The sequence below is a fragment of the Podarcis melisellensis genome, assembly GCF_964234715.1.
Source record: "Podarcis melisellensis genome assembly, chromosome: 15".
NCBI classification, from domain to species: Eukaryota; Metazoa; Chordata; class Lepidosauria; order Squamata; family Lacertidae; genus Podarcis; species Podarcis melisellensis.
Window position 1 is genome coordinate 6,037,327 of NC_138532.1, and position 558,140 is coordinate 6,595,466.

The 558,140-nt window shown below is 44.6% G+C and overlaps 10 protein-coding genes and 8 long non-coding RNA genes across 29 annotated transcripts; 9 read left to right on the forward strand and 9 right to left on the reverse strand.

The window, feature by feature from the left end:
- Nucleotides 1-182,440: 182,440 nt before the first annotated feature.
- On the reverse strand, nt 182,441-182,903 carry LOC309358300. The gene is made up of 2 exons (XR_014163428.1): nt 182,588-182,903; nt 182,441-182,517 (listed from the first exon to the last, which is right to left on the reverse strand). It is a non-coding gene; the product is annotated as an uncharacterized lncRNA (long non-coding RNA).
- A 917-nt stretch (nt 182,904-183,820) lies between these two features.
- Nucleotides 183,821-185,321, forward strand: LOC309358267. Its single transcript, XR_014163385.1, has 2 exons — nt 183,821-183,949; nt 184,756-185,321. It is a non-coding gene; the product is annotated as an uncharacterized lncRNA (long non-coding RNA).
- A 12,726-nt stretch (nt 185,322-198,047) lies between these two features.
- On the forward strand, nt 198,048-212,289 carry LOC309358326. The gene is made up of 2 exons (XR_014163455.1): nt 198,048-198,130; nt 211,980-212,289. It is a non-coding gene; the product is annotated as an uncharacterized lncRNA (long non-coding RNA).
- A 25,530-nt stretch (nt 212,290-237,819) lies between these two features.
- On the forward strand, nt 237,820-255,778 carry PRNP (prion protein (Kanno blood group)). The gene is made up of 2 exons (XM_081891160.1): nt 237,820-237,987; nt 251,626-255,778. Exon 2 carries the CDS (start codon nt 251,627-251,629, stop codon nt 252,428-252,430), a length of 804 nt encoding a protein of 267 aa, XP_081747286.1. The 5' UTR covers nt 237,820-237,987; nt 251,626; the 3' UTR covers nt 252,431-255,778.
- LOC309358318 lies at nt 252,667-256,946 on the reverse strand. The gene is made up of 2 exons (XR_014163448.1): nt 256,371-256,946; nt 252,667-256,106 (listed from the first exon to the last, which is right to left on the reverse strand). It is a non-coding gene; the product is annotated as an uncharacterized lncRNA (long non-coding RNA).
- Nucleotides 256,947-258,195: 1,249 nt separating this feature from the next.
- LOC309358270 lies at nt 258,196-302,782 on the reverse strand. The gene is made up of 2 exons (XR_014163388.1): nt 302,261-302,782; nt 258,196-258,346 (listed from the first exon to the last, which is right to left on the reverse strand). It is a non-coding gene; the product is annotated as an uncharacterized lncRNA (long non-coding RNA).
- On the reverse strand, nt 260,555-275,073 carry LOC309358123 (uncharacterized protein). 3 transcript variants are annotated; one of them, XM_081890955.1, is made up of 3 exons: nt 274,936-275,073; nt 264,444-265,040; nt 260,555-264,398 (listed from the first exon to the last, which is right to left on the reverse strand). In XM_081890955.1, the coding sequence occupies exons 2-3, from the start codon at nt 265,028-265,030 to the stop codon at nt 263,033-263,035; spliced, it is 1,953 nt and encodes a 650-aa protein (XP_081747081.1). In that variant the 5' UTR covers nt 265,031-265,040; nt 274,936-275,073; the 3' UTR covers nt 260,555-263,032. The 3 variants fall into 3 exon arrangements, with proteins under 3 accessions (XP_081747081.1, XP_081747079.1, XP_081747080.1); XM_081890953.1 differs by having other exon boundaries at nt 260,555-265,040; nt 274,936-275,072; XM_081890954.1 differs by lacking the exon at nt 274,936-275,073 and adding an exon at nt 271,701-271,720 and having other exon boundaries at nt 260,555-265,040.
- On the forward strand, nt 273,640-289,435 carry PRND (prion like protein doppel). 3 transcript variants are annotated; one of them, XM_081891217.1, is made up of 3 exons: nt 273,640-274,841; nt 284,557-284,784; nt 288,644-289,435. In XM_081891217.1, the coding sequence occupies exon 3, from the start codon at nt 288,652-288,654 to the stop codon at nt 289,174-289,176; it is 525 nt and encodes a 174-aa protein (XP_081747343.1). In that variant the 5' UTR covers nt 273,640-274,841; nt 284,557-284,784; nt 288,644-288,651; the 3' UTR covers nt 289,177-289,435. The 3 variants fall into 3 exon arrangements, with proteins under 3 accessions (XP_081747343.1, XP_081747344.1, XP_081747342.1); XM_081891218.1 differs by lacking the exon at nt 284,557-284,784; XM_081891216.1 differs by lacking the exon at nt 273,640-274,841 and having other exon boundaries at nt 284,435-284,784.
- LOC309358271 lies at nt 294,779-300,367 on the reverse strand. 2 transcript variants are annotated; one of them, XR_014163389.1, is made up of 3 exons: nt 300,078-300,367; nt 295,972-296,082; nt 294,779-295,122 (listed from the first exon to the last, which is right to left on the reverse strand). It is a non-coding gene; the product is annotated as an uncharacterized lncRNA (long non-coding RNA). The 2 variants fall into 2 exon arrangements; XR_014163390.1 differs by lacking the exon at nt 300,078-300,367 and adding an exon at nt 297,407-297,741.
- Nucleotides 301,224-331,978, forward strand: PLPP5 (phospholipid phosphatase 5). 4 transcript variants are annotated; one of them, XM_081891159.1, is made up of 9 exons: nt 301,224-301,535; nt 311,424-311,532; nt 313,934-314,024; nt 316,545-316,608; nt 318,267-318,391; nt 322,368-322,538; nt 323,589-323,700; nt 328,605-328,686; nt 329,148-329,545. In XM_081891159.1, the coding sequence occupies exons 1-8, from the start codon at nt 301,456-301,458 to the stop codon at nt 328,681-328,683; spliced, it is 831 nt and encodes a 276-aa protein (XP_081747285.1). In that variant the 5' UTR covers nt 301,224-301,455; the 3' UTR covers nt 328,684-328,686; nt 329,148-329,545. The 4 variants fall into 4 exon arrangements, with proteins under 4 accessions (XP_081747285.1, XP_081747283.1, XP_081747282.1 ...); XM_081891157.1 differs by lacking the exons at nt 328,605-328,686; nt 329,148-329,545 and adding exons at nt 326,916-327,174; nt 329,585-331,978 and having other exon boundaries at nt 301,403-301,535; XM_081891158.1 differs by lacking the exon at nt 301,224-301,535 and adding an exon at nt 301,676-301,749 and having other exon boundaries at nt 329,148-329,487.
- Nucleotides 331,979-333,436: 1,458 nt separating this feature from the next.
- Nucleotides 333,437-363,336, reverse strand: DDHD2 (DDHD domain containing 2). 2 transcript variants are annotated; one of them, XM_081890948.1, is made up of 18 exons: nt 363,191-363,336; nt 360,781-360,993; nt 359,374-359,564; nt 358,546-358,635; nt 357,397-357,517; nt 356,856-356,945; nt 351,317-351,449; nt 349,156-349,364; nt 347,053-347,123; nt 346,231-346,353; nt 345,486-345,581; nt 343,826-343,945; nt 341,943-342,098; nt 340,011-340,113; nt 338,624-338,797; nt 337,173-337,335; nt 336,585-336,692; nt 333,437-335,578 (listed from the first exon to the last, which is right to left on the reverse strand). In XM_081890948.1, the coding sequence occupies exons 2-17, from the start codon at nt 360,983-360,985 to the stop codon at nt 336,611-336,613; spliced, it is 2,127 nt and encodes a 708-aa protein (XP_081747074.1). In that variant the 5' UTR covers nt 360,986-360,993; nt 363,191-363,336; the 3' UTR covers nt 333,437-335,578; nt 336,585-336,610. The 2 variants fall into 2 exon arrangements, with proteins under 2 accessions (XP_081747074.1, XP_081747073.1); XM_081890947.1 differs by lacking the exon at nt 363,191-363,336 and adding an exon at nt 362,799-362,937.
- Nucleotides 363,337-363,442: 106 nt separating this feature from the next.
- LOC309358268 lies at nt 363,443-383,618 on the forward strand. The gene is made up of 2 exons (XR_014163386.1): nt 363,443-363,725; nt 381,598-383,618. It is a non-coding gene; the product is annotated as an uncharacterized lncRNA (long non-coding RNA).
- BAG4 (BAG cochaperone 4) lies at nt 374,609-386,170 on the reverse strand. 2 transcript variants are annotated; one of them, XM_081891061.1, is made up of 5 exons: nt 385,844-386,170; nt 380,838-380,939; nt 378,900-379,154; nt 377,356-377,610; nt 374,609-375,563 (listed from the first exon to the last, which is right to left on the reverse strand). In XM_081891061.1, exons 1-5 carry the CDS (start codon nt 386,015-386,017, stop codon nt 375,063-375,065), a joined length of 1,287 nt encoding a protein of 428 aa, XP_081747187.1. In that variant the 5' UTR covers nt 386,018-386,170; the 3' UTR covers nt 374,609-375,062. The 2 variants fall into 2 exon arrangements, with proteins under 2 accessions (XP_081747187.1, XP_081747188.1); XM_081891062.1 differs by lacking the exon at nt 385,844-386,170 and adding an exon at nt 385,477-385,706.
- A 2,170-nt stretch (nt 386,171-388,340) lies between these two features.
- Nucleotides 388,341-402,349, forward strand: LSM1 (LSM1 homolog, mRNA degradation associated). Its single transcript, XM_081891209.1, has 4 exons — nt 388,341-388,499; nt 390,027-390,095; nt 398,938-399,053; nt 401,845-402,349. Exons 1-4 carry the CDS (start codon nt 388,454-388,456, stop codon nt 402,013-402,015), a joined length of 402 nt encoding a protein of 133 aa, XP_081747335.1. The 5' UTR covers nt 388,341-388,453; the 3' UTR covers nt 402,016-402,349.
- Nucleotides 393,904-411,210, reverse strand: LOC309358309. Its single transcript, XR_014163438.1, has 3 exons — nt 411,121-411,210; nt 409,665-409,794; nt 393,904-394,840 (listed from the first exon to the last, which is right to left on the reverse strand). It is a non-coding gene; the product is annotated as an uncharacterized lncRNA (long non-coding RNA).
- Nucleotides 410,742-485,902, forward strand: LOC309358134 (G protein-coupled receptor kinase 5-like). The gene is made up of 16 exons (XM_081890973.1): nt 410,742-411,590; nt 457,897-457,992; nt 460,972-461,084; nt 468,989-469,066; nt 470,676-470,776; nt 471,136-471,228; nt 471,324-471,387; nt 475,038-475,178; nt 476,988-477,178; nt 478,801-478,838; nt 479,311-479,400; nt 479,752-479,960; nt 481,712-481,849; nt 482,328-482,465; nt 483,055-483,186; nt 484,051-485,902. The coding sequence occupies exons 1-16, from the start codon at nt 411,539-411,541 to the stop codon at nt 484,138-484,140; spliced, it is 1,764 nt and encodes a 587-aa protein (XP_081747099.1). The 5' UTR covers nt 410,742-411,538; the 3' UTR covers nt 484,141-485,902.
- Nucleotides 485,903-509,423: 23,521 nt separating this feature from the next.
- Nucleotides 509,424-520,275, forward strand: STAR (steroidogenic acute regulatory protein). Its single transcript, XM_081891154.1, has 7 exons — nt 509,424-509,570; nt 512,830-512,943; nt 513,083-513,210; nt 514,285-514,443; nt 515,380-515,564; nt 515,670-515,763; nt 516,640-520,275. The coding sequence occupies exons 1-7, from the start codon at nt 509,507-509,509 to the stop codon at nt 516,760-516,762; spliced, it is 867 nt and encodes a 288-aa protein (XP_081747280.1). The 5' UTR covers nt 509,424-509,506; the 3' UTR covers nt 516,763-520,275.
- A 1,403-nt stretch (nt 520,276-521,678) lies between these two features.
- Nucleotides 521,679-549,058, reverse strand: ASH2L (ASH2 like, histone lysine methyltransferase complex subunit). 2 transcript variants are annotated; one of them, XM_081889649.1, is made up of 17 exons: nt 548,890-549,058; nt 545,905-545,974; nt 543,471-543,616; nt 540,679-540,767; nt 538,343-538,437; nt 537,264-537,359; nt 536,193-536,288; nt 535,211-535,286; nt 534,286-534,303; nt 531,400-531,493; nt 529,419-529,636; nt 527,261-527,428; nt 526,313-526,506; nt 524,501-524,593; nt 524,304-524,402; nt 523,632-523,691; nt 521,679-521,898 (listed from the first exon to the last, which is right to left on the reverse strand). In XM_081889649.1, exons 1-17 carry the CDS (start codon nt 549,024-549,026, stop codon nt 521,791-521,793), a joined length of 1,857 nt encoding a protein of 618 aa, XP_081745775.1. In that variant the 5' UTR covers nt 549,027-549,058; the 3' UTR covers nt 521,679-521,790. The 2 variants fall into 2 exon arrangements, with proteins under 2 accessions (XP_081745775.1, XP_081745776.1); XM_081889650.1 differs by lacking the exon at nt 534,286-534,303.
- Between the last annotated feature and the right edge of the window lie 9,082 nt (nt 549,059-558,140).

Genomic DNA, 558,140 nt, shown 5'->3' on the forward strand with positions numbered 1-558,140 from the left:
GCCACTAGAGTCATTCTACCAACTTCTTTACAAGGAAACATCTCTCTCTTTCCAACACAGTTACTACTTTTTTAATTTTAAAATGAATCCAGTTGTTGCTATGTGTCTCCAGTAAATGCATTTTAATGCCAGAGTAACCACTTTTTTTAGGACCATGGGCACATTTGGATTTTGGAGCAAGCGCTGTGAGCGCCACCCCCTCTGGTCACTTCCTTTCCTTGCCCCCACACCCCAACACTCCCAGATCAACTCTAACCACAGAAAGAGAGAGGGAAAGTGTGTGCAAGTACACTTTATTTTTTGAGGGATCTGGGTAAAAATCAGTTCCAATACAATTAACATGAGCACAGTGGCGTAGCGTGGGTTGTCAGCAAGGCAAGTAATTTGCGCCCCCTAACCCCTAACCTGCCGCGGCTGCCAGCTTCTTCTTGCTGCTGCCTGGTCTGGTCTGGTGTGGTTCTCTCCTGCGCTCAGCGCTGCGTGGGGCGGCCGCTGCACTGTCCCTCCCCCAGATAGTCCCTCGCTCTCTCTCTACACCGTGCGCCTGGCACCCACCCCCTTCACAATGGGCAGCGACCCGGCGGCTCGGATCAGATTCGCACAGCCAGCACTGCAGTGAGCGAGAGTGAGTGAGCCAGGTAGGGGCAGAGAGCTGCGAGTGCGAGCCCCCCCCCCAGATGTTGCGCCCGGTGCAGCCGGGGCCCCCTGCACCCCCCACGCTATGCCACTGCATGAGCATGATTTTTCAGCCTTTGCTATCAAGGGTAAGAATTTTCAGGGGGGAAAGCTCCTGGCAATGACAATGGTTAGATCACAGTGACTTTTTTGATACTGGGAGTACAGTAGATCACAGTCTCTTGGGAGTTGGATGTGCCTGTTCGAATCCATTCCTATCTTTTTGTAATTGCTCTTCAACTTCTCAGTAGTATCAGATATCCTGTATAACAGGAGTGGAGAAACTCAAGCCAAGGAGCAAAAAGAAGTCTCCCAGACCTCTTTCTCTGATCTTCAGAACCCTCTTCCAGCCACACATCCTCTCCTAAGCCCACAAGACTCACTGGTCGTACTTCACACCTCAGTGTTTTTGCCTGGCTAGAATGTTGCCTTGGACACAGATAATGCCCCTTGCTTGCCTGGTCGGAAGCTACAGAGAGGTGGGCAGGTGTAGAATCTAGCCCACTGTACAAAGGTAAAATTCACATTCATTGCTCCTCCCACTTTTCCCTGCCTGTCACTGGCATGTGGCCCCTGAATGGTTTCCCAAAACGGAATGCGGTTCTTGGGCTAAAAAGTTCCCCATATCCTCTATACATACCTATCTGGACATAGGTCTCACTGAATTCATTACACCTAACTTCTGAGTAGATGTGTCAGCTTCCACTGTGAGCCACTATGCTACATCATACCCATCAACTGTGTGAAAGCACAGCAGCCATTTGGGGCACCCTTCTCACATGATTTGTGGCCAATATCTCACTCCCCAAAAGATCTTGCACTGTGTCCAAAAAACCTGCTTTTTCTGGGTCTACGATCTCCCATGGGTCACATGACTCATGCAGGATTTCAGCCCCGAAAGATGGTATCCCAGATTTGGGCTGTGTCACGTTGGAGGATATACTACATCAGTATTGTGATAGAAGGGGCAGAGGAGTAGATTGCTTATAATGCAATCAAGAATAGGTTTTTTAAAAGTTTTCTTAACAATAACATTACTATGACTTTGAAAATATGTACAGTTTTTAAAAAAGGAAAAGGAAAGCACATTCCTCTCAAACAAATCTTTATTCATCATCATACCCTCCCTTTGGACAATTCTTTCCCCATTTGTTTCATTATTAGATGGCCCTTGGAGACAATTAATACACATAATACCCTCAATGTGCATTTCAATTAGCCATCCATCGGGTCTGGCAAATTGAATCAAGAGGGAAGCAGATGTTTAAAACATCCATAAATGCTCAGCAGGAGATCTACGTATGATCTTGAGATTGGGAATAATAAAGTACCGAGCCTCTTTGGCAGATACAGCTTTGCTAACTCCTCCACACATTTGCATTTCCAGCATCTAACCTTCATGTTCTTATCAAGTGAAGTTCATCCCGGCACACAGGAAACGAGTTCAAAGGACAGAGTCACCTCTGAAGATCTCAGAGCGAACTTAGCTGAGGAACAAGCCTGAACCGCTGTACACAAATGCTAGGTGATGCTGCATCAAAGCAAGTGTTATCTCACACTTTCCAGTGCATTTCCCCACATATTTTCCTTGTTACAAAATAAGCCAATATAATAAATAATCCAATATAATCATCATCATCCAATAATCCACAACTGCCAGTAATGGTCATCACTGTTCTCATGGAATCAGAGACCTGGCACCATTAAGTTGCTTAGTACAATCTGAATTACACCGACTCACAATAGACTGAGATAGGTGAGATCATTTGCCATTTGCTATCAGCTTCTGTCTTCTCTTTTAGCATTTGCTCTCTTCCTCCAAATCTATGGAGGTAGCATTTGCACAAAGGGCTTTCCCTTTAGCATGCAGGGAGTGTATTTTACATATTTAGTGAAGTAGCAAGGCACTCCTGGCAGACAACACACTCTTTCCCCCTTGGCATGTTTACATCCCTGTCACCGTTTCCCTGCTGGGTTCATAATAAGTGGAAAGCTACACCATGCTTAGCTGCCAAAAATCTGAAATGGCACCATGCACAGGAGCCAGAATGAATGGCTGGAGGCACGAGATAACATTCAAGGAAGTATTGCTTTGCCGGTTCCAAATGAGATTCATTTCTGGTAGCTATGTGCAATGTGATACTTGACCTAAGACTTCAATATTTTACACTGCTAAAGTAGAAAATGGCAGGGGGGAGCAAGAGAAAGATCTGAGCCAGATGGAACTCCATGGGAAGTGAAAGAAAAGTGCCACGCAGTGTTTAGACCACAGAGGTTCAGCTTTGTAACCAGATCAAGAACTGGAAAGGGGCCAAAGCGCAGTGGTAGAGTGCATGCTTTGCATGGTAAGGTCCTAAGCTCAGTCCTCTGCCTCTCCAGGTAGACAAGGATCAAGGAACGACCTTCTGCATGAAACCCTGGGGAGCCGTTACCAGCCACAAGAGACAATACTGGGCTGGTAGGACAAATTGTAAAACTTGGTGTAAAGCAGCTTCCTAGTGCCATGATATCAGGGAAGGCACAATCTCAGGGTGGGGGCTCTACCACCTCAACAAGTTCAACTGAACATTTGAATCAGTTTCTGTACTCCAAAGCAAGAGGGAACTATCTGGATGAACATTCATAACCCTGTTCTGAGTTTCCAGTGTGTCAGCTTCTGTCAACACGGTCAGATCACACATCTGAGGTTGCCTGCCAAGCTCCTTTTCAGCATGTAATGATTGGCCTGTAGTTGTCTGAACCAAGTATCTGACTCAGTCTGGAAGACCATAATCAGGTGGGCTGCAATCCAGACTCCCGGCTTCTTACCAGAACCAGTGATCAAAACCTGGAAACAGTAATCATGAGGCACGAGAGAAGCGGCAAGGACCTTGAAGAGAGCTGGTTTTGCAATCAGCAGAAAAAGAGAGCAGAAATGGGAGCCATTTGCTACATGACGGTCCAAAATAATAAAAAGAGAGGTGGGGAGACTTTGAACAAAATCTTTCAAGAAGCTCATCAGAAGGGGGAAGTAGCACAATCGAGGGGAGAAATTGGCATTGCTTTGAGGGAGATTATTCTCCCTCAGACAGATAGCAACAGGGTGTGAATAAGAGGTCTTTTTGCTTCACACAGACAACAGGTTGAATGACTGATTGGTTGGTTTTATTTAACAAATGAATACACTGCTCAATCAAAGAGTGAACAAGATTAAATATTCACATAAGGAAATGTAAAATGCAAAGATATATAAAAACTGTTCCATCAATCAATAACTAATAACACAAGGCTGGTCACAGATCAGAGAAAGCTTGGTGTTTTGAGGGGGGGTTGGGGGGGTTGTTTAAACATGTTTAGCAAGCATCTAAAACTCAGTATGGATGGTGCTTACTTAACGTTTGTAGGAAGGGAATTCCATAGCAGTGATGCTGCCATATTGAATGTCCTGCTCCTAATAATCATGAAGTAGGCATTGTGCACCGATATTAAAATTGCCTCTGATGATGATGATAATGGTATAATAATAATAATAATAATAATAATAATAATAATAATAATAATAATACATTTATACCCCACCCATCACTCTGGGCAGCTTCTAACACAAAAACATAATAAAACATCAAACATTAATAGTAACAATCTGATCTAATATAAAAGTTGCAATAACTATGGTTGATGACCATAGTGGTTGGGCAGGAGTATATGGAATTGCCTATCCCTGGTCTGCATGACTGACAGTGGCTCTCAGACAAAGGTTGCTCCCAGCTTTACCTGGTGATGGAAGGGAGTGAACCTGGGACCACCTGTACACCAAAATCTTGTGCACTACCACTAAGCTACAACCCATATTCATGGAAAAGTAGTTGCCCTTCAGACTCTGTTCCCAGGAATCTACAGTAGTGTGTTATTCTGTCTCCCATGGAGACTACAGGGCTCTGAGTTATTTACTCAGGTGTGTTCTGTAGCCTATAAATTCCACAAGCAGTACTGACTCCCACTGTCCCAGGTGAGAACATTTTCATTTTAGCATCCAGCAAATGGCACTTAAAATATATTTCCCTAAACGGAAAGACAATGGCTGGGGTATATTCTGTGAGGTGCATCCATTAACCCAATCATCTCTTTGGGAGAACAGAAAGAGGGAAGGTAACCCCCTTTTCTTCCTCCAGGCATCCTGTTGTGTGATTAAGACCTTCTGTACATTTCAGCAACACATACCCCATAAGCCTTTGTGTGGTTCCCAACTGCCTCACCTCCCACTTTCTTTTCAAGGCTCATAAATAATGATTATTTTTTTTCCCCATCTGAAAAATAATGGAAATGTGCAACACACGTCAGCCACTGGGATACTTCCTTTGGCAACCCTCTAATGATGCATCACTTCCATCCATCATTAGAACAATGGCACCCCAGTGATGTATTATAGCCATGGATTATTCAAATGACAGGGAACTCATAATTGAGAGCAATGGTGGCACACATTGCATATCTGCCATATGGGTTTCTATTTGGTAATTTCAAAATGGGTGAACAGCAGAGGGGAGAAAAAGCAATGCTGGTCACATTGCATCTGCTAATTATAATCCCATTGCCTTGTTAAGTATAGTAATGGCTCTGCTTACATGGGGAAGTTGTTGCCATTACAGTTTGCACAGGCAGTAAATCAGAAGCCAATACTTACCATCGAGCTCTCAGATGTGGTTGGCTGAGAAGCCAATACATTATTAAAGCAAGCAAGTCATTAAAAAAATGGCATTCTTCCCTCCACCCATACACCCTAAATAGCAGGCTGACATAGGCCATTTGTCTGGAAAGAGAGAGAAAAAGATATTCTGAACCAGGAGTGAGGAACCTCAGACCCAGGGACAAATGTGGCCCTCCAGGTCTCTTGTTGTGGCCCTCAGAGCTCCAGGCCACACCCTTCACTGGCTCTGCTTCACATCCTGAATGTTTTTGCCTGCCCTTGAACTATGGCAAGGCCTCTTGCTTGTCTAGGTGGAGGAAAGAGACAAGAGTGAATGTGTGCAGGAATGAGTCTATAGTACAAAGGTAAATTTTACATTCATTGTTCCTCCTACTTTTTTCCCTGGCGTGTGGCCCTCGAAGGAAAAGGTTCCCCACCTTGTTGTAAACTATAATTGAAGTGTTTTGTTACAAATATTTGTGGTATTTGTTTTTGGGATGGAGAAGGCAGCCTGGTTCATACCCAATGATATCAGGCCAAAAACCTAGGAGGCTGTATCCAATGCTAATCCTATTCAGAGCAGACCCACTGAACTTGAGGAACATGTTCCCTTTGCTTCACTGATTTCAGTAGGTCTAGTCTGGGTAGAGCTCAGTTTGATACAACCTGTGGTTTATTAGTCCAAGAATGAGATATGTTCCTGCACACCCCCTACTTCACAAAAGGAGCCTACACATGTAGAAAACTCTGCAAAAATGATGCTATGTTGGAAACACAACAGCAGGGATCATTCAGTCTGTAACGTAAGGGTTAATACATTTGCTGTTAAAGTCAACTAGCCAAGAGGGGATAGGTGAACATGCTGCTTAGCAACCAGCATGATCTTCAGAGAAGTAGCATGTGTTCTGATTAGCTGCATAGTTCTGAGAGAGTGGGTTTGGGGTTTTTTTGTATGTTTGATTGAATGAATGAATGTCTGCCTGCTATGTACATGGCCTGACCTAAGAAGAATGAAACCTCTTTGTTCCATTCTCCTCCGACTATACACTGTTGTTGTTTTCAGTTTGCTCAATGTTATCGGGGCTATTCTCTCTAGACTCAGCCTGTGTTATTTATGTGACTTTGCTAACATGCTCAACACAGTGACCGTGTGAGCAGGAGGAGCAACACAACTTTGGCAGTGGGGCTAGAAATGTGGTCCCACATCCCCTTTCACCATTTCCACCTGTTGCAGTAAATGCAGTGCTGTGCCTAATATAACACCAGTGTGTTTTCCCAATCTTCATCAGTTAAGGAGATGAGAAATTTTGTTGGGACGTTATCAAGGAAAAGGAAATTTCGCTGACATTATCATGGGTGAGGCACAGGATTTATTTGTGCTTACCATATTGTTGGGGTGGCCAAGAGGAGCATTCTTGATTTCGTTCCATGAATTTGTGAGTGTTCTTTATGTCATTCTACAACTCATATCACCAGTGGTCTGTACTCTGCAGCCTTCCTGGGTGCCCACATTTCAATTAGAGCCCATTAAAAGAGAAAACATCATAAGATAACATACACGAAACACATATGCATTGGGCTTTTTCAGCGCAGGCAGCCCAGGAGGCCACAGAGTGCCAGAAAAAAATATTTACTATAAAAGAAACAACCTTAATTTATGAATCGACTTTTATATGTGTCTCAAAGCGATTTCCAATCAAACCACAAGATAACCCACAGTATAAAGGATTCTAAAAGCTTAGAAGATTCAAATCATTTTTATAGTGCTGGGACTTCATCATTTATACCAATTCCTCCAGGACTTTTTGGCACTTCCAGTGCTGGAAATAAGGGCCACTTATTGTTTCTATTATCAGGTGTTTCCTCTCTTCTGGTTTTTTTTTTTACACAAATTAAAAGTCCCTATTGCCATTTTTGCATTTTTGCATTAGTTGATTTCGTTTGTGAACACATAAAATATATACGTATACATAGGTATACATAAAATGTTACGTATAAAACTAGCTTAAAAAGCAGTACAAAAACCAAATGGTGATAATTTTAAAACAACAAAAAATGAGCAATTAAGGGAGAGACCTTTTCATTCATCTGGAAAAGCTTGTTAAAACAAAAAAGGTATTCAATTGTTTTCAGAAAGTACAAGTAGCAGGCACCTAATGTATCTCAACGGGGATGCTATTCTATAGAATAAGGGCAACCACACTGAAAGCCCTTCTCTGAGTTACTGTGACGTGGGCTTCTGATATTTGGAGGGCTTAAGCTCAAAACCCTGCACCCAACAAAGATCTAAAGACATTCTTTAAGAATGAAACATGATAACGATGATGGAGCTGGGCTGAGGTTGAATAACCAACAGAAAATAACAGTGTGTGGACTCTAAATTATCCTAACTTGCATGTGTGAATCCGTAAGCACCTTATTTCTCTTAAACCCATGTTTGTCTGTGTTTATTTTGTTTCCTCCCCAGATAAAATCTCACCACTTGCATCCATTTGAGCGTTGCACAGGCTGCTTCGGCCTGAGTGTGGCTTGGAGCATGCAGAATGACAGAAGTCTTGCCTGGAGCTGTAATGCTGACTCGCAATCCTTTATCTGGCCACCAGTCGAAGTACTAATGATTGTTCCAAACTGATCTCATTCACTCTCTCTTTTTCTTCTCCTCTGGGGTTTGCATGATTCCATTAAAAAATAATAATAAAGCAAGAGCGACAACACAATTGTTTCCGGAGAAGAAAGATATGAAGTGAAGATGCTGTGAGCTTATCATCCCCCTCCATCAATGCTGCCATCACAAATTCAAAACAAAGCTCAGGCAGATCATGTGGAATGAGAGAAAAATTGTCAGTTTTATAGTGATGCCACACACACACACACACACACACACACACAAACAGTTCAAATTAGGGTTACATTTTGTTTTTTAATGCGGCATCTTTAGTCCACAGATGGGGAACCTCAGGCCCAGAGGGCAAAGAAGGTCCTCCAAGCCTCTTTGTGCAGCCCTGGGGGCTCTTCGCAGGCCCTGCCCCACACCAGCCTCCATAAGCATTTTGGCCTCACCAGAATGCACACTTGAATGTAAGATGGAGGCTGGAGAGACCTGTGGGGGAGGGTGTGTGTGTAGAAATCTCTGACCTATGTGTGACCCACTGTACAAAGTAAGAGTCACGTATTAGGATCTCATCCTGTCACTGGCATGTGGTCCCCAGAAGCGTGCCTAGGAGATCCTGTAGGAGATCCACCTGCCTGCCTTCTTACTCACAACTTGTCCAGGGAATGGCATCAGCTGTCAGCTTCCTCCTCCTCCTTAGGTTCATTGTTACCATTCTAGAACTCAGCTGGTGAGAGGACAAAAATAAAATTAATTGGCTCTGCCTGACATTGACCAACTACCAGTGGCCCTTCTGTCTTCTGCTAACCAGCTAACGGGACATGGGTGGTGCTGTGGCCTAAACCACTGAGCCTCTTGGGCTTGCCAATCAGAAGGTCGCGGTTCAAATCACGCGACGGGGTGAGCTCCCGTTGCTCTGTCCCAGCTTCTGCCAATGTAGCAGTTCAAAAGCACAGCAGTGCAAGTAGATAAATAGGTACCGCTGCAGTGGGAAGGTAAACAGCGTTTCCATGCACTCTGGCTTCCATCATAATGTTTCATTGTGCCAGAAGCAGTTTAGTCATGGTGGCCACATGAACCAGAAAGCTGTCTGTGGACAAACGCTGGCTCCCACGGCCTGAAAGTGAGATGAGTGCCGCGCACCCCATAGTCACCTTTGACTGGATTTAACCATCCAGGGGTCCTTTACCTTTACAGTACTTTTATCTTACCAGCCACATCCACTTCTGATAGGGAGAATCCCTACCACCAAAGCAGACAATAAGCCAATGACTCAACAGAAAGCTTTTTTATCTGATGTCTGCTCTGTCTGGCAGCAGATCTCCACAGTTTAAGACTGAGGTGTCCCTTAGATGCATTGTGTGAATTAATCCTAAACTGCCAAGGCGCTAGTGGGTTGGTGCTAGTGACATAGTGTTGAAATGGAGTCGTTGTATAAAGACTTCCCAGCTGGTCCAACAGCATGCTTCAAAATAACATTATTCAAAAGGAAAATCCAAAGCATTATCTGTACAAATGATGGCCCATCCTTTTCTTTTCTTCTCCTTCTAAGCTGACTGTTCTGTTTACATTGAGAGCAAGATCTGCTTCCTTGTTGCCTTTGTACAACGTCAAGCAGAGATCATACCGTAGGTTGCTGAGCAGAAGCATTCAGAAGCCCTCTGATGTATTTGAGGGGGGCACATGAAACTCGTCACCCTGACTCAAAGCTCTGTAGGAGCTCTCCTGAATTTAGACAGCCTTTTGGCAAGGAAAGGCTTTCCCACCCCAAATATGCTGCATGGAATCCAGACGCAAGACATTATTTAAACCCTTGCATAATCTCCAGGGCCGGTTGCTGCTTCCTAAGACCCCATTTGGCTTTTTAGCTGAGGTGGTAAGCGTAAGTCTGCAGAGCAGGATGTCGCATGATTCCTCAGTGCAAAAATAAATAACTAAATCCATGCACATTGTCTGCATTGCTTGGGAAAAGACTCAGCTAGAACTTCCCCCCGTGGCATCTAGTTTTCTATGGGGGGGGGGATTTTGGCATGGAGGAGCATTCAGTTGTGTGAGTGCCCCTCTATAGGCTGAGGTCATATAATCAAAACAGAGATTTAGCACACTGACAACAAGTTACTAAGCCTCAGTTCAGAAGGAAATTCTGCTTGAAAACACAGAGCAGTCAAAACCTCGGCTGAGAGACTCCTCAGTGGAAGAGCTGAGTGTGAACTGTTTTCAAGCACACTGACATCGGAATCTGGCACGTGCCAGCCTGGCTTTTGTAACAATGGCGGGGGCTTAAGGAGGAACCCCTCTTACTATAAAGTGCCTGTTTAATCCCAGGGAAAAGAAAAGTGGGGGAATATTTGAGTCAACTGAGCTTTCCACATTGCTGTATTTTAAAACTATGGCGAGAAAAATGCTAACACACATCTTTAGCAGTTTTATTACTTAATTATTGAAAATAACTATCCACTTTTTTTCACTGATCCTTTTATTGGTGGTGCTGGTTTTACACATAAGTTTCTAAACTGCCTTGAGGGGTTTTTAAAGTCAAAAGGCAAGATGATAGCTCTTTTTAAAAATAAAAACAAAAATAGACTGGGGGCGGGGGTCTCAAAGGCCTGCACTTTTTGAGGCTCTGTATTATTTAGTATGTTATTTCTCAATTTCTCTACAGTGCTATGGTAGATACAGAAGATTTAGCATGAAATGTTTATTGCATAATTCATGGCACACCAAGGGAACCAAGTACAGTAGTACCTTGGGTTAAGAACTTAATTCGTTCCGGAGGTCCGTTCTTAACCTGAAACTGTTCTTAACCTGAAGCACCACTTTAGCTAATGGGGCTGTCAGCATTGCCCTTGAGCCAGTGCCACTGACTGGACTCATCCACTTCAGCCCCGACTGGGCTAGGCGAGCTGGGTAGCACTTCCAGAGACCACCTTCTGTACAGGAACAGGTCAAAGTGCTGTGGACTCACAGCTTAGAGTTGTGAGCACCGGATTCACTCCAACAAGAAGACAGTCATCGCACAGCAGAGTATAGCAGAGTATAGCAGAGCATAAACGACTCGGAGAGCAGCTCTGTAGAATATCTTCTTTATTCTATGTACAACTACAATACACAACTATGTACAGAGTTAAATGAGGTCTAAACGAAAATGAATGCTTATCTGCACTGAGTGTCTGCAGCTCCTCTTAGCAGCAACCTTATATATACACACAATCTCTCTCTGACACTCAGTCTCTCTCCCTCCCCCCGACACTTTGATGTGAGGCTGGAGTAGAGAGCAGAAACCGCCCCCTCCTCTCTTGAGAATCAGCAGAGAACATCAGCAGATTCTTGGATATGGGAGGGGTGAAATCTCCTCAGGGGCCTCCTGCTTCCGCTGCGCTGCCAGAGCACGATTTCTGTTCTCATCCTGAAGCAAAGTTCTTAACCTGAGGTACTATTTCTGGGTTAGCGGACTCTGTAACCTGAAGCATCTGTTACCTGAAGCATGTGTAACCTGAGGTACCACTGTATGCTGTTTGGTTACATTTAGAAGCATTGGTAAGATGGGGAAGATGGAAGAGGGAGACCTCAACAAGGCTGAGAGGACAATGCAGGACGGTGCTTGTGCTGACCTTAAAAGGTCGGAGGACACCTCCTTTTCCATCTCTTCCATATTGCCATGAATAGTAACTGGCTCCATGGGAAGTGGGTTGCTTTGAATTGGTTCTTGTTTGGCTTTGACTGCCGTTCAGTGCAGGAAAGTTAGAGGGCTTCCCAGAGCCACAATGAAAAGCACTCTGAGGCATTCTGGGCTGAAAAGCAAGGGTGCATTCAGACATAAGGGGTCTTGCATTTGTTTTCCTGGTTATAATGCTACAATTCGGTCATGGTTTCTAATGTTCTCCAAAATATATACATTTTATGCTGTGGGTGAGAGGAGATGGGATAACAAACCCAAGGCAAGCAAGATATCAAAGGAGCAGCACAAACAAATTGTGAGAATTGTGAGCTGCTTTCACTGTTGCTACTGAGTTTGGAATTTTGCCAGCTGAATGGATAAAGCTTTATTAGCTTCAAAGCTCTGGTCTGCCTTACAACCATGCACAGTCCAAAAGAAGGAAATTAATGATGATTTCTTATATATATAATTGCAAAATTACACACAATGCCTCTTAACACTATTTGGATAAATGTCAAGAGGTTTCAGGTTTAGAAATGAGATTTCAGAGTCAAGAGCATTTGAGCTAATCAAAAATAATACTCCTTTAATCCTCTTTCCATGGATGGGACCCAAATGCTTAGCATCCGAGGGACATGGAACAGAAGACAAAACACAGCAAGCTAAAATGAAAGGACATGTTGATTATATATGTGCCTGGAAATATTTATTTACAGCTAACTGCAAAGCATGTTAGCTCCTTAAAGCCTAAACCTCATCACATTCACTGATGACACTAATTTGTGTCCATTGTGACTTGGAATGCAAGTCCATGCCCACTTACCTGGGAGGAAGCCACACCTGGCAACAACCACTACATGAACCTACCGAAGAAGGAGGAAGAGGAGAAATGCAGGGGCACTTGATTGGTGGAGCTGAGGCTCCTCTTGTCCTTGAACTGCTTCCACCCCAGACAGTCATTAGAAGAGCTTATATCTAAGATCACACACCTGAGTTTGCTTATTTCCTCCTCCCTCCTAAGCCATTTCCCTTTTGGGTCATGTCTTTTTAAAATTGCAATCCTAAGGCCAGGGGGCATTTTTTTAGAGTTTTATAACCCACTCTGGGAGTCTTCTTTTGGCTGAAGAGTGCAACAATTCCCCCTACCCTAAATAAAATATGCCCTGTCTTTCAGAGAGATTTGGAGTCTTCTTGGAGATTTGATTTTCACCGGGGCATGCCTCAGTTCACATGTCCTGCACCTGATGTTCTTGTGGTGGCAATGACCCATTGCAAACCTCCTTGGAGGCCCAGTTGGCTGCAGCCTCAGCGTCAATATTTATTTTCTTCTTCACAAGAACGCATATTCTTCACAACAGTGAAGATAACACATGTTTCTGTGCCGGTGTTGCTGAAGGCAAATAATTAGCCCTTTGCTCTGAACCAGCTTTGCTTGCCCACTGCCATTGCCATTTAGCAATATCTAATTGGTTTTGTGGGACGCTGGTGGCGCTGTGGGTAAAACCTCAGTGCCTAGGATTTGCCGATCGCATGGTCGGCAGTTCGAATCCCCGTGGCGGGGTGAGCTCCTGTCGTTCGGTCCCAGCACCTGCTAACCTAGCAGTTAGAAAGCACCTCCAGGTGCAAGTAGATAAATAGGGACCGCTTACCAGCGGGAAGGTAAATGGCGTTCCGTGTGCTGCGCTGGCTCGCCAGATGCAGCTTGTCATGCTGGCCACGTGACCCGGAAGTGCCTGTGGACAGCGCTGGCTCCCGGCCTCTAGAGTGAGATGAGCGCACAACCCTAGAGTCTGGCAAGACTGGCCCGTACGGGCAGGGGTACCTTTACCTTTACCTTAATTGGTTTTGTAATTATATCACTGTTGCGAGGAGAAGTATTACTTTGAGCCTTCCCCCCGGCCAAAAAATGGCACCAAAATTATAGAGGATTAGGACTATGAACAGCAGAGGACACTTGCATGAAATGTAAGCTCTTGGGTGGTCTTTTAGCCCTGAGTACCTGATTACAGCATGCAGATGCTTCCTTTACTTCCAGATAGTACCATAGATAAAATTAAGCACCACAAGCCCAGTCTGTTCAGCATCGACAGAAATATATTCTGTGGAATAAAACTTCTCCATGCTGGCAGGGACACGGCTTGAGAATTTCAGCTAAGGGAGACGTGTTGTGCTAAGGAGATTGTGCTAGCCTGGTTGTCACTGGCGTTCTTCCTATTGGGAATGCTTAATTAAAACATAAAATGTCAGAAAGCTGGTATGAAATATAATATCCCTGTGGCACCCAGCAAATTAAGTGTACCAGCCACCAAAGGCACAGGAAGGGAAGCTATATTTGGAAGGTAAAGAATAATGTTGCTTAAGTTTAAAGCACCGTCTAGTGAGCGAATGGTCACGTTTGCTTAGCAAGGTTAGGCCTCAGGAAAGAAAGAGGCAGAAGAGATTGCAGGCTTTAAGTGTGGAAATCAGAGGAAGATCTACATAATCTCTGTGTATAGATGAAACATAAAAGCATATTTCAAGAGTGTAGCATTCTGCAGTTAGCCACAGATGCCTCGAAGCTTAGATAATTGTCACCATGGATTTACCTTAGACTAAGGCAGCTTTACTCTCCTGTTAGGAGCCTGAAATTTCTTTTTTGTTTTCAAAGGGGAGACGCAGGTGATCTGACACTTCCTTGTTTCAACATCATATCTCTGACATGACTCCTTGAGCTCCGTGGGAGTGCGTCTGCTCTGCATACAGAAGGCTCCAGGTTCAATCCCTGGCATCTCCAGCTATGAAACAATACAAAAACATAAACAGAGCCATATTTCAAAATCTGCACTTCACTGAACTTTGTAGTGCAGCTCTCCAGCCCAAAGTTTGTAAAAAAGAAAGAAAAATACATACCTCTGTATATAATATTTATACGCCATGATGTTCTTTGCATAGTCGTTGGCAGATGGCAGCAGCATGCAAAAGCACCCTGAAAGCTACATCACAATGACAATGGAGAGGTGAAAATAGAGTTTAATAATTGCACCAGGTGGGGAAATCTACGGGGATACATGTGGGTCTGTGTGCAAGAGAGCTTGCAAAAAGGAGGAGGGAGGATGTGTAGGAAATGGGGGGTGAAAGTGGAAATGGGGGTACAAACAGAACTGCAGAATAGGAGGGGTGGTAGCTTCAGCACTGGGGAGAAGATGAGCTACTCTGAGTAGAACAAACATGGATACAACCCAATGAGTCAAACCGGAAAGACACGGAGCAGCTCCAAAGCAGATCAACCTGCTTCCCAAGGCTACAAATACAGGTACAGGTTAAATCTTATGGCTTGTGCACCCTCCTGTTAAATTGAATTGCTATTTGTACTTTCAGAATGAGCACAATAACTCGGTCTCCATAGTCTGAGGATCGCCCTTAAATGTATAAACACTCTTAGAGCTTGTCTGTGTTGGACAGAGGTAGTGGTATTTGTTGTACTAAGAGTTTTATTATTGCACGCAGGCAAGGCTGAAGGACAGATACTTTATGAAGGTGCTTGCTGTAAAATACTGCTCATCCAGTCTCTCTGTAGGCTGGCTTCTTGCCCAGGTTCTTCCGCACAATATCCACATTGCTCGGCTGGTTCCATTCATCATGGCAGAATGACAGGCAATGATGTTTATCTAGATTAATCTCCCATCTTATCCCCAAACCTCAGAGTGTGTTACAGCTTTACACATTCGAATGTATTACTCTGCTAATACACAAACCCAGATTCACCCTACATTTGTTCTCTCCTTTCTCCTTTACTCTAAAACTATCCCAGCCACATGAAATCACAGCAATATCCTGATGTTTCTTCTTGTTGTTTTCCCCCCATAAAAACTAAGGTTTTCGTGCCTTTGAAGTAAACTTAGACAATGTATGGATGGAAGTCAGTAGAGGTTGGTCCATTATGGCAAATGGAGGACTGTCCCGCCAACCGCAGTCTTTCCACAGCCAGCTCTCATGCTTTCCAGGGTGTATGACTGCCTGTCAGCTTCCTCCTTCATTGTTCTTGCAGAATTCAAAGGGCACCAGCTACCACTGGAGACAAGTATCCATACTGTGACAGGCTGTTGGCAACATTAGCCTATGGTTACAAGATTTGCTTTTCAATGAATCCAGGGACCCTTTTTTTTTAAGCTGAGTAGCAACAGGGAGTCAGTAGTGGGGATGGTGAGGCAAAAGACCCTGGGCCCAAGCACACATGCATATTGTATAAAGGTTCAAAGCCCTTCTTTTGCATCCTGTGAAACATAAATGCGCAGAGTTTTTTTAAAAAAAACTGGGCAATGGCCATCTGCCCACAACTCCTGAGCCTCCCCCCATCATTCAAAACAAAGGGGGAAGGTGGCAGGAGAACTGTACCACCAGACGTCCACTGTTCCCCTTCAGCAGTGGCAGTCAGCAGCCCAGAGCCAGCCTGGTAGAGCAGTTGGCTCTGGCTGGCTTCAGGAGCTGCTCGTTGCCGTGGCGCCCACCATTTTTCCTCACCAGAAGGCCTCATATGATGTGTTGTGCACAAGACACATCATATGGGGACTTCCGGAGAGGGAAAATGGCGGGCTCCACGGCAGCAAGCAGCTCCTGAAGCCAGCTAGAGACAACTGTGCTACCAGGCTGGCGCCGGGCTGCTGAGGCTGCTGCTGCCATGTTTCCCAGGGACAGATTTGCAAATCTGGGGACATTCCAGGGACAGAATTTGTCAAGGGACAAATATTCAAATCCAGGGACTGTCCCCAGGAACCAGAGATGTCTGGTAACCCTACATTAGCCTGGCATATACTGTATTATTTTTCGATCTACCATTTTTTCTTCTTGATCATGGCTTTATACATTCACCAACAGATAACACAGTAGCATGAAAAGAGCTAGACTTGGTTTTCCTGTATCTTCAGGAAATTCTCTCCATAAATGTTCTTCATATGCACAGGGCTGTGGACAGTGATCCGAGAAGAAGGTACTATGGATTATATCGAACTGAGTTCTACTCAGAGTGCACTCATTGAAATTAATGAGCTGAAGTTAGTTGTGTCCATTATCTTTGGTGAGTTTACTTACCACTTACATTCTTACTGGGGACACACTTATACAGCACAACTAATGCAGTGTCAAAAAATTATCCAAGTTTGTTCAATCAATCCTAGGAAATTGATTGATAAGTGTGACCCCAGGAAGAATGTAACTGGTAAGTGACCTTCTTGTGAAACCGGCATAATACATGTCACACAGCAAAAGCAAGAGAACCGAACATTTGTTTAGGGCAAACATATTGGAGTGTTAAGTGAGGAGCTACTGAGCCAAGTGAACAGAAGAAACCAAACATTTAATGCTACTAGGCCCTTGCTGCCAGAAAACACATTTTTTTAAATGGGGCTATTCTTCCTGTGGTCAACATGGAAACATCAAGGAGCAATCGCTGGAAACCTCACAGGAGCAGTAGTATCTTCTGGGGTCGTTTATAACACCCTCCTCTCGGATCTTTCAAAAGTAATCCCTGACTTTAAATTAAGGATGGAAGAATCTGTCAATTTCACTTCCCAATGTTTCACATGTTTCCAATCTTACATTCAGTTGTCAACATTTCCACAGTGATTGGGGGAGAAGTTTAAACTCCTCCTGAAAATTCTTCTGCATTTTTGTGTGAATTTCTCATAATAAAGACATTCTTGTGTGCCATTTTGACTAATACACCCAGTTTTGAAAACAATTTCCCCTAATATAGCACATTTCTATACATTATTTTCACTAATATATGTGTTTTATGCACATCTTCTTCCCAACATATGCATTTTGGGGCAAATTGTTTGGCTTGGAAACTGCCTTGCAAATTTGGGAGTAGTGTGAATTTCCCTTCCATCTCTACTTTAAATAAAATCATATTATGTTTTTAATGTATTACGAATTATTTCTTTCTCGCAGTCTCTTATTCCTTTTGCCTTGTATTACATGGTTAGCCTGCGGGCAAGGACTGTGTACATCTTAATCTTTGTAAAATGTTGAGAAAACTGTAGGCACTTTGGCGGGGGGGGGGGGGATAATCCTCCTGAAGATGCATTGAGCTATGTTCAGAATCTGGTTGGCAAGGCCAGTGTAAGGGGAAACACTGTCTAACAAAAGCTCCTGGTGCCCACAAAAAGCCTTTGTCTGCAGATCAGTGATTCCATAGCAATTCATATGATGTGATGAGACAGAGATATATAACTTGACCGCTGGCAGCATGGATGTGATTGTGAAGAAAGGACATGATGAACATATACATAATGGGCGAAGTGGAACAAGAAGTTACTAAAAGAGTAGAAGTGACTTAAGGCATTTTCTAAGCTCTAAATATAACCGTACCCACAGGACATGTTGCTGAACTTTTGTGAACCTATTGATTAGGATTCATGTACTGTTGTGTTGAGTTTCCTATATTGCTTCACTGACACTGCTGGGTTGGTTTGCTGTCATTAAATTGCTTGGATGGCCTCAGTAATGCAGCATAGAGGAGCCAACATGGTGCCCTTCAGAGTGATACTATATCATGTGCACTGTGAGGGGTTGTAGAAAATGTAAATGTTAGGTCCAAGCTTCTTGCCACCAGGTAAGTCCACCAGGGTGGGATGATAGGCTGATTTAGGAATAGGTCAGTGAAAGGATTCTATGCCTTGGACCCCTTCAAAGCTGGACCTTTACCCAGTTTCTAATATGCTTCAGCACAGTGGTTCACTGGGTTTGTAAAACTTGTATTGGAGAGGTCAATAGTCCAGAGCAACGGCATGAACATCATTTCCACCAGCCAATGGGAATTTCCCCATTAACTTAGTAGGTGCTCATGCTAAGATCTGAGGAGCTGCCTTGGGAAATGTGGAAGACCGCTCTTCCCGAGTTCATTGCAGTATAACAGAGCTACCGCTGTCATAATAGCTTTCTCTGCTCCCTCATGCCTCACCATTGGTGTAACTGTTCAATATAATTATTGTTGCTCATAAAACATAAATTTTATACAGTAATACGTTGGCCTCCTGTTCTGCTCTGTTTCAAAATAACTTATGGGCCCTGTATTTCCCTGTTGCAACATTAGTCCATAGCAGTAATAAAGTTGTCATGCAGAGTATGTGATGGACCACTTTACATTGTTGTAACTGCCTTTCTGCATTATAACTGTTTGTAAGTTTATGTCATCTTCATAAATGTGATCAATGGCAATAATAAAGTTCCAAGACAACTGTGGCAGCTTTCCCCTGTCCCCCTCATCCCCAACCATTGCCTTATAGACAAGGTGAAAACTCATTTGCCGGTTTTGTTTTAAGAATGTAAGGAGAGCCCTGCTGGATCAGGCCAAAGGCGCATCTAGTCCAGCATTAGGTTCTCACAATGACCAACCAGATGCCCATGGGAAGCAGGTCCTGAACACAAGTCTCCCAGATGTGATTCACAGCAACTGGCATGAATGTTGCCCATGACAACCTGCAGCAGAGTTTCCACAGCCTTCTTTAGGAAGAACTTTTCATCTATGAACATGGCAAAGCAGCAGAACTGGAATGGAGATTTGTCAAGCCATCTTCCCAGGAAACTTAGAACTGTAGCTCTGTGAGGGGAGTAGAGTTCTCCTAACACCACCCAGGACCATTAACAAACTAAAGTTCCAAGGATTCTTTGGTGGGAAGCCAGGATTGTTTAAAGTAGTAAGGTAAAGGTAAAGGGACCCCTGACCATTAGGTCCAGTCATGGCTGACTCTGGGGTTGCGGCACTCATCTTGCTTTACTGGCCGAGGGAGCCAGCGTACAGCTTCCGGGTCATGTGGCCAGCATGAATAAGCCACTTCTGGCGAACCAGAGCAGTGCACGGAAACAGCGTTTACCTTCCCGCTGGCGCGGTACCTATTTATCTACTTGCACTTTGATGTGCTTTTGAACTGCTAGGTTGGCAGGAGCAGAGACCGAGCAATGGGAGCTCACCCCGTCGCGAGGATTCGAACCGCCTACCTTCTGATTGGCAAGTCCTAGGCTCTGTGGTTTAACCCACAGCGCCACCCGCATCCTTTACGTTTAAAGTAGTATGATACTGCTTTAAATGTATAGTGCAGATGGGGTCCAAGCTGCTTCAATTGGGCTCGGAAATGAATTGGAAATTCTACAAAGTTCTACAATCTTCCATTTGCACAAAGCACACACATACCGATAAAACTCTTCTATACCTCTAAAATGGACTGAGGCATGAGCAAAATGGTTTTAATTAATTGTTATAAATAGATTAAATACAACACAACACAGCTTATTGACATAGCATTCCTTGGCTGCAAGAAATGTTATCTTGATTAGAAATTGCCACCAATTTATCTGAAGGGCAAAACACAGACACTGAGAACTGTGGGTCTTGAAATACTAATACTAATACCAATACTAATACTAATACTAATACTAATAATATGTCCTCGTAATTTTTGTTAGCATCTGAAGTTGCACACAGAATATTTCTCCTCAAAATTGCTTCTCATTGCAAAACACAAAGAAATTCCATTTGCTAAATAATTCATTATTCATCATTTAGTTTAGTGGCACCTACCTTTTGGAATTTCCTCCTGTTATATATTAAACAAGAGTAATCTCTTTTGTCTTTTCACCATCTACTGAAGTCCTGCCTCTTTCAACAAGGCTTTCAATTGCACTACAAATTTAAACCACTTTAAACAGTCACGACTTCCCCCAAAGAATCCTGGGAACTGTAGTTTATTAAGTGTGCTGAGAGTAGTTATGAAACCTCTATTTCCCTTACGGAGGAGCTACAGTCCCTGGAGTTCCCTGGGAAGAGAGACTGATTGTTAAACTATTCTGGGGCAGGGCTCAAACTTAAATTGTTTGCTTTTTTTAACCCCCCCCCAAAAAAGCCCATCAAGAAGACACATTGGACCCATAATTGTACAGCCCTGGAATGGGATTCAATATACATTATAGTTACTTTCTTTATAACAGGAAAAAGAACGCAAACACATAAGAACATGTGGGGGTGGGACTTCCGGGTCGGCGCCATCGCCGAATGGCGGGCTCCCTCCGAGCTCCGGAGGGAGCCTGCTCGGCAGGGGCTGGGTCCTACCGCACCGGCGATGCGGGGACCCTTAAAAACCACGGCCACGGAGGCCGTGGACATGGAGACTCGGCTGGCACCGTCAGCGCCCTCTCGATTCGTGAAGGAGCCTTTTTAAAGGCTACGGATCGGGTGCCGGGGAGGAGCGTGGTGCTTTGAGTCCTCTGCTATCCCTGCCGAGCGCAGCCGCATGCCATCCGGCGGAGAGCGCTGACTTCTTCTATTGAAAATTTGGACCCAAAAGAAGAACCCGTGAGTAATTGGAATATGGACTAAAAAGAGGGATAAATTTTTAGAATCTGGAGCGAACGGGGGAGGTGGAAAAAAGGAAGTCAGCCCCCCCCCCCCAAATTGTAGAAGAGCCAAAACAAAGGACTGGATAACTAAGATCGAGAGGAACCTTATCTTGCCGAACTAGCAACTTCGCGAGGGAAATTTATAAGATTGAGCTGGAGGAGAAAAGTGGAATTCGTATTAAAAAGCAACCCCCCCGGAATCCCTGGAGCGATTCGTGAAAATGCCTGGAGAAGAATAACGGAGGTTTTGACAGCTGTCAAAGAGCTGTCAAAACGGAAGAATGAAATTGAGACTTTGTTATGAGGACTTTGCCGGTTACATTTGTTATAAATTGGAGATAAATTGTTTCGAATAAGGATTTATAAGATATTTGGACTGGCGGATGTGATCTGGAAGGGAACTTTGTTATTGTAATCCACCTAGAGGAGCTGAGGGACATTGCATGTGTTTTCGACGGGAAACTTGAACAGTTGGATAGAACTTTTAATCTCCTGGGAAACTGCAGAAATGGAACATTATTTTGTCTACAGAGGCCTACACTTTACTGGAAACAATGGATTAATCTGTTGAAAAATGAAAGGAACATGATGTAATGTTTTGCTCCTGAATAACAAGCCTCTGTAGAGACACTAGAAGCCTTTGGAAAAAGAACATTTCTGTGAGGGAACAGGGAAGTAAAAAGGAGGAGAGTGATTGACAAGAATAAGGAAACAACAAGAACTGGACAGAACTGGAGTGGGAACATTTGGGATATCCAGATTTGACAAGCTTATGGATATAAAATTGGAGTTTATACTCCTGGATATAAAAATCTGGATAGAAGAAATGGGCCCCCTTTGATAGACTCCTTCTATGATTGGACATCTGTAATTTAAAAAAAAAAGACCGGTAAAGAACCAGAGGGATGTGGGTTTAGTGAAATGTGGGTTCATCAGGAAGACATTAGAAGTGGAGGGATAGGAGGAACGCAACAGGGAAAGAGGGGAGGGAAATTTGGAATCCAAAGGTTGTAAAATTATTGTTTGTTTTTATTCTATTTTCATCTGTACTATATTTGAAAGGGGGGAACTCGTGGAAGGGAATAGGTCGACCTTAGGGGATGGAAATTTGGATAAATTGAGTTATTGATGATGAGTGTATTTTGGGAATAAGAATTTGTTGAATATTATTGCTTTTTTGGAAGATTTGGAACACAAGAGGGGGTGGGGAGGGGAAGTCCTGGATATTGGAAAAAGTTTATGAATTGGATTTTATTTGTTTTAATTTGGAAAACCTTAATAAAAATTATTTTTTAAAAAAAAAGAACATGTGGGGGTGATGTGTTCACAGATATCAAGACCTGAAAATCAGTGTTTGTTTTGCCCTGCTGTACTTCAATTCACTGCTAGCCCAGCCATTATCAACATGTAATTGTCAGCAATTGACAATTGGCAGGTGTATTAGCAGAGAGAATCAGGCTGAATCTGTCTTCAAAGCCCTACTATTAGAAACATAAATGCTTATGAAAGGTCTAAAGTTCTTACGTTTATGCATATGATACTCTCTGCACCAATGGCTGACAAAAGAGATGTTGTTCTTGACACAATAAAATGAAAAATCCAGTACTGGCAAACCACATTCATATCAGGCAATTTGGGGATGTGTGGCTTTGATTAGATAAGACACCAATGGAAGCAACTTCTAAAAGCCTCACCAAGAGAAGGCAGTTTATACTGGCATTTTGTACAGTGTAGCTTTAATTGTGATCAAGTCCTTTAATCCCACCCTGTCCCCAAAACTCCCTGAGATAAATAGATATAAAATAAGACAAAACTTTTAAACTTGAAATTGGAAAGAAAGGAACTGAAGACTACATATTATAGAGTTGGAAGAGAACCCAATGCAGGAATATACAGCTGTCCAATATGGAGATCAACCTTGGTATTATCAGCACAGTCCTCCAACCAACTGAGCTATGCCCAAGTGATGTGTGTGATTTTGAGTTGGGGAGTGTTGTTGTATCTCTATATGATCCCAAAAACTGTTTGAGGCATTTTCTCCTCTCTCATATGTTATGCCCAAACCCCTTCCTTAAAGGGGGGAGGAAGGTTTTTACACCAGCCAGAAGAACAAGGCTTTTTCTTCTTGCTTAGATGTTACAGTGAAAATGGGCCTCTCTCTCTGGAATGTCTGGCTTAGGCGGGTAGAGATAATAAGCAAGGTTGAATGGGTGTTATTGTAATCCCAGACCGGGGGCGAGGCTGAAAAGGAGGAGGCGAACTGAAAAAGAGGAGGGTAACACAAGAGACAAAACCCCATCTTATTGCTATTAGTGTAAATCACATGTTTTACATGTGAACACGTGTCTATGCATTCTAAGGGGTATAAAAAGTGGGCACACCCTGACTGGGGTGTGCAGATTGTGAATTTATCGCTCTGTACCTTTGTCCTGCTTATGCATTTCAAATAAATCCTGTTAAATCCTGTAAGGTTGGTTGCCACTTCGTGAGACTCTGTGCTCCGGGGACCCAATAGCAGATATGGAACAGGTCCAACAGTTGTTCATTTAAAGTGGTGGTTTAGGCAGGGGTGTTCCGAGGTGGGTGTCCACTCAGGTGCCATTCCAAAGGAAGGGTGACAAAATGCCGACCCCCCAATCATCGCCGCCCCTGGCACGCCGTGCACCCCCTGGGTTGTGTGCCATGTCCCTTGCGGGCGGCACACCACACCTCCTGGGATGCATGTCACACCCCCTGGAATGAGTGCCACTCCGGCTACCGGAGCAGGTTGTTTCGCCTCTGGGTTTAGGGTACATTCAGAGGTGGTGTAATGTTATCTTAGTTTTCCTGATTAACATGCTAATGCTCCTGTCCTGTTTTCTAATGTTGTTTTAGCACTGCAGTGCTTGTGTTGTGGAACTGTGGCTCTTTGAGTAATATACCACCTTGTTGTGCTAAATTTCATTCACACCAATGGTGTGGTTTAGTACAACAGCAGACATCATCGCACAACATCTCTAATCCTCTACCCTCTCTACACATGTGTGTTCATGTTCCCCATTGGTGCTCCTAAACAGTTTCCACTGATCCTAAACAGATCCTAAACAGTTTCCACTGATGCCATCTTAGGGAGGGTGAGAGAGATGTGCCCTTCTTCCACTGCTAAGGGTGAGACCCACTCAGAGAATCTTTTAGAGTAATTCTCCTCCTCCTGAAAAAAAAGTGGTAAAATTCCCACCCCCCGATTTCACTGCCCACAAACAGGGTAGGGATTTCGTGCCATTTGTGTAAGGTAAAGGGACCCCTGACAGGGAGCTAGTGTGGTTAAGAGCAGTAGATTCGTAATCTGGTGAATTGGGTTCGCTTCCCTTCTCCTCCACATGCAGCTGCTGGGTGACCTTGAGCTAGTCACACTTCTTTGAAGTCTCTCAGCCCCATTCACCTCACAGAGTGTTTGTTGTGGGAGAGGAAGGGAAAGGAGAATGTTAGCCACTTTGAGACTCCTTAGGGTAGTGATAAAGCGGGATATCAAATCCAAACTACTACTACTACTACTACTACTACTCCTCCTCCTCCTCCTCCTCCTCCTCCTCTTCTTCTTCTTCTTCTTCTTCTTCTTCCTCTTCTTATGACTGTTAGGTCCAGTCGCGGACAACTCTGGGGTTGCGGCACTCATCTCACTTTACTGGCCAAGGGAGCTGGCGTGCAGCTTCTGGGTCATGTGTCCAGCATGACCAAGCCACTTCTGGTGAACTAGAGCAGTGCATGGAAACGCCATTTACCTTCCTCCTGGAGTGGTACCTATTTATCTACTTGCACTTTGATGTGCTTTTGAACTGCTAGGTTGGCAGGAGCTGTGACTGAACAACGGGAGCTCAGCCCGTTGTGGGGATTCAAACCACTGACCTTCTGGTCGGCAAGCCCTACGCTCTGTGTTTTAACCCATAGCGCCACCTGCGTCCTGCCATTTGTGTACATATCTTGTTAAAATGCTTGTTCTCATATGTTAAGAGAGAAGTGAATAAAGCTCATAGAAGGAAGCTCAAACCCTGACCAGGCTAAAGGAAGACAGAGGGAGTGAGAATGAAAACATTTTGCTTGGTATCCATAGGGGGAAAAACCCAAGAAACTCAAAGGCAGTATTATTTCAACTGATCAATAGTAGGCACAGTCCTAATTATTTTGTCAATGGAGCTCTTGATATCAAGCGGTAACACATCACTGAGATTGCCTTAAAAGTGTGAGCCTTCACCTGAGAAGGTGACTGCATCAAAATGAAACGTTTCTCAGAGCTACCTTTTATTGGTTTGCTGATTATGTGACCAAAACATAAAGATATTTTAATTGCTGTTTTTGGAACTGAACTGAAACTATGCAGTTTTTAAATGAATATTTTTGGCATTACTGGAAAACACACCCCCTTTTTTTTTGCATGCCTTTGACATGCTTTCCCCCACTTCCCCTTACATTCACTTGCCCATAATGATATGCCCCCAAAGAGTTCTTAAATGATTATTTACAAAACCAGGGCTCAACTACAAAAATCTGGTTGTGTTTAGAATAATATTGTGAGTAATATAAAAAAACACAAAGTGAGACATTAAGGAAATCCAAAGGGAAAATATGAAGAACATAGGTTCTAACGAACGGCTTATTAAAAACGTGTGAGGTAAACGGTGGAAGTCTTTTTTTAAAAAAAAAAAAACCTTATTTAAGGTAGATAAGGCCAAGATGAAATTATACAATTGAATATAAGTATAGATGGGAAACGGCTATGTATTGTGAGTACTTATCTACTTTTAAAAATTTTCACTTATGATCTTTTTCTTTTACTTCTTTATTTTTCTTTCTTTGTTCTTTTTTTTCTTTTTTCTGATATCTTACCTTTCATTTCACTACTTTATTGTGAATGGCATTTTTTAGAGGTATAAATAACTGTAAATATGAAAAGAGACAAAATATTCTCTAATTTTTCCCCCTTGGTTAGATGTATTTTCTTTTTCTTTTGTTGTGAATATGTATGTTTTCTAATTTGTACTTAATAAAAATATTTTTAAAAAAGATATGCCCCCAAAGGGCATCAAAGGATACCTAACTATGACCAGGCTTGCTGACGTATCATCATTTTCACCACAGGATCCCTAAGTGGTAGAGATCAAGCATGTGACTAATCCATGAGGGAGAAAGAAGCTGCTGCCAGAGCATCCCATGCCTCCATTTCTTCTTTGCATCCCTTTCTGATAATGATATGGCTTCCCTTTTCATCCTCAGTTGCCTCACAGCTGCGCCTAGCAGTTCCTATTAGCAAACTGATTCGCCTGGTTCTGCTGACAGCATCCCTAACAAAGCTTTGCACAGGAGAACTGGCTTTTCTTTTAAAATCTATACTCGGGTTCAATTACGTATTGAAATGGGACGAGCCATTTCAGATCAAGAGAAGTACTAGGTAGCAAAAAGCAGAATGTTTGTTCTTGTCTTTTCCTGGAAGATGAGGTAAATACATGAACAAACTGACAGCAAACTTGACAACTGGTAATTTAGGAGATAGTTAAATTTCTCAAAGATGGATTCTGTAAAAATAGAGAAAACAAACTGTTTTTCGGTGAGGAAGGTGTGCGTGGAGTGGGAGCAAGAGAAGCTAGGATTTTTTTAAAAAAACACAACAAAACAGCAAACTGTAACAAGGAAGCATGTTATTCTTGGATGGAGGCCAGTTTTTATAAATGTGTTAATGCTATGAACTTTCCAATGTCATTTAGAAACAGAAGCCATCTTGCCCAAAAATAATTATATTCCAATACATTTAACCTCTCTCTGCTTTGCAGTCTGCAAATGTCTTTTAAGCCTTCAGAGGGAATAAATTTAGTTTCTTTAAGCGGTCGACACTGTTAATAAAAGGAAAACCAACTTTGCTGAGCAATGGACATGATTGCAATTAAGCTATTAATATGTTTTGCTTTAATAATTAAAACCTTGTATTCCCTTTGCCCTCCCCAGTTCACAACCAGCTTGAAATGCTTCCCCATAAAATAGGGGTGGGGCACTTTAGGAAGAACCAGATGATTAATTTGTCATTGATGTACAGAACATGCAATATCACAAAGCAACAAAATACATCGTAAAGTGTACCTTTCATGCAGGGGAATGGATAAACTTAGTTGGTAGTATAATAAACCACCTGCTAGGCACCGAGAGTCCAGATTTTAAAAGGTCCATGCGAAGGAAAATAAATAATAATAATAATTTATTATTTATACCCCGCCCATCTGGCTGGGTTTCCCCAGCCACACTCGGCGGCTCCCAACAGAAATAAATAAATAAATAATAAAACAATAAAAACTTCCCTAAACAGGGCTGCTTTCAGATGTCTTCTAAAAGTCAGATAGTTGTTTATTTCCTTGACATCTGAGGGGAGGGCGTTCCACAGGGTGGGTGCCACTACTGAGAAGGCCCTCTGCCTGGTTCCCTGCAACCTCACTTCTTGCAGTGACAGAACCGCCAGAAGGCCCTTGGAGTTGGACTTCAGTATCCAGGCTGAATGATGGGGGTGAAAATAGTATAATGAAGGCTGTTTGTGGATGCTAGTCCACAACAGAGGTGCCACCACCAAGAGGGTCACAGTGTGGCGAATACTGTGTGTTTGTGTGTGCGTGTGCGTGTGTGTGTGTGTGTTGTGACTCAAAGGCACCAGAAGTCGAATGGATCCATAAACTGCCTATGCAAGACAAAAATTGTGCTGTGCATTTAAAAACAAAAAGCTTTGAGACTGGATAAATTAAAAAGTCTATGGCTTTCTTGGAAGAGATAATGCAGTCTCCTGTGAAATTCACAGCGCTTGTGATATAACATGCACACAGTAGACAAGATCAGGAATAACGGAATGCTTGTATTCTTTTCCCCAGAGTCTTATTCTCTTCAGGCTATGGATTGTTTATTTATTTAAATATTCCTAGGCAACATTAAATGACTAAATATGGTCCCAATTCCATTTACTGGGGAGCAGACCCCATTGAATGCAGCTGGACTTACTAATGAGCAGATATATCTAAGATGGCACTGTAAGAGGGTGTTCAGAACACACAAAAGGAACTCCAGTGGGGGGGGGGGGTAAATTATGGCTGATTGTTCACATGTCAGTGTCTGGCAGCTGTTGACAAATTCTCTGCACTCTTACTTCCTACTCTGGAGAAATCAATCATTTGATCAACTCTGTTTATGCACAAAATCAGGGGGTGGGTGGGTGTCCTTCTATGTTCCACCTTCCAATTAAAAAAAATAATGTCATGAAATTTAATTATAATAGCTGTTGTAGGCCTGCAAGAAACAACTATGTTATTCACAAAGGGCAATCAAGTGCAATAGATTTGTTTTCACGTTCAGGAATGGGGAGAAGACAAAATGATGCAGATAGTTAAAACTCATGTTCAAGGAACTTGCACCCAGAGTTTGTTGATCAGCCTGGGGCAGTGAGTGGTCTTGAACTGGTCCAGACCAGAGACCCACCTCTGATTCCCCACCTGTACCATGAGACCCACTTTCACATTTTCACTATTGATTTATACTTAATAGTGCTAATAAGGCATATTATTAATCCTAAAATGGCAATTCACAGAGCAATACATTACCTTAGCATTATTACTAAATGAAAACCTGAAGGGATTTATTTATTTTTTACATTTGTTCTTAGCCAAAAGGCTGAGAAGCTGTTGGAAACCAGTGATTTATTTTTTGAAGACTCACACTTTCCATGGGACACCTGGGCATGCTTGTTCTTCTAGATTTCATTCCGGTGAGGGGTGATATTAGAAAGCTTAACTCACAACTCATTTTGTACATCTAAATTGCCTTTTTGTTTTGGGGGTCAAGATTGGTGAGAAGCCTTTCACACAAAGAATGGTTCGTACCAAATGGCTGCAGGTGGGTGATTGCTTGACTTGCCAGTTCTGGGTGTTCTTTACTAACTAAAATCCAAAACTTTGGCAATGTTTGTGACATTTCACTTTCAAGGCTGTGTCACAAGCGTGCTCAAAGAATTGTTTCTGGAACTCATAATTTAATTCCAGGCAGCTCTGAGTCCACAGTGAATGATGATTGCATTCACTGCATATCCTCTCACAAATTTGATTTCTGGCTTGTGTTCTGGTGAGCTACAAGGGAAGAATGTTATTCTGAGCTCTCTGTGTGCTTGTGTTTGGTGAGGCAGATTTTAGTGAGAGGAGGAGATTTTTGCCATTTCTCTTCTGAAGCACAGAAGACACTTCTTCATTCTAACTACCACAGCAGACACTTCTGAATTCTAGTCCGCAGCAAACATCCATTCCAGAAGTCTGGAAAGTTATAGGAACAAACTAGCAAGTGAACAAAGTGTCTCTATTTGATGGACAGCTTCCTCACTGCAAGCTATAGGAAGGTAGGGTATACAGTCTCTTTCTCATTGAACCAGGCTCTTGCGTTTCTCCTGCCACTTTGCAGTGCTCATGGAAACTGGTAAAATGAGTGCCTCTAGCCCATACACCTCATGGGGCTTGGTCAGCCTATACTGGAGTCCAACATGGCAGCAACAGCTTTGCTGCAATCCATGTGGGTCCCAAACCACTGGTTGAAGGACTATGTCTTAGGGGAAGCATCATAACTTAGTGGTGAGGTAAAAAAAACAACCCAATGGTTTGTATGAAGAAGGGGCCTATGTGCACTATGCATTTAATGCAGTATCATATCAGTTTAAAGAATCATGGCTTTCCCCCAGGAATGGTGGGAAGTGTGGTTTGCTAACGATGCTGGGAGTTGCCAAGAGGCCCCTCTTCCTCTCATGAAACTAGAATTCCCAGGGTGGAATCAATTTCTCCACCGCTCTGCATTAACAATGAAGTCACCCGGAGCTCTTCAGTACTCTTCAGTACTGGATTTAGACAGCCTTACTTCTTGCAAAGACCATGGAAGAGACTGAGAAACACATACAAAGTTAGGGTCATAGTAGACATAGTACAGTGGTACCTCAGGTTACATATGCTTCAGGTTACAGACGCTTCAGGTTACAGACTCCGCTAACCCAGAAATAGTACCTCGGGTTAAGAACTTTGCTTCAGGGTGAGAACAGAAATCGTGCTCCGGCGGTGTTGCGGCAGCGGGAGGTCCCATTAGCCAAAGTGGTCTTCAGGCTAAGAACAGTTTCAGGTTAAGAACGGACCTCCGGAACAAATTAAGTACTTAACCCGAGGTACCACTGTAGACAGAAAAGTAAGGTAAAAGGTAAAGGACCCCTGACCATTAAGTCCACTTGCGGATGACTCTGGGGTTGCAGCGCTCATCTCGCTTTACTGGCCAAGGGAGCCGCCGTTTGTCCGCAGACAGCTTCCGGGTCATGTGGCCAGCATAACTAAGCCGCCTCTGGTGAACCAGAGCTGTGCACGGAAACGCCATTTACCTTCCCACTGGAGCAGTACCTATTTATCTACAGTCATACCTCCGGTTGCGAATGTGATCCGTGCAGGAGGCACATTCACAACCCGCAGTGTTCGTAGCCTGAAACGCCGCGTCTGCGCACACGTGTGACACAAACCCGTTCCGCTACTTCCAGGTTCAGCACGGTCCACAACCCAAAAACGTGCAACCCACAGCATTCATAACCCAAAGTATGACTGCACTTGCACTTTGACGTGCTTTTGAACTGCTAGGTTGGCAGGAACTGGGACCGAATAATGGGAGCTCACCCTGTCGTGGGGATTCGAACTGCCGACCTTCCAATCGGCAAGCCCAAGGCTCAGTAGTTTAGACCACAGCATCACCCGCGACCCTCACACAGAAAAGTAGAGTGTGCTAAACAGAAAAACGAAAGAAACAACCCCAGACAGAATGACAGTGAAATGAGACTGTATGGGGGCTTTGATCTGACTCAGGGACAAGGGTGTTGTTGCTGCCATCTTGATTCAGCTTGGGGAAGGGTAAAATCACCTGGATTCACCTCAATATTTGGCCTCAGAACAGAGTAGTGGTATGCTACTCCAGCATTTAAAAGCTATGAGAAATGCTTGCCAATGTGGTGTTATGGAATAGGGGAATAAAGGAGTTGTATAACTCATACATTGCTCTGGCACTGCTACCCCAACCTGGGGCTCTCCAAATATTTTGGACTGTAACTCCCATCATCTTTGAGTCTTGACTATGCAGGGCTTACGAGAGTAGTAGTTCAGCATCGGAATATGGAAGGCTGTTCTCATGGAAAGAATGCAAAGGTGGTGTGGTGTCCAATGACCAGAGATTATATAATACATAGCTACAGGATGTCTAATTAAATGTTATGAACAATGGCAGACTTTGTTTCAATGTGTACAATAAGAACCCGATCTTCAAGCACATCCCACAGAGAATGAGACACACAGATTAAGGCGTTTCTTTCAAAGCTAAATAATGAATTTTTGTTAGGAAACTGAATTACCAGAAGTCATTAACAAATCCTGACGAAAGGTCAGGTCTAGTAAGACAGGGGGAAATGACAGCTGTAAAATTAAAGCCTTCTTGAAGAATTATTTGTTTCACTGTACTGTGCAGGGCTCCCTCCAGCCTCTGCATCTAAATGAAAATGTTACATATCTGCCTCATTTTCAGTGGCCACATGTTTTATTCTGCTTTGTATTGGCAGTGATTAATTTGGAGCTCATAAGGTGAGGCAGTCACAAAAGGTGGCTGATATTTTGTGTTGTTATTTAAACACAGACTCTCCTACCCAGAAACACATGACTATGACCCTTCTGATTTCTTTCCACTCAAGGCACAAAGCCATTAGCCATTTAGAAGGAGGTGTAGACTCACACTCCACCCACTCAGGGATATGGTGGTCAGATCCAGAAGAAGAGCCTTTGGGATCAATTTAAGGGCCCATGGAGCCAAGCCCCCTCCAGATGTCTGTGGGAAGTCATGGAATCTTAGAATTGTAAGGATGGACTGCCAAGGGACACCAAGGATCACCTAGTTCAACCCCCTGCAATGCAGAAATCATAGCTAAAGAATCCCTTTCAGATGGCCACCCAACGTCCAGTGAATCAGAATCCACCAACTTCTGAGGCAGTCCATTCCGCTGTTAAGCAGCTCTTACTGCCAGGAAGTTCTTCTGAATCTTTAGTTGGACTCTCCTTTTTTGTAGTTTGAATCCATTGTCTTGAGTCCTACCCTCTAGAGAAACAGAAAACAAGCTTGTGACAGCCCTTGAGATATTCAAAGATGGCTCTCACATCACCTCTCAGTGTTCTCTTCTCCAGGCTAAATATACCCAACTCCCTCAACCACTCCTGGTTTGGTTTCCAAATTCTTCCTCTTCTTGGTGATATCAATATCCTTCTTAAACTGTGGTGCCCACAGCTGTACTCAGTACTCGAGGTGTGATCTGAGCAAGGCAGAATAGAGTGGTACTATTACTTCCCTTGATCTGGACACTAGACTTCTGTTGATGTAGCCTAGGATAGCATTAGCTTCCACCAGAAGGACATGAACACAACCTCACTCTTCCCCAGGGCAAATGAGGGCAGAACTCTTGAACCCTAACAGTTGTGTAGAAGGAATTTCAACCTGTGTATCATGCATGACACAACAGTTAAAGGTGCAGATGCCATGTGCTCTTTTGCATCTGCTCACTCTAAGCTGAGCATACGATTTTCTTCTGTCCCATTATAATGCCTCTTCAGAAATGATGAGGCTAAGGGTGGTCATTTTTCATGTTGCAAGCTACACCTGCTGGATTTTTCTTCTTTTACACAACTACTGAAGGAAAATGCTTACTTATTAGTCATGTGCCAAAAGGCAAGAGGCAAGGGTGGGAGGGCACTCCATAATTAAGGTACTGTGGGTTTTAAAAAGGCATTGTCTCTGATGTCCAGCCACTACAGTTCAGATGGGAGAGGAACACACTGCAGGACTCCAGACAGTGGTCCAAATGCACAGGTAGCTTGATATGGGTGGAGATCAGCAGGGCCTGATCTCAGAGCTGCTTCCCAGCATACTCTGCAACATTGCAAGAGATCCTGTGGGACCATAAAATGCAGCTGCTTTGGCACACCAAAAATGTATTGAGCTTGCCATTGAGTTAGACCATACTGTTAGATTAACTAGCTAGCAAAAAAGAACACTCAGCTCCACTAGCCCCTTTGAATTTTCTAGCTCCTGCTCTAGCAGGCAAAACCAAGGAACACACTTTTCATTAAACGAATGCCTTTTAGTATGCTCTTGGCTGCTATCCGCCTTGATAGAACCCTCATTGTAGCTGTCAAAGACCCCATCTTCCTGATGGATTACCCCCTTATCCCTACTGTTCCGATCTCACATTATCAAGGTCACCAAATATAGTGGATCCTTGGGGCTTTCCAATTGCTATGGCCAATACTTGGCCATCTATCACCAGACAGGATCTCCCCTTGAGTGTAACAGATGGCGAGCATGGTAGAGTACATTGGTCATCAGTATATCAGCCTGTAACAACTTTGTTCCAGCTCTCAAACTACCATTCATCTCAAGTAAATTACAATGAGTCTGACACCAGGTCTTGCTGAAATAGCATTTGAAGGTCTTCGTTTTCCCATTGTCCTTAAAAACTTGCAATCCAGTCCTGCACAATGGTATATCAGCTTTCACCTATTGATTGTCCCTCTTCTTTTCTCCTTTCTTTCAAGACCTGGGTGAACCCACAAACTCCACAATGCTGGACAAATGTACTTAGGAGTAAGTCCAATCTAATTCAATGGTTTTACTTGAGAAGCCATTCATAGCAAGTCTTACAGATTCCATAAAGCAAGGTATTCTCCTGAGAAATCCATAGTAGTATTGTTTTAGGATGGAGGGGTTGGTTTGGATTATGCCTGCAGGTCTAACCAACCCTGTGGTTTTGTATCTACAAAATGGGGACCTGTACAAAAGGGCAGCAGTGTAGTATGGTTTGCCAGTGCCCAGAGCACACATGGGTGTGTGCATGCTGGCTGGGGGCAGGGGCGTGGAGGGTGAACAGAACCCGCTGCACCAGCCCAGTCCTCATCGCCGACATGACCCCCACAAGAGCCAAGCAGGGTTGTACTCTACTGCCTGCCCACCCATGCGGGGGAAGCCCAACTGCCAATGTGGCCCTTGGTGGGGAAATCCCCACCAACACCTGCAAAGAGAAGCACCCAGCTGGGCCTCACTGGGGTCACTCCTTGTCTGCCTCCTCTCTCCGTACCCACTCATCATCCAGGGAGCACATCAAGTTAGGAGTGAGCAAGCACTGGCCGGGTGGCCATTCAGCAAAGGGGCAGGGGACATAGAAAGAAGTCCAGGCCAGGCTTCGGGGCCTAGAGACTCCCAGCAGCAGACAGACTTTCCAGACATGATCTATCAAACAACTTTCCAAAATATACAGTAGACTATTTTGGAAAGTTGTTTGATAGATCATTGCCCAATTTGGTGTTATGCATCCCATTTTGGTGTGACAGTTCCAAACTGTACTGTTTTGGACATCTCTGAAGATATCATTGTCTGATCTGGCATGATAGTTCCAAATTGCATCAATTTGGGCACCTCTGAAGATATTGATGTCCAATTTGGTATGAAATTGTTTTGGTCTATGCTTCATTTTGAATCAAGATGGCAGGCCAAACCAATGTTTCCTACAGGACACACGGTTGTGAAACAGCATCCAGCAGGATTCAACCCTTCTGCTCTCTATGGTGCAGTCAGGAGGAGAGGAAAAGGATATGCATCCTCCTCCGAACCAAGTTGTTAAACATTGACACCACCCCCAATTTGAATAAGAGATGGGTTCAGGTCAGGTATTCCTAGGTCGGGTCAGGGCCTTAGGTTGGAGGAATATAACAGCCCTAAAACTAACAAATTACCCAATCCATTTTAATATTGCATGGTTTTTTGTCTATTTGTTTATTAGAATTTCCTGGCATCTCCAGGTATTTTCATTTAGAAAGGGGGAGAGAACTGGAATTTAGGACAGAACAAACTTCTGGAGAAATAGATGAATAAACAAAGGCAGAAGCCATATAGAAAACTGAATAATAATCTATTGAGTGTGTGTTTTCTTTTAAGTGAAGACACTGAAGCAAGGTGTGCTTTGTATGAAGACCCTTATCAACACTTATGCTCAACAGATTCCTTTGTAAACGAGCATCAAAGGGATTCATAAATAATTTCATTTGCAAGTTATTCACAACAATATTAGGTGACCTTTTCATGCATGCTGTTCCATGCTATCCCATGAATTTTCAAATAGAAACGAATCACCCTTGTTAAACATAATGTGCTAAATATTGCATGGAGATTCCATACATGACATCTTTTCATATTAAGCTTTCAACAAGAATAGATTCAGTCCCAATATGGAACCATGAAGAGAAAACACAGCAACTGTGATCTGGATGCATTCAATGGGCAATCCATGTTCAAGTCCCATACTTGCACAACTTGGGACATTTGGGACACTGAATGTATTTAGAAGCCTCCATGTGCCTGGGTTCCTCATCATGTGGGAGCTCCTAAGAGCATTCAGCAGAACATTATTAGATTTTCCTGTTTTGTAGACCTGTTCTAGGGCAAACACCCACCTTTCTCTAGAACAGGGATGGAGAGCCTATGGCAATTCAGACTTTTTGGACCCCAGCTTGGCCCAAAAAAAATCATGCAGGGTGATAAGCAAGGCTGCTTCAGAGTGTGACCTGAGAGCCAAAAAGAGGGGACTGGAGGGATGTGTTTGACCTTGGGCTAGCGTTTCCTCATCCCTGGTAAAGATTGTCTCTCATTCCTAAAATATGACTGACAGCTGAAGTAGAATGAACAAGGACCAACCTATTTGCTTCTCCGGTGTGCACATGCCCTAGAAATTTCTTCACATTTCTACTGATTTTCTGCGAATTGTTCAGGAGCTGTTTACAGCGTGGCCAACCCATTCTAAATTAGTATTTGTCATTCAGCAAAAGTAACTGGATTCTCTGCAACCATGAAACAGACAAGAAAACCTACTGTAACATTTTCATTTTCTGTTAGGTTCCTACAAGGGAAATGGACCAGCTCATGTGTACAGCAATGACATGAGTTAATTGCATAGTTACTGAGAGAAGATGTAGGAGCCCCTGGGACTGAGGCCTTCGAAAGGTTGCTGGGTCGCTCATTATCTCTTTCCCTTCTCTTGTTTCTGTTTTGCTCCATTTCATCATGAGAAACACACCGTGGAATACAAATGAGCCGAGACTTGGCAGCCCCTAAGCCAGTCCTGTCCATGTGTAATTAATCAGGCCTATAACCAAACTCAACCTGTTGTAGGTAATTTGTGGGTTAGGGGAGCCTAATTCCAACACGAGAGTCATCTTTTCTTGAATGGCAATTCTCTGTATTGATGGGCAGGCTAACATTTTCTCATCAGCTATCCCTCTCCACACCCAGTCATATTATTTCTAAATATTAAAACATACTGTTTCTGAAATGCAGAGAATAGGGAAGAGGAGAAAATGGCTCAAGCAATGCGAAGTTAAAGATGGTGGGCACTGCCCCACTGGTGTATACCTGTTCTTTGGTCCCAGGCTGCTGATCAACTGGATGGAAATGAAAGAGCCCAACTGAGCATGAACACACACACACACACACACACAAAGTCTACAAAATGCACTGCCAATCAGCATCCTAACACAACAAGGCAGGTATGATTAACTGAACATCTGTGCTTTGATTCTAGCATGCAAAGCAACTGTCTGACCCCAGGGAAGCTTACAAAAATGAATCATGGCATGGTGGAAAGTTTGTCCACCGTGAGGGAAAGGGTGGAGGTACGAAAGAAGTAGAAGAGAAGAGAAGCTAAAAGAAAGGCTGGGTGAAGGTCTTCAAATGCCTGAAGCAATGTTGTGCCAAATATGGTACTGCATGAGCAGAGGGTGGAAATTGCAGATTCCAGCTAAATATTAGAAGTAATTTCCTAATGGCAAGTGCTGTTCAGTAGTAGGAAGAATGCAGAGGATTGCTACGGTTGTATGTATCCTGTGTTGTATATCCTGGATTCAATGACCTCCAAAGTTCCTTTTGCCACTTCTATTCTGTGAATTTGTTTTCCCCCATTTAATTCTTCTGATGCAGTGCTGAGCAAAAATGGCTCACTCCTATTTGGCCTCCACAACAGGGGGAACCAAAAATGGGGGTCTGGTGATGTGTGGGGATTAGGGAAAATGGAGGTACAACACTATGAAGCTACATTCCTGGGAGTTTTTGCGGGGGGGGGGGGAGTTGCATTTATGGAGTTGGCATCCATCTCCCACCTGCTCCAACCAGCAGGGCTGGTCAGTGATGAAGGGAGTTTCAGGCCAACAAACATATGGAGGACCACACATATCCAACATGTCCTGCTCAAAAACTGATGCTTACACAACCAAGAGGCAATTGTAAAGTGAGTCTACCTAGTGGGACTGGCTCTGGGAAATGCATTCAGAGACATCTGGGAAAAGTAATTTCAGGCAACTCTTGGAGGATACATGCCTAACTGAATGCCATGGATCCCTGGACTGCAGTGGATGAGGCATAAAAAAAACCCCTTCCAACACCAAGCAAGAATTATCACTCTGTAAGAGTCACTCCCATTATTAAATTAAGCCACTTTTCAACTCAATGAATTCAGAAGCAGGAGAACAATATTAAAAGACTGGGGTAGTCGTATTTTTATCTCTAAAAAATCCTTGGTCTACTCAGCTTTAAAGTGAGTTATGGATTGTGTTTTAGGCTCCCCGCCCCCCCACCCCAAAGTTTGGAGCTGTTTTTATTGTTTCATACTATATTTTAATGTCTGTCTGTTTCTCTGATCCTCAAAGAGAATGCCTGTTATGGGATAGCTATCTAAATTCCGTCAAACCATCAATGAACAAATGATTTCCATCTGGGGCATGTTTCCTCACCTCAGAATCCTTACCAATCCTTGCCTATCCTTGAAGATATCTCCTCGGGATTGGAAAAAAAGAACTTGGTGGAAGGGAGGGTGGGGGTGTGCATTTAATTCAGATGTGATCCTTCTGCCTTTTTAAGACCGAGACCCTTGTGACATTCAAAATGGAGGCTTTGTGTTGTGCTTTAAAAATCTATACAAGCAACATTCATGTATCAGTAAAGTCCAAAGCAGCTCTCCTGAGATGCCAGCAGGACTTCTTTGAGGAAAAGAACTCATTCTTTCAAAGCACAATGTTGAAAGGATATTTTTTTAAAAAATATGATGTTCATTGAAGGAAAATAGTGCTCCTGTAGAGATATACAGGTCTTGTTCCTGTGTAATAAAGTCAACTCCCCCCCCCCCATACACGCACACCATTTCCAACTGCTCAAGAAAGGCCCCAGTCTGAAGCGGTGGGGTGGGGGGGGGGGAAGGATAGCAAAGGAGCATCATAATTTTGCCTTACAGTATTCACATATTGATTTCTTATGTTCCCTGGCACACAGGCTGCCTGACTCAGTTGACCGAGTGGAAAGGGATTCCATTTCCAATTACTTTAAATGACAATATCATCAAAATGTTATCTACATCAGCAGTTTGGGAGGAAAAATTGTGTGACCTGATCTTTCCCTTTCTATGCTTCAAAGCCGAAGAGAGTGAGGAATAAATATAGCACTTTGAGAGTTTGCGGCTGGGGAGAAATGAAGTTACTCTACCGTTACATCAGCTGAGAGAGAGAGAGAGAGACTTGTATTTTCTTGCTTGTATATTCTGGCTTGTATTTTCCCCTGCTTTAGAAGCAAGAAAAGACATAGGCCTGGTTCTCACTGAAGTAGTAAACCAAGCCAAGAAAGGTTGTGGTGTGGTGCTATAATGGGGCAAGGAATCACTGCAGAAAGGCCAAGACAGAACACAGGTTAACCCAGTATGTTTAAAGGTGCTTAACATTGTATATTAGGGCTGCACATTAACATATACATTGGGACTGTGCACCAAATTCATCTGAAGTCCAAACCAAATTGGGCTGATTTGCAGGGGCAGGGATCCAGGCTTTTCCCATGTCAGGTGGAGGCAGTCTTAACTCGCCCCAGGTCAGGTAGGGCTTCCTGGAGTGATCTGGGGTTATAAGGGAGTGAGGCATCAGACTGCAGGCAGCCCAATCAGTGCAGGCAGCCCAATTTTCGATAGAGTTACAAGCTTGGTGGATCAGGGGAATGCTGTGGACATAGTGTATCTTGATTTCAGTAAGGGTTTTGACAAAGTTACAGGTAGGTAGCCGTGTTGGTCAGCCGTACCTAAAGAAGTGTGCATGCACATGAAAGCTTATACCAATAACAAGATATAAGGTGCTACTGGAAGGAATTTTTTTAATATTGTTTTGATGAAGTTCGCCATGATACTGTAGTTTTGCAGATTACAAGAAAGTAAGATTCCAACTAAATATCAGGATAAACTTTCTGCCAGTAAGAGCTATTCAACAGCGGAACTGACTCCCACGAGAGGTGGTGGACACTCCTTCTTTGGAGGTTTTTAAGGAGAGGTTGGATGGCCATCTGCTTCACCCTCTATGCAAGAGGTATGATCTAGTTGAGATCCCTGCATTGCAGGGGGTGGACTTGATGACCTTTGGGGTACCTTCAAACTCTACAATTATATGATTCTTTGAGAGATTTCAGGCCAGATTCAACTAGTGTGACACATCCCAGCTGTGGCCACAGAAGATACCTCCTAGGTGTCCTCTTCTGGTTAGCTATAGACTACCTTCATGAGAGGTGAATCTGACAGTGGCAGGTGTGTGAAAATGCAGCTGAAAGGCTGTGATGTGAATAAAATACACCATCTCAGTACATGCTGGCACTTCAAAGCCTGGATACTAAAGAAGTGCTGCAGGGCCAAATAAAAACCAACAGTTTTGGAATGAGAGAACCATCTGAAAGTCCTCAAGTTAAACCCTGAAAGATACTCCTGAATGTGTTGATTCATTCCAATCTTGAAACGTCCATATATAATTAGCCTTTGAGCCTTTTCCTAAAATATACCGTATTTTTCGCTCTATAAGACGCACCAGACCTCAAGACGCACCTAGTTTTTGGAGGAGGAAAACAAGAAAAAAAAATTTCTGAATCTCAGAAGCCAGAACAGCAAGAGGAATCGCTGTGCAGCGAAAGCAGCAATCCCTCTTGCTGTTATGGCTTCTGGGATAGCTGCGCAGCCTGGATTCGCTCCATAAGATGCACACACATTTCCCCTTACTTTTAGGAGGGAAAAAGTGAGTCTTATAGAGCAAAAAATACGGTAAACCCTGCTGAGGGCAGTGTGTTTCTGAACACCAGTTGCTGGAAACTGCAGGAGAAGAGAGTGCTGTTGTGGTCTTCCAACTCCTCATGTAACCCTCTTGTGATTCAAATCTCTGACTGCACAGGGTTCTGAATCACATGGGGAACCTGCATGAGCACAGCAGCCTCTGAGCTGCAAACCTTTAGGCCTAATGCCTGCAGGCAAGGGGGTATAATGCAGAGGCCAGACCCCTCATTGATCTCTCCCTTTACATGATGAGAAATGCTCATTAAAGAATGCTTCACCCTCTATGCAAGAGGTAGAATACGGAGAAAGAGTTAACATGCTGATTTATGCCCATTCATTCTCTTATACAGGGGCTGATCTGTTTGCCCAGGATAAATTGATGCTGACAGTGATGGTGAGCAAACATGAGAGGAATGAGCCCTTAATGATATGGCTGATGTTATTAGATCTTGTACTGTTATGCACAAGTACAGAGAGGTGACGCTATAGTACATTAGTAAGGAGGGCTGGAATTGGATGGGAAATAGCTAAAAGACTGAATTTGTGTTTGCACCTACCTCTCCTCAGGTCTTTAGTTGGGAACTGCTTCTGCAGCGGCAGGAGCTGAAAAGCACAAGCTAAAGGCCTCTCAACCCATGGAGCTGAGCCGAGCAATTTTCCTCTTCTGCAAACAGTGCAGTTGTTGGTCACACACAAAAAGATCATCATCACATAGCCAGTTCAGCCTACAACACCATCAGTGAAAGTCAACAGAAAGTTCACAAAAAGCTGCAGCTGCATCAGTCTTTGGAATACGCTCTCACTGTAACTAACATTTTAATAACAAGGTGCTGTGGCCGAATAGTGTGAAGAATTGCCTGCTATGAATTGTCCTTCTTTAATCTGGTGATTTGAGACACTATTGTTCTTTTAAGGGAGATTTATTCTATTATTATTTGATTGACAGGGATGCTCCCTGTGAGATGGTGTGTTGCACCTGACTCCACACAGGGTGAGATCCTGTTGCAGAGGAACGTAGGAAGTTGCTTTCTACCAAGTCAGACCATTGAGCATTGTCTGCACTAACTGGCAGCGCCTCTTAAGGATTTCAGGCAAGGTTCTCTTCTTTTAAATAAGAAATCATGAGTGAATGAAATGGAAACCATTATAAAAATAAATGGGGTATAAAAACACAACAAGAATTGTACAATGAATGAAATAGGGGAAAAGGAAAAGATCTTGCCTGTTTATAGGTAAAGGTAAGGGGACCCCTGACCATTAGGTCCAGTCGTGACCGACTCTGGGGTTGCGGCGCTCATCTTGCTTTACTGGCCGAGAGAGCCGGCGTACAGCTTCCGGGCCATGTGGCCAGCATGACTAAGCCGCTTCTGGCCAACCAGAGCAGCGCACGGAAACGCCATTTACCTTCCTGCCGGAGTGGTACCTATTTATCTACTGCACTTTGATGTGCTTTCGAACTGCTAGGTTGGCAGGAGCAGGGACCGAGCAACAGGAGCTCACCCCGCCGCGGGGATTCGAACCGCCGACCTTCTGATCAGCAATTCTAGGCTCTGTGGTTTAACCCACAGCGCCACCCGTGTCCCTCTTTGCCTGTTTATACATGTCACCAAATAAGAAAATATTTTGAATGGGATTGTCACCCAAGTGACTTTGGTGTCTTGTTGTTTCATCATTTCCTGCCTTTTTCCCATACTGAAATTCAAGGCAACTTACAAGAATTTAAATGACATGGATAAATCCAGAAGTGAGTGTTTCGGTTTTTGAACTGTTTCAGGAGTTAAATGAACTCTCAGAATGGATTAAATTCGAGAACCAAGGTACCACTGTATCACATGCCAGCTTCCACAAGATAGCAATAAACATCACTTTCTTGAACCAGTTATTTAGTGTATAGTCCCCACCACTCATTCTGTCTCATTCACCCATCACTAGCAATGCTTAAAAAAAATAAACAAAACCCAGCTGTAGCAGGGAAACCAGACAAACCTTTATCTTCCCCTCCTGCAATAAAGCATGTCTCTCTCCTGTATCAGTTTCCACAGCCACAGCAGACACTGTAACTCTCCAGTGGTTTGACTTTACCCACAAAGGCAGACTCTTCCATTGTCTTCAGAGACAGATGGATGGTAATAATTTCTTTGAGAAAGAAAGAAAGAAAGAAAGAAAGAAAGAAAGAAAGAAAGAAAGAAAGAAAGAAAAAGTTATTATCAGTTTGAAGCAAAAAAAATGTTTTGTCATACGGATGAACCCCAATGATAAATGTGTTTTATCAGCAGAATGGATTAGGCTGTTTGCATTTTGTCCCCCCCGATTTCAATTTATCCTGCCAATAAGACATGTTTCATCACAGCCCGAGTCCACCATGCTGACAGAATGTGTTCTGTCAACAACCTAAATCCATCCTGTCAACAAAATCGGTTTGGTGGGGAAATAACTCAATCTCTTCTGTCAACAGAAAGAGCAAAACTGCATTGTTAGTATTTTTTTAACATAAAAAAACCCCACACAGCTAAATATTTCCAGTCTAAGAATGGGTCAGAAAGCAGGATTCTGTCAGTTGATCCATCATGTTTACTCAGGAGCTTCATGTTGGAGAGTTCAGTGTTTAACTTGCAGGCACAGCATTTGGCTTTTGGGGAAATTCAAGATTTTAGGTGGTGTTTTGCGTCATACACAGAAGGAGAGAGAGACAGAGAGATTCTTGACTTTATCATTGCTGGTAACATTTTTTTTTAAGGTGCAGTGCAATAGAAAGACTTTGAAACCTGTGAAAGTCTAGTGTAACAGTGGCTGCACTAAATGAACTAATGAAATAATACATATTGGAATATTAGCATGTGTTATTACAGTTAAAAATAGTTACAGATGTGGTCTGGGTTTTATGGGGGGAGACTATAGAGTGCATGTTTTGCATATGGAGCAGAGATGGGGAACCTGTGACTCTCTACAGAATGTTATATTTTCCCAGAGCCATCAATCCCAATAATTTGGGAAAGAAGTTAAGGTGGGTATGTTTTTCTGAGGATCTATGTTTTCCCCTATTCAAGTCAGAGATCTCTATTCTATTCATAAAACTCCATGGGGGCAGAAGCCCACCCAACAACCCTTGGGATAACAGAACCTGTGCTAGGTGGGAGACATTTCCCTACCTGTATTTCCTAGGTATCCATGATCTCTATTCCAACCCCTATTCCTCTATGAAAGCTAGTGCAGCGTTATCTCTCTCATGAGAAGAGGATCTCTGTTGGGGAGGGGAGATCCACACCCCTGACCTTGGGATAATAGTGCTCCTGCTGGGAGGGTAACATTTCCCCACCCTAGACTTTCTTGGGGATCCAATGTGTCCTTCCACCACCTCTTTCCCATAAACAACTCAAGAGGATGGCGGAAGCCTACCCACACTAATGTCCCTTGAAGCCATAGGGTCTTTGATGGGGGTGACATTCCTACCACCAGTTTTTCCTGGCTATGCATGCTCGTTTTTGCACCCTGTCTGCCCCTGCCCCCATGATTCATATTGTGCTCATCCCAAAATTATAGTCTCCCCTTTTTGAAGACCTGTTGTAGCTATCATTCTGTACTTTGGCAAGATTCATCGCCTCAGCAGAATTTGCTTTCAGCTTCTAACTGCCTCTCTTAGTAAACTTGAGTGGAACCATTCTTCACTTTAAATACTTGCTTATGGTCAAGAACATCTGTTGACGTCCAGCTTCAGTTTAATTAAATGCTATTTAGCTTCCTCTCATCAGAAATGGGACTCTGGTATCTAACATTTACTGAATGAGGAAAAGATGCAAAATTTATGAGGGGAGAAATGGAGGCAAATGCAGATCATCTTCCATTTAGTCATATCACCTTGCAACCTTTTCCAAAATGTCAAGAGTTTTTTTTAAAAAAATGCATCTAGCTTTCTTTCCATTGCCTTGATTTCCACAGAAATCTATAAATTTTTACTAATTTTGCTTTCCCACCCCCTCAAAAACAATAGGGTGGATTGTACTGAAGAAGTTGGGTTGTACTGGCTGAAAGCCCATCAATGTAAAAGGGATATGCATGAAAAGCAGAAGACAGAGGTTAGAGTCCTGGGGAAAATACCACCCTCAAGACAGATTTCTAAACAATGTTGGGAAGGCTATACAAAATGATTGAAAGGGGTTATAGCATAAGAGAAATGTATTTCTGGGCTGTAGACAGAGAAGAAACATCAACATAAATACACAATGTGATTATCCAGTGTGGTCTATCCCAGGCTTCAGTCTCCTCTAATGAGCCAGGGGATGCTCTGTCTTGACAAAAATAATGCCTCTCTGTGTGTGCATAAAGGACGTCTCTTCACAGAGCCTCTCATTGCATGGTGTGTTAGATCATGCCCATCAGCTGTACACAGTACCATTTCCCCAATGTGTTAAAGATAACTAGCGAAGGCCGTCAGAAAAGACACAAAGAGTATATTCACACCAGCTACTTTCCCAAGACAGTCCTCAATTCCAGCACAATAAAGCAAATATTCCTGTACGTTTCTCATCCCTATTCCTCCTTGAAGACTCCTTGCAAAGTCTAGATGGGCATTCTGGTTGAAATGGTCCCATGCACAGAGTTGCTACTTGAAAGCGCAGGTTAGGGCACTCTAGTTACATACACCTAGCTTGCTATTTCAAGCAGCAAACTGGTTGGAGCTCTCCTTACCCACAATTCTGTTCAAGAATGGCATTTCCTTACTGAAGGAAGTGCTGAAGGCCCCAAGTTCAATCCCTGGCATCTCCAGGCAGGAGGCTGAAACCCTGGAGTTGCTGCCAGTCAGTGTAGACAGGACTGAGCTAGATGGAGCAATATGCTGGGAGCTTTCTGGGTTCCTAAGTGTGCTGGACCATAAAGAAGGCTGATCGCCGAAGAATTGATGCTTTTGAATTATGGTGCTGGAGGGGACTCTTGAGAGTCCCATGGACTGCAAGAAGATCAAACCTATCCATTCTTAAGGAAATCAGCCCTGAGTGCTCACTGGAAGGACAGATCCTGAAGCTGAGGCTCCAATACTTTGGCCACCAATGAGAAGAGAAGACTCCCTGGAAAAGACCCTGATGTTGGGAGAGATGGAGGGCACAAGGAGAAGGGGACGACAGAGGACGAGATGGCTGTACAGTGTTCTCGAAGCTACCAGCATGAGTTTGACCAAACTGCGGGAGGCAGTGGAAGACAGAAGTGCCTGGCGCTCTGGTCCATGGGGTCACGAAGAGTCGGACACGACTAAATGACTAAACAACAAAGTGTGCTTTGGTGTTCTGGTGAATTATAAATGATGAATTACTTGGAAAAACGAAAAGGGTGACACACTACTTCTTGACAAAAACCCATAATTACTTTATGGCATTACTTATGGCTTTAATTGGCTTTAATCAAGATTAAACAAATCTATGAGTGAATGGTCCCAACAGACAGCACCACAGGGTTTGCTTTCCTTCAGATGTGAAAGAGTTCTGAAGACTTAAGGTGACTTTGTAAAATTTGCTTTTATTTACAAATACACCAGCAGATCACAAGAAGGACTCATACAAGGCAGTCGATCTACTACTCCACATCAAGTCCATAGGGAATGTCTTCAGGCCATCACCTTCAGCCAAATTCTTTCTCTCTTTATCCCCATCTTCAGCACTGCCAGCTGCTATTCTCTTACTCTCTGGCACACATACACATTGATTCCCCACCTAGAGCCGCATCACCTCCTTCAAACTCTGATGGGTTTCTCACTCAAATACACAGAAGGGTCCCAGCTATCCAAAGATCATCTCCTCATCATTTGCTCCCATGAATGAACTATTATGAGCTATTAACCAGCTATCTATTAGAGAAAAGAATGGTTGGCCAGCATCCCTAACAACTATTGCTGCGACTACTAAAAGAGCTGGTGGGTGACTTCAGTTCCTGGGTCCAAAAATGAGTCTCGGTAAATAATTAGAAGAGACAAAGACAAAGTATCTTGGTAAAAGTTCAGCAGTAAATTCCTGTTTTCTCTGGTGTACCTTCCTCCTAGGGATTCCATTTGTATAGCAAGAACAAAGAAAGAAAGAAAAATCCTGGGTGTCTGTGTAGCTTTGCTCTGCGGAAAGGATTAGAATCTGTTTTCATTTCTCTGACCCGCTAGCTTCACTGCAGCACTGAAGCCATTGCCCATAATAAAGCAAACAGGTCCAGCAGAACCATGCAATGACTAATCTTTGGCTGGCTATGTGACAGCCTTTAAATCTGTCTGGTCCACAGCCAGACCTTGAGGGGCAGAGAGAGATCTGAGAAGGTGATGGCTGGTGCTCATTGGGAGTGGTGCAGTGGAAGACAGGGAGGCCAGCCATAGGTGGAGTCAGAGGCAATGGTGGGCAGCATCAACGAATCCTAGTTTCGCTCCCACCCTCCTCGGTTCTACAATGGCAACACTGGGACTAAGGAAGAGGATGTTGATAGTCAGGGCCAACCCTGGACAAGATGTAAGTCAGAAAGCAAAGACGTGAGGACTGGCAGAAGGCACACCATATTCCAGCCGACACCAGCCCTGGTTGTTATCCTAAGCAACTTGGCAACTGCAAATTTGCGGCTGCATTCCTTTCCTCACAGGGGCCACTGAAGGGCAGTCTTCATGGGTCAGTAATTTCACAGCCAAAATGAGAGGAACACTGCAAGGTCTGAGTACCAATACTTGATTACTAATACATGCCTTACATGCTCCCACTTCACAGTGCTGCAATGGCAACAAAGGAATGAAAGGAAGAGCTTCAGCAAGGATCAATATGGCATAGTCATATGTAGCACTAGAATTGGGTTCAAATGCTTGTTCATCTACTAAGATCCCTGTGTGACCTTGAACAAGTCCCTATTTCTCTCTTCCTAACTAACCTCACAGGGTTTTGGGGAAGATGAAATAGGTGAGAGTGTTAGGAGCCACCAGAGCTCAACCCAGAAAACCTGGGTGTGGTGGCTCACAGGTATAGACTGGAGAATCTTCCTGAGCAGAGACCTACTATCAAGCTCTGAACTGGCTCTCTAGTCTCCATCCAGGTTGGCCATTTGGCCCTCCTAGCAGGAATGGCTGTTAAGTGTTTGGGCTGGGCCATAATAACAGGCAATCTAGAAGCTAAGGTAGTCATAATAAAAAGCAAGGCATGTCACCCAAAATATCACAAACTACTAAACAAACTTTTAAAGTCACCAGGGGTGACATCCAACTAAGTTTTACTCAGCATTGTAGGAATCCATCTGTCTCGAGACAATGAAGTGTGCCTCTGAGGGTGAAGTCAAACCACTGGAGAATCGCAGCGTCTGCTGTGGCTGCAGAGACTGGTAACTCATAACTGCTGCCTTCCATATTGTTTTTGCTGCGTTAGTAGCACCAAAGTGACCTCCCCTGTGTGCAAGCCTGGGCAGTGTGTATGGAGACCCTGGACTACCCAGACAACAAGACCCACCCCCCTCAGGGCCTGTGCTCCAAAGGAAAGCAGAGCAATACATTTGTCACCAGCTTGGCTGCAGGAGTTGCCAGAAGGAGGTGTACAACACACCATCCAACCATCTTAGGGACTCCACTCCACACGGGGCAGTGGGTACAGATTTTTCCTCGGGGTTTACTCCTGAAGCCTTTCTCACAAATGAGTATAGCCATGAGGCAGCAGAGGTTTAGGATCAGATCCTAAGTAGTGTTCATTAATTTCAACAGGTCTCCTCTAAGTAAGACGAAGGTTGGATGCAACCCTAGGACCCTTTGTAAGTCTAAATGCGAAGCAACACAGAGAGAAGCTGGCTTGGAGATGCAGTTTACATTAGTCACAGTCTTTAGACAGAGAGCAAGGAGGAATGGCAGGTGGATTAGGGTCTCCTAAATGCTGGTTTGGAGCTACCAGCAGCCTTCCTCAACCTGTGGCCCTTCAGGTATTGATGGGTTGCAATTGCACTCATCCCTGATCTTTGGTCATGCTGTCTGGGGGCTGATAGGAGTCTCACATTATCTGAAGGGCACCAGGTTGGGGGAGGCCGAATTACACCTAGGGACACTGGGACAAGAAACACAGAATGGGCAGTTTCTGGACATATAATTTTAATACAGCAAAATCCTACTACCCAAGATTCTTTTAGTTTAAGAACCTCCCCCCAGCCACTAACCTTCCCTGCATTTGTGCCTTTAAGGGTGTTTGCAATCTGCAAAAATCAGCAAGTGGAGTTTTTCCAGTACCCAGTTCAAAATAATCACCAGCTAATTGCTACAGATGAAACAGCTGTTGAAGGAATGGTTAAAGGGGCTGATTGTAGGACTAGCAGCCTGGAGGGTGAACCCAGGACAGCTGCATGAAGAGCTGGAAGCCCCACTCCCTGCCATCCTGCTCTCCCTAGGTCCTAACCAGCTGAACTTTTGCTTCAACTCTCCCCACCCCCTCCTGCCACCCTTCACAATGCAGTGAAAACGGCTAAATGCTATGTAATTAAAATTAGGTAATAGAGAAGGTATAATTACCTTGCATCGCTCTGTAAGCGACATCAAAGGTGAGCTATTATTAGTTTACACACAGCTTGACACAGTTAATGAATTTTGCCTGCATCTCACAACTTTTACAGCTGGCTGTGCTAATGGCAGCTGTTGCGTTTAGTTAACTGAAGGGGGGGCTTTCATTTATTTAGGATTTTATTTGTATTTTTTTAAAAAAAAGAAATTATTTTCATTGATTCATAGTTTCCTAGGAAGAACCTTGATGAAGTGGCTAAAGGGTAGAAACAGCAACAAAGCATCTATAAAAAAAAATTGTATTGAGATATTAAAAATCAAAACAATTTCCTATATCAAAACTGTTTCAAATACAATACAGATAAAAGACCTGGATTTTTAAAAAAAAACAGAAACAAAAAAGCACACCTCCATTTAAAAGGCTTGATTAAAAAGGAACGTCTTCAAAACATTTGGAAAAGACAATAGAGATGTCACCTGTGTGATATCAATGGTTAGATCATAAGAAGAATCCCCTGGATCAGGACTGGCATCCTGCTCTCAAAGTGGCCAAGCAGATGTTTGTGGGAAGCCTGCAAGCAGGTCAGAAGAGCAAACACACTCTCTCCCCTTGTGATTCCAAATAACTAATATTCAAAGCCATACTCTTTCTGATAATAGTGCATAGCTATCAAGGCTAGCAGTTACTGATAGCCTGATCCTCCATGAATTTGTCTCATCCTCTTTTAAAGCCATCCAAGTTAGTGGCCATCACTGCCTCTCAGGGGAGCAGATTCCTTATTTTTAGCTCTGCACACAGTGACTTGCAATCTCGATCACACGCAATCTGTAGTCCACTGGCAGTAGGAGTACAATATGGGCATGTCTTTAAGTTAGCATCTTACATTAAAAACCTGACAGTACCAAACTATCAAAGGCTTTTCACCAAAGCCAGACTAAATGTCTTTCCTTCTGCGGTGTTGGATGGCAGGTTGAGAGGAGTTCTCTACCAGGACAGACTTTGCTCGTGTGCTCAAGACATCGACTCCATAAAACATATTTTGTTGCATTGTGGAAAATATGAGCAAGCCAGGGCTGAACTAATACTACCCTTGCTGATACCTTCCTTGGGAAAATCAGAGGCTCACTATGTCAGGTTCCCATTGGAAGACCGGAGAAATGCTAGAACATTAGCAGTGGCAAAGTTTTTATCAGTGGTTGCAAGAACCAATGATCCCTATATTCTGAACTAAATGCTTGTTTAACCTGGAGGTAGGCTGTATGAATTGTGTATTGCTTTGTAACAATTTGTTGGGTCTCTGGACCGTAATAAAAATTGTTGTTGTTGTAGCTCTGCAGTACATGAAGAAGTTCATCCTTTTTATCTGTCCTGAATCTTCCAGCATTCGGCTTCATAGTATGCCTTCAAGTTCTTGTGTTGTGTGAGAGGGAGAGGGTGATATATTATATTTCTTTTTAGCCTATCCTTCTTTGTATGATCCCAGGGAGGTTTGCAATATTATCAAAACACAAATGGTTGCAATACAGCTAATAGCAGTTTGTTATATAACAGCTCTTTTAATAGTGAATTCAGGTGCTGAATTATGAAGGCGACATATCCAAAAGTCGGTTACTGAGAAACAAAGAGGAGTTCCAGGTCTTGCAGGGGTGGGGGAAAACCTAACGGGGCAAAACACAAACAGCAACAAACAGCAAAAGCATATGCCAGGGACAGGTTGCGGTTAGGAATGGGGGATATATGTGGCTTGGTAATTTGCACTGCCCAAAACAACATGTGACTCCAAATGCATCTATGTTTCAAAATTTGCACTTCTCCAAATTTTATGCTGTGTTTATTTATTAAATGCATTTCTAGCCCATCCTTTTCTCCAAGGAGCAAAAGGCGGCATAAACGGTTCTTCCCCCACTTCTCATCTAATTCCCACAACAGCCCTGTGAGGTAGATTAAACTGAGAGCCAATGACTGGACCAAGGTCATCCAGTCAGCTTCATGGTTGAGTGGGGATTTGAACCCTGGTCTCCTAAGTCCTGGCCCAACACTCTAGTCCAGACTTTCTCAGCAGAGCATGAGACTCTGAATCTCAGGGCCATAGGTTTGAGCCCCATATTGGGTAAAAAAGATTCCTGTGGTGCAGGAGGTTGGACTAGATCAGTGTTTCCCAACCTTGGGCCTCCAGATGTTTTTGGCCTACAACTCCCATCATCCCTAGCTAGCAAGACCAGTGGTCAGGGATGATGGGAATTGTAGTTCAAAAACAGCTGGAGACCCAAGGTTGGGAAACACTGGACTAGATGAAGCTTCTGGTCCCTTCCAGCTCTATGATTGATTCTATGAATATTGGGTCCCCAGGATTGTAGTTTGACTACAACTCCCACCATTCTTAGTTAGCAGAAGCAATGGTCAGGGATGATGGGAGCTGTAGTCAAATGATATTTGGGGAGCCAAGGCTGAGAAAGGATGCTCTAATCACTACAGCACTGTGGCTCTTTCTGTTTGGTTTCGCCAAGCAAGTGAAAATAAAAGAGTGCAACAGTCTATATACGTAGACTACTATATGTGCATAGTCTATATATGTCCATAAAGTCTATATAATAATAAAAATAGAAAGCTGCACATGGAGAGAAGGTGGGCTGCGTAGAACAGAGTGGGTGGAAGCCCCTTGTGTTGCCTTTTACATTCTCCCCAGGGAGACTTTCTCATGAGTAGCTCAACCCAGGCAGAGATCTCCAGGGAGAGTACAACAAGAGAACACCCCTAATAACATGCACAAATGAAAAGCTTGTAAAAATGTGTGTATTAGGAAACGTGCACTAAAATGCTAACAAATTTTCACAAGGACTTTTTTCTTTAAATCACAGACTGATGCAGAAGTGTGATGAACTTAAGAAAGATTAGAAAAATGAGAAGCTGGGAAATAGGCATTCCTAGCTGTGGTCCATCTCATATCCAAGGGATATCTTGCAAAAAGTTATGGGGAGGAAAATAGAGCCCATACTGCCTCTATGACATCATAGCATGCTAGCTAGTAGATCTGAAATAATCAGGCGTGGCTTCTCATTATAGTCTTAAATGTGCAGTGTGGGCAGGTTTACATGGCCTACCTGAACGAGACACCTGGCAGCTTGTCTATTACAATGGCTTGCTGTTCAAATGTGGATGGAATTATTCATTATTTCCAGGAAAGGATAAAAATATGCTTTAAACCAGGGTTAGCCAACATGGTGCCCTCCAGATGTTGTTGGACTACATCATCACTACTTCCTTCATCACTGGGCATTATCTGTGCTGGTGGGAGTTGCATTCCAGCAACACCTGGAGGCTACCATCTTGGCTGCCCTTCCAGCAGTACTCAACCTGTGGGTCCCCAGATGTTGTTGGACTACAACTCCCATCATCCCTGAGCTCTGGCCTTGCTAGCTAGGGGTGATGGGATTTGTAGTTCAACAACATCTGGGGCCCACAGGTTGGGAAAGGCTGGTTTAAGCCATCAGATGCAGGAAACACCACATGGGACTGAGAAGGGCACCTGCTCTGTCTCCCCCTACCCTTGTGGGGCAACTTTGACAGTATATTATTGTCATTTCAGACAATTGACAAATGGGTGGCCCCACCTAGCTGTCGGCATTGGCCTGCAGGGGTGGGTGGAGGTAAAAGTCAGGCCCCTCAGGCCAAAGACGGTCTAACACGAATTGCAAAAAAACAGGTGGCACCTATACCTGCAACTGCACCAATGCTTAAACACACAACTACATTGCTCAATCACATATTTTTCATCGCATTTAAATTGCATGCCAATGATCTATTCAGATGCAGATTAAAATCATCTTGGAAAAGACAGATACTAAAAAAAAATTCATTGTTTTACTTAAACGTCATTTGGGACCTTTTGTGCCTTCACATTTCTAGTGCCAGGCTTGGTAGATTTGCATTTTTATTAAATCCTTATCAACCCTAATGCTTCCATTTGTCACAGTGCAATTATATGACGATAGAGATTAGACCCGTTCCCCACACATTTTGTTGCCAAACGACCTCTCCCCATGACATTCAGTAGGAGCTTGGCAGTCCAGTTCTGCGAGAATGGGATTGTGGCTTGGTGGGGAAGGGGGAGAGACACAGCAAACCAACAGCACTTAAGGCAGCATATATGTACACACAACAAATCCATTTTAAAGCGTACACATCAACATGCTCAACTGGCATGCTTCAATTTGAACAGATCAGAATTTTTGAAGTCTAGGGTGTTGTTTTCTGGGATAGGCAGGGAGTAGATGGGTAAATCTGCCATATAATAGGGAAATTTGCAACACTTGAATTACACTGCAGTTGGGGGGGGGGAGCAAACCCACCCACCTCTAATAAATAAGGCAGTGGAGCAGGAACACAGGAGGCTGTATGTCCAGAACATTTTTTCCAGAGCAGGAACAATATCATCTGCTTTTCTCAAGCTATTCTGTCATTCACAGCAGCTGACCAGGGGAGCTCCCAATGGCTGGCCACGAAGAAGAAGGAGGAGGAGGAGGAGGGAGGCCCATGATAGGCCAACCTGAAGCTGGGTAAGTGGCCATTTTCATTTTGGGTGAAGAGGAGCATAAGATCATTAAATGCACAGCCAACAGAGACCTAACCACACCACTGTCATTGGTCCCTATAAGTTAATTACTGGTGCAACGCATATTGAGGCAAAATGAATGAATAGCACAGTAGCTCATTAAATACAACCCCACCTCGTGACTCTCCTCGCCCTTTCTCTCCAGGTAGATACCCTGAAGCTGGTCTGTGTTAGATGTCTTACCAAGAAGCTCTGTAGATATATTTCAAGCACCAGTGTGGAGCCTGACTCAGTTGTAGACATGCAACACAGGATAGGACCAATAATTTTGAGTTCAAAGAATTCAGCTGAACGCAGCCTAAGTTCCAAAGCATGTATGTGTTTCCATTTGTTCAAGGTGGGAATCAGTTCCCCCTTCTCAGAAGATGTCCCCCATGTCCCCCTCAAGGAAGCCCACCATGAAAGTTGAGAGGCTCTCCTGAGTGGCATTTTAGGGTGCAAAGATCTGCAGTTAGGTGGTAGGATCAACAACCACCTACCCACTTCCCCCAGTGCACATGGAAATCCTTCCGCTCATGTATGACTCTTAAGCTACAATTATTAGGTAGATAGCAAACGATAGATTTACATTTCCCCCATGGAACAATACCTCAAATGAGTCCCTCCTACAATACATTCTAAATTTACCTAGAAATGAAGGCTTTAAGCTTAATATTTGCTCAGCAGAAGCCATTTTTAAAATAACAGCAAACCGAATGTGCCGTTATTAGCATTTTAAACTGGCACAATGCCTATCCAATAATGCTTGGGACTTGTATAGAAATCTAGGCAATGATTTTGTCAAGAGACATTACTGGATCAGCATGTAATTCTGAAAGACAGCTGGGTTGCACAACCCTTTCCCCATTTCGTTTGGTAAAAGCAAGAGTCAGAACCAGGGGGCAACCATAAAGAAAGTACTATATTAAAAGTTTCAAAAACTGGCAGAGCTCATTTAGTCAGGAAATTCATCAGATACATACATTTCTCACCCATAATCCAATACGAAAACATCACAAAAGCAGAGAAACAAACAAGCTCAAGCAAAGTAATGGCAGGGTTGTGTAGCTGTTTGTTTCTATTACGTTGGGGTTTTTTGTTTTTTTAAAAATATATATATGTCAAACATCATTTCCCCATTTCTTCAAATCACACTAGCATGTTTGCACTGGGAAGAGTAAAAAGTGACCCAGCTGAATGAGGAAAAAAATCCATTTCCTCCACTCTGGCTTTCATCACAAAAAGCCTCTATTAGTTCCATACTGTAGTTTTCCTGAGCAGATGAGGGATCCACACTGGCATGATTTGAGCAACCATGCCTGGCAAATAGCTTTTCAGTCTCTGTAGACAGGATAGAAAACACCAGGAGGGTGGTCAATTCTTTGCTAACAAATCTGTTAGATTTGCAGCGCTTTCTTTTCATTCTTATTTGAGACTATGCCAGTAATTATTTCACACAATCTTACAGGATAATGAAAAGGCTATCCCACCACAGAGTCAAAGGTTTCTGTAAAATCATCTTTCCAAAACAGAATCCTCCTTTTTTTCGAGCTTGATGCTTTTGCAACATGTCACGAAGGCAGGTTGATGGCACTCTAATATAAATAGCAATGTAGGCCAAAATCTGGTGCACAAATATACTTGGGTGCAATGGTGACTGGTGTCCATTGGGCCAGGCAGGCCAGAAGGCATGGAGCCCAACAAAAGGTGGAGGCAGAGCCAATGACAGGCAGAGGCAACTAATGCTAGTTTTATTTCCAGCCTCTCCCCTACTGATTTCTACAAAGGCAACCCTGAGACTAAGGATGAGGAACCCAACAGCCAGGGCATCTTCATGGACTGTTTGTAATGAAGAAGGCAGACATCTGGAGTTTGGCTGAGAGCAGACTGAGGTTATTGGGGCAGTGTCCCATTTTCCCCAATGGGGCAGCCTCCACTACTTGGGAGCAAGCTCCACAGGCATCAAAATAACTTACTTCTGAGTAGATGTGCCTAGGCTTGGGCTGTAATTCATTGGAGGCAGAAGGTGATGGCCAGGCCCAGACATTTTGGCACCTGGGGTGAACTGCAAAAAGGTGCCCTCCCCTCCAGAAACAGTGGGGAGGGGAAGAAAGATCTACATCAGAATCTGCTTCCCCTGTGGATCCTGCTGCCTGAGGTTGTTGCCTCACCTGGCCTCATTAGTGAATTGAGAAATTGATGTGGGGAGAGAGATTCTAGGGAGAGCAGGGGATTCTGGGCAAGGGGATGTTTGGTGTGGAGGGTGGGGCAGGCCTGGTAAGGGGCACACACAGCACACACAGTTAGTGACTGTGCCAGCCCTCTCTCCAGCCTGGGGAATGGTGAGTGTCCTATCAGCCAGTCCTCTGATCTGTGGCTGCTGCTGCTGAATGCCAGGTTGGCTTTGAATAAGACCTCACTCATCCATGAAAAATTCAGTCTGGTTAGCCTTCAATGTGAACTTACCTAATTCACCCTTTCTGAAACACAGGCTAGCATCGCTCCAGATTCTGCAATGCAATTTGCCAGCCAAGTACAAAATGCATATACCAGGGTAATGTGGAAATAAAAATGCACGTATTTGTGAAAGTAACATCCAAACATGCACAATAGAGGGACCTGCTTTGGGATGAGAATGGTATAATATGCAAAATTGCATACAACACTGTGTATAGTGGCAGAAATTCACAATGAAATGCTGCTTTTTCATGAGGATGTGTTGCAATAAAATGTTCCAAACTGATGTGGAACTATGAAGAACTGAACTTATGGCTGGAAAAATGAGAAAGCAAAATAAAATATACAGATTCATCCAATCTTGAAGTCATGCCCACCCCTGCCTTAGAGAACTATTCCCCCCCCCTTTTATTCTCTGCCGTCTTCACTTCTCCTGCACCATTTATACTGCATAAAGATTGGGTGTAGGTGAATTAATAAGTAATAAATCCACATGTGATAAAGAATGTTATTCCGTGCAAAGCACTGTACAGTATCTTCTTTTTTTGGTTGGGGACAGCCTGCTCCAGAACTTACAGAACAAATACTCTGAATTTCTGATATTTAGTAAACTGCATCCTTAGACTCTCAGCCCTTTCATAAATATCATTACAGAGAGCAGCGGTTCCCCATGCCAAAGTCCTGGTTCAACAATTTGCTCAGTGAACCCTCAACAACAATTCTGATCCCTGATCTGAAGGCTTTGACATCTGAAAAGAGGAACATAATGCAGACTGTAAATTCCATAAGGCCAACACAGGTAGCAATCTTTCTATTCTACAGAATATTCTACAGAAGTGAGAACGTTTGTTAAACACAGCCTTCATAAAAAGGCACTCTCTTGATGTAATAACAATGAGAATGTCATTAGATGTTTCCTTGGTGAATACGGCACAGAGTTCTGTATATTTTACTAGCTTAGGTTCATTTGATGCTTTTTAAGACTGGATTGTGTTAGGAGGCAGCAAATTAAGAACTTTATGTCTTCTCCTTCATCTGTAAATGATCATTAAAAAACCCCCAACCCTTTATAGAGCTCTGGTTGGAGTGGGGACTGTGGCAAAAGGCCTTATTATCATAAGGGGATCAATGTTAACAATGATTTTACTTGCCATGCCGTTGATCTCCTTGCCTTGGAAATCAATTAAGAAGCAAGCCGTAAGGATGGGGAAATGAAAGGAAGCTCCTAGATTTGAGTCAGTGGAGTATGACGATCTGGGTTTTAACTAGCTTTGCAATGAACAAGACATTTTCTGCCAGTGAATAATATCCTCATTTTCAAAGCTTTGGACAGATCACCAGCTTTTGAGTCATGCCTCATATTGTATCTTCCTCACTTTCATTTTCATGAACTTCATCGCAGTGCCCAACATCCAAGAGAGCATAAAATCATGGATGGGTGACCTGTGGCTGGTCTACCATCATTTCTTCCATCATTCCTGACCATGCTGGCTGGAGCTGATGGGACTTGTCATCCAACAACATCTGAATGGCCACAAGTTCTCCATTCCCGCTGCAAACTAAGCTCATCGCCAATTTTGTTTGTGACAGCAAACTTCATCATCATCTAATTTTCAAGTCTCACAGCAATAGTCTGCCTTCTTGAAATAGCTTGTGCTAGATGGCACAAAACAGTGGCTAATTACGAGGGCTGTGCACTGAATTTGGCAGCAGCCTGAGCCAAATTGGACACATTTGGGTGTCAGATGGGTCAAACACACACAGCCACAGACTGCTTCAAGTTGGAATGGATTGAGAGCAATCAGGGGACAAGGCATCAGGCAGGAAAGAGGCAAGCAGGGTGAAAAAAACATGCAAAAAAGACCTATGTGGCTGGTGGCTGTGTCTTCCCAGGAGAAAATAGCTCCAGTGTTGTGGCTCCCCTTCCTAGCTGATACCCCACCCCATTGGCGTTGTCAGCAAGCCTGTGAGGTATGAGGCAGCACTGCACTGGAGTAGATATTCCCACATAACAGCTATTGTCAGGTGTGCATGCAGGAGCCAGGCCCTGTGACCAAGTAGGACTTTGCAGGACTGGGGCCTTCCTAAGTTTGTTCTGAAGAGGCAAGGTGCAGCCATACAGGTGAGGCCGCTTGGTAACTCACTGCACCTGGTGGCAAGAGCTGGGAAGGGATATAAAGTCAGCATTTTCTCTTCAGCTCTTTGCCACAGCAACACGTTCCCTGCCTTGCTGCATTTGACTCCTTGCTTCTTGATCCTCGGACCCATGACTTTGTGACTCCTTGCTTCCTGACCCTCAGACTCTTGGCTTTCTGATTCCTGGCTTCTGGACTCCTGTTCCTGCTCCCACCCCACCATCTTGCCCCCAGTCCTGACGTCCCCAGCCGAGACTTCGATCTCCCAAGAACTGGACCATGACAGCTATTACATACCCTCTAATGATCCTGAGATGAAAATTGGGACATGTGTCTTTATGATGCCATGCTGCTGTGTGAGTCAGCTGGCCACCGCCCCTGCCACAGCCTCTACCTGGCAGTTCCTCGCTCCCTTCTCGCCTTGCTTGCTTCCTTTGCCTGCACCACACCTCATGCTGCCGTGATGTTGATGACTTTGGCAACGGCAGAGAGAAGCCAGCAAGAGTGTTGCACACGTCCGCCACCCCTGCTCTGGCAGGGAGCTGCCTTCCATGTGCATGAGGGTTCCGCTTCAAGGAGGGATGGGCCTGAGAAGGTTACAAGAGCCTAGGCTCACCTCACCTCACCAGCACCACACAGCACTAGTAACCATTGCACTGCTGAGAGTGTATTAACATATGGTCTCTGTGTGTGGTTTGGGAGCTGCACAGTCAGGGGAAAAACAATGTTGTCCAGGGTTGTAAAGACTGTGGAGAGAATAATTGGGTGTACTCTTCCCACCTTGGATCAAATCTATGCTGTCAGGTGCCATAAGAAAGCTGCAGAGATAGTGCAGGATAGTACGCACCCTGGAAATGATCTCTTTCAGCTTCTGCCTTCTGGAAGAAGGTACAGGGCTATAAAAACTAGGACTAGCCACCTGAGAAACAGTTTCTATCCAAATGTGATTTTGGTTTTAAACGCAGTGTAAGGTAGTCTCTGTGGGAGTATATTGTATTTAATTATGGGGTATCAGAGTTCTTAGGGGGTTAACCAGGTTGGGATAGCAGGCTTGTTGGTTTTTGAATGTCTGATGTAGATTTTTTTCAATTTTGTTGTTCTGTATGGGACAATGACAATAAAGATTATCGTATTGTAATAATGCCCTTAGGGGGACACAGGTGGCGCTGTGGGTTAAAGCCTCAGCGCCTAGGACTTGCTGATCGAAAGGTCGGCGGTTCGAATCCCTGCTGCGGGGTGCGCTCCCGCTGCTCGGTCCCAGCGCCTGCCAACCTAGCAGTTCGAAAGCACCTCCGGGTGCAAGTAGATAAATAGGGACCGCTTACCAGCGGGAAGGTAAACGGCGTTTCCGTGTGCAGCTCTGGCTCGCCAGAGCAGCGATGTCACACTGGCCATGTGACCCGGAAGTGTCTCCGGACAGCGCTGGCCCCTGGCCTCTTAAGTGAGATGGGCGCACAACCCCAGAGTCTGGCAAGACTGGCCCGTACGGGCAGGGGTACCTTTACCTTTACCTTTAATAATGCCCTTGCAGCAGCACCGCAAGCGCAAGTGCTGGTAGCAAACAATGGCTCAGCAAACACTGCCCTGAGCCCGGCAGTGGCACTGGAGGGGGGAAATGGGACATTCCGGGATCAAATCAGAAGCCAGGGTGGCTTCTGCAATTCCGGGAATGTCCTGGGGAAAATGGAACACTTGAAAGGTATGCTATTAAACAAGAGAAACCGATCTTGCATTGTGCCAGCTGCTCCTCCTTCATGAGCAGCTTCCCTTGTGCGCATGTGACGTCGAATCCGTGTGATGCACCTCCCCCCCCCCCCAATGTTCAGTACAACTTGGCACCTCTGGGCAATGGCAAGCCATTTTCAGCCTGAGGGCCACATATTTATTTATTTATTTATTTATTTATTTATTTATTTAGTCCATATACTGCCCTTCATCTGTAGTTCACATCACAAAATGACAATATAAAAAAACCCCAGAAAACAGATGAGAATAATAGGGGGAAGATACAAACCAATAATCCCCACTCCTAGTGGAACCAGATGCAAAAATGAGCAGACCAGCAGATTTCACCTTTGTACAGCAGGCTAGTTTCTACACACATCCTCTATCCTACATCCAGAAGAGGCATTATCAGAGTTCAAGAACAGATTCCAGTAAGGCAAGGACACTCAGGTATAAGGCAAAATGGTTTTTCTATAGTTTTTTGAGGGGTCTAAGTGAGAAGCTGCAGGGTCCATATGACCTGAAACTTGATTCATTCATTTTACAAATAAAGATATTTTATGCTGGCTGCAAGATGTTTTTACAGCGATCACACACCATCCGTGCAGTGAACAGAAGCAGCTTTAGGTGCCGAGTGGTTAAATAAGGCACAGCCATCTCTCATCAGGGACGATGCTTCAATAGGTCTTTGATTGTGTATATCATTCATAGCCATGCCATTCATATCCGCAGACAGTAGGAAACAATACAGTAAAATGAGTTGATTAAAAGCCCAAACTTATATAATATCTTCTTTTAGGTAAGTTGTGTATTCATGAAGCTGTCAAGTATGACTGGGTGATATTAAAAGATGACAATCAGGGCTTCTGTAGATGATATTGATCACAGTTGGGAATTTAACAGCTATAACAAGACAGAAAAGTTGGGCAGAAGCCTGCAAAATGGAGACAGATGGAAGAGGAAGAAGGAAATGCAATCCACTGAAGACCACATATTTCAAATGCAACTTCTGTGAAGGTCAGAGCTGGTACAAACATCTTATGACAGAACTGTTGTCTTCATCAATACGTGCCTGCATGATAACTGGCTCTTGAAGCCTGTCCCAGCAAGCAGGGGATGCTAGAGTTGTTGAGTGGAAATCCCTGATCTGGACCTTGTGTAGAAATAAATGAACGTCCCACCCCAGTAATGAGTTTTGGAGCTTTTTACTGCAGAACAGTCTTTAAACTAGTTACATACTGTATCAACATTACTAAGAACAAAATTCAGAGTAGCAGACAATGCAGTTCAGCCCTTTAAGTCCTTTAATACTGTCCATGAACTTCTCTCTCTCTGATCCCAGAGAGAGACTCCATTATGCTCTTTTTCCCAACACACAGAGCTGGTGATCTCTCTGCTGGCTTCCCACAACACAGAGACACTGAGCTTCTCAGGTTTCAACTTCCTGCTGTCAAGGGACAAGATCAACATGGTTTATTCCAGAATCTGTGAACAAGATGAGTCTCAGACAGAAGGGGTGGTGCTTATATCTGGTCCAGATGATGACACTGCACGTGACTTGTGCCCTCCTGAGTCTCAGTGCTGCCTTTGTAGAATTCAGCAGGGAGCACAATGTGGACAAAACTAGAACAAGTCAGTTCTGCCCATCATTGGCTCTGGCTCCACCTACTGTTGGTCCCCCTGCTTTCTGCCCTACCAGTCCCAATGGGCACCAGCCACTACAACCAATGGAGATGACTGGATTGTCTCCCTCTTGCCATTTTTCTGGGCAGGGGAAGGTTTATTTTTGATCATTTTTAACATATTGGCACCTGCCAGCATAAGCCATGGAGGTTGGAAGGCAAATGGGAGGGGGGCATACTTCCGCTTTTATTGTCAAGTAATGTTTTTAACTGCACAGGTGGTGAATGACAAGATGAGCTCAGCTCCCTCAGAACTGCAAGAGCTAAAAATCCTTCAATACATCAGTTGGTGCCTTTTTATGCCTTCTCATAAAACTGCTGCCACTTCTCCATTACACACCAATTAGTAGCCTAAACAGGTTTATTAAATTAACAAGGCAGTCATTAGACATTAACATGCTGATTAATTAAAATAGTGACAAGTTTGGGTTTTTTAAAACGCTCGGATATTTTATGACTTGACGGAGTCTTCCATTAGGTGTTTGCCTAACTGTGTACACCGTGCATCTCTTAAATATAAATTACAGCTTAGCAGGAGGGCCTCCAGTGAGATGGACTTCAAAGCCTTCCGTGGACACAAGGTTGACTTGGATGCTGTTTTCTTTGTTTTACCTCAGCCTGAATCTTAGTGCAAATTATCTATCTATCTAACCAGAAGCCAGTAGAGATCTCAGATGCAACTGACCCTAGACGTGATTATAACTCTAAAAACAAAGCATCGGTTGCTAGGGGGAGAGGCGGCAGCTCAGTGGCAGAGCATTTACTTTGCATGCAGAAGGCCTCTGGTTCAATCCCTGGCATCTTCAAGTTGGATAGACAGGAATACAACACCTTAAATGAGTCAGATATTAGATCGTCTTTACCAAAAGAAAAAAATTCAATGGGAAAGCCTGTTTTAAACAATTCTCGCTCTCTGGCACCATCCGATGTTGCATGTTTAAAATGCATTGAAATCGCATTATTGTGATGGATGTAGAATGTCTCCTGCCTGAAACCTTTCATTCAGTTGCATTTTCATTTGTTCCAAGACAGATATGGAAAAGGCCAAATGGGATTCCAGTTGGACGTCCCACTCTTAGCTATGCTTACCATTCAGGCTAATTAGGGATGTGAGGGACTAACTTTGTACATTGGTGGCAGCATAGGCACCAACTCTAAGGGACTCATGTCCTTTTGGCCCCCAATAAAATATTTGGGGGGCAGGGGATGCTAATGTTGGGAACAATCAGGGGATGGAGGAGGCCGAATGTAGAGCCCAGTGTGGCTTCAGAGGCTCGCAGCTCCTCCTGCTGGTGCTGCTGTAGAAGGAAAGGGGAGGAAGCAACCCCAGACCGGTGGCAGGAAAAGGAAAAGGAGGAGGAGGCCAAGCATCAGAGAGGAGGAGCCACCAGCCAATGAAGCCATGCTTCTGCCACATTCACAACGCCCCCGGCTCCTCCTGGCACCCCTGTGTTACACACACATCATCTGTGCGTCATCCACCCCCTCCTCCCTCAATCTTCTGCTCAAGTTGGTGCTTCTGGGTGGCAGTGCTATTCCAAATGGTCACCATTTTGCCCACAGAGTTCCCAGAATTTGTAGCTTTTGTGAGGGAGAAAATGCCCGTTACCAAGTGAAGCTGCCACTTTTTATGGTCACCTAGCAGTTCGAAAGCACGTCAAAGTGCAAGTAGATAAATAGGTACCGCTCTGGCAGGAAGGTAAAACGGTGTTTCCGTGCGCTGCTCTGGTTCACCAGGAGCGGCTTAGTCATGCTGGCCACATGACCTGGAAGCTGTATGCCGGCTCCCTTGGCCAATAAAGCGAGATGAGCACCGCAACCCCAGAGTCGGTCACGACTGGACCTAATGGTCAGGGGTCTCTTTACCTGTTTTTCACCACCAGGGCTGAGCAAGTGAGTGAACAGAGGCACAAGCAATTGCAAGCTCCTTCTAGAGCAGGGAAACTTTCTCAGCACAAAGGCCACATTCCCTTCTCAGGGCTGCATGCCAGTGGAGATGGGGCCAGAGGGAAGAGTGGGTGGAGCATCGCATGTCCATTTTACCTTTGCATAGGGCAGCTCCTCCCCTACCTTCCCCTGGAGCTGCAGAAGACCTGTGTGTCTTGAAGGGAGGCAAAAGCAACAGAGGCCAGTCCATCACACATACCATCTGCTCCTGGTTGGCATGAGAGGATTCTACCAGTCTTCATTTTATATAGTGCAGTTGTTTTAGTGTTTAAATTGTAAACTGCCCTGGGTGCCTTGTCAGGAAGGCAGTATGTAAACCCACTAAATAATATCCATAGAATATCCATACAATAAAAAGGCATTATCAGATTTCAAGGATACATTCTAGCCAGGCAAAACCACCCAGGACCAGTGCTTTTTGGAGAGAGTTTGGAGGGCCTTGTGGAGGGCCTTGTGGCAGACCACAATTCTCTCCTGCTTTGTTTTGTTTCTTTGAGCCATAGATCTAGCAGAAGGAAAGTTGATTGTGGTTATCTGGCCAATTTAGCTCTCCATGCAAGTCCATTCGAGAAGCCCAGTTCCACCGGCATGGAAGTGGCCCTAATCAGGGAGGCCTGCACTTTGGAAGCGTGTATATCTGGATGATCTCGGCGACTTACATGACATGTTTACGAGGGAGACCAAAACACTATTTTCCTCAAGGAGTTTTTCCTTTCACCGCATTGACACAGGAGGCATATTTACAATGGGTCTTTTGTATTTTATTGCTGGAACCCTTCAGACAGAGCATTCAAAGACCTGGATTCAGTGCTGAAGGGAGACAGCACTTTCAAGCTGGCGAATTAGGCTCTCAAATTTAATGCCTCCCTCTCTGTCCTCATTATTTGGGTCTGTGAACCAGGCCCATCAATTTCACCTTCTCAGATGAATACTTCATGACTGCTCGCCCTCAGCTCTCCAGGTTCTTCACCTTCACCTTTGGTGCTAAGAACATGAAGAGGAAACTGCTTTATTCCAGGCCAGACTATTTGTTCATGTAGCTCTGGAGTGAGGAGCCCTTTGCAGACCTCTCTGGCCTTCTTCCGTTTTGCAGGGGCCTTGGTTTACACCCTGCTAAGTTGACGTTATTTGGTCTTGAAGAATAAATGGCTTCTTTGAGTTATCTGCTGCTTTCTTATCTTTTAATTTGTCACTTCTAAACAACAAGATGTTATTACAGGTTTGGGGTTTGTTTGTTTTAATATGCTGGAACCTTTTTGTTTTCCTTTTAGTAAAAGAATACTACTACTGCTAATAATAATAACTTAATTATTCAATTTATATCCCATCCTTCCTCCTGGAGAAATCCATGATTGCAAACACATCAATAATAATACAATTTATAAGCATTCTTTTTAAAAAACGTTTAAAATATTCTCTTATTCGGTGACCTCAGTGTTGCAAAGAATCTTGTCTTTCAGCCATCAAATGCCTAGGTAACCAGGAATGTTTTCAAATTCCCCCTGAGAGTCATTAATGGGGGAGGTGGACACACATCACCAGAGAGGGCTTTCTGCAAATAGGAAGCTGCCACCAAAAAGGACCTTCTGTGGTCCTTCAGGGGCAGTGCCACCACCAAGGCCTCACCTGCTAATTGTAGATCTGAGGTGGCTGATATCTGAAAATAAAAGAGCAAGGTAGGAATAGACAAGGGAGAAGCATTCCTGGGTGTCTCAGTGTGGCACATGCTAATCTTTTGGGAGACAGTATCCAGTTTCTTCTGCCAGCCATCTAAATTGCACAGATTAAAAAATGAAATGTACAATTTCTCAATGAAATGATATATTATTGAAGAACTCAACTCAGGTGGAACTCTACATTTGCCCCAGGAGTATTTGTCAATTTTGGCTTTAGACTGAGCGATGCGTATGATGCCATTGCCAAAGGAGTCAGAGAAAACAAACCCTGATTATTATTTTTAAAAAACCACTCTAATTAAACAGAAACCCAAGATGCAGTCCCAGGATGAGGCCAGGGTTGCTTTGCACAACCCTAAAGCACATACTAGGCTGATGATAATGTTACCATGCCTAACTATGCCATCTCTTCTAAAGTCAGATTCCTAGTGCATACATACCATTCCTATTAACATCTGGATTGTCTGTAGCTCTCAATGTCCAGACCTATCAATCAAAGCAGTGAAAGTGTAAATCAAATTCTGTAAAGGTGTGATTAATTTTGTGTGTGCATGCGCGCATACTTTTCCCAATGACTATGTTACATATTTGGCATGCACTCACTGGAAGCGGAGTGGCCATCTTTCTTCGTGGCTGGAGGGATGGATTGAGTAAATCAATCCAAAGGCAGCAGAAGTTGCCAGACCTCTTGCACCATGTGTTGTCAGGCTATGCCACTTGCTCAGGAATGAGTTATGGGCATAGATACTGAAAGTGGCAGGTACTGTTCTCTTTATTGATCCTGAACTTAACCAGTCTCTGCTTTTAATTTAGCTGAAGCTGTGGGGGGTACCGAACCATTGTGTGGAATCAGGAATGAACTGTTAAGAAAAAATCAATAAACTGAAGCTCATTCCAGACAAGATCGACATACTGTTGGTGGGTACTCCATCTGCCTTAGGAGGTGGTGTTCTGCCCACTCTGGATTATGTTGCCCTTCCATTAAAGAATCATGTTCACAAAAGGAGAATAAAGATGGCAACGGAGAAAGCAGCCTAGTCAGAGTCCTCTGCTTTTAGTTAAGTTTTTAAGTAGTTTTTAAGTAGTTTTTAGCCACTTCTTGGTTTTAAACTCTCAGTTTTTTTTAACAAAAGTAGGGTGCTATTAGAGCCAGTCTTAGAGTTGTATCCAATTCCATTCCATTCAGATCCATCCTGTTCATGAACTTCAGTGGGTCTGCTCTGAATAGGACTAGCACTGAATGCAACTCTTATCTTCGGAGGCTCACGTGGTTTCTGTTAAGTAGTGGGTGAACATATCAGATGACACAGCGATTCTTCAAACAGCTCTTGTTTATTCACAGGCCAGAACAGAACTGAACTGAAGGGTTCAGCCAGCCTGCTTATATAGAGCTCCACTAGAACGCAACAGTAACTATTTTCTGTAACTATCCAATCACGGAACATCACTTTCAATCCCTTATTTGCATATGTGGACCTGAGTGAAAACTATCTACAGTAGTCTCCTGCTGGCCCAGGGTGAGAACTTCAGTACGTAACAGTTTCTGTTAGGTAAAGTGCCTTTCATCAGCTGGGGCCCTCTTGACCTGAGATTGTCTCTGGTCTAGTGCTATCCCATTTGGATTAAGTGAATTATCTGGATTGTTTTATTTATTTATTAATACCTCACCTTTCCATAAATTAAATAAATTTGGGCGGCAGCTCAAAACTATAAAATCTGCATTTAATTTGTTTTCCAGTTAAACATTATGAGCTGTTCAACAGTGGAACAGTCTCCCTTGGGATGTTGCAGACTCCTTCCTCGGAGGTTTTTAAGCAGAGGTTGGATGGCCGCCTGTCATGGGTGCTTTAGCTGAGATTCCTGCATTGCAGGGGGTTGGACTAGATGACACCTGCTGTCCCTTCCAACTCTAAGTTTCTATGATTATATGAATACCAGAAATGGAGGAACCAGCGGTCCTCCAGATGTGCTGGACTCCAACTCCCATTATCCCTGAACATTGGTTATGTGGGTTGCTGCTGCTGGATCTTGAAGTGCAATAATATCTGGAGGGCCATGGGTTCCTCATATGTGCAAAAAATACCTGAGAAGCCCCCAAGCCGGGCCTGAGCACATCAGCACTCTCCCCTTTTAGGATTATCAGCAACTGGTATTCAGAAGACATCACTGTATTTTTCGCTCCATAAGACGCACCTGACCATAAGACACACCTAGTTTTTAAAGGAGAAAAACAAGAAAAAAATATTCTGAATGAAACAGTGGATGCATGATTTTTGTGGTTCATGCTGTGGCCACAGACATGTGATCTGATGGTGAATTTGGGGTAGCCGAATGCAAAAATCCTGAGAATCCATGTGGATCTGTGCTTTATAACCACATTTTTGCGCCATTGCGGCCCCATGAAATAGTGGATGCGTGATTTTTTTTTTGGTGCAGGCTGTAGCCATGGACATGCTATGTGATCTGATGGTGAAATTGGGGTGACCCAATGCAAAAATCCTGAGGATCCATGGGCTTTTATCTCCTCCCTCCCAGGCAGCCTCCTTTATCTCTAGCGTCCCTTATCTCCCTCCCCGATCGCTTGCCGATCAGCTGCTTCCTTTCAACACTCCCTTCCCTCTTGTTTGCCTTAGTGTCTTTTCCTTAGCTGGAGCAGTTTTTTGCTTTCAAAAAAAGAAAGAAAAAGGATGATCTGCTTTTCGCCCCTGGGCAATTCGGCTTCAGGGACCACGCATTCACTCCATAAGACGCAAAGACATTTCCCTTTACCTTGCTTTCCAACTTCCCCTTGTCCATTTTATTTGGACAATTGTTAAGGCTAGCAATGCTGAATCGAGGCTATTGCCACAGAAGCTGTATGGCTGGTGGTGGGGGCCAATGGCTCTCATTTCCCCATCTGTAAACAACAAGTAGATTCTGTGAATGTGAGACCTATCTTCTGCCTTGCCCTGTATGCTTTCCTTCTGCCTACTGCACTGAGGCTACTCTTACGAAAATGGCCGTATCTGAACCAGCAGGGGCCAGGGGAGTTGAATAGGAGCTGCCTCTCTAAGCCATTCATCTACTGTGTCTGTGTGAGCGCCATTTCACATGAACAGCTGTTCAGTTTGTACACTCGCTGAATGTAATGTGTGAACGCCTCCCCCTGACTCACCAAAATGAATATTATTTGAGAGGGGATCTTGGCAAGAATTGCTTCCATTCAAGGCTTCCATTCTGCGAGAGCTTTAACATGAGAGAGGTTGCAAAGCAGATTGGTAATCCAATTTGTGTGTATAGAGGAGAAAATACCAGTGGGGAAAAGAAGATCCCTCAGAAGAGAGCTTGAAGGGATTTCCGGTTGGAAATGAAAAGCTCTGGCCTCTAGCCTTGATGCTGGCAAAGCTCCTACTGAGTTCAGTGAAAGTTTTCTCATCGTAAAGGATTGCATGCGGGTGGCCTCTTTATGCTCCAAATACAATTTCACAGTTTATTGCTTCTGGTAATGGATTCTTATGGCTTAAACATGTAGATGACGAAGCGAAGAGGCAATGTGGGCCAAGCGATGCAACGGAGAAAGGGTGACAGAGCAACGTCTCAGCAAATAAACATGGAAAGCCTTTGGATGCTTAAGCATTTGACAGTGGGGCCCTCATGACACAGAGGCAATGTTCACCCAGCTACCACAAATAGCACTAAAGACCTTACTTTAGACAAGGAGGTGTCACTTCCAGATGTTCTTGCAAAGCAGAAAAGAAGGTGCTTTGCAGGAAACCAGGGCAGGTAAACCTGTGGTCCTCCAGATGGGACTTCAGCTCCCATCAGCCCCTGCCAGCATGATCAAGGATGATTGGATGGGAGCTGTAGTCCAACATGGTCACAGGTTCTCTCCACCCGTCTTTCAGGCAATGTGTGCTTCTCTGTGTTAACAGCAACAGGGGTAGGATTTTTAACTGGAATAAATGGGTCTCTCCTTTTGACTAACTATGGCTGCAGCCCTAAACCTACTTACCTGAATTCAATAGGGCTTCTGCATAGATGTGGTTAAGATTGCATTGCTCAGCCTCCCTGCTGCCGGCAGCCATTGTTGTTTTGCCAACTGATCACATAGGATGGATGAAATAGCAGATGTCTGTGGGGAATGCCACCCCCCCCCCAACACACATTGTTCCATCTAGTTCAGTATGTCTGCACTCACTGGCCACAGGTCTCCAGGGTTTCAGGCAGGAATCCTTCCCAGCTCTGCCTGGTGTTGTGAACACGGATCTCAGGCAAGCAAGACCAGGCAAAATGGGCTCAGGCTTCTCTATAGGAGAGCAGAGCTCTGATGTTGTTTCAGCAAGCGTTAAGCTGAGACTGGGCCCTGTGTACTCAGCAGCGGCTCACGTGGTGGAAGTCCTTCTGTGGCTAGCCCTGTCTGGCCTTCCCCTTCTCCTTCAGAATCCTTGCCCTCGTGAGTAATCTGACTCCAGGCTCACAACACCCAGAGATGCTGAGGATCAAACCTGGAACCTTCTACCCCGAGCTACAGCAGAGAGAAAGAGAGAGTGGATCACTATCAGATTGTATAAAATGATCCACGCTTGATAACATTTGGCAAGTCTGAATACTGTAAGGACTTCCAAATACTTTACAGTTGGAAAGTGCTGTAAAAATAATAATAATAAAGATAAGCAGTAAGAAGATCTGAAATTAAAACCCTGCTGTTTTTTACAGACCAATGGGGAAAACCACGTCCTTATGCTCTAGACAACAGCCTTTATTTATATTATAATTATGATTGTTGCAATTGCTGACTGTTTAGCACCACTCAGCTCATTAAAAAGTTAAACAGGTCGGTCAAAATGAAAATCTTTTCCTACTTAAGATATTTTTCTGTCTGCATGTAAGAGTTGGAGACGTTACTGGCATTTTTATTAATGCGCCGCAATTTATACAGCACAGAATTAATTCATTTTGTATGAGCATTTGATCTTTTCCAATATTGCGTTACCATTTCTCCCCCTGCAAAGAGTGATTGGGCTGCATTACTAACGAGAAACATGAATAGCTTTTTTTTAAAAAAAAAACATCATTAAACCCCGAGTCTGAATACATTAATAATTCCAAATCACTGTGAATTTGGCTATCGGTGGCAGTGTATGCATTTGGTATAAAAGTGAATTCAAAATGTATGGAGTGGGGAACCTTTTTCAGACTGAGGGCCACATTCCCTTCTGGGGGCCACTTGCCAGGGGCAGGTGGAGCCAGAGGCAAAATGTGCAGAGCAATTACTGGAAGTGTTACCTTTGCACAGTACATTGGTTTCTATGCTCTCACACATTGCTCTGTCTCCTGCAGGCAGGCAGGCAAGTCAGAGGCCACCCATCCCGCTTGCCCTACTTCGAACACCCCCAAATGTCTTGTCCTTTTCTTCTGATAATGCCTCTTTCTTGTCTAAATAGAGGAATGGGGGGAGGTGTAGAAATTAGCTGACTGTACCTTGTTTCTCCACCCACTTTTTTTATTTCCACACCAATAACTGACTTGTGCCCCCAGAAGGTTGCTCAGAGTCGGCTCTTGGGCCAAAACAGGTTCCCCATCCAACCCTGATCTAAATCTGCCCACTGTGAACTTTCAGCCAAGCAAAACCCACTTAGACGAGTGTAAAGTCCTGCTCTCGACTCCTTTCTATAGCCTCCTTAAGATACTTCATGGATTGTTCAGAGCCGAAACAATCAGGGGCCCGATACACCGGCTTCCTTCTGCTTCTCTGTGCCTTCGTTTGCAGAGTGGTAAACATGATAGCATCTCTCTTCGACAACAAAATACTCATTATTCCAAAGTGCCGGTGCTATTGTGCACCTAATCCTCTGTTTAAAAGGCAATAGAAATGGTTACAGGGTGGTGATAAAAAAAAGAAAGAAAGGGGGAATGTAATTTAAAGATAATACAAAGAAAAATCTTTATGTGGATTGCTGGCTTTGCATCTGATTCCCCCCCCCCTTTTCTTTCCCCATTCCCCTCCTCTTCCAGTTTGATATGCTAAAACAGTATTGAGAAAACATAATTGGAATCCCATTGGCACTTGAGACAATTACAAGGGCCTTCAAAAGAGGGTGTATTTTCCCTGCCACGTCTCTCCTCCTCCTATTGTTTAGATTACATTTATGAATAATTCAACCCGTGTGATGGTGAGCTGCTGCAACAACAGGAAGCACACCTGATTTCACAGCAGGAGAAAAAGGCAACTAAAACTTTGGTTTGTCGTTGTTTGTAAATGACATCTATTCAAATTGCAGAGCAAAGCAGGATATATTCTTCACTGGGACTCCAGAAAACCCTCCCATGATCTGCTGGGTGTTTTTGTGTTTGTTTTTTAAGCCATCAAATCAAGAACCAATTTGGTGCCCGGAGAAGGAAAGTGGGTTGGATTTGCATTGTATCTGTCGTTTTGCACAGTTCGTTGCTTTCAGATGTGCTCACTTAAGATTTTGTTTGACTACATCTGGGGTTTACACAGTGATGGATTGTGCTGAGAGATGTAAGGAACCATTTAATAGCAAGCGTATTAGGCGGCTTGGCTTGTGCAGTCAAATGAAAGCATATTGCTATCACAGGGTAATGCAATAATAGATGTAGGCAACAGGGCATAGATACATGCATGTTTTTGCCATCGAACAATGCCTCTTAACTAGCTGGCACGGCTTTATTTTCATTCTTGCCTTTTTCAAAGGGAAGTGAGAGCAGTCAGTGAATAGGTTGATGGCTCTCCGGTATAACAGAGAAAGTAGGGGGTGTGCTATGAAATTAACACTTAACACACACACATACTGTATAAACAAAATTTACTTGGTTGTATTCAATTGTGCTCCTCCACTGGAGGCTTCTGCAAATGGGTGGGTTTGCTTTTTTGTTTTTGTTTTTTTCCAAATTCTCTCTTCCTGCTGCAACCCCATGGAACACACTGTTCCAAAGACTCCTCCAACCCTCTGGAGCAAATTTTAAGAGGACCCAAGAGGTTGTGAATGGAAAAGGGAATCAACAAGTGTTGCCTTCACCCTTTCATTTTAAGGAAGCCTCTGCTGGATTCAAGAGCTTTCTGTGGACAGTGGAACAGAACTGGATACAACCCATCGTTCTTAACCTACGTAATTTGGGGGGGCATCTATTTGTTTAAAAACTTTTCTCCCCTTTTCTTTTGCCAAAGTGGGGGGGAGTCTCTCAGAGTAGTTTACAAGATTAGTAGCAAGGCCACGCCTGACATCAGGCTTATGATCTAAAAGACATGATGCACACAAGGAAAGGGGGATTGTGAGGGAGAAGGAGAGGCTTCAAGGCAGCAGATGTCATGCCTAGCCCACAGGCTGAGGACCTTGAGGCAAGACCCTTTTGGGTCCAATGTCAAGGATCCCCTTGAGGAGCCCTCTGGACTGATACCTGAGGAAAAACCTCTGGACATATCAGAGGAGGAGATGGAACCACCCTCCAACCCTCGAGAACTCCGGTGCCAGAAGCTTTGGGTCCAGGCCAAAGAGCAGTACAGTATGCATCTATGGACCCAGAGTTGGCAGGCTACTCATGAATGACCCATCCCTGATACTCTTTCACTGGCAGCAGCTGTAGTTAGGGTATGGTTTAGAAGGCCAAAGTATATAAGGCCTTCCAGTTGCTGGACGATCTGGCTTCTTGTTCCCTGTAGCTGTGCTCCTTGCTCATAACACTCATTATTCCTCCTTGTTCTGTTACATCTTCTGTACTACCTGTGCTATTGAGCACAGGTAGTAGCTACCTTGAGCTGTTTCTTGACCTTGATTCCAGATCCTGGTTTGACCTATATAGATTCCCTATGTTTGGAATGTGAGATACCAGAAACCTTCTCTGTACAGGTAAGTACTTCTATGAGAAGCTGCTATTTCTAGGACTAGGACCCTAGTCCCTGTGGGAACCCCTGGAGCAGGACAGTTTGCAACTATAGTATAAACAATAAAATCCAGTGCAAATAATACAAAATGAAACAGCAGCAAAACCACAAAATAACAGCAATGGAACTAGTGATAAAGCTTTTGAAAGCACTTAGCATATCTCATTTTTAATGTTATTTTATTGATGGTTAAAAACGTAAAACAAGACATCAGCAATCCCCAGTCTGGAGCCTAATAAATCACACAACAAATAACTCTACCTGATGTCACTCAGCAAAGTACAGTACTCTTTGTTGTTGATTGTTCTAGCAGATTGTTAGTAGATACATATAGAATAAATATCCTCCCAGTGGTGTAAAAGCCATGAGAGTTTTCTTTTCCTTGCAAGAGTCTTATGCTGTGCATGATAGTCTCTGGCAAAATGACTTACCAATCATTTTTCAGCCACAAAAGTATGTCCAAAGGACACCCTGATCTAAACTGGGGAACCTGATCCAGCACTTTGGACTGACCCTAATTGACCTGGAATGATCTGGGGCTGACCCCTCTAGTAAGCCCAGTCTTTTAGATCTGAGTAAGTTTCCAGACATCCTGAGTAAATTTCCAGACATCCTGGAGAGTGAAGTCAAATGGGCCTTAGAAAGCATTGCAAATAACAAGGCCAGTGGAAGTGATGGTATTCCAGCTGAACTATTTAAAATTGTAAAAGATGATGCTGTTAAGGTGCTACACTCAATATGCCAGCAAGTTTGGAAAACTCAGCGGTGGCCAGAGGATTGGAGAAGATCAGTCTACATCCCAATCCCAAAGAAAGGCAGTGCCAAAGAATGCTCCAACTACCGCACAATTGCACTCATTTCACACGCTAGCAAGGTTATGCTTAAAATTCTACAAGGAAGGCTCAAGCAGTATGTGGACCGAGAACTCCCAGAAGTGCAAGCTGGATTTAGAAGAGGCAGAGGAACCAGAGACCAAATTGCAAACATGCGCTGGATTATGGAGAAAGCTAGAGAGTTCCAGAAAGACATCTACTTCTGCTTCATTGACTATGCAAAAGCCTTTGACTGTGTCGACCACAGCAAACTATGGCAAGTTCTTAAAGAAATGGGAGTGCCTGATCACCTCATCTGTCTCCTGAGCAATCTCTATGTGGGACAAGAAGCTGCAGTTAGAACTGGACATGGAACAACTGATTGGTTCAAAATTGGGAAAGGAGTGCGACAAGGCTGTATATTGTCTCCCTGCTTATTTAATTTATATGCAGAATTCATCATGCGAAAGGCTGGGCTGGATGAATCCCAAGCCAGAATTAAGATTGCCGGAAGAAATATCAACAACCTCAGATATGCAGATGACACAACCTTGATGGCAGAAAGTGAGGAGGAACTAAAGAACCTTTTATTGAGGGTGAAAGAGGAGAGCGCAAAATATGGTCTGAAGCTCAACATCAAAAAACCGAAGATCATGGCCACTGGTCCCATCACCTCCTGGCAAATAGAAGGGGAAGAAATGGAGGCAGTAAGAGATTTTACTTTCTTGGGCTCCATGATCACTGCAGATGGTGACAGCAGTCACGAAATTAAAGACGCCTGCTTCTTGGGAGAAAAACAATGACAAACCTAGACAGCATCTTAAAAAGTAGAGACATCACCTTGCCAACAAAGGTCCGTATAGTAAAAGCTATGGTTTTCCCAGTAGTGATGTATGGAAGTGAGAGCTGGACCATAAAGAAGGCTGATCGCCAAAGAATTGATGCTTTTGAATTCTGGTGCTGGAGGAGACTCTTGAGACTCCCATGGACTGCAAGAAGATCAAACGTATCCATTCTTAAGGAAATCAGCCCTGAGTGCTCACTGGAAGGACAGATCGTGAAGCTGAGGCTCCAATACTTTGGCCAGCTCATGAGAAGAGAAGACTTCCTGGAAAAGACCCACAAAGAGAAGGGGACGACAGAGGATGAGATGGTTGGATGGTGTTCTTGAAGCTACCAGCATGAGTTTGATCAAACTGCGGGAGGCAGTGGAGGACAGAAGTGCCTGGTGTGCTCTGGTCCATGGGGTCACGAAGAGTTTGGGACACGACTAAACGACTAAACAACAACAAGTTTCCAGAGGAGTGAAAGGGCACTTGATACACGGGGCTGATGAGCTCTATCACAAATTAAAGATTGGCACCTCCATGTTCACAGCCAGTGTGCCACTAAATACCCATTTCTGAGGAGAAGCAGCAACAACAGGAGATGGTGATTGTTTTCATGCCCTGTTTGTCAGCTTGCTGAAAGCACCTGCTTTGCCACTGTGGAAAGAGGGTTGCAGGACTAGACAAACCTTTGATGGATTTGATCCAGCTGGGCTCTTCTGATATGTTATTGTTTATTGGTTTGAACTCCACCTTTTGATGCAAATGCCCTCAAGGTGCCTTGCATCAATCAATAAAACCCATGAAATACAATCAACGCCCCCCACCCCACCCCCCAAAAAACCCTTCAAGATTAACAACAATAAAACTGCAAGGGTAATAATAGCAGATTAAAACCAGCAGTCAAACATTGTGAAAAGGCTCTTAAATACCATTACCAGCACAATAGGGTACCTTAAAAGACTTCTGTGTCTATTGTAGTCTGCATGAACACTTAGTGAGAGCATTCCCCATCAATTCCAGTGGGGCTAATTTCTGAGCAAACATGTTCAGGATGCATTGTCAGGCCTATTTCATGAGGTGCCTGAAATGGACTAGAAAGCTGATAGGTATGTATATGAATCAGAGAAGAGAAAAACAGTTTTCTGTGGTGTCCCAGAATTTAAACAAATTAGGCCAGTATCTGTGCAAATAGATTGTTGCTCTAGCAACAAGTCCTTTGTTTATGTTGCACCGTGGATGCTTCTGTCTGTGTGAGAATACTGACAGTCAGCAAATGGAAAACTTTCCTATTCAGCTGCATAAAAACACAAAAAAACCTTGATCTAGTTTTTGGTTTTTTTTCCAGCTTCCTTACACCGGTCCAGCTGGCTGGTGCTAAGAAACCGAGATTGCATCTCTGGAGGGAAAACTGCGCTGGCTGACTTTACAAAGCTTTGCAATCAAACCTGAACAATTAAGAGTTATTTTACACTAACTTTAAAAAAAAATTGCAGGCAAGCACACACTGAAGAAAAAGGTTTCCCGTCTGCATATTGGTTCCCAAAGGATTCCTTCTTGCTTTGTGGCAGACATGATAAAGGCAGACCCCTCTTCACATCTTGATGCACATCTATTAGGAGAAACTTAGCAAGTCTATTCTACATGGGCAAGAGGGCTGCCAGTTCTCAGTCATAAACAAGATTGCCTCTGGGCATTTTTAGTTGCCCAAAGTAGAGCAACTAATATCAGAGCAGCAATGAAAGATCAGAAACTATGCCTTCTTTAACACCATCTGTGTGGGTCAATACTTAGGACAAAAAAACCCTACTTGGCTAAAGAGAATATAGACCACCTTTCCCTTCCTTACTAGAGTAAGATGCAAAGTGCTAAATAAAATAAGGAAAATATTAGGTGTGTGCAAGTGGTTTTGCATTTATTTATATTATTAAAATAAATTTGTTTCATTGTTTCAGGCATCATTCTGAGGTTTTCAGAGGAGGTAGGGGGGAAATGGTAACTATCACACCAAAGAAATGGCAGCACCAACTTAAACACGCCACCCCATTCTGCAAAATGTTCTGGGATGATGCAGCATCTGGAGCAATGGGGGGGGGGGATAAAATGGCAGCTGCCAAAAGGCAGTCGCCAAACTCTGATTCTGCTGCTGGAGGAAGATATGAAAGCCCTACCAATGCCAAATAAGTGATGAACAGGATAATAAAAATGAACTATTTTGTGCCCATTCATGCAAATGCCATGAGTAATGAATAGGTATCATAACAAATGCAAACTGAACAGAATGGAAGCCATTCAGTTCAATGTTTCATTTCAACACACACATCTAGAAAATGGTTCTCCAAGTTAATGCTCTGCAAACCAACTCTGAGCTATCAGCGTGGAACATGGAGAAAATTGGAGGGCTCAGAATGGGTTCAGTGGCATAAAAGATGGAATGAGATTGGTGACATGACAGCAGTCTAGTCTTCTTACAACACAAGAAATACTAGCTAAAATAAATTGTAGGGGAAAGGCAGTGACAGCTGAGGTTAGGGAATCCAAAGAGAAGCTCTCAGGACTGACAGTGGGAAGACCATAGTTTTGTGGTGGGCATTAAATGGGGCCCTGAATGGGGGCTCACCAGAACTTAAAGGTCTGTAAGTAGGAAAGTGACGAGCTGGCTTCTAAACAGATGGAAATAATGATATTTGCCTGCAATGTGACATATTCATAGACCTGGAGATAAGGGCTTATCCAATGTGCACAGTCTGCACCTTCCCCAAATCTGATCCAGGAAGTTGGGAGAAACCTAGAACAGATTTAGTAGGCACACAGGGAAGGGAGGAGTGATGGGGAAACTCCCATTGCACAAAATTCCTATGATTTTTATGTTATCAATAGATTTAAAGCAAAGTTAATCTAGGACTGTATGCCAATATATCCCATTAGTATTCCCATGTAGTGCATGAAGACCAACGCTTCAGTTGCTGCTGGCTAATGTCACTGTAGGATGACAGACATCAGAACCAATTAAGACATAAACTCACTAACTGCCACCAAACTCTCTCCCTGCCCCAAATAGTGATTGTTGGCAATGGGAGGTGGACTTTCTCTCTCCAATATCAGTAGTATATCTCTAGACTCCTTAGCACACAAAAGACATTTACTGGCCATGAACTTAATTTACAATCTGGGTCTATTGTTCAAATAGTGTCAAATAATTTGATGACCCTTCATTACCATTATCAACACCTGTTTTGTGGAGAATTACTCAAGAATACTTGTTCAAAGAACTGCTTCAGGTTGAACATTATATAGAGTCACTACACCCCCTAATGTCCAAAAAGAGAAAGCATTGCCTCTTAACCTAAATGTTACATGTTCTGGCTCCATCTCTTGATATACAACTCAGTAGCAGATATATGTGTTGTTGCGCCAACAGGCCATAGTGCTATTACAATTATCATGCATATAAATGGCTGATTACCATGCATATCCAACCCATTTGACGTCAGAATTCCTCCTTCCCCCAAATTAAGGGATTGGTGAAAAGGAAGTTGGAAGGCAAAGTCAAGGGGTTCAAATCACTTCCAAGCTCTTGGGAGTTGTTTTAAAAGCACAAGACTAAAGGTTCAGCTGAAGTGTATCCCACAGATCAGGAAGGTGCCATGAGGACAAAGAGGATGCCAGCATGATTAATGATCAGAGTCAAAGCAGCTTTTAGAGGCAAGAAGGCTTCCTTCAAAGTACGAAAATCTGGTCCAAATGAGAACAAAAAGAAAAACAACTTTTGGCCCCCAAAAAAGTGCGGGGGAAGAGTGCAAGCATGTAGTAGGGGATGGTAAAAAAAGAATTTGAGAAGCATATTGCTAAAAATATTAAGACTAACAAAAAGTTATTTAAATACAGTAGGAGCAAGAGACCGTCTAGGATGGCATTTGATTCCATAGATGGCATGAAGTCAAAGGTGTGCTAAATGAGGATAAGAAATTTGCAAAGAAGCTTTATGAAATAATTACATCTGTCTTCACAACGGAAGATATGGAGCAGATCCCACTGCCTGAATTAATTTTTAATAAGAAGGAAGTCTGAGAAACTGAGGCAGATATTGGTGACGAGACCTGAAGCTATAGGTCTAAAATGCAAAAAAAAACAAAAAACCTGACAAATCACCAAGCCCAGATGTCATCCACCTAAGGGCTTGGAAGTCAAGTACATGGTCCATTCATTCTGTTTGAATTTTTTAACTTCCTTTTGGTGCTCTTCACAATCTTTTTGTTTTCATGACCCTGAACAATTTAGTACAATAAGTATACTTGGTCACCTCATGGCTCACTCTTAACTCTAGATAGTTTATGAGCAAGTTAAAAGGCACAAGTCCCAATCCCAGTCCCTGGGGGACTCCACCTTGTACATGACTTCTTTAGGAGAACTGCCATGTATTCCTACTTTCTGCATCTGGCTACTTAACCAATTCTCGATCCATAAGAGGATCTCTCCTCTTATTGCATGACTGCTAAGCTTACCTAGGAGTCTTTGGTGAGTTACCTTGTCAAAAGCTTCATTGGGGAAGGTCCATAAGTCGGTCAGTGGTAGAAATACCACTGAATGCAGAAAGTCCCAGGTTCAATCCCTGGCGTCTCTAGGTAGGGCTATGAAGTTGTCACTTGAAACCATGGAGAGCTCCTGCCAATCAATATTGATAATGCTCAGCTACATGGGATTCAGTGTACGATAATGCCCGATGTTCCTATTTTCCTATCTGCTTTGCTGATTTTCTCCTTGCATGGAGAACCTTGCATGCAAACCACCCCCATCCATTTTTTTTTTTAAAAAAGTCAAAACTGTTGTCTGCAGTAATACAGTTAGTTCTATTGTTTCATTCCCAACTGATTGCTATGCAAGCATGAGTCAATCCAGGTTCAGTTACAGCCCAATCCAAAACCTTTTATGGAAAGGAAATATATAGTAGAAATCAGAGCTGCTAGTGTGTCTAAAACAACAGGGGTTTTGTATGACCCTGCCATCCCTCTGCACAGGAATCCCAAACTGCTGGATATACCCCTCAAGCGCACACGCACACACACGTGTTCAAAGGCTGAATTCAAAGGATAGTGGTTTGGCAACTTTCTATAATGGGGAGCAAATGTCAGAGGTTAATTTATCTGGCCCAAATCGCACAGCACAATCAGCAGCAGCTCAGTAAAGTCAGCTGCCCACATAACCACAGATTTTTTTTTGTAGGAAATGGAATTGTGTACAGCCAATTGCATTCTGAATCATGTTTCCAGCCTGGTCTCAGTCTGGACTCTGGAAGGTAGGTTACTTAATCTATCTAATCAGTTATCTGCAAGTAATGCTTCAAATCAGTTTTCTGTTTACTGAGAGAGAAGGAAGGGAGAGAGAGAGAAAGAGAAGAGTTTTCTTAGGTAAGGATTCTTCACAACCCCAGAGAACAGTGACAACTTTTTATGGACTAGTTCATGTTCAATTTATATTTATTGTCTAAAATATATCTTTGTTTCATTCAGCAGCTTTGTCCAGATTATTGTGTTGAAGAAAGTTAACACTGTGGACCCTAAATCTCTCTTTCATCTCCAGAAAATACACTGTTCATCACTGATGGATTGTGCTTGATTTGCTGCTGGGAGATAATTGGGAGGTAATAGGGTGAGATAGAATGTAAGTATTGGGTGTTTGGGTTTAATTCAGTTAGAAGCTGTATAGTGTCTGATGTATAGTCCATATTTAGATGATCATATCTCAGTTTATTAAACCAAGATATGTCTCAGTCTTTTGCCTGCATACTCAGCCCCTAATTAACCATAGATCTCATTCTTTCCAAATAGGAAAACTGTGGTTACCAGCTTTGGAATGCACCAGGATAATAAGCCACACTATGAAGTTGGTTTAATATTCTCACTTGTTCCAGAGCTGGTAACCATAGTTCCCCTGTTTGGATGGAATGAGCGATCAAGGCTAATTAGAGATTTTGTGCTTTACTTGCAGGTCATACAAAGGAGAAGCGGCTCCATGCTCAGGTAAAAGGTTTTTGTAAATCTTGGTCTATGGTTTCTGAATTAAGGATGATAAAGAAATTCTTTTTTTAAAAAAATTATTAAATTCTCCATTTTAACAATCCACTAAAAACCACATTAAAAACATTCCAAATTATAAAATAATCAAACAATCCAAATGTTATGCCAAATTATAAATCTTTGGTTGGCTTCCTGTGCTCTGAGGTCAGGGAGTGATGATCATCTCACATTTATGCTGCTTCTCTTAATTAGTCCAGGTAGTTTCAATAAATCAATCCGATGTTAATCCTTCATTTTTTTTTAACAGCCTCTGAGTTCATCTGGAAAGCAAGTTAGACCAATACAGTATATTTCTGAGTAGGTGTTTATTTTCTTCTTTTCTCTCTTTATATTCTTTGTACTCTGAGTCTGCCCGTGGCATTTCACTTTTGCTCCCTTGCGCCTGTGATTATCCACTGTGACACGTCCCAAAATATAGGAAATCTGGCTTTCTGCCAATTGTACCAGGCATATGTCCAAACTTCTTTGTTTTATCTCATTCCAAAACAAATAAGCCTGTACTTTAGCTAGAAACCCTAATTTCCATTTTCTATTATTTGCAAACCTTTGAAGGTAATTGCAAATTGATAAATCATTTCCACACAGTTAATAATTAGACCAAAATTATAACAATAATAAAATACTCTCCGGTCCCGCTTGCATACATAAACAATCCGGCAGTCAGTCCTTCCAGGGAGATTTGCCAAGTAAGATAGCAAATACGAAATATTTCAAAAAGAAACAAAGGAGGTTCACCCCCCCTTCCGTTCTGACATACCAGTCCCATACTGATGATAATCCTCTCTTCCACTTGAATCCTTTGGCACACCAGTGGCTGAATCAGTTAGCAGAGTAGTTTATCTCCCTTGCTCAGAGCATGCCTGTTGATTAAGTCTGAATTTTCATCTTAAAAAACAGGTATTTGTTGCTCATGGTGGCGACTTTGGAGAGTTGCCAAAGAGACTTACGGTGCTTTCCACCCAGCACCCCCTGCCCCCTCATTCCTTCCGGTTTGGGGGCAGGTGTTGGGCAACCTGCAGGTGAAGCTGGCCCCCCCCAGCCCTGGGTGGGGCGGGGTTGGGCATATGATTACTCCCATCTCATTCCTCAAAATATTCTGTGTGAAACAACTCCGATGTAATGGGTAGCCGTCCATCATAGCAGCCAACCTGGAAGAATGATAGAGAAACTCTATCCAGTTTTCACATTTTACATAAAAATGCATTATAGAACAAAAACCTGTTTCCAAAAATGTATAAAATAGTCAAAACTGCTTTTTAAAAATGCATTTTATGAGATATTTGCACTCAAATGCTGATAATTTTTTACAGGGTTTTAAAAAAAAAAATTTAAGTAAATTGCTTCCAAAATGTGGAGAATTGTATTTAAGATTGGAAAAGTGTGAAACAGAGAATCCACAACTGATAGATTAGTCCATTCATAGAATGAGCCAGCTCAAAGTGTGGAATAAGATCTGTGGGAATACACGAAGCTTGTTCCAATAGGGTGCTTTGGAAACTAAATCTTTGAAGTCTTCCCACAATCACTTAGAGTGTAATTCCACACATTGCACTTAGTCCCATTATGTTCAAGAGGACTTCAATATAAGTGTTGGGTGAAATAGTAGCTTAAAACATGGTTCATGTATGAGAGGAAAAGGTGTGATTTTTTTTCACTCCCCCATTGTGGATGGAAATGTATTTTTCAAAGACTGCTCATTTGTTGGTTTCACTGATTTTTAATTGTTGTTGCTGTGTGTTGTTTTTCTTTTATTAAAAGCCATCTGTGTTGTTTTCTAAAAAGGCAGAAGCAGAAAATAAACAAAGGAAAGAAGAGATTCTAATCTTAGCTAGTGATGGGAATAGCATGCCATGCTAATTAGTCTGCAACAATTTTTCATATAATATTAGCAGAATGCTTTCATGCAAGTTTATTAAAAGGCTGGAGGAATCCAAACTCATCTACCAACCTCCTTGGTTACAAATCACCTGGTTAGATATAAGAAAGAGCCTTCTGGTGACTAACAGATTTATTGTAGCACCTTCTTCTTCTGTGAAAAGTGAATCCTGTTCTTTCTTCCTCGTGACCAAGGTGCTTTAGAATTCCTTTATAATTTCAGTGAGGGTTATATTTAGCTTACCTTATTGGGAGGTGACCAAGAGTGATGTGTTTCCCTTAAACATTTATCCAGCGCTTTACAGCTCTTGCTCTCTCCTCCACCCCACCCCAGCTTCCCACACTTCCTGCTCTGAAAGAGCCCCTTATTATTTCCCTGGTTCCTACACAAGAACAGAGTGTGCGGTTTCTTTTTACAAGCCATGCTTTATTCTGGCAGTGTAAACTCAGCAACAAGAGAAGAACGTAAATTAGTGCAGACACTCCTGGGCACCAGTGCTGATGCAAGGATGAAACCAACACAGGAGAGAAGCTTCAACGTCCTCTAGTAAGTGAACATATCTAGGTATACATTGATAGGCAGCTTACATGTGAAGAGATGTAAAAAGGATATTGTTGGGAGAATCTTCTTACTCAGGCTGTTTGAAGAATGCTTGCGCAAGAAAAACTTGGCCTTAAGGGCAGGCACCCTGTTCTTCTCACTGAATCAGACAACCAGCTCTGATAATGCAGACATGCTTTTCCTCCGAGAAGGCGACTTGATTTCTACTCATGTGTAAAGCCAAGGGGAGGGAATGCCTGTATAAACCTGTGTAACCTATAGTCTGGTGGACCTCACTTTTATGGGTTCCCCAGCGGCCACTGTTGTTCTGACCAAATAAAAGCTGTCTTAAATATTACAACTGGAGTGGTTAATTGAAGAAAATCCACCATAGTCCACCAACAGCACTTCAGGGACCAAGCCAGGGGTTAGCATTCCAGGATCATGAGCTGTGATCTGAAACTGCACAAGAACATGAAGTTGTTCCAGTAGTTGCCTCTCCCTAGCCATCATGCTTTGAAACAAAGAAGTATCTTTTCCCATTAAGAACTTTGCCTCCTGCCCTGAAGCATCTCCTTGGGGGCTTGATCCGCACCAGCCACTTGCGGTGCTGGCATTGCCCTGGAGTCTAGGGGCCACTGGGGCTTGAGCCACAACAATAAAATATTTGTGGGGGGCAGGCCCCCGAAAAGTTGATGGGCATTGCCATTCCAATGGTGTGTGTGCACCATGCCATGTGATTGATTATGCAGGGTGAGGCTTACCTGCCCCCCCATATTTCGTTCAAGTTGGCACCCCTGTCCTGGGCATATAAATAATTTTGGTTATTTGGAGAGTGGGAGATTGACAGAAAAGTATCCAGACTCTTTCTACATTGAAATGGATCATGAAAGGTTGCATGGAACAGGAAAAAGTTTAGCTCTGAGATTTGAGGGGGAGGCTATAAAAATATTGCTAGCCATTTCACTTTCTGTGACTGAGCCCTGGTTGTCCTCATGTACTAGCCTTGACTGGGTGACAGTGATCCACGATCAGAGAATACTGTCCCTGTTTCCAGCTTTAAAATGCTGAAGAAATATGCTTTTTGTGTGTGTGTGCATACACACACACATACCAGTTATTGTGTAAGAAAAGGGAATTTTCATCACCATAATTCTTCCCACTGTTAAAATGACAAGCTGTCCAATCCCAGGCTTCCTTGTTCTCTTTTGCAAATGATCACCCTCCTGATACCCACATCTAGATGAAAGAGAAATGTCATCAATAGAATTGCTCCTATTTTCAAATATCTATGCAGGGCTGAACATGAGCCCTTAGGGCAGTGGAAGATACAAGAGACCCTTAAAAACTTTCAACACATATTTTTACAAAATTACAGTGCATGACATGCATCTTAAAGATGAGCAGGGGTTCATAAATATGCAGTTATTCTTCTCCAGCCATGAAGTTCTATTGTGCACCATTCCACATGGAGATCTAGGAAGCTCCTGAGTACTGCAAGGGGCCACCAATCACCACTCTCAGTTCACCCCAAGAATATTACAGAGCCTGCTTTGCAGTGGGGTAAGACGGGAGGTTAGGCTTGCTGAAGACCCTGGATAGTCAGACTGGTTGCAACATTAAAGCAAACCTACCTACCTCCCCCCACCCTCTCTCTCTCTCTCTCTCTCTCTCTCTCTCTCTCTCTCTCTCTCTCTCTGCCTCTGCCTCTGCCTCTGCATTCAGAGCTAGATGTTTATGCACAACAGTGGAGGAACCATTTATAATCGTCCCAGTAAAGCTGCATGCAGGGTTTTATGTGTCTGCACTGCTAAAGAAGGTCTCAGAATTACAGCCCATTGCAGATTGTGGTAAATTCTTGGCTTTATTTGCCCACTAAAGGATGTTATGTTTTTGGAGTTATATTGTAGCTACATCTTTATCAAGACCAAGGCTGTAAGCAAAGAGAATAAAAAACAAGTTGCTGTGATTTTGGAAGGGGCAATGCTCAGAGTGGGAACCGAGGGAAAGGAAGTGGGATAGTTTTGTTTCAAAATTGGCAAAACTCAGGCCTGATCTAAACGTAAAGCTCCTCCACTGCTGAACAGCTCTTACTACTTGCAGGTGCATAGCAAAGACCCCAAGCAGTGGGTGATGTAAGCATCCTCTCCATTTTAATGCTCTTTTCCCAAAGAACAGAGTAACTGCCTGTTACTGCTGTCACCGCCGCTCTACCTGCTTGGGCAGCAGTGGGAAATATCAACTCCTGAGGTTGAATGTGGCCCTCCAGGTCTGCCTACGTGGCCAAGTCTCTTCCCGGGAAGCATCCCTCATTTGCTCTGTTTAACAAACTTAGTGTTTTGACCTCTGTCCTGTGGCCATAGCTGGAAATAGTATTGTGGATGGGAATTTGCATGTACATTGGTGTATCTCCAAGCCATCTCATATTTTCCTTGGGAAATCTAAGCACTAGTTCAGCACTAGGATAATGGACAGCATTTTAACTACTGGAATCTTTACAGTACCGTCTATGTCTACTTCTTTGAATATGGAAGCTGTGGCCCTCCATGTAACTGGGCTGCAACTCCCATCATCCCTCGCCAGTGGCCATTCTGGCTGGGGCTGATGGGAGTTGGAGTCCAACAGCATTTGTAGGGCACCATTTTGGCTACCCCTGCTCTATATTAGCTCAAACAAAGCCTTTGCAATTTAATAGAATATTTAAGTGGTGCTTGAAGGCAAATCAACTTTTTCTTGGAAAAGCACCATGAACAATCCAACTAGCAAGGCAATATGAAGTGGCTCTGTGTCTGCAAAATGCATGCAGAGATAAAATTGTCCCCTTTACCCTTCACCAGCCTGTCATTGTCATGCCACAGTTTCTTTTCTTTTTTTAATAATATATTTATGACTGCAATAACCTGCCCTTGGAATACTTGGCTCTTTCTAAAACATCCATCCTTCTCACATTTGCAAAAATTTCCTATTGAATATCTGCCATTCAAATGTGTTATTATTCAGCAAGGAACAGTTTTGGCCCAGCTGTGTGTGACATCCACATTTGGGGATTTGCAATATTACAGAAGCGCCACATCCAATTAAACTGGCAGGGATCCACGTTTTGACCTTGGGTTTCATATAAGTGCTCCCACATTATAATATATTTCCAAAAAGACACTGCACATTCCCATTTATTCTGTCAGGTTAATTACCATGCATTACAAGCTATGCAAAACCATGACCACCAAACTGTGCTGCACTTGGAGCAGAGACCTGGTTCCAACACACTCAGAGGTATGGAAGTGACAGCAGGAAGAATTGTTCGCCCTGTTAACTGCTGCAGCACAGGAGGAGACATGCGGAGGAAAACTTTGCTTTTCAAATGCCTTGAGAGTTGGAATTAAACTTGGCATTTTGAAATTTGCAATGTCTTTGCAATGTGGTTTACACAGGACTGCCTTTGAAGACAATTCAGAAACCGCAGCTGGTCCAGAATACAGTTGCCAGGTTGGTAACAGGGAACGGATGAAGATATCATATCCTGCCTCTGACTCCCATTGAATTTCCAAGCTCAGTTGAAAGCACAGGTTTTTATTGCTAAAGCTCTACATGGCTTAGAACCTAGATATTGCATGGATTGCCTTCTCCCCATAATGGATCCTTCCATCCAGTAAGATGAAAGTAACCCCTTCCACATTACCAAACAAAGAGAAAATGCATCACGAAATAAGAGGACAAAGGAGGATGCAGGTTTGTATAAAAATTGCATATGCTGAATTCTATGTCCGGATAGAGATTTTGAAGTAATTACTGTAATTTAAAATGGAAATGCACAAAACTCATCCTAGTGAGGAAGATGGTGCCCAGGTGATCTGTGTGCCTCCTCAGACTTTGTCCAGGTGCGCCTTTCCGATATAAGACTCTTTCAAGCAGAGGATTGCCCCAGGTGGCCCTGCAAATAGGGAGCTGTCCTTTGTACCTATGGGCACCCGGTCATCCTTTTGGTGGGTGCACCCATCAGTTGAAGTGACTGGAGAGAGCCTTTCTGGGATGCCTTTGGAAGGCCCTCCCCAAGGAGGCACATCTAGTGACCTCATTTAAGTACCTGTCGAAGCCAGTTCAGCTTTTATCCCTCCTTGCCTCCAGAATGCCCTGTTTTGGGGTCATTGGCTAGCAGCCACCTTTGGGGATCCCCACCACTGGCACTCCACACCCCCACGTGTTCATCAAGCAAATGGAAAAGTTTTCCCCTGGAGGAGCACCTTTGCCTAATCCACCACCACCCCATGCCTAGTGCAAGCAAGGAGTTGTTGAGTTCTAAAATAAAATTTACTTCAATGAGGTAACCATTCCCTAATTGTTAACTCCTGCATTATATTTGAGCCTTCACGTGAAGTAAAAGGATGAAGAACTGAATATAATGCATGTTTAGCACTTATTTCAGTGTTATTTGCTTCTGGGGCAGGAAATCTGTTTGCATATATTCCACTATGTTGCTATATTCCACTATATTTCCAGAAGTGGCTTTTACACCATAAGGAAGCTCCAATATAATACAGAAATTAACAATTAGGGAAACATAGGGTAAACAGAGTTAACTGTCATGCAAATGCAACCTTATAAATGTGAAAACCATTAAAATAAATTAGGCCACTCCCACCACCAACACACACACAGAGAGAGCACCATCAAAATGGTTTTAAACGCTGCTGGGTTGGCTTTGTGGCAGAGCTACCTGTTTTAATTACAGTTCTGCTGCCATTTCCTATAGAGCAGTAAAAGAAAGTGTGGTGTGTGTTTAAGTTAAATCACTTTTTCAAACACATTCTCTAGCAGATGAGACAGAAGATGTCCAAGGGATTTGCAGAATGAATCAATCTTTTGAATAGGAATTGTGGTGTGAGTTTGAAATAATGTCACTAAATATTGAAAAAGCTGGCACCTGAGATGTTGAGCAATGCTCGGCCAATATTCTGCCCACCTCAACCCCCAGTTAACGCTGGAGCCTTAGAATGGGTTTCATTATACTTTTTTTTTAATTAAAGTTTTAAAAGTATATCAATCAAGCATACAAAAAGCCAATCAAAGAGGAATTGGCCAGCTGTACTTAAACTGGGTCTTTTCAAGCTGCATATTCTTGTTATACTCCATTTACTCACAGCAGCCAGAAACCTTCCCGCAAAGGGTCTCACAGCCAGAAGCCAAATAATTTGTGCTTACAAAAGGGGTTCCAAAAATAATTGCTTTCAGATTCTCAAGGAGCCGAAACTGTAATCAGAAATTATTTTCAGGGTTGGCCAGCCACATTGCTTTGCACTGGCTGAATTTAGCCTGTCAACTAACGTTATTGTTCCATTGACCATGGCATTCCTGGCAGGATCTGATTTAACAGGTCCCATTTAATGGTTCATTTGGGGCAAAATCTCATCCCTTTCATACAGTGAAGCAGGCTTGGTTTTGTTTTAGATGTCCACACAATGCTTAATTGCTTCCTTTTGGTCTTTCAATGGCTTTCGAGCTTGGCATGTTCCAGTTGTGTGGTGGCTTGCTATCATGACTCACTGGTGAAAGAGGCCAGCAAGCAGGACTTGAGCGCAACAGTACTCTCCCCACTTGTGATTCTCAACAACTGGTGTTCAGAACTATGGGGGTAGAATATAGCCATTATCATTATTATCCTCCATGAATTTGTCTAATCCTATGTAAAAACATCAAAGTTGGTGGGCAGCACTAACTCTTCTAGAAGAGTTCTCTGTAGACACTCCAATATACAGATAATGCCTCTTCTCATGGCCACAGAATACATGTCCAGCAGGTGCTTCTGTGGCAGAGCGGGGAGCCCAATAGCTTCTCATGCATGATTTTCAACACATGAGGTGGATCACCTGAACCCATCATAGTTCAAAGAGAATAATACCACGTTCAAAAACAACAACAACAAGCCCAAAGATTCACTCCATGATAAGCAGAATTCACAGCTTTCAGTGAGAACATCAGGTGAATGAAATAATTGACACTAGTGCTTGCACATAACTCTGAATTCCTTTCAATTCTCTTGGCTCCTGACCAACATACATAAGAGAGCTCTTACTTAGGAGTAAGCAAGATATCTTATTCAGGCAAGTACATTAACAAGCTGGGCAGCAGACACAGTGCTTAGGAGAAATGATCCAGGAGTTGAGGAGCAGGGCAAGAAGTTCAGAACTGAATGGAAGTGACAAAGATGTCCCAACATTTCCCCCCACCCCTCCCACCAAACTTTTAAATATGAGATGTGTCATGCCAGCTCATGAGACTCTTTTTGCCTTGTGGGAATATCGACATCGCAAGTGTGTGCTCCACGGGGGCGTGGGGGAGCTGCTCTGGTCTGCAAAAGTGGCACATGGTTCTAGGTGACAAGACTGCATACTCTTGATCAAGCTCCTGTTTAGTCAATGCCATCTCCTGCTCATCTTCTCCCTTGGCTAAGAAAGCCCATCCAGACTCCACAGAATGTTTGGAGGGGAGAGTCAACATCCATTCTCCCTCTTCCAAAGCAAGATGGAAAGGAGAGACCTCCCCCTTCTCCAACCCAGGTTCCCACAATTCAGCCCCTGCCCCCATTTCTTGCTCCTCCTTCTCCTCTGTCAGAGCCTGCCAACCCGATCCCAACAGCACTGTAGGGCTTATGACACCAGCTCTTCTCCTGGTTTTAAGTTACCTGGCTTAGACTAAAAGAAGAAGAAGAGTTTGAAGAGTTTGGATTTGATATCCCGCTTTATCACTACCCGAAGGAGTCTCAAAGCAGCTAACAATCTCCTTTCCCTTCCTCCCCCACAACAAACACTCTGCGAGGTGAGTGGGGCTGAGAGACTTCAGAGAAGTGTGACTGGCCCAAGGTCACCCAGCAGCTGCATGTGGAGGAGCGGAGACACGAACCCGGTTCCCCAGATTACGAGACTACCGCTCTTAACCACTACACCACACGACCATGACCTAACCTTGTTGTAAGTGCCACAGCTTCCAAACATGAGAGATAACTGCTTTCTTAATATTTCAGCAGTATTTGTCCTGTGGGGTTGGCATGACATCATTCCAATGGCATCTGCGATTTTGCACTGGTATTCAATGCTAATTCTAAGCACCTTTGCTCAGGTCCCAGCTCTATTGATTGCCTAAGATTGTAGCCTTCCAATATTTAACGTGACTGACCCAGTAAATTAAATATAAGAATATATTACAGTCTGCCTTGTGGCAATAATTTATATGCACAGGATTGTGTGTGTGTTTTTTTTAAATGAAAACCCACACAATTGTGCTATAATTCACAATGTACTGTTGCCATAGAAATCTCTCCCAAGTTCTGTAACGTGGACTATTCTTAGAGACAATCTTTCAGGAACAACCCACACACTCCCATTGCGATGGGGTTCGACCTAGACTCTGGATCCAGGCTCTCTTTCTTAGCAGATATGAAAAAGAGAGGTTCGGCATATTGTACTTTCAGCTATATTTAATGATACCCAGAAGTTACAAGGTTGGGGATTTCAACAGATTGCCCCTCACTATTTCTGCTACTCAGTGCCATTAAGGGCTGGCTCTGTCACTAAGCAGAGTGAAGCAGTTTGACCAGGCAGCAGTTGCAGGTGAAGCAGGGAACAGTGGCAAGATGTTGTGTGTGTCATGTGTTCCTTAAGCTAGTTTGCTGCTCACAGCTGTGGTGCAGGATACTGTTCTGTAGTGGATATGTGAAAGGCCACTGCAATTTCAAAGAGTTAGGTGGTACTGCCAGCAACCAGTTCACAAGCTCTGTTTTCACAACAGCTGGAATGTATGCAACTCCCTAGTTGAAGGTTACTTGTCAGGAATACCCAAACAGCCTAGTCAGAATAGTGTGCTCTCAGTGGCCATGAAATGTTGATTGACCAATAAGTAGAGAGGAAAAGAAAACCAAGAGGAACAGGAGATGGAATGGAGTATCCTGAACAGAAGCTCTCTACACTGCAGTATTTTGTTGCATGTCCCATTTTTAAAAGATTATTTTAGCAGGACAGTATTTAGCCAAACACACTTTTAATTTTAATGAAGGTCCTATGCATCCCGTCCTGCGACTGCCAGAAACTGATATTCAGCACAAAGGCATACAGCCACCAAGAGTGGAAGTAGACTGCAGTCATCATGGCAAATAGCCTTCTCCTCAGTGACATTGTCTAATCCTCTTATCTTCATTGGTGCCCAACACTACATCCTGTAGCAGCAAATGCCATAGTTTAATCATGTGCTGTGTGAAAACTTTCTTTTGTTATATCACTAATAGAGCTGCCCTTCATGATTTCTCTAATCCCATTCTAAAGCCTCCTAAACCAGTGGCCATCACCACACTGCAGCAAATGCCATAACTTAATTGTGAATTGCATGAAGAGGCCAGGCTTAACACCATTCTGCACTGCCCTTTTTAGGTATGATAATGAGCACTGTTCCTCCTATACTGCGATACAGCACAGGGAATGTTAAAGGGATCACATAGGCAGGTCTTCTTCACATTGAGGAAATTTGTGGCTAATAGACTGTGCAGCTGGGTGGGACCCTTTTGGTGTAATTTACTGGAGCTAATGATCAGCCCTGTTGCAGTCTGACCATTATCTCCTGCAGGCTGAAATCCTTCTATCTAGATATTGAACATATCCATGGGGTGGTTGCTGTGCCACCACCCACAGGTCTCCAGAGCAGTGTAAAAAGCTGTCAGAACATGAAGAATCAGATGGGTACAAAGCACTCGACCTGCTGTCCATCTGTCAGCGCTGCCAAGAGAGAACAAGGAACTAAGAATCACGTGGAGTGCGAAACAACGTTGCTGCTGCCAGGCCTGAACAGAATTTTTTAATGGATATTTGTGGTCACATGCCAAAGCCAGGTGGGGCAGGGTCACTCCAGAGTCCAATAACCCTCTGTTGCCTTGGGCAAGAAAGAGCAGAAGAAGACTTGGATCTACTGTTAGATTGATGGATGATTTATAATACGCAAGCTCCAAATTGTTTCCAGCTCCAAATTGTTTCAAGAAATGCAATGAAAAGCCCTTCCTCCTCCCACTTTTGAACTAGGCTTCTAAATGTTCAGTAATTGCTCAGGTGTAAATTTGCATTGGTATTTACAGGTTATCCCCATGTACAACTCCACCCTGAGTCACAATTTCACATCTGGGTCTGCCCTCCTGACCCACCATTCTCCTCCTTTCTGGTTCTCATAAAGCACACACACACACACACACACACACACACACACACACACACACACACAGAGTAGATATTGTAAGCCCAAAGTTTTTGGGTTGTATCCAATCAAATCCTACCTGGAGTAGACGTCTTGAAATTAATGGCCCTCACATAGTCATCTCCATTAATTCTAATGAGTCTACTCTGAGTAGGACTAACTGCTTACTACCCAATGTTCTGACCTGCAAGTCTGGTGGCTCACCTCCAGGGATGAGCAAATCTTTCCATTTCGGTTTGTCTCAGTTTCTCATTTTTCCAGCCTTATATTCAGCTCTCCACATTTCCAAATAAGTTTGTAAATTTTTTTAAAAAGCTATTATGAAAATTCATCAGCATCTTAGTGCAACTTTCTCCTAATATACATGTACAATTTTGCCTACTATTCACATATTTTCACTAACACACACATTTCTATGCACACTTTATCCTCATATGTGCATTTTTGCACACATTCCAGGACTGGAGAACTGCATTGCAAAATTTGGAGATGTGTGAATCTCAAAAGTGTGAATTACATAGATTCAATTTTAAAGGTGAACTGAATTGAATTGCTCCTTGTTGCTAGCTCCCACCTGCCTACTTTCTTACAACTAGTTCAGGTGCAGTACAGGCTGTTAGCTTCCTCATCCTGGGTCTCAGTGTTGCTCCTGTAGCTGTCAGCAGGGAAAAGGAAGTGGGCAATTCTAGTAGTAGTAGGTTACACCAGTCACCAGCTCTCGTCCCACTTCTTTTTGGCATTTCTGCCCAACCAGACTCAGTGGGCACTATGCACCAATGATGTGGAGAACTGCCACCACCAAACCAAATAAGAAGCCAATTATTCAGTGGAAAGGCATTTTGTCGACAGTCTACTCTGAATGGCAGCAATCTCCGTAGTTTAAGGCTGGGCAGAAGTGCGCAGATCAATGAGCTCCCCCAGTCCAGCTTTGGCAGCTTCTAGCTACAACTCTCTCCCAACAATAACAGACACTCAATACCATGTTGAGGAATATCTGAAAGTATGAAACTCTGTGTGTGTGTTGCCTTTGAGTGAATTCTTGTCTGTTTATGTGAAATCAATATTTGCAGCAATACGTAGCTCAATCCCTGTCTTTAAGTGTTTCTCTTTGATACAGCTCAGCACAGTCTTCTTTTTTTTAACGGTACCTCTTTCCTGACACACAGTAAATATCAGCTTGCCCTTCTGACTACTATCCTTCCACACATTTCAAACCCTTTAATGGTTTTTCTCACTGAACCATAAAAATTATTTATAAATTCATTTTTCAAAGCATTTACACAAGGAGAAAGTCGTAACATGATGTGCAACACAAATTATGATTACTGGAGCATAAAAGGTTCATTGGGTCTATGTATATGTAATGAAGGGAAAGGCAACTACTGCTGAAGAGTGGACTCTTATTATAGAGCGGTCATTAAACATAAGGCAGTGAGATAATGAATTATTCGTACGAGGGTAATTTTTTGAATAAACAACTTGGCAGGGCAAAGTCATAACTTCCACAACCTAATTTGCACTAAGTGTATTTTTGTGCAATTGCTGAGAAGAGAATCCCTTTTATTGCATCAACAGTACTCCATTTTTAGTAGCTACAGTGTACTCATTCTTTCATGCACAAACAAGCACACTAATTAATTTATTTAGTTTAGTTTATTTGTTTACGATAATTTATAGACAGCCGGTACAAAAGAAGTTTCCAAGTAGCATGGGTTGTATTTTTAAAAAAGAGGACGAAAAGATAACAAAAGTGAGATGCACAAATCTGAAGGACCTACAAAATCAAAGGCAGTGTCACTTCTCCCCAAAGACTTCCTGAACAGTCATGCCCCAAACAAACAGCCATCTGCGCATGCCATATATCAGGAGGGAGAGTGTTCCCTAAAGTGAATGCCATTAAATGGAATGCCCTTTGCTGTATTCTTTTCCCTATGAGTTTGAGTTTTGAGCAGCTGGAGGAGGAGGGAGAAGAAAGAAGGAGCAAGGATATGGCCGATAATGTGATTGGCATTGATCAATGATGCTCTCTTTAAGAATTATCGGAATAACTTCCTTATGGACAAAGGCTGTCCTCCAAGTTTTGGTGGGGTGTTTTTTGCATTTATACCCCACCTTTCCTCAAGGTGGCTTGCATCTCTCTCTCACTCCCCATCTTATATTATCTCACCCTGTGAGAGTGGTTAGGTTGAGGGACAGTGTGTGGCCAAGTCAAACAAACCTTGAGGACCAGCAGGAGGATCTCTTCTGATGACCAAATAGAGCAATATAAAAGAAGACGGTTTCTGAAATAACCAGGTCCTAAGCTATTTAGGGCTTTAGATAATAACACTGAAGACTTGAACTTGGCCCGGTAGCAAATTGGCAGCCTAGGACCAGTTCTCAGAGAAAAGCCAGTTACAAAACGTTGATAGAAGAGTTTGAAGCACCCAAAGGTTTCAGTTGTGACCTCTCCCTTAAGGTCTTCTGCAAAAAGCAGTACAATTTTCAAGGAGCCTGCTTTCCCTCCCACCCCACCCCCCAATTTGGCTTAAAGTTCTCAAGTTCCCCTTTTTGACCCATCCTTAACCAGGAGACCTTTGAACCAAGCCCAACAACAGCACCAACAGTTTATTGGTCCTCCTTGCTTGCCATATCAGGAAGTGCCTGATCCAGCTGTGTCTCTAGCATTGCAAGCAGCTGCCTGCTGCACCATTTGTCCCCCCCCCAAAAAAAAACACCATTTGCATTAGAGTTGTTTGTGCATCTCTTTGTGGCTTTCTCTTCAGGATACCTTGCTTGGCCCCTGTGGGACCAATGACTACTTGGTGTCCCTTGAGCTTGCTTGCAAGCAAGCATGCTTACCTATCAGGAGAGGAGCTGAGTAAACCAGGTTATAAACATGAGGGGGTGGCTGGTGGCCACACATCCTGTGTTTGTCTATATGTTTACTTAGTGAAAATTGTGCTGTAATGGGCCACGGAACAGAGCAACCACTGGCTTCCTGGCCCATTACATTAAAGGTAAAGGTAAAGGGAACCCTGTCCATTAGGTCCAGTCGTGACCGACTCTGGGGTTGCGGCGCTCATCTCGCTTTATTAGCCGAGGGAGCCGGCGTACAGCTTCTGGGTCATGTGGCCAGCATGACTAAGCCGCTTCTGGCGAACCAGAGCAGCGCACGGAAACGCCGTTTACCTTCCCGCCAGAGCGGTACCTATTTATCTACTTGCACTTTGACGTGCTTTCGAACTGCTAGGTTGGCAGGAGCAGGGACCGAGCAACGGGAGCTCACCCCGTCACAGGGATTCGAACCACCGACCTTCTGATCAGCAAGTCCTAGTCTCTGTGGTTTAACCCACATCGCCACCCACATCCCGGCCCATTACATTACTGCTGGGCAAAAGCACAACAGAGAGAATGTCAACTGCATCAGTGCCGTCGCTTGGGAACTTGTGGCAGCAAGTTTGTGGGGTGGAAGGGAGCTTGGACAGCTGAAAAGTGGTGGATCTCAAGGAGTGGAGATCATGGGCACAGGTGTGGTTATGGGTATGAGGGCAGAAATCTAGGAGGTTAAGATCATGGAAGGCCTTGAAGGTAGGGGTGGGGTAGAAATTTGATAACATTTAAAGGTGAACCTACCTATCCCACACTTTCTGAAAGTTTCTCACGTCTCTGAATTTTGCGGTGTGGTTATGTGTACAGAAATGCATATATTGGTGAAAGCATACAAAAAATGCATTATACTAGGGAAATTTGCTTTGCAAGTATGTCAATATTATGCAAAATTGCATACACAAATGTTTAAGTTAGGATAAATTAGAACTACAAAGCTGATGAATTTTCATGAGGACTGAAAAAAACGAAAAACAGAGGGAAACCAAAATTTACAGCTTCTTCCATCCCTATTTGATGATAAGGAGAAGGCATTTGTGTGGAATCTGAGAGAAGGGTAACTCTGTCTTTCATTTTTGGTGAAAATAAGTTTCAGATTGCAGACACATACACCCAGCAACCTAGAAACTCTGTTAGAAAAAAAAATACTAGATTCATAGTGCAACTTGTGCCTTTAGAAGCCCATTTTGAAACACATTCAAAGCAGCTGCCCTTGATCGCAGATTGAGACACTGATGGGCTAAATCAACCAGCACTGGTATATAATATGAAAGGCAACAAATGGACCAGGGATTGGTCCTTTGGGAGTCCACGGTAGTGATTCACTCTTGGAGATGAAAATCCATCGATGTAAACAAATTGTTTATGGTCTGTTAAAGAAAAGCTGAACCAATGGAGTGAAGCAGAAGTAATTCCTGTCTAGCTCTCAGTCTTGCAGAGAAGCACTTGTAGGTCTGATTCTGTAGCACTTGCCAGCAGTTCATTTCAGGGAAGCCTTTGAAGATCACATGGTGATGGCAGTTCTTTTATGACCCTGTCCAAGTCAAGGAAAAAAGTCAAAGCATGATCCAGGCCAGACAGTAATGGCTGGCAACCATTGGATTTGGTAGGGCAGAAGGCAGGGAGCCCAAACAGTAGGTGGCACTAAAGCCAATGATAGGTGGAGCCAATTCATAGAACCATAGAGTTGAAAGGGATCCCGAGGGTCATCTAGTCCAACACGCGGTCCCACATCCAATTTGAAACCATACCAGCAATTTTATTGCTGCATCATGCGCCTCCCTGCTAAGTTCTATAAGAGCAACACTGAGACAAAAGAGGAAGGAGGAATCTGACAGGCAGTGCCACTCTCTGAACTGGCTGTAAGGCAGGAGGCAGACAGGTAGGGAGTAGCTGAGAGCAGGGGAGATTGGTAGGGCAGAACCTACCCACCCTAACAAACTAGCCTCCATTGAGACAAGGAGTTGTTAGGATAGCCCAGAACCCCCTTCAAGGAGATTATTCAAAGGGTAATTGATGTTGGGTTTGCAGTTGTGGTTTTGGTTGTTTCAGCTATGATGTGCACTGATCACTGTATTTGCAATGGAAGGGCAGAATACTAATATCTCATTTGAAGCTGCTTTTCGCCGTTTCGGAACGTTGCTTCGTCTAGGCCACTGCTGTCCGCTTCAACTGATGATAAGTTCTCCGAGGTCTATTCCCCAGCTCTACTACATGGAATTTTTTTCCTTGGACATATCCAGGATTAAATACTGGAGCTTCCATGTGCAAAGCACCTGCTTAACCACTTAGGAGTGGAGCCCCACTGTCAGTTCCTACCAAAAAATGAACTCAAAACACCTCTCCAGCAAGAACTTTCAACTGTGCATTTCCAGGGTGAAATATCACACAAATACATAGCACACGGCAAGATGGATCCAAATAGAATAGTGTGTGCCAGGAAACTGATATTTTGCTCTTCTATCACCCAGTCTATTGCAGATGTTCCTCTGGTATGGAGCTTAGGTCAAATAATGTAATTAGTGGCTTTTAAATAATAGATACAGCACAGGAATCCATAGCCCTCAGATGTCACTGGACTGCAATTCCCATGAGCCCTGATCACTGAGCATGCATGCTGCAATCCTACAAGGTCCAGAGAACCACATGTTCCCCACCCCTGAGATTTAAAGTACATTGCTTCCCCCAAAATAATCCTGAGAACAGTAGTTTGTTAAGGATGTTGAAGATTGTAGTTGTGAGGGGTAACCAGGATTCTTTAGAGGACTCAGTATATTTAAATAGACTTTAAATGTATGGTGTGGACTATAGCATTCAGTGCAGATATAGCTACATTTGCCTGCCTTCATATGGGAGCTGTAACATTTGAATTGGCCGGCAGTGCCAAGAATGGTTGGATGCTGAGGAGATGCCTTATGTTGTCTTTTTAATCACTCATTCCTTGTGCCAGATTTGCTAAGCAGCCACTCCTAGGTAATCTTCTGGTAACATGGCAATGTTTGATGTGGGATTCCTTAGCACATCTAGGAAGCTGCAATTTAATTCCAGGCTTCAGAAAACAGCTGAGAGCAAGGCAAACTCCACATCCATCTGCTTCCTTCACTTATAGTTGTAAGTGGACATGTGGGGCTCTACCAAGCAACCCCCGGTGAACTTTCATTTCTACCTGAGCGCTTTTATTACACCAACCATGCCCCACTTTATTTCTCAGCTCGGTAACCCTTCGCCATTCTCCTTTTAACAGGTTCATAATCACCAGCAACATGATCAGCAATAAAGCAGCAAAGGGAACCACTATTTAGTTCAGGCGTTGGAAAGGGAATTTAGAAAAGGCGATAACTGAAAGACGCAGGTGAAATAAATGCATCAAGCCACAACTCCCACAGCTCACTTAAGTGAAGTTTAATGGTTGCAGTCGCCCATGAGATCTAATTATACAGGACTCTGCAGATGGATATTTTTTTAAACAAACAAACAAACAAACAAACCACCTTCTCTCTTCCTAAATTCAGGACATATAAGCAAGGATCCAGCACTATGAAACATCAAAACTTGAATAAAGATGTGGAATAGGGCACTAGGTTTTTTTGTATTGCATTCATAACTACTGTTAATAAAAAAAATAAGTAAATACAGTACATATCATTGGAAAACCTGGTTGCATGGATACATTAGAAAGATAGGGGATCTTAGATCATTCAGATAGTTTTCTAGTTAAAGTATGAATGAAACAAAAATGCCCAGGAGTTAAAAGCTTGCATAGTCATTATTTTAAAACAGGTAAACTTCTTGCAATGCAATCCTATAAATGCCCACTACGAAAGTCTTGCTGATTTCAATGGGACATATTCCCAAGTAAGTGAGTATACGATTGCAGCCTTAGTTTCTTTTTACAGTGATATTTCTAACTCACTGCTCCATTAATTTTAAAGGCGATTTGTGAGATACCACACTGATCCATGTTTTGGGCTGTGGATATTCCCCCTTTCATTAATAAAAAAATTGCTACTGCAACATTTGAGCTCCCCCACCCTCAACTTTTTGTTACAGTATATTACAGGTCCTATACAATGCAGATAAGGAAAACAATGTTGTTGTTGTTTAGTCGTTTAGTCATGTCCGACTCTTCATGACCCCATGGACCAGAGCACGCCAGGCACTTCTGTCTCCCACTGCCTCCCGCAGTCTGCTCAAACTCATGCTGGTAGCCTCAAGAAGACTATCCAACCATCTCGTCCTCTGTCGTCCCCTTCTCCTTGCGCCCTCCATCTTTCCCAACATCGGGGTCTTTTCCAGGGAGTCTTCTCTTCTCATGAGCTGGCCAAAGTATTGGAGCCTCAGCTTCAGGATCTGTCCTTCCAGTGAGCACTCCGGGCTGATTTCCTTAAGAATGGATAGGTTTGATCTTCTTGCAGTCCATGGAACTCTCAAGAGTCTCCTCCAGCACCATAATTCAAAAAAGGAAAACAATGCTTTCCTACAAATGGTCTTTCCCACCTCTTTCCATCCTCAAACTAGTTTTTTTCTAGAATTGCCCCCAACACAGATCCAGCTGTGATCTGTGCAAACTTACACGGGTGCAAGTCCTGTTGACTCAATTAGACGTCCTTCAAAGCCCACTGATTTGGGTCCTGCATGCCTTTCCTGTAGAAGCAATTCAAATACAGAAGTCATTTCAGGTAAAATGATAGATATTCTAGACAAATCTGATGATGACAGACAGGAAATTATAGCAGCTTTCTTCGCCTGTCTTCTGCCCCCCCCCCACTGCCCCCGTTACATTTGGAAGGGTTTTACATTGGCTAATATATTGCTGTGCAGTGATCCCCAGCAACTTCCCACTATCTCTTAGACCCAAAAAAAAATTGCTTCCTGAAAAGCATTTGTATCCCAGGGAGCCTTTGATACACACTCAAGCTCTGGTGATAACTCATTAAACAAAAACTCAGGGCAACATTTTCAAATGTGGAAATAAATTATTTTCAATGCCCAATGGAAAGCTAGGTGTGAGATTTATGAAGTTCACATCCATCAGGAAGTAGAAGGCTGAATGCCTGCAATTTGGATATGAATTTCTCTGCAGTTCTCACGAAGTGAGGGTCTCTTGGGCATCCAGTGAACCAGTGGAACATGGCGGGGGCAGGGGGAGGAACTGACAAACACCAGAATTCAGATTCTGATTGGGCATTTCAATTAATTTGCTGTCAAGTGCCAGAACCATACCGTGTAATCGTGTCAAGTCAACTGCATCCATCCATGGAGGAAATCTCAAAAGTCTTCCACTTTAAGCTACCAAACCAATCAAATACATGGAGAACGGTCATATGCAGTGGAGCTTGGTGTGCAGAATGCAGCAAATCTATAACAGAATCATGTACCTGGAAGGTAGGGAAATGTTCCTGAAACAAAGAAGGGTGAGCTCCTTAAGGCTGTATTTGGATTAAACCACAGAGCCTAGAGCTTGCTAATCAGAAGGACGGCAGTTCGAATCCCCGCAATGGGGTGAGCTCCCGTTGTTTGGTCCCTGCTTCTGCCAACCTAGCAGTTCAAAAGCACGTCAAAGTGCAAGTAGATAAATAGGTACTGCTCCGGCAGGAAGGCAAAAAGCGTTTCCGTGTGCTGCTCTGGTACGCCAGAAGTGGCTTAGTCATGCTGGCCACAGGACCCGGAAGCTGTACGCCGGCTCCCTCGGCCAATAAAGCGAGATGAGTGCTGCAACCCCAAAGTCATCCACAACTGGACCTAATGGTCAGGGATCCCTTTACCTTTACCTTTAGAAAAGATAAGAGTTTTTCAAGGTGGGGAAGAGAATTGGAGGGATGCAGAGATGTTTTTTTCTGAGCCAATCTCAGTGATTGGGTAAATGCCCCCACTCATTCCCAACCAGGATCAATAGGCCCCATCTGCTCAATACATTTAAAGCAGTATCACACCACTTTAAACAGCAATGGCTTCCCTCAAAGAATCATGGGAAATGTAGTTTGTTATGGGTACTAAGATTTGTCAGGAGACCCCATATTCCCCTCTTAGAGCTACAATTCACAGAGTTCCCTGGAGAAAAAGTACTGTATTTTTATTTCAGTAAATCCATGCAACTAATATTAGAATTGACCCAGACTGGTACACAGATAGCTAAAATGTATATATATTAAATAAGGGAACATCCAGAATGAGAAAGACTTATGCCAGAGAACATTTCTGGGCCTTCAAAAACAACATTCTGATCTCAGGCCAGTATTGAAAAGTTCACAAATTTTGTAGCGGAGTACTTAGCTTGAACAACTTCACAGGCATCACTTTCCAGAATCCTGCCCAGATAGTGGCACCTTACAGCCCCAGGCCCTACTCAGGACTTTGACTGTAAGGTGCCATAATCAAAAAGCCTTGTTGTGCCAGATTAGGACCTGAGACATGATGGTTCTAATCCCCACTCAGCCACGAAGCTCATGGGGCGGACTAATGTCTCCAGCCCAATATAATTTACAAAAGTTGCTGTGAGGTTTAAATGGAGGAAGAGAACCATTTATGCCATTTTGAGATCCTTGGAGCAAAGGTGTAGTGGGATATAAATAGTAAGCGAACCCATCCAGAAAAAATCCTCTCCTATGGTTGTCCAAGTTTATTTTTAACGGGGGGGGGGACTGTTGCCCACCCTGCATTACTTTTGCCCACCATGGATTCGAATTGTGAAAATCTCTTCCACAAAGCAGACCATCCTAAGAAGACCCTCACACCAGAAACTATTTCCTGACCTACCCAACCCCTCAGTTAGTGATAGGAGTCTTTCTTCAATATCTCTGCAATGGAATTTCTTTCTTATTTTTAGAAAACGTATCTATAGGCATGTCCATCTGTCCAGCTGTGGAGAGGAGCATCTGTCTATGAGGGATGAACAGAGTGTAGTCTATTTCTGATCCGTTCCACTTTCACATGTGTTCATTCATAAATGTGCTCTGTCAGGTTACTACATTAATGTACAAAACCCACATGAAAACTCACATTTAAATACATATTTTTGAGCATATTTCCTGAGAAAACACACATTTCTAAATGTATTTTTATCTTAAAATATGAATGTTTAAAAATGCAATTTGATGTGTTTTTTGAGCTGAGAACTGTATTGCAGACATGGAGAAATGTGGAATCCAATTTCAGTCCCTGGCATATGCAGGTTGGCCTGAGAGCATCCTCTGTCTAAAACCTTGGAGAGCCAGTGCCAGTCAACCCAGACAATACTGAGATTGATGGACCAGTGGTCTGACTCATTGAAAAGGCAGCTTCCTGTGATCTTACGTTCCTAACTATGTTCCAATCGGCACATATTTTCAGGATGTGTGACTCCAGCAAGTTTTATTGGAATTCACAAGGGTCAAATACCTCCTACCATTTCGTATCAATCATCTTACTCATTTCTCATTCCAGAGCGTGCCTGCATCTCATCTTTCTGCTGCCTCATAGTGCTTGCATTTCTCTGCCATCTCTCAGTAGGGCACCGCAGACCCAGTGACAAATCCCCATTTCCTTCTAAGAGAGCCCCCACTGTTCTTTCCATCCCATTTTGTTAGCAGGAGATTTGTGTCTTGACAGCATTTGAGCAAAGTGGAGGTGGCAGAAGTGATTAGCCATAACTAGTAACACCAATGGTTATTTTGTTCTTTGTGTTTGTGTTTCTTTCTTTTATGAAATGCAAAGTAATAACCAGCAACCCTTGCTGCTGCAGAGCTCCCATTTATTTCCGTGAGCCTTGCAAAAGGGCTCTTGAACAAGGCTCATTTAAAACAAACACAGCTTGCATAGCCACCACGCTTGTTAGCTGACACCCACCATTTGTTAGAATTCCTGCTCCATGACTGCAGTCATGGGATTTTTGTCTCTCATACAACAGCATATATTTTGACTCCACAGAGTGGGAAGTGATGGAGACAGGATCTTTGTGTTACTGTGTTCCGTGAAGTGGGACTATTGTCCTTTCTTCTTTTCTCTTTGCTGTCTGATGCTAGAGAGAGAGGGAGCCATGTTGCAGTGTTCCTTGTGTTTATATGTAAATAAAGTAGATTAGCCAAAATGCTGTGTCGCTGAGGTCTGTTATGCAAGCTGCATAAACTCTGCGGAACACTAAGTGTGCCGGTGTCGGTTGGCATCCGTCGCTGACCATTAGGTCCAGTCGTGGATGACTCTAGGGTTGCGGCGCTCATCTCGCTTTATTGGCCGAGGGAGCTGGCGTACAGCTTCTGGGTCATGTGGCCAGCATGACTTAGCCGCTTCTGGCGAACCAGAGCAGTGCACGGAAACGCCGTTTACCTTCCCGCCAGAGCGGTACCTATTTATCTACTTGCACTTTGACATACTTTTGAACTGCTAGGTTTCCAGGAGCAGGGACTGAGCAACAGGAGCTCACCCCGTCGCGGAGATTCGAACCGCTGACCTTCTGATCAGCAAGTCCTAGCCGCTAACCCACAGCGCCACCCACGTCCTGCTGTGTCCCATATTTTACCTCATATTGGCATTTTCTATTGATGTGAAGCAAAGGACATTTAAATTGAGGAAGTCCCTTCCTTCCTGGCCACCTTGCACCCTCAGGTATTGGAACCAGGGATCACAAGCGGAGACTTTTGCAACAGCCAAGATGGACAAGGAAAGCCTCAGGTTTCTAATAAGAATTAGAGGAGCAAACTACCCATTACAAGCAATCGGGAGCTAAGAAGGTCACATTATTTAACTGAAAAGCATCCTGGAGAACAGGCAGTTCTGGCTGGGAGAAATTTCCAAAGCATGTCCCTGCCGCCGCCACCACCACCCGTTTGCTTCTCCCAGGGTCTGTGACTGTGGACAAACATCTTGAATTCAAGGGGGTGGAAAGCAGATGCGGGAGAATCTGGGGCAGAAAAAGATAGTAGGGACAGGCTTAAGCACTCAGCGGTGCCCTCAGGGAAGGACTTTGGGGCAGATGTCCAGGGCCCCGCTCAGGGGAAAGAGCAGGAGGTCCCCAAATACAGCATGGGCAGCTTTCCACATGAGGAAGTGAGCCAATACCCGTTGCCATCTGAAGAGCCCCTCAAGCACCCGGGACCATTAAACACCAGAAATAAACTGACTGCACCACAGCAAGCCCTTTTTTTGCACAGAGCATAGATAAACTAAGGAATTTGCTCCCTGGAGGGGCAGTGGTGGGGAAGACCAATGTGGACGGTTTTAGGAGAGGATTAGACAAATTCATGGAGGATATGGGTACCTTGGTGGGTGTATTCTGCCTTCACAGTGGGAGACAATGGGCTTCTGAATACCAGCAGCTGTGAACCACAAGAAGGAAGCTGTAAGCTCTTGAGCTCAGGACCTCCTTGTGGGTTCTTCATGGGCACCTGACTGACCACTGGCCCTTGGGCCTGATCCAGAATACTCTTCTTCTGTTCTGCTTCTACCCAACCTGGCACTCCTCCACCAAAAAACCACTCCTCCCACAAAACTTCTTGGTGTTTATATGCAGTGCTTTTATTGCAATACTGCCCCTCAACGAGGACAGACTTAGATTCACAAAATGTTTAGGGGTATGCATCCCTCCGCGTACCCCCAGAAAAAAGGGCTGTTTATATGAGTTGCAGGAAAGCTATTGATGTGATTGGAAGCAGACCTGGATATAATCCAACAGATCTTCCACAGTTACTTTTGTTTTGAATAAGTAAACTTTGCACCTTTGTTTTACTTTGCTTTTTTTTTAAAAAAAAAAGGAATATTACATTTTCAATTAACTATTATGCAAAAACACTTTAGTGCCCAATAGAAGCAAATGTGTAATTATATAGGCAACCAATCTGCCTGTGCTGAGTTGTTGTGTGATAAACACTGCTATAGAATCCCTAATTAATTCTCTCACTGTGTGAAATAAATCACCTTGCAAATACTAAATGGAGTGGGGGGGGGACTTCATCTGTAACATGACTTTGTGATGCTACAGACACAGTCACCTTCATCTGTGGTTGCTTATGGTCTGCAGATATATATTTATATTTTTCTATTTGTGTCTCTAGATATGCTCTAGACCAGCCTTTGCCCACCTGGTGTTTTTACATGAGTAGAATGTGTGTTTTTATTTAAAATGCATCCTGGGTTATTTGTGGGGCAATTAACAATGGTTTTTGCCAATGGATACCAGCAAAACAGGGTTACGAAGCTAATCCAAAAAGAAACACCCCCCAAAAACCAAGACACAGAAGAAAACAATGGCATGGCCCTCCTTCCTTATATCAAGGGCACTACAGATAAAATTAGCAAAATCCTCCATAAACACAATATCAAAACAGCCTTTTGCACCAACCAAAAAATAGCCAATATCCTCAGAAACCCCAAGGATAAAATCCAGTTGGAAAACCAAGGGGTCTATGAAATACCCTGCAAAGTCTGCCCAGCCACGTACATTGGACAAACAAACAGACGAATAAATGCACGTATCGCAGAACACAAGAATGCCGTCAAAAAAGAAGAAAAAACTTCCTCTCTTTTCCAACACATGAAAGAAACAGGACACGAAATTAATTTTGCAGATTCCAAATTGCTCTTTAACATGGAACATCACCACAAGAGAATAATCATGGAAGCCATCGAGATAGAGAAACACCCTCACAACATGAACAAGCGTGACGACACATCCCGCTTGCCAGACATCTGGAAATTAGCCCTCCCCACAAAAACTGACACCAGATCCAGAGGCACACAGAAAACGCCATCACCAATCAACCACACCAGACCCAAACCCAGACCCTCTCCACAGATAAATTACAGACACCATCCAGTAGCCAAACCATGGTGGCACCTCCGGATGCTGCACCCCCCTGCAATCCCTACACAGATCTGGCTGACACAAGCCACAAAACCACAGCTCGCCCCTATACACGAAGCCAAGCCAGAGCACAACTAAGTGCAGTACAGCCATCTTCTCAGAAAAACTCTTCACAAAGTTCAAGAGGTCAAGACACAAAGACTTTAGCAACTAATCCACACCTAATGACCCACCTAAGTGGTACTCAGGATATCACTCAAGAAATCACTCAGGATATCCCTCAAGTAATTAAGGAACAAAAGAAGAAAAGGCACACTAGCCTGGGAACTTCCTCTCTGCCCAGAACATTGGAGGCTATACACCACACCCCCTCAACAGTATTTATAGGAACTCAAACACTGAGATCCTGCTCTGTTCCAGTAACAAGAAGCCGAAAGCACCAGCCTGAAGATGACGAGTGAGACCTCGTCGAAACGTCGCCTAGACACCCCAACTTTTACACGGGAAGACACCCGAGGACACCAAAACCTGCATTCCTGTACCCGTGAAAATCTACGAAAGCATATATATATATATATATATATATATATATATATATATATATATATGGAGGGACGCGGGTGGCGCTGTGGGTAAAACCTCAGCACCTAGGACTTGCCGATCGCATGGTCGGCGGTTCGAATCCCCGTGGCAGGGTGAGCTCCCGTCGTTCAGTCCCAGCTCCTGCCCACCTAGCAGTTCGAAAGCACCCTTAAGTGCAAGTAGATAAATAGGTATCGCTCCGGCGGGAAGGTAAACGGCGTTTCCGTGTGCTGCGCTGGTGCTGGCTCGCCAGAGCAGCTTCGTCACGCTGGCCACGTGACCCGGAAGTGTCCGCGGACAGCGCTGGCCCCCGGCCTCTTAAGTGAGATGGGTCGGACACGACCGGCCCGTACGGGCAGGGGTACCTTTACCTTTATATATATAGTCTGGCCCACCACATGGTCTGAGGGATGGTGGACCGGCCCGTGGCTGAAAAAGGTTGCTGACCCCTGATCTAGAAGGAACCCGGGTGGTGAAGGCTGAACTGTAAGCTGTTCAGTTCCATACTTTGAGGGAAGCTGAATCTCTGTGGAGGGAAACCACATTCAGATGGCTTTCCCCCTAAGACCTGTTTACTTGCTTTGTTTTGCAGAACTAAAACTGTTATAGGTGCTACGTAGTACTCATTCTGCACTTGTGACCATGCTGTACTTTGCAACTCTCTGCCTGTTGACATCAGGCAGGCAGTTTCACTGTACTGTACTTTTATCCACCTGCTTAAAACCTGTTTTGAAGGAATGGGTTTCTGTGTAGTAAGTTTAAAAACTGACTCAAACCCCCCCCCTTTTGTTCTTTCAAAAGAGAGCACTTTTAAATGCGTAAAACCTGAACTGTGGAGCAAAACCATAATAAGGACACAACTGCATAAACAGTTCTGTCCTTTATCAGGACAGGCAAGGGATGGCCTTGGCTCTCCAGGGGAACAAAGAAAACACGTCAGAACTTTATCTTATGTGCTGACCACAAAATACGCGCAAGACCAATGTCTGGGAAAAACGCCAAAAGCGTATTCCCAGAGATTATGACGTCTTCCCAGATAAGAGTAGGAAAAGGAAGGTCCTTTTATGGTCAAAAGTACAGGAAGGAAGATCCTTGCAAGGTTCTAGAGCACTCTCAGCTCCTTCCCAAAGCCCAGTAAGTGCTTGCCCAGCTTTGGGGAAGATGAAGGGTTACTCTAGGACCCTGCCAGAACTCTCACATCTCCTTCCCAAAGCCAGGCAAGAGTTTATAGGTCTTTGAGAAAGCTCCCAGTACAGCACTCACCACTTCTCTAAATCCGCCTCTGCAGGGATTATTTATCTGGAACCAACCTGGGGAGCCACTCAAGGTACTCCTAAGTGTTGGATTCGGGAGCCCTGTCTGCTCCTCAAGGTCCCTGACCTGTGGGGTGTCTGGTTCATCATGTCCAGTACCTTGTAAGGGCTACTAGGCAAGACATGAGGTAGATTAGACAGATATACAGTGACTGGTCTAAGATTTCGCACTGAATTTTCTGGCTGAAAAGCAGTTGGAACCCTGGTCTCCCAGGTCCTGGTCTGAAACTCTAGCCACTATACCACAATATCTTCTTCGCTGCAGAGTAGCAAAGGAATTTACATGCTACTGCTATCCTCAGCAAGAACTCAGGTAACTGGGAAAGGCTGACTGTCTACTCTGGCGTGCCTACTGGCCCTGCATCTAATCTACCAAAATGTGTACTGATCCTGCTGCCCCTGAAAATAAAATGTCACTGAGCTCTCCTAGAGGGGACCATCAAACTGAACTATCTGAAATGTGTGGAGACTGCAGGCTTGAAGTGACTGACTTGAGAAACTGATTAAATATAAATCAATTGATGTTTCTTTAATGTTCACAGGTGTATGGCAGAGCTTTTACATGACCCCTATGGCTGCAAGGTCAAACTCACCCAAATGCAACAGTCCTGAGCCATTCTGGATATGTTAACATTCACACAAAATGTGAGCGCAGCAGGCAACTTAATCCACTCTTATTTTCCTTGTTGGTTTCTGTTTATAAGATGATTGGGGAAAGAAGCAATTGAATGACGATTCCAACTGGCACTCAACCTCAGTGTGCAACTTGGAGGCGGATATTGCTAAATTAGGTCTATCCAGATAGCCTGGCATTTAAAAACTCCCCATGAGTGAGCAGGGCAGCAGTGATCCAAACCATCTCACACACAAACCATTGCAATTAGAAACATTTGGAGAGATTTATCTGAAACTAATCAACAGTCAACTCACCTAATTTTGAATTTTGGGGGGGTGGGTTTCAGGAGGGGCGCTGGTGGCTGAATAGAGTTAGCTTCCCTGATGCCAGCCAATAGTTCGTGGACCAGCTGAAATGGTCTCTTAATTGCTCCTATGCACTTTACATTCCATTCTGGAAGACAGCCTTGAACTTCAGTTCTGCCAGATATGCTGGAACAGAATGTGCAACCTTCGGCACAAAACCCAGTGATGGGCAGATGGCTGAGAAGATGCTTCCTTTATTTACTGCACAAACGAAATTCCAAATGAGACAATTACAGGTTACCCAGCCTGCCTCATCTTTTTCATCCCCCCCAACAAGCACAGAGAGGGTGAGGTTACTAACTATTATGCTCTTCCTCCACTGTCAGAGGCAGTGTGCTTTTGACTGCAGGCAGGGAGAGTGCTGTTGTGATCACGTGAGAACAGGAATCTGGACTTGATGGGCTCCTGGCTTGGTCCAGCAGGCTCTCCTTATCTCCTTAGGTACACAGAGTAATCCATGGGCTCTGATGGGAGCATGGAGCTTTTGAACACAGGGCCTTTCTTGTGCATTTCAGTGTTCAGCGTTTCAGTAAATGCACAAGTGTGCGCCCATTTTGCATGCGGCACACATTCTCTTCACTAAAATCAATAGAAGGATTATAGAATTAAAAGGAGCATGGAGGTAATCTAGTCCAATGGGGTGCAACGCAGGAGGCAACCACAGCATCCCTGTCCATCATGCTCCAGTGAAGGAGAGACATCACCTCTTTAAGAAGAAGGGCCACCGCTCAATTGTAGAGCATCTGTTTTGCATACAGGAGATCCCAGGCTCAACCCCAGCATCTCCAGATAGGGCTAGGAAAGATACCCAGGCTGGAACTATGGAGATCTGCTCCCAGTCAGTGTAGGCAATACTGATCTAAATGGACCAATGGTCTCGCTCGATATAAAGCAGGTTCCTGTATTCTTCTTACCATGTGGATCCTTCTCCTAATATTTAGCCAAAATCTGTTTCTTTGCTCTTTAGGCCCACTGGTTTGAGCTGCAGCTCTGAAGCAACAGAGAACGAGTCTCTCCATCTTCTGCATGTCAGCCCTTCAGATATTGGAGGACCACTATCATGTCTCCCCCTGAATCTTATCTTCTCCAAGGCTAAACATAAGAAGCACTTTCCACTGTTCTTAATAGGATTAGGCGTCGAAACCCCTCTCACCATCCTTTGGTTTCACTCTAGGTTGCCAACATCCTTTTTGAAATGTAGGGAGGACTTTGCTTAGATGAAGTTCCATCTGCACAAAAGAGGCTTTAGGTACACACAGCTGCATTTTGACCTGGGCCATCACATTGGAAAGCGTAAAAACGAATCTGCAAAATGCATTTCAGAGATGCTCCTAAATTGAGCTTTAAGCCCCCATACTCAATGGTTCTTTCTTTTCTGGGTCCAATTTCTAAAATCTCAGGAAATGTACCCGATTAAAGTCCTTCCATTTTATTTATAGGATCCTCCCAAAGCTCATTTTAACAACCTGGTCTCATCCATCCTAGTCTTCTGCAACTAGAAGGAAAATGACAGTGCTCACCAGTGGCTACCCTAACCCTAACCCTCTTAACAAATAGCTGTGTTCAAAGACAGTGGTTTCTGGCAGGGTGCAGGTGATTTAACAGGCAGATGTGATGTCAAGTGCTTGGCATGGAGCAGGTACATCATGACGGGTTGTTCAAATTCATTATTCAGCATGCTACAAAAGAGGGTGACATGCTGAAGTGACAATTTATACAGTATTTACCTTCAGCTGAGGAAGCAGCTATTAATACAGGCTTGTCAGATTAATAAATATGGCACACTTGGGAACAAGCTACTAAGGTAAAACTTCTGAACCGTTCAGTCCTCTGTTACCACAGATGACATTTGCTTTTGTAATAAGCCACCCAAATAATTGGATTAATTCAATTATTTGCATTTTGTTCATTTGACTTTATATCGCACTGCCCCGCAGAATCTGGTGATAATTTGCTGCTGCTGTAGAATAGTATTCTATTGGATTTTGCTGTTGTTGGGTTTTTGTATGTTGTCACTTCCTTTTCAACTCTATTAAGGCTGGGTGGGGTTTAATTGAAGTTAAGATCTAAGCCTCTTTGGGTGAATCTTTAGATAAGGAAAAGACAAGCATTAAAGATTAAAATAAACAAATAAAAATTGTTTGGGGTGGGTTAAAATTCGTAAGCACATACCCAGTTACAGAAGTTAACTTACTTAGTTAACTGTATGAGTTTTACAGGCCCACTTATACATAGATGCTCAGAAATAAATACTCTCCATAAAGGACTAAGGTGGTCCTCATAGTCACCCAACTTAACTTATCCTGCTTGCCTGATACTGAAGGTTGTTGGTTGAATATCTTCCAGCATTGTATCACTGTAATTGTCTTAATATTGCTTATTTAAATAAACTTATGGTTCTAAAATGTTATTCGCTATGTTAAAGTGAAAGCTGGAATAAATAAGGAAGGCATCCAATGTCCTTGTTCTCTAACACAAGGATTTATGCTTACCCAGTGGAACGTTTTCCCTCTCTCCCCCTCTGCGCATGTCCTGCGTTCTCCCAAACTCTGCTCTTTGAGGTTGGAGAAAACCTCAAAACAGATTTAAGGGGTACTCAGGGAGATGAGATGGGGTGAAAGATTCATGCTGCAAGAATAAGCCCTTACACTAATGGAAATAAAAAATTAGCACTACTTTGGCTACATGCCTTTGTGTTTAAATAAGTTTGCCCATCACTGATTTAGTTATTTGTTTCTACTTCTAGATCATCCATACAAGTCTAATTCAGGAAGACATGTGGTTGGCTCTGTAAAAAAAATCTCAGGCTGACAATAATAAAACTCTCTAGACCATAATGCTGCTTTGCAAATTTGCAAAAAGAAAAGGGGAGAGAGAGAGAGACAGATCTTGTCAATGAAAATGGGTTTTTCTTTCTGCCTTAGAAACATATTCCCACCTTCCACTTAAGATATATTACATCAGGGGAAGGAGCCATTTGCATTCTAAGCAGGGGAGGCCAGTTTCCAGCTGATATACATGTAGTTAGTTGCCTAATTCATTTCGAAGGAAAGCCCATAGCTAAGGCCAGAACAAATATACTTTGAATGACTTGATTCAGCTGTTTTGCTAGCTTAGAGGCATTAGTGTAATAGAAGAAACAAACAGCTTTACAAGACTTCAGGGCAAATTGATACTGAAGGGAAAATTGACTGTACAAACAAATAAGAAAAAATGCCTTCAGCCACAAGGTCTCAACTGAGCACCAAGGGTACCTTCTATACAATTCCCTAGCCAAGTAAATTTAGTTTAGTTTTGGTCTTAACTATGGAGCTGCTCTGGAATTATTCCCAAACAGAAAACCTCCTCACCTGTTGGGGGCAGAGGTCATGCATGCTGGCTCTGCCTTCAATATACATGGACCTGTCAGTCACCATCCTCCACATGTGGAGCAGGAAAGGTCTGAAGGGAGTTTTTGCCTTTCCCTGGGCTGGGAGGAGAGAGTGCTGGCCTGTCAATCTAGGGCCAGGCCACCCATGAGGTGCGCAAAGGCCAGAAGTGGGAGAAGTACTGGTAGCAGGAGCACCAGTTTCCAGTGAGATCCCGATGAAATCTGCCACTGGGCACCACCACACAACCCAGGCAAGAGAGGCTTTGCCAGGGGCAGTGCAGCAAGATGGAGGAGGGCAGCACTTTCCCATTTTACCTCAGGTGGTGAAACAGGACACGCTGCCCCTGTGTCAGTTGAATCCTAGAGAGCCAGTGTGGTGTAGTGGTTAAGAGCAGTGGACTCGTAATCTGGTGAACCAGGTTCGCTTCATCCCTCTTCCACATGCAGCTGCTGGGTGACCTTGGGCTAGTCACACTTCTTGAAGTCTCTCAGCCCCACGCACCTCACAGAGTGTTTGTTGTGGGGGAAGAAGGGAAAGGAGAATGTTAGCCACTTTGAGACTCCTTTGGGTAGTGATAAAGCAGACTATCAAATCCAAACTCTTCTTCTTCTTCTTCTTGGCAAAGTGGAGCATCAAAATGTTTTTTTGAGGTAGGGGCCATTTTTCACATGTTCTGTAAGAGCTAAATGCACATTCAGTGCATGGAGGGGTGCGGTCAGTATTGTCAGACGTGGGATGCTCTTAAGGAGGCAGCACACTAAAATCTGTCCTCCAGTCTCTCTCTCTCTCTCAGACACACACACACACACACACACACAGAGAGAGAGAGAGAGAGAGAGAGAGAGAGAGAGAGAGAGAGAGAGAGAGGAGTTATCAGGTGAGCATCACACAGCCTCCCAACTTCCCTTTCCTAGCACAACTGGGGATGGAGTGATGTTTTCAGGAAATGCAAGCACCCAGGGAGGCTGCAAAGTGCAGACCACTGGAGAGAAGATTTGTAGAATGAAATAAAGGATGAGTGCAAACTCCTCGAAAGTAAGGCAAGCATACTTAAAACCCTGGTACCTTCTAATAAGAATCTCACTGGATTTTTTTTTCCTCCTTTCTTATTTTTTTGACGAAATTTCTTTTCATGTCCATTAATAGAGAACAGTCAGAAATTCAGGAGGCATTTTCGGCACAGAACTAGGGAGAAAAGAGTGTGAAAATGAAGCAAACTGTTCTATACTTACACGTTGTGGGTATATGTCCTTGGCTGGGAGTAAACTCCCTTGAACTCCCTTGAGTTTATTTGTTGGTAGATGTGTAGGGTGGCACTTTAGGAGAGGTGGCTAAAGCAGAAATCAAGGGTGGAGATTACAAGTGGGGAGTGTTAGAGGAGGGGCAGAAGGCCTTTTTCAGATGGAGGGCCACATTCCCCTTCTGGGCAAACTTTCAGGGGCCAGAGGCAAAACCCGGTGGAGCAGCAAATGTGGATTTTGCCTTTAGACAGAAACACTCGCATTTCCTCCATCTGTCCAAACAAAAGGCCTTCTTAGAGGAAGGGCGTTCAAAAGCCTGGGAGCAGCCACCAAGAAGGCCCTCTCCTGTGTTCCCACCAAACATTGTTGCAAGCAACAAACCACAATATGTTCTTCTTTTCTTCCTCTCTCAAACAACAACCTAATCCAATGGTGGGGAAACATTCTTAGTCCAAGCACTGCATTTCCTTCCGGTTAACTTTCTGGGGGGATACATGCCAGTGGTGGGCAGGGTTGGAGGAAAAAAGAAGCAGAGAAATCAGTATGGTTTTTTTGGGGGGGGGTCCTTTTGTACATTATTTCTTTCTATATGTGTGCACACACTTTTCCATTCTCTATCCAGGCAAGGATTGTCAGAGTTCTAGGACATATTCCAGCCAGGCAAGAACCCTCAAGGAGATGGAAAAATAGGGTGGTGAGAGAGTCCTGAAGGGCAGGCAGAGAAGCTTGGAGAAGCATATTAGGTTTAAGCTCTGAGATTCCCTGACCTAATGAAAGAAGGAGCAGGGTGATGTGGGCAAGGATCTAAACAAGGAGAGGGGAAGCAGGGTATCTCTTTCAATCAGTTTCTGGACATAGGTTAATGTTAAGCATGCTTTGAGGAATCGAAGGACTTGCAACTTGCTTATCGTTGCACTAAATGTTCTCTGCTATATCAGAGCCGTGCAACCAATCATAGACAGCAAATAGCCTCAACCATCATCACATTCCTTCCCTATGCAGCCAAATGATTCTCACCCAATGTTAAAACCACACTTGATGTAATAACAATTTAATTTAACATTTACAAAGCTTCTCATTTAGTTAAATCATCTGCATTTTAACTATATCATCTGCATGGTTTTCGGCGTATTTATTTCTTACAACACTCCCGCCCCTTAACTTGAGCAAGACTCAACTTATTTCTTTTAACATGATTTAGATTTGTCCCAAGGCAGAGACCCAGTTGAAGCAATTGCATTGCCATGCTGCCATCTACTGTTGAATTGCACATTCTCCTCTTTTTTTTAGGCAGGCACATAGCAATATTTGCTTTTTGAAGAAGAAGAAGAAGAAGAAGAAGAAGAAGAAGAAGAAGAAGAAGAAGAAGAAGTTGTTTTATTCATACCCCGCCCTCCACAGCGAAGACTGGGCTCAGGGCGGCTAACACCAGGTATAAAAACAATTGATTAAAATGCAACTTAAAAACAAGATTAAAATACAACATTAAAATGCAGCCTCATTTCTGTAGAAACTCAAATCAAAAACTTTCTGGGGATGAAAACGTCAAATCTTCACCAAGGCCAACTATCCAGACTGGTCCTACGTGGGCCAGAAAAAAGCCAGGGAAGTCCCCAAATAGGAGTTCCATCTCAGAAGGAGAAAGGAAAAAGGAAACAGAGGAAGGGGATCAAGTTGATTCCAAGCCAAAAGCCAGGTGGAACAACTCTTTCTTACAGGTCCTGGGGAAAGAAATCAGATCCTGCAGGGCCCTGGTCTCATGAGACAGAGAGTTCCACCAGGCCGGAGCCAGTGTTGAAAACTGTATTGCTTTTTTAAAACTTCTAAAAAACAATATTCGCTTTTAAAAAACTGTCTTGGGCTTATGAAACACAAACACATAGTACTAGAATTGTACTGCAACGCCCGTTTGCTGCGTTTTCTCTTTGGGGAGGGGGTGCATGAAAACAAAGTGATGCCAGGTCTTTCTGCCGAGTCAGCTCCTTGTGCAATGAGGAGGGGAGGCGGAGAAGGGCCGTGGTTTAGGAGGAGTGCCAGAGGTTATAGGCAATTAATTAGTATTTGAAAGAAAGAAAGAAGGCCTGCCCCTTTGTTCAAGTGAGTGCAAATGTCAGTTGACTGGGACTCAGGGCCAGCATCAATCCCTGACATCCTTGGGCAACTGCTCTCGTCCCAGAGCTCTTACATGGCCCATCACTGATGCCTGCCTTGAACTTCCTTTTTTTAAAATCGTAATGACAATAACAACCCTGCTTCAAGCAGCACCGGATAGCTGGACCTAGCCGCCATTTGAATTTCCCATAACACCCTGGAATGATGCTACATTGAGAGAATTAAATGGCAGCCGGCTACCCAGCGCACTGCACTCCCACTGGCAGAAAAGCTGACCAAGACCCAATGGACAGGGCGCTTTGACTGAAACACACAAGCACGTATCCTGCAAACCTGCCAGACTACTTCCCACCACAGCAGGTTTTTCTTTGGCAGTGATGCAGAACTAGCATTTGCACATAGTGGTCAAGGTTCTCAAGAGGCAAATTATATGTTGGAGATCAGATTGCACATGGCACAGCAAATATGCACACAGACACAGCCTCTTTGCCGGCTGTCATTCCAACTTGGCTTCATTGACTTGAGAATAGAAGACGTTTTTGTGGGCTGACATTTCATCTTGAAGGTTTTGTTTATTTTCCCTGATGAAACATTTTACTCACTTAAAGGGCAGTTCTCAATGGAGATGGGAAGAAGAACAACCTGCTGGGATTCCCCACTCCCATCCCTGCTGCTCTGCCAGTGGTTAATTTGCCGCTGCTCTTATGAAAAGAAGAAGAAATATGGCAGCTGAAAGCGATTGATTTTTTGTAGGGATGGACAAATCTGTCCATTTCATGTGCATTTACCCTCAGATAACTTCCACTGGGCTTCTGCATTAATCTGCATTTCCCTTAAAAAAAAAAAAAAGGATGCCTCTCAAGATACATATTTAAATACAAATTCTCTTACAAAATTGTAAGAAAAAAACATTGGCTGCGGGTTCCCCATTCCTAACAGCAGAGCCTTACATCTGTGTTTATAAACTCTAGGCATGCAATGCTCTACATGTTCTGTATTTCAAAGTGTGTTCTCCCTCATGGAGAGCACAGGTTGCGGGCGGGGCTGACAAGACGCCTCACTGTTACTAGGCAAATGGTTTGGCCACCCTTTAAGCCAACGCCCTTCCAGCAGATGTCAAAGCAATAAACAACTACCTGACATTCAGAAGACATCTTAAGGCAGCCCTGTTCAGGGAAGTTTTTAACGTGTGATTTTACTGTATTTTTGGTTTTTATGGAAGCCGCCCAGAGTGGCTGGGGAGGCCCAGCCAGATGGGCGGGGTATAAATAATAAATTATTATTATTATTATTATTATTATTATTATTATTATTATTATTAAGCAGGGCCGGGCTGTTACTGGGAAAATCTAGATGTTGCCATTTGCTGATTGACAGCCCTATTTGTTAAATACAATGCTCGCAGCGAAGAACTTCCTCTTTTCGCTGCTTACTTCGGATCACCCGCCCTCCCTTCCCTAATGTTAGGCTGTTTGCTTGACCTTGCTATTGCCTATCATGAGGTTGTCGGCTTTGGGGCAGGGGCCCGGTAGGAATTTTGTCCATTTGGCTGATTAGTGTGTGCCACTTGGGTTTTGCCTACTGTGTAGCAAATCGTCACAACTTGTAAGGTTTGCGGTTAGGCACTGGTCTTGGAATTGGTTGGTGGAGGGGTATGGATTCGGCTGTGCCTGCCCCTCCAAAATGCTGCTGCTGCTGCTTCAAGGGTTTTCCGTTAAAGGAACCCAGGGGCTCCCCATGCTTTTGTCCGAAACCCCCTGGCAAGGGGCTAGGGCCACGCAAGCCCCTGGGAGCATGCTGGGGAGAGGTGAGGCATGGTTCCCAGTCCCGTCTCTCTCCCCAGGTGACTTACCCTTGCTGACTTCGCGGGGGGTGCGAATGTCAGAGCTGTCCCCGTGCGGGGTCATTTAGTGCTACCAATGCCTAAGCAACCACTCACATTGCTGTAATTTGAATAAAGTTGTGGCCAAAATTATGCCAAAAACCTTAAACAAAAATTAAGTGTCAATTGTGTTTTTCTTTGGGGGGGGTGTCTTGGGGACCTCGACGCACAAATGTGCATTCCAGGGGATTCCAAAACTTATTATTTACCTATTTGTTTATTTTATGTTAATTTGCTGTATGCATCCAGCCTTCTTCTATAGTAAAAGAAGAAGATGATACTTTGATAGAGGAAAATATCAGCTGACTTGTTTTACACCAGGTAGAGACCCATTAACCTTGCTAGAAGAATGCAAGAGGTGAAGGGGAGCAACAGTCTTAAGGAAGAGCCTTCTGCTGAGAACACATCAGGACCTCAAGAGGAGGGGAAAAGAAATAGAATCAGCAGAAATGCAATTCTATTCATGACTAAAAAGGTAAAGGTACCCCTGCCCGTACGGGCCAGTCTTGACAGACTCTGGGGTTGGTGCGCCCATCTCACTTAAGAGGCCAGGGGCCAGCGCTGTCCGGAGACACTTCCGGGTCACGTGGCCAGCGTGACATCGCTGCTCTGGCGAGCCAGAGCCGCACACGGAAACGCCGTTTACCTTCCCGCTGGTAAGCGGTCCCTATTTATCTACTTGCACCCGGAGGTGCTTTCGAACTGCTAGGTTGGCAGGCGCTGGGACCGAGCAGCGGGAGCGCACCCCGCAGCAGGGATTCAAACCGCCGACCTTTCGATCAGCAAGTCCTAGGCGCTGAGGCTTTAACCCACAGCGCCACCTGCGTCCCACACATTCATGACTATTCAGAAGTAAATTCCACTGAATCTAATGGGACTTACTCCAAGGTAAATGTGTACTGGATTTCAGCCTAAGCATCCATTCCTTAAGAAGAAAGACTAGTGATTCTAGTTTGCTGCATGCCCAAAGACCAACTTCTACAGAATAACAGAGGATTCCTAACCTCCAGGAGCAAAAGATGCAGCAATCCAATTAAGGACAGGGTCAAAAGACTAATTTTCCTCCTGCTCAGCTGAGGATTTTCTTGACCTTCCTCATGAATGAGCAGTATTCATGAAGTTTAAAGACAAAGCCTGGACAAACAATTTAAAAGTTCATGTCCTAGCACTTCCAAGAATCTCTATTTGCAAGGACAAAAAGGCAGCAATCATTCAAACACACACACACTCACTCACAGCTCTTCCCTAACAGTGGGGGAGAATTTTGTTCTGTTTGCATTTTAATGTGCATGAACCAAAATTCAGCTCACATATCCTTGAGAGTTTGCACTTCTTCAAATTTTATGATTCAGATCTCCAACCCAAAGAAGCAAGTACAAAATGGCATGTATTAGGGGGAAATGTGTGCAAGAATGCATTAGTAAAACAAATGTACAAAATGCATTATTGTGTTTTTTTATAAAAAAATACTTATATTGAGGGAAATGCACAAAAATGTTTATGCATTTTCATGAGGACTTTGTTTTTTTAAAAAAACAAAGTTCACAAACTGATGCAGAAATCAGGTTAACTGAACAAAGTCTGAAGGGGGGGGGATGAGAAACCAATACGGACAGATTTGTCCATCCCTACTCTTCCCCTGTTCCCACCCCATTGCTAGTCCCCTGTGATTCCTTTAAAGAATGCCACTGTTTGCATACATCTGATAATCAGATCACCAGCTGGAAATTCAGATAAGGCAGCAGTTGTAAGCATGCTAACTTGAAAATTAATTCCATGGAAAGGGCTTCGTAGAAATTATGTTCAGGATGAGAAGGCTGAAATGCCATATAGCCGCATAAACCTGCCTTTTTCTCCAGAGGTCCTGCTTACCAGCCTATTTAGTGGTAGTTTTCTTTTTTCTGGAACTAGGGGAAGAGCATCTGCTTTTCCTTCAATCTGCAGCATCTCCAGGTGGGGCTTGCAATGTCCCCTGATTGAAATCCTGGAGAGCCTCTGCCGGTCAGTGTAGGAACTTTGAGCTAGGAGAGCTTCTGTATAATATATATACCCACACTGTATTTTTGGACCCCTCTTTGGCTGGAGAGCTGTTAAATGCTTTTGTTGTCGTTCTCAGCAATTTTAATTAATGATGTTTGGCTGGATTTTTAAGCTACCATAATTTATTATTTTACACTATGTTTCATGTAGATTTCTGGTCTTTATTCAGTGGTTTTATGCTGCTGTGTTGGTTGGTTTTAGTATTTTATAAGTGCAGCATTTTTATTTTACTTCTGTGAGCTGCTGCATGGTCAAAGTATCATTACCTGTGTTTCAGAAATCTAATTTTGGGGACAAAGATACAAGCACAAATATTATTTGCTTCCATATTGCCCACTCCATATTTTTTTTCCTCTAGTAAGGATGGGTATGATGAACAATCATGTTGATAAATCCTGTCTCATTAAACCAGAAGTGGCTAACCTGTGGCCTTCCAGATGTTGGAGTTCAGCAACAGCTGGAGAGACATAGATTTCCAATCCCTGCATTAAGGCTTCTTCAATCTATGTCTATAGATCTGGAATTTCTGTAAGAAATGGGCCGTCACATGATGCCCCAAGAACAAAGTAAGCTTATAAATGATCTCAAGAGGAGGAAACCACAACTGACTACATTTTATTCTTCTAAGTGGATCGCCTCCCCTGGGTAATGACCAAGACAAATTATGAGGCTAACAACAACTGACATGTGGAGAACTTCTCTAAATATTCTTTTTTTCTGGTCTTTTCAGTTAGGCGGGTCCTTATGCTTTGAGATATGAAAAATTACAGCAGTAAATTGCTTTTTTTAAAAAGGTGTTACCATGGTACCCACTTTTCCAAGTGATAAGAAGTTTAAAGCATGTCGCTACCAGGGTTTAGCTTCCTTTGGAAGAGAACACTGAAGATTTATGGTAGGCATTGAGAACTCAGTGTGATTGGGCTACATCAGGCTTCTTCAGCCTCAGAGTTCCAGATGTTTTTAGCCTCCCATGATCCCTAGCTAGCAGGACCAGTGGTCAGGGATGGTGGGAATTGTAGTCTCAAAACATCTGGAGGGCCGAGGTTGAGCAAGCCTGGATTACATCATCTCCAGCTATTGGCCATGCTGGCGTCTTAAAAATACTTATTCATTGACAAGTTGTGAACAGGCTGTGGCAACCAACATAAGCACTCTTGCTTTATGGCAGTGAGATGTGGCCAACTTATACCCACCAGAAGCAACACCTCAGTGCCTTCCACATGTGCTGCATCAAGGTGTCACTGAAAATGCACCATTTCATGAGGGGTTTAAAGGAGAACAGAGAAGCAGATTGCATATGCAGGAGTTATCCTGCCTGGGGAGAAAGACAAAATGGATTCCCAGTCCTATGTACAGAAGAAGACTGGACTGTCAGCTGAATGTATAATGAATGAACACATGGGCAACAGAATAGGGTCCTCGACCACATTAGGGCACTGGGCAGGGGTAGGCCACAATGCACACTTTTCTAAATGGAGGGGGATGACTGGAGGCTCTGGAGCAGGGGTCAGCAAACTTTTTCAGCAGGGGGCCGGTCCACTGTCACTCAAACCTTGTGGGGGGCTGGGCTATATTTTGAAGGGGGGAAATGAACAAATTCCTATGCCCCACAAATAACCCAGAGATGCATTTTAAATAAAAGCACACATTGTACTCATGTAAAAACACGCTGATTCCCAGACCATCCGTGGGCCAGATTTAGCAGGTGATTGGGCCGGATTCGGCCCCCGGGCCTTAGTTTGCCTACCCATGCTCTGTAGGAACTGCTGCAGCTATCACAAATATCGTAACCCAAACATCTGCCCCCTGAGGCAGTCACGGCACTCTGCCGAATAATAGGACTGGCCCTGGGGGCGGCAGTTCCAGGCATAAGGGGAAGTAAGGACAGCATCTTTTGAAATGGATCTGGATGGTATCTCATCCAAAAGTAGCAAATTTGGAAAGTGCATAAGCAGAGCAAAAACCAAGGATTTTAAAATTATATAATTTATATTTTTGATTATTAATTAAGCCTTAGTTAGCCATGAAATAGGACACGGGTGGCGCTGTGGGTTAAACCACAGAGCCTAGGGCTTGCCGATCAGAAGGTCACGGTTCAAATCCCTGTGACGGGGGTGAGCTCCTGTTGTTCAGTCCCTGCTCCTGCCCACCTAGCAGTTCAAAAGCACACAGTGCAAGTAGATAAATAGGTACCGCTCCAGCAGGAAGGTAAACAGCGTTTCCGTGCGCTGCTCTGGTTCGCCAGAAGCAGCTTTGTCATGCTGGCCACATGACCCGGAAGCTGTACACCGGCTCCCTCAGCCAATAAAGCGAGATGAGCGCCGCAACCCCAGAGTTGTCCGCAACTGGACCTAATGGTCAGGGGTCCCTTTACCTTTTTATCCATGAAATGCTAACTTCTTACACAGAGACAGACAGAGGAGGAGAAAGAGAGAGCGGCTTGAGGTTTCTGGAAGAGAAAAAGAATTTCTTTTTCATAAGCATCTGCCATTCTCCATAGGCATTGGTGAGGTGTGCCTCAGCTCTGCCTAAGATGTGGGGAAATTGCATTCACTGAATTGCCCACATGAAGGTCATAGCCCATACTAAGCAGTGTAATCTTAAGATTTATTAGTCATTGTGACATAAATGAGTCCTTGCTTGCTCAGCATAATGTGCTAATGAATATTCTGCCTCATTTTTCGTAATTTTAAAAAAAATATCTTTGCATTTAGAGAAGATCTGCTCTCAATTTTGCATTTTAAATTTGTCCATTTGCCATTTATTATATGAGGGAAAGAACCATCTCCTTAGTTACTGTGAGGGCAAAATATGGGACAAAAAACCGTCTTTATAGTATGTGGAATTACGCCATGACATTTTAATATCATTAGCTTTTAGCACTCAGTCTGGGGATCCAGCAGCTTTATACATAAACAGTCAATCTGTTAGACACAATCCAATCGATTGGGAGCTGAAATAACAAATGGCTATCACAAACATTTTGATTGCCTTAAAACAAGCCAACATATTTAGTCTGCTCTTGCAGAATTTCTATCCCTGTTTCCAATTAGGAAGCACTTTTAGAATAATGAGCAAATGTGCTGTGTACAATGTATTCATGAGAGCTAGGAATATGGAAGGGGAAAGCCAATTTAGAGAAGGATTTCTCCAGAAGTGGCTCCTTATACGCCCCACATGGGCATCAATGTGGGGCAATCGTTGTGAGGAAAATAAATTCCTGCCCTCCCAGGTAAAGGTAAAGGGACCCCTGACCATTAGGTCCAGTCGTGGCCGACTCTGGGGTTGCGGCGCTCATCTCGCTCTACTGGCCAAGGGAGCCGGCGTACAGCTTCCGGGTCATGTGGCCAGCATGACTAAGCCACTTCTGGCGAACCAGAGCAGCACACGGAAACGCTGTTTACCTTCCCGCCGGAGTGGTACCTATTTATCTACTTGCACTTGACGTGCTTTCGTACTGCTAGGTGGGCAGGAGCTGGGACTGAGCAACGGGAGCTCACCCCGTCGTGGGGATTCGAACCGCCGACCTTCTGATCGGCAAGTCATAGGCTCTGTGGTTTAACCCACAGCGCCACCCGCGTCCCACCCTCCCAGGTAGGGATGGGCAAATCTGTCAGTTCAAACAGAAATGAGCAAACAGATTTCCCCAGCACTGAGTTCACTTCTCCACATTAACTGCAAATTCTTTACTCCTTGTGGAAATCCTCCTAAGAGAGCTGGAATTCCCAGAATTTTCTATGAAGAGGCATTTATAATAATAAAAAAAACCAACCACTCTGGCAGCTGTAGCAAACAGGGCCTGAGAGAAACCAATATTGATTGTTTGTTGATCCCTAGTGCTAAAGCTGGGCCTGTCAGCACCAACATGTAATTCCCAAAATGCAGTCAACACTCATAATCTCCCTTTGAGCAATATTTGGTCATACTCTGAGTTTGCTTAACCAGTTGACCAACATGGTTAATATTGTTGTTGTTTAGTCGTGTCTAACTCTTCATGACCCCATGGACCAGAGCACACTAGGCACTCCTGTCTTCCACTGGCTCCCACAGTTTGGTCAAGCTCATGTTAGTAGCTTCGAGAACAGTGTCAAACCATCTCGTCCTCTGTCGTCCCCTTCTCCTTGTGCCCTCCATCTTTCCCAGCATCAGGGTCTTTTCCAGGGAGTCTTCCCTTCTCATGAGGTGGCCAAAGTATTGGAGCCTCAGCTTCAGGATCTGTCCTTCCAGTGAGCACTCAGGGCTGATTTCCTTCAGAATGGATAGGTTTGATCTTCTTGCAGTCCATGGGACTCTCAAGAATCTCCTTCAGCACCATAATTCAAAAGCATCAATACTTTGGCGATCAGACTTCTTTATGGTCCAGCTCTCACTTCTATACATCACTGTAGGGAAAACCATAGCTTTAACTATATGGACCTTTGTTGGCAAGGTGACAATGGTTAATATTAGAGAAGTGCAAACTTCCAAGTATGTCTCCTTTGGACCAGCGCTAGTGACAGAATTGGCATTTACTACTTGTGGCTCTCGACACACAGCAAACAGTTAATTGCCATCACAAATGAAAGAGTAGTGGAGAAAAAGCAACAGCAACAATTGAGAAGATGCATTATCCGAGCCAACAAAGGGTTTGTTGGGATAATCGAAAGACAATTGGGCTGTGTGGGAAATAAAGAAAAGGTTTTTGAGTGAAAATAACACTGAACAAGGGGACATCATTCAGTTTGTCTCCAGAATGCTGATTGCACATCAACCTTCGCTCAATGTCCCACACAATAAAATAAAATAAAAAGTAAGTTGGACTGAAAATACTGGACAATCTTTTAAACTCCTGACATGAAATGGGACTTGTAACAACCTCATTACAAATAAAATAGGAGAGGAGGGTGTAGGAATTGCCTTTGATGTTTTAGACCAGGGATGAGAAACCTGTGGCCCTACAGATATGGCTGACTCCATCTGCCCCGGCCAATGTGGCCAGTGGTCAGGGATGATGGGGACAGGAGTCCAGCAACATCTGGAGCCCCACAGGGCCCCCATCCCTGTTTTCATTATCTTAAGCAGTTAAAGTCTTGGGTCATATATTACAATCCTCTTTTATGAAGGTGGTAAGAGGTTTGGTCTGTCCTCTGGCTCTTCAGGAATTAAAAACTATAATTGTTTCAGCTTGATGGGATGCTGGTCCCTGGTGGAAGGGACAGTCAGCACATGCCCAGGCAGACCATCTGAAATAAGCCAAGTGGGAGAAAGTATTAAAACACTCCAGTTACCACCAGTCAGGGAAAGGGCCACAGTTGGTGTGCAAGTTATGCTTGCTTGCATATTAGCAATAAGGTAAACAGTTAAAATACAAATAAATGAAACCTACCTGTGCCCATGTAATCTCATGTTAGAACTCCCATCTGCCCCAGCCAGCATAACAGGTATTCAGAGATTATGAGAATTGAAGTCCGTAGTTACCCAGTGATAGTTAAGGACAGGATAGGAGACTGAGCCGTTTGGTTACACTCCCCACTACAGTGAGATGTATTTGTATTTAAATTATGGTAATTCTTTCTAAATTTATATCCACATATATACTTTAGCACAGGTTTCCTCAACCTCGGACCTCCAGATGTTTTTGGCCTACAACTCCCATGATCCCTAGCTAGCAGGACCAGTGGTCAGGGATGATGGGAATTGTAGTCTCAAAACATCTGGAGGGCCAATTATACTTTAGCATATGCAAATTTTATGTGAATTGGTGTCCTTTAGGTGTTGGTTTAAAGTTGCCACCCTAGTTGTAATGGTTAAGAACAAAAAGCATAAGTCTGCATAAATCTCCTACGCCATTTTAATGATAAAATTTAAAGCACGGATTGTCTGTTGTTTGGCACACTCCATATGAATGATGTCATTGCAGATATTTTACTGTATTTATTTATTCATTCATTCATTCATTCAACTTGTAAAACCACCCTTGGTCCATTAGGATCCCAGAGTGATGCACAATCGAAACAAGGCAAGCCCCACTTTATGATGAGAATTATACCCCAAATTATCCAACTCCCTGACCTCAAATGCCATTTCTGTGCAGTTGAAAAGCTCCTGCATGTTGCAGCACTTGAAGTGCAGTAAAGGCTGTCCAGAAATAGCAGCACACTCCTGAAAAGTCATATGGGCTATTTACATTGCCAAATATACAAATGCTTAACGAACAATTGCTGCATCTGTCAGTACTGCAGAGGAGAAAGGAAACCCAACAACTCTAAATTATCCATCCAAGGAGGTACATACAAGAATGACAGCACTGATGTGTTAATGATGAAATTCGTTCCAAAGAACAATTGTGATTGAATTACCTATAGGGTTTGCCCACCTTTGGTTGGGCAAAATAAAGGACATGTCAAGGGGGCGGGGATTGAGGGGCTAAAATTACTTTACCTGATGCAGAAATGACTTCACATCAATCCATTAGAACAATCAAAGGGAAGCTATCAGTAACTACAAACATTACAACCACAATTTTGTAAGGAAATCCTCCCCACCTGCTGAATTTCTGTCTGTCAGAAGGATGATAAATATAGAAACCCAGCCAAAAAAGGAAAAAAGGGGAGAAAGAGATAGCAACAAATTCTACTTCTCTTCCTCATAGAGCTTTGCCTCCAACATCCTAACAGGGTTCACATAACTCCTCATTCACCCGAGAGTTCCAATATATGAAGGTTATGATATTTTAATGCCTAGGCTTGGACAGATGATGATGATGATGATTGTATACCACCCTTCATCCGAAGATCCCCAGGAAGTTCACAAAGGGATCAAAAATATATATTAATATGCACTTAAATATGTATCTTTGAATTTATTTTCTCTCAAAATAAGCTTTCATAAATCCTAAGCACTAGGAGAAAGTGCACACCCTATTTGCCCTGCTTTTTTCTGGGGGGACGTAGGGGTATGCATATCCCTAAACATTTTGTGAATCTAAGTTTGGCCTCATTGAGGGGCAGTATTGCAATATGAGTAGGAAAATGAGAGTACCCATAAACATTTTTTTAGGGGGGGAAAACCCCCAGATAAGTCTGTTATTGTGCCAGAAATTGAAGACGCTAGAATACTCTAAAGTGTTAAATAGATAAAACGAGGGAGAAATGATGAAATGAGACATAATAAATATTTTGAGTACAATCAGATAGCCGTGGGCACACACTCAAATTAACTGATGACAAAACAGTACCCCAGGAAATAAATGCATCTTAATGATGACTTTAAAAATTCTTCATCATACACTTCTTTGAATCTCGCTTTTTGCTCATGCACAAAAAGAAAGAAAAGGGGTGGGGCGGGAAAGCATCAAAAAGACAAGTATGAATTGGCACATCACTAATATGAATGATGGAGCACAAGGAGATAAAAAGCCTAGTCTTTGAGCTGCAAAAAAAAAAAACCAAGCCTGAGAAAACTACATCTCACAAGTGCAAACTACTCATTTGGGTCAAAGTCCAGTGATCAATGGCCTGCAAGAAAATGAGGCAACTATGTGACAAGATGGTGAAGGATTGTTACCCAAAACTGCACTCTCAAATTATTCTTTAATATAAGTGTTTATGTGTCGAGACCCCGCAGCCACCCCCTCGTTGGAAATAACTCAGACAAGGACACGGATATTAGGTTTATCTTATTGGGCAAATTTGGGCCACAACTTTCTTGAAATTACAGAATGTGAGCGGTATTGGCTTAGGCATTGATTGGACCTGACTATATCTGACTCCTGCCCATTGTGCAGGAACTCCCAGTAGGGGGAGCCCTGTCGATGCGAACCAACTCAAGCTCCCCCTGGTGTTCCCATCGGGGTCGTGTCAAGGCCTTAGCCCCCCAGCCGGGCTTCAGACTAGATCAACACCCCCGGATTCCTTTAATGGAATACCCTTAAGCATGGAGGGGCAGGTGATGTCCACACCTCCCCTCTCCGACACAAGGTCAAACAATGCCTAACCGCAACCCTAACAAAGTTGTGACGATTGCTACGAGGTAGGCGAAAACCAAGTGGCCAGTGCCAATTTGCCAAGTGGAAAAATTCCTACCAGGCCCCTCGGACAACCAAGACGACCAAGGCCATTGCCTAACCTGCAAAATAGGGAGGGAAGACGGTTGATTGAGGAAGCGAGCCAAAGAGGAAGTCCTCTGGTTCGCTCCTCCATTTAAATGGCCCGAGCCACGCCCCCCCCCCCCCAGCCAGCAGGTTGGCTGGCTGGGCTCTGACGTGGCCGGGATCCCCCAGGCAACGGGGGACAAAGTCCCCTGCCCCTGGTGGGGAGTGGGTGACCACACGGTCCACCGCAACTCCTCCCCACTGGGAAGTGGAGTGGATTTGTGAGGATTTTCAAATAGGAAAATCCAAATAGTTCATGGGTCCTTTGGGGAACTGTAGAGTATCCTAGCCAAAGCAAGGAGTCATTGGGTTCATCAAATACCTAGTCTAGGGGACACTGCAGAGAAGACCATGCAGGGAACAACCTGCACTGCATGGAAGTTTATGAGGCCACTGGTGAGGTTTGCATCCTTCCCTCTAGATGCAATGTAAGAAGATCTGGCTTCAGAATTTAGGGAGTTTGGTGGCAGATGAAGAGAGATTGGATTGGAAAAGCAGTGATGACCATTAGGCAGAGTGAGGTGATGGCCTTAGATCCATTAATTTCAATGGGTCTGTTGAGATTAGTGTAAAGTTTGTGGCTACAACCTATAGTAATTCAAGACTGGTTGAGATATTTTGGCAGAAAATCCCACAAGCTCCTCTCTCCTCCTTGTCAGATGAGATACAACAGTCATTAATTAAAATAACTATCAATCACTTGCCCTTACATGACATCCAAAATCCCTGACCCAAGTTATACATGTTTGAGAATATAAGTGGCTCTACTCTGAGTATGACTTACACTGACTACAACCCAAGGCAACATGACTTCGGGGAAAGAGTTCCATTTGCTTCTCTGTCTAGGGCAGCAAAATACCTTTGGAAAGCCCCAAGCAGGGTTGCAGTGGCAGACACATCCATGGGTGTAGCCAGGATTTATGTTGGGGGGTGCAGGACACCCACCTGTCATCATTATCTGTATGGCTCTGTCTAGCAGTTTCAGAAGAAATGTCTCAAGAACAGTTGTTTTAAATGACTTTCTTTTGACCCCAAGAAACTCAGAAAAATCTGTCAGAATCTTTCTACAATTTTGAATTTTAGTTAGGTATTTTTATTTATTTACTTGATTTAGGGGGCAGTTGTGTCTCCCTGACCATGCCCATGGACACACCCTGGACCTCTTCATGTTCCTTGATTCTTCTGTACAGAACCTGTACATGCATGGAGATCAGGGTCATGTCTGCTGGTCAATTCTTCTTTCCCCCACCCCATATTCCATGGGTTGAATTCAATGAAGTTACAGTGGTACCTCTGGTTACATACTTAATCCGTTCCGGAGGTCCGTTCTTAACCTGAAACTGTTCTTAACCTGAAGCGCCACTTTAGCTAATGGGGCCTCGCGCTGCTGCAGCGCTGCCACCGTGGGATTTCTGTACTCATCATGAAGCAAAGTTCTTAACCTGAGGTACTATTTCTGGGTTAGCGGAGTCTGTAACCTGAAGTGTCTGTAACCTGAGGCATCTGTAACCAGAGGTACCACTGTATTGTGTGTTTGTGTGTAACAACTTCGCCTGATGCAATGGAATTTCCCTGCTCCCCGATGTGCTCCTAAATCTGCTCCAGTGGGTTTGGGATTTCCCCAAGACCAGAGAAAGTTATGTTGGATGCTTGCACAATGACTTTGCTGGATACAACCCCCTGGTTTCCACTCTCCAACTCCACATGTTCAGTATCTTCGGTTTGTGTTTGCTAAGCCATATCAATAATGTAGAAAGAAAAGAAATCGTAGTAACACTTTACTGTTAAACTAAACAAGAACATTGCAAAATTTGAGGAGTAATAAATTGAAGTGTTTTGTCTTTTTTACTTCACACCTTGTGTGTAACAAGAAGACATTCAATAAAACATACAGAGGAAAGCTCCTGAAGAACCTCACAGCACATATTACCTCAGCAAAGATCATGTCATTCTGCCTGGCTGCTAAGCAACACCTCTCTCCAATTGCTCCTCTCATGGCTACTTGACCTTCATGCTAACAGAATTAGTTGCTGCTGTGGTCATGTGCTATAAGCTGTAGGAGTAAAAAAAAATATTCCCTTTATTTTCCATCCTGAAGCCAAGAGTTCTCATCGAGAATGAGAACATCCCTGGCACATTCATTTTGTTATTGAAAGCAGAGGCTTATTGCCAATGACAAAAATGGCACTTTCCTATTGTGTGCTTTCCTATGCCCCATCAAATACAACTAAATAAGTTGTTTGTTTGTTATTTAAGCTGGATCCTTCCATTAGTCTCCTTGGTATCCTTGACAAGTGTCCTGCACAGCTGACGGGAGCAGACATATATGCACTCTGCTCAGATGACATGATGTCTGCTATCAAAAGAAAAGTGGCATGGATAGAGGAAGGGCTAGACACAAAAACCTCAAACTCTGACCATGGAGGACTTTGTTTCCAAACCAGAACTGCTTAGATACAAACTAATCCAGCAGAGATTTGCTGCTTGATAAAGATCTGACCAAACTGCGGGAGGCAGTGGAAGACAGAAGTGCCTGGCGTGCTCTGGTCTATGGGGTCACGAAGAGTGGGACACGACTAAATGACTAAACAACAACAAGGATCCAGCAGGACCAGAAATGAAGGGATACATATGTTGGAACTGTATAATTCCATGGAATCTGGAAGAAATTTTTGATGTGTTGTTGTCAGTTCTGCTGGAGAATTGAAAACAGTGGATGCCGATGGCCAGGTCAGTGAGAAAAACTGAAAATGGGATCTAGGCATGGAACTGAGAATATCGGTTGCTTAGTTGGGTAAGAACTCTCTCAAGCTAGTCCTCAGGAGTTCTCTGCACCCTTGCTTATATATGAGAAGTTCAGGTTTCTTGAACACCCAGTGGAAAACCTTTGGATGCTAACAACCTGGGACCATGAATATTTGGGTGGTGGTGCAGCAGCTGTGTCTAAGAGTGGATAAATAAAAATCCAGTTTCTTTGCCATAAAAAAGTTGTTTGTTTGTTTATTTTTATATAAAAAAAGAAGAAACAATAACCATCTCACTGATACACAAAGAATGAAAAGCGGGTGGAGGGAAGAATTATGCAGATTTCTTACAGGAGGGAAATAGAGTTAAGGTCACTTTTACATGACATTGAATATTTTAAAATTTTAAAATATGTATTACATTTTAACTAAACCTAGGCCTACCCCTTCTTCTCTCTAAGTAATTTATATTCTAGATATGTCATGGGGGCAGTTATGAGCCAGCCGAGGCCTCTAATATAATAACTATCAGGAAATTGTCCTGCATTATTCATGTTAATTATGCTGAACCAAACACTGTGGACAGGAAAATGTATTTGCCAATGAAATATCTTTTTGGACTCAGATTATTAAAATTGATTGTATCAGGTTTCTTAAGATTAGACCCTGAGGCAATAAGGTTATCAAGAATGCCAAGGCCAGGACGGGGAGAAGGGATCTCTGTCCATTGCTGAGTTGGATTTGTTACATCTGTTTGGTGTTTCCAGATGTAAACACAATAAGCTGTATCTGATGTAGCACTAAGTAACTCATTCCATTAGAACAAGGATTTACATTTTTTGCAACATAACTTTGTCCCCTTCCTCCTCCCATGCATCCCCCAAATCTGTTCTGGGCCTCACAACAACCCTCCAGAACAAATTTGGGGAAGGTGTGAGGTGGACAAGGAAGGAGAAGGGAAGATTTCTGTTGTGCACAAACAATTCCTTTCACTAAGGGAACAATTACACTAATTACACTCACTGGTTTGTACATTATGCTAAGCATATTCAGACCAGAATCACTGAGTGGCTATTACCACCTTAGGTTCATTCATTGCAAAGGGTCTACTCTGAGGGATGGTCCACACTTGTCCCATGCCTAGCAGCAGTTTTCCACTTGACCCACACATTCTAGGCATGTCTCTCAGTGGTACAATCATCATGATAAATAAAACAAATAAAGTTACAACTTACTGAAAGGCACAAGAAAATACATGTTTCAGAACCTTTATCAGCTGGGTTTTAGTTGATTAATCCGTTTAAATAAATTTGCTTCCTGAATCAAGAAGCATACTTTGTTCACATTTTTACTTTATAACTCTCTTTTTTTACTTTTTTTTTCTTTATGTAAATGCATTTATGTCATAGCAGGCATCTTCAGAGAAGAAGCGCTCCCTCTGATATTCAAGAAAAAAGGGCATGCCTCTTTTATCATGATGCCTCCCATCTGTGGCTTTTGTCAGTACTTGTACTGAAAATGAACTATCTAAATCTGTTGTCCAATTAATTGGGGCATATTTTAGGATACTATTTTCTCCTCACAGAGCTTAGATAATAATAATAATTTATTACTTATACCCCGCCCATCTGGCTGAGTTTCCCCAGCCAATCTGGGCAGCTCCCAATCGAGTGTTAAAAACAATACAGCATTAAATATTAAAAACTTCCCTAAACAGGGCTGCCTTCCGATGTCTTTTAAAGATAGGTTAACCATCATTCCCTCTTCCCAGGGAGCTCTAGGAATTGTGGTGATGTGCTGGGAATTGGGGTCCCTTTAACAAACTACAATTCCCATGATTCTTTGGTGAAAGCCATGACTGTTAAAGTGGTATGATGGTGCTTTACAATGAGGCATTAAATTGAGATGCTAAACAGGAGGGCCTGGTAGGCAGGGCCACCCTACCCACGCAGCAAGGAGAGGTGACTGCCTCAGGCGGCAAGACCCACAGGGGCAGCGGATCCCAATGTAGACCTTCATTCCCCCTTTGCTCCTGATGCAGATCTTTCCTCACCCATTCTTTCCTGGCTGGAAGGAGGCGCCATTTTGTGATTCCCCTCAGGTGCCAAAATGCCTTGGGCCCGCCCTGGCAGAGGAGATGTGCCCAAATGAGTACTTTTACTTCCAAAAGAAAAGAAAAAAGCCTTAGTTCTTGTTTTTTTCCATTCTGCCAAGGATGGCTCAAATTAGGGAAGGCACACTCAGCATATCACCATGTCCATATCCCATTTTGCGCCATAGATTCTAATAGCTCTCTAGAACCCCATTACGGTGATATCCTTGAGACTGTCTAACATAAAAAGCAAATTACCTCCCATTGGAGGTGGGGACCTGAGCATAACCGCAGACAGATTTATGGCCTTGCTGCAAAACACAGACACACTTGTTCTAGTTAAAATCTGTGGTCAGTTAAACAGATTGATGCTCTGAAGACACTTAACCCTAAAGGGCAGAAGGACAATGCCTGCAGTCCAATTCTTTATTGCTGTAATTCAGAAGGTATGTTTTACATAATTGTAATTGGAGTTACTGGCAAGTTTTTAATCTGGCAGGCATGCACCCAGAAGAACAATACAGAATTGCTCTGCTCAATCCCTCATGACAATAGTCTCAGTCCTGCTAACAGGATATCACCTCTCCATTGTATTTTGAAAGACAAAGCAGGGTGAATCACAATCCCATCTGCACTGTGCATTTAAATCAGTAAAAGACCACTGTAACAGTCATTATTGTTTTGTTGTTGTTTAGTCGTTTAGTCGTGTCCGACTCTTCGTGACCCCATGGACCAGAGCACGACAGGCATTCCTGTCTCCCACTGCCTCCCGCAGTTTGGTCAAACTCATGCTGTTAGCTTCGAGAACACTGTCCAACCATCTTGTCCTCTGTTGTCCCCTTCTCCTTGTGCCCTCCATCTTTCCCAACATCAGGGTCTTTTCCAGGGAGTCTTCTCTTCTCATGAGGTGGCCAAAGTATTGGAGCAAAACAAAAAAAATTCCTTCCAGTAGCACCTTAAAGACCAACTAAGTTAGTTCTTGGTATGAGCTTTCGTGTGCATGCACACTTCTTCAGATACCTGAAGAAGTATGCACACGAAAGCTCATTTCGTGCATGCACACGAAATCTCATACCAAGAACTAACTTAGTTGGTCTTTAAGGTGCTACTGGAAGGAATTTTTTTTGTTTTGACTATGGCAGACCAACACGGCTACCTATCTGTAAAAGTATTGGAGCCTCAGCTTCACGATCTGTCCTTCCATTGAGCACTCAGGGCTGATTTCCTTCAGAATGGAGAGGTTTGACCTTCTTGCAGTCCATGGGACTCTCAAGAGTCTCCTCCAGCACCATAATTCAAAAGCATCAATTCTTCAGCAATCAGCCTTCTTTATGGTCCAGCTCTCACTTCCATACATCACTACTAGGGAAACCATAGCTTTAACAGTCATTGCTTTCCCCCAAATAATCCTGGGAACTCACAGAGGGCACAATGAATACCTCTTCCCAGGGAACTCTGGAAATAGTAGCAATATGAGGGGAACAGGGGATCTCCAAACAGCTCCCCAGGAATCTTTGAGGAAAGCCATGGCTGTTTAAAGCCATGATACTGCTTTACATGTGTAGTGCAGATGGGCCCTTGGACGCACGCAACATAACTCAGGAGATCATTTCCAAACTGCTTTCTAGCCATGAGATAAGGAATAATAGGAACATAAAATTAGAAGGGATGTCAAAGGACATCAGGCCCCTGCCATTGCAAGAAACCCATTCCCCCAGGATCCTTGTTAGGTGCCCAGAAGGAGGGCCCAGTTTTGCTGCCAGGTGGGAAGGGAGTCCCTCCCCCAGCCCAGTGGGGTGGAAAGACTTTGCAAGGGCTTCTCCTTAAGGAGACAAGGCTCACTGCCAGGCAAGGAAGAGGAGATTCTGCAAGAGATTCTTCTTGAGGAAAAGTCCTTGTGGAGTTTGCTGCCCCTTTCTTTGAGGAGAAGCCCTTGCAGAACCCCACACCGCCTCCTCATGGACACAGCAGCAGGGTGTTTTGCCTCAGGCACCAAAAGACCTCCGACCACCCCTGTGACGCACAGACACACAGCCCATTTGTCAACCCATCAATGAGTTACCGTAAGTATAATTGTTTAATTCACACTGAAATAGAGAATGCCTATGTGTATTGCTGGAAGATCCCATTGAAGCTTAAGAAAGGCAAGAAGAGCTCTTGGAGCATCTTTAGCTAGCTGATAATTAACTACTGTTGTTCTCTGATAGCTCTGTCATGAATATGTAACTTTAAATCACATGGGAGGGTGCTGAATTGCAAATTCATCAAAGGACTTACTCCGGGAGCCAGTAGCCTCAGACAGTAGCCTTCTCTCCATGTGATTTTCACTGGGTAAACTTATTTTTGAGATGCTGAGCCTGAGTTCTTGCATGGAATTATTTGGATTTATCTTTGATATTTTTAATCTGTTTTGAAGAAAGTTCCTCAAGTAAAGTTTTGGATTAAATTTAAGGGCCTTGATGACAATGGTTTATTTCCAAAAGGACTCAGCTTTTTATGCATACAGCCTCTTCAAGCTGCACAATATTAATATCTGCCTCAGCGACCACACTCACAGAGAAACGCTCTTTGCACACCTCTCTCCTATTTCATAATATATGGGAGGGTGTGTGCCTAATTTCTGGCATCCTATGAAACGTGGATATGTTTAAGGGGACATGTTGAGGAGAGGCTAAGCCAGGGCAAAGAGAGACTGAACAGAAAGAAAAGATGGTCACTTCCTTCAGTATGGATTTCTCAGGGGACTTTTGCTGAGGCCTTGCGCTGGCAGGCACACAATTGTCTATGGGCACAGCATTGCTTAGTCTGAAACATTTCATTCTTCCTCAGTTATATCTATTAAAAAGCTAATGTGTGAGAAACACTTCTAAACAGCTTATAAAGGTGGAACTGTCCATATTTGTGACAGTATTCACTGGTATCAGCACTTTTTGTTTGCTGTCTGTGGCAAAAATGGTACTCATAACACTTTTCTGAAGATATGAGTATCAGCACCTCATTTTTAAACGTGTGTGTGTGTGTGTGTGTGTGTGTGTGTAGATGGGGTGTATCAGTGCTCCAGGTGTGGTGACACACCCACAGGTCTCACCCAATGGTCTTGGAAGCAGCAGACAACACACTATTTCCCCTGAGTTTACAATCATGCCTTTCATTTTCAGCTTCATGTTTTTTACAAGAAAACACTCAGTGGAGAAATGGCAAACCCATCTGCTGCATAATGTGTGAGTCTGCCCTTTTGGAAAGACGGTGTTTTATGTTTAACCACCTTGAGGAAAGAAAATATTTGGAAAGGTGACCACTGATTTTAAGCTTAATATAAATTAAAAATTCCGCTAACTTCTTTATAAGTTCATCCTGATTTACACCACCAGGTCTGAGGAGAATTGGACTTGGCTGAAGGTCTACAGACTATCATCCACAGAATGGTGTTCTAGAAACTTCCAAAGGAAACTTCTGACGTCATCTAAGAGCAACCTCATCCATTTTCTCTCCTGTTCACGTTTATCTCTTGGCTTTTGTTAGTGTTTACTTGCTCACAGAGGGACGCAGGTGGCGCTGTGGGTTAAAGCCTCAGCGCCTAGGACTTGCCGATCGAAAGGTCGGCGGTTCGAATCCCTGCGGCGGGGTGCGCTCCCGCTGCTCGGTCCCAGCGCCTGCCAACCTAGCAGTTCGAAAGCACCTCCGGGTGCAAGTAGATAAATAGGGACCGCTTACCAGCGGGAAGGTAAACGGCGTTTCCGTGTGCAGCTCTGGCTCGCCAGAGCAGCGATGTCACGCTGGCCACGTGACCCGGAAGTGTCTCCGGACAGCGCTGGCCCCTGGCCTCTTAAGTGAGATGGGCGCACAACCCCAGAGTCTGTCAAGACTGGCCCGTATGGGCAGGGGTGCCTTTACCTTTACCTTTTACTTGCTCACAGAGGTGGAGATTCTCTGTAATGTATATATTACAAGCACACACACACACACACACTTTATGTAGAGATATGCAATTCAGGCACAAGCTTATGTATCTGAATGTCAGCCAGCGCAATTAAACCTTTATGGCAACAATGATACCAATTATCAGGTCAACTAGAGGCACAGTAATTCTTCTTAAGCACTTTAATAACCTTTTACCTGCTAAATATGTAAAAGAAGGTCAACCAGCATAATTTAAATATGGCTGTGGTCCCCTCGGCAAAAGGCAACGGCTGAACAGAGATAATTAATAAGCTAATAATGTCATCATTAATTGTTTCATAGGACAGCCTCCATCAATTATAATGCTGTAAGCACAGCGATGGGATGAAGAAAGTAACAGAATTAAAAGTTTACAGTGCTGACCATCAGTGCTTGACTGAACATATTTCACAGCATCAGGCAGCGTCTAAGTGCTAAGCGGCAACAGAGCATGAAAAGAAATATGACCACCATGGGAGTGGATCTTTGAACAAGTCAATGCTATCTGGGCCAGCCTTCCCCAGACTGATGTCCTCCAGATGTTCTGAACGACATGTTGGCTGAAGAGACACCAAGGCTGCATCCAAAATCCCACCCATAAATAGGAACAGTCTGGAACCAGTGGCGTAGCGTGGGGGGTGCCAGGGGTGCCGGCCGCACCGGGCGCAACTTCTGGGGGAGCGCGAGTCCAGAGGTAAGGGACATGTTCCTTCCTCCCCCGGGCTCCCCGCCGCCACCGCCAGCCTTGCGCCCTAGTGTGTGCGCGCCCCCCGCTGCTGCGGCTGCGCTCCACTCACTGCTCGCAGGAGGAGCAGCCGCTGCAGCAGCGCCGCCGCCACCACCAACGCCTGGCCGGCACGGGCAGCCTCCGCACCCCACCGCCGCCGCCATCCCCTCGGCCCAGCCACAGGCGGCGGCTGCTTCTGCCGACTGGGGGGGAGGAGAGCTCCGAGGGGCCTCGCCGCGCCCTGCGCTCCCCAACACCCTCCGAGAGGAAGCCGGCGGGCGGGCGATGGTCTCCCGGCGGAAGGGGGCTGGCTCCGGCTCTCAGCGCAACTCTCAGCTGCGGGGGGGGGGGGGTCGGGCGAGGACGGAGCGCGGCTGGAAGCCCCCGGTCCAGGCCGGGGGGGGGGGAGGAGAGGCGCTCGCCAAGCCCCGATCTGCAGCGCCTCGGAGCGCAGGCTCCACCTACAGCCCAAGGAGAGGAGGGGGCGGGGAGGCACCCGAGGGGAGGGGGCTTTGGCTGCCTCGGCCCGCGGGGGCGCCGCAAATAATAAATTTAATAAATTCCTGCTGAGCCTTAGGGGGGGGGTCCTTGGTTCCTTCGCTCGCCCCCAGCCCCAGTGGCGTAGCGTGGGGGGTGCAGGGGGGGCCGGCCGCAACATCTGGGGGGGCGCGCTCGCACTCGAGTGCTAAAATCCAGGGGTTAGGGGGCGCAAATTACTTGCCTTGCCCCGGGTGCTGACAACCCACGCTACGCCACTGTCTGGAACCACCTTGTGACCAATTACCATCTAGCTGAGATTAATTTAAATGACATTGATTTCCACTGGAAATGGGGATAAACCAAAGTTCTTGCGGAAAATGTGAGTTTTGTGGACAGATTTCAAGGAACGGTGATCCTGCAGCAAGTTTAAAATCTCTCTCTCAGTGGCTTCCTCACAGCCACTCGCTATTTAGAATGAATGGCCAAGTACCAAGCACAGAATTGCCATTTAGTCCAGCCACCTGCTCTGCAGGAATCTTTTGCCCAGTGTGGAACTTGCACTCACAACCCTGAGATCAAGATTCTCATGCTCTACCAACTGAGCTATCTTTGGGGTAGAGCCAGAGACAGTAGCCTTCTCTCCATGTGATTTTTCACTTTGTGAAGAGAAACAACCAAAGGGGGATGTTTTCATACATCTGAGCAGAATCATTTTTCATTTTCTAACTCTGTTGCCCAAAGGGTTGGGGATCTCTGGCATGGAGACCCTCAAAGTCACATTGAAGATATTTTTGCCTTGCTCTTTGCACAGTGCTAGTGATTTAAAAACATGACAAAGGTCCATTACATTCCAAGCAACAACTGAACCCTCGCACCAGGGGGCGGAGAGGCGGGAGCAAATGTAAAGCAAAACTTATTGGAGATTTAAGGGCGGCAGGGGACTGGGGGCAGGACAGAGAACAAACATAGAATGTGGACATCACACTGTGTTAGAGGTTTTAGGACTTGGGAACCTGCAAGCCATTTAAACCTGAGCAGCCGATGTTATTCCTTCGTTTTCTGAAGAAATGCCAGTTTTGTTTCAGCAAGCCTGTCAACAAGACACAGAAGAGAGACAATTGGAACTGCAGCAGAAGATTTCTGGAAGGAAAAAAGGAAAACATAAGGAAGGTGAAATTGCATGTGCCCACAGCTTTTTGATTCAGCAAAGGATGCCAGAGGTGTGTTGGAGTTTATTCCTCAGAAGCTATTATCCTGAATCAAGGACTTAACATTTATGGGACAGAACTTAAATGCTAATTTGGACAAATTCAAAATTAGTATAATGTTTTTTGTTGTATTCACAATGATTTTTATTACTACTATGTACCATATTTGTATTTGCAACATCTTAAATAGATGTCCAAAGAAAGATGTGCCTTTTCTGCCGATGCTCAAAAAGCCTATCGCAAATCACTTTTGGTTAATCGCTGACCTGCATAAACACTCATTAATCAGAGACAAATGTTTGAGGCCAAAATGCTCACCTACCCATGAGTTGCATTTCCAGGCCAAGAAAGATGAAACCCAGCAACATCTCTAAAGGCACTGATGTTCTATATTATTGTGAAATTTCTCCTGCCTACATCCAGGCAAATCTGTAAATCAGCAGTGGGGATCTTTTTGCCCTCCAAACTGCAACTCCCATCGGCACTAACCACTAGCCATGCTGGCTGAGGCAAGTTAATGGGAGTTGCAGACCCTCCAGGTGTCCCTATTTTCCAGGGATGTCCCTGATTTAGAGAAGCCGTCCCAGTTTCTGATTTGATCCTGGAATGCCCTGCTTTTCCTTAGGATGTCCTTATTTTCACTGGAGAAATGTTCGGGGGTATGGAGTTATCCAACCCCCGAGTCATCTGAAGGCAATCCTGTAGAGGGAAGTTTTTTAAAATGTTTAATGTTTTATAATGTTTTTATATAAGTTGGAAGCTGCCCATAGTGGCTGGGGCAGCCCAGTAAGATGTGTGGGGTATAATTTCATTGTATACAGGTTGTACAATGACAATAAAGGTACTATTATTATTAAATAGTAAAATGATCATTGTGGAATGGGACATCCCTATTTTCATCGGAGAAATGTTAGAGGTATAGAGTCCAACAACTGGAGGGCCTCAGATTCCATAGATATAATACCGTATTTTTTGCTCTATAAGACTCACTTTTTCCCTCCTAGAAAGTAAGGGGAAATGTGTGTGCGTCTTATGGAGCGAATGCAGGCTGCACAGCTATCACAGAAGCCAGAACAGCAAGAGGGATTGCTGCTTTCGCTGCACAGCGATCCCTCTTGCTGTTCTGGCTTCTGAGATTCAGAATATTTTTTTTCTTGTTTTCCTCCTCCAAAAACTAGCTGCGTCTTGTGGTCTGGTGCATCTTATAGAGTGAAGAATATGGTAATTCCTAGAGCACGAATGGGCAACAGCTCTGGTAATCAAACTACAAAGAAGCAATTGAAGTTTCTGTTGCAAAATGTAAATGTCTCTGCCAAGCAGGAGGTGATATTAAGAAACAGCATCTAGGAGGGATCACCAGGAATTGTTCACATCCAAGACTTGGAATCAGGGATGAGGGGTTTGTGGCCCTCCAGATCTTGCTGAACTACATCTCTCATCATCCCTGAGAATTAGCCGTGCTGGAGGGGGCTGATGGGAGCAGCAATCCAACAACCTCTGAAGAGCCACAGTTTTCCCCACCCCTGGATATCAGCAGACAGCTGTTGATTCTTATCTCACTTATCCCACTTTGAAACTCCCTTCCTTGAATTTCCTAAGACACTGAAGGACAATTGATAGTCAGTGCCAACTGGGGTGTCTAAGTGCCATATGTGCCTTTGAAAATCTGCCTCTAAATCTTTTCTATTAATGCTAAGTAATAATGGATAGACTGTGCTTGACTGTAAATCAGTCTCCAGCTGCTGATGGTATTATAAACTTCAAGCAGGCATGTGCAATATTATCAGTACCAAGAGAGACTGATTTATAAGTTAACTGGCAAAGCATCTATCTCTGCTCATTACATTCCCTATAAATCTCTTCTGTTAAGTTATCTGCATATTAGTTTTCCCCAAAGGCATCCCTCACTCTTTCATGTTCCCTTCTCCTGATGACAGGCATAGAAGTTCAGGCTTCTGTTGCTTAGACCACTTTGGAAAATGGTACACTTAAGATGCTGAAATGATTTGGGGTGGGAAGGCAAAACATCATTTCTAGGGCTGATATGTTTAATCAATCAATCAATCAATCAATCATTTAAGCCAAGGACGGGTAAACCTGTGACCTTTCAGATGAGGCAGGACCACAAGGGTGCCTGACCATTAGCCATGTTGGTGAGGACTAATGGGATCTGGAGGGCTATTGGCTCCCAGGTCTTCAGTTCATTTGACTTTTTCAGTGAAAAACGGGGGGGGGGGCTGACAAAAGCATTTCAAATTAATTGAGCAACATAATTTTAAATGTGTAATATAAAATACACTCATGAGTAAGTGGTATAAAGGTAAAGGGACCCCTGCCCATTAGGCTCATGGATGACTCTGGGGTTGCGGCGCTCATCTCGCTTTACTGGCCGAGGGAGCCATCGTACAGCTTCCAGGTCATGTGGCCAGCATGACTAAGCTGCTTCTGGCAAACCAGAGCAGCGCACGGAAACGCCGTTTACCTTCCCGCTCCATGCTTTCGAACTGCTAGGTTGGCAGGAGCAGGGACCGAGCAACAGGAGTGTTGTGACGTGGGGTTTGTGATTTCAGCTCTCTTGACATAATATGCTGGAGACAGTTCTCTAGTAACACTTCTTTATTAAAGCAAACAAGACTGAGACCTGAGGATTGGGAGAGCTACATTTATAGGGACAGGGAACTAGCTAGAAAGGATACATTTTGGAGGGAACAATATCAGGCAATTACAGTCCTGCCTTTTGGAGAAAACCAATAAGACAGAGGATCCAAATACAGCAGCTTAAATGAACCAATAGTAGCTGTACCCTCTGGAATCAAAAGGCAGTTACTTTACCCTAATGCAAATACAGACAATAATAATACAGATATAAAATCCTTTGACTCAATACACAACAAGGAGCTCACTCCGTCTCTGGGATTCAAACCGCCAACCTTCTGATCGGCAAGCCCTAGGCGCCACCCGCATCCCTAAGTGGTATAAAAAATGCCTTAAATAAAAATAAGAACAATAATATTCATTAATGAAATACTACTAATAGTAATAATAATTTGTTAATTGTATTGGGATGTTTCATGAGAAACAATTCATTGCTGAAAATCATCATCAACATCTAGCTGTTCCTGAAGAATAATCATATCTGGTCTGAAAAATGGGAGGATGTGAGGTTGACTGTTCTCTCTTCCCTCCCCAAGTGGCATATTTAGGGCCAACAGCTCTCGCCATTTTATATTATTCATTTTCTGCATTGTCCTGGTCCAAGGTTTCACTTTATTCTTTGACTTTTCCACATGTCCTTCAGACTGAAACAGTCAGTGTAAGCAGGCTTATTACTCCTTCAACACACCCAACCACTGCAAGGCTTCCTGAGGCAAACCAAACTGTATTTCTTTCTCACCACCTCCTAAATTATTGAGAATTTTCCATGCTGGCACAGTGACCCAGCAAATGCATCTCCACCAATAAGAAGCAAATAGAAGATTTAAAAAAACAACAAAAAACTCTGATCACAGCAGTAGCTAAAGGACAAAACTTCAAGAACTCCCACAACATCTTTGGGAATAAGCTTTGTTACAGAAGACAATGATGGGATGTGACTGTTATCACAGAACCATCTATTACTACGGATGCTCGACAACCTAGAAATGTCAGCTCTTGTCATGTTACTCCCAACACTTCTGGTGATTTTCATCTCCTTTTGTCTTCCTAAACTGAGCAACACAAAGGACAGGTGGGATATTGGATCTTAAACTCTTCATTGTTTTGCACAATGGGAATGGATAAACCAAATATAAAAACCTTGTATCAACCTTTTGAGAGTGGTGTTGCTGTCACAGGGCATTTCTGGAGATGTGTATAGCCGGGCAGAAATCTTCCAGGTTAAAAGCAGCTCCTAACAAAGCCTTTGGAAATGGTAATAGGGCTAGCATTGCAAGTCTTACAATACTTTAGCTTGAGGGGAAGGGCTGTACCTTAGTAGCAGAGCCTCTGCTTTGCATGGAGAAGGTCCCAAGTTCAATCCCCAGCACCTCCAAGTAGGACAGGGAATGCCCCCTACCCGAAATCCTGGGGAGCAGCTACCAGTCATTGTAGACAATACTGAACTTGATGGACCAAAGGTCTCGCCCAGCATAGGACAGCTTCCTGTGTCCTTATAAGCTTCAGCATAAGCTTTAGTCAATGTGCTTTGTGGGATGAAGAAAAGTGAGAAAGCAGGATGTGCTGGCTGGTGCCCATTAGGACTGATAGAGGGGGGGACAGGGAGGCCAATGGCAGGCAGAGCCAAGAAATGCTAGATTTCTTCCACATCTTCCTCGCTGCTGAGTTCTGCAGCAACACTGAGAAAGAACATGGCAGGCAGGGCCACCCTGGACTGGTTGTAAGGAGACAGGCATTTGGGGGCTGAGTGAGGTTGATGGGACAGTGCCTCATTTGCCCTTATGGACCAGCCTTCACTACTCCAGTGGAAGAACCAATCCTTCTCCTTCTGTTGGATGGGAGAAAGCCATTTTTATCAACTACAGTAGTTCTATAAATCAGTCTGTCGTCCTATATATCAAGTTGCTCAAACTCGTCCCAAACAATCTCAACAATTTCTGCTATACACCATAATCTGCCTACTGAGCTGATGTATCCCCGAAGCATCAAGCTGACATAAATTGAGTTTAGTTGCTGTTGTTTTCCTCTGCTAGTATTTTGTGCATCCACTGGCAGCAGCTTACCTCTGGGCTATTCCATTCATTATTGCAAATCTAAATGTGCTATAACGTAAATTGCAATTCAAAAAGTGAAATGCACTCCTGTCTTATGGCACTAAACCTTCATAGCATTTATTCTGGAAAGATGCATTTTGGCCTGATCTCACAGCTTCTTTTGTGCATGCAGGTACACATCTGTCATTGAGGGGGGAAACACTCATAAATCTGAATAAACCCAGAGAAAGTGGATTCTGGAAGCAAATGTCTCAGCTGTCAGCACAGTGTTCTCTCAGAACACCAAAGAGAGCATTTAGCTTGAAGATCTATCTTCAGAAATTGAGTGATAGATAGTTTCACAAAAGGAGATTCCACTGAGAGCTCCAATATGAGAAAAAGTGATGGGGAGAAGAGGGCACCTGTGGAACATAACATTAAGCTATCAAGTCCATCAATGACAAAGGATGCCTTCCTTCTTTTGTCCCCATCTCAGCACAGTAGCAGCTCAGGGCCTCCCCATGCAATCATGCTTGTGCATGAAATGTGCATTAGCGTCCTTATTACCTGAACACCATCAGCCATTAACCCTGTTCTGGGGTCACAAACACCCCATACCTATAGAGCACAGGGCTCACCCCCCCCCCCAAGAATCCTGGTCACTATAGCTTGTTAAGGAGGCTGAGAAATGTAGCTCTGTGCAGAGTAAGCTACTATTCCCAGGAGTCTAGGGGAAGTTATGTGTTTAATGTGCTTTAAATGTGTGGTGTGGCTGTGACCCACTCTCTTTGGAGAGTGTCCTGCCTACCTAGCACCAGACCCATATCTAGAAATTTTCACTTGTGTCCCTTTTTCTTTCTATATGAAAGTGGGCAGAAAGGACATGAATATATATGAATCTGCCTTATTCCTAGTCGGATCATTGGTCCATCTATCTCAATATTGCCTACAATGACTTGCTATGGCTCTCTGGGGTTTCACTTAAGAGACTTCTGAAGGAGACCTACCTGGAGATACTGGGGATTGAATCCCTGCTACATACGAAACAGATGTTTTACATCTGAGCTATGACCCTTCCCCAAATAAGAAGAGGCCTGGTGAATCACACCAGAGACCTACCTAAGCTAGCAACCTGTTTTCACAGTGGCCACATAGATGTCTCTGGGATTCAGACCAGACTCAAAGCCATTGATACCTTTATCACCCATGACTTTGTCTAACCCTCTCTTAAATATCTACAGCTTGGTGGCCATCATCACATCTTGCAATAGCAGATTCCATCGTTTAATTGTGTGTTGTGTGAAGAAGTACTTTGTTTGGTCTAGCCTGAATCTCCCCACATTCAGCTACACTTTATCTACACTATCCACAGATGTATAAACTTCCTCCATGTCCCTGTTGTGTTTTACTTGCTCCTTTTTCTATATTAAAAAGCTTCAAACATTGAATGCACGCAACCCATTGATTTAAATGAATAGGGTTGCTTTTTCCCTGTGTTCACATCAGAGCCTCATTATCTCGCTACTACAGTTAGATGTAAACTTTTTCTACTTTGGGACTATCAGGGTAGAAAGGTCGGTTTGACTTGATGTGAATTAGCACCACAACATAAGTGATAAAGTACCATGCAAAGGTCTTGCAAAACCTTTGCATTAGATCTGCTCCATTGACCACTGAACAATGCTTTACCATCCTGTGCACATTTATGTTGTGTTGTGTTAAGGGCCATGTGACAATAATGCAGTGTCACCTACAGACATTATATCTGTTTTCCTCCACAAATAGGCTCTGAATGGATTTAGAGGGGCTGCCATTGAAGCGACTCAGCAGTGCCAATCAACTCAATGGGTTTGCATCAGGCCACATTTCCCCCTGTATTTGGAGAGCTCAAATGGATTGGAAGAAAATCCCTCCATAGGCTTATTAGATGCTTGTGGCTACCGGAGATGAACCTTACTTGGAATGAACTCATTCATATTCATTAACATTTTGTTAACATTAACAAACATTAATGATGGTCAGGCATCTTCATTATGTTATACTGCACTTTCCTTAACCCCCCCACCCCGCCCTCCTAAGTTTACATGGTCTTTTTGGTGTTGTTACTGAAGCAGTGTTAATTAAGAATCCTTTTCATTTCCACAAACCTAGCCAATATTTATAAGTTTCTTGAGGAGCAACAATTCAATTGTGAGCCACCTTCTGTAGAAGAGAAGAGTTTGGATTTGATATCCACTTTATCACTACCCTAAGGAGTCTCAAAGCTGCTAACATTCTCCTTTCCCTTCCTCCCCCACAACAAACACTCTGTGAGGTGAGTGGGGCTGAGAGACGTCAGAGAAGTGTGACTGGCCCAAGGTCACCCAGCAGCTGCAGGTGGAGGAGCAGGGAATTGAACCCAGTTCACCAGATTACGAGTCCCCTGCGCTTAACCACTATACCACGCTGGCTCTCCTGTAGTCCTCAGCTCTCAAAAAGGGAACAGTGACAAAATGCAGACAAGTATGTCTTCTAGTCCCTCTGTTTTTAACCTGCATTTGAATTATCTCTTTAGCCAAAGTATATGCTTGAGACTGCTTGGTACAGAAATCCCTTTGAATTTAGAAAATCAGTCTGGGGTGAAAGGTTAGATTTCCATCTCCATCCTCTTCTCCACAGCACCAGCCAAATTGGAGGATGGAGTATGTAGTAAAGTTAGGATTATTTAGAAATTATTCTTTGGTCAAGCAAAAGGGAGTGAAGCCTTATGGGAACTCCATCAGCCATAAAGGACCCTGGGAAAGGAGTTGTGTCTCTTTAAACTCCAGACTAGCTGGCTCCTTAGCGTGAAAGGTTTATTGGAATAGAGGAAGCCTTGATTTAATGAAAGAACTGAGTCTGATGGTGTAAACATCCCCCCCCCCCCAATGATGCTATCTGTCCTTGAATTGCTTGGGAATGTGTATCTGGCTAATTTCCACGGAAGGGAGGAAACCCTTTGATTTAAAGTTTGGATCCCAAATTGGCCCAGCTGTCAAGAGGTAAATTGATTGACCAGCAAGCCGGTCATTGGTGTATTTGAAAATAATTTAGGTCTTATGATTGGCTTGAAAGTTACGACGCCAAGTGCGAATTGTGAATAAAAGATCAGGGAATTGTTTGAGAATTTGCTCTCTGCCATTGCTCTGCAATTCGCATAGATGCCCGGCTGTATTGTTCCAACTTAATAGCCGTCGTTCGTCTTTTGAAATGGAGATCTTCAAAAGCCTTCAACTTGCAAATTCCTAAAAGACTTCAACTGTCCTATTTTGTGTTAGAGCTTGTGAGTATGTAGAGTTAGCTATACTATGTACCGTTGTTATTTTCTTATCTGTAACATTCAAAAGAAGTGCCTGCTATTCTAGCATGTTTCTTATGTTATTTTAAAATAAACCTTTTAAGAATGAAACTGTTTTAGTTGTGTGCCTTCCCGGGGGAATAGCTAAGTCCTAGCCTTACGCTTGGTTACGCTATACCGTAGAACTTCTGCCTGCAAGTCTGTGGAAGCAGCTTGTGGAGAGGGGGACAGCCAGGATAACGGGTCGCAGCCTTCTCCCTGGGTTGTGATTCTGGGTCCCCTGGAACAGAGGGAGTGGTGGCAGCCCTACCGGGTCGTGTTTGTTCTGTTTTGCAAAAAGTAATGCATCTGCCAACCTTGCCCTGGGCGTCCTAGTCTGGCCGGAGAGCAGAGACAGGAGAAGGGAGGGGCAAGCGGTTGGGGGCAACATTACTACAGAATACTTCATTTTTTATAAAAGAAAAATACAGTGCAAATTCCAATCACAAAATTCCCATATCTTGTGTAGCTTAGCAACCCTTAGATTGGGGAAATGGTGAAGCTGGAAAGGAGTAAACAATTCATTTCCAAGCACCAATTCTTCAGTCTTTTTAAATCTCCAAAGCATCCAGATGGGGCTGCTAATTGGGGTTTTTTGTGGGGAAACCTGCAGGTCATCAGAATTATATGTCTTTGGCACCATATCCAGTTTGGTCCTCACTGGGTCCCCTCGGGAAGGGAGTTGTGAATGGATGTGGCTGGAAGGATGGACAGAAACTTCCCACCTGTTGATCACCTGATGCCATGTGATACCAGATGAATCAACCTTGAAAAGGATCAGGAATACATTCTCTGTATTCCCTTTGCAGCCCCAGCTTGAAATAGGTCCAACAAAGCTGGGGAGAGGCCCTGCAGGACTCACAGCAAGGTGGTCTCTGGTACCTTCCCTAGCCGCTTTGCATCCGGAGTCAATCAAGGTGAGGCAAAAATAAGCCAGACAAAGTAGGATGCTGGTCTTGTAGGACCCACAGTGAAAACAGAACAGCAGAGTATGACAAATTTGGCAAATTTATATGCTGAATCAAATGGTGGTGAATTTTTGCAGCATCACCAGTTGCCTCCATGTGGTGCTTCTTTTGACTCTGATACTGCACAATGTTGCTCTATGAGACTTGTTTTTTAAAAGAATTACAGTTATTAAGTTGTTGGAAGTTGCATCTGTTTCAGTTCCATAATTATGCTCCATTCCTTTCTCCTGCTTAATTGAGTTAAGAAAACCTTCAGTGTCTAAAAGGTAAAGGTAAAGGTACCCCTGCCCGTACGGGCCAGTCTTGACAGACTCTGGGGTTGTGCGCCCATCTCACTTAAGAGGCCAGGGGCCAGCGCTGTCCGGAGACACTTCCGGGTCACGTGGCCAGCGTGACATCGCTGCTCTGGCGAGCCAGAGCCGCACACGGAAACGCCGTTTACCTTCCCGCTAGAAAGCGGTCCCTATTTATCTACTTGCACCCGGAGGTGCTTTCGAACTGCTAGGTTGGCAGGCGCTGGGACCGAGCAGCGGGAGCGCACCCCGCCGCAGGGATTCGAACCGCCGACCTTTCGATCGGCAAGTCCTAGGCGCTGAGGCTTTAACCCACAGCGCCACCTGCGTCCCCCTACACACAGTTAAATATTGTGAATGGGATTTGTATTTTATTTTTTTAAGAGATCAAAACTGCAACCCCGTCACGTTGCTCTGCTACCTTTTTCTCATTTTCTTTGTGGCATCAAGGACGGTTGAATTCAGGATGTATCTCTCAGCATCTTACTTGCCTGTATAGTAAATTGTTCCTGGGCCCTTGATCTTCCATCAGATTGCTTAAAGTCCTGACCTGTCTCCAGCTGTACCCTTCCTCCACCTTGACAGCAAGCTTGGCTTTCACTTACTTTCAGTCTGGTGAACACAGACAATTTGATTTTTGTAATTCCTGCTCAAACATCTGCGCCACAGTGAGAGGTTCTTGTGCAACATGGGCCAGGAGGTGATACAGGTTTTCCTGGGTTTGAATTTTGAAACAAAGAATGTGCAGTTTCCAATGCCCCCCTCCCCTTTCTTTGATCGATAGAAACTACAGCTGAACCCTTTGCTTTAGAAGAATTCATCCATTCCTTTCAACCCTGTAGCCTGTAAGGATAACATGTTCTCTCATGTCTGCTTATTAGAGATGAAACAACAATTCTTTGAGTTCTGAAATGTTAACTTGAACACAGTATAAACTTTTCTTCGCTTTTTGTGCTTAGGCAGAAATGCATTATGATGAATTCTGATTGTTCTGAAAACAGTCTGTATGTGGTTGCATTGAGCTTTCCCCCTGCGTTGTTTGCACAATGCTTCTGGGGAGGTTAGATGATGTCTGTTATTTATTAAGCTTCCCCCAAAGAATCCTGGGAACTGTAATTTGTTAAGAATTCTGAGCATTGTTAGGATACCCTATTCCCTTCACACAGCTACAATTCCCAGAGTATCCTGGAAAGAGCAACCTCTCTGGAAATTATAGCTGTGGGAAGTACCCCCAGAGAGTTGCCCGCAAGAGAATGCAGCCCTCAGAATGAAAAATAAAACCCTCTCCCCAACGTTAGGAAGTCATGGGGTCACATGGGCCAGCCCCATTCCCTGCCACTGATACATGCAGTGGCCATGCCACCTGCCACCAGCCAGGTATCTCTAGATACTTGTATCAGTACATGCGTAGAGCTCCTCCATGCAAGGCAGACCCTGGTGGACATGTGTAGAGAGCTCCTCCACATGCTAACATACTGTGTGGGTAGTTATGGTGCGACTACTACATGCTGTAGCAGGAGGTAAGCCACCCACAATGCATGAGGGGAGTTGTCTGAAGCCCCTTTTATGTGTGTTCAAATTCAAACATTGCTCTACGTATGGAGAGGGGAGCAGTTCCATGATATATAGTCAAAAGGGTTAGTCAAACAACACCCACTACTGCTGGGTTTTTCCAGAAACACAGAGAGCTCACCACTCCTCATGAGCTGGGTTTGATTTGGATGCTTCCCAGTGCTATTTTTCTAGAAAAAGAGGTGCCAGAACTCATCATGATCTCCTCCCTCGTTCTCTTCTATTTTTTAAAAAAAGATATTTATTAAGATTTTATAAACAGACAAAAGTTACAAAATAAAAAATAAAAAAAATAAAAAATACAAAAAATACAAATGAAAAATACAAAATGCATAAAAAATAAATGATAAGTAAAAAAGCACAATTAAAAACAAATCAATCTTTTCATGTCTTAGGTTTCATTTACATATTTTCCTGACCTCCTCACGCCTCCCTTTTTTGTATTCCAGTTTACATGGTTAATTCAGCAAATCCTTACCCTCTTTGTTTTTATCTTAATTATATATCTTAACATATTGAGCTTCATATTTTCATCTAATTATCAATCCTTTTTTACATATTCTTTAAACTTTGTTACTAAAACCATCTCATTTCAATCCTACATCATTTTAACATTCATTAATTTTACAGTGTTTCTGCAAATAGTCTTTAAATTTCTTCCAATCTTCTTCCACCAACTCTTCTCCCTGGTCTCGGATTCTGCCAGTCATTTCCGCCAGTCCCATATAGTCTATCACTTTCATCTGCCATTCTTCCAAGGTGGGTAGATCTTGTGTCTTCCAATACTTCGCGATGAGTATTCTTGCTGCTGCTGTTACATACATAAAAAATGTTCTGTCCTTCTTTGGCACCAATTGGCCGACCATGCCCAGGCTCCCTCGTTCTCTTCTAATGGCAATGGTGCCTGCCTGAGAGGTGCTAGAACTGAGTTCCAGTGAGTTCCAACTGGGGGGAAGAGCCCTGATGCTGCCTTTCTGTCCAGAAAGAGGTGGGTGGAGATCCGCAACAGGTTCAAGTGATATGCATCTCTCTTCAGCCTAATAATAGAGGTGTGTAAAATTCCGCATGAGGTGGATGCAGAGCTCCATGAAGTTGAATGTTGGGGAGTTCAGGGCAGACCAAAAAAAGTACTTCTTCACACAGCACATAGAAGTAGCTGAACTATGGACTTCACTCCCATAAGAGGCAGAGATAGCCATCAACTTGGATGGATTCAAAAGAGGCTTAAAAGAGACAAAGAGACCATTGGTGGTTACTAGCCACAGTGGCTATGTTCTACCTCCCCTGTTGGAGGCAATGTATTTATGAAGTTACTGGGAATCTCTGGTGGGGAGAGTGTTGTTGAATTCAGGTCCTTCCCACAGGCATCTGGTGGGCCTGATCCAGCAGAGCTCTTCATAGGCTCTTTAGCTCCTTCCTGCAGATTAGTACACTGTTATGTGCATGTGTCAGTAACAAAGCAGCCCCCAACATCTCTTATCAGCAGGTGGGAAGCTGCTATTACCATGTCAGTATTTGTGAAATTGGGAAGAAAACAATGACTTTTATATGTTGTGCGTTTTTCACCTTCCCATCATTTACACTCGCTTGTGGGTGGTGGTTTTTTTCCCCCCATGGCTACTTAATACGTTACCTTTACAAGTCTTGACTTAGGCCCTTGCTGAATGCCAGAAGGAGCTCTTAAGTGATTTATTCCTGCAGATCTAAACATCTAATGAGTAATGCTGCAGCAAGCTCCCTGGATAGAGGCAGCACGTTTTACTACTGATTGTCAGAAGCAATAAAAAAGAGAGAGGATATGTTGGCAGTTTTCTGTGCTTTCTGCTTGCCGAGATTTTGTCCCGAATTAACCTCTGCAAAATACCTTGGATGAATAACTTTGGAACCATTCTTCCCAAGTGCAGGAGAGAAGCAGGCAGAAGGAAACAGGCACGCTGGAGCTGCTACAGCAAAAAAAACAACAAAAAAGATTGCCTAGGGAGGTACAGGTGACCCACTGCTTAGTCAGTGTCTGAGGTCTGATCCACGGGGAGTCCTACAAATTGTTACAGCTCCCACTGTATTGACAACAACATTCATGCAATTACAGCAACTGGCATTTTCTTGCTTGTTTTCATCCCCTTTGATTCTAGTCCTGCTGGCAAATGGTAAGAACTGGAACCAAAGGAAACCAATGCTCATTTATGGCAATCTTTTGGATCAACTTTGCATCATGGGCAATTCTCTGTCTTCACTGTTAAAGGCAGCATCACTCTCAATACCAGCTGCTAGGAGAGTACTTGTCCTTCTTATGTATTTCCTGTAGGCCACTGTGAGACTAGGATGCTGAACTAGATGGGCCCTATGGCCTGATCCAGCCAGGCTCTTCTTATGCTATTAGCCCATGTTTTCTTTTAATTCCAGAATAGCAAAGAGAGTTGTATCCTATGTTAGTCACAATGAGAGTAGACCTACTGAGATGACTGTCTTAGGGTCTAAGTTGCTGGATACAACCCAAAGCGTTTTTACAGGCTGCTGCCCTAGGCAGGTACTCAACAGGTGTACACTTCTTGCATGTGAAGGGAGAAGTTGGCAAACTTGTGCACATTCAGAGTACAACCTACAGCTAAGGATAGGAGACAGATTCAATTCAGTTCATAAGTGGAATTCCACTTGAACGACAAGGCTTTGACATCTCTTCTCCCTGTTCATCCTTCGAGACCACCACCCCAAAACACACACCCCCAGGACTTTGCCTTTTACCAAATCACACCACTAGTCTACCCAGCTCTGTGTAGATCAGAGATAGCGAAAGTGGTGTCCTCCAGATGTTTTTGGACTACAGTTTTCATCATCCCAGACATTGACCTTGCTGTCTGGGGCTGTTGGGAGTTGTAAGGATGCTGTCATTGGCTTGGGGGTAGTTGCCCAGGAAAGTATAAAGACAAGAGAGAGGCTATAGAACCCAGCCTCTTGGATAATGGCATTGTCCCAAGTGAATCTCCACCCTACCTCTCACCCCCGTCTCTCCCACTTCCTCATTCGTCATTCTCATCATCTCCTCTACGGGTGCTGCTATGTGCTCTCTGTCTTTGAGCTCTTTGTTCTCCTACTTTTAAGGCTTGCCAAGTTCTAAGAGATGGAGGGTCTGGGATGCTTTCTAAAGACACTGTGTCAGTCAGCTGCCATTTTCCGGTCCTGCCTCCTCCTCTCCCATTATTTCCCAGCTATACCCCTCATCTGCCTCTGAGCTGTGACCTCCCTCAAACCACTGTTGTGAATATATACTTTCTTCCTCTGTCTCCTCCCTGGAGGGGCCAGGATGAGGAGGTGGTCTCCACCATTCCTCATCTGCCCAGTCCCTGACATCAGTTGTATAACAACACTTGGAAAGACAGCACATTGGTTACCTGTCTAAATTGACTGGCATTGGCTCTCAAACAGGAGTCAGTCCCAATCATATCTGAAGATGTTGGGGGACTGGATCTGGAATCCTTTTTGTGTAAAGCATGTGCTTTGCCAACAGCCCTCCTGGGCTGCTCCTGAGAACCAGGGATCTCGCCCAAATCGTGTGGAATGGGACACAGTGTTGAAGTGGAAGGGGTGAAATCAGAATGACCATTCTTCACCAACAGCAGTTCCTTCCATTCATGCAAAACCAACTAAGATCCAACAGGCGTTGTCACTACCCACCTCCCCCTTGTAGAGATCTGTCCTTCATTCTTCAGGCAGGGCATCTACTTAGAGGGGAAGTTGATTAGCAACATCATTTTTCCCCTTCAATTCTCTCTGCACAGGCTGTCTTGTGTCTTTATTTACGTGACTTGTCTTCCACTACCACCCTGCAAGAACTTCAAAAGGAGAAAATTGCACCCAAAGACTGACATCTTAGTTTCTTGACTTGCAAATGTCTTGACTTATATTCCAATTATTTGGCTGTAGGTCTTCTTGTCTGTCCCAATGGAACAAGATGTCAACCAATCCTCTTTATTACTGTCTACAAACCTTCCAAACAACTGGTAAGCCTATGCAATGATTCAAGCTTTATGTTCCCTAGAATACACCTTAAGTGTAAAATATGTACGCTATCTTTCTTGATTGGCTTTTATCTATCCAACTCTACAAAAACACTAGAGTGATATTTTGCTCCACAGCAACATGACTGAAGTGAGAGATGGATGGATCCATTAAAGTCTAGTTTGCCCCAGTTCTTAGAAGGGGCAAGATAATTCTTTCCCATGCTGGTATCAGGCAGATATTTAATGGGGAATCCTTAAAAATCCACCTCGAAAGACACATTTAAAGCAAGTGTTTTAAATAGCTTACAAGATGGTTTGAGGGTGTTGTGCTGTTTCCACCGTGCCCCTTTTCTAAAATATGTATTAAACTTGATAAAGCTGTTTAACCAGCCAGCGAGCCTAAGCCTGGGCTTCTTTCCATGCGCTTTCAATGCACTGAAAGCAAGTCTCCCTGGGAAAGATGAGAGTTGATTATATTCTGTAGCTCCCAGGGAAAATTGCATGGGGTAGGGGGAGGGGATGACTGTCCCCATGTAAACCCCCTGGGAATGATAGAAAGCCATCATAACCCATCACTTCCAGGGAGGCATGCTCTATATGCCTTGGAAGCATGTGGTAGCAAGGAGCAAAATGTTAGCTGCTCAGGCTGTAGGTGGCTGGCAGCACATCTCCGGGGTCATGGGATGTTTCAGATCTTCCCCTGTGACAGGGGTTGGCAAAGTTGTTGTGGCTTCGGCCAGTTCATGGTCCCACAGATGCCGCAGTGGGCCAGAGTGTGTGTGCACACACAGGCATGCATGCACAAATGCTATTTCCGGCACTCCTTCCGGTGTGGAGGAGGCGTCCGCAGCTTCCCATTGGCTGCAGGAGCTTCCTGCAGCCAATGGGAAGCTAGCCAGCATCACGGAAGGCGGTCCCGGCTCTGCTCCGCGCTGGTTTAATGAGGTGCACAGGAGTCGACCGAGCGTGCTGTGGGGGTCCCCAAGCATGTGGCCGGGGTCCATGGGCCAGTTAAACGATCCCTATGGGTCGCTTGTGGCCCATGGGCTTTAGGTTGCCGACCCCTGCTGTGTGAGGACAGAGAGAGAGAGAGCGCACCTTGGAGGCATGTTGATCTTACCTTTTACAGTCCACCCCCATCATGGACACCTCTGTAGTCCTTCCCTCACTGATGTCAGGGGGCATGCCAGAGACATCTCAGGGGAAGATATGGATTCAAAAGATCCTCTAGCCATCCCAGTCTCCTGACCAGGAAGGAAAGGAGACAGCCAATTTTGCCCCATCCTGTGTTTGTCACAAACAGCACTGCTTCCCGATCTTTGCTTCCAAACCAAATTGGGGACCATGCATCCTTTTTCTTAAGATTTAAAAGTCTAATTAAGCATGTGATTGGGAGAGAGAGGCTGCCTACTTAAACCTTCTCCCACCCCTCCTTGCTGCCCAACTGCCCCTGCTTTGGACAGTCTGACCTGAGATGGCCTTAAGCCTCTCTAGACAAATCCCAAGACAAACCAAATTGGACCAATTCAGTTCAGCATCTGGGATCTGACCCGAGTCGGTATGCAGCCACTCCATTGTTTAAATGGTGTATATGTATATTTCACTGAAAATATGAAATCGTAAGTCATTCGGTTTTTATTTTTCCCAAGCAAGTAGAATAATTGGAGTGGGGCTTCTCTGTGTGGAAATGCTTTCAATTTTCTGCTGAAAAGTGCAAAGGAATGTCATGTTCTACTGAGAGTCGTAGTGGTATAATTCAGGCTGCATTCCTGCTTTGACCTCCATTTCATCCAACACTGAAAGGCTACCTATATGTCACATCCATTCATTAATGCTTTTAAGTTGTCGGGCAAAAAAATAGCTAACGTTGGCGAATTGCAGTGGGACTGCTGCAAGGCTGCTCTGGGACAAGCAATTTGTGGGCTTCCGTCGCCATCATTCATGAAGCGGATTTAAGAGAGCGTGACTGGTTCCTCAGCACAGGGCATATGGGCTGGGAGGGTGCCTTCCCACCCCCTTCCCAAATCCTAGTAAGCACTGGACTATGGGAAGGAGGGGGGGCTCTAAGAGGGTCCTAGAGTCCTCCAGTCTCCTTCCCAAAGCCTGCTTAGCTCTTGCCCAACTTTGGGAAGAAGGTAGGAGGGCTCTAGGACCCTGCCAGAGCCCCACGCCTCCTTCCCAAAGCATGGCACCTCTATACCTGGCTTTGGGAAGGCACTGTAAGATCTGTGGGGATCAACTTTTGGCCTTGCACATAGCACCATATTACTACAATCCGCATCTGAGGAGGTTAACCCTTTCCCATTCCACTGTGATTCTCCACCCCTTTCCTCAAAGCTGCTATTCCCCCAGAAGCAAGCTGCTATTTGCAGCAATGGCAGTTTCTTCTCTCCAGGGAGAAATAGGAGCCGGGGTTAATTTTTAATGGGACTGCACTGCACCATTGTGGGGGAGAGAGTTACCCCTGCTTCCTGGGTGCTGTGGTCCCAATCCTGAACAACTCCCATCCATGCATGACTGTTACTGTTAAAGGGAAATATAGGCATATTTCTTTCATACATTTAACATGGGGATTGCTAGCCTTTATATTGCAGATATTAACATTTTGCAGCTTGAAGTGCCTGGATGCATAAAAAACTGACTCCTTTTACAGTAGATTAAAGCTTTGTCCAGGCCCACAAATTTGAGTCAAAGCTTTATTTGAAGAACTTCCTTCAAAACAGAACAGAAAACAGCAAATGTTACCCTCAAAGAGTTCTGTAAGATCTTGTGCATATTCAGCACAGGTTCAGCATCTTATAAGAAATAACTTTATTATTATTACTATTATTTATTGAATTTATATACTTCACTTCTTCCAAAAATCAAAATGGTGTGTCTCTTCCATTCCAACCTGCCTAAGGGTCTGCAGCTCTTGGAGAGTCATTATTACATCTTACTTCCACTCTGACTAGGAGCTGGTGTCGTGGGCACTACGCACACGTTACAAACATACATGTATATGCACATTCACCCCAGCAATTAGGGACATAATGTACTGTCTAGTTTGGACCTTTCCAGTAGAAAGAATTATAAAGGGATCCAGGAAATGCTGGCCTCAATAAACTTCCATTGCCTTTTCAGAGTCTTTGAAAATACCTCTTACCTTTCGGGGAGTATAATTTATTGATTAATTGAATGCATTTATACCATGTCTTGAGAATATCGTTCAAAGTTTCAAGACAGCTAACAATATATCATAAACCTTTTGCAGCCCAGGGTCCGCATAATCTTCCATTGGCTACATGCCAGACCAAAGTCCAATGTGGGCAGAGCAATTGGTACAACTCTCACCTTGAGACAATATGCTGCTTTTCAGCCATGCAAAAGTCAAATGTTCTACACACACACCCTCAACCCAGACAAAAAAGAGCCATTATTACACATGCCATCCAGGAGTGTGGAGCAGGACAGGTGAGAGTTGTGGCCTAGGGAGAGGGGCATCATCTGGGGAGAGGCACAGAGGCCAGATAGACAGGCCTGGAGGGCTGCATTGGGTTTGTGGTCCCCCTACCCTGGTCTAAAAGGGACACAGGTGGCGCTGTGGGTTAAAGCCTCAGCGCCTAGGACTTGCTGATCGAAAGGTCGGCGGTTCGAATCCCTGCGGCGGGGTGCGCTCCCGCTGCTCGGTCCCAGCGCCTGCCAACCTAGCAGTTCGAAAGCACCTCCGGGTGCAAGTAGATAAATAGGGACCGCTTACCAGCGGGAAGGTAAACGGCGTTTCCGTGTGCAGCTCTGGCTCGCCAGAGCAGCGATGTCACACTGGCCACGTGACCCGGAAGTGTCTCCGGACAGCGCTGGCCCCTGGCCTCTTAAGTGAGATGGGCGCACAACCCCAGAGTCTGTCAAGACTGGCCCGTACGGGCAGGGGTACCTTTACCTTACCCTGGTCTAACCTGAGTGATAGCTTCTGACTTACTACTGAGCCTTGCATTGGTCTCCTCTTGGCCACAATTGATGGCTCTTGAGGGATGCCTCCTCCTCTTTCAAGAATGACTACACTATGCTAATAGCTCTCCAAATCTTGAAAAACAAAAGAATGAATCAGGGGGCCCATGATCACCAGCTTAGCTCTGAAGTTTGCAGCTGTAAGCGCTCAGCTCACGAGTTATTTCCATGCCTTCTTTCTACTCAGCTGAACTTAATTCACTAAGCAAGTGAAGCCACTGAAATCCTTTTCTCATTTTATTTACCTTTCGAGCAAGGTCACTTGCCTCGTTAGGCTCTTCTCTTCCCACCTTGTTTTTATGAGCTGTGGTTTAATTTGGCAGAATTAAACGTGCCGGTTGCTGGCTTTGCAGCTGCTTGCTGGCTACATGCGTCTCCTCCTCCTCAGAGGCCAATTTTTTGTTTTACAAAGGAGGCAACTTAACAGGGAGACTGATGACATGTCTCGAGAAAATCTAGTGCTATAATTAAAACTTGCATGGGAGACAAGTGGGTGGCATTTGACTTCCTGCCGCTCATTTTAATATACTGCTCCTGTCTGTCTAATGTGGAAAAACCGTGATGTGACTCAGGCTGCAGGCTCCTTCTCTCCCTCAAGGGTCCTAGTAGGGAATGGCCACTAATTGGTGATTAACCAGATTCTCCATTATTGTGTTCGCTAGGCGGGGGTTTGATTGCCACCCCAATGGTTGCAAAAATGTTATGCACATTATAAATTGCTCACAGCTCTGCCTTCCACTGCCAAAGGGCAGACTGCTTAGCAGTTTGAGCATCAGATACCAGGAAAGTGGACAGGAGAGGGACTTTTTTTTCATTCCTTTACAGGTGCAGGGCATTTGCTATTGCAATAAATTTTCAGAAATTGTCCTTAATGGTTAAGTGGGTTGAAAGTTACTCAATCAAGGGTTTCCTGAATGCATCCTTCTTATTGAGCATTGATAATGATTTGTGCTGATGATGTTTTGGGGGAGCTCGCACATGATCCTGATTTCAATACTCTGGGCACCTGCAAAAGTTTTTGAGGAGAGGGAGTCACACAGTTTTATTCCCAGTCAATGCATATCCCATTGTGGCATCTGAATATAGACTGCATTTTTAATCAAGACTTATATTGGCTTATATCTTGATCAGGTTCCTAAATTAAATGGGCTTAGATTTTCAAAGGTTTCATGCCAGGCAGAAAAAACCTTGGCAAGAGGTTTTCTCCTAAGACAAGAGGGCCCCATTGATTTATAGTAGAAAAACAATTCTCAAAGTCATAAAAAAAAGGGGAAATTACATATGCTGCCCCAAGGCTGAAAAAACACTATTAAGAATGGGTAAATAGTAAAATAATACCAATGTGCCTCCCAGTAAAATGAGCCATATCTTCTTCCTAAGGTTGAAAGGCCAAGAGCAGTGAAAAAGACAACTGACTTGGCTGGAGAAGAAGCTTCTTTTTACTTTATTTTTAGGCTGGAAAGGGGGGTGAAAGGAGGGGTGTACACAGAAGAGGTTTCTTTTTAAAAGCTGTTTTTTACTGAGTTCCTTCCTTTTTACTTTGAGAAGCTTTATTCTTTTAAAAGGCTACCTATGATAATGTATGAAATATAATAGCTTAAATATATTGGCTTAAATGTAATTATGCAAAGGATTTAAGAAATGCTAGATTCATAGAGTCATATTGCAATAGGAGACCAGAGGGGCAAATGAGCCTAGCCCCCCTTGCCAGACAGGAGACGCCATCGAACACTTCTGATATATAGTTGTCAGGCATTTGTTTAGAAACCTTAAATGAAGGAAATCTTTCAATGTTGATGTGAACTCAAGATCCTTGACATCTGTTGAACATAAAAATGTAAGATTAAACATTTGTTTTAGAAGGCAATAGGGCAAGAGGTGAGCTGGTAATTAAGATTCCATGTAAGATATATTATTACTTATATGTCAAATATATAGCTCTTTGTCTCCCTTATAAGGATAGGAGGATATGGGTGTATCTTTTTGTGATTAGTTATAGCAATCAGCCAATAGGAAATCCAACCAGGCTGATTGAACAGAGGCAGCCCCAGGAGGAGCAAAGGGGGCTGGATTAAGGGAATATAAGTGCTGGCCATAATGGCAGGAGGCAGGCCAGAGCTTGGTAACCATATACCACTGAGCCTCTCATTTATTTGTCTGACAAATAAATTATTATTTTAATTTCTCTGTTGCTGCGTTGAATATTTCATTCCAGCTAAGCGTTAACCACAAGCAGGGTGCTACATTTTATGGTGCCTGCGACTCGGATAAGTGGTCTGCTGGAACGCAGCCCCTTCGCCCTATTGGACAGGGTACAAGAGAGAGGATCTCTAAACTGCTTCCCAGCGCGCACTGGTAAATTTTTCCAGGGGGAACGCAGAAGTCTCGTCTGTCTGATACCCTGCCCACTGACGGCGACGGACCGGGGGGGACCAGAGAAATAAACAGGCAACCAGCTAAGGGTAAGTGCACTAAGGGGTTTTGGCCCTCCAATTAATTGGGAGGAAGAGAAGTCCTGATCAAACTTCTGCGTCTCAGTAAAGGGGAACTGAGTACGCTAGGTGGCTGGGTACATCAGATGGTGATCTGGTGTAGGGCAAAGGGAAGATTGGGAGGTAGAGTGTGGTTGAAGTATCTAGCGCATTGCATGTGTGAGAAAGTACAATGTGTAGCTGACCTAAGTGTGGAGTGAGTACTACTTCGTTTCCCAGTAAGGCGTGTGTGTGAGTGACTGAGTGGATACTTCACAGGGCCATACAATGGGAGTTGGGGGTTCAAAGGGGGAAATACACCTCTTGAATGTATGTTAAATAATTTTAAGAAAGCCTTCTCAGGGGCATATGGAGTCAAAATGACGCCAGAGCGCTTGAGAACGTTATGTGAATTAGGGTAGCCAAAACAAAGTACTGGATGGCCATCCCAGGGAACCTTTGATATAAATTTAGTAAGCAAACTTTGGTCTAACATCACCAAAGAAACTGGAGGGTGCCCAGAACAATTTTCATATATAGATTCCTGGCTGAGCACATTAAAAAAAAAAAAAAAAAATCCTCCATGGATAAGGGAATGCAAAGTCCAACGATGCAAATTATTGGCTGTAAAAGCCGAAGCTAGGAAAGGAATCTTGCCAAATAAACTCAAACCCATTTTTGAGGGACCAGAGGAAGAGGTGCTTCCACCTCCACCCTATGCTCCACATCGAAGGGAGCCTAATTCAAACCCTCCACCAGTTGTAACCCCAAGGCAAGAAACTGGAACGAATAATGGGGGTGGAGTCACAGAGCTTGATTCCTTGATAGATTATGATAAATATCTTCAGGAGGCATTGGAGTCCTATAATGAAGCCCAAGCAGAAGTGGTTATTCCACCTGTGAGTCCCAGTAGAACTCCATCTACAGTCTCTTTTAGTGGAACAACTGATTGCCTACCCCAAACCCCTGTACATCCAAGTCCTAGAGAATTATTACAGAAGTTACAGGGAGACCTTAATCGGTCAGCAAGCAATACAGCCAGGCGTATAAAGCTGCTAAAAGAACGCCTTGGGACAAATACCATCCCCTATGATTTGAGGCCCCTAGAGCAAAGTGAAGAAAAAGGTCACGTAGTAGCCCCTCTTAGAAGAGTATTTGATGCACTTGAGGAGCCTGTGCTGGTTAATGGGCAACCTGGACCACGGCCACCTCGAACTTCGACCCTGCAATGTATTCCATTCACAACTACAGATCTGATGAATTGGAAAACACCCCATCTTTCGCAGAAAAACCTCAGGCTATGATGGACTTGGTGACCTCAATAGTAATAGTCCTATTTGGACAGATTGTCGCCAGCTCCTGAATACTCTTTTCACCACTGAGGAAAGGAGAGACATAATTGAAAAGGCACAGATATATTTGCGTGAGCAGGCCAGAGTGGGAAATATTTATAATATTGACCATCATCTCCAGGACAACTTTCCCTTGGAAGATCCTAATTGGGATCCAAACAATGCAATTCACCTGGCCAGGCTTACTACCTACCGCCAGACACTTGTGCAAGGCATCTGCAGGGCATGCCAGAAGCCCACTAATATGTCTAAAGCAGGGGTGTCAAACTCAAATTCATCGGGGGCCGCATCAACAGTTTGGTCACCCTCAAAGGGTCGGTTGTATCTGTAGGACTATGTGTCCACTCTTTATTTGTATGGTGCATGTATGGGGACATATTTATACTACTGCTGGCATTATATCACTCCGTTTCTCCTCTCTTCTACAATGGGAATAACCATGGCCCACCTCCTAGGATTGTTGTGAGATCACATTAAGTGTGTGCAGTCGGGTACTGCTGCTGCAAGGCTGAAAACAAGAAACCAGCTCCCTAAAATACAAGCTGGCAATAGCCCATTATGTGGGTCAGAGGCGGCTCTGGTGCAAGTTCAGCTTTTCTGCGGAGCTCAGAGAGGCATTTGCCACCCTAACCCACCACGCTCCGTTGGCCCCAGTGTCTGTTGCGTGTGCCCCCGGGGGGGGGGGATGATTGCCACGAGGCTTCCGGCAGGTGCTTCACCCAGGAGGGAGAGGGCCCAGCCTGCCTCCATCTCTTACGGCCCTGCACCCCAGGGACCAGGCCGGGCTGTGCCAAGCCTGCAAAGGAAAAGCACAGGCTGCTTTAATATCCCCATGTGCTTGCTGACCCATAACACTGTTTCGTGTTCGGTGCGCACCCACAAAAAGACTTAAGTTGTCACCTTTTGAGCTCCTGTATGGGAGGCCGCCCTCCTTTGTTCAGGATATTCCAACTGACCTCAAACAAATAGGAGACCATGTGACACAGGGACAAGTGCAATCTCTCCCGTGTTTTTGTCTCTCTCCCGTGTTTGTTTGTTTTTTTATCTTAACAGGTGGGCCCTCAAGCACACGCCGTGCAGCATTGCCAAGCCGATTCATCAGCTCCAGACTGGCATAGCATATGGGTGAAAGAGTGGAAACGTGATCCACTTGCACCTAAGTGGCGTGGACCTTACACCGTCCTGCTCTCTATTCTAACAGCGGTGAAGGTAGCTGAGGTGACCCCCTGGATTCATCACTCTCGTTTAAAGAAGTCTGAAGGCAGTTGGACATGCAAAGGTGACCCCTCTAATCCTTTAAAACTGACTCTCTCCAAAAACCCCTGTATCTAGCCCTACCGGGAGCGGGTTAGGTCACGGGCAACATTTGACGACCGGCCTGCTGCAGCCACAACCTGGAAGCTGGCTGACCTGCGCACGCCTGAAGCTTGAGGAGCGTCTAAACCAGCAATTGTGAACGGGAAGATTCTCTTATACAATTGATTGACTGCCCCCTTGTGGAACAATTATAAGTGATATTACTCATTGGGGATCCTCGGGATATATGTTTCGGTCTTGGTGGTTCCCCATTTCTGTCACTGGGGGAATTATATTGGGACTAATAATTATTTGCTATCACAATAAGGTAATCTTTTGTGGAAGGAATGCATATGCTAGACATCAACATGATTTTATTATTAATCCTGATCCCTTGGGAAGGGGAAGGGTCCATGAATCTGACCAAATTTGCTAAATATGGATTCCGCCATGACCACAATATGTGGGTAGGCTTAGCTGAGATGATAGCCAATGTTGCAAATAGGACTAATTGCCTTGTTTGCTCTCTTGGGCCAGATGATTCAGAGGGAGGTATGCCCTTATTACCAATACCATTAAGTGCCATTGGTATGGTAAGCGAAATGCCACACCAAACAGAAGTACAGAATTTCCCCGGTTGGAACTCAACTAAACCAATACGAGTTATACCTGTGCAAGGGGAAATCTGTGTGCATAAATCATCAGATGCAGCTGACCCTACCATGATAGGCTCTTCTCATTGCCACTATACTTGGGATTATATTAAGAATAGTCAAACCTGGGCAAACGGTACTACGTATCGAACTCGGAATACCTTGCCCTGTGCACCTCCTTTTATTTATGCATGGAAAGTGGTGTGGAACATAACTGTGACAGAAAAAGGCAATCTAACATACTGCACTGTGAACTCTCTACCTCTTTTGATATTTTCGCCTTCTGTACTCCACGTACCAAAAACCTCAGACCCGATGGTTGTGGTGGATATGTGGAGAATGGGCATACAAGAAACTCCCTTCCAAATGGAGTGGGACTTGTTTCCTGGGATGGGTATTACCACCAATGTGGATTATGCCCACTAGTTCAGCTAAGCGAACACGAAGGAATGCTGATATTTCTCGTATAGCAGGAGGAAGTACCCAAAGTTGGAGCGGTACTGATGATTGGCCACCAGAGCGCATTATAGCCTATTATGATCCTGCCTCCTGGAATCCTGGTGAGCTCATACAAGGGGCACGGGATCCTATTTATAATCTAAACAGAATAATTCGATTGCAAGCAGTAGTGGAACTTGTAACCAATGCAACGGCCCAGAGTTTGAGACTTATTGCACAACAGTTGGATGAAAGTGGAGCCGCCATTATGCAGCTGAAAATGGGAATGGATTATGTACTTGCCAGGCAGGGAGGCCTATGTGGAGTCTTGAACTTGACAGGGAATGCCTGTTGCTTTAACATTTCTGATAATGGTGAGGCAATCCGTGTGTTGGCTACAAAGATGGAGAATATAGCACATGTCCAAGTATAAACATGGGAAGGATGGGATATGGGATGGCTCACCAATTGGTTACCTAATGTTGCGGGACTCAAAGGGATATTATTGTCTTGCTTGTTTTTCTTGACGGTAGTAATAATGGTTTTATGTATGGTGCCATGTATCATCTCATGTTTTAGAAGTACAATTAGCAAGATGATTTCGAATGAAACTCTACCTCATATCATGGCCCTATACAGAGCTTTACCTCAGGAATATGATGAAGATCAAGCTATCAAGGACGCTTGGTAAGCAAGGTCCTTGAGCTTGAAAGGGGGGAATGTGGCATCTGAATATAGACTGCATTTTTAATCAAGACTTATATTGGCTTATATCTTGATCAGGTTCCTAAATTAAATGGGCTTAGATTTTCAAAGGTTTCATGCCAGGCAGAAAAAACCTTGGCAAGAGGTTTTCTCCTAAGACAAGAGGGCCCCATTGATTTATAGTAGAAAAACAATTCTCAAAGTCATAAAAAAAAGGGGAAATTACATATGCTGCCCCAAGGCTGAAAAAACACTATTAAGAATGGGTAAATAGTAAAATAATACCAATGTGCCTCCCAGTAAAATGAGCCATATCTTCTTCCTAAGGTTGAAAGGCCAAGAGCAGTGAAAAAGACAACTGACTTGGCTGGAGAAGAAGCTTCTTTTTACTTTATTTTTAGGCTGGAAAGGGGGGTGAAAGGAGGGGTGTACACAGAAGAGGTTTCTTTTTAAAAGCTGTTTTTTACTGAGTTCCTTCCTTTTTACTTTGAGAAGCTTTATTCTTTTAAAAGGCTACCTATGATAATGTATGAAATATAATAGCTTAAATATATTGGCTTAAATGTAATTATGCAAAGGATTTAAGAAATGCTAGATTCATAGAGTCATATTGCAATAGGAGACCAGAGGGGCAAATGAGCCTAGCCCCCCTTGCCAGACAGGAGACGCCATCGAACACTTCTGATATATAGTTGTCAGGCATTTGTTTAGAAACCTTAAATGAAGGAAATCTTTCAATGTTGATGTGAACTCAAGATCCTTGACATCTGTTGAACATAAAAATGTAAGATTAAACATTTGTTTTAGAAGGCAATAGGGCAAGAGGTGAGCTGGTAATTAAGATTCCATGTAAGATATATTATTACTTATATGTCAAATATATAGCTCTTTGTCTCCCTTATAAGGATAGGAGGATATGGGTGTATCTTTTTGTGATTAGTTATAGCAATCAGCCAATAGGAAATCCAACCAGGCTGATTGAACAGAGGCAGCCCCAGGAGGAGCAAAGGGGGCTGGATTAAGGGAATATAAGTGCTGGCCATAATGGCAGGAGGCAGGCCAGAGCTTGGTAACCATATACCACTGAGCCTCTCATTTATTTGTCTGACAAATAAATTATTATTTTAATTTCTCTGTTGCTGCGTTGAATATTTCATTCCAGCTAAGCGTTAACCACAAGCAGGGTGCTACACCATAACTTCCTGAGAATCTTAATTTCAAGATCATGGCTTCAAGCCCCATATTAGGCAATATATTCCTGCATTGCAGGGTTTTAGACAAGATGGTCTTTGTGGTCCCTTCCAACTCTACAATTCTATTGTTCTATGTAATGTTTTACACTACCAATGTTCTAGTTTATTTTTGTTTGTTTTTGTTGTGTTACATACAGCTCCTTCCAGCAGGAAAATTGTGGTAGCATTGGGAAAGCTTTGCAGAACAAACTAAAGCTGAATAAATCCACCACTATTGCACTGTTACTGTATCAATAACATGTTGCAGAATGCACCTGCAATAAAAACACCAGTCTGGTTGGGCCCCAGAATTACACATCCTGAAACCTGAGGAGCAGCCATCCTATAATGAATTATAGCGAGAAACTGCTTGACGGCTCAGTGATCCGTTGCTCCCCAGAAATCATTGTTCTTACCATTCTGTCATATCTTGCAGATTTGCAGAAGTTCACAGGAATTTATTTTTGGTATATGAAAACATTTATTTTGCCTGATCACCCTTTAAACTGCTGGCTTATTGTACTGATTTTGCGCATCTAGAAATGATTGGGGAGTCTCAGCTGCTAAAACTGGAGCATTTAGACAATTTTTGAACATGTCCATTGCTAGAATGGAATGGAATGGATTGGAATTTACATTATTCCATTGGTGGGTTAAATGTACTACAGGGTGCCTCCAGACTGCCATTTATTCGCAGGAGGGATTCAAACACACACCAGAAATTTAGATTGGTGCAATTAAAAGTGGGTTAACCAAACATTGAAGTATGCATGGTCACATCTTGACAGCAAGTGCAGCTCCCTCTGCAGAGGTGCTATACGGTTCTCCCTGCGCCTCAAATGACAGGTCGAATGGTTGCCATATTCAGAGTCGGGAAGGAATTAGCCTGCAAACAGAATGGCCCTGTTTGGAGGTTTCGCCTTCCTCATAGCAATAGTCGCAACTTTTGGCATATAAGGCATTGGATGGAATGGCTCTAGTTTAGTATGAGGTTGGGATGAAGTGGTGCAAGACCCCTATCCCAAACAGGTGCGATCGCAGGGTATCCCACTAGAGGGGTGCATTGGGAAGACTCTGTCCAGAAGCCAAGCGTGGTGGCAGACAGGCCACTTGGTAGACCTGCATCTTGAGGTGGTTCCTTAAACCCTGCTGAAGCATCAGCCCTCCATCAAGAGGTTGAGAATGGATATACACCCAATTCCTGAGCCAAAGCCTACAACTGTAATCAATAAATGTTGTGGCCAATTTTAAATCCCAGAACATTTGTCTTGTACAGTTTGTTAAAACTATCGACATCCTGGCCCTGGTCCCCTGGGGGCGAGGGTCACTGCAAGTGGGTCTGCAATTTCCACATTACATTTGAGCTTCCACACTATGCAAAAGCCACTTCCAGAACTATAGTGGAATATAGTGCGAGTTGAGCACTCATTTCTGTGGTTTTTTTTTGCTTCCAGAAAAAATTAATTTACAATTAGCATGGAAATGAGCACCAAACTTGTGCTATATTCTGCTGTATTTCTGGAAGTGGCTTTTGCATCATGTGAAAGCTCAAATATAACGTGGAGATTAACAGGGAAATTTGGGAGAAACAGAATAAGCTGCCATGTGAATGCAGAGATCTTTCCCAGTCTGTATCTACATTGGAATTGTTTTTCGTTGCTTTTTCATTTGTGTATTTGCTGCGCTGGGCTCCTTTGGGAGGAAAGGCGGGATATACGGTACATTTCATAAATAATCAATAATAGAGCAGGATTTGTGTACATTTATGCAGTACGAAAGCAAAGAGTCAAAGCCTGCTGGGTTGACATGAAAGGGCACAATGCATTTTCCCCTCACCAAAGTCCTTCAGCATTTGGAAGCATCGCTGGTATGCATTTTTCATGTTTACATCACAGAGCAATTTGAAAACAGCAGGGGGAACCCTTCTGCGTGCCTGTGTCATGCACGTTGCTAAACATTAAGCCACCTCATTAAGCGTTTCACGCTTACAGAACAAATGAGGAAGCAACGAATTGTTAAATTTTGCAGGGATCTTTGCTTGCAGGCAGACGCCGCTGTTTGGAAGCCTGGTTGTTGTCACTGTATCTGTGCAGCAAGGGCAGAACAAGCCAACAAAGAATCGCATCAAACATGACAAACTTCCCACACATAGAATGAAATAGTATATAAACTGATGGTAGGCTGTACACTTGTCTTACATATGCAAACAAACTAGCTAGGGGAGTGCTTTAACATTAATCATGGTTTTGGTTTTTTTAGTTATTTTCTTCTTTGTATGATGATGATTAAAAAGATACATAACATACCAACCCCAGCCCCAATAATAGGCATCAGGTTGTCTATCAACATAAATAATCCTTATTGATCCATAAAGTCCACCATATAATGGCCCGGGGACAGCACACAACTTACTTAATCCATCACAGATAGTCATTCACTGGGAAGAATATACTGTATTTTTCGCTCTATAGGACGCACCCGACCATAGGATGCATCTTGTTTTAGGGGGGAGAACAAGGGGGGGGAATCTCCCCCTCTCTGCTCAGCTCCTCTTCAGCGAAGCGGCTGGAGAAACGGAGCCCCTTCCATTTATCCTGCCTCTTCGCTGAAGGGGCGCTGCGCAGAGAGGGGGAGAATTTTTTTTTCTTCTTCTCCCCCTCTAAAACAAGGTGCGTTCTGTGCGTTCAAGGTGTGTTCCCGCTGCACTCTGGAGGCTTCGGGCGGCTACCCTGGAAGCCTGGAGAGTGAGGGGGGTCGGTGCGCACTGACCCCTCTCGCTCTCCAGGCTTCAGTGAAGGCAAGCCGAAGCCTCAGGAGCACGGCAGGAGTTTCCACTGGGCTCCGGAGGCTTCGGGTTCCTTTTGACCTGCTCTTTGATGCTGGTTCATAATTGAACATAAATATAGATTGGAAATGGCTGTGTATAGTGAATACTTATCTGCTTTTAAAATTCTCATTCTTGATCTTATTTCTTCCTTTTCTTTATCTTCTTCTTCTTCTTCTCTTTTATATTTAACCTTTCATTTCTTTTCTTTATTGTGAATATTGTTTTGTAGAGGTGTAAATAATTGTAGATATGAGAAGAGGTAAAATGTTTTCTAATTTTCTATTGGTTACATGTATTTTTTTTTGTATATTTGTATTTTTTTCTAATTTGTCCTCAATAAAATTAATAATAAATAAATAAATAAATAAAGCTCATCACATGTCCATCTCCTCGTCCCACTTGGCGGTGTCAGGCAACTTCATGTTTTGTCACATGAAATCAAGGAACATGGAGGCCTGCAGTAACCGGCCCAGCCTCTGGAAGTGCCGTGTATGGTAGGCGAGACTCCACAGCTGCTTTGATCCCTTCGTATTGCAAGAGGCTCTCTGGCGTCTCATGCTTGAGGAGGGTTTCCACCACTGCCTGAGCCTCGAAGTAGTTCCACGAGTTTGTGTTCCACGTGATGGAAAACTTCAACACAGCCTCTGGAAGAAGTGGTTTGGGGAAGATATGTCAGGAAGGAGTGCAAGTTGCAGGCAGCGTGGCCACCTGAACCAACACACCTCTCTTGCGAAGCGTGGCCAGGTCTGGGCACACATCTGACCTGCGCCTTTCTTCAAGGCAGGGAAGCAGATCCAACACCCCTCCCCACCTAGTAGAAACAATTAATGATGGGAGGGTTGACTGAGTTTATTCCAGACTACATGGCTTGCAGGAATGGGTTTTATAATATTTATAAAAGTACAACAACAATATGCATTATAATCTTTGCTCTAGTATTACAGAGCTGGTGGAGCTAATTTGAGGCTGTATACACACCATACATTAAAAGCATTATCACTTCTCCCCTGTAAGAATCCTGGGAACTGTAGATTACCCTTCTACCGCATAGCTACAATTTGTAGCACCCTTTACAAACTGCAATTCCCAGGATTCTTTGGGAGAAATGTGCTTTTAATGACTGTTTTTCCTGCAGCAGGCATGCTCAGCTACCCCTCTGGAAGCTCAAGCCCACAGAAAGCTGTGACGGCCACCAACTTGGATGGTTTTATGCAGGAAAGGCTATCAATGGCCACTAGGCACAATGGCTATGCTCTACCTCCACAGTCAGTGGCAGTAACGTTTGTGAATAGTAGTTGCTGGAAGATGCAGGAAGGGAATACAGAATGCTCTTGTTTCCACAGGCCTCTGGTTGGCCACTGCGAGAACAGGATGCTGGACTAGACAGGCCAATGTGGCCTCATCCAGCAGGCACTTCTTATGTCCTTACGTGGTTCAAGGGTAGAGATTGTGAGAAGGCATCTTCCAAAGCAATCCCACCCCGCAAATAGCTTTGGAGCCTTCTTGCCTCTAGCCTAGCCCTCACCCCTTTTCCTGTTCCCGCTGGAGTCTTCTTTTGCTTGCCACGCCTGTGGGCTCTCTTCCGGCCAACGCTACCAATGACAGATCTTAAAAACTTGGGGTCGGTGAGATTCGGCAATCGCAGCACCTTGCGCCTGCTTGACCTCCTGAGCGGAGCGGGTTGTGTCTTGCTCCTCATGAAGTAGGGTGAAATGTGAGGAGTGTTGCAAGCCGGTGCAGAGGCAGAAGGTCTGGCCGAGATGGTAGAGCACGGCTTCTCTGTCAGGGGCTTATTCCTAACCCAGTAGAACACCGGTATCATACGCCTCTTAGATGGGTTGGACATGCTGAAGAAGGTGCTGGAGGCCCAAAGACCAGGGTGACTTCAAAGCGGAGGACGCAGCAGGCAGTTCCCTATCAATGGTGCCAAATCCAAGCAAATGTTAGCTCCAGCCCTGTGAAATCGATCCAGCAATTATGAACGTTAAATAAGGGATTAATTCCTCAGGCAGTATGAAAAGACTTTCTGTGGCTTTTTAATAGATGGGAGCCCCCAACTACTGCCACTGTTGACAGCCTGTTGCCCCTTCACTCTGCTTGAATGGGTTATGTCACAATGGTTCCTTCATCAGGTGTTTGTGAGCATGAAAATGCTGTTGGGAGTTTCAGCAATGAAAGCTCGGGCATAACATACTGTTTGAAAGTCTGGACATTTCCTCTTTTTTTATTTAACAAAATTTATATACCACTTTTATAATTTATATACAAATTATTAGGAGAGCAAGTTAAAAATATACTGTAGTTTATTCACTTATAGGCTAGTTTACATACTTTATTCCTTCTTAAACTTCTATCCCACCTTTCCTCCACAGAGCATACACACTTCAGCCTCCACCTTCTCCATTTTATCCTGACAGCAATATTGTGAGCTAGGGCCATAGCTCAGTGGTAGAACAACTGCTTAGCATGCAGAAGGCATCAGGTTCAGTCCCCAGCATCTCCTGGTGGGACTGGGAGCGCTCCCTCTGCGCTTCGGAGGCTTCACGTTGCTATTGCTGAAGCCAAGGAGCCTGCATTCGCTCCATAGGACGCACACACATTTCCCCTTAATTTTTGGAGGGGAAAAAGTGCATCCTATAGAGCGAAAAATACGGTAGTTTAAGTCACACTGTTCAGTACAGCCGTATCTGCAGATATGCTTTAGGGTGCTTATCTTTAAGACCAGTTTCATTTGTATACTGAATAAATGGCCACCATAGTGCATACAATTTGTCTGGTTTTTCTGTTCCTTTTATTTCTTTTATTTTCTCAGTGACAGCCTTTCGCTAGACATTTCTATATCGTAAGTCAAGGGTTCCATCCAAGTTTGAGCTATAGAGAGCCGAGTGGCCACTAAAAGAAAAGTCAATAAAACCGAAGTCTTTCTATTAGCGTTTAGGCATTCAAAGAAGGGCAATGAACAAAATCAGCTTAAGAAATCCCTGGGCTCCCGAATTATTTTTGATACTTCCAAGGACACCAGTCCTCAAAATGCCTGCTTTTCCGGGCAACCCCAACATACATGATAATAAGTCCCCTTAGTACCACATCACCATGAGCTTCATGGCTGAACTGCGGGCAATATATGAGCAAACTGAAGCATTATGCAGCACCACAGCTTTCAATGTATAGTATTTTCTCTAATATATGCAGAGATGGATTTTGTTAGGGCCAAAAGCCATAATTTCCATTGCATTTCACCTATGCCCTGCCCTAAATCTTTCCCCCAAACCCTTTAAAATCCAGCCAAGGCCCCCATTTGGTTGTTGACTACTGCCTTGTGACTAATGACTCATTCTGGTTTCATAAACCATGGTTGCACAAATTGTGATTTCATAAACCATGAAACAATTGCTGTGATTTGGTGTACACTTTCCTATTTTGCCCCCTCCCTCAGGCCCATGAGCAGATCAGAACCTTGACCTGTGAATTGACACTGCATAAACTACAAGATGAGTAGCTTGTTCTGGCAGACTTGCTGAATAATGACATTGTCACGTGGCATCATGCAAAACAAGCAAACAAATAAACCCTGAAACTATTCCACGATAAATACTAAGTGGTATAGATTTGCAGATTGCTTGCATCATTGAAATGGCTGCAGTCCTTTCATTCCATTAAAAAAAAAACCATCTGTAATTTGCATGTTCCAAGATTAATAATAATAATAATAATAATAATAATAATATAGGGGGAGAAAGAAAAAGCAGGGTGATCATTTGGTTCCTTAGTGCCATCTAGTGCTGGCAGACTTGTTGGTTTTGCTGCAAAAGACTTAGATCAAGTTTCAATCACATGGCAATTTATTATTTTTGAGCTTCCCCATGATTTAAAAGCCACTTCCAGAAACTTAGTGGGATATAGTGCAAGTTTGCCACTCTTTCTGTGTTATTTGTTTCCAGGGAGGGAAAATCTGTTTGCAAATTACATGGATGCGAGTACTAAACTTGTACTATATTCCAATATATTTCTGGAAATGACTTTTAAATCATGGGGAAGCACAAATAGAATGGTCAATCAAAACAGAATAAACTGTTATGTGATTGTAGCCTAGCATAGCTACCCCACTAGTAATTCAAATATTTGGTATTCATTTCACTCATTAATCTACAGTGTGGTGTGGTGTGGTGTGGTGTGGTGTGTGTGTGTGTGTGTGTGTGTGTGTGAGAGAGAGAGAGAGAGAGAGAGAGAGAGAGAGAGAGAGAGAGAGAGAGAGAGAGAGAGAGAGATTGGGAGCATTTTTACATTGGACACTTCAAGCCATTATGTTGTTGAGAGGCTGCATAGAAAAGCTGCCACTCCAAATAGCAGTGGTATGTTTGGCATGCAGAAGAGCCCAGGTTTAGCCCCTGGCATCTCCAGTTAAAGCCAGACTAGCTCCACAAAGCTACTGATGCCAGAACAGGCATGCCCATGATGAGCAGTGATGTTGTGCGATGTCATAAAATGTGCTTGCTTACAACTTACTCCTCCCTGCACACAAACATTCTTCTTGGCCTTTTAGCACCTAAGTGACCTCCCCGGGGTGCAAGCCTGGGCAGTGTGCATGGAGGTCCTGGGCTGCCTAGACAAGAAGAGCCCCCTCTCAGTCTTGCTGACGGGATCCAAAGGAAGAGAAAGCAATATGTTTGGCACCAGCTTGGCTGCAGGAGTTGCCAGAAGAAGGTGTTCAAGGTGCCATCCAACCGTCTTAGGGACTCCACTCTGAATTTGTTTAGGTTTAGGATCAGAGTTTTCCTTCTCCTAGATGGTCTGCCTTTCCAGGTTGATGAGCCCCATCTGCCCCTCACTTTCCTCTACAGCACGTGCAGAAACCCCCTCTCTTGGTCTTGACCACTCAATCCACCAGAACCTGTCTTTACATGTCTAAATCATCATCATCATCATCATCATCATCCAAGTTCCAAAGTCCTTTATAGGGCTTGCAGGAATCTTGATCCATATTCTCCTCGTCACATAAAAAGGTCATCCCTATATTGTACTGAGCTATTGTCTCCTCAGACACAGCATCAACAATCTCTGAAACATTTCATGGTGATTTCCATCACACAGCTATATTGGAAAACCTATCCCAGTCAGAGTCCTAAGCAACTCACTGTGTAAAGAAATCGACACAGCAACCAAAACTGCACAGATTTAAGTGACGGATCGATCTTCCATCACATGGAAGCCAAAGCCCAAATTGTTTTCTATGGTATTAAAGTTAAGAAAAGGATGCTCTCTGGGTAAAAAAGAATCCCCAAGAGTTTTATTTTATAATTAAAGATTTAAAAGGGAGAAATAATACATAATGAATCTCCCAAATTCACATTGTAACATATTTATTATTTATTCTAATATCCTCATCCTTCTTAGACTTCTTTCTAAAGGGGACTTGGCAATTTTAAAACTGAAAAGAATAAAGAAAGACTCCATTATTAAGCAACTAACCTCATATTTGAAAAATATTCAACCTCTTGAAGCATAAAAGTCTATTGCATTATATATGCTGCTGTATATTTCTGGGCCAAAATAAATATTTAACTTTCAGGTTGTTTTATTTTTCCCCAGACCTAAGACAAATTCTGGGGTTGCCAAATTTTGAGGGTGTCTGTGGGCATATTTTGAATTTCCAGAGTGCTGTGAGAGCCTCTTCTTACTTATTCCCTCTGCCCCCAGTAGACAGAAAGAGAGAAAAAACAAAGACATAATCATTTGCTTTTCCATGAGGTCTGGGTAAAAGGCAAATCCAGTAGCATTAAAACATCATCTTGAATTTTTGTTTCACATGGGGTCTCTCCCCACAGCAAACACACAATATTCAATTCATACCAGTAGACTATTTAGATTGGTAGATTATTTAGATCCATTCCAATCTGCGTTCAGGCCTGGCCTGGGAATGAGTTGGCCCTGGTCACCCTGACTGATAGTGCAGGACAAGGGGAGCGAGACTTTGCTCCTGCTTCTCAATCTCTCTGTTACTTTTAATACCATTAACCATGATATCTTCCCAGACCAGCTCCGGAAATTGGGACTTGAAACCCTGTATTACAGTGGTCCTGGTCCTACTTATAGGACCTAGTCCAAAAAGTGGCATTGGGAGAGTGCTTTTTGGACTCCTGGCTATGGGGGACTACAGGGTGCTGTTTATTGTTGTTGCTGTTTAGTCGTTTAGTCATGTCCGACTCTTCGTGACCCTATGGACCAGAGCACGCCAGGCACTCCCGTCTTCTACTGCCTCCCGCAGTTTGGTCAAACGCATGCTGGTAGCTTCGCGAACACTATCCAACCATCTCGTCCTCTGTCGTCCCCTTCTCCTTGTGTCCTCCATCTTTCCCAACACCAGGGTCTTTTCCAGGGAGTCTTCTCTTCTCATGAGGTGGCCAAAGTATTGGAGCCTCAGCTTCACAATCTGTCCTTCCAGTGAGCACTCAGGGCTGATTTCCTTAAGAATGGATAGGTGCTGTTTATACCCAATGCTAAATAATTTCTATATAGGTAAAAAGGTAAAGGACCCCTGGAAGGTTAAGTCCAGTCAAAGATGGGGTTGCGGCGCTCATCTGGCTTTCAGGCCGAGGGAGCCGGTGCTTGTCCACAGACAGCTTTCTGGGTCATGTGGTCAGCATGACGAAACCGCTTCTGGTGCAATGGAACACCGTGACAGAATGCATGGAAACACCGTTTGCCTTCCTGCCACAGCAGTACCTACTTGCACAGGCGTGCTTTCAAACCTCTAGGTTGGCAGGAGCTGGGACAGAGCAACGGGAACTCACTCAGTTGCAGGGATTTGTGTTTTTTTGGTTTTTTTCTTTCCAAAGTGCCAAAATGTTTTATTGTGCCCAACACATTTCAGAATTCTGAAGTCTCTTTTTTTGCGGGCAGCATTCCTACCGGAAAGCTGTGAGGATTTTTTTATATATATATATAATTTTTTATTAAGGTTTTTTCATACAAATACATATTTAACAAACAAAATAAATTTTATAACATCTTTTCATTCTACTGTAGACTCCCTCACGCCTCCTGCTTCCACTTGCATCATTAAAAAGAAAATTTTTCCAAGCAAATTATCATTTTGTTTATAATCTTAAATCCAATAATTTAGGTTAAGCTCAAATATAAAATATAATTTGATGGTAGACAGTTGTTTCTACTCTGACATCTTTGTTAGCATTCAGCCAAATTACAGTACTTTTGTAGATAAATCTTGAATTTCTTCCAGTCTTCTTCAACCCTCTCCTCTCCCACTCGGTTGCAGGGATTTGAACCACCAACCTTCCGATCAGCAAGCCCAAGAGGCTCCGTGGTTTAGACCACAGTGCCACCCACGCCCCTCAATTTCTATATGAAGCCACTGGGAGCGGCCATTAGGCGTTTGGGAGGAAGGTGCCATCAATATGCTAATGACACACAGCTCTATTATTCCATAGTATCTCAATCAGGAGACGTTGTGTGGCCCCTAGACTGGTGCTTGGACACAGTGGTGAGGTGGATAAGAAAAAATAAGCTGCAGGACTGTGGGTGACTGGTTCCTTTGCCTGAGAACTTAGTTAATTGCCTGACCTGGATAGGGTTGCACTCCCCATGAAGGAGCAAGTATAAAGTCTGGGAATGATCTGGCACTTTCTCATGCAGCACAGATGTTGACTGGAGTGAGAGCCTGTCAGCATGCACTCAGCACCTCTGCTGGTTGATGATTTGTATCTGGGTCAAGTTCAAGGTGTTAGCATTGGTATATAAAGCTTGAGGGCAGCTCACTTGCAGAATTGTCTTGTAAATCTCAGGTCTGCTGCTTGCCAGCACTGCAAAAGGATTGACCCCATGCATAGATCTTCATGAATCTTCAGGATGTTTACATAAGAGGACAACAAATCACAGCAGGATGCATCTGTGGGAGCACATCAGATTCATCATTTTTAATCGTTCAGTCAATGAAGACAGATGTAATTGTGATGTGATGGTGGCTGGAAATGGAGGCAGGCTGAGGGGTGGGTTTCAGCAGAACCTGTGTGTGTAGGGATGAGGAGGAAATTTGGTTCAGTTATCATTTAAAGCAGAACCTATCTAATCTGCACATCCTGAAACAATACATGAACCGAAACACAGCCGGCATCTGAAATTTGCACTTCTCCAAATTCTGCAACTCTAGCCAAGTTTTGTGTATGAAAATGCATATGCTAAAGTATGCATAAAAGTGTATATGATGGTGGAAACCATGCAGAAGTGCATGTTATTAGGTGAAATAGCTCTGCAAAAATGTGTACATTAGGAAAAATTTACATTATAATGCTAATGAATTTTCATGAGGACCTTCTTTACCAAAAATGCAAACGGATATAGGAACACAAAGAACTGGAGAGTGGGAAAATGAGAAAAGATGAAACTGAAATTAATAATTTGTCCATCTCTGTTCTAAACCTATCTCTCCCCCCCCCATTCTCTCCAATTCCTGCTGTACCCCATTTTCTCCCCCCACACCTCCTGCTGGTCACTCAATTTTCCTTCCCCCACCCCACAGTCTTCTTGATTGTTCTCTTTTCACCCCCTAACCAATCAAAGAGAGGGGGGATGCCTCTTCCAGCTTTGTCCTTCAGCTCTATGTACTTTTCAAGGGAAAAGGGAGAGGAATTGCTTACAGGTTTTGTGTGTGCCATGGTAAGTCCTCAATAACCCACAGGCACCACGCTGCTAGGGATGGATGAATATATCAATTTCACTTTCTCATTTTTCCCATCTGAAGTACTCCAGATTTCTTCTTCAGTTTGATCCATAAAAAGAAGAAGTAGACCTCATGAAAATTCATTAGCACTTTTGGTGCATCTGTGGGCCTAAGAAATGCTTTGATGCTCTGCTCTGGTTGTGTTTCCATGCTTCTCTTTATCCATATGATTGAACTCTGGCCTTTTTTTTATTTAGAACATCATCATATTAGAAGCTTCTTCCCTATAATGGGAGGTGAGCAACTGTAGTTGTAATACAAACGTCTTTTTTTTCCCCTGGGGTGTTTTCAAAGCCGCCTTTGAAATGTTTGAAGAGAACACAAGCCTTCCATCCAGGCTGTTTGAGCCAAAAATGCTGGCAAGGGCTTGTAGAATGAACCAAGCAAGGACATTCATCAGAAATACAAAAGCAACAAGAAAAACTAGCCTCTCTTTCAAAAGAAAAAAGCCCACAATAGAAAGCCACAATGAGTCTGTCGCATTTCCAGAGCCAACATTTCTCTCCCCTCTCTCCATTCCCCCCTCCCTTTTGTTGCATAGCCCTGCCATTTTAAATGGGTTGGTGATGCAGTCTCTGTGACAGAATATGAAAAGGAAGCAAAGTAACTATAGGTTTGGTTTCAATACATCCAGAGGAACTTTGTACTTATTTATAAGTAGACTCGATCTTTTTGAATGTCAGAAAAAAAAGAAAATAAAAATGCCCACCAGTTTCAGAGCTTTTATCACGTTTTCTATGACCAAAAGCAATCCAGGAATTGCAAACAACAAAGCTTTGTGCCCGATGTTAGTCACAAAGAAGACCCATTGAAGCTAATGGCCATGACTAACTTAGGTTCATATGTTTAAATGGATCTACTCTGAGTAGTACTTAATTATTTGTTTGTTCATTTGTTTCACAAGATTTTTAAGCTGCTTGGTTACAACAAAACCTCAACCAGGCTACAAGAAGAGTAAAACGTTGAAATTGCCACTTTAAAAAGCAACTATTTCAGTTTTTTAAAAATAATGTCTATTAAAACAACAACATACACACAAGACAAAACAAAGAAACACAGAACAATGACAGTGTGCAGCACATTATTGCATTTGGGATAAAATTAACAGAATGTTCAGGACACTTTTGCAGAATCGTAGTAAAATAGATTCCACAAAGGAAGCTTTTTTTAAAAAGTAAGCAGCACATATCAATAAAGTAACTTCACCAGGTAAGGTTTTTGCCCTCGGAAAGTGCTTATACTGTTACCAGATAAGCTGTATATGATTAAACATTTCAGCACAACACTAACTCTCGTGGAATTTAGAGGATAAACAGAGAGAGGCACCGAGTGAGAGTGATGAGAAAACTAAGATGATGAAATAGAAAGATGGATGGTTTGACTTTAGAGACACTTAATGAATCAATCAGTGTTTTAAAACCCTGGCTTTATGAAAGAACTGATGATATAGATAGAGATAGATAGATGATAGATAGATAGATGATAGATAGATAGATAGATGATAGATAGATAGATAGATGATAGATTAGATAGATATAGATAGATAGATAGATAGATAGATAGATAGATAGATAGATAGATAGATAGATAGATGATAGATAGATAGATAGATAGATGATAGATAGATGATAGATAGGTGATAGATAGATAGATAGATAGATAGATAGATAGATAGATAGATAGATAGATAGATGATAGATAGATAGATAGATAGATAGATAGATAGATAGATGATAGATAGATAGATGGATAGATAGATAGACAGACAGATAGATGTAATATTAGATGACAAGGTTTCAGGAAGGAAAAAAAAAACATAAACTGAATGTCGCTCTGTTGCTGGGTGACCTCCTCTCTCTCTAATATTTACTAGCACAACCTCCCTGACCCAGAGGCAAGGGAGATGGATGTTTTACAGTTTGCAAATGCTTCTTGAAAGACACTGAAGACTACTTGAGGTTGGTCTAACTCTAGGCTCAAGTGATCAGAGAGGGTGAAAGGATGAATTAGAAGCAAATTGCCTGTAGTCAGAAAGTGTCCCCTTGGGAATAATAAAATGGGCATCATAATCCGCTTTTCCAAATTATTGTAGAAAAGAGAATGAACTCAGGGTTGCTGTGAGAGGCATAGAAAGCAGAAGTCTCTTCCCACAGCACAGCTTTGTTGGAGTTTTTTTTTTAAAAAAATGGAGCAGTAAGGTTATCAAAAGCAGGAGGATGCTTTTACAGGTTTGCAAGAGGGGAGGGGCTACTACTCCGTAGTGGAACTTTGGCTTTGCACAGTTCAATCCTGTTTTGATATACTGTTCCTTGTAAATTTCACTTTACTATAGGTATTCTTTCTGTTTCCTATTTCACTTTCAATCAGTAAAACGATGCTAACCATGGCTGCTGGTCTCCCGTGAGTTGCTTTATGGCAGGCATGTCCAACTTCAAGTAGCCCGTGATCTACGATCCAATATGAAAAACAGGCAGTGATCTACCACCCAGGGATGGGCGCAGGGTGGAAGGGCGGGCGCTGGCTGCTTCCACCAAGGGGACAGGGTAGGTGGGTGCCCAGCTCCCCCCCCCCAAGCCAGCCCTTTCTCTCTCCCCCCACAAACAGCTCTCTGTCTCTCTCTCTCCCTCCACAAACCAGCTGGGCTACAGAGGTGTCCAGGGGGGTGATTCTCCTCCCCCCCCAACCAGTGTGATCTCTCCCCCCCCCAAACCAGCTGGGCTGCGGGGCTGTTCCTCTCTTCCCCCCCCCCACCCGCAAACCAGTGTGTGATCTCTCTCCCTCCCTCCGCCCCTCCCTCCCTGTCAAAGGGAGCCTCGCAGCTGATGTGGATCCCAATAGTGTCATGTGACAAAGACACATGAGAGCAGAAGCCGCAAAGCAGGCTGGGAAGTGCTGGGACTGCACAATCATTTGGGCCTACTAAAGTTATTCAGGCCTAACTGCTAACTGTGGAGTCACTCTGACATGTGACTTGGCAGCCATTTTCTCTCTAAGACTTCAGTGAGAGTCAGTCTGCCTCAGTTGTGAGCAGGATGTAATCTCAGTCAAACTGCGTGGAACCATGTTGTTTATGAAGTTCTTATTCTTTAAAACTCTGCATTATTAATTTACGCTGTGCGTCAAATAGTGCCTGCCCTCCCTCCTTCCATCCCTCCTTCCCCACTGTCTAATAGGGTTGCGCAGCTGGTCCTGATCCTGATCCCTCCTTCCCTCTGTGTCAAAGGGAGCTTTCCCACGCGGCTCCTCCTCATGCCTCTCTCCATCTCTGGCAGCCGCCCCCTTCCCCAATTGAGAAAGCCACGATAAGCCCACCTCCCCTCTTCCAGCAGCATTGCGCAGACCTCTCCCCAGCTTCCTCGTGCCTCCCTCCGTCCCCCGTTCCCCCGCATGCGCTGCTCACAGTTGCAGCGTTGTAGAGACTGGCACCTGGCTGCTGCACCTGAGGTTGCAGAGAAAGGCCCTGTAATCAACCAGAAAAAAGCCCCACGGTCGACTGGGGGCTCGTGCTGTACATGCCTGCTGTAGTCTACCACTAGGTGCCACACTTCGTGTATTTTGCTCACCAAGGTTTCTATTGAAGGAGGTGACGACAGGTGCCCCACCTAGGCCCAAAGTCACCCTAGGCCTCAAAACCAATTTTCCCCTTTCTCTCTTCTAAAAAAGCACAGCTTTAGCTTTTCTCTGCTCTCCTCTGCTTTCTCACAAGATGATGCTGCATAGGCAAAATGTTACTTTTATCAGTACAAGAGAGCTTCAAAAAGCTAATGAATAGAGACTATCAGTGCCAAGAATACTCAGGCCTGGGACCTGACTCTTATCTCATTCGGTTGCAACACATCTTGGACACGCTGAAACACAAGGCTCCTCAACCCTCTTGGCTTCTCATCCCCCTTTCCTGGGAAGGGTGCCAAGAGTCCCAAAGACAGGAGCTTTCTGTTCATGCTCAGGAAACTCAATTTGGGGCAGGGCTCCTGAGGAGGGGGGAAAGGGGGAGGGAACTGGAGGGGAATATATGCTCTGTGCAAATGGCTGTGAACTTGTGCTTGTTTGTGAAATTATCACACTAGCTCCTTCTACCAAGCCTGGATGGTAGCAATAAAGCTTTTTCTCTGAAATCATCCCTTGAATGTCTGTTTGACTCCCATTTCCCTCTCCCCGGGTGCAATGCTCTTCCCACCCGAGGGCAAAGCCTGAAAAGGCTACACTATAATGTTTTCTATAATGTTATTTTCTAATTTATGTGATTCTCAAGAGGAAACTATCCTGTTTAATCAAGCAACATTGTACCACATGAGCCTCAAAATTTTCCTCAGGCTCAGGTCTAGCTAAAACCTCTGTTTTCTTAGCAACCTGACTAGCCTCTTTGTGCTCCACTGAGTGGATACCATAAGTCTGTTTTTGAGAACCCGAATTCAGTTTTACCCTTTCCATCCCCACTGTCCAAACTCCTGTGGCCTAATTTACCACACATCCAGCACTTTATTTCCCTGTACCCAGTATAATTAGTTTTATTTCCTTTTCCTTCAGTGGGACCAATGTTAGTCAGGGCCTTGTCAGCTGGACTTTTAGTTTGTGGCATATTTCCCTTATTTGTCACTGAGGTAGGGCTTTCCTTGACATATTGAAATTTGTTTTGGGGGTACTCCCACACTTTCCCGCCAAATTTCAGACCATCAAATCCATGGTCTCTAATTTCATTAATTTGGTCAGCTAAAGTGGCTGCCTCCTGTATAGTTTTGGGATGTCATTCTTTTACCAGATATTTCAATTTCTCATTGATGGTTGTATAAAATTGTTCAAGCGCTATAATTTCCCTGATATTCTGAACTGAATTGGCACCCTCCTGCTCTAGCCACTTTGTGAGGTAATTTGAAATTTTGGCTCCAAATTGAGCAAACATTTCTTCCCTCACTTTTGTCACACTCCTGAACTTCTTTCTTAACTGTTCTGAGGCGATTCCAAATCGGGTGTAAATTAATTGTTTAAACATGTCAAAATTTCTAGACTGGTCTTCTGGCATTTGTGCATATATTTCAGCTAAGGTAGCTAAGCGTTAACCACAAACAGAGGTGCTACAAAGGTTCCACTAATTCTAGCCCTTAATATTATCATTTTTGCCTCATCTTTTACTTGGAAATCTTTGCATGCTCTTTCAAATGAGACGTTAAAGCCTCCGGATTATCCTTCTCTTTGAACTCAGGAAAACGCTTGAGGTCTATCTTAACCTGACTTTGATCATTTGTGCTATTATTATTATTTTGGTATTCCACAGATGCCAATTCCATTTTCCGCATATCTAACTGAAATTGCATCTCTTTTCCCCACAGATGGTACTGCTCCCTTTCTCTTTCTCTTTCTTGTTCAGCTTTCATTTTATCTTTCTTTTTCTTGTTCAACTTTCACTTTATCTCTTTCTTGTTCAGCCTTAATTTTTTCTCTAAATTTCTTGTTCAGCCTTAATTTTTTCTCTAATTTAAATTTGTATTCCTGTTCCAACTTCCATTTTTCAAATTCTAAAGAGAGTCTAGGCTCTACTGCCTCAGAAGGAATTTCTGATATCTCCTCTAAACTCTGCCCTTCTCCCTGAGGATTCCCATTTTCCTCTCCCTCAGAGCTTCCATAGGTTGGTTCCCTAACAGGATTTCTTGACTTTTTGGGTGGCATATTGAGCACTTGTGGTCTGACAGCAAAATAGAGTCAGTTGAGAGATTTTTTTTCCCCAAGTCAAGTTATTTTTGCCAAGTTTTTTCCCTAAGTTATTCTTTCTGGCTAGGTTTTCTTTTAGACTTTGGCCTTGGAGCCTTGCACTGGGTCTTCATACTGGCCCTGCACAGACACGTCTTCCAACCACAAGTCCAATACCTCTGCCAAAATAACCTCACTCCCAGATCCAACTTCCTCTTCACGAGCGTATAAACAATCCCACCATGGGCGTATAAATCTATCCCACCGCAGATGTATTTATTTCTCCCACCACGGGCATATTCTTTTATTCCACCACGGGCATATTTATTTATCACGCCACTGCCAATTTTGTGGCGTTCATACGGAGCCCCCAGTCGTCTCACGGACTATTGACCTATACACCACCAATCCGCTGCCACCAACCAGGTCCTCCCTGATAAAATCACTTCAGCCTCAGTCAGGTTCTCAATTAATAAAGAGTGTATTTTATTTCAGACACAAACTGTTACAGTATTCCAAATGTTGTTACTCTTTACTTTCTTAGTCTTATTTTTCTCTTTCTATCTCTTCTACCTCCCCTCAATCCAGAACCCACTGCCCTAATGTCTATCTCCAACTGCCTTTCCCAACCAGCCAACCCACTAAAACCAACCAACTACCCACCAACAACTCCCAACAACAACTCACTCAAACCTCGGGCTAAACCCTTTTATACACAGGTAGGCTCCGCCTCCAGCTTTCCTATTGGTCTATATTTTTAACCCTATCTCTCCCCACGTTCAAACATTTTCTAAATGAACGGGCAAACGCCACATCCAGTCTTAATGGAGAAAGAAATAGAACCATGGAAGGGGGAAGGGAAGTCAAGGAAAGAATGTACGGTTGTATTCAATGCAATGTAAAAGACTCAAATGAAGGCCTAAAAGATACCTTGTCATCGTGTCCTTGCAGGTGTTCCCAAGGCGGAGTGATGGCTCTGGATTTTGACCAGGACTGGGATTCTTGGAAGAGATGTTTTGGAAGCCAGCTGATAGAATTCTGGCTGGGAAATGACCCACCTTCACCTGCTGAGCTCCTTGGGTAATTGGCTCTCCTTCTTCATTCAGGTCCTTCTGCTCCGACTGCCATCTCCCGGGTCCTCTCCTTGGGAAGGTGGGAGAGGCAGTGTGGTGTGGGACGGTTAGAAATCTCATGGCAAGACAGTGGTGCAAGAGTCACCTGGTGCACATGTGAGAAGCTTCCTGCCGGACTGGGACTGTCTCCTTCCATAGCCATCCTCCGCCCCTCTCTAGGGAAGAAGGGTGGCTGTGGCGTGGAATCACAGGGCTGGGGAGAAGCAGCAGGCAGTGTGACTCCCCCCAGACTTGGGAAAGTGTTTGGGCCAGGTGAAGTAGGCAAGGAGGGTGAGGCCCTTCAGGGGTGGGGGCAGGGGTGGGGAGGATGGTTTTTGGTGTGACACCCTTAAAAGACCATTTTAACCTTATTTGTCACACTTTGGGGGGGGATTGCAGCAGCTGCTGCTCTGGAATCTGCAACCCAAGGTGTTGCTACAAGTCTTTTTTTGTTTTTTGTTTTTTACTACAAAGGATAATAGACCTTGGGTGACTCTGTTGCCCCCCCCGGTGATGTCATTGGGAGTGCAACATGGTCCAGCTTCCCCCTCCCTCCCTTACAGTTTGCAGTGACTAAACCAGCCTCCCTGGCCGTTATATAGGTGACGCTGTAGCAGAGGAAAAATGAGGTCAACAGTTTCCTTTGCCTCGATGGTGTGTAGCCAGAATCTCTGGCTTTTCCCCGCTGTTGCCTTACAAATTGGCAAGGGAGGGATTGGCACATAGGTGCAAAGTTGGTCTGACTTTGACTGGAGTTTGTTCACCTCCTCACAGGCGATTCGCTTTCCTATGATGCCTTTCTCAACCAAGGACAGACAGCAGGAGCCCCAGAACAGGAAATGGGCAGAGGTGTATCAAGGAGTCTGGTGCCACGACAACTGCCACCTCTACAACGCCCACCCCTCCTTTGCAGATGGGCTGAACTGTGAAAGTGGCCAAGAGTACCACGATTGCTCCAAGCACTCAAAAATGACATTCAGGAGCATGTCATCCCCTGGCTCGATGTTCTCCTTTCCTCCGGAGGCTCCGTGTGTCTTTCATCCCCTGATGGGGTGGGCTGGAGGTTTGACTTCAGGGTGGGTTTTTTAGGCCTTTCCTCCAAGGTGGTTTTGTTCCCTCGGATGCCCCCTTTCTCTATCTTTTCGGCTTCCTTTTGGGTCTCGTAGGATTTTATCTTTGGGGGGTTCTCTTTATTGGGGTTAGGTGTGCCAGGTCTCCCCTATCTACCTTCCCACGGGCAGGACAGCTTTTTCTGAATAAGTTCCAGGGTCCTTCTCCCTTTGCTTCATTTCTTTTTAAATATATATAAATTTGTCATTAAAGAATTATTAGTTTTGAAACTTTTGTGCATTGTCTCATTTTTCCACAGATCAGCTTCATTTGTTGTGAGACATTAGTGTTACATACAGTGTTAGGTTAGGAAGAAAAAGGGGCAAGAGGGGGCGGCAGTGGTGAGTGGGGTGGGGATGTTTCTGTTCTTCTACTTACTGTATGTGGGGGGGGTTGTGTCAGTGGCGCTTGTGTGGGTTCTCTTACTATAAAAAGTATAAATCAAACAAGTGTTGGAAAGGTAAAGAGAAAGAAGGTTCTTTTTCCCATATGTGGTGGTCTTGTAGTAAGGTTAAAGCTTACGGGGAAATGATATATAATGAATTGAAAAGGATCTTCAAAATAACCTTTGTAAAAAAAAGAAGAAGAAGCAGCTTTTCCTTGGGGAATTATACCGACAGCACTATGTAAACTGTATAGAAATTTATTTATGTATGCTACTGCAGCAGCAAGAATGCTACTCACCCCAAAATGGAAAGAAGCGAAGTCCCAGCAAAGGAAGAATGGATACAAAAACTTAATGGAATATGCAGAAATGGCAAAATTTGCTGGAAGAATAAGAAATCAAGATAACAAACTTTTTATTAAAAAATAGAAATGGTTTATTGAATATTTATAGGTAAATAGCACACAGATAAAAAACATGGGTAGGATTCTTGTAATAACCTGCAGTTTCATAAAAATGTATATTTAAAATAGATAATTAAATGAGCAAGTAAATGAATTTGGATATGCAGATAAAAAATAAATTTAAGGAATCACAGAAACAGAGGGAAGGAAGTCAAACATTGACATGCTAAAATGCTTGTAAAAATTATGAAATTTATACATTTTAAAAGTATAACCAAAAACCTAGAAAAAAGAGAAGAAAAAGGATGTGTTCTTGGTCTAGGAAGGTGCCCCTTTGTAGTCCGATGGGATGAGTCCTAAAGAACTGGTCTGTCCTGGCGGAAGAGCTGGGGGGCAACTGGACCAAGCAAAAGTAAGGCAATTTTGCCAGCAGGAATGGCCCCTTTATGTCCTCGGTGAATAAGTTGTTTGGCCTGAATTCGGAATGATAGATGGCGGCAGAATTTTGAAATTGTTGGAGTTCCTTAGGAACACTGGGAAATGGGATGAACATGACTATGGAGAATTGTTGGATGATTTGACGTTGAAACCTGCTTTGATGAAGCCTTGCAAGTTTTTGCCAGTCTTAGAAAAGGTTCCTCTGCATAAACCCTCTGCCCCTGCCCCTGGTACTTTCTGATCCTGAAGAAGAGGACCCTCCCCCTTATGTGTCTCACCCCAATCCTGTCCCTCTCGATCACACTCTTGTTCACCCCGACCTGGCGCCATTCCCAATTCAAGATGCACCCTCAGGCAGAAGGTCCCCATATCAGACTCGCTCATTTCTTTGGTCTCAGCATTCTGAGAACCCTGCAAGTGGGGGGAGCACAACCCAACATGGCTCCTCTGGGTGTCCCTGGATAAGCTGAGGGAATTGGGTGCTGTAGGCAAAGAAGAAGAGCTTGGGGAGGCCAATGAGATGGAAAACTCCCTGTTGGGTTGCAGCATAGAGGATTTGAGCAGAGGCCTTGCTCATCTGGAGCAAGTGAAAAGAAAAACACAGAGCTCACCTGTGAGGGATGGCGATGAATTGGGAACAGCCTTAGTTGATGTAAGAAGACAGGTTGTTCAGAAGGTGGCATGAGAAAGGAGGAGGCCTGACCTCAACAACACAGAGTCTTTACCCTCTGAGGCAAATGCCTGCAGGTCTCCAGGCACAACTAACCTGGGTTCACGTCCCATCCTCCAGCACTGACCTTTTCAACAGGAAGAATCAAAGGCCCAGGTTTTTTCAGCTGAAGCAGATCAAATGACCAGTCTAATGGAATCAGCCAGTCCTTTCTCTCCCCCCCCCCCAACAGCTCTCTCTCCCCTCAAACCAGCTGGGCTGCAGAATTTTCCCTCTCCTCCCCCACCCCTTAACCAGCGTGCAATCTCTCTATCCCTCCCTCCCCCCCCCCCATCAAAGGCAGCCTCGCAAATGATGTGGACCAAAGCCTCGGTCACTGACTGGATGAGGAATGGCCATAGCTGGAAATAGAAATTCTTTGGTACCTTGGCCACCTGGGCCATAAATGTTGGGTCCATAAATGTTGGGTCCTCAAGATAAGCTGTTCCGTCACTGAAATTCCCTCTGAAATAGGCCATCTCCACACTTCCTAGACACATCTGTCCTGTCAAGAGGCCATTTCAGTTTGTTGGTCTGGTCCTCATTTGGGCTATTATCGCCTCTAGACCCTGATCCAGCCACTGCAGAGACACACCTGGTTCTGATGATACGGAGGGATAGAGCTGACTGTCATCTGCCTATCGGGGCCACCTCACTCCAAATCTCCAGATCATGACCTAACGCAGCATAGATGTTAAAGATCATGGGGGACAGAAAACATGGAATCTTGTGGGACCCCCACAGTGCAATTGCCACAGGGCCGGGCATAAGTTCACCAACTTCTGGTAGCAGTTCTGCAGATAGGTGCGGGATCATCATTGTGCCTCTAATATACAACTTGCAAAGTCACTCTAGGAGGATACCATCCATGGTCAATGGCATCGAAAGCCGCTGAGAAGTCAAGGAGCATTAGCAGAGACACACCTTGCTTGTCTCTCTCCCAACACATGTCATCAAACAAGGCAACGCAGGTCTAAATCCAGATTGAAATGGGTTTAGCTAATCTGTTCATTTTGAAACTGTTTGGTGACCATTCTCTCAACCACTTTACCTCAAAAGCGGTTGTTTGTCATTAAGTGGTAGTTGTCATACACCTCATTCTGTATTGGAATATTTAATCAGAATATTTAACCATTTTGCAATCAGAATCAATATAATCATGATGATATAAATTTGAGCAACAATTATCATTATTTCTCTTCTGTTAAGATTATAAATTCATTAAGTATATTTTTAGGATTGAGAATAGAGGGAACTGTGCAGACAAATGGTGTTAATGGTTCTATAATGTAAAATTGAATTGTATTATGACACTGAATATCAGGTGTAGTAGATATAGTTGAAAAGATTGCAATTTATATACCTTTGCTTTTCAATGTTTGCCTACATAACTTATTAAATGAAATCAAATAATAAATGTTGCACTTAAAAAGAAAAGAAGAAAAGAAAAGCAACGATGGTAATCCAATTAATCCACCATTGCATTCTCAAGAATTAATAGAGAAGATGCAGGAAGAAAGGGGAGGAGGGAAATTCATGGGAATTTGTGGATTTCTTTCTGTTTTGGTTGTTTGACAGCTGTAATCTGAGCTCAGACCAAAGGGACAGACAGATGTGCGAGAACTACTATAGTGGGCAAGATGGGGTTGTGCCCGTCCTGAGTCCAGGGGAGCATCTGGGGAGTGAACAGAGTCTGTTCCCGGGCTTTTCACCTACCTCAGGTGTTCACCCTTGGCTGACCTATTCTGGAGCCCTGGGTCAGCGCTCCCTTTCTGATGCCCGGTGTGCTGTTATCTGGCTTGCCAGAAACAAGGTCTGACAGGAAATGTACGGTAATTTCCCCAAGGACTACAGGCATCTAGAAGGAGTGGGGCAAGGGGGAAAGCTAAGGATCTGGCCCTGAATGGGTCTGAAGTGATTTGGATTGGCTTACAGTTGTTGAGCTATTTATTGATTTGTAGAGGTGAATCACCTGGCTTATCTGAGCCTAGGGTAGCACCCATTATTAAAGCTATGAGTCACAGGGGAGAGAGGTACGGCTGTCCTGAAAGAAGGGAAAGCCTTGCTGAGTGTTATGTACTGAAGTTCTCACCCTGGGCCAGCAGGGGGATACTGTAGATAGTTCAGATCCACATATGCAAACAAGGGATCAAAAGTGATGTTCACTGATTGGATAGTTACAGAAAGTTGTTACAGTTACGTTGTACTCAAGCTCTACATAAGCAGGCTGACTGAACCCTTCAGTTCAGTTCAGTTCTGTTCTGGCCTGTGAATAAACAAGAGCTTTTTGAAGAATCGCTGTGTCGTCTAATATGTTCACCCACAATTTAACACTGAGCATAAAGATTTGCTCATCCATTTCTCTGGATTCAGCCAAACAGTCCTGTTAACTTGATCTTTGAGTGCTGGAGGCCAGATATACGTTGAAGGGAGTAAATGTTGGAAGGTAATCAGAAATTTGCCATAGAAATTAACGATGCACCTAATGCAGAATGTCTGAACTCATTTGTTATTTCGTGGGGAGAATTTAATGTATGCACAGTGCAGGTTGAATAAACACCAAATTAACACCCAGCCTGTCAGAGCTAAAATAATAATAAATTACTGTTTTCAGAATTCAATCTTGCCTCTGAAAGCAAACATTGTCCCTTGTTCAACTTTAATTGAAAATATATATATTGTTTTAAACCTAATGAGACAGAACGCAGACATTTATACAGTCTACATATTACCACGACAAGAAATTTAGTTCATTATAAGTTGTTTTTCAAAAGAAACAACATTTTATGACTCAGAGGTGTCTTTCCCTGGCAATTAGGCCGGGGGAGCCTAATTAAATATTAAATCAGTGTTCAGATAAGCATAATGGAATAATTCTGAAAAACCCTCTAAGCTATTAAGACACAGTAACAGCTGGAATACAGTTTTGGTTTTCTACATTTAAATGCACTGATGAATGTTCATTAAAACATACTCTTAAGGTTTTTTTTTAGCCAAAAAAGAAATCACCTTTGAGTAACTTTGGTCACATTCACACAATACATGTTAAAGCACTATGATGCTTTATGTTTTCCCCCTCAAAGAAGTCTGGGAGCCATAATTTGTTAAGCATGCTAAGAGTTTAAGATACCCCTAACGACTTTGGCATAAGAAGTGAACTGTTACAAATGTGTCCCATACCACTTAACCCTCCCGATTTAAGTGAGACACCCTAGAATTACAGAAACCATCCGAGCTTCTGATTGGTACCAGTTGGTATAAAAAGTACCTGTATTTTTCGCTCTATAAGACACACCAGACCATAAGACACACCTAGTTTTTGGAGGAGGAAAACAAGAAAAAAAATATTCTGAATCTCAGAAGCCAGAACAGCAAGAGGGATTGCTGCGCAGTGAAAGCAGCAATCCCTCTTGCTGTTCTGGCTTCTGGGATAGCTGTGCAGCCTGCATTCGCTCCATAAGACGCACACACATGTCCCCTTTTTAGGAGGGAAAAAGTGAGTCTTATAGAGCAAAAAATACGGTAGTTATGTAATATGATATCTAACCACATCTGAGAGGAAGAAAATAACCACTGAGCCTCTATAAAGGCTCCAATGCAGACCAACAGCCAGAGGATCTGCTTCTAGGTTCCACATTTGCATAACAAATAAATTTCTATTGACACGACAGTCAATGTATTAAAACTGTTCAAAAAGGGTTGTCTTCCTGAAATTGAATTTTACTTAAATAAAACAAGACAGGTACGGCAATTAACCTACGTTCAGCTAATTGATTTCCTGTTAACCTGCCACAGGTGCCTTGGTGTTTGCTTTTAGAGCCTAAATATACATTGACGCTTTAATCAATGGTGAAGATTGTAATTACACCTTTATTGCACCTTTAATTTTGAGTTAATTATGATCCCACTTGACTAATGCCTCATAAATATGAAAACTCAAAATATGGTCTTTTAATCATGTGAACATTACGGTGTGATAACCTCAATAAACTCCAGTCTAAATGTTTATTTTAACTTGTAAAAAAAAAAAAATTTTTTTAAAGGCTACAGCAGTCAGGTAAATTGTCCTAAGGCAGAGCTTTTCAGTGATGCAGTGGAGAGCCTAGTGGTTAAATTGATGGTCGTTCAGGTTCATTAAATAGATATTAAATTGGGTCGGGGGAGATTCATTGAAATTTGTTTTAAACTTTCCATAGAAATGTACTGGATGCTTTGGCTTGGATGTAGGCAAGCATGCTTCTCAATGAATCAGTTGCTCAGTGTGGTATTACAGGGGCATAGGAAGGGGGGTGGGGGGATGCCCCAGGTGCCATCATGGAGGGGGGTGACAAATGATCAATTACTGCCCTACTAGGGTGGTTCATAAAAAACTTTTTTTTGAAATTGCCTGCTCCAAAGATCTTATCTTACTACACTAGGGATTATATAGCTATATATGAAATTTCATGCATATCAGTTAATATCTTGACCCTCCTCCACAAAAATAGCTGTTTACTTGGCCGTTTTCCTATGTCATGAAGGCTGAAATTTCAATTCAGTGGAGCAGGGTCAAGATATTAACTGATACGGTTTTTTTTGTTTTGGTAAACCACTTTGCAGGGTTTTTTAAAATAAAATTTATTAAATAAATAAGAAATAAATATAAATAAAATCACACAAGCCAAAACACAATCCATCCTGTAGATTTAAGTATCTGTCCACAGTCGCCTACTTGTTATCAGAGGCCCAGAAAGTGAGAAAATATGAAGTAATATAAAACCATTTTTGCAGGCAAAGTAAATAAATAAATAAATGGGGGGGGGTGACAAGAAATTTCCCCCACCTGGTACCACCTGACCTTCCTATGCCTCTGGGTGGTACTACCTATTTGGAACTGTGATTAAACTAAATCCAGCACTTCCAAACCCATCCACAGGGGCAATCCGAAAGGCAAGTTCTGGTCCTGGTCCAAAGTCAGGGAGTAGAGATGCGGTACCTGTGACCCTTCAGATATTGTTGGATTCCAACTCCCAGGCAGCATGGCCAATACTTAGAGATGATGGGAGTTCTAGGCCATCAAATCAGGAAGGCCACAAGTTCCCCAAGCCAGTGCTAGGATGGTGAAATTAGAACAATCCAGCAGGATCTGGCCAAAGACCTATCTAGTGTAGGCTTCACATTCCAACAGTAGCCAATCTGATGGTTGTGGTAAGCCCACTAGCAGGACCACAATAGCTGTCTCCAAAGCCACCTCCGACGTAGAAAGGAGGTGGGGTTGCGGGCTTCACCCTCCCACCATACGCGCGGGGGCTGGCTCTCAGCCTCCGTGCGATGTGGGAAACGATGTGTGGTTGGCGGATATGATGGCTGGGATTAGGGATTGGTTGCAGGTTTGAGGGTATTGGCGGTGGGTTTTGCTCGAGTGGTGGTTAGGCATTGGTATTGTTATTATGTAGATGGAAGGGGGGAGAGGAAGCGCCTCCCCACATATTGAAGGGTAGTCTGTTAAAGGATTCCGGGGGGCATGGCCCTGTCTGAAGCCTAGGGAGGTGAGGGCCTAGGGCATGCCCCTGAGCGGTGACCCCGGGGGAGTTCCTAGTTGATGTGCATCAGCAGGACTCCCCCTACTGGTGGTTAACCCTTCCCGGACTTCAAGCGAACAGACTGAAGCCGGATAGTCGGTTAGGACCAATGCCTAAACCAATACCACTCATCACCTGTAACCAATAAAGTTGTGGCCATATTTAGCCCATTAACCTTAAATATCTGTGTCATGTGTCTTTATTTCCCCTGGGGGGAGGCGGGAACTCGCCATGCAGCTGTTGGTCCTCAGCATGGTGCCTCAGATCTTGGAGGCAGCACATAGTCACCATGCCTAGTAAAGGTAAAGGGACCCCTGACCATTAGGTCCAGTTGCGGACAACTATGGGGTTGCAGCGCTCATCTCTCTTTACTGGCCGAAAAGCCGGCGTACAGCTTCCGGGTCATGTGGCCAGCATGACTAAGCCGCTTCTGGCGAACCAGAGCAGCGCACGGAAACGCCATTTACCTTCCCGCCAGAGCGGTACCTATTTATCTACAGTGGTACCTCGGGTTAAATACTTAATTCGTTCCGGAGGTCCATTCTTAACCTGAAACTGTTCTTAACCTGAAGCACCACTTTAGCTAATGGGGCCTTTAGCTAATTGAAGCACAATTTCTGTTCTCATCCTGAAGCAAAGTTCTTAACCTGAAGCACTATTTCTGGGTTAGTGGAGTCTGTAACCTGAAGCATATGTAACCTGAAGTGTATGTAATCCGAGGTACCACTGTACTTGCACTTTGATGTGCTTTCGAACTGCTAGGTTGGCAGGAGCTGGGACCGAGCAACAGGAGCTCACCCCGTTGCAGGGATTCGAACCGCCGACCTTCTGATTGGCAAGTCCTAGGCTCTGTGGTTTAACCCACAGCGCCACCCGTGTCCCTACCATGCCTAGTAGCCACTGACAAAATAGAGACAGTGATTTACCAGAGATCAGAAACTGAGGACTGTCTCTGCTTAACAGGGACCTTTGTTGGAAGCCATTTCTAAAAGTATTACCCGGTCAGTCAGCCCTAGCATGTCACTGAGCATGCAGTCATGCCATGGGACAAGCGCAGAAAATCAGCTCTCACTGCTGATGTGAGAGGATATGGGAGCCATGAAAAATGGGGGAGGGTTATAATTTTGACTCTTACTAAATCAAATGGCCCCAAAGACTCATCCATAAAAGCTTGACCAGGAGAAGCTGTCAGTGGAACGAGAAATGTAAAATCACTTCAGAAAGTGGAAGTATTGATTGGCCGAGTGTAAATCCACAAAGCATTAATTTCTCCAAAGCTGGATGGCTTTTGGTGGGTCTCCAGGTAGCTACACATCAGATTGGTTGGCCACAATTGCACAGAAAGTTCCATTTGTCAAGCTTCCCACCTCCTTGATTGAAATCGCCCAAGCAGCTGAGACAGGAAGGGTGCAGCAATAAGAAACTCAAGGGCATGAATGATTGACAGAAAACACAATGCATTGGTATGCAATCTTTGCATTGGACTAGTAATCGGATTGCTAACTAACTGTCCAAGTGATTCACACCCCCTATTTCCTAAATTCCAAAGACAACCTTTTATAGTAAAACATGGGGAGGCAGAACCTTCTTAGTTTGGGGGGGGAGAGAAAGATGAGAAAAGAGGGGTTTATTAGGAATGGTGGAGTAAATATATGAAAATAATAATTTCTCCCTCTCTTGTAATGCTAGAATTTGGGGAGTGGGGTGGCACTCAGTGAAAATGACTGATCGGCAGTTGATTCAGGAACAGACAAATGGAAATATTTCTTCACATGAAACAAGTTTACCTTGTGGAACTCAATGACACAAGATGTGGTGATTGGTGCTTGCTTGAATGGCTTTAGAAAAAGACTAGACCAATTCTTGAATGGAATATCAATCAGTGGATATTCACCCAACAGAACATGGTTAACTGAAGATCTCTGGAGATTCCAGGGATTGAACATGGAACCATCTGCACGCAAAATGGATGCTCTGCCACTAAAATGCACCCCTTTCCGCATGTGTGTGTGTGGCTGCACATGCACATGTTTTGAATTTTTATTTATTTCACACTCCTTCCGGATTTACTTTCCTATCTGCAGATGAGAACAACAGGGAGCTGCATCTCACAGCAAGCTTGTGGCTGGTAAGAAACAGCAAATGGAGGGGCGATCAATTATCCATATGAAGTAACCACTGCAAGTTTTATCAGACTGGGAAATGTCTGATAAAAATTCATTTTCACTGCTCAGCATGCACCTTCTGAAAGGTCTCTCATTATTCTTTCTTCTTTTAAAAGCTGCATCAGTGGTTTTTTCAGAGCTCAAGATACAGATGCTCCAGTATGGGGGATTTTGAAGGTGAGGCACATTGTGGCAAATAAACTTATTCCACATATGCTCTTCATGCCTTCCCCTCCATGCATATCCTTGGCACACAGAAGGAAGAGTGTGCCAAAGCAAGCAGATGGCCATCTTTCATGGATGCTTTAGCTGAGATTCCTGCATTGCAGGGGGTTAGACTAGATGACCCTCAGGGTCCCTTCCAACTCCCAGTTTTATAATTCAATGATTTGGGTACATTATTTTTTATTTCTGTGTTAGGCATTATTCTCTCTCCTGTTTAAAGCTGTCAACTTAGTTTGGTTTATTTGTCTTGTTTTATACAAACTTGTGTGGGTTGGTTGTTTCTGTATTTATTGATTGTGTTGTTTCAGATTGTTTCTAATATACGCTTTTTGAATTGTTATTCCTAATTGTTCATTTGATAGGTTGTGAGCAAGCCACTTTGGGCACAACTTTGTGGAAAAGTGGCATGCAAATAAATAGATGATAATGGTGATGATCTACCATCTCTCCACCTGTGCCAAACATGGGTCAGATTATTTATATGCTGTCCACATGTTACACTGAACACAGGTACAAACTGCCTCTACAAATGTGCAAGTGTTTGTGTGAAAGGGTATGCTTGTTCCTTTGCAAGGCTCAGCTCTTGTGTGTTCAGACTATACTGAATGAACATTACATATGAATTGCTGTACAAGAGTATGGCTCAATTATTTGTGTACACAAATGGTGCACGCATTGAATGTAATGTATAAAGAGCATTTGTTGTTGTTCTTGTTTAGTCATTTAGTCGTGTCCGACTCTTCGTGACCCCATGGACAAGAGCACGCCAGGCACTCCTGTCTTCCACTGCCTCCCTCAGTTTGGTCAAACTCATGTTACTAGCTTCGAGAACACTGTCCAACCATCTCATCCTCTGTCGTCCCCTTCTCCTTGTGCCCTCCATCTTTCCCAACATCAGGGTCTTTTCCAGGGAGTCTTCTCTTCTCATGAGGTGGCCAAAGTATTGGAGCCTCAGCTTCAGGATCTGTCCTTCCAGTGAGCACTCAGGGCTGATTTCCTTCAGAATGGATAGCTTTGATCTTCTTGCAGTCCATGGGACTCTCAAGAGTCTCCTCCAGCACCATAATTCAAAAGCATCAATTCTTCAGCAATCAGCCTTCATAAAGCATTATATGTGTATAAATAGCACTTTATGTTTTCAAGACATTCGTCCTCAGCCATGTCCCAACTGCTTTGCTATGGGAGTTAAGAACTCTAGTGGAGCAAGGATAATGGAAAGAAAAGCACCCCCTGGTTTCACAGGTAAAATAAAATTTACTTAGGATCCAGATTAATTCTGCTCCACAGTGCCTCTCATCATCCTGAGATTACTCAGAATTCAGGTACACAGACTCCACAGAAGCATCTTTTCTGCTCTTTAATTCTGCCAGCAATTTAATCAAAGGAGTGGCTGGAGATGCCCTTATCCCTTGCCCAAGTCTGACGGATGTGAAATCAAAACAAATATTTGCACTTTAAAAATTGCTTGGCTGCTGCTCTCTCCAGAAGGCTGCCAGAGAATTCAGCCCTCAGAACCTCTGCCAGAGCAGCCTTTGCTAAACCGCCATCCTGCCGAGCTCTGAATGTCAGACACAAAACATGAGGACCTTTGCTTTTGAGAACCACAGCGGTGGCTGAGCTTCATGAAACGCTCTCTCTCTCCCTGCCCCATGCAATTCCTTCAGATACATGAACATTTGTGGAATCTGCCAGATTCCCAGCTTCTCCTACTATGACAAAGGTAGGGTTTCAGCTGCAAGATTTCCCCAGCCATCTAGGCCGAACTCCATTGACATTGTTACACACCACTCCAATAATCTCTTCCAAGCAGTGCAAGAAATTCCAGGGGACCCAGGTGCTTACCCGGGGTCCGTGTTTCCTTTTGGAAATGAGGCACAGTAGGGGACCGCAGTGTCTTTATGATATATGGTTCATTTACACGTATATACAACCTGAATCTGGGTGGAGAGAGTTTCCAGCATCACACTCCAAAAGGCTCTCTTGCTTCTCCTGTTTGCACAGCTGCATTTGGACCCACAACACCGAAATCAGCCATGCTCTTTATCTCTTTGTTACAAAGAGCCTGTCACAGTCAGCCCCCTCCCCCCCGCCCGAATCCTTGCTAGTCACTGCTGACAGGCTTCAAGGGATTTTTCCTCCCACCCACATCAGGCAAACAGAAATCCTAAACCCTTTTGTGTCTGCCCGCTAATGCACAGATTGCAATTTCAGTTATAAATGGCCTTTTTAAAGTTACAACTGGCCAATGATCTGCTGTTGTGCCTTTTGAATTATGTGGATGATCAACCAAGGAGCATTCTTACTCGGGTGCTGTATCTCTCTACGCTATAGGCCAGGGGTCAGCAAACTTCTTCAGCAGGGGGCCAGTCCACTGTCCCTCAGACCTTGTGGGGGGGCAGACTATATTTTTTGGGGGGAGGAATGAATGAATTCCTATGCCCCACAAATAACCCAGAGATGCATTTTAAATAAAAGAACACATTCTACTCACGTAAAAACACGCTGGTTCCCGGACCGTCCACAGGCCGGATTTAGAAGTCGATTGGGCTGGATCCGGCCCTTGGGCCTTAGTTTGCCTACCCAGGCTATAGTCCATCACCACACTTCCGTGCATGCGCATGGTGTCATTTTGATCATCTGCGCATGCGCGAGCGGCGAAACCCGGACGTAACGCGTTCCGTTACTTCCGGGTCGCCACGGAGCGCAACCCAAAAGCGCTTAACCTGAAGCAACTTCAACCCGAGGCATGACTGTAGTAACTTGTACAAAGCTGTGCTATACTCTGTGTATAATGAAAGCAAATACAAATCAAGTTACTGTTCAGCAAGTTATGTTCCTGAGTCGTCATCCTGGACTACACGGACTAAGCAGCCGGTAGCAGAGAGTTTCGGTTGAGATTCATCAATAGAGAGGCTGCAGAATAGGAGAGAAAAAGAGGCATGGAAATGGGAGTGTTCTGTGAGCAAGGAAGAGTGGGGGGAAGGAGGAAGGGAGAAGAGGAAGCGGGGGAAGGTGAAAATGAGAGGGGCAGAAAAGGAAGGAGGAGGAGGCATGGAAATTGGGTTAGGACCTGGGGCATAAAAGGGTCTGACATACAGGAAAAGAGGGTGACTTCCTAGCTGGCCATGGGGCCAGCCCATCCATGAGAAAAGGTGAGATTCCTCTATTGCATGGGGTCAGGGCCTTGCAGAGCCAGACAGAGGCCCAGGCCAGGTAGATAATGTGCCCCTTCCCTTTCTTTTTACCCTGGGGATAACTGAAGTCCTATAAATAAGTAAGTATATAAATAATTTCCACAAAAGTTATGCTGACAAATAATTTTATTTCAAGGCTTGAACTGTATCAGCATATAAAGACAAAATGGAAAATATAGATATACAATTGTGAATATGCTGACCAAGGCCCCCTTTGGAATCGGAGGCCCGGGCCAAGTGGCCCATATGCCCCCCCCCCTCTGTCTGAGCCTGCATTGGGTTGGACTAGATGACCCCTGGGACCCCGGGACCCTTCAAACTATGATTCCATGATTTCACGACCACCTCAGGGGGCAGCCCCCACAGGGGCAGCATGGAAGTGAAGGTGAAAGAAGGCACACAGAGCAGGGATCCAGAACAGAAGAGAGAAGTGGCTTCAAAAATAGAGTTGGGAAGGTGAAAAGGAGGGCTTTCCCAGGGGTGGAAACTCCAGAAGGATTAATGTGGGCGAGTGAGAGGTTGGTGAACAGAGTGAACTGGGGGGGTATATTAATATTATATATTAATATTAGCAAGAATCATGTTTGTGGAAGCTTAGAATGATGATTGCAAGCCTAAGAAGGAGGAATCGCAGAGCTAAGCCTAACTGTGTCTACTCAGAAGTAAATTATATTTAATTGAATGGAGCTTACTCCCAAGTCATTGGAGCTTATTTGTTTTTATTGACTTGATTTCTTACCCCCTCTTAGGGATAAAGTCCAAGAGCAGGTTACAGCAATTTAAAAGGATAGAATCCTTACAATATTAAGGATAGGATTACAGCCTAACTGAGTTTACGGGAGCAGATGGCGGTTAAAGAAACATGGGGATTATAAAGAGACTGAGTGGCTGGAGACCAGGAGCCCAAAATATAAGAAAAAAATAGCTGGGATTGGAGCAGATCCTATATTAATGTAATATAAGCAAATTGAATCATAGAAGAGGTAAAATAAGGGACAGACTTATCTGTTTATTATTCATGTATTTGCCATTTACAAAATGATTTGGTTGTGATATGTGATTCTTAAATATTCAGTATTTATTTACAAGATGTTTTGCATAAAGAAATAATGAATTGTTTTGAAATTAATATTTAATACAATGGAATCACTTTTAATCTATTAGGCTACCTGTGAACTGTGTACTAGAATCATTGTGCCATCAAGCTCCCTTATCTTAACATTCTGGCTACGGGACTGTGCCAAATGTCTAATTTGGCCCCGTGGATCAAAAATGAAACTTGACTTTTATTTCCTCAGATATTATGTGTTTCCCCTGGGAAATAACAGCATTATAGACAAGGTTTGCCTGATTAGAAAGGCTTTTTAGGTAAATAGCAGCCAGGTGCTCCGTCCTTACTAGCAAACAAAGCTTCCAATTAATTTTAATTTATGTTGCAAACTTGAACAATACTTAAATATTTGGATTATTATCCTCTTCTGCCCAGTTCAATTAAAACACAAATTGCACAGTGGACGTTCAAGGAAGCTGCTTTTAGCGGTTGCTATCCCAACCTTCTGAATTATCATCAGCATTCAGCTTGTTGCAGGGATGATGCAGATGAGCCTTAAGATTCAGTCCTAGACTTGAGATACCTGGTGGAGTATCTCCTGGTGGAGTACACAATCAGATGCTCCCACTGCCACATGTTGCACTGGGCCAAACTCCCCACACCTCATAACTCCCTCTGGACCTAATGGTCAGGGGTCCCTTTACCTTTTATGGTGAAACTGGGAGAGAAATGGTGCCCCACCCACACTTCACTATAGGATATGGCAGAAGCCCTGTTTATGCTGATGGAATGTGCAATACACCACCACCACTCAGCAATAAAATTGCAAATGCAACTCCATGTAAACAAGTCTAAAGCAATGCGCACTGGGGCAAAAAGTCTTCATATGAGGTCTGAACTGGCAGTGACTGACCAGGAATGAAACCTTGGAGTCATAGTGGATTGCTCCATGAAGATGCATTGCATGCTAGAGATTATTGGGGCGGGGGGCGGGATTGAAAATAGAACTCCTGATATCGTAATGCCGTTGTTCAATTTTACGATGCAACTACACATGGAATACTCTGTTCAATTCTAGAAGCCTCACTTCCAAAATGATATTGGAATGGTTCAGAAAAGGTTGACCAGAATGATCATAGGAGCAAGCCTCCTATGAAAAAAGGTTGGGGCTTTTAAGTTTGGGGGGGTGAAGAGACGTGATGGAAATGTGTAAAAAGTTTGACTCTGCATCATAGAATTGTAGAGTTGGGAGGGACCCGAAAGGTCCCTTCTAATAACAGAAGAACTCGGAAACACCCAACAAAGCTGAAGGTTGGAAGATTTGAGACAGACAAAGGAAAGCATTTCTTTGCACAAAGCATAGTTAACCTGTGGAACCTGTTAAGTAGTGGGTGAACATATCAGACGACACAGCGATTCTTCAAACAGCTCTTGTTTATTCACAGGCCAGGACAGAACTGCACTGAAGGGTTCAGCCAACCTGCTTATATAGAGCTCCAGTACAACGTTACTGTAACAACTTTCTAAAACTATCCAATCACTGAACGTCACTTTCAATCCCTTATTTGCATAACTATCTACAGTATCCCCCTGCTGGCCCAGGGTGAGAACATCAGTACATAAGAACCCTCTTCTTCAGAACGCAGTGATGACTTTGAAAGAGGATGGCTATGCTCTGCTTCATGGTTAGAGGCAGCAGTACTATCTCAATCCCAGTTGCTGGAAACAGCATGAGGGGAGAAGGCTCTTGTGCTTGAATTCTGTTTGTGGTTTTCCAACAGGTCTCTGGCTGGCCACTGTGAGAACAGGATGTGGAAGGGATTGTTCAGGACAAAAAGAGGCATGATTTCTCCCATCGCATTTAGGTGGAGTGTGTTTTTAACATTTTGTTGGGAGCCGCCCAGAGTGACTGGGGCAACCCAGCCAGATGGGTGGGAAATAAATAAAAATAAAATAAATAAAATAAAATAGTAGCTGCTAGACATGTCATAATTTGTTCATAATTTGTAGTATACAATATATTAATACATATTAATTTAATTAAATTTGTCTCCCCCCAACTAAATCTTTGTCATTTTTGCGTGGTAATATCACAAATTATTTGGTATATTTTTTTAGTAGACATAAAATCCATGGCTTATTAGGAACTACCCCAAATTTTCTTCAAAAAGTTGCTTTGCTCAGGTAACTACCATAGAGTTACCAAAATTTTCAGAAGTAGGGGATCCGTGATTTGGCTTTTGCAAAATAGGGAGTCCTCAGTAATTAGTTAATTGGGAACCACTGCCCTATAATACAGTTTTGCAATGCACAGCTATTCCATCCGTCACCATCATCATCTGCATAGTCCATCATGGGGCACATGCATGTTTCAGTGGAAAGTGAATTAACCCCCCAACATTTCAACTCTAAGCAAAGCATTTGGAACAGTTTTGTCATGAGCCAAAGATCCCGCCAGCCAAGCAAAGGCAAATTTTGTTTACGAGACACCTGCCCAGAGTCTACATCCCTTTGTTCATCCAGCTTTCTGCTCATTTTTGCAGATCCTGTCGCAGTGCAAAGAATGATTTCCCTCCGGTTTAAACAGCAGGGATGCTCACTTTGAACAATTTGCTTGCATAGGAAATGAACCCCTTGATTTCTGTTGACATTTGCACGCAAGGTGTAGGTGGCTCTCGTAACATTTTTCAAAGCTTCTGGGCTGTGTTTGTTCAGATACTTTCATGCAACTGTGAAACGCGATAATGCCAGGCAATGGGTTCAGGGAATGGCATTGATGTCCCTCTAGGAAGCAGCGGATTTTCAGAGTTCTCTGCATGTAACAGTGGTTTTTGTCATTACAAATCCCCACTCCCTTGCCAGAGCAGCTCTTGTACACATGGTGCCTTAATTGCCAAAGCACCGAGCAGCGTGCCTCTGCATTCCCCCCATACTTTAAAACAACCACTAAAATGACTGCCATGGATTGTTATCGCAGGGAACTTCATAATATAAATGTGAAGAACGCTCCCCCAGCTATCACAACAGCAGGAGGCTTAGAAAAGTTTCAAAGCTTGCGCTTGCAACACTTCTGCCAGGCCCTGTCACTGGTAAAAATGATTATGTTCTCAGAGATTAGGCAAACCCATGAAAAGCACCAGCCAGAGAAGAATGGGACAGTCATTGCTCAAGGTGATGCTCTCCTCTGACACAGACGGGGTGGGGGGCGGGTAAAGGACCCCTGGACAGTTAAATCCAGTCAAAGGCAACTATGGGGTTGTGGCGCTCATCTCGCTTTCAGGCTGAGGGAGCTGGCATTTCTCCACAGATAGCTTTCTTTTCTTTCTTTCTTTTAAATATATTTTTATTAAACAATTTTAACAAAGCAACTTATCAGTCAATATATCCAATTACACTTCCCCCCTTTTTATTCCCCCCCCCATCCCTCCCTCTCCCACCCACTAAGGCCTTCCCTCAGCTCCCCTCTCTGATTTATTTGCACATATTATTCTCTGCATGTTATAAAATTGTACATACCATTCATTACCTTATCTATCATAAAGGTAAAGGGACCCCTGACCATTAGGTCCAGTCATGGCCGACTCTGGGGTTGCAGTGCTCATCTCGCTTTATTGGCCGAGGGAGCTGGCGTTTGTCCACAGACAGCTTGTGGGTCATGTGGCCAGCATGACAACCACAGCAGCGCACGGAAACGCTGTTTACCTTCCCGCCGGAGCAGTACCTATTTATCTACTTGCACTTTGACGTACTTTCGAACTGCTAGGTTGGCAGGAGCAGGGACCGAGCAACAGATGCTCACCCCGTCACGGGGATTCAAACCACCGACCTTCTGATCGGCAAGCCCTAGGCTCTGTGGTTTAACTCACAGCGCAACCCACGTCTCACCTTATCTATCATATATTCTACTAATAAATTTGTGGGTGTTTATTCAAAACCCACCAAGGAGTCCAGATCATTTTGTTGTCTTTTTAGGTAATTTGCAAAAAGTTCCCATTCTTCCTTGAAGTCGCAGTTGTCCTTCTCACATAGTTTGTATGTCAACTTTACCAACTCCGCATAGCTCATCAGACAGCTTTCCGGCCATGTGACCAGCATGACTAAACCGCTTCTGGTGCAACGGAACACCGTGACAGAAACCAGAGTGCACGGAAATGCTGTTTATCTTCCCGCTGCAGTGGGTACCTATTTATCTACTTGCACTAGCATGCTTTTGAACTGCTAGGTTGGCAGGAGCTGGGACAGAGCAATGGGAGCTCACTCCATTGCGGGGATTTGAACCGCCCACCTTCCTATTGGCAAGCCCAAGAGGCTCAGTTGTTTAGACCACAGCGCCACCCGCCCTTCACAGACATAATAATAATAATAATAATAATAATAATAATAATAATAATAATAGTAATATCTTTATTGTCATTGCCCCCTCTCGGGGACCACGAAATTACTTGGCTGCCTCATCCACCCAGGTAGGGCACTCCACACAAAATCAAAACAACTATAGAAACACTAGTTAAAACAATACAGTATAATACAGCAAGGAAGATTAGATGACTTTCAAAGTCCAGGCTTCCCATTCAGGGCCGAGATCGCTCTGGAGAAGAAGCTGTTCTTAAGACGGCTCGTTCTTGTCTCCATCGTCCTGTATCTCCGTCCCGACGGCAGGAGCTCGAAGAGACAGTGACCAGGATGCGATGGATCTTTTACTATGTCCAGTGCCATCCTATGGCACCTTGTGGCATAAATCTGCTCTAAGGTGGAGAGTGGGCAGCCAACAATGCTCTCTGCTGCCTTAACAACTCTGCACAACCCCATCCTGTCCTGGGTAGTACAGCTTCCGTACCACACACATAAGCCATAAGTGAGCACGCTCTCAATGGCACAGTGATAGAAGGCAAGCAGCAGTTTCTGCGGAAGATGGTTTTTCCTTAGAATTCTCAAAAAGTACAGTCTCTGCAGCACCTTCTTCACAAGCCCCCTTGTGTTGAAACTCCAGGACAGATCCTCTTGTAATTCAATGCCCAAAAATCTGAACGTTGTTACCCTCTCCACACAGACCCCATCAATCAAAAGTGGCTGGACATTGCTCTTCTGTCTCCTGAAGTCCACCACAAGCTCCTTTGTCTTCCTTGTATTTATGAGCAAGTTGTTAGCTCTGCACCACTCTGTCAGCCGCTCCACCTCATCTCTATAACTTATATGCTCCAGCAGTTCTTATTCTTGGTTAATCAATGCCATCTCTACTTTTGCCTTTCAGTTAGATTTTGGGGGTGGGTTTTACAAATTCCTCCTGCGTGCACATTGGGAAGAGGTCATAGCTTAGTGGCAAAGTTCCATGTTCAATCCCCCAGAATCTCCATACAGAGATGGAGAAAAGTACCCTCCAGCCCCGAAACCTTGGAGAGCTGCTTCCAACCAATGTAATCAATAAGGAACTCAGTTGAATCATAGAATTGGAAAGTTGGAAAGGACCCCAAGGGTCATCTAGTCCAACCCCCTGCAGTGCAGGCATGAGTGGACCATGTGAGCTATGCTACAACAAACTGGAGTAGCTTTTCAGAACACACACAATGAATTACATTTCTTGTTCGCACATGAATCGTATATATTGCTACAAACCATCCTAATCTCTGAGCGGTGTGAGATTCTAGGGTTTCCTGGCAGTTACCCAGGATTGTGCTTTATTTTGGAAATGAGGCACAATGGAGACTGCAGTGTCTTTAGGATATATGGTTTATTTAAACATATACAGTGGTACCTCAGGTTACATATGCTTCAGGTTACATACACTTCAGGTTACAGACTCCGCTAACCCAGAAATAGAACCTCAGGTTAAGAACTTTGCTTCAGGATGAGAACAGAAATCGTGCTCCAGCGGTGTGGCAGCAGCAGGAGGCCCCATTAGCTAAAGTGGTGCTTCAGGTTAAGAACAGTTTCAGGTTAAGAACTGACCTCCAGAACGAATTAAGTACTTAACCCAAGGTACCACTGTATATACTGTACAACCTGAACCTACAAAGGAGGGGTTCATAGCATCAGCACCTAAAGAGGGTCTTGTTTCTCGCATAACCACAGCCTGGGATTCAAGCAGAGATCTGGCATGGTGTTTGCCATCTCTCTCTCTGCTTACTTCTTTGCTTCTAGGTCACATTCATAAAAACAATCATAGAACTGTAGAATTTGAAAGGACCATGACCATCATCTACTCCTGCAATGCAAGAATCTTCCGCCCAACGTGGGGCTCAAATTCATGGCCATGAGATTAGGAGTCTCATGCTCTACCAACTGAGCTATTCTGCAAACTCTCTAAACTCAGCCTTTGTCCTTCTGCTGCTGAGTTTATGAGGGACGGTGGACCCACCCATTTTCCATCTGACACCAAGCCCCTTTCCTTTGTTCTCTTAATGGAAACAGTGCTGCATGTGCTGAATATAGGTCACAATGGAAATGGCTGCCTCCTTGCCTTAGTTGTGAATGAAGCGGAGGGCAGGGAATAAAAGCTTCTAGCTGTTACCTCCACTGCAACTCAGCATCCCTTGCTTACATACAGCGTCAAATCTACACATTTTTCTCGTCTCATTGTGTAGCTTCACTCAAAAGAGCCCCCCTGCTCTGAAAACCTCACAGGGAGAGAGCGAAGAAGCAGCTATGTCTTTATTAAGCAGGACTGAGAGGAAAGCATGTGTTTCTTATCACACTTTAAAATTTTATTTTTAAACCTCTCTCAGCATGTTATGACTCCACTGATAACGCATCCTAATTTGCCCCCTGCAGCCGCACCATGGTTGTGAGGGAGCCAGTGTTATTACATTTCTACCCTTTGGAACAATGAAGTAGCAGCATCTACCTTCACTCTTTGACAGGCTTCCTTGCTATTGAAATACAAGGGAATGCTGACATCTGCGGGCCACCAGCTTCGTTACAGAGTGCAAGGCAATTCTGATGTTTCTGTTACTTGCCTCCCATGTCATTATAGGCACAACCAGCAGAGGCAGGTGAGGGACTTAAAATACCCATTTTAAGATCAGCAGCATCTGATCTGGGGGTAGCCAGGATTTTTGTAAGGGGGGGCCAGGACTTTTGATAGGGGAGGCAGAACCGACCTAATTGGTCAGTTAAGTATTTCTATTGTTTTACTTGTTGTCTTTGATGCTTCTGAATTATGGTGCTGGAGGAGACTCTTGAGAGTCCCATGGACTGCAAGAAGATCAAACCTATCCATTCTGAAGGAAATCAGCCCTGAGTGCTCACTGGAAGGACAGATCCTGAAGCTGAGGCTCCAATACTTTGGCCACCTCATGAGAAGACAAGATTCCCTGGAAAAGACCCTGATGCTGGGAAAGACGGAGGGCACAAGGAGAAGGGGACGACAGAGGACGAGATGGTGGGACAGTGTTCTCGAAGCTACCAGCATGAGTTTGACCAAATTGCAGTGGAAGACAGAAGTGCCTGGCGTGCTCTGGTCCAGGGGGTCACCACAAAGAGTCGGACATGACTAAAGAATTAAACAACAATTGTTTTACTTGATCTAGGGGGGCAGCTGCCCCCCTTAGCTATGTCCATGGGGGGATGAGACCCCTCCATACACACATTCCATTCCCAAAAATGACAGATGAGTGCAAAAAAAACCCAACCCATATAGTTTTCTGTGTGACTTCAATTTGATTGCCAGATAAAGGTTGTCTTTCTTCTTAAAACAGTATTGCACATTTACACCATCTTGTGATGCTATAAGGAATATAACAAGTAGAAACTTCCTTATACTAAGTCAGATGGTGTGTTCCTCTTACCCAGTATCATTGGCCACTACAATTGGCAGGTGAGTAGGCAGTTCTTGGTGTTCATCCAGGACAGGGCCTTTTCCGTGGTGGTTTCCCATTTCTGGAATGCCCTCCCTGGAAAGTTGCATCTGTCTCTGCCACGTTTGACTTCCAGGAGGAGCTAGAAAGCATTCCTGATTACCCAGGCATTTGATGGCTGCAGTGGCGTAGCGTGGGTTGTCAGCACCCGGGGCAAGGCAAGTAATTTGCACCCCCTAACCCGTGGATTTGCGCCCCCTAACCCTAACGCCCAGATGTTGCGCCCGGTGCGGCCGGGCCCCCCCTGCACCCCCCACGCTACGCCACTGGATGGCTGAAAGACACTGTTCTGGCAACCCTGAAAGCACTGGATGTGGAGATGTTTTTCATCATGGGTGCATTCGGACATGGCGATTGTTTTTTTTTAAATAATATTTATTAAAGTTTTAAAGGTTACATAAAGAAAAAAAAGAAAACACAAAAATTACACAAAAACAAGACAACACATCACAATAATAAACAATAAAAGAAAAAACAGAAAAATAGAAACAATTAAAAAAAACACAACAAACCTTCCCATAACTTATCTTTCATTTGCTTGTTTCCTTGACCTCCTCACACCTCCCTTTTTTGTATTCTAGTTCGGTTAGCTATTTCAGCAAATCCTTTCCATCTTTCCCAGTTTTTGTCCTATAATTTATCTTAATATAATGTGACTTTACTTTCCCTCCTTTCACCAATTAACAGTCTATTTTTTCATAATCCTTTATAACATTTCTGCTAAAACCACATGACTTCATTCCAACATCCTTCTAACATTCCTTAATTTTACAATGTTTCTGTAAATAAACTTTAAATTTCTTCCAATCTTCTTCCACCGACTCTTCTCCCTGGTCTCGGATTCTGCCAGTCATTTCCACCAGTTCCATATAGTCCACGGACATGGCGATTGTTGCACTAGTTTTCCTGATTATAATGCTGGCAATTCTAACCTGGATTCTAACACTCCTTGTATGCTGCATTACCTGTTGCATATTGGAACTGCGGCTTTTCCATCAATATACTGTCATGTCACGCTAAATTTTAAATGGCAGGAAATAACTGTATGCTGGGATACTGCCCCAAATTTCATCGTATGAAATTGCCATGAGAAACTTAAGCCAGCATTGAAGACTGTCTGGAAACTACAGCTGGCAAAAATGGATGGAACAACAAATGAAAATTTTTCCTTTACACAGTAGGCTAATTTCTACATGCATTCCAACTAGGTAAAAACCACTGGAATGTGCAAAGCCAGTGAGGGGTGGGTCCTGGGAAGAATATTGGACGGCTGTATTCAGGCTCCAGTCCTGAGGTTTTTGCTCACCTTTTAAGCATGAGCCTTCCTAATCTATATAGAAACTAATACATGAACACAATTTTAAAAAATGCAAGGCACATCTCCAACTAAAAGGGGGAAAAGTGTACAAATGCATACATTAGAGGAAATAAGCATCAAAATGTATATAACCTCTAAGTTAGATGACTGCAACATGTTATACATTGGGCTGCCTCTGAAGATGGTTCAGAAGCTGGAATTCAGGAGCCAGGTTGCTCACTGGGGCAAGGAGGTATGGGCACATAATGCCAATTCTGGCCCCAACTACACTGGCTGCCAGTTAGCTTCCGGACCCAATTCAAAGTGCCAGACCGCAATACCTCCTCATATGAACCGACCAGGACCCTGAGATCATCATCTGAGGCCATTCTTCATGTGCCTCCACAAGAGGTCCAGAGGGTGGCAACATGAGAACAGTACTTTTCTGAAGTTGCTCCCTGCTTGTGGTATGCTCTCTTTAGGCGCCAGGCAAAAGGCATTTGGCTGATTAATCAATCTATGGTGAGTGTTGTTTTTGTTTGTTACTCTATTATGTATTTTTGTGTTTTTATATTGTAAACCGCCCTGTGATCCTCAGATGAAGGGCAGTATAGAAAATTAACTAATTCTCTCTCTCTCTCTCTCTCTCTCTGTGTGTGTGTGTGTGTGTGTGTGTGTGTGTGTGTGTGATTTGTATATATATTAGTAAAAATAACATACAAAACTGAATTGTATCAGGGGAAACATGCAGCTTAGGGAAAATTACGCACAAACCTAGGAGAAATGTGTAATAAAATGCTGACAATTTTCCATGAGAACATAAGAATTGCCGACTGGATCAGGCCAGTGTCCCAGTTAATCCAGCATCCTGTTTTCCTGTTGCTTGACCTGAGCACCACAGCCTTCTCCCCCAGCCCTGGAATGTCCAGCAACTGATGTTCTGAAGCAAGCTGCCTTGACTGTTGACTTCTTATTTCAAAAACTTGCAAACTGATGTGGTAATGTGGCAAACTTAATTTACAATTGGGGGAGGGGAGAATGTGAAACGCAGAAACAGACATTGTCAGATTCATCCATCCCTCGCAGCCACTGTGCAGTCTGTCCCCTCAGCCTTCTCTGGCAGCTGCTCTCTCCGCACTCTTGCACCAAAACATGCAGCCTGCCTACACTCGGTTAAATGAAAATACAAACCTGGTCCCCCAGAGCAAGCACTATTCCCTGTGCAGCCAATGCAATCCATGTAAAAGTAAGCTCCATGTTTAATGGGGATTATTGCCTGGCAAGGATGTTTAGAGTTGCCACTGAATGGAACATTCCCTTTGGACAACATGTAGATATATTGGAATATTAGCAACATACATTAATATTGCACAGGAAGGAAAACACTGCTTGGAGCCTGCAAAGATTGATCATCTGGGAAACAGTTTAAACACCAGTGCAGAAGTCCCCATGTGCAGAATTAACTTCCCAATTACTGCCTACTACTCTGAACTTTACGAAAAGATACAATAATTAATGTTATTGATTCAGCAATTACCATATTTTTCACCCCATAGGACACACTTTTTCCCTCCAAAAATGAAGGGGAAATGTGTGTGCGTCCTATGGGGCGAATGCAGGCTTTCGCTGAAGCCTGGAGAGCGAGAGGCATCGGTGCGCACCGACCCCTCTCGCTCTCCACACTTCAGGAAGCTATCCGCAAGCCTTGCAAGCCCAGCGGGAGTTCCCATGGGCTCACAAGGCTTGCAGGCAGCAGCCTGCAGCCACAGCGAGTGTCTGCAAGCCTTGCGCGCCTGGCGGGAGGTCCCGCCAGGTGCGCGAGGCTTGGGGCAGCAGCCTGCAGCCCGAAGCACACAGAGCCCTCCGGAGGGTGCCCCGTCCTTCGGGCAGGTGTGCGCAAGGCTTGGGGCGGGAGTCGCAGCTGGGGGGGGGAATAATTTTTTTTTATTCATTTCCCCCCCAAAAAACCAAGGTGCATCCTATGGGCCAGTGCGCCCTATAGGACGAAAAATACGGTAATCATCAAGGTGAATCTCCGGAATTATTTCCAGGTTCCCTAATGGCTGGAACATTTGTGTATAAATGCATGTATAAAGCCAACTTGTGGGAAAAGAAGGCCTCCGTTTTCTCAAGCTTGCTCACCTTGTTCCAGTAAGATCGTGTCCTGCTCTTTGCATGGGCTATTAACATAGACTAGACTAGAGAAGACTAGACTAGAATAGAAATCTTATTTAAGGTGAAGGGTCCTAGTGCAGAGCACGTATGATCCTCCAGATATTGTTGGACTACAACTCTCTTGAGGTTGATAGAAGATGGAATCCAATAACATATGGAGGGTCGCAGGTTTCCCCTTCCCTGCTCTGCTACTTTGACCACAAAGGGATGCAGGTTGCACTGTGGTCTAAACCACTGAGCCTCTTGGGCTTGTTGATCGGAAGGTCAGCAGTTTGTGTTAAGTTGTGGGTGAACATATCAGACAACACAGCGATTCTTCAAACAGCTCTTATTTATTCACAGGCCAGAACAGAACTGAAGGGTTCAGCCAGCCTTCTTATATAGAGCTGCACCACAACGCAACTGTAACCACTTTCTGTAACTATCCAATCACTGAACGTAACTTTCAATCCCTTATTTGCATATGTGGACCTCAGTGAAAACTATCTACAGTATCCTCCTGCTGGCCCAGGGTGAGAACTTCAGTACATAACACCTTGAATACACATGACCAGAGTGAGCTCCAATTGCTCTGTCCCAGTTTCTGCAAACCTAGCAGTTCAAAAGCATACCAGTGCAAGTACATAAATAGGTATTACTGCAGTGGGAAGGTAAACGATATTTCCATGCACTCTGGCACTCATCACAGTGTCCCATTACAGCAGAAGTGGTTTAGTCATGCTGGCCACATGACCTGGAAAAACTGTCTGTGGACAAATGCTGGCTCCCTCAGCCTGAAAAGCGAGATGAACACTGCACTCCATAGTCGCCTTTGACCAGACTTAATCGTCCAGGGGTCCTTTACCTTTTACATTTTACCTAACTCCTGCCACAATGGATCTGCTGTGTTGTTATTGCTGTTTTTAAAAAGTTATCTTTAAAATTCATCTGCATTTTGGGAGGATTAAAAACCAGCTCCCACCCTCTCAACAACCAGCATCTAATTACGTTTTCTTCATAGCATTAAATAGCAAACAGAGAGGTCTGTGTGAATTAAATGCAGTAAGAGGACTGACCTCATTGTTTTATAAAGGTTTTGTCTGTCTTCATCCTGAGACACACGGAAAAGAACAGCTGTGGTTGTCAGTCCCAGATCTGTGCCAGCTGAATGCAGCCGCCAACTTTACTTTATTCTAATTTTTGCAATGCCTGTGCTTGTCTATAGATGTCAGCATTGCCACAGAAATGCACACGGTATTGGTAGGGAGGAACAGAAGGGAGACAGCAGAAGTTCTCAAGGCACCATGGAATAGAGGAGGCCTTTCCAGGCCTTTGGATGCAGCATTTGCAAAGCAATCCAATGTGTCTACTCAAAAGGAAGTTCCCTTTGGGGCATTGTCTTCATTTAACTGAGCTTCTAACTGCGGCCTCACTTTTCCTGTTCCTCTCCAGAATCTACAGATTAAGAAACTGAAGAGGGTACAAGGAGCAACTCTTTCAGCAGGATCCACCAAACAGCAATGTCCAATGTGAACGCCAGGGATTCGGCTGATCTGTATAATGGGCATGGAGTTACCGAGACCACAGTTTGGAGGCAAAGCAGGGACAAACCCGTGGCTTCATTGCCAAACGGCTGAAGCACAGAGAGCAAAATGACATTTCTGGGGATGTTCGTTTCTTTCTTTCAGGCCTCTCCCGTTCCAGCAAAAACCGTGCAGGCAATTCATGCCAATAATGAGCAATAAAGCAATCCCAACAACAACCGTGAAGTAATTATAACAAAATATAATGAAAACGGTGCATAAAGCAGAGGCTGGGAAACATTTTTGGCCCAAATGCCACATTTCTTTGTGGGCAACCGGCCAGGAGCCAAATGTCCCAGAGGAGAGGGCTGGAAGGCTGCCATTGTCCGCCTAGGCCTGAGGTTTCCCACTCCTGACAGAAAGTATCAAAGCAATAAAGAGTTGCATTAAAGCAACAGATAAACCAAAGGCTCACTGATCCAACAAGCTACCAGCTGACTTTAGAAAATAAATAGCAAGGCAGCTGACCCAAACCCCCAAGAACAACAAGTTCCCCATCTTGTGTACCACTGGGGGCGTGGGAAAGAAGAAATAGTAGTTCTCTCATATATTTCTGCTTCAGAAGGTGATAGGGCACACAAAAACACACTCTCAGCCAATATCAGTGGATAGGCAGCTTCATATGGGGATGATATTTTAATTACCCTAGTCATTTAATGATGATAATCAACACTTTGAATTGTGCTTGGGAACAGATAAAAAAAACCAAGTGAACTTGGTATAAGAATGGAACAATATGTGGCATTAAACCAACATTGGTTAAAACATTCGCATGTGCATCACATATCTGGTGTAACATTTGAATGGTTGTCCAGGGCAGCCCCATAAAAATGCATTGCAGTACCCAATCTAGATGTAGCACAGACATGGGTGAATCCTGCAAAGTATGCCCTCCTCAGAATTAGATGCAGCAGATACACCAGCCTAAAATTCAGCAACAACACTTCTGGGCACAGATGCCATCTGGGATTGCAAGAACAATACCATGTCCAGAACATCCCAGAACTGTAAACCTAATATTTCAAGTGCAATTCCTAATACCCCGTCACTCAGTGCTTAGAAGTTTCATTTTTAAAAGCAACTAGTTCTAGTTCCTCCTCACTGAAACCCAGTCCAAAAAGGAACTAGTTTACATTTAAGTTCACGCTTTTACAAACTAAACTATTTCAGTTCCCGTTCATTCTCCACACACACACAAACACAGTAAGCATTCAGAATGTTACAAGCTGCTGTACAGTAGTATAGTGTCCAAAGGTGAATCAGGGAACATACACAACTAATAAGGTGTCTGACAGATAGAATGTCAACTAGTGAAGATTTCTTGAGAATTCTATTTCTACAAGACGCAGGTGGCGCTGTGGGTTAAAGCCTCAGCGCCTAGGACTTGCCGATCAAAAGGTCGGCAGTTCGAATCCCTGCGGCGGGGTGCGCTCCCGCTGCTCGGTCCCAGCGCCTGCCAACCTAGCAGTTCGAAAGCACCTCCGGGTGCAAGTAGATAAATAGGGACCGCTTACCAGCGGGAAGGTAAACGGCGTTTCCGTGTGCGGCTCTGGCTCGCCAGATGCAGCTTTGTCATGCTGGCCACGTGACCCGGAAGTGTCTCCGGACAGCGCTGGCCCCTGGCCTCTTAAGTGAGATGGGCGCACAACCCCAGAGTCTGTCAAGACTGGCAGAGTCTGTCAAGTACGGGCAGGGGTACCTTTACCTTTACCTATTTCTACAACATAAAAGGCTTAACCTGTTTAATTTGCGCCTGCCACACACAGCTGTTAAAGGCAAAAGAATCATTTGCTTTGTTCCTGTACCTGTACTTCTTACTGCACGTTGCTCCTCCTGAATCTCCTCAGCAGAAAAGATGCAGGAAAAGCCTCACATTCCTTCATTCTGGTTGCTTAGCAAAAGTGAACCAGTGACTTAATCATCCTTAGCAACAGCAGCACCTCTGTATCTGCCTAATAAGGATTACAATTTTGCCTCCACATTTTGCTTTGTAATGTCCTCTGTGGATGTCCTATTGGCTCACCTTTCTTATACAGAAAAAATGAAAACGGGACAGGATGTAGCAGGAAACCCCCCCCCCCAATCATTCAGTTTGTACAAACTTCACACACACTCACACTCACACACTACATACGCTACGCTTCTGTTATAAATTCATAGAAAATCAACCATACATCGGATTTGCACTGTTCCACTTTTATTTTACTCCATGAAGGAAGGACTACAAAATGGGGAAGGTTTGATACAGGCCAGCCCAGCACATCCACAGGAGCCCTGCCCAGTTGCTATGCCAACCCTGATGGTCCTAGACAGAAGACAATCAAGATCACAAAGAACTTGCATATGGGAGTGGATTCAGCATGGACTGGAACAAAGGACAATGATCAGATCTTCCCTCAGGGGGCAGGAAACTGCGACTACCTTTTGTCTTCAGAAAATGACTCATGGGGAGGAGGAGAAGGGAACCAGCCAGGTGACAGGACACTCAGGTTACCACCACAACTCCTCCCTCAACCCCTCCTTTCTGTAATGTATGCATGATGTTTCTGGGGGTGGGCTTGACCTAGAGGATGGGAATTTCAAAAGTTTTTATAAGGGCTTGCACGCCATTTTTCTGTGTCCTTCCTCTCTCCTGCAAGTGAGAGGAACACCCTGTTGCAACAGTTCAATAAAGGCCAAACCTACAGGCTGCTGTTTTGCTCCAAGTTATCCTGGTTGGTGTCTTTGTTTTTGTCCAAGGGAGCCCTCAGATTTTTCCGGTAACAAGGAGAAAGGAATGAACTTTAGGATGAACTAGGAATCTACCCCAAAATGAACTTAATTTGCCTTTAGTTCACCGGGCAATTAGGCAATTTCAAGTGTAGTTCAGAGATTTATTCAACTAAACTAGTTCATTCCAAGCACTGCTATCACTGGATAGAGGCAAGAACTGGATAGTGGGCAGGGAAACGGGGACTTGAGAGATTAGAACAGGAGAGCAGGAAGGCAAAAGAAACTGGTGGCCTGTAGACTAAAGGCTCAGATTCCACCTGTAGCGCAAACAGAGAAATTGCCCCTCTGTTGGAATCAATTGTGGCAAGCTTAACTGGTGTGATTTTGAAAGCCCGTTGCCCAGGGATAGAGAATCTGTTGTCTCCATTGTCCTTGATGGCTGGAGCTAGAGTGGGGAAGAAATTTGATTCAGTTTTCATTTAAAAGGCTAACCTATCTAATTCAGATGTGCAATACAGTTCTCCATCCAAGTAATGTTTACATAAATGCATATAGCAGGGAAAATGTGCACCAAAGTGCATATATTAGTGAAAGTAGCACACAATAATGCTTTATATTAGGAAAATCGCTTTACAGAAATGTGTATATTAGGGGAAATTGCATACAAAAATGTGTATGTTAGAGGAAACAAGCACTAAAGTGCTGCTCCATCTTCACGAGGACTGATGTGGTGAGCTGAACTTAAGACTGAGAAAATGAGAAGCAGAGATAAACTGAAATAAACAGATTCCCCCATCTCTAGCTGGGGCTGCTGAATACGTCAAGGATTTATTGTCCACCTTGTGATCACCTTATCTCTTTTAGCTACTTCTGTTCATGAGAACAGAAGCAAATAATGACTCTCGCAGCCCCCAGCGCAGGGGTCTGCAACCCGCGGCTCTGGAGCCGCATGTGGCTCTTTTACACCTTTGCCGCGGCTCCGGGGCGGATACTAGCGAGGGGAGGAGGCGCATTGTGCGCCCCGACACTCCCTACTGTGGCAGGCGCTGTACTGGCTGTGACGTCGCATGGGGGCGGTGCGTGCATTAGTCATGCACCGTCCCGATGTCACCTTCCCGCCCGCCCGCCTGCTACATTGTAAGGGGCATGTACGCTGGTCACTGCATTGAAGGGGAGTGAAGAATACACACACACAATAAGGTAACTTGTTAATTTAACGTTTATTTCTATGAGGAGGAGTAATTCTGAGGGGTCAAACAAAGTAATAATAAAAAAGTGACAAAAAAGTTATTTTAATAATGACGAGTTTTGCGGCTCCCAGTTTTTTTATATATTCGGAAACGGGTTCAAGTGGCTCTTTTTGTCTTAAAGGTTGCAGACCCCTGCCCCAGCGCATGAAGAAGCAGAGCATCTGAACTACAGCAGGATTTGTTGCATTTCTTAACCCATTCAACAGAAGAAGAAAAAGTTAGTCTACATTATATGCATGAATCCAGTCAAATTATCCTGAAACCTGTCATTCCAAAAGGTAGCTAACAGAAGCCATCTTTGTATACATTTATTCAGCATCGTCCTGTCTTCTTAGAATCAGGTAGCATGATTGCAGCGTCCCTGGTGATATAAATAAAACCAATCCAATGCATTCAGAGAAATACATGTTTCCCAAATGGCAAGCAGTAGACTTATGTGCTATTGGGAAATTAGAAACCGCATCAATGTCCTCCATCTCAAGCACTCCATATAAATAATTCAGCAACTGGGTCCTCTGGAATCCTATATGCTCAGGCAGAGGCGCCAAGTTGCACCCAACATTGCGGGGGACGTTGACAAACATGCAGCACATGGCACATTGCGCTCCTCAGAGGATCATGCCAGAGTGCTTTGGTACTCTGGTGCACCCCTGCTAATGAGCCCAGCGCACTTTCCCATTTGGCTCTGGCACTCCAGGCTGGGCAGAAGTCACACCAGAGTACCAGACCTTTGGCAGATGAGTGTCACACGCACGACTGGAGGAGGTTGACAGTTGGGAAGGCTGACCACTGGGAGCCTCCTCCACCCCCTCAACATTGAGGGGACCTGACCCCTTGCCCAGAAATTCTGAGGGGACAAGACACCTTGGCTCCCTGAATAATTTTTTTAATATAAATTTGTTTATTTGGTTTTTTCAAATTAAATTTTTACAGATATATATCAAACATAAATCATAAAAACAAGATTCCAAGGAATCTCCTGGACTTCCATCCTCCCCTTTGTGAGTCATATTTTAATCATTTCCTCCCACATCTTTTATAATGATCCAGATCTTTTACTTCTCCATTGTGTCCAGAATTCACCCTTAAACTACAAGTGTTATTCCAATCCTACTAACGATTTTAACTGTTTACAATGGTCTTTAAGGTAAGTTACAATTTCCCCCCATTCCTTATTAAAATTTTGGTCTTTCTGATTATTCCGGTCATTTGAGCCATTTCGGCATAGTCCATCAATTTCATCTGCCGTACTTCTCTGAAAGGAACATTATCTTCTTTCCATCTCTGGGCCAATAACATCTGTGCAGCCATGGTCACATACATAAATAGTCATTTCTGCACCCTTGGGATTTCGGCACATAGAATTCCTAACAGGAAGGCTTCAGGGTTTTTTTTAGCAAAGGTTACTTTAAAAAAAAATTTTCAATTCATTATATATCATTTCCCAACATCCTTTTACTACCGTACAATTCCACCACTTTCAATAAAAGGTGCCCTGAGGAACAATAATGGCACTTTCCTGACACTGGCATCACTGCAGATCACAAGGATGAGGGTGTCATGTACCGATCTGATGCCAGAACCCACAGGTGAAAGAGGCAGGGATAGAGGCAAGGCTGGTCAAAGTGCTGGACCCAAGAGGCCCTGGTGGTCAGGGAGGTTCCTCTGAGAGTTCTTGCCACAATGTTCTCTCCTATCTTCTGCAGTCAGATATAAGCCCTCACCCAGCCCCTGGTTGTGTCCAGATCAGGGCAGCAATAAGTTTGGGGTGCAAAGATGCCCTGGCAGAGCCAATCCAGTTCTCCTGCTTGTGTATCTGTGCACCCTCGATCTCACTGCCGCTCTGCCCCAGAGCCATCCTGCTACACTGCAGTGACTCCAGAGTCAGAAAGATGGGGCTGTTCCACCAAACCAAAGCATATTACTCCTCATAATACATGCAAAATAAAACTACACTGTCTCCCAGCATTTTTTTCATGGAAAAACACATGTAGGATAGCAGCAGAGATGGAGGAGAAATTCCATCCTATTTGCATTTAAGGGCCAACTTTCAAAATTTGTGCTTTCCAAAACAATGCAAGAACCGAAACGGAGCCAATTCTTCAAAACTCACATTTCTCTGAATTTTGAAATGCAGTCCTCCAGACAAGTAAAGTGTACAAAAAATGCATACAGCAAGGCAAAGTGTAGCGGAAAAAGAAGAAGCATATACTAGGGGAAATAACATACAAAATGCATTGTGTAAGGAAATTTTGTTTTGCAAAAATGTGCATACCGGACAAAATTGAATGCAAACGTGTATATTTAGGATAGATTCACACTAAAATGCTGGTGAACTTTCTTTCTTTTTTAAATAATTTTTATTCATTTTTCAAACACATAATAGAAAACAAACAAAACACAAAACAAAAACATACAAAACATTTAAACATGTATAATTTCATAATCTTATTTTCATGCACCTTCTTTCCTCCGACTTCCCCATACCTCCCTTTCGCTGCATCCTTATTTTGCAATTCTTTAGCAACCCTTTAGTCAATTTATCTATTTAATTCCCTTTCATTAAGTTTCCTTTAATTTGTTAGTTACAGCTGTAATTCTCTGCTTCTTACCCCTTGACATCTTAACACTCCTCAATTTTACAACAATTTTTAAGATATATTTTAAATTTCTTCCAATCCTTTCACTGTCTCTTTCCCCTGGTCGCGAATTCTGCCAGTCATCTCTGCCAGTCCCATAAAGTCCGTCACCTTTGTCTGCCATTCTTCCAGAGTAGGTAGTTCTTGCATCTTCCAATACTTTGCCAGAAGAATTCTTGCTGCTGTGGTAGCGTACATAAAAAAGGTCCTGTCCTTCTTTGGCACCAATTGGCCAACCATGCCCAGGAGAAAAGCCTCAGGTTTCTTAGGAAAAGTCCACTTAAGGACTTTCTTAATTTCATTATAGATCATTTCCCAATAGGCTTTAATCTTCGGGCAGGTCCACCAAAGGTGATAAAAGGTACCTTCAGTCTCATTACATTTCCAACATTTATTATTGGGCAAATGATAATAAAATGCTGGTGAACTTTCATAAGGACTTTTTTTTTAAAAAAAAAAAAGTCTCAAACTGACATAGAAATGTGGAAAGCTGAAAGCTGGAGCAAATGGAAGTGTTGATGAACCCTAAGGTATAAAAGTGCTGCTTAAAAGTCGGGGAGGGGGAGGCCTTCATTGTCTACCAAAAAGAGAACAGTGTAGAGGCCAGGCAAGCTTCTCTGGAGAGAACATTCATGGTTCCTCCACTAAGAAGGCTCTCTCCCTGGTTGCCATTCACTCCTTGGTCAGTGAGGGCATTCACAGAAGAGCCTCTGAAGATGACCTCAGTGCATGGACAGGCTGATAGGGAAGCAGATGAGCTTTCAAGTATCCTGGTACTGAGCTGTGAAGGGCTTTAAAGGACAATGCCAGAACTTTCCGTTGTGCCTGGAAATGGACTGGAGACCAGTGCAAGTGTTTAAGGACAGGTGAGCTATTTTCTCCAACGCCTTGTCTCACCTAGCAACCTCATGACTGCATTTTTTATATGAACTAGCTGAAATGGGGGTGAGGACATCTCTCTAGGTTTCATTAAGGACAAAGACGAGCAATAAGGAAAGTACAATTAAGTACAGCTTTACGGTAATGAATCCCAAAGCGATTTACAAGCTGATTACATAAATATACACAAAGGACTAATAAGCTTCTCCAGAGGATGAAATCGGGAGACTGTTTGACACACAACAAGAGCTTGGAAGGAGAGATGAGAAGAGAAAAGAAGTGGGCATAAAACTGATGGTGGTTATTATTGATTTCTTGCCCTTTACCATAAGGTCTTAGGAGGGCGGGTTACAGTCATTTTAAAATACAATATTAAAATCAGTTAAAATAGTTAACTGTCCCACCCCGCAAGCTATGATCCTAATTGCAGTCCTCTGCAATTATCATTAACAGTCCTCTGGTTGTTATTCAAATGACTGCAGATATCTGAGCAGAGATGTTCTATGCTGGCAAGGTCTCACCACCGTCAACAACCGTGCTGCAACGTTCTGCTCCAACTCAGCGGTGGAGGAAGCCTCTCGGGCACTCAGGGTGGTGCGCACCCATAGGGGCTAGGGCTGTGCTGTGCCCATAGGGACTGGCAGAGAAGAAGAAGAGGAGGAAGAGTTTGGATTTGATATCCCGCTTTATCACTACCCTAAGGAGTCTCAAAGTGGCTAACAATCTCCTTTCCCTTCCTCCCCACAACAAACACTCTGTGAGGTGAGTGGGGCTGAGAGACTTCAGAGAAGTGTGACTGGCCCAAGGTCACCCAGCAGCTGCAGGTGGAGGAGCAGGGAAGTGAACCCGGTTCCCCAGATTACGAGTCCACCACTCTGAACCCCTACACCTGTGGCGATGTCACCTCCCCTCAGGGATGACACCTGGGGCAAGCCACCCCCACCTTGCTCCGCCTCTGCTCCAACTGCAGCTTCCAGATCAAGGGCAAGGGAAGCCCCCACATAGAGTGCATTGCAGTAATCTAGTCTCAAAGTCCCCAATGCCAGAATTGCAGTGGCCAAGCTCTCCCAATCCAGGAATGCTCAGAGCTGTTAAAAGTTGCTTCTAACCACTGAAGCGACCAGGTTCTCCAGTGACAGAGCTGGATCCAGAAGCGAGCCCAAACTATGGACCTTCTCCTTCGGGAAGAATACAACCCTGTCCACGAAAAGGTTTCTCATATATGTGTGTGTGTGTGTGTGTGTGTGTGTGTGTGTGTGTTGTTCAGTCACTTGGAGGTATTTAATAAATGGGGTGAACTATTCAATGTGAAAAAGTCAGGAAGGGAATGGTTAAAAGTCTTTTTCAGTCAGGCTTTCATGTGAGGCTGAGAGAGCAGTAGAATATTCAAGTTTATTGCTGAAAAGAAAAATAGTGGGGTTGTTTGAGCCTTCAGGAAGTGTTGCTAAGCAACTTGAAGAGGAAGAAGAGATGCTTGACTGTGGGGCTCTGTTTGCATGAGTTTTATACAGGGTGGGGCTTGGGAAAGATTCTAAGGGCTTAGGCAGAAGTTGGCGGTGCACTGAGGCATCTACACAAACACTGCATCTTGAGGAAGTGTGCTCACGATGAGTCAGATTTTAGGCCACATCTGAATCAGACATTTAAGGCACTCTTGCGCTGTGGGTTAAAGCCTCAGCGCCTAGGACTTGCCGATCGAAAGGTCGGCGGTTCGAATCCCTGCTGTGGGGTGCGCTCCCGCTGCTCGGTCCCAGCGCCTGCCAACCTAGCAGTTCGAAAGCACCTCCGGGTGCAAGTAGATAAATAGGGACCGCTTACCAGCGGGAAGGTAAACGGCGTTTCCGTGTGCAGCTCTGGCTCGCCAGAGCAGCGATGTCACGCTGGCCACGTGACCCGGAAGAGTCTCCGGACAGCGCTGGCCCCTGGCCTCTTAAGTGAGATGGGCGCACAACCCCAGAGTCTGTCAAGACTGGCCCGTACGGGCAGGGGTACCTTTACCTTTACCTTTACCTATATTGCCGTATGACTGTACATAGATGTTGACGGGGGACCCCAGTTTCCCTCACAGCGCTACTTATTTATTATTACATTTTTATCCCACATTGTCTCCAAGTACCTCAAGCAACACTTCTCCTCCTCTCCATTTTAACCTAACAACAACCCTGTGAGGTGGGCTAGACTGGGAGATAATGACCAGATAGTGAGTTCTACTGTTCATAATGCTAGCACTTCTGTCCCAATTTCCAACACCCCTTTTACATATGAGTAACTGTTGCATTATGGAAATGTGCTTTTTCTATCACTACAATATAATAAAACATAATAGGGGGGGAAAACAATTTAAAATACAGGTTAAAATGCAATTTAAAATGCAGCCTCATTTTAAAAGTAGCTCATAGATCAAAAACCATAAGGGGAGGGAAACATAAGGGACAGACTGAGTCCAAACCAAAGGCCAGGCGGAACAGCACTGTCTTGCAGGCCCTGCAGAAAGATGTCCCGTCCCACAGGGCCCTAGTCTCTTGTGACAGAGCGTTCCACCAAGTCGGGGCCAGTACTGAAAAGGCCCTGGCCCTAGTTGAGACCAATCTAACCACCTTGCGACTTGGGACCTCCAAAATGTTGTCATTTGTGAACCTTAAGGTCCTTTGCGGGGCATACCAGGAGAGGCGGTCCCGTAGTTACGTGGGTCCTAGGCCGCATACCACTGTGGCATGCTAAATTTCATGCACACGGCTGTTTGCGGCGTGACACAACCAATGCCTTGTGATATGTTGCCACCCCCACCCCCAGTTCTTTTGGCACATGTGTGCTTCTGTTCCCTGGTTATCCAGAATACCACCCAAAATGCTATTACATGAGTGATGGGGATATCATCTATGAAAACCACAATAAATTTGTGCTAAACGTGCTAGATTCTGTTAGATTCTGTGACTTTTCTTTTTTAAAAAATATTTTTTATTACATTTTCAATTTTTGTAATCACAATATCCATACATACATAAACTCAAACCTCGCTCTTACCAGAGCATCCACCTCCTCCTGCCCCTCTTCCTGACTTCCATATATATTTACTTTAATCTTAGCATTTCTATAACCACTTTTTTCCTTCTATCTTATTTTTCTATTTCCCTTTGTTAAATGTAAATCAGTTCCTTATAATGTCATTACAAAACATTTCAACTCAAAGCTACAGACCTTTTCAGATGTTTACAATATTCTTTCATATATAATATAAATTTGCTCCAGTGCTTTTGAAACAGTTCATCGCGCTGATTCCGGATCTTCCCCGTCAGATTTGCTAACTCAACGTATTCCACCATCTTACTCCGCCATTCTTCCAGTGTTGGAATCTCCTGTGATTTCTATTTCTGAGCCAGAAGTATCCTTGTGGCCGTTGTGGCATACATAAAAAGAATCAAATCTTTTTTTAAAAAAATGTCTCCAATTAGACCTAGCAAAAATAACTGTTTTTTACAGAAATTATATTTAAAGATATTTTTTAATTCATTGTAAATTATGTCCCAATAAGTTTTCACCCTAGTACACATCCACCACATATGGAGGAAATTCCCCTTCTTTTCCTTACATTTCCAACAATTTTTATCTTGATTTCTAACCATTTTTTTTTGCAATTTTGCCTGTGTCATGTACCATTGATGCATCATCTTCAATAAGTTTTCTTTGAGTGACATACACGCTGTAAATTTAATTGTTTTGGTCCATAATTTTTTCCATTTTTCAAAATCAATATTTTGTCCCAAATCCTGGGCCCATTTAATCATAACACTTTTTTCCTCCTCGTTTGTGTGCCACTCTAGTAATAGCTTATACATTTTCGACAGTATTTTCCTTTTACTACTCAGCAATTCAATCTCTATTTTTGATTTTGTGCTACCAAACCCATTTTTTTTATATATCTTCTCTGAATACATCCTGCAATTGGTGATACTGCAACCAATCAGTTAATTTTTCTCTCCGTTCTTCAAATGGCTTTACCTTTACTTTATTATCCACTTCGATTAACAGGTCTTTGTATGTTGCCCATTCACTTCCCATGTTTTTCTTTTTTACTGCAAAGGCTTCCAATTGAGAAAGCCACCACGGAGTTTTGCGTTCTAACAATGTTTTGTATCTACTCCAAACCTCATATGATGATTTCCTAATAGTGTGATTTTAAAAACCTCTATGTATTTTAACCTTATCGTACCACAAATACGAGTGCCATCCAAATCTATTGTCAAATCTCTCTAAATCCAATACATCTGTATTATCCAATGTTATCCAATCTCTCAACCAGCAAAAACAAGATGCCTACTAATAAATTGTTAGGTCCGGCAGGGAAAATCCACCTCTCTCTTTCACATCCGTCAAAAGTTTATACTTAATTCTTGGCTTTTTTCCCTGCCAGACAAATTTAGAAATTTGTTTTTGCCAAATATTAAATTGTCATGTTCCACTAGTAATCAGGATTGTTTGAAATAAAAACAATAATCTTGGCAGCACATTTTTATGGCTGAGATTCTACCCATTTCATTCTTGTCCAAATCTCCAGATCTCTCTTGATTTCGTTCCACACTTTTTCATAGTTATCTTTAAAGAGGTTTATATTTTTAGATGTTAGCCAAACTCCAAGACATTTTACTTTTTTTGTTACCGACATTCCAGGTTTCTGTCTCAATTCATCTATCTCTTTAGTATCCATATTTTTAGTTAATACTTTCGTCTTGGTTTTATTAAGTTTAAAGCTGGCTAATTGACCAAACTCTTCTATCCTGTCCAGCTCTTCAGTTGCACTGGACATTGGTTGTTCTAGTGTCAAAACCACATCATCGGCGAATGCTTTTAATTTATACTCTTTAGAGCCAATTCCAATCCCTCTAATTTTTTTGTTATTTCTATTTTATTTAACAGGACCTCTAATATTGTAATAAATAATAAAGGCGATAGCAGACATCCCTGTCTAGTCCCCTTTGTTATTTCAATTTTGTCTGTGAACCATTTAGAAACTTCATACCCATATCCATTAATTACAGATTTTTTCCATAAAATACCACGACACATTATCAAATGCCTTTTCGGCGTCTAAAAACATAAGTACAGCTTGTTTATCCCTCCTTGAATCCAGATATTCAATAATATCTCTTATATTTCTGACATTGCCTTTCATTTGTCTACCAGATAAAAATCCGGTTTGATTTTTCCCAATCACCCCTCCCAAAACTTCTCTGAGTCTATTGGCTAAAATATTAGCGAATAATTTGTAGTCATTATTTAGGAGCGAGATTGGTCTATAATTTTTAACTTGGGTTAAGTCTGTACCTTGTTTAGGAATTAGGGTAATGTAGGCCTCCCTCCCCGACTCCGGAATTTTATTTCCCATTAAAATGTTGTTCATTACTTCCAGTAAGGGAACTGACAGCTGTTCTGTACATTTCTTATAAAATTTGGCTGTCAAACCATTAGGCCCTGGGCTTTCCCAATTATTGCTTGTTTTATTGCTGTTTTCACTTCGTCCATCATTATAGAAGAATTGAGCTCTTTTTCTCTGTGGGAATTTTCTGCAGCCTATTCATTACCAGAAATTTTTCTATTTTTCCTTCATCTTCTTTCTCTTTTTTATATAAGATTCTGTGACTTTTCTGTTGTTTGAAAGATGACATGAAACATTGAAATAAATGGGTAAGGAAATGTCAGGAGGATGGAATAAAGTGCCATCTGAATGCAGCTTTTGTTTATGGTGATACCCCATATGTGGAACTCACTGACCCAAAAGGTTGTTTCTGTGCTCTCTATGCCCAATGGATCTTAATTCCAGATAAGTGTGTATAGGATTGTGTCCTTATAATGCAACCCTGTGCATTAAGTATAGAATTAATTAGATATAAGCCACCTTGACTTTATCATTTTACATGAAAAAGAAAGAAAGAGGTCAGCTGGCAACAGTCTGCTTAGCTGCTGCTTTCTGGAAACGGTCATGCAATAATGTACAATAAGCCATTCAATGTCTGAAATAGCAGCTCAATCTCATGCTTCAATTCCCATAACACAAATTAAAATAAGGGACCCCAAAGCATTATAAAACAGTGTGTAACATTGTGATCTCCTTGCAGGGCTGGTTCCAGACGCTTGTAATGTTGAACATTTGCCAAGACTCCAAGACCAGAAGGACAGCCTGTTCCAAAAGCACAGGGGTCACCAATGTCTTCTTGGTGTCCCTTGAATGAATCATATCCCGCAGATAAATAAAATGAAATAAAATCTGGTTATTTTTTTAAAAAAATACTTGTAGTATTTTTAGAACCTGAGATATGAGACAAAACACAGATACCCTCAATTTTTTGAGAAATCAGCCAGTTCAGCCCTTTCACTGCTTTATCTCCTCAAACACCTTCAGAAGAATTCCTGTGGGTGTCCATCGGAACATAGGAAGCTGCCATGTTGTTGTTTAGTCGTTTAGTCCTGTCCGACTCTTCATGACCCCACGGACCAGAGCACGCCAGGCACTTCTGTCTTCCACTGCCTCCCGCTGTTTGGTCAAACTCATCCTGGTAGCTTTGAGAACACTGTCCAACCATCTCGTCCTCTGTTGTCCCCTTCTCCTTGTGCCCTCCATCTTTCCCAAAACCAGGGTCTTTTCCAGGGAGTCTTCTCTTCTCATGAGGTGGCTAAAATCTTGGAGCCTCAGCTTCACGATCTGTCCTTCCAGTGAGCACTCAGGGCTGATTTCCTTAAGAATGGATAGGTTTGATCTTCTTGCAGTCCATGGGACTCTCAAGAGTCTCCTCCAGCACCATAATTCAAAAGCATCAATTCTTCAGCGATCAGCCTTCTTTATGGTCCAGCTTTCACCATACATCACTATTGGGAAAACCATGGCTTTAACTATACGGACCTTTGTTGACAAGGTGATGTCTCTCCTTTTTAAGATAGAAGCTGCCATATAATGAGACAAAGCATCACTCCATCTAGCTCAGTATTGTCTACACTGACTGGCAGGAGTTCTCCAGGATTTCAAACAAATTGGAGATGCCAGGGATTGAACCTGAGAAGTTCTGCATGCAAAGCAGAGGCTTTGTCCCTGAGCTAACGGCCTTCCTGAAAGATGCACTTGGTGAACTGAGCAAGGTGTTTGTATGTGTATGGGAGAGAGAGATAAAGAGAGAGAGAGAGGTGCATGTGTGTCTGTGACCTGTATCTCTCACCTACCAGTCCAGTGCCAGATCTGACAGAAAAGATGGCAAGGCTGGAGGTGAGGCAAGCCAGGACAAGGTTGGAGGCTGCCAGGAGTCCTGTACAGGTGTTCTCTCTCATTCTACAGGGAGAGCCAGGACTGAGCCAAGGTGAGGCAAGAAAGGCGAGAAAGATAACAGACAGCTCCAAGTGAACAAGGATTGGGAGCAGACTGGAGCCCCTCAAGCCTCTGTCCCCACACTACCTCCTCCAGGCTCCACCCTCTTGTGGAGAATGCCTTAAAGGACCAACCCCTGCCTTGAAGCTAGGAACCCCCCCCCCCCATGCACACACACCACCTTCATTCCATAGCCTCTCTCTTGGTGCTCTCTCTGTGCTGCTGGACTGGCAAAGTGTGGTGGGACACATCTAGTTCCTCAGGCTCAGGAGAAGGAATCCACAAAGGTCTGGGATGTCCCTTGGGCGGGGGAGTTTCCATCTGTCATTCTCGGACACAGTGATCCCTTGATCTCCTGCAACCAGCTCAGAGCCCTGAGCTTAATCAGGCTGCTTAGCTGATACTGCTACAGCCCCCAACTCTGTTGTTTTATTATAATTATGCTTATATCTATTTTATTAATTATTTTATTTATGCTTTCCTGCATATTCCAAATGAACTTAATTTACTCATTTATTCATCTACTTTAAATATATACTCTCATAAAACTGTAGCCCCCAATTCTGGGTCTGGATTGCAGCTGGATTCAAGGACAATTTGTGCGCATGACAAGGTGCATGTAAGTTCTTGAATTTGTTGGGCTGCTCATTTGTGCTTTGTAACAATGCAACAGCCAATCGTTTCCCTCTTCCCTCGTGATCCTTTATTTCCTTTTGTGTCATCTCCCTTTTAGGTTGAAGGTCTGAGGGCAGGCATGGTGTCATTTTAATTAAACTGCAAGCCACTGTGAGAGCTTTTCTGGGTGAAGAACACAGTAGAAATGCTTTGATCGGATGATGAATGAATGAATAGTTCACTATCTCATACAGAAGCCGGCCTACTTAGTTATTGATAAATCATAAACAACGTGTGCATATCATCCTGGTTTCCAGGAGTTCCTACAGGAAAGACAATTCTCAGCAGAGCGCTGCCTATGGAAAAATAATCCAATAGCCAGCTAATAAACACACCATGTCTTCATCAGCAGGACTCTGTTTCTAAGGCAGTTCCCATAGAGACATCAGCTGCTCAGGTTTGGGCAGCCAGCCACGGAATTCTTATTGCATCATTGTTCCGTGACCTAAATGAAGACGATTTAAGCTGTATCCTTAAGCAGTTTATCTTCATTCCTGAAACAGCATTTGACTCATGGCAGGACAGACACACCTGCGCACATAAACAGATGCCTGCGTGGGACAAATGACTAAAAATCTTGTAGGTTAACTAGATAGGGGAGTTAAGGCATGGATGAGACACTGACTCCATAGATCAAATGCTGCTCAGGACATTTATTTATTATTTATTTAAACAAATTACTTGATTGTAAGATAACCTCTAATGAGTTTACAAAAATATAAAATTAAACCAAAAGTTTCAATAAAAACACACACAGGTATTTTAAAATATTCAAGAGATCGTGAAAATCAACAGCGCTTTAAAAAGAATTTTAAACGCATGAAACCTCCACATGTTTGGATAGGTTTACCTAAGCAAAAATGTTTTTAAGTAAGCACCAAAAATAGAACAGTGAATGTGCCTGCCTCATGACAATAGGAGGGGACTTCCAAAGTTTAGGTGCTGCCCCACTAAAAGATTGATTTCTTACAAGTGCAGGATGAGTACCAAGTGGCAACTGTTAACAGTGCCAGTACTTTGCCCTTCTTCATATTCAGAAATCTGGTTGGATTACTGTGGATGCTTCAGCTAGTTCAGGTTGTGGCAGGCAAGTAATTCACCTGGGGCCTGCTGGGTGGAACATATCTTGACAGTGTTAAGTATGTGTCTTGCTCTCTGGGACCTTATGGTCCAAATCGGTCATAGACATGCAGAGAGCAGCTCTAGACTCACTGAGTCAGTGGCTATGAATTTACGGCTATTTCATAGGGCTTAGAAAAAACATTCTGAAAGCCGGTGGCAATTAATCATGGTTTCCATAGTTAATACATGTTGTTTCTGTGAGCAAAGTTTCTGAGTAATGATCTTTTTCTTTGGAAATTCTCTCCAGCAAGAGCTTTGCGGTGGTGAAAACAATCACTTCCTCAACAAACATTTCCTCCTCTCTGGGTTTCCATCATCTTTCTTATCATGAATATGATACATTATTGTCCTCCATCAGCACCACGGAGAGGTTTCTGTGGTTGACCTCCGTTCCTATCTTCTATAATCAATGCTGGAGTCCCGCATGCAACAAAAGAGAGCCAAATGCTTTGCAGGCCACTTAGCATGGAGGCTAATGTACTATCTGAGCACTCGGGGCTCTTTTTAGAGTGTTGCCATTTGTCCACAAGTTCAAAGCTAAAGGAACACTCCACTTCTATTGAAATAAAGGAAGTTTTGCTGCTGCATTCCTGGAAATCAAATGTTTTGTTTCTGGGCAGTTCCACAGCACTACCAACAGACACATCCAGGTCCAAATATTACTGGTCTTAAATAAGAAAAGTGTGCACTAGTTTCAGTCTATTTTGAATGCATTTTATTCCATTATGCTGGGAAATAATTGTGGGGGTTTTTTGCTAGCCTGTCTTGAACTTTCAGAATCACAGGCTCTTTGTTGAGAACCAGACCAGGACTCTAACCCTTCTGTAGTCTATGCACTAGTTTAGGTTATTGTGAGGCTCGTGGGACTGCCTTTGAAGATTGTTTGGAAACCGCGGCTGGTTTAGAATTCAACAGCCAGATCGCTGACCACAGAAAATTGTTCTGAGCATGTAATCTTGACTCAACAGCAAAGGTTACCAATTAGTTACCAATTAAGTGCTGGTTTTGACCTATAAAGCCTTTATGCAGTTCAGGACCTTAACATTTTAAGGGTCACCTCTCCCCCACATGAACCAACCTAGACATTGCATCAATCACTTTTTACATGTGCCGTCTCCAAGGAAGGTGCAGAGGACAGCAACACAAAAACAGATGCTGTTGGATTCCAGCTCCCATCAGCCTCAGCCACCAGGGCTAATAGCCAGGAATTGGTCAGGAATTTCCTTTGTTCCAAAAGGAAACACAGACTCTGATAAGTGTGCCTGGTATCCCAGGAATCTCACACAACTTGGAGATTGGGGTGGCATGTAATAATACATTGGTGGCTTGCATTTTTTACAGGGAGCTCTAGGCAGCAGCGTAAACAGTGATTGCTTCATTTCATCCAAACAGCAACCTAGTGAGGTAGGTTGAGAGAGTCTGAAAGATTTACATAGCTGACCCAAAGGCATCCTGACATCCTCCATAGGGCTGAGAGGGTTTGAACCCAAGTCCCCTGACATTTAGGGCTCATTCACACTGACCTTTTGCCCCAGTCTTTCCAGGGACAGGTCTGTGCTTAAAAGCTGTGTGTCCAAGCATTGTTGCTTTTGGCCCTGAGCTTTTCCCGCAAAAAGCTGCTCTTTAGCGCTCAGTCAGAGCAAACATCAATTCAGGTTTTCTGAAGATTGCTATTTGCTCCGATAGAGCTTTGAAGAGCAGGTTTTCATGAGGAATACTCCTGTGTTTAAAAAATGGAACTCAGACACAGAGGTTTAACGTGCAGACCACACCTAGAAGGAGTGGATGAAAGGTAATTGTGAATAAGCTCTTAAACCACACCACTATCCTTGCTCTGTGTGAACTTCCCTGCTTATTTGATATCGCCTTGCATTTTTGATCCTGCCCAAATCTCCCTGAGTTAGAGATGGCAAGGCATCTCTGTAGCTTATCCTGAGCTTGGCCTGATGTAAGTGGAGGTTGTTTTGCTTGCAGACAATAGTTGTTGTTGTTTTTCAAGTGGTCAGTTGCACATAAAAATGCGGGATTTGGGGAGAATAATGTGTGCAGTTGGAAAGCTAGGGATGTGGGGAGAGGTCTGGAAATGCCAATTTTACATATGAGGGACTGAGACGGGGGGGCAGGGACTTATCCAATTAGTGTTAGGGGTTTACTCTGCTTGGAATCCAGTCACCATTAAACAGTATTTATTTTTGATGTAACAGCAATATGAGACTTCTAGCCTTGTCTTAACCAGGAATTATTCCAAGGGGAAATGAAGGGAGCAGGCACTTTCCCAAAAATGTTTCCTGCTCTCTCCCATTTTTACTCCCATCATTTAGTGATAGTGTATTTATATTAAATGTGTATCACAGCATGCTTCCTCTATGATACCACTTTGCTTCCTCAAACTATTTTTTTTCCTGGAACAAACCTAAAGAGCTGCTATATAATAAACCAACTCAACTATACTATTCTAATGGATTGTTGAATATTACTTTATTTGATATTTGTTGCTTATTTTAAAGCTATGCTTTATTATCACATTTTTGTATTGGATTAGATTGTTATAAGAGTAGTAGTAGTAATAGTTTGGATTTGATATCCCTCTTTATCAATACCCGAAGGAGTCTCAAAGCGGCTAACATTCTCCTTTCCCTTGCTCCCCCACAGCAAACACTCTGTGAGGTGAGTGGGGCTGAGAGACTTCAGAGAAGTGTGACTGGCCCAAGGTCACCCAGCAGCTGCATCTGGAGGAGCGGAGACGCCAACCCGGTGTAGATTCTTTGTTTCTTCAACTTGTAAACCGCCTTGGGTATAGTAAAATGGAAAGGCGGTATACAAATTAAATGTGAAATGAAAATGAAATGAAACTATCCATTGAGCTCAGTATCATCGGCACTGAGTGGCGGCTGCCCTCTAGGGTTTTAGATCAGGGTCTCTCTCAGTCCTGTTTCCAAACTCTGCCAATGAGCTATGGCCCTTCCCCTGACCTTAGCGATGTTTACTACTTGGTAGGAATCCTGATTTATTACCGCAGGATTTCTACCTAACTGTGCTAAGCATAATGTGTCCTCAATGGGAAAGCACACATCTGTCTCATGGCAATCTTCCTTCAAGCAATTATCCACTCGGGGGCGGGGGGAGGGCAGGGAACTGTACCCATCTCTCATCTTCTTGAATATACATTTCCCATCCAGCTTCAGTGTCTATAGGGAATCCAGAAAGCTCTCTTCCAGTCAAAGCTGCTTTGCTGGCAGTACATCAAAAAGCATCCATGCATCATACCTTGCAAAGAATTGCAGGAAATATTTGTGTTCAGTGTCGCAAAAGGGGAGGGAGATTCCTGATGCTGTTGTAAATGTGATTTTCGTTCTAGATGATTTAAGAATGGGGCTTGCAGTTGGCTAAGTCCTACTCGGAGTAGATCCATTAAAACGAATGTGCCTATACTCTTTCATATACTAGGCATACTAAAGAGTATATGAAAAAAAACATTGTTCTGGAGTAAGTATATTGGTATGTAATGAATGATGCTTTACAGGGTTAAAGAAAAAAAATGGTGTAAAAAAAAAAGTACAAAGATGGAAGTAGTCTAACCAGATACAACAATATAGTAAGAGTAAATTTTTTGAGGTCTTAGATCAAAGGAAGGAAGTCAATATGTGTAAATGTACGTAATGACATGGGTTTTTTCTGTAGATGTGTGCTTTTTCGTTTTTGTTTAGTTTTGTTTTGTTTCCTTTGCTTTTTTTTCCTTTTTCTTTTCTGCTTTTTTTTTGGTATGTTCCATTTTGTTTGTTTGTATAGTATTATTTTGGATTCAATGTTTGTAATTTTTGTTATGATTCTGCATTGAAAATAAAAAAATAATAAAAAATAATAAAACGAATGTGCCTAACAGTTATGCCCATTAACTTCAGTGGGTCTATGCTAAGTAAGACTAGTATTGAATACCGCTAACTATGTGGCACATGCAACATTCAGGGTGTCACGCCATGTTCTCCCGGTGGTCAGGACTTTGGGGGAGCTGTTTAGGGAATGAGCAGGAGGTTCACCCAACACATCACTGCTGGCTTATCACAGCATGAAGTAGTACAGTATGTGTTACTGTCTAAACACGGGGTCCTAACACAATTAAGTCCAAAGTAACTACAACACATTATTCTCCCTCTTGAAGAGGGATGGGAAACATGTGACCTTTCAGGTGTTGCAGTACTACAACTCCCATCCTATAAACCCATATAAATCGACCCAGGCTTTGTGATGATCATCTGAGGCCCTCTTTCATGTGCCTCCTCCATAAGAGGTCCAGAGGGTGGCAACACCAGAACAGGTCTTTTCTCCCTGTTTGTGGAATGCTCTCCCCAGGGAGGCTCATCTAGCATCTTCACTGTACATCTTTGGGCACCAGGTGAAAATATTCCTCATCATATACTATATAATGTACAGTGGTACCTCAGGTTAAGAACTTAATTCATTCTGGAGGTCTGTTCTTAACCTGAAGCACCACTTTAGCTAATGGGGCCTCCCGCTGCCGCCACCACGCGATTTCTGTTCTCATCCTGAAGCAAAGTTCTTAACCCGAGGTACTATTTCTGGGTTAGCAGAGTCTGTAACCTGAAGCGTATGTAACTTGAAGTGTAACCTGAGGTACCACTGTATTTGAAAAATCACTGTAAACAACTAAATTCATTAGCAGGATTCATTTAGAACTCGTAGTTGAAATTTACACTAAGCAATAGTAAGGGATTTACGCATCCTTCTGAAACATGTTGCAGAAACACCAGTGTTTAATCTCTGGCTTGGCAGAAGAAAAACATAAGTGGAAGCAATGAAAAGGTGTCATGAAAGCACTCAGGAATCTGGACGCAACTTCCCCATTTCTTTAATTACGGCAATTACTCTGGTTCTGGCAGAGCTCCAGCGCATACCAGGACAGCGTCCTTGAAGCCTCATAGCCCGCAAGCTGCACATGGATTTTAATTTAAACACACACAAAAGCAGGTTGTTTCATTAACCATTTATGGGAGAAATACCGTAGTTCTTGTTACTGACGTTGGAGACAGAGGACTGGGCAGTGATCAGTCACTTTGCCAGCTAGCATCTAATCAAGGAACTAGCCCCAAACTGGAAGCAGAGAAAAGGCAAAGAAATGTGGGGTATTTTTATAGTTCTGTTTAGAGTACGTAATGTTTTGATAATATAAATGTTCTAAGTCTTTTGTATCAATTCAGTATATTTTCTTTTAACTGTCAAATGATTCTGTGTACATCGCGGCAGCCTTTGGCTATGTGCAATAAAACTGACAGACTGATTGACTGGAACGTGAAACCAGGAGCAGCCTCGCCCTCCTGTCCTTGTAGTGAGGCGCTCTGGGCAATGCATGTTCCTCCAGCAGTGCTTCCCCACCTTCCTCTTCCCTCCTTGGTAGCAGCAGAGCACTCCCTCCCTCTTGGCTGGCCCAGAGGCAGGACGCATGTGGGCATCACAGCAGCCCCCCAGAAATTTGTGCCGGAGGCCATGGCTCCTCCTGCCCCCCCCCCCACGCTACACCACTGGTTGGAGGGCAGTAACATTTCCTGTTTCTTTTTTTTAGAAAAAAAGATTAGTTTTATTTACAAATATCAGGATATTGTCCTTGAGGTCTTACTTGAAGTTGGAAAATTACTAAGAATTCCAAACAGTAGGGAGGCATTTGAATACTGTTCTTATCATCTATACATGAAATAAATGTAGTTAAATACCATACTTTTCACTCTATAACATGCAGATTTTTTTCTCCTAAAAAGTAAGGGGAAATGTCTGTGCGTGTTATTGAGCGAATGTGTGGTCCCTGGAGCCGACTGGCCCCAGTGCAGGGGCAAAAATCAGGCAAAAATCATTTCGGGCGTCAGGGAGGAGGGACACCTGAAGAGAGGAAGCTGTTGCTTTCCTGCATTCTGCCTCAGGGTCTTACTGCCCACACGCTTCTGTTTCGGTTGCTCTTTGCTCAAACAGAACAAAGAGCACCCGCCCCTCCCCTCCAGGCAAGCAGAGGAGAAAGGAAAGGATCGCGTCCTTCCTTCTAATTCCTCTCCGTGCTCCAGTGCTGCTGCGTCCAGGGAAGCATTTTAGGGACTCGCAGGCAGCCGGAAAACATGCAGGTGGGAGAGAGAGAGAGAGCTGGCTTGGGTGGGTAGGTGGGGGAAACTTTTGCCTTCCTTTCCTCCCTCCCGTTAAACCCCTCTCCTGCATTCTTAGCCAGCTGCTTCTCTGCACACCCTTCTGTGTTTTTCCTTCCCTCCCCACTTAAAACGTCGTTACAAAGCAAGGATCCACATGGATCCTGAGGATCTTTGCATTGGGTCACCCCAAATTCACCATCAGATCACATAGCATGTCCATGGCTACAGCCTGCACCAAAAAAATCACGCACCCACTGTTGCCTGGGGCTGCAATGGTGCAAAATCGTGGTTACAAAGCATGGATCCACATGGATCCTGAGGATCTTTGCATTGGGTCACCCCAAATTCACCATCAGATCACATAGCATGTCCATGGCTACAGCCTGCACCAAAAAAATCATGCACCCACTGTTGCCTGGCGCCACAATGGTGCAAAAACGTGGTTACAAAGCACAGATCCACAGGGATTCTCAGGATTTTTGCATTGGGTCACCCCAAATTCACCATCAGATCACATGTCTGTGGCCACAGCATGAGGCACAAAAATGATACATCCACTGTTTCATTCAGAATTCCCCCCCCCCTTGTTTTCCTCCTCTAAAAACGATGTGCGTGTTATGGTCAGGTGCGTGTTATAGAGCGAAAAATACGGTATTATTATTATTATTATTATTATTATTATTATTATTATTATTTTATCCTCAAGTTCTTATTGTTGTTGGAACTATGTTGGCCAGCTTGAGCTCCAAGAAAGTTTGAATTATAAATGTAATAACTATGTGTTTTTAAATGAATCTGCACTCTATTCGCGTTGCTCTAGGACTGCAGAACCAGACAGAGCTCATAAGGCCAAGAGCGAAAACCAACCTTGTTCCTCTCTCTGTTTCTTTCCTCTTTATATTGTGCCTTTTAGATTGTGAGCCTGCGGTCTTTTAATATAATATGTACATCACTTAGGGAAAAAAATAGGTGTATTATAAGTGCTAAATTAAGAATGAGATGTGACTTTTAGAAGACATCTGAAGGCAGCCCTGTACAGTGCTACCTCGGGTTACATACGCTTCAGGTTACAGACTCCACTAACCCAGAAATAGTGCTTCAGGTTAAGAACTTTGCTTCAGGATGAGAACAGAAATCGTGCTACGGCAGCACGGTGGCAGCAGGAGGCCCCATTAGCTAAAGTGGTGCTTCAGTTTAAGAACAGTTTCAGCTTAAGAACGGACCTCCGGAACGAATTAAGCACTTAACCCAAGGTACCACTGTATAGGAAAGTTTTAAGTGTTTGATGTTTCACTGTGCTTAAAACCTCCCAACCACACATTATTATAGGAGCCAACTCCTAGGGGCCAAGGTCTCTTCAGCCCCCCTCCAATAAAATATTTGAGGAGGCCCGGTCCCCCAAAGTTGATGGACATTGCCATTCTTGTGCACCACAACATGTGATCAGTTATGCAGGGCGGGGCTTACCAGCCCCCCATTATTTTATTCAAGTTGGCACCCCTGATCTAATGCTAGTCCTACTCAGGGCAGTACCATGACTGTGTACACACTCCAGTTTATTCTGCATCCAGTCCACCCCTGCTACTGGTTTGAAAACTGGCATACACACATCAACGGCAACCTGTGTCTACCCTGTCTCTCTCTCTCTCTCTCTCTCTCTCTCTCTCTCTCTCTCTCTCTCTCTCTCCAAAAATCTACACTTTGATACACCCCACCCCCAAATCAGCTTCAATCAAAATTAAAGAAAAGTAATCAACCAGCTGCATTTTAAGCCAGTGAAATGTTCAGTCTACTCTGAACAGAACTTAAGTTGGCTGCAAACCAACCACCATCATCAATGTCAAGCGCCATCTGGCTCTTAAGCCACTATCTTAAGAGCCGGGGGGAGCAAGACCAGGGTCCAGGTTGAGTAATACTAAACCACCTTGGCTATGAGTCCTGAAAGACCCGCTCCCTGCCTTACAGGCCTTTTCCCACCTGGCCTGGGAGGGCAAGGCTGGACTGACTCCAACTGCAAAAGCTGAGGCTGCTGAACAGACTCTTCCACTAGGGCTTTGGGGGGGGGGAGGGGGTTGTTTCTGGTTTGGATATTAATTTTTGGTGCCTTTATTTTAAATCTTATTATGATTTATGTGGAAATTGTTCAAGTTGGTTGTGTGCGTCCTGATGTTTTATTGCTTGACTTTTGTTGCATTTGCAACTACAATTTTTTCTCAATGTTTTGTGCAGCCTTGGGCATGCTTTTCACTATGACAAGGCGGTATTCAAATAAAACTATGTGCCATGCAATACTGTGCTTGTTTTTAGCCCTTCTCTAATTTATCTAAAGAAGGCTGATCTCCGAAGAATTGATGCTTTTGAATTATGGTGCTGGAGGAGACTCTTGAGAGTCCCATGGACTGCAAGAAGATCAAACCTATCCATTCTTAAGGAAATCAGCCCTGAGTGCTCACTGGAAGGACAGATCGTGAAGCTGAGGCTCCAATACTTTGGCCACCTCATGAGAAGAGAAGACTCCCTGGAAAAGACCCTGATGTTGGGAAAGATGGAGGGCACAAGGAGAAGGGGACGACAGAGGATGAGATGGTTGGACAGTGTTCTCGAAGCTACCAGCATGAGTTTGACCAAACTGCGGGAGGCAGTAGAAGACGGGAGTGCCTGGCGTGCTCTGGTCCAGGGGGTCACGAAGAGTGGATACGACTAAACAACAACAAAACATTCTCTGCAAGCGGCCTTGAATTTCCGATCTGGGGGGGAAACAAATAATAATGATAATGATGATGATGATGATGAAGAAGAAGAACCCCGGCCGCGCCTCGGGCATCAGCAGCTGGATGGGTGCAGGCGAAGATGAGCGGCTTTGCGCCGTAGCTCCGCCCTCCCTCCACGCGAGCGCGGTGGCCAATCTCTGCCTCGCCAGCGCGGAGCAGCGGCGCCTGGCAGAGCGAAGGCGAGCGCAGCTCCGCCGCCCTGGAAGCGCGTGCGCGGGTGTCTCACTGCGTATGCGGAGCCGGAGAGCGAGGCAGGCAGAGAGCGAGAGAGCGAGAGCGCCCCTGGCAGGGTCCCCTCGGCCCTTGGGATCCTCGTAGGAGGAGGCGCGCAGGTGGGTTCGGCGCTTGGCGAGGCGGGCGGTGGCGGGAGAGAGCGCAGGGAGGGCTCCGGGCTCCAGAAGCGGCGGTTTGTTGGCCCAGCTGGCCGCTCTCTAGCCCGGAGAGGTGGGTTGGGGGGCATCGGAATTGCGGGGCTTTGGCGACACCCCCGACCCAATGCGCCCGTTGTCCAGGTGTCCCTCCGTAGGCTGGCCGAGGGAGGGCTTTGGCGTGCGCTTTTACGCACGTCCAAATGGAGAGGACGCGGAGGGGGCCCGGAAAGCCAGGAGACCGTTGCAACCTTCTGGAAGGGTGGGCTCGCTGGCGGCCGGGCGAGGCGGGGAGAGGTGGAGGGAAATGGGGTTCGAGGATCGGGGTGCGCCCCCTCCTCTGCGTGGAGGATTCTGCCTTGCCACCCTCCAAACCCACACCAGCCTCTGCCCTCGCCGTGTTAGCAATAGATGCGGGAGATGCTGCTTTAACGGCCGAGCGGTGGGCCTAAAGATTGCCGTGGAGAAGGGAGGAAAGCTGCCCCACACATTCTGGGTCAGACCAGTGAGTGCCGGATTTACTTATAAGCTAGGAGGCCCCCAAAAAATTTAAAGGGGGAAAAACTGGATGTACATTTCCAAAATATAAGATAAAAAAGAAATAAATTACTGTAAAACCTACATACAGCAACAGTGTTTTGTGTTGTGTAGGCTCCTATGATGTAAGCAGCCTGCTCCCTCACTAGTTTGCTCTTTTTTATGTATTTTACGGTGCCTACATTCTGCATGGACTGGTTGCATTAGTTTGATAAAAAACATATTTTGTTATGTGCAAATGGTTTAGATACCTATTAGGTCCATAAATTACCATATAGCATATATTCAGCACAAAAAAACAGTGACAATTGGTTGTTGACAAAGGACAGCTGGGCATATAAAGGGCCCCATTACATTCAGTAGCTTAGGGCCTCATCAAACCTAAATCTGGCCCTGGGTCAGACCGTTTGTCCATCTGCTCTGGCATTTTGCTGTATACATGCCATACATTTAAAGCGCACAGCCAGCAATCCTGGGAACTGCAGTTTGTTAAGGCTGCTGGGAATGGAAGCTCTGTTTGGGGTAAATTACAGGTCCCGGGTTTCTTGTGGCGGGGGGGGGGTGCTTCAAGGGTTTGTGCACAGCCAATGTTCTCTTTGGTTGGCAATGGTTTGCAAAGGTCTTAAGCAGACTCCTTTTCCAGCATCTATTTTCCAGTCTTGTATGTTCCTTACTACAGTGGTACCTCAGGTTAAGTACTTAATTCGTTCCGGAGGTCCGTACTTAACCTGAAACTGTTCTTAACCTGAAGCACCACTTTAGCTAATGGGGCCTCCTGCTGCCATTGCGCCGCCGGAGCACAATTTCTGTTCTCATCCTGAAGCAAAGTTCTTAACCTGAAGCACTATTTCTGAGTTAGTGGAGTCTGTAACCTGAAGCGTCTATAACCTGCAGCGTATGTAACCTGAGGTACCACTGTACTGAACACTGAAGCAAAGTGTCTTCTTTGCCACCAAACTATGGTGGTCCCCCTTCTATTGTGGTCCCTTTTTTGGATAACATACCATGGAATTGCCCCCTTTCCCCATTTTCCAGGCTTATTTTCTAACGTTTCATTTCTGCATTTTAGCTTCTCTCTCTCATGGCAAGAAATCTTTGCTTGCTTATAGCATGTCAGCCATGCTTCTGGGCATTACATAACAACCTTTGACACCACAAACACCCTAGTTGGTTGTACAGCCCTCTTGGAGCAAAGAATGTTGCTTTTGGATCATTTTCCATTGCTCCCGGAGATTGCTTGTAGGAGGAATGAGAAAGATCCCCTAAAGTTTAGGCATTTTCCTACGAAGGATTATGCCACAGCAAGCTTTAAGGTGCCAAGCACATTTGCTTATGAAAATGTTTTGTCAGGATCATCTCAGAAATTTGCAAGGGATGAAATGCGCATTGAATAAATGCATTTTGCAATCGTCCTTCACCTCTCTGGGCATCAGAAGCGAGTCCTGCTCACGCAGCAGCAGTTATATGGTTAAAAAGACATGCAGTTCCAAGCCAGCAGTTTTGCCTGTCTTCTGGCTCCACAGAAACCCTGGCTTGTAAAGGGAGCTCCTGTCACTCTGCCAATGCCTGGTGATTCCCCTGAGCAGCATTCCCCATAGGTTTCTAACCATTGCAGATTGGTTGCCATCCTCACTCAAAGCAACTCCCTGTATGATTACCTTGTGGCGAAACTGTCACTAGATTTGCTGCCATGATTAGTTGATAGTTACGACAAGGATGATTTGAAGTTTGCTAAGTCAAAATAAGAAATAATGTATTTTCCTTGTGTATCAATAATGATCTGAGAGTACAGCAAAAAAAAACAACCACCAGGTAACACCTTTCCAAAGCTAAGCAGGGTCCATTATGGTTTCTATGACAACCATCAAATCCTGCTCTTACTTAGTCATTAGCAAAATGCAAGCTCAGGCACACCGCTAATGGGCTTTACGATTAGAAAGGTCATAGTTTGCTATATCTAACAGTGCTCATGCATTTTTTTAATAGATGTGTATAGCTTATGAAGCAATATCCTGCAATCAGGTGGTTGGGGTTTTTTTATATTTGCATAACAAAACTGAATAACTTTGTGAGTGCGATAAATACTTTAACAGATTCTACATTGATAGGGGCATTAAGTAAATTTTTGTTTGGTTGCCTCAAATGAAAGGTATAAAACACTCAAACCTGCAGTTAAAATGCATGCAGGATATTGCTGCCAAAGACCTAAGGTCCAAAATTCATCTGACAGTAAAATGATAGGTCCCCATACCGAATAAAATTGGACTTGTAGGTCACCATACCAAAAAGGTTGGAAGCCACTGCCCTAGAGAGCATCCCCCAGGGCTTTGCCAAAACACTCTCTTGCTATCATAACTGTGCCATGCTTAAAATGAGGTCAGAAAAGCTTTGCTCAGATTGATCTGTCAAGTAATAACATTCGCCACAGATTTAAAAAACATGAGCTTTTTGTGAGAGCAGTCCAGATTAAAGAGGCGGTTCTGTAATTTTCTACAAATATTTCTCTGCAGTTGTTCCAAATCATGAATTTAGTAGAGACAGAGGTGGTGGTTAGAGCAGGGGTAGCCAGCATGTAATAATGTGTATACAGCCTAAGTTTGTGCATAACACTAGCACATAGAGGCTGAAAGGGCGATGGTTCTCCTGTAACAATAAGAGGCATAAGTAACTTGGTGGCAGCACTGCTATTCCAAAACATCTTCCTCACTTTGAGCTTTCACAATACTGATGGGAATTGAGCTTTTATATGTTGTTCTGTAATTTGGCAGTCCTGTGTGGTCAAGGCCTTAATGCAGCCTTTGAGCCCAGTGAGACTTATGTCTGAGTAAACATGGGATTGCTCCGTAATGGTGATGGCAAAGGAATTCAAAAGGCTAGCAACTTCATTTATTAAATATTAAGTTCCCTTCTGCCAGAAGGATACAAGTGGCGCCAGCGAAAAATGTTGCAGAATGGATTGCTCTTGTGCAGGGTGCCAGGCCAGCCATGCCCTTGCCCAAGACACTCCATTCCATTCCATTCCACTCCACCCCACCCTGCATTCAGTCAGCATTTCATGGTAGCTGAGCATACTTGGTTTTCACGCAGTGCCGGATTCACGTATAAGCTAAACAAGCTATAGCTTAGGGCCCCACTCTCTTAGGGCCCCCCCAAAAAAAAATTAAGGGGAAAACTGTACATTTCAAAAATATAAGATAAAAAAGAAATGAAATAAATCCTATGTACAGCAACGGTGTTTTGTGTTGTATAGGCTCCTATGATGTAAGTAATAATTATTATTATTAATTATTAATAATTATTTCACTATTAATATACTTCTTAATTGTTTTTCACTATTAATATACTTCTTAATTGTATTTCAGGTCAACAATTACTTCGATAAAATACATATTTTGTTATGTGCAAATGGCTTTAGATACCTATTAGGTTAAGATTACCTGATTTTTTTCAGTGAATCCGGGGACACTTTTCAACTTTAATGGATTTTGTATGGGGACTGATCTGTAAATCTGGGGTCTGTCCGGTCCATATTAGGTCCATAAATTACCATATAGCATATATTCAACACAAAAAAACCAGTGACAATTGGTTGTTGACAAAGGACAGCTGGGCATATAAAGGGCCCCATTACCTTCAGGAGCTTAGGGCCTCATCAAACCTAAATCCGGCCCTGTTCTCACGGGACAGTGGGTTCTCCCCAGAACTCCCTGAGAGCTTTTGCCCCCTTAAAGGGTTCCCCCCGCTTTTTCGTGAGGAGAGTCGCACTTCCTCCAGGCTTGCTGGTGCCTTTCGCTTGCATGTGGGTGATGCTGTTTTGGCTTCATAAGGATCAACAGAGAATGTATTACTACATGATTCTCAGCAATGCTCCTTAGTTGAGGTTTGGGGGGGAGCATCTTTGTTTACATCAGTTTACAGTGCAATCCAATGCATGAATACTCAGAAGTACCGTATTTTTCGCTCTATAGGACGCACCTTGTTTTAGAGGGAGAGAACAAGAAAAATAATAATCTCCCCCTCTCTGCTCAGTCCCCCTTCAGCGAAGCGGTAGGAGAAACGGAGCTCCTTCCATTTCTCCTCCCGCTTCGCTGAAGGGGCGCTGCACAGCTCTCCCTCTCTGCTGATGCCAGGAGAGTCTTGCTCTCCCAGCTTCAGCAAAAGGAACCCGAAGCCTTTGGAGCACAGCGCGAGTTCCTGCTGCGCTACGGAGGCTTCAGGCGGCTATTCCTGAAGCCTGGAGAGCGAGAGGGGTCAGTGCGCACTGACCCCTCTTGCTCTCCAGGCTTCAGCAAAAGCAACGAGAAGCCTCTGGAGCGCGGAGGGAGCGCTCCCTCTGTGCTTCGGAGGCTTCGGCTTGCTATCGCTGAAGCCAAGGAGCCTGCATTCACTCCATAGGACACACACACATTTCCCCTTAATTTTTGGAGGGGAAAAAGTGCGTCCTATAGAGCGAAAAATACGGTAAGTCTTTCTGAGTCCAGCAGGCCCTTTTCCCAGGTCTGTGCGTAGTCATTAGGGATGCATGCACCTGCCAATTTCCATTTCTTGGTTTCTCATTTTTCCTATCTTACGTTCAGTTCTCCACATTTCCACATCACTTTGTTATTTTTTTCCTCAAAAAAACTCTCCTCGTGAAAATTCAGCATTCTGGTTCACTTTTCTTCACATTGTGTGTTCGGTTTTGCCTAATACACACATTTTTGCAAAGTAGTTTTTCTTTTGACAATTTTTGCGTATTGTTTTCTTTAATTTACACATTTTATCGCACGTTTCACCTGCGTATACAGATCACTCGCAACTTGCACGTGTATTGACCTGTGCAGTTTCAGCTTTACACAGTTGAAGGCCAGCCAGCCGAGATTGCAGAAATTAAATTCCTGAAAGGTGGAGAGCTTAAAGGCTCACAGACTTGCTTACTGGGTTCTTACAAGATTTTGGAAGGCCCTGCAAGATCTCGTGAGAGCCTCCCAGAGCCTGGTAAGCAGGTCTGGGAAAATAAAAATAAAAGCAGTTAGCATGTGCCATTGTGGGCTCTTTACAGGCTGTTTCCCAGTTTTTAAAGGGTTGTTTTGACCATATGAGATTTCAGTAAGATAGGATTCACCTGTATGCATCTCTGAACTCATTACTTGACTTGCAAAATTGGAAGTGTTTTGGTCCACATATTACCATTCTGGAAAATGTGAACCAGGTAGGATCTCCTTTAAATGCAAACAGAATCGAAGTTCCATCCCATCCCTAATACTAGGAATAGCCTAAATAAATTAATAGTATAAAAGCCTGCTTTTTCATTAAAGACATTGCTTTAAATTGTTGACACTCCTGATTAGTAGAAATGTATCTTCTCTGGATCTCCTGACCCTTAATTCTGCTGCCATCTTTACAGCTCATTTCACAATCTCTGATCTCCCCACACCCGACTTTACAGAGATATTAAGGTCAAGATAAGCCATCCAACTACGGATTACTGGGCTTCTAAACTCTGCATAGTGTTAACCCTAAATAGATGCTGCTTAATAGTGGTAGTAGTAGCAGCAGTAAAATAAACTCTGCCCTGATATAATACAGCTAAAATTAACAAAAGTTAAAAGCAAGGCTTCAGCTAAAATAACTTTTACACTACAAAGCTATGCCCGAGACTAGTAAGACTGTGCACAAACCATACATTTAAAGCACACACAGAATCCTGGGAACAGTAGTTTGTTAAGGGTGCTGGGGATTGTAGTTCACGAGGGGTAAATTGCAGTTCTCGTTTTTCTTTTTTTTCGTGGGGGGCGTACTTTAAATGTATGGTATGTACACAGCCTAAGTCTTATTGAATTCAGTGGGACTATTCTGAGTAGAAAGGTAGGATTGTGCTGTCAATCAGTTTTGGCCATATACAGGATTCTCTTCTATAAGCTTCAAAAGCTGCTTTCAACAGGGCTGTGCTTTGGGATCTTTGAGATTCAGTGCCTGCAGTATTTACTGTATTTTTTGCTCTATAAGACTCACTTTTTCCCTCCTAAAAAGTAAGGGGAAATGTGTGTGCGTCTTATGGAGCGAACGCAGGCTGTGCAGGGATTGCTGGTTTCACTGCGCAACGATCCCTCTTGCTGTTCTGGCTTCTGAGATTCAGAATATTTTTTTTCTTGTTTTCCTCCTCCAAAAACTAGGTGCGTCTTGTGGTCTGGTGCGTCTTATAGAGCGAAAAATACGGTACATCTTGGATTCCGTGTGGTTTGTTCTTGTTTTTAACTGGCTTTCCCTGCCATTTTAACATGCAAACCACTTTGGCATTTCCTTTTTAACTGAAAATCTGTATTAAAACATTTTTGGAGAAATAAGGTTTTTTTCTAGGACGCTCCCGAGTTTTGCAGCCCACAAATGCTAAGTTCTAAATATTACCTATTACATTAATTGCATTTAATGTGGCGGATATATTTTTAGAAGCTAGCATAGGTGCCAAAGGGAGATCTGATCAGGACTGTGTTGGGCAGGGAGAGGGGAGATTAACCCCTCCTTCCCCACTGCAGTCCTGTTGAAAATCACGGTCTACCCTCCCTCTCTGCTACTGCGTTAATTAAACTCACTGTCCATCCTGCTCTCTTTTCTTTAACAGGATTTGTATATGGTGTAATCAACATAAACCTCTGAAGCAGTTTATCACAGCCTGCAAGTGGGTCATGTTGCCTGTGCTAGTGGGTCTCAGGCTCTATAAGTAAATCTAAATAGTTTTTGCTTTTAATCCTCCATTAGTATGATGAATGGCTCTTGCAATTCTTTTGATTCATTGGTGTGGTTTTTTTAATATTATTTTTTATTAATTTTAAAACATAAAAATTGTCATACATTCCACAAAATTCCATCTCTTATACAATCTTTTTGGACTTCTATCAGCACCTCTGGTGATCTTCCATTTTTATAATTTCTTCTGCATTTCTTAAATTCATATTGACTTTAATTATCATAACTAACATCATCCTTTTTGTTCAATAAATAGTGCAATAGTTCAAATTATTCCCCTTACAAAACTTCCTGCAGACCTACAAATGCAATCTGGTCATAACAACTACTTTTCAAATAATCCATAAATTTACGCCAATCTTCTGTGAATCTCTGGTCCCGCCGGTTTCGGATTCTTCCCGTTAATTTGTCCAGTTCTGCATAGTCCATCAATTTCATCCTCCACTCTTCTTTCGTCGGTAATTCTTCTTGCTTCCATTTTTGTGCCAATAATATTCTTGCTGCCGTCATTGCATACAAAAACAGCTTACAATCATTTCTGTTGATTCATTGATGTGTTTTAATGTTATGTTTGCACTTGTAACCAAACATCAAAGCCTTTTAACATTTGGGAACTTCTCTCTAGGGGCCAATTCAGCGACAGTTTGCCAGGAGGCGCTTGCCATCCCAGGCGAGCTGTAATATGAGCATCTTGGGGCAACCGGTCACTGGATCTGCTGGCAGGTTTAGTTAACAGTTAAGCCAAGCAGTGGCGTAGCGTGGGTTGTCAGCACCCGGGGCAAGGCAAGTAATTTGTGCCCCCTAACCCGTGGATTTGCACCCCCTAACCCCCAGATGTTGCGCCCGGTGCGGCCACACACACCCCTGCACCCCCCACGCTACGCCACTGAAGCCAAGGATGGTCTGAAATGTGCTTCATCAACATAAGAAAAAAAAAATATTTACCCCATGTATCTATAATGATCTGTGACTATGTCTGACAACTGTCAGCCCGTCATGCGCTGACCTACTCAGGAGCAAAATGCAAGCTCAGCCACCCCACTGATACTTGCCATAAAGGATTTCATTATGAATAAAACTACTAAAAATGTTCATAGTTCATTATATCCAACTTTGCTTAGGAAACCAAATGTTTTAGAATGGATTTTTATAGCCTATGAAGCAATATTCTGGAATCAAGTGGGTGGTGATATTGCATCCCATAAACATAACTTTAACTAACTTTGTGAGTACCATAAATATTTCAACAAATTCCACTTTAATAGGAGCATTAAGCAAATTTTTGCTTGGGTGTCTCAAGTAACGGTTATAATGTAGGCAGGCTTGCAGTTTAATGCACAAAACAGATGGCTTCCAAAAATCTAAGGTCCAAAATTCATCATAATAGTGGGTTGTCATAGAAGTCAGCATTTTCAAGTTACATATGCATAATAATAATATTGCATGATAAAATCACATATCTGGGGTGGCTTTCTTTTTCCTTTTTTGAAGGGGGATTAGTTTTAGAATACAGTCCCATTAAATGCATGAAAACATTTAACATAACTCATACTTCTTCTTTTTCGATTTTAAACAAAGAAAATGGCACTCATTCATTGAAAACAAAGACACTACGGGTTGCTTGATAAAAGGGTTCGTTCTTCAGTTAAATGTCGTGCATACTAAGGCTGCAGTTAGAGAAAAGCATTGTTTGTTTTTTCGAAATGGCCCTTCTAGCACACATTTGATTTGCCATCTGCTTTGGTCCTGTTGCGAAATCCAGCAAGTCATGAGAGCTATTTTTAAAATCCCTTCCCCCCCCCATGGCAGAGGGGATGATGGTGAAATCTCGCTGCCCGTTCTACTGTATAAGTCAAGGCCTCCAACCAGCTACCATTTCTGCCAGAGAGATGTGTTTGTTCATGCTCTGCGGTACATGGTGTGCTGTAGAGTTGCATTAAGAACATTTTGCCCTGTAATTTTTTTGCATGAGGTGTTGTCTACACAGGCACCCTGCTCAGTTATGCAACTGACTATCCAACCAACTCCTGAGAAATAGCAATCCACTTTGAAAGGATTGTGTGGTGGTCCGTTTAGGTGACGTACAGTCATACCTCTTGTTACGTTCGGTTCAGGTTACGTTTCGCTGCTCACGCATGCGCAGACGCTCCAAATGGCCACATGCGCAGAAGCGGCGAATCACGACACGCGCAGACGGGGCTTGCGTTCTGCTCATGTTGCGAACGGGGCTCTGGAACAGATCCTGTTCACAACCAGAGGTACCACTGTATTCGTGTTACAAGCGTTTATTGATACCATTTCACAGAGTAGTATTTAGGCCCTTTAGCCTTTGGTGTTTGTGCAGATTTCCGTTTCGTGTGCTGTTTAATAGCATATACCATGTGACCCCATGGCTGTCACTCAGAGGAAGAGCTTCTCCTTTGTGCTCAGAAGGTCCCAGATTCAGTTCCTGGCACTTTCTCCTCAGAGTTCCCTGGGAAAAGGGATTGACTATTAAACCACTCTGTAGCTCTGTGAGGGGAACAGGGGTCTCCTAGCAGCTCTCAGCACTCTTAGCACATTACCGTTCTTATGATTTCTTGTGGGAAACCATGGCTGTTAAAGTGGTATGATGATGCTTTAAATCAGGCATAGGCAAACTCGGCCCTCCAGGTGTTTTGGGACTACAACCCCCATGATCCCTAGCTAACAGGACCAGTGGTCAGAGATTATGGGAATTGTAGTCCCAAAACATGTGGAGGGCTGAGTTTGCCTATACCTGCTTTAAATGTATAGTGCAGATGAGGCCTGGTTTCTTTCTGAAGAAATGATCAGTTTAAAAAATAAGGTGCCTCAGCTCTTTCTTAGATCCAAAACTGGATGAGATGCAAATTTAGAAGCAACAATGCTGTGGGTTAAACCACAGAGCCTAGGACTTGCCGATCAGAAGGTCGGCGGTTCGAATCCCCGCGAAGGGGTGAGCTCCCGTTGCTCGGTCCCTGGCTCCTGCCCACCAAGCAGTTCAAAAGCACGTCAAAGTGCAAGTAGATAAATAGGTACCACTCCAGCGGGAAGGTAAACGGCGTTTCCGTGCACTGCTCTGGTTCACCAGAAGCGGCTTAGTCATGCTGGTCACATGATCCAGAAGCTGTACACCGGCTCCCTCGGCTAGTAAAACGAGATGAGTGCCGCTACCCGAGAGTCGGCCACGACTGGACTTAATGGTCAGGGGTCCCTTTACCCTTTACCTTTACTACTATTTGAATAGAAATACAATTCCTCTCAGTATAGTGAGAAAGATATGACCAGGTGACTGTGTACCAGCTCAGTCTGTTGCCCAGTGCTGCAGGTGCCCCTGGTCTCCATTTGTTCTTTACTCTTAAAAGGATTTGGACTGGACAGCTCTTCAAATTGAGTACTCTCCTCTGTAAAATAGGACACAAGGCCACCCTGTCTTGGCCCAGGAAGTGTCTATATGCTGGTAACGGGAGGGGAATCAACAGAAATTGAGGTTTTAGAAGCCAGACACTATGTGCATGGAAGCCAAGAAGCCATGTTGGCAAAGAGTAGCATCTGAGAGGGTTCATGTGCCTTTCAGAACCGCTTGAAAGGGAAAGTTCTCCCAGTTACAACCTCTCCTATCATTAGGCCCTGTGAGTTCACAACGCTATGTGAGAGCCAAGCAGAGTGGCTGAAATCCGCCTATTGATCTGAATTACCTGGGAGGTTCACTGTCAGCAGAGGTCTGGTTTTACCTACTGAATCTCTCTCTGGGTAATTCTACAGCCTAGTGATAGCATTTTCCCAATAGTTCAGGTTGTTTTCTGGGTTTGATGTCTTCTGCTTTCTCCGCATGCAGCTGACGGTGAGCAAAACACAAACATGTTTGAGAGTGTGCCTGTGCAACAAGGGGAAATGAGTTGGTGGCAGTTTGCATAATAGATTGTGTATTGTACTAGATTGCCACCTGCTGTCTGTGGGTTGCATGCACAGATCTATGGAGAGTTTGCATTGTGGTTCATGTACCACTGGAAGATGCGGTTATTGAGGAATTAAGAATCATTTTAAAAAAATAAGGTGCCTCAGCTCTTTCATAGATCCAAAACTGGGGGTGAAAAATGGATTTCTACCTTAGCCATTCCAAGACAATATCTCATATATATCCTCTTTCTGGCACCTGTGCCACCAACATTTTTGGGGGTTGGGTGGGGTGGATAGTTTGATAATACAATTGCATTTATAAAAGGAAGTGCCTTTTGTTACCTTGCAACTTCTTCCTTTATACAGCTGAAGTCACATAGTCTATTTAGAAAGATACTCCTGTATGCTCGGTCCCAGCGCCTGCCAACCTAGCAGTTCGAAAGCACCCTCGGGTGCAAGTAGATAAATAGGGACCGCTTACCAGTGGGAAGGTAAACGGCGTTTCCGTGTGCAGCTCTGGCTCGCCAGAGCAGCGATGTCACGCTGGCCACGTGACCCGGAAGTGTCTTTGGACAGCGCTGGCCCCTGGCCTCTTGAGTGAGATGGGCGCACAACCCCAGAGTCTGGCAAGACTGGCCCGTACGGGCAGGGGTACCTTTACCTTTACCTTACCTGTATGTTGTTTACAACCAGATAAAGTGCAGTTAAACGTAGTGTTACTGCTCTCAATGGCCACTCAGAAATCTGGGGATATGGTGGGCATCTGAATCTCTGTAGAGGATCAGCTCTCTATGCTGCCGTGTTCTTCAGCCTTAGATCCCAAGGAGTTGGGGTACGATCCAGATAAGACTGAGGCACTGTTAGGAGGTGGTTCCCTAGACCAGATGGTTGCCTGCTTTTGGTGGGGTTACACTCTCTCTGCAGGTACGCAGCTTGGGTCCATTGCTGTCGCTTGAGGCTCCGGTGGCCTGGAGTGCCTTCCATCAGCTGTGGCTGGTGGCCCAGCTGTGCCCCTATCTGCACAGGGATAGCCTAACTTCTGTCGCTTATGCTCTGGTAACCTCTAGGGTTAGATTACTGCAACGTGCTACACGTAGGGCTGAAGATGGTTTGGAAACTTCAGTTGGTGCAGAATTCAGCAGACAGGTAGCTCTCTGGGGCAAGATGGTTTAAGCCAGGCACCCCCAAACTCGGCCCTCCAGCTATGTGGGGACTACAGTTCCTATCATCCCTGACCACTGGTCCTGGTAGCTGGGGATGATGGGAGTTGTAGTCACAACTTGGCTGGAGGGCCAAGTTTGAGGATGCCTGGTTTAAGCATATAATGCCATTCCTGGCCCGACTGCACTGGCTGCCAATTAATTTCTGGACCCAAATCCAAGTGCTGGTTTTAACCTATAAAGCCTTAAATGGCTCTGGACTGCAATGCCTCAATAAGAACCTACCTGGACTCTTTGTTCATCATCTGAGGCCCTTCTTCATGTGCCTCCTCCCGCGAGGTCCAGAGGGCAGCAACATGAGAACAGGCCTTTTCTGTGATGGCCCCTTGCTCGTGGAATGTTCTCACCTGGTGCCTTCATTACATATCCAAAGGTGCCGGACAAAAACATTCGTCTTCTCCCGTGCCTCAGGCAGTCTATGGCCTTTAAAAGTGTACATGGGGGAGGGGGCATCATTTTGTTTGTTACTATGGTTTGTTTGTGTTTTTATATTGTAAACTGCCCTGTGATCCTTGGATGAAGGGAGATACAGAAATAATAAATATATAAATACAACTCCCACCACCCCCAGCCAGCTTAGCACAATGGTCAAATATTAGAAATGGGGGAGAAATTAGATTCAGTCTTCATTTAAAGATGAACCTACCAGATTTGTACTTTGTGAACAATACAGGGATCCTTCAAAATACACACCTCTCCAAATTTTGCATTGCAGTATTCCAGCCAAGTAAAATGTGCAAAAATGCATAAACTAGGGTAAAGTATACATAGAAGTGCATATATTAATGAAAATAGCATGCAAACATGCATTATATAGGAGGAAATTGCTTTGTAAATATGTAAAGAACTGGAATGAACCTCGAGCTCAGGGACCAAATGTCCTCTCTGTCTGGCCCTAGGGACACCCCCCCCCCCACACACACATTAGGCTACTCCTCTCCCCAGGCTACCCCCTCAATGGCCTAGCTGCATACCCACCTTGAGTGTTTTTGCCTGGCTGGAATATGCCTTTGAATTCTGGTAATGCCTCTTGCTGGAGGGAGGGTTGGGGGATGAGTATTTGTAAAGCTAGGGTACACCACAGGTGAAATCTGCATATGGCTCCTGGAAGGCTGCTCAGAAGGGAGAGTGTATCACCCCCTGCTATAGAGAACCATTTCGCTTTGTGCCAGAAACATTGTTCTTTATCTAATGAGATTTCCTCCTTTTCGGCTTGCAGAATGACCATCATGGGAAAGTACCTGGTGACCTGCTGGGTAGCAATTCTCTTGATCCTGCTGCAGAGCGATGTCTCCGTTTCCAAAAAAAGGCCCAAACCCAGCGGTGGTGGCTGGAACACGGGAAGCCAACGTCAGCCTGGGTACCCGCAGAACCCTGGCTATCCACAGAACCCTGCCTACCCGCCACCACGCAACCCAGGCTATCCTCAAAACCCTGGTTACCCCCAGCACAACCCTGGCTACCCGCCACGCAACCCTGGTTACCCACAGCAGAACCCTGGCTATCCTCAGCGCAATCCTGGTTACCCACAGCAGAACCCTGGCTATGGTGGGGGCTATGGTGGGGGCTACGGAGGCAAACCGTGGAAGCCTAAGCCGGCCAAGCCCCCCAAGATGAAGCACGTGGCCGGAGCAGCTGTCGCAGGGGTGGCAGCAGGAGCCCTCGGCGGCTACCTCTTAGGGAGTGCCATGTCCAACATGAACTTTGGTTTCCGCAACCCCAGCGAGGAGCAGTGGTGGCATCAAAACCGCGACCGCTACTCCGACAGGGTCTACTACCCAGAGTACAAGGAGCGTGTTTCAAGGGATGTCTTTATGAGAGACTGTGTGAACGTCACACTGACCGAGTATATCACCCCTCAAGGGAACCAAAGTGCAGATGAGATGGAAGTGAAAGTCGTGACACATGTGGTGCGCGAGATGTGCACGGAGCAGTATCGCTTGATAAACGCGGCAGCTCTTCTTCTCGCCAGCCCTTCCGTGCTTTTCTTCCTCATGTTGGTCACTTGTTTCCTCATCCCCTGAGGTCCTCCTCAGGCCTGCACCTCGTTCTTCATTGAGCAAACGTCCAGAAGGAATGAGATCTATACAGAGCGACGGCTTCGGGGGAGATAACATTCTCGCTTATGCACCTCTTTGGTGGAGTGTCTTTCAAAGCTGTTATATCTGCTACGTATTAATGAACACCCAGGCTTCTGCCAAGCACCTATTCCTTTTGCAGCCATCTTTGATTTCTGTCGTTTGTGGTACAAAATAGTTGGGGGGGGGGAGAGCATAAGGTCTTATTTTGTAATGAAGGGAGGGCAGGAAGAACCTGTCATAGATCAACCCCTCCCTCCTTCAGTCGAGCCTAATGTAACGCGAACTGTAAATAGAAACACACCGACTCCACGCGGAAAAACGAATTGTTTGCTAGGGCCAGCATTGAGAGTTGATGTGGCTGGGTTTCTGCCAGAGGGCCCACAGTTGAGAAGGCCACCCCCTTTTCTCCTCTTCAGTGCTGAAACTTGCTTGTTCACCCGCCTCTAGCTCTGGGTCAGACAGCGGTGGAGGTGAGAAAGAGAAGTCCGTGCCACAGCCTGCCTACTTGCTTGTTGGCTCTCTGGCAAACAAGGAGATGGGAGCTCTCATGGGGAAGAGGAGAAATCGGTGATAATGGCAGTGAGGTGGAGGCCTGAGGCCTGTGGAAAATGTCTTTGCCCACAGGCTCTGTAAAATCTTGAGCTGCCACAGTCCTTTGCTTGCCTACCCTCATTACACCGGCTCTTCGCAGAAACCAAATTGGCACGTTCTATAATGCAGCGATCCAGGGGTCCCCAAATCATTGTCCGCAGACCACCTGTGATCTGCAGGCTTCACTCAGGTGGTCTACGGTGTGTCGGTGGAACTGTTGTCCTGTTGGTCTTTAATTGTGTTTCTGCTGCTGCTTTAATTTTTCTATATATTGCATTTTTATTCTTATTGTGGGATTCAAATTGTAATGCAATATATAAGAATTGAAAGAAGCAGTAGAAAGGCAGTAAAAAATCTTCCAGCATCTACCACTGCACATTACAATTGCGACAGCTGGCAGAAAAACCATTTAAGTGGCCCTTTGTGGGTGAAGGAGGGCATTTAGGAACCCCTGCAGTAAACTGTTCTTGCCTTTAAGAGAAGCAAGTATTTCCAGCTGTTATTTGAAACTACGTTATATGACGAGAGGCAGGAAGCTGAAGTGAATCAGGTTTTAAGTTCTCCACTGTACATTGTTTAAAAATAAAAAATCCCACCCCACCATGCAGTAAGATCCTCATTCTAGACCCACATACATACTGAGATATTTATCTCAGTATATTGTAGGAGATCTATGGAAATCCCACTGTAAAAAACACAGAAAACACTTTTATATATTATAAACTGCCTTGAGAGTGTGGTTGGGGTTAAAAAAAAAACCACCACCAGGGTCTTAAATATATGAATACAAGCAAAAGAGGAAAGGCCATGCGCATCCCTTCCTACATTATGCAAGGTGAGAAGACTCTGGTGTGTCTTATTGGACACAATTCCAGGAACCGAGTCGTGTTAACCTTACAACAAAGAAGATGGATAGTGCCTGGAATTTCACGAAGCAAGACGACACATCCGCAAAGAATTACCCTGTGTTCCTGATTTAGTGCTGTCCATGTGGAAAGTTGTAGGGCCTTGTGGGCTCTTTTGCACATTATCTGGGGTTTGTAGCCATTAGGCAGACCAGAGCAGCCCATATAGGATCCATGCGGATCATTAAGCCAGCATTCCCTTCATTATCCATTGTACCATGAGCATACTGTAGGTACTTGTCTGTGCAGTAATAAACCTGTTTGCCAATGAACCACAGTTATTGCCTACACGGGTGCATTACTGCTGATGACACCAAAATCTCTTGCTTTTTTTTAATGAAAGACGAACCTCAGTGAAGTATCCTTTTCATGGAGAAATAATGGCTTATTACTGGAACTGTTAAATCTGGGGCAGGTCTTCTGAAATGGTGTTGGCTGTCTCAATAGCACTTAGAATTTCTAGGCTGCAAAGAAAAGCATTTGGTTTTGCAGCATGGGAATATGAGTACACCATTCATCAGGAATTTTTAACCCTCTGTGATGCACAGACATTACCTTTCTGGTAACTTAGCAATTGCATATTTTCTTACAAGAGTAGAAGTTCCTGATCATTGTCTGAACTAACCTTAACAATTAAGCTGCTGCTGTTGTTGAGCATCTTCACTCGTTTGACCTCTTCAGTCCTCAAAATTACTGGGTGTTAATTGTATTGACCCTGCTGAATTTTGGAACTAACTTTAAGGGTCAACTGCAGATACCAGTCATTCCAAAGTTTCATCTGTGAGGAAACCTATTGGGTGAGCGGGTGACAAATATGACTTATGTCTTATAAAATTCAGAGCAGGTTCTCAGTCCGTTGGGAGAAACAAGCTGTGTGCCAATAACTCACAAAATATTCAGACGTGAAAGCCATGTTGTCAAAGCCAATGGTGCTCTCCATAAAGTGGTTAAGCATCCCTCTATCTTAAACTGGATTCCAGCCTGTAGACTGATGCAAGTCCCTAGAATTTGAGAGACTTGCTTCCAAGTAAGTGTGTGCAGAATTGCAGTCCTGTGAGTTACTGTGAAGAGCCAATTCTTGGCAGTTGGGGAGGGACGCGTCACACATCCTGTTTCTGCCACACCCTCCCCTTGCTCACTTTGGGCTTCTGCAAGGCCCTTTCTCCTTCCAGAGAGGCTGTGTTAGTGTGCAAGAAACGGGTGCAATGCCACACCACCTGTTGCGATGCTCTTCTGGTTAAGAGAGCTCGTGTGCTTCATTTTCTTGGTTTCAATTTATGCAGCAGGCAGTGGGGAAGGGAGCACACAAATAGTCACTAGGATTTATGCATTCCAGTAATGTAGCTGGCTTCGAAAATGCCACATTTAACCTTAAGGCAGACATTATAATTGAGGGCTACATTTTGGGTGGTACTAATTCTGTCTGTCCTACCGCTTTTGGCCTGCAGCGTTGGTAACGGCTACATTTTTGCTAACCTGTGTTTCATTCAACTTGCTGACAACTCCATGTTTGTTCAAGGGTATAGATATATTTTTTAAGTGTAGTCAAAATGTAAAGAGTACACAATTATCCTTCTGAGTATATCTTAATATATTCTCTGCATTTTGCTAGAAGATGATTATTGTACAGACACACTTTTAAATCTTGGTGACTTGGTCCAAGTAGAAAGCACACAATAGTAGTAAAATTACAGGGAGTATTGGAGAGACAAGCACATTTGTACTTTGCAATTTTGTGTGTGCTTTTTTAAAGTAAGTGTTTGATATCTAGTAGAAATAAAGGCCAAAGGCCCCAGCTTTTGTCTATGAGCTTCTTTTTTGATGATGTCACTTTGTGCAGGTATGTGTACACACAGACAGACAAGACACTTCAACATGACGCCCTCAAGACTATAACTCATCTAGCATGGCCAGGGGTCAGGGAGTGGCAAGTGTAGTTCAGCAACAACTGGGACACCACAGGCTCCCCACCCCAGGATTAACATGTTGGGACTGGGACCAGGGAATCCAAACTTCAACTCCCCTCCTCAGTCATACCATGATAGAGAACTGGCCGAGTGTTGCAGTGTTGGGAGAATAAAATCTCATCCCATCTGCACTATACATGCACTGTATTTTTTGCTCTATAAGACTCACTTTTCCCCTCCTTAAAGGTAAAGGGAAATGTGTGTGCGTCTTATGGAACGAATGCAGGCTGTGCAGCTATCCCAGAAGCCAGAACAGCAAGAGGGATTGCTGCTTTCACTGCGCAGCGATCCCTCTTGCTGTTCTGGCTTCTGAGATTCAGAATATTTTTTTTCTTGTTTTCCTCCTCCAAAAACTAGGTGCGCCTTGTGGTCTGCTGCGTCTTATAGAGCGAAAAATACGGTAAAGCTGTATCATACCACAGACATGGGTTCCCCCCAAAGAACTGTAGGAAGCATAGTTTGTTAAGGGTACTGGCAGTTGTTAAGAAATCCCAGTGGTCACATAGCTGCATTTTTCAGAGTGGTTTAACAACCATTCCTCCTCCCCCCCCCAAAAACAACAACAACACAACAACTCAGAACTGTAATTCTGGGAGGGGAATTGGAGCTTCCTAATAATTCTCAGCAACCTTAAACCGCAGTTCCTGAGATTCTTTCGGGGCGGGAAGCAGGAGCTATGACTTTTTAAAGTGGTATAATACTGTTTTCAATGTGCAGTGCAAATGGGGCCTAATTGTAGGGAGTTAAAACTCAGAGAAAAGATTCAGTGCATTTGCAATCTGACATGGATCAATTCACGCAATCGGTGCTGCCAGTCATAGGGGTGGAGGAGAAATGTGATTCAGTTCAAATTTAAAAGTGAGCCTACCTAGTTTGCCTACTTTCCAAACCAGTATGCAAACAGAAACACATCCTTCAAAATGTGCACTTCTGCCAAGTAATGTGTACAGAAATGCTTAATACTGAGTTAAAATGTGCACTACTGAAAAGAACCTACAAAAATGCATTTTGTTTGGCAAATTTTTTTTGCAAAAATGATTAGGAGAAATTCATGCTAAAATGGTGAAATTCCATGAAATAAAATGGAATAAAAAATAATAATACAGCAAACTTGTGGAGAACCAAACCTAAGATTGGAAGAAATGAGAAACATAGAAACCAAAATTGTCACATTTGTCCCTTTCTAATCAGGACAGAACTTTGGAAGAAAAGTCCAGAGCCCTGCTCTAAGGAGTAAGCGGGAGAGTCCTCAAATTTTTAATGGACAGAAATATTCTTGCAGACAGAGGGGTGGGAGTGTAAGCACACTTTTGGGCCTGGGGCAAACCTTGCCAGGCATCGCTATCAGGTTTGAGAATTAAGCCAGCCAGAGATGACCAGTCAAAGCACAGGAGGCCAGAATGAACGCAGTGCTGGCCCATTAGGATGGCTTCACGCATCCCACCACGCAGTGTGGTTGTCATTGTATCTGACGTTCCTTTGGGCCCAAGTGCACCATCAGCCACACCTATTAACATCCTTTATTTAACAAGATGAAGGGGGGAGTTGGAAGCTGTCTGCCTATGTGAGTGACAGACCAGTTCACAATATTTCTATGATGAAAATGTTGTTTAGTCGTGTCCGCCTCTTTGTGACCCCCTGGACCAGAGCACGCCAGGCGCTTCTGTCTTCCACTGCCTCCCACAGTTTGGTCAAACTCACGTTGGTAGCTTCGACAACACTGTCCAACCATCTCGTCCTGATGAAAATAGGGACATCCTGCTCCATAGTAGTAGTAGTAGTAATAATAATAATAATAATAATAATTGTTTATACTCCACCCATCTGACTGGCTTGCCCCAGTCACTCTGGGTGGCTTCCAACAAATATAAAAACTTAGTAAAACATTAAACTTTTTTTTTTTAAAAAAAACCTTCCTTATATGGTCTTCTAAAGGTTGTACAGTTACTTATCTCCTTAGCTCAGGGGTCACTTAACACCATACCTGCCAACATTTCTCTGATGAAATTGGGGGCATCCTAAGGAAAAGTGGGACATTCCTGGATCAAATCAGAAACTTGGTCGGCTTCTGTAAATCTGGAGCTGCCTCTGGAGGGTTTGAAAGAGTACATGTGGCACAAGTCCAAGCAAAAACGCTGCTTGCACTGAGGTTGTTTTAGGCCTCAGAAGCACGGAGCTGGTCAATGTAGCTGGCCAAACTGTCTGGCTAGTGTGCAGGACAGGAAAGGAAGACCATCATACATGCTTTTTGAGTTAAACAGGCCACAGCTTTATTTGAGGCTTTCACAGGAGCATCAGGGTTCAAGGTGTACAGGTTAGCAAGTCAGAAGCAATACAGTGGTACCTTGGGTTACAGACGCTTCAGGTTACAGACTCCACTAACCCAGAAATAGTACCTCGGTTTTAAGAACTTTGCTTCAGGATGAGAACAGAAATTGTGTGGCAGCAGCGGGAGGCCCCATTAGCTAACCTGGTACCTCAGGTTAAGAACAGTTTCAGGTTAAGAATGGAGCTCCAGAACAAATTAAGTACGTAACCAGAGGTACCACTAATTGGTTATTCATTCAACATATTTCCCCCCTGTTCCCCAGATGCCATTAGCAACAACTTGTAAGACAATGCATATGCAGCAGGTTTGGGTTTTTTTAAGAATTTGCACTGATCTAAGAGGATAGCTGCATACGACCTTCACTTCAGAAATGAAGAAATGCAAACTCTAAGTAGGTTTCCCAAGAGCTGAAGCGGAGCCATCCTACACATTAGAACTGCTCAGAAAATGACAGCATGCGAATTCTAGTGCTTCGGTTTCCACATTCAAACCCGGCTTCCCTTCTCTTCCCATCTCTCCTTGTCTCTAGGCCCATGGTGTGTCAAGGCACAGAACAGCTTGGCAGAGAGCAAACATCAGCAGCTGCATCAAACTCACAGCGCATTCATTAAGCTTAAAGAGATGACGGGAGGCAAAGTGAGGAAGGCCAAATGACCACATCCATGAGCCAAATATCTGCTGGGGGTCAGGGGTCGGAAATCCTTCCCATTCCCCTGAATCAGAAGAGACCTCCCAAAGCATGTCAGGCAGTCTTGAAGGGTAGGAATGAGTACAGGAAGACCTGCCTCCCCACCCATCCAGTAGGGTTGCCAGAAGCCTGGAATACTGCAGTTGGCAGCAGTGTCCGGGCAGAAACTGGAGAAATGCCTGGGAAAATCCAGGCGAATGGCAGCCCATGTCAGCAGGGCCGTTTTTGCCCTTTCTTCATAAAAATAGCTCAAAAAAATTTGGGGTGGGTTTTTTTTGGGCGATTTTGCTCAAAAAGCTCAACAACTTTCACCGTTTGAAAAATGGCAACCCTAGACTGGACAATAAGTTATTGGTGTATGGTTTGAATTCTCCTTCCCCCCCAATTGGTCTTTATTGTCGTCTCCTACAAAATCTCTCTCTGCTCACCCAACAAGGTCACCAGGCTCCCAATTTCCTGCACACACAAGCCCTGCATTCACACATATCATACAAACCCGCTTCCAGTAATCGCATTGCCCTGCATATTAAAATTTTGAGGAGGAAGGTTCTATCGTTAGAATGTGCTTCTGGAAGCAGCACCGATGTGCAGGGGCGAAGCAGGGACAATAGAAATACAAAATCTGGTACAAAATTGGGGCTGCAGCCAGAGCTAATCTATCTGCTCACTGTGCACACCGGCAGCTGGTTTTAACCTGTTTATTAGAAAAGGGGAGAGCCAATCATGGTTTGGTCATCAGTCTTTTAGAACATGTCAATGCCACAGTCTTGCAGAACAGATTGGTAAAAACATGCTAAAAAGAAGCACTGCTGGGAATGTTAAGAATTGTATGTTGATGCTACATGACCACTTCCAGCTGTTGTTCCTTCTGTGGTGCTATTTATGTGGCTTACGACACTGAAGCCACAGAAAACAGAGGCACAGTGCTTCCAGATGGGCTGTTTATTGGCACAAAATCTGACTGCCATTCCGCACCTTTTTGTGCAATTATCCTGGTTTTTTTTTCCTTCTAGCTGCAAAAAGTCCAATAAGAAAAGAGATAGAAAATTGTGTTGGAAAGTGCAGGATAATAACTACTAAGTGGCAATGCAATGAAACCTCTACCCAAGATTATCAGGATGAATGCTCAATAAACAGATGATGTATCAGATCCATGCAAGTTTGGTGCGAACATTATCAACATGAGTGCTCAATAAGCAGCCAGTCTGGAATCGCCCACAATCCCACAGGGCAAAGTTCCTTGTAGCTTCACTTTAAAATAAAGAAAGTGGTCCTTATCACAAGTGGCCTAAAAAAACCCCAACTCTACTAGTATCTTAAAATTAAAGAGTAAAGTAGCTGGCAGTTTTAAACCCAGGAAAGACCTCCTCAGGCGGTTTTGCTGGGGCTAGATAGGCCTGGAAATCCCCTCTCTGGAGGAATTTGGATCAGGCACCACAACTAAGCGCTAAAGTGATATGATGTAAGAAAGATTTTCACAGGGATTGACACTTTCCCAACACATGATGACCGGCTTTGCTTCTAAAAGACAGGAAGTGTTGTATGATTGTAAAATCCAGAGCAGCATGAACATGCAAAGGTAACAACTCTGGGCAACTGGTTTATTTCTGTGTAGGCAAAAGACAATGAAAACTCAGGCATGTTCACTTACAGATTTTAAGGCTTTCATGCAGGCTATTCCAGTGTATCCAAGGCACTTTCACGCAGAAATTTATTGTGGAGGTGGTACTGCTAAAGCATGCACTATTTTTTTATGACATTCACATAACGGTCTCAAAATGCATCATCCCCCCCCCCCAATTTAATCTGTTTGGAGGGAAAGGATTACTTAACAGACTTTCCATAGAAACATTAATTTTGGATTAAGTTGGAAGATAATGTAGGGCAGCATTTTGATGAGGGTGAAGTCACGCGGATACTGCGCAAAACTTGCACGCATGCTTCCACAACAAGCTGCCATGTAGAAGGACTCCCTCCTCCATTGACAGGAGCTCCGTGGCAAGTATAGAGAACCCACAGCGGCGAATCCCATTCCTCACTAGGCAGACACATTTGCAAAGGCACTAAAATGAGAGTGCAACATATTTTCTGAGGGATAGACATCTCCCTGGTCCCTCCCCATCCTTGACATTTTAACCACATTTTGCCTTCTTGCTGTCCGGCTAAAGGTACTTCGAGACAGAGACTTCCCTGCAAACAGGTCACTGGCAACAGGTGAGAGGGGGAGAGAGAGAAAGAGAGAATATTTTGCACAGAAACAGAATAACCCGATGCACTGAACTGGCTTTGGGATGCTGGCAACTTTCGGAACACGACAAAATGTGTATGCACCTCACCCACAAAAAGCACCCACATGGAAACACCCTCACATGAACCTACGCCTAGTATTTTGTTGAGCTAGGAGCATCCCACAGACTTCACATTGTGATATGTGGGAGGGAATGTGCCCTTGTATGTTCTGTGTTCTGCTCCCCACCCAACCCACCAAAATCTCAAGACATTTCAAAATGTTAAAAGTGTTCACTGCATTTAGGACTGTGTCCAGTGTTCCCTGTCTGCTAACTCAAGTGGGTGGGTGAGTTTTAATGTTTATTTACTTAGTTATGTCATAAAATTTATATACCTCTTGGTTGTAAATAATAATAAATAATAATAATAATAATAATAATAATAATAATAATTCCTTGAAGTGGTTTATGTTGCACTAGTGAGGAACCCAACCCAAAGGTTGTGCTAGTGGAACCTCATTGTGCAATCTGTTGTGCGACAAATTAACTAAGAGCCTCTCTTCTGCAGCCATGGCGCACGGATGCAAAACATTTCACCTGTGGAACAAGTACCACTAGGTGACTTTAACTTAGTCCTACATTGGATACAACCCAAAGGAGTTTCTCATGTGGAATTTTCACACCTCCAGCGAGGTACTCCCAATGTGGAGCCAGTCTGGCACCTTGTTTATGGAGATGAATGTGAAAAATGTCACTTTGGACTTCAGTGTGGCGCACATGTCAAACAAAGGGATGGAGGAGAAATTTGGTTCAGTTCACATTTAAAGGCAAACCTACCTAATTCTCACTTTCTCAAACAATGCACAAACCAGAATACATTCATCCTTTAAAATCCACACTAAAAAGCCACATATACTAGGGTAAAGTGTGCATATAAATGCATATATTATTGAAAATAGCATGCAAAAATGTATTATGTTAGGGGAAATTGCTTTGCAAAAAAAATGTGTATCTGAGACAAAATTGCATACAAAATGTGTATATGCAGATAAAATTGCACTAAAAGGCTAATGAATTTTCATGAGGTTGGTGGGGTATAAATATTATTATTATTATTATTAATATTATTATCACAAACGGAGGTGGAATGTGAAGAACTGAGCGTAGAACTGGAAAAATTAGAAGCTGACATTGACAGATTCTGCCATCCCTATTCGTAAGCCGTTTGGTCTGCTACCCCATCCCATTTCATAGCATTGAAAGTCACTCTCGGTGAAGCTACATAAGAACTGGAAATCCTTTCTTTCTCTTGAAGCAAGACTTTTGTATAACGGCTTACTGCACCATAAAGCTTTCTGTTCAAGCTAAGCAGCTTCCCATGAGGGGTCAGTGTACTGGGAGGAGTCGGCCACAGGATATGTTAAAGCTATGCAGGTTTGACTGAAGGGCCTATGTAACAGGAGAAGTCTGGCAAAAGATGTGTTTTTCTCCATGTTTCCATTAACTTGTTCATGTTTATACACTGAATATGCTCGACTAGCTATGAAAAAGGACACGGCTTGATTCACGTGGGCTGGGGTGGGGATGTTCCCTTCATTGCAAGGTTACCCTTGGCTTCTTTCCCTGGGAACTATTTTGGAACAGCGGCAGTGCCAAAGGTGGCTCTGAAGGAGTAAGAATTAGCACACATAGCAGCTATTAAAGACAGCCCACCAAACAGACGCAGAAGCGACAATGCACTCTCCACAAAACATTTCCTTTATATAAACACATCTCTTTCCTTCTGGACATTTCCTGTCTCAGCAACAAAATGGCAGCTTAAGGAGGCTGTCCTGCCTCAAGGTATCAGGAAAGAAGTGACCATAATCAAAAGCACAGAAGACTTGGCAAAAGTGTTGTCACTCATGGAAGACGTGGCACTGTTGTGATGGCTTCCGGTGGCTCCTGCGCCAGGGGCGATGTTAGCTGCTTCTGGAACATGCTTCAGCCAGAGTTTGGTTGGCATCGGCACTTCTGGCTTCTGATCATATTTGCTTCTTTCCATTTGACGGATGAAATCACTGTACAGCTCCCTGCACATCTCCCGCGCCACTTGCGTCACCACCCTGGCTTCCACCTCATCTGCCGTTTGGTTCCCGGTGGGCTTTATGTAATAGTTTGTGGTGGCATTCTCACAATCACTCGCAAAGACATCCTTCGTAACAGGGTGGCTGTAGTTTGGGTAGAAAACGGGACTGGTAAAACGATTGCGGTTTTCGTTCCACCACTGCTCCTCATCGCTGTCATTGAAATGCAGGTGCATGTTAGACATGGAGCTGCCCAATCGGTCTTTCGCCACAGCGCCTGTTATTGCTTCTTCCGCCACAGGCTTCACTTCCGGCTTGGCCGGCACAGGCCCCTCTGGCCTACTCCCAGGACGTCTGAAGTCGCCTCCTGCATGGCTAGAGTAGGTACGATACTGCTCTATGCACATTTCGCGCACCACATGCGTCACAACCCTGGTTTCCATCTCATCTGCCGTTTGGTTTCCGCTGGGCTCCGTATACTCGCTCACCGTGATATTTGTGCAATCTCTCACAAAGATATCCTGCGGAACAGGCTGGTTGTACTGTGGGTAGTAAACCTGGTCGGAGTAACGGTTGCGGTTTTCATACCACCACCGCTCGTCATCACGGTTGTTAAAGTGAAAATTGACATTGGACATGGCGCGGCCTAAGAGGTAGCCACCCACGGCTCCTGCTGCAGCTCCCGCCAGAGCCGATCCTGCCATATGTTTCATATTGGGCTTGGGTGGCTTAGGTTTCCATGGCTTACTGTCATATTTCCCCCAGCTGCCACCTTCTCCATACCTCGGGTAACCAGGGTTTTGTGGAAAGCCAGGATTTTGTTGGGGATAGCCAGGGTTGTGTGGGTTACCAGGATTGTTTGGAGGGTATCCAGGGTTTTGTGGCGGATAACCAGGATTGTGTGGGTTGCCAGGATTGTGGTGAGGGTAACCTGGGTTTTGTGGAGGATAACCAGGGTTGTGTGGGTTGCCAGGATTGTGGGGAGGGTAACCTGGGTTTTGTGGTGGATAGACAGGGTTGCCAGGGTTTTGTGGTGGATAGGCAGGGTTTTGTGGAGGAGGGTTGCCAGGATTGTGTGGGGGGTAAGCAGGGTTTTGTGGTGGATAGACAGGGTTGCCAGGGTTTTGTGGTGGATAGGCAGGGTTTTGTGGAGGAGGGTTGCCAGGATTGTGGGGGGGGTAAGCAGGGTTACCAGGGTTTTGTGGTGGATAGGCAGGGTTTTGTGGAGGAGGGTTGCCAGGATTGCTTGGGGGCTTAGCAGGGTTTTGTGGTGGGTAAGCCGGGTTATATGGAGGAGGGTTGCCAGGATTGCTTGGGGGCTTACCAGGGTTTTGTGGTGGGTAAGCAGGGTTATATGGAGGAGGGTTGCCAGGATTGCTTGGGGGCTTACCAGGGTTTTGTGGTGGGTAAGCAGGGTTATATGGAGGAGGGTTGCCAGGATTGCTTGGGGGCTTACCAGGGTTTACTGGGGGATAAACAGGGTTGTGTTGTGGGGGAGCAGGATTGTGTACAGGTTGGTTGTGTACAGGTTTGACAGGTCGCTGTACAGGTTTGACAGGTCGCTGTACAGGTTTGCTAGGTCGCTGGTGTTCCACAGGTTTGCTAGGTCGATGATGTTCCACAGGCTTGCTAGGTCGATGATGTGAAGGCTTGCTAGGCTTTCTACTACTTCTACTGGATGAGCTTTTTCCCGAAACCGAGACAATGACATCCGTCTGCAGAAGAATAAAGAGAATTGCTATCGCGCAGGTCAGCAAGTACTTCCCCATAATGGCTATTCTGTAAAACAAAGTAAAGGAATCAAGTTTTTTTTAAGGAAAAAAAAAGAGACAGGGAGGATATAACACAAAATGCAGAATATATAATTGCAGGTAGATGGTGTGGTATTTCCAAAATGATTCTCTCTCACATTATATGTTGAGCAGGCTTTGGATGTGCCAATAATGTGAATCTGACAAGTGTCCAACAAGAGGAGAGACTGTAACCCTATGGAAGATCACACGCTTTGTATGTAGAAGGACCATGGGTCAAACCCTGGCATCTCCAGGTAGGACTGGAAAGGACCCTGTTTGAGTGCAGACAATCCTGAGCTTGAGGTACCAATACTCTGATGGGGTATTAGGCAACTTTCTGTGTTCCTAAGTTGATGCCTGCACCAGCTGACAAAAGTCTATACAACTTGCAAGGCAAGTTTTTTTGGGGGGACAGGGAATATAAAACAGCCCAGATGTTTAAGTACTTGACTTACAGGACACAATTACATCAGGCAGAAGTCAAAAGGTAGCTCCACTTCAGCTATATATAAGCAGCAAACTTCTCACTTTCATGCCAGTTAGGAGCTCTTTAAAATTGTGCCACTTTCTTTGATGAATAATTCTGAGTCACTTGAAAACTTGACCATTCCAGCATCAATAGCCCAGTGAAAACCACCGACTTGCCAATCTGGTGTTTTCCAACACTACTGCATATACCAAAATAGTAAATCCTCTCCCCAAAGTCCTCCAGCTCAATCTATCTCCCAGTTATATAAATTCCTGTTGAAGCTGCAGCAGAATTTTATTTTAGAAAAACACCACATTATAACTGTGGTAGTCAGTACATAGATCCCAAAGTTTCGCAAAATTTGAGTGCATACTCATATGAACCACTATGGATTATAGTGCAAATGATTAAGTGTGTTGGCAAAAAGGCAGCTCTGGCGATCAAATGGATCAAGTATCTCAAACTCACTACCCTCTATCTCTCATTGTTAGAAGCACGCTGTGAAACGAGGTCCTTTTACAGAATTGCAAATGCATCCACAGACAGGGCAACCAAAATATAATTTAAAAAAGCCAACGTTGAACCCATTGGAAAATTAAGGCTTGGTAAATAAAGTATAACAGAGATACCTTAAGCACGTGCAAAGTGCATTTCCCTTACCCCTGAGCAATCACAATATGCCCACCCATATTTGTATTGGAAAGACGCGTGCTCGCCTTAGAAATTAAGCACTGGAGAATCCTCTCAAGGGAAAAAAATACAGTTCCAGATTCAGAAAGACCAAAGCCCCCTGCTTTGAGGCAGTGTGTTTTAGCGTACAAACAAAGCTCCATTCCTCTTCTCCTTCCAACCTTTTAAATTGTTCCAAAGGCTTTGGGGCCAGTGCCAAAGAGCTGCTGCAGTTTGGCCTTTCCCACAGATTCACCATAATCAGCTTACACTTTTCCGGCATGCAAAGTGGGATTTTCCAAGTCCTAGCACGCTTTACAGAGAACTCACACCACCTCACCTCACCAAGCCTAGGGGAAAAGTGCTGTTGCAATCAGGCCCTGCTGTGGGCTTGCCATGGGCATCGGGCCCCTGTGTGGACAGGATGCTGGGCTGCAGGTGCCTTTGGTCTGATCCTGCAGCCACGCTCTTCTGATTTTCTCAACTGCAACTTGCAATGAGATGCATGCAATCACTGTTGGCCACAGCAGGTTCACAGCTTTGCTTCACATCTACAGTGGTACCTTGGTTCTCAAACGTCTTGGTAGAGAGGCAGTGTGGTTAAGAGCAGTAGACTCGTAATTTGGGGAACCGGGTTTGTGTCTCTGCTCCTCCACATGCAGCTGCTGGGTGACCTTGGGCTCAGTGGCGTAGTGTGGGGGGTGCAGGGGGGGCTGGCCGCACAGGGCGCAACATCTGGGGGGGGCGCACTCGCAGCTCTCTGCCCCTACTAAAATCCACAGGTTAGGGGACGCAAGTTACTTGCCTTGCCGCGGGTGCTGACAACCCACGCTACGCCACTGCTTGGGCTAGTCACACTTCTCTGAAGTCTCTCAGCCCCACTCTCCTCACAGAATGTTTGTTGTGGGGGAGGAAGGGAAAGGAGAATGTTAGCCGCTTTGAGACTCCTTCGGGTAGTGATAAAGCGGGATATAAAATCCAAACTCTTCTTCTTCTTCTATTCAAACAACTTGGAACCCGAATATTGCAAACCTGGAAGTGTTCCGGTTTGCGAATTTTTTTCGGAAGCCGAACATGCTCCATTTTGAGTGTTACGCTTCCAATTTGAGTGCTACACTTCCGTTTTGAGTGTTACACTGAGGTCTGTCTGTTTTTGCTATTTAGTTTGCATTTTTGTGGCTGGCTTTTTGTTTGTTTTTGGGACTGTGTGGAACCCAATTCAGCTACTGACTGACTGACTGACTGATTGATTGATTGATTGATTGACTGCTGTACATTGTTCATTGCTTTCATTTTATGGATCAAGGGTCTTGTTAAACAGTAAAATTCATATTAAATTGCTGTTTTAGGGGTTGTTTTTAAAAGTCTAGAACGGATTAATCCATTTTGCATTACTTTCTATGGGAAAGCACACCTTGGTTTTGGAACGCTTTGGTTTTGGAACAGACTTCCGGAATAGATTAAGTTTGAGAACCAAGGTACCACTGCATTATCATTTAGCATGATTTGGAGGAATCCTTTATTGCTGTGTTCAGAGCCCACAAGCTGATTCAGAATCAGCACATTTCCCAGGGGCCTGTATCCCCTGGAAGTTCTGTCTCCATTGAAGGCATTGGTCCAAAGAAAAAGCCTAGCATATCAGCTTGAATTTCCATGCGGTTGAGTTGGAAGCCAATTCAACTCAACAGCCTCCCATTAGACCTTTCCACACACTTTGTCTTGGGTTTGACGAGCTCAGGCTAGTTAGAAGGCTGGAGGCGACTTGCAGTTCCTTGGAATCATCCTTGCAATTCCTTGGAATCAATTCCATGGAATCATCCACAGCCCGTTTCTGATTTGGAGCGTAATTTATGTTCTGGGTTAATCATCGCTTGCCATATTGAGCCATAACAGGAATGTCAAGGGCAAAGTAGAAGACAAAGTGGCCCTCCTTCTATGGGCAAGGAAGATAAGACAGTGCTGTGGGGTTTTATTCTAGACAGCAGGGCGTTCCTGTATCACCTTGGTATTCCAAATTCCACTCATAGTAGCTGTCAGAAAGAGCTTGTTTTGATTGCATAATGTTCCCTCCTTTCTATGCACTGTTGCTCTCAATCCGCTGTTTATCCCGCTCCCTCACCCCCCTTTCTTTTCACTTGCACCCTCCTAACAATGGGGACACTGTATTCCACTAAAAGGTCCTCCAGGATTGCCAGCAGGGCAGATATTCTGTTTTCTGGTCATGCCTCTGCTTGTTGAAGAGAGTCATCCATTCTTGGTAAACACGTGCTGGGCCTGGATGGGGTGGAAGGGAGGGCCTTTGGCACTAAAGAAGTGTCTAAACTGGAGCAGAGGCAAACAAGTTTACCTTCCCGTGGGCTGTGGATTGTTCCAAGGAATTGCAAGTCGCCTCCAGCGTTCTAACTAGCCTGAGCTAGTCAAACCCAAGGTCTAATGGGAGGTTGTTGAGTTGAATTGGCTTCCAACTCACCTGCATAGAAATTCAAGCTGATATGCTAGGCTTTTTGTTAGGACCTTGATTGAGTTCTGGGATTTAGAATTGACCAGGGCTGTTGATACAATTTCTCCTAACTGCTCTCTCCCACCGTCCTTCATTTTCTAGGGAAGATGACAGAGATGGGCCTATTGGGACATTGGTTGGCAGAAGCACTGGGTTGCCACCAAGATGGGGTGGGGCTGACACTCATTGCACACGTGTGACATCACACATGGCGTGCATTGCACCCATATGATGGCGCATGCATGATACAAGGAGCTGAGCACTTGGGAGAAGCTGGCCACTGGACCTGTGGTGCATGCCAGATGGGTGCAATATGTGTAACACCAATTGAAGATGGAGAGGGCCAAGGTGTTTTTGGCCTCATAGAGTTGGCATGCCTGGTGGTTAGAGTGCAAGTGATCAAAAACTTGGTCTGAATCTGACTGGCTATGACTCATAACTCATCTGAGATTCTATTCTTTGATGATACCAGTGGCAAATAAATCTTATTTATTCACCAGCATGGTGCCTGCAGAGAGTGTTGACCAGTAGAAAAGCATTTTACTGGAAAGCATGGAGGGAACAGTTTACAAAAAAAAACCCAAAATGTGAATTAATATGCCTCTTTTTTTAGAGATGGGGAAACTCGCCATTCCCCAGCAAGATTAGGGCATTGATTGTGAACAACAGCCACAACCTAATGCTCGACTCCAGCCACCCTCACATGTCCTACTTTTACCCCTCAGCCACACAACTGACCACAAATCCACAGAATCCCATTGAGTGGACACGCCTTTCCAACAAACAACCAGCTCATAACCATCCCAACCATCTGTGCAAGCCAAACTTGTTTAAAGTACTCAAAACATGCAAAAGAAGAACCTGCGACAGGAGTTTCTAGACCAGCTGCAAGATGCATACTCAGCCCTGCCCACACTCTGTAGAAACCTGACTCTTGTTTACTCTTCTGAGGTTTTGGAGGAACCATAGAATAAACCTGCAAGAAGCACCTCCGAGCTGAGCTTAGCAGCAAGATCCATGAGGTCTGCTTCTCACTGGAATATAAACATGAACACTAATAGCTGATACGTACAATACAGATATGCCAGAAGTCTGGCTTTTGTTCAAATAACTCAATTGCTTTTTAGCCAAGGAGAAGAAACTCCACCCAGCTCTCCAGATGAAAACCGTAGATTTGATCGCTCACAATCAGAGAGCAGGTTTTTCCAAGTGGCAAGTATGGCTTGCAAGGTTACATATGGCCTTCGTTACATATATTTAAGCACCAGGCAAAAAACATTCATCTTCTCCCAAGCCTTTGGCAAATTAAACAATCTATGGCCTTTTAAACTGGGGGGTGTTGATTTTCTTTGTTACTATGTGATGTATTTTTGCGTTTTTATATTGTGAACCACCCCTGGATCCTTGGATAAAGGGCAGCATCAAAATTTAATAAATAATACTAAAATAAAAATTTAGGCTTGCACAGGTGAAGTGGATGGAAGTGCCCTGTTGCCCTTGTGCGATGAACCAGCTTTTTGCAATTATGTAAGTTACAGGGGAATGCAAGAAAAATGGGTGGATGAACTAAGGCTTAATGTGAAGACATGTGAATCCCCTGCAGGCAAATCAGGCCAAATTCTTATCCTGTGCTATAACCACCATGTAAAACAAACCAGAATGAATGTTCATTAAGGACTGGACATAATCTAACCATCACGTAGGTTTTGTGCAAGCAAATCAAGATGAATGTTGTGTATAAACAAGTCATTTATTGTGATGTGTGGGGATTTTAATTTTATTTTTTAAGTTAAACTTGATACCTAAAAGGGTAAACGAAACCCTAGATTTACGGATTGCCAACCTTCTTGAGTCCATGAGCAAAGCACGACCTGCGTGCAGCAGCGCCCTATCCACTTGTGATTCCTAGCATACTGCCTCTGACTGTGGAGGGACAACATATAGCCATGAGGGATAGTAGCCACTAACAACCTGATACTCCATGAATTTGTCAGATCCTATTTGAAAGCGTGGCACTGTGGGTTAAACCACAGAGCCTAGGACTTGCCGATCAGAAGGTTGGCGGTTCGAATCCCTGTGATGGGGTGAGCTCCTGTTGCTTGGTCCCTGCTCCTGCCAACCTAGCAGTTCGAAAGCATGTCAAAGTGCAAGTAGATAAATAGGTACCACTCCGGCGGGAAGGTAAACGGCATTTCCGTGTGCTGCTCTGGTTCGCCAGATGTGGCTTAGTCATGCTGGCCACATGACCTGTACGCCGGCTCCCTCGGCCAATAAAGCGAGATGAGTGCCGCAACCCCAGAGTCGGCCACAACTGGACCTAATGGTCAGGGGTCCCTTTACATTTACCTATTTGAAAGCTATCAAAGGAGGTGACCATCACTGCCTCTGTGGGAGCAAATCCCATAGTTTAGCTATACGTATGGCATGCTAGGGGCAGATGGCTCTGTTAATTTTAGTTCTCTCCGTTTCTCATTTGTCTTTTGTCTGTTCTGGATTTTCCAAAATTCAGCTGCGTTGAATGTCCACAAATCCTAGTGGCGTGAGATAGGGAGAAAAACATTTATCTGTTCCCTTTCTCCGCTCCTTATGCCATTTTATGCACCTCTGTCATGAGGAGAGAGGTGATGAGGGAGAAAGCCAAGCAAAAGGGGACTGCAGCAGATCAGCTCCCCAGACAGCCACACCATAAAATATTATCTAATCGGTTTAGCCTCCCAGTTCCCCGAAATCATGTTGTCTCCTCCACTCTCTAAAATTAGATTGGAGGCACCTCAGGGTTCGTTTTGAGTTTGTTTGTTGCTTATGTTGCTCTGGAAATTGCACCAGTAGAGCTAGATTAATAATAGCATTTCCATCTAATTCTGCACTTAGGTTTGGAAGCAAAATGGAGCCACCAAAAAAAAGTAAAAATAAAGTGCTTCTATAGAGAATAGATCTTCCCAGGTATCCACAAGTATATTAGTTTGTAAAAATCAAAGAAGAAGAGATTTTAGGCAAAACACAGACACCACAACAGCCTGACAAGGACCTTCCAGGACCTACTGAATGTTGACAGCAGTAGAGGCACAGCCTGTTGAGGATGGCAGATGAAAATGAAAATAGGGACTGGTTATCAGTTTTCCTTAACAACGTACAGTGAGTGTTCAGGTGGTAGAAATTTGCAGAGGTTCCCTACCTTTTGGAAAGCCAAGAAACTGTCATAAAACCAAAAAATACCAGTTTCACAGAAGAAAAATGTGATGCTCAGAACTCTTCCTCCAAAGCAGGGGTAGGCAACCTAAGGCCCGGAGGCTGGATGTGGCCCAATCGCGGACGTTCCGGGAATCAGCGTGTTTTTACATGAGTAGAGTGTGTGCTTTTATTTAAAATGCATCTCTGGGTTATTTGTGGGGCATAGGAATTCATTCATTTCCCCCCCAAAAATATAGTCCGGCCCCACACAAGGTCTGAGGGACGGTGGACTGGCCCACGGCTGAAAAAGTTTGCTGACCCCGGCTCTAAAGCAAGCAGAACACCTACGCACCCCACCCCACAAGAAAGCAGGGAGGCAGGCAGCACACAAACCACCAAGAACATCCCCTCCCCCAAAAAACTGATTTAAAGGGAGGGGCAGAGGGCACTGGTGATAACTGTGCGTGCCATGGTGACCACCAGTGCCATACTAGGGGGGAGGCATAATTAAAGGGTTGCCCACCAGGAAATTAAACACTCCCACCACCCTTCTGCATAATCTGGTGAGTCTTTGAAACTTTCCTCAAAAACCTCCCATGTGTCACTTGCACCCAATAAAGCAGTAAGTTTCAGGGCTGGTAATCGACTCCAAAACTGATCCCATTAACACTTCATAGCAAGGGAAGGTTTCATGAGGATGGTAGAGGAAAAAAGGGCGTCTATTTCTCCTCTTGGAACTCTTCCCACCATCAGCAGCAACACCAACCCAAATGGTCCCTTCTGTCTGAGGCTGGCTGGAGATCTTCCAGGAACACTCCTCTTAGGAGCTGGCAATGCACTGCACCATTTTGTTGCAGCCAGCCACACTTGTTATTGTATCAATAACTCCACAGGCAGAGAAGAAATGCATTGAGACAGAAACCAGGAGAGCAAGCGTAGTGGCGGAGCTTCATGCTCTGGTACCAGGGGCTGAGAGCAAGTGGGGGCGTGGCTGGCGCATGTCCCAGCAGCGTGGCATGCTGCCCACAGGGGCAGGGTGCCCAGTGTGGGGGGGCAGCCACGATGGCACTGTATTGATCCATAGATAACCTGTAGATCCCAAGAGTCTGCACACGGCCTTCTTTCTTCCTACCCATTGGCTAATGTTCTGGCCAGTTAATGCTTTGTAGCTGTGGCTACTGGCTGAACCCTTAGATTAAGATATATACAGTGGTACTTTTGGATATGCGGCAGCTAGACTGGTGACTGGGAGCGGCTGCCGAAACCACATAACACCGGTCTTGAAAGTCCTACATTGGCTCCCAGTACGTTTCTGAGCACAATTCAAAGTGTTGGTGCTGACCTTTAAAGCCCTAATCGGCCTCGGTCCAGTATACCTGAAGGAGCGTCTCCACCCCCATCGTTCTGCCTAGACACTGAGGTCCAGCACCGAGGGCCTTCTGGTGGTTCCCTTGCTGCCAGAAGCCAAATTACAGGGAACCCGGCAGAGGGCCTTCTCGGCAGTGGCACCCGCCCTGTGGAACGGCCTCCCACCAGATGTCAAAGAGAAAAATAACTACCAGACTTTTAGAATACATCAGAAGGCAGCCCTGTTTAGGGAAGCTTTTAATGTTTAATAGACTATTGTATTTTAATATTTTGCTGGAAGCTGTCCAGAGTGGCTGGGGAAACCCAGCTAGATGGGTGGGGTAGAAATAATAAATTATTATTGTTGTTGTTGTTGTTGTTGTTGTTGTTGTTGTTGTTGTTGTTGTTATACAAACTCTTCTGGTTCCGGATGCGAACTTTGCCCCAAGATGTGAGTGGAAATCGTGTGCCAGAGGTGGCACCTCATGTTAAGAACAGTTTCAGGATAAGAATGGACCTCCTGAACAAATTAAGTTCATAACCAGAGGTACCACTGTAGTTCCTAAGAGCTAAGATGACAATCAAGCAGGGAATTATAGAAGCTCATTTTGCATAATCTGGAGACAGATTGTTGGGCGGTGGGGATGGTGAAGGTATGGTGAATATATTGTAAGGTAAATGCATCAAATATAAACTGTGTCTAGAAGCAATACAAGCATGCCATTGAATACAACCCCACCCTGGTGCCCTAACTGAGTAGCACACAATTGGTGGGAAAGCAGTAAGATTTGGTGTGTAATAACAGTGCAGAGGGGTGGGGTCAATTTCCTCCCATTTTTACATAACCAGGATTAATCTAATCAAATTTTCCTGAAACTATTTGGAATGTGTGTGCATGCAGGCGTGTATTGTATATCTCAAAATGGTGGGAAAATAAAATGTGTAGAATTCTGCTCTTTCCCCTGAGTTTAGAAGCAGCTACAAAGGCAGGTTGGTTATTAAAAAAACAAACTGAAGGAACCTTGTGGTCATGTTTATATGTCATGCTCTATCTTATCTTCCATTTTTTCCTTGATATAAAAGGAGAGCCTCTTTGCTGAGAAGTCTCTACAATCCGACATTGTTTCAGAAATTTCTTGCACCCCATATATGCTATCATTTTGGGATATGTTTATAACGGCTGGTGACGACAACAAGGATTTAAACATCCTGTCAACAGCTGCCTTAAAAGCTTTGTAAATGCAGAGCACTCAAAGAATAAACCCCCACACGGTTTATCTGTTGCGTTATGCAATGAAATACGACCGCCTCAAACTGCAAACCAAGGGAAATCCTTTTGCCTCCATTGCTCATTTAGATGCTGTGAGATCATTAGGCAACCCGGCACTCTGATCCTAACATGAACAGACACCCTTGCAAATAATGTCTCCATTCAGAGCAGCTTAAAAATAAAAGGAAATTGGCAGACATGTCTACGATTTATGCAACACAGCAGCTGCAAGGAGTCAATTTAATTTAATGAAGCAGATTTAATAAATGTGAACATTCAGGACCTATAGAATGACAGCAGAATGTTGAAGAAAACCACAGCGTCTAGAATATTGACCTCTTACGCTGCTGACAACTGAACTGTAAGTATCTAAGAAGTAGAAATTAAGAGTAGCCAGGATGTGACTGAGCAGCTCTAAGCCCTGTAAATTCATTTTAAAAGATGAAACAACTTACCCTTATTTGGAGCTTTTCAAAGACCCTCTTCTTTAGTACGTCAGGTCTCTCTGTGTGCCCGGAAATCTATGCGTCTCTCAAATTAAGTAGCAGTAGGTGGGGCGTGCTGAACGCCTAACAAGAACAGTTGTTTTTCTTGGGAGATACGTCACTGAGAGCAGCCTCTGAGTCAGCCCACCCTTCTACCAGTAAATGCATTAGGAAATTAGAGTTTCTGGATGGTGGGAGGGAGCCGGGGAGCAGAAATCTCCCCAGTCAGACTCAGGCTCCAGGAAAAAGTTCTGCTTTCAGAACTGGCTTCTAACTTTCAAACATGAAGTTGAAGAAGGTCCATATTTTCCAGTAGGGTTTTTAAACTAGGACTATATTCCATGCAGTGTGTGATCACTGGTTGTGGACATCAAAATCTTTTTTGCGCTCTTATCAGCTTCTGGTGGAATTCTACCTTTTTTCAGATTGATTCAGCCTCTATTTAAAAATGGATGTTTTCTCCCCTCTGGTGGTAAGTTTTAAAGCAGAAGCGTGTTTCAGTATGGTAGGGAGAATGTTTGCCGCTGACCACTGTCAAAACATGCCATTGGTGGTCCTTAGGATATTTTATTCCATGAGCTCTCAAACATTTTCCTCTGGGCCACACACTCAGAATAAAGATTTGCTTGTGCCACACCGATTTTCTAATTGATAATGAATAACATTGGGAAACAAAAAGAAACAACAACTAGCAGTGCTTGATTTATAACATAGAAGACAAATACTTTATATTGTTTAAATGTTTCTTCCTATTCTAAGACCTTCCCGCCACCCTTGCCATCCTCTCCTCCCACATCCTCTGAGAATTACGGTTCTGAAGCAAAATGGGCAGAAGCCATTCTAACTACCGTATTTTTTGCTCTATAAGACTCACTTTTTCCCTCCTAAAAAGTAAGGGGAAATGTGTGTGCGTCTTATGGAGCGAATGCAGGCTGCGCAGCTATCCCAGAAGCTAGAACAGCAAGAGGGATTGCTGCTTTCCCTGTGCAGCGATCCCTCTTGCTGTTCTGGCTTCTGAGGTTTTTTTGAAATATTTTTTTTTCTTGTTTTCCTCCTCTAAAAACTAGGTGTGTCTTGTGGTCTGGTGCATCTTATAGAGCGAAAAATACGGTAATTTCTTTACGGGAAATGAGCCTGTTTTTAGTCAACAAGTGAAATCACCACCGTGATTGGTGGGTAGGGAATGGATATATTGCATTTGTCCATTTCAGTTCCTTTTAGTTTCTCAGTTTTTTCAGTCTTAAATCCAGTCCCCCACATTACTGTAGTAGAGCTTTGGGGCAGCGGGGGGGGGGGGGGCGGGGAGAATCTTCATGAATTTTTGTCAGCATTTTTGTGTGCAATTTTCCAAGGAAACACATCGTTGTATGACAGAGCTAACAGCTCTGAATGGCATTGGTATAGTTGAGTCTAACCTTCCGCTGTGCATTATAACTGAACCATTCAGATTTCATTTAAATTAATCTTATGGCCTTAGATCTTACAATAGTCTTGAAAAACCTTTAGTGTTTTCTCAAGATAAATTTCTTGATTTTTCACTAAAAAATAAAGGCTGGCCTTACAGATGTTGTTTCCTATTCTAAGACCTTCATTCTCTTAGCTAGATCTTACATTCTCTACCAATGACTATCATAGTATTGAACAACCAGGGGGATAATGGGCATCCCTTATTGCTACTCTAGAGTGCCTTTTTTATCTTCTGCTGTCTACACATACAGTAGCAACTGGATTCCTGTATATTAACTTAACCCAAATAACAAAAGTAGGTGCCAGTCCCAGTTCTGCTTAATTTGAACCTGTTATTCCCAGTTGACTCAGTCAAATGCCTTTTCAGCAGCAATAAATACTAAGCCAAGTGGATCCTGTTTATTATTACAGGCAACTCCTTATTTACACGGGTCCAACTGACATGCAACTGCGACTGCATGCACTGTGCCAAATCCAGAAGTGACTTTAAAAATGGCCCTCAAAGAGCCCAGAAAGGGCAAAAAGGCACAAAAACAGTGCCTAGCAATCTCACAATACTTGCAAGTGCAATCCCAGAATCCCTTGCACTGACTGTTGAGGCTGACCATTGAGGCTGGACTTTCCAGACTGATACTGCTTTCCTTTTTCCATTTATTTTTTATTTGCATTTTCAAAAACAGGAACAGAGCATATTTAACCCCCTGCCCTCCTCCTGTCCCACCAAATACAGCATGTATACATATACCATATGACTTCCCTTCCACCCTTTTCCTAGTTCCTTTGCTTTTCTACCACTCCGCATAATCCACATCTTTTTAATCATCCAGTTTGTTACCTATTAAAAACTCTATCTATTTCAACTCCGCTGGATTTACATGAGACCTGCTAAGCTATGTATTTGTTTATGCTGGTTTTTAAAATATTCGATAAACATTTTCCTTTCCCTTGTATTCCTTATCTTTTTCTCTTATCCTGTTCATCAAACCAGCCAGTTCAAACATTTTATACTGCCATTCTTCCTTAGAGGGTACTATACTCGTTCTCCACTTTTGTGCCAATAAGGTTCTAGCTGCAGTATAGTAATAAACCCTTTTGGTTTTGGGGGGACCTTCGTTGTTACCATTCCTAAGAGAAAAATCTCAGGTGTTTTAGGGAAAGTTTTTTTTAAAATATCTTTTTTTAATTCATTATATATAATTTCCCAACATTCCTTAATTATTTTACAGGACCACCACATGTGAAAAAAGATCCCTCATTTTCATTACACTTCCAACATATACCTTTTTCTTTTTTATACATTTTTGCCAATCTGGTGAGTGTTAAATACGGATAATGCTTTCCAATGCTCTTTAAAAAACAAAACTTTGACATTTAAGTTCCAGCTTTAACTGACATATTTTGGTAGCCCATTAACTCATGTTCATTCTGCTCATTAAAAAAAATTATGAACTAATGTTTCCCAAATGACTTTGTGGTTCTAAAGTTTCTAATAACTTATAAAACATTTAAAACATTTTTAAAATAGCACTTAACAGTAATATCTGGGATTCTAGTTGCTTTTACAGGTTTTTAGCCTCTTTTACATGGCGCTGTGGTCTAAACCACTGAGTCTCTTGGGCTTGCTGATCGGAAGGTCAGCTCTTTGAATCTACACGACAGTGGTGAGTTCATGTTGCTCTGTCCCAGCTTCTGCCAACCTAGCAGTTTGAAAGCATAGCAGCGCAAGTAGATAAATAGGTATTGCTGTGGCAGGAAGGTAAATGGCATTTCCGTGCGTTCTGTTTTCCATCACGGTGTCCTGTTGCGCCAGAAGTGGTTTAGTCATGCTGGCCACATGACCCAGAAAGTTGTCTGTGGACAAATGCCGGCTCCCTCGGCCTGAAAGCGAGATGAGCGCCGCAATCCCATAGCCGCCTTTGACTGGACTTAACCATCCAGAGGTCCTTTAGCTTTTTTTGCATGTAAAGGTAAAGATACCCCTGACCATTAGGTCCAATCACGGACGACTCTGGGGTTACGACGCTCATCTTGCTCTATAGGCCGAGGGAGCTGGCGTTTATCTGCAGACAGCTTCCGGGTCATATGACCAGTGCCACCCGTGTCCCTTCTTTCTTTTTACCTTAAGGTCCATAAATAGCAACACCCTAGTGGTCCCGGGCCCTAAGGAAGTCAGATTAGCCTCAACCAGAGCCAGGGCCTTTTCAACACTGGCTCCAGTCTGGTGGAACGCTCTGTCTCATGAGACCAGGGCACTGCAGGATCTGATTTCTTTCCGCAGGGCCTGTAAGACAGAGTTGCTCCGCCTGGCCTTTGGCTTGGAATCAATTTGATTCCTTCCCCCTCTTTCTCTTTTCCTTTCTCCTTCTGTGTTGGAACTCCTATTTGGGGACTTCCCTGGCTTTTTTCTGGCCCATGTAGGACCAGTCTGGATAGTTAGCCTTGGTGGAGACTTGACGTTTTTATCCCCAAAAATTTTTTGATTGAATTTCCACTGAAATGAGGCTGCATTTTAATGTTTTAATGTTGTATTTTAATCTTGTTTTTTAAGCAGTATTTCAATCAATTGTTTTTATATCTGGTGTTAGCTGCCCTGAGCCCGGTCTTGGCTTGGGAGTGCGGGCTATAAATAAAATTTATTATTATTATTACTTGTAAAAGTAGCTAAAAACAAGCAAAAGGTCTCTAGAAGTATGTCTGTAGGAGGGGAAATATTATATAGAAAAGGCACTAAGTATCATGAAGATTAGGGATGCGGGTGGTGCTGTGGGTTAAACCACAGAGCCTAGGGCTTGCTGATCAGAAGGTCGGTGGTTCGAATCCCCGCGACGGGGTGAGCTCCCGTTGCTCAGTCCCTGCTCCTGCCAACCTAGCAGTTCAAAAGCACGTCAAAGTGCAAGTAGATAAATAGGTACCACTCCAGTGGGAAGGTAAACAGCGTTTCCATGCGCTGCTCTGGTTCACCAGAAGCGGCTTAGTCCTGCTGGCCACATGACCTGGAAGCTGTACGCCGGCTCCCTCGGCCAATAAAGCAAGATGAGCGCCGCAACCCCAAAGTCGGTCACGACTGAACCTAATGGTCAGAGGTCCCTTTACCTTTACCTGTCATGAAGATACCTGTTCTACCAGCATTTTCTTCAAGCAGAAACAAATCAAAGAAAGAAGGACTAGTTGATAACGCCACAAATTATTGTCAAATGCTGCTTGCTTGGGTATATACACCCCCAAACATAAAGGAATATATGCCAGAAACATAGGCTCAGATTATTTGGGGATGGTTCAGAAAGATGGCTGGTCTAGCTCATGTGCAACAAACAAACAAACAAACAACAACCCTGACAACAAAAAGTTAGAAATGTGATCTGTTTTTGCAGCTGCTTCTGTTCTAAAGCAGAAGTCAGGAACTTCCATTTAATGGGTCTAATTAGGTCTACCAGACCTCCGCATTTGGCCTGCAAGGCTGTTTTGGCCAAGCCACCCCCACTTGCTTTACAAGTAAAGGCACAGCCACAGCTGGGCAAAAAGGGGGATTGCAGATATAATCCACTGGTGTATCTGACTTTAATTCTGCACGTGCTCAGTAAACAGACAGCTGACACCATATGAGCCAAGATTACTTACCTCTGTGCAGTTAGGATAATCCCTCAGGCTCTCCCCTCTGCAAGACCCTAAACCCTTAAGAACCAGTTAGCTGTGGGGTTTCCCTTAAAGTTCTGAATTTTCCCAATATTGTACACTACGTTCCTTGTCTGTTTATGTTCTTTTATGTTAGGGCCTCTCTGCACTTGCCACTTATAGTCATATACAGTGGTACCTTAGGTTAAGAACATAATTCGTTCTGGAGGTCCGTTCTTAACCTGAAACTGTTCTTAACCTGAAGCACTGCTTTAGCTAATGGGGCCTTCTGCTGCCGCCTCACCACCGGAGCATGATTTCTGCTCTCATCCTGAAGCAAAGTTCTTAACCCGAGGTACTATTTCTGGGTTAGAGGAGTCTGTAACCTGAAGCGTATGTAACCTAAAGCGAATGTAACCCGAGGTACCACTGTAGTTGCTTGCTTGTTCTGACATTTTTAAGAATGAATTTGCTGCCAGTGATCTGCCCCTTTGGCTGCATGTTGCTGTTATCAGAGAATGAGCAGAGATATAGTGTGCAGGGTTGAAGAGGGGGCGTGTCAAATATCTGTTACTATTTTTGCAGTGCAGTTTGTGCTGATTGGAGCCAGTCATAGTGAAAGGAACTGAGTCATCCACAGATAATTTGCTCCTAGTGTCACTCTGGAGAAGGTGTGTGCGGAGAACACTTAATTGTTCTGTGCGCTTCAAAGCTAAGTATTTAGGAACACTGGAAACACAAGGTGCTTCAGTTTCAAGAGCATGGTGTGCAAGCTGTGTTGTATACTATGGAACATTGGGGGGATGGGACCACAACTTAAGTCACTCTGAAAGAAGATACAGTCATACCTCATGTTACAGATGCTTCAGGTTACGTGTTTTTGGGTTGCGGACCGCAGGAAACCTGGAAGTACCGGAACGGGTTACTTCTGGGCTTTGCTGCTCGCGCATGTGCAGAAGCGCCAAATTGCACCAGTGCAGACATCCAAGGTTCCACTGTATTGGGCACTCCAAATCATTTGTCCACATATGTGTACAGAAAATAGTAGAAATAGATCGATTTAAAGGATACTTGCAAAACCATATTGAAAAATCAGAACCCCTATTAGAATAAACAAGTTCCGTTTTAAATACTGAAATACTAAAAAAAGATGGATAACAATGTGTAATAGAAAAAGAAGCATGAAATTAGGTTAAAGGTGTGTGAAAGAAAGTAATAGAAGTGGAAAGAAATTGCAATTGAGTAGATTGGAAGTCTAACACAAAGGTGGGGTGAGGGGGGGTGGATGATGATGGGAAAAGGAATTATCTGTGGGACTGAATGTAGGTATGTTTGTATATATTGAAGGATTGTATGAAATGTATGTTTGTATGCTTGTATATTTGCAATATGCGTGTATTTTATAATAAAAAGTTAAACAAACAAAAAAGATATACATCGATTGTTGCAATGCATCCTTAATTTCCCCAGAATGGCTGGAGAAACCCAACCAGATGGGAGGGGTATAAATTATTATTATTATTATTATTATTATTATTATTATTATTATTATACAGTTGTTGTTGTTGTTGTTGTTCAATGTGTGGCCCATGGATTCTATGTGGAAATATTCTTGTGGCCCACTGTTTTTGAAAAATTGGCTGTTCTACATCCAAGTGTTCATAGCAGACCAGCTTTTTTCAGCTGGTCCACATCACCCCCTGGTGTTCAGAGTGCTTATTACAGTGAAATGTGAACCCAATGGGATTTATTCCCAGCTAAGTGCATATCAGATTGCACCCTTAAACATTTTAAATATATTGATAGCTTCTTTAACTGAACTGTTTGGAGTTGCAAGATTTAATTAAATACTTTGATTCCACATGATTAATGGACACCAAAAACATTCAGCAAATATTTTTATTTCCTCTGCTGATTATACGTATTCTGCTGTTCTAGACCTTTGTATTTGAAGATACATTAATTCTGCCAACATCATGTATCAATGGACAAGTTTCTCAAATATGCACAGCTCTCCTTTCTCAATTATTCCTTGACTGTTTTGAAGTCAGTATGTGAACAGGATTTGTGGGAAGAAATTGATAAGATGATCCACAAAAATGATCCACAAAACAATTCTATTCAGTCTCAGCCTCTATTATAGAAAACTCGATGAAAATTGTTCATAAATGGTTCCTCCCTCAGTGTTGGAAGTACAGGGATCAATCAGTTAGTAACCTAAGGGTTAATTCTGTTTACATTCAGCCAACTGAAGTGGGGGTGAAGGTGTTGCCTAGCAACCACTCAGAATGACATGATCCTTGCTGGGATAACTTGTGCTCTGATTGGCTCTGTATATCTGAGAGAGTTTCTCCACTGTATGAGTAGGTATCTGTGGCCCTGCTGTAGACAAGGCCTGAACTGCTAAGAAAGACAAAACATTACTATTTGTTTCTTCTCATATTATCTACCCTTTTTGTTCAGTTTACCCAATAAAGTATGGTCAATTTCTTTTCTCTCTGGACTCCATCTGCTTTATTCAAGTCACCCTGTTAACAATCAGTTTGATTTGGGTACTGAAAACAAGACTCCAGTCCTAGAATGAGCTCACAGAGAACCCCCGTTTTCTAATTCTAACTGTATGCCTTTTGCACTGGGTGGTAGATCTTGTGGTTCTACTAAAAAAAATCCCCCCCAAAATAAGGTAGATCCAGGAAGGCTGATGTTAAGTTGTGGGTGAACATATCAGATGACACAGCGATTCTTCAAACAGCTCTTGTTTATTCACAGGCCAGAACAGAACTGAACTGAAGGGTTCAGCCAACCTGCTTATATAGAGCTCCACTAGAACGCAACAGTAACCATTTTCTGTAACTATCCAATCACTGAACATCACTTTCGATCCCTTATTTGCATATGTGGACCTGAACTATCTACAGTATCTCCCTGCTGGCCCAGGGTGAGAACTTCAGTACATAACACCCCTCCTCACAGAGATAAGGCGTTAGTTACAATCGTAATGGTTTCCTTATATACAGCACTACACGTAATTGTTCAATTAGGCACAAAAGCATATCAATTACATTTCACCTACTTCCATTAGACTGACAGTATTACATGTCCAACAACATAGTCCTTTAAATAAGTTGGGCACTTGGAAACTCTGCCAGACCGCCAAGGAGTGGTACTCAGGTCCGGAGGGCCGACCGATTCTTGCTGAGGCTGTGGCGCGACCCTAGGTGGCGTTGAAACCAAGTGCCCTGGATCCGCTGCTGTGGGTGGAACCTCCGCAAATGGAGTTGGTGGAATGTCAGGCACGGCAGTGGTCTAAGTCTGTGGTAAGTCTGGCAGACCCTCTGAAGTGGCTTGGTTCGGCTCCACACCGGCAGTTTGCGAGAGAGGTGTAGGTGGAGCCTCAGCATCTGTAAGTGTCTCTTCCGGAGCCACGAGCGCAGTTGGGGGCACCACGGTAGTGTCCAAGTCCCCAACCCTGCACCTAAGCTGGTCTATGTGCCGGTGCCACAAGCGTCTGAGTGCCACCTGGTACGAGTGAGGTCCAGTGACTCCCACTACTGTGTCTGGCACCCAAGGAATGTCCCCCACAAAATTCCGGGCAAAACCTGGTTTCCTGGAACAAAGGACTGTGGCGCGTTGGCACAGCCTGGGGGTTCGGCCACGGCAAAGTCCAGGTGCAGCCGGTCAGGTGGAGATCTGAGGCGGCAGTCCATAAGCAGTTCAGCAGGACTCCGCCCTGTGGCCTCATGAGGGGTGATGTGTTGCACAAACAAGTATTCGACAACCTGCTCATGCCAGTCTCCCCGGTCCAGGCGCGCCAGTGCCTCTTTTGCCAAGTGCACCATTCTCTCTGATCCACTAGAACGCAACAGTAACCTTTTCTGTAACTATCCAATCACTGAACATCACTTTTGATCCCTTATTTGCATATGTGGACCTGAACTATCTACAGTATCCCCCTGCTAGCCCAGGGTGAGAACTTCAGTACATAACAACTGAAGTCTGCCTGTGCTTGCTCCAATAATCACCAGATTAATCTGAGTTATGTAGAATTCTACCAGATCCCTACATGGAAACTTCGCAAAAACAATGGGAAGAAGCTGTCACTCAGTAATAGAGCCACTACTTGCATGCAGAAGACCTCAGCTTCAATCCCCAGCATCTTTGGGTAGGGCTGATAAAGAACCCATTCTGAAATCCTAGAGTGTGGCTGCCAGTGTGGACAACACAGAGCTAGATGGAACAATGGTCTGACTCCTGATAAGGCAGCTTCTTGCATTCCAAAGATATATGGGGCGGGCAATATTTTTATCAGCACTGCCAGTGTTCCTATTTCAGCAGCCACAGCCAGTGATGGTCCTCTGTCCTCTGCTTCCATCCTATTTTTAGAATGAAGTATACAATCTGTACCAGAGAGAAGCTAACAGGGAAAGTAACACAAGTTTTGCTTGGAGCCTGTGGTCAGCTAGTCAGGCTTTTGGTGGTTGTTTTCTTTCTTTCTTTTTCCTTTTTCCACAGTAGGGGAGCGACCCCTGGGGAAAGTTTCCTGATGCATTTAGAACAGTGGCCGCAAAGTTGAGAGATGGTGTATGCTCAGACACAAAGGATTGGCTAAACTTGACATTGAAGGTTACCCCTCCTGCTGCTATATATTCTGAGCAGCACAGGCTTTTTGAGCTTAGAGACACCTGCTCTTCAAAAAGAACAGAGCCTCAAAGAAGCCTACCAGAAACCCTCTACAGAAGAGTAAGTTACTCCCATGTTTGCTAAGGGTGCCTTCAGATTGTCACTGGTTTGTGGGAGGGATTCAAGAGCATACTGTAAATTTAGGTTTGTGCCGTTAAGGTGAGTTAAAGTGCTCTGTTCCCCTAGCACAACAAATCCACTTTTAAAAACAAGGGTTGGACTTTTTGCAGTTGGGAACTGGCAGGGAAAGGGTGGGATAAATGAATGATTAACGGGAAGAAAATCAGGATGGATGCAGGATGCAGGATCCTTTGTCATATGCCCTCCCTGCAAATAAATCAGGATGAATGCTTAATAAAACCGTATAATTTAACCTCTGCATAAGCTTTGTGCAAGTGAATCAGGGCAAATGCTTGACTTGTCTGGAGGAACCCTGAATCTTTGCACTGCTTAGAAGTCATTCTTTTGTATTACTGTTCAGGGTCATGCCAGTCCATTTGAATTTACTTTTCATATGTTTAGATTCAGGATGCCAGACGCAAAGTCAGCTAATGATCTCATAGGATCCTAATGAGCAATGGAGGCAAACAGAATAGCCTTGGCTTCTGCCTGTGGGAGCCGCATTTCATTTGATAATGGAACAGATAAGCCACCTGTTAAGTTTCACCTATGAGGTCTTGGCTATAACACTGGGAAAGTTTTTTAATGGTTGCAAGTGCACATTAAAAAAAGAAAAAGATCCTTAATAAAAGGCGAAAGATTTATACGATCTGAAGAGAAATGAGAGACAAGACTCTTTACAATACTTTTTCAACTTAAAACTGTTTTTATTCAATTGAGTAGTTTCAGATTCCTTTATTGGTTTGTAGTCCTGTTTAGACTACTCCAAAACAAAGTTTAACAATGTAAAAGTAAGACAAGGTAGCAGAAATAGAAACTAACTTAGACAAGGATAAACTACAAGTGAACAAATGTAGAACGCTGAAATTCCTTTGCTTAGACATTAAAGGTGGAACGGTTTTTACCCTTAACAAATATTATGATGATTAAATTGATGATTAAATGCAGATCTGAATAAAAATATGTAAAACCACAGTGAACTTAAAATTCTGAATCTCTTTCCCAGTTTTGACTAATAATTCTAGCTGCAGTGAGAAGATATATCATGATTTTGTCTATTGCTTGCCTGTGGCTTCTGCCTGTGGGAATTTAATGATTTAACATGCCAAAATAACATGGCTAATGGATCTAATGGTAATATAAAGTGTTTTTTCTGGGGGTACCTAATGGGTATGCAGTAGCAGTACCCCCCCCCCCCACACACACCCCAGTGTTAAAAGTGTGGCACTTACTGTGACAACCTTATGGTGGGTCCTAGCGCCCTTTTTTCTTTTTTTAAAAAAAGGAAAGGAAGAAGAACTGGTAGTTTATCCAGTCATACCTTGCAGGTTGATCAACAGTCATTCCAGTGCTTCATACATAATGGGTAGGCATTTCCAGTAATGTGAGCTATATCATTCAAGCAGAATTACACCAGTAATTGTCATTAAACCCCTACATAAATCCGATTTCATATCAGTGCAGAATATTCTAAACATTTTTTGCATAGGGAGTACAAGCAGAAGGTTTGTATAGAATCCAAGTGATTTTGGAAAACAAGGCATGATCTTGATCTTAGAGCTTCTCCGCAAAGAGGAATTAAAACAAACCAATCCGAACTGTACTATAAGAATAACTGAGCTACCAAAATGCTGGCTGACAAAATTCCTTTTGCTTGGATTTATACAACATCTGCCCCCAAGGAAGGATGAGTCACAATAAATTTGGACAGTCTCCTTAGATTAATCCTAATCTTACGAAAATAAGACTTGCTTAACTTTATTATTTTATTGCCAATTGTATGCTTAGGTACCAGTGTGGAAGACTTCCTTCTTTAAGTCTTCAAGAAACACATTTCTGATGCATTTACACTGAGGTGTCGCCATATTGCACAAAGTGTTCTATATTTTCATCCCAACCTTCCTTCAAGGAGGTCAGGGTAGGGTACCTGGTTCACCCCAAACACACAAACACATTTTAATCTCCACAACAACCCTGTGAGGTAAGTTTTACTGAGAGATGGTGAATGGCCAAGACCACCGTATAAGTGTTTATTTGAACATGGATTTCCACAGTCCCGGTCCAATATTCTAAATGCTCGACTACAAACTGTCTAAATCAAACTTAAAATATTTCCTGTTGTATTCTCACCTACTACCTATGATTCCCCACCCCCACACCCCATTACAGCATTATTCCTTTCGGGAACACAGCAATTCACCAGTTCATCACCATCAGTTTCTTAGGATCAACAGTCCAGAATAAACCGAAACAGAATGCAAAAAAAGTGTAACCACAGCTCAGCTATATAGAAAATAGCCAATAACCTCAGGCAGAGATGGTGGAGAAATTTGATTCAGTTTGGATTTAAAGGTGAACCTTCCTAATTTCCACTTTTTGAAACAATACGCAAAGCAAAACACAGCCATCCTTTGAAATTTGAATCCTCCGAATTTTGCAATGCTGTTCTCCGGTCAAGTAACACGTACAAAAATAAATAGTGAAAATAACATTAAAGTGCATTATATTAGAGAAAACTGCTTTGCAAGAAGGGATACGTTATGCAGAATTGCATAGATAAAGGTGTATATTAGAATAAATATTCACTAAAATTGCACTGGCAAGAGCCCCCCTGTCATCATTGCAACCTGCCTTTCCATCTGCCTCTTGAGTGAGAACAAGGAGCAATGAATGCCATTGTCTGCTTGCTCATTGAGTCTCTACCTAGCAAGCAAACTGGGTGGTGGCCATGATGAGGAAGAAAAGCAGCTGCGGCAGCGAGGGATTTGCATTTGAAAGAGAAACTACCTAATTTGCACTTCTCAAGTGAAGTGGGGGAGCATCCGCTTTGCATGCAGAAGGTCCCAGGTGCAATCCTCAACAGTTCCAGGTAGCACTGGGAAAGAACTCTGCCTGAAACCCATAGAACCACTGCCAGTCAGTGCAGACAGTATTTATTTTTTTATTTTTTTTTCAGTGGTAGAGAAATAGGAACAACAATGCATATGTGGTGGAGGCGTGAGGAAATGAAGAAACTTAGTAGTACATGAAGAACTAAAAAAGATGTTGAAAATATAAATAACAAAGAAACCAGAGACATATCTCCTTGGATTGATAGATGAAGAGATACCACAGAGGGGGGATGAATTTTTCTATATGCAAGCACAGTTGCTAGAATAGTGATTGCTGCTAGGAAACAGAAGCTGCTAGGAAGTCAGAAACAATACCCACAAAGGAGGAATGGATTTGTAAACTAAATGAATATTTATTTTGGCAAAATTAACTGCTACAATAAGAAATCAGTCGAATCAAAAATGAAAAAAAGAGTGGAAATGCTTTGATGAATATATGGCAAAATATTGTGCAAAAAAAGATATGCTAATATGCCTAGATTAAAATGTGAAGTACCGGATGGAAGAAAAAATAGTAAGGAAAGATAATAAGAATATATAGATGATTTGAGAAGATTGTGGAATCCAAAGATTACTGTAAATAGTATGGAGGAAATTGAGTGGGGGTGGAAGAAAGTGGGAGGAAGGAGAAAAGAATAATATGATGAACTGAGGAAATATAAATGTAAATGTATGGGGGGATGGGGAAGAAATGGTGTTGGCTTTGGTACATCTGTATTGTAGTGTAATATGTCAATGCAGACAGTATTGAGCTAGATGTTCATACCCGGAGAACATATTGCCCAACACTCTGCAAAATCTAGAGCTGGCAGCTGCGCATTCACTCTGCTGCCTAGTTCAGCCGTGGCTGCTGCTTCCTATTTGTTGATCTGACGCTAATGGAGCAAACCTCTTTTCTCCTTTCCAAGACTTTACGATGCAGAGAAAACTGGCGGCAGCCGTCCTCTTTGCAGCCCTGTGCATTTGTCTCTGCCGGAAAGTGGGCGTCTCCCCATCTAAGCGGAACAAGAAGCCATACACCAAGCGGCCCAGCAGGACCACTTTGCCTGTCCAGAAATACCTGTGCCACGGGGGTCAAATGATTGACGGTGTGGAACTGCAGCCGAACGACACCGACTATTACAGGGATAATTGGAAGGATTTTCCAGACGGACTCTATTACCCCAACTGTTCCTTGTATCGAGAGCCTAACGTAAGCAAAGAAGCCCTGGTTGGCGAGTGTGTCAGTTTTGTAACGCCTTCAACCAAGTTGAACCTGTCTCTAGGAAAGGATGCAAATGACCCCAAGCAGAGAGTGATGTGGTTCGTGATTAACCACTTGTGTGCCAACGAAACATGCAGTCAGCCGTGTCCGCAGCGCTCCAACGCTGGAGCTCTCCGTTTTTCCAGTCAAGCCCTGATTATTGGCCTGCTTGGTCACTCTGTTCTTTCCACAAAATAAAGTTGCATGGTCCAAGCTCCTGATATGGAAGATAGAGCTGTGTAGTTCCCTCTCCCCACTCCAGTCCAGATCTAGCACTTTGGATCATCCCCAATCTGAGCTGGGCTGACCCAAGGCTAACCCAGATACAGGTCTGGAACCACTCCAGGGTGGGGAGTCCTAATGTTTAATTAGGGTTTCAAGTCCTTGAAACATTGCGTCTCCTCCCACCTGCGCTGCCATGTTAATGAGATTTTTAAAACCCTAATTTTAAAATATGATCTGTGTCTCCTCCATCCCCCATCCTCCGTGCAGAGAACCTTCTGGACATCAGCTGATGAGAGGAGGTTTCAATGCAGTTGGGAGCTGCTCCACAGGGAATGTGCTAGAAGAGCAGAGCTTGGAGAGGCTGCCAGCCTCTCCTCCTGTCCTACAACTGTCTGTCTGCCCTGCCTTTTGACAGCCCTGAATCACTCCAGCTGGACCGACATGAGGCAATCCAGGGCTGTCCCAACAGCCAACCTAACCAAAGCCCAGATCCCCCAGAATTGGCATGATATGGTTCAGGACCTGGGCTTTGACCGGTTCTGTTGGTCAGCCCTTTTTGTTGTTTAGTCGTTTAGTCATGTCCGACTCTTTGTGACCCCATGGACCAGAGCATGCCAGGCACTTCTGTCTTCCACTGCCTCCCGCAGTTTAGTCAATCTCATGCTGGTAGCTTCGAGAACACTGTCCAACCATCTCATCCTCTGTCGTCCCCTTCTCCTTGTGCCCTCTATCTTTCCCAACATCAGGGTCTTTTCCAGGGAGTCTTCTCTTCTCATGAGGTGGCCAAAGTATTGGAGCTTCAGCTTCAGGATCTGTCCTTCCAGTGAGCACTCAGGGCTGATTTCCTTAAGAATGGAGAGGTTTGATCTTCTTGCAGTCCATGGGACTCTGAAGAGTCTCCTCCAACACCATAATTCAAAATTATTAATTGCTCAGCCCTAGTAGAAACCAAAGAGGAGACAAGCAGGCCGCAAAGGCTTCTGATAACCTTGCCATTTTCCATGCTTGAATTTCTACTGCGTCAGGCGCACCACTTATATTAGTTGTAGGTATGCATGAGTCAAATCTTTCCCCCGCCATCAGCTTTGCCATTGTGCCCCGCACAATTGAAGGAAGTATGCAAATTGCTAGAGCAGCACAGTGCTGAACTTCTGGCTTATTTTTGGCCACAATAGCCAAAGTTATTTGCATTTGGTCCTTGCCGCACAGAACAAGAAGCGCAGGGCCAGCTGGATGGAATGTTTGCTGCTCACTCAGTGACTTTTGACATCTTCCCATGATGAGTGAGTGCAGGCCTCCCCGATTCAGCACAGATGACAGATTTACAAAGGGCTGCTTGGAGCTGCTTACTATAAAACCATCGTTCCCTGCAGTGCACACATTCCTTTTGCTGTGCTCTCTGAAAGGAGCTTTCAGCAATATTCAGTGGTGTATATCATATACATGTATCTGCAATGATCTTTGGTAGTGGTGTTTTTTAAAAAAGCTATTCAAAGTCCATCATTGTCTGTATTTCCTGCTGTGAAATGTCAAAATTGCATTGGCCATCTGTTTTAGCATATCTTTTATGTATTTTAAGCATTCGCTTATAGTAGAATTCAAGATTTGTGTATTACATACCTCCTTTTGTTCACAATTTATTTTACTGCCTTCTTTTCCCCCCTGCCTTCCCTCCAAAGAATACATTGCCCTCCTGCTTTTATCCTTGCAACAAACCTGTGAGACAGGTTGAGAGATGGTGACTGGTCCAAGGTCAGCCCGTTTGTCAACCAAATAGTATGTGGAAAGATACACATACCAGGAGAAAGTGTGCATAAATGTGTTTATTAGTAAAAAAGAAAAAGAAAAAAAGAACTTACAAAAATGATTTTTTAAAAATCATTTTTATTAGATTTTTTCCTCTTATAACAATATCTATAATCATTACATTCAAATTTCAATTTCCCCCTTTCCTGCTTACTTCCCTCAACTTCCATCCCTGATTTATTGCATCTCATATTACATTCTGCTGATTGTATATACTTCTATGTTGTCGTACTGTTATGTTTCTTGTTTTTCATAAATAAAGTTGTAAATGTTTATTAAAATCCTGCCAATGGTTCTATTTTTTTGTTGCTTCTGCAAATATGATGTAAAAGGTTCCCATTCTTTTTCAAAGTCACTATTGTCACAAAGTTTATCTGTTAACTTTGCCAACTCCGCATAACAAAAATGAATTATATGATGGGGACATCACATCGCATGCAAAAAAATGTATATTGGGCAAAATAGCACACCAAAATATGTATATTGGAAGAAACATGCACAAAAATGCTGACAAATCTTCATGAGGACTTTTAAAAAAATCTCAAGCTTTTGTGGAGAACTGAACTTAATGAGAAACCAAAATGGAATGATTTGGGCACCTGTGGTAGAAAGGAGGGGGAGGAATGAACGCAGAAGCCTCAAGCAGAGACCTGAGAGGTCCACACACAAATGCACTTCCCTATGCAAAACAGCAGATTATTTCCAGATGCATGTCTAATGCTTGCCTTTTAATATCAGTAATGGAAAGACCAGCGCTCAATTTTCCATGCACTATATCTTCGCTATCCTGCTGACCCCAGACTGCGCAGCAAGAATTAATCTTGCCTTTCTCATCAATCTCTTTTCCCCCAGCCAATACTTTCCTTCCCATTAACCTGAGCCACTTTTCTTAAGTAATCGCCAGATCAGCCTCCATTAGCAGAACCACAAAGAAAGAAATCGAGTCCCCACCCCCACGGCATATGACTGGGCTTTTGCACGGCTCCTGTTCATTTTATTTGGAATTGCTCAGATGCAACTACTGGCGGGATGTGGCTTGTTTGTTTACTTTGTTTAAATGTATAGCCCCATTCAAAAAAACCCAAACTGAACACGCAGCCTGGCAAGACCTGCTGCCGGGAGGCCCTTTGAGATCAGCTGCCGTTGCAAGGCCCAGCAAAGCCCACAAATGTCTATGATGTATGTTCATGAAAATAATATATCAAAATTGTGTTGCATTAGGGGGAATTGGTTTGCAAAAAATGTAGATATTAGGAGGAATTTGCACTTAAATCCTGATTACTTTTAATGAGGACTCAAAGACTGGAAAAAGGAGAAATCTGCCTGCTCACCCTGGGGTTTGCCTCTCCCACTCTTCAGAGGTTTGTTATTGCAAGTCAATTTGTGGTATTCAATTTTCCCCCTCATCCAGTTGCTCCTCACGACCTTCTGTTCCTTTAGGCTTCCCAAGCTCAGACCCACAGAGAGTGTCTGCACCACTAATTATACAGGCACACAAAAGCAGATGAGTCAAACAGCATATTGCTATTTATAACACTTGATACAGTTTATTCTTCCTAACAGGGACGGGCAGACTTCAGGCTTGGCTTTGTATTTTACTGTATCTCCCCCCACGCCCCATGTTCCAACCCAAACCAGGTGCAAAACTGATGCACAGAGTGGGAGCAGACATACACAGATGAACAGAGTGCCTGTAAGCACCTGCTCAGCCCAATGAATTATTTGCAACATCAGAACTGAGTTCATTGTATTTTCATACAAAAACCTGAACATTGACACAGCAGCTGGTAGCTGCCTCCCCACTCCCTCCCTGCTTTTTGGCCATGGTGAAAGGCTGGGATTTCAAGACTCCATGTTACAGCTGTGAAGCAGGCCGTACTCAAGTCCCATTTAAGCTACAGGTGATGGCTTTAGTGTGGAAAGTGAGGCCTATCAGTTCATTCTGAGTTCCACATGGGGATCTTAGCTTCTGTTTCAGGGGCACAGCCAGGCCAGTTCTGGAAAGAAGGTATCTTTAATGGGCGCCGACTGCTGAGACAAGAAAACCAGGTCCTTTTGGGGGGGCACGTACAGGGCAACCCAGAGAGTTGGTACAAGAGAAATCCAAAGCAGAACTAAGTGAGATCCAGATGTTCAGATCCACTCCTTTACCTCAAAGGAAACTCTATGGCAGGCATAGGCAAACTTGGCCCTCCAGATGTTTTGGGACTACAACTTCTATCATCCCTAGCGGTCAGGGATGATGGGAGTTGTCCCAAAACATCTGGAGGGCTGAGTTTGCCTATGCCTGCTCTATGGGCTCTATTGCCTAGTGGGCAGAGGCCAAAGGGCATCACCAAAAGGGAGGGCAAAAAATGCCACCTGAACCATCATGGCCCCACGGGGAGACCATGCTACACCCACCTCTGGTGTCATTTGTCCTCAAACTATTTGAAATAAGGGAATGAAGGCGAGGTGCATAAGATCAGGTTGGGAAACTTCCCTGCACATGCCAGCAGATATTGGATGCTGCTGACAGCCAGGTCCCTCTTCTCAGCTTGTTATCATGCAAAGGCTCAGCTCTATAGGAGGAAAAAGCCCCTCAGAATCAAGACCACCATCCCTCTTGCACACCAGGAGAGATCCCTTGCCAGAAATGTGGGGTAGTGCTGTTCCAGGACGTTCAGCTTTGCCTGCCGGCAGTGGAAGGACCCAAGGACTGAACGGTGGGTGAGCCGCCCTGCCAGCTCTGCTGAAATGAGACGTAACATCACACCATCAACACATTCAGTTCAACATGCATGGTAATGTCTTGATGGTTGGGGCCTCTGAAAGGAGGCCCCTCAGCATCAATTTAAAGATTTCTTGGTCATCCTGATGGCGAAGATTGTTTCCATAGAGATGGATCTGTAGATTCAGGAGAGGATGTGGAAAGGACGGAGAGAACAGATTATGGATTTTTAGCATTACTTTATCAACCTTATCAAACCTCTCCGTATTCTCACTCCCTCAGCAATGCCTTCTCAATCTTCATGCTCCTCCTCAGACACTTCACTATGCAGAAACCTCCTGCATGATCTGCCATCTGTAGCGCAGGGGTCAACAAGGTTTACTGGCCATGGGCTGGATCACTTCCACGGAGATCGTCCGTGGGCCGGACTGGCACAGCGCAATGCCAGAAATCACTTCTGCGCATGCCTGGATGCCGAAAACCACTTCTGCACAGGTGCGATTTCCGATGTCTGGCCATGCGCAGATGTGATTTCCGGTATCTGCACGTGCATGATTTCTGGTTTAGTGCAGCATGCAGGGGACTCACCAGGTGGGCGGCTCAGTTTGGGGGCGGCTCGTGGGCCGGTAAAACAGTCCGTGGGCTGCATCCGGCCCATGGCCACACGTTGCCGACCCCTGCTGTAGCGCATAAGCATCTTCGGCATTTTCACAGCGTAGTGTTACAGTTTAACAACAGCATTGAGATAGACCCCCTTAATCCTTCCCTCACTTTTCATTGTTATTTCGTGGTTGCTGCTATCCCCTTCACGTACCTCTTTGCTCCTTGCTTTTTGCTTGTTATTGGGATGCAGTTGGTTGATTTTTAATTCCCTATTTTTGCAGAGTAGACCAGTGCTGTGCGCTCGGGTTTCAAGGCGTTGGCAAGTGAGAGTGCTTTTCATTCAGAGCGCTGAGGTTCTCCCCTCTACTCTTTGTTCAGTTCTCAGTTTTGTTCAAATTTGAGGAGGGGAAACCCCTTGCTGCGCCGCCTGGAACTTTTGCCTCCCAAGATCTCCACCTTTTTCTCTCATCTTGCAACTTCATCTGTCTCGAGAAAACAGGAGCACAGACTACGACCCGTCATGGAGCGTTCTAGTCCAGAAGTTTCCAGGGTGTTCAGCTTGCCTGCCGGCAGTGGAAGGACCCAAGGGGTGAACAGTGGGTGATTCTGCTGACAAAACACGGGTTGGAGGGGTGAGTCACTCTGCTGAAATGAGACATAATGTGACGCCATCAACACATTCACTTCAACATGCATGGTAATGTCTTGATGGTTGGGGCCTCTGAAAGGAGGCCCCTCAGCATCAATTTAAAGATTTCTTGGTGATCCTGATGGCGAAGATCATTTTCATAGAGATGGATCTGTAGATTCAGGAGAGGATGTGGAAAGGAGGGAGAGAGAACAGATTACGGATTTTTAGCATTACTGTATCAACCTGATCAAACCTCTCCATATTCTCACTCCCCCAGCAATGCCTTCTCAATCTTCATGCTCCTCCTCAGACACGTCACTATGCAGAAACCTCCTGCATGATCTGCCAGTTCTATGAGACCCTGTAGTGCACAAGCATCTTCGGCAATGGACAGTCTTAACTCCAGGGAAGCAGTGACCACACTCTTCCTTCCCTTTCTGTTTTCCAGCAGTTTGACAAAGTGGGAGTCGTCCCCCCACCCCAGACAACTTGCAAGACTCTAATCTAAAATACCCGCTTTAGTAACATGACCTCATCTCTAAATACAGTGGTACCTCGCAAGACGAATGCCTCGTAAGACGAAAAACTCGCAAGACGAAAGAGTTTTTCGTTTTTTGAGTTGCTTCGCAAGACGAATTTCCCTATGGGCTTGCTTCGCAAGACGAAAACGTCTTGCAAGTTTTATTTTCAATGCATTCCTATGGGAATTTGTGCTTCGCAAGACGAAAAATTCGCAAGACGAAAAAACTCGCAGAACGAATTAATTTCGTCTTGCGAGGTACCACTGTATCTGTCTAAAAGAAAGGACAAAAACATGAACAAACAAGGTATAAGTAACAAAGTAAACCAAGATCTAAACAGATTATAAGCAGCAAGATAAATAAAATAAACAAAAGCCTCCTCTCTGACACATACTCAGACTCCCACCCTAGACACCCCTGGGATAGTGGATTTTAAGACGGCAGCAAGAGATGTCACAAAAGAAGGCAAGTTGCTGTTACCTTGCCATCCCACCAACCTGCTCAGGGTGCCTTGTTCCTCCCGAGTATGGATGTTTCTTCAGAACTTTGAGGGGCCTGCTATTCCATCCTCTTTCCATGCCTCCCTTCATTTTCACGTCCTTGTTTCTCTAACAAGTAAGGATATTCTTCATTAAGCAACATTTCTAAAGGGAGAGCATTCCAATCTCCTTTTACACATAGCCGAAAACCCGTAATTCCCAGGTTTAGAGGAAGGGCCATATCTCAGTAATAGAGCACCTGCTTTGCATGGAAAAACCCATTTTAATATCCAGGTAGGGCTAGGAAAGAAAGACCATCTGAAATCCCAGAGATAGAAAGCCAGTCACTATAGACAATACTGAGCTAAACTGACCAATGGTCTGACTCGCTAAAGCAGCTTCCTAGGTATATCACTATTTTGCCATTTATTCTAAGAGCAAGCAACCTTCTTCACAAAACATGGAGGTTGCCTTCCTTCCTGTAGCATACTGTTATGAGCTTTGGTGCGGGGAATCCCCCTAAATTATTAAATTAGTAGATGTCATAATGTAACTAATATTTGGAGTATTAAGGGAAATATTAGGAGTAATATTTGGAGTATTAAGGGAAGTATTTGGGCAATTGACAACGCAAATTTTTAGCAGGCAGAGACGGGAGGAGGAGGTTTCCAGGCTCACAGAAAGCAATGATGTAAACGGAAGCGGGATTTGCATTTGGCAAGGGGTTCTGGAAAGAAGCAGCAGGGGAGAACTCCATGTGGGCTGGCTGGGAGAGGCCATACTCAAGGGAGACTGGGAGCATGGTTGGCTTCTGCTTCCAGTTGGCTGGAGTTATGGGAGAAGCAACAAGAAACACTCTTTGGCTGCAATGTTCTGCACGCCCCTCCACTGAAGGCTTCAGGTTGCAAATATGTGTAAATACACCATGTTTCATAAAGACACTATAGCCTCTATTGTGCCTTAATCTTCTGAAGATTAAAGGGGTCAGAAGGGGCCGGACTGTATTTTGCAAAAAAAAAAAAAAAAAAGATGATGAACAAACTCCTGTTCCCCACAAATAACCCAGAGGTGCATTTTAAATAAAATGACAGATTCTACTCATGTAAAAACATGCTGATTCCCCGACCGTCCACGGGCCGGATTTAGAAGGCAATTGGGCCTGATCCGGCCTCCGGGCCTTAGTTTGCCTACCCATGGATTAAACCCTAGTTAAGTGCCAATACCCTTGGTATCTCATGCACTGCTCAGCAGAGATTGGGTTGGCCAGTAACCATACTACATAGTAGAAATAAATAAAAGATTGTCCAGTAGCACCTTAGAGACCAACTAAGTTTGTTTTGGGTATAAGCTTTCGTGTACATGTACACTTCTTCAGATACCACACAGAAAAGTCATCTTACGTAATAAGACAAGTACAAAGTTTCTGAATAAAAAAAGGAAGGGAGCATTGTACCTCTTTAGCAAAGTCACAGGTGTTGCAAAGCTTCCTGCCCCAATGCAAACAGAGAGAGACCCCCTAAAATTTAACAGGTGGAAATGAGACTCAGCCCAAATGACAAAGTGCTTGGGAAGAAAGGGGCAGGGCATCTCTGTGAGGTTGCCATTCTATGCACCCTTTCCAGGGAGGAAAGGATTCAGTGGGGCCTCATTCTGACCTAACCTGCAAAAGATGGAAAAGTAAGTTGTCTTCAGTGTATAAGCATCAATCCCATGTGCAGGCTCTTAGACAACAGTAGCTATTTGTGCTGGAGGTTCTTTGGCAGAGTCAGTTTTTCTAATTAACACCAGGAGAAGCACTTACCCAAAGTCATGTCCGAAATCCTAACTGGCATCCCAAAGGGTTACTTTAATAATTAAACATGATGAAATCTGGTAGGATTTTTTCTTATGAGGTCAAACAGACAGGAAGATAAACCTCAAACACCGGCATTAACAGCACAGATCCTAAGAGTGCAAACCCTGCAAGGAATCCATTAGCCTCCATAATTGCTTTGCAGCGAAATTAAGCAGCTACCGAGTCCAGAGTGAATTGTTGTTTATTTCATCACTGCCAAAAAAGAACATGTAATATTTTCCAGACCCTGAGCAGAGATGGAAAGCAGTGTATGTCTTAAAGCGATGAGCAAAGCAAATGTGGTTGAAATGGACCTTTGGGAAGCTGCCTCTAGAACAGAGTGTCTGTTGATGTATGGGCTTGCTCCTTTTACATATAATCTTAGGCTGAGGGGTAGAGTCACAGGGTTGTGGGATGGGCTTAAAGTCCCATTTCTATTTCTGTGGCAGGGCCCCCGTTTCCAGCATCCTAGAGCCACCAGTCCGGCATGAGAGGAGAGCTTTTTAACCACTGAATGAGAAGCCCTCTTGCCTTTTCTGGTGATTGGAGTCAATGACTATGAAAGGAAGTGAGTCAGCCACAAAGGATTGACACCTAAGGTCACTTTGGAGAAGACGTGCAGGAAGGACACCGAGAAGTCCTTTTATATGCTCCAAAGCTAAGTATTAAGGAACACTGAAAACGCAAGGTACGTTAGCTTCAGTAGAAGCGTCAAGGAAAACACAACTTAAATCACTCCAAAAGAAGATACTGGAGCACTCCAAATCATTTGCCCAATCATTACTGCAGGAAGAAGAAGAAGAAGAGTTTGGATTTGATATCGCGCTTTATCACTACCCGAAGGAGTCTCAAAGCGGCTAACATTCTCCTTTCCCTTCCTCCCCACAACAAACACTCTGTGAGGTGAGTGGGGCTGAGAGACTTCAGAGAAGTGTGACTAGCTCAAGGTCACCCAGCAGCTGCATGTGGAGGAGCGGAGACGCGAACCCGGTTCCCCAGATTACAAGACTACCGCTCTTAACCACTACACCACACTGGCTCTCACACAGGAAATACAGTGGTACCTGAGGTTACATATGCTTCAGGTTACAGACTCCGCTAACCCAGAAAGTGCTTCAGGTTAAGAACTTTGCTTCAGGATGAGAACAGAAATTGTGCTCTGGCGGCGCGGCGGCAGCAGGAGGCCCAATTAGCTAAAGTGGTGCTTCAGGTTAAGAACAGTTTCAGGTTAAGTACGGACCTCCGGAATGAATTAAGTACTTAACCTGAGGTACTACTGTTACAGATTTAGCTTAAAAGCAGCACGTGGACATCTGCATTGAACTTTGCAATGCATTGCTAATTATAATTATTGCAATGCATTGCTAATAATTATTGCTAATTAGTGTAATTATTATTGTCTAATTATATTATTGTATGCTTTTAGAAGGTTGGGTAATCTTAGGAGGGGGGGTAGCTGTGCAGGATTTGTCCTGTGAGTGCGAAGAAACAATGCACATCTGAATTTGCCCTTACACTACTGATCCAAGGCCATGTCCCCATGGTAGAGTTCCTCCAGAGAAACCTGTTTAGTGATCATTCCTCCCAGTTGGCTATCAGGAAGCTTACATGCTGGTTAGACTATATCTGGTATTTACTGAGTATTTGTCCTGCCATATACGACAACGGGTATTCCTCTTGATCTGTATCTGTGGTGTTTATACATATTCCCACTAATCATTTGTTCATCCCACACTTTTCAGTGCATTTGCCCACCCTTTTTTCATTTTCTTTTAAAAAGTGAATTTGCTGTGCATTTTCACCCACTTTAACTGCACACGCTTAAACATCTGGCATGTGTTTGAATGCCTCCTGCAAAACATCTGGAGTTCCCCAGTTTTTTTAATAGGGCTGCAACTGCATTAAGAACCCATTGATACCCCCAAGCCCTGTAAAATTTCTGTTCCAACTTGCCTAAGAGAAGAATAGCTGAAGGACTACTTGTCCTCACATGGAGAATCATGTGATTTTAGAAGCTGGAAGCAGCAGTTGATGGTGCCCATGGCACCAGACTAAGGAGGAGGAACCTCCGCCCCATGGACAGTCCCCACGGACCCCATACTGCAGTAGTCCAGCTTCCTAGGGCTGTCTCCACACTGCTTGCCCCCAAAGAATCCTGGGAACTGTAGTTTGTTAAGGGTGCTGGGAAAAGTAACTCTGTGATAGGTGAACTACAATTCCTAGGTGCTTTAAATGAACAAACTCACTCCATCTTATTCGTAACAACCGTTCAAATATTTGAAAAACCTACTAAAAAGTCTCTTCATCTTCTCCTCTTCCAGCTAATCATACCCAACTCTTTCAACCATTTCTCATCTTGGTTCCGAGACCCCATAGCATACGCTGGACATGCTCCCTTTTCTTCATAAAATGTGGCACACAGAACCAGCCCAAGACATAATGGCACCTGAGGTGAACCACAAAACAGCAGTTCCGCTTCCCTACCAGGCAGGCGCCTGGTTCTGCCTAGCTTTCGAAGGGAGCGGCATCTGTGTGTGTCATCACATGCATGATGCGCATGCACGCAGTGGGAGGAGGCTGTGAGGTCCGCCACAGCTGCAGGGAGGCCCCGCACAGCCCAACAGGACCCCACCACCTGATGAGGCCAAGCCCCTCAAGACTGGGGGGGGGGGCTCAGCCCAGACTTGGTGCCTATGCCTCCAGGGAAGATGGGGTGACCCAAGGTCTACGTCTGGAACACGAGGGTGGGGGGCAGAGACCTGCATCTGTTGCCCCGAATGAGGCGGTGGCCTCACCTTGCCTTATAGGCAGGGCTGTCTTAAGCATATGGGGTGCCAGGGTGCAAAGATCCGCCTGGCGCCCCCCCCCCCAGTTGCCCAGTCCCGGGCACACAGGAGGGTGGAGCCGGCCGGCCGCCTCAGCGTCTTGCTGGCTTGGCTGCCCCCCAAACTTGAGGCCCAGCACTCCGACGGGTGGGCTCTTCCCCAAACTCAACTCTCGGGCCCCGGGCTCTCGGCCTGGTGCCTGGCACCGCTAGCCCCTATGGGTGGGCCGGCCCTGTCCAGACACAGCACAGGTGCACCCAGTGGCGTAGTGTGGGTTGTCAGCACCCGGGGCAAGGCAAGTAATTTGCGCCCCCTAACCCGTGGATTTGCGCCCCCTAACCCTAACCCCCAGATGTTGCGCCCGGTGCGGCCGGCCCCCCCTGCACCCCCCACGCTACGCCACTGGGTGCACCTAGTTGCCACCACCAGTGCAGAGCGCAAGACAACAACCTCAGGCGATCTGGACCCAAGGCTTCCGCTGATGGAGTGAGAAATGGCACATGGGCATAGCCGGGGCGGGGCAGCTGCCCCCCAATCAGTAAAAATCAATATAAATCTGAGGTTCCTGCCTCCCCCTCTCCCACAAAATCCTGGCCACGCCCATGAAGCTGCTTGGGCTTTTGCAGCAGCAGCAGCTGCATCAAGGAGCATCGTGCCCCGCGCCGCCCCTTCCCTTTCCACCCCCGCGCAGGCTTGCCGGAAGAGTGCGGCTGGGCTTACTCGGAAGTAAGTCCCCCGGCCCGTTTCCCCCTGCGCGCCCCGCCCTCTTCTCCTCCCCCCAGAGAAGGCGGATCCTGGCCGGGCAGGAGGGCTGCGCGTGGCTCCCGGGCCGCAGCAGCGGAGATGCGGCGGGTCCCGCGGGCGGGGCTGGCGCTGCTGCTGCTGGAAGTGGGGGTGCGCGCCGCGCTGCTGGGGCTCTTCCTGTGAGTGCAAAAGCGGGCGGGATGGGGGGGGGCGGGTCGCGAGGGAGGCGCGCAAGGCGCGGGCCTGGCATCCCCGGGAAAGAGGATGCGCGGAGAGCTCGCTCTCTCTCTCTGCCGCAATGCACGCAGCAGGGGCAACGCGGCGGTGCAGCAGAAGGCAGGCTGGGCGATGCGCAGGAGAGGGGCCTCCCTCCGCCCTCCTGCGCCTCAGCAGGTGAGAGCCAGGCCTCTCGGTGCCACGTTTGGGGCATGGAGTGGTACGCGATATGCGGCCACCCGGGCACGCCTGCTCGTGGGTATCTGCCTGTGCATATTGTGTGGCTCGCAGGAGCTGCAAAGAAAATCCGCCGTGCCGCTTTGCGCCCCATAGATGTCTGCCCTCTGCTGCGCGGCGTGCATTGTATGGGCCGAGGGCCCCAGACCATGTCCTCCGTCATCTCTAGGTCTACGTGCCTCTGGCGCAGGTTTCGTAACATAAGGGCCTGGAAAAATGAGGAACAGGAAGCTGCCTTATGCAGAATCGGGCCCTTGGCCCATCTCAGCTCAGTTTGCCAACCCTGACTGGCAGCAGCTGTCCAGGGTTTCAGGCAGGGGTCTCTGGCTGGAGATGATTGGGAATCTCTCTTCAAGGTGGATGCCATACTAGTACAGTGGTACTAGTACAGGGTTACAGATGCTTCAGGTTACAGACACTTCAGGTTACAGACGTAACCCAGAAATATTACCTTGGGTTAAGAACTTTGCTTCAGGATGAGAACAGAAATCGTGCGGCGGCAGCTGGAGGCTCCATTAGCTAAAGTGGTGCTTCAGGTTAAGAACAGTTTCAGGTTAAGAACGGACCTCCAGAACGAATTAAGTACTTAACCCAAGATACCACTGTATTCAGGAAAAGCCTCCTTATATCTACAACACACTCCTGGCTCTAATTCCTGCTGTGCTTGATACTTCCCTAGTGCATGGGAAATATTGCCAGAGGCTCTGTCTGACACACCCCTTTCCACATGGTTCCTTCGCAGTGGGTATAACACGGGGGTCTGCAGGAAGCAGCCTTATACTGAGTCAGTCCATAGCTCCATTGAGCTTAGTGTTGCCTACCCTGACTGGCAGCAACTCCCTAGAAAATGCCAGTGACGAGCAGCTGATATGGCAATACCTGCTGGCAGCACCTGGTCAGCTGACGTTCCCCCACCCCTTGTGTTGACACAATGAGAGGGGTAGCTGCTCCTGTGTTTTGGCAGTGCTGTTGCCGCTTGTCTGACATTTGGACTGACAGGAGTCCAAGGCTGATGTGTTCTTTTTGGATTTGGCTCCAGAGACGTAGGGGTAAGGGCTGTTCTGTTCTGCACTTTTAATGGTGAAATGGTTCCACTCACCGTTGTTTAAATAATTCTGCTGCGTTCTCACAGCCCAGGCTTTTACTGTAGGGAGAGGCCTGTCTCTCCAAGCGGCCCCATCTTTTCTCTCTAGCTAGGCTGTTGAAAATGAACCCCTGTTCCCACAGATGCCTCAACTTTTAAAATCAGTTGCTATTTTGCAATGGATCAGAGCAGACTCCGAGGGCATTTCCTTGCGCTAGGACAAAGCACATGTTTTAACCCTCACATGACTCTCAAGCCTGGTCCAACACTATTTTACGTATTGAAACTCAATTTCAAAAACAGTGGGAGAGATGAAAAGTATCCCTTGTTCGTTTCAGTTGTTTTAACTGGTTTTAAATTTGTATTTCTACATTGTTGTAGGACCTGGGACCTTATGGTGAAGAGCAGGCAATTATTATAATCAGCATCATTATTGTTAATAGTCCTGTTGCAGAGAATATCCAAGAGGAGCCCATGTTAACTTGGTTAATCTCATTGCATGCAATAATTTTAAGAGCAAAGGATTGGCCAGGGTGGGTGAGGAGAGAATCACATTTTCACATTTACAAAATATTGCTCTTCACTTAGAATAGGGATAGGGGAACTGTGACTCTCCTGTTGCTCTTAGACTACAGTTCCCATCATTCCTGACCATTGGCTGTGCTGGCTTAGAGGTGGTCAGAGTTGGACTCCGCAACTCTTCTCATTCCTGACTTGGAAAACACAAAATGCACGGCTTCAAGGGGAAGTCATATAGACCCTGTGTCACAAATAAGTAGCAAATATGAATTTATCATGTGTGCATGTGCACACACAGTCTTATCATTCAGACAGGCCTGAGAATGCTGAACGGTCCAATCCTAGCTTGCAGGTTTCTGCACGATCAGGGATATCAAGCCTGCTCAAAATTCATTGCTTAGAAACATAGCCACTCTCCCTGCCTTGAGAGGGCATCCTCTCTCCTCACTTAGATGAGATAAATGCACCCTCCAGGTTGCTGAAATCTGTAGTTCATAACCTGCAGAAATCCAGCTCCAGAGCTTGCACAGGTTGTGCCCCTCTTATCAACCACTGTGTAGGTCAGAGGTGGGGCAGGGTCCTTTATATGTGTGTGCATGCAGTGGGGAAAGCACGCCTTGAAATTGATCGTTTGTTTATTTAATGTGCTTGCTTACACACTGACTTTTGTCACAGGTGACCTCAAAGCAGTATTAAAAAAAAAAATTTGTTCCAAATCACAGAGCACAATTAAGATACCGTATTTTTCGCCCTATAGGATGCACTTTTCCCCCTCCAGAAATGAAGGGGAAATGTGTGTGCGTCCTATGGTGCGAATGCAGGCTTTCGCTGAAGCCTGGAGAGCGAGGGGGGTCGGTGTGCACCGATCCCTCTCGCTCTCCAGGCTTCAGGAAGCTATCCGCTAGCCGTGGGAACGCCACGTGAAGCTCTCCCACGGCTTGCAGATAGCAGCCTGTTCTGGGGGCTGGGTCAGGGGAAGCTCAGGTGTCCCCCACCCCAGCCCTGCACCTGGGGGGGGGGAAATATTTTTTTTTCTTCTTTATTTCCCCCCCCCAAAAAAAAAACTAGGTGTGTCCTATGGGGCGAAAAATACAGTAACTGTAAAACATCATCAGTATCAATACTAAAACCACGAAGCAGATTCAAGTCTCAGAATCAGTTTTACCAAACCTGCAGCAAAACAAAAGGGCTGTGAACTCCCAACAAACTCATGGCTGTCCATGCCTAGAAGAGGAGGGTGTTCCAGGACTGGGGCACCTCTGCCACGCTAGAGACATTTGGTTTTTCCTCTCCTCCCTCTCCATACCCATTCTGCCTGGACTGGCATTCCATGAATCCAGTCCTCTGGGCGCAGGCAGCCAAAGGGAGGTCAACTCAGTGACTGGCTGCCTGTTCCTCATATGATTGGAGCTCCTGTATTATTTGTGGTTATTTGGAATTTTGGTTTCTTTATGAAAACGATTTGATATTTCAAGTGATAATTGTAGACCGCTTTGAAAACGCCTGCTGGAAATGGTTTCATCATTCTTGTTGCTCAGATCACCCTATGATCATATTGGGAGGAAACCCCAGTACTGGCTTTCTGCTTTTTCTTTAAAATCACCACCACCCAATTTTTTAACTTTTCCATACTCTGTAACCTCCATTTATCTCCAATTTTTTCAATTATTTCCCAATATTTAGGCCAGTGGGCCTCCATATTGAGTCTTTTACGTGCTTTGGCCTCCATCGGTGAGAGCCACCTCGGAGTTTTACTCTCCAATAAGTCTTTATATTTTGACCAGACCATGAAAATTGCCCTTCTGACAATATGGTTTTTGAACAATTTATGAACTTTAACCTTGTCATACCACAAATATGCATGCCACCCAAAAGCATTATCAAATCCCTCCAGGTCAAGGACATCGGTGTTCTCCAATAAAATCCAATCCTTCAACCAGCAGAGGGCTGCAGCTTCATAATATAACCTCAAGTCCGGCAGGGCAAACCCCCCTCTTTCTTTCGCATCTGTTAGTATTTTAAACTTTATTCGGGGCTTTTTGCCCTGCCAGACAAATTTAGATAAATCCCTCTGCCATTTTCCAAAACATTCCACCTTATCCACGATCTGGAGGGCCTGAAACAAAAATAGCATTTTCGGCAATACATTCATCTTTATAGCAGCTATTCTGCCCAGCAAGGAAAGTTTTAATCTTGACCATATTTCCAGATCTCTTTTGATCTCTGACCAACATTTCTCATAGTTGTCCTTAAATAAATTCAAATTTTTGGAGGTCAAATGGACCCCTAGGTACTTTACTTTTTTGACCACATTTAGTTCTGTTTCTTTTCTGAACTCCTCTATTTCAGTAGTTGTCAAGTTTTTTGCTAAAACTTTAGTTTTTTGTTTATTCAGCTTGAATCCCGCCACCCGACCAAAGTCAGAAATTAATTCTAACGCTCTTTTAGTACTAGAGGCTGGCTCCTGTAATGTTAATACCAAGTCATCTGCAAAAGCTTTCAGTTTATATTGTTTCTCTCCGACCACAATTCCCTGTGTCAACCGGTCATTTCTAATCATGTTCAATAGCACCTCCAGGACTGAAATAAACAACAGAGGAGATAGAGGGCACCCCTGTCGTGTCCCTTTTTCAATTTTGAACTCCTCTGTCACCACGTTGTTTACTATCAATTTAGCTTTTTGTTCTGAATAAATTGCTTCTATTCCATTTTCAAACCCCCGCCCTACTCCCATCCTTTCCAAATTTTTCTTCATAAACAGCCAAGAAATGTTGTCAAATGCCTTCTCCGCATCAATAAAAATCAACACCGCTCTTGTGTTTGAATTAATCTGTAAAAACTCCAAAATGTCAATGATGTTTCTTGTGTTGTCAAATAAATGCCTACCAGGGAGAAAGCCTGCTTGGTCCTTATGAATCACTTCATTTAAGACTTTCTTAAACCTACTTGCCAAAATGTCTGCAAAAATTTTGTAATCCACATTTAGGAGTGAGATAGGACGGTAGTTTTTAAGTTGAGTTTTTTCAGATTCTAGTTTTGGGATCAACGTGATGAAAGCTTCTTTCCACGTTTCCGGTGCCTTCCTCCCCTCCATAATCTGGTTGCAAACTTCCAGCAATGGTTGTATCAATGAATCCTTCAGTACCTTATAATATTTGGAAGTAAGCCCATCAGGTCCCGGAGATTTGCCCAGTTGAAGGTTCTGAATGGCGCATTCAATTTCTTGAGTTGTAATATTACAGTTCAGGATTGCTCTCATTTCCTGGGGTATTTTTTGTAATCCATTAGTTATAACAAATTGGTCCACCTCTGAGCTTTTTTGTGGCCTTTGAGAATAAAGTTCTTTGAAATATCTCTGGAAGGACTTTCTAATTTCGTCGGGTTTCTGAACCATTCTCCCTTCAATCTCTAGATTTGTAACTGTGTTAAGTTTTTGTCTCTTTTTCAACTGCCAAGCCAACAATTTTCCACATTTGTTAGCAGATTCAAAGGATCTTTGTTTCATTTGTTTAATTTTCCATTCCACCTCTTGATTTATCAGTTTCGAATATTGTGCCTGGAAAAACTTCACTTCTCTCAATACTTCCTTTGATTTAGGCCTGGATCTCAGTTTTCTCTCTCCTTCTCTTATTTTCTCCAAGATCTTCTCCTTCTTTTCATTCCAGAGTCTTTTTTTAATCGTGTTCTGTTGTATTAGAAACCCTCTTATAACTGCTTTGCTTGCGTCCCAGATTATTCTTTTTTCCACATTTGTCTTTAAGTTTATTTCAAAATAGTCCTTTAAAACTTTTTGGGCCTTCTTAACAATCTCCTGATCTCTTAACAAAGCGTCATTCATTCTCCATCTGAACGATCCGGTTGTATTTAGTCTCAATTCCATTCTCAAGGCGTTGTGGTCGGAGCAGGTTTTTGGGCAGATTTCCACTTTTCTGGTCTTAGGTGCCAGCCCTCTAGTTATCCATATTTGGTCGATTCGCGTCCATGTCATATGGGCCTCAGAAAAAAAAGTTCCTTCTTTCCCTAGAGGGTTCTTGATCCTCCATATGTCAATCAAATCCAAATTGTCAGTCATTTCAAAAAAGGTTTTTGGTAGTCTGCCATCTTTCGTTATATTAGCACTTTGTGACTTATCCATATTCACTGAGGCGACACCGTTCATATCTCCCAACATGATAATGTTGTTATAGTCCAAATAGTCCAGCATAATCTCGTGCAGCTTCTTAAAAAATTCCGATTTTCCATCATTTGGGGCGTAGATTCCTAGAATTAAAAACTTTTCTCCTTGTGTCTGGATTTCAATTGCCAAAATTCTGCCCTGTTCATCTTTAAATACAAATTTTGGGGACAAGTTCTCCTTTGCATAAATCACCACTCCTCTTTTCTTAACTTTATCCGATGAAATAAATTCTTGGCCTAACCTTTTATTGATTAACACTTTTCTGTGGAGTCTTGTCACGTGCGTTTCTTGCAGGCAAATAATGTCCAATTGTTCTTTTTTCAAAATATGAAATACTTTTCTGCGTTTTTCTGGAGAATTCCCGCCATTTATATTCCAACTAAGAAGCTGTAGAGACATCCCGGCCTACTTCTTGGGTATCACAGTTGGGTATCTAATTTATCGTCCTTTTCCGGAAGCTGTGGTGCCGGGCCGCCTCCAGATGGTATGGATCCTGGTGGTAATCCCGGTGGTGGAGGCCAGGAATCTGCAGCTCTCTTTTGGAGGTCCTCCTCGTTGTCGTGTAGGAACTTCTGGTGGTCTTCTGGTGTTTTAATTCTTACCTTCTTTCCTCTATAGGTGAATGACAGACCTTGAGGAAATTCCCACCTATAAGGGATTGCGTTGTATCTTAACAATTTGGCCAAGTCTGTGTATGTGGCTCTAAGGTCCAACAAATATTTAGGAATGTCTCTATAAATTTCTGCCCTTTTGCCTTCAACTTCCAGGGATTTTTTAAAATGTTGGCCTAATATCTTGTCTCTTTCCTCTCTTGTTCTCAAACAAACCAAACAGTCTCTGGACTTATCTTTCTTAACCGATCTTCCCAGTCTGAAGGCCGTCACAATCCTGAAATCTTTATCTTCTTCAACCCCCCAAAATTTAGAAAACAACTCCGTCAAGAATTTCTCTAGGTTGCCCTGTTCCAACTCTGGGACAGCCCTCAGCCTAAGATTACATTCCTTACTTTTCAGTTCCACCATTGACAGGTAGGCTTGCTGTTCTCCTACCTGTCTTTTCAAAGGTCTTACTTCCCCTTTGATCTCTTCCACCTTCTTGCACGCTTGCTCAGCTTTTTGATTGGCTTCCGCAGCTAGTTTGTAGTTCTCCGCCGTAGCTCCTTGCAGTTTCTCAATAGCCTGAGTGTGCTGCGAAACCTGATCTGTTAACTTGCTGATAGTAGATGTAGCTCTATCAATTTTAGATGACTGATCGTCCACCTTCTTATTCAGAAGTGCCAGTTGTTCCAAAATTTGTTTCAAGACTGGATCAGTTCCTCCAGCTGCCATTTCTTCTGTAGCAGGCGTTTCAACTTCTTCCTCCTGCGCCGTCAGCACAGTTGGCACCGAGGATCTACGATGATGAATCAAGGTTGTTTGGACAAGCTGCCCAGCTCTCTTATCTTTTTTCTTTTCTTTAGCTTCCTCAGCTAAAGCTTCCTTAGCTTTAGCTGCTCTTGTTTTCGCTGGGCCACTCATTCCCCAGCTGCTGTTCAAGGTCGAATAGTCTTTCAATCCATGAGAAAGGCAAGCCCAGAGTATAAACAATTAAACCACAAAAAATCCCAATAGGATACAGTTCCCAGACCTCAATGCCTCCGCAAATCCACTAGGGGGGGTTTTCATAGGAAAGAAAGTTTCTTTTCCACCATCAAAGCTCCTATTTCAACTGAAGTCCCCAAGTTCAAAAAGGAGGCTTTCAGAAAGTTCTGTTTCAAATTAGTGCCACAAGGTAACGGAGAGGTTTCAATGACAGTATTAAAGCGATAGTGTATCCATCAATGCAACAGTTTATGTTAAGAAAAAAGTTTCAGCAGCCTGACAGTACTCCTTTACAACACTGGCAGTCCAATAACTCGGTTATCCCCTTCAATTCCACATCTCTTCACAGTAGGAGGAGGATTCTCTAACACAATGAACCAAAAAATTTACTTCTTCACTCTTTTCAATTTCTAGAAACACACAGTCTATTAATGCCCCTTCTTACTTCTTTCAAAGTCTCTTTTTAGCGCTTCAGCCCGCATCGGGTTCTTTTGCTTTGCTCTGATTAGCAGGACCGGAAGGCGGACTTCCTGTTACTCGCCTCCCGTTTTCAGCCGAAATAGACAAATTTAAATTAATCCTTAATCAGTTCTTTGGTACCCCTTACTCACGGGTAGATTGCAGCCAATTTCGATGTTTTTCAAGAAGAAAGGTCGGCGCTCATCAGCAACAGCAGCGCGGCTTCACTTCCGCGAAAAGAGCGATGAACTCACAGCGCCGCTCCCCCGTTCACGATCCGGAGCCTCTTACGAGGTCCCTTCCTCGCTTCTGGGGGGGCTTCTGGCACCCGCCGAGTCCCACGGCCACAGGCTCGCTCTGCCTGCGGTTTATCTGAATGGGTCTCCGCTTCGCCGTAGCGGACGACCCTTTTTCGCGGAGCCCCTCTTCACTGAGTAAAGAGGACCGCCATTGCCGTTTTGCGCCGCCGCCGGAAGTTAAAAAACAAGGTGCGAGATTGGTTGCATTATGCTCAAATCCAGGAAGTTTTTAAAGCAGACAAAAAAGTGGGTTTTCAGGAGGAAAAATCGAAACTAGAAACAGAGTTGCTTGAGCCAAAATCTAAGCTAATTTCGAGAATGTATAACTTGCTGCTTAAATGGAACACACAGGATGAGATTGTCAAATCCTCTATGATAAAGTGGGCACAGGACTTGGGGCATAACATTATGTTTGAAGACTGGGAAAGGTTATGGAACACCGGAATGAAATTCACGGCATGTACTGCCTTGAAGGAAAACATTATGAAAATGATATACCGGTGGTACATGACCCCAGTCAAGCTCGCAAAGATATATCACCTGTCCGATAATAAATGTTGGAAATGTAAGGAAGAGGAAGGGACATTTTTACACCTCTGGTGGACCTGCCCGAAAGTGAAGGCCTTCTGGGAAATGATACATAATGAACTAAAAAAGGTGCTGAGATTCACCTTACCTAAGAAACCGGAGGCCTTCCTTCTGGGCATGGTAGACCAGAGGATGGTCAAGAAAGATAGAACTTTCTTTATGTACGCTACTACAGCACCGAGGATTTTGTTGGCAAAGCACTGGAAGACACAAAATCTACCCACATTGGAAGAATGGCAGACGCAGCTGATGGACTATATGGAGTTGGCTGAAATGACTGGCAGAATTCGAGACTCGGGAGAAGAAGAAACGGAGGAAGTTTGGGAAAATTTTAAGGTCTATTTGAAAAAGCATTATAAGTTGTATGAATGTTAAAAAATGCTCCTTTCTAGGAAGGTATAGCTTCAGTATCGGCAAATTTCTGAATTGATAAATAAGACACTATAAGACAGAAGTGAGATAATGAAATATTTTTATTGTGTGGAAATTAAAAATTAATGCAATTGTACTGAAATGTTTACATCAGATAACACGATAAAATGGAAGATATATTGTTATGTATAAAATAAGTTAACAAATTGCTGAGGTTTTGGTTACACAGGGAATGCAGTGCTCGGGAGATGGGGGGAGTCCATTGGATCTATGGAAGTATGTATTTGAAAGTGGAAATTTGTTTATTAAAAACCTAATAAAATATTTATTAAAAAAAAAAAAAAAAAATCACCACCACCCAAGAGGTGTTCACACATGGCATCCAAGGGGTGCACAGTCTGCATGGACAAGGGTTGTACACGTGAACAGGCGCACACTCTTTCACACACTTAACATGTGCGTGGAGGCTGCTTGTACCTGTGTCCAGTGTATTGTGCAAACGAGACTTTAGTCCTTGGGTTGTGCTTCCTCTCTAGGTTCACTGAGCTGCTGCCTCCGTTCCAGCGAGTCATACAGCCGGAGGAAATGTGGCTTTATAAAAACCCCTATGTGGAGTCCGACCATGTACCCGCTAAGCCCATGTTTGTAAGTATTTGTTCATGCCAGCCATCTTGTACAGTGTAGGCTGTGCTTGTAGTTACGTGTCCTTTGCAGGCAGATGCCGCTTCAGATTTGTCTCCAGTGCGTGAGATGTTCGGTAAAGCACACATCTATGTAAGTGTTAGTCAGTGGGATGCCCTCCAGATGTTGTGGATTGCAATTCCTATCACCATTTTATGAAGGTCCCAGGCCACAGAGAAGTTAGGCTGGCCTCAACGAGAGCCAGGGCTTTTTCGGCTGGGGCTCCGATCTGGAACACTCTGTCACAAGAGACCAGGGCCCTGCGGGACTTGACATCTTTCCGCAGGGCCTGCAAGACAGAGCTGTTCCACCAGGCCTTTGGCAAGGGCACAGCCTGACTCCCTCCCTCGGCAATCTTCGCGGAGCTCTGGCCCAATGGCTGCCAGTGGCTTGAATTAATTAATTTTATAATGAATGATTTTAGAGTGTTGTTTATGCTGTACTTTTGTACTGTTTTATTGTTGTTAGCCGCCCTGAGCTCGGCTAAGGCTGGGGAGGGCGGGATATAAATAAAATTTATTGTTATTATTATTATTATTAACTATCACCAGAAGCTTTTCTTTTGGCAATTATAGGGATAGAACTACCTAAACCAAGGGTCAGCAAGGTTTACCAGCCATGGGCTGGATCACTCCCATGGAGATCGCCCATGGGCCGGGCCAGCACAGCGCGATGCTGGAAATTGCTTCTGCGCATGCCCAGATGCTGAAAAGCGTGCCTGCGCAAAAGCGATTTTCAGCGTCTGGACATGCACAGACGTGATTTCTGGTATCTGTGTGTGCGCAGATGTGATTTCCGGCGCCGCTTGGCGAGTCCCCATGCCGCGCTGTGTTGGTTTACCGCAGCGTGCGGAGGACTCGCCAAGCAGGTGACTCGTGGGCCGGTAAAACAGTCTTTGTGGGCTCCATTTCGCCCATGGGCTGCACATTGCCGACCCCTGTCCTAAACCATGGGTGGGCAAACTAAGGCCCGGGGGGCAAATCCGGCCCATTCGCCTTCCAAATCCAGCCTGCAGACGGTCCGGGAATCAGCATGTTTTTACATGAGTAGAATGTGTGCTTTTATTTAAAATGCATCTCTGGGTTATTTGTGGGACATAGGAGTTCGTTCATTATTTCTTTCCAAAATATACTCCAGTCCCCCACAAGGTCTGAGGGACAGTGGACCAGCCCCCTGCTGAAAAAGTTTGCTGACCCCTGACCTAAACTGTATAGAAATTTATTCATGTATGTGACTAGAGCGGCAATAATGTTACTCGCCCCAAAATGGAAAGAAGCAGAAGTCCCAGGGAAGGAAGGATGGATACAAAATCTTAATGGAATATACAGAAATGGTGAAACTTACCGGAAGAATAAGAAATCAAGATAACATACTTTTGATAAAAGAATGGAAATGGTTTATTGAATATTTCCTGATAAATTGTACACAGATAAGAACATTGGCAGGATTATTATAATAACCTGCAGTTCTGTAAGAGTATATATTTAAAGCAGATGAATAAATGAGCAAATTAAGTTAATTTGGACATGCAGAAGATATTAAAAATACATTTAAGGAACCACAGAAAGCAAGGGAAGGAAGTCAAGTTTTGAAATGTTAAAATGATTGTAAAATGAAATGAAAAGCATAAATAAAATAATAATAAATTAAACAATAATCATAATAATAAAATTAATCATTATCATCCCTGGGCATTGACCAAGCTGAGTGGCACTGATAGGAGCTCCTCTCAGTCCCTTTGGACATAGGATTACAGCCTTAATCTAGAAACTCTTCCTAACTGGACTCGATGACGTACGAGGTCTTTTCCCCAATAGGTAAAGGGTGGGGATCCTGTCTCCCTCCCAAAGTTGCTTGATTACAAGTCTTGTCATCCCTGACCATCGGCCATGCTGCTTGTTGTGGATGGGAGACAGGGTCCAAAACACTTCGTGGAACCATGGGATTGTAGCGTTGGGAGAGACCTTAATGGTCATCCATTCCAAGCCCCTGCAATCCCTCAGCTCCAAGGATCTCCTATAAGCTGGAGAGTCTTAAATACCTTAGTAATTTAGTTAATACTGAATATTGACTACGATCGCAATGTTTAATTGATTAAAATGAACTGTTTTCTCTTGATTTATCAGGCAGCATAAATTTTAATATAGTACTTACAAAATTATGGGTGGCAAGCACCTTTTTCCTTGATAGGTTGTATCCAACAAAGATCTACCCAGAATAGACCCTGTGAACTTCATGAGCATAATTTAGGCCTGTCCATTATTTTCAATGGGTCCGTTCTAATGCTGGATACAACCCTATAGTTTTGTTGTTGCTCTTGCAGCGCTGCTGGCTCTATTTCTTGTCTCTTCGCATCTCGTTCCAGATCATTTCCTTTTTGTCTCCCCTGATCTTGATTCTCCTGGCGAAATTCTTCATGAACGCGGACCAAGAAGATACACGGGAAGCCTGCTTAGGTGAATACATCTTTGCACACCGCAGTTGAACTATGGGGTTCGCTCCCACAAGATGTAGCCCTGGCCACCAACTTGAACAGCTTTGAAAGGGGGGCTATAAACATTCACAGTGGATAAAGCTATATGTGGCTGCTAGTCACAAGGACCTTATATTGCCTGCAGTGTCAAACCCAATTCTAGTTTCTGGGCCAGGAGAGAGAGATGCTTTGGGGCTCATATCCTGCTTATGAGTTCCCTTCGACATCTGGATGCTAGATGTGAGGGGTCCTTTGTCTGATTTAGCAAGTCTCCAGACTCGCTTGTCTACGGGTCCGCCTCTCCTGGTCTGCCCCGCAGAGGACCTTAAGGTCCATGAATAACCATAGTTTAGAGGTTCCGGGCCCTAAGGAAGCCCTAAGGGCCAGGGCCTTTTCAGTGCTGGCTCCAACCTGGTGGAATGCTCTGTCCCAGGAGACTAGGGCCCTTCAGGATTTAACCTCCTTCCGTCGGGCCTGTAAGACAGAGCTATTCCGCCTGGCCTTTAATTTGAATTCAGCCTGATCTTTTATTTCCCTTCTCTTCCCTCCCCCTCCCCTTTTATGAAGATTACCTGCTCTGAGACCCCACAGCTAATTCTCTCCTGGCCTCCTCGCTGGCCCAAGTAGGACCAATTCAGCCAGCTAGCCCTGGGGATTATCTAATGCTTATTTCCCCTAAATGTTTGATTTTTGAATGTTATTGTTATTCATGTTTTTACACTGTATTTTATGCTGCTTTTATAATTAAGTGTTTTAAATTTATTGTTAGCTGCCTTGAGCCCAGTTTTTGAACCAGGAAGGGCGGGGTTTAAAAAAAAAATTATTATTGTTGTTGTTGTTGTAAACTATTCTAAGCTTTGAGCCCAACTTACCCCCTCCACAGCAGAAAATACAAGAATACATCAATGGACCAAAAGAAGGATCATCTATAAACTTAGAACTGATTTGAGTGTTCAGATAAACCATGCAGTCCATTCCGGATGGGCCTTTTCTGTTTTCCTCTTAGGGCACAGCAGCACCACATATTTAAAGTGCTTTAACAATCTTCCCAGGAAACTCTGGGAATTGCAGTTCTGGGAGAGTGAAAGGTGTCTCCTAGCAATTCTCAGTGTGCTTAACTACACTTCTAAGGATTCTTTGTGGAAAGCTCTGACATTTAAAATCCTACAATAAATTGCTTTAAATGTATACTGTGGATCAGGCCCTAAACCCCTACCTGCCCCCTGAAGCAGTCAAAGAAGTAGACTTTTATCGCTTGTTTAATTTGTATTCCCCCAAATGGTGGTCGAGGTCGACTAACAAGCAATAATTCAAACAAAATAAAATAACAGTAAAATATAGAGTAAAAAAATTAAAGCACAGCAGGTGCAACATCAGTAAAGTCAATCTTCTGATGGTAAAATTGTTTTAACTGATTTTACCAGTATATAAGCAGTATATAAATCCTGTATATAAATCCTAAATAAGATGAATGAATAAGCAGTATATAAATCCAGTATATAAATCCTAAATAAGATGAATGAATTCATTTATTCCATGCAACCCACACAAGCCAATTGCAATGTATTTCCAAGACAGCTTACTGTCCACATAAAAATGTATTTGCTTGCCAGTGGAGGATGCTTCAGAGAGGGGACTGGCTGAGCTTCCCTTGAGAAGGAGTTCCAGAGCTTGGGGGCAGCTACCAAGAATAGCCATGTACTCACCTGTTCTAGCTTTCTGTCTGGGGTGCAAAGGCACTGGGATAACTTGAAAGAGTAGCTTCTTATTTAATGTTACAAAATAGAATTTTACTTTATTTCTACAGAGTACAATTCAACCACTTTAAACATATCAACCTTCTTGGGTGGGGTCCAGTATATCTGAAGGAGCGTCTCCACCCCCATCATTCAGCCCGGATACTGAGGTCCAGCGCCGAGGGCCTTCTGGCGAGTCCCTCACTGCGAGAAGCCAAGTTACAGGGAACCAGGCAGAGGGCCTTCTCGGTGGTGGCGCCTGCCCTGTGGAGCGCCCTTCCACCAGATGTCAAAGAGAAAAACAATTACCAGAAATTTAGAAGATATCTGAAGGCAGTCCTGTTTAGGGAAGCTTTTAATGTTTGATGCATTACTGTATTTTAATATTTTGTTGGACGCTGCGCAGGGTGGCTGGGGAGGCCCAGCCAGATGGGCGGGGTATGAATAATAAATTATTATTATTATTATTTATACCAGCCCCATCACTGGAAGTCCTGAGCTAAAATTTGTGCAATGGGGCTTTCCCTCCCACCCCCATCCATTCCTCCCAGGAGGAGAGGGGGAATCTCACTGACAAACTTCAATGCTTGTGCAGATGGAATGATGGGAAGACCATGGCTTGAATTCCATGATTGTGTTTTACCTTTGCAATAATTCTCCCCCGTAAGACAGCCCTCTCGCCACAACATTTCTGACAATGAGCCTGACTAGGGTTGAATCAGTAAAGATGATGAAAACGATGGATTCTTCCTTCTTCTTTCCTCCAGGTGCCAGCCTGGCTCTTACCCTGAATGGTGTCTTTACCAATGCTGTGAAGCTGGCCGTGGGCAGGTGAGATCCTGTTTCTCTCTCTGTGTGTGTGTTTGTTCTAGTCCTTTCTGTAGAGAGTGTATTTTTGCATTTTGACTACCGGTTGCAGAAGCTTGGACCGGGGCTGACTGCGCTTCGAATGGATTGCATAAATATCCTGAGAGTGGCAGAGTGGAGAGTAACATTTCAGACTGCAATGGGTTTGTCTCTGCCATTTTTGAATGCCCATCCTAAATGTGGAATAGTTCCCTAGTGCTAGAGAACATGGCACAATTTAGGTATTTATCTATTCATTACAACTCCTTCTGCACATATATACACAATATATAATGCCCTCTTTCATTATGAGAAGTGGTACCAGGGTGGTTCATATTGAGCAGAAAGGTTGCAGCACAGCACAGGGCCTGTCCTGCTAGTTTTCTGCTTGCAGGGACATTACTACCACCACTGATTCTATAGGGGAGTATTAAAAAAATAATGGGTTGTATCCAACTAATTTCTACCCAGACTATAGAATCAAAGAATTGTACAGTTTGAAAGGACCTTCTAATCCAAACCCCTGCAATGCAGAAATTCTTTCCATAGCTATCCCTGGGTGGACCCAAACCACAAACCTTCTGGTTCACAGCCAGACACATTGAGTAGGCCTATTGAAATGGATAGACAGGCTAACTTAGGTCCAACTCTAGATTTAGATGTGTCTACTCTGAGTGAAAGGGACGCGGGTGGCGCTGTGGTCAAAACACAGACCCTAGGGCTTGCCGATCAGAAGGTTGGCGGTTCGAATCCCCGCAACGGGTTGAGCTCCCGTTGCTCAGTCCCAGCTCCTGCCAACCTAGCAGTTCAAAAGCACGTCCAAGTGCAAGTAGATAAATAGGTACCACTCCAGCGGGAAGGCAAACGGTGTTTCTGTGCGCTGCTCTGGTTCACCAGAAGTGGCTTAGTCATGCTGGCCACATGACCCGGAAGCTGTACGCCGGCTCCTTCGGCCAATAAAGCGAGAGGAGAGCCGCAACCCCAGAGTCGGTCACGACTGGACCTAATGGTCTGGGGTTCCTTTACCTTTACCTTTACTCTGAGTGGAAATTAGTTGAATATGACCCAATGGGTCTACTCTGAGCATGGCTGACATTGGATACAATCCATGATTTTCCTCCACCGCCGATTCAGTAAGCCACCTCAGGGTTCTGCTATCACTTGCCACCTAGTTCTGCTCTATGGGTAAGCCAGGCAGTCTGTTTCCTAGTAAATGTGGCTCCTGAAATCCCATTCGCCTTCTATTCCTTCATCTTTCTTTCTTAGCTGCTTCTAGGCTACTGCCTGGAGAGCAGAGAATGAAAAGGCAGGGTTGAGGGTGCGGGCTGGGCAGGGGTCTCCTAGACGTTGCTGGACTCTGGCTCTCATCCTCTCTCAGCATGGTCCATGCTGGCTGGAGGTGATAGGAGTTGGGATTTGGCATTTATGTCCTCTGCTGCTGCCTTCTCCAGAGCAATTTTCAGCCAAGCAAAGGCCTTTACTTGCAAACGCCAGGATGGGTTATGGAAGGACCAGTAGTTGTGGAGTCTGCAAGAGGAGCTGCATGGTCAGATTGTGGAGTGCAGTGTTAGATTTCGCCTTGCTTCTTCCTCTCCACACTTATCGTTCAGAGCCCCACGCTTTGCGTCTCTTCCTCACTCCAGGCCTCGACCGGATTTCTTCTACCGCTGCTTCCCAGATGGCCGGGAAACCCTTCAGCTGCTGTGCACGGGGGACGCGCAAATAGTGACCGAGGGGCGCAAGAGCTTCCCCAGTGGACATTCCTCTTGTGAGTGCGCAAGCTGTCTCGTTTGGGGGCTGCAGCCGGAGATGGGAAGCACCAAATGGGGAGATGGGATGGATCCAGGGTGAGTTCAAGGCAGCCATGCACAGGTCTCTCCAGGGTGCATCTGCAGAGAGACTGTTTTGTGAGCAGAAGAGTGTCCTGGCTACAACCATATGATACACTTAAAAGGTAAAGGGACCCCTGACCATTAGGTCCAGTCGTGGCCGACTCTGGGGTTGCGGCGCTCATCTCACTTTATTGGCCGAAGGAGCCGGTGTACAGATTCCGGGTCATGTGGCCAGCATGGTAAGCTTCTGGCGAACCAGAGCAGCGCACGGAAACACCGTTTACCTTCCTGCAAGAGCGGTATCTATTTATCTACTTGCACTTTGACGTGTTTTCAAACTGCTAGGTTGGCAGGAGCAGGGACCGAGCAACGGGAGCTCACCCCGCCGCGGGGATTCGAACCGCCGACCTTCTGATCGGCAAGTCCTAGACTCTGTGGTTTAACCCACAGTGCCACCCGCGTCCCTTTATTATAAATCCCCATGATGGCTCTTCTACTCCATCTCCACCCCTGCAGATAGGTGATCTTCATGGTTGCTGCTTTGCTTGATCTCCACCCTTACCCACGTTATCTCCAAAGATTGCTCGTTCGCCCGATCCCCAACCCACACAAACCCCAAGCATTGCTCCTTCACCCGATCTCTACCATGCACAAGATCCCCAAAGACTGTTCCTTTCCTCCATCTCTACCCTTCCACCGGCACAATCCCTAAATACAGGTCCTTTGCTCATCCCTACCCCACCGGTGCAATCTCAAAAGACTGTTCAGTTGCTCAATCCACATCCTCCTACTCATGCAATCCCCAAAGATTGCTGCTTTACCCAATCTCCACCCTCACCCGTACAATTCTTCGCCCACCCCACCCCCCACTAACCTGATCGCCAAAGATTGCCCAGTCCCCACAAGTGCAATCCCCAAATATTGCTCCGATCTCCACCCCCCCATCGTGATCTCTAAAGACTACTCCTATGTCCAATCACCAGCCCCTCACCCACACAATACCCAAATACTGCTGTTTCGCCTGAGCTCCACACACACACACTCCAATCTGTGCAGTAAAAAGGTGAAGGTACCCCTGACCGTTAGCTCCAGTCGTGGACGACACTGGGGTTGCATGCTCATCTTGCTCTATAGGCCGAGGGAGCCGGTGTTTATCTGCAGACAGCTTCCGGGTCATGTGGCCAGCATGACTAAGCTGCTTCTGGTGAACCAGAGCAGCGCACAGAACGCCGTTTACCTTCACTCCGGAGTGGTACCTATTTATCTACTTGCACTTTGACGTGCTTTCGAACTGCTAGGTGGGCAGGAGAAGGGACTGAGCAACGGAAGCTCACCCCGTGGCGGGGATTCGAGCCGCCGACCTTCTGATCGGCAAGTCCTAGGTTCTATGGTTTATTTTTTTTTTTTTAAATAATTTTTATTAAGGTTTTCCAAATTAAAACAAATAAAATCCAATTCATAAACTTTTTCCAATATCCAGGACTTCCCCTCCCCACCCCCTCTTGTGTTCCAAATCTTCCAAAAAAGCAATGATATTGAACAAATTCTTATTCCCAAAATACACTCATCATCAATAACTCAATTTATCCAAATTTCCATCCCCTAAGGTCGACCTATTCCCTTCCACGAGTTCCCCCCTTTCAGATATAATACAGATGAAAATAGAATAAAAACAAACAATAATTTTACAACCTTTGGATTCCAAATTTCCCTCCCCTCTTTCCCTGTTGCGTTCCCCCTATCCCTCCACTTCTAGTGTCTTCCTGATGAACCCGCCTTTCACTAAACCCACATCCCTCTGGTTCTTTACCGGTCTTCTTTTTTTTTTTTAAAATGGCATATATTAAACTTCTGGCATTTTTAAAATTACAGATGTCCAATCATAGAAGGAGTCTATCAAAGGGGGCCCATTTCTTCTATCCAGATTTTTATATCCAGGAGTATAAACTCCAATTTTATATCCATAAGCTTGTCAAATCTGGATATCCCAAATGTTCCCACATTCTGTCCAGTTCTTGTTGTTTCCTTGTTCTTGTCAATCACTCTCCTCCTTTTTACTTCCCTGTTCCCTCACAGAAATGTTCTTTTTCCAAAGGCTTCTAGTGTCTCTACAGAGGCTTGTTATTCAGGAGCAAAACATTACATCATGTTCCTTTCATTTTTCAACAGATTAATCCATTGTTTCCAGTAAAGTGTAGGCCTCTGTAGACAAAATAATGTTCCATTTCTGCAGTTTCCCAGGAGATTAAAAGTTCTATCCAACTGTTCAAGTTTCCCGTCGAAAACACATGCAATGTCCCTCAGCTCCTCTAGGTGGATTACAATAACAAAGTTCCCTTCCAGATCACATCCGCCAGTCCAAATAACTTATAAATCCTTATTTGAAACAATTTATCTCCAATTTATAACAAATGTAGCCGGCAAAGTCCTCATAACAAAGTCTCAATTTCATTCTTCCGTTTTGACAGCTCTTTGACAGCTGTCAAAACCTCCGTTGTTCTTCTCCAGGCATTTTCACGAATCGCTCCAGGGATTCCGGGGGGGTTACTTTTTAATACAAATTCCACTTTTCTCCTCCAGCTCAATCTTATAAATTTCCCTCGCGAAGTTGCTAGTTCGGCAAGATAAGGTTCTTCTCGATCTTAGTTATCCAGTCCTTTGTTTTGGCTCTTCTACAATTCGGGGGGGGGCTGACTTCCTTTTTTCCACCTCCCCCGTTCGCTCCAAATTCTAAAAATTTATCCCTCTTTTTAGTCCATATTCCAATTACTCACGGGTTCTTCTTTTGGGTCCAAATTTTCAATAGAAGAAGTCAGCGCTCTCCGCCGGATGGCATGCGGCTGCGCTCGGCAGGGATAGCAGAGGACTCAAAGCACCACGCTCCTCCCCGGCACCCGATCCGTAGCCTTTAAAAAGGCTCCTTCACGAATCGAGAGGGCGCTGACGGTGCCAGCCGAGTCTCCATGTCCACGGCCTCCGTGGCCGTGGTTTTTAAGGGTCCCCGCATCGCCGGTGCGGTAGGACCCAGCCCCTGCCGAGCAGGCTCCCTCCGGAGCTCGGAGGGAGCCCGCCATTCGGCGATGGCGCCGACCCGGAAGTCCCCTAGGCTCTATGGTTTAGACCACAGCACCACCCGCGTCCCCCAATCTGTGCGGTGCGATCTCCAAAATCTGCTCTGTCGTCTGTTCCTTCACCCGATTTCCACCCCCCAATCCCCAAATACTGCTCCTTTGCTTGATGTCCACCCCCACCCCACACAACATGCTTATTAATATACAGGCCTCAGTTTCCCCTTCCACTGTTCTCTGTCCTTATTCCTCCTGCTGCCCTCATCCACCCCCTTCCCCCTTCTCTGCAACTGGAACAACAACTTAATCATCTCCCTCACTGACAGTGAACTCTCAGCTGACCGGAACCTGCAGCCAACCACCAGACCAATACACCGGATCCAGGCCCTGCCTACTAAAATTTAAAGTGATCACATTTCCTCTGTTAGAATCTGTCACCACAGCTCTTTGCAGTCACAGAATGTTTCTTCAAAACATAGAGCAAAATGAACCACATAGAGAGAGTTTCTCTACAGACTCCAACTCCCATCGTGCTTGACCATTGGCCATGCTGGCTGGGGCTGCTGGGAGCTGGTCTCCATGTTGGTTTCCGCAGCTCTGAATGTTCCCCTCAATGTGGCTCACCTGAGAGCCTGTGCCATTGAAGTCTACAGGGCTAACTTTTGAGTCCTCTTGTATAGTGTTGCCTTGCAAAGGCATTGCCCACCTTCTGAGCTCAGCCTCTCCTATAGCTTGCCGAGAGATCGGGGACTATTAGTTCCTCAGGTGTTTATGGATCTGTCGCTAATGTTAGCAGGGACTCTTTGCCTTGCTGGGTCTTGCAGTGATCATTCCTCTCTTCCAGTTGCCTTTGCCGGCCTCGCCTTCGGCTCCTTCTACATCGCAGGGAAGCTCCACTGCTTTGCGCCTGGCGGGCGTGGGCAGTCCTGGCGCCTCTGTGCCTTCTTGGCGCCCCTCTTTGTGGCGATGCTCATTGCTTTATCCCGCACCTGCGATTACAAGCATCACTGGCAAGGTGAGTGAGAAGTTGATGGAGAAGTGAGGCACATGCCACGAAGATGGCAAGTGGCTGTCTGCCTGTGGCTAACCTGTGATGTTGCTTGACTACAATTCCCATCAGTTGTAGCCAATGGGCAGTAGTCAAGGAGGATGGGAGTTGTAGTCCAGCAACCCCTGGAAGGCTTCAGGATCCCCCAACCCTGGAGTAATGGGTGGAGGTTGGCTGTACTCCCTACTTAAGTGCATGTCTGCGTCCAAGCCAGGGTTTAGAACAGGATAGAGGGCTGAATCCCCTCCTGCCCATTGCAGGATTTTTACTCCGCATATTCCTCTGGGGGAAAAAACCAGCTGACAGGTGTCAGGAATCCCTTGCTCCCTGCCTTCAGACTTACCGTGTAAAAGACACAGCATACAGGGAAAAGTGATTGGGAGGGAGGAGGGGAGAAGCAAACTATGGCACCGGTTCTTAGAGCAGCAGCCAGTTGCTTTTGCCCCTGCTGGACTTCTGGGTTTTCCCTCCCTGACACCCAGTTAGATGAGCTGCATATCTGACCAAGCATGGTGCTATCTTGTACTTTTCCATTCATTCATTTGGAGAGGAAGCATAGACCAGTGGCAGAGCACATGGCTTTGTATGCAGAACATTCCCTGCTCAGTCACTGGTATTTCCAGTTTAAAAGGCAGGTAGCAGGTGATAGGAATGACCTCCCTTTGCTTGAAGCCTTGTAGAGCTTCTACCGGTCAGAGTTGACAGTTCTGGGTTAGATGAACAAATGGTCCAGCTTCCCCTATGAGGAAGGAAGAGCATTGCTTTGCATGCAGAAGGTCCCAGGTTCCATCCCTGGCAATGGACGGGGAATGTCCCATCTGAAACTATGGAAAGCCACTGCCAGTCAGGGTCAGGAATACTAAGCTAGATGGACCAGAGGTCTGACTCTGTATGAGGCAATTTCCTACTCTTCTCCCTACACATGGAGAGGATAGAAGCAGAGTTCTGTGCTGTTGCTAGCAAGCCGCAAGCTGAAACAATCATTGCATTCTCTCCTCTTTGTGTTTTCTTCCCAAGATGTGCTGGTTGGTTCAGGAATGGGCCTTGCATTTGCCTACCTGTGCTACAGACAGCATTACCCACCTCTGAGTGACCCCGAGTGCCATCAGCCTCTGCAGCGCAAATCCAGGTTCTCTGCCCCTGAGAGACAAAAGCTGACAGTCTCTGGTTTCAGCCTCGATGTATAAAGACCTCAGGATCCTCACCTGCATGTCCTGGGTGCTGGAAAAGGAGGGAGGCCACAGCCTTCGGTGTTACTTTGTGCCTGGAGGAGGAGTGCGGTTGGATCACACCATTTTTAAATGCCGGCAGTCCAGTTGGGGGGCTTTGAGATCTGCTCTGGCCCTACCAGTCTCTTTACACAGGGTCCTAGGGAACAGTGCTGGGCATTGCATGGCAATTCTGGAGGCAATTCTCTCCTCCTAGACAGCAGGGCCTGGACCAGTCGCATTTCCAATCCAGCCCATGCCACTCTTAATAATGCAGTTGCCCTAAGCCAAAAGGCAATCTGGTCCAGTCCTTTGCTGCAAGGCAAAACCATCACCTGCAGCTCTCCTCCACACATCAGAGCTCCGTCCCAGCCAGGGTGTCTCCTACACTGAACGCCACTCCCTTAAACATGACCCACATTTTATTGACCAGCAGTGGGACACGCTCCCTCCCATTTATTCTGGATGGAGGAGAGCTGCAGAGAGCTTCTCTCTGTGAAAGGGCGTGGTGATGCCTCCCCCCCCCCTCACGGATGAAAGAAGGCACACCAACACGATTTTGGGGTCCTGCCTCTTTCTCTGCCCTTTTGTGTTATGCCGCACACAGTGACAACCATATTGGGACTAGAGTTGATGGCACATTGTAAAAATTTCAGAAAGTTTGGTGACCTCTTCTTTAGCGTAGACAGGGTCCCTGATCGGTTTTCTGCCCGTTCAGCTACCTCCAGGCTTTCCCCATTCAAATCTGTACATTCCCCACACAGTTCGGCTGGCTTTTATGTTCAGAAGCCTAGCAAGCCTAAAAGTGTGGGGGAGCAGAAGCATTTGTGGATCTGAGCCCACCTCCTTCATCAGATGCATGAAATGTTACCCTCGGCTGGTGGGGTGTACGGTTCTTGGGGAAGCGGCATGCAGCTTAGTTGGAGAGCATCTTCCTTGCATGCAGAAGGTGCAGTATCAGCTCCTGGTGTCTCCAGGTGCAGCTGGGAAACAGCACCTGCCTGAGACCCTGGGAAGCCACTGCAGGTCAGAGGGACCCAATGATCTGACTGATGATAATGATAAGGCAGCTTCCTATCTTTCTATAGTCCTCTCTCATATATACAGATGAGAGACTGTCAGTTCAACCTCAAGCATGTCTACTTAAAAGTCCCTCCCAGTTCACAGGTGTTTACTCACCAGTGAGCATGTTTAGGATTGCAGTTGAGAGCAGAGCAAGACAATTTTGGGGCAGAGTTTGCGGCTAATGCATGTATGATGCAATGGACTAATGAATGAAAGTTCCTGCCATGATGCATTTGATACCGTTTTTGGTACCAGAAGGCTCTCTCTCCTTTTGTTTGCTGCAGCAGATAAGCCCCGTTTGCCCCTCTGCCTCTCTGAAGTATCTGCTCCTTTGACCTCCTGCAAAAGCAGGTTCTGTGCTGTGCAGACCAGCTCTTCCTTAGATGGATGTGCATCTTCCAGAGGATGGGTGCACAGCGATGCAGCCTGGCGCCCTGAGAACTGCAGCTTCTATTCTGAAAAAGGCAATTGTGTCCCTAGAGCTAGGAAGAAAAGCATAGAAGCTTTTTATCTGTTGTCCACTTAGAAAATCAAACAGTGCCCCATGTGGCCTTCAATATACTCCTGGTTTTAGACAGGTGGGGAACTTGTAGCCCTTCAGATGTTGGACTACATTGGCCACTATTCCTGACCATTGGTCATTCTGGCCAGGGCCAAGGGGAGTCCAGCAACATCTGGAGGGCCACAGACTCCCCATTCCTGCTTTAGGCTGTGAAGAGTGTTTCCACCACCCTCACTGCACATCCATTCTGATTTTCCACATTTCCTTCCCTTGATCCCAGCCCTGAAAAATCTAGACTATGAAAACCTGAGTCTTGGCGACATTAACTTATTACATAGAATGTGGGTAATTTATTCTAAATGTCAAATGTGCACTTTTCCAGTGTAGAGTCAATCCTGCTTTTATCAGGTCATTGCAGACTATGGACTCCAGGCTTGTAGTGATGTGTGGAACTTTACTGTGAGAAAATCATGTTCTTTATCTGTTAATGTTTTATCTTCCTAGTAGCCTATCTTGATTTCAACAAGATTCCCCATAATATTCTTGTTGACAGATTGGTAAAATGTGGGCTAGATGATGCTACTGTTGGGTGGATTTGTAGCTGCTTGACAAAACTTGACCCAAAGGGTGCCCATCAATGTCTCCTCGTTCATCTGGGAAGAAGTGATTTGTGGGGTTCTGTCCTGTTCTGTTATCTGACACCTTTATCAATGAGTTGGGCAAAGGCGTGTAGGATCCTTATCAGATTTGTAGGTGGCAGAGCTGCATGTAAAGTTCTGCATTAAGTTAGGAGGAATAAGGCACTCATATACAAGATGGGTGAAAATGCAAAAGATTCAGGGATTTTAGTAGACCAGAAACTAAATGTGATCCCCCAGTGTTGTGCGGTATCTAAAAAGGCTAATACCGTAGTACCTCCGGTTACGTAATCCTCTGGTTACGTAAACTCCGGTATGCGAAAGCAGCAAACCCAGAAGTATTTGGCAGGGCTTCGCCATGCGCGCAGGTGGAGAAGTGGTCCTCAGGTTGCAGAAACCTCGGGATCCGACCGGACCTCCAGAACAGATCCCGTCTGCAACCGGAGGTACCACTGTACAATTCTGTTGCATCAACAAAAAGCTAATGTCCAGATTTCTGGAAGTAATAGTCTGATTTGCTCAGACGTCAGCTAGGGTACTGTGTCCAGTTCTGGGGTTTAACAAGGATATTGTTGAGCTGGACCATGTTCAAAGCCAGGTGACAAAGATGATAAGAGTCCTGGATATCTAGTCCTCTGAGAAAGGGGTGAAGAAGTTGAGTATATTTCCCCTACTCTCTGGACAGTACTATTTAGAGGCAATATGAGAACCATTAATAAATACTTGAAGGGCCATCTCATAGAACAAGGGAGGGGAGAGTACTCTGACCCTCCAGGTGTTAATTGAACTACAGCTTCCGTCATCCCTGGTGATTGGCTGTGCTTCCTGGGGCTGATGGAAGTTGTAGTTAAGCAAGCAACATTGGGAGAGCCAAAACCTTCCCACTCCTGACGTATAAGCTGGAATGTGTTTGCTTACTTTTGCTTCAAAGGGTTGGCCCCGGACCAACGGGCTCAAATTCTCAGAAGGGTTTTTGACCAGCTAGCAGGAAGAACTTCTTGATGTTGCAAGCTGCTTGACAGTGGAACAAACTGTCTCAGAAAGTGGTGGACTCTCATTCATTAGAGGTTGTCCAACAGAGGCTGGATGGCTTCCTGGGATGGATGTTGTTGCACCATAGATGATATTTGAGGGCCTAGCCAACTCTGTATGTTATAGCCAATTACGTTCTGTTCAGAGTAAAGGTAAAGGTACCCCTGCCCGTACGGGCCAGTCTTGCCAGACTCTAGGGTTGTGCGCTCATCTCACTCTATAGGCCGGGAGCCAGCGCTGTCCGCAGACACTTCCGGATCACGTGGCCAGCGTGACAAGCTGCATCTGGCGAGCCAGCGCAGCACACGGAACGCCGTTTACCTTCCCGCTGGTAAGCGGTCCCTATTTATCTACTTGCACCCGAGGGTGTTTTCGAACTGCTAGGTTGGCAGGTGCTGGGACCGAATGACGGGAGCGCACCCTGCCGCGGGGATTCGAACCGCCGGCTATACGATCGGCAAGTCCTAGGCGCTGAGGTTTTACCCACAGCGCCACCCGCGTCCCCTCTGTTCAGAGTAGACCCACTGAAATCAATGTCCTAAGTTGAAGGTACAGAAATAGAAAACCCGAAAGAGATTAGAAAAGGATTCTTGGACTTTTATAGACATTTGTACAAAAGTAAATAAAATAATAACACGAGAAAAAATTGAAAGATTTTTAAAGGAAAAAGAAGTGCAGAAGATCCCGACGGGAAAAAAAGATAATCTGAATGCCCCCATTGAAATGTGGAAGTGTTAAAAGAATTTTAGAAGAAATAGATCAATTTGGTCAAGTTGCAGGATTTTATTTAAATAAAAAAGACCAAAATTATTGCTAAAAATATGAATCAAGAACTAATAGAGGTAATGCAACAACAGACAGGGATTGAAGTGGTGAATAAAGTGAGGTATTTAGGAATATGGTTAACCCCCCAAAATATTGATTTGTTTCAAAACCATTACTTACCTGTGTGGAATGGAATAAAAAGAGATCTGGAGGTGTGAGGAAGATTGAAGTTATCTTTTGGGGGGAGAATATCAACGATTAAGATGAGTGTGCTGCCAAAGATGTTATTTTTATTTCAATCACTACCGATAATCAAGGGGGCATCAGTATTTAAAGAATGGCAAAAAACAATTTCAAGATATATCTGGCAGGGCAAGAAGCCAAGGATTCAGTTCAAGTTACTAAAAGGAAAGAGGTGGCTTCGCTCTGCAAGACTTGAAATTATATTACGAAGCATCATGCCTCTGTTGGTTAAAGGAATGGATTAAACTAGAGAATGGGGAGTTGTTGGACTTAGAAGGGGTTGACAACAGATTTGGTTGGCATGCATACTTATGGTATGAAAAGAAGAAAATGCATAAAGGGTTTGAAAACCACATTTTTCGAAGATCACTGATAGAGGTATGGGAAAGGTATAAAAATTTGTTGGAACCAAGACTCCCCCACTGGATTTCACCATTAGAAGTATTGAGTGTGAAAAAGATTAACATGGGGGGGGGTGGATAACATATGGAGATTTGATAGTGAGAGAGGGGGGAAATGGAAAATGAAATCTTATGAAGATGTGAAATAATTTGTTTATGATTGGTTGCATTATTACCAGGTTAATGAAATGTTTAAAAAAGACTGTAAAGAGTGTGGATATGAAGCAAAAAATTCAAAATTTCAAACAGAGGTACTGAATAGTGAGTATAAAAATTTATCAAAAATGTATAAAATGTTGCTGGAATGGCATACAAAAGATGAAGAGGTTAAATCGGTAATGATACATTGGACCAGAGATTTTGGGTACAAAATACAATATGATGATTGGATGAAATTATGGAATGAAAGGTTAAAATTTACGGCATGTACTGCGTTGAAGGAAAATATAATGAAAATGGTATATAAATGGTATATAACGCCAGTAAAACTGGCCAAAATGTATAAAACATGTAATAAGTGTTGGAAATGTAAAGAAAAAGAAGGAACATTCTATCATAGGTGGTGGGAGTGTAAAAGGGTGAAAGGCTTCTGGGAAATGATATATAATGAACTGAAAAAGATGTTGAAATATACGTTTGTTAAGAAACTGGAAGCCTTCTTACTAGGGGATTGGTAGGTAATGAAATAAATAAGAAAGATTGTAAACTTTTCCAGTACGCAGTAACAGCAGCGAGAATACTTCTGGCTCAAAGATGGAAACAAGAAGAAATTCCAACGGTGGAAGAATGGAGAATGAAATTGACTGAATACGCAGAATTGGACAAACTAACAGGGAAGATTCGATACCAGAGAGACCAAAAGTTCATCGAGGACTGGGGGAGATTTACAGATTATCTGAAAAGCATATGTGATGAACAGATAACGCTTGTTGGTTTTCAAGAGACTCTATGAAAAATTAAGAAATATTGTAAAAAAGAGAGTAAGAAGGGAGAGGTGATATTTAAAGGCAATATTAAGTTTAGAAATGCGTTAACAATATAAACGAAAGATTGGCAGAGAAACTGAGGGAAGTCAAAAATAGATGAATGTGTGACAAAAATGTGGATTGATTGTATAAAATTGTTTTGAAAATGAATAAAAATATTATTTTAAAAAAAGAAATCAATGTCCTAGGTTAATCATGCCCGTTAACTTCAGTGGGTCTACTCTTAAGTAGGACTAGGATTGACTAAACCTGATTCTAGACCTTAGCAGGTTGCAAAAAATGAAACCCATTGACGCATTATAGTAGACGTTTGCAAAGAAGTGCCCCAAAATGACTACCTCTCAAATAAATCACTAACCTGTTCACCAACATTGCATGTATACAACCTGCTGCTCTCTGCACCAGGATTTGTGGAACTGGGGCATAAACCCAACAGTAGCATTGCAAAAGACTCTTTAACAAGGTATCTCAAAGCTACTGTTTAAAATCAGCTTAAGAAGCAAAACTCAGGAGGTGCACATTTGCTGTGAGCTCCCAAATTCACCTTCTGCAGCTTGCACCATTTGCAAGGTGGTTTGGGTGACGGCTGTGATGAGGTCTCTGCTGCAAGATCTCACTCTCAGACTTTTGCTCCCTCCCCTTTGGAACCGCCTTGCGCAAAAGCAGCTCTTAGGTGGCAAGCTGTCTACTTTGCATGTGCATGTGCCATCACACTGGTGATCTTTCCCTTCCGTGGAGTTCAGGGGGAGCTGTATATAGCTGCTTGTGACCCCTGCTCTCTCAGTGCTGGAGCTTGTCCTTCTTCAAAGATGCACTGGCCTTCATCCATGCCCACAGCTTTTGTTGGTTGGTGCCTGTGCTAGGATTCCACCGTTGTTAAATTGGTGTGCTTGGGACAGTCAGAAGTTTCTTAATGTTGAGAACAGATGGATGCACCGTGACCACAGGCTGGTTCAACTCTGTTTCTCTGGGATTTGGGACCTTAAATCTGGAGAGGTTTCCCAATAGGTGTTTTACTTTCAGGGGACTTGGGATGGCATGGGAGAGACACCAGCAGCATAAACAGACCTTTCTGCAGGGTGGGCATCCATTGGAGTGCCCCCATAGAAGGGCTGGGGGAGAGGTAATTAGCACAAGGCTTCCCTCCTTCTCTACAGAAGTTGTTCCACAAGCAGAATGTCACCTTGCTGCTCTTTGTCATATTGGATGTGCCACATTTTCTGCTTGTTGTCACCCAAATAAAATGGTCCCCGCATACCCCTAAATAGGATAGCAGAAGGCCATAACTGGCATTTACCTACATCAGGAGTGGCAGGCTCCCAATGTCTTTTCCCAATGACCTTTCTGGCTGAGGCTGATGGAAGGCCACCTACAGCAGAGCTGGCTGCCCAGATGTTGTTGAACTGTGGATTTGAGGCACATCCCCAAGCAGTGCCAAGTACTTTTCTTTTCTTTTTACAAGGGTGATAATGGTTGTGGCTTCAAAAGGCTATTTAAGGCAGGAATAGCCAACGTTGTGCTCTCCTGATGTTGCAGGACCACAACTTTCATCATCCTTGACCTGTTGGTCAGGCTGGCGTAGGCCGATGAGTGCTGCATCCCAACATCATCAGGAGGGAAGCACACAAGCTACTTCTGGTTTAAGCAAGGTAACAGTGGCAGGGAGATGACTGTATTTCTGTGCAAAATGGCAACTATGAACACGCAGAACATGGACTAGCACATCAGTAGTCAGCTTGTGGTTTGGTACCCAAAACTGGGTCACGGACTAATGAAGGGAACACAGTCTTCATTTTATTTTAAACCTCTATTTAAGAGCAAAGAGACAAGCAAAAAGGCAGAACACCAAGAGAGAGAAAAGGGGGAGAAAAGACAGGCATATATCTAGCTAATAAAAAGAAGTTTCATCCAGCAGTTGGAGGTTAAAGGGAGGCCCCAGAACTAAAAATGTTGGGGGACACAGCAAAGGAAAAAAGAAAACTTGTGTCTCTAATGAAAGCTGTCGTGGTATTTTAGAAAGGTGATGAGTAATATTAAAATAATACAGGAAAGTCTGGCTCAACCAGCCTCCTGTTTCCAACAGTCAGGCTTGGGTGCCTAGCAGCCTAACCTACCTCAAAGGGTGGTTGTGAGGATAAAATCAGCCGGGATCATGTAAGCTCCTAGGAGGTAGAATAAAATGTGGTAAAAGGGGGAAGGGAGCAGAACGAAATAGTGGCCGAGCAGATGTCTCAGGAATACTCAAAACAATTTATAATGAATGGTGAGTTGTCCTCTGTTTACCCACGTAGGAATCTCAAGGTTTCGCTCCCGTCATAGTTAAACCACTATCATTCCTGGTATGGCGCATTTTCGGGCAGTTAATTTTGTGCCTGCTTTGCAGTTTGGGCTAGTCTGAACCATTAGTAGGTATGGAAGGATTGTTGCTGTGATAAAGATTATTTTACCTTCGTTTTTCACATTTTGTACATTTTTAGAGGCCAAATCAATGGAGTCGTGTTTTCATTGTTTCACGGTTTTGTTTTTAAAACTGTCTTAATAAAAATGCTAAAACTTCAAAAGAAAAAGCACTGCTGTATCACTTCTTTGGTCCTCAGATTAGGACTAAATGGGGCATGTGAAGCATTGCTGAATGTGAAACACTAACTTCTCATTCTCCCTTACCTTGTGCACTCTGTAAAGTAGAAGTACTTGCAATCTGTCTTTCATGTTACTCATGAATGACTGCAAGGTGCTATAAACTCGGAAGCTATCAAACTGGAGCTCACAGAAAATATTTACTTCATTTTAGGCTTTCCCTTCAGATAGTTAAGACTGTAGTGTATGGCAGGGATTGGATTTGGCAAAGGAGGGATTAACTATAAGGTTACAATTCTGCACACTTACACCAAAACACTGCAGGACTTAAGTCTGAGCAAACATGCATCAGAAGAGTGCACTAAATGAGACTTTATAGCTTGCTCCTAACCTGTTTACTAACGTGTTTTTCACATTGTGCTCAACATGTTTTGCATTTACTGAGCTTAAACGGAACCCTATGTGTAATCTCTGGAAGAACAGTTGAGTTTCCTTATACAAAAGAAAAACTAAATTCATCATCCACAAATTTCATTACCAAGTCTCTTTTTGGCCCACAAGATCACAGAAATTAGACACTCTCATCACTAGCACCTGCAGACCTTAACACTGGGGTGCAAGCTTGCAGCTAAAGCTGGTCATACTCGGAGTAGACCCACTGAAATGGCAAACAGTTTCATGAATTTCAATGGGTCTACTCTGAGAAAAAAATTGGTTTGATACAAACCATGATTCTAAGAGAAGTGCTACTGCTTTGACTTATTGCACAGTACAACTGCACTGTGGTATAAAAAGTGTGACAAAAAGTTTAGGTATGTGGCACAGTCCTAGAATGAAAGCAATAATTTTTACTTCTGCAAGTATCAAGCTAATGTCTATGATAAAGACACAGTATTTCAGCATGTTTTCCTGATGTATGAAGCATCTACAATATGGCAACTTAGATTGCAGTGAGTGGTGAAACTTACAGATGTACATCCTTAAACATTCATAATTTTAAGGACCATTTCTGTCATTTGCACTTCAGGATTTTCCTACAACACAGACAAGATGCACACAGAGCAAACACCAACTACTGCCTCAAGTCTAGAGCTATGGTATTTGGCCTCACAGGGGAAGTGGGAAAAGGGAATAGGAAATTCAGGCAAGTTCTGTATTTGGGGGCCTCTCCTTCTGGTATTTATCTTCCAACACAGGAACATGCTGGGGGAAAAGATGTGCATCTTTTGCAAGCTGACTATTGCTGGATGAATTGCTGATTTCTGTCACAGTGCACAGAATGACAGAAGTCAGGTATTTGGCTAATCACTTGTGGCCATTCTCTAATTACACGAGAAAAGCATCTTCACTGCTTTTTTCCAAACTTGTTTGGGTTCCTATATTAGGACACAATAAAGTGTCCTTAGGCCACTCAGACTTCCAAGGTTCTCCTTACAGAGGCCAATAAATGCACCAAAGTCAATTATTTACTGGGGAAAAAATTAAATAACTTTTAAAATAGACATATTTTACAAAGTGCATAAACTTCAACAGCTGTTTGGGAATTGATTGACCGAGGCTGGACTCTTCCTATAACTGCTGCTAGAGATTGTAATCCAGAACTTGGTTGTGTCAAATAGCATCACTCAGGGTTCCTTTTGTGTTGTATTTCTAGGCAGAGGTCCATGCTTTAAAGCTCCAAAGTGTGCTTTTGTTGTTGTTGGCCCCAACACTTTCCCTATGAAAACCTGCTCTTTACCACTGAAAACAATTCCGCAGAAAACCCGAGCTGCTGTTTGTGGCTTTTCCTGGGGAAAGCAGGGGTGGGGGTGGGCTTGGGAGCCTGGACCTGTACCTAGGAAGCACAGGGCAAAAGGTGACGAGTGGATGAGCCCTCAGCTGCAGCACAAGTGGGTGAGATGATGAACAATGCAGAAACAAATAGTGCAAATACATAGGATGAATAACCAAACTGAATACTGACAAAGAGTTCTGATACACAATACAGAGAGAATAATAGCACATTTGTTTGCTGTTGCCTTTGTAGAAGGGGCTCTCTGAAAATATGAGCAAATCCTCCAAGGCCATGCTGAGACACAGGTGAAGTGAGCCCCTGATGCATCTGGACTCACCTGACGGTTACCTGTTTCAGGTTACAGTTCCACATTTTTTTCCAGCAGCAAGTAAGTTCCCCTTGCCCTCTAGTGTGGGCCACCCACCAGCAGCAGTGCATTCAGCTTAGAGAAACAGCACTGTTTCTTTCCTTACTCAACCTTCAAGGGCAAGTGAAGCAGAAATCGCCTTTCTCCTTGCTTACTACAGGACTTGAAGAACTGGTAGCAAGGAGAAAATGGAGGGGAGTAAATATATTAGTGGCCTCCTGTATTCAATATACAGCACGGCATATCAACTTGGTGAGCAGTTGGCCAACCACCTCCCTGTTTTGTCAGGAAAAAAATATGATCTCCTGTGTGAAAAGTGCAGGTGCAGAGCTACTGCTACTCTGTTTTAAAACACAATCTACTAAATGGACACTGGCATAGTTTTAATTCACCACCAGGATCTCTTGGTAAGTAGGTATAGGTTTAAAGGGTTGGGAAACATGATTCCCCTTGACCCAGACTTATCCCACTCACCCGCTGACAAATGAGATCAGAATTAGCTGTAAAGTGAGTGGATGTTCAGTCACAGACACCATCTTTGCGATGCATAATCCTTTCCAAACACTCATAGTAGGGCATCCTATTCTTATTGAACCTAGCTCAGGGGAAGAGCCAGCCAACAGCCCAGGCTCTCTTCCTTATTGCATAGCTGCTGGATCATTGCAGCTCTTAACACAGCATGGACAGCAAAGAAACAAATGAAATGGAGCTTCTCCAGTATGCTAAAGCTGTTTGGATAAGAACTACACTAAGCAGACAACAGAGACAATTTCAGAATCTGAGGAGTCACCTGTGCCAGATACATATTTACAGGGTTTTTCCAAGCACCTGTCTAGTTTATTCCTAAGGGAGTACCTATGTGCTTTTCCTGTTGTAGCAAGGTTGGTACAGGACGATACATGGGAATTACCAGCACAACAGCGCTTGCTATGCTAGGGACAGGAACTGGCCTTTTTGCTTTGGTCTGTAGCTCCACCTGTTGGGCAAAGCAGCAGCAATAAGGTTTGAAGGAACAAAAATCTACTCAAAACAAAAACGTCTGGTGCTGGGTGTCCAGTGCAGCCACAAAACAAGCATTTCCGTATGGCCACATTCCTCACAGCTTTACTCAGCAAAGTGTGATATCTCTTCAGTTTAGTATCAACGTCCCGTATCATGGCTTTCCAGCTCAAGAGGAGGTGTGAAGTTCTAGCACCAATTACTGGCCCCGCCTAGTGCACTACTAGACCTGATGCGGGTGGTATTGCAACTTGACACACGCTAGCCTCTAGCCAGAGGACACAGCCCAGAGAGTCAAAGTGCTTGCTGCACTTCTCACAGAATAAGACTTGGGTGGTGAGTCCTCCAGATCTCCAGGCAGTGGGGTGAAGCATGCTGGGCACAGCAGCAACAGAGGAGACAAGAGGAAGGTGGACAGGAGCCTTGATGAGTTTTCAACATGGAGCAAATCTAAAGAAGCAACAGGTAAAGATTAGCTAGGCCAGTGCTGGATGGCTGGCTGGATGGATGCAGAAATCAAAGAGGGATGGGAGCTACGTTATGGCTATTTCAAAGCTGCAAACACTGGGTAAAAAAAATTTATGTGTCATCATAAGTGACAATTAGGAAAAGAATAGTACTGAATGCATTGTGTAGCTCTATGAGAAATCTCTGAAAAATACAGTAGCATTCAACAGTGCAACTTAGACTCCAAAAAATGGAAAAACAAAAGATAATGAATTGTTTTAGTGACTTTTGGCTAAAACATTAAAATATTAAATTTGCATTGTTTAAACAAAGTATATTCATTTGGGAGGAGGTTATGTGGCAGTTGTCTTCGCTTCTTTCACAAACAGTAAGCAATCAGAAAAACAGGAAATAGGTCTGGAGAAAGGAGAGAGCCTCTTTCTGCCCTGTACTATCAATGGAAAAAGAGATTTCACTCAATCATGTTATATTCTGAGGACAACTCAAGACAGCCACTGCTATTCCCACCATGTTTCTTGGATGATAATGGGTGCACCCCGCTAAAACAGAAAACTACCAGTACATAGACATGCCCCTACACCAGCTAAACATCAGTACAGTAGGATGAAAATAAAGTTTGCTGCAATCAAAAAGATTTTGATTGACTGTAATGAATTAACCATTACTTCACTGTATTGTTTAGGATTGTGGAATTAAGGCTGTTACTGTTCCTTCATGGCCATTTGACTCTGAGCCACTTTAGCTGTGGCCAAACAAGAACGCTGAAGGTGGTATGAGAAACACATATTAATTTGTGGCTTACACATTTATTTCTTGAGTCCTAGGGTCATGCTTGGCCAAACCGGATTGGTAGGTTTTTGAAGCACTACCAACAACCCACAAAATCTGCAAACAGCATTCATTGTGAGTTGAGTGCACGCACAACAGCCAAAATAGTTTTTTGCACTTTTCCCAACTGGGTGATGAGTAGAAAGACAGGGCAACTTACATTTGGTGCAGCTGGTTAGTCTGGCTTTATGGAAGGGGCTGGTCCATGCCGATGCCCATTGTTTGGTAAATCTCTTTCAGCAGCAACAGCACTGTGTCCTCTGACTCCCTGGAAGTTAAATATTTATACAATGAATTACTTATTAGAACTACATATAGAGCAAGTGTGCCCAAGTTCCAGATTTACTCAGGCACCAGGAAAAAGGACAATCCTAACACTAACACACACACAATCATTTCACCCACAGCTATAGTTATGATTGTTGAAGACACAACTTTGAGTGAATGAAGTGTTCAGGACAATAATAAGGATGTTTGCATTACTCTTGTCAGTTTCCTATGTCCTCCCAGAAGTTATCACTCCTGAAAGTGGTTGGAAAGTTATAAGACTGTCCCACCCCACCTCCTTGGCTGAAAGTGGTGGAAACCCCTTGTCTGGCGCCTACTGGAAAGTCTTCAGAGAGCCTTGTTCTGCCTATTGATAGATCTTGCCGCAATAAGGGAGAACATATATATCGCTCTGAGTTTCTTGGAAGATGAGGGAAATTGCTAATTAATTTAAAGACACATTTTTTAAAAACTTGTTTACCAGTAGCAGAGATGGCCTTGCAGTGCAAACAGGTACTCATTAAAGCTTTCTATTGGCTTCTCTTGAAGCACGTAGTCAATGCGGTGGCCACCATTGAGCATACCCACATTAACTGGGACAGACTCTTCTTTCACTGGTGTGGTTGGTTCCTCAGGTTTCCTATCTGAATTGTTTAAGAAAGAAAGACAGCATTAATATACACAGCTAAAATTGGTTACCAGGCTGGGTTGGCGAAGGCATGACTGTCCAATGCTAACAGGTATTGCAAGTCATGTTTCCTGCCTAAGGAGGAGTAAGATGCTCTGTCACACACTAGATGCAGACATCTTTGCAAGCATCTCCATAGGCAACTGAAAACAAGGGGTGACTGCTGCCAAAACAAAACAAAATAATTTGACATTTTGGCAAGAGAGTTACACCAGTCCATGTGCAGGCCCAGAGATTACAGAGCACAAATTCAAAGGGAGCAAAAGTTGTCAGTATCTGGCCAAAGAATACCTAAATTAATTGACAAAATTATTCAAAACTCTCACATGGTTGAGAGTCTAAGGAGTAAGAGACCACCATCTTGCAGAGAGCTGAGAAAGTTCGGGTCAGGTCAGTGCTTGAATGGATGAAACCCAGGAACCTCATTTATGTTGCCTTTAATGTGCTGTACGTAGGGCTGTCCTTAAAAACAGTTGAGAAGCTGCAGCTGGTACACAAGGCTGCTGCCAGTTTGGACTGACTCAGCCAGCTAGAAGCATATAACATGGGTTGTGAAGAGTCTGATCTGACTGCCTATATGATACCAAGCCCAATACAAGGTTTTAGTGCTGATGTATGGAACCCTGAATGACGCTGAACCCAGTTAACTGAAGGAGCATCTCTCCCTGCCCTGCCAAGGAATTAAAATCTGTTGGGGATGTACTGGTCATGTCATCTCTGTGCGAAGCCTGTAGTCTGTAGCTCTTTGGCTCAAAACAGGGCCTTCTCAGAGGTGGAACTCCAGATGTGGAACATCCTTCCCCTTAATATACAACTGGTGGTGACACTGCTTAACTTCCAGTGCCAATTAAAGACTCACCGGGGGCAGAGTCGGACATGATTGAGGTTACTTATTTTAACACTGAATAGGAGCAGGTTAAGTGAGTTCATGAACTGCTTTTCATTCCGTTTTATGTTGTTCACTTTTATGTCACATACTTTTATTGAATGCTGATGTATACATTTGTTTTTACTGTATATCTGGGCAGGGCAGTACTGATATTTGTTTTAGCCAGCTTAAGATCACTTGACAATGAAGGGCAGAACAGAACTTGTATAAATGCATCAATGGAAGCATCTTGCAAGGACTTGTGCAGAGCAACAGGCAACATTTTCCCTTGGTTGCAACAGGAAGAATGGGTGGGTTCTGCCGGATTCTGCACCTTGTTCTTCCGTTTACAAACTACAATTAAGCCCCTGCTCACCAGTCTGTTTCTCTGAACTGGCTTCAGCTTCCAATACTTGTTCCGTATCTCCAGTGGCTCCTGCCTCCACAGCTGGAAGTGAAGTCCTGGTGAATGACTGCCAAGCTGTTCTCAAGGAGCCCAGTAAATTGTTTTTGAGGTCCATGCTCATTCGCGTGAGGCCTTCCTTCAGTTCTGAAAAGGAGAAGGTAAAAACAGCCTTACAATTAAAAAAGCAGCATGTTCTGAAAGCCTGCAATTAAAAATATGTCATCAACAGGCCAGGATACATCTATCTTACCCGTGGACCCCTTGTGGCTTATCCTCATAGCTTCAGCACCACTCAGTTCCTAACACCCTCTTCTTTTTCTTCCCCCGTGTCCTCAATCCTATCCTTGATTCTCACAATTCCACCATCTCTCTCTCGCCCCTTCCTCCCTGCCCCACTGAAACTTTCCTCAACTTTTCTCCAATTCTCTTGTTTCCTTGGATTATTTCTCACATATTGTTTTATTTCTAGAAGACAGATGGCTGGAATGATTCATCTTTGAACACAAGTGAAAATGTTATTTCGAGAATCATTTGTATCGCTTGTTGAGGTTGCCAGAGGATTGTGGCTAACATTCTGAGAAAGTAGAAATATCTGAAGAGCAACTTTGGGAACTTGGCACCTAACTCTTGTTTTGTCCCTGATAGCATGTAATGAGTCATAATTATTAGTCTGAATTGTAGCATGTGAATTGTAGCATATGTAGATAAACTGCAGAAAGAGCATCTTCAGTTTTGGTACCTAATTGCATAAGCTCAGTTACAAAATTCTCTCCTAAGTTATCAAAAGCTTTGAATGTTTTAAGTGTCAAAATGGTAATTGGTGTTTCGTTTTGTTCAATTTCCTATAGGAAAGAACATTCAAAACGTTTCTAATTAGGTCTAAAATTTATTATTTTGTTACAAATCCCACTTGATCTGAGTTAGTATAATTATAAATAATTTATCAAGTCTGCTAGACAATAAAATATTTTTTAGTCCCAACTCTTGAATGTCTCCAGGTATATAATACTTGATCAATTTCCGCATTCCACAAAATAACCTTCAATAATTCCAGAAAATAATTTCTTTAACTGAGCTATTTAGATATTGTTATTTTTAAAAATAAAACATTTCCCTGTATGGACTGGGGATTTGTTATTTAATCAGATTGATGGTTGCTTTTTAATCATGAAGGGCTAGCACACAACTTTCTAAATGAAACCTGGGTCTCTCTGGATTCTTCTCAGAATCAGGACAGGTGTTATGATTTCCCCAAGGGGAGCAGAAGACAATCTGTATGTCTTGTGTTCAGTCACTAGCCGGAAATATAAGGAGGTTTTTTTGGTGATGCAAGCAGAAGGAAGATTCTCTCTTTTACCTAAGTGCATTCTCTTCCTCCCTTTGTGGTGAGGGAGCAGCATCGGATCAAACTCCACATCAGGGACAATCATGGGCTCAATTCTGTATGCTACTGGATCAAACTGCAGAAGAAAACAAGCAGAGACACTTCATTCTAATTTATATATAACATCTCCTATCCAACCTTTTGGTTCCAAATGACCACTAAGATGGCTTATAAACAATTCTAAAAACAATATAACGATTAAATTCAAAACAATTCTTAAAATATACTAGTAAAACCAGTGGCAATATATAAATCACATTGCATTAAAAAATCATATCTAGCAGCAGCATATTAACCCTAAAAGGTTCAGGACTAGGATTTCTGAAGGACCCCATTCTTGGCTTGAACCTGCCTGCCAAGACCTTCTTCCAAGTGCAATTGCTTTTTGGTGTATGTTTGGTTAGGACAGTGATGGCCAAACTTGGCCCTCCAGCTGTTTTGGGACTACAAGTCCCATCATCCCTCACCACTGGTCCTGTTAGCTAGGGATGATGGGAGTTGTAGTCCAAAAACAGAGATGGGACATGACAAATGGGTTATTTATTTATTTTTCTCACATTTACACCCCACCTTTCTTTCGTCATGGCACCTTATAGAAAGCCCCTCCACTCCTAGACTGCTCCTAGGCCAACAATGTACTGGAAAAACTATAGAGCTGTCCTCGCATCCATGAAATCCTGAATTGCTGCTGACAAGGCAGCTTCAGCATGTCCCCCGTACAACAGACTGTTGGATAGCACAATAAGTACACCCAGAGAATCCCAGTTCTGTCCCTCTGGCGCAGCATCAGTATCTGGTCGGCAAGAGGACTGGTCTCCTAGCAAAGAAGATGGGATTTCGAGTGATGCCACCCTGCCCAACCTTTGCTGCTGCTACACTGAGTACCTAGAAGGATGAAGGATTCCTAAATTCACTTATCATGATACTTAAAATAATGAAATAAAAATGAACTTCAGGCAAAATTGTCCAAAATGGTCACACTTTATGTTATTTTCAATGAATGAATACTTGGTATTTAACCAGGCACAGTAGGGACGCGGGTGGAGCTGTGGTCTAAACCACTGAGCCTTGGGCTTGCCGATCAAAAGGTCAGCAGTTCGAATCCCGGCGATGGGGTGAGCTCCTGTTGCTCGGTCCCAGCTCCTGCCAACCTAGCAGTTCAAAAGCACCCCAAAAAGTGCAAGTAGATTAATAGGTACTGCTCCGGTGGGAAGGTAAATGGTGTTTCCCTGGTTTCACCAGAAGCAGATGAGTCATGCTGGCCACATGACCCAGAAAAACTGTCTGCCAACTCCCTCGGCCTGTAAAGCAAGATGAGTGCCGCAACCCCAGAGTTGTTCGCGACTAGACTTAACTGTCAGGGGTCCCTTTACCTAACCTTTAACTGGGCACAGAACTGGTATGTATCTGTTAATGGTTTTGTTTTCTTCTGTTTTCATTTAATAATTTATATACTACACTTAATGCCAAGTACCAGCATATTTTCCAATTACAATCCACTTAAATTGGGTTGGAAACATGTGGCCTTCCAGATGTTGTTGGACTCCAAACTGCATCAGCCCCAGTTGCATGGCCAAGGATCAGAGATGATGAAAGGAGCAACCAGTTCCAGATTCCTGCCTTTAATGGAAGCTTTGTGGATCCCATGACAGCAGCGCATTCCACATTTAAGTTCACATTCCACATTATGCAGTAAAGCCACTGCAGGGTATCTAAATATCTTGAGTTGGAATCAGACCAAGTTAATTGCGCTTAAGCCCCATTGGAATTAATGAGACCTAATTTAGTCATTATGAAACTTATAGAGATTCCACAAAAATAGATGTGTGAATAACTTGGGACATCACCCAATAATTTGACCCTCCGGAGGGGGTGGGAGAACAAGACATTGCTGCTCATACATACAGGATGGAATACATTGAAGAAGCCTTTGCAGGTAGGCAGACTGTAGTTTGGATCGATCCTTTTCACCCCTCGCACAGTGAGAAACATCCCAATAGGGGAGCCAAAGGCAAAGAAGATCTCTGGTTTGTAGATTAGCTGAGGATAGTTTGCCGAGACCTAATGGAGTTTAAATACAACATACTGTTTTTGTGGGAAATAAACTTCATGCGGCAAATTTATGAGAGTGTATTATTTGAAATTAAGCACATAGCAATTGTGAAACAAGCAATCCCTCCCTGCACATGTCACACAGCTGACCTGTGGAACTCACTGCTGCAGGACATTATGATTTTTATTTTACTCTCCTTCTAATGACCTCTGAGTGGCTTCTCAGGCAATCTCTTCTCCAAGCTTGAACAATTTAAGCTTCAGATATTAACTAGCTCGGGAAGCTTCAGATAGCTCTCTAGGTTACATATTATTTGGGATAGACAAATATTTGTTAGACTAAACACCTGAGTTATCATTTGGGATGTTTAAAGACTCAGAAGCATAAAACTTATTAAATCACCAGTACTGAAAACCTCAAACCAAGATACTGAAGGAGAATATAAGAAGACTTCTACTGCAAAAGGCCCATTGAGTCCAGCAGCCTGTTCTCACAGTAGCAAACCAGATGCCTATGGGAAGCTTGCAAGCAGGACCTGAGTGCCACAGTGCCCTCCCCACGATTCTCAGCACATGGTATTCAGAGGCATACAGCCTCCAAAAAGGGAGGTGGAATATAGCCATCCATGAATGTGTCTAATTCTCTTTCAAAACCAACCAAATTGGTGGTCCTCACTACCTCTTGTGGGAGAAAATTCCATAGTTTAACTATGTGAAGAAGTACCGTGTTTTTATGTGTATAAGATGATTTTTTTCTTTAGAAATAACTGTGAAAAATTGTGGGTCGTCTTATGCACGGATATCAGAGGGGGGGATGGGTGACTGGTGGCAGCAGCCAGGAGGAGATTTGCAGTGATGATTGGACGTGTGATTGGTTGCTGCGGCAAGGCCTGCTGACGATTGTTGCGGTCCCAAAAATAGGGGGTCATCTTATACATGGGGGCGTGTTATACACAGAAAAATACGGCACTTTCTTCTATCTGTTCTGAATCTTCCAACATTCAGTGTCATCGGATGTCTCCAAGTTCTAGTACTGTATATATTGAGGGAGACAAACTCATCCTAATTCCTTTTTGTTTTAAACACCCTGAACCATTTGGTATCACCAGCAAACCTGGCTACCTCATGGCTCTGCCCTAACTCTAAATCACTTATGAGCAAGTTAACAACCACAGCGCCTAATACTAATCCTTGGAAGATTCCACTTTCTACATACCACCTTTTACACAGAACCCACCATATACCTGTGGCAGTGATTTAACAGCTTTTATTTCTAAATTTTAAACTGTGGTAATCCACCTAGGAACCAGCTAGTGAAGGGTTTAATCATCACCAACCCTCCGTTGGGAGAATTATCCATTTATTTCTACCCTTTGCCTGTTTCTGAAGCAGTTTCCTAATCCATAAGAGGACCTCTCCTTTTATTCCATGACTGCTAAGCTTACTCAGGCTTCTTTCACAAGGTAATTTGAAATAAGCTTTTTTGAAAGACTAAGCACATGATGTCAACTGGGTATGCTTGCTGACGTAACATAGGAGAATAATATAAGTTTTCCCAACCTAGCTGTGAGACTGTGTCAGGTAAATCCAAAACAAATTTGGCCGGGACTTGGGGAACTTAAGTAATACGTTCTTAAAGCAGTTCAAGAGTCACTCAAAGCCCAAGAGGTCGTCTGTTTATTTATTATGCTCTTAAATTGAGGCTGGCACAGAGCTGTGTGGGAGGTGGGGGTTACCTGCCCTGTCACAACATCCAGACGCCGGCAACTTGTCTCTGCATTTGTAGGCTTTACAGGTACCTCCTGCTTGACATTTCCACCTTCTCCAGCAGCTGCGGGTGTCTGCCCTTTAGAATTCTGCAACAAAAATCAGACAGCCATCTCCTGGAGCATTCCTGTCAAGCACACTGCTGGCACAACTGCCCAACCCACTAGGCCACTGCAAGAGCAGAAGGCTCACTTTGCAAAAAGGTTTCAGTGTTGCACAATAATCACCATCTAGCATTTCTACAGTAGAAACAATATGCATTTGCCAATGTCACTGGTTGCTCAAGAAATTGTATTATTTACTTTTTGCCCATGACATTCAAAGACTTGGGTCAGTTTCCACACAAACATGCGCTTAAGATCAATCTCTAATTTAAAAATACAATAGTAACAAATGCAAATGCCTCTACCTTAGTTCTACCAATTTTTATGCTATTTCCCAATATAAACATCTCATCTGGAAAAGCTACTGGAGGCAGAGACAATTTTTAAAGGAAAACATAGCAGACAGGGAAATATTAAGCACATCTATCTTATCACTCACTTCAAAGTTTGGCCTCCTAACAGCTTTTCATTAGAGACACTAAAAGGGGGAGGGGACACTGGGACTTTCTTGCATGATTGTTTGTATAACATGTAGTCTGTCCCAAAGTACATCAGATAGTAGCGCACAAATGAAGAAAAACTGTCTCCCTTCCAAAGTGGTAGTCCAAAACAGAAATAAAACCAGCAAAACCTAGCCCCCTCTACATCCTAAAGTATGTATGCATAAGGTGTCAGAAATTTATCAATTTCCACTTCCTCTCCAATAAAGAAATAAAGAAAAACACACAGAAAGAGATAGATTCAGGTAGGTGGGGTAGAAAACCCCCACCCCACCCTCCCACTATATATAAGGGTCTGGTGACTTCTGTTTCAATGTATATGAAGAAGTGTGCATGCACACGAAAGCTTATACCAATAACTAACTTAGTTGGTCTCCAAGATGCTACTGGACAATTTTTGGACATAAAGATGTATTGCCCAACTTACGTATGTATACAAACAAACCCATGCCCCCGCCGCCCCTGCCCCGAGAACAATGGCAGCTCAATGCAGAGCCATCTGCAGCTTTTTTCAACCAGTTGTGCTTCCTGACCATTCCAAGATTTTAACTTTAAAGCAGGAAATGTGTGTAAAAGGCAGCCTGCTCAGATCACCTGGCAGAAATGAAAGTAAAAGAAAAAAAAGTGTGTGTGTGTGTGTGCAGAATTAAACACACACATGTTTATGAAGAAAGAGGACCGAATGGCAGTGTGGAGGGAACCAAGCGAAAGAGGAATAGAACTGGATAGGGCTGGTCTGCCCAATCCTACCCCAGAGATTATGAAATGTCCTTGCACTGGAGCTGCCTGCCTGCTAACGAACTAGAGTAGAATAGACAGACAGAAGGGGGAGAGAGAAGATACGATTGCCAAAGTGGTGGTGGAGAGAGAGCAAAGGGCTGGATGTTCCATTTGGTTCAAGTCAATAAATATTGCCAATATCCACAAAATTATAATACAAGGAGATTCAAAGCATTCTGCATTCTTCCAATCCCTAACGCTGAAGGTATGGATTTAAATCATTTGAACAATTACCCCAAACATACCTGGTTATTGCTTTTGTTCCTTAAATAATGCAGAATTTTCATTCTGGGTCCCAGGGGAATTCCCATGTCTTTAAGTTCCTTTTCTGTGCACAAGGCCTGTTACAGTAAGAATCACATACACACATATATGAGCTGTGGTTCTACAATAGATAGTGACTTAAATGAAGAGAGCCCTTGGACTTTAGTAACTTGTGTTTCAGTGCTATCCTTTGAGAAACATAGAGGGTTGAATATGGTCAGGTCACCCTTATAAAAAATACAGCAATACTGGTAAATGTAGCCTCAGAAACTCTTCATGCAAATCTAACCATCTATAAGACTTGTGCAGCAACTTAGGTCTGTCTTGGTAACACTGTTGTCAAGTAGTTGTTTCCTTCACAGATTGAGCAAGTTCTAGTTGCTCAGCCCACTCTGTAGTTTCAGAGGACTTCAGTGGGACCTGCTGTCTAGTTGTCAGAAGGCAACACCAGAGATCAAGAATGAGGGCAGGAAATGCTTCCTGAAAAATCCTGGCACCATCTGGACACAGGGTTAGTTTTGCTGCTGATACCACACTTGAACACAGTTGTCCTGTGACCACTCCTTGCAAGCCGCTTTCACAAGAGATCCGAACAAAGACCTGAATGGATTTGTTCCCTCCCCATGCCCCCACAAACTACCATTATTGATCTTACTGCAGGAGCCTAGAAGCTGAAGAAACAGGCATACAGGAACAAAGCAAGTAATGCAAAAGTTCTATATTTACCAGTGCTTCTCTGTCCACATTTTCCTTCTCGAATACAGAGCAATATTCAGAAAGCTCAAGCTCCGTCAAAATGTCTGTCACAGATCCAATGTCTTCTTGGCTGGTTGCTGATATTTGTGACTCCTGTTAAAATAGATACCACTTCTGTACAGCTTTTGACTTGCATTGATAAAACACTTAAGACAGGATAGTTACCAATATATAGCAAGTGGACTATATTGCTAGAGTACTGATTGTATCACAGTGTGTACATTTCTTTTATTACTGTTATAAATGTTATATTTTATTATTTGTTTATTTATTTCTTAGATTTATATACTCCCTTCATTGTAAGATATAGTATTATCAAAGGGTGATTTTAGGCATTTGCTTAACTTACCTGCTGTAAAAGAGCAAACACATACGTGATCCTTCTTTATTAAAATCAACATCTTAAAAGTCCTTAGCTTTGGCTATACCAAGGATTTGGAACCTGTGACCCTCCAGATGTTGTTGGACTCCAACTCATTACCCCATTCAATGTTGACGAGAGTTCTAGTTCAAAACATCTGGAGCTACCAGGCTTGCGATCTCAGGCTAGACTGTGCAGACATTTTCCCCTATTTTCTGAGAAACATGCAAAATAGGAAAACAGCCAGCCCTGACACAGGAGCTTAGGGGCACTTTTTGTGGAGTCACCTAGCCTTTGAATAAGTACAGAGTGCTGAGCTTTGAAGAATAGCAGGCTAATTTGCACAAAAGCAACAAAGATTCCCCAAAACGCAGGGAACTTACAAGGCCAGCTTTAAACTCAGGAAGTTGTTGAATCATGCTAATGCATACCTCATTTTTATCTTCCTCTCCATCAGATGTACATTTTTGATTTGTGAGAAGATCAAACAATATAAGTGATCCTAAGAAAAGAATACAGTCAGTGTCTTGGTGGAAAGGCCATGAATATAACATCTAGGGCACTGCAAATGTCTCATCATCCCTTTCAAGGATGGAGCTAGTTATTGTGTGTAAGCTTGTGATTTAACTCCCCACCCACCTTTTATAAATAAAATGCAATTATTGAGGCTGAGATTAGGAAGAAGGAGACTGACAGGGAAAACTGCCTTTGTATTCCTTTCACCACTGGAAATCCTACCCCCAAGCTGCTTTTTCTCACCCAGAGGAAAATACATGTGCCAGTACTCTTTGTCTTTTTCTCTTTCCCCTTTGAATTGCAACCTCAGCAGCTGTAGTTTGCTTCATTAAATCATTATATTTGCACCTTGAGTACAAAAAGAAGAATAAAAGGGGAGCTACACTTGTTAAAAATTGAGAGAGAGGTACAAGGCTTCAAAAAAGGAGAACAAATTAAGCTTATTGCAGCTTTATTCAGCGTTCCTATTAGCTTCTAAATTCCTTGAGGCAAGATGTTGGTCAGATGTTATCAAGTAGGAGGAGCCCCTGTCCTCTTTGGGCACTAACATCTTGTGTTTGCTGGGACTGATGTACTGAAGTAAGTAACACAGGGCAGGTGGGCTACTCCTCTGTAGCCCCTGAGGATCTGCCAAGCCAAAAAACAGCAACAAGAGGGCTGAGGAGAGAACATTTCTAGAGCATTGTACTCCCAGCACCTCCAACAGTCTCCTCCACTGAGACTTCTGCGAGCTAGGAGCTTCTGGTACTGTTTCCCCCATCATGCTCCCAATGAAAATTGTCTTACACTATGCATGGTAGCCATTACTTAAAAACAACAACACTATGGCATGGCATGTTTGGCCTTCAGCAGATGCATTTTATATTTAAAAAGAAGTCTGTTAAAATAATCATGGAACTAAACATACCATGCAGCTCTGCTCTTAATCATTTTTTTTTTAAGTTTAAACTTTAGACTGTAAAATGATAAGGGTTTTGAAACATTTGAAATAAAAGCCAGAAGAAGCTGCTCTGGAAGTCTGATTTCTGCACTAACAAACCCTCTCAATCCCATGACCTCATGGGGGGGGGGATGCATTTAAAAATCTTTGTTGTTGTTGTTGTTGTTGTTGTGGGAAAGTGGAAGAGTGAAGAGGTTGGATATTGCAATGAAAGATATTAAACAGAAATATATTCACATTTTATTTATTTCCATGTACAGTGGTGCCTCGCTAGACGAAAAGAATTCGTCCCGCGATTCTCTTCGTCTAGCGGTTTTTTCGTCTTGCGAAGCAAGCCCATTGACAGCTTAGCGGATTAGCGCTACAGCTGTCAAGCGGCTTCCAGCGATCAGCTGTTAAGCGGCTTATCAGCGGAACAGCTGATAAGCGGCTTAGCGGCTTAAGAAAAGGGCAAAAAAAGTGAAAAAAACCCGCGGGGGGATGCAAAAATTTTTTCGTCTTGCGAAGCAACCCCATAGGGAAATTCGTTTTGCGAAGCACCTCCAAAACGGAAAACCCTTTCGTCTAGCAGGTTTTTCATCTTGCGAGGCGTTCGTCTTGCGGGGCACCACTGTATAGAATGTTGGAGTTCTGGGTGCAGATTTTTGAGACAGATTTTGAATGTAATTCAGCCTTCCCAACCCGTACGCCGCCAACAGCTGATAAATCTGATACTGTCACAATAGCCACAAAATGAGTTACTGGCTTGTGAATGGCTGCTTTGATTGGCAACCTATCTTTAAATGGGAGTGAAACCTTACACTATGAAACTATAGGACAGGAAAAAAATGTTGTAACAGGTTACAAGGATATAAAGCATATTGTATTCCAAGACACAAATGTCTCCATTCAATTAAGGTGCTAGAAAAGGAAATGGGAAAAGGGAATTTTGACCATATACCTTTACGTTGTTTAGGGATAGGTGACCTGGTCAGGTCCCACAGAAACAACACCTCTGTGAGGAAGGATGTGATGATAATAATATAATAAATAAATAAACATGTCTGCATGCATCAAAATAAGAGAAAGGTATATATACCTAAGCTGTGACCTGCTATTGAGACTCCCCCTTTAAAATCAGGGTTCCTCTCCAAGAAGAGCAGGTAGATACGGTTCATTTCTGAAGCAACTGTGTCCACAATGGTCTGGCAGTAGGTGGAGCTATTATAGAAGAAAACATCTAGGATGGTGTCATTGATGAAATGACGCAGGCGATTGATGCTTGGCAAGGTGATTCTCTCCAAGTCTCTGAAAACAAAACAGAGAAGGGCATGTAGCCTTCCAGATGTTGTTGGATTCCACTGAAGCTTTATTATCCTACACCTGATCTTAGAAACCAGATCAACATAAAGTTTGCCTGTGAAAAGTACAAATCCAAATGCTGCACTCTGTACTCCAGTGACTACACTTGTTCACTCAGAAGCAGGCCCCATTGAATTCAGTGGATTGGCCAGGAGACAAGATTGGGCTACAACTAACCTGATGTTAAAATGCTCAGAAAACACAATGTCAATGAAAGTAAGAGGGAAAGGATCTTTGAAAGACCTTCCTTTGCATCACTGTATTCTAAAGCAGGGTAGGGAACCTTTTCCAGCCCAAGGTCCACATTCTTCCAGGGAGAACTATAGAAGTGTAGAGTTGGAAGGGACCACTAGGGTCATCTAGTCCAGTGTTTCCCAACCTTTGGTCTCTAGCTGTTTTCGGACTACATTCCCCACCATCCCTGACAACTGGTATTACTAGCTAGGGATGATGGGAGTTGTAGTCCAAAAGCAGCTGGAGACCCAAGGTTGGGAAACACTGATCTAGTCCAACCCCTTGCAATGCAGGCATCTTTGCCCAACATGGGGCTTGAACGCACGACCCTGAGATTAAGAATCTCCCGCTCTACAGACTGAGCTATGTCAAAGCTCATAGCTAGTTGTGGGCAAGGCCAGAGGCAAAAGTAGGAAGAGCAGCAAGTGTGAATTTTACTTTTTGTACAGCAGGCTAATTTCTACACATCCCTCTCTATCCTCCATCCAGGCAAACAAGAAGCATTGTCAGAGTTCAAAAATATATTCCACCTGGGCAAAAGCACTCAATCAATCAATTTACGGCAAACAGCCAGCATAAGCACTCATGGATGGTGCAAAGCATGTCTGGTAAGGGGTGTGGCCTGGAGAAAGGTTCTCTAACCGAAGAGAGTTCCAAGGTCAGAGAGGCCCGGGCTCCCTATCCCTATTTTGAAGCAATGTTTCCCAATATAGGCTGTCTGATACGAAAACAAAGAAGTCTGGGGAGCTGCCCAGTTTTCCAATTAACCCTTGATTAAGCATATGCATGGGACAGGTAGGCAGGCAGATTGCAAGACCTGATTATAAGGTGTAGTGTTTTGCTTCCATCCTCCGTGCAGAACTGGGTTTTTGAAATCAGCTCTATTTCTCCAGGGGATTAAAGCAGGAATGGGAGATGAAATACTTGGCAAAAAGTTTACCAAAGAGGATTTGCTGGATCCTTCAAGCAAAAAGTTACAAACAACTGCTAATTTACTACAGGAGGGTTGTAATTAGGCACTCATTCACTGAAAATAAATGCAAGTGCCTCCATAACCGTTGCCAATACAGAGATTGATCTGGGAGATTGTGGGAGCAGCACTGGGCATGTAAAAAATTTGAATAGGGGGCAACTATCTTCTGATTCTAGAGCAAAGTAGCAACAGCAAACTTAAAACACCATTTTTGGACACGCTGAACAGGATTAGGGTATGCCCAAAGTCCATAACATGCACTTCCCATTCTTTCTCCACCACTTTGTCATTATTACCAGGCATGACAGCTCACACACTGTAGGGAATAGGAGTATTATCATTATTTAATAAATCTCTATACTGCCCTTTACCCAAGGATTATAGGGTGGTTTGCAATATAAAAACACAAAAATAAATAACATAGTAACAAACAAACAAAAATAACTGCCCCCAACAGTTTAAAAGGCCATGGATTGTTTAATTAGCCAAAGGCCTGGAAGAAGAGGAACGTTTTTGCCTGGCACCTAAATATATACAATAAATGGGGAGAGCATATCACAGTTGGGGAGTCACTGCAGAAAAGGCCTGTTCTTGTGTTGCCACCCTCCAGATCTCTTGTACTTTGGCAAACTCTAGGCTGTCAGCATACAATGACTGGCAGGCTTGCTGGGAACACTCTTGGTACACTTACACATCTACTCCAGTATGTAAAGTACTGTGCCAGTTCACTGGGAGGAATTCTACTCGGCCAATCTGTTGCTGCTCCTGAGCGTTCTTGAAGTGTGCAGGCAGCATACTCAATGAAACATTGCGGAAGTCATTGACTGTAAGAAAAAAAATCAATTCTGCATCAAGGCACAGAGCAACCACCCCACACTGAGGGCCTGACTAGATGTAATGATGGGATATGGATAAGCAGATCTCCCATGTTTTTCCAAAATAGGAACATCCATGGGGGGGGGGGGCGGAGTGGGTGGAAAAGGAGGGAGAATTTAATAAATTCCCCCTGCTCTGTTTTCCCAATCTGGACTGCACCCCACAGCTGCTATTTGACCGAGGAGAAGGAAGATACACAAATATCATAATGTACTTGTACATCCCCAGTGTCAAATAGCAGCTAGGAAGGGGATTTAGATTGGGAAAGCAGAAAAAGAGAAAGGTTTTAACCCCCCCGATCCCTCAGGCTGCTGTAATATGGGGGAACTACTCTACAGTAGTTGGGCAATAGGGGCAGTACAGGATTCCTTTTGGTGTACCGACCTCCCCGCTGCACCAAGGATTCCCTGTCCGAGCTGCTTCAGGTCGTGGCAGATGTTCTCCTGGAGACACCTAGCTTGGTTGTCCTAGGGGATTTTAACATCCATGCCGACACGACCTTACAAGGGGCCGCTCGGGACTTCGTGGAAAGCATGGCCTCCATGGGGCTGTCCCTGAATAAGTTGGGCCCAACTCATAGTCATGGACATGCCTTAGACCTGGTATTCACCTCTAGTGACGTGGGTGATCTGACACTAAGTAAAAGTGAAACCAAAGAAGTGCCATGGTCAGATCACTTCCTGGTGCAACTGGACTTCTCCGCGACCCTTCCCCTCTGCAGGGAGGTGGGACCAATTCGGATGGTCCGCCCCCGCCACTTAATGGATCCAAATGGTTTCCAGAGAGTGGTAGGGGATGCTTTATCCCATGTTGATGGCCTTTCAGCTGATTCCCTGGTGGCCCGCTGGAATGCGGAGTTAACCAGGGCTATTGACTGTCTGGCTCCGAAGCGCCCTCTCCGATTGCATGGAGCCCGGACAGCCCCGTGGTTTTCTTCGGAGCTGAGGGCGATGAAACAATCACTGAGACGGCTAGAGCGTCGGTGGCAGAAAACTCACTCCGAATCTGACCGGACACAGGTTAGAGCTCAACGTCGAGCCTACCAAGTGGCGATAGCGACGGCGAAGAAGACTTTCTTCACCGCCTCTATTGCATCTGCAGAAAATAGTAGCAGGAGACTCTTTCAGGTGGTCCGCAATTTAACGGAACCACCTTTACCACCGGGGCCTTGTAAAGACCCCAAGATCTCCTGCAACGATTTTGCAAAGTTTTTTGCAGATAAAATCACTCATATTCGGAAGGAGCTAGACACCACCGTGGGAGCAGGGCTGGGGCGGGAGAGTGCTAGAGCCCTGTCTGGTCAAGTTGCATGGAATCGGTTTCAATCTGTTACCCCCGAGGATGTGGACAGGCTGCTTGGACGCGTGAAACCAACCACCTGTCTCCTTGATCCTTGCCCATCCTGGCTAATAAAAGCAAGCCGGGAAGGGCTGGGCGATGGGCTCTGCGGGGTGGTGAATGCTTCCCTCTGTGAGGGAACATTCCCAGATCCGCTGAAAGAGGCGGTCGTTAAACCGCTTCTTAAAAAACCATCTTTAGACCCGGCCAGTATGGCCAACTATCGCCCAGTCTCAAATCTTCCATTCTTGGGCAAGGTGATTGAGCGTGTGGTTGCTGAACAACTCCAGGCACGCCTGGAGGATGCGGACCATTTGGATCCCTTCCAATCGGGGTTCAGGCCTCATCATGGGACCGAAACTGCCTTGGTCGCACTGGTTGATGATCTCCGGCGAGCTAGGGACAAAGGTGAGAGTTGTTTCCTAGTTCTGCTGGATCTCTCAGCGGCCTTTGATACAATCGACCATAACATCCTTCTGGACCGTCTAGAGGGGCTGGGAGCTGGGGGCACTGTTATACAGTGGTTTCGCTCCTTCCTCCTGGGCCGTGTTCAGAAAGTGGTGGTGGGGGATGAGTGTTCAGACCCTTGGGCCCTCACTTGTGGGGTACCTCAGGGTTCCGTCCTCTCCCCCATGCTTTTTAACATCTATATGAAGCCGCTGGGAGAGATCATCAGGGGGTTTGGACTGGGTGTCCATCAATATGCAGATGATACCCAGCTCTACCTCTCTTTCAAATCAGAACCAGTGAAGGCGGTGAAGGTCCTGTGTGAGTGCCTGGAGGCGGTTGGAGGATGGATGGCGGCTAATGGATTGAGGCTGAATCCTGACAAGACAGAAGTACTGTTTTTGGGGGACAGGGGGCGGGCTGGTGTGGAGGACTCCCTGGTCCTGAATAGGGTAACTGTGCCCCTGAAGGACCAGGTGCGTAGCCTGGGAGTCATTTTGGACTCACAGCTGTCCATGGAGGCACAGGTCAATTCTGTATCCAGGGCAGCTGTCTACCAACTCCACCTGGTACGCAGGCTGAGACCCTACCTGCCCGCAGACTGTCTCGCCAGAGTAGTGCAGGCTCTAGTTATCTCCCGCTTGGACTACTGCAATGCGCTCTACGTGGGGCTACCTTTGAAGGTGACTCGGAAACTACAGCTAATCCAGAATGCGGCAGCTAGACTGGTGACTGGGGGCGGCCGCCGAGACCACATAACACCGGTCTTGAAAGACCTACATTGGCTCCCAGTACGTTTCCGAGCACAATTCAAAGTGTTGGTGTTGACCTTTAAAGCCCTAAACGGCCTCGGCCCAGTATACCTGAAGGAGCGTCTCCACCCCCATCGTTCTGCCCGGACGCTGAGGTCCAGTGCCGAGGGCCTTCTGGCGGTTCCCTCATTGCGAGAAGCAAAGCTACAGGGAACCAGGCAGAGGGCCTTTTCGGTAGTGGCGCCCGCCCTGTGGAACGCCCTCCCAGCAGATGTCAAAACGATAAACAACTACTTGACATTCAGAAAACATCTTAAGGCAGCCCTGTTCAGGGAAGTTTTTAATGTATGATATTTTAGTGTTTCCTGGTTTCTATGGAAGCCGCCCAGAGTGGCTGGGGGGGCCCAGCCAGATGGGCGGGGTATAAATAATAAATTATTATTATTATTATTATTATTATTATTATTACAGTGGTGCCTCGCTAGACGAAAAGAATTCGTTCCGCGATTCTCTTCGTCTAGCGGTTTTTTCGTCTTGCGAAGCAAGCCCATTGACAGCTTAGCGGATTAGCGCTACAGCTGTCAAGCGGCTTCCAGCGATCAGCTGTTAAGCGGCTTATCAGCGGAACAGCTGATAAGCGGCTTAGCGGCTTAAGAAAAGGGCAAAAAAAGCAAAAAAAACCCGCAGGGGGATGCAAGATTTTTTTCGTCTTGCGAAGCAACCCCATAGGGAAATTTGTTTTGCGAAGCGCCTCCAAAGCGGAAAACCCTTTCGTCTAGCGGGTTTTTCGTCTTGCGAGGCATTCGTCTTGCGGGGCACCACTGTACTAGTTTAGTTTGGATATATCCTCCTTGGCAATCTCTGTGAGATCTAAGTGTACATATAACCCTTAGAATCATTAGCCAATTGATCTTGTGGACAACTTGCTTCTCCATCTCAAACAGAATCAGTCTGCCTTTCTAGTCAAATATAGTCATCAGTTAATTTCCTCATCATATGAACAAAAGATATACAGTGGTACCCCGCAAGACGAACGCCTCGCGAGACGAAAAACTCGCAAAACGAAAGGTTTTTTCGTTTTCGAGTTGTCTCGCAAGACGAATTTCCCTATGGGCTTGCTTCGCAAAACGAAGCTTGCCCCGGGGACAGCAGGTCTTGTCTTTTGAAGCAAGGGGCGGCGGGGAGATCGCTTCTCCCCACCGCCCCTTGCTTCAAAAGAGGTCCGGGGGCAGCTCTTCCCGCTGCCCCCGGACCTCTTTTGAAGCAAGCGGCTGCGGGGAGATCGCGTCTCTTCGCAGCCGCTTGCTTCAAAAGAGATCCCGGACCTCTTTTGAAGCAAGCGGCTGCGGGGAGATCGCGTCTCTCCGCAGCCGCTTGCTTCAAAAGAGATCCCGGACCTCTTTTGAAGCAAGCGGCTGCGGGGAGATCGCGTCTCTTCGCAGCCGCTTGCTTCAAAAGAGATCCCGGACCTCTTTTGAAGCAAGCGGCTGCGGGGAGATCGCGTCTCTCCGCAGCCGCTTGCTTCAAAAGAGATCCCGGACCTCTTTTGAAGCAAGCGGCTGCGGGGAGATCGCTTCTCTCCGCAGCCGCTTGCTTCAAAAGAGATCCCGGACACCTGCCCCAGCCGCTGGGCTTCGTAGCGCTGCTGCGAAGCCGGGCGGGGGGCGGGAACACCTGCCCCAGCCACCCCGCTTCGGAACGCTGCTCCGAAGCGGGGTGGGGGGGCGGGAACACCTGCCCCAGCCGCCGGGCTTCGTAGCGCTGCTGCGAAGCCGGGCGGGGGGGCGGGAACACCTGCCCCAGCCGCCGGGCTTCGTAGCGCTGCTCCGAAGCCGGGCGGGGGGGCGGGAACACCTGCCCCAGCCGCCGGGCTTCGTAGCGCTGCTGCGAAGCCGGGCAGGGGGGGCGGGAACACCTGCCCCAGCCGCCGGGCTTCGTAGCGCTGCTGCGAAGCCGGGCGGGGGGGCGGGAACACCTGCCCCAGCCGCCGGGCTTCGTAGCGCTGCTGCGAAGCCGGGCGGGGGGGGCGGGAACACCTGCCCCAGCCGCCGGGCTTCGTAGCGCTGCTGCGAAGCCGGGCGGGGGGGCGGGAACACCTGCCCCAGCCCCCCGCTTCGGAACGCTGCTCCGAAGCGGGGTGGGGGGGCGGGAACACCTGCCCCAGCCGCCGGGCTTCGTAGCGCTGCTGCGAAGCCGGGCGGGGGGCGGGAACACCTGCCCCAGCCACCCCGCTTCGGAACGCTGCTCCGAAGCAGGGGGGGGGCGGGAACACCTGCCCCAGCCGCTGGGCTTCGTAGCGCTGCTGCGAAGCCCGCGCCCCCCAGCCTTCAGAAGAGGTCCGGGGACAGACTGTCCCCGGACCTGGTCTGAAGGCGGTTTCCCTAGGAACGCATTAATTGATTTTCAATGCATTCCTATGGGAAACCGTGCATCGCAAGACGAAAAAACCGCAAGACGAAGAGACTTGCGGAACGAATTAATTTCGTCTTGCGAGGCACCACTGTATTCAGCCTTACACTCTAGCATAAAGCTGATATTCACTGAACCAGTGAGCTCTGACATCAGCTGTTTTAGATTCCTCTGCTTTTGTTTTATTGTATTCATTTTACTGTTTCTGTTGTATTGTTCTACTTCTATTTTAACTGTAAAGCTGTCCTGGGAATGTCTCTCTGAAAAGTGGAATACAATAAAATAATATATAATGGAATAAAATGGTTATAAGACATCACAATAACTCTGTCTGTACAACAGACCCACATCTTTTGTGGACCTCCTGGGATGCAGAACCAACAAGTATCTTTTATACTGCAGACTTACCACACTGAACAATACTCCGGAACCGAATATCACATGCAGGTCCAATTCCATGAACAACAAAAACCAAATGGTCTATCTGCAAAGGTTCCCCTGAAATAAATAGAAATTACATACTTATCAAGACTCTATTTTCAAACGGGAGTGACATTCTCTCAAAATGTAAGTTTTGGTCCCGTCCCAAAAAAAAGGTTAAATTTTTCAAAGAAAAGTTATGGATTCTATACTTGAGCTAAATCAAATATTTGATTATGCTTCGGCTTCCCTAATTTTTTAAAAATAAAAAATCATTAATAGATAAAATATATATATATTACAAACATGACTATTTACTTTTCAGTTGTAGTATAACATCTTTAAGAATTATGTTCAAGTTTGGGTATAGTTTGGTTTGAAGCAAGGGCAGAAGTACCAGGAAGTTTTCTAATCATTTTAGTCACATCTGTCTATCCTGTTTAATGAACAATCCCTGTATAAAATCATATCAAGAAAGGAAAAGCAGGTAAGTTTAAAATAAGCAGGGGGGGGGGACACATGTCATCACCATTAGGAATTTCAGCAGAAATATTTTCCACTCCTCTCTTCACAGTTCTTGGCCGGCCTTGCTCTGTGGGACTTGCGCCCCAGTCATCGGTGGTTGTTACTGGGTGGTAATGTACCATCAACTTTAAAGGACCACAGAAATAAAAGATGTTAGCACTACATAAGTAGGAGAAACAAACCACAAAGCAGAGAATCAATTTCAAGAGTGGGTAATAATTTAAATGCAACTCCCAAATATGGACATGCAGGAACGCTGGAGGAGAGGCAGGCATTCTCCTCTCCCGGTGCACACCCATTTTTTTTATTTGGAAACTTTATATGCTGCTCATATTTACGCAAATCTCTAAGTGGTTTACAACATAGATTAAAACATTTTTTTCCAGTGACAAATACAAAGATTGCCAGAAAATGTCCGCATTCTATCAGAGACAATTAAGAAATAAGCAGAGCATCTTCTTTAGCATCAAAATAAACATTACATAGAAAAATTAGCTACAAAAATAGAAGGAAAATGCCACATTGTGGAATACAGTACATAGCTAATCAAAATACGCTTTAAACATAGGAAATGAAATATTGCAAATGAAAACCAACTAAAAATACATAAATTCCACATTTTAAAACAGCATGATTGACAGCTAGACAAAAGAAAAACCACTTCCCATTTGCAAAATATCATATCCCCATCGATCTTATAATTAAGCAATTAAATTCCTAACAATAAGCACAACATAAATTACAGCTAAAATGCCTTCCATTCGGTTCTTCTCAAGCACACCTTTTCATGATCAATACACTCACATCAATTCAGCATATACATATTATAAACCAATATACGTTTTGACACTCCCTCAAATCATACTCTCCACACTCAGCAACCACAGGCATAATTCAATCTCACACCTTCAAACAACCCACACGCGTGTCTACACCATAAGACCCAGAAAATGGGTAGAATATAGAAACTCCTTTCTCCAATTTTCTAACAGACTAGGCGATAACACTTCACCTATTCTCCCCTCTACAAATGAACTTTTCTTTTCAGAAGTTCCTGATTTCCTGAAATAGAGTCAAAACTGTTTATTAAAAGGTAAACGATGCTTGTAATACTTGAGAGGTGCAAAGAGCAAACTTTTAAGCTTCACTATACCTTTGGGTTATGCAATATGATGATTTCTCTGGTCGGAGACTCCAGTTTCTTTTTCCACTCATCTAAGGTGACACAGATCATATAGGTGTCCTGAGAAGAAGAAGAAGAAGAAGAAGAAGAAGAAGAAGAAGAGGAGGAGGAAGAACTTTAAAGAGTCAAATTATGTCTTTTTTAAAAAAAAAATCTATCAAAGCACAATCCTATGCATATTTACTCATCTTTAACTGGACTACTATTCTGAGAGCACAGTGTACAAAATTAAATGACTAGAATCAGTTCCAAAACTATAGTTTGAAGAACCAAGCCAATAAAGTCCTAATTAGCCTCTCAATATATGCCTGGGGGGGGGGGGGAACGGGACACCTCAATCGAGATTATTAAGAGAAAAAGCAAAACATGTAGGTATTTTATTGTCTGGGAGATGATGAGGCAGCAATGAGGGAACAGTCACCAAGAATGCTCGTCTATGTCCTTACAATATAAATCTGGGGCCAAACAAAATACAGCATCAGGAAATTAGGCCATCTGCTGTAACTGACATTATTATCAACTGAGGGGAGAGATGATTAGAAATGTAGAATGGTGGGGGGGTAGCCTTTCTCCACACACACCATCACCTTGGCCATTTGACTTGTAGGTGAAATTTTACAGATACTGGCATCATACATGTAAGTTTTCCCACATAGTGGCCTGTGAGCTCCCATGTCGTTTTGCAAAGTTACAAAACTTGGCATATCCAAGATCAAAAAGACTTGCCAAAAATGGAAACATTACAATCAAGGTATGCTTGGCGCCTGCCGGAGGCAGCAGTTATAATTATACGGTTACCTCTAGCTCTTCACTGAAGCTTTCGGGGTATGGGATATATCTGTTGTCTTTGTCTCCCTTGTAAAACCAAGTGCAGCGCCTCACTTCAGATTCATCTTCTTCCCAGTAAACAGCATAGCGTAACCTCTTCTTCAGATGTACATCGTATCTTCCCCCCTCTGTTGGAACAACTAGCTCGTCACAGTACTTGCCTGCAAAATAAAAGGACTACTATAAAGCAGGACTTAAACCCAAGATAAGGGGACACCTGACCTACACAGCCACACATTATTAACGGAACTTTGTAAAAAGGAAAAGCAGGGCTAAAACCAGATTCTAAAAGAATAAGTAGCCTTTTCTTTTTGTTTGCTTCCTACAAAATATGGTATCTAATGCAGAATTCAGAAGACTGCAGCTTTATTCTTTAAAGCAAGTGCGTCGTCTTTGTAGTTGACAAAATAGCTATGAAAGCATACCAAATAATGATTACAAAATGACAACAATGTCCAGCATATTTTCCTGTCCTTCCCCAGGGACCTGCAGTTAAATTTCTCCACTCATTTCTCACACATTTACTTCCAGCCACCAACACTCTCAATGAAGTACAATTGTAGAAGGTAGGTCATTTTTTATAATTCCCTGCTTTTGAAACACACCCTCTGATCTCTTGGTATTCATAATTATACAGCAGATCTTGGTCTTCAGAGTCACTTAGTTAATAAGCCACTATATTAGTAAATCACTGGCTTTCTTCCTTGTCCTATACCAGAAGAACTTTGAGACATCCAATGAAATTGACTGGCAATAGATTTATGATGGACAAATGAAAAGTACTTATTTGCACAATACAAAATTTATAGCATGCACTGCCACAACATATGGCAATGACTATCTGGAGTTGGGGAAATTTATGAAGGCTACCTCTGACTTTTATGCTTCCCTGCTTTCTGGGCTTCCCAGGAGTATCTGATTGGCTACTGTAAAAAAACAGAATCCTGGGCTAGGGGATTTTTGGCCTAATTGAGTGGGGCCCTTCTTATAATCTTAGATGCAAAACAGCCATCAAATTAATTAAATTAATTGGGAGTATATCTCATTGAACTCAATGGGACTTATGTATGAGTAGTGACATACATAGGATTGTACTATAAGGGTGGCCATGACAATGGGTTTCTGGCTGGAAACGCTCATACAGTATTTCAAACCCAGTTTCAAGTCGTCATCTGATGATTTAGTATTTGAGTGAACCATGCAACCACGCCAGTTAGAGAGATTATTTTCAAGGGAAGATGACTTAGAATTGGATATAGTCATATTGTAGGAAACCTCTGAACACCACTAATGCAACAGAGGATACTGGGAAAGATTGCTAACTAATAAGGCTTAGTGTTAAAGGATAGCTCCCACCTCCCCAGCATTTCAACTTACTGGATTTATGAGCATTTTCTAACTTCTCTGAATCTTGTCCACTGAAGGGAATCCACCTCTCTCTTGAATCTACTACCTTGCAATAGAACCAATGAGGGCAAACTGCCTCATATTTATTGGCTGCATCTGTTTCCAGCGCTTCAGATGAGCTGGCTAAATTAGGCAATGGAGAAGGCTCTGTCGGTTGATGCTCTGCTGCTGACATTGCACTGCCTGGAAGAACACAAGACAGGAAACAGAATATGGATTAAAATACCTACAGTTTATTTGATAGCAATGAATGAAAAGGTTACGTAGGAATAAAAAGGACCCCAGACAGCACAGTCACTTAGAAAATAAGCAAGATAAAATTGCAAATTGCTACAAATGAGCCAACAGCAACCACACAGACATCAAGCCTCTCAAACCAAATCAAACTTACAATTTGGACTGCAACTTCAGCACAAAGCAATTCACTAACTAAACATCTAAGAGCCCACAACTGCATCAGAACTACTTTCCCTTCTGCAGCTTTATAAATATTTTTAAATGCATCATTCTAAAATTCATGGACAGGCATATTACTATCCCTTTGGATTACACCTCCACATCTGAGAACCAGAAGAGAAATTATAACTGAATGAAAATAGCTAAGTGAATCAAAATAAAAATAAAAAGAACTACATCAGTCGCAGACAGGTAGAAATCCCCACCTAACTGACATGAAAATGTACCCCAAATGATAATTTAAATAAGATACTTACAGCCACAGAATCCTAACTGCTCAGTCTTTACTCTACTACAGGGTGGGGAACAGGTTTTATTGCTTTAAAGAGACCCTAGGCGCTTGCTAACACATTAAATTTCAGTCTTGGATATACATAATGATAATTAAATAAGTTAATATTAAGACATTTTGACTTCTTGCAGTTGCGAACTATAGATGCCTTCACATATTCAGTTTTGTGATGGTTTTGCCTCCACATGGCAAAACACACTAACCTGTCACAAGGCAATTGTTCAAAAATATTTCTCCAGAAATCTCCAATAGAGACAATGGTTTCAATGCACATATGGACAGTGACAACTAGACTGGTGCTTTCAGCATCAAAAACAGTAAGCTAAGCAAAAATATGAATAATGATCCTAGTCCTTGCAGAAAATTGTCAGAAGGGTACGAATTAGACGTGCAAACACTGCTCCAAATTCTCAGTCAGCAAAATAACAACACTTTGGTCCCTGTCAGGCAGCGACCCCATCTCCTTTTAATCACAGGGTATTTACTGCTAAGCACCCAGATACCAAAGACAAAAGCCACAAGCTTAACCAATCATTTCAGCACATGCTTCCAGTTTCATAATACTGGTTGTGCCGAGCAACAAACAGCAAATGTGACAGATTCCCCTTAGGAAGAAGAAGAGGCTGGATAAACACCCATCGCTAGAAAATGAGTTGTGCACGCAGCTGCTCCCAGCCATTACTGACGCTACGGATGCCACGTTCCAAGCCCTGCTGCCCCCCTGATCCAGTAACCCACTGTTGCCCTTGTTAGTCTAAAGGCCACCCTGTCCTCCTCAGCACCTTCGCAGCACTGGCCACCTCCTAACTAATCTGTAACCAAGGTACCATCTGTGACCAAGGTTTCTCCTACCTGGTACCCAGCCTTTGAGAACACCTTACAGGAAGGACCCAGGCTGTCTTTCAGCTTCCTGACACCCAAACAATCGCAATCCATTTGATGGTCCCCTGACACCATCCCTCCCAAAAATAAAAATAAAATAGAGGCACTTGGACACTGGGCAGCCCCCTCCCCCCAGACCACTGCTGGCTGGCCAGGTATGGATAACCTCCTGTCCGTTACAAGCAGGGCGGCAGGTGCAGAGCACAGGTAAACCTGCGTCTGTCTGCGTGTGCAGGCACACACCATTCCCCTGCCGCCACATGGGCATCGAGGACAGAAACACACACGCACCCGTCCCTCTCCATCCTGTCACTCCCCGCAGGAATTCACGACATTTGGCATCCCCGTCCCTTTTTACCCATTGCTGGCGAACACGCCTGGACATCAGGCGCAGCGACCGCAGAACGGACCGCGAGTCCCCGCCCTCGCCGACACGCATTCGCGGAACGTCCGAACGGGGCTCATCGTTCCACAAGCCACGGGAGGCTGCGGATCTGCCCCCCCCAAACCCGCCCCGCCCGCCCCTCTTCCTCCTGACATCAGGGAGGTCAGAAAGTCCCCTCCTTTTCCATGATGTCCAGCGGAGGCGGAGGCGGCAGCAGCATCCCCTTGGCCGCCCCTTCCGCCGAAACACGGCGCCGCCGCCGCTTGGGGAGAATCGCCTCAGAGAAGCACCGCGCTCGGCCCTCCGCCCCGGGCTCGCCTGTCGCGAGCAGCCCCAGCCCGTCCTCCCCGCCGCCTTCCACTGACCCCGGGCGCCCAGGCCGCGACGTGTCCTCGCCTTGCCGCTTCCCCGGCCGGCTGAGCTGTCGGACAACAGCGGCGGCGGCGAAGGAGGAGGCTGGCTGAGGCGAGGCGGGGCTGCCTGGGGCGCGCGAGGCAGGCCGGCTCTCCTCGCAGCCCGCCTCCCACTGGGCCGGGCCTGGCCGGCCTGACCCGCCTTCCGCCGCGAGCCTTGAGGGGCCTCGCACCTCGGCAGCGCCCGGCGGGGGAGGCTCTTCGGAGAAAGAGCGCGGGGAGAAAGCAAGGCCCCGCCTCCGCCCTCGGGTGTCTGTGAGAGGCCGCGGAGGAGCCCCGCGCTCAGAGCCTCCCTTCGCCCGGCGAGCCGGCTGCGCGCCCCTCGGCCCTTCGCGCTACCTCACAGGGTTGCTAGGAGGAGGAGGAGAACGCAAGAGGAGGCCCAAGGCCGCTCTCGCCGTGGCCAGACGGATCGGTTTAAGACCCCGCCTTTGTTGCCCCAAGGAGCTCAAGGTGGCGCAGTGACCCTCACAGACAACCCTGCGAGGTAGGCTGGCCCGAGGTAACCCGACCAGGTGGGGATTTGAACCCAGGTCCTGACTGCGCCACGGTGGTCCTGTGGCGCATATGGGGAAGCCCGTCAGCAGGACCTGCGCACGAAATAACACTCCCAACTTGTGATTCCCTGTCCCTGACATGGAGAGACATAGTCAGGTAGAACCTAGCCACCAAGAGCCTTAAGAATAAAGGGCAAGAGGGACAGTAAACTGTGTATTTTCCCTGTTAGTGGTTTTTAGTGGAGAAGGATATAGTGTTCTTCTCTTAATACTAGAACTGAGAGTCATTTAGGACTGGCAGAAAGAAGCAGTTCTTCATACAGCACATTGTTAAAACTATGGAATTTAGTGACAACCACCAACTTAAATGGCTTTGAAAGAAGATTATACACATTTATGGACAATAAAGCTGTCGATGGCTGCATAGTCATGGCTGTGTGTTACCTCTTGTATTGGTGCTTCTGAATATTGGTTGTTGGCGTTCACAAGTGGGAGAGTGTTGTTATGGTCCCATCCCGCTTCTGGAGCTTTGCATAGACATCTGGGGAGCTGCTGTGTTCTGCAATTGCTGTTCTTCATTCAATAAGCTTTACTCCCAGGAAGTGCGTAAAGGACTTCAGTCTTATGTTTATATCCCTCCCTCCAAGGAGCTCAGGGCAACATATTTTTATGGGGGGGGTGTGGTATATACCATCCAGTTAATCATTCTCCACTGGGCAGTTCACAAATTAAAAGCAATAAAATACAAATACAAGCAATTGACAGCTGAAACAATGCAGAGGGCTGCACCAGCACAAAATTAGCATACAAGCATATGGAACTGGGGAAGTTCCGTAACCAACAAGTCCTGTTACCCTTTTGCTTCAAGAAATTCTGGTCCCTAGCTTTTTGCCCTTTGGACAATTCATTGTTAAAATGCTGATTGTAAGAGCTGCTAGACTTGGGTGCAGGATTTGACTCACTTAAGTCTTTGTGAGGGTGTGCATCTTGTCTCTGGCATGGGCCGGGGGTTGGACATTTGGCCCTCCAAATGTTGGTGAGACTGCTGGGGCTGATCAGAACTGGAGCCCCAGCAACTGGAGGACTGACTGCAGATTCCTTACTCCTGCACTGTTATACATAAAATGCATGTGTATGCACAGCCTGTAATTATACATAGAGACTGAGCAGCCCTAATACTAAACAAACATTATGTGACTGACACTTAGACTTTTGTATTCCACTTCCCTTTCAGTGCTTCAAGGAAGAGAGCTGGAACATCTCTATTTTCAGCTAACCACATTTTGTCCTTTCATCCGAACCAGGACAAAATGATTAATGTACACTGGTTTGTTGTAACAAAATGTGATTTCTGGTCCTACTTGTTTCAGCTAAATCTTCGTTAAAACTAACCACAGTTGGACCCAGTTAGACAAAATAAACTGCACTCAGTTGAAAACATTAGTAGATACCTTGACTGCTTCCTCAAAGTCACTCTAGAGGTTGGAGATAAGAACAGGCTTGTTCATGGTTTAGTATTGTGTCCAAACCAGTTCATTACAGCTTCAGAGGTACATTGTGAATTGTTGGGAACATAGGACAGTTATGCCCTCCCCCCCCCCAATTGTGAGAGGGCTTTTCACTTATATGTTGGTTATTGGCTTCCCAAAAACTGGCCATTGTGGGAACAGAATAGCCTTTGGGGTGAACCAGCAGGTCTGTTTTTCTTTGCTTGACCAAAAGAACATCTCACTTGCTGAGCTTTTAAATCCATGGAAGACAGGAACCATTTGAGGGCATTCAAATGGACAAGGAATGTGTGTGTCCTCTGGCATATCACCATCAAGTTTACAGCCCTCTATGACTTTCAGGGCAAAGGTCTGTGACAGAATGTCTCCTTTACTCATAGAGGGGCCCTGATTGCATTTTGGACCTTTGCCCTTATACTTGTGCACAGCTGTAAATAGGATGATGGTCATGCTGGGTGGGGCTTTTCTGCATGCCCCTATTCTCCCTTGCATGATTGTTTGCACATAAGTAGGGATGGAAGGATCTGTCAGTTTCACATTTTTCCCATCTTAAAATCGGTTTCCACATTTCTGTTTGTTTTTTTAAAATAATATTTATTACCTTACCAACAATTTAACCCCCCCAAAAAAAAATAAACAATACAATACAATACAAAAACACTACATAACACTAACACATTAAACTAACAAAACATAACAAAAACAGTTTAAAACACATCAAACAATTTCAATATCTTATCTTTCATTCACTTATTTCAACAACCTCCTCACACCTCCCTTTTTGTATTCCACTTCTGTTAATTGTTTCAGCAATTCCTTTCCATCTTCCTCTGTTTTCTATCCTATAATTATCTTAACATATTCTAACCTTATTTTTTCCTTTAATACTCTATTAATCTATTTATACTTAATTCCTTATAACATTTCTACTAAAGCCATATACCTTCATTCCAACATTTTTCTAACATTCATTAATTTTACAGTATTTCTGTAAATAGTCTTTAAACTTTTCCCAGTCTTCTTCCACCGACTCTTCTCCCTGGTCTCAGATTCTGCCAGTCATTTCCGCCAGTTCCATATAGTCCATCAACTTCATCTGCCATTCTCGGGTGGGTAAATCTTGTATCTTCCAATACTTCGCGATGAGTATTCTTGATGCTGTTGTTGCATACATAAAAAAAGTTCTATCCTTCTTTGGCACCAATTGGCCGACCATGCCCAGGAGAAAGGCCTCTGGTTTCTTCAGGAAGGTATATTTGAATACCTTTTTCATTTCATTATAAATCATCTCCCAGAATGTCTTAATCCTTGGGCATGTCCACCAAAGGTGAAAGAATATACCTTCAGTCTCGTTACATTTCCAACATTTATTGTCGGGCAAATAGTAAATTTTTGCAAGCTTGACTGGTGTCATGTACCACCTATAAATCATCTTCATTAAGTTTTCTCTTAGGACATTACATGCCGTGAATTTCATACCTGTGGTCCATAACTGTTCCCAGTCAGCCATCATTATGTTATGTCCAACGACTTGTGCCCATTTAATCATAGCTGATTTCACCATTTCATCCTGAGTGTTCCATTTCAACAGCAAGTTATACATTCTTGACAAATTCTTGATTTTTGAATCTAACAATTCTGTTTCCAATTTTGATTTTTCCACCTGGAAACCAACTTTTTTGTCCAAATTGTATGCCTCCATTATTTGGTAATAATGGAGCCAATCTCGCACTTTGTTTTTCAATTTTTCAAAGCTTTGCAGTTTTATTCTGTCTCCATCTTGTTCCAGAATTTCCCAATATTTCGGCCATTTGGCCTCCATATTGAGCTTTTTCTGTGCCTTCGCTTCCATTGGTGACAACCATCTTGGGGTTTTCTTTTCTAACAAATCCTTATATCTTATCCAAACATTAAACAAAGCTTTTCTAACAATATGATTTTTAAACGCTTTATGTGCTTTAACCTTGTCATACCACAAATACGCATGCCAGCCAAATGCATTATTGAAGCCTTCTAAATTCAACACGTCAGTGTTTTCAAGAAGCAGCCATTCTCTCAGCCAGCAAAAAGCAGCTGATTCATAATAAAGTTTAAGGTCTGGCAGGGCAAATCCACCTCTTTCTTTAGCATCAGTTAATATCTTAAATTTTATTCGAGGCTTCTTGCCCTGCCAAACAAATCTGGAAATATCTTTCTGCCACTTCTTGAAACAGTCCATCTTATCCAAAATTTGCAATGTTTGAAACAAAAACAACATCCTTGGCAACACATTCATTTTTATCACAGCAATTCGGCCTAACAATGATAACTTCAAATTTGTCCATATTTCTAAATCCTTTTTCACTTCAATCCAACATTTTTCATAATTATCCTTAATTTCATAATTATCCTTAAATAAATTCACATTTTTGGCAGTCATGTTAACCAAATCAGAGGTGCAAATTTGGAGAAGGGTTATAGCCTATTTCCCTAAATTTAGGACAGTTTGGGTGTCAGAGGCAAAGTCTGGTTCTTGCCATCAGGGCTTACTCTGAGCTATAGAGGTATGACAGGATTAAGGTACCAACACCCACAATCTGTTGACAAGAACAGATAGGCTAAAACAGGTTTGGTCCAACATCAGCATAATCCCTAATATCACCACCACCCTTCTCTTAGGAAATTCCCTCAAAGTTTCAAAAAAATAACAGCATTCAGTTAGTTACCTCATTGTTGACCCTTCATATACTTTAAACTGCTGACAAATACAGCTTGCACCACACATTGTTATTTCTGATCCATGGAGCCCATTTTAGAAAGAAATGCTTTGCAATTTGATGCTAATCTTCCTTTTCCAACCACAAGACAATTCACAACCCTTCTAAAAATAGATCATTTTACCGTCTCAGCCCAAAGTCCTACCAATGACAACCGTGTTGGACCTTATCTGCAAAGGCAGAGAAGAGTTAATGGCTAACCAGACTATTACGTATTGCTTATACAGACATTTTTCATGAGCTCCTGATATTTTGGGGATAGAACCCAACTCCAGCTAATCTGCATCCTTGGCACATAAAGGGGGTTCTGAAATTCAGAAAGGTGGATATTATCAGGGACCACATGCACACACATCTTCCATTAGAAGATTATTTGAAATCATCAGAAATAGTCAACAAAATGGACACATTAGTTTTACTTAAGGTGTGATACATTAAAATATATATACATATTGATATATGATTGTATCCAACACTGGTCATACTTGGAGTAGACCCACTGAAATTAATATACAGCGGCACCTCGGGTTAAGTACTTAATTCGTTCCGGAGGTCTGTTCTTAACCTGAAACTGTTCTTAACCTGAAGCACTACTTTAGCTAATGGGGTCTCCTGCTGCTGCCGCGCCACCGGAGCGTGATTTCTGTTCTCATCCTGAAGCAAAGTTCTTAACCCGAGGTACTTCTGGGTTAGCGGAGTCTGTAACCTGAAGCGTATGTAACCCGGGGTACCACTGTACATGGCTAACTTAGGTAGAGAGTAGCAGTTGTATACAACCTTTCTTCTACCTTTGCATGTACAAGATGTTTCTAATGCAGTTGGGTGGAATTAAGCCCAATCACAACTGCTCACTGCCTGCCTCTACCATCACCACACACCACAAGTCTTAGTAGCAGAGCTCTGAACATTTCCCTCCTTAGTGACTGGACTAAAATGAACCTGGGGAGTAGAATAACTTGACAGAGGGAATGTTCTAGCCCTTCCTTGGACAGAGGTAGCTAGCCTTTCTGGGCCTGAAAAGCTGCATTTATTCTTGGCCAACCCTCCATTGGCCTCTTGCCAGTGAAAGGTGAGACCAAGACTAAAGAGAGTGTGGAAACTCTCAAGCACAAGTCACACGCACACAAACACACACACACATCCAGGGGGCAGATGTTGAAAACTCTCAGCTCACCTCATTACCATATGGGGATTAACTAGTCTAGGTGACTGAAGCAAAGAGGAGAACTGTTGAGGTGTTTCCCAATTTAAAGCACCCTAATGCGGATAGTTACTTTCCCGGTCTGGAGAGTTCTACAGGTCGTCAAGGGCAAAGCAGCAAGTTAAAAATACGTAGCTAGGCAGACTTGTCTCCATAGTATACATCCCTTTGAGTCTCTGGCTGGAGTCTTGTACGTAAACATAATTGTACTTAAACTGTGTTGCAAAATTGGCATAAGTAGTGAGTTGCATTGAAATTCAGCGATACTGCCTTCTGACTAGGCTGGGTGGGGAACTTTTGGTCCTCCAACTGTTGGACTACACTCCCATCATTTCTGGCCTCTGGCAACACTGCTTGGGGCTGATGTAAGCTGGAGTCCCAACATCTGGAGGACCAACAATTCCTCATCCCTCTGTAGGCTGTGGTATTCTGTCTCTCTGAAATAAAAATTATGATTTTAAGTTGCTGGTCTACTTTTTATTATTGTAAAACCCCACCTCAATTTAGGAAAGCAGAATTGAAATTCAAATACTTTATTGTCACTTTTACAACTTGTATACAGTGAGATTACACGAGCACCCCCCACTCAGCTCTCTTAGTCTTAATTCCCCTCGTTTACTGACGCACACCCACGAAACCCAAAAGTCAGTTGCCCTGTTGTTATCTTTTCATTCAGCAGCCTAACATCCCACGGATAGAATCTGTTCTTTACCCTGTTGGTGAGACTAATCATGTTTCTATATTTTCTTCCCAAGGGCAGGAGATCAAGAAAGTGCCGGCCAGGGTGTGAATCATTCCTGAGAATTTTCCTCACTCTCCTGAGGCAATGTTCTTCCGTGATGTCATCCAGGGGATTCACGGGATAGCCCGTAATATCTTGTGCTGTATTCACCACCCTCAGTGGGCACTCCCTGTCAGTTGATGTCAAACCAGCGTACCACACCATGATGACGTCGTTCTTTCACAATACTCTGAGGAGATGGGGAATACTAAGGATCTGCCTTCTCGGTTAAAATACTGGAACTATTACTCAGCAAAAAACATATTTGCCCCACTTGTGATTCTTAGTGTCCAAGACCAAAGTGGCAGATCTACTCAAAAAGATGCCCATTTTTTTCTTCCATTGTATTTTTTCTTCCGATGCATCCTATCTAAAGTTGCATCTGCCACTCAGTCTTGTGAATTGCTTGATCAACATGGGATGCTAGATTTTGTCCTTCACCACAGGTTGATTTCTAAAATGTTTGTGCAATGGCTGGTGACTTGGGAGTACGTATACATACACTTCACGTCCAGATAAGTGAATAACAGGGGTATTAAGAAGTAGGAGCTACAGGGGGAAAGGAAACATATTTGTACCTCACATCATCTAGATCAGTCAAAGTCTTCATAAAGAGCAACATTTACAAGCAGTGGTTACATTATTTTGCAACATGAAGGCAGGAGATAAACAGCCTTCAGATCTGGCCATGGCAATGACATATGCCTTAGTTACATCACATCTGGATTACCGCAGTTCGCTCTACATAGAGCCTTTGAAGGATGCTCAGAAATAACTTGTCCAGAATGTGAGATATATAATTTGGCATTGGATATCTGGCTTTTTTGATGATATAATTCAGAATGTTTTAATGTGGTTTTTATTGGATTGTTAAAATGGAAAACAAATATTTTTTAAAAAACAAAACAGAATGTGGCAGCCAAGCTGTTAACAGGAGCTGCAAATAAGGAGCATGTAATTCCCTTGTCCAGCAGCTGCACTGGCTTCCTATATGTTTCTGGACGTTAGTGAAAAGTGCTGGTAAGTAGCTTTAAAGGTCTGAACCATTTAGGACTGGGATATTCAAAGGGCCACCTCACATATGAGCCTACTTACCTTTTGAGATTATCTTCAGATGCCCTCTTGTGTATCCCAACCAGGGACAGAGGAGAAATGAGATTCAGTTTGCAGTTAAAGGCAACTGCATTCCCAGCATTCCCAGAAACAGGCTTAGTTGTGAACAAGGCAGGGGCTTTTTTCTGTAGTTGCACCTAGACTTTGGAACTCCCAATGGAAGCCCATCTCATCTCTTCTCTCATGGTCTGCTATATCCTTTATTATAATCTCACCGAGTGTGTTGATGAATGCTGTATTCCAAGACGTCTAGAGGGCACCAAGTGGGGGAAGGCCATTGTAAGCTGTTTTACACTGCTGATTTATGGTTTTCCCTTGCTAGCCACCTTGAGTTATTGAGAGGAAAGGCAGGAAATAAATCCATTTTCTTTCCACACACACCCAAAGGCAAGATGGGTATTTACTTGACAGAAATTCAATGAGTGGCAAACTCATTGTGCTAATACATACTGGCATGGAATTGATGTAAATGATGTCATAAAACCCTTGTTTACAAGGAACTGAAGACCAGCCAACAATGCACAATTTTCATGCCCTTTTCACCGTACTGCCACTTAGGGTTACTGAAACAGGGCTGTTGCATAAAAGGTACCAGTTAGTGCTAAGATGTTTCACTGCCATCCATTCATTCACAAAGGCTCGTGGCTTTCAAAACAAATCAGTCTCAGACCAGTTTTTGGCAACCCTGCTGCTCTTTCATTTGTTAGAATCAAGTCCGTGAATTGCATGACCCTGCACAATCTTTCCGCTCAACAGTCTCAGCAGAGTTGTAAATGGACTGCCATGAAGTGTTGGGTGAAGAAATGATCATTTGACCCATCAGCTAGTGCACGATATTTAAGACATTGTTTTACATAACACATACTCATAAACCACATCACACAACAGTAAGTCCACAAAGGATTATTGTATTCCATGCTTCATTGACTATGCAAAAGCCTTTGACTGTGTTGACCACAGCAAACTATGGCAAGTTCTTAAAGAAATGGGAGTGCCTGATCACCTCATCTGTCTCCTGAGAAATCTCTAGGTGGGACAAGAAGCTAGTTAGAACTGGATATGGAACAACTGATTGGTTCAAAATTGGGAAAGGAGTACGGCAAGGCTGTATATTGTCTCCCTGGTTATTTAACTTATATGCAGAATTCATCATGCGAAAGGCTGGACTGGATGAATCCCAAGCCGGAATTAAAATCGCCAGAAGAAATATCAACAACCTCAGATATGCAGATGACACAACCTTGATGGCAGAAAGTGAGGAGGAATTAAAGAACCTTTTAATGAGGGTGAAAGAGAGCGCAAAATATGGTCTGAAGCTCAGCATCAAAAAAATGAAGATCATGGCCACTGGTCCCATCACCTCCTGGCAAATAGAAGGGGAAGAAATGGAGGCAGTGAGAGATTTTACTTTCTTGGGCTCCATGATCACTGCAGATGGTGACAGCAGTCATGAAATTAAAAGACGCCTGCTCCTTGGGAGAAAGGCGATGGCATACCTAGACAGCATCTTAAAAAGCAGAGACATCACCTTGCCAACAAAGGTCCGTATAGTTAAAGCCATGGTTTTGCCAGTAGTGATGTATGGAAGTGAGAGCTGGACCATCAAGAAGGCCCAAGAATTGATGCTTTTGAATTATGGTGCTGGAAGAGACTCTTGAGAGTCCCATGGACTGCAAGAAGATCAAACATATCCATTCTGAAGGAAATCAGCCCTGAGTGCTCACTGGAAGGACAGATCGTGAAATGTATGTTCATTTTAATTGTTTTACTAAACCTGTTAAAAAATTCCAATCTTATTTGTTCTAATAGCTACTTTAATTTCTTCTTTGATGTTTTCCAAAAACTTTGATGGCACACAACAGAGAATTCAATTAACTAACAGGTGAGGCTGACAGATTATATTGGCCCAAGGTCATTAAGTAAGTTTCATGGCATAAGCTTCAGGGAACTGAAACCATGTTTTGCCGTTTCAAGCCAAGACTATTTCCTAGTACACCAAAGTGACTCTTTGAGGCTTGCATTCAGAAGGCTTGCATTCAGCACTAAATTTAAATTTGGCACCAGCTGTAAGCCCTGCTTGCAGAGAAACGATTCTACCACTCCCAATGTTTCCTTTGCAACCATAACTTTTCTTGTCCCAGAACTGACATGAGATGTGGGCCTAGTAAGGAAAACAACCTTGCAGGCAAATTAGGAGCCCAGCTGGCCTAATCCGGCCCATAGGTCCGAGGTTCTCCCATGCCTGCTCTAACCAATCATCTAGAAGCAGTAAGAACAAGCACAGCTCATTTTAGCACCATCATTATACATCAACATCTTTGCATATCACTAACACCACTTATTGTAGCTTCAAGTTGCTAACATATTTATGTATACAGTAGGGCTTGATGCCCCTGCTTGCCAACCCCCTTTCCCCCACAGACCTGACCAACCCTGTCAACTATCCTCTCACAGTTTACCCAACCTCTTTTAAATGAGGGCGGGTGGCACTTCAGAGAGCAGTTTGGCAACCTGCTCTCTGAAGCACCTTGTACTCTCATCTAAACAGCTTGTCTTGATCTCTTGCCACCCACACTGCTTACCTGATGGCTTTTCATGATGCTGGTGTTACCAAGGCCACATACAAATTTGTGTCCCCTCAAACACTACTTGTAGAAGAAAGGTGGTGCAACCTTTTGAAATAAAACCCAATGAATCTAAACATAATATTCTGACACTTCATAAACTCACTGCCAGGACAGCCAATGGTGCAATTGGGCATTATGGAGGACTACACAAATTCATAGACGCGCGATTCAGTAGCCAAGTATTAAAAACCAGGCCATACTTTCTCTTAAGAAAGATGTCCCAAGTATCATGCTACAGAAAACAACTTTAGTGTATCCAGGATGTAATCCCATTATGCCATTATAAATGCCCCTCTCATTTATACAGACAGGCATTCGCTCATAAAATTGGTCACTCAAAACAGAACACTGCACAATTCATTTAATACCCAATTCATCATTTTTAATGATCTGATACACCAATACTTTTCTTACTTGAAGATGCCTTGCAATAAGTGTATGTTTTAAAACTATGTGGTTTATTTCTTGTGTTTGGAGCAACAACCACTTTGTGAGGAGTTAAAAGATTCACTGCAGTAGCCTTCCCTGCCAACTATAGATAGAGTTGATCATAATCAGTTACAAGATTAAAAGTGGAATACAAAAAACTGCAACATATGAAGTGACATCACAATTAAGTACAATTGTCCTGAAATGCCTCCGGCCCACAGTTCCTACAATCAGTCTTTTATTTGCAATGATCAAAGCATTTCCTTCTGCCTACCTTATGAAAAAGCAGTGTGGATTATATCTGCATGATAAAGGAGAAAATATAGCATAAAACATCTATTGTTTGGGCTGCCGTACTGTATGGTTGCACTTTAACAGAAAGTACCCGAAAAGTTACCAAACACTACACAATTTATATGGCAAGGAGGAAGGCGGAAATAATACACAAGAGCAGCAGCTAGGGAGACGAAGTCTTGGTTTTACTGGCGCTGGGTTGTGACTGAAAAGTCTTTGTACCTTACAAATTTTGGCATGTTACTTGAGCAGCTGAAGTTCTTGGTGTTCCAAGAGATCTCTTCAGAGATGCACGCTCTGGTACCAAAATGTCTTTTACTCAGTGTTTTCCTTCTGCGGCTGGAAAAATGTGGCAATATCCATTGAGGCTGCTATAGCTGAAGTCTTCAGTCACCAGGGTCAGCACTTCATCCCTTCTCCTGCATTCACTGGTAGGATCACCAAGACTTTGGGTTTGAAATCGTCATTTAGTCACAACCAACTAACCAGTGGTGTTACTTTAAAATTAAAATGCAAGTCCCCACTTATTGCTTTGGGTGGTAAAGAGGGCTGAGAATCGGACAAAGCTAGATATCTCTGGGCATTCAAAGACTGGAGGCCTTAGGATTATTACCTACATTAAAGCCCCTTTCTTTCCAGTTCTTCCAGTATGGCCTGGATTCTGTGAACGGCCTCTTTCCTTGCCTGCCGTACATTGTCCTGACCACCCGTCTCCACAGAGTCCAGCTCCAACAACTTCTTGGTCAGCATTTCCTCCAGCAGCCAGTAGTCCTTGTCTGTCTTTTTCCCTACAAATTCGTCCACCTCCTCCTCCAACTGCTCAACGCCCTCCATAACTTGCATAACCTTTTGTATGCCTGATGGCACATCTGGTATCTCTGATGGAGTCTGAATACTGGTTTTAGATCCTGGTCCATGGTCGGCAGTCACAGATGGTTTCCTATGTACATTATCATACAGCTGGGGCTGCGCACTATACTGCACTTTATGGTTGGAAGCAGATGGCTTAGTATCAAACTGCGCCGGCTTGTAGTCGTTCATGGTCCCAGAAGGCAGGTTATTGGCTTCAGAAAAGTAGCCCTGCTGGTTACTTCCTTGCTCCAATTGGTTATAAGAGTCCTAAAGAAGAAAACAAGAGCCTTCAGCATGGTGTCCAACTCTTAACAATCCCATTACCCCACATCCTGCCGCAAAGGTGCTGTGCACACAGATCCTTGGGCTGCCAATACTGCCAGGCTGCCTCTCTGCTTATCAGTAAGGTCTGCATGCTCAGGATGTCAGTGCAAAAAGGTCCAAGCACTGAAAGACACTAGGGACAGGACTTGCACTTTGAGCCTGTCAGATTGACATCACAATGTGGAATGACATAATAACTTGAATCCCAGGTGACCTGCATAGGCCCTGCAACCCATAAGCAGTTCCAAAAGGGGGGGAAAGATTACTTGGCAGATACTTGGCAGACTAAGCTCTTGAGGTTTTTCTCTCTCAGCTGAATAGCAAGAAACAACTCAGCAGCAGGGAAGTGGGACCTTAATGAAATGACCAAGAGGCTGCATCCAGCTCATGGACTGAAGGTTGCCCACTCCTGTAATTAAGGAAGGGTGGCTTCACTAGCCAAGGGGGAAATTGCTCCTATCCTACTGAAAATGCAAACTAGATCTGTCTATGCTATAATGTCTACAGAAGCATAAGAGGGCCTATGTCCTAGCTGAGAAAATCCCTTGGCTGATAAAAGGAACAAGGGTACAAGTTGGCCAGGGGATGATGATGTAGACTGTTCTTGTGTACCTTACAATAACAAGCAAAGGGGGAAGCACAGCCCTTCCAAGAAGGTCCAGGTAACAATTCACAGCTCTGGGAAACAGACAAAAGATCACATCTGTATGCCTATAAGCAAGTACACTGGGAGGGTTAAGGGCTGGAAAGCTTGACTGTGGGTTCCAAGCTTAAGAGACACCGGAGGAGAAAGTTATATTCCTGTTTCAGATGGCTTATCAAGGTGCAGCTGGACTAGGCTAGCACCTACCACTTTAGGCTTTGCTAGAGGTGAAAGGTCATCTACAGAATAGAACATAAGCTTAATATAACAGCACCAAATTATTCCTTGACTACTTGCATTAAGCAAAGGATGCCAGAATTTCAAGATTTGTTCATGTATGAAGGCCTGAAAGGTATGAGATGTAGGTACCTTAAGAACCACCTTCTTCCAGGGGGATTCCCTTCATATCTGTTCCATCAGCCCTACTCTATATTCCTCAACCATGTGAAGCCTAATGGGTGGCAACAAGGAGTAGGATCTTTGTGGTGGCAGCATCCGCCCTGTGGAACACTCTTAGTTGAATTTCATAAAATCTGAAACTTTATGGTTTTTTGGGTTTGGACAAAGCATGTTGTTTCAAGAAGAACTTTAGCTGGGAAAACTTCTCATTACAGTGGTACCTCTGATTACGTACTTAATTCGTTCCGGAGGTCCGGAACTGGGCTACAACATAAGCAGATCAGCAGATTTTAAAAAGCCTATGAATTGACCAAAACAGTGTCAATTAACTGGGCACCATTTCTCTCCCCACTGCCCAAATACAGATGCCTTAAAAACTGCAGGTGGCAGGCATCATCCTAAGAAATATTCTCTCTTCCCTCACACTTAGGCAGAATTGCTGTTCTAAATACGATGCTTGCTACAATACATTTTGATCTAAAAACAAAGAATCCTGTTTTCTACAGCAATACTTTTACCCACATACAAATTTATTCAAAAGATAACCCATTAAATAAGCTAATACTGATGATAAACTTATTTGTTTCTTTAGTTAGGAAGCAGATTTTATATAATAGCCATTGATACAAAAAGCTTCCCAACAATGAACAGAGGACAAGCATTGGGGAGAGATTGCCTCCCCTCAAAAATTACCTTTGCATTGTTATTTGGAGCATGTGGAGCAGATACTCCACTAGGAGGCCATGGAGGAGAGGATTCTGCAACATATTGATTCCCATGTCCTGTTGATGAAGGAGACCAACCATACGGAGGATGCATTCCATACTGGAGAGGAGGTCTCCAGTTTGTATCCTGAAGTCTTGGCTGAGGTGGTGGCGGGGGCCTCTGTTGTGGAATGCTGTGATTGCAGTCGCCATACGGATAGGGTGGGACTGGAAAGTTTGGTGTCTGCAGGCCGAAGGAAAAATGAGATATGGTTTCTTCATATAGCCTATGAGAACACATTGATTAATTAAATGTTGAGACCCACCAAATAAAACTAAGCAGGCAGTTAACTGCAGAAGCAGGGATCCACAATTCTGCTTGTCAAGGCAAGAGTTCACACTTTTTGGTGAGGGTGGCGAGAAAAACTCAAGCCTTGTGTCTCCAACTTAGAGATGATGAATAAAGGCAGGGAATGTCCTTGTAGTTGGGCTGAGCTTCAGAGGGTACAATAAAACGATGGGAGGGAAACCCTGCTTCTCTAACCAGTTCCAAACTGAAGACAGGCTAGGGAATATTGTTTGGGCACTGGGTGTAGACAGCGCCGTTTGTGCCTATATGACACCTAGCCAAGCCCCTGCTCCCCTCCACCACTATATCAGCAAGATTATGTAGCTTTTCACAATACAGTGGTACCTCGGTTCTCGAAAGTCTCCGTTGACGAACATTTCAAAACCTAGATGCCGAAAACCTGGAAGTAAATGCTTTGGTTTTCAAACGCACTTCATAACTTGAATGGCTTCTGGTGCATATTTTTCAGTTTTCTCAATTGAATATGCAGACAGCCCTTTGCGCTTCAGTTTTCAAATGTTTTGGAACTTGAACGGTCTTCCGCAACGGATTACGTTTGAGAACCAAGGTATCACTGTATTTGCTAAACTGTAGTATTGTCCTGTGCAGGGAATTTGCAAATAGAGATTAATTTAAAAAGTATCTGATCATGCTGGGTACTGAAAGTACAAACTAAGCTGTAACTTAAGACATGAATGCCAGGAAGGAAGGCCCATCACCTCAGGAACTCCGAGTAAGCTTACAAAGGACTGGAATGGAGATACCGTATTTTTCACTCTATAAGATGCACTTTTTCCCTCCTAAAAAGTAAGGGGAAATGTGTATGCACAGCTATCCCTGAAGCCAGAACAGCAAGAGGGATCGCTGCTTTTGCTGTGCGGCGATCCCTCTTGCTGTTCTGGCTTCTGGGAATTCAGAATATTTTTTTTCTTGTTTTCCTTCTCCAAAAACTAGGTGTGTCTTATGGTCTGGTGCATCTTATAGAGCGAAAAATACAGTAGTTACCAGGAAAAACAGTAACTTATAGGTTTTGGAGCTTTAAGAGATGATTATATAAGCATCTGGCATAACAGATTAAGGTCTGAATGTTAAAGACAAGAATAATTTAATAGTATGTCAATGGTAGAAGGATGCAGCCAATCAGTTATATGAGATTATGTCACCAGCCCACACTGGATCCTTACCTGTGGAGGAGAATATCCTGGCATTTGCCTCCTCACCATGGAACCTTCAGCTGGGCAGTCTGGTGGTGGGTAGTTCCAGTTAGAAGCTGGTGATGGTGATCTATATACATTGGGAGACTCTGTGGAATATGGTGCATGAGGATGCCCTGAGGAATAGTAGGCATTTGATTGTGGGATATTGGAATATGGTGGTCCAGTCCCAGAAGTAGAGTATGGAGTGCCATAAACACCATTTGTGTAGGAAGGATCAATTCCCTAGAAGATAAGAGGGTAAATTATTTAAAACCAACCTTGATTGCACAGCAAATCAAGTATTATGTCTCAGGAACTCCTGGACAAGAGCTAGTTATGCTATCAATTCCTGGGCCAAAGATGGTTCCTTTATTTTTTATCAAATAAAGCTCAGTAGGTGTCATTTCTGCAGTGAATGTAAAAGCCACATCCACTGAGCTTTTTCTTGACCATGCAGGCCTTCAGTTACAGGTAGCATAGAATGCTGTGTGGGCCCTGCTATGCACAATCCTGTTTCAATGCAGAATTTGTTGCATCCCTCAACATCAAGAATTCCCTTTGGAACCAGGCAAGGCAGCCATATTATTCCAACAGCGGCTAGTACAGACTCTGCTTACCTAAGCAACACGAAAATTAGCTGTCAGATTTCTGCCAAGTGCCGAGAGATCCTGAGAAGTCTGCATTCCTGGTCATTTAGATCACACATTTTCATAGGGTTTGTTATCTGGGCTTAATGAATCCACAGCTCTCTTATTCATATTGTAAACCCAAAAGGATGGAACCTCATCTCCTGGTACTCTGCCTTGAAGAGTTGCAGTACTCAATAAATGTGAAATGGTTGCCCTGCCGAAGAGATAGTAAACCACCAAGTGCCCTCTAGTGGGAATATATTAGAAGTTTTAGTGCCTCTGAGAAGAGATTTGCCATATTTCCATCAGTGATTTCTGGAAATGTTTGAACAACACTTACTTGCAAGAGATTGCGCACTGTTGCATTTTTTCTCTGCAATCATCCAATTTCTTGCTTGCATAACCGTTTTGGAAACAATTTCCCACCTATTTTGGTTGGTTGCTTTCAACTCACACGTTCTGCAGCTCTGAAGCAAGTTCTGCTTTTTAAAATGTTTTAAAAATGCACCCTGCTCGTCCTCCAAAGAACTTAATGTGGCAGTTGGGGCAGCATGGTTTTATTCTTATTAACAAGCTGATGTGGTTGGCTAGGTTGAGAATTGGTATAAAGTAGTGACTAAGACCCTGGTTTAAATTCTTGCCTATGTCCAAACTTCACCTTAAACCCTTCCCATCTTAAATATGACACAATGCTCATCTATGTTATAGCCTCAGATCTGTACTAAAATCAGGCCCACTTGTTTAATCCAAATGGAAAATAAATGTTTGAGGGAAACTAAGATATAGTTGCTTCCAAGGATATCACCAGTCTCCAGCAATGCTCCCTTTAGTAGCAAATGGAACAAGATGTTTTTGAACCAATTGAAGGGTTTATTAGAACCACACGGGTACTTTGGATAAGGAAGAACTTGTTCTGTACAGAGCAAACAGCCTTGTATCATTATTATTCTGAACAGGCTACACTGTTGTATGACAGATCTTTTAGTGGGAAATCTGAGACAGGTCATCTAATGAGCTTTACAGGCTGCTGTGTAAGGCAAGGGAACATGTGTAAAAGTCCTCCTTCATCACTGCAACATGATGGGTCATGGCTTTTCACACCCGGATGCTACAGCTACACAGGATGGTACAACTGTAGTTTACAAGGTCTTCCACAAGTAGTAAGCCTTATTATGATCACCACTTGTCAGTATGAAAATAACATTATTTTAACATTGGAGTGCCATCCACTCTGTATTCAATAACCAAATATTTCCATGAGACACCACTTCTCGGACAAATTGTCCTATGACTATACCTGGCCTTGGAGCTCTGGTCCAACAGAATATGGGCTTGGGTAGGGACTTCTGGAAGATGAATTCCAGTAATGCGAACCATATCCATGATAAGGGGGGTGCTCCTAAAGAAAGAAACAAGATATTCACTTCCTGAAAATCAACAACATGTCTTGAAAATGTATCAAAATCTTAGAATCTTCTAGTTCCTTGAATTATTCTATGTAGCCTAAAAGGACTCTGAATGTAGAAACTGTTAATGAGGGTTTCAACAGACCTATGCATAGTCAAAAATTATTTTCTGCCAATCCATGGCAACAGAGCTAAATTCAGCAGACTTCTGGTAATAGGAGGTTTTGCTTTCTTCTTTCTCTTGCAAATACAGTTGTACCTTGGCTCCCAAACACCTTGGGAGTTGAATATTCCGGCTCCCAAATGATCAAAAACCGGAACTGAACATTCTTTTGGAAGCTGAACATCAGCCAATCAGAAGCCGCGCTTTGGAAGTCGAACATTTCGGAAGTCACACTGACTTCTAGAACGAATTCTGTTCAACTTCCGAGGTACGACTGTAAAGCCCAGTTCTTCCAATAAGCAGCTGGGCCAGCCTCTTAGATAGTCTTATCAGCCAAGCCCCAGTGGAGAGGCAGGTTGAGCCTGACTAAAAATTTGTGGTGAATGGTGCAGTTTAAAGAGTAACAAACCTTATTTCAGGCACCATACCATTGTCCAAATAAGCAATTTCTGGTTCACATTAAGAAACTTTGTTTTTAATATTCCCAGGGACAAGGATGAAAAAAGTCTACACAAATGAAGAAATTCAAGTTTTTAAAGAAAAAAGAAAACCAAGCAGCTTCAGTGCACAGAATGCTAACTGACAGTTGCAGGAATGGTATGACTTGAACCAGAACAGACTGGTCATATGACAATGTTTTGTTGCAGGAACCCCAATGGTTCTATAAAATTTTAAAATAAGGGCCTGATTCTCATTTCCAATAATTCTTTATTCACTCACCAGAACATTGGAAGGCAGGAGCATATTCATATCTCAGTGAGCAATTACAGAAAAGCTTACTTGTACACCTCTTGATGCATTTTGTTTTTAAGTGAAAGCTTAAAAAATCATTAAAAATTCCAATATATTATTATGGCTATGGCATTAAGTTGGGTCAAGCAAGCTTAGCTACCCCCTCAAAGGTGTCCAAGTACAAAAATCCCAAAATATTAACACATTTTTTGTATAATCCTTAAATTTATTTTTTCCATGGCAGTTTACAAGACTTCACAAGATACACAAAAGCAGCAAACAGCAATAAAACAATGAACAATAATATACAGTATTAATAGCAATCCCAGCAGATATAAAATACCTTTGAGGTTAAAAGTTTGGGAAAATAAGATGGACTTTGCTTGGCTCCTAAAAAGTGGAAGCTTAGTGGTAAAGAATCTGCTTTGCATGCAGGAGGTCATAGGTTCAATCCTTGGTACTGCCAGGGAGGGAGGGCTGAAAACATTTGCTGACCTAAATGCTGCAAAGCCAATACCAGTCAGTGAAAAGTACTAAGCTAGAAGGGCAAATGGCATGACTCTGTATAAAGGAGCGCCCTATGTTCCTAAAAGACATCAACATTGACACTAGATGAGCCACAAGCTTGGCACTGTAACCTCCACTGTTGCCATCCCATTTCACTTAAGATAGCAGAGGCAACTGGAGAACCTCATCTGGGGAAGATCTCTGTATATAGGTATCTTGATATGGCAGAAGATGTTCACTCAATAATAGTCACATGCTATGTTGGGCTTTTAAACATCAGCACTTTTGCGTTCAAAAACAGACTGTAAGCCAGCTGAGCTCTGGCAAATTGGGTTTCCAACATCCACTCCTAGTTAGTAACCTAGCAAATGTATTTTGAATGTAGTGCAGTTTCTGGATAGCTTTCAAATGCATTCCTACATACAAAGAACGGCAGGAGTAGAACCTGGAGGTAATCAGAGCTTGGTAATTAAACAGCAACATACAAATCTGTGGATAAAACTGCACTGTTGTATTTCATGCTGGCTTCTTTTTGCAGTACTTGAGATACCCCAAATACAATTCACTATTTTATTAAGTTATAGTTCCTCCACTGGCTCCCTCAGCCAATAAAGCGAGATGAGCGCCGCAACCCCAGAGTCGTCCGTGACTGGACCTAATGGTCAAGGGTCCCTTTACCTTTAGTTCCTCAGTATAGATGACCTAACTAGGAATATGGGTTGGGGAAAATATACTCAAACCAGCAGAGAAAAACTTCATCTTTCCAGTGATTATATTCCCCATCATTGTAGAAAGTTACAGCAACCAAGGCCTATATGCAGCAAGCGTTGCTGTGACGAAGTAGCTTTAAATACAGACACAAAGCAGTCTTCCCAAAATAGCCATTGTACAAGAATCACACACAGTAATGGAAGGAATCAAGATTAGAGGTCAAACTTGCCAGAAAGCTTTGTAGCAACTGCCTGTTAACAAAATGATTTCTCAGTTTTGGGTTTTTTAACACCATATACAAAGCATTGATCATAATTAAGCCTATACAGCACCTTTGTATCATTATGATACTGTAAAGATAGGCTAACAACTCCAATTAAAATTTTAATAAGGGCAAACTAGCTTGGTTTGAGGTTGCTTCAGATACAATGCTAAACGGTAGTTGAGCATTATGAGAACAAGTCATAGCAAGCCTGAGACTCACGCTCTGGTTACAGGTAAAACATTTGCTTCCTGGTTCGTAAATATTCCTGGTCAAATAAACTATGGTTTAATGTGATGCGTTCATCACTGCTCCATTATTCCTACTTGTTTTCTCAGTCTGGAGGGAAATTACAAACCAGAGACTGGTTTCATCATATTACATGCAAACTATTGTCTTTGGTTTGTTCCCCTCCCAAGAAACCACTAGCAAATCCTGGCTTACTGCTCATGGGAAGAGAGGAGAGAAACAGCAAGTGCTATTCATATGTAATGCGAAGCCAGCCTCTTGTTTGTTGCCAATCCCTCCCACTCCAGCCTAGGAAAGGCAGGAATGGAGCCCACAATTCCAGCAATGTGCACAAGCACATTATTACTTTACCAAGAGCAAAATAAAGATTCTGAAGGATATCATACACTCCTCAACTGAATATAATGAATAGCTTCAGATTCAGCCACATCTTCAAACTAAATAGGACTGGTGCCTTATGCACTTTTCTCACTGCAGGTTTGACAAGAATAAAATAAAAGCTAAAAACACAAGTAAGTAGTTAAAACAAAAACAATAATCCCCCCTTTCCACAAAGACATTTAAAAGACTGTGGAATACTAATCAGCCAAGGGCCTGGTTGAAGAAGAACATTTTTGCCTAGCTCCTAAAATATATAGTGCGAACCTCCCTGGCGAGAGCATTCCACAAATGGAGAGCCACTACAGAAAAGTGCTGTTCTTGTGTTGCCACCCTCTGGACCTCTTGTGGAGAAGGCACGTGAAGAAGGACCTCAGATGCAGAGTCCAGGGTGGTTTATATGCAGAGAGGCAGTCCTTGAGGTGCAGTCCCGAGCCATTTAAGGTTTTATAGGTCAAAACCAGCACTTTGAATTGAGCCCAGAAGCTAATTGGCAGTCAGAGCAGTCAGGCTAGGATAGGTGTAATACACTCAAATCATGTTGCCCCAGTGAGCAACACGGCCGCCAAATTCTGCAGCAGCTGAAGTTTCCACAGTCTTCAAAGGCAGCCCTTTTAAGTAATCCAGCCTAGAGGTTATCAAAGTATAGACAGCAGAAGTTAGGAGGCCAACGGGGTCACCAGCTGAAGCTGATGGAAGGCACTCCGTGCCACCAGAGCCTCAAACAACAGCAGAGGATCCAGGAGTTCTCCCAAGCTGTGTACCTGATCCTTCAGAGGGAGTGTAACCCCATTAAGAGCAGGCTAACTCTCAACCATCCAGTCTGTTGGGAGGTACCCATTAACAGTGCCTCAGTCTTATTTGGATTGAGCTTCAATTTGTTGGCTCTCATTATCAAAGCAAGAAAACGGTCCAATACATCTACTCATCAGCAGATGTAAAGGAAAGGTAGAGCTGTGTGTCGTATGCAAATTGATGACAAAGTATTCCAAAACTCCAAATGACCCCACTCATGTAGATGTTAAATAGCACGGGATGTTAAATGCTGCCGCCGCACCGCAGGAGCCAGATTTCTGTTCTTATTCTGAAGCAAAGTTCTTAACCCGAGGTACTATTTCTGGTTAGCGGAGTGTGTAACCTGAAGCGTATGTAACCTGAAGCGTATGTAACCTGAAGCGTATGTAACCCGAGGTACCACTGTATCAAAATGACGGCTTGCGAGGGGACAGGATGGGACACCCCACATAATTCAAAGGAGACAGAAAGCAGCATAGACCCACTTTCACTATTTCAGCCATCAGGTTTGCTTCTCACCCTCCTCCTCCTCCTCCTCCACTTCCCTTCTAACTTCTTTTCCTTTTGTGCCATGCCATTTAGATTGTAATCCCGAGGGGCAGAAACTGTCAATAACAGTTATCTGTTCTGGACTGGAGTGCAGGGCAAATCAAATTTGTTAAGTACGTGAAGAGGGGGAGGGAAGGGGAAAATCGCCTGGATTGAGAAGACAGTTATACAGTACAAGACTTACCATTTTACTAGTGTCAAGTGGATTGTTGTTATTTTTCTCTCCCCCCTTTCCCTTATGTGGACCCAGCCAGGTCGCCTGTCCCTAGTTCAGTTTGAGCGTGAAACGAGGAAAAACCAATGCATCTGCCCTGCATTAACCAGCACACATTTTCCTTTCGGCGATGGGGCGGCCCCGGCGGACCAGTCTTCCTTCCCTCTCGCCCCGCCTTGGCTCCCCCTCCCTCCCCAAGGGGGTCAAAGCAGCGGAGGAGACGTAACAGATGAGAGGCGCACGTGGCGACGCTCAAGCCTCGAGGACACGGGGGGGGCCGCCTACGTCACAGACCCTCATAAAAAGGAGGGGGGAGGGGGGAGGACTCGGCCGTTACCTGAGAGCCGCCATAGCCGGACCGAACCGTTCTCTCGCTGCCGCCGCCGCCGCTGCGATGCCGCGGGCACCTGCGCCCCTCCGCACCCCACGGCGGTGGCGGAGGAGGCTCGGGCTCAGGCCGGGCCCGCTCCACTTCCGCCCCGTGTAACAGTCTCCTCAGCGCCGCCGCCATTAAGGGCTCTTAATTCTCTCCTAGTCCCCTTGAGAAAGCAGTGCGCCTGCGCGTCTCCTTCCTGTCATAGACACGCCTCCTCCTCCCTGCCTTAGCGTAAACAGGCGTTTCGCCAGCTATAGCATTCCCGGATGAGGGGAGTTCTGAAAGATTTGTGCGGGTGTTGTTGTTTTTTTTGCCTCTGAGCGACGTCACCAGCCGTTGCTGACGTCTTGCGAACGAGACCCGCAGAAGCACCCCGCGCGAAAGCATCCAATCAGGAAAGCTTTCGCCTCCGTCAACCCGTTAGGGTAACCCTTGAAGACCTGGAGAGAAATGGAATGGGTCAGCAGTGCACACCTTCTCTGGGAGGAAGTTCCATTTACTTCACAGGAGCTTGTTTTGCTGCCCAGTAGACATGGGCAGATCTGCGGTCTCTGGTGATTCTAGCCTACAATTATGCCAAAACAGGCATTCAAAAGGGGTAAACTGACCTTTAAAGGAGTATAAAAGTGAAACTACCACACTGTATTAAATATAAAAAGCATGAGGAATGCAAGTTTATTTCTACAAATGCATTCTGTACATCCAAAATTAGCCAGACTTCATCAGAAAGTACTGAGCTTTCCTGGAGTCCGTGCTGACTCAGAACAAGTTCTTGGAAAGGTATATTTTCAGAATCCCTGCAGGTGTTGCTACTACTATGGTACTTACAACTTGCAAGAAAACAAAACCTTCCCTTAAAGTTTTAGAATGTATAGCATATATAAACATAATAAACCTTTGGGAGCTGTTCAGCTCTTCAGAAATTACACATTACACACAGACCAATTTTGAGTATTTTAACCAGATAGTCAAGGTGTAGGGAATCTTTTGCCCTCCAGATGTGCTCTGATCATGCCTGGCCATTGGCCAAGCTAGGACTCATGGGAGTTGTAGTTCAATAACATCTGGAGGGCCAAAGATTCCCCACACCTGATCTAGTCCATATACTTAAGGTCAGTTGATGATTTCTAAGTCCAAAATAAGCTCCTCTGTAAAAATGTAGTGGGAATCCTTGGAGTTTCATCCTTTCCAACAGCCTTAATAGTAGAACCTCAGTTTGTGAATATACAACTTAATCCCACCTGCAAAATACCAAACCTGAAATAGTTTGTGGGGGGATGTAGGTGACTACCAGCAATGACGACTGTACTCAGTGAAATCTTCTGCCATCATCAATGTGTTAGTCTTTGCTGCAAGAAACTAGCATGTCTATCCTGGAAAGAATTATGATGCTAAGAGTGCTAATAATAATGCCGACACAACACAACTGTTTATTTGCCATCAGTATTTGCAGTAATGTTAGCAACTAAACCATTTACATAAATAAATCAAGACAAGCTCTCACATATACTTGCATATACAAAACCCAGAAGCAAGCTAAACCACATCAGCAGAGAAGATACATGCTCTGAGTGCACTTTTCAATGGTTTTGTGTAGAGTCCACAAGACCTTGTTTGAGAAGTAAATATTGTCACAATAAAAATGATTAAATTTTACAGATTAAATGCAAAGTAAACAAAGGGCTAAGATTGCAAAGCTTCAAATCTAGGCCCTCTTGGGCACAAGCCTCATTCAGGCGCAGGTCTCCAGATGTTACTGAGCTGCAACTCCCACCGTTTCCAGTTCACTGACAGGGCTGTCTGGCGCTGGTAAGAGAGTCCAGCAACAGATACCTGTGACTGCAGTGTTTTAAACTGATTTTATTTTTGTTGCAGAGCACCCGCCTAGGGTGCAGACCTCAGAGAGGTGCAGTGCTGACATTTGAGGGCCAGCTTTATACAAATTAGTTTTTGTTACAACTTTCTGATATTTTCATTTCTCCTACAAGACATCTGTTTTTGAAAACCGAGGTTACCAATATGGGGGGGGGTGCGAGCAGTTAGCATTGCCTTGGGCGCAAAACAGCCTGGCACCGGCTCTCTCTGTGTGTACTGTATATACACACGTGCTTGCTCAAAAGGAAGCCCCCGCTGGGTTAGGCTGCTACACCACGATGGGGGAACCGGCGACCCTCTCCGTTTGCGTGTGTGTCAGGGGAGTCTTCCTCCTGAGTAAGCCCGCATAGACTCGGGGCTGCCGGGAGGAGCAACTAAGCCATTGCAAGGCTCGCCAGCGCCCCGCTTCCTCTCCCCTCGCTCGCCTCGGCTGCGTGCGCGCCGCATCCCGCAGGCGGAGGCTTCCGCGGCTCCGACCGCGCTCCAGCGGGGCCTTACTTAAGCCTGGGCGCGGCCTCGGCCAAGCCCCCTCCCGCCAGCATGCAGCCGCCCTCCGGCGAGAGCCGCCTCCTCCTCGTCTCTCCCCGCCCCGCTTCCGGCCCGGGCGGGGACAGGGCGCGGGGAGGTTCCGCTTCTCCCAAGGCAGATGCTGCGGGCGGCGGGGGCGGCGGAGCATCCGCGGCGTCTGCGGGGAAGATGAACTACATGCCGGGCACCGCTAGCCTCATCCAGGACATCGACAGTGAGTACAGCGCCGCGACGGAGGCGCCTGGCCGCCTTTCCGCCACCCGAGCCCGGCGGCTCCTCCTCGGGAAGCCGTGCCAAGCGCCGCCCTTTCCTTCCCGCCGCCGCCTCTTCCCTCCTGGCTCTCCGCTTTCGTTATGCCCCCTTTTCCCTTTGCCTTCCGCGACCCCTTTTCCCTTTCTCAAGCCCCCCCCCCCCGCGCAGCTTGCAAACAACATAGAGCCTGCCTAATACATCTTTGCGCGCACGCTGCACCTTTGGAGCACAGCTCCTGATGCCTCGAAGAATTCTGGGTACTGTAGTTCGCTAAGGGGCGCTGGGCGCTGTAATTAGGTGAGGGGGCAAACTACAGCTCCCAGGATTCTCTGAGGGAAAGAATGCGATTCAGAGGTAGAAGGCAGTAGCCTTTTCAGACCCGGTATCCTTTACAGTGGTTCCTCAGGTTACATACGCTTCAGGTTACAGACTCCGCTAACCCAGAAATAGTGCTTCAGGTTAAGAACTTTGCTTCAGGATAAGAACAGAAATCATGCTCTGGCAGCGCAGTGGCAGCAGGAGGCCCCATTAACTAAAGTGGTGCTTCAGGTTAAGAACAGTTTCAGGTTAAGAACGGACCTCCAGAATGAATTAAGTACTTAACCCAAGGTACCACTGTAACTGCAAACGCGTGTTTGGGATCCCGTTTCAAACCCCATGGGTGGTTGGCATCAGTCTGTCTCAGGAGACAATGGAGGAGTGTGCCTCTGGGGGTGAAGTCAAACCATTGGAGAGTTACAGCGCCTGCTGTGGCTGCAAAGACATTTCGATGCAGGTGGGGTAGATGAGTGGTTCTTCTTCTCGCAGTGTATAGTCAGACTATGGAACTTGCTCCCCCAGGAGGCAGTGATGTCCACCAAGTAGGATGGCTTTAAAAGAGGGTTAGACAGATTCTTGGAGGTGAGGGCTATCAGTGGCTACTGCCTCCACAGTTGGAGGCATTAATGCTTCCAATTACTAATTGCTGGAAACTATGGGAGAGTGGCGCTGTGGTCTAAACCACTGAGCCTCTAGGCTTGCCGATCAGAAGGTCGGTGGTTCAAATCCCCGTGACGGGGTTAGCTCCTGTTGCTCGGTCCCTGCTCCTGCCAACCTAGCAATTCAAAAGCACATCAAAGTGCAAGTAGATAAATAGGTATCGCTCCGGCGAGAAGGTAAACGGCGTTTCCATGTGCTGCTCTGGTTTGCCAGAAGCGGCTTCGTCATGCTGGCCACATGACCTGGAAGCTGCACGCTGGCTCCCTCGGCCAATAAAGCGAGATGAGAGCTGCAACCCCAGAGTTGTCCGCGACTGGACCTAATGGTCAGGGGTCCCTTTACCTTTTACGGGAGGGGAGAGGGCTCGTGTTCTGATTGCTGATTTCCCACAGGCATCTCACTGGCCACTGTAAGAACAGGATGCTGGACTAGATGGGACCTTGGCCTCATCCAGCAGCCTCTTAGATTCATATGTTCACTAATGAAGCTTTCCCTTTTTATTTTCCTCCAGAGAAACACTTGGTCCTCCTCCGGGACGGTCGAACGCTGATTGGATATTTACGCAGCATCGATCAGTTTGGTATGCCAACGTAAACTTACCTTTTTGGGTGCCAGCCTGTTTCATTCCCCTTTGTATTTGACCATGATCAGGAATCCAGCAGTGGAATATGCATGTGTGTTAAGGGAGAACTTTGCATTCTGATTTATTTGACTGTATTTATTTATTGCATTTACCGTATATGCCACCTTTTGCTTCCAAGGAACCAAGGTGCCATTCATGGATCTCCCGCTCCCCATTTCACCCTCACAGCAACCCTGTGAGGAAGGTTAGGATAACAGATGGTGAGGGGCCCAAGGTCACCCAGTGAACTTCATGGCTGAGTGGGGACTGAAGCAGTTGCTGCCCCCAAAGGGAGTGGCTATGGAATAGTTGTGAAGACTTGAGATACAAATCAAGAGGTCCCAGATCAGACCCAAGGGCCAAGTATAAAGGTCTGGAGGGCCACCTTTGGCCCCTTGAGGTTCCCCACCCCTGTCTTAAAAGCATGCCCACACACTCAGATCTGCACTTGCACAGTCGTGATGGAGTTGGAGGTCAGACTGAGCAGCTGCTGTTTTGCCTGAGCGCTCTGTGTGTTTGTCCTCCCTCAACTAATTATGATCAATATGAAGCCTGGTGCTGCTTGTATGTGTATGCATTCTTTAGGGAAAGAAAAAGCCAGCTTTCTAAACACTGCATGAGGCCTGGGAGAGCGTCTCTCCACCCCCACCCCCCGATCAGATTAGGGTCAGAGAATCCTTGAACCTCATCTGGCGCCTTCAGCAGAGATCAGATCTTCCCAAGGCTGGCTACAAGGTTAAACAGGATTTTTTATGCAAGGTTAAACAGGATTTCAGTGGAAGACAGGAGGGCCTGGCATGCTCTGGTCCATGGGGTCACAGGGTTTTGTTTTCCAATAGGCTGCCTCCCTTCCCAGGAAGTGAGCTTATGTGGTGCCAGTGGCAGGGATGCATGAAGCTGCCATCTTAAATTAGGTGCCCTGGGGCATTATGGGGGATTTAAAATGGCAGCAGCTTGCTGCTGCTTCCAGGAAAGTCTGAAGCCAAGAAAAGCCCACATCAGACATTGGTGCTGGTGGGTCCAGCTGAGGTGTTGAGGCCCTGACAGCTACTCAGAACACAAGGGCTGTGCAAGGACTGGAGGTGCCTAAACTGCCTCTGAAGCTTAGCAGGATGTTTAGGGATCAGCTAGAATTCCGTGGTGGGGAGTCTGCTTGCATGAAGAATGTCCCAAGTTGTACCTCTGCTAGTTAGAGGGATCAAGCGTTATGGAAGATGGCTGTGTGAAATCCTGGAGCGCTGGTTCCAGTCAGAAATGAGGCGGACCTGTAGTGTTTAGTTTACAGTCATACCTCATGTTACGTTTGCTTCAGGTTGCGTGTTTTCAGATTGCGTTCCGCAGCAACCTGGAAGTAACGGAATGGGTTGTTTCCGGGTTTCGCCACTCGCACATGCGCTGTCGCACAAAATGACGTCACGTGCATGCGCAGAAGCGGTAAATAGTGACCTGCGCATGCACAGACTTGGGTTGTGTTCTTTTCAGGTTGCGAATGGGCCTCCGGAACGGATCCCGTTCGCAACCAGAGGTACCACTGTATTAGGTTTTCATTGCACTTACTGATTTATCCCAACTTTTTCCCCAAGACATATACGATTAACCCCTCATTTAATCCCTGCAACAACCCTGTGAGGTAGGTCAGGCTGAGAGGCTCTGCCTGGCCGCAGGTGACCCAGTGAGCTCCATGGCTAAGGGGGGGAATTGAACCCTGGTCTCCTAGCTCCTAGGCTTGACACTTGAGCCACTGCCACACTGGACCCCAGGGACAAAAGCGCCACAGCCATGGAGATCTCTGTCAGCCTGCACCACTAGAGGGAGCCTTATGCTTAAAAAGGAGCTTTTGACTCAAGCAAAAAACAGGAGTCTCTTTTTTAGATGAAATCCTTGTACAGTGGTACCTCTGGTTGCGAACGGGATCCATTCCGGAGGCCCGTTTGCAACCTGAACAGAATGCAAACTGTGTGTGCGGGTCGCGATTTGCCGCTCCTGCGCATGCGTGTGACGTCATTTTGTACATCTGCACGTGCGCAAGCAGTGAAACCCAGAAGTAACCCATTCCGTTACTTCCATTCCTCCCTTCCCTGTAAGGGTGAAAGTTGCATCTTGAGAGCCAGCACAATGGATGTTGGGTTCAGGGCAGAGGGGAATTGACTTTAAATATGATACGGCTTTAAAGTCATAGCTTCCCCCCAAGAATTCTGGGAACTGTAGTTTGCTAACAGTGCATAGAGATGTTCCCATCACTTGGCAACGATTCTCAGAGTGGTTTAGTAGTTGATCCCTTTTCCCCAGGAACTGGTTATTGTAGTTCTGTGAGGGGTGAATAGGGGTCTCCTAACAACTCGCAGGACCCATTCTGTACCCTGTTGTGTCCCCATCTTCTTTCCTCTGGGCCAGAAAATTCGATTTCTCGCTAAGAACACATTGAATTCCTACTGAACAAGAGCCATTAGGTTGATGAAGAAATCATTCTTATTACTCCTTCTTGTTGGTTTTCTAGAACCTCGTTTCCACCGTTGCTCAGTTCAAAATACAAACTTTCAACCAGCACTGCAATTTAGAAATTGGGTTTTTTGAATGAACAAAGTTTGAACGGAATGTGCCTAGCGGAAACTAATTTACAGGGAAATTCCTAATAGGATGGATCCTCCACAATCTTCTCAGTTACTTATAAACTAGGAACTACTTAGATCAGCTACAGGAAGGGTGGGATACAAATTGAATAAATTGAATAAATATATAAAAATAGACTTGCAATACATCCATGATTTTTGAATTATTGTATGACGTTAAAACAATTACGCTAAGGGGTTTCTAAGGACAATCTATTATGCGCCTTAGCAACTAGCTTTCTTGAATTGCCTCTGTTGATGTTTAATAGGAGACGAAATGAGAGCAGGGCATTGGCAGCACTGGTGTAAAAAGTAAGGAGCAATACATCACAGAATGTTGAACAACTCCTTTTTATAGTTTCAAATGTGAAATGCCCCCTTTTGATGGCATTTGATTGATGATATTAACAGTGAAGATAATAGAATAGAATCCCACAGTGCTAAATCGGAAGGGTTTAGTCTGAATGTGTTGTCTTAATGCTGGCTTCATGCAGCCTTGCTTGTCATGCTATAAAATCATATTACCATGCGTAAATGTAATAGAACTAATAAGAGACATCATGTGTCATATTGTGCCAGTGAATCCTTTGGTTGTCTTGTTGGGTTATGTGAAACAACACATAGCTAAGGAATTCGAAGAACAGTTTTGGCATATAAGAACATGGGGGTGGCGTCAAGAAAGCCATTGGATGTCCTTGCAAAAATAGAAATCAAAGTCATGGACAGTGGTGGACTTCACAAAACCAGCCAACTTGATTTTGGTCAGAAATGGAAGGCGAATGAGTTGTGGAGATTAATAGAGTTTTGGCGGGAAAAATCTCAAGGTTTGTGCCATTTTATATTTATCATTTCACAATACAGGTTCTCTTTCTTTGTTAAAGAAGCTTGTATCATTGAACTAATGCAAAGCCATAATAGATGCCAGCTTTGGTAAGGTCTCTGCTGCATCTTGGTCATTGAATTTGCTCCTTTGAGGGTACAGTGGTACCTTGGGTTAAGTACTTAATTCATTCCGGAGGTCCGTTCTTAACCTGAAGCACCACTTTAGCTAATGGGGCCTCCCGCTGTCGCCGCACCGCTGGAGCATGATTTCTGTTGTCATCCTGAAGCAAAGTTCTTAACCCGAGGTACAGTAATATTTCTGGGTTAGCAGAGTCTGTAACCTGAAGTGTATGTAACCTGAAGTACCACTGTATTAGAATTTGCATACGGCTGTTTTCTGTCTACACTATGAAGAGCAAAACTGGGATTATGATATCTGGCATTAAAACTCCCAAGTCCAAAGATTTGGTCCATTTTGCTTAATATTTACACCATTGTAAATACGGTGTTCATGTTTCAACTAGTGGGTCCAGGGAACTCAATATTGTGTCTCAGATTGACCTAAGGTGGGTCATAAGAACAGCAATATCACAACACAAATATATGGCAAAAGAAGTAAGAAATGACACTTCTATGTCTGTGTTGGGCTATAGATAGGTCCTGGGAAAGGCTGAAGACTACTCACTGTCTGAATGTCAGCAGCTCTCCAGAACTTTTTCAGCAAGTCTTTCCCAGCTCTGCCTGGGACTTATATCAGAAATATTGAACCTGGGACCTCTGCAGGTATCCATGTATTTGGCCACTGAGCTACAGACCTTCCATGTGAAGGAGCTTCAGTTGAAATGGACCGCCTCATGATGTCCAGTCTTCCTCCTCCTTAGAGAACTAGGGTTTCCCATTCTGTCCTGACATGAATAACATCCTGAAACTTTTTAGTTTTGAAGAAGGGCTGTAGCTCAGTGGCTGAGTGCATACTTTGAACATAAAAGCTTCCAGATTCAATAATTGGCATCTTCAGGAAGAGTTGGGAAATAATCCGTAGACCCTGGAGAGCTATGGCTTCCTGAAGATCAGCTGTCAGTTCCAATGCAGCATCTAGTTTTTCAGAAAAGTTTTGAAATCTATGGGCAACTGTGTGCCAGATGAAGCTTTGTCCAAGGCACAGACATGAGCACAAGTGTCCTCTGTCCTTGTCTTTTCTGATTTCTCTGCTGCCGAATATTGCTCTGTGCCCCTTCATTACTTGAAGACCTGCCACATGGCCAGAAAATCCTAATATGCAAAAATCCAAATATTACAATACAGATGTATGATAATTTCCCTAGGAAATTCTGTATAAAAGCTTGCCTTTTCTAAGGGGAGCGTGCGGGGTTTGTTTTGCTTTGTTCCTGGGACAAAATATATGCCAAATCGTTTTAACTGTTAAAACCAAAGGTTGCATTCAGCTAAGGCCTACTCTAGAGTACACCACTTGATGAACTTCAGTTAGTCATATCCATTAGCTCCACTGGGTCTCCTCTGAGTAGGACTAGCATTGAATAGTGCACAAAAACATTCAGCAGGCTCCTCTTTTATTCCTATGAAAAGAAATAAATTCAGGAGCTGGACTACTAATTTCTGTCCACAGCAGCAGGGCTGTGACATGGTCCTCAAAATAATCTCAGGCCAGGAACATCTTGAAATCTAAGTATCTAAACACAGATGAGGGATCTGTGGTGCTCTAGAATACAACTCCCATCATCCCTGAGCACTGTCGTCTTGCTGGTTGTGGCTGATAGGAGTTGTAGTCCAACATCATCTGCGGGATCTAGAGGGTGCCCTAAGTCTTCAGAATGAGTGCCTGAGTGCCTGTAGCCAGGAACCAGCAGCCAACGTTCTTATCTGAATAATCTTCCACTTCACTTTACACGCTGGGAGCTCCTGGCTTTCTTCAAGATAAACTAGTTTATAATTAAGGCCTTGCTTGGCAAATAGTTGGGTTTTTAGTCATATGCAGCGCATAAGAACATTGCTCAGTAATTTTTAAAAGCCCTTGTAAACACTGGAGATAGTGTCAGGATGTACTCTCTGGCCGGCTAAAACCTCTTGAAAGCTGCCTAATAGGTCCTCGTGATTTTTTGGTTCTTTAAAAAAAAATACTGTTGCCAGTTGTGACATTAGAGCTACAGGACTGAAATAGTTCTCTTCTCTACACACTCCCCCCCCCCATCCCCGATCATTAAAAAACAACCACCATCTAGGCCATTGCTCTAGAATAGGCAGTGTTGTTCGTGACTATGGAATAGGATGTTTGATAAGATGCACTTCGCTTCTCTGGGAAAGGGCCTTCCCAAGAAGATTGTGGCTGCCTGGCTGGCTTGCATTTTCCCCTTGAAGAGCTGGACATTGTTATTCTTTCTGTGCATTTTTATTCATCTTGGTCTTATGACTGTTTTTAAATTTTAATTATTATCTATATCTATCTATCATCTATCTGTATATATACACATATATATATTTGTATCTGCAAGTCTCATTAAAGAATGAAGAAGCCAAAAAGAAAGAAAGAAATGGAATTCGACAAGGTTGTAGAATGGTAAAGGTAAAGGGACCCCTGACCATTAGGTCCAGTCGTAACCGACTCTGGGGTTGCGACGCTCATCTCGCTTTATTGGCCGAGGGAGCCGGCGTACAACTTCCGGGTCATGTGGCCAGCATGACTAAGCCCCTTCTGACGAACCAGAGCAGCGCACGGAAACGCCGTTTACCTTCCCGCCGGAGCGGTACCTATTTATCTACTTGCACTTTGAGGTGCTTTCGAACTGTTAGGATGGCAGGAGCTGGGACAGAGCAATGGGAGCTCACTCCGTTGTGGGGATTTGAACCACCGACCTTTCGATCGGCAAGCCCAAGAGGCTTAGTGGTTTAGACCACAGCGCCACCCACTCCTGCCAGCATGTTGGAAGCTGCCTTATACAGTTAGGTCCCTCTACCTTGGCATTGTCTATGCTTAGTGGCAGTCTGGGAATTGAGACGGGTGCCCCTCCCAGCCCTGCCTGGAGATGTTGGGGATTAAACTGGGACTTGCATGCTCTGCTACTGGTTTGCATCCCATCTCCCAACGCATGGTGCTAGCCTCTTAGCATGCTGGTTAATTGCCTTCTGCTGAGTCAGCTGGCAGATGGGACAGAGCTAAGGGACAGGCTTCCCTTCCTTTGCAGCCAGAGCAGAAACTGAGCAGACTGTCAGAGGAGGGACAGGGACCCTCTGCCAGCCCACTCACACACCTGCATGGAATTCCTCTTCACCTGTGACTACCCAGGTGGGTTTTTAAATAGAAGCCTGGATTAGCGGACCATTGTACGCTAGGCTTTATTTGGTTTGCTTTGTAGTGGTAAAGGTAAAGGGACCCCTGACCATTAGGTCCAGTCGTGGCCAACTCTGGGGTTGCAGTGCTCATCTCATTTTATTAGCCAAGGGAGCCGGTGTACAGCTTCCGGGTCATGTGGCCAGCATGACTAAGCCCCTTCTGACGAACCAGAGCAGCGCACGGAAACACCGTTTACCTTCCCGCTGGAGTGGTACCTATTTATCTACTTGCACTTGAAGTGCTTTCGAACTGTTAGGTTGGCAGGAGCAGGGACTGAGCAACGGGACCTCACCCCGTCGCGGGGATTCGAACCGCTGACCTTCTGATCAGCAAGTGCTAGGCTCTGTGGTTTAACCCACAGCGCCACCCGCATTCCTTTGTAGTGTTACCCCTCGCTTAATTTCCTTCCCCTTCTGCAGCTGATCTGCATCTGTTTTGATTGGGGCAAGGACCTGCCGTATATACATAGGTGAAGCCAACAGCACTTCAGTATGTTCACTCCCCAACACACATGTAGTGACAGTAAAATTCAAACCCCATATAGCTTCCACCCCAGTTTTGAAGCTGTCCAAAGCAAGATGGCCTTTACTTATGGTTGTCCTGTAAGTTATCAAGTAACCTCGGAAGGCAAATAGCCATCTCCTTCAGGTCACCAGGTCTGAGAGCTTTTGGGGAACCATATGGGGGTTTCTTCATGGGGTTGATGTTAACTTCACAAATGACTGAGATTGATGGGTCTTGGCACATACCGATTAAGAACAGAGAGTGTTGTTGCTCATACGCTTCCCATAGGCATCTGTTGGTCAACATAATCCTGGATGAGATAGGCCTTTGTTGTGATCTAGGAGGGCTCTATATATTTTATTTGGCTTCCGACTTGCATGGACTTTGTCTTCAAGGTCACCAATGTGATTTAATTAGAAATTTAGAAATTAGAAATACTTTGTCACTTGTACAACTTGTATACAGTGAGATTACACGAGCACCCCCCACTCAGCTCTCTTAGTCTTAATTCCCCTCGTTTACTGATGCACACCCACCAAACCCAAAAGTCAGTTGCCCTGTTGTTATCTTTTCATTCAGCAGCCTAACATCCCACGGATAGAATCTGTTCTTTACCCTGTTGGTGAGACTAATCATGCTTCTGTATCTTCTGCCTGAGGGCAGGAGATCAAGAAAGTGCCGGCCAGGGTGTGAATCATTCGTGAGAATTTTCCTCACTTTCCTGAGGCAATGATCTTCCGCTATTTCATCCAGTGGATTCACGGGACAGCCCATAATATCTTGTGCTGTATTCAGCACCCTCTGTAAACACTTCCTATCAGATGATGTCAAACCAGCATACCACACCGTGATGCAGTATGAAAGGACACTTTCTGTTGTTGACTGGTAGAAGGAGATCATCAGATGTTGATTGACATCGTTCTTCCGCAATACTCTGAGGAGATTAGTGCTTGGGATATCAACATGGCATTACTCCTTGACAGTGGCGTAGCATGGGTTATCAGCACCCGGGGCAAGGCAAGTAATTTGCGCCCCCTAACCCATGGATTTGCGCCCCCTAGCCCATGGATTTCCCTAACCCCCAGATGTTGCGCCCGGTGCGGCCGGCCCCCCCTGCACCCCCTACGCTACGCCACTGCTCCTTGATTGTCTGGCCTTTGGCTCATCTTGCCTAGTACTCTATCCTGTGGTCCCTTGCAGGAGCCTTTCCAGTTAGAGGATGTCTGAGGGAGGACAGGGGTGGAACTTGGGACCTTCTGTATGCAAACTACGGCCCCCTCAGAGCACTCACAAGACTGCTGACAATTGCTGTCAGAAAATGAGGTTGTTATGTCTTTTGTTTCTGGTGCCATTCCACACCGGGGGGCAGGGGCGTTTTGAGAGAAGATGGTTCTTAGAAGCTTGAATCATATTGAAGGCTGGGAGCTGCACATTCAGTTTTCAATCCCTGTGTTGCCACACATTTCAGTCTGATTTTCCATCTCCATTCCTCTCTGTCTCTCCCTGAACCTTCTAGCAAACCTGGTGTTGCACCAGACAGTGGAGCGCATTCATGTGGGCAAAAAATACGGTGACATCCCTCGGGGCATCTTTGTGGTGAGAGGCGAGAACGTTGTACTTCTGGGAGAAATTGTAAGTAAACCCTGTCGCATAGACTTCCTTTGGGGCTTATTGGGCAGTGGTATCTCCTGCCATGCTCAGTTTTGTCGGTGGAGAAAGGCTTGTCCTAAATGCCATTGTTCCTTCTCGTGCAGCCCTGCAGTTAAACACTAGCCTAGCAAGTGATTATGAATAAATTGGGATCCAAACTTGAAAATGATGCTAACCAAATTAACAGAGGACTGGTAATTATATATTGTTTATATTGGTTATGTAAAGTGCTTTATTAATGTCAGTCCTATGTTAGTTTGCATCATTTGGAAGTTCAGGTTCCAGTTTGTTCTTAATTCCTTCTCTTGGTTTGTTAGAGGTTTCTCCTTTCGCGTTAAGCACCAGCCTGGTAGCCACAAGGAATTGCATGCAGGCGAGTGAGTAGGCTTGTAGAGGAAGGAGAAAGTCCTCTGTGCCCTGCATAGAAACCAAGCGGGCTGGTAGAGCCCCCTTTTCACACCAAAACAGAAATTCAGTTCTCAATCCCTTCTCTGCCGTTCACATGTGTGTGTTGGCAGGTTAGTAACTTTAGTAGGCTTACTTTTAAGGCTGTTCTAATACTGAAACTAGGTGATCCCATGCAAGCAAAAGAGGGCCACTTAAAATGATGGTAGTTTATGAATGCCTGTGAAATATGGGCTTCCAGGACCTTCCAAATGCTGTAGGTGAGCATAGGCCACACCTACACAATACTTTCAAAGTGTTTTGATGCCATTTTGACAGTTATGGTTTCCCTCAAAAGGGAACAGTAGTCTTTTAAGGGTCCTGGGGATTGTTAGAAGACCCCTATTCCCCTCGCAAAGCTACAATTCCCAGAGTTCCCTGATTGATTGTTAAACCATTCTGGAAATGGTAGCTCTGTGAGGGAAATAGGGTTTTCCTAGCAACACTCTCCTCTCCTCTCAGCACTCTTAACAAGCTACAATTCCCAGGCTTCTGTGGGGGAAGCTATGGCTGTTAAAGTGGTATCATAGTGATTTAAATGTATGGTGCAGATATGGCCAAAATAGGGGGAAATAGTTCTAGGCTAGCCATCTCTCTGGTAATGTTAGTTTTGTAGACGCATGGGATTATTTTAAAGCAAAGAAATGCATTCCTGTTATGAGTTGCAAAGACACAGGATTGCAACTCCCTGATTCAAAAGCCTTGTCTGATGGAATGCATCACATTCTCAAATCCGAGCTCTGATCCCATCTGCAACCAAGGCATAGGCACTTTTCACACAAGTTTTAGATGGTCTTGCATTTTTTTCTGGATGAGGGATAACCAAATCATGTGATCATTGCATCCATTCGTTTTGGGAGGCTCTTTTCTGCTTCGCCTTAACCACTGTGATGAATGATGCTCCCCCTGTTTAAGGGGGGTGGTCCTTGTAATTGCTTGCTCTTCTGTCAGCACAGAGACTTGGCAATTGTAGTTCATCTCAACAGACAAAGGGCAAAGTTTGGAGTGGCAAGGAGCTGTGGGGTTCTTATCTTTCTTTACCTCCCCCCTGGGACTTTTGCATTAAGCATAAGGACCCTTTTTTGACATTCTTGCACCATTTTGGTGCCTTGAATCAAATTGAGGCCTTTTACTCAAACCATGCAGATTGCTTGCATTCTGTCTCTATCTACTATGTTATCCTGGTGGAGAGCAGCCTGGTGTTTAGACTCCCTTACAACCTGTCAATTTCATTGCTAGACAGGAAGATTATATCCTGTTTCAAGGGGGGACAGGACACAACTTGATACCTCTTGGGTACATGGCTCCCTCAGACACCCCTTGGGGCCCACACAGACCCTCCTCCTCTATCTCATTTTTTCAGGGGAGTTGGGTCTGTTTCGGCTATTGTGTGTGTAAAGTTTTCATTTGATTTAGGATGTAGGGCAGAGTTTTATCCCATTTTTCATTCTCCCCCCCGCCCCCCATTTCATGCATTGCTAAAGTGTCATCTGTTGTAGCAGCAGCAACAAAAACACCTTGGACAACTTACACAGTCATTCTTTCATTCATTCATTTACTTATTTATTTATAATGTATAAAACCCCCCTTCCTTCCAAGAGGTGCCCAGTGTTTAAAAAGAGCTGTTGCAAACAGCTGTTATCATGGCTCAATAAAGCCTCCATCCTCAGAGCGAACATATCTCTGTGGACCAGATACTGGAGACATCCCTTGTCTTCATCTTCTGCTTTTGATCACTTGGTTGGCAGGTGGCTGGCAGCTTTGGCATCAATGACCCCTTCCTCATTAGCCAGGCATCTCGCCGTAGTTTGACTTTTGTCCTTTTCATGGAAATGAAAAATCTTCCCTAGGCATTTTACCATTCTCTGTAGCAGGGGAAGGGAAGCTTTTCCAGCCCACGAGCTACATGCTAGATGCCAGAGGCAAAAGTGGCCAGAACAAGTCGCGTACATTTGGCCTTCGTACAGTGGGCAGCCCTCTCTATCCTCCAAGCCAGGCAAGCAAGAGGGACTGTCAGAGTCCAAAGGCACATTCCAGCCAGGCAGAAACACTAAATCAGGATGTGAAACAAAAGTGATGAGCAGTGTTGCCTGCAGGGAGTTCTGACGGCCAGGTGTCAAGGTCTTGGGGTCCACATCCAGCCCCTCGGGCCTGAGCTTTGCTGCTCCTGCTGTGTTCTTGACGCAAACTTGGCAGTGGTGCACCCACCAGAATTTTACGCTGCTGAAAATGGGGTGGAGATACTTTAACTCTCCTCTCCTCAACTTCAAAAATGGTGGTGTGGGTTGACAAATTTGAGTTGCGGCTGAGCCTTCCCTTTCTGTTGCAGGACCTGGAGAAGGAAAGCGACACGCCTTTGCAGCAAGTGTCGATTGAAGAGATCCTGGAAGTGCAGCGAATAGAACAGCAAGCCAAGCAGGAGTCAGAGAAGCTGAAAGTGCAAGCGCTGAAGGAGCGGGGCCTCTCCATTCCACGGGCTGATACACTAGACGAATACTAGGCATTCAGTGCAGACAATCACAGCTGCCCCCAAGATTGAATTAGCATTTAGGGCCCCCTCGCGATGTGCATTTCCCCACCAACACCTCTTTCCCCCCCCTTTCCCTGCGGCCCTGAGTGCGAAACACAATTTAATCATGATTTATCATTGTTGCCGAAAACCTGAAAAGATCCCAGTGTTACGTAATCCAAGGTGATGGAGCAGCTGTCAACAATCCTGGCTAGGGATGAAACTTTTTTTTTTAATATAGTTTTCTTTCTTTTTTCCTTTTGTGACTTTGGAGGAGGTGGAATTAAGCCTCCCCTGACATGTAAATAAAAACTGACTCTGCGAACCCGGGTCTTGCTTAGGCTAGAACCCTTTGAGAGTTTTGTGCTCGCCTTTTCAACTTTTAGCTTTTCTCTAAAAGTGTAAAGCGAATTCAGTGAAGGCACCTTTGCCTCTTAAAAACTGGGCTGGTGGAGATTTTGGTGCCTGAATTGGAGGCAGGTATGTGGGAAATCTGTGCCCTTCCAGAGATGGTAACGTGTGTTCAGAAGCTTGGGACTTAGAAATAAGAACCTGGACTCAGGCTATGTTTGTTACATTTATTTTAGAGTCCTTTCCTCTCTCACAGTTCCATATGGTGGTGTTCCTTTCAGAGCTCTCTGTGCATCCTGGGGTGGACAAGTCCCTGCTTAACCCAGAGCATTCTGGGCATCCTGGTCTGGATCAAGCAGTGGATCCTGCCATAGACATTGTAAAGGCCTACGACTCCTATCATCCCTGACAGTTGAGCCCTGGCTGGGGCTGATGGGAATTGCAGTACAAAAAGACATCTGGAGACCTTGATTATAGGTTCCCCATCCTCGCTTTAAAGATGCCTGTCTGTCAGTCGGGACTGAGCAGGCTTAATACCAGGCAACTAAGTGAATCTCTGAATATTAATTCCCAGTCATTGGTATTGGCATTGATCTTTGTGGAGTGTTGGTTGAGATAGATAAATGCCTTCTATTCCTCTACGTGCATCATTCATAGCATATCTACAAGGCCCTTCTGGGCTGCGTTCTCCCATATGCAATTATAATCATTCAGAGGGGGAAAGTGGAGTCACACTTCCTGGGCCAGCGCCCATTGTCCCACTGTGGCCTGGTCTGTGAGTATCTCACAGGCTTTAAGGATAAATGTGGCAGCAGAGAGCCAGCTTCAAGCAACCAAACTCTAAACCACATAGGGTGCCCGATGCTTTACAAGAGGCTTCCCGCTTTAGAAGTTGCCTTTAAAACATGTGACAGGCAACAGGAGGGTGTCCCGAGAAGCTTGCCCTTGTTCTCTCCCTGGGCACGATTTTTGCTACCTAAGCGGGTGGTTATTATTTATTTACCTTTTGTACACTGCTTTTCCACATGAATGTACAGTCATACCTCGAGATGAATACGCTTCAGGTTAAATATTTTCAGGTTGCGCTCTGCAGCGACCCAGAAGTAACGGAGCGTGTTACTTCCGTGTTTCACCACTTGCACATGCGCAGACGCTCAAAATGACGTCATGTGCAGAAGTGGCGAAACGCGACCCGCTCAGTTGCGTGTTACGTTTGTGTCAGGATGCGAACGGGGCTCCGGAATGGATCCCGTTCACATCCAGAGGTACCACTGTACTCGAAGCAGCTCAAAATGCCAACAAAAATGCAATAACAGTCTAATCATTTGGAAACAAAGCGGTCCATCTAAAAGTGGGTCCAGTACAGATGCAGTCTGGACAAAGATCTCTCCTTAAAAGGCTTGCTAGAAGAGGAACATCATCAGTAGGTGATGCTTGTTCTTTCCCACTTTGCAATTATGTGCCACCTGTGTGCTCCCAAAGTAGCTTACGAAAGATACTTCATTTCATACTTATCCTTGTTTATTTAACTAATTTATAAATGGCTTCACAGCCTGAGGTCATCAACAAGAGAGAAGACAAATTCCCACAACTGTTAACACCATTTCTGCAAACTAAAAACAAAACCATTCCTACAAATGTGCAGTTAGTATTTCAGTAATTATTGGGTCATATCTCTGGGAAAACCTGAAAACCAAACCCTCTTAAGTATTGTCTAAGCATCATGACACAAAGAGCCTGTCTGATTTCAGCTGGTCGTTGAATTGAGATGGCTGGAGCTGCAACACTAAGAGCCTGATTTCTTGGGGCATGCAGTATTCTGTGCTGTGCCCCATCCGAGGAGCACAGTTGCTGGGCAGGCAGGCATAGGGCAAGGCAGTCCCTTAGCTATCATGGGCCCAAGTTTTTGGGGGCTTTAAATGCTAGACACAAAACATGCACAGAGCAGCCCGTGCAGCTCCCTCAGCAGAGATGTTTACATGGTGTCAGAAAAGCCCATCCAACAACCTAGCTGCTGTATTCTGCACAGGCTACAGATTCTGGGTAGAGCCTAAGGCAGGGTTCCCAAGCATCATTCTAGTGGTCCACATTGTGTCTCTGAAGTATGTGACATTTGAATGCTATGACAGCATGTACAAAATAAGCAATAGAACCACAAAAACCATGCAGCATCTAGCACAGCGCATTACAATTGCTACCCTTTTTGTTGTTTGTTGGCATCTGTCTCAAGAGACAATGGAGTGTGCCTCCAAGGGTGAAGTCAAACCATTGATTTAATTAGCAGCACCAAAGGGACCTCCCATGACACAAGCCTGGGCAGTGTGGATGGAGGTCCTAGGCTGCCCAAACAAGACCAGCCCTCTTGGCCTCACAGATGTGGTCCAAAGGAAAGCAGAACAATATGTTTGGCACCAGGTTGGCTGCAGGAGTTGCTGGAAGGAGGAATACAAGGTGCTATCCAACCAGTGTGTAGGGTTCACCCCTTAGCTTTTCCTTCTGAAGATGTTCTGCAAGGCAGTGGAGGTTTAGGAACAATGTTTTCCTTCTACATGGGCTGCTTTCCCAAGTTGATGAGCCCCATCTGCCCCTCAAAATTGCTACAACAGGCTAAAAAATATTTGTGGTTCATCAAGACACCATTTTTCAGTGGTCTCTGGGCAATGGTGTGTGTGTGTTTTGAGGAACAGCTGACCTAAGGGAAGACTCACCTAGAGCTCATTTCACTAATCTAATCTGGAAGTTGCCAGTACATTCCACCCCAATCATCTACGTATATAGTAATGAAGCTAAGCAGGTTTGGGTCTGGTCAGTGCCAGAATGGGAGACTGCTTGTGGACCCAAAATATGCAGCTTTGAGTTTCCTAATGGAAGAGATATTGAGTATAAAAATATTAAGGAATCTGTCCCCACGAAGCTTCTAATATTTTATAAGCATTTGAAATGGTTCTATCTCTTGCCTGCATTCAAAAAAGCATTTGTCTAGGCTTTGTCAGTATAGTAGAGAGGAAAGTGTAAAGATCACCTGCTCAAAAAACAAACTTGGGATCTTTGGGAAGAAACACCAGAGACTCAGACGGTCAACAGATGAGCAACCAGTTTGCCAAGTGACTTAATCTTAAGTATCTCGGAAGTTATTTTAAAGATAAGGGGTAATAAACCTTTTCCAGCCTGAGGAAACGTAGAGGATAATTTCTTGGGAAAGTTGTTAATTCTGCCCCCTAGTGTGGTTAGAGTGTCAGACTAGGACCTGTGAGACCAGGGTTCAAAAAACCTGGAAAACTCGTTTTCTAAATGTTGTTACTTGAAGTTACTTATATAGTGCAGATGGAGAGAAAAGAAATCCTGATAGCACTTTACTGAGGAAACAATATACTAATTTGAGGAGAAAGGAACAGAGAGGTTTTGTCTTTCATACTTCAGGCCTTGTATGTAGCATGGAGACGTTCAAACAAACCTATAGAGGAAAAGCTCTCAAAACTACCCAGTATGCTATCTCAGCCAAGATCATGCCATTCTGCCTGGTTGCTAAGCAACACCACACCCCTCCCTCTCTTGGCTAGTTGACTAACACAGAATTAACCCTTAAGTTGTACACAAAATGATCCCTGCCGCTGTACCTCCAGCAATAAGAAACTCCAATTTTGTTGTCTGTGCACATTCTTTGGTCAACCCCAATGCATATGTTAAGCTCAAGAGATAGGCTTGAAGTACAAAGCACATTTTCTGATATAAGTTCAAAATGTTCCTGGTCCTTTATGGCAGCATTAAAATTGCAACTTCAGAATTTCCTAGTCAGTTAATTTAAGCTAATGTAAGCCTTTGTGGCTATCTCCTCTGAGACTATGCCATTGGTGATGACTGGTGGTTGATATTGTCATACTCCTTATTGCCCACAAAGATAGGTTTACAGAAATCCTGAGATGGAAGATCTCAAAAATCAAAAAATGAACTTGGAGAGACAGTTACAAAGCAGAACTAATTCTTGAACTCCCTCCACCCACTTTTACCTCAACTCCCTGCCCCACTTCCTGCTTTGTGTATCATCTTACTTGGCAAAGAGTTCTTGAGAACCTGAAAACTTGTCACACTTTTGTGACATTTCATTGACTCCCAATAAATGTATTGCCCAACTGTGGATTTGGAATTTTTTTCCTTCTTTTTATTTTATTAGGCTTACGCTCAAAAACCATCCCAGAAGAAATATACTGACTTTTCTGTGACTTACAGTGTTTCCTCTCGCTCTAGCTACTGCAAATATCTATGCAAAAGTGCCAAAGGGGTGCCTTGCTTTCATGGTAATTTTATTGCCTTTTTGCCATATGCTTGAGTGTTGGGTTTTCCTATTCTTTATGTTACTGCTTTTAAAATAATCATCCTTAATTCTGGCTTTTATGTACTGTGATTCATATACATTACATTCTTAGTATTTGCAAACATGATTTGATTGCTGTGCACCAACAACTTTTCCATGTCAGTCTCTACAGTCACAGCAGCAGCTGCAACCTTCCAACAGTTTGACTTCACTCCCAAAGGTCTACTCCTCCTCCATTATCTCCCGGGACAGATAGATGCCGACAACAACCAACCAACTTTGGGGAGTGGCTGGATTTTTGCAAAGATTTTTGACCCCAAGCAATGCAAATATGACCCACATACAAAACAGACAAACAAAAAAACCTCTTACTATTGTGCCAAGCTATGAGTTGTTTCCTATTCGTAATAGTGTCAGGTGTGCGTGCAGGAGCCAGGCCCTGTGACCGGTAGGGCTTCGCAGGACTGGGGCCTTCCTAAGTTTGTTCTGGAGAGGCAAGGCGCGGCCGCACAGGTGAGGCCAATTGGTAACTCACAGCATTTCCCTTCGGCTCTTTGCCACAGCAACATGTTTCCTGCCTTGCTGCGTTTGACTCCTTGCTTCTTGATTCTCGGATCCTTGACTTCGTAACTCCTTGCTTCCTGACCCTCGGACCCCTGACTTCTGGACTTTCATTCCTGCTCCCACTCTGCCATCTTGCCCCTGGTCCCAACGTCCTCAGCCAGAACTTCGATCACCCGCAGACCGGACCGTGACAAATAGCCTCAGTGAAATTAATGGACCTAAGTTAGCAATGCCTATTAATTTCAGTGAGTCTTCTCTGAGTATGGCTAGCATTGGCTTCAATAATAATAATAATAATAATAATAATTTATTATTTATACCCCGCCCATCTGGCTGGGTTTCCCCAGCCACTCTGGGCAGCTTCCAACAAAACACTAAAATACAATAACCCATTAAACATTAAAAGCTTCCCTAAACAGGGCTTCCTTCAGATGTCTTCTAAAAGTTTGGTAGTTATTTTTCTCTTTGACATCTGGTGGGAGGGCGTTCCACAGGGCAGGTGCCACTACCGAGAAGGCCCTCTGCCTGGTTCCCTGTAACTTGGCTTCTCGCAGCGAGGGAACCGCCAGAAGGCCCTCGGATCTGGACCTCAGTGTCTGGGCAGAACGATGGAGGTGGAGACGCTCCTTCAACCCATTGAAGCGCTGAGTGATCCACATCCAGCAATTGTTTAGGCATGTGAAAGAAGCCACAATGCAGAAAACATACCCATGATTCTCCAGAGCCATAGAATGCCAGTACATTGTTCAAGCTAAGCTGGCCTTAGCACGGGCAGTGCTGAGACCAGTGTCTGAACTGGGGCAATCTTCTTAAAGAGATGGAACAGGGTGTACAAAAACATGTAGAAAGACTGGCTAAAAAAAGGCGCAAGGTGTGGAGCCCTGCATCTAATGTGACACAAGCAAGATCAGCCACATTCATCACAAACACACCTAGTTTTGTCCTGTGCACTTCTCTGTCTGCTACGACTTATTTACACCTATCACAGAGGGAAGCGAATGGCAGCCATTCCAGGCCGTCTGTATGTGCACAAGCCAAGGCCTGACTTAGGGCAGGCAGACACCACACCCACAAGCACAGGATGTTGCACCTTCCTTAACAGTTGCTTATGACCACAGGGGCAGAGCGCAGAGATGGCACATTTTTCAGGCTGTAGGACCCAAGTGGAATGCCAGGTTTTCTTACAAGGCATTCACACCACACAAATTGTAGGGAGAAAGTTTGATGCAAGTTATGGGCATTGCAGACAGTGGCGGACCTTCATGCTCCGGCACCGGGGCTGGAGAGCAGGTGGGAGTGGAGCTGGCGTATGTCCCAGGGATAGTGTGGTGCGCATCCTGGGGGCATGGCACGCATCCTGGGGGTGTGGCACGCCACCTATGGGGGCATGGCGCCCAGTGCGGACAGGGTGCAGCCACAACGGCATCCCACCGGGTTTGCGCTGCCGGGGGCAGTGAGCTCCCCCCGCACTCCTCTTCCTCTGCCAGTGGTTGCAGATCAGCGAATTTGCACCCATAAACTAGTGGCTCTTCATCTAATCCATCTAAGGCGTTTTATTCTTGGGCCTTTTTACTCCTCAATAAAGGGAGCAGTGGGGAATGAGCTTTGCCGCAATCGAAAAAAGGTAAGAAACTAATGTGATTGTGCAGAGGAACTCTGACAGGATTTTTGTAAGGTTGTCACAACTTGGAGTAACTGTTTGGTGTTGCTGGAACCTTTTAATGACCCTGGACTATTCCATTTTCACATTTCAGAAGTAGCGCTAGTTGAATAGATGATACAGAAAAAAGAAGGCATCTGCATACCTTACCAGTCTGGACCGGTAATTAGACGCTTTGAAAATTACTTTTCTAAATTCTAGACGTAGAATTTAAACTTTTTGAGTGATACATTCACACTCTTCTATTAGGCCAACTAGCTTAGAGCTCCAGGTTTGCAAAGCTTACATGCCAGGGACACAACCTATGTCAAGTTAATAATTCTCTCACTGGTTGTATGGTTAGAATTATAAGCAGTGAAATCAAGGGAACTTAAAATAGCTCAACTTGAACTGGCTTGTACTGCGTGAGATTTTACCTAGTAGCTCCATGTATTTTGGAGAAAGAAAAACTCAGGATGTTAAAAGTGATGTTCTTCCAGTACTTGAGATATCCGCTGACACTTATTGCCAATAGCTTCAGCACAACAGAATGGCTTTCTCCAGGCAATACAGAAGTAGTTGGGGGGGGGGGTGAATTTAATAAGCTAAGTAGCAGCTATTAGCTTAGGTGGCTTTAGCAAAAGGCAAGTCTTATACATTAAAAAAAGGATAAAAAAAAATGTCCAGTAGCACCTTAGAGACCAACTAAATTTGTTCTGGGTATAAGCTTTCATGTGCATGTACACTTCTCCAGATACCGACACGGCTACCTACCTGAATGAAAAAAGGAGAGTTCAAGCAGCAACTGCTACCCTTCAGAGATGTAAATGAGCCTCCACATCTGGGAACAATATATCTGAGTACCAGAAGCCAATGACAAAATAAGGACTATCTTCATCATGCCCTGCAAAGGAGGAGCATCTGATTGGAAAATGTGGGTGATAAGAAGACTATAGTCAGTCAATTTTAGTGCAAAGGCCTTTACAATGGACGGCAGAGAATAAAAGGAAAACTTTCATCTGGAATCAATACAATACAGTGGTACCTCTGGTTACGTACTTAAATCATTCCAGAGGTCTGTTCTTAACCTGAAACTGTTCTTAACCTGAAGCACCACCTTAGCTAATGGGGCCTCCTTCTGCTGCCGCGCTGCCGGAGCACGATTTCTGTTCTCATCCTGAAGCAAAATTCTTAACCCGAGGTACTATTTCTGGGTTAGCGGAGTCTGTAACCTGAAGCGTATGTAACCCGAGGTACCACTGGTAATGTAATAGTTGTGATATAGCAGAACAGAAGACACGGTGGAGGTTGATCCATTGGGGGAAATGGGGCCCTACCCCACCAACCCCCCCCCCCCCGTCTCCAGTCCTCCAGGCCCACCTGTAACTGCATCTCCATCTCTTTCCACCCTCCATCCAGGCAAGCGACCAAGAGACTTTATGTTTCAAGGACATGTTCCAGCTAGACAAGAGCACCTGAGGAGGAGGAGGATCAGGGCTGGTGAGGCGGGATGTCTCCTGGGGAGTCTCTTGAGGACCAGATAGAGGGGCCTGCATTTGAGACACGTGTGTATGTGTGTGTGCCGAGCTTCTCCTTTCCCCGCAACCCACACCTGACTAGCGTGACCTCGCTGGCCTCGCCTGCCTCTTCTCCATGCGGGATGCTCTCTGCGCTCAACCTAAAGACGGCGAACTACATTTCCCAGGATGCACTGGAGCGCAAAACTTTTGCACGCTCTCTCTCTCTTTTTTGGAAGAAGGTGGGTAGAGGAGGTTACATAAGTCCCAGAACGTTGACACATCGCTGCCCCGCCCCCGCGGGAGCGACGTCACCGGCCCGGAGCCCCGCCCTCGTGGAACGTTTGGTAGCCAGTTTCAGATTGCTACAGTCGCGCTGCCGTCCACGCTATTTCCTGCTGCCGCTGGGGGGGTGGAAAGATTCCTGCGCTCTGGCTCGCCGTCTCTCTCCCCCCCCCGATCCTTGCGTGGGGGGCCCCGGATTCCTGATCCCCTTAAACAAAAATAAATCCTGCTTGCTTGCGGGGGAAACGAGGTCCCGAGCCTCTGAGCTGCGCCTCCACATCACAAGGACTGGATTTAGGATCTCTTCGGCTCCTGTTTCCTTCTCCCCCCATCTGGGCATGGTGCGCTGGGCAGGGGGGTGAAGGGGCTTTTCCTCAGCGCTGCTGATCCCCTCCGCCCCCCCAACCCCACCCCGAGAGGGGTTTTACCGGGGCCGGAAAGCCTCCTTCCGAGGGGAGGGGGGGCGGTGCGCGAGGGAAGGGATCCCTGGATCGCATTGCATTGCGGCTGTTGCTCCTTAGGAGGAAGGGGGGAAAAGGCTTTGCTCCTTTTCGTCCAGCCTTTGCCCACTCCTGCCCCCTCCCCCTTCCCCATTTCCTCTACGCTCTTTTTTCCCCATTTTGATCATCTGCTCGATTTCGCCTCGGAAGGAAAAGGAATATATATATATATGAATGACTATGCTGCCTTGAGGACTCGGATGCTGGCGGCCTCTTTTTAAAAGGAAAAAAATAAAAACCGGGAGGCGGGGAAAATCACCTTGCAGAGGATCTCGGAGAAAACAGCTGCCCCTTCTGCCTCGTTTTCCCCTCGACCCTGCCGCAGCATCACTCAAGCTGGAGCATTATGGAGCTGGAGAATATTGTGGCCAACACAGTCTTGCTCAAAGCCAGAGAAGGTAAGAGATGGGGGGGGCGTGTGGTACAGGCGTGGATCTTGCTCCTGGGCGAGCGGGGGGGGGCTCGTCTCCCCTTCCCTCTCTTTCCCCCCAACCCAGAACTGGCATAATGGTTTTAGCAGAAAGAAAGTTGGGCTCTTGTCTCCGTGTGTGGCGATGGGGGTTTCCTTGGTTTTTCCGGAGCGCCCAGAGAAAGCGTGTGCGCCCGGGGGTGTAACTTTGTGCCCGTGCAGGTAGGTCGTGCCCAGAGGTGGAAAGTGGTCCAGTGGCACCGGCAGAGCTGGAGAGGGATTTGAACTCTGGCCTAGGCCAACTCGTGGAAGGAGGGAAGCCCAGGGGGCATCTGCAGAGAGCAGGTCCGGAATGGTTGGACCAGCAAGAATTATTTTGCTTCCCAAATGAAAGCGGCCAGAGAAGGAGCCGCTGCCTTCTTTGTGGAAGTGAGATCTTAAAGTAGCAGTATGACCCTAAGCATACTTCTTTAGATTAGAAGCAGGCTTCCTGGAGTTCAGTGGGGCTTATTCCCAATAAGTGTGTGCAGAATCATAGCCTCAATGCTGTGACCATTATGGTAATTTGGCAGCCTTTAAAAATGGGGGTGGACTCTGTTTTATATTCCAGTCCGCCCCCCACCCCCGTTCGTTGTTTTTTTAATTAATGGGGATAGACAAAATTTTGAATTTTCCCAAGCTTTCAGATCCCACTGCAGCCAAGGACCTGTGGCTAAAGTGCAGTCTTTTAGCCTCTGTACTCCCATCTGTAAAATGGGACTATTAATCATAGTCTATTGTATTATAATGCTTTGCAAGGATGGGCAAAGAAAAGACTTTGGACATTGAAAGCATACATCATCATCATCACTACTACTACAAGATGCTTTGGACATACATTATCATCATCATCATCATCATCATCGGTGCCCTTACTGGGCACCTTTTGCTAGAGAGAGCAAGGAAGTGCATCTCACTTTGGGGCCCACATAGCACACTGCACCAATTCCTGGATCAGTTATAGAGCACCTGTTCTGCATGTAGAAGGTCCCAGGTCCAAGCAATTGCTGCCATCTCCAGGTGGGAGGGACCCCTGCCAGAAGGCATGGAGAGTCACTGCCAGTCAGTGTACATAATAGTGAGCCAGGTGGATCAATGGTCTGACTCAGTATCCATCAGCTTCCTATGTTCATCCATGCTGCCAGGGTTTAAATGACATTGGGTATAGGCAGGGCGCATGCTTTACACAGATGAGGTGTGTTTCAGATGCTTCAAACTGGTGCTGGTGAATGCAATGAAAATAAATTCTAAATTTCTCAGATAAATTGCGTCCAACACAGTAAATACTGTGTATCTCTCGCTCTCTGTATATATGGCCATTTGGTGGTTAGGGATGGAGATTTCACATAGCTCTGCAGGTCAGAACTATGCTGCCACTTATATCAGTGAGCTAAATACTACCATGGCAATTAGAAAGCTTTACCTGACGCTCACAGCTCTGTCTAAAATCTTGGCATATTGGGAGAGTGAGTGTGTGTAACCTTTGCAGAGCCCTTTGATTATTCCAAGATAAAGGGGGGGAAACCCTAAATCACAGGGAAACAGGTGCTGCAAGCTTTATCTTTACCTCCTCAACATTGGTATTAATCTTCGCCAAGATGCACCAACACCAGCATGTTGATTTGATCTGAGTATCCCTACTTCAGCAAACTTGCTGCATTGGCCATGTTGATATGTGTGGCGGGTCTGTCGGGATTGTTCTTTTTCGGGATGCTCAGGGCAAATTCGGAGGAAGCCCACCCCTCTGGTACAATGAGAACGTTTTCTTGACCATTGGAATGAATGGGGCATATGATGCAAATGCAACTCATTACTGAAATAATGGTTGTCCCTACGTAACCTTTACAAAACAGAATATAAAGCAGTTCCAGAATTCCTAAAGGTTTTGTAATTGGGCTTCAGGCCTCTTAGAATGACTAATTTTGTTGGGAGTCAGAGCCATAAGTTCTGTCTGGTTATAGTGTTTCTGAAACAAGGAACACATTTTTTCCAGGTTTGAAGGGCACTTTTCCTGGAAAGCCAAAATTTAATCCAGGTGGGAAGCATGTGGAGCGATTGGAAGTGGTAGCCTCTCCCATGGGGTCCTGCCCTGAGTTAGATATACGAACAGGGAATGACGGAAGCTGACTTGCGCCAAGCCAGGCCAGTGAGCCATCCACTCCCGGGTTGCCTATGTTGCCCCACGGCACACTTTCGCCCTCCAGATGTTGTTAGACTACAACTCCCATCTTCTCTGACCCTTGATCATTCTGGCTGAGACTGATGGGAGTTGAGGTCCAAAACCAGGAGGCCACAGTTATCTCCCCCTTGTCCACAGTGACTGGCAGCAAGTCTCCAGTGTTTCAGACAGATTTTTCTCAGGCCTATCTGGAGCTTGAACCTGGGACCTTCTGCCTGCAAGGCACATGTTCTACCACTGAGCTATGGGCCGATCCTTATTTGTTCTACACAAATTGGAGGTTTCAAAGGACTGTGGGTAAGGCTGTTCCATGCCCGCCCATTTGGCAAATGGGCGATATTGTTTCAAGAATGTTTCATGCGCAACACATTTCCTATGCAGCTGTCACTTCCATGGAGGAAATTGCTGTAGCTAATGTGGCTGATTCTCTGAATATGCAAACAGTGGGAAAAACTTGACCAGCAAAGATCACACAATAGGTACACATTGTAAAATGGATGTGTGTGAGAGAGAGAGACTTGCACCAGGTGCAGTTTCATCCCCTGAAGTGATACAACCAGTCCCAACCTTCCCAACCATTCTAGCCAGTCTTAGAAAGCTAATTTGTGGTTGCAAGAAAGCAGCCAAGTCTTCTTCTCAACCACTTTTGGAGGGAGAAGTGGTGTAGTTGGGAGTTTATTAAAGACCTGCAAGAAAGCTGCAAGGACTGTAGCTCAGAGGTAGAGCAACTGCCTTATATGCAGAAAGCCCTATATTCAATCCTGTACATTGCCAGGTAGGGCTGCTGCCAACCTGTGTAGATAATGCTGAGCTACATGAACCAATGGGACAAGGCCGCTTCTATCTTCCTACACAAGAGTGTGTCCTGAAAGGGAATGGGTCTATGTGCCAACATGCTAGAGGCTGCCGCTGGCTAGCAGTGGCGTAGCGTGGGTTGTCAGCACCCGGGGCAAGGCAAGTAATTTGCGCCCCCTAACCCGTGGATTTTAGTAGGGGCAGAGAGCTGCGAGTGTGAGCGCGCCCCCCCAGATGTTGCGGCCGGCCCCCCCGCACCTCCACGCTACGCCACTGCTGGCTAACACTCCTGTTGCCTTGCAAATAGGAGGATTGGATTCCACTCTGTCCAAACCTGCATTTAAATCTAGTCTAAGAAAGCCATTGTGGCAGAGGGAATAGTGCTGGATTCAGAAGTTTGACTGCATGATACTGGGCCAATCGCCATCTCTCAGCCAAGCCCCACTTAAGGGGGCCGGGGGGTTGTGAGGATAACGTGGAGCAGGACACACAGCCAAGTCTGCTTTCTTGGTTCCTTGATAACTATCCCAAGGATGCACTGAAATGAATGTGCTTAGCTGTCTCCTTGGTGATGGAAAGCTACAAACATATCGGCTGTAGGATTGAGCTTTCTGCACAGTGAGAATAGCCTCCACCCCATATTTTGAAAACTGTATGTTTTCCCCCTCTCTGTTCATTTAAAATGAATGCACCATGTATGCCTGCAGCTGCAAACAGAATTTTGAATAGGAAAGTTTTTTTCTTGAGGTATTTAGTAAATAGTTCTGCGCAAAAGAGTTGCTGTCATTAGGGCCTGGAAGGAATTTGCCTCCTGAGTTGGCCAGCTTTTAGCTGTGCCGTAGCTGTTTCCTCACCGCCCAACTTGTTCTATACATTTAGAGCACTATTATACCACTTTAACAGTCCTGGCTTCCCCCAAAAGGAAGTATAGTTTGTTAAGGGTGCTGCAATTTGTTAGGAAACCCCAGTTTCCCTCACAGTAGTTTATCAGTCCCTCTTCCCAGGGACTTCTGGGAATTGTCACTCTGCTAAATTGACCTCCTTAGCACCTATTGGCATGTTTCTTTTAACTAAAGCAAATGGTTATATTTCCATTGGAACACAGAGCTGTATATTTTCCCTTCTGTCATGAAATAGCCTCAGAACCTGGTCATTCTTGATGTTTTATTTTCCTCTCTGCTCATCCTGTCACTCTCGATGCCATTGGCTGGTCTGCTCTGATATAATAATAATTGAGAAAAGCCTCTTGGTAGATCTTAAGACATGGACAGGCTGCTACAGGGACAGACATTCCTCAAGGAATTAGGTTACACCAGGGCTAACCCATGTGGAGAGGGGTCTTTCCTTTCTGGACCACATGGTCCCTGACCATTGACCATACTTGCTGGCAATGATGAGAATTGAGAGCCCAAATCGTATGGAGGGCAGAAAGTTAGATACCCATGGTTTTAAATAAATAAATAAGTGTGTGTGTAACCCAGTCATTCTCTTGCTATATCCACAGCCTTAAGCATCACAGTGGAACTTCGGTTTCCGAACGTAATCCGTTCCAGAAGTCCGTTCGGCTTCCAAAAAATTCAAAAACCAAGGATCAAACGGCTGGCAGCAAAGTTAATGGGGAAAAAATGAAAATCATTCAAAAATGGAAGCATTCACTTCCGGGTTGTCGGTGTTGAGATTCCGGACTGTTTGGCTTCCGAAGCGTTCGACAACCGAGGTTCCACTGTACACACAGGTTTCTTGTGGAAACGAACAGCAGTAAAGCAAAACAGTGTAATTTCCTCTTAGGAGTCATCAGTTTTGGACAACAAATTGTGTAGGTTCTTGTCCCTTATGCCAGGCTCTTTATGGCAAGGTCTACCCCAGCCTTCTCAAGGTTTGTAGGGACATGTGCAGGTGTAAGTTAACACAAGTTTCCAGGTATGTTCACACTTCCCTTTCCACAGGCCAGTAATTTTTAAATGGTGGCTCCCTGTGTGTGGAATGCTGTCACCAGAGATGCTTGGCTGATACCAGAATTACTTGTCTTTAGGCGCCAGTCCAAAACATGCCTCTTTACCCAGCCCTTTGGCTATTAAATAATCTATGGCCTGGTAAATCTGGACTGTTGTTATGGTTATTTTATTATTATGCTATGTATTATGGGTTTTTTATTATTATGCTGTGTAAATTATGTTCTTAATGTTGTACGCTGCCCTGGGTTCTTTGGATAAAGGGCGGTATATATATAAATCAATAAATAAAAATAATAGTCCCAAGTTGGGTTCAGCAGCAAAGTCCTTTTTTTTTATTTATAAATATTTATTCAAGATTTTCTTAATACAATAGAGAAAAAACAAACAAAATAACATATACTTCAACAATAATCATACTTTCTTCACTTCTTTGGACTTCCTCACATCTCTCGTTCCTGCGTTCCAAATTTTCAAGCTTTACCCAGCAATTTATCACCTTATTTCAATTCTTATCTTATAATTTTCCAATATTGTATCCCTAATTTTGGATAATTTAACCCAAACCTTAAAAGCTTAATTTTAACCTAATATTTATCCAAAATTTATCTTTTCTCATATTTTCATTTATCTTCATCTTCCTTTTAACTAGCTTGTTGGTGCCCTATTGTTAATAATCTTACATCTTTCTTAACATTCATACAATTTACAATATTTTTGTAAATAGTCCTTAAATTTCTTCCAGTCCTCCTCCACAGCCTCTTCTCCCAGGTCTCGGATTCTGCCAGTCATTTCTGCTAACTCCATGTAGTCTATCAGTTGCATCTGCCATTCTCAGCAGCAAAGTCCTGTCCTTGCAGGAATCCAGGTGTCACTGTTCTGCTTCACCTGGTGACCCTCCATGGCCAAGGGAAAGGGAGCAGCTGCCCCACATTGAATAAAGTTGAAATTGGTTGGCAGTAGCTTGTGGACAACCGAAGGAAGTACTTATTTGCCACGACACAATGTTGATTGTCAAAGCAATTCACATTTCTTCTAGATGTGGCGATTGATTGTCAGAGCTGAATATGAATATATACAGGGGCACCTCGGGTTACATACACTTCAGGTTACAGATGCTTCATGTTACAGACTCCGCTAACCCAGAAATAGTACCTCGGGTTAAGAACTTTGTTTCAGGATGAGAACAGAAATTGTGCTCCGGCAGCAGCGGGAGGCCCCATGAGCTAAAGTGGTACCTCAGGTTAAGAACAGTTTCAGGTTAAGTGGTGAGAATGCTGCTGCGCTCAGGTCCTGCTTCCCAGCTTCCCACAGGCAATGGGTTGGTCACTGGGAGAGAAAGATCCTGAGCTAGGTGGGCCACGGGTCTGATCCTGCAGGCTCCTCTTGTGTTACTGGGTTAATAGTCTGCTCTGGTGTAAAGGCTTTATCTATGTTCCTTAAGTCTGGTCTGCTGAACTGATTCCAAATGAAACCTGGAAGTTTTTCACTTTTGTTTTATTCTGTGGCTGTCTTTCCCCCACCCCACCTCCTCCCCACCCCCCTCCTAGCCCCCTGGTGTTAGCAGTGGGATGAGACCCCTCCCTGTGCTAAGCGAGGGTTTTACTCTGTTGAAGCTGACTCAGATAAGGATCGAAAAAGACCTGCACTCTCCAATGCCCTAGATGTAATTCCGTTAATTAATTTGCATTGCCATTTTATTCATAGTAGTGAGTTATATTCTTCCCAGAGGAGCACTCTCAGCTCTGCTCTCTCGGTGGCCTGCAAATATCTGTACAGAGCAGCATAACTGGAGTGAGGATTTCTGGGTTTTGCTTTTACCTTTTTTTAGGGTGGGAGAGGAAGGCATCAGGAGATAACCTGCAGCAAAATGCATCAACTCTTTTATTGAGCATCTCATGCATATCAATAGCTGTCTGTGCGACATTCACCTTTCCATATAATGGGGAGTTTTTAGATTATGATGGTGTCAAACAGGGGTAGGGAACCTTTTTCAGCCTGAGGGGCACATTGCTTCCAAGGTGACCTTCTTCAAAGCTATGCTTAGAAAGGTTGGCACTCACCCGCAGCCATCCATGGGCATGAGAGCAGGTGGAATGGGATAGAAAGGTGATTCTTGCACACACACCTGTGGGCCTGCGTCCCTAGTGGGGGCTGGTTTTGCCCACCCCAGGTACGCCTCTGAGCTCAGATCTCTTGAAACCGGCAGCTGCAAACAGATGAGCTTTGAGACACAGCTGTGTAGCTGAAAGTTCTGGCCTGACTCTCACCTGTGCAGCAAAGTTACTAGGTAGCTTCAGGAAAGCCTCTCTTTTATAACATGCAGACAATCATACCTGCCTACCTTTCATGGTGGATGTAAGAGATGTGGAGAATGATGCTTGAGTGCTTTGAACACTCTAATGCAGCCTTTCTCAACCTGTGGGTCCCCAGATGTTGTTGAACTACAACTCTCATCACCCCTAGCTAGCAAGGCCAGAGCTCAGGGATGATGGGAGTTGAAGTCCAACAACATCTGGGGACCCACAGACTGAGGCTGATGGAAGCTGGTGTCCAACAAGGTTTTGAGGGTCTTAAGTTCTCCACCACTGGTAAAAAAAACCCATCCCTTGATATACAGTACTCTGTGTTACCTCATTTAGGAAGCATTTTGTCTAAATCCTTGGAAAGGGGCTGCTAGACAAAGTAAAATGTCCTGGTCTTGATTACAGCTCGGATGTGGTGTTCACAGGTGCCAACTTGAATTGCGGGCCAGGTAAACCCCATAACTGATCACAAGATGCAGTGGAAACACACCATTTGAAAGGCAATGCCCGTCAACTGGGGGGCCCTGCACCCCTCAAATATTTTAATGTGGGGCTAAAGGGACCTTAGGGACGCAGGTGGCACTGTGGGTTAAGCCACAGAGCCTAGGACTTGCCGATCAGAAGGTCAGCGGTTTGAATCCCTGCGACGGGGGGAGCTCCCGTTGTTTGGTCCCTGCTCCTGCCAACCTAGCAGTTCAAAAGCACATCAAAGTGCAAGTAGATAAATAGGTACTGCTCCGGCGGGAAGGTAAACGGCGTTTCCGTGTGCTGCTCTGGTACGCCAGAAGCAGCTTAGTCATGCTGGCCACATGACCTGGAAGCTGTACGCCGGCTCCCTTGGCCAATAAAGCGAGATGAGCGCCGCAACCCCAGAGTTGGCCACGACTGGACCTAATGGTCAGGGGTCCCTTTACCCTTTACCTTTAAAGGGACCTTGGCCTGTAGGAATTGGCTCCTGTTGCAGTGATTGTGCATAAGGCAGTTGGGGAAGAGCCATAGTTCAACGGTTAGAGCATCTGCTTTCCATACAGGTCCTGGGTTCAGCCCCCAGCATCTCTAGGTAGGGCTTGGCATCTCTAGGTAGGGCTGGGCAATACCTCAGTCTGAAACCTGGGAAGTTGCCTGCCAGTCAGTGTAGACAATACTGAGTTAGACAATCCAATGGTCTGACTTGGTGTAAGGCAGCTTCCTATGTTCCTATGCACAATTCACCCCAGTATATGCAGTTTGGTTACTTGGCTGGAGAATTGCATTGCAAAGTTTGGAGAAGTGTGAATTTTGAAGGCTGGCTGTGTTTCGGTTTGTGTATTGCTTTGGAAAGTGGGAGATGGGTAGGTTTGCCTTTAAATTTCTCCCCCAGCTGCAGTCTGTAGACCAGCCCTGAAACTCCTCAAGATGGTGCCCTGCCTGTGTCCCAGGGTGCTGTTCCTGCCGGCATTTCATAGGATGGTACTGCCAGCTGTCCTTTCTCTGTTCTAGCTCAAAGTCCATATTGAGCCTCCCGTTTTCCATCTGCTTTTGGATAGACGGCCCAAGAGGAAGTATCATCCTTCGGAACACATAAACAGAAAAATCCCCTCTCTATTTTCCCTGCTTTAAAGACTAAAGGCTGTATGTCATGTGAATAGTCCTAGAGACAAAGTCATGTATACCTTGTAACTTCTATTTTGTTTTTCTTATTGCATTGAAATCCTGCCTTTTCTCCATGGATTCTCACAGCGCCGTGTGTGGTTCTTTCCCCTTCACAACAACCCTCTGAGGTAGGTTAGGTTCAAAAATAGTGACTGGCCTAGTGAGTTTTATAACTGAGTGAAGCTGGGCTTTTTTGTGTGCAGTTGGACACAAAAACACAGAGTTCAGGGGGGAAATGTGACGTTGGAAAGCTGTCAATGTGCAATTTGAAAAATGGGAAATTTGACACATTAGGCATATGTGTTTATTAAGCACATTAATGGCAGGCAATGTCAGGGACAGCAGGTACACAGATTATATAAGGGAAGAATGCGCTTAGTTTCCATGCATAAAGTGAATTGCCCAAACCATATTAACCACATTTTATTTGGGGCTGGAACCTCTTCTTCACCTTCATCTTCAGGCAGTAATGCTATGTCAGGACACCTGTAAATACCCTTATAGTACTCAATTCTTTTGCACCTGTTAGTTACTGAACTAAAGCAGGTTCATAAATGAATCATCGCTGTATTGCAGATATTAGATAAGACCGAGTCCTATGGGGAAACCACCACTGATGCAGGCTATCAGCAAAGTTAGCAAAGCACACTTGGATAGTATTAGTATAGGGGTCTGGCGGGGAATTTCTGTTTGGTGGGGGTTTGAACCCTGGTTTCTCAGGTCCTAGTCCACCACTCTAATTGCTATATTACGCTGGCATGAGAATGGCTGCCATCATTTCTTTTCCTGCATCCCTCTTTTCTGGCTTCCCAAGTATTGGTGAATCAATCTATTTGTTTACCTAGAATTTGAAAAGCTCCCTGGCAAAATTGCAATAGAGTTTCTGCTAGTATATCCCTGTCCTGTTCTGTCAAGTTGCTTCTAGACCTTTTGATAAGTTTGCTCACCTAGTTTCTGTTTATATCCTTTCCTCTCCTGAGGGCTTTGGCCGGATACTGTATTGAGATGCATACAATACAAGAAAGATTACGAGTGATCTTAAAATGCCACTATCTGCTTAATGCAAACTGACAAACGTTCTAGCATTTAACAGGTTTCCACCTTGCCCCACGTAGCCCTGAAAACCGTTCAGCTTTGAACGTTTACTATCTTTATTGACTTTTATTATAAGAAAAAAATCATATTTGTACAGCATAAACACATTGGAACCCCAGGCCTGTCCATCAGGCGCTCAGTACTATCCCCCTGCAATGCTGAACCCTGGGACATGTCCCTAAACAGCCAAGCTGCAATCCCTCTTTTTTTTTTTTCTTTTTAATGGATTTTATTAAATTTTCAAAATATGCATTTCAAAATAAACATTCTGCACAATGCCACATATCCATTGACTTCCCTTCTTTTTCTTTTCATGGGTCATTTTACTTATCTATCATTCCTACATATTTTACTGTAACCATTTTAGTCAATTCTCCAATTTACATCTTTCAGTTGTTAATCATGCTGTTGAATTTATCATAGTGCTGCCACCGTTTTCAGTTGTTCACACTTCTTTTCTAAATAATCAGCAAAGGTTTTCCACTCCTCTTTAGATAAGAATTCTTGTTCTCGTAATCTGTAAATTAAATCTGCTAATTCTGCAATTTCTGTAATCTTAAATTGCCAATCTTCCTTACTTGGGACCTCCCTCACTTTCCATCTTTGGGCTAGCAAAACTTGGGCTGCTGTTGTTGTATACATAAATAGATTTCTGCGACATCTGGGAACCTAGTTCGAACTATTCCTAACGAAAAGGCTTCAGGTCTTTTGAGGAAAGTTGTTCTGAACATTCTTTTCAGCTCCTTATTAATCATCTCCCAATATTCCTTAACCTTGTTACACGTCCACCACATATGAAAAAAGGTTCCTTCCATTTCTTTACATTGCCAACACATATCTGATTCTGCTTTATACATCTTAGCCAACCTACTTGGGGTTAAATACCATCTATGAATCATTTTCATATCATTCTCTTTCAGTGTATAACATGCAGTGAATTTTAAATCATTCTTCCAAAGTTATGCCCTATATCCATTGCCCAGTGTGTCATAGAAACTTTAACTAGCTCATCTTTTGTTTCCCATTCTAGTAATAGGTTATACATTTTATACAATAATTTATCCTTATTCCATAATAACTCTCTTTCAAATTATCCATAAATCCTTCTCTCTCTCTTTTTTTTTTTTTTGGCCTGTTTTAAACAAATCATATAATTGATGGTACTGTAAGCAATCTGTAACTTGGCTCCTTACTTCTTCCATTGGTTTCAACCTGGGTTCACTACCTGTAAATTCCAATAAATCTCTATATGTCGACCATTTCCTATCCATATTAATTCTCTTAATTTTGATTGCCTCGATGGGGGATAACCATAAAGGTGTTTTCCTTTCCAACAATTTTTTTTGTATTTCTCCCAGACTCTATACAGATTTCTCCAAATAATGTGATTCATGAAGCTTTTATAAATTTTTGCTTTCCCATTCCAAAGACATGCATGCCAGCCAAACTTTAAGATATGGCCTTCTAAATCTAAAATCTATGTGTTTTCCAATACAATCTATTCCTTTAGCTGGCATAAACAAGCGGCCTCATAGTATAATTGTAAGTCTGGCAGAGCAAAGCCTCCTCTTTCTTTTGTATCAAACAAAATTGTATGTTTAACTTGCAGCTTTCCCCCCTGCCTGACAAATTTATAGATATCTATTTTCCATTCTTTGAGGCAACTTAAGTTGTTGACAATCAGGATTGATTGGAATAAAAATAACATATTAGGTAATACATTCATTTTAATGGCTGAGATTCTACCCACTAGGGAAAGCTTCATCCTTCCCCATACTTCCATCTCCTCCTTAATCTCTTTCCTCAGTTTAGTATAATTATCTTGAAATAGAGCTGCAACCCCTCTTTTGCCTGGCTGTCATGTGTCCTTTAACTGTGTTGGGGAACTGTGATGCTTGCCTTGATGGAAGCAAGGGTAGAAATTTGGGACTTTTGTGCAGATTGAATGTAGCGTATGGCCCCAAAGGATTATGGTAAGTGGCCCTCCAGGGATTGCCCACCAGGGAATGCAGCCCTTGGGTGGAAAGAGGTTCTCCATCCCTGTTCCACAAGCACGAGAAAGGCCTCTGTCCCAGTTTAGTGCATGGACTGAATGCTCACAAAGTTGGCCCCTCTAGCTGAAAGGAGCTCCAGGTTTAGAGGTCAGCTGCTGGAGAGCAGCTTGCGTCTGCATAGGTCTGCTTTCACGCTCTGTGCAGGGAGCTTCCTAGAAAACATCTGGCTGCCCACAGAGGGCAACAGACTGCTGGACAAGCTCAACCTTTGGTCTGAGCCAGCAGAGCTCTTCGTTTGAAGCTAAGGTCTTCAACCAGGGGCTCCTAGGTGGTGGCTCCCCAAATGTTGTTGAACTGCATTTCCCAGGATCCCTGCTGGCTGGGGCTGATGGGAGTGGAGAGCAGCAACATCTGGAGCTTGTCTTAAGTCAGGGGTGCCCAAACTTTTTTCAAAGAGGGCCAGATTTGATGCAGTGAACACATGTGAGGGCTGACCAAAGTTGTTGAGCTTTTTCTTAAGCAATGCGTTTATGGGGAAACAGGCTCCTGGGCAGCCATTACTCCTTGCTCTCTTACTCTGAATGCGAGGGAGCAATTACATGCATGGAGGGTTGAGTTGTTATTTCTCACAGACACTTGGGAGCTACCGCCCTGGCACTAGAGGTGGGGAACCTGTGGCCCTCCAGATGTTGTTAGACCACAGTTGTCATAATCCTCAGCCATTGGCCATGGAAGCTGGAGTCCAGCAACATCACAGGGAAGCACTACCTTGGCTTAAGCCGTTGATTTGGTTTTTTGTTTCTCCCAGAGAATCTGTACCTTGTGTCTCCCAGCAGCTCTGAGCATTTGAAGAGGGTGAGCGGTGTGTGTGTGTGTGTGTGTGATTCAGGGAGGAAGGGTTTGTCTCTGCAGCACTTCCTCTCTTGTGGTAGCTTTGAACGCGAGCATGGCTCTGTGTGCACAGCTGCACCGGTAATGCAAAGCGCAGTCAGAGAGAGCTTCGCTGTCGTGAGCAGGTTTGCTGATGTTAACCGACGGAAGAATACTTAGGCCTTGCTGTTTCATGTGTGGGCTTCACCTCTTTCCCCAAGTGACAGTTTTATTTTACATTCAACAGCCTGTCTGCTTCTAAGATCATCTTTGGCAGGAAGAGACGAAGCGGCTTCAAGTGTTTATAGGCTTTGTGGATTTCTCCCCATTCCATTCCTTTCCCCCCATTAAGTATTTAAATGACACACAGACTGAACAGCAAGCAGATATTGCTGGTGGAAGTGTGTCTCAGGGCTTGGGCTAAATGACCTTCCAGCTCTACAGTTTTATGAATTGCCCTTTATTGCTGGTGCATGGTGGGAACTCAGGAACCCTCCTCCTCTAGTCCATGGCCCCTGTTGAACTGAGGCGTCACTGCCTTAGTGGGGGAACCTTTGACCTTCCAGATATTGTTGAACTACACCTCCCATCATCTGGTATGCAGGCTGAGACCCTACCTGCCCACAGACCGTCTTGCCAGAGTGGTGCATGCTCTGGTTATCTCTCGCTTGGACTACTGCAATGCACTCTATGTGGGGCTACCTTTGAAGGTGACCCGGAAATTGCAATTAATCCAGAATGCGGCAGCTAGACTGGTGACTGGGAGTGGTCGCTGGGACCACATAACACCAGTCCTGAGAGATCTGCATTGGCTCCCAGTACGTTTCCGAGCACAATTCAAAGTGTTGGTGCTGACCTTAAAGCCCTAAATGGCCTTGGTCCAGTATACCTGAAGAAACGTCTCCACCTCCATCGTTCTGCCTAGACACTGAGGTCCAGCGCTGAGGACCTTCCAGTGGTTCCCTCGCCCTCCTACCAGATGTCAAAGAGAAAAATAACTACCAAACTTTTAGAAGACATCTGAAGGCAGCCCTGTTTAGGGAAACTTTTAATGTTTAATAGGTTATTGTATTTTAGTGTTCTGTTGGAAGCCGCCCAGAGTGGCTGGGGAAACCCAGCCAGATGGACGGGGTATAAATAAATTATTATTATTATTATTATTATTATTATTATTATTATTATTATTATTATTATTATTATTATTATTATCAGCCCTAGCCTAGTTCAACAACATCTGTAGGACCAGAGGTTGTGCATTCCTGCTTTACTGGGCACTCACAGCACTTTTGGATCGGAGCAACTGAAAGCCGCCCTCTAGCATAGTCAGCACTTGGAGAAGTGACGATGTGAAATGTCACCTCCTGGTTCCCATCTGCTTCATGGGTGTGTTCTTGGTCATAGGCATTCTTGGCTGCCGTGCTTCTGCGTGCAAGTCATTGCTCTAACAGGCAGTGGAACAACCATTTGGCTCGTGGGAGTGGAGTGCAGGGGAAGCGACTGGATCCTCTCCTGTTGCCGGTTTATCAGCTACGCTCTGGCGGGCGGGCCTGGGTGATCTTGGCAACTGGATGTGTTTTGCTTCACATTTGCAACGGGGAAGGGTTGCCTGACTTGATGCAGGAGGCATTAAATCCTTGGTAACTGTAGCAAGCAATTAGCTACCACATCACTCTGATTGAGGCTGGATGAACTGTAAGGCTAAGGAGGCTGCAGGGCTCAAACCAAATTGGGGCCTCGACTGTCGCAAAATCATGCTGTGGTTGCATTGGCAGATTCCTGCGCGTTCCTCCAAGACTTGAACTTTAAACATCCATGCAGATTGTAGCACGAAAGCCCTAGGCAGATGGACATCCAGTCAGGAAAACAAGGAGGTGGGGATTGCATCCCCGGAGCAGCGCTGGCATTTTGGTGTTTGAGGCGAATGAAAAAATGGCGCTCCTCCTCCCTGTTGGGCAGAAGGGGTGGGTGGAGATCAGGAACAAGCTGGGGAAGAAAAATTGACATTGAGATTGACTGCCCCGGGGGACCCTGTTGCCTGAGGTGATCGCCTCACCTGGCCTTATGGTTGGGCCGGCCCCAGAGCACCCTTTGAGAGATGGACCTGCAGCATCTGGTTAAATGCCTCCAGTGAAGGAAAGCCCATACCTTCTCAAGGCAGTCTGTTACATGCTGAGCTGCTCTTAACTTCGGGAAGTTCGGGAAGGGAGCTCCCACGTTGTAGTCTGTGATCTGTGAGCTGCTGCATGTCCACATCATCACCATTTAATTTGTATGCTGTCTTATCATAGTTAAAACAATGCTCAAGGCGGCTCACAACATGACAAGATTTACATAATTACCAACATAACAAAAGTCATAAACAATAAATAAAACACATCAAAAGGTACACAACAAAAACAGAAAACAATTTCCACATAAATCATAAAATCTAACACTGAAAATACATGAACTGATTTTTAATTATATTTTTAGTGCTTCTTTTATTTCTTATATTGTATTTTGACCTGAATTCTATGTAATGCAGTAAAATACAAGATAAGAAGGAAAAGCAGCAAAGGGCAACAAGTTTGCTTCTTCTTCTGATTGACCGTACACCAGATATTTGAAGACTGCTATTATGTCCTTCCCCTTAATCTTCTTTTATGCAAGCAAAATATACCCAGCTTTTTCAGACATTCATTTCTGGACCACAACCATCCTGGGCGTCCTCCTCTGGAGATGCCAGTGTATCAATCTCATTCTTAAAACATGTCTTCCATAATCGAGCACAGTCTGCTTCATTCATTCATCATTTTATTTGTATGCTGTTTTTCAACAAAATAAATCATGCTCCAAACAGCTTAGAACAAAGGAAACCTGGGAGAGCTCAGCCAGTAGAGCATGAGACTGTTAATCGCAAGGTTGCAGGTTTGAGCCCCACCTTGGGCAAAAGATTCCTGCATTGCAGTGGGTTGGACTAAATGATCCTTGTGGTCCCTGCCGACTCTACCGTTCTATGATTCTGTGAAACAGAAATGCAGCTCAATATCAAACCCGGCAGGACAATTGCAGAACAGCGTAATAAAGCAACACAAAAGCAAATACAGCAACAACATTTCAGTGCTATAAATATAACAAGATTGCATTAGCAACATCCAACAGCAAAAAATAGCAAAGGAGTTTGACAGTTTCACCTTGTTTCTAGAAACACCTCTCCCATGATGTTGATCTTTACAACTCGGAGACACAGTATTTATTCCACACATGCCTGCCTGTATTTTCATCTGAGGCCCTTCCCTTTATCCCTCTCTGGAACGTGGCAGATAATTTGTGGGCATTTTGTTGTTGTCATGTTTCCAGAATTCATAGAAAGGATAATCCAGTTAGGAAGACCATGTAAGATAAAGAGGTTGCGTCCTACTCACAGTGGACCCACTGAAATGAATAAGCCTAAGTTAAAGGTAAAGGTAAAGGTACCCCTGCCCGTACGGGCCAGTCTTGCCAGACTCTGGGGTTGTGCGCCCATCTCACTCAAGAGGCCAGGGGCCAGCGCTGTCCGAAGACACTTCCGGGTCACGTGGCCAGCGTGACATAGCTGCTCTGGCGAGCCAGAGCTGCACACGGAAACGCCGTTTACCTTCCCGCTGGTAAGCGGTCCCTATTTATCTACTTGCACCCGAGGGTGCTTTCGAACTGCTAGGTTGGCAGGCGCTGGGACCGAGCAGTGGGAGCGCACCCCGCCGCGGGGATTCGAACCGCCGACCTTTCGATCGGCAAGCCCTAGGCGCTGAGGCTTTAACCCACAGCGCCACCCACGTCCCTAAGCGCCACCCGCGTCCCTAAGTTAGTCCTGCCCATTAACGTCAATAGGTCTACTCTGTGTAAGACTAGAATTGGCTAAAACCCAAAGTGTTTTCTCTGTCTTGTAAGTACTGTATTTTTCGCCCTATAAGACGCACCAGACCACAAGACGCACCTAGTTTTTGGAGGAGGAAAACAAGAAAAAAAATATTCTGACTCTCAGAAGCCAGAACAGCAAGAGGGATCGCTACGCAGTGAAAGCAGCAATCCCTCTTGCTGTTCTGGCTTCTGGGATAGCTGTGCAGCCTGCATTCGCTCCATAAGACGCACACACATTTCCCCTTACTTTTTAGGAGGTAAAAAGTGAGTTTTATAGAGCAAAAAATACGGTAGTTTGTCCAAGAGAAAGAGAGGACAGGGCTCCTGTACCTTTAACAGCTTTATAAAAGAGCAAATTTCAGCAATGTTGCTTTTTACAGGAACACTTTCCTCTTCTTTCCCTTTTTTTGACCAGTTTTAGCATTTTATTCCAAAATATATAGTTATCTACAATATTCTGCATAGGAGGAAAACAAAAAAATACAAGTATATCAGAGTAATCATACAATAGTAGTAAATAAAAATAAATCATATAAGTAGTAGTAAATGAAAACATAAATATGTAAGAAGATAAAATGAAGAGAAAGAAGAAAAGAATACATTTGCCTGCTTATTGCTCCCAGTTTTCCATGGTTATGCATTCCAGCATTTACAGTGTATACAACTTGTGATTTATTATACCAATAGATGATAAACATACTTCATTTTGCAAAAACAATTATATCAAAATGTTTACTGGCTCTCACCTTAATTATACCACTTAATTTGACCACATTTATTGCTTCCTGTATTCTCATATTCCATTTGTTTAACATGGGAGTTTAACATGGGAGATGCTTTGCATCTCCAACAAACATTCATTATATGTTCCAGGTAAATGGTTTTTCCATGTGCTCTGGCTTCCGTCAAGGTGTCCCATTGCATCCCAACTGGTTTAGTTATGCTGGCTACAAGACCCAGAAAGCTGTCTGTGGACAAATGCTGGCTCCCTCTGCCTGAAAGTGAAATGAGTGCCACACCCCATAGTCGCCTTTGACTGGACTTAATCGTCAAGCGGTCCTTTAACTTTACCTTTTACCCAGTGGCGTAGCGTGGGTTGTCAGCACCCGGGGCAAGGCAAGTAATTTGCGCCCCCTAACCTGCCTCCGCTGCCAGCTTCTTCTTGCTGCTGCCTGGTCTGGTCTGGTGTGGTTCTCTCCCGCGCTCAGCGCTGCGTGGGGCGGCCGCTGCACTGTCCCTCCCCCAGATAGTCCCTCGCTCTCCGCACCGCACGCCTGGCACCCACCCCCTCCACAGTGGGCGGCGACCCGGCGGCTCGGATCGGATTCGCACAGCCAGCACTGCAGTGAGAGAGAGAGAGTGAGTGAGCCAGGTAGGGGCAGAGAGCTGCGAGTGTGAGCGCCCCCCCCCAGATGTTGCGCCTGGTGCGGCCGGCCCCCCTGCACCCCCACGCTACGCCACTGCTTTTACCAGTTACTAAGTTGCTTGGGGTGGGGGGTATGATTCAAATGTATGGTATATGCGCAACCACAGATTCAAGCTGCTATGGTTAAATTAAAGGTAAAGGGACCCCTGACTGTTAAGTCCAGTCACGGACGACTCTGGGGTTGCGGCGCTCATCTCGCTCTACAGGCCGAGGGAGCCGTCGTTTGTTGGCAGACAGCTTCCAGGTCATGTGGCCAGCATGACTAAGCTGCTTCTGGTGAAACCAGAGCAGCGCACGGAAACGCCATTTACCTTCCCGCCGGAGCTGTACCTATTTATCTACTTGCACTTTGACGTGCTTTCGAACTGCTAGCTTGGCAGGAGCAGGGACCGAGCAACGGGAACTCACCCTGTCTTGGGGATTCGAACCGCCGACCTTCCGATCAGCAAGTCCTAGGCTCTGTGGTTTAGACCACAGTGCCACCCGCGTCCCATGATTCAAATGTATGGCATATGCACAACCACAGATTCAAGCTGCTATGATTACAAGCTGCCTATTCAAGACACCAAAGCCAAGACTTGCCTATTGGTTTTTAACTGAAACTCAATCTTTCTGGCTGAGGTTTCAACTGTAGTGGGACCCTCCTCCTCTGCTGACATCAAGCTTGGTGGAAGCTGTCCTTCCTTCTGGCTCCTTCTCAGTTCTCAGGATGATGCTGGGACATTCCTGAGGACTTAGAATATAGAGGGTTGCCATGTGCCAGGTTTACCTTGACATGCTAGGGATTGGACCTGGGATCTTCTCCACGCAAAGTGTGCACCCCAGAGCTACGGTCTTTGCCCCAACTTGTCAGCTGGGCTTTTCCTGCTTCCTCCCTTTTGGTCTTTTGTTATGTGTGCCTCAAGCCTTGCCGCTCAGACCCGGCTGTAGAGACCAACTGGGTCTTGTGCCTGCCTTAGGCAAACATCAGAAAGGCAAACACTGCATGGGCCAGCTGGGCAGAGGCACCTGTGGCTGTTTATGCTTGTGGGGAGAGGTTTGCTGGCAGCTCTGTTGACTCTTCGCACAGCCCTGCATGGGCCAGTTGCTTGCGCTTTACCCAAGTGTAAAGAGGTGGGGGTAAATAGATAGCTTCCCTTAATCTGGGCTGGGAGGAGGGCGAAGGAGCCTCATTCTGAGGTCCGCAGGTGCTCTGGAAAGGAAACAGGAATCATGCAACACAATTTTTTAAAAGACAGCAATTCTAGGCATATTGTTGGGAGGCTGTTCCCCCAAGTAAACATGTCCAGAATTGCTCTGTATAAATGTGACTATCTGAAAATTGTCATGGATATGAAGAGGCCTGTGGCTCCTGCTGCTTCCATTTCCCCGTGCGAAGCCACTGAATTTACTCTGCAGCCGCTGTCCCTGCAAGAGTGATAGAGAGAGCAGTTGTGTGTGTTCTGTTTGTACATTGCGCCACATGTGTAGCTCCTCCCTCCCTCCCTCTCGCATGGAAAAGGCCTCACCAGGATCTTCCTTTGCAGAACTGAAAATCAAATCAGAGGAGGGGTAGAGAATGAAGGGTGGCAAGAGGAGGGAAACTGTTCCGGCATAATTTCCTCATGTGCAACACACAGCTAATGATGCAGCCCTTTAGGAAGTGTTCGCCAGTGTGGAAGCTTCTCCAAAATGTGACACCGCCAGGCCAGCTCAGTTGGGTTTTAACTCTTCTAGCTAACTGTGTCTTAACCCAATCTCCTTGCATATTGCAATCATCTTTCAAAATGAAGACAAGGATGCATGTAGCCTCATCCTAGTTGCCAGCTGAGCAGTGTTGAAAAATTCCAAACTGGAAGCAACAGACCATTTGTGCATCATGCTCAGTGCTGTCAACTCTGGCAGCGACTCTTCAGGGTTTCAGTTAGGGGACCCTCGCGGTCATACCTGAAGATGCCAGGGATTTAACCTTGTGCCTTCTGCAGGCAACGTAGGTCATGCCTCTTTGGATCGGGAACACCGTGCCATGGTATGGGCTTAAAGGTAAAGGTAAAGGTACCCCTGCCCGTACGGGCCAGTCGTGTCCGACTCTAGGGTTGCGTGCTCATCTTGCTCTATAGGCCGTGAGCCAGCGCCGTCCAAAGACACTTCCGGGTCACGTGGCCAGCGTGACGAAGCTGCAGCTGGCGAGCCAGCACCAGCGCCGCACACGGAAACGCCGTTTACCTTCCCGCTATAAAGCGGTACCTATTTATCTACTTGCACTTAAGAGTGCTTTCGAACTGCTAGGGGGGCAGGAGCTGGGACCGAACGACGGGAGCTCACCCCGCCGCGGGGATTCGAACCGCCGACCATACGATTGGCAAGTCCTAGGCACTGAGGTTTTACCCACAGCGCCACCCGCGTCCCTGAGGGTATGGGCTTAGCACTAATTTAAAGAACGGTGCAGGGTCAGGGCTGGTGCCAGAGATCTGTATATCTGGGCAGCCACTGAGGTCCCAGTGCCCTTGGATGGTCTGCTGCTAACTCCTTATTTGTTGCCACAAAGCAGCAGACCCTGCCACCCACCGACCACTGCTCTCTTTGAGCAGTGAGCACCAGCCCCATTCTGAAGATAGGACTTTCTCCTGGTGTTCCCTCCTTGGTGCCAGACAGCACTGGCTGCTTCAAACAAGCACCATTCAGTCGCTTGCTCACTCACTCCAGTGATGAGAGGCAGTGCTGCTTGCTTCCCAGCCATGGGAGCACAGCTTTATACAGAGTCATACCATTGATCCAGCCTATGCTGGCTGGTCTTAGCTCTCCAGGGAACTGTGCAACTTAGGTGAAGGACACTTTTGCCCTGGACTCCACTATCTCCGAACTCACCTAAAACCAGCTCTGTCCCATTTCTTGATCCGACTCAGACCTTGTATAGGTACCCATTTTTCATTTTCAGTAGTGGCCAGCTTTAGGTTTATGGTCTAGAAACTTAGCTACTTATTTTAAAAAGTCACAAATCTTGAGAACTAGAACTGTTGCCAGAATCTTGAGGACAACAAAGCAAACCACCAGCTGTTTCCGGGTTTTTTCTTGGCTTACCATGTGCAATTTGTCTGCAGGAGAGGAATCATGAACTTGGGTTTGAATGTACAGTGGTACCTCGGGTTACATACGCTTCAGGTTACAGACTCCGCTAACCCAGAAATAGTACCTCGGGTTAAGAACTTTGCTTCAGGATGAGAACAGAAATCGTGCTCCGGTGGTGCGGCGGCAGCGAGAGGTCCCATTAGCTAAAGTGGTGCTTCAGGTTAAGAACAGTTTCAGGTTAAGAACGGACCTCTGGAACGAATTAAGTACTTAACCCAAGGTACCACTGTAATGTTAAGCCAAATCATGACTTAGGCCCAGGACCATACGCTCAGTAGCAGATACAGGAGGTCTCAGATACAATCCCTGAATCTACGGGCAGGGCTGGGAGAGACTCTAGCAGGAAGCTTACATCTCTGTCTCCCTCCGGCAGGAGCCCAGGGCACCAAACACCTCAACGCAACAAGCAAGAACATTATCTTGACCAGTGATCTCAGGGTTACCAGGAACAGTGCCTTACAGCCATAAAATGCCTGGGTAAACCGGAATGTTTTAAAATTCCTCCTGAAAGTAAATAAGGAGGGAGAAGGACACAGCTCGCAAGGAAGCTGTCATGGGTGAATGCCAACTGGGCTGCTGCCAGTGTAGGCATAGAATCACAGAACTGTAGGGTTTGGAAGAGACCCCAAGGGTCATCTAGTCCAACCCCCTGCAATGCAGGAATACATTGCAGGCAGTGCTGAACCAATGGTCTGAGTAAGGCACCTTAGTCTATTCCCAGGCAGTGTAGCAGCAGGGCTGAGGGAGGAGTGCAGTGGCCCCAAACTTCTCTTTGCGAAGCCACATGTTTGTTTGTGCTCAGCCCTGGTTTGGCTTAGGGCTACATGCAAACTAGAACACTGAAGGAAGACTTTCTGCACATGCTCTGGGGCCTCTTTGTTATTAGCACGTCAGAACTGATGTCTTGGCATTAAATATGCCATGCCCTGGTAAAGGTACCACAGGTCGGACCACAGTTCCCCCGACAGCTTGTGTTTATTAAGCACTGTATGAGCAGGAAATATCTATCTCTGTTGCGACTTTGAGGCAGGAGGGACTGTGAAATGTTCTTCATAAAGATAAAGGTGGTGCAGCTGGCATGTTTGGGCATGCAGAGTCCGCAAGGGTGTGTTGAGAGATGCCTTCAGCAAACATGGATTAATCTTCCTTCTTGCTATAGAGGCATAACTCCTCCCTGGCCTTGTTCAATTCCAGGCTTCTGCTGTTGAATAAGAGCTGCAACAAGCTTAATCCAGATCCTGTCGAAGTCCTAGTCTTTCTCAGAATAGGCCTCTTGAAATGGTCAGAGATGACATAGCTTGTGCCCGTTGAATTCAGGGGTCTGTTCTAAGTAGACGCTCTTTGGGAGTAGCCCTAAATCAGGGATCCCCAACCTGGAACACTTCACATGTTGTTGGACTTCCTCTCCCATCTGCCCCAGCCAGCAGATTCAGTGGCTATAGGAGCTGTTGTGGCAGCAACACCTGGACGGCCACAGCTTCCCCATCCATTCTCGAAGGAAACATCTGCAGTGGTCATTTAAAGCAGGGAACTATTGGAGTTGTTGCTCTGTGAGAGGAATAGGGGTCTCCTAACAACTCTCAGAACCCTGAACAGACTATTGTTTTGTTGGCATCTGTCTGTCTGAGCAAGATGTTTGGCACCAGCTGGGTTTTTAATTTGTATCCCAGAGCAAAATGAATTCTCTCTCTCTCTCTCTCTCTCTCTCTCTCTCTCTCTCTCTCTCTCTCTCTCTCTGTGTGTGTGTGTGTGTGTGTGCTCCTTCCTGAAATGTCCCTGTGTTGGGCAAACTACACATCCTGTCCCATCTCTTAATTCCCTACCTTCCACCTCAGGAGATTTACTATCAGCTATTAGGCACACGGGTGGCGCTGTGGGTTAAACCACAGTCTAGCGCTTGCCGATCAGAAGGTTGGTGGTTCAAATCCCCGCAGTGGGGTGAGCTCCCATTGCTCAGTCCCTGCTCCTGGCAACCTAGCAGTTCGAAAGCACATCAAATTGCAAATAGATAAATAGGTACCGCTCTGGCAGGAAGGTAAACGGCGTTTCCATGCGCTGCTCTGGTTTGCCAGAAGCGGCTTAGTCATGCTGGCCACATGACCCAGAAGCTGTACGCTTGCTCCCTCGGCCAAGAAAACGAGATGAGTGCCACAACCCCAGAGTCGGCCATGACTGGACCTAATGGTCAGGGGTCCCTTTACCTTTACCTATATTACACACTTGAGCAGGTCAGTTCCTTCTCTACCTTATTTTGTCACTTTCCCTATTTTGTTTTGAAACTGATGTGCACTCAGCTGCCCAGGTTTGCTATTAGGGAATGATTTGCATCCTGCCTATTTCCCTTTTACTACCTGATGCCTGATTGATACACAAAACTGGCTTAGCTGACTCTGAGTCAGAGCCTCCTGCTGCCGTAAGAAACTCCCAAGCGTTCCCTGCCTCTCTCCTGCTTCCTTAGTCAGCAGAACAGTTCTGGTGGGTGCAGCGCTGAGCCCCAACTGCGGGGACTCCACACTGGTGGCAAAGCCAGAAAAATGTAGGATGTGAGGTGGACCCAAGGAGGAGCAAAGCCAGAGAGGTCTCTTGCTGAAAACTGGCTGTTGTCACATCTCTGTCATTTTCTCGTCACAGAGTTCCCAGCACCCTTAACAAACAACAGCTCCCTGGACTCTTTGGGGGGGGGGGAAATGTATGGTGTGTGTGTCTCCTGGGTCTGACCCAATGCTTCTGTATCAGCACATCAACTGAGACTATGTGAATATTAGCCGCTGATGATATTTTGGGAGGGATGCATGGGGGGCATTTTCTAAAGAAAGATTTTCACGGACTTTATGAACATTGCGGTTCTAAATCAGATTATATTTTGCCAAGCTTCTGCATGCTCAAATTAAAACCAACAGATACTGGATTCTACGTTGTTAATCTTGTTTTTGTGTGACTTCAGAGAGCTTGTTTCATACATTCCTCGACATTAGTTGGTCCAAGTACTGTGGTTGTCCTTAACTGCTCTGAGTTTCTAACTGTTTGTGGCTATCTTATTTGTTTGTTAATTTCTTATCCCAGCTTTCCACCAACATTTATTTATATAAAGCGTTTAACTCTCTCTCTAGAGAGAGTGTGTATGCCAATAAAATCACACATTAAAAATGAATTGACGTAATATTTATCAAAATATAAATAAAATCAGCATTTTAAATTTGTTCACACACACACACACACACACACACATTATTTGTCTGGTTAGGTTTGCCTAAATATATTTTTTTAGCAGGCACCACAGAGATGCCTGCCTAATATCAATGGGCGGGGAGTTCCAGAGGACAACTGCTGCCAAACTGAAGGATCAGTTCTTTGCAGTACTTTGCTCAAGGTGGCTAACACTTTTATAAGAAAGTGCTTCCCCAAACAGGGCATAGTTAAACTATGGAGTCCACACACACACCCCACAGAGGCTAGTGATTTTCACCGACTGGGAAGGCTATAAAAAGCATTAGACAAATTCATGATAAGGCTCTCTGTGGCTACCAGCCATGATGGCTAGATTCTACTTAACATAGTTGGAGGCAGTATTCTGTCTTACATGCAGGATTCTGCTTGGCTACTGAGAGAACAGGATTCTGTTAACTTCATCTGCCATTCTTCTCTAATAGGAAGAATGACTGGAAGAGTCAGAAATCAGGAAGACCAAAATTTTAACAAGGAATGGGGGGAAATTGTAACTGACTATTGTAAACAGTTAAAATTGTTAGTAGGACTAGAATACTGTATCACTTGTAGTTGAAGGCTGAATTCTGGACGTAATGGAAGAGGTAAAGGGTTTGGAGTATCATAAAAGATGCGGGAGGAACTGATTATTAATAGGACCCACCTGGGAGAGGATGGAAGTCCAGGAGATTCCTAGGAATCTTGTTTTCGTGATTTATGTCTGATACATCTCTGTAAAGTTTTAAGTTGAAAAATCCAAATAAATAAAATTTAAAAAATAAAGAAAAAAGATCAGGATTCTGGACTGTGTGAGCCGCTGTCCTGAGCCAGGAGGGTTCTTCTCCTGTTCTGCACCAATAACCATCACACAATGAAATGCAACAAAACAGCACCAAGTCAGGTAAAGCTAGGGTTACCAGATGTCCCCAGTTTCTGGGGACAGTCCCCGGATTTGCAAATCTGTCCCTGGGAAACGTGGCAGCAGCAGCCTCAGCAGTCAGCCTGGTAGCGCCCTTGGCCCTGGCTGGTTTCAGGAGCTGCTCGCTGCCGTGGCGCCCGCCATTTTCCCACTCCAGAAGTCCCCATATAATATGTGCATATGACAGCCGCTGCTGACACCACTGCCGAAGGGGAACTGGGGACGTCCGGCGGTACAGATCTCCTGCCCCCTTCCCCCTTTGTTTTGACTGCTCGGGGGAGGCTCGGGAGTTGCGGGCGGCCGTTGCCCAGTTTTTTAAAAACTCTGTGCATTTATGTTTCACAGAGTGCCAAAGAAGGGCTTTGCACCTTTATACAATATGCATGTGTGCTTGGGCCCGGGGTCTTTTGCCTCACCATCCCCACTACTGACTCCCTGTTGCTACTCAGCTTCAAAAAAATGTGTGACTGGATTCATTGAAAAGCAAATCTTGTAACCATAGCATCAGTCCAAATAATGCAAACAGCTTATTAAAAAGTCAGATTCGGCATCTTTGTCAGTCTGCTGATGGTCCAAAAGCCTGTCTAAACGAAACTACCTTTGCTTGCTGGCAGAAGGTAATCAGTCTCCCTTGGTGTGGTTTCCAGAGCCTGGGAGTAGCCGCCAAGAAGTCCCTCTACTGGTAGTTACTAAAAGCCAAGCTGTGTTAGAAAGGTCACATGGTGCAGTGCAATAAAACCGCCAATACCATTTTGCCATTTATCAAAATATATAGCGCAGCTGCATTTGAAAGGTTCAGAAAAGGGCAACCCAAATGATTCGGAGGATGGAGCCGCTCCCCTACCAGGAAAGGCTGCAGCGTTTGAGAGGTGGCATGGTAGAAGTTTGTAAAATAATGTGTGGCACGGAGAAACGTTAGAACCCGCGGGCGTCCCATGAACCTGAAAGTTGGAAGACTCAAGACAGATGAAAGAAAGAAAGAAAGCTGTTCTTCAGTCAGCGCATAGTTAAACTATGGAACTTGCTCCGACAGTTGGCCCCAACTTAGATGGCTTTCAAAGAGCCTTGGACAAATTCATGGAAGAATTTGATGATGTCATTGGCTGCTAGCTCTTCCTCCATGGTCTGAGGCAGGGGTCTGCAAACTTTTTCAGCAGGGGGCTGGTCCACTGTCCCTCAGACCTTGTGGGGGGCCAGACTAAATTTTTTTTGGGGGGGAATGAATGAATTCCTATGCCCCACAAATAACCCAGTGATGCATTTTAAATAAAAGCACGCATTCTACTCATGTAAAAACACCCTGATTTCTGGACCGTCCACTGGCCGGATTGAGAAGGCGATTGGGCCGGATCCGTCTCCCAGACCTTAGTTTGCCTACTCAGGGTCTGAGGCATGGATGCTTCTGAATACCAGTTGATGGAAGCTATGGGAGCAGTAAGAGCTCTTGTGCTCATGTGCCACTTTCAGGTTTCCCAAAGGCATCTGCTTGTCTACTGTGAAACCAGAATGCTGGACTGGGTGGGCCATTGGCCTGATCCAGCCTGCTCTCCTTACCGCGTATGCTTTCCTGGGCACCAGATGTGTTTTCACTAGCAGAATTATTTAAGTGGATATCACTTATATTGTCATTATCATCATCATCATTTTTGCTGTTGTTGTGTTTGTGGAAATTCAGTGCGTGTAACACACCATGAACATTTCTAGGAGAGGGGATCTGGTGCATGGACGGTAAACATATAAAGATCAGTCTCCAGAAGCAAAGTATAAACGTGGGATAATATGGAGCAAGTGCTTGCCTGGCTGCCCCCCCTGCCTGATCGCTGTGCTTGCCATAGAGAAACTCAGCTTCCTGGTCCTGGGTTTGTGAAAGTGGTTTCTCCCACACTAGGAACTGGGGGGGGGCTGCATTCTTAAGAGCATCAAAACAGTCGTATGGTCTGATGTCACATCATTACAGAGATGAGGGATACACAAAACGCAAACACTTCACTGTCTTTCCTTGGAGGGAATTAATGAGCTGCGCCTTTCCTCCCTCTAAACGGTAACTCACGGCGCATCTTTTTACCTTTCTGCGAGACATTTGGCTTTTATGTTTCTTCATGTGGAAAATGACATTTTGCTGTTTTCTTTTAGAACATGTGTGCGCGACCTTTTCTCTCTCTTCCCTGTTTAAAAAGTAAAAGGTCATTACTGCAGCTATTATTTATTGAGCTACCTAAGGCGTTTCTCTTTATATGTGACGAACCTTGGGAGGGGTGGGTGGGTTGCGTGACAGCCAAAAGTGCAAAATGCAGCCAGAGTGAAGCGAAGAGCCCTACACATGTTTTTAAGAACAGAATGCATTTTTTATAGTTCTGTTTGGCACGTGAATCCAAACCCCGTGCATTTTTGCTCCTTGCCCAAACTCTTGCATGTGCACATCTTGCGCCCATGCCCTGGCTTCATATCCCAGCAGAAGAGGTGTTATTAGAAATCTGCCCCTCGATAGCAGTGCCACCTGGATGATGCCCACTTGCCCCTCAAACCCGGGACTGCATTACATGCTATAGATTTAAAACACACCCACCCAATTTTTTTTTATTGTGGGAACTGTAGTTTATTTCTCACAGAGCTATAGTTCCCAGCACCCTTCACAAACCGCAGTCCTAAATGTCCTTCCAAATATTGTTTCCTGCCACTGTTGTAAACAAAAATGGCCCTTTTCCCTTATGGGGTATCCAAGAGCCCATATAAAGTCCTTACATAGGTTCCCTATTGGTAGGAGAAAATAACAGAGGCCAGCCAGAGAATATTTAGAAGCAAAGCAGCTAGTAAGCCTGATCTTTATTGATCTGTTGCAACAGGGTGCTCCCCTCACATGCAGGAAAGGAGGAGGACCCAAAAAATGGTGTGCAAGGCCTTATAAAGACTTTTGAAATTGCCAGCCTGTAGATCAAGCCCACCCCCAGAAACATCATACATACATCACAGAAGGGGTATAACCTAAGACCACCACTCAGATACATCACAGAAAAGGCGGTCTAAAACAGAACAACCCTGGTGGATTCCTGACTGACTGCCTTTTGAGGAGGAAATGCAGTTCCCAAGCCAGGACCTGATAGCTTGGGAATACATCAGCAAGCAGCCAGGGATCTTTTCTGCACTTCCTCCTTCCGTGGCTTGAATGAGCTGGAGGCTGACTCACCCAAAGGAGCCTGCCGGGGCAGCTCCTGGGACAGAGTTGTGCAAGCACAGGCCTTTCTTTTTTGCCGCCCTCCCTGTTTCAGTCACCTCTGCTCTCCCTCGCCCCTGCCATGAGGTGCCTGCAGACCTTCTAAGAGGAATCTTGGTTCTCCAGCGACCGAGATTAGTGGCTGGGGGCCCCCGAGTGGGTGTGGATGAGTAATGTGGCTTTTGTGGTCTGTGCTCTGGCTGCTCCGTCTTTCCCACACGAAGGAGGAGGAATCGTTGCTCGGCAGAGACGGGCAAGCACGGCACTAGGCCTTCCCGGCGTCTAAGGGCACACATTTGAGGAGCAAGCGAGTCTGCCTCCCATGGGAGGAGGGTGCAAAGCAGTAGCAGATGTGGGGGCCCCACATGGCGGGGAGACTTCAGAGGTGGACGAGACATGAGATCATCGTCTGGCTTTCCCCAACACCAGCTCTATGGCCACATGTGCACCGTGCGTTTAAAGTGCTGTGATAACACTTTCAAAAGCCTTGGCTGCCCCCAAGAATTCTGGGAGCTGTAGTTTGCTGTGGGTGCCAAGAGTTGTAGGAGACCCCTGTTCCCTCTTAAAGGTAAAGGGACCCCTGACCATTAGGTCCAGTCGTGACCGACTCTGGGGTTGCGGTGCTCATCTCGCTTTATTGGCCGAGGAACCCGGCGTACAGCTTCTGGGTCATGTGGCCAGCATGACTAAGTCGCTTCTGGCAAACCAGAGCAGCACACAGAAATGCCGTTTACCTTCCCTCCAGAGCAGTACCTATTTATCTACTTGCACTTTGACATGCTTTTGAACTGCTAGGTTGGCAGGAGCAGGGACTGAACAATGGGAGCTCACCCCGTCGCGGGGATTCGAACCACCAACCTTCTGATTGGCAAGCCCTAGGCTCTGTGGTTTAACCCACAGCGCCACCCACGTCCCTCTTAGAGAGCTGCACTTCCCAGAGTTCCCTGTGAAGAGGAATGATGGTTAAACCATTCTGGACACTGGACCTCTTCCTACCACCACTTTTGGGTAAATGTGTCCATAGGAACTGGAGGGGTGGGGTGGGTAAAGTGAGCACGAGACTGAGCAACGCAGCTGGGTGGGTGGGGTATATAAATAATAAAATTAGTAATCCCAGGGTTGTGGGTTTTAGCCCCACTTGGGGCAAAAGACTCTTGCATTGCAAGGGGTTGGACTTTTTGACCCACGTGGTCCCTTCCAACCCCACAATTCTGTTCTGTGAAAAGATCACGAGTGCCGATTGCTCATCCAGCAGGCAACTTGCCATTTAGCAGCAGCACCTTTTGGACAGAGGAACCGTTCCAAGAAATCTGCTCACAGAGTTCACATTTGGTTGTTGTTCCTCTGCACTGTCAGCACTGGGAGCTGTAGCCAGTGACACAAGTTCCCAAGCAGGGATGTATTTTGGGCAAGCCCTGTGTAAATTCACTACCCTTAAATTGCATCTGGAATTCACTGCCCAAGGCGAGGCCTTCAAGTGCACCTCGTAATGGGTGGTAACGTCTCATGATGGTAATAACTAAAAGGAGCTTTTAGCTCCTGCCAAAAATCTCATTTTGTTTGGCCCCAAGCAGGAGAGAACTGAGCTGGAAACACATGGACAGACCCACAGACACATCCTGTGAATTCTTCCTCCATCTCCCATGAGAGGCCTGCCAGGAGGATGAGGCTGGTCATCTTTCACCCTTGTTTTCTATCTTAAGTTGGTCCTGTAGTCGGTCTTCTTCGCCTTCCCAGATGGCAGTGGGACTGCAACTCCCATCAGCCCCAGCCAGTATGTCCAGCACTGAGGGATAATGGGAGTTGTAGTCCAAACTGTCTAGAGGACACCAAGATGGGGGAAAGACTGGCCTAGTTTTTGATGAATATTACAAGGTCTATTTGCAGTGAGCAATCCCATTCAGATGCTTTCCACATACAGTAAAATGGGAGGAGAATGTGTACATAATCTGGCTCTGCCCCTTCTGTTGTGCTCCCTCCAGCCATCCACATGTTCTACCGCAAACAAGGAGTGAGCTTGCTGCAGCCTTGCCCAAGCTAGTGTCTGCCATATGCCTTGGACTAAGGCTTCCATCCACCACAGCCAGCATAGGCAGGGATGATGATGGGGGGGGGGTTGTTATCCAAAACACCTGGAGAGCATCGCGCTGGAGAAAGCTGGCTTGCTGTACATGTGGAGGGCTGTGAATTCTGCTGGATCATAGTATAGAATTGCAGAGAGTCTCCAGAAGTGCAGCAGACATTTCCCCCTTGCAGACATTTTCTCTCTGGTGCAGCAGAAGAGGCAGATCTTGCTAGTGGATTCCTGCTCTCTCCTTCCTAAATCTAGTAATATGCAAACGTCTTTCAATTCCTGGGCGGACTGGTTACTGTTTGTTGCTGTTTCTAAACTGTTAATGTCATTAAGGATTTGCTGTATAAAGGCTGATTGCAATCGAATTGATTGTCATGTAGCACCTGACAGGTGCCATAATGCCTGCCAATTCATTTGTGGGTCTTATGGAAGGTGCTTGCCCTAGTGTTTAAAGCCCTAAATGACTTAGGCCCCCAAAAGCCTCCCTTCCCAGCTGAAGCTCCGAAGTTGTTGGCCAGGAGGGGGTTTTCTTTGGCTCAGCCTCTAAGTTGTGAAACTCCTTCCCCAGAGAGGTGCTCCTGGCACCTTCACTGTGCAGTTTTCATTATATGTTGAAGATGCACCTCTTGACCCTGGCCTTGGACAGGTGGGCTGTATATTTTTAGGACTCTCCCTGTTCTTGTGATTGCAATTTGTTTTGAAATGCTTTTGGTGTGCTTTAAATTGTTAACATTGGGTAAATGGTGGCGGGGAAATCAAAAATACCGGTAATTTTATCGTTGTCATTTTATTTTGTATATGAGATCCAGACGGGATTGATTCTGAGTTTGAGCATGAGCTCTGTGATTCAGCACATGTATTGTATGACAAAGATCCCAGATTCAATCTCTCTAGTATCTATATCCAAAAAGATCTTGTGGCGCAGGGCTGGGGCAGATCTACAATAAAACTAAGGAAGCTTAAACTTCTGGGCCCCTAATCCCAGAGGGGCCCCAGAAACCACATAGCTTAAAAATTTGGGGTCTAGTAGACCCATGGGATGCTGGTGGCGCTGTGGGTTAAACCACGGCTTGCTGATCAGAAGGTTGGCGGTTTGAATACCCGCGACGGGTTGAGCTCCTGTTGCTCGGTCCCTGCTCCTGCCAGCCTAGCAGTTCAAAAGCACGTCAAAGTGCAAGTAGATAAATAGGTACCACTCCAGCGGGAAGGTAAACGGCGTTTCTGTGCGCTGCTCTGGTTCGTCATGCTGGCCACGTGACCCGGAAGCTGTACGCCAGCTTCCTCGGCCAATAAAGCGCGATGAGCGCGCAACCCCAGAGTCGGCCACGACTGGACCTAATTGTCAGGGGTCCCTTTACCTTTACCTTAGACCCAGATTGAGCTACGGCTCAAATTGATTAATTTTTTGTTGTACATGTTTCAAGAATCCCAAAGTTTAAGAGTCAGTAGCACAGATGTTGTACAGGTGTGGTGATCTGTCGTGGAACAACTCCAGTGAAGAAGATCACAGTGGTTACCTGGACCTCATTGCCAGTTACAAAGGGGCCTCCAGGACAATTCAAGCTTCAGGGCCACTGGCTGGGGCTGATGAGAGGCCTGGCCAGGTGAGCCAATGGTCTGATTTAATATAAGGCCGACTTGAATTTAAGCATGCAGTGGTACATTGGTTCTTAAACTTAATCTGTTCCGGAAGTCTGTTCCAAAACCAAAGTGTTCCAAAACCAAGGCGCGTTTTCCCATAGAAAGTAATGCAAAACGGATTAATCTGTTCCAGACTTTTAAAAACAACTCCTAAAACAGCAATTTAACATGAATTTTACCATCTAACGAGACCATTGATCCATAAAATGAAAGCAATAATCAATGTACTGTACTATAAAATAAATAAGACAGTATTGTAGATGATAAAAATTAAATTAATTTTTTTTCTTACTTGCACGGATGATAGTAATTGTTTGGATGGGGGGGGCCTTTATCCATTTCTGCAGCCACACAAACAATCAATCAGTAGCTGAACTGGGTTCCACACAGTCACAAAAACAAATTAATTGAAAAAGCCTCTAAAACAGAAACGCAAAATAAATAGCAAAAACAAAAGCGCCAAACTTAATCAGTTCCGGAAGTCCGTTTGACTCCCGAAATGTTCAAAAACCAAGACACAGCTTCTGATTGGTGCAGGTGCCCCAGAAACAATAGCCGACAGCCACATCAGATGTTCGGCTTCCGAAAAACGTTTGAAAACCAGAACACTTACTTCCGGGTTTTCGGAGTTTGAGGACCAAAGCATTTGAGAACCAGGCGTTTGAGAACCAAGGTACCACTCTATACTGTCAGCTACAGGCAACAAGAATTTTCTAGTGAGTGAGTGAGTGAGTGAACGAGCAAGCTGCTGGAGGAGGTGTGGACCCTCTGTGACAGGGTGGAGACCAAGAGGGAAGCCCCCTTAGCCAGCATAAGAAAAGCAGGCTGCTGCAAGGAGGACAGAACTCCACACCTCTCTTTTGCCAGCCCACAACAGGTTAGTGTTTTGTTTTATTTTGCAAGCGAAAAACGTTTGTGGACTTACTTGCAAGACCATGAGGCAGTTTCATAACATGCTGAGATAAGGTTAGCAGATGTAGCAGCAGCAGCAGCAGCAGCAAAAACCAAACTTGTTGTGGTGATGTGTGGAAACCTTAACACTGCGCATGATGTCAGCAGCTGCACAGAACTGGTCAGTGTGGGCAAGTAGCCAGGATGCACAGAAATGGCCAGTGTGTTCTGCTCTGAGAAGCATGTGGCTTGGTCAGGATAAGTGGCCGGGCTCTGTGTGCGTGTGTGTGTGTGTACCCACACCTGACACCTGTATATACCTGCCTATTCACTGCAGTCATCTTCAGGCCCTCCTTGTTCCCAGGGTTCTCTATGGCAGTGAAATGCGCTGCCCAGTGAAGGTAGACAGGCTCCAACATTGTACACTTTTGTCGGATGCTAGAGGCTTTTAATTTTTTCAAACAGGTTTCCCCAGAAGAATGAGTTGATTTGTAGGAAGCATCTGATTTCCTTTTTGAGAATTGTTTTATCTATTGTTATGTGTTCCATTTTAATTTTGTACAGCAGCACAGTGTTTTGCGATGTTTAGTGCTTTTCAAATATTCCGGATAAAGTAACAGAAGCAGAAGGTGAGGTTACTTCTACTTTGCTGACTCGCTTGCCAATCTAAGGCAGGGCACAGGTTTGTTGCGAATGGCATACCCATGTCCTGATCTTGCACATGGAAGGATCTCTTTCCTCTCAAGAGGTGATCCAGCCCTTTTAGTATTTCTCTTCTTAATCTGGCCTGTGATTTCTGATAACCAGAGGCCTTCTGGGATGCTCTTACAAACCCTGTGTGCCGGCCTGTGATTTCACTGTTAGGCTCTGGCCTTGGGTACTTCCGTTGGCCAAGGATGTTGTGTTGGCCTTTGCTTCTGGAAAGATAGCCAACTCCAGGCTGGAGGGAGAACTGGTTGCAGAGGAAGGCAAAGAGGAAGGCTCTTTGGACCAGAGGTTGGGGAACCTTTGGGACCTCCAGATGTTGCTGGGGTATACAACTCCCATCTTCCTTGGCCATTGGTTGTGTTGTCTGGGACTGATGGGAGTTGGGAGGACATCTGGAACACTCACACAGCTTCCCCATTTCTGCTGTAGATGCTCTGATGTGTATCAAAAGCATGTTGAGTTGCAAGGAAGATTTTAAAACTCTGGCTTGGCATCGCTTGCAGAGCAGGACAGGCAGGTGGGACTGATCCCTAATAATCCAAAGTCCTTTCCTTTTGCCCAGTGTTACAGCACTGTTTCCTCTTTTCTTACGTCTTCAGTGAAATCACAACCTATTAAGCAGTCTCAGCTGAAAAGAGGGGGGGGGGGGAGAAAATCCCGACTTGCCTTCTACCTTTATGCATCCTGCCAAATTAGCTGTGACACTGATTGCTGCCGATATCGCAGCTCTATCACTTGGAGTGTAGCCAAGGGACTTCCTCACGCTATCATTTGGTCCAGGACAGGCAAATTTGGGCGTCAGCACTGACGTGGCCAGCAGGCCATTGACATGGGCCATTAACCTGACCTGCTCCAAGGCACAGTGGAGAGACGTAAAGGCAGCCAAACACAGACGCCACTTTACCTTTTACCAGCTTCCCCGCCTGCCCTCTGCTTGTTACCCAATAATAACAAATCTTTTGAAATGTGGCTGATATGTCCCCATCCTCGTGAGTTTCCTCTTCTTGCAGCGCGAAGCAACACAGGATGCGAGAGATCCGTGATGAGTCTCTCCCAACATTTCTTTATTCGTTTACTCTTTCCTTAGTGGACAAAAATAGCACTTTGGGGTCTGAGGGTGGGGACAGCAAATCTGATTTGAAAATAAAAGGTGTTTTTCTTTCTTTCAAAAAACACCCAAACCTTCTACCAGTATCCTTTTCCTTTGCTGCTTTCGAGTGAAAAAGAAAACAGAAAAAACTGTTACATATCATTTCTGTTACACGAAATGGGAGTATCCAAGTCTGGGGCCCCATGAATGAACCAAGTTAGCCCAGATGTCCTTTTGGAAGACAATTCTAGAATGCATGTTTTACTTCTCTGTTGCCCACACAAACTTTACATTTGGACATCTGTTCCTTTGTTTCTGTCCCCATACCCATAGCTCTGTTTGCACATCACACTAAACCAGGGCCTAACACTTGGTGCACAATCTGGAAGTAGCTACCGCCTCACTTGCTCTCCCTGCTACCCTCTCCTTCTCTTCTTCCCAGGCAGCCTGGAGAAGGACTTTGACGGAGTTTTACTTTCACATCTCCGCAAACATGACTTGTTTTTTCATATGAACCGGAGCCTGTGGTTTAAAGCGAGCTCTGGCAGGTTTAACAAGCTAGCTTCAAAACCCATGGTTTGAGGCTGGTTCAAAACAAACGCCGCTCAGGTTTCTAAACAAGCCCATTTTAAACCATGGTCTCCGGTTTGTAGGCAGTGTTACGTTGAAGGCTCATAGAAACAGATTGTCCATTTGCATGAATTGTTGCTGTTTAGCAGCGGTCTACGCTAGGCCGTGGATTTCCTGTGTGAGGCCTGATCCCATGGCTATTTCAGTGGAACTTCCATCTAAGAAAGTCTGGAAAGCCTTCTGGTCATGTCTTTGGAGTATCATAAACTGCCTCATAACAGATTATAGACCAGATTAAGTCAGCCCAATGGCTCCCCCTGTTACCCCCTCCCCATCTCCCCAAAATTTGCTCTGGAGAGTTGGGAGAACCTCCAGAGGGGGGGGGAGGAGGATTGCTTCATCTGGCAAGCAGAAATGCTTGCACTCAAGAACATAAAAGTGTGACATTGAATTCTTGCCTATTTGTTTGTACAGTGGTACTTTGATTCTCGAACTTAATCCGTTCCGGGAGTCCATTCGACTCCCAAAACCATTTGAAAACCAAGGCACAGCTTCCGATTGGCTGCAGGCCCTTCCTGCACTCAAGCAGAAGCCGCGTCGGATGTTCAGCTTCGGAAAAACGTTTGCAGACCAGAACACTTACTTCCGGGTTTGCGGCGCTCGGGAGCCGATTTGTTCGACAACTAAGCCGTTTGAGAACCAAGGTGCCACTGTACAGCTCTACAGCAGCTCTACAGTTTCCTGGATTTTTAGGGGAAAGAAATGTGCATGAAATATAATGGATGCCACCACAGTTTCCTAAATTCCTGGATTGTTCTTTACGCTGACCTTGTGTTAACTTTCAGAGGCTACAAGTTGAGTGGACAGTTGAATGCGACAGCCCCCTTCATCCCATGAATGTCTAACCAGCGGTCAGCAAACTTTTTCAGCAGGGGGCCGGTTCACTGTCCCTCAGACCTTGTGGGGGGCTCAACTATATTTTTTGGGGGGAAATGAACAAATTCCTATGCCCCACAAATAACCCATAGATGCATTTTTTAAAAAGCACATATTCTACTCATGTAAAAACACGCTGATTCCTGGACCGTCCGTGGGCCGGATTGAGAAGACGACTGGGCCGCATCCGGCCCCCGGGCCTTAGTATGCCTACCCATGGTCTAAGCCCCTTCCCAGTATGTCATTCTTGTGTTCACCACCTCCTCCCTATGGAATGGAACAAATTTGCAAGTCCTGTGTTGTTCTAAAAACGCTGCATGCTTAAAATCAAAATAAGAGGAGGAAAGGGCGAGTGGGCCTGGCAAAATCCACCCATGCCCACCCTTTCCCCATTAAAAAAAAAATCAATTTAAAACATATGGAAGAATGTCGTTTTATTAGAACACCAGACGTCTGCATTCTTATCGAGGCTCTGTGCTTACGACAGAAATGAGGTATGAATAGGCCTTAATAAGATCCTTATCGCGCTTCCATTAAGATCCAGGGTAGGAAGGGGCCTTGAGGGTTTTGCATTTGCATGGGGCGGGGGAGACTGGGGGAAGAGGAGATCTCTGAAAAGTTGGCACGCACAAGCCCTGCTATTGTTGCAAGTTAGGAAAAAGGAAACCCAAAAACCCATTTAGCAACCTCATGGTGCGTAAGTCGAGTCGAAAGCCAAAGGCGCAGATTTCCCAGCCAAATGTTTTAGCTCACATGTGCCATGCAGCTCCCTATCAGTTCCGCAAATACGAAAATGCAAGTGACTTGTGGCCTCTGAGCTCTGCTGGCTGTTCTGTTGTTGCTGCAAGTGGACGCAAACCAGTAATCTTCAATCTCACGTGATCCCAACAGCAATGTAGGACCCCCTTCTGATTTCTAGGTGTGCTACATGGGCCAGGTTGTTGTTTTTCTCTCCTTCTCAGTTTTAGGCAGGGGTGGGGAATCCTGTGGCTTTCCAGATGTTGTTGGATTCTGCATCTTCCATCAGCCGTAGCAGATGGAGCCTTATGGCAGGGAATGATGGGAGTTGTAGTCCAACAATTTCTGGTGGACCATAGTTTTCGAGGCAAACTTAAGCAGAGAGCCTAGATTTTTAATTACAGCAAGGTGGGAGGTTTTTTTTTTAAAAAAAAAAACAAAGAAACCAAGAGTTGCTTATAAGGCTAGGATGAAAAAGCAGCAACAACCAATGTATTTTATGCTACGTAATAACTACTGATAGAGGGATTGTGCCTTCTTATTCCATCTGGTCACTCTGTTTTCTTTTTCAAACACGTCAAACCCGGAAGTGTGTTTCCTGGTTTGCAACCTTTTTTTGAATCACAACCTATTTTTTTTAGATTACGAACAATTGGGGGGGGGGGAGGCCCTATTGGCGAAAGCGCGCCTTGGGTTACAACCTGTTTTGGTTTACAAACCGACCTCCGGAACGGATTATGGTTGTAAACCAAGGTACCAGTGTACTGAGAAATGTGTCTTCAGTGCTGGAGACAGGCACCTTTTGGGGTTGAGCTTTCTTTTGAGTCCATATTTGTTGACTGCATCCTTCCAGCTATGTCCAGGAAAATCTGGATGTATGGCAACCCTGGGTACAAATGGCACCATTTATTTGTCAAAATTACAAATACAGACGGTCGTTTACCCTTGCTAGATTCAACGTGCTGCCATCTTCCTTATTGCATGGCAGATTTGAGGGTAAGCCATATGTGGAATGCCCCTGCGGCTTGATGGAGGTAGAAACTGTTTCTCATGTCTTGTTGCGCTTGGTATTTCTCACTCCTGTTATACAAAAATCTCCAAATGGGTCCGAACGTCAATGTCTAAAACTCCTGGTAGAGGACAAGGATCTAGAGATCACGCTAAGGGTGGCCAAATTCTGTGCGACTGCCAAAAAACTTAGGGAACAAGCTGTACTACCAAAATGATTTAAGGTTTTAAATGACAATCTTAGGTTATATTTTAGTGATCAAGATTTAATATATATTTTTAACTGCCGCTTTATCTGAATTGTCTCTGTTATACCCAATTGCCATTCAATGTTGTGTTTTATGATTTCCCTGATATTGTAAGTGAGCCGGAACTGGTCTGTGACCGTAATAATAAAATTCAATTCACATGGTACCATGCCCATGTCATCGCTGTCAGTTGGGCTATGCCATTCCCCCTCCTCACCATATTTCTCTTGTCTATGAATGAAATAGGCAAAAAAGGACAGGATGCAGATATTTGGCTGCCTCTGTATACCAACATATCTGTATAGAGAGACGCATAGCTGTGTATCAGCACACTAGTTTCCAGTCCCTGCCTTTGAAAGACTGTATACGGAAACACTGAAGGAGTGGAGGGGAAGAGAGAACAACACTGTGCACTGATTTGAAAACACGTCCACCTGTGGTTGCAGAGAACATGGCTAGTAGCTGCCACTTTGGATGACGTCATCACAACAAGGTGTGCACAATTGGAGGCCACTGTGTGCATCGATGACATGGGGGATGATGCCGTGTGTACATTACCCCCCAAAAGCACCCACATCCTATGTTGAATGCACATTTTTGTGCAGTGTGAACATGCCTGTATGCATACACAAAGTGTAGATCCCGCGAGCTTGAAGTCTGCCTGCCTCTGCATCTGGGTTTGCGCACTGGGCAATGTCCTCATCAGTTTCTCCATGGAGCACATTCAAACCCCAGGGCAGGCAGGCAGAGAAAGCTGAACATGGGAGCCGTTTGGGAGAACGTGGCAGGCAAAAGAGGCTGTCCTTTCCTTCTGATCTGCCTTGATGAGTTAGCAGCGGTTGATTCATACGAGTGGGAGGTTATAAACCAAGAGCCAGGCTCTGCCGGGGCCTATGGGGTGGGGGTGGGGAGGAGATGAAGAGGTCAGGTAACGACCGCAGGAGGAGTGGACGTCAAGAGCAAGATCAGATCCTGCTTTCCCAGACAATTGTATGAAATGCACTTGGTCACATTTTGGAAGGGTTGCAATTTGTTGCAGACTGCAATGTCTTATCTTTCCCCCTCCTTGGGTGGAGCAGGGAGCTCAGATTGGACCACTTCAAGTGTGCTGATCATTGCTCTCCTCGCTATGCTTACCTTCAGTGGTCCACATATTTTGGCTGATGTTAACAGGCGGCCAAAAAAGAGGAGTTCTTCTTGCCATGACTCACTCCCACTAGCAGCAGAGGTCTTTCCTAGCTTTGCTAGTGGAGATCTTTTACCGGAGGCGCCAAGCAAGGCTTGTGTTAGTCCTTAGTGAGTGCCTGGCACACTGCTGCCAATAGACCAGTGGCGTAGCGTGGGGGTGCAGGGGGGGCCGGCCGCACCGGGCGCAACATCTGGGGGGCGCTTGCACTTGCAGCTCTCTACCCCTACTAAAATCCACGGGTTAGGGGGTGCAAATTACTTGCCTTGCCCCGGGTGCTGACAACCTACGCTACGCCACTGCAATAGACCATTGCCCAGCATCAACCTTGAGCCCTGTCTCTCGCAGTGTGGCTACTTGCCAATGCCCCTGCTTGGGGTTAGCAGCTGCTCTGAGAATAGGCCTTTGGTCTGATCCAACAGGATTCTTAATATGTAAGGCCTGAGCTTTCCTTCTGAGCCCAGGGCTCCAGCAGATCCTGATCTGTTTGTCCGCCCACCCAAACCCTGCACTCTCTTACCCCATGCCACCCCTTGCTTTCCTACGTTCCTTATAGCTACATCCATGCCAGTTTGGTACATGACTGCCTCTAACCAGGCAGAACTGGCAGAGGCCCTGAGAGCAAGATCAGCAGAGGGTGTACAATGCTCTCCTGGACGTATTTACTGAGAAGGGCTGGTTCCAGCTCTGACGCTCAGCCTATTCATGCTGGAGGAAGTGGATTGATTCCAGCAGGAAGTTCATACCCAGTCAAATCCCCCGAGAGCCTGGAGAGACAAGGGCTCTCCACAAGCTTTGCGAAGGGATTCCGCGGCAGGCGTGAGCGTCGTCGGTCATTTTGCAGAGCGGCGTCTGCTTTGGCGGGGGTCTTTGGCTTCCTGTTTTCTTACCTTGACGTCACGGGTCCTTCGATGGCAGCTGGTCAAAGGGAGAGGTTGTTACTGGCCGGCAACCAGCCCTGAGCATTCCTGAGGAGTGCTGACGTCACCTACCCACAGGGATTACTTCATAAGTGAAGTATTTAGGCCTCAGTGTGAATAAGAGAAGGGGAAAGGAAGAACGATGACGGAAGTAGGAAGCTGGCCGATGCAGTGCCACCCACCCACCCACTCCCCTTTCCCTCCAAGCAGTCTCCTCGTCTAGTAAACATAAAAATAATAATTAAAAAGCCCCACCACAAAAATGGTGACATCAACCTGGGTCGGGCATAGCCAGCAGGCAGGTTTTTCCACTTCCTGATCTTTAAAATAAATCAATAAACTAAGGCTGCATACACACCATACATTTAAAGCACACATACCCACACACCCCACAAAAATTCTGAGAGAACTGTAGTTTACCTCTTAAAGGGGTAAAGGGACCCCTGACCATTAGGTCCAGTCGTGACCGACTCTGGGGTTGCGGCGCTCATCTCGCTTTATTGGCCGAGGGAGCCGGCGTACAGCTTCCGGGTCATGAGGCCAGCATGACTAAGCCGCTTCTAGCAAACCAGAGCAGCGCACGGAAACGCCGTTTACCTTCCCAATGTAGCGGTACCTATTTATCTACTTGCACTTTGACGTGCTTTTGAACTGCTAGGTTGGCAGGAGCAGGGACCGAGCAACGGGAGCTCACCACATCACGGGGATTTGAACCACCGACCTTCTGACCGGCCTTCCTAGGCTCTGTGGTTTAACCCACAGCGCCACCTGCGTCCCAGTTTACCTCTTAGAGAGCCACAATTCTTAGCACCCTTAACAAACTACAGCTCTGGTATTCTTGGAGAAAGTTGTTCACTTTATATGTTACGAACATAGGAAGCTGCCTTAATACTGAGTCAGACAATTGGCCCATATAGCTCATTATTATCTGCACTGACTGGCAGTCACTTTTCAGGCAGGCTTCTCTCTGAGCCCTACTTGGAGACACCGGGAATTGAACCTGGGACCTTGTGCATGGGGAAGCAGATGCTCTTAGACTGAGCTACAGTCTTCCACCCAATGTATGGTGTGCACGCAGCCTATGGAACCCACATGCCTCCCTCTTCCAGGAGGGTTGGGGTCTGTTTGTTTGTTTTTGCAGAGAAGGCCACAGAAATGAGTAATGGACCCGCTCTCCTGCCACATGGCATGGCTGCCCATGTTTCAGCCACACCTTTCTAGCAACACAGATCCAGCTGCTTTGGGCCCTTAAATTTCAACAGCACTCTGGGTAACGCTAAAATTTGGTGCCCCCCCCCACCTCTCACTCCATTCTGCAGCATTGTTGTGGCGCCCCCTGCAGAGTGGCACCCAGATGGACCACACTGGGCATGCTACCCTAAACAGGGCTGTTTTTACCCGGGGATGCAAGGGGTGCGGTGCAAAATGTATACCTACTGCATACTGGTCCCTCTCGATTGGTGGCAGTGAAAAGCTATGGAAGAAAAGTCCCCGCTCCCCTCCTCCGTCGCTCTGTTACTCCATAGCATCAAACAAAAGCAGTTGTTTCCACTGTGGTGTTGTTACAGGTGAGAGCAATCCCGTCAACAACTTTGGCTTCCCCCTCCTAAAAAAGCTCAGCAACTTTGATTTCGCCCCCCTCTAAAAAAGGGAGCGCAGGGCAGATCTTTGCACCCCAGCGGCGCATAGGCTAAAGATGGCCCTGACCCTAAAACCACCTCTGGCTGGTTGTCCTGGTTGTTATGTACTGAAGTTCTCACCCTGGGCCAGCAGGGGGATACTGTAGATAGTTCAGGTCCACATATGCAAATAAGGGATCGAAGGTGACGTTCAGTGATTGGATGGTTACAGAAAGTTGTTACAGTTACGTTGTACTGGAGCTCTATATAAGCAGGCTGGCTGAACCCTTCAGTTCAGTTCTGTTCTGGCCTGTGAATAAACAAGAGCTGTTTGAAGAATGGCTGTGCCGTCTGAGATGTTCACCCACAACTTAACACTGGTGATGTGGGGAACAGAAAGGAAGGAACAGATAATAGGTAAAGAAGGAGAAGGAGAATCGGCAAGGTTCTCCTGAGTTCAGTGGTGCAACATCTTTCCTGGGGCACACATAGAACACAACACCAATTCCTGGATCAGTCGTAAAGCATCTGTTCTGCTGGCCCCCCAGTGTCCCAACAGCGTGGAGCCCAGCATAGCATGCCTCCAGCGGTCAGCTCCTTCTCCTCCTGCTGCTGCGGCAGAGGGGAAGGCGGGTCAAAGCTGCTTCTTCTTCTTCTTTGGCGATCACTTGTAGCCAAGCAAGATTGTCTTCCATAAACACGGTTTTAACAAAGAGTCCGTAGGTGACCGTGGAGGCCAATTTTGGATCCACACATCCTTCCACAGTGGAGACATTGGTTTCCGGGCAGGAGTTGATCACGGTGTGGATTTGCCAAGCGTGCCTTCCTCCTAGCACGTTTCTCCCTTGCGTCCTGAGTTGGAGCGTCTTCAAAGCCCATGACACCTTTGGTAAAGGCTGTTCTCCAACTGGAGCGCTCACAGGCCAGTGTTTCCCAGTTGTCAGTGTTTATACTACATTTTTTTTTAGATTTGCCTTGAGACAGTCTTTAAACCTCTTTTGTTGACCACCAGCATTATGCTTTCCATTTTTAAGTTTGGAATAGAGTAGTTGCTTTGGAAGGCAATCATCAGGCATCCACACAACATGACTAGTCCAATGAAGTTGATGTTGAAGAATCATTGCTTCATCACTGGTGATCTTTGCTTCTTCCAGTACACTGATAGTAGTTTGCCTATATGGAGAAATTGTGAATTAAGAAAAAGATTTAAATAATACAAGTCTTCTTTAGGAGTTTAAGGATTTATACATATTTGTTTATCTGGTCACCTGTTGTTTCTTTGTATTTTATTTGGAATGTATAATCTTTACCATGTAAGAAAACCAATAAAACGCATAAAAATAAAAAAATGGAGATACAATTATGGAAAAAAAGAGAAAAGGGGCAACAGACTGAGAGTGAGAGATTGAGAAGGAGAGCTGTTTAATCCTACAGTGCTGCAAACCCCAGTTACGTACTTATTGTGGTGTGTTGTTTTTTTCATATATATATGTCTGTTTTGTAAATATATACATGCATATTGTGTAGATGTGTATGGGGGTTATTTGAATATAAGTCTGTCTCTGGTCTCTCTGTGTCGTGACAAAGTGCTAGGATTGGGTTATTGTTGCCAGTGAGTTCCTAGGCAGCGCTGCGCCTGCATTGTCTTTGGCGAGCCCCGGGTCTCCACAAGGCAGCCAGCAAGATAAAGAGGAGGATGGCGCATTGTTCTTAGAGGAAATGGGAACCACCTCTAATCTCTGACTCCGAGGCTCAGCGTGAAAGTGAAGTCCCTTGTCATCGGAGCAGCCCCCCAAAGGTCACCGAAAGGCAATGTTCTTGAAAGCAAAAGGGTGATGCTCACTTGTTGCAGTTCCAGAAAACTAGGCAGCACTCCCCAGAGCATGCTTGCACGGTGCGCAGGCCCAGGCCCCTCGGTCATGGGGTCAAGGTGGTGCGCTTGGTCCCAGATTCAACCCCTGGTGTCTATAGTAAGGACTGGGAATGTCCTCTGCCTGTCAGTGTCCGGAATATTTAGCTAAAGGGACCAGTGAATCGGACTCGGCATAAGGCAGCTCCCTGTGTGTTGTTGTGTTGTGTTGTTGCCTGAAGTCTTACTTGCTTCGCCAAACCTTTATTAGGCATTACAAATACAGGCCATCATAAAACGTGTGTGTGTGTGTGTGTGTGTGTGTGTGTGTATTAAAAATATGTACAAATAAACAGCCATGTAAAATATGTAATAATGAGGGTTTCCGTTGGGGTTTCTTCCCGCTAAATAGTGCCATTCACCGCTCTAAGAGATACTATTGACAAAAACTCAGCCACCCTTGCAGTTACTTCCGGGTTAATGTCAGACAGATAGAATCTGATATTTTCATTGCGCCGCGATGTTAGACTATCCAAAAAAGGGGCATAGCACGTGTTTGCATAGCTGGTTGTACAATGGACAGTAGAAAAGAATATGTTCTACAGCGTCCGGACTGAAGTCTTATTATCCTTTGTGTGTTTTGGTAATTTACATGTCTGTTTTATTTATGCTCTTGTATTCTATTGTTATGTATGCCATCTTGAACATTTCTAACTGAATATATAAACCAGAGAACAAATTGTAACGTAGAAATTTAAACATCACAGTAAGCTTGCAACTTATGTGGGGGTTATGTGCCAGGGATAACTCCTAAAGCCAAACCCACGTATAGTCAAAACATACTGGGTTAAATGGCGGGTAGGATTGCCAAAGCTTTTTTCCCTGGGTGCCCATCCCTTTTCTGCCCCCTTTTAAATTCTTTTTTAAAAAAATGTCAAGCTGATGCACACAAGTTAAATGTGCATAAGTTGTGGGTGTATTATATTATGAATTTATTCCAATTTATATACACACATTACGTGTGTGTGTGTGTGTGTGTGTGTGTGTGTGTGTGTTACTAGTAATATGAAGTGATGGTATTTCGTGCATAAAATAATCTACCAACCATTCATCGTTATTTAATGCTCAAAAATTCACTGTTTCCTTAAATTCAAAATATATTCTCCTCCCCCACTGATAATAAAAATAATATTAGAAAAATATTGTAATTATTGTGTTTAAAAAGCCTGCTATCTTGTTCTGTGGCGATACATATGGATTTGTTGCTTCTGTAATTTTATCATTCCAATAAGCAGTGAATGTTTTTTTAAAAAATGGAAAAGATAGAAATATGAAATTAATATAAGGGAGTGAGCACTAATGTACTATTGTTTACGAACAATTGAGGAAGGACGATCCTACTTCAAAGGGGACTCCTCCATATTATGACACCTGTCAATTCATGGGTGACAACTCTGTCACTGTAACAACTGCATTTGGATTTCATAATGAACCTGGGGTTCAAATGCTCTCTCTCCCCTCTCCTTTTCCGGGCTGACTGCAATAAGTTCAAAAGACTTCACTTCTATTTTTTATATTCAGTTTGCCAACTACCTGAAACTGACATACTGTCCTTCCTTCCTTCCTCCTCCTCTCTCTCTCTTAAAAAGTCAATTTTAAAACACGAGTTGTGAAGCTGACTTGTATCAAGAAACTATAGGTTAGATTAACTACAGTTTAGGGTTCGGATGTAATGCTAAACTGTGGTTAACTGAAAGCTGAAGCTTCCAGACAGCACTAAGGGGCCCCCTCAATCCTTTGCTGTTGCCATAATTTTTGTAAGTTACAGAATCTGGCTTTTCATAGGGTTTGGCTAAGAATCCACAAATCTACAAGTTCCAGGAACCTTGTATGCCTAACCTCTGAAACGGAGGCACCCCAGAAAGAGCCTCTCAAATGATGGACGAGATTTGCAAAGGATGCTTCACCAGCTGCGCCCTCCAGATGTTCTGATGCATAACACCCATGATCTGCATATGCTGGCTGGGCCTGATGGGAATTGTAGTTCTAGACGTCTGGAGGGCATGAGGTTGGCAAAGGCTGGTACAGAAGAAAAAAACCATTCCTGGCTCCATCTAAACTGTAGTCCCATTTCTAAAGCTAGACCCACACGGTCCTGGTCAAAGTCGAGTCCTCATCTATCTTTTTTCTTCCCTTTTGGCTTTGCAGGAGGCGGAGGGAAGCGGAAAGGGAGAAGTAAGAAATGGAGAGAGATTCTCAAGTTCCCGCACATCAGTCAGTGCGATGACCTTCGGAAAGGCCTGGGTAAGTGGCAAAGTCGGGCACATCCAGCCAGCTGAGCTTTTGTTCAGAGTTTGGGAGACGGAGGCTGGGTGGCAGAAAGGGGGGCTGCAAGAACCAGCCAGACTTGCTCGCCAGAGGATTTGCAGAGTGGTGGGAGTGCAACAGCAGAGATCCTTCTGTGCGCAGCTTACGGGTTAATTCTGTTAGTATTAAAGCCAAGAGGCGGAGGTGCTGCTTTGCGATAGGGCGCATGATGTTTGTCGAGGTAGCCCATGCCCCGATGGCTGTGTAGTTCTGAAGTGAGACCTCCTCGATAGTTTGGTTGATTGTCTCCATGCTGTGTAGAAGGCCTGAGGCAAGAAAGAGAAAACCTCCCTTTTCTCAAATCATACGCCGTTTTCCTTCAGTTTCTTCAGTAAAGTATTATTGGGATTATTATTTTTCCTCTGGACTCTGCCTGGATTATTTAAGTGCCTTTTCTAATGTGAGGATGTTGTACAAGGTGTGCTACTAGCAGAGCATGTCTACTCAGATGTAAGGCCCCCCCGTAGCTGTCTTCGGGCATCTGTTTGACATGTAACATTGCAAACTGGAGATGAGGCATGTATGTCAGCTCTGACCCCAAAGGGCCCAGCAGAGTTGGCCCTACCAAGAGGCAGAATGAGGCAGCCACCTCAGGCACCCGATATTGGTGGGGTGGCAAGGTGTTGGAAGACGGTGCTGTATTTGCCACATGGCCTGCTCTGTGCCCCCTAAGCTAGCCTGCTGCCCTCTGCTGTAGTGGAGGACTCAGTGCACCAGTGCTGAATCCTAGGCCCCATCTGCACTTTACATTTAAAGCAGTTTTATACCACTTCAACCAGAATCCTGGAAGTGTAGCTTGTTAAATGTGCTGTGTGTTGTGAGGAGACGCCCCTATTCCCCTCACAGAGCTACAGTTCCAGATTGATCACCTTCAATGATCAACTCCTCTTCCCAGGGAACTCTGGGAGTTGCAGCTCTGTGAGGGGAATAAGGGGTCGCCCAGCCATTTCCAGCACCCTTATGGAAATACAGTCCCACCAACTAAAGAACAACAGCAAGAGAAGTGGATGAACTATGCAGAACTGGCAAAAATGACAGAAAGAATAAGAGAAAAAGACAACAGAGACTTTGAAAAAGATTGGGAACCATTCATATTATATTTGCAGAAACAAAGAAAGGCAATAGACTTGATGGCAGGATTTAAATAGGCATTTACATTATTAGCATCAGAAAATGTTTAGAAAATAGTGAAACAAGATGATGTATTTAATTTTAATTTTATGTTTTTAGATTTGATGTTATGTTATTAATAACCTTTTCTGTTGAGAGATAGCAAAGCGGGTGAAAACAGAAACAAACCAGGAACACAAGTTGGGGGAAGTCTTGGAGTGGAGGGAGGGAGGAATATATAGTGAACATTAAGAATTTGAAATTTATGTAATGAATGAAAATGAAAAATGAATTTATTTATTTTTTAAAAAAGGAAATACGGTCCCCAGAATTCTCTGGGGAAGCCATGACTGTTTAAAGTGGTACTGTAGTGCTTTAAATGTGTGGTGCAGATGGGTCCTGGGTCGTGTGTGGGAAGGGAGGTTGCCCTCTTGCCCTTCAGGCAGCAAAACGCCTTAGGCTGACTCTGTTTGGATCCCTCTGTGTTTCGAAGACGCCTGCTCTTCCCCCAGGCTCTTGAGAAGTGTGAGGGACTTCTTCTGCGCATGCTTCCCTCCCCATGCTGAAGTTTGTTCTCAAGGCGCAGGGCTGGGATATGAGAGCGCGCATGTTCCTGCGGCTCGGACGTGCATTTCCGCAGAGGCCTTCTCCTCCTTGGCCAAGGGGGAGGGCAGGGGGTCTGAGAGGAGCAGGAACGGAGGTCTCAGCAAGGAGGCGCAGCGTGTCATGGCTGTGGCAGCCAGAGGTCACAGGCCTGGAATGCGCAAGTGCGCAGCTGAGCACAGCATGCAGCTGCCCCGTGCGACACCCAGGAGGAGGCAGCCCTGAGAAGCGTCTGCCATGCTGACTTTACGCACGACCTGCGAGCATATTTGTGGGGTGGGGTAGAGATGGAGGGGCTATAGCTTTCCTAACAGTTCAATTTTTGTTTGTCTTCTCCACACCCCTCGGGACTGGCCATTCCTTAGAACGCCCATTAACAGTCACGAGGCAGCTTTAAAGAGCAGAGTCTGCAGATTGACTCACGGCCCCAAATGTATAGCATGCTATTCAGTTAAGTTTTACTAAGAGCAGAGCCATTGAAATTAATGACCCTAACTTAGTCGTGTTCATTCATTTCAGTGGGCTTTCCCTAAGGCCTCAGCTGCACTATGCATTTAAGCAGCTTCATATCACTTATCATAGAATTGCAGAACTGGGAGGGACCTTGAGGGTCATCTAGGCCTACCCTCTGCAATGCAGAAATCCAATTTGAAACCTCACTTAGCTTTGCAAATGTGCTAGCAGTTTTATTGCTGTGCCAACTCTGCACAGGCATGGCTTTTCCCAATAATCCTGGGAACTGTAGTTTCATAAAGGTGCAGAGAGTCATTGGAAGGCCACCGTTCCCCTCCCAGAGCTACAATTCCCTAGGAAAAGAGATTGATTATTTAACCACTCAGAGAACTGGAGCTCTGTGAGGGCAATACGGTGGTACCTCTGGTTGCGAACAGGATCTATTCCGGAGGCCCATTTGCAACAGGAAGAGAGCACAACCCGCAGCAGCACATCTTCGCATGCGCGAGTGGCAAAACCCGGAAGTAACCATTTCTGGTACTTCCGGGTCGTCGCGGGACGTAACCTGAAAGAACGTAACATGAAGCAGTCATAACATGAGGTGTGACTGTAGTTTGTTAAGTTCTGAATTGTAGCAGAGACTGCGTCTTTCTTTGTATTCCAGTTAAAGCAGTACAGACAGCTGATGTGTCGTTTTCCACCTGCCCTTGAAAAAACAACAACCCCATTCTTCCATTTCTTCCTTTGCAGAACGAGACTACAGCAGCTTGTGTGACAAGCAACCGATTGGCCGGCAGCTTTTCCGACAGTTCTGCGAGACGCGGCTGGAGCTCCTCCGGTGTATCCACTTCCTGGATGCTGTGGTAAGGCAAGTGCCATGCCTAGAGCGGGTCTGGCTCAGAGGCATGTTTGCAGCTCAGAGCTGTCCACCTTGGGCTCGCTTGTGTGATGCTTTCTGGGGAGCCTCTGTTTAAATATAAGGCTATTGAAATGGGTAGAGCGTAGAACTAGGGTAGAGAACATGCTTTGCATGCAGAAGGGCCCAAGTGCAATCCTCAATATTGCTGCTTAAAAGGGTCTTAAGCATATCACAGCCCTGCAGGATCAGGCCAAGGACCAACTTACAGCATCCTATTCTCACATATATGTCTTTTTCACTTAATTTACATTTCTTACTTTCACTATTACCTTTAAATATCATAACTAATATCTCTCTTTTTTCCAATATTTCATATATTCCTCCTTACGAAACTTCTTGTAGTCCTACTAGCATTATTTGTTGATTACAGTTGCTCTTCAAATAGTTTGTATATTTCTTCCAATCTTCTGTAAATCTCTGGTCCCGCAGGTTTCGAATCCTTCCTGTCATTTTGTCCAGTTCTGCGTACTGTTAATTTCATCTGCCATTCTTCTTTTGTCAGTATTTCTTCTTGCTTCCATTTCTGGGCCAACAAAACTCTTGCCGTACAGCATCCTATTCTTACGGTAGCCGACCACCTGCCTGTGGGAAGCTTGCAAGCCAGACCTGAGTGCCACAGTGTTCTTCCCGCTTGTGATTTAGTGGCATCTGCCTCTGACCGTGAAGGTGGAACACAGCCATTTTGATCGCAGCTCATGGTTTATCTGGAGCAAGACAAACCACAGTCCGGGGTGGCGTGGTGGCGACAGGACTGAGGGAGGAATACCAAGACCAAAATCTTTGCTCTAGAAACCCACACATGTCTTAGTTTGAGCTAAGCCATGGCTTGGTTTAGTATTACATGCAAACCCAGCCTCCGAGAAGAGAGAACTGATCTGAATCCTCACTTGGCCAAGATGCTCAGTGGGTGTTCTTGGGGAGGCCACTATTTCTTTTAAAAACATTTATATTTTGTTGAAAATCATATCTTAGCCTGAACTCCCTTGCAGGGTTTTTGTGATGTTAAAATGGATGCCACCTTGAACTACTTGGATGGAGAGCTGAATAAAAAGAGAATTAAGTAGCTAATATCCCATCCAAGAAGTTCATGCATTGTACATGCATTGCACATGGCTTTCACATAACACCGGTTCTGAGAGATCTGCATTGACTCCCAGTACGTTTCTGAGCACGATTCAAAGTGTTGGTGCTGACCTTTAAAGCCCTAAACGGCCTCGGTCCTGTATACCTGAAGGAGTGTCTCCACCCCCATCATTCAGCCCGGACACTGAGGTCCAGCGCTGAGGGCCTTCTGGCGGTTCCCTCATTGCATGAAGTGAGGTTACAGGGAACCAGACAGAGGGCCTTCTCGGTAGTGGCGCCCGCCCTGTGGAACGCCCTCCCATCAGATGTCAAAGACATAAACAGCTACCTGAAGACATCTTAAGGCAGCCCTGTTCAGGGAAGTTTTAAATATTTAACGCTGTACTGTTTTAAACTCTTGATTGAAAGCCACCCAGAGTGGCTGGAGAAACTCAGCCAGATGGGCAGGATATAAATAATAAATTATTACTATTATTGTTATTATTATTGCTGCTGCTGCTGCTGCTGTTGTTGTTATTTCCCCCTCTAACTTCATAATAAGCCCATGTGGAGTCATGCATGGTGCTTCAGACGGTGTAGGGATTTGAAGCAGAACTCAGCCATGCAATTTTTAATCAGTCTTGATCCCACACTCTTAACTCAGGGGTTGCTATGTGCCTACTCATGCGCATGGGTGGAGTCCAGAGAGAAAAGTTGATAACACCTGACTGAGGAAAGTGAGCACAAAAGTGTATAATTTCAGGAGAAAGAGAGGATTTGCCTTTCTTAGGCCAGGCCTTGTACATAGAAGGGAGACATTCAGCCAAACATACAGAATAAAAATCCCCCTCAGAACTACAAAGGCAATTGGAGCAGGTGAAGATCTTGTTATGCAGCCTTGTTGCTAAGCAATACCTCCATCCCTCTAGGTTATCTGACTTACTGATAGGAGAATTAACCCTTAAGTTACTCACGAAATGATCTCTGCTGTTGCATCTCCAACATCTGCAGGGCTCCCTGCGCTCACTAGAGTTAGACTTGAAAGAAGCATTCTGCACTAGCCAGTAGAATAGATTAGATGGCAGGATGTGTCTGTTGCCTACAACAGTTTCTCCAGTTTGCAAATGGGGGCCCAAAGGATAGTTGACTCCTGCTCTACCCTAGGCATTATTCTATTTTAATCACACCCTTTCTCCAAGGGGCTTTCTTCCTCCTCCTCCTCCTCCTCCTCCTCCTCTTCTTCTTCAACATCATCATCCATTCATTTCCATACGGCTTTATATTTTTAAGGGGGGGAAATCTCAAAGCAGTTTACAACGTACATTAAAACATCAAATAAATCAATCGATACGGAGTGAATCATTACCTAAAAAGTCCAATATAACATATACATTCAAAGCAGCATAATTAACAGGAAAGTAAAATACTACCTTAAATATTTCAAAAGAAAACATTACAAAGGAGTTCAACTACAGAATGCCCATTTAACGCAACAAAGTTAACAAACAAAAATCTTAAACATTTCAAAAGAAAACATTACGAAATGAAGTCAAATATAAAATGCACATTTAAAACAGCATAACTAACAAGAGAATAAAATATTTTCATAATCCTGTGTGGTAGGTTGAGCCAGGATAATGATTTTTTTCATGACTGCTGAGTGAGTTTCATAGTGATCACGGATTAATGATTGATTGATTGGTTTATTACGGCCATTGGCCCATATCTAAAAACAATACATCAAAATTTATCCATGAACAATACAATTTAAACAGTTCCAAGTTAAAACACCCCTATAAAACCAATTTTACTTCAATTAAGTAAACTATACACAATAAGCTCCCTCTATGTCGACCGCAATTCAAATCCCTCAGATTTTGGGGGATATGCGTCTTAGTTCTGGCACTTATTGATGGTTCTTAAGTTTGGCTAAGCTGTCAGAGTCATACAGTGATCCATTTCTCCTCTTATGAAATAAGACATTAATCAGGTATCTAGCGACTGCAAGGGATCTACTTGAGTCTTCGTCGTTTAATAAGTATATTATTTGGGCTTCCTGAGGTCTGTCAGCTATTCTCGATAAATATGGGGCCAGAAACTTGGACCGTGAAGCCGAATGTATAGGACAACAGAAGATTATATGATATAACGATTCTGTAGATCGCTTCTCGGCCTTTTGGCTAAGATCAAGTGTAGTGAACAGGGATTAGAAATTGAGGTTCCTGCATGCAAATAACATTCTAGTCAGCATTGGCCCAAGATATTTTGCTGCCTGAAGGAAAACAGAAAACGCAGACAGAATTAAGGTGGGTATTACCCAAGGCTGACCAGGTTATGTTGGCATCTGGGTCAGAAAAATCCCCAAACTGTATTTTGTTTGGAGTAAAAACACAGTATTAATAAACTGAATAACGGACAATTTGCTGCTCTTTCATGGCCTCCAAATCAAGCTGCCTGAAGCGGCTGCTTCACTCTGCCTAACAGTAGAGCCAGCCCTAAATCTAACCACTTTGCTAGACTTGTAGGGTTTCTGGACCCCTGCCTGGGATGTGTGTATTGTTCCTCCATTTCTAGAATCCATGGGCTGTTTTGAAAAAGAGCCTGTAGGAAGCCAAAACTCTTTCATATCTCGATTTTTTTCACAGACCCCTTTTCCCTGTTATTTTCACCAAATTCACTTCCCCGCCACTGCTGCCTTCCTGATTTGCTCATGAGGGGAAGGCGAAAAAATGAATTCCTGAAGAGAGACCTTTTCCGTTGGGAGAGTGCGTTTCTCGCCCATTCTAAAGTCAACGTGCAAAAATTCCATTCAGATGACGTATAATTTAAAAGTCAGCCCTTCATCCGAAATAATATCCTAGTGTTTTCATGAGCTTCGCCCCACCACCCCCTTCGTTCTTTTCAAGGCTTGCTGGTTCTGGAAGCATTTTTTTGCATCCAGCAGAACAAACTATTGCTCCAGGTCATGTCAACTCATTTTAAGCTTAAAGGAAATTTATTTTTCTTTCTTTCTTCTTGCTAGCTCACACAAAGTTTTGATCTGAAATCCATTTGCTCCTACTCTGAGCTTATACGATGCCAAGAGGCACTTTTCGACGCTGTTTAAGAGGGAACATAAGCCTCATAAAATGATCTGTGTTTCCCATTACCAAACTGTGTTTATGCAATTGAACATCTCTCTCCCCAACTCCTCCTCCGTCCGCATTGAAGGCAGCTTGTCGAACCCACTTAAGTTTGTGTCCCTGTGTGTAACAGGGAGAAGTCACGGGCCCTGCTAGCAAATTTTAAACCAGCGTACACAAAAGTTAGGCCTTTTTCTTATTTGCATAAGCTTGCTGCTTGTGAATGACAGGAATGCCGATCTGGTCAGATGGCTGCTAAATGGGAAACACATGCTCGGAAAGCGATCCTCCGCTAGGCTGTGACGGTTGCAGCTATCAAAAGGCTTAGCAATGAAAACTCGCAGTGTGTTAAAAAACTTGGTTCGAAGCCCTGCTGAGCCAGGGACCTTTCTTTACAAGGGAAGTTATGAGAGTTTTTGTCGGAAGCTTTGGCTTTGAAGGATTGGAAAGAACCATCTTTTTTTTTTTAAAAAAAAGATATTTATTAAAGTTTCAAAGATTATATAAAAACAAAACAGAACAACAATACAAACAAACAAAAACAAGTATAATTTCAATCCCTTATTTTCTTGTAACTTATTTTCCTGACTTCCTCATACCTCCCCTTTCTGTATTCCAATTTCTAATTATTAATTCAGCAAATCCTCTCCCTTATTTTTCATTTAATTTTTAGCTTTTCTTTTCTTTTTACTTAACCATTACAGCTGTAAACCACATAATTTCTAAACCAACGTCATTCTAACATTCACTAATTTTGCAATGTTTCTTAAGATAGTCCTTAAATTTCTTCCAATCTTCTTCCGCTGTCTCTCCCCCCTGGTCTCGGATTCTGCCAGGTATTTCTGCCAGTCCCATATAGTCTATCACCTTCATCTGCCATTCTTTCAAGGTGGGTAGATCTTGTGTCTTCCAATACTTTGCAATGAGTATTCTTGCTGCTGCTGTTGCATACATAAAGAATGTTCTATCCTTCTTTGGCACCAATTGGCCAGCCTGGAAAGAACCATCTTACCTTCCTCAAAGTTTGGGGATCCTTTCCGCAACCTACATTCAAAGAATGTACAGTTTGTTCCCCCCTGTACACAGATGGTTGAGTGGTACACTCCTAGGTCATTGTGAACAAGTGTACAGTCTGTGTCTGCAAGAGTTGAGCTGTACAAATCGATAAGGGTACACACCTCCAAACAAACAATTGTAGGTGTGTAGAGACAGCTGGTCCTTGTGCTCCGCGTGATACGTGAATTAGCCTTCTGAGCTCTCAAAAAAGGGCACAACCTAGGGTGCCCCCAAGCATTGCCAAAAAAGAATTCACTTAAATAATGCAGAAGGAGTCTCCCATCCAAGTACTAACCAGGCCTGACCCTGCTTAGCTTCCGAGATCAGACGAGATCGGGCGTGTTCAGGGTAGTATGGCTGTAGACAAATAATGCAGAAAGAGTCTAGTGAGAAAGGAAACCCTTGACACCATTTAACTGAGGAAACTGAACAAAAGCAGTGTAGAATCTGAAGAGCAATAAACAGAGAGGTTTGCCATTCTCACTTCAGACCTTGTACATGGCAGGGTGATAGTCAACCAAACACACATAGGAAAAACTGCTTGAGCTACCTAGCCAATCAGGATGTGCGCTACCCCAGGAAACTTCATGCTATTCTGCCTGGTTCCTAAGCAAACACCTCCACACATCCCCTCACCCCAAAGTTGACTTTGTTGCTAACAGAATTAACCCTTTAGCACATGGAATGATCTCTGCTGTTGCACTTCCAACAGCTGGGCCCAGCCTTCAAGAAGGGGAGCAGTTAAACAGGTACATTAGAAAGAACAAATTCATCCCACAGCAGCAAGGAGTATAAATAGAGAAGCACCGGGCATTGAGTAAGCACAACTGGATAATAGTAGCAACTGTACTCTCCCGTCTCTTTTTTCTAGCTGTGGGTGGCCCTGCTCCACCGTAGCTACAGAGGGAGCTCCTTACAGGCACCCCTACAGCCCAGGGTCAGCTCAGAGAGCTTTCTTCTACCCCCACAGGAGATGCTGCGCATTCCTTCCCATTTGCTACGCTGCGGCCTTTTCATTAAGGAGAACATAGTTGTCACTTGAGCCTTGAGAAAGGCAATGACTCCTCAGCCATCCCGGCTATCCCCCTGCCGCTTCCTACATTGGCACGTCCTGCTTTTAAGAAAGAGGAAGGTTGTCTTGTTGTTTTAAAAAAGAACAAACCAAACTCTATGCACCTGCTCCTCCTCTGATTGGCTACTTCTTCAACTCTGGCTATTCACCCCAGTTCCATATTTGACTTGAATGCACTCTTGCGTTGTGGTTCTCTCCAGGACATGCCAGGCCAATTAACCCTTTGCCTGCTCCTCATCCCTGCCATTTCTGTGTGTGGCAGAGGGAGGGTGGCTGGGTGGGTGGGAGAGAGGGCGTTTTCTTGTTTCTCTCCCTCTCTCGTCTCCTAGCACCGAGCTGTGTTCCAAAACAATTGGGAGGGGAGCTGCAGGTCAGATTTTTATAGCAGCAGTGCGCTCCTCTCTGTAGTACGAGGCAAACAGCTTTCATCCTGTGGAAAGGGGCCAGGAAGGAGGGAGGTGGACCCCAGAGCAGGGAAAAGAACATGTTTTGTGTGTGTGTATGTATTCATAAAGGGGACCTCTTGCATGCAAGGTTTCCAGTTCCCGCACTCAAAAACTGTGAGGCACCAAAGGTTTGTCGCAGCATAAAGTAGCTATGAGCAGGTGAGTTGTTCAGTACCAGGCTGATGTACAGCATGCATTCATAAGTGCCAGCCTTTGCCATCCTGGTGCCCTCCAACTGCTTTGGATGGCAACTGTGCTGGCTTGGGAGTGATGGGAGGCCTAGTCCAAAACATGCAAAGGACACCAGGTCTGCAAATGCTGGAGTTTGTGTAGAAAAGCACTTGAAATGATAAGAGGAAGACCAGCAGTGGAGCTGATCTCTTTGAGCAAATAGGGGAGTGCCCCAGCAGCCTCAAGTCTGTCTCAGCCAGCCCCCACCTGCCTGCCTGCTTCCTTACTTAACAACCAGCCCATGGGGAGCACTGCCCATTATGCTACCCCTCCTTCCTTTCAATCTTGCCATTGGAGATCTCACCAGGGAGGATGGGGACAAAACTAGGAGTTGGTTCTGTTTGCCATTGGGGTCTGGCGCCACCTACTGTCTGCCTCCTTGCCTTCCATCCTACCAGTCCCAATGGGCACCAGCCACCACTGACAAACAAAAGCGAAATGGGAGCAGGAATGGTATGCCGGAGGAAGCGTCCTTTTAATCGGGTGGACTGTTAGTTCATCTTGGTCAGTATTGTCTATTCTGACTGGTAGTATCTCGCCAGGGCATCAGGAAGAGATCTCTCCCATCACTTCCTTAAAAAATACATGCCTCTGGAGATGTTGGTGGTTCAGCTTGGGACCTTCTGCATGCAAAGCATGTGCTCTGCTACTGAGCACGGGTTCTCCTGGTGCCAGTCCCAAAATGCTGAAAGAGAGCCAGCAGCGGGGAGGGATTCAGGGCAGAGGAATGCAAATACATGGGGAAAGAGGGAGGAAGGAGAAAAGGAATGTGTGGGTGTTCTCCAGAATCAACATTGCAGCTCGTGTGTGCGTGCCTTTCTCAGGTCTGATCAACCTGTTGCCTTTTCTCCTCTCCCAGGTAGAATATGAGGTTTCCCCAGACGAGAAGCGGAAGGAAATGGGAGAAGAGATGATCCGCAACTTTTTCAACAGCAAGGTAAGTGTATTATTTCTGTGGGACAAGGGTAAAAGCGTCTGTGTCGAGAACTGCTGGCGGCTCCCCCGTGTGGTGATTCACTTCACGGCGGCTTTCCAGGAAACGGGCTGGCTCCTGAGCTGACTCCACCGAGGCCGGCCATTGACTCCTCGTGGGCAGGGAAAAGTATAAAAGGGCATCCTAGGTAAATGCTGCTTTGCTTAGCTAACAAGGCCAACCTGAGCTCTAGTGTACCTAGCCTTGCTCTTTGTTCTTGACACCAGTTTGCCCTCCCATCTCGGATCAGGATTTGCTTTTTGGACCTGACCCACTGCATCCCATTTCCCATGCCCCAGCCCTGATATAATCAAGCTGATGTTGGAATTGGGCCTGCCCTTTGGAACTCCCTCCCACTGCATACCTGGCAGGTGCCTCCTCTGTTGTCTTTCTGGCTCCTTCGAAATACATTCCTTTCTCAAAATCTTTATTCCAGTTGATATCTGTTTTGAATTTGTATGGAGTTTGTGTGTGTGCTGCTGCTGTTTTGAAATGTTTTTACAGTATATTTTTGTTTTACAAAATTGTTTTTATGTATGTAAAACACACTCACACAAGTGTGTGTGCGTGTTGCTGTATTGTAAATTGCTTTGGGATGCCTCATGGGAAGTGATTCATAAATGAAATAGATCGCCATCAGCGTTGGATCTGTACTGAGGATTACCAGCCTTTTTTGGCCAGTGGGCATGAAGCTTAGCACGCCTTTCTGTGTTAATTGTTTTTTTTAATAATATTTTTTATTAATTTTAACATATAAATTATAAAATGTACCACAAAACCTATCACTTATACAATCTTTTTGGACTTCCATCAGCACCTCTGATGATCCACCGTTTTAACCACTTCTTATGCATTTCTTAACTTTATATTGCCTTTACTTCTCTTAACAAATCATCCTCCCCCTTATCCATTTTTACAATACTTCTAATAATACTCCTCACAAAACTTCTTGCAACCCTACAAACGTCGTCTGTTCTTCACAATTACTTTTCAAATAGTCCGTAAATTTACTCAAGTCTTCCGTGAATTTCTGGTCTCGCCGGTTTCGAATCATTCCTGTTAGTTTATCTAATTCTGCATAGTCCATTAACTTCATTCTCCATCCTTCAATCGACGGTAACTCTTCTTGCTTCCATTTTTGGGCCAATAATATTCTTGCTGCTGTTACTGCATATAAAAAGAGCTTACATTCCTTTCTATTTATATCACTCCCCACAGTGCCCAATAGAAATGCTTCTGGTTTCTTTATAAATGTATATTTCAACATTTTTTTCAACTCATTATATATCATCTCCCAGAAGTATTTCACCTTTTTAATTGTTTCTAGGGAAAAAAATCCATTTGCATTCTACTTAATATGAAAAATTACCTGGAAAACAGATTCTCTGCCATTGAGTGGTAGTTCAACAGTACCTGGAGAACATCAGCTGGGGAGGAGTGGAAGCTGGGCCAAATGGGGGTGGGGATCAGACAATGTTCCAGATCTGAGCCTGTGGTGGAGGCAGAAATGAAGTCCAGCACTCAAGACACTTCAAGCGTATGTCACTCATGGCTGGTGTTGTTGTTTATTTAGTCCCCAGGCTACATAGCAGAGATCAGCCAGTCTCTCATGAACCATTGCACGGAGAATCTGCAGAGAAGCGCCTGCAAAGACCTCTTCAGCAGCTGTGTGCAGTGAGTGCCAGGCCCTGGGGAGATGGGTGGGCAGTGGCGGGTGGATTTCGTTCCTTGACACTACAGTACTACGGCCACGTTCATATCAAACCACAGTTTATTGTGATGCCCAGATGCACTCACTGGGCTTGCTGCTTAATAAGTGCAGCCTCACCTTTCTTAGCAGGCCGAGACAGGCAGGGACTGAATTAAATTTCTTTGTTGATTAATTCCAAGGTGGGCAGGAGCTCTGTTGATCTTGATGGCAAGCACTAAGCACATGTACACGTGGCTACAATCTGTACCACTGGCTCCGTTTCATCAGTCTGTCTCCAAGCCTTGAAGAGTCGGCCCAGTCTTAATTTGTGTCTTTTTCACAGGCACCTACACGAGTACCTCAGTGGAGCTCCTTTCACGAACTACCAGGACAGCATGTATTTTGACAGATTCCTCCAGTGGAAGTACCTGGAGAGGTAAGGTGTTGTTCTTCATCACCCAAAACCCCTCTTGTTCCTTTGCCAAACTGATGCTCACCTGAATGGAGTTCTCGTCCACTTTGTTGTTTCAGGCAATCAGTGACCAAAGACACCTTCAGACAATACCGGATCCTTGGCAAGGGAGGCTTCGGAGAGGTAGGGAGATGATTGGCAGCCACAGGGGCTGCTTCTGGTCTGGGGCATTGCAGAAAGCTTTAGGCTCCCGAAGGCACAGGATACATGATTATCATGCTTAAAACACTGGTGTTGTTATTACTTACTTTTAGTTATGTATTTATTGATATCCTGCCTTTCCCCCTAAAAACGCAGGAAAACCAATTATTAAAACACAATAGAACATTGATAAAATTAAAACTATATGTAAAACCTATTAAAACCATGCCAATAATTACCATAAAAAACAGCACAGCGCCAGCCCTTTCATTAAAAGCAGGCAGTCAGCCCCAAAGCCCGTTGTAAGAAGAAAGCCTTCACCTGCCGGCAGAAGGACAAGGAGGGAGCCGACTGAGCTTCTCTAGGGAGGGATTTCCAAAGTCTGGGAGTGGCTACTAAGAAGACCCCTGTCAAAAGGCGAATTACCACGGTGGTTAGTAGCAGTGACTATAGCAAGGAGCCTTAGCTCAGTGGCTTGTTCTGCATTCAGAAGGTTCCAGGTTCAATACCTGATGTCTTTCATTTAAAGGATCAGGTAGCAGGTGACGGGGAAGACCTCTTCCTAAGACAAGGGTGGAGAACCTCAGGCCTAGCACCAAGGCCCCCCCCCCATGCCTCTCTCTTTGGACCCTGGAACTCTCCCTGGACCACACACCTTACTGACTGCACCCTCCTTGAGCATTTTTTGCCTGCCTGGAGTGTGTCCCTAAACTCAGATGGAGGACAGAGAGTGATGCATGAGCACGTGTAGAAACTTGACTGCTGTTCAAAGGTAAAATTTAGGGTTGCCATATTTCAAACATTTGGACAGCCAGAAAAATTGTTGAGGAGCTTTTTTTGGCAAAGTTTTTGAGCGTTTTTAACGAGAAATGGCAAAAATGGCACTGCCAACATGGGCTGCCATATGTCTGGATTTTCACAATTGCGGTCTGTATGGTAAACCTATAAAACTGTCACCCATTGCTCCTCCCACTTTTGCCTCTGGCCCCTCCCACCTCTGGTGTGTTGTCCCTGGAAGTTTGCCCGAAAGGGAATGCAGACATTAGACTGAAAAGGTTTTCTTACACCTGCTTTAGGGAGGATGAAAATCAGCCTTAAAGAGAATAAGCAGCACCTCCTCAGGTAGATGAACCATGCACCATTTACCTCCATCTTGTCTGGATCAAGATTCAGATTGCTGGCCTCTTATCCAACACGTGACAGATCCCAGCCATTGATTCAGCATTGATTCTGCCACTTTACCTGGCTCAGATGTAAAGGGGAGAGAGAGCGAGAGCTGGGCGCCACCAGCATATTGATGGCTCCTCATCCCAAGTCCCCAGATAATCTCACTCAGGGCTTTCATGTTAGAAAAGCACAGGAGAAGACTGAATCCTGTGGATCCTCACAGTATACGTGCCACAGGACTCAGCAGTGGTCTCCTAGCTCCACCTTCTGGAGCCAGCTGTCTTGGCAAAAGTGAAGCACAGTGCTCTCATTCCCCAACTTCAAGAGCCTGTCCAGAAGGTAAAGGTAAAGGGACTCCTGACCATTAGGTCCAGTCATGACCGACTCTGGGGTTGCGGCGCTCATCTCGCTTTATTGGCCAAGGGAGTCAGCATACAGCTTCCGGGTCATGTGGCCAGCATGACTAAGCCGCTTCTGGCGAACCAGAGCAGCGCACGGAAACGCCGTTTACCTTCCCACCAGAGCGGTACCTATTTATCTACTTGCACTTTGACGTGCTTTCGAACTGCTAGGTTGGCAGGAGCAGGGACCGAGCAATGGGAGCTCACCCCGTTGCGGGGATTCAAACCACCGACCTCTGATCGGCAAGTCCTAGGCTCTGTGGTTTAACCCACAGCGCCACCCGCGTCCCGTCCAGAAGGATACCATGGTCAATAATATCAAAGGCCCCCAAGAGGGGAATTACCAGGCTCCCAGGCCCCTTGTCCTTCTCCTGGCACTGAACATCCATCAGACCAAGGCAGTTTCAATATCCAGCTGAGGCCTGAAATGTATCTAGATCAGCGGTTTCCAAACTCCACCCCCCCATATGGGCCACTTGAAATCTGCTGAGGGTCTTGGTGGGCCACTTAAGGATTTTTCTGCTTGATTGGACAGTTAGAGTGTTCAGTGCTAGCTAGATGCTGCATGGTATTTAAATGTCTTCTGGTTGCATCTTTTATCTCTTATATATAGTTTTTTTTATATTGCAATTCAAGTTCCATAGCATTCAAATGCAGTACAATATAGGAAATGAAAGAAGCAATCAAAATACAATTAAAAATCAATATGAATAACTCCTTTTAACAGCGAGGTCAGGGGGTGAGTGCCGACAGGATTTAGCCATTGTGGTGGGAAGAATGGCTTATCGCGCTTGTGGGGAATGACTGGCCAAGAGCCCGAAACAGGAGCACTCCTTTTAAGAGGAAGGATACACCGCAACATTTTCTTGCAGGTCCTAATAATAAATGACATTGTGCCCCAAATCACTCTGAGTGAAACAAAAGGACCACATCACACGCTGTATCCCAGCACGTAGAACTGCGGACCAACAGCTCTTTAATTTTAAAAGCAGCTCTAGGGGAGCTCCCTTCAATTCTTCCCCTGCCTGCCGTTTCCTTGTTCCAAATCGCTCTCCCTTGCAGGTTTAAAATGCAGATTTGCGGAAACATTGGAGGGGTGATTCGGAGGAAGGAAAGAAAGACCTGCCCTTTCCATCTCTCCCTTTTGCTTCTGAAGTGGTTTTCATCAAGCTACACTTACACGGCAGTTGCATGTATAATGTGCAGTTTTGCCTGATAGTATTCTGGTGGGGTGGGTGGGCAGGGGAGCCATGAGTTTCTTGCTGCACCTGACTGTGAAATTTGCGGTGGCAGGGGGATTTCTGAGAGCCTCCCCTGCATTTTGCACCCACATTTGAAGGGGATTGTTTGCTGAGTCCCAATGCAGGACTTGGTGGTTTGCAAATGTGCCTTGAAAGGATCTGCAAGGAGGGAAGAAGTCTTATTCTTATTGAGTCTCCCTGGACCACCTGACATCTGTAATAACTTGTACTCTAGGGGTTCAAGAGTAAACAGAGTTCCCCCTGGCTGCCTGTTTTTCTTCAATGAGTGCTAGTGCTCCTAGTACGTTTCCGAGCACAATTCAAATGGCCTTGGCCCAGTATACCTGAAGGAATGTCTCCACCCCCATCGTTCAGCCCGGACACTGAGGTCCAGTGCCGAGGGCTTTCTGGCGGTTCCCTCACTGCAAGAAGCAAAGCTATAGGGAACCAGGCAGAGGGCCTTCTCAGTAGTGGCACCTGCCCTGTGGAACACCCTCCCACCAGATGCCAAAGAGATAAACAACTACCTGACATTTAGAAGACATCTGAAGGCAGCCCTGTTCAGGGAAGCTTTTAATGTTTGATGTATTAAATCTTTGTTGGAAGCCGCCCAGAGTGGCTGGGGAAACTCAGCCAGATGGGAGGGGTACAAATAATAAATAATAATAATAATAATAATTATTATTATTATTATTATTATTATTATTATTATTATTATTATTATTATTATTATTATCATCACCATAGTGCCTTGCCTGAACATGTATGGATCTCTACCCAAATCTGTCTGCCCTGCCATGCCCTCTTTTCACCTTGTCCTCAGGTGTGTGCATGTCAGGTGCGGGCGACAGGGAAGATGTACGCCTGCAAGAAACTGGAGAAGAAGCGCATCAAGAAGCGGAAAGGGGAGGCCATGGCTCTGAACGAGAAGCAGATCCTGGAGAAGGTCAACAGCCGGTTCGTGGTGAGTGTGTGCCTGGGATGCTGCTGATATCCCACATGCCCCCAAGACTGACTGCTTGCAGGCCACCTTCCTCCGATTCCTGCCCTGCAGTTTTCATGAGCTTCCCTGATGTCCTTTGCTAATGCCCACTGGGGATGCCTCATATAAGAGGAATCTCCCAAGTTCCAAGGCAGCACATCTGCAAAAGGTGGTAGGACTCATGCTTTGCATACAAAAGATAGGTTCAATCCACGGTAACTCGAGCTGGCTAAAAGACTCCAGTCTGAAACCCCGGAGAGCCACTTCCTTGACCATGTAGAGGTTGCAAGCTGCTTGCAGTACTTGACCAACTTCCATGCAGCTTGGTGGCATAATCCTCCGCTGAATGCTGCTGGAAAACAGCTGATCCACACTCCTCAGCTGATTCCAGGGTTGTGTATGTAGTGTTAGGGGAGGGGTATTACCTCTGGTGGGGGGCACATTGTGCACCTTCTGGGGTAATTTGTTCACCTTTGGTCCCCATCCTGAACTCAGCTATGACCTGTGGCTCCTAGAAGCTGTCAGCATGCAACAGTGGCCACTGGCCCCACCGGAGAACAGCTTCAACTGGCTGGGTACATCAGGTGAGGGTAGCCAACAGATCACAAACCTTTGGTGAGTTAGGGACCTTCCCCTGCATGCAAAGACAGGCTCCCATGGACTGAGTGGACAAGGCCAAAAGTGGTTTCAGTGGTCAAGAAGGCATCTGTAGAGGGGACAGATGGGGCTTGTCAGCCTGGGAAAGGAGTCCGTCTAGGACAGCCTTTCTCAATCTGTGGGTCCCCAGATGTTGTTGGACTACAATTCCCACCATCCCTGAGCTCTGGCTTTGCTAGCTAGGGGTGATGGGAGTTGTAGTTCAACAACATCTGGGGACCCACAGATTGAGAAAGGCTGGTCTAGGAGAAGGAAAACTCTGAACCTGAACTCTAATCTTCAGGAGGAAAAAGGCTAAGGAGTAAATCCTCCACAAATTTGGAGTCCCAAAGTTGGTTGGATTGTGCCTTGTACACCTCCTTCTGTTAACTCCAGCCAAGCTGGTGCCAAATGTATTGCTCTGCTTTCCTTTGGAGCACATCAGCGAGACTGAGAGGGGGGTCTTGTCCTCGGGGCAGCCCAGGACCTCCATACACACTGCCCAGGCTTGCACCCAAAGTTGGTCACTTTGATGCTGTTTATGCAGCCATTTGGCTTCATCCCTAAATACTTCATCCCTGGAGGCACACTCCATTGTCTCTCAAGGCAGACGGCTGCCAACAACAGCTCACCACCAGTCTCACCACCAACATCCCACCAGTCTGCTGGGAACCAGAGGGACGGATGTCCTGGGACTTCTGACATCCCACTGTGGCTCCCCACTGGAAGGAGCTGAGGATCGCATTAATCTGTGCACCTCTCAACTCTTTCCTGCATCCATCAGCTGGCCAGCAGCAGGAGACACATCGCTGAGATCCCATTAAGCACCTCCTCTCCCCTGACTGGACCAGTAGGTGGCAGCAAGGCACAGTGCAATCTCAGTGCACCAGGAGAGGGGTGGGTTTAAACCTCTCCATCCCAGCATTTGCCAAGGGCAAATGGTGTCAACAATACTTAGTTAGCTGGACCAGTGGTCTCACATTGCTCAAGACAGCTTCTGCTCTTAAGCCACTTCTTGGGAGGCATACAGCACAGATGGCTCTTGCCTCCATGCCTTGCTTCCTGGTGGGATCTGGTTGGCTGCTGCATGAAGCAAGATGGTGGGGTGTTTTTGGCCTGATCTAACAGGGTTCTTCTTCTTCTGCATGCCCACAGGTGAGCTTAGCCTACGCATACGAGACCAAGGATGCCCTCTGCCTGGTCCTCACCATCATGAACGGAGGCGACTTGAAATTTCACATCTACAACATGGGCAACCCCGGCTTTGACAACGAGCGGGTCACTTTCTACGCTGCAGAGATCTGCTGCGGCCTCGAGCACTTGCACCGGGAGGGCATTGTGTACAGGTGAGAGAGAAGCGGTCAGGCTCCCCAGGCTCCAGGAAGGCGAGGCGCATAGGGAGAGCCTGGGAGCAGGGCGAAGGCAGGGGTGGGAGAGGCCTTTCTCATAGCATTGCTGACACAGGGCAAGATGGAGAAACCCTCCGTCTCCTTTGCACGTGTGGCTGGAGGGTGAAAAGTGTCAGCCCAGACGGGGGTGGCAGGCCTGGCATATTGGTCTGTGTCTCTCTGGTTGCATTTCGAACCTGATTAACAGTATGTCCTTGTAAATGTGTTTGTGTGAGGGGGGACATGTTATTGATTTTGTTTGTTCTTGTTTTTATTATATGTTTTGTGTTTTATATTTTTATGCGGAGATCCACCCTGAGATCTTCGGATGAAGGGTGATATACTAATACTAAATACCAATACTTATATTGAGGGATGTGGGTGGCGCTGTGAGTTAAACCACAGAACCTAGGGCTTGCCAATCAGAAGGTCGGCGGTTCGAATCCCCGGTACGGGGTGAGCTCCCGTTGCTCGGTCCCTGCTCCTGCCAACCTAGCAGTTCCAAAGCACCTCAAAGTGCAAGTAGATAAATAGGTACCGCTCCAGCGGGAAGGTAAACGGTGTTTCCGTGTGCTGCTCTGGTTTGCCAGAAGCGGCTTAGTCATGCTGGCCACATGACCTGGAAGCTGTCTGCGGACAAATGCCAGCTCCCTTGGCTTATAGAGCAAGATGAGCGCCGCAACCCCAGAGTCATCCGTGACGGGACCTTAAGGTCAGGGGTTCCTAACACTTATATTACTAATAATTTTCTCCTCCACCTCCAGTTTTTCATTCCTCCTCCCACAGTGAGTCAGTGTTCTGTGCCCACTGAACATGGCCAGTCCTCATTGGGCTGTTTTAGGGATCCCTCCCCCAACCACATTTTTTTTTTTTTGTACTTCTGCAAACTTTGGGTTTCCCCGGTTTTGCTGAAACCTCCCTGTTGTGCTTGGCTGGTTCCATTTTGGTTCCATTAGTAACAACATTCACAAACGGAACAGTGGAAATAGAAAGACCCATAAGCCAAAACTTTGTTCCCGTATGCAGCTGTAAGTTACTGAATCAAGCTTCCTCTATCCAAAGCAGTGTTTAAATTTTGCCTTAGTTCCTGGAAACTTTGAGCTTCTTTCTGTACCACAAGGGCTGGACATTTTTGCTGCTCCCCTCCCTGTTCAGGACTCTAATCTCTTCTGGAGAGGTTATAATAAATTGCTCCTGAGCTGGCATAATTGTGTGAGTCTCTGCCTCTTCCACCTGGGACGGGACCCACATTCTCAAACGAAAGACAATGAGGAGATTGCCAGGCGAATCTTCAGAGTGAGGACATTCCACAGCCTTGGTGCTACTGCTGAAAACTCTCCATCTTTCCTGCTCACTCATTTGACCACTCATGGTGGTGGCACAAAGAGTAGGACCTCAGAAGCAGGTGGATTATGGGGGCAGCTGCTTATATCAGATACGCTGGTTTAGGACCCACTTGTACAGTCCTCCTTCCCCCCACAAATATCCTATGTGCTTGAAAGGGTTGAAGAGCCTTAAACCTAGAAGTTCACCTGTCTACCTGCCTCTCATTCTGAGTTGTGTCTGTATCTTTGCTGCAGAGACTTGAAGCCAGAGAACATTCTCCTGGATGATGATGGTGAGTCTTCTTCTTCTTCTTTGGTGATCCCTCATCTACTTGTAAGATTGTCTTCCATGAACACGGTTTAAACAGTGAGTACGTAAGTGACTGTGGAGGCCAATTCAGGATCCACACATCTTTCCACAGTGGGGACATAGGTTTCTGGATAGATCGTGGTGAAGGTTTGTCAAGCATTCCTTCCTGTTAGCATGTTTCTTCCTTTTGTCCTGAGTTGGAGCGTCTTCAAAGCCCATGACACCTTTGGTAAAGGCTGTTCTCCAACTGGAGCGCTCGCAGGCCAGTGTTTCCCAGTTGTCGGTGTTTAAACTGCATTTTTAAAGATTTGCCTTGAGGGAGTCTTTAAGCCTCTTTTGTTGAGAACTGGATGCTGAGGCTGCCCTCTGAGGTTCTGGGCCCCAATTTGCTTGCTGCTGACACATGTGGCTCACACCATGACCTCTACCTCCCCTTTCCCTCTTATTCCCTATAGGTCATATCCGGATCTCAGATCTGGGGTTGGCCATCAAGATTCCAGAGGGAGACACCATCCGTGGCCGTGTAGGAACTGTTGGCTACATGGGTATGTAGTCAAGGAAAATCTCAGATCTCCTTGCCCTGTGGAGGAGCTGGCTCAGTCCTCTTGGGGTAGCTTTGCAAACTCCTTGCTGAAAGCAGAAGGCAGTCTTACCATACTAGGAGCCAGGGTGGGTTGGTGGGTGGGCTGCAGTTTAAGGCAATGAGATTGAGGAGACCTGAATTTAAGGCCTGCATGAATCCAGGGTTTGGTCAACACAATTTGAGGTCCTCCTCAAATGGTCTCAGACAAAGGCCTTCCCCATCACTGGCTTCCTGGAGAGGCCAGGGATTGAATCTGGGACATGTGCTTTTCCGCTGAGCTTGTCCCCATCTCTGACCGTTCTCCCCTCTCCAGCTCCAGAGGTGATCAACAACGAGCGCTACTCCTTCAGTCCAGACTGGTGGGGGCTCGGCTGCCTTGTCTACGAGATGATCGAGGGCCAGTCGCCATTCCGCGCCCGCAAGGAGCGGGTGAAGAGGGAGGAAGTGGAGAAGCGGGTTCAGGAGGACCAGGAGCAGTACTCGGACAAGTTCTCTGAAGATGCCAAGGCCATCTGCAAGGCGGTGAGCCGGGGAAAGTGAGAGGCTGTGCCAAAGCTCTGTAGAATCAGAGTAGATGTCCTGGGGTGGGTGCAAGGGATTGTGGGAAGCAGGGGTGCAGCTTGCCCTACTCTTATGGAACTGTTTGTCCACTGATGCTTGCCAGAGCCCAACCCTGCAGGAGTTTTCAGGGCACACAGTTTGAAGCATTTGTTTCTATAGGGACTTTAAAGGAAAGGAGAGGGAGATGTAGCAAAACATTTCCGTATGGAATGATTCTCTCCAGGTCTTCAGCAACATTCCTCTTTTTCTGCCCCCACCCAACAGCCTGTTAGTCCTCCTCACTAGGTTATTTCGGGGGGAGTTGACCACTTCCCCTTATGTGTTTCTTTGCTTCCTAAATACTCTTTTTTGGGCGGGGGTATGTCTGCAAACCTATGAGCTCCCCCAGCGCTGCTGGTCCCTCTCTCTGGTCCATTTTGGCTACATGTAGATAGGCACTTGCTACCTAAACATCAGAAACCTGATCCTGGAATGCAGTCGGGGCAGCCTCTGGCCCTACGCCTCAAGCAAGGGAGAACCCTGTTAGGAGAGTGTGCACACTCTGATTTTTGTTGTTGTTTGATGTCTTCTCCCTCCACCCTGTCTTACCCAGCAGTGATGTTTACTGGGATGCAACATTCCAATCTGGATGTTTGAGGCCAGACTCTGCCAATAGCTCCCTGGCTAGCGGTAGGATGGAGAGGATCAGGGGAATAAAAAAACCTAAACCAAACATAGGCAAGGGCCTGTTTGAAACAGAAAATGTTTTTTACAAGCTGCCTCAAATGGGGAAAGGCATCTTTTGTGTATTTAATAAACTTAAGTATTGCCCTTCAAGTGGAAATGATCAGAGTACAGTGGTACCTCGGGTTACAGATGCTTCAGGTTACAGACACTTCAGGTTTCAGACTCCACTAACCCAGAAATAGTATCTTGGGTTAAGAACTTTGCTTCAGGATGAAGCAGCGGGAGGCCCCGTTAGCTAAAGTGGTGCTTCAGGTTAAGAACAGTTTCAGGTTAAGAACAGACCTCTGGAACGAATTAAGTACTTAACCCGAGGTACCACTGTAGTTTACAATGAAAGATACACAATCATTTTAAAGGGATAATAGATTAGACAGAGCGGGGAGCACCGAGAAGCAGTATAAAGGCCTTAGAGGAGGATGCTGCAACAGACAGTCTGGTCCAGCAAGACTCATCTTACTAACTTACTCATCTTTCTGTTTCTCGCTGCTCCTGGCCCTTTCATATTGTTCAGCTCCCATCAGCCCCAGCCAGTGTGACCATTGGTCATTGGCGATGGGAGTTGTAGTCCAGCAACATCAGGGCGAGAGCCACATCTTCTACCTGGCCATTTTCACGGCTCATGGAAAGTTTCTCCTCCGTGATCTTATGAGTACAGCATTTCTCAAGAGGTGGAGAGCGCTCCTTTGCAAAGCAAGACCTACCCAGCCTTAGGAACATAGACTACTGGTCCATCTAGCTTAGGTTTGTCTACACGGACGGGTAGCAGCTCTCCAGGGGTTTAGGCAGGAGTCTCTTGCAGCCTGACCTGGAGATGCCTGGGATTGAACCCAGGACATTCTGCATGCAAACCCAGTGCTCTGCCACTGAGCTATGACCTCCCCACAGCCCTTATGTGTCATTTAGCAGCCTAGCTTTCACAGCACACCACATCCCTCCCTGCTCTTGTGCTTTCCCTTACTGATCGCGGCCCCTTTCTGCCTCCCCAGCTCCTGACCAAGGACCCCAAGCAGCGGCTTGGAGGGAAGGGAGACGAGGCCGCCCAGGTGAAGCAGCACCCTTTCTTCAAGACTATCAATTTCAAGCGCCTGGAAGCTGGGATCATGAAGCCCTCCTTTGTGCCAGATGTAAGTGCAGGCCAAAGTAGGCCATGGCTGGTTCACACATGAGTCCTTTCCATACAACTGCTCTGCAAAGAATGAGCTTGCGGCGAGGAAGAGGGAGCAGGTGCTCAGATGCTGCTCTCACTCCTGACCTTGACACATTTAGGCCTAAATGGCCTCTGATGAGGTTATCTTAAGGGCCGCCTGCCCAGGCCTTAAGATTATCATCAAGGGCCTTGCTTTCTCTCTTGGTCGTCAAGGACAGCCCTACTGTTTAATTTAGCAGAAGTTGCTTATAGACCTCGGGCTTCTATTTCTAAGATGTCTCTGTTTCCCTAAGAGCTGGTTCTCTGGCCTTGCCTTACCAGGCTTCTGTGACATCACAGCAGCTCATGGGATATGACTCCTTAAGCCATTTAATGTCACACAAGCCATTGACATCTTGATACTTAAGATCTTGAGACTGGAAACTTAGCTGAGTCTCCACCTATCTATCCAACAGCCCCGAGCCGTATACTGCAAAGACGTGCTGGACATTGAACAATTTTCCACTGTGAAGGGTGTCAACTTAGACCAAACCGACAATGACTTCTATGCCAAATTTGCCACTGGCAGCGTCTCCATTCCATGGCAGAACGAGGTGAGGAATTGGGCTGGGGGTGGGAGAGGAATGGAAGCCCACCGATGACAGAGGTGAGAGAGAAGACTGACTGTTGGTGTGAAATAAAAACACCCAGTCACTTTGTCTTTAAAGCTAGGCATCTGCCTGCCTTCCCAAAGCCACTGGCTATTCCCCCAAATGCATGTTCATGGGGGCTATATCTGGCAAACATTTACTTTACAAGTCGCTCCTTTTAAAGGGCTGAGAAAGCTCTCTGAGCTTGATTCCTATGCTGATGAAGAGAGCTCAGGATAAGACAGTGACATATACTGGACAATGGTGGTTTAGGGTGGGTTAAGCTACCATCCCTTCTTTGGGGATCAGGATACAGAAGTGTCAGGAATTTAAAGCAGGAACCTTCTGCAAAGGAGACGCTCTTCCGCAGAGCTGCCGGGGCTGTTTCCCACTGTTGGGGGTGTCCAGCTCTGACTGGGGAAAGCTAACCCAAGGGAGCCTTGGCAGATAAGCCTGAGGTGTGGTGTCGCCCAGCCCGGTCTCCACTTCCAGATGTTGCTGCTTCAGCTGACCACCTCCTCCACCAATGGCATCCTCTTCATCTTCTCTCTAGATGATCGAGACAGAATGCTTTAAAGATCTAAACACCTTTGGACCAAACGGCACCCGCTCCCCTGACCTGGACTGGAAGCAGCTCCCCGACCCGCCCAAGCGTAGCCTCTTGCAGAGGCTCTTCCGACGCAACGTAAGGCCCACCACTCATGCGCTCCCTCCGGCCCCTTGCTCTTTTCTTGCCACCTCTCTCCACTAGGCGGGGGGTGGGGGGGCGAGAGAAATTCGGTTTGCATTTCCAACAGGACTCTGATGAGCACTTCCTGAAACAGCATGCAAACCAAGTGGAGCAGCCAGCACTTTCCCTGCTTATGATTCCTACCAAGTAGTATTCATTATATGGGAGGCAAACTGAGTGGGCAAAGGTGAAGATGGCAGTGGCAGTGGCAGGATGGGTCCCTGTCCCTCAGAGACCCCTCCAGTATTCCTGTGCATTCTGAGATACCCTTTGCCAGTGTTGGCACAGGTGCACCTGAATGGCTCTCCCCAGTGCTTTTTTTCTTTAAAAAATGTTTAGGGGCGCTCTCAGAGAGCCGGTGTTGTGTAGTGGTTAAGAGTGGTAGACTCGTAATCTGGTGAACCTGGTTCACTTCCTTGCTCCTCCACATGCAGCTGCTGGGTGACCTTGGGCTAGTCACACTTCTCTGAAGTCTCTCAGCCCCACTCACCTCACAGTGTTTGTTGTGGGGGAGGAAGGGAAAGGAGAATGTTAGCCGCTTTGAGACTCCTTTGGGTAGTGATAAAGCGGGATATCAAATCCAAACTCTTCTTCTTCTTCTTCATTCTGTCTGAGATTCAGGAAAGACGTGACAGGAAATGGGGCCACCATCAGGGGTAGCAATGGAACTGACAATTCACCGTGCTAGAGAATAAACTTTTTTAAAAAATAAAAATAGTTTCTTCTCCCATTAGGGGTATGCGTACGCCTGCGTCCCCCCAGAAAAAAACACGGGCTCTCCCTAAAGCTTGCCTCTTGTCTCTGCTTCCTTCCCCGCAGCCAAGTGAGTTCACCATCAGCGCCAACGCAAACTCCAACCTGTCAGCGGCTCCCTCGCCAGCCCGGCCCACAGCACAGGCTCCCTCCTGACCCAGAGGGCCTCTGGAGCCACCACTTGTCCTGTGCCTTCTCAGGGTTGCCTTCGGCACAGCGCTGACACCGGGGCGTCCCCCCGTAGCGCTGGACTCTACTACTGGCTAGGAGGTGGGGCAACACAGCCTTCTGACCGGCAGGATGGGCAGAGCAGCAGCAACAAGCCTTCAACGCCTCCTGGTGCTGACACGGACTGACACACCCTTGGGGATCCCCAAGGATGACTCGGTTACCCCGAAACCAGGCTGCTGCCCACCAGGGTCTTCCCCCTCTGCCCTCTGATTGCCTAGAGAACCCATCCCTGTCCCATGCTCCATTCTCTCCATCTCAGCTCCTACCACAACTCATTACAAGACCACAGGTGTGCCTGGGAGGGGTTTTCTGTTCCTTGGAGATTGTGAAGCTCAAAAATGGGAAGAGAGAGAGAGACAGAAAGAGTGAGAGAGAAGAGGAACGTCATCTGGTCAAAGCTGAAGACTTCTTGGTGTTCCACTGGCCTTTGTTTGTGGAGCTGGAAACTCGGAATGCCAAACGGAGACACACACAAAGGTGTGTGTATCAAACAACGGGTTTGTTTTCGTTCATAGAGCATTTTTCAGGAATCCCACCCTCTCGAGACAACTCTAGAGCCTGGGGCTGTGTGCCAAAGGACAGCGGGGGACAAAGAGGCACGAAGAGCACTCTCAAGTCCCGTTTGGAGGCATCAATGCATTAACAAAGGATCAGCATTAAAACTGGTGGAGGTAGACCATGCTGAGAGTAGCTGTGGACAGTACACCAGGCCGGATAACGTAACAGGCCGTCAACATTTCCAGACCTCACTTTTAACCCCAGCCTGCAACACGAAAGGACTCCCTTTTCATTTTTCCTTACAGAATCTCCTCCACTGACTCCCTTCTCCTCTCTTTTCTTCCTGTCTCTCTCACTGTCTCCCATTTCTCCTTCTCTGTCTCCCGTCAAAACAAGGTTGTGATACTGCTTGTTAGCACACCTGGATTCGGGTCTCAGCCCAGCATCAGAATGCCAATGAATTAACTGATTGCAGGTTCTCTGCTGAGTGTGATTGTGTTTGTGTGTGTTTTACAGCCCAGTCCTGTCTGGGTTTCCCCTGAAGAAAAGCCTACTCTAAACATGTAGCAGGATGAGGTGAGGAGGAAATGGCAGGTGGTTGATAATATTCTTGAATGTTGTGCTACATTTAATTAAACATACCGCACCCCCACCCCCCGCAAATAGAAAATTAGCACAGCAGGAAGAGGAACCTTTGTCTCAGATGTGCTTCTTTTCTACTTGCATGAAGGGTTTTGGGGGGGGGGGGACATTTCACCACAGGGGGACATAAGTCAATGTCATCTGAAGCAGCACAGTCTGTTTGACCACCTCAGGATTCCACCAGCTTGTTCTGGTTTAAAATGGGCCTGGGAACTGATTTACGTTGTGCAACTGACCTGATCACAGCTTCTCTTCTCTCCCAACCCTGCATGTAGTAAGCTAGCACATCAGCGAGCGAGGAAGTGTTCAGAAGAGGGCAAACAACTGTGTGAGATGCAGGTGCCCCACCCACCCTGCCACCTGCCCTGCTCTCCACGTGAGCAAGCAGTGAGCCAAGCAAGGAATCAAAACTTCCACACACCTTGCTTGCTTTCCCTCTGTGGGGGGCGCAAGTTGGGCCCAGAGAGAGAGAGGCCACAAAAGTTCAGTCCAGGGGCCAACAGAGTGCATGGATTCTATTAGAGGTAAAAGCTGGGGTGTCTTCCCCCCCCCCCCACAAAAAGAGCTAGAGCACTGTATCCAAATAACTTTAACCAGTCCTTTTTTTCTAAAAAAAATGTTTAGGGGTACTCTCATTTTCCTACTCGTATTGAAATGCCGTCCCTCAATGAGGCCAAACTTATATTCACAAAATGTTTAGGCGTATGTCTACCCCTGCATCCCCCCCAGAAAAAAAGCACCGACTTTGCAATTAGTAGACCAATTAGTGGACCAGATCTATTGCAGTTAGTAGACCAAAGTTAAGCATATCTGTTATTTTTAATAGGTCTGCTCTTAGTGGCATTCTGAGACTGAATGCCACTGCACAGCCTTTGCTTTCCAAAACAACTTGCAAGGGGACCAGATCCAATGCGTTGTGCTTGAGGCCATTGATTTTTGCGAAGGCTGAGGGAAGATAGATCTATTTAGACCCAGATAAACCCAGAATTTCTCCTCTTTATCTTATCATTTTGCTGTTTTGCGACCTGCTGCGCAAAGTGTGGAGCTTGGTTTCACCCCACTCGCTTAGCAACAGATCTGGCCTTGGGGCACGAAGGACTTTCCAAGTGAGGTGCCAGGGAGAGGTGCCAGCTCCTCGGCAGTTAGCCTTGGGCACAGGAGCTGCGCTCTGGTTTTTCAGAGTGACTATCTCCCTGCTGCAAAAGGGGGGGGGGCAGAATCACTATCTGAGGGTGGGTGGGTGGGAACCTGGGGTGCTGCAGAGACTGTGAGCTTTTCAATTTTTTTATTTAAATAAGAAAAGCAAAGATCACACATGCACTGAAACCTCACACCATGGCAAACCCCAACAGAGAGTTTGCATCTTAAAGGCCCTGACACCTGTGGGGTTTTTTGGTGCTGGAAATACAGAGGCAATGGGGTGCTATGACACCCCCTGCAAGCAAAACTCCCCCCTCCTAAAGCTGATTGCCTGGGCCAGTTCTGTGCTTTTGGCAGCCGTACGTCATGGACGGATTTTTGTTGTTGCAGCAGTTCTCTCTTGGAAGCAGAGCAGCAGACTTCAACCTTGCGTGGTTATTAAAATGTGCAAGTTCGGGTGCCTTGAAATCAGGCTTTCTCTCTAAAGTAAGGATGTCTCCCCTTCTTTTGGTTAGTTTCCCAAGGGTAATGAGGATGCATTCAGGTTATTGCCCTCTCCTGACTTATCAAAGGAGGCGGCTGTTTGCATCCCCACTAGAATGTTCTCTGCTCTATTCCCCTCCTCCCCCCCTTTTTTTGCTGCCCCTGCCAAAATCAGTGCAGTCTTCTGGGTATGGGGCAGAAAAATTTGCATTAAGCAGATTTGCATTAAGCCAGCTGACTGGCCACCCCTGTTTTCTAGCTTGCTCTCAAACGAGTCAGTTTATAGCAGGTGTGGGGAACCTCTGCCTCCACCCAATGCTGCTGAACTACAACTCCCATCATTGTTGGTCATACTTGCCAGGACTGATGGGAGTTGTTGTTCAGCAGCATTGGGTGGTGCCAGAGGTTCCCCACACCTGATGTAGCTCCTGCAGTTTAAAAAGCAGTTTGATCTGCGATGCACCTGCTGGGCGGCTGTCCACCAGGGATGACGTAGCAATTGCAAGGGTTGGACAAGGGGACCTTGGAAGTCCTTTCCAACTTTTTGGTTCCAACACAGACTCACCACAGGGTGAAAGTTTGCATGCGTGAGCAGATGCACACCCCACATTCCCAGATTGTCGCATAACTGCCCTAAACTCAGTTAGGTAGCCGTCTTGGTCTGCCGTAGTCGAAACAACAACAAACTTCTACCAGTAGCACCTTAGAGACCAACTAAGTTTGTTCTGGGTATGAGCTTTCGTGTGCATGCACACTTCTTCAGATACACTGAAACAGAAGTCACCAGACCCTTATATATAGTGAGAGGGTGGGGAGGGGTATTACTCAGAAGGGTGGTGGGAATGGCTGATAGGTGTGGTAAGCCTGTGGAGAAAGTGTGGCATAGTTTCCTTGCATATCCAGTAGGATAAGTGGATTGTAGAGGGTTCTTAATTCTATGACCCTTAGGTATAATGTCCAGGTTCTTGCATTTAGTCAGAAAGAAGATGTCAGTCTGTACCTGTGCAAGTTTCTTGGTGAGGTTGATGGACTTCCATTTCATGCGGCTCAAGAGAGCTGAGTGGGAGTGCTCCTGTAATCTCAATGTATACAAGTTGTACAAGTGACAATAAAGTATTTCAATTTCAGTGTGGTGCCTTCCATAGTTCTAGTTACAGGTAGGTAGCCGTGTTGGTCACTTCTGTTTCAGTGTATCTGAAGAAGTGTGCATGCACACGAAAGCTCATACCAATAACAAACTTAGTTGGTCTCTGAGGTGCTACTGGAAGGATTTTTATTTATTTATTGCCCTAAACGCAGGTAAATTACCCTTTGTTGTAGCTAGGAGGAACACGCCTGTGGCTTTTATCTGGCAGCTTCAACACTATACACACCTGTGATTCTTGCATCGGTCCGGAAATGTCACCCCCTGGTTCTAGGCTGAAATAAAGCAGGGAACAACGTGGATTGACATAACAGAAAAGGGAAGCTCTGATTTGGGATTATGATAGGGTGCTTTAAAGATTTAAAAAAGTGTTAGAGGTGTTTGCAGGTAGATGCTTTAGGGTGTTTTGAGTTCCTTTCTCCTTGTATTCCTTAAGGCTTCGATTCCTCTACACAACACACAAACACACACACACGCACTTGGGCCGAGACAAGGCCTGGATAGTTTACGAAACCTGTCGGATGCCGTCCTCAACAGAACAACAATGCATCTTTCAGTGTGTGTCAGAAGTTGGGCATAGAAGTCCATACAGTGTCTATAAAAACGTGAGGATATGTATTTTAGAGTATTCCAACCAATGGGCAACTTTCCAGACTTCCTCTACGCCTCTCTGCCAATCACTGCCAGATTTGAATTGAGTGGGTGGGTGGGTGGGTTGTATATATGAGAGAGAGACTTCAATTGGGATTATCATTTTTTAAAAAATGCCTTTTCTAAATTGCCAAAATGGAAGTTGTGGGTCTCTGTGGGTACCCCCGGCTTCAGAGAACAAGAAGATGTTCCAAAAGAACGCAAACAGGAGCTTATGGGGGGCACCCATGCATTCCTCCAGCCATCGTGGTCCACCGTGTGATGTCCATACATGTCAAACGAAGAACCTTGAGTGACACCCGCACCTCTCATTTAAAGCACACTTTAAAAATCATGGGAGAATCCTGCGAACTGCAGGTTGATAAGGCTGCTATGAATTGTAGGTCTGTGAGGTCATCAGCACCCATAACCCTTCCTGGGATTTCTGAGGGAAACCACAACACTTGGAAGTGGAACAGGAGAGCTTTAATTGCGTGGTGTGGATGAGATCTCCTCTCTCCCCAAAAGGAATTCTTGGTGATTCTCTGCACCCCAGACAGATCTCCACAAAAGGACATTGACACCCCCCCACCTTATATTTCCATCACTCTTTCCTTTTGCATCCATGTATTTAGGGTTGGTTGTTGCAGGATATATTATTTTTTTATTATTATTTTCCTTTTTCACTGTTTATTTCTGATTCTGGTGCATTTTGGTTTACATTTTGGCTTTTTATTTTGTACAGTTGTAAATATTTGTATGTTGAATGCCTAGGTGTACATTTTTAAGCTTTAAAAGCTGCAAGCCAAGCCATGTGGTCATGTTACCCAGATGTTGCAGGGATGTTTTTTTTCTTCCTCTTTTTAATGGGGGAATGTTGGGGTGGGGGTGGGGGCTTCTCTAAGTGAAGGGTGGGTATCACTTTATCCCAATTGGGTGGGGAGGGAAGGGGTGAGAAAGGAAATTACATCAATGAACTGGGCTTTTTTCTTTCCTGATTTTAAAATTTCTTTACAGAACAATATATACAGTAGGGTTATTGGGGAGGGGGGGTCTCCTTGTTACTTATTCCCAGGGCTGTGTGTAATCTGCACTGAAAAGAAATAAATAAAACAATGCACCAATGAAAGCGGAGTTCTGTGTGCTGAGTCAGGCAGGCAACTTATTCACGCCTCCTCTCCTTGCTCACTGAAGCTATGATCTTTTGAATCTCTGCTCATTCTCTAGACTGGGATTCCAGGAGGCATCACCCACACATTTCCAGGCATATCTTTGCATCTATGATGACTAGAAGCTTGCAATAAGGAGAATAACTGAATTCCACACCCAACCTTGAATCCTGCTGTTCCCAGTGGCATAAAGGGGGGCCACGGGTGGTTGCTCCGGGTCCAAAATCATTAGGTAAAGGTAAAGGGACCCCTGACCATTAGGTCCAGTCAGTAACGACTCTGGTGTTGTGGTGCTCATCTCGCTTTATTGGCCGAGGGAGCCAGCGTACAGCTTCCAGGTCATGTGGCCAGCATGAATAAGCCACTTCTGGCGAACCAGAGCAGCGCACGGAAACACTGTTTACCTTCCCGCCTGAGCGGTACCTATTTATCTACTTTCACTTTGAGGTGCTTTCGAACTGCTAGGTTGGCAGGAGCAGGGAGCTCACCCCATCGCGGGGATTCGAACCGCCAACCTTCCAATCGGCAAGCCCTAGGCTCAGTGGTTTAGACCACAGTGCCATCCGTGTCCTCGGGGTTTTGGGTACCAAACTAAATAAATAAATTTAAAGCCCTGAACAACTCAGATCCCCAAATATCCACAGACTGCCTCCTTGTCTATAGACCCTCTCAAGTGCCAAGATCAGAGAGGAGGCCCTCTTGGTAGTTCCTTCATCCTCAAAGGCTCAGGGGCATAGAGGGCCAGGAGAGGGCATATTCTGTGGCAGCCCCTAAGTTATGGCACTCCCTCCCCACAGAGGCACGTCTGGCACTGTCATACAGCTTTCCCGGAGTGCTGAAGAAGTGTCCCTATGCCCTGGCTTTTGACACTTGAGGCGTGTTGTTTTGGAACTCTCCATTTTCTGCAATTTTTAGTTGTTCGAAACTGGTTTTTTATATTGTATAGTATTTTGTTTTCACATTACGTAATGCTGTGTTTCGATTGTGGGGTTTTTTGCCAATTATTTTTATTCATTTTCCAAATTATTACAAATCCAACCAAATTACTTTAATATAATTTCCTAAAATATGGTTTCCCGCTCCTGTTGCAAACATATGTCGATCTTCCCCCCCATAGCTGCATCATTTCTTATTTAGTGTTCAGTTGTCATCCATCAATCTTCGTTTCTGTGCTGTGTTTTGATTGTTGCAACCTGCCTCTGGACCTTAGGGTGATGGGGGAGTCATAGATAGTAATTGTAAATGAATGAATGACTGGCTAATCAAGGAAGTTTCTATAAATGGATAGGTCTGCTGGCATAAGGAGATCTTCAAAAGACACCCGGAAGTCTGTAGAAAGGAGGCTGTGATAGATTAACTTGTAGGGAAAAATGGCTGCGATGCGGCACAGAGCCTTGGAGGTAAAACTGGCAGCATTGCTGTTTGCACAGACAAGAGTGATGCCTCATGTGGTTTGCTGTTGTTGTTATGGATTTCCCGATGTTTGCGTCAAGTTCTTCCTGATGATGGTCAGTTCAGCAGCCAAGGCCAAACTGTCCACTAGGCTGAGATTTACAGCCATGAGGGCCCAGCTTTTTTGGAAGTAAAGTGCTTGGAAACATTTAGCCACAGCAGCCATTTGTAATATCTAGGGATAGTGGAGGAATTTGATTTTGCTGGCATTATAATGCAACTACATAACTGAACTACCTTTTGAACCATTATGCAAAGCAGAAACACAATTATGAAATCTGCCCTTCTCTAAATGCAGTTCTCCAAGCAAACAATGTATAATAAACCTTTAACAGGAAGATGTGTGCATACAGTCATGGAAATAACATACCAAAATGCATTGTATTGGGGAAAATGGTTCACCAAAATGTGTATATTACTCAAAACTATACAAAAATGTATATTTTAGGAGAACTGCATACTAAGATGCCGATAACTTTTCAGGAGGATTTTTAAAATGAAAATACGTAGATTGATACAGATAGGACAGCTGAACTTAAGACTGGAAAAATTAAAAAATGGAAAGAACTGACAGATTTATCAATCCCTATTGACACATTACAATGGTACCTTGGTTTAAGAACAGCCCTGTTTATGAACTATTTGGTTTACGAACTCCGCAAAAGCAGAAGTTGTGTCCTGTTTTGTGAACTTTACCTTGGTCTAAGAACGGAAGCCGAACAGTGGAAGGGCAGCGGTGGCGGGAGGCCTCATTAGGGAAAGCGCGCCTCAGTTTAAGAACGGTTTTGGTTTAAGAATGGACTTCCGGAATGGATTAAGTTTGTAAATCAAGGTACCACTGAATAAGGATCTCCTAACAGCTGTCAACACCAGTAACAGATTTGTAGTGTTGCTGTGGCCCCCATTCAACCATGAAACTCACTGGGCCAATGATTATTATTCAGTGTAGCCCACCTCGTGAGGTTGCAGGGAGGATAAAACGGGCTGGCAGCAGCTGTGGCATGCAAAGTCAGCCAAGCATGCCCCAGATGGGCATCTTGGCCCCCCAAAAGAGGACCTATATGAGTTTCCCCAGATGTATGGCAGCCCTAGGTAGGGGGAGGTTGGTTGGCCAAGGGTTTGGAGGGAAGGCGGTGTTGGCAAGCCCTGGGTAGATACATCTTAATAAGCGATGTCCCTAACATACTTCCCAGGTCTGTTATCCCTTAGGGATCGGCTCTGCTATGATGAGTTGGGGGTGGGGGCAGGGGAGAGGATGCAAAAAGAAGCTTCCTGCCATCCAACTTTTCTGAGGCACCTCAGCCTTGGCTGCCTCCTCAGTCAAGACAAATTACCCTGACCAGGCCTATTGGGAAATCTCAAACTTTCCTTTGTGCTGTTTTGCTGGTTTTGAAGGTTGTTTGGGCAACAGAGAAGGCCCTTCTGACTTTGTCCCCATTTGCACCATACATTTAAAGCCTTCCTTCAAATACTTGGGCCCCAAGTCATTAGCCTTGATGGTTTTTCTACAGGAAGTTTTGTTCTTCCAGATGTTTGGTAATTTTACTTTTAATCATGTTTCTCGCCAGATTTGCTGTGTTAGATGTTTAGCTGTTAGGCAGCCATTTTGTGTGATGCCACACACCCACCGGGGCCATTTTGTGACTGGCACCCATGGTGCTTTCTCAATACTAGATGTGCCCCCTGGCTCAGTGTAGAGGCACTAAGGAGGGAACTCTGTTCTGAAGGAGGACAGCTCTAGCATTTCACAGTTGTGCAATTTTATCAAGGCATCCCCACATAGGCAAATATAAGGGAAGGAATTGTCCTTATCAGGGAAAGATCCAGGCTTGCATCTTTCCACATCTGGACAATGTGGGGGCATTTTGTGATGACTGTACATTCTTTTTGTTCTCTTCCAGAAGGCTGAATCCAGCGTTGCAGCTTTCGCAGTTAAGGAGCTGATAGTGTAAGAAGCTCCGTCCGCCATGGGCCTCTCCTGTGATGTGCTTGTGCAACTGGCAGATAGAATGGCTGCTTTCTTATCTGCTTGTTAAAAACCTTTTATCCTCCTCTGTGCAGCCAAGCGCACTTGCTCCCTCAAACGTTTGGCAGGGAATTATCTGTGGTGAGAGGAAAGGAGATTATTTAGCTTTTTGATGCAACATCCTTTGTGCTTTGAGAGGCCAATTGTGTGCTTTCAAGCACATATGATTCACCCAGAGGGGGGAGTTCGAGAAAGGTGAAAGGCATGTAAAAGGTGCCAGGTCCAGTTTCCAGCATCTCTGGTCTCAAAAGGACCAGGTTAAGGGAAAAGACCCTCTGCTTGAGATTCTGGGTGATGGGCCACCACCAGTCAGTGCTGACAATATCGGGTTAGGCAGGCAAACTGTTTGACTTGGTAACCAGACAGATTCCTTATGCATGAATAAGAGCACATTGCCAGGGTTTTTTTTTAACGTTTATAAAATATGCATAGCTTCTTTCCTTTCTCAGATTCAGTGGAAATAGCATTCCTTTTTCACCCCAGGTGGGTGACATCCTATATTCTGCAAAAAACAGAGCAGCCACCTTCACCTCACAAAAAGGAAGGAATTTTCACGAAACAAGCATACTGTATGCTAATTTGTATGTGTGTGCATATTTAAAAATAATTAGCAAACAAATACATCTCAACAGAGTGGCGAAGACTGTGACCGAGTGTACTCAGTCTGTCATCCAGGTACTGTTGATGGGGGACGTCAAGACCCCTGCCCTCCCCTTATGGATTCCCCCCCCCAAAAAAAACCCCCACAGGCGTTCTCTGTCCTCTTAAATGCAGAACACGTGGCCACCCTAGCAAGTAGGCAAGCACCCTGGGCCACCATGAAGCACCTTTGCTCTCTTCCTCTGAATGGTACATTCGAACAGGATGCTGTTGTGTGTTGCGGTCCCCAAGCCACCCCCCTAAATAAATCACAAGTCACTCAGAATTTTTGTTTAAGGTTTTTGGCATAATTTTGGCCACAACTTTATTAAAATACATAATGTGAGTGGTTGCTTAGGCATTGGTTACGACTATCTGTCTCTGCCCCGGGACAGAACTGACTTCCGGATTCCAGTGAAAGCCAGCAAGGGAAAACAATATTGGGGAGAGAATGCGGCTGGGCACCATACCGTCACCCTCCCCGCATGCTTCCAGGGGCTTGCACGGCCCTAGCCCCTTGCCAGGGATATGGACAAAAGCATGGTGAGCTCCTGGATTCCTTTATTGGAATAACCTTGCAGCAGCAGACTTGGAGGGGCAGGAACAGCCAACCCTTACCCCTCCACCAACCAAGTTTTAACCAATGCCTAACAAGCTGAGACAATTTGCTACGCAGTAGGCAAAAAACAAATGGCACCAGCCAATCTGCAAAATGGACAAAATTCCTACCAGGCCCATGCCCCCAAAGCAGACGACCCCATGACAGGCATTGAAATGCCAAATGCAACAGCCCTAAATTAGGGAGGGTGGGCAGGCGATCCGATGCATGCAGCAAAAGAGTCCGAAAGAGCTGCATGCCAAGAATATATAACCTTCGGGCCAACCCTCTAAATGGCAACATCATAGAATCCTAGAATCATAGAGTTGGAAGAGACCACAAGGGCCATCGAGTCCAACCCCCTGCCAAGCAGGAAACACCATCAGAGCACTCCTGACATATGGTTGTCAAGCCTCTGCTTAAAGACCTCCAAAGAAGGAGACTCCACCACACTCCTTGGCAGCAAATTCCACTGTCAAACAGCTCTTACTGTCAGGAAGTTCTTCCTAATGTTTAGGTGGAATCTTCTCAAAAGAAGAATCTCCCCAACTTGGCCCAATCACAGTCATGGCTATCCAAATGGTTCCACCCATTTGTAACCTAGTGGGGGTGTCTTGTTGGACCCCACCGCACATGTGCTCTCCACGAAGGAGAACATGCTTTGTTTAAAATGGACTGAGACTCCCTAGGCAGTGACAGCTGGGCTGGTGGCGCGAAAGGCAGGGAGACCATCAATAAGAGAGAGGCAGAGCCATTGAGAGGTAGAACCTGCCCTTCTCCCTGCTGGGTTCTCTAAGGTCAAGGCTGAGACTGAGGACGGTGACCCTCCACTCCTGGCTCTGGTAGTAAGAAGGAAGACAGGCAGGCGGGGGCTGGCTGAGGGCAGACTGCGCTGGGTGGGGCAGAGCCCCCTGCGCCCACATGACCAGGCCTCCACTGTTAGACTTTCCTTACGGGACAAAATGAGCCAAGTGCAAAAGAGGGGAAAACTTTCATATGGAGATTTCTGCATGTTTAACAGCCTCTGTCCCTAAGAGATGGCAATCTTAAGATTCAAAGTGTGGGGAATAAAACCTTTCCTCATTTAGAAATAAGGAAACAGGATCTCCCTTGCTAAGTCAGGCCAAATTCATCCTGGTTCCAGCAACAGCTCCCATCTGATGGTCTTTACTCTTTGTAGGCCGCCTGTTATTCGAATGGAGTCTTCCCCATACACAACAACAACGATGTCACACCTAACATAACACACACACACACCCCGGCATATATCTTTTCCTGCTTGTAATGTAAAAACTCCATTTCTTACCCACGGGGGAATATCTTTTGTATTGACAAACATTGAAAGCTTGTTGAAAATGAGTAACAGTATGAGTCAAAGGGGAGGTCACATGAAAAAAGGGGTTCCAAAGGAAAGCAATTTTGGACACTGTGTAATGATGTATTAGATGACTGAACTTGCTGCAAACATGTGAGTGTGACATCAGATTATTCCGCCATGGCCCTGTCTTTCCCACCCTCGTCACAGAAGGCTCCAGCACTGCTGTCTTCTCCCTCCCTCCTGATTTGTTACATATATTAGGAATGATATAAAAAAGAAGGTGTGTGTGCGCGCGCATACACACACACACATGTTGGGAGAATGTTTATTGAGCGAGGTGCACAGAACACTAGACAGCACCCTTACAAGCCCTAAGACCACATCTGCATTATACATGTAAAGCAGTATCATACCACTTTAAACAGGTATGAATTCCCCAAGGAATCCAGGGAACTGTAGTTTGCTAAGGGTGCTGAGAATTGGTAGGAGAGCCCTGCTCCCTTCCCAGAACTACAATTCCCAGGGTGGGTGAAAAAACTTTTCCTTGGAAGTGTCTATTTCACTGATTTCCCAAAAGTATTTGTCACCTAGAAGTCCGCTCCACTTCACCAAGTGGAGGAATTGCAGTGGACTGCGCGGCCACCCACTCTCCTCCCGGTGTGGGGGTCGAAGTTCCGCTTCGCCCGGGGGATTCTGGCTGCATCAGTGACCAGCCAGCCAATCCGCCGGGACCCATTTAAATGGAGGCGCGAGCTGGAGGGCTTCCTCTTGGCTCGCTTCCTCAATCTCCAGCCCTCCCTCCCTATTTTGAAGGTTTTCTTCATTGGCCTTGCTATGGACCTTGGTTGGTTGCCCTTGAAGGGCCTGGTAGGAATTTTTCCACGTGGCAAAACTGGCATGGGCCATTTGGTTTTCGCCTACCTCGTAGCAATCATCACAACTTTTTAAAGGGTTTGCGGTTAGGCATTGTTTGACCTTGTGATGGGGGAGGTGAGGTGTGGCCATCACCTGCCCATCCAAGCTTAAGCATATTCCGTTAAAGGAATCTGGGGGTGTGGATCTTGTTTGAAGCCCGGGGCAGGGCTAGGGCCATGACGTGACCCCGTTGGGAACCCCTGGGGGGAGCTCAAGTTGGTCTGCATCAACGGGACTCCCCCTTCTGGTGGTTTACCCTTACAGGACACCCTGAGCAATGGGCAGGAATCAGATATAGTCGGGTCCATTCAATGCCTAAGCCAATACCACTCACATTCTGTAATCAATAAAGTTGTGGCCAAAATTTTGCCCAATAACATTAACATAGTATCTGTGTCCTGGTTCAACTTAAGAGCTGTGAAGCTGCAGCAATAAACCCCACCATAAATAGAAATTCTAACATGATGGTCCTTTGGGATGAAAGGCTCTCCCAAAACTTCAGGAAGCTTCACTCCTTCGTTTGCCAGTATAGAATACAGATTTCAAGAAATGGAAATAAGTACAAATGTTCTTGTTGCTAAGTCTATGATGGCTCCAATGGAAAAGAAGGTAAAGATTAAATCATTGTGTTTTCCAGGCTTGAAGATGTTATAGAGTGCAAAGGCCATACAAAAACGGTCACCGCATTAGTAATGGAGGCTAATGGCATCAAGTCCTGGACAATGATTATTTCAGAGGGTAGGGACTCCTCATCATTTAATGCTGTGCATATAATGCTTATTTTTTTAAATAATAATTATGTGCACAGAACAGGCGCCCCAGATTCCAATACCTACAATGCCAGGGTTGTTGCAGTCCATGATGTTGTCAACCTGCCACACTCTCCATTCAATATTGGCTGTGGAACGGATGCACATAATATAGCTGACAAGAGCCAAGACAAAGTCACCTATTTGCACACAGGATACCCTACACAGCAGCCATACAGGAAAGGAGCCATAATGTGCCTGGGGTGGTATTTTGGCTTTGGTACAGGCAAGGCTGGCAATTGAAGGCACACTGGAGAAAAACAAAAAGAAAACTGTTAGATACTTAGGCACAGTATCATATGGACATCTCCTAAAGTTTGAGCAAACAGTGATGTGCAGCTAAAACAATGCCACCGTTGTAGGGCAAATTCTGCATTTCCCACCTTGAGACGTAGGAATGGAAAAGTCTGCTCTACCTGCAATCATAGGTGCCAGGATTCAGACTTCCTCAGTGGGAGCTGCAGCCCTTTCTACCTAGAGGTCTTCCTTCCCTCTCCATTGTTAAAATGTCAGGCCTGATCCCACCAAAGTTATGCATTCTACCAATTCATCAAAACAGGTTTTTCCTCCCTTCTAATATAGCATGGTACATCCATTTTTTTTTGACCCCTTGAAATTTCCCACGTTTCCGGAATATAATTTAGAATTAAATTCCGTTCCTCTAAATAACAATTTCTTTTTATTACTCTTACTATAAATATCCTCACCTTGCACCAAAATGATCATTGGGCAGTTAATCAACATATGTATTAAGTTTGCATTTTTACTCCCACATCTCCAGCAATTGTCTGCACTTGTTATTTTCTTCTGGGATAGTTTTGCTGGAGTCCAGTAGACTCTGAATATTATTTTCTGTTGAATAAGTCTTAGATCCATAGAGGCTATTTCTGTTGATTTTATACTTGACTCCCATATATCATTTGTTATCTGTACCCCTAACTCTTCACTCCATTTTTGTCTATCATATTCTAAATTGTATTTCTTCCTGTTGAGTAGGGTTTTATATAGTGCAAATGTAGAGTTTTTTGTTGCAGAGATTAAATCTTGTAGCAGCTTGGGTGTTTTTGATGCTGCTATAGTGCCAGGGCCAAACTGCCTTTCCAACATATTTTTCAATTGGATGTATTGCCATTGTGTTTCACTGGTTAATCCATACTTTACTTGCAAAGTCTTATATGCCACAAATTTTCATCAATTAATTGATTCAATGTCAAAATACATTTTTTTCATCCAATTTTGCCAAATTATTACTTGATTTCCAATTTTTAATTTTGGGTTGGCCCATATTGTTAATTTCTCATGCTGATGGGGTCATCCTTATTATTTATATTCATATTTATTTATGAATAAATAAATATGAATTATTATTTATATATTATTTATGAATTATATTCATGCAAGTTTTTATAGATGCTTTAATAGTCTCCAGGATAATAGCATATTTCATAAAAATGGAGCCGAGTTTAATCCACCCTACAAGAGGTTCAAAGAAACTATATTCAAGAGTAGCCCAATTGGGATTCCTGCTCGTTTTCCAATAATTAGTCTTACTCAGCAGGTAGGCCTGGTGATATGATTCCAGATTTGGGAGCCCAAATCCACCTTCCTAGTTGGAAGTTGCATTTTATGTAGTGATATTTTTTGGTGGCTTTGTACCCCACAGGCACGATCTAAATAGTTGATTTATTTTTTGGAAGTATATGACTGGCAGTAAATGACTGGCAGAATCCGAGACCAGGGAGAAGAGTCGGTGGAGGAAGATTGGAAGAAATTTAAAGACTATCTACAGAAACATTGTAAAATTAATGAATGTTAGAAGGATGTTGGAATGAAGTTATGTGGTTTTAGCAGAAATGCTTTAAAGGTTTAGGAAAAAACAGGCTGTTAATTGGTGAAAGGAGGGAAAGTAAAGTTACATTATATTAAGATAAATTACAGGACAAAAATTGGAAAAGATGGAAAGGATTTGCTGAAATAGTTAACCGAACTAGAATACAAAAAAGGGAGGTGTGAGGAGGTCAAGGAAACAAGCAAATGAAAGATAAGTTATGGGAAGATTCGTTGTGTTTTTTAATGGATTTTATTTTTCTGTTTTCTTCTTTTTCTTTTCTTTTTCCTTATTGTGATGTGCTGTTTTGTTTTTGTTTAATATGGTGTTTTTACTTTTTCTTTTTGTAACTTTAAAAACTTTAATAAATATTATTTAAAAAAATTATTTTTTAGAAGTATAATTTGGGAATATATATTGGCAATCCTCTAAGAATGTATAAAAGCTTTGGAATAACATTCATTTTGAGGACATTAACTTTCCTCGAAGGGAGAGGTTTAGAGGTCCCCACCTTTCAATATCAAAAGAAATATCATTTATAATTTGATTCAAATTTAATTTTACAATTTGGTCTATATCTGATGAAATCATTATACCCAAGTATTTAATAAAGTCTTTGCACACCCGAAATTGATGATTTCTATACAATGTAGCCCTTGGCCCTATTGGTAAAATCTCTGATTTTGTCCAATTTATGGAATATCCCAATATTCTGCCAAAGGTTTTTATTTTCTCCATAATTTTTGGAATTGTATCTTCTGGTTTTGTAATAAATAAAAGGATATCATCTGCAAATAATACAATTTTGTAATTATCTTTGTTGTGCTTTACACCAATAGATTGTTAAAATTCACGGAAATCGCAGAGATCAATGGAACCAAAATAGTCCTCTACCCAACATACAGGATTGCCCAGTCACCAAAACAACCATCACAGCTCAGTCCAGAAAACTTTGACTGCACTTCATATTGCATAAGTGAACATGACCAAGCAGGAGTGGGAAGCGGTTGGCCTACGGACTGGATCATGACAAGGAGTGTTCATCATGATTTGCTTGTGTGGTATTTGCACATCTTCCCAATTAATCCTTTGTTCATCACATGCTTCTCAGTGCATTTTTGTATCACTTTCCTAACCACAAATGTCCATTAAAAATAAAAAGATGCTCCAGGGCAATAGAGCACTTTGTTCCACTTTAAATGCAAAGTTATGGCTGATAAAGAAGGCTGATCACCGAAGAATTGATGCTTTTGAATTATGGTGCTGGAGGAGACTCTTGAGAGTCCCGTGGACTGCAAGAAGATCAAACCTATCCATTCTGAAGGAAATCAGCCCTGAGTGCTCACTGGAAGAACAGATCCTGAAGCTGAGGCTCCAATATTTTGGCCACCTCATGAGAAGAGAAGACTCCCTGGAAAAGACCCTGATGTTGGGAAAGATGGAGGGCACAAGGAGAAGGGGATGACAGAGGATGAGATGGTTGGACAGTGTTCTCGAAGCTACCAGCATGAGTTTGACCAAATTGCGGGAGGCAGTAGAAGACAGGAGTGCCTGGCGTGCTCTGGTCCATGGGGTCACAAAGAGTCCGACACGACTAAATGACTAAACAACAAAAAAAGTTATGGCATGTGCTTGAATCCTTCCTGCAAAATACCGTACTGACAGTCTGGAGGTGGGCCAGGTATTAAGCCACCCATCTTGCTCTAGTAATAAGCGGTACCTCCAGATGGGGATACATCTAGCAAGCTCAATGCAGCCTTCGCAAGCATCACAACGCAGAAGAGAACATGCATTTCTTCCAGTAACACACATGGTAGGCTGATTGGAAAGTGGAACAGGATAAGTCTGCACCACCAAAATGGGAGCAGGACAGTAATAATTAAAGGGATAAAATGATTGGGGAAATTAATAATGGAATTGCATAAGAAGACCATATCCCCCCATCTGGCAGCTTTCTGACTTTGCAGAGTAAACGGAGCTGCTGGCCTTAGGCAACTCTCAGAGTTCTTGGGACAGAGACCTGGAAGGTCAGGCTCCCAGCAAAAGCGCATGAAAGCTGACGTCAAAGGAAGCAGCTGTTGGTTCATTGGCTCTTTGGAGAGAGCATCCCTTCTGCCGTAACTCATCTGCGAAATGTCAACTCAGCCTTGACTGTTATCTTCTCCCTTTCAGCATCTCGCTTGCCTGTTGTGGGGAGATAATCCCACTCGTTTCACAGATATTTTGTGCACGTGTGGGATTCAAAGCAGAAAAGGAGGACGAGGTTCTCCTCCCATTTGGCATGTTGTTGCTTTGTGATCCCCTGCCCCCACCCCACCTGCAGCACATACAGAGGTATCTAGAGAACTGGCCAGCTAAAATTTAGCATGGAAACAATCATTCCATAAGCGATGTTTTTTTTACTAAAATCATCTGGTGTCATGATGATGTCAGGTGACTAGGAAGTAGGCATCGACGTACCTGTCAATCGTTGACTCGCCAGGGTCGGGTCTGCATGTTCTCTGCAGGAAAGGCACTGGCAAAACAGCATCCAGCAGGATTGAACCTCTACCATCGGCTAAGGTCACCCAGTGACACCAGCTGATTGACAGGTGGGTGTGGTTTGGGGAAATGGCCTTGCAGGCCATATTGGACCCCTTGACAGACCAAGACTGACCTGGAAGTTTAAGATGCTCTGGGTGTGAGCCATTTTAGATCAGGTTGTGACTGATCTGGGTTCTTCTGTCCCAGAGTTGAAAACTCCTGTGCTGAGGTTTGGGGAGGGAGTCTAGAAGAAGCTAAAGACATAACATTACACAAACACAAATTGCACAATTGTACCAGCTGCTTATGTACCAAAACAGAAGCAAATGGGAACATTATAACAAGCTGGTACAATGTATCTGACGCATTTACCACTCTATCCTCTTTGTGGGCAGATATTTACTTTGAAAAAGCAAAACAACACAAGGAAGAGTGTGTGCATCGTAGTATCACCCATACAAGCCATTGAAAAGTTTGTAGCATAACAAACAAGAAAGCACCTCAAGACATAGGGGCAGCCAGTTTGCTTCCAGCTGATCTGTTTGATTGAGAATTCATCCTGATGTGATGGCATAAAGTTTGTGGACCAATTAAACAACTCTGGCTATTTATTCAGCATTCATACTGAATTGTTATACAACGTTGCATCAAGCAGTTGTTATTCCACACTTTCCCGTGCATTTTCCCATCACTTTCCTTGCTGCAAAAAAGGAAGGGGCTTTTGAGACAGAAGAAATAAGGTTTGCTGCACAAGACTGCATGGATCAGCTTTGATTGCACAGACTGAATATGCCACTGTGAAATGATGGTCTTATGGACCCTCTTCCCTCTTTGGATGGTAATGGGACTCTCAAGATGTTCTTTTATAGTGCATTCATGATGATTTGTGCTCATGATGGAATGAAGGAGGCTATTTGCAATCCTATATTTAATATGATTGCACTTGCAAAAGTTTAAGGGAAGACTGCTTCATTTCCAGTCAGTTAACTTCCCTCTGAAACACTATAGTTGTTTATGCCCCAAATGGTCCAAGTTAGGGCTTTTTGTCCTGCTTTTCTTGAAGTGTAGTGCAAAAGAGCTCCTCCAGAGGCAGTTGTGCAATGACCATGGGGGAGCATTGCAGCACAACTAAACAATTTGTGGATGGGGTATGTTGCAATGTTGTTGCATCAATGACATGTTGCAGAAACTCCTCGCAAAAAAAGGCTCCCAATGTGGTTATAAATGCAAAATATGTCCAGTCATCTCTGCTTTGTTTGAGGGCCCTTCTGGTCATTCTGCTGAGTGGATCTCTGGATGTCTGCCCCAAGGTCTTGCCCTATGGCACCATAGCTCAGTGGTAGAGGACCTGCCTTGAATGCAGAAGGTCCCAGGTTCTTTTTTTTTTTTTTCTATTCGTTTTTATTAAGTTTTGATAACACAGAAAGATAAAAGCTTTTTTTTACATCCAAGTACATATCGTAGCTCTTCCCTATTTGGACCTCCCTCAACTTTCCCGACAATCTTCCGCAATTTCTATCATATCTACACATTTCTTAATTTCAACATTACCATTAGGTCTTACAGTAATATCTTTATTTGTTCTCACGTAATGCTCCTCACTCTTTTACAAAGCTTCTTTTAGGCACACTAACGTTGTATGTTCCTCACATACTGTTTCCAAATAATCGGTAAATTTCCCCCAGTCCTCCAAAAATTTCTGATCTTTTTGATATCTTATTTTGCCTGTTAATTTGTCTAGTTCTACATAATCCGTAAGCTTTGCCCTCCACTCTTCCAAGGTCGGGACCTCTTTTCCCTTCCAATTCTGGGCCACCAGCACCCTTGCCGCCGTGGTGGCGTATTGGAAAAATTTACAGTCTTTCCTTGTTATAACTTTTCTTGTTATTCCTAATAGGAAAGTTTCGGGTTTCTTATCGAAGTTATATCTTAGTATTTTCTTCAGTTCGCTATATATTATCCCCCAAAACTCCCTTATTTTACTGCACTCCCACCACATATGCATGAATGTACCCTCCTTCTCTCCACACCTCCAGCATTTATTACTAATTTTGTACATTCTGGCTAATCTCACTGGCGTCAGATACCATCTGTACACCATCTTCATTAGGTTCTCTTTTAGGGAGACGCAAGCTGTAAATTTTATGTTTTCATTCCATATTTTATACCACTCGTCTATTTCTATATTATGTCCCAAGTCTCTGGCCCATTGGATCATCGTATCTTTCACCCCCTCATCCATCGTGTGCCAGTCTAACAGAATTTTATACATTTTTGAGATCACCTTGTGTTTGTTGTTCACTATTTCTGTTTGAAATTCCGAGTCTCTTTCTCTATATCCTTTTTCCTTTACATCCTTCTTAAACATTTCATTTATTTGTAGGTAATGTAGCCAATCGTAAACCTGTCCTTTTATTTGTTCGTAGGGTTTTATCCTCCATTTTCCCCCTTCCTTCACCACTAGTTCTCCATATGTCGCCCAATTGTCTCTCATGTTAACTTTTTTAACTGCTAGCACCTCCAATGGGGATAGCCAATGTGGCACTCCTACCTCCAAGATGTTTTTATATCTATCCCATACTTCCAGCAACGCTCTCCGGAAAATATGGTTTTCAAACGACTTATAACCCTTTTTCTTCTCTTTCCATAGATGGGCATGCCATCCTGCTCTATTATCGAAACCTTCTAAATCTAACAATTTTGTGTTTTTGAGGTTGATCCATTCTTTCAGCCAACAGAGGCATGATGCCTCGTAGTACATCCTAAGGTCTGGCAGGGCAAACCCCCCCCTCTCCTTCGCATCTATCAATAATTTATGTTTAATTCTAGGTTTTTTCCCCTGCCAGACGTAGCGTGCGATCATCCTCTGCCATTCTTTGAAGGTCGTCGTTCCTTTTAATATCGGTAACATTTGAAATAGAAATAGCATTTTAGGTAGTATCGACATCTTGATTAGTGCAATTCTACCCCAGAAGGAAAGTTTTAGTTTGTTCCATACTATCAAATCTTTCTTAATTTTATTCCATGTCGGTATATAATTATTCTGATACAGGTCAATATTTTTTGTAGTCAGCCAAATTCCTAAGTACTTCACTTTTTTGACAATTTCAATTCCTGTTTGTTGCTGTAATTCTTCCATCGCTGATTTCTCCATATTTTTGACCATAATTTTTGTTTTCTTCCTATTTATTATAAATCCCGCCACTTCTCCAAATTTCTCCATTTCTTCTAGTATTTCTGTTGCTGATTCCAACGGATCTTCTGCCGTCAACACTAAATCGTCCGCAAAGGCTCTAACTTTGTGCTGATCTTTTCCTACCGTCACCCCTTTTATTCTTTCCTTTTTCCTTATTGAATCCAATAGCACCTCCAGAACCATGATGAATATCAATGGAGACAGTGGGCAACCTTGTCTGGTACCTTTAGAAATTTTTATCTCTTCTGATATCACACTATTTACTATCAGTTTGGCTCTTTGTTCCGTGTATATCGCCTTTATTCCATTCAGAAAATCGTTACCCATATCTCTCTGTTCTATATTTCTCACTAAGAAGTCCCAAGATACATTATCAAATGCTTTTTCCGCATCCACGAACATTAACATTGCCTGTTTCTCATTCCTGGCAGACAGATATTCCACAATGTTTACGATGTTTCTTACATTGTCTCTCATCTGTCTGCCAGGTAGAAAGCCTGCCTGGTCCTCATTTATGATCTCTTGTAAAACCTTCTTCAGCCTTCCCGCCAATATCCCTGCAAAGATTTTATAATCCGTGTTCAATAGGGAGATTGGCCTGAAGGTCCCAGGTTCAATCCCTTGTGTCTCCAAGTAGGACTAGAGCAGAACCTTGCCTGAAAACATGGAGAGCCGCTACCAGTCAGTGTAGACAATACTGAGGTGGGTGGACCAAGTGTCTGGCTCAGAACAAAGCAGTTTCCTATCTTCTTACTGCACCAAGTTTAAGGCTATAATCTTATACCCACTTACCTGGGAGTAAGCACCACTGAACTCAGTAGGACTCACTTCACATATAGGACTGTGGTGTAATTCTATTCCCCCATCCATCTGCCTTGCATTGCTTGTATGACTATAACGCGTCACTACTGGAACACAATGGGAGTTTTTGGGGCCAAAACAACCCCTTATTCATGGGCACAGCAGTCCTAATGATGCATCATGCAACAGTCACCATCACATTGTCCTTTTGTTTTGGATCGTGCAAACCACTTTGTAAACTACATAGCTGACAAGCAGCTTTAAAAAACAAAAACAAATGACTCTCGGAAGTATATAAATAACTGCAATAAAAATAGTGACAAGCTCTTCCCCTTGAGCAAGAATGCTCTATTCTGCCCTACTGGTTAAGACAGCAATGGGGATCCTGTGGCCTCCAGGTATTGCTGGACTACAGCTCCCATCATCCTGGACCACTGGCCATGCTGACTGGTGCTGATGGGATTTGTATTCCAGCAACATCTGCAGGGCACCAGGTTGCGCCCCCCCCCATGTTAAGACCTCTCTATTGTCCCCTTCCTGCCATAAACTGGGGCTCTGCACAGCTTGGGTGCTCTGATGTTGCAGTTTGAGTTGGCGCCCCAGCTGGAGCACCTCTCAGCCTGTGGCAGTGCCCTTGGCTGAATGTTATGCAACAAAAATTGGCTCAGCTTCTTACAGCAAAGAAAAGCTCTTTCCCCTCTCTCATAACAGGAGCACTCAGGGACAGCCCCCCAAGCAGCTGTTAGGCCTGGTGGGGTGGGGAGAGGTGCCAATCCCATCAGGAGTATGAACTATTGTCAGAAACACAGAGAAGGGGAGGCCCCATGACCGCTATTAATCTTTTTAGAAAAAACCAATTTTCCAAGTGACACATACAAGCTGTGTATACACTATGCCTTTAAATATATGGAATCCATCAACGGTGTCTCCAGAAATTTTTACACATCACTTGGGAAGACAGGCGAACTAATATCAGTGTACTGGAAGAAGCAAAGATCACCAGTGTCGAAGCAATGATTCTTCAACATCAACTTCGTTGGACTGGTCATGTTGTGTGAATGCCTTCCAAAGCAACAACTCTATTCTGAACTTAAAAATGGAAAGCGTAATGCTGGTGGTCAACAAAAGAGGTTTACAGACTGCCTCAAGGCAAATCTAATAAAATGTAGTATAAACACTGACAACTGGGAAACACTGGCCTGTGAGCATTCCAATTAGAGAACAGCCTTTACCAAAGGCTGAAGACACTCGAACTCAGGACACAAGGGAGAAACGTGCTAAGAGGAAGGCATGCTTGGCAAATCCACACCGTGATCAACTCCCGCCAGGAAACCAATGTCTCCACTGTGGAAGGACGTGTGGATCCAGAATTGGCCTCCACAGTCACTTACGGACTCATTGTTAAAACCGTGTTTATGGAAGACAATCTTACTCGGCTACGAGTGATTGCCAAAGAAGAAGAATACCTTTAAAGCACATTCAAATGACATTCCCCTCTCTCAAAGAATTCTAGGTTCTGCAGTTTATCCGTCAGAGGTAAAATTCCCAGCAGCCCACAGTGAACAACAGCAGCTAGAATTCTCTGAAGGGGAAAATGTGCTTCGTATCCTTAGCATATCATGTTATTTGGACCCAAGCCTCTGTTGACCATGTAAAACCCAGTGGATTTCATGGCTGTGCAGGGATTTGAATCCTGGGCCTCACCCACTCAACCTTCAACACTCCGTCCATGACACCACAGGTAGAATCTTAGAGACTGAAGGGAACCAGGCACAGGGGCTTCTCGGTGGTGGCGCCCGCCCTGTAGAATGCCCTCCCATCAGATGTCAAGGAAATAAACTATCTGACTTTTAGAAGACATCTGAAGGCAGCCCTGTTTAGGGAAGTTTTTAATGTTTGATGTTTTACTCTGTTTTTAATCTGTTGGGAGCCGTCCAGAGTGGCTGGGGAAACCCAGCCAGATGGACGGGTTATAAATAATAAATTATTATAATATTATTAATAATAACTTGGGGTCCTCTAGCAAAAGAGCATCTGCCTTGCATGCACAAGGTCCCAGGATCAATTCCTTGTGTAGAGGTGGAGCTGCCAGTCAGTGGAGACACTGCCAAGATGGACCCAGTGGTCTGACTCAGTAAAAGGCAGCCTCCTATGTAGGTTTGCCGCCACTTCCTTGACAGGTGGCCAGCTGAGGCCTTATCCACACTTACCTTCCCTCACTCTTTCCAGGCACAGTCCAAGCTCTAAAGCTTTATGTCAGAGTGCATCCCTGTGAAAACCCACTCTTTAAAGCTGAATCAGAGCAAATGGCAATCCATAGAAAAACTGAATGGCCATTTGCTCTGATCGAGCTCTAAAGGGCAGGTTTTCATGGGGAAAGCTCCAGGGCAAAATAAAAATAAAGAATTAAAGCCATCAGATACTTTAAAGCGTAGATCTGTGCCTGGAAAGAGAGGGGCAAAAGGTTAGTGTGGATAAGCCCAGAGTCTCTGCTTCAGTACTTCCAGCAGAAGTATTTAACCTGCTGTTGGAATGGGATGTTACCTCAGTTGCTTCAACTTGCTTGCCTTCTTACTTACAAGTAGTCCAGGGAATTGTCCTATTGTTTTGTCAGCAGCGAGAAGGATGGGGACAAAGGCTGCATTGGTTGGATCTGCCTGTTGAAGGCTCGCTCTGCCCCGTCTGAACTTGACGCTGACTCCAACTGCATTTGGGCTCCTTGCTTTCTGCCTTACCTGTCCCAATGGGCACCAGTCCCTACTGCTGTTTCTGATGCCAGCTTTGCTTTGGGCACTGCGCCTGCCCCCTTGCCTGAGAAGCTCAAGATCAGGAGTAGGCAAACTAAGGCCTGGAGGCCCGAAGCGGCCCAATCGCCTTCTAAATCCAGCCCATGGACGGTCCAGGAATCAGCGTGTTTTCACATGAATAGAACGTGTGCTTTTATTTAAAATGCATCTCTGGGTTATTGGTGGGGCATAGGAATTCGTTCACGCCCCCCAAATATAGTCTGCCCCCCCCACAAGGTCTGAGGGATAGTGGACCGGCCCCCTGCTGAAAAAGTTTGCTCAAGATACTGGGACAGTAAAGAGAAAGGAAAAACTTTTGGCTGCTGTAATTGGCTTGTTCACGGAGCTGCTTAAAAAGCATGGCAACTCTGCCAGGAAGGCATCTGGCAACCTTCAAAGCAGGAAAACCAGCTTAAAGGGTTTGGGGATTGTGCAGCCTGCCCTCTGCCCTCTTGCGAGATCCACGCCTCCCACCTGCTTGCCCCCACCGCAAGCTCATGAGGCGATGGGTTTGGCCTTGGTGTCAGCCAGCCTGCTGTAAGTGATGTCTTTCCTTATCTCTCTGCTGACAAACCAGCATCCTTCACTGGCTATTTAAGAGCGGAGGGGAGAGGAGAAACCAGCAAAACAGCAGCAGAGGCGCTCAGAGACACAGGGAAGCCAGGATCCTCCGCAACTCTTTCAGACTTCTGTGATGCTGCCTGCAACTTTCAAGCTGTGTGCCGGCATTTCCTACAGACACCTGCACAGCACAATGGGTGAGTACAAACCAAACAACATTATTATCATCTTCAGAATCAGAATCTTTTTGAGGGAAAGAATGTGCTTCAAACTTGACTTGTAGTGGGTACACAGTGTAAATGTGATCAGATGAATCTCCTACAATTTCTTTTAAAGGTAATAGCAACTATTGGTGTGTGTTTGGGGCTTATTCAGATCGCATCCATTGTTCAGGGGCTGAACCCCTTGCCTTCCTGCTGTTTTCCAGATTTAAAAGTTGTTTCTGTATGTTCTTACCGTGGCACAAACAGAATCAAGGAAATGATGAACGGCTCCTCTCCCCTGGCGCTGCAGTTCCATTCTGAACGGCGGCAGCTAGTAGCTTTTTCATTCCTTGTGTTGCTTTTCAACCTTTTATAACAAGCCATCTTCTGGGAGTCAGTGGGTGAAATATTGATGTATAAGTGTAAAGAACTTTAAAAGAGCATTTTTTGTTGTATCGAATAAAAGTTAACATGGATGTTTCTTGTTTTCTGGCTGCTTGACATGTTGTTAATGGCTAGCCTGGGAAGCTTGCGGTCTTTTGCAGTGAGATCCCTGATTTCTGCCCTTTCCCTCTTTTTAGAAATTTTCTTTTTTGGGGGGGGAGGGGGACTTTGCTTATAGTGGGAGGGTGCACTGTAATGTTGACCCTAGCTACGCAGATCTCTTTATTTACCAGTGTCATTAATGTTTGTGCATTAGCCTATGTACATTTCATGTAAATGTGTGTTATGTGCCTTTAAATAACCCAGCCATGCCCTTAGATCCATCTGTCTATGGCATGCAGAAATGGAAAGCTTACATTTTGTAGTTCAGAGGAATCTAGTGGTGGCTGCTGCCCATTGAAGCAAGTAAGGCGGAAAGCAGGGAAACCACCAGCAGGGAGAGCCAGAGCCAATGACAGGCAGAGCAAGGAATTCTAGTTTTGTCTCCAATTACCTCCCTGCTGAGTTCCACTGGGAGACTACAGAGGCCATGCAAACCCTTGGACTGGTTTTGAGGAGGAAAAGCAGGCAGGTAGAGATTGGCCAAGGGCAGACTGAGGATGTTGAGAAAATACTGTACTCCATTTCCTCAAAAAAATGGCCAGCCTCGACTGGTTTTAGGTGAGCTGAGCTGTAGCATGCAGAAGGTCACAGCTTCCATGTCTAGTTAAAGTATCTTAGCTAAGGGGGCTATGAATGTAACTAGGGCGTACTTTCCCCTCCCCAGCTGTAGAGAGTTTAAATCAGGGTTGGAGAACCTGATGTCTGGACTCCAACTCTCATCGCCCCAGCCAGAACGCTCATTCCTTTTGGGAATTATAGGGAGAGAAATTTATTCGTGTATGTGACTACAATGGCAATAATGTTACTTGCCCCAAAATGGAAGAAAGACCCAGCAAAAGAAGAATGGATACAAAAACTTATGAAATATGCAGAAATGGTGAAACTTAACTGAAAAAATAAGAAATCACGATAACAATCTTTTTATAAAAGAATGGAAATGGTTTATTGAATATTTACAAACTGTAAACAGATAAGAACATTGGCAGGATTATTGTAATAACCTGCAGTTCTGTAAGAGTATATATTTAAAGTAGATGAATAAATGAGAAAATTAAGTTAATTTGGATATGCAGGAATTTTTTTTAAAAAAATTAAGGAACCGCAGAAAGAGGGGGAAGGAAATCAAGTTTTGAAATGTTAAAATGACTGTAAAATTATTTACATGTATAAAACTGAAAATCATAAATAAAATATTTGAAAAGGATGGGAAATGCTCGTGGATGATGAAACTTTAGTCAATTAACACCTGGAGGGCCATTATTTCACTGAGACTTGAAGGGGTTCTGCGCCTTTCAGGACTAGGTGTTTTCAGGCGAAAGAAAATAGATTTCCTCTGTTTGATCTTGCAGATATTTAGTTCCTAAAATACCTATACACTTCTGAAAAGCAGCTTTTGATAGATAGCATTGGCTCATGTGAGAAGAAGAAAAAGGGTCAGGAAATTTTAAAAATGGCTTTTGGTATAAATGTGGTGGTAACAACTATTTGTATATTTTCTGCATTCTTAGCAATTAAATATCAGTGGTGAGGAAGAAAAAACAAACCAACAGCTGGGGGGCAACAGGTTCCCCACCGCTGGTTTATATTGACAAGAATTCTGTTCACGCTCTTCTTTAAGGTTTTTCTAGGGAGTCAATGGAGTCAGTTTTCATATGATGGTTCCTTGTTTCTAAAAGCCTTTATAGTCATAAATCTGTGTGCATGTTTGTAATGCATCCTGATTTCTTGCATAAATTAAATTAAAGTCACTTTAAGTGTTTGAAGAAATAAGCAAGAGATACAGAGGTACATAATTTACCATGTAAACATGCCTTTACCAGAATTTGTATCAATGTTCTCATTCAAATGTAGTAAAATCAGCAGAGTAGTGTTTCTACTGTGCCTGGATTCCCCTCTTAAGCTAAGAAGGCAACAAAGGAACTTGGAAATGGAGAAATGTTCAAGCAGCGTTTAAAACCATCTTGGGTCCCCAGATGTTGTCAGACTACAGCTACCATCATCCCTGAGCTGACCACTGGCTAAGCTGGCTGGGGATGGTGGGATTTGTAGCGCCACAACATCTGGGAAGTCAAGAACTGTTTTAAACAATAAAATGCAAAGAGGACTCCTGAGACAGGCTGTCGCTGCTGATTTAGTTTTAGGCTGGTTTTTTTAACAGCTGGCGGTGCAGGTGGGTTCGGGGGAGGAGGGTTGCATGAAGAACCACTGGCAGTCATTCTCTTCAGGACTAATCAGGGTGGGTGGAAGGGCAGTCAAGTTCAAAGGGCTCAAATCTGTACACTAGTTAATTTTTCGGCATCTGATAAGTTTCACAACTTGTTTTTATGTGTATCAGTTCAATTTACAGCCCTCAGTTTACAGCTGCAGATTTAAGCAAGTAAGAGATTAGACTCATTAAAAGATTTCTCTCTGTGTGTGTTAACTGTCCAAATCTTGTCACATTAAAGAGTTTAAAATATTCATAAATATTAATAAAAATATATTGGTTCTGGTGGCACAAGAGTAGACTGTGTTGAACATGTCCTCTCAGATCAGCTCACTCTTTTGGGTGCTTTATTTTTCTGTGTTGTCTGTGTTGTTGTTTTTTAATGATGGTTAGGAACATCGAAAGCTGGAAGTATCCCAGGCCTCTCTGGACCTCAAAGGGCCTGTTTCTATGGGTTCAGATATGGCTTTTAATACCACTGTTATGCTTTCCTTTCCTCAGGCTTGAGGAGGCAAGCAGCTGCTGCAATTGTCCAGGAGCTGAATAAATTTGCAGTTACCAGGCCTGGTCCCAGCAAGTGGATCAATAATGTGCGCAGAAGGAGCTCTTTGCTAAGTACGTATAACGAGGCACGGCTCTTGTTGGGCATGTTTTATCCTTGCATTTTGGGGCTGCTGAATTTTTGGTGGCATTGAAAATACAAGCTTTCTTTTAAAAAAAAATTAAAATTAAAACCTGCTCCAACTTCCAACAGGTTCTAGACTGGAAGAGAATCTCTTCAATGAAATGGAGATGTCCTACATCAAGCAAGGAGATGAAGCGCTTCAGAAATCACTTAAAATTCTTGGAGAGCAGGAGGGCTGGAAAACAGAGACAGTGATGGTATGCATGTTGCATTGTTCATGGGGGTCGTTGTTTGGTGTTCCCTTCTACTTTGTTTGCAAAGGATCAGGGAAGATGTCAGTTGGGGTTGCCAACTTTGCAGCCTTCAGATGGAGAGATTAATTTTAGTTAGGGTCAAAATATCATTTCAAATTCACAATTCAAATTCAAATTCACAAACCAAGGTATCTCTTATTTTATTTTTTTAAATAAATTTTATTAAGTTTTCTGTTTTACAATTTCAAATACACATTTTACATCCTTAAGATATCAATGACTTCCCTTCTTCCCTTTCCACGGTTCAGGTTTAAACAAACAACTGTTCTCTGAGTTTTGATGGCAGGAGGAACTGTGCTTAATATAAAGCTGGAAAGGGTTCCTTCTGATCTTCTCACAAGTGTAAAAGAAAAAAAAGCGTGTCATGCAAACCCGTGGCTTATTGCAGTTGGTCCTTCTAGTGGTAAATCATTATTTTGCATCGAAATGGGCCTAATTTTCTTCATGCTGCTCACTCTTCCACCCCACCTGCATCTTTCCACCCTAAAAAAAAAGAGCAAATATTGTGGTCCTACTGAAGCAACTTTTATAGACCCTAATCCATTGATTCAGGCATAGTCAAACATGGTGTGCTCCAGATGCTTTTGGACTTCAGCTCCCATCACTCCTGACTATTGGTCCTGCTGGCTGATGGGAGTTGGAGCCTAACATCTGCAGGACATCAGGGTTCCCCATCCCTGGTCCACACACCAACTGGTGGCAGCTCTCCCGGATTTCAGACAAGCCTTACCTAGAGCTTGAACTTGGGACCTTTTGCCTGCAAAGCATGTGCTCTACCTCTGAGCTATGGCCCTTTTCTAACATTAGCCATCCCCCTGGCTAGCACATTCTGGACCAGTTGTAGCTTCAAGGCCAGCCCCATACAGAGCACATTGGAAAAGCCCTGTTGCAAGGTTATCACCTGGGAATTGGGCTTGATGCAACATGCTACCTAATAATATTCTTAGCTCTCATGCTTTGGGTTATGCAAGCCAGCGATGCTGACAATTTAGACCCCCTTCTGCTTTTTTTCTGCAGGACAATGGTGACAAAGTCCTGAGCAAAGTACTCCCAGATGTGGGGAAAGTATTCCGACTAGAGGTGGTGGTTGATAAACCCCTGGACTGCGTCTATGGCGAGTTAGTGGAAAGGATGGAGCAGATGGGAGACTGGAACCCGAATGTCAAAGAAGTCAAGGTAAACACACACAGAAAAGCATTCTTGGAGAAAGGAGACTGTGCCAATGGCGTATGCATTCAACTCTCCAAGGAGTTGTAAAGCACATTGCTTTGCCTGATCAGTGATTTTTTGGGGTAGCTATTAGTAGAAAAAGTATATTGTAGAGCAGGAATGGTCTAAGAAAGATTGGGATCTACTGAAAGATTCCTTGGATGATTCACAGTAAATCACCAAGCGTTGCTTGCTTCTTGTGGTGCAACGACAACAAATTAAAATCACAAGTCTTTAAAACAAATCTCAGCATGGCTAACCAATGTCTTGAGCTCAGTGTTCCACACCTGTAAAACATGAACATTAATGAGATGTTTGGGCAGCTCTGCTGGCCAGTTTTAGAGTCTTGTGTTAAGCGTCTCAGATCTGTAATCATGCAGACATGGGTGCATTGTGGTATTTGTGGGGTATCCCAATTGTATGGCTCGTAGTCCATACAGGCTCGTGGGGAATTGGCTCCCTCCTGCTCCCTGCTTCAAAGGACAGAAGAAGGGCCCCTCATGATTCCCACTGGAAGCAGAACCTAGCCATCATGACTAGTAGTCTTAAAAGTCTTATCTTCCATGAACATCAAAACTGCTTTTAAAGCCATCCAAGTTGATGCCATCGCTACATCTTGTGGGCCACTATTACGCACCCGGCTGTGGCTGGTGACCTTTACACTGTGTGCATCCTGCCCATGTTGGTTGCACCGATCATGTGTTAGGAACAAAGGGAGTCTCCTTCTGCCTCTTGTCTCTCCCTTCCCCAAAGTAATCAGCACTGCGCTCCTTCCAAAAGGGAGGCAGGAAAGGAATTTGTCAGCCATAGCAGGAATTGCATCAGCTACCAGCAAGGAAGTGCAGTAGGTATCCCTGTATGAAAAATGACAACCCTTTGTTTTCATTGGCGATCTTTCTCCAGATCTTGCAGAAGATCGGCAACGACACGGTGATCACTCACGAAACTGCAGCCCCAACCCCTGGCAACATAGTTGGGCCGCGAGACTTTGTGAGTGTCCGTTGTTCCAAGAGGAGAGGCTCAACCTGTGTCCTGGCTGGCATGTCCACCACCTATGCAGCGATGCCTGAACAGAAAGGGGTTATTAGGTAAAGAGTCGTCCCCCTCTCGATTACTTTCTCCTTGATTGAATTTGGCGGGTACTCCATTTTTTGTGTAATATGCTAACATGATGCTCTTCTGTCCTCCCACAGAGCTGAGAATGGCCCCACGTGTATGGTTCTTCGGCCTCTCCTTGGTGACCCCTCCCAGACCAAGTTAACCTGGCTTCTCAGCATCGACCTCAAGGTACAGGCACACGGTGGACTGAGCTAAATCACTGCATCCATTGGTTTTGCCAGAGATCATCCTCTTGCCATGATTTGGGTGGTGCAACTTTCATAAACAGCTGTGCATTCAACTCAGCAGGGAGTCGTCTCAGGTGTCACTAAGAGGGACCCACTTTCTGGGGCTCTTAAGGGGGTATTTTTTAGTTAGATGAACTGTGAAAGAAGATACATAGCACTGTGCCAAGGATTCCTCCTGCATTTCCCCCCTACCACTCTCCATCGTTTGATGATAAGATGAATTGCGGCTGCATACATTTAAAGCACAACAGTACCACTTTAACAGTCCTGGCTTCCCCCAATGAATCCTGGGAGCTGTAGTTTTTAGGGGTGCTGAGAGTTGTTAGGAGACCCATACACCCCTCACAGGGCTATTATTCCCAAAGTTCCCTGGGAAGAGGGATAGACAGTAAAACTGCTCTGAGGGCTCGTCTGCACTTCTGCTTGTCTCTGCTTTCTAGGCCTGGTTCTGAGAGGATTTTCGTTTGCTCAGCCACTTTTCCTGCGAAAACCCGCTATTTGCTGCTGAATTGGGCTTCCTGTGGATTGATGCTTATGGCAAACCATGGGAAAACCTCTCGGACCCATGTCTAGGAAGTGCAGACAAGCAGAAGGGGAAGCAGGAAAAGTGTAAAAGGGGCTGAGCCCGCAGAGTCCAGAAAGAAAAATAAATCCTGATACCACTTTACTGAGGAGAACTTGGGGGGGGGGGATAAACAGAGATGTTTTGCCTCTTTTTTATTACTCCAGACCTTGTGCATCCAGGGAGACCTTCACAGAATTAACCCTTTAAGTTGAACACATAATGATGTTGCCTCCCCCCCCCCTTCTCTCCCAGGGGTGGCTGCCCAAGTCCCTCATCAACCAAGTCCTCTCTCAAACCCAGGTGGATTTCGCTAAGCATCTGCGTAACCATTTGAGCAGCAATTCTGCCTCCATGCAGCAGGCCGTGCGCTGTTGAAGTGGCCGCACACACGCAACACACTCCTTGTGGCTGATGAATCCCTTCCCCGGCTCATGGACTACTCACTCAAGGCTCTTCCCCGGCAGCTGAGGCTCCTGCTCCAGAAAATGGGTACAGGGACATCCATCTTTCCTGCCAATAGAACAAGCTTCCTGCCTGCTCCTCTGAAGCAACTTTTTTTAACCTCTCCCCAAAGCAAGAGTGGGAAATCTTCTTGGTGGTTCTTGTGCTCAGGGGTGGTCTGTTGTGGGTCACATTTCAGCAGTGGTCATTGCCAGAGCCAAAAGGCAGAGTAGGCCACACCTTTGTCTCCCTCCTTCATTTCACCCCCTCTCTTTTCTCACATCCACACCATACATTGAAGCACTTACGCCGTTTTCGTTGTCATGGCTTCCCCCAAAGGATCCTGGGAACTGTGCTTGATTAAGGGTGCTGATCTCACAGAACTTGACTTCCCACCACCCTTGACCAACTACAGCTCCCAGGGTTCTCCTTGAGGATTAAAGTAGCTGTGATATGGCGTAGCTGTGATCTCTCTCTTAAGCTTGCAAGGGGAAGGACAAATCACTCTGCTCAGAGGTTCAAAATGATTGCTTTCAGAAATCTTTTGAAATTAGGCAGATGGGCTGAAGGTTGCACCCACCCCCAGTTCAAAGGATTGAAGAGCAGAAAAATTCATCCTAAGTGCTTCACTGATCCTTTGATGACAAAGTACAGGACTAGGGTTTGTTAAAGAGGTTTCCTTTAGAAAGGTGTATCTGAAATACCCTGAAAACAGAGCCAAGTTAACTGAGCTCACAGAACAACTTAAGCTATCATCTTACTTTTTAAAAACCAGTAGAATTTAGTGCCATTTATATTTTAATTTAGTGCATTTATTGCCCCACCCTTTTGTTCCAGGAGCATGGAGTATGCATGTTCCCCCCTTTCCCCCTTCCTAATAAGATGGTGGGTTAGGCTTGAGTAAGAGCTCCTCCACTGCAGCCTATTGATTTGCTTGCACAAAGTTTACCAAGGATTCCTCTAGACTTGTTTATGGGGTGGTGACAGTCAGCATTCATCCTCATTTAATCCCCTTCATTGGAACAAGCCTAAATTTCCAGGTATGCACTTGAATCCCTCCTACAAAACAGTAGCAGCCTGGAGAAACCCCAAGAGGTAGCAGTTGGCCCAAGGTCCACCAGAGTGTCTCAGAACTGCATGAGATTTGAAGCAGGGTGTCTGCAGCCTAATCTGGCCGCGCTCTACCCACTGCACTGCTTCTCCATGCCTGATTTAGAATCAGTCTGCTTGGGCCAGTTCGTGTGTTTTGCAACATCTCCTATTTTACACTCAGCTGGCCTCTGCTGAACTGACTGGTTGAGGGAACCTCAGCTGGGTGGCACAGCTGCTGCCTTGCATGCAGAAGGCCTCCTGCACTGTCCCTGGACTTGCCAACTAAACGAGAAAGGCTCAGGGAGCAGGTGACATGGAAGACCTCTGCCCAAGATCTCAGAGAAGCGCTGCCAGCGAGAGGAAAGAAGGCTAAGCTAGTTGGACAAGTGATCCGGCTTACTGTGCAATGGAAGGGCGTAAGGAAAGCCTTCCTGGAGCAGGCCAAAGACCCATCTAAGCCTAGGATCCTGCTGGCATGGCGACGAGCCGGATGCCCCTGGGAAGCCCGCAAACGGGAGCTCAGCGCAAAAGCACTCTCCATACTTGCAGTTCCCAGAAGCTGGCATTCAGAGGCATGCTCCTGCCAACAGTGGAGTCGGATCTCCATCTTAGCTGCCTATGTTCCTAACTCTCTCTTAAGTATTATGCCCATAGTGACAGCCTATCGGAAAGCCTTTGTACATGGGACCAGAAAAGAGCCAGTGCCTGTTCCAGGTTTCCAGGGGGACCTGGTGCAAGATGTTCTCCCCGTCTCTGCATGTGCCCCCCCACCCTGAGTACAGCTACTTTCTCCAGTGTCACTACTGCCTCTCCCCATGTGTCTCCCCCCCCCCCTCTGGAAGGCCCTTCTGCACCAGAACAAGGCCTACAGGGGTTGCTGCTTTCTCACAGGGACAAAGGCAGCACCAGCAACCAGGAACAGCAGGGCAAAGTATCTCCAAGGATGGGTCATGGGCATGAGCCAAACAATGCTGGCTGTAACCTATGTCCAACACGCAAGTACAGTGGTACCTCGGGTTACAGCCGCTTCAGGTTACAGACTCTGCTAACCCAGAAATAGTACCTCGGGTTAAGAACTTTGCTTCAGGATGAGAACAGAAATCGTGCAGTGGTGGCACGGCAGCAGCGGGAGGCCCCATTAGCTAAAGTGGTACCTCAAGTTAAGAACAGCTTTGGGTTAAGAACAGACCTCCAGAACGAATTAAGTTCTTAACATGAGATACCACTGTAGATCAATGCAGTTTGAACTCACCCTTCATCTTAGTGGGCTTGTTAGCAAGGCGCTTGTTTTGTTTAGATGTCCATAACAGCAGGCCATGCATTAAAACCAAGTGACTAACTGCTAACCATCCTTTGTAGCTTAAAAGCCACAATTACCACGGAGCAAGACCCTGCTGAATAAAAATAGTGCATTTGTAGCATCCCTGTTTCCCCACCAGTTTCTTGGCTCTCTGGCCAAGGCCTTTCCTCCTTCTCTCCCTCCCTGTCCACATATACCAGCTTTGGTTGACTGCACTGTATTCACCCCCTTGTGTTTTAGGGGAAGAGCAATAAGCTCAGTAGGACAGCATTTGCTTTACATGCAGATAGTTCTACATCAAAGCTCCAGCTGGAGAGACTTCTGTCTGAAATCCTGGAGAGCTGCTGCCAGTCAGTGTTGACAATATGGAGCTAAGAGGGACCAAGGATCTGGTTCAGCATAAGGCAGCTTGCTATATTCTTCAGGACCATAGCAGGCGAGCAGTTAAAACACACACACACAAACACAAATCCCAGTAACTAGCAGCCTCACCCTGGTCAATGAGAGTTACTTTAAAAACAAATTAGTTTCAATGCAAATATGTATTCCATATTGTTTGTTGTTAGGCTTAAAATAAGATAGGTAAGCTCCTAAACTCACTTTGTGAGTCTGTGATCCCCAAAGTCTGACCTCAGCCTTGGCGTTGGCACATTATCCAGCCTCACAATAGATTTTACCATTTCAGCTACCAGAACCCCTGAATATGTCATTACTCATAACCAGTTGTTGTTTTTTTAAAAAACTCTGTAGGTATCTTCTTCCCTTGTTTGCAGTTGGACAAAGTGTTTATTTAATATTTATTCAAGTCAGGTATATTAAACATGAAAAGCCTGTTCTGTTTTACTCTTGCATTCTCGGTTAACACCTTTTCAAAAACTGGCAGATGGTGCAGTGTGAAGGTTTTGTGTGTTTAGACACTAATGCCAGGTGAAAATGAATAACAGCTTCTTTGATCTGAGACATTAAAAATTGTATTTAGCAAGAGTAGCAGAAAACTGTGCTCAAAGTTTATGTACTTCTGGAAATAAAAATTGAGTATGATTTAAAATGTTCCATGTCACTTTTTTTGCCTACAGGATTAAGACTTTTGAAGCTCATGTAACTGAAAAAGGTCTGCCCCAGATTCAGGGATGACCCAGTCAGTGGATTAGGACAGAGAGGGAGAAATGAATTTTATTTTGTATGCTACAGGAATCTGTGAGCAACCAGATGTTATTGGACTCCAGTTCCCATCAGCCCCTGGCAGCATGGACAACTGCTGTGGAAGATGGGCTCTGGAGTCCAATGACAGCTGAAGAGCCACAGGTTCCTCATCCCTGTTCTACAGCTTGCAGCTTCTGAACGTGGATGGCTAATGTACCATCTGGGTCCAAAGCTCAGTGGCAGAGCACTTTCACTTTGCAGGTTCATCCCTAGCGCACACTTTCCCAACCTGCCACCCTCCAGATGTTCACCGCAGCCGCCAGGACCGTTGGCCGGGCCGAAGGGAGCTGTTGTCCACAGCACCTGGAGGGTAGCAGTTTGGAGAGGACTAACCTGCCCCTCTAGTTAAAAGAACAGTAAGCTAAGAAGGCAATGGGCAAGACCTCTGCCAGAGTTCCTGGAGCAGCATTATGGAATGGGCAATACTGGGAGTACATGGTGTCAGGCAGCTCCTTATCTCCCAACGCAAGCAAAGAATTCCATCTCCATGACACTTCAGTGGTAAAAGGGCATATTGTGCCAGAGTGAAAAAACTTGTTTTACAGCAACCTCTCTCAAATGTTATCTGCTAGTTCATACCGTATATAGCTTGTGTTATTATTATTAATTAAATTTATATGCCACCCTATACCCGCAGGTCTCAGGGTGGTTCACAAGATAAAATTACAACATAAAAATGCAAACTATATAATCAAAATATAAACAGAAACAGCCAAATAACCCCTCCCGCCAAAACACACACACGTAAAAACAGTTTAAAACAATTTTTTAAAAAATGAAAAACTACAATTAAAAAGCAGCTTAAAGGAATGTAAACAGAATGCTCTGCTGGGCAGCAGCAGTCCTTTTGTAGCCTGTCAGGCCCCACACTAGGCCTGGTGGAGGGAGGCAGGAGCAGGAGCCTCAGGTTCTCAGCAGGAATTCTCAGCATTCAAGAGTCTAGTATTAAAATCATACAAGTTCCTCCTCCTCCTCTCCTCTCTACTGCGACTTCACTTTGCAGCTCAGGAATTTATGTCTGAGCAAACCGCTGTTGTTCTGACTGAAGCATGCATCTATGTCTGATAAACGGGACCCCTCTATTGCCCACTACAACTGGGACTCGTACCAAAGTCTTGCCATGTGTGCTGCTCCTGTTCAAGATTCCCACCAGCCAGCTATGTCCCTTTTCAGGATACTCCATTTCCCCTCCCCATTTTCAGCCAGCATTCCACTGGAGGTTTAAGAGAGCGGCAATTAGTCCAGAAATTTAAAAAAAAAAACCAACCCAAAATTTATTTCTTTTCCACTTTACATCAAGTGATACCGTTTATTTTTTTGTAAAAACAAAACAAAAAAACAAAAAACCCCAATATATACAATGTCTTTCAAGGTTCCCAAGGTGGACTGCGTCTCCCGTCAACTTCTGTTTCTACATGGTAGAGGACATCTGCCAGTGTGTGTTCCACCACAGCGACCCAGCCCATGTCACTGATCTGTGGAGAAGGAAGGGGGGTGGGAGAGAAGAAGTCAGCTATCTCAGGGGACCTGCCTTGTTGCATTACAACTCCAAGCATCCCTGACCATTAGCCATGTTGGCTGAAACTCGATGGAAGTGAAAACAAATGTCTTGGAGGGCCACAGCTTCCCCATCCATAGTTTATTTTGAACTTTTAAATTCTGCCTTTCCGTTAATTAAGCATCTAATGCAGCTTGCACATCAACGACATCTAATTAACCAAACATTCTGGTGAAAGTGAAACTACAGATGATAAAAAGGGCAGCAGCAGAAGACAGATGGGTCATCCATTTCCAATGCTATTTAGTATCTGTATGAAGGCACTAGAAGTGATCAGCAGGAGAACTGGGGCAAAGGACCATCTGGTGACTATCAGCTCTATTTTTCTGTCGCAGTATCTCCATCCGAATTGGCCCTGGACCAGGGTCTGGATGCAGAAATTGGCTAGGAGAGGGCAAAAAAACCATTGAGTTTGGATGCCAGGAAAATGGAGGCTCTGTGGGCAAGAGGCTCCCATGACTGAGAAACAGGCCCGTTGCAATGGAGATTGGAAAGAGTAATGGAGATGAGTAGTATTTTGGCCTGCATGGTTTAGATTTCTGTATCAGGTGCAAAGAACATGTGGTCCTGCAGATCTTGCGACTTCCATCATTTCTCGACGAATGGGTTATGCTGGCAGCAGCTGGTGGGAGGGCCTGTTGCACACCTACCCTGGCAAAGCCCAATTTTTTTCCCCTGCCAGGTGGTAACTGAAATGGGATTCTTAAAACAATCGGAATCCAATTAGTGTTCCTCTAAAACAGGGGTGGCCAACTCCCGAGAGACTGCGATTTACTTTCAGAATTAAAATCTGGTGATGATCTACCCGTTTTTTCGGTTCAGGTCAAAGTTGTTGAGCTGAGGAAAGGGAGCCAGAGATCAACGCACGATCTACCAAAACCTTGCAGGGATCTACCAGTAGATCCCGCTTGACCTGTTGGACATCCCTGCTCAAAAACAAGCATTGAGAATCCAGATATTTCTAGACCCCCAACTCCCATTGGCCGGAACAGTTGAGGACAGTGAGAGCTGAGGTCCAGCAACACAAGGAGGGACCTAACCCTACAATGAAAACTGCCTGTCACAAACACATACTCTTTGGGGTTAAGGGAAGAGCTGACCTGGAGTGTAACACCTAATCTGTGCTTCTTTTAAGGTGGCAATTCAATCATAATCCAGAGCTAATTTTGCTCAGTGTTTCTGAAGTGCAGTGCAGTATGCATTGTATCCAACTAGCATTTACTCGGAGCAAAACTCACTGAAATGAATAGGCCTACCTTAGCCATACATTTCCATGGGTCTACTCTGAGCATGACTGCATCTTTATGTACATACAGGAATTCTGCATGGCTGAGTGAGTTATTGTCTACAGAATCTGGCAACTGCCACAAGTCCTTGGAATCGAGCTCCAAATTACAAATGCTTAGGAACACGACATGGTGTGGGATATTGTTTCATTTACCACACATTCCTTCCTTCATCCCTGTAGCTCTACATCCTTGGTCTAATTCACATATTTTACTCCTACTGTTAAAATTTAGGTTTCTGGGTCAGTGAATCTGGGGATTTTTTTTGAACACACAGAATCTTAGACTCTCAACACACAAAGACTTGAAGTTTCCATTGCCCAAGAAAGTCACATGTCAAAATCATTCTCATATTCCTACTTACTGGACGGTAGGTGATATCTCTTGGTGGATATTTGAAGTAGGGTCCAAAGTTTATAGAAACCTATAAAAGGAAAAGGATCTATTAGTTTAATGCTACTGGGGGAAACGGTGCTATGAAAGACACCCAGTTGATAAGGATACATTATAGAAATTTTAACAGGCTCGGTGAGTCTGGGTAACTGCTAGTAAAATAGGAAAAGGAAGAATTGTGGGGGGGTGCAAGTAGACAATTAAGCACAATTTAAATACCTCCTTTAGGGAAGCTGAAGGGAAAAAAACTAATTGAGAACCAGTGCTAGTCTGGAAGCCATAAAGTGACAAAGATCTCCATGCAGGCCAGACAGCGGGCTGGTAGAGGAACAGGGCCCTCCCACTGGTGTAGAAACCGAATGGGCAGCCAGAGGAGAGAGTATCCCAGGGGCCAGGCCCCTTAGCCCTTGGCACTGGTGTAAACAGGTGGTGAGGAAGAGAGGCCAGGGAGAATCTGGCACCTGCACATTAGCACCTGGACCTGTCAACTGTGAAAAGCTGGAAACACCTGCTTACCCCAAGCACACAGCTAATGTTCATGCCAGTGTGGGTCTGGTTTTTGTTAAGGATCCAGACGACACGCTTTGTTTCAAATCCAAGAGTTATCAGATGAACTCATGATCAGCCTCCCACTGGTACATACCGTGCAGCCTTTATACAGAGAGACGGCAGGGAAATAAACACCTTCAAAAATATCTTTGTATGCAACTCCTTGGCTGGCACCATTTTTATAGAAGATTATCTGAAAAGAGACAGACAGGGATCACACGAGGAGGCTTGCAGTTCTCCTACATTGGGCAGGGCTTGCATGCAGGCTTCTCCTTCCAAACGCCAACTTACTTGGCTTCCGTGAGCTTGTTTTAAACTCTTCTCAGCTTTATCCACAAAGTCCTTCTCTTCGAAGTACAAGTAGCTTTTGAACTTGATCAAAGCCTAAGAAGGTAAGCAGTGGAGTAGGACAAACACCTAGTCAAGGCACAAAAACGCAACTAAAATAGTGAACCACAAACACTGGCTATTGAGGCAGAAAACCTCCACGCTTGCCAAAACCTGTGTGGAACTCAAGACACTTCAGCGAGTTGGTCCTTGCTGTTTATGACAGACTCGGAAGCTGAGGTGGTAACACCAGGAATGCACAATGGGACTGTGAGTAAAGCAAGGCAAGGCAAAAATGAAAATTGTGTGTAACTGAATAGATGGACCACCAAAAAATGCTACCTTCTGTAGCTTTCCCATTCAGCCTTTTTGCCATGTAGCAGAAGGACTGGAACTACCTAGTCCAAATTTGTATTGCGAGCTTAGTAAGAGACCCAAGGAGTCTACTATAATAGTTTATTATAGTGCAGTGGTGCCTCGCAAGACGAAATTAATTCGTTCCGCAAGTCTTTTCGTCTTGCGAGTTTTTCGTCTTGCGAAGCACGGTTTCCCATAGGAATGCATTAAAAATCAATTAATGCGTTCCTATGGAAACCGAACCGCCTTCAGACCAGGTCTGGGGACAGTCTGTCCCCCGACCTCTTCTGAAGGCTGGCGGGGGCGAAGGTCTTTGCTTCCCCCCCGCCTGTCTTCCCGGGACAGTCCCGGGGGCTTTTAAAATGCTGGCGGGCGGCAGCGAAGCCTTCGCTGCCGCCCGCCAGCATTTTAAGATCACCCACGGACAGCGGAAGACTTTTCCGCTGTCGGGGCGATCTTAAAATGCTGGCGGGCGGCAGCGAAGCCTTCGCTGTCGCCCGCCAGCATTTTAAAAGCCCCAGTCCCGGGGGCTTTTAAAATGCTGGCGGGCGGCAGCGAAGCCTTCGCTGCCGCCCGCCAGCATTTTAAGATCGCCCAGGGACAGCGGAAAAAGTCCTTCGCTGTCCCTGGGCGATCTTAAAATGCTGGCGGGCGGCAGCGCTGCCGCCTGCCAGCATTTTAAAATCGCCCCGGAACAGCGGAGGAATTCTCAGCTGTCCCGGGGCGATTTAAAAGCCCCCGGGAAGGCAGGCGGGAGGGAGCAAAGACTTTTGCCCCCCGCCCGCCTTGGGAAGAGGTCCTGGACCTCTTCCCAAGGCGGGCGGGGGACAAAAGTCTTTGCTCCCCCCTGCCTGCCTTTCCGGGAGAGCGGGAAGGCAGCGCTGCCTTTTCCGCTCTCCCGGAAAGGCAGGCAGGGGGGAGCAAAGACTTTTGCCCCCCGCCCGCCTTGGGAAGAGGTCCAGGACCTCTTCCCAAGGCGGGCGGGGGGGCAAAAGTCTTTGCTCCCCGCGCCTGCCTTCAAAAGCCGTCCGGGATAGCGGGAAGCGCTTCCCTGCTATCCCGGACGCTTTTAAAATGCTGGCGGTGGGGAGCAAAGCCTTTCGCCCTCACCGGCCTTCCTGGACCTCTTCTGAAGTCCGGAGGGGGGGAAAAGGCTTTGCTCCCCACCGCCAGCATTTAAAAAAAGGTCCCCGAGATTTCCCTATGGGCTTTCGTCTTGCGATGCAAGCCCATAGGGAAAATCGTCTAGCGAAGCATCGCAAAAACCGAAAAACCCTTTCGTCTTGCGGGTTTTTCGTCTTGCGAGGCATTCGTCTTGCGGGGCACCACTGTATATGTATTCTCAGGACAGATCACACAGTGATCAAGGTCAAAGCTTTGCTCAAGTCTCCCCTTTAAAAGAGCACACCCCTTCCTTACCTTATCTTTGTAAGTATCTGGTAGTGATTTGGCAGTCTCGGTTTCATCTGGAAGGCTGATATAAAAACCAAGCACGTCTCCCTGGCCGTAGCTTGAGGAATAATGTTTACCAATTGACTGGTGGAACTTGGTGCCTTTCTTGCTGCGCCAGGAGTAACTAAACTTGTCGTAGCCAAGGGGAGCCTGAAGGTTTCCTGCGGAAAACCGGAGGTTCACAATAAGGTACCTGCCTGGACTTACATGCTATCTATATATAGTCAGAGGTCTCCTGGGAAGGGGGAGAAGGAATGAGGACAATAGTTTATCGCCAATTTCTACCTGGGCAGGGAGGTGGCGGTGCTGGCTCAGATTTCCTTGCCTGCAGTGATGTACCATGGCAGCCCTGCTGTGAGGGCAAGCAGGCAGGAAGAGTCATGCCTCAGTCCCCAGAGGACTGCCATTGTGTTAGCTGCGCTGACGCAACAGCCCTTTGGAGATCCTAGAATGGATCCCACAGCAAGGCTTGAAGGCGTATGATGCAGCAACCTTACTCAGCAGGCCTGGTAAGCGCCAAGACGGGAGACTATTTGGGAACCTTAAGCACAGCCCTGAGTGCTCACTGGAAGAACAGATCGTGAAGCTGAGGCTCCAATACTTTGGCCACCTCATGAGAAGAAAAGACTCCCTGGAAAAGACCCTGATGTTTGGAAAGATTGAGGGCACAAGGAGAAGGGGACGACAGAGGATGAGATGGCTGGACAGTGTTCTCGAAGCTACCAGCATGAGTTTGACCAAACTGCGGGAGGCAGTGGAAGACAGGAGTGCCTGGTGTGCTCTGGGGTCACGAAGAGTCGGACACGACTAAACGACTAAACAACAACAACAAAGCACATTGCCTTGGAGTTCTATGATGAGAGAAAGGCCAGGTACTAAATGTCAGTAAATAAAGCGCAGGGCCGGCGGGCTTACCTAGCGGCTGAGACCAACCAAGTCTGGCAGCTGTTTCAGGAGGCATCTCATCCACAGAGATCTCAAAGTACCAGGCTCCTTTCCGCACCCCATGTGAGGCTCGTACCATGGAGTAGCCTTTTTCTCCTATGACTGTCAATCTGTCATCTGAGATCTTCAATTGGGGAGCTGCAGTTGTTGTAAATAATTAATAATAATAATAATAAATTATTTGTACCCCGCTCCCATCTGACTGGGTTGCCCCTGCCACTCGGGTGACTTCCAACATATATAAAAACATAATAAAACATTACACATTAAAAAGCTTCCCTATACAGGGCTGCCTTCAGATGTCTTTTAAAGGTTATAATCTCCTTGACATCTTATGGGAGGGCATTCCACAGGGTGGGCATCACTACCGAGAAGGCCCTCTGCCTGGTTCCCTATATCTTCACTTTTTGGAGTTAGGGAGAGAGGAAGAATACTTAAAGCCTTCTCAAAAAAATTCCTTCCAGTAGCACCTTAAAGACCAACTAAGTTAGTTCTTGGTATGAGTTAGATGAGGTATCTGAAGAAGTGTGCATGCACACGAAAGCTCATACCAAGAACTAACTTAGTTGGTCTTTAAGGTGCTACTGGAAGGATTTTTTTTGTTTTGACTATGGCAGACCAACACGGCTACCTATCTGTAATTAAAGCCTTCTGTGTGTTTAAATTATCAACTGTGAGCAAGGACTGAAGTGTTCTAAGATCTCTTCTCTGCTGTATCTGCATCATCATCATCATCATCATCATCATCATCATCATCATCATCATCATCATGATGTCTCAGTGCGGGTTACAACAATTATAAATTCAATATTAAACTCAGTTAAAACCAACTGCAGTCACAGGGGTAAGGTGGGTTCTGAAAACACAGGTCTCAGGTCTATTCATCAGAAATGATATAATGAAGGTGCCAGGCACACCCCTCTGAGGAATTTCACAATTCCTCAGGAGTTTCCACAGAAAATGCCAAAATATTCTGGGCCACAACAACCCCTTAATTTCTGAGGGTGGTGGAATTACCAATAAGGCCCCCTCTCCTGATCTTAACATCTGAGAGGGTCTGTAGGAAAGGATGTTATCTTGCAGATATTTGGGGCCCAAGTCATTTAGGGCTTAAAACGCTGAAGAGAAATGGGTTATATGAGTTTCAAAAGGACCTCCTGTCAGTAATCTGTCTGCTGTATTTTGGACCAGTTCAAGTTTCTTCAAGGGCAGCTTTTAAAATTATGTGCAGAGCAAGGCTGTTTAAGGCCACAGTCTTATCTGTGCAACTTGAGTCTATTCTTGTTGTTACTTGCAGACGGGTAGGGAGGCTGCAGATACAGAGCTCAGCGCCCATTCCTCTGCACTGGGTAACAAACTAAACTGCAGCACACTGTAGACTGACACTGTGGAATGAGATTTAAAGTAATGTGTGTGCACACAGACATCCCAGGGAGACCTTTCCTCTGTTACAGGATGCCATTTTGAATCCTTCAGCTTCCTCTCAATGTGGGCCACACCACCTCTCCAGCTTGGATATTTGAAGCAGAAATAGCCAGGGGATGGGTGCTGACTTGTGACACCATGTGGAGTCAAGTTAGGCATGCTGCCATTATCAACATCATCATTGTAAATGTCACCATATAAGCCATAAGGGACCCCTGACCATTAGGTCCAGTCGTGACCGACTCTGGGGTTGTGGCGCTCATCTCGCTTTACTGGCCAAGGGAGCAGGCATACAGCTTCCGGGTCATGTGGCCAGCATGACTAAGCCGCTTCTGGCAAACCAGAGCAGCGCACGGAAACGCCATTTACCTTCCCGCCGGAGCGGTACCTATTTATCTACTTGCACTTTGATGTGCTTTCGAATTGCTAGGTTGGCAGGAGCAGGGACCGAACAACGGGAGCTCACCCCGTCACGGGGATTCGAACCGCTGACCTTCTGATCGGCAAGTCCTAGGCTCTGTGGTTTAACCCACAGCACCACCCGCGTTCTGTAAATGTCACACAGACATGCAAAGTCTGTACAGAACACTCTTGGTAGCCTGTAGCAACACGGTGGTTAAGAAGTAGAAAATCCCAGTTTTGCATCAGTGCTACATCTCCTGCAGCCTTGAGCTGTAAGTGTGGGAAGAGCTCTATTCCGTACCTCGGTCATGCAGAGCCAGGAGGACTCGTTCGTACAGGCAGGCTCTGTAGAGATCTCCAGGAATAGGCTTGCCTGCCCAGCAGTCTAGCTCTAGCTTCTCTGGGTCAGGGGCATGAGGGTCAGGCTCAGCCAAAATGTAACGGTATCCATCTTTATTAAAGGGGTGTTCCAACGGGTACCCGTGGGGCGGAAGACGCTGGGCGGAGAACATAGGATCGCTGGGAAATGGAGAAAGAGGAATTGAAAATCTATGGAAGCACAGCTGATGGGAAGTAAGAAAAAAACGTTGGTCATTCAACAACATTTCTCTTCCCTGAGCCCCTGCCCTGCTTTTGCTATTACCTATATAGATGTAAGAAGGAAGGCCCCCCCCCGAGTGCATCATCAAGTATTTGGCTTTTCGTTTCAGAAGCATGCTCAAATTACCAAGCAAACAACTGCAGCAAAGGCAGGCACGAAACAGAGCATATCAAACCCCAAAGATCACCTAAGAAAATATATACGGCACTTTTAAATTTGCAGTGAATTGTACAATCTTTAGAATCACAGAATCTTACGAGTTGGAAGGGACCCCAAGGGTCATCTAGTCCAACCCACTGCAATGCAGGAATCTCAGCTAAAGTATCCATGACAGGCGGCCATCCAAGTTCTGTTTAAAAACCTCCAAGGAAGGAGAGACCACCACCAGGGCCTGGAGATCTGAATACATTTAAAGTAGCTAGGTGTTCCCTTACTACCTCTTTTCCTATCTTGGGCTGCACTCCTTCCTTGCATCATTTATTGTGTTAACACCAGGTTGGGCATTGCTTTTCTTTTGGGTGAGGACAGAGGCAAAGTAGGTGTTGAGTAGTTTTGCCATTTCTCTGTCACCCAATAGCAGCTGTGGGGCCACCACTGAGAAGGCCATTTCTTGTGGGCTTGCCAACTCAGTTTATTTTACCAGTGGGCATACAAAGAACCTCGGGGCAGATATTAGATCATAGGGTAAAGGTACCCCTGCCCGTACGGGCCAGTCTTGACAGACTCTAGGGTTGTGCGCTCATCTCACTCTATAGGCCGGGAGCCAGTGCTGTCCGCAGACACTTCCGGGTCACGTGGCCAGCGTGACGAGCTGCATCTGACGAGCCAGCGCAGCACACGGAACGCCGTTTACCTTCCCGCTGGTAAGCGGTCCCTATTTATCTACTTGCACCCGGGGTGCTTTCAAACTGCTAGGTTGGCAGGCGCTGAGACGGAACGATGGGAGCGAACCTTGCCGCGGGGATTCGACCATGTGATTGGCAAGTCCTAGGCGCTGAGGTTTAACACAGATCATAGGCAGTGCCAAATCGTGGCAGATGGTCTTTCTGGGAATCTGGCCTTATCACAGTCCAACTGGTTCAAAAGTAGTGTCACATGTTCAATCTACTGGCTGCTACTAGCATCTAAAGTTAAAGGTAAAGGTAAAGGATCCCTGACAGTTAAGTCCAGTCGCGAACGACTCTGGGGTTGCAGCACTCAGGTCATGTGGCCAGCATGACTAAGCCGCTTCTGGCGAAACCAGAGCAGTGCACGGAAACACCGTTTACCTTCCCGCCGGAGCAGTACCTATTTATCTACTTGCACTTTGACGTGCTTTCGAACTGCTAGGTTGGCAGGAGCATGGACCGAGCAATGTGAGCTCACTCTGTTACGGGGTTTCGAACTGCCGACCTTCCGATCGACAAGCCCTAGGCTCAGTGGTTTAGACCACAGCGCCACCCGCGTCCCTGCTACTAGCATTTTGGGGCTGCATTTTGCACCAGCTAGAATGCCTGGCATTTTCTTTTCTCACAGACTTTCCCCTATTTTCTACTGTTTAAACTGAACCATCTTGTGTAGTTTAGCACAAAAGCAATATACAACTATAGTCAATAAATTATTTTAAAAAGTTAACATGGGGACAACAGTACGCACTTTCCCTGATTATCTGCATACTAAAGGCAATCTCCTTCCTTCTTACCTCCTGGTTTTCTTGGTTGCACCTGTAGTCCCCCCATCTTGCTGCTTGCGTTTGGCTCCTCTTCCTTTCCCACTGGTTCCTGCCACAATACCCCCTTGGGGAAGAAAATGCCACAAACATGTCTGTCATTTGAAGATACAACTCAAAGAGAGAGAGAGAGAATGAATCAATTCAACATTCCCTGGATGCGTTTGAATCTCAACAAAACCAGACATTTTTCAAGCAGAAGCAGAATTTTCGTATCTAAAACTGTTTACATTTTGTTTGCTTCTTGGACTGTACTAAGTATAGCATCAATCAAAGCGGCATTTTGACTAAGACAGAAGAAGCTTAACACATCAAGTGTCACCAGGCACGTATTAATTTAAAAGCCAGTCATTGTCATCCCTTTCATGGAGATTCGAAACACATAAAATGAAAAAGGGAATTGAGTCAGTAAGGGAAGAGGAGGAGGAATAAATAAGCTACAATCAGATTGTCATTCATTTCAACACTACACAAAATCAGTGCTCAAATCATGGGGAGAAAAAGTCAGGGGATCCTTAATGAAACCCACAACCCTTACACCATGACGCCTTCCAGGTTTTGACAAAAAGCCTTCCCATGACCTGGGCAATCTTCTAAAAACAATTACCGGTACTATGGGGACCAACACAAAAGGTAAGATGGCCACCCGCTCAAGTCCCCCTGTAATTTGAGCACTGCACAAAATAGTTAAGATACACTTGGACACACAATCTCCGCATCAACTATAAGCATCCGCCACTCAAAGACAGCAAACTAGAAAAACCAAAAGCACAAGATGTTTCTCTGCAGTGTTAGAAACCGATCGTTGGTGGTACCAACTGCTTGATAGTCCATGCGACTCTCCCCCCGCCCCTTCTTGTGCTTGCTTATCCAAGGGCCTTGCAGGTATGTATGCACCTGTGTGTGTGTGCCAGTGAAACGACAGCATCTACTTTGTGGGGGAAGAATTTGCAGCAATATTGGAGATGGCGGGCTCAGACCATTTAGGACTTGGAGAAGGTATAAACAGCTGTATACACTACAAAAAGCTGCTAGCAAACTGAAAGGTGTCAAAGAAGATTGCCAAAGGAATCATACTAAAAATTATTTAACTGTTGATTACCTGTACCATAACATATTTTGGGGTGGTTTTTATGAGAAATGAGACAGAACCCATGTCCCTCTATGTGAGGCTATCAAGCCTGTGTGCTCCCAAAAGTGTGACTCAAAAAGTACATGAGTACACGACAGTAGTCCGGAAGGAGCTCAATCACAAGGCCAGGCCTGGACAACATAACAACCAAATGTTGGCTTAGCTCAGTGAAGACGCAAAAAGCAGCTATGTGCTCCTCTCTGAGACCCTGCAAGTTTGTGACGTGGGAATCAAGCCATCAGCTTCCAAACTCGACACAATCGTGACACTTATCGCACCACATGGAGGAAATTCAGTGTTGCCACATGCATGTGACTGTCTCTTTTAATACCAGTTTTGTACTGAGTCACTGGAATGGAAGAAGTGACTGCTCAAGGTTTTCCGCCCCATGCTTATGTTCAGAGGGTGATTCCAATTCACTTTAGATGACTCTGAGTGTTGAACTGTTCTGGATTCATTTGAAGGGATGTGCACAAAATATGAGCATCAACAGTAGACGTCTCCATTATGTACGCTCCCTGCTCCTGATGAACCCAGAGCTAAAAGTTTTTTGTACTGCAGACAACCACCTTCAAACAGTAGCATAAGTTGCCATAACTACAAGTGTAGCAAGCTTTGAAATCAGTATCTCTCTAGAAATGAAAGAAAATGCGGCCTTTGAAGGTTGTATTATATTTTGCACAACCATGACTCAAAATGCTTGTTCTAGCTTTCTAAATTTGGGTGAAAAATCAAAACAGAGACCTTCCACTTTCTAACTATACAGTGCCGCTTCTCAGTGTGAAACCAGGGAACCAGTTCTCTCTCGGCACAGCAGAATAGGAACCTCTTAGAAAGGTAACTATCCAGCATATGACTGGCTCCTATTCTAAAACCGTGAAAACAGCTTTCATTTAAAAAAACCCAAACTGGACTTTGGAATCAACATCAGGTTTGTACTCCAGCCTTCCTTCAATGAGCTCTGAGCAAGAAACACTGGGGGTATGAATTTTAGCCTCAAAACAATCCTGAGGAATAGGCTAGGCTGAGAAATTGGGACTTGTCACACGGAGCAGTGATTTCAGCCAAGGTGTCCTGAGCCCAAGAATAACAAACTCTTTCTCAGGACAACCTAGTTTTCAGTGATTATAGCAAAGCTCATCAAATAAGTAAAGTAAAAACTGGTTGTCTGAATCCAAAAGTCAGTGTTAGCACAAACTTGGTTTTAGTTGTAATTGTTTTAACACCTAATTAGGCAGAAAACCAAAAGGTGCAAATGTTCAAATCAATTTCTTAAAAGCCATTTCGCCTATGCATTTCTTATTTATTTATCCTTACAGCTCGATTGTTTCAGCTCAAAATGGGCATCAGCGTTTCCTTGCCCTGAAACAACCCTGTAGGGAAGATTATCAGTATTCCTATTTTACAGTTGCTGAGGCTGAAGAGCCAGAGACATCTCAAGGCCTCCCAACAGAGGCCAAGTGAGCAGAATAAAATAAACTTGGAGAAAATGTAGTTTAAGTGACGAGTGAAAGGCAGAATGTGACCTTTAAAGCTTTTGATGCTTCACGTTAATGTGTAATTTGATGTGCCCTTTTAACGGTTACTCCCATAAATGTATATGACAGCCTTGGGATTAATTATTTTTAGCATGTAAAATGATTGGCAAACAAGGAAGGAAAAGAGAAAGAAAAGATTTTGTGAACCACAATACTTAAGTTTTAAGAAGCTGAAAAGTAAATATTCACCTCCCAAAGAGGCTCCACCTGAAAGAACAGAAGTTGCACCATGTAGTTGTCAAGTTTTAATGAGAGAAAAAAGAAAACACCACAGCATGAAATGGAGATAAAAACACTTATATTAGCCCTGCACATTACCAGTCTGCAAAAGTTATTTGCCTGATTTTCATTTCCCCCCTGCTAACTTCTACCAAGTGAGCTGATAGAGGAGGGAGGCATCTCTGCACCGTGAACCTCTTTGGTTTCTGTGAAGGCAACAAATCAAAGGGTTCACTTTCCCTCTGTGGCCAGTATGGAAATGCAGCAAACCCACAGGCAACAGACAAGAAGTTGAGTGACTCCTCCCTCTTCCAGCAGCCCACCCACTCGCTCGCACAGAATTTCGGCTATGGTGACCAGGCAAGTTGCTAAATATCAGAAAAAGACACCCATCTATATTGAAGATCCTGAACAAGATCTGCAGTACTTTAGGCTCTGCTTACAGGAAGCACAATCCTCTGGAAAGTTTGCCTGCACAGCCTGCTCTGGGATCAATGGGAGATGTGCAAGAGCACAGCCATGCTAATTTTTTAAAAAGAAAATCCTAGCTTTCAGCATTTACAAATTCTTGAAAACATAGCTGCATGCAGTGAAATACAACCATAGATTCATTTTGCTAAATTCTGGGGGGCCAACTGGTCAAATTTAATATTCTAATGGTATCTCTCAGTTAGTAAGACTTCTAGGGTATCTCAAGATTAAGCTAGTTATGGCTTCAATCCCATGGACGCTACTGGAGAGTCAGCCCTATTGAATATAGTGGCACTTCCAAGGAAACATGCACAGGAATAGCATGTAAAGGCAATGCCATTTGAGCAATGAAGAAGCTGTTAGGGCTTGAGAATTTAAAATGTGCCGTTCAGATTTCCCCACTTGGAAAAGAAAAGGAACTTGCCATTCAGACTTCCGGTGGTAGATACAGCACTGCTCTGTTTCTGGTTATCATACGCAGGGCCAATATTAGCAAGATCCTAAAGAAGGAAAAATCAAATACACACCATTAAAAGTTACACGCCTTGCGCTGTTTGGATCAAATCTCACTGCTCAAGATCTGAGCATTTTGAAGATAAAGCAGGTCTTTTACAGCACAATTCCACCAAGCGTGTTGACTCTGAAGGAAATCCCACTGTATTCAATGGGGTTATTCCCAGGTTAAGTATGTTTAGGACTGATGCTGTGCCAGGTAAATAGCAACAATACAAATTTCTGTCCGACAAAGGGCCTCATCTCCCAACGTGTCCAAGATCCTGTTGTTCAATAGCTCATGAAAGCAACCTGCTCAAAAGCTTTGACAAATAATAATTCAGCAATATTTTGAAGTAACTGAGATAGCAATCATCACTATCCTGAAACTGCAGAGCTGAAGGGAGGACAATGCTGACGTTTGTCACCAGTCAGAAGCCTAGGGCCACTGAGAGGCTGCCTCTCAAGAATATCATCATGGCAAAGGGGGGGGGGGAGCAACCTGGCCGTATCTCTCAACCAAGGAAAGGCACAGCTGCTCTAACACTCACTTTCTTCTTCCCTCCCCAACCATTTTTCCTTGCATCTTTTTTCAGTTGGATTATCACTCTGTGCGCAGGAACTATTTTTTGAGCACTTAAAAAATCTTAGGCTACAGCATGCCCGCAACCTGAGCACATTTAACTTGCATGCATTGTTTTATGAACTTGGCCCCCAAAAAAATCACAAAATTTAAAAAGGGGCAGAAAGGGGCCATGTGTCTGGGACTCTGGCAATCCCACTTGCCAGTGTGTTTTGACTGTACATGATTCTGTCTTTAGGCACAATTCCCATAACATAACCCCCACATAAGTTGCAGGCACACTGTGCTTTAAAAATGCATAAACCTTACTCACTTTACTCCCATGACATACCTGGTCTAAGAGTCCAAATTTGGGGTAATCTTCCTCTGGATCTTTGCTTCCCGGGTCTGGGTGCTCTTTTACCAAAAACACGTCCCTTTCTTTACACTAAAGCAGAACATTCAAACAAAATCATGTGCTAATGGCATAGTGAAAAGTACCTGGGATGTTATGTAGTGGGGGTTTTTCTGCCATAAAGACAAGCGCTTATGGAGGCTGAGATAAAATAGAGGCTGACTGAGGATTTTATTTTAAAAAATTAAAGGGGACAGTAATGTAACAGGTATATTTTCAAAGCAATGATTTTTTTTTAAAAAATCAGCTTCTTAACCAAGCTTTAATAAAAAGAAATTTGCAATTTTGCTATGTCCCACTTCATACATATGTTTGAAGTACGCTTCCGAGCACAATTCAAAGTGTTGGTGCTGACATTTAAAGCCTAAACTGTCTCGGCCGAGTATACCTGAAGGAGCATCTCCACCCCCGTCATTCAGCCCTGACACTGAGGTCCTGTTCCGAGGGCCTTCTTGCAGTTCCCACACTGCGAGAAGTGAGGTTACAGGGAACCAGGCAGAGGGCCTTTTCGGTAGTGGCGCCCGCCCTGTGGAACGCCATCCCATCAGATGTCCAGGAAATAAACAACTATCCGACTTTTAGAAGACATCTGAAGGCAGCCCTGTTTAGGGAAGTTTTTAATGTTTGGTGTTTTATCATGTTTTTAATCTTCTGTTGGGAGCAGGGCCGTAGCTAGGGCGTGGTGAGGTGGACCCCACCAGGGGCGCAGGCAATGGGGGGTCGTGCAAAATCGGCTAAAAATATGTCCATAAATATAAATATTGATTATTGCCTCATAAGAAATTGTTTTAAATAGACGGTGAATTGAATGGGTGGAGCAGGGGGTTGGAGGAGAGGCGGAAAGAAGAGCTAATTTGTCCATGGCTTGGAGGTGCAATCTGGACAGTTCTGCCAGGGGTGCAAAATCACCTAGCTACGGCTCTGGTTGGGAGCCGCCCAGAGTTGCAGGAGAAACCCAGCCAGATGGGTGGGATATTAATTATCATCATCATCATCATCATGACTCACCATTGTTTTTACAATATTATTTGGCCAAGTCATCTTCCCTGGTCTTTGTCGTGTCGTCATACACTCCCAATACTTATCAATGAATGGTATAATATCCTGTTTGAAATCAAAGGCAAAAAAGGCAGAGTATTTTATTAAACAGATAAAATGGGGCTTTGGGGAGAAACTTGGTCATCTATACAAGTGGTTCCCAATCAGCTAAGTACTGCGGACCCCGTTTTTCAGAAGTCAAGCCATGGACCTCCTACTTTGGAAAATTCTGATATCTCTATGGTAGTTTTTGTTATGTGACTGGTGCCACAGACCCCCTGGGTGGGTTACACAGACCACCAATTGGGAATCACCAATCTACATGATTATCTACTTATTTCTAGCATTTAAGCTACTGGACAAAATACAGGCAAAGATTAAAGAACATGAACTAAATTCACCAAGGCACAGTTCCATGAAAACCTACTGCAGTGTGCGTAACTTGCAGGGTATAATCTGTGTTTTCCAACGCAAAAAGCACATTACTGATGAAGGCAGAGTTAAGAACCAAGGCCTTTGACAGTTTCCACAAACTAAAATAATGGAGATAATTTGAGGCTCTCTGTGAGGATAGCAAACGTACATACCAAATACAGTGGAATCTCGGTTTTCAAACATCTTGGCTGCCAAAAGTTTCAGAAGCCGAACGCCGAAAACCTGGAAGTGAATGCTTCCTTTTTCGAACATGCCTTGGAAATCAAACGGCTTCTGAGGCACGTTTCTCATCCCCCCCCATTTAATTTGCCAACAGCCCTTTGATCCTTGGTTTTCGAACATTTTGGAGGTCAAATGGTCTTCCGGAATGGATAACGTTCAAAAACCGAGGTTCCACTGTACAAGGATACGGTTTAGTTTTCACCTGTTTTGAACTGTACCATTTCATATGGAAGATAAGGGGTTGCATAACTGTCCTCCACAGGCAAAAATTCCCTCTGGAGGAAACCTGGTATCTGCGAGATGAGTTCTAACTTAGCTGTCCCCTAAATTCTTCCACATGCTTCAAAGCATACAGAATGCCAAGAGCTACAACTGTGACAATTAACCCCTACCTTATCTTTTGAAAACATTGTTTTCGGGTGTTCATCTTGGGTCCTCGATTGCCAGGTTAAGTTTGCCAGCGCACTAAGACACATTTCCTTCAGATCTTCAGGGAAAGAACAGATACAGAAATGAAGCAGGCTATCTTTGGCTGCTCTGCACAAGCAAAACATACTACTATTATGGAAGCATCAGGTGATGAAAAGGCTTTTGGTGAATCGGGAAGGATGTAGAGAGCTGGTGAAATAGTTTGACAGGAAAGGAGCAATCGGGTGGGCTACACAACTTATAGCTCTGGGCGATGTAGAATTACTTCCAAATGCAGCAACTACAATGCCGGGTCAGATGAGAAATGCTTCAAGCTCTCTTTGCTTTTGGCAATTAGCTCGATGTCTCCCAGAATGTCACACAAAACTCACAATGGAAGATTCGAAATTGTTCAAAATGGCATAAAGGCCGGACATAAGGGCCATGGCTCATTTGGCTCTTCCCGTGAACAATTTTTATATAAAATCAACAAGGAGAGATAAGGTAACCAAAACACTCAATATTTAAGTGAAATCAGAGTTTCTAGTGGCACAGCTTTAGAAGAATTTGGAAACTTATTTTATCTGGTCCCAAATGAAAGCATGAGACATTTTAGAATCTGCTGCATTTGGTAGAGACTTCAAGATAGCATATTAGAATTCGGTTATCAGCAGCTTTTGGCAACATGCTCTTGGATTCATATCATAGAATCATAGAGTTGGAAAAGACCACAAGGGCCATCGAGTCCAACCCCTGCCAAGCAGGAAACACCATCAGAGCACTCCTGACATATGGTTGTCAAGCCTCTGCTTAAAGACCTCCAAAGAAGGAGACTCCACCACACTCCTTGGCAGCAAATTCCACTGTCGAACAGCTCTTACTGTCAGAAGCTCTTACTTCTTCCTAATGTTTAGGTGGAATCTTCTTTCTTGTAGTTTGGATCCATTGCTCCGTGTCCGCTTCTCTGGAGCAGCAGAAAACAACCTTTCTCCCTCCTCTATGTGACATCCTTTTATATATTTGAACATGGCTATCATATCACCCCTTAACCTCCTCTTCTCCAGGCTAAACATGCCCAGCTCCCTTAGCCGTTCCTCATAAGGCATCGTTTCCAGGCCTTTGACCATTTTGGTTGCCCTCCTCTGGACACGTTCCAGTTTGTCAGTATCCTTCTTGAACTGTGGTGCCCAGAACTGGACACAGTACTCCAGGTGAGGTCTGACCAGAGCAGAATACAGTGGCACTATTACTTCCCTTGATCTAGATCAGTGTTTCCCAAACGTTTTTGGGCAACGGCACACCTGTTTACTGAAAAAAAATCTCGCGGCACACCACCATTAAAGCCCCGCCCCGTGACGTCAGCGCGCAGCGTCACGCCGGGAGGGACGCACAAAAGTGAAAGCTTTTTCCCTCCCCCTTGCTGGGGAACCTCCAAGCTTTGGGGGTGGGAGGAGGCAGCAGAGCGAGGGACTGAGGGACGGCGGCAACTGAGGCGGCGGCGGCTGAGGCAGAGCTGGGAAGGGGGTTTCCAGGGGACACGGCAGCTCCTCGAAAGGCTTCTCTCAGCTGCGCTAAATCCGCCTCGGAGAGGATTTCCCCTCCGGTCCCATGCGTTCGTTTGGGGCATCGCTCCGGCTGCTCCCTCTCCCGCCGCGCAGGAGCGATGCCTCTCTCTGGCTCTCCCTCCGCGCAGGCTGAGGGAGGGAGGGAGGGGCGCGTGTGACCCGTCTCTGCTGGGAGACCAAACCCAGCGAGGCAGAGTCGCGCGGAGGCGCCCAGGCAGCGCTGCCGGCTGCGAGGAGGAGCGCCAGGCAGCAGCAGGAGGCGCGGCCTCTCCTCGCCGCCGCCGCCCCGCCTCTCGCCGCCCGACTCGCCCGCCTCCCTCCAGGCATCTCGCGGCACACGAGGCAACGTCTCACGGCACACTCGTGTGCCGCGGAACACCGGTTGGGAAACACTGATCTAGATGCTATACTCCTATTGATGCAGCCCAGAATTGCATTGGCTTTTTTAGCTGCCGCGTCACACTGTTGGCTCATAAAACCTTTCATCCCGGTTAACTGAAATCATCTCTAGCCAAGGATTTTTGAGATTCAACAGGTTAGCATTCTGCCATGAAAGAGGATATTCTCACAGTTATATTTAAGACTGTCATATACATAATGAGAAAAGGAGAAATCATGATTTAGCATGTTTATATGCGTGCTAGGGATGGCAGCTACCCTAGATAATCCCACATTTTGAAGGTTATAGATTTAGAAGTATAGGAACAAATAAAAGACAATACACTTTCCCATTTTCCCCTTGCTTGCTTGCTTACTTGCTTGTTTTCTTAAGAAGTATGTATTCCCACTGTGATGACAAATATTGCAATGGAAACTGTAGTTGGTCATAAAAGGCAGACAGGCTCTGGAAAACAAAAATGCAGTGCTCCTTTTCTTACTTTAAAATAAGTAATGAGTACTGGCTTGTGACAGAAGAATAAAATCCCCATCAATTTTATAGAATTAGAGCTAACAATACTAAAGAATTTAAGATGAAAAACTACCTTAAAGCCTCCCCACCCTATTTTTAACCACTCTTGATGTTCGGGTTCTAGAGTGAGTTTGAAGTGTCTAGAGAGGCAGAACTAAGAAACAAAATATATCAAAATTTCACACAACTTTTCCACAAAGACACTGAGATATAGCCTAATCTGTGCATAATGCTCTTCAAATTATGACCCATATTCAACTTCTTCCCATTTTAGCCAAGTAATCCCACCCCCAGATTCTTCTAAAAACAGCAACTAAGGAAGCCATCACTAAAGGTGAATAGGCTGACTGCCCCCACCCCAACCTCCTTGTAGGTCAAACACTGATCTACAATCTACTTAAGATACTGTACCTGCATTTAAATATTTCAGATATTGGGGAAAGGCAGTAGCTCAGTGACAGGCTCTGCTTCACGTGAGGAAGACCCCGGTTTCAGTCCCCGGTAACTCCTGACATAGCCCCAAACTAAAACCCTGGAGTGTTGCTACCCAGTATAGTCCATACTAAGCAAGTGGGCTAGCGGTATAAACGCAGTTTCCTGTGTTCCAGGTCTAAGCAAGTGCCAAGTCTCAATGCAGCAAAGAATTCCCACCTCAACCCCACAAGAGAGACTGTACCTTGGGGGTTGCTATCTTGCAACACAGCCTGTAGGCTGGCTCACTTGCTTGAGCCACCTGAAGCCCCTGCTTGGTTAACATCACTTGTTGTGCATGAAAGTTGCTGCATTGCAGTGCAAAGTTGGAAAAGAATGGCTTCAAATGATGGAGTTGGAAGATACTAACTTTGTGGGACCAATCTTTCCATTTCAGATCAAGTGAGCCGAGTAGATGGCCTACAAATCACAGCTTTAAGACCAGTTCATTAAAATTCACATAGCTACAAAAATATTTTTCAAGCCCCACTTTGTTTACTGACTCCATGGAATGTTGCAATTCAGCTCAACCTCTTTGGATCCTTTTATTTAGAATGAGCCAGCAAAATAGCCTTTGCTCGCTCAGTTTAAGCCAAGGTTGTCAGCATTTCAGGGAAATACCAGCAAGCAAATAGAAGTTCAACTTTCCATGGAATAAAAAAAAAAAAAGTAAACATCCAGGACTGTAATTCATAAACAGTATACTCAGGATAACTGAAATAGATGGGTTTTCTCAAATTAAGTAGGTTAAGGACCGCAGCTCCACAGCGTTGTGTTTGGCACACTTTGTTTTATTATCACTTCACGGTTCAATGTGTGCTCAATGCTACACAAACACAGAGAAGCAAGGTCATTGCCACAGTTCATTATGCAGCAAGTTCATTAGGCAGCAGAATATTACTTAAAGAAATCATAAAACTAATGCCTATTTTACCCAGCAGTCCTACAAAACGTTTGCCACTTCACAAATCACGCGCCAGCCAAGATGAAACCGAGGTTTTAGCTTAAGGTTAAATTAATAGAAAATTTATAAATGAGAGGATATTGTGTATTTCTTTCACAAGCTGAGAGCTGGAAGAATTCTTGGTCAAGCCTGCAGTTTAACCACTTGATATTAATGTTCAGCATGGACATCAAAAAAATGACATGCAGAACTCAACAAAACAGAATCAAAGTTTTGCCTAAGAGATTATTATTTCTGTGTAGAAAATCAATTGCTACTGTGTTGCTGTTTCCTCCTTTTATTTTTTAAAGTGGAAAAATCATTTATCATATATTAGTCTTTTGGTGTTTACGTTGAGAATACCTTGCTGCACACGTACACACAAAAAAGCTATAAAGGCATATGGCTAAAAAGCAAAAGAGAGATTCAGAAACAGAATTTCTAAAGTCAGCATAACTCAGTGCATGGCTACTTAGGAGAAGGCGTCAGCATTTTCAGTGGAGCTTTCTCGCAGGTATAGGACTGAAGCCAATGAGCAGTATTCCATGCAGTACTATAATTGTTCCAAGATGGCGGCGCATTCAAACGCTGCGGCTCTGAACTCCCAATACTTCACCTACTCACGCACAAAACTGGTACTAAGAGAGTTGAGTGGGGGGTGCTCGTGTAATCTCACTGTATACAGGTTGTACAAGTGACAATGAAGTATTTCAATAATGAACATTCCATCTGCACAAGCATTGCAGCTTGCCAGACAAAACAATATCCCCTCTCCCCCCCCCATGCACTGTTCTGGGGGAGCTGCCCCAGAGCCAATTTGGGGGGGCATGAGAGCCACGGGGAAGCCCTATGATGCAAGCGGGCGTCCTCACACAAGACCTGTTAGGTGAATCCTGCCCAATGCCTTAGGTAGCATTTTTCTGCATGGCTAGCAGTTTTATAAGCACGGCTTTGAGAGAAAAAACTAACACTGTGCTGTCATAGAAAATTAAAGCCCCAGCGAATTCAGTGGTGCTGACTTCCAAGTAAATACATCTAGAAAACGATTAGGTAGCTGAGCTCATACTGCCCTCTTCTGGAATGACAAAACTTTTCATACAGAAATTGACAGAACATTTAGAAAGTTCTTTAAGATGTGTCTATTAGGAGGACCAAACTAGAATCAGAGTACAAACGGGAATCACATGGCTCAAAAAGGAGGAAAAACTGCAAATACTACATACGTGGTATCAATGCCAAAAGTTTCTGCCGTAAACCATTTGGTGCAAATTCCACACTGCAGCTCAATTTCTCCCAGCTGTCGTCCATTCTCTTCATCTACTGAGCCGGTCTGATTATCCATAACTTCAGAACTGTCGCCAACACCCTCCTGTAACAACATCAGTGCAAGTGTACCAAAGGAAGAGCTAAGAACAACATCTATTAAGCTTCTATCCCACCCTTCCTCCAGGGAACTTGAAGTGATACACACAGTTCTTCCCCTGCTTTATAGCCTCACAACAACCCTATGAGGCAGGTTAGGCTGAGAGATCCAAACTTATTTCATGAACTGTATGGCTGCAATTTCTACAGTCTTGGTCCAACACTAATGGACACATTTCAATGCTTTTTGCTAGGCTAGTTTTGCCAGAATTGAAGACACAAGTTATGACATTCATCTCATTTAAAAACAATTGCAACAAGTGTGGGCTTTTTTAAACATTAGTTTTCCATGATACAGAAAGAGATCACTTCTAAATCTTGGTACAATAAGCTTCCTTTTCCAAACTTTCAGAACCCTCTAAAAGCTGCTGTTTTATGTATTAATTTGATCGTTTAAATTCTGGTTTTTAACAACTTTGTAACTGTAAAAATTAATTGTAAGTCAACTAGACACTGCCCTGTGTTAAGATGCAATTATTTAATTTTCTAGTCACGTAAGTGTATAAATTGGATGGAAAACAAACAAACATAAAAAACACTATATAGTGATGTAAGAGAAGAAAAGTTTGTGGGTAAACTTTGATCACACCAGTCCTACACAGGCTCAGGAATTCACTTTGTCTAGGTTTGCATTAGCATGCCACATTGAAATAATTTTCCACTTTGGGATAGGAATACATGGATCCACTTTAGCCCACTATCCAGGAGCAGTAAAAGACAAAGATGTTGCACTTCATAGACAGGTGGCCAAATTTTACCTTAGGGTGCTGTTTTCAGAGTTAACAAACAGTTATTGGCAGATGGTTTTAAAAAACCAGTACAAAGCATGTTAAAAGCATCCTTGATGCCTCCCTTTCCATGGAGGCGCAAGTTACAGCAACAGCCAAGGCGACATTTTTCCACCTTCGCCGCATCAAGCAGTTGGTCCCTTAGCTTTCCCGCCCCGACCTGGCCACAGTGATCCATGCGACGGTCATCTCCAGGCTTGACTACTGTAATTCGCTCTATGCGGGGCTGCCCTTGAAGCTGTCCCAGAAACTCCAGCGGGTACAGAATGCTGCAGCGAGGCTCCTCACGGGGTCTCTGCCATGGGAGCATATTCACCCAGTGCTTTTCAAGCTGCACTGGCTCCCGGTGGAGTACAGGGTCAGATTTAAGGTGCTGCTTTTGACCTTTAAAGCCCTTCACGGCCTAGGACCCTCGTACCTACGGGACCGCCTCTCCTGGTATGCCCCACGGAGAGCCTCAAGGTCCATAAATAACAACACCCTAGTGGTCCCAGGCCCTAAGGAAGTTAGATTGGCTTCAACCAGAGCCAGGGCCTTTTCAATTCTGGCTCCGGCCTGGTGGAACACTCTGCCTCATGAGACCAGGGTCCTGCAGGATCTGATTTCTTTCCGCAGGGCCTGGAAGACAGAGTTCTTCCGCCTGGCCTTTGGCTTGGAGCCAATTTGATTCCCTCCCTCCCTCTCTCTTTTTTCCCCCCTTTCTTTTCCTTCTCCTCCTGCGATGAGGCTACATTTTAATATTTTAATGTTCCATTATTTTAATGTTGTATTTTTTTTGTTTTTAAGTTGTAACCATTCATCTTGTTTTTATTATTGCTTGTAAGCTGCTCTGAGCCCAGCCTTGGCTGGGGAGGGCGGGGTATAAATAAAAAATTATTATTATTATTATTACTACAGAAAGCGTTAGTTCGAAGAAACCCCACCATGAACAGTGCATAATTAATCTGATTCATCTGTCCAGTGGTAAGCACTGTGGAATCTCAAACCCTCCCCCCACCCCAGTATGCTATTATCCTTCTGGTTAAAAGGCAATCTGCCAATAAGTCAAAATTCTCACCTTTAAAACCTTCTCATCTTCTCCCATTCCTTTATAATAGCCATGTTGTCCCTTTGCAACACAACTCATCAGCAATCCCTAAGTAGCCTAAGCAGTGCATGAGATTTGAGCAATGAATATTTTGCTTTACTTTTGGAGAGCTGAAGAACATGCCTTCCCTTCCTTCACCAACTACAAAATAGTCTGGCAACAAACATGATGACGACTGGCACTTTAATCATGCCAGAGGCTCCTTTAACAGGCTTTGTGGATGCATTACTGCTCTGTGGCGCCCAATATGACATCCAGGGACTGAAAGACTACTTCCAAATCCCCAAACGGTTCATTCACAGGGCACATAGCTCTCCCCATGCATGTGGTATCCCAGCAGAGTAGACTCAATTCACGTACCAGTGCATCCTTCCCACTGGAAGATTCCGTCTCCATGGTGGCGGTGACATCGGCCAGGGATGCATCCCCCCTGAAGGAGACAGAAAGTCATCATCATGTTTTGTACACTTTTTAGGCATTATAGAATCACAGAGTTGTAAAGGACCTGGAGGGTTATCAGTCCAAGCCCCTGCAATGCAGGAATCTCAACTAAAGCATCCATAACAGGAAGCCACCCAACCTCTGCTTTAAAACCTCCAAGGAAGGTTGATATGCAGGACAGCTATGAAAAAGAATATACATTTAAAAAGCAAGGCACACACTAAAACCACTCTACTGTCCATTCAGCCATTCTGCATCATTCAAAACTGTGTAGTTAATCCATGGGTAGGGAAACTAAGGCCCAGGAGCCGGAGCCGGCCCAATCGCCTTCTAAATCCAGCCTGCGGACGGTAGGGGAATCAGCGCGTTTTTTACATGAGTAGAATGTGTGCTTTTATTTAAAATGCATCTGAGTTATTTGTGGGGCATAGGAATTCATTCATTCACCCCCCCCCCCAAATATAGTCCAGAACCCCCACAAGTTCTAGGCAACAGCCCCCTGCTGAAAAAGTTTGCTGACCCTATCTGACCTCTATTGTTAACCAGAGATTAACCCTGACCTGACAAGGTCCACAAAGTGAAAAGGAGACCTAAATGTAGAAGTGTGCCTTCATTCCTAGAACAGAAAGCTTCTTCAATGAAGTTTAAAAGAAAAGGAAAAGCTTGAGCTATCTCAAGTTTCTCTGTCATCAGGATCCTTCTCATACTCAGTAGTGAGATGCTTGTCCAGAGAGCACATTGAGATAGGAGTCTCACTCAGCTCTAGTACCTTGGTACAGTTTACTTGGCTGCCTCCTGAGCAAGTAAGCATACACAGGGGCCAGGATAGGAAAAAGGAAACTGCCTTATACCATGTCAAACTATTTGTCCATCTGACCCAGCACTGCCCACCACGACTGGCAGAAGCTCGCTGCTAGAGTGTTAGGTGGAGGTCTTTCCCATCACCTATCAACTGAATTAGAGCCTGAACCTGGGACCTTCAGCATGCAAAACATGTGCTCTTCCACTGAAAAAAACCCTGCAAATCTGTTGTTCTTGCTTCTGATCTAGGAAGGGAAATTGCACTCACAAGCTTCCTTTTACACACACATACTTGCTGGATCAGGTATGCACAACAGCATTATGTTTATGCCATGTCTTTCTATCACGGCATTCAAGGCAGCATATATGTAGTGGAGAAAACAGACTGCCATGCAGGGATGGCTGCTCCACTTGAAATGCTGCACCCTCCTGCACTAGGAGCCTTCAGGACAGAGCTCCTAATGGAAGAGGGTTTCTGATCTTCTGCATTTAGGCATACACGTTTTTTTGGGGGGGGGGAGAGACTGCTCACTGGGTGGGGGAAAAAAGGGAAGTATTTACCTGGGGTTAAAAAATGTTGGTGAAGGTGTCAGGTGGACTTCACTGGATAAAGCATTCCACACACAGGGAGCCACAACTAAGAAGGCCCCCTGATTTGTCAACATCCTCCAAGCCTCCCTTACTAATTTTTATTAGTGTTACTCTACTACCGCTTAATTTTCTACAAACTGCTTTAAGCGCAAAAGTATCTGTGGAAAATGTGAAATAATCTGGCTTACTATATGGTTCCTCACCCTGATTTTATTCTTACAACCCTGTGAGTTAGGCAACACAAGAGATAGTTATGCGACCCCCGAGCGGTCGCCATCCATCGTTCTGCCCAGATGCTGAGGTCCAGCGCCAAGGGCCTTCTGGTAGTTCCCTCATTGCGAGAAGCAAAGCTACAGGGAACCAGGCAGAGGGCCTTTTCGGTAGTGGCACCCGCCCTGTGGAATGTCCTCCCATCAGATGTCAATAAGATAAACAACTACCTGACATTTAGAAGACATCTGAAGGCAGCCCTGTTCAGGGAAGTTTTTAATGTGTGACATTTTAATGTATTTTTAATCTTTGTTGGAAGCCACCCAGAGTGGCTAGGGAAACCCAGCCAGATGGGCAGCGTACAAATAACAAATTATTATTTATTATCATTATTATGACCGACTCAATGTCCCCACCGAGCTCCACGGCCGAGTGAGAATTTGCAGCTGGGTAGCTCCTGCCCCACCCTGATGCTCCAGCCATTACATCACACTTGATTATGCTCAGAAACAGGTGGCCTTAGACGGAATCAGAACACAGGCCCACTTAGCTAAGGTAACTTCTAACTCTACAATGAATGGCTCTGGCTTTTTCAGGTTTCTGTGGAAGGAACTTTCTCACCCATAGCTAGAGAGTAACTTTACTGTTAATTCTCTGAACAGGGCCAAGGAAATGGCAGGGTGAGCACATGCCACACAGAGCAAGCTCATTTCCTGCTGCTCCAGAGGGCAGGACCCGAACCGACGGATTCAAATAGGAAATAAGGAGATTTCAACTCTAACTTTCTGACCGTAAGAGGTGCTCCAACAATGTGGAACCAACTCTCTTGGAGCGTGGCAGGCTCTCCTTCACTGGAGGATTTTAAGCAAGAGGCTGGGCGACCATCTGTCCTATATGCTTTCGTTGAATTGTTGAATTGCAGGAGGGCTGGACTTGATGACCCCTGGGGGGACCCTTCCGACCCTGCAATTCCATGGCTGAACTCTCTTGCTCAGGTACAGCCCCATTCCTAGGGCGGGGGGAGGCAGTGCAGAAAGCAGCATGAACACCGGCTGGGAAGCAGCAATGGGTTCTGGGTTCAAGAACAGCGCCTGCGAGAAAAGCACAGGCAGAATCGCTGCAAGGTTGGGGCGGGCAGAAAGGCGGACGCAGCTGATTGGGCAGGACGGCACTGCTCTGACCAATGAGAGGCAGGCCCGAGAGCCCCGACCAATAGGAGCAGGCGGCGGGAGCCGAGGCTCCCTAGCCAATAGCAGCGGCGGTGCCCGCTTTTCTCCCTCAGCCGTTACCGCCGGGCCTCACCCGGTCTCGGAGTCCCCCGTCCCCTGCTCCGCTGAGCCCGAGGCCTCCCCGGTCGTAGATTCCGGAGCCGCCGGAGGAGTAGCCTCTTCCTCTCCTCCCTCGTCCGGCGCTGGAGCCGCCGCTCCCGCCGCCGCCATCTTCCCGCTGGAAACAGGTTCTCGCGAGAACTCCTGCCTGAACTCTCGCGAGATACTCTCTCACGGTAGCGCTTCCTCCCTCCCCCCCTTTATATTAAAGGGGCAATGTCACTCTCGCTTTCTTAAACGGGCGATGCGATCCACTGCGGGCTTGCTGCGAAGTCTCTGGACTTGGCATGCCGCAGCAATTAAACTATAGCGAGGGGAGGGGCGGGAGGGAATGTATTAATATTATATATTTATTAATATCCCGTCTTTATCCCTGTTAGGGACTCAAGTCGGCTTAAAGAAAACAATCTGAACAGCTAAAAAACATGAAGGGGAGGGGGAAAATAAGCATTAAAAGCAATTAAAAATTCATAGAATTAAAACTACACACATAACGCACACGTATTTTGTAGATATTAAAAAATCTATTAAAGCCATACCAATAATTACAATAAAAACAGCACCCCCTCCACATTGCATCTAAAGCTGAATGCAGTGACTAAAACTTTCCCACGTGGCCCTGGGTCTAAGTCTCATTGAACCCAACAGGACTTAATTTTCTGTAGACCTACCTAGAATTGCGCTGATTCATAAGGAATCGGCTCCAGGCTCCAGTACTGCCATTTGTGCCATCAATTTTCAACCTGCTGCTCGAACTCAATGGGATCTGATTCTACTCGTTATCTCAGTAATTCTTGCAACAGTGGAGGCAAATATGTGGTCCTCCAGGTGTTCTTCGGCTCCAGCTCCCATCAGCCCAAGTCAGCATGGCCAATCTGAGAAGAATGGGAGCTGTGCTTTGTTTGGAGAGTCACAGGTTATCACCCTTACCTTGCAATAAGTCTGCAAAGTAGCTCCCATATATTTTAGGCTGTGGTTAAGGCCAGTAAGTGATCTATTTTATTTTTATTTATTTGAAGAGTTTATTTTTGCACTGGTGGTTTCAAAGTTCAAACAGCAAGCACTGGACAGGTTCTTACTACAGTGTTAGACTTCAGACTGCAGATGAAGGCTCAATACATGCAACGTTTTTCTACATTCCCCATTCCTCCAAAATTCCCTGCCACCCAGAAAACTGGACAACAGGGGAGAAACTTTCTAGCTTATGTTCCATACTCCTGAGCAGGCCTTTTGCTCTTAAGGCAGCACCTTTCAGTTTCAAGGGAGTCAGGTAACAGAAGCAGCTAACTGCCCACTGAATCTCCTAGCCCTCTTTCTTTTCCATTCCTTCCCATCAAATGGGGGGGGGGGCTTAGAGATTAGCGGACTCATTGAACCTCCACATTTTTTTCAGTACCAGTATCAATACGTAGCTGTATTAAAAATAATACCATTTATTTTCCTGCAGTTTTCATAAACCAGAGATTGTATAACAATGTTTTTAAAGGTAGATAGATAGACTGCCTTGATAAAAATACAACCACTTTAGTAAAATAACAACCAGAAGAGCCTATTTAGAGCAAAGCCTAACTGTAACTCAAATTGTTGTTTGGGGTTATATCCAGTGCTAGCCCAACACAGAGTCTGCCTGTTGAAATTAAGGAACCCAAGGCAGCCTTGTTCATTAACTTCAGCGGGTCTACTCTCAATAGGACTACTATTAGATACAACGCTGTGTCTTTACTGAATTGGGAATTCTGTACTGCTTTATATTTGGATGTTTAAATAGATCGTTTTGCTTTTTTTACTTTAAAAAAAACAACCCAATAATATGGTAAGGTATGCAGTAAACGACCTCATAATGAATCAGACCCCATTTAGCTCAGTACTATTTACACACCGACTGGCAACTGGAGATGTTGAGGATTCAACCTGAGACCACCTATATGCAAAACAGATGTTCCCCTACTGACCCACGGCCCTTCCCTTTTTAAAGAAAAGCCATACACCATTATGGTATCAAGATGTGAAGATATGGTTTCTAGGATGTAGGCAGGAGAAAGCTTGGATTTTTAAATTATATTTTCAAAGATACCTCACCCCCCGCCCCGGGGAAGTGACTCATCCCTACAGCTTGGTCTCATAATCTTACTAGGAATATTCAGTCACTAGCAGGCAATCATCCAATAACAAATGTATTGCCTCTGAAAGCAGCTTTCGTCTTCAAATTGCTTCATTTTCACTAATTCATTCATACATTAGGCCTCTCTTTGAAGTTACTGATAACTACCATTGTTTCTGAGTCTAGAACATTGCAGGAATCTTTTGAAGTACCAATTCATTATAAAGACTAAGTTACTGAGGTGCATTGAATTGATTATCGCTGACTGAGGGTAAAGTGGGACAATGGCATTAAATGCATCCAAGAGTCCCGTATCTTTTCTTTTTTAAATCAATGATAGCTTCCTGTGGGAGGCTCAGAGAGTGGTGACAAGGGAGAGGGCCATGCCCTCCTCACTTTCTTTGAAGTCCTTTTGGCACCAGATAAAAACTTACTTTTCCTCCCAGGCTTTTGATCGACTGAGATGCTGCTGTTTTGCTATTACAGTGGTATCTTGGGTTAAGAACTTAATTCGTTCTGGAGGTCTGTTCTTAACCTGAAACTGTTCTTAGCCTGAGGTACCACTTTAGCTAATGGGGCCTCCCACTGCCGCCGTGCAATTTCTGTTCTCATCCTGAAGTAACATTCTTAACCCAAGTTACTATTTCTGGGTTAGCGGAGTCTGTAACCTGAGGTACCACTGTAGTGCTGCTCAAACTTCCTGTGGCTGTTTTGGTGGGTTGTTTTCGGGTTGTTTTTGTTTATTTATTTGTGTTTTTAACAGCATTGTAAGTTGCTAGGAGACCTTTGGGTCACAAAAGACTAACAAGTCTAATAAATAATAATAATAATAATAATAATAATAATAATAATAATAATAATAGCTGTGATGGTTCCAGTCCAAATAGGCACTGTTCTGAAAGGAGGGGGAGAAGATAGTAGCAATGCTTTAGAGGAAAATAGCAGCTTGGGTAGGGAATTGCCAGCAGGTTAATGGTCTGGGGAGAAGATTAATCCCCTGTGCACATTAATTCAAGGCTGTATTCAATGCTAGTTCTACTCAGATTAGACCTATTGAAATCAATTGGCAAAAGTAACTTAAATCTATTGAGTTCAGTGGGTCTGTTTTGAGCAGGGTTAACATTGTATACAACCCTAAGTGTCTTCTGAAGTTTTCACTAGAGCTTCAGATGCACCTTCTTTTAGTCTTTTATGCATTAGTGGGAAGATGGTATCAAACACTATTACTCTTCAGCAAGAGGAACTGATTCCCATCATGCCAAACACCTCCTAATTCGCCCAACGCCTTCTCTGCAGCTCACTGGGTGAGAAATAGGAGCCAAAGTGCTCAGTTCCAGGCACATAGAGCATCATTTGGAGTTGAATCAAGTTCCTTGTAGCCAGGGATCTGTCCATGGTCCTGCAAACCTTGTACCTGATGCTCCATCTCCTGTTGAACTTCAGACCCATATTGGTTGATTGTCAGTACTACACTGGACTGCCTTCTCTTTGACATAGATCTAGGGCAGTCAACCTTTGATCCTCCAGATATTGTTGGACTTTTAACTCGGTCATTGGCTCCGGTCATTGTGGCTCATGGTTAGGAATGATGGTCATGCTGGCTGGGGCTGATGGGAGTTTGAATCCAGCAACATCTGGAGTGCCACAGATTCCCCCTTATAAATATAAATATTTCCAAAGAAGAAAATCCAGAAAGTTATTAGAATTCCACTTGTCACAGTTAACACGTTTTCCACTAATGGCATATTGCTAGTATTAATTAAAACCTAGTAATCATGCATACTCCTAGAAATCAATATGTTTTAAATGTTCAACAACAGAAAGAAGTAAGCATGAGAGGTAGCACCACCCGTTTCCTCTTGCCTAACCACCACATGTGAGCACATTTGGTCATGGAAAACTCTCCCATGGAAAACTCTCCCAAAGTAGTCATGGTCATGGAAAACTCTCCCAAAGTAGTTAAAGCTGTTGTCAGTAGCTATTGTGGTGCTTAATCACATTACACAACATCCCCAGAGAGCATCCTAGAGGCAATGGGACTGAGATTTAAGAAACAGAAATAGCAACAACACAAATATTGACTGGAAATATTTAGTGGGTGTTATTTTTTTGGTGGGGGTTGGTTGGTCTTGGGTCAACTCAGGCAAATTACTGCAAGCTGGTCTAGGGGTGAAGTGGCAAAATCTTCACACATTTTTGCCAGGAAAAGGAAGGAAATTATTGAACCACTTGGTGGCAGTAAACATATATCCCAGGAAAGTTTAGAATACAGAAAGTGCAAGGGGTGAGAGCAGGAGCAGGTTGTATATTTAGAGTTGAAACTTGGCTGAGTGGAAAAAGAGAAAGTATCTTCTCAGTAGCTCATTATAGAATACCCTGCACCCTTCCTCACTGTTTTTCACCAATCAGGGTATGCCTTTTTAATCTGAATGGCTTTTATTTTATGAGAAAGCAATGTTTTAAACAATTTTTTTAAATAAAAAAGCTCTTCTTTATAATTGTTTTATAAAAGTGCAATGTTTTGTGGTGTGAGCTGCCCAGAGTGGTGTACAAGTATTGTATCCCATACTAGTTACACTCAAAGTAGACCCGATGAAATTAATAGACATGGCTAACTTCTAATTCATTAGATTTCAATGGCTCTACTCTGAGTAAAAGTTAGTTTGATACAACCCTAAATGCATTTCTCAAAGGAGTTATTATTATTTTTTCCCTTTAATAAAAAATAGTCCATAAATAACAATACCTCTGCTCCTGTCTCAAAGGAAGAAGAAGAAGAAGAAGAAGAAGAAGAAGAAGAAGAAGAAGAAGAAGAAGAAGAATTGAGAGTGTGAAGGAGGGTCTGCAAACTGTCTTTGAGATATTCTGGGACCCACAGAGCCCCCTCAAATATTGCTGATCTGTGTACCATTTGAGCTTGAATCTTCCTGTCTCATAGAGAAAGAGGCTTGTGTCCCCCCCCCTAGAAAAAAACACTGCTTGTAGTATTGCTTTTCTTCTGCATCCTGAGTTTTTACCTGGCATCACCTCTGTATGGTTCATGGCTGCAGTGCAGATAGGCAGATAAGCAGTTACTCTGTTCTCACAGTGGCCAACCAGATGCCTGGGAAAGCCTGCAAGCAGGACTCTCAATGCAATAGCATTCTTCCCTCCTCTGGTTTCCAGAAACTGTTATTCAGATGCATACAGTACTGCCTCTGAAAAATGCCGGAACTCCTGCTTTTTTATTTGTTTAGAAAAGATTATGAAGCCATTCAGTACAGTGTAGAAATATAAATCATCTGCCTCTCCCTTGACTGAACAATGCTTGTGTGTCAGTAATTGCTCCTTGCCATAATTCCTGTTACCTGTGAGTCAGAGTTAAGCAGTCAGGCATCTTCCAATTTTTCACTGCGACCTGTCAAGCTGCCGATATCCTAAAGCTTATTAAGTCTTTGGGTTTACTGTAGCAATCTCATTCTTTTCAGCTCACATTCTTTTCAGCTAAGGCAGCTGAAAGGTATTGTCTGTTAGGTTTAGGTGGTTACATTAATTTCATGAAATACTGTGCGCCACTGGCTTATAAATCCACCAAATTCACGAATCTCTCTGATTACATCCTCTCCAGCACATTACATTATGAGTATGCATGACTTGTCCCAGCTTTACCAGATTACGTATCAACTTTTCAGATGTGTGCCCTTAGGCTTGTGCCCAATGTAGTGATAAGTAAGCAACAGTGCAACAATTTCTGCTTGTGCAACAGAACATTCCCCTCTCTCCTTGTGCACCCCACACCCTCCCCAAATCTGCTCTGGTGGATTCAGGGGGAAACCCAGGCTAGATCTGGAGGTAGCACAGGGATGGGCATGGGGAAGGGGAAGGGGGAGGAAGTCCTCTTGTGCAAGTGGAAATCTTTGCACTGATGGGATGCTTAAAATGCTACACCAGATACAAGCCTAAATGTGTGAGGGTCTGAAGATGCATTGGGGTCATAGCTGTCCTCATCCACATTTCAAGCACTTGCTTGTTCAGACAAATGTCCAAACATGGTTTAGCCTTGTCCTTACACTCAATTCATCCATGGGCCATGGATGAATTTTCCTTGATTTGACAAAGTATCCTGTTTTGATTTTTACTAGAACCAGATCTGGGTGCAAAACACCAGCTCTGCTTAGACAATGGCAAAGAATTAAGGAACACGGTATAGGGATGCGGGTGGCGCTGTGGGTTAAACCACAGAGCCTAGGGCTTGCTGATCAGAAGGGCAGCGCTTCGAATCCCTGCAACAGGGTGAGCTCCCACTGCTCAGTCCCAGCTCCTGCCCACCTAGCAGTTCGAAAGCACGTCAAAGTCCAAGTAGATAAATAGGTACCGCTCCGGCGGGAAGATAAACAGCGTTTCCGTGCGCTGCTCTGGTTCGCCAGAAGCGGCTTAGTCATGCTGGCCACATGACGCAGAAGCTGTATGCTGGCTCCTTCGGCCAGTAAAGCGAGATGTGTGCCGCAGCCCCAGAGTCGTCTGCCACTGGACCTGATGGTCAGGGGTCCCTTTACCTTTACGGAACAGGGTGCCTCTGAGCACATGCTCAGGCCAGAAATCTGTGGTTGGTGTTGGAACTAAGCTCACAAGTCCTTCTGCACCAATTTCCACTCCTGGTTCACCCCCCCCCCAATTCTTTTTCAGCAACTTTATTCTTCATTCTTGTGATTCTGCGTACAGGATTTTATCAGCAGACTTCATCTGCTCGGCTGGGTCTCTCTTTCTCACAGAGGCTACTGGAACCAACTGCCCCATGAGGGGGAGCAGCTGGACCATCTGCTCTAGGGTGGGTGGCATCATCTGTCCCCACCTGCCCCCCCCCCAATCCCCAAAAGGCACCACCTTCCAGCTGCATCACAGCCACTCCCAGGAAGCTTGTGAAGCATGGGTATTTTGCCTGTTTTGAACTGTGACCAGCCTGTGACAGCTGGCCCATCTGTTCTGGCTGGGCGTGTGGTCTCACCTGGACCCCCCAGTACTTCCTGGAAGGACTGACCAGACATTGTCAGATCTTCGCTCAATATTCAGCTCCCCTGAAGCCACTTTTGAGAAAGTGCTTCATCTGCTGGAAGCTAACCAAATATGAAACTCAGAGCTAGTGCATTTTTCCTCATTCCTGCCTGCCCCTTTTCTTTTTGTGTCATGCCTTTTAGACCGTAAATCCTGTGTGCAGGAATGGTTCTTGGGAAACCTTTGGGGTAATAAAATGCTCTAAATTAATGAATCATTAAAGAGTATGTGTGCTGTGGGTGCCAGATAAGTAATTTGCACAGCACAACTCCAGTTGGCGGGCCTGGGTTCAGAATGGGTGGTCTGATGGTGTTATGTTATCAGCTGGGATCAAAGGGAGGATAACAGAGTAGATCAATGCAAATCCATTGTTTCACCTTGGGATTTTGCTTTTGGAGATGAAAGGACCTGTCCCAATAAGAGGCGGATAGCTCTTTCAAGCTGTTGAGCAGGTTGATGTCAAGGTGATGGACAACTACCTGACATTCAGAAGACATCTGAAGGCAGCCCTGTTCAGGGAAGTTTTTAATATGTGACATTTTAGTGTATTTTTCATTTCTGTTGGAAGCCGCCCAGAGTGGCTGGGGAAACCCAGCCAGATGGGCGGGGTACAAATAATAAATTATTATTATTATTATTATTATTATTGCAAAGTGACAGGTTGCAATCCTGTCCACACTTACAGGGGAGCAAACCCCACTGAACATCAACTAGGCATTTAAAACAAGGGAGATACCTTCTTATTGAGAAGAACATTAAGGAAGGGGAGAAACAAAGAGCTGCCAGAGCTTCTGCTGTTATCTGCATATAGGCAAACCAGGAATGACCACAGTCCTCACTGCCATCCCAGAGGGACCTTCTTAAGCTCCAGTGTGGTGTAGTAGTTAGAGTCCGAATCCTTACTTGGCCATGAAGTTCAGTAGGTGAACTTGGGCCAGTCATTACCTGAGATTCCTGCATTGCAGGGGGTTGGACTAGATGACCCCTGGGATCTAAGATGATGTGATCAACTCTCAGCCTAACCCACCTCACAATATTGTGAAACATGACAAAAGTTTGCATTATATGCTTTAAAAACAACAATAACTGGCTTTGGGAGCTACTTCAAGGAAGTATCTCATCCTGTGCTGAAGATTGTTTAACAGTAAGCAATAATTTGTCAAATTTAATACTAGTTTTCTAACCTCACATTGCTCTTTGGAGTACCACCCACAGCGTCTACATCAGGGTGACTAACCTGTGGCTCTCTCTAGATTCCAGCTCCCATCAGCCCCAGTCAACATGGCCAATAGCTGAGGGTGATGGGCAACCTCTGTTCCCATTCCTGTTCTAAATGAACTCCTGGTCAAGCTTCAAGGGTGGCTAACTCAGGATGAGGTTGCAGAGAAAGGAAGCCTTGCATTTCAGAACAAAGGCATATTTCTTTCTGCTTAAAAGTGTTGGCCTTAAGGAGTACACTATACACAGAAATGCATGTGATGGAGTTTTGGTGGTATGTTGCTGAGAAAAGCATCCTCAAAAACTTCTGTCCGTCTATTGCATTCTTCATAACATCCAAGCAGAAATATAGCATGGGGTGATGAATTTGCTGTTATTATATAATAGGTTATATATTATAACAGGTTATTTTCCCCTCCTTTCAAAGGCAGTCATTCTGCTTCAGTTGTCACCAGTGATTTAAGAAATGCATTACCTGAAGAAATTACCCTTTGGAGGAGAATGTCAAAATATACAGGTTTTCCCCTTGTACCTTTTTGCAGTGTATAGGAAGGAAAGGAAGTTAGTTGCTTTAACAGTGCGTACTGTACAGTACTCAACACTTACTGTCGCATAACAAATGTAACTGAGCTGCAGAAAAGACTTTACAACCTGAAAAAGGAAGCAATGGACGTACTTTTGTAAACCAAGAAAATCTTTAATAAAAAATATTTTTAAAACAACAACACTGCAAGCTGTCCTGAAATCATATAGAAAGGTGGAAGGAATAGAAACAAGTAATATTTTTTTTTGTTTATTTGTTTATTTATTTGGCTTATTATTACCCTACCCTTTTCACCCTAAGGTCCCAGGGCAGATTGCAATGATTTAGAATA

Bases quoted from the DNA above. Each gene is read 5' to 3' on its own strand.
- PRNP (XM_081891160.1), top strand. From the start codon at position 251,627: ATGACCATCATGGGAAAGTACCTGGTGACCTGCTGGGTAGCAATTCTC.
- LOC309358123 (XM_081890953.1), bottom strand. From the start codon at position 265,030: ATGGGGAAGTACTTGCTGACCTGCGCGATAGCAATTCTCTTTATTCTT.
- PRND (XM_081891217.1), top strand. From the start codon at position 288,652: ATGCAGAGAAAACTGGCGGCAGCCGTCCTCTTTGCAGCCCTGTGCATT.
- PLPP5 (XM_081891159.1), top strand. From the start codon at position 301,456: ATGCGGCGGGTCCCGCGGGCGGGGCTGGCGCTGCTGCTGCTGGAAGTG. The intron at 311,533-313,933 runs GTAAGTATTTGT...ATCTCGTTCCAG, and splicing joins TACCCGCTAAGCCCATGTTT to ATCATTTCCTTTTTGTCTCC. The intron at 323,701-328,604 runs GTTCTCTGCCCC...CATTATTACCAG, and splicing joins CCTCTGCAGCGCAAATCCAG to GTTAATGAAATGTTTAAAAA.
- DDHD2 (XM_081890947.1), bottom strand. The intron at 337,336-338,623 runs GTGAGCAGGGGC...TAAACAATTCAG, and splicing joins CAGTTCAGAGAAACAGACTG to ATAGGAAACCTGAGGAACCA. The intron at 336,693-337,172 runs GTAAACAAGTTT...TTTAACTTCCAG, and splicing joins CAAGGCCATCTCTGCTACTG to GGAGTCAGAGGACACAGTGC.
- BAG4 (XM_081891061.1), bottom strand. From the start codon at position 386,017: ATGGCGGCGGCGCTGAGGAGACTGTTACACGGGGCGGAAGTGGAGCGG. The intron at 380,940-385,843 runs GTAACGGCCGAG...TTCTTTCTTTAG, and splicing joins CCGGCTATGGCGGCTCTCAG to GAGCACCCCCCTTATCATGG. The intron at 377,611-378,899 runs GTAAGGATCCAG...TTCGGCCTGCAG, and splicing joins CAGGATATTCTCCTCCACAG to ACACCAAACTTTCCAGTCCC.
- LSM1 (XM_081891209.1), top strand. From the start codon at position 388,454: ATGAACTACATGCCGGGCACCGCTAGCCTCATCCAGGACATCGACA. The intron at 388,500-390,026 runs GTGAGTACAGCG...ATTTTCCTCCAG, and splicing joins CCTCATCCAGGACATCGACA to AGAAACACTTGGTCCTCCTC. The intron at 399,054-401,844 runs GTAAGTAAACCC...TTTCTGTTGCAG, and splicing joins TTGTACTTCTGGGAGAAATT to GACCTGGAGAAGGAAAGCGA.
- LOC309358134 (XM_081890973.1), top strand. From the start codon at position 411,539: ATGGAGCTGGAGAATATTGTGGCCAACACAGTCTTGCTCAAAGCCAGA. The intron at 471,388-475,037 runs GTAGGGAGATGA...CCTTGTCCTCAG, and splicing joins GCAAGGGAGGCTTCGGAGAG to GTGTGTGCATGTCAGGTGCG. The intron at 475,179-476,987 runs GTGAGTGTGTGC...GCATGCCCACAG, and splicing joins AGGTCAACAGCCGGTTCGTG to GTGAGCTTAGCCTACGCATA.
- STAR (XM_081891154.1), top strand. From the start codon at position 509,507: ATGCTGCCTGCAACTTTCAAGCTGTGTGCCGGCATTTCCTACAGACAC. The intron at 509,571-512,829 runs GTGAGTACAAAC...TCCTTTCCTCAG, and splicing joins ACACCTGCACAGCACAATGG to GCTTGAGGAGGCAAGCAGCT. The intron at 512,944-513,082 runs GTACGTATAACG...AACTTCCAACAG, and splicing joins CAGAAGGAGCTCTTTGCTAA to GTTCTAGACTGGAAGAGAAT.
- ASH2L (XM_081889649.1), bottom strand. From the start codon at position 549,026: ATGGCGGCGGCGGGAGCGGCGGCTCCAGCGCCGGACGAGGGAGGAGAG. The intron at 543,617-545,904 runs GTACGTGAATTG...ATGTTGTTACAG, and splicing joins CCAGTGGGAAGGATGCACTG to GAGGGTGTTGGCGACAGTTC. The intron at 521,899-523,631 runs GTAAGTAGGAAT...CCTTCTCCACAG, and splicing joins GAGATATCACCTACCGTCCA to ATCAGTGACATGGGCTGGGT.